Source organism: Coturnix japonica, unplaced genomic scaffold (genome assembly GCF_054131305.1).
Source record: "Coturnix japonica strain WE unplaced genomic scaffold, WE-NBRP24 Scf046, whole genome shotgun sequence".
NCBI lineage: Eukaryota > Metazoa > Chordata > Aves > Galliformes > Phasianidae > Coturnix > Coturnix japonica.
This window is the reverse complement of record NW_028188949.1, coordinates 4,982-577,694: the sequence shown is the minus strand read 5'-3', so window position 1 is coordinate 577,694 and position 572,713 is coordinate 4,982. Positions and strand designations below refer to the sequence as shown.

Here is a 572,713-nt window from a genome sequence, read left to right as displayed (position 1 = left end):
ATATATATATTAGAAAACAACCTCTATTCAGCTCCAGCTAGATGCTGTGCATTACAGTCTACCTTAGTAATGCTTTAAAACAGCAACAAGCAAAAACTACTTTTCACAAAGGCATCAGTTGCATTTTGCTATTTCCAAACATTTTCTTCTTTCTCCCATCATCATGATTTAGTGCTGTTTTGCAGGCTCATTGCTGAGCTAAACTTATGGGACTGTGTTGTTGTAGTTGAGAATGAGGCTCTTGAGGACTCCTAATGGACAACAGCTGTAAATAGCACAAAGCAAAATAAAACATGCTCCCTTGCAACTGATGAAAACGGCTTTAACTCCTGTCTCTTCTATACATTGGGAAAGCATGCAGCATGTTAATTGAGCGATTCTTTCTTCAGTTACTCTATGAGAAAACAAAACCACAAGAAAGGGTCTTCACATCTCAGAAATGGAAGGTTTGCCACAATTCAGCTAATTGAGGATACTGTGAGACTGGCAGAGATGTGAATTCTGCTCTCCTCAAGACTGATAAACCTCTGTCTAACATTCAACGTGACAAAAGCTTCTAGAGAGTCCTGATTTTAAACCCCAGGAAATAGTGGATCCATAGGATCCAGGTGGGGAAACATCTCTATTCCACTTAAAACTCCCTTTCTAAGCTTCACTCCCCTCCTGACAGGTATATTTGCAATGCCAAAATCACATCTCCGGGCACCAACTGGCCGGCAATAGTCAAGATTTCTGCACTTAGCTGAGCTGCTACACTTCATTCTTGATTCACTATGCCCCATAACAGCAGTGCTGATGAAGCCACCCCAGTGCTGCTGATCTGCTCTGGGACACACCTACTGTTCTGAAGTGTAATTTTGGTCCAGAGCCCCTTGATACCACCTTGTGCTACACTGCACCTCCTCAGGACACCGAGACACATGTTCTTCTATGTTTCCTTCAGGGCCCAGAACTGAGTTTGATGCTTCAAAATCCCCAAGTCAGTCCTTACACTGAATCCTCCCCAAGTCCTGGGGAAGCTGCCAGAAAGCTCAGGTTACCCATTTATCTCTGCAAAGCCCACATGACACGTAACCTTCACTGGGAATGTAAATAATAAAAAGAGTGAGCAGAGGAACCTTTTCGTGCTACATAAAGCCCCATCCAACAGATCTTGTCTCATTACTCTGTGCTACATTCTGACATGGCCAGGATATAACGTGCCACTAACAAAACCAGAGATGAGAGATTAAAGGCACTGATGCCTCTTGCAAAACATGGAGCAAAAACCCTTTGAGTAATAAATCTAACGTATCAACCACCTCCCACCTTCCCTTCTCTTTATTCATTTTAACTGTGGATATATGCATGAAAATAAGAGCTTTGTTCCTACAGTACTGCTAACTTGTTGCTTAATCTCCTGCCTATTGCAGGGATCTTCCTCTTGATTTTATCTGATTTGGAAGTTAGAAATCATGACATCAGTTGGGGAAAGATCAATCTGAAATAAAAGAATGAAACCCCGTTAACAAATCAATGTCTCGCCTCATAAAAAGAGGCACAGAAGGGAAATGAAGTGCACTTCCAGATGCCCTGACATGGGTTAAAATTCTATGCATTGTCAAGCTGCTATTTGGGCCACAGCGTTTGAAAGGGAACAAGGTTTTGAAACGACACAAGACTGGGATTTCATTAGGAGTCAAAGGGAATCATAAAGAGCGTGTGACAAATTCAACCTAGATCCAGGTCTTGACTGGAATGATTCTGGCTGTGCCTCTGCATACCTCTCATCCTATCAGCCCCAAGCCAGAGCCCACAAAACATAGGCCTTCCCTCCACTCCCCCTTATTCCTAAATACAACATGACTTTATCATGAGAGCTGCACAGATCAAAGGTTCAAGTTTACCCCCTGGACATAAGAGATAAACAAAGAAAGCCAACATTCCCACCCAACTTCATTATGTGTGACCTCTACAGCATATTCTGAGAGTCAAATGATGTGTAAAAAAGAGCATCAAACGCAGTTCTGCTGCGTGTATCACGGCTGCATCCTGCCTTGGATACATCTGAACTGCCCAAGGCTGCCTAGTTAAACAAAGTCTGACAAAGACAGGATATGGTGTGATGTACATCAAATATATTCAAGGAGAAGGAAAAAAAAAAACAACTTCAAATACTGAGATCACAGAAAACTTGAGACTGCTCTGAGGCAGAACCTGTGTTGGTCACTTTCCTCCGCTCCCCACCCAAAATCTTTCCCCAAGTTGTCACATTTTCAGTTACTCCACGATGTAATACTATGCTCCTCCATTTACCCCACCTCCTCCTTATTTCCTGACCCTGCATTTGGCAAAATCCTACTCAAAGAGACACATCTTAATGCAGAGGCAGCTTACCTAGTCTGACAGGGCCCACTGCTGTTTTCCAGAATTATCAGAGAGATAACCCTCCCTTAAATACACTTACACGATATGCGTTATCAATGGTCCTCATGGCAAAGAAGTGAATGTTACAAATCACCTTGGTTAACTGCTTTCTACCATCAAAGCTGGGTGAAGGTATTCCAGGCTCCAAGTTGCTTGGAAACATCCCTTAGTGGATGAGTTTTATGAATTCACTCACCAATGAATCAGAATGATTAGAAATGACTGCAGAGACCAATACATGTACAAAGCATCCAGACATAGTACAGTTTAACATCCTACTAAAGATGGATATTCTCGTTATTCTTTTTCTGGGTTATTCCCCCAGCCCCTTAACTCCAAGAAATTAGAATGTCAGGTTCTATAAATCATTTTGGGGCAGATCCCAAAATCCCAAATTCTGAAGGCAGATGGAAATTCTACACACATTTGACTAATATTCCATATGATGCAACTAAAAAACAACCAAGTGAACTAATACCTGATGAAACAAAAGCATACCTATAGCGAAGGATAGGGAAACAAGTCTGCAAAGAATCCTCAATGATGAGAAGCCTCAATGCTTTACTTAGAATCCTCAATGCTTAGAACACTCAATGTTTAGATCCCTCAATGGCTTAGAACAATCAATGCATAGAATCCTCAATGCTTAGAATTCCAATGCTTAACAGAGAATCCTCAATGCTTAGAAACCTCAATGCTTAGAAACCTCAATGCTTAGAAACATCAATGCTTAGCATCCTCAATGCACAGCTTAGAATCCTCAATGCTTAGAAAACTCTATGCATAGAGTCCTTAATGCTTAGACACCCCAATGCTTAGCTTACTCAATGTTAAGCAACCTCAATGCTTAGCTTAGAATTCTCATTGCTTAGAATTCTCATTGCTTAGAAACCTCAATGCTTAGTTCAGAATCTTCAATGCTTAGAATCCTCAGTGCTTAGAATCGTCAATGCTTAGAATCCTCAATGCTTAGAGAGCTCATTGCTTTGCATTCTCAAAGCATAAAATCCTCAATGCTTAGCATCATCAATGCTTAAAAATCTCAATGCATAGAGTCCTTAATGCTTAGAAACCTCAATGCTTATCACCCTCACTGCGTAGCTTCGTATCCCCAATGCTTAGAATCCTCAGTGCCTAGAATCCTCAATGCTTAGCATCCTCAATGCTTAGCTTAGCATCCTCAATGATTAGAATCCTCAATGCTTAGAAACCTAAATGCTTAGAAACCTCAAAGCATAGAGTCCTTAGTGCTTAGAAACCTCAATGCATAGAGTCCTTAATGCTTAGAATCCTCAATGCTTAGAAACCTCGATGCTTAGAAACCTCAAAGCATAGAGTCCTCAGTGCTTAGAAACTTCAATGCTTAGAATCCTCAATGCTTTGCATCCTCAATGCTCAGCATCCTCAATGTTTAGCTTAGAAACCTCAATGCGCAGAATCCTCAATGCTTAGAATCCTCATTGCTTAGAATCCTCAATGCTGAGAAACCTTATTGCTTTGAAACCTCAATGCTTAGCACCCTTAAAGCTTAGAAACCTCAATGCATAGAGTCCTTAATGCTTAGAATGATCAATGCTTAGAATCCTCAATGCTTAAAGTTCTTAATGCTTAGAAACCTCAATGCTGAGAATCCTCAATGATGAGAATCCTCAGTGCTTAGCATCCTCAATGCTGAGAATCCTCATTGCTTAGCACCCTCAATGCTTAGCTTAGAATCCTCAATGCTCAGAATCTGAAATACTCAGAAACCTCAATGCATAGCATCCTCAATGCTAAGAATCCTCAAAGCATAGAATCCTCAATGCCAAGAAACCTCAATGCTTACCAACCGCAATGCTTAGCTTAAAGTCCTCAAAGCTTAGAACACTCAATGCTTAGAAACCTCAATCCTTAGCATCCTCAATGCATAAAATACTCAATGCATGGAGTCCTTAATGCGTAGAAACCTCAATGCTTAGTATCCTCAATGATTAGAAACCTCATAGCTTAGAGACCTTAATTTTTAGTAACCTAAATGCTTAGAAACCTCAGTGCTTTGCACTCTCAATGCTCAGCATCCTCAGTGCTTAGTTTAGAACCCTCAATGCATAAAATCCTCAATGCATAGAATCCTCATTGCTTAGAATCCTCAACACTGAGAAACCTCAATACTTAGAATCCTACATGCTTAGCTTAGAATCCTCAATGCTGGGAATCCTCAATGATTAGCATCCTCAATGCTTAGAATCCTCAGTGCCTAGCTTAGAATCCTCAATGCTTAGAATCCTCAATGCTTAGCATCCTCAATGCTAAGAATCCTCAATGCCTAGAAACCTCAATGCTTACCAACCGCAATGCTTAGCTTGAAATCCTCAAACCTTAGAACACTCAATGCTTAGAAACCTCAATCCTTAGCATCCTCAATGCTTAGCTTACATTCCTCGATGCTTAGAATCCACAATGCTTATAATACTCAAAGCTTAGAATCCTCAATGCTTAGCATCCACAATGCATAAAAAACTCAATGCATAGAGTCCTTAATTTTTAGTAACCTCAATGCTTAGTATCCTCAATGATTAGAAACTTTATAGCTTAGAGACCTTAATTTTTAGTAACCTCAATGCTTAGAAACCTCAACGCTTTGCACCCTCAATGCTCAGAATCCTCAGTGCTTAGTTTAGAACCCTAAATGCATAAAATCCTCAATGCATACAATCCTCATTGCTTAGAATCCTCAACACTGAGAAACCTCAATACTTAGAATACTCAATGCCAAGCTTAGAAACCTCAATGCTTGGAATCCTCGATGCTTAGAAACCTCATTGCTAAGAAACCTAAATGCTCAACATAGAATCTTCAATGCTTAGAATCCTCAATGATAAGAGCCCTAAATGCTTAGAAACCTCAACGTGTTGCATCCTCACATCAGAGCTTAGAATCGTCAATAGTTAGAATCCTCATTGCTTAGAATCCTCAATGCATAGCTTAGAATCCTGAATGCTTAGCATCCTCAACGCTTAGCATCCTCAATGCTTAGCTTAGAATCCTCAAAGCTCAGGATCCTCAATGCTTAAAAACCTCAATGCACAGAGTCCTTAATGCTTAGAAACCTCAATACTAAGCATCCTCAGAGCTTAGCTTAGAATCCTCACTGCTTAGAAACCTCAACGCTTATAATCCTCAGTGCTTAGCATCCTCAATGCGTAGAATCCCCAATGCTTAGAAACCTCAATGCTTAGCATCCTCAATCCTTAGTATGCTCTATGCTTAGCTTAGAATCCTCAATGCTTAGAATCCTCAATGCTTAGCATCCTCAATGCACTGCTTAGAAACCTCAATGCATAGAATCCTCATAGCTTAGAATCCTCAACGCTGAGAAATTTTATTGCTTGGAAACCTCAATACTTAGCATCCCTAATGCTTAGAAACCTCAATGCATAGAGGCCTTAATGCTTAGAAACCTCAAAGATTAGAAAACTCAATGCTTGGCTTAGAATCCTCAATGCTTAGAAACCTCAATGCATAGAGACCTTAAAGCTTAGAAACCTCAATGCTTAGAGTCCTTAATGCATAGAATCCTCAATACATAGAATCCACAATGCTTAGCATCCTCATTGCTTAGCATACTCAATGCATACCTTAGAATCCTCAATGCTTAGAAACCTAAACACGTAAAATCTTCAATGTGTAGAATGCTCATTTCTTAGAATCCTCAATGCTGAGAAACCTTATTGCTTAGAAACCTCAATGCTTAAAGTACTAAATGCTAAGAATCCTCAATGCATACCTTAGAATCCTCAATGCTAAGACTCCTCAATGCTTAGAATCCTCAATGCATAGCTCAGAATCCTCAATGCTTAGAATCCTCAATGCTTAAAATAGAATCCTCAATAGTTAGAATCCTCAATGCTTCACATCCTCAATGCTTAGCTTAGATACCTTAACGCGTAAAATCTTCAATGTGTAGAATGGTCATTTCTTAGAATCCTCAATGCTGAGAAACCTTATTGCATAGAAACTTCAATGCTTAAAGTCCTAAATGCTTAGAATCCTCAATGCATAGCTTAGAATCCTCAATGCTTAGAATCCTCAATGCTTAGCTTAGAATCCTCAATGCTAAGAAACACCAATGCTTAGAAACCTCAATGCACAGAGTCCTTAATGCTTAGAAACCTCAATACTTAGCATACTCAGTGCTTAGCTTAGAATCCTCAATGCTTAGAAACCTCAATGCTTAGTATCCACAATCCTTAATATGCTCTATGCTTAGCTTAGAATCCTCAATGCTTAGAATCCACAATGCTTAGCATCATCCATGCATTTCTTAGAACCCTCAATGCCTAGAATCCTCATTCCTTAGAATCCTCAACGCTGAGAAATTTCATTGCTTTGAAACCCCAATGCTTAGCATCCCAAATGCTTACAAACCTCAATGCATAGAGGCCTTAATGCTTAGAAACCTCAAAGATTAGAAAACTCAGTGCTTGGCTTAGAAACCTAAATGCTTAGAATCCTCAACGCTCAGCTTAGAATCATCAATGCTTAGAATCCTCAATGCTTAGAATCCTCAATTCTTAGCATCCTCAATGCTTAGCATCCTCAATGCTTAGCTTCGAATCCTAAAAGCTCAGGATCCTCAATGCTTAGAAACCTCAATGCACAGAGTCCTTAATGCTTAGAAACCTCAATACTTAGCATCCTCAGTGCTTAGCTTAGAATCCTCACTGCTTAGAAACCTCAGCGCTTATAATCCTCAGTACTTAGCATCCTCAACGCGTAGAATCCCCAATGCTTAGAAACCTCAATGCTTAGCATCCTACATCCTTAGTATGCTCTATGCTTAGCTTAGAATCCTCAATGCTTAGAATCCTCAATGCTTACAAACCTCAATGCTGAGAAATTTTATTATTTGAAACCTCATTGCTTAGCATCCCAAATGCTTACAAACCTCAATGCATAGAGGCCTAAATGCTTAGAAACCTCAAAGATTAGAAAACTCAATGCTTGGCTTAGAATCCTCAATGCTTAGAATCCTCAATGCTTAGAATCCTCAATGCTTAGAATCCACCATGCATAGCTTAGAATCCTCAATGCTTAGAATCCTCAATGCTTAGCATCCTCATTGCTTAGCATCCTCATTGCTTTGCTTAGAATCCTCAAAGCTCAGAATCCTCACTGCTAAGGAACATCAATGCTTAGCATCCTCCATGCATTGCTTAGAATCCTCAATGTGCAGAATCCTCATTGATCAGAAATTTTATTGATCTGAAACCTCAATGCTTAGCATCCCTAATGCTTACAAACCTCAGTGCATAGAGGCCTTAATGTTTAGAAACCTCAAATATTAGAAAACTCAATGCTTGGCTTAGAATCCTCAATGCTTAGAATCCTCAATGCTTAGCATCCTCAATGCTTAGCATCCTCAATGCTTAGCATCCTCAATGCATAGAATCCTCAATGCTTAGAATCCTCAATGATTAGAATCCTCAATGCTTAGAATCCTCAATGCTTAGCATCCTCAATGCTTAGCATCCTCAATGCTTAGCTTACAAACCTGAATGCTTAGAATCCTCAATGCTTAGCATCCTCAATGCTTAGCTTAGAATCCTCAAAGCTCATGATCCTCAATGCTTACAAACCTCAATGCACAGAGTCCTTATTGCTTAGAAACCTCAACACTTAGCATCCTCAGTGCTTAGCTTAGAATCCTCACTGGTTAGAAACCTCAATGCTTAGAATCCTCAATGCTTAGAATCCTCAATGCTTAGCATCCTCAATGCTTAGCATCCTGAGTGCTTAGCTTAGAATCCTCACTTGTTAGAAACGTCGATGCTTAGAATCCTCAGTGCTTAGCATCCTCAATGCTTAGCTTAGAATCCTCAAAGCTCAGAATCCTCACTGCTTAGAATCCTCAATGCTTAGCATCCTCAATGCTTAGAATCCTCAATGCTTAGAATCCTCAATGCTTAGAATCCTTAATGCTTAGCTTAGAAACCTCAATGCTTAGAATCCTCAATGCTTAGAATCCTCAATGCTTAGAATCCTCAATGCCTAGCTTAGAATCCTCAATGCTTAGAATCCTCAATGCTTAGAATCCTCAATGCTTAGAATCCTCAATGCTTAGAAACCTCAATGCACAGAGTCCTTAATGCTTAGAAACCTCAATACTTAGCATCCTCAGTGCTTAGCTTAGAATCCTCACTGCTTAGAAACCTCAATGCTTAGAATCCTCACTCCTTAGTATGCTCTATGCTTAGCTTAGAATCCTCAATTCTTAGAATCCACAATGCTTAGCATCCTCCATGCATTGCTTAGAAAACCTCAATGCGTAGAATCCTCATTGCTTAGAATCCTCAACGCTGAGAAATTTTATTGCATTGAAACCTCAATGCTTAGCATCCCTAATGCTTACAAACCTCAATGCATAAAGGCCTTAATGCTTAGAAACCTCAAAGATTAGAAAACTCAATGCTTGGCTTAGAATCCTCAATTCTTAGAAACCTCAATGCATAGAGACCTTAAAGCTTAGAAACCTCAATGCTTAGAGTCCTTAATGCTTAGAATCCCCAATACATAGAATCCTCAATGCTTAGCATCCTCATTACATAGCTTAGAATCCTCCATGCTTAGATTCCTCAATGCATAAAACCCTCAATGCTTAGAATCCTCAATGCCGAGCTTAGAATCCTCAGTGCTTAGAATCCTCAATGCTTAGAATCCTCAATGCTTAGAATCCTCAATGCTTAGAATCCTCAATGCTTAGAATCCTCAGTGCTTAGCATCCTCAAAGTGTAGAATCCCCAATGCTTAGAAACCTCAATACATATCATCCGTAGTGCTTAGCTTAGAATCCTCACTGCTTAGAAACCTGAATGCTTAGAATCCTCAGTGCTTAGCATCCTCAAAGCGTAGAATCCCCAATGCTTAGAAACCTCAATGCTTAGCATCCTCAATCCTTAGTATGCTCTATGCTTAGCTTAGAATCCTCAATGCTTAGAATCCTCAATGCTTAGAATCTTCCATGCAATGCTTAGAAACCTCAATGCGTAGAATCCTCATTGCTTAGAATCCTCAACGCTGAGAAATTTTATTGCATTGAAACCTCAATGCTTAGCATCCCTAATGCTTACAAACCTCAATGCATAAAGGCCTTAATGCTTAGAAACCTCAATACTTAGCATCCTCAGTGCTTAGCTTAGAATCCTCACTTCTTAGAATCCTCAATGCTTAGAATCCTCACTCCTTAGTATGCTCTATGCTTAGCTTAGAATCCTCAATTCTTAGAATCCACAATGCTTAGCATCCTCCATGCATTGCTTAGAAAACCTCAATGCGTAGAATCCTCATTGCTTAGAATCCTCAACGCTGAGAAATTTTATTGCATTGAAACCTCAATGCTTAGCATCCCTAATGCTTACAAACCTCAATGCATAAAGGCCTTAATGCTTAGAAACCTCAAAGATTAGAAAACTCAATGCTTGGCTTAGAATCCTCAATTCTTAGAAACCTCAATGCATAGAGACCTTAAAGCTTAGAAACCTCAATGCTTAGAGTCCTTAATGCTTAGAATCCCCAATACATAGAATCCTCAATGCTTAGCATCCTCATTACATAGCTTAGAATCCTCCATGCTTAGATTCCTCAATGCATAAAACCCTCAATGCTTAGAATCCTCAATGCCGAGCTTAGAATCCTCAGTGCTTAGAATCCTCAATGCTTAGAATCCTCAATGCTTAGAATCCTCAATGCTTAGAATCCTCAATGCTTAGAATCCTCAGTGCTTAGCATCCTCAAAGTGTAGAATCCCCAATGCTTAGAAACCTCAATACATATCATCCGTAGTGCTTAGCTTAGAATCCTCACTGCTTAGAAACCTGAATGCTTAGAATCCTCAGTGCTTAGCATCCTCAAAGCGTAGAATCCCCAATGCTTAGAAACCTCAATGCTTAGCATCCTCAATCCTTAGTATGCTCTATGCTTAGCTTAGAATCCTCAATGCTTAGAATCCTCAATGCTTAGAATCTTCCATGCAATGCTTAGAAACCTCAATGCGTAGAATCCTCATTGATTAGAATCCTCAACGCTGAGAAATTTTATTGCATTGAAACCTCAATGCTTAGCATCCCTAATGCTTACAAACCTCAATGCATAAAGGCCTTAATGCTTAGAAACCTCAAAGATTAGAAAACTCAATGTTCGGCTTAGAATCCTCAATGCTTAGAAACCTCAATGCATAGAGACCTTAAGGCTTAGAAACCTCAATCCTTAGAGTCCTTAATGCTTAGAATCCTCAATACATTGATATCTCAATGATTAGAATCCTCAATACTTAGAATCCTCAATGCTTAGAATCCTCAATGCTTAGAATCCTCAATGCTTAGCTTAGAATCCTCAAAGCTCAGGATCCTCAATGCTTAGAAACCTCAATGCACAGAGTCCTTAATGCTTAGAAACCTCAATACTTAGCATCCTCAGTGCTTAGCTTAGAATCCTCACTGCTTAGAAACCTGAATGATTAGAATCCTCAATGCTTAGAATCCTCAATGCATAGCTTAGAAACCTCAATGCTTAGAATCCTATATGCTTAACATCCTCAATGTTTAGAATACTCAATGCATAGCTTAGAATCCTCAATGCTTAGAATCCTCAGTGCTTAGCATCCACAATGCTTAGCAACCTCAATGCTTAGAATCCTCAATGCTTAGCTTAGAATCCTCAATAGTTAGAATCCTCAATGCTTGGAATCCTCAATGCTTAGCTTAGAAACCTCAATGCTTAGAATCCTCAATGCTTAACATCCTCAATGCTTAGCATCCTCAATGCATAGCTTAGAATCCTCACTTGTTAGAAACGTCGATGCTTAGAATCCTCAGTGCTTAGCATCCTCAATGCTTAGCTTAGAATCCTCAAAGCTCAGAATCCTCACTGCTTAGAATCCTCAATGCTTAGCATCCTCAATGCTTAGAATCCTCAATGCTTAGAATCCTCAATGCTTAGAATCCTTAATGCTTAGCTTAGAAACCTCAATGCTTAGAATCCTCAATGCTTAGAATCCTCAATGCTTAGAATCCTCAATGCCTAGCTTAGAATCCTCAATGCTTAGAATCCTCAATGCTTAGAATCCTCAATGCTTAGAAACCTCAATGCACAGAGTCCTTAATGCTTAGAAACCTCAATACTTAGCATCCTCAGTGCTTAGCTTAGAATCCTCACTGCTTAGAAACCTCAATGCTTAGAATCCTCACTCCTTAGTATGCTCTATGCTTAGCTTAGAATCCTCAATTCTTAGAATCCACAATGCTTAGCATCCTCCATGCATTGCTTAGAAAACCTCAATGCGTAGAATCCTCATTGCTTAGAATCCTCAACGCTGAGAAATTTTATTGCATTGAAACCTCAATGCTTAGCATCCCTAATGCTTACAAACCTCAATGCATAAAGGCCTTAATGCTTAGAAACCTCAAAGATTAGAAAACTCAATGCTTGGCTTAGAATCCGCAATTCTTAGAAACCTCAATGCATAGAGACCTTAAAGCTTAGAAACCTCAATGCTTAGAGTCCTTAATGCTTAGAATCCCCAATACATAGAATCCTCAATGCTTAGCATCCTCATTACATAGCTTAGAATCCTCCATGCTTAGATTCCTCAATGCATAAAACCCTCAATGCTTAGAATCCTCAATGCCGAGCTTAGAATCCTCAGTGCTTAGAATCCTCAATGCTTAGAATCCTCAATGCTTAGAATCCTCAATGCTTAGAATCCTCAATGCTTAGAATCCTCAGTGCTTAGCATCCTCAAAGTGTAGAATCCCCAATGCTTAGAAACCTCAATACATATCATCCGTAGTGCTTAGCTTAGAATCCTCACTGCTTAGAAACCTGAATGCTTAGAATCCTCAGTGCTTAGCATCCTCAAAGCGTAGAATCCCCAATGCTTAGAAACCTCAATGCTTAGCATCCTCAATCCTTAGTATGCTCTATGCTTAGCTTAGAATCCTCAATGCTTAGAATCCTCAATGCTTAGAATCTTCCATGCAATGCTTAGAAACCTCAATGCGTAGAATCCTCATTGATTAGAATCCTCAACGCTGAGAAATTTTATTGCATTGAAACCTCAATGCTTAGCATCCCTAATGCTTACAAACCTCAATGCATAAAGGCCTTAATGCTTAGAAACCTCAAAGATTAGAAAACTCAATGCTCGGCTTAGAATCCTCAATGCTTAGAAACCTCAATGCATAGAGACCTTAAGGCTTAGAAACCTCAATCCTTAGAGTCCTTAATGCTTAGAATCCTCAATACATAGATATCTCAATGATTAGAATCCTCAATACTTAGAATCCTCAATGCTTAGAATCCTCAATGCTTAGAATCCTCAATGCTTAGCTTAGAATCCTCAAAGCTCAGGATCCTCAATGCTTAGAAACCTCAATGCACAGAGTCCTTAATGCTTAGAAACCTCAATACTTAGCATCCTCAGTGCTTAGCTTAGAATCCTCACTGCTTAGAAACCTGAATGATTAGAATCCTCAATGCTTAGAATCCTCAATGCATAGCTTAGAAACCTCAATGCTTAGAATCCTATATGCTTAACATCCTCAATGTTTAGAATACTCAATGCATAGCTTAGAATCCTCAATGCTTAGAATCCTCAGTGCTTAGCATCCACAATGCTTAGCAACCTCAATGCTTAGAATCCTCAATGCTTAGCTTAGAATCCTCAATAGTTAGAATCCTCAATGCTTGGAATCCTCAATGCTTAGCTTAGAAACCTCAATGCTTAGAATCCTCAATGCTTAACATCCTCAATGCTTAGCATCCTCAATGCATAGCTTAGAATCCTCAATGCTTAGCATCCTCAATGCTTAGCATAGAGACCTCAAAGCTCAGGATCCTGAATGCTTAGAAACCTCAATGCACAGAGTCCTTAATGCTTAGAAACCTCAATGCTTAGAATCCTCAATGCTTAACCTCCTCAATGTTTAGAATCCTCAATGCATAGCTTAGGAACCTCAATGCTTCTAGTCCTAAGTGCTTAGCATCCTCAATGCTTAGCATCCTCAATGCTTAGAATCCTCAATGCTTAGCTTAGAATCCTCACTGCTTAGAATCCTCAATGCTTAGAATCCTCAGTGCTTAGAATCCGCCATGCATAGCTTAGAATCCTCAATGCTTAGCATCCTCAATGCTTCGCATCCTCAATGCTTAGAATCCTCAATGCATAGAGACCTTAAGGCTTAGAAACCTCAATGCATAGAGTCCTCAATGGTTAGCATCCTCAATACATAGAATTCTCAATGATTAGAATCCTCAATAGTTAGAATCCTCAATGCCTAGAATCCTCAATGCTTAGAATCCTCAATGCTTAGCATCCTCAATGCTTAGCATCCTCAGTGCTTAGCTTAGAATCCTCACTTGTTAGAAACGTCGATGCTTAGAATCCTCAGTGCTTAGCATCCTCAATGCTTAGCTTAGAATCCTCAAAGCTCAGAATCCTCACTGCTTAGAATCCTCAATGCTTAGCATCCTCAATGCTTAGAATCCTCAATGCTTAGAATCCTCAATGCTTAGAATCCTTAATGCTTAGCTTAGAAACCTCAATGCTTAGAATCCTCAATGCTTAGAATCCTCAATGCTTAGAATCCTCAATGCCTAGCTTAGAATCCTCAATGCTTAGAATCCTCAATGCTTAGAATCCTCAATGCTTAGAAACCTCAATGCACAGAGTCCTTAATGCTTAGAAACCTCAATACTTAGCATCCTCAGTGCTTAGCTTAGAATCCTCACTGCTTAGAAACCTCAATGCTTAGAATCCTCACTCCTTAGTATGCTCTATGCTTAGCTTAGAATCCTCAATTCTTAGAATCCACAATGCTTAGCATCCTCCATGCATTGCTTAGAAAACCTCAATGCGTAGAATCCTCATTGCTTAGAATCCTCAACGCTGAGAAATTTTATTGCATTGAAACCTCAATGCTTAGCATCCCTAATGCTTACAAACCTCAATGCATAAAGGCCTTAATGCTTAGAAACCTCAAAGATTAGAAAACTCAATGCTTGGCTTAGAATCCTCAATTCTTAGAAACCTCAATGCATAGAGACCTTAAAGCTTAGAAACCTCAATGCTTAGAGTCCTTAATGCTTAGAATCCCCAATACATAGAATCCTCAATGCTTAGCATCCTCATTACATAGCTTAGAATCCTCCATGCTTAGATTCCTCAATGCATAAAACCCTCAATGCTTAGAATCCTCAATGCCGAGCTTAGAATCCTCAGTGCTTAGAATCCTCAATGCTTAGAATCCTCAATGCTTAGAATCCTCAATGCTTAGAATCCTCAATGCTTAGAATCCTCAGTGCTTAGCATCCTCAAAGTGTAGAATCCCCAATGCTTAGAAACCTCAATACATATCATCCGTAGTGCTTAGCTTAGAATCCTCACTGCTTAGAAACCTGAATGCTTAGAATCCTCAGTGCTTAGCATCCTCAAAGCGTAGAATCCCCAATGCTTAGAAACCTCAATGCTTAGCATCCTCAATCCTTAGTATGCTCTATGCTTAGCTTAGAATCCTCAATGCTTAGAATCCTCAATGCTTAGAATCTTCCATGCAATGCTTAGAAACCTCAATGCGTAGAATCCTCATTGATTAGAATCCTCAACGCTGAGAAATTTTATTGCATTGAAACCTCAATGCTTAGCATCCCTAATGCTTACAAACCTCAATGCATAAAGGCCTTAATGCTTAGAAACCTCAAAGATTAGAAAACTCAATGCTCGGCTTAGAATCCTCAATGCTTAGAAACCTCAATGCATAGAGACCTTAAGGCTTAGAAACCTCAATCCTTAGAGTCCTTAATGCTTAGAATCCTCAATACATAGATATCTCAATGATTAGAATCCTCAATACTTAGAATCCTCAATGCTTAGAATCCTCAATGCTTAGAATCCTCAATGCTTAGCTTAGAATCCTCAAAGCTCAGGATCCTCAATGCTTAGAAACCTCAATGCACAGAGTCCTTAATGCTTAGAAACCTCAATACTTAGCATCCTCAGTGCTTAGCTTAGAATCCTCACTGCTTAGAAACCTGAATGATTAGAATCCTCAATGCTTAGAATCCTCAATGCATAGCTTAGAAACCTCAATGCTTAGAATCCTATATGCTTAACATCCTCAATGTTTAGAATACTCAATGCATAGCTTAGAATCCTCAATGCTTAGAATCCTCAGTGCTTAGCATCCACAATGCTTAGCAACCTCAATGCTTAGAATCCTCAATGCTTAGCTTAGAATCCTCAATAGTTAGAATCCTCAATGCTTGGAATCCTCAATGCTTAGCTTAGAAACCTCAATGCTTAGAATCCTCAATGCTTAACATCCTCAATGCTTAGCATCCGCAATGCATAGCTTAGAATCCTCAATGCTTAGCATCCTCAATGCTTAGCATAGAGACCTCAAAGCTCAGGATCCTGAATGCTTAGAAACCTCAATGCACAGAGTCCTTAATGCTTAGAAACCTCAATGCTTAGAATCCTCAATGCTTAACCTCCTCAATGTTTAGAATCCTCAATGCATAGCTTAGGAACCTCAATGCTTCTAGTCCTAAGTGCTTAGCATCCTCAATGCTTAGCATCCTCAATGCTTAGAATCCTCAATGCTTAGCTTAGAATCCTCACTGCTTAGAATCCTCAATGCTTAGAATCCTCAGTGCTTAGAATCCGCCATGCATAGCTTAGAATCCTCAATGCTTAGAATCCTCAATGCTTAGCATCCTCCAGGCATTGCTTAGAATCCTCAATAGTTAGAATCCTCAATGCTTAGAAACCTCAATGCACAGAGTCCTTAATGCTTAGAAACCTCAATACTTAGCATCCTCAGTGCTTAGCTTAGAATCCTCACTGCTTAGAAACCTGAATGATTAGAATCCTCAATGCTTAGAATCCTCAATGCATAGCTTAGAAACCTCAATGCTTAGAATCCTATATGCTTAACATCCTCAATGTTTAGAATACTCAATGCATAGCTTAGAATCCTCAATGCTTAGAATCCTCAATGCTTAGCAACCTCAATGCTTAGAATCCTCAATGCTTAGCTTAGAATCCTCAATAGTTAGAATCCTCAATGCTTGGAATCCTCAATGCTTAGCTTAGAAACCTCAATGCTTAGAATCCTCAATGCTTAACATCCTCAATGCTCAGCATCCTCAATGCATAGCTTAGAATCCTCAATGCTTAGCATCCTCAATGCTTAGCTTAGAGACCTCAAAGCTCAGGATCCTCAATGCTTAGAAACCTCAATGCACAGAGTCCTTAATGCTTAGAAACCTCAATGCTTAGAATCCTCAATGCTTAACCTCCTCAATGTTTAGAATCCTCAATGCATAGCTTAGGAACCTCAATGCTTCTAGTCCTAAGTGCTTAGCATCCTCAATGCTTGGCATCCTCAATGCTTAGAATCCTCAATGCTTAGCTTAGAATCCTCACTGCTTAGAATCCTCAATGCTTAGAATCCTCAGTGCTTAGAATCCGCCATGCATAGCTTAGAATCCTCAATGCTTAGAATCCTCAATGCTTAGCATCCTCCAGGCATTGCTTAGAATCCTCAATAGTTAGAATCCTCAATGCTTCGCATCCTCAATGCTTAGCTTAGAAACCTCAATGCTTAGAATCCTCAATGCTTAGCATCCTCATTACATAGATTAGAATCCTCAATTCTTATAATCGTCAATGCTTAGCATCCTCAATGCTTAGCATCCTCATTCCTTAGCTTCGAATCCTCAAAGCTCAGAATCCTCACTGGTTAGGAACCTCAATGCTTAGCATCTTCCATGCATTGCTTAGAAACCTCAATGCGTAGAATCCTCATTGCTTAGAAATTTTATTGCTCTGAAACCTCAATGCTTAGCATCCCTAATGCTTACAAACCTCAGTGCATAGAGGCCTTAATGTTTAGAAACCTCAAAGATTAGAAAACCCAATGCTTGGCTTAGAATCCTCAATGCTTAGAATCCTCAATGCTTAGAATCCTCAATGCTTAGAAACCTCAATGCTTAGAAACCTCAATGCAGAGTCCTTAATGCTAAGAAACCTCAATACTTAGCATCCTCAGTGCTTAGCTTAGAATCCTCAGTGCTTAGAAACCTGAATGCTTAGAATCCTCAATGCTTAGAATCCTCAAAGCTTAGAATCCGCAATGCTTAGAATCCTCAATGCTTAACATCCTCAATGCTTAGAATCCTCAATGCTTAGCTTAGAATCCTCAAAACTCAGAATCCTCACTGCTTAGGAACCTCAATGCTTAGCATCCTCCATGCATTGCTTAGAAACCTCAATGCGCAGAATCCTCATTGCTTAGAAATTTTATTGCTCTGAAACATCAATGCTTAGCATCCCTAATGCTTACAAACCTCAATGCATAGAGGCCTTAATGTTTAGAAACCGCAAATATTAGAAAACTCAATGCTTGGCTTAGAATCCTCAATGCTTAGCATCCTCAATGCTTAGCATCCTCAATACTTAGAATCCTCAATGCTTAGAATCCTCAATGCTTAGCATCCTCAATGCTTAGCATCCTCAATGCTTCGCATCCTCAATGCTTAGAATCCTCAATGCATAGAGACCTTAAGGCTTAGAAACCTCAATGCATAGAGTCCTCAATGGTTAGCATCCTCAATACATAGAATTCTCAATGATTAGAATCCTCAATAGTTAGAATCCTCAATGCCTAGAATCCTCAATGCTTAGAATCCTCAATGCTTAGCATCCTCAATGCTTAGCATCCTCAATGCTTAGCTTAGAATCCTCAAAGCTCAGGATCCTCAATGCTTAGAAACCTCAATGCACAGAGTCCTTAATGCTTAGAAACCTCAATACTTAGCATCCTAAGTGCTTAGCTTAGAATCCTCACTGCTTAGAAACCTTAATGCTTAGAATCCTCAATGCTTAGAATCCTCAATGCTGAGCTTAGAATCCTCAATGCTTCGCATCCTTAATGCTTAGCATCCTCGATGCATAGCTTAGAATCCTCAATGCTTAGAATCCTCAATGCTTAGCATCCTCAATGCTTAGCTTAGAATCCTCAAAGCTCAGGATCCTCAAATGTTTAGGAACCTCAATGCACAGAGTCCTTAATGCTTAGAAACCTCAATACTTAGCATCCTCATTGCTTAGATTAGAATCCTCACTGCTTAGAAACCTCAATGCTTAGAATCCTATATGCTTAACATCCTCAATGCTTAGCATCCTCAATGCTTAGAATCTTCAGTGCTTAGAATCCTCAATGCTTTGAATGCTCAATGCTTAGAATCCAAAATGCTTAGCTTAGAAACCTCAATGCTTAGAATCCTCAATGCTTAGAATCCTCAATGCCTAGCTTAGAATCCTCAATGCTTAGAATCCTCAATGCTTAGAATCCTCAATGCACAGAGTCCTTAATGTTTAGAAACCTCAATACTTAGCATCCTGAGTGCTTAGCTTAGAAACCTCAATGCTTAGAATCCTCAATGCTTAGAATCCTCAATGCTTAGAATCCTCAATGCTTAGAAACCTCAATGCACAGAGTCCTTAATGCTTAGAAACCTCAATAGCATCCTCAGTGCTTAGCTTAGAATCCTCACTGCTTAGAAACCTGAATGCTTAGAATCCTCAATGCTTAGAATCCTCAATGCTTAGCTTAGAAACCTGAATGCTTAGAATCCTCAATGCATAGATTAGAATCCTCAATGCGTAGAATCCTCATTCCTTAGAAATTTTATTGCTCTGAAACCCCATTGCTTAGCAACCCTAATGCTTACAAACCTCAATGCATAGAGGCCTTAATGTTTAGAAACCTCAAAGATTAGAAAACTCAATGCTTGGCTTAGAATCCTCAATGCTTAGAATCCTCAATGCTTAGAATCCTCAATGCTTAGCATCCTAAATGCTTAGCATCCTCAACGCTTAGAATCCTCAAAGCTTAGAATCCTTAATTCTTAGCATCCTCAATGCTTAGCATCCTCAATGCTTAGCATCCTCAATGCTTAGAATCCTCAATGCTTAGAATCCTCACTGCTTAGACACCTCACTGTTTAGAATCCTCACTGCTTAGAATCCTCAATGCTTAGAATCCTCAATGCTTAGAATCGGCAATGCTTAGAATCCTCAATGCCTAGCTTAGAATCCTCAATGCTTAGAATCCTCAATGCTTAGAATCCTCAATGCTTAACCTCCTCAATGTTTAGAATCCTCAATGCATAGCTTAGGAACCTCAGTGCTTCTAGTCCTAAGTGCTTAGCATCCTCAATGCTTAGCATCCTCAATGCTTAGCTTAGAATCCTCACTGCTTAGAAACCTGAATGCTTAGAATCCTCAATGCTTAGAATCCTCAATGCTTAGCTTAGAAACCTGAATGCTTAGAATCCTCAATGCATAGATTAGAATCCTCAATGCGTAGAATCCTCATTCCTTAGAAATTTTATTGCTCTGAAACCCCATTGCTTAGCAACCCTAATGCTTACAAACCTCAATGCATAGAGGCCTTAATGTTTAGAAACCTCAAAGATTAGAAAACTCAATGCTTGGCTTAGAATCCTCAATGCTTAGAATCCTCAATGCTTAGAATCCTCAATGCTTAGCATCCTAAATGCTTAGCATCCTCAACGCTTAGAATCCTCAAAGCTTAGAATCCTTAATTCTTAGCATCCTCAATGCTTAGCATCCTCAATGCTTAGAATCCTCAATGCTTAGAATCCTCACTGCTTAGAATCCTCACTGTTTAGAATCCTCACTGCTTAGAATCCTCAATGCTTAGAATCCTCAATGCTTAGAATCCGCAATGCTTAGAATCCTCAATGCCTAGCTTAGAATCCTCAATGCTTAGAATCCTCAATGCTTAGAATCCTCAATGCTTAGAATCCTCAATGCTTAACCTCCTCAATGTTTAGAATCCTCAATGCATAGCTTAGGAACCTCAATGCTTCTAGTCCTAAGTGCTTAGCATCCTCAATGCTTAGCATCCTCAATGCTTAGAATCCTCAATGCTTAGCTTAGAATCCTCACTGCTTAGAATCCTCAATGCATAGAATCCTCAGTGCTTAGAATCCGCCATGCATAGCTTAGAATCCTCAATGCTTAGAATCCTCAATGCTTAGCATCCTCCAGGCATTGCTTAGAATCCTCAATAGTTAGAATCCTCAATGCACAGAGTCCTTAATGCTTAGAAACCTCAATACTTAGCATCCTCAGTGCTTAGCTTAGAATCCTCACTGCTTAGAAACCTGAATGATTAGAATCCTCAATGCTTAGAATCCTCAATGCATAGCTTAGAAACCTCAATGCTTAGAATCCTCAATGCTTAACATCCTCAATGCTCAGCATCCTCAATGCATAGCTTAGAATCCTCAATGCTTAGCATCCTCAATGCTTAGCTTAGAGACCTCAAAGCTCAGGATCCTCAATGCTTAGAAACCTCAATGCACAGAGTCCTTAATGCTTAGAAACCTCAATGCTTAGAATCCTCAATGCTTAACCTCCTCAATGTTTAGAATCCTCAATGCATAGCTTAGGAACCTCAATGCTTCTAGTCCTAAGTGCTTAGCATCCTCAATGCTTGGCATCCTCAATGCTTAGAATCCTCAATGCTTAGCTTAGAATCCTCACTGCTTAGAATCCTCAATGCTTAGAATCCTCAGTGCTTAGAATCCGCCATGCATAGCTTAGAATCCTCAATGCTTAGAATCCTCAATGCTTAGCATCCTCCAGGCATTGCTTAGAATCCTCAATAGTTAGAATCCTCAATGCTTCGCATCCTCAATGCTTAGCTTAGAAACCTCAATGCTTAGAATCCTCAATGCTTAGCATCCTCATTACATAGATTAGAATCCTCAATTCTTATAATCGTCAATGCTTAGCATCCTCAATGCTTAGCATCCTCATTCCTTAGCTTCGAATCCTCAAAGCTCAGAATCCTCACTGGTTAGGAACCTCAATGCTTAGCATCCTCCATGCATTGCTTAGAAACCTCAATGCGTAGAATCCTCATTGCTTAGAAATTTTATTGCTCTGAAACCTCAATGCTTAGCATCCCTAATGCTTACAAACCTCAGTGCATAGAGGCCTTAATGTTTAGAAACCTCAAAGATTAGAAAACCCAATGCTTGGCTTAGAATCCTCAATGCTTAGAATCCTCAATGCTTAGAATCCTCAATGCTTAGAAACCTCAATGCTTAGAAACCTCAATGCAGAGTCCTTAATGCTAAGAAACCTCAATACTTAGCATCCTCAGTGCTTAGCTTAGAATCCTCACTGCTTAGAAACCTGAATGCTTAGAATCCTCAATGCTTAGAATCCTCAATGCTTAGAATCCGCAATGCTTAGAATCCTCAATGCTTAACATCCTCAATGCTTAGAATCCTCAATGCTTAGCTTAGAATCCTCAAAACTCAGAATCCTCACTGCTTAGGAACCTCAATGCTTAGCATCCTCCATGCATTGCTTAGAAACCTCAATGCGCAGAATCCTCATTGCTTAGAAATTTTATTGCTCTGAAACATCAATGCTTAGCATCCCTAATGCTTACAAACCTCAATGCATAGAGGCCTTAATGTTTAGAAACCGCAAATATTAGAAAACTCAATGCTTGGCTTAGAATCCTCAATGCTTAGCATCCTCAATGCTTAGCATCCTCAATACTTAGAATCCTCAATGCTTAGAATCCTCAATGCTTAGCATCCTCAATGCTTAGCATCCTCAATGCTTCGCATCCTCAATGCTTAGAATCCTCAATGCATAGAGACCTTAAGGCTTAGAAACCTCAATGCATAGAGTCCTCAATGGTTAGCATCCTCAATACATAGAATTCTCAATGATTAGAATCCTCAATAGTTAGAATCCTCAATGCCTAGAATCCTCAATGCTTAGAATCCTCAATGCTTAGCATCCTCAATGCTTAGCATCCTCAGTGCTTAGCTTAGAATCCTCACTTGTTAGAAACGTCGATGCTTAGAATCCTCAGTGCTTAGCATCCTCAATGCTTAGCTTAGAATCCTCAAAGCTCAGAATCCTCACTGCTTAGAATCCTCAATGCTTAGCATCCTCAATGCTTAGAATCCTCAATGCTTAGAATCCTCAATGCTTAGAATCCTTAATGCTTAGCTTAGAAACCTCAATGCTTAGAATCCTCAATGCTTAGAATCCTCAATGCTTAGAATCCTCAATGCCTAGCTTAGAATCCTCAATGCTTAGAATCCTCAATGCTTAGAATCCTCAATGCTTAGAAACCTCAATGCACAGAGTCCTTAATGCTTAGAAACCTCAATACTTAGCATCCTCAGTGCTTAGCTTAGAATCCTCACTGCTTAGAAACCTCAATGCTTAGAATCCTCACTCCTTAGTATGCTCTATGCTTAGCTTAGAATCCTCAATTCTTAGAATCCACAATGCTTAGCATCCTCCATGCATTGCTTAGAAAACCTCAATGCGTAGAATCCTCATTGCTTAGAATCCTCAACGCTGAGAAATTTTATTGCATTGAAACCTCAATGCTTAGCATCCCTAATGCTTACAAACCTCAATGCATAAAGGCCTTAATGCTTAGAAACCTCAAAGATTAGAAAACTCAATGCTTGGCTTAGAATCCTGAATTCTTAGAAACCTCAATGCATAGAGACCTTAAAGCTTAGAAACCTCAATGCTTAGAGTCCTTAATGCTTAGAATCCCCAATACATAGAATCCTCAATGCTTAGCATCCTCATTACATAGCTTAGAATCCTCCATGCTTAGATTCCTCAATGCATAAAACCCTCAATGCTTAGAATCCTCAATGCCGAGCTTAGAATCCTCAGTGCTTAGAATCCTCAATGCTTAGAATCCTCAATGCTTAGAATCCTCAATGCTTAGAATCCTCAGTGCTTAGCATCCTCAAAGTGTAGAATCCCCAATGCTTAGAAACCTCAATACATATCATCCGTAGTGCTTAGCTTAGAATCCTCACTGCTTAGAAACCTGAATGCTTAGAATCCTCAGTGCTTAGCATCCTCAAAGCGTAGAATCCCCAATGCTTAGAAACCTCAATGCTTAGCATCCTCAATCCTTAGTATGCTCTATGCTTAGCTTAGAATCCTCAATGCTTAGAATCCTCAATGCTTAGAATCTTCCATGCAATGCTTAGAAACCTCAATGCGTAGAATCCTCATTGATTAGAATCCTCAACGCTGAGAAATTTTATTGCATTGAAACCTCAATGCTTAGCATCCCTAATGCTTACAAACCTCAATGCATAAAGGCCTTAATGCTTAGAAACCTCAAAGATTAGAAAACTCAATGTTCGGCTTAGAATCCTCAATGCTTAGAAACCTCAATGCATAGAGACCTTAAGGCTTAGAAACCTCAATCCTTAGAGTCCTTAATGCTTAGAATCCTCAATACATAGATATCTCAATGATTAGAATCCTCAATACTTAGAATCCTCAATGCTTAGAATCCTCAATGCTTAGAATCCTCAATGCTTAGCTTAGAATCCTCAAAGCTCAGGATCCTCAATGCTTAGAAACCTCAATGCACAGAGTCCTTAATGCTTAGAAACCTCAATACTTAGCATCCTCAGTGCTTAGCTTAGAATCCTCACTGCTTAGAAACCTGAATGCTTAGAATCCTCAATGCTTAGAATCCTCAATTCTTAGAATCCACAATGCTTAGCATCCTCAATGCATAGCTTAGAATCCTCAAAGCTCAGGATCCTCAATGCTTAGAAACCTCAATGCACAGAGTCCTTAATGCTTAGAAACCTCAATACTTAGCATCCTCTGTGCTTAGCTTAGAATCCTCACTGCTTAGAAACCTCAATGCTTAGAATCCTCAGTGCATAGCATCCTCAACGCGTAGAATGCCCAATGCTTAGAAACCTCAATGTTTAGCATCCTCAATCCTTAGTATGCTCTATGCTTAGCTTAGAATCCTCAATGCTTAGAATCCTCAAAGCTTACAAACCTCAATGCTGAGAAATTTTATTATTTGAAACCTCATTGCTTAGCATCCCAAATGCTTACAAACCTAAATGCATAGAGGCCTTAATGCTTAGAATCTTCAAAGATTAGAAAAATCAATGCTTGGGTTAGAATCCTCAATGCTTAGAATCCCCAATGCTTAGAATCCTCAATGCTTAGCATCCTCCATGCATTGCTTAGAATCCTCAATAGTTAGAATCCTCAATGCTTAGCATACTCATTACATAGCTTAGAATCCTCAATGCATAGCATCCTCAATGCTTAGAATCCTCAATGCTTAGAAACCTCAATGCTTAGAATCCTCAATGCTTAGAATCCTCAATGCTTAGCATCCTCAATGCTTAGAAACCTCAATGCTTAGCATCCTCAATGCATAGCTTAGAATCCCCAAAGATCAGGATGCTCAATGCTTAGAAACCTCAATGCACAGAGTCCTTAATGCTTAGAAAACTCAATACTTAGCATTCTCAGTGCTTAGCATAGAATCCTCACTATTTAGAAACCTCAATGCTTATAATCCTCAGTGCTTAGCATCCTCAGTCCTCAGTATGGTCTATGCTTAGCTTATCATCCTCATTGCTTAGAATCCTCAATGCTTAGAATCCTCAATGCTTAGCATCCTCAATGCTTAGCATCCTCAATGCTTAGAATCCTCAATGCTTAGAATCCTCAACGCTTAGCATCCTCAACGCTTAGCATTTTCAATGCTTAGAATCCTCAATGCTTAGAATCCTCAATGCTTAGCATCCTCAATGCTTAGAATCCTATAGGCTTAGCATCCTCAACGCTTAGAATCCTCAATGCTTAGAATCCACAATGCCTAGCTTAGAATCCTCAATGCTGAGAATCCTCAATGCTTAGAATCCTCAATGCTTAGAAACCTCAATGCACAGAGTCCTTAATGCTTAGAAACCTCAATACTTAGCATCCTCAGTGCTTAGCGTAGAATCCTCACTGCTTAGAAACCTGAATGCTTAGAATCCTCAATGCTTAGATTCCTCGATGCTTAGAATCCTCAATGCTTAGCTTAGAAATCTCAATGCTTAGAATCCTCAATGCTTAACATCCTCAATGCATAGAATGCTCAATGCTGAGAATCCTCAATGCTTAGAATCCTCAATGCACAGAGTCCTTAATGCTTAGAAACCTCAATACTTAGCATCCTCAGTGCTTAGCTTAGAATCCTCACTGCTTAGAAACTTCAATGCTTAGAATCCTCACTGCTTAGAAACCTCAATGCTTATTATCCTCAGTGCTTAGCATCCTCAATGCGTAGAATCCCCAATGCTTAGAAACCTCAATGCTTAGCATCCTCAATCCTTAGTATGCTCTATGCTTAGCTTAGAATCCTCAATGCATAGAATCCTCAATGCTTAGCATCCTCAGTGCTTAGCATCCCCATTACATAGCTTAGAATCCTCAATGCTTAGCATCCTCATTGCTTAGCATCCTCATTGCTTAGCTTCGAATCCTCAATGCTCAGAATCCTCACTGCTTAGGAACCTCAATGCTTAGCATCCTCAATGCATTGCTTAGAAACCTCAATGCGTAGAATCCCCATTGCTTAGAAATTTTATTGCTCTGTAACCTCAATGCTTAGCATCCCTAATGCTTACAAACCTCAGTACATAGAGGCCTTAATGTTTAGGAACCTCAAAATAAGAAAACTCAATGCTTGGCTTAGAATCCTCAATGCTTAGAATCCTCAATGCTTAGAATACTCAATGCTTAGCATCCTCAATGCTTAGCATCCTCAATGCTTAGAATCCTCAATGCTTAGAATCCTCAATGCTTAGAATCCTCAATGCTTAGAAACCTCAATGCACAGAGTCCATAATGCTTAGAAACCTCAATACTTAGCATCCTCAGTGCTTAGATTAGAATCCTCACTGCTTAGAAACCTCAATGCTTAGAATCCTCAGTGCTTAGCATCCTCAACGCGTAGAATCCCCAATACATAGAAACCTCAATGCTTAGCATCCTCAATCCTTAGTATGCTCTATGCTTAGCTTAGAATCCTCAATGCTTGGAATCCTCAATGCTTACAAACCTCAATGCTGAGAAATTTTATTGTTTGCTACCTCATTGCTTAGCATCCCAAATGCTTACAAACCTCAATGCATAGAGGCCTTAATGCTTAGAAACCTCAAAGATTAGAAAACTCAATGCTTGGCTTAGAATCCTCAATGCTTAGAATCTTCAATGCTTAGTATCCTCCATGCATTGCTTAGAATCCGCAGTAGTTAGAATCCTCAATGCTTCGTATCACCAATGCTTAGCTTAGAAACCTCAATGCTTAGAATCCTCAATGCTTAGAATGCTCAATGCTTACCTTAGAAACCTCAATGCTTAGAATCCTCACTGCTTAGAATCCTCAATGCTGAGAATCCTTAATGCTTAGAATCCTCAATGCTTAGAATCCTCAATGCTTAGAATCCTCAATGCACAGAGTCCTTAATGCTTAGAAACCTCAATACTTAGCATCCTCAATGCTTAGAATCCTCCATGCTTAGAATCCTCAATGCTAAGCTCAGAAACCTCAATCCTTAGCATCCTCAATGCATATCTTAGAATCCTCAAAGCTCAGGATCCTCAATGCTTAGAAACCTCAATGCACAGAGTCCTTAATGCTTAGAAACCTCAATACTTAGCATCCTCAATGCTTAGCTTAGAATCCTCAATGCTTAGAATCCTCAATGCTTAGAATCCTCAATGCTTAGCATCCTCAATGCTTAGCTTAGAAACCTCAATGCTTAGAATCCTCAATGCTTAGAATCCTCAATGCTTAGAATCCTCAATGCTTAGAATCCTCAATGCTTAGCATCCTCAATGCTTAGCATCCTCAATGCTTGGCATCCTCAATGCTATGTATCCTCAATGCTTAGAATCCTCAAAGCTTAGAATCCTCAATGCTTAGAATCCTCAATGCTTAGCATCCTCAATGCTTAGCTTAGAAACCTCAATGCACAGAGTCCTTAATGCTTAGAAACCTCAATGCACAGAGTCCTTAATGCCTAGAAACCTCAATACTTAGCATCCTCAGTGCATAGCTTAGAATCCTCACTGCTTAGAAACCTGAATGCTTAGAATCCTCAGTGCTTAGAATCCTCAATGCTTACAATCCTCAATGCTTAGCATCCTCCATGCATTGCTTAGAATCCTCAATAGTTAGAATCCTCAATGCTTAGCATCCTCAATGCTTAGCTTAGAATCCTCAATGCATAGCATCCTCAATGCTTAGAATCCTCAATGCTTAGAAACCTCAATGCTTAGAATCCTCAATGCTTAGAATCCTCAATGCTTAAAATCCTCAATGCTTAGCATCCTCAATGCATAGAAACCTCAATGCTTAGAATCCACAATGCCTAGCTTAGAATCCTCAATGCTGAGAATCCTCAATGCTTAGAATCCTCAATGTTTAGAATCCCCAATGCTTAGAATCCTCAATGCTTAGAAACCTCAATGCACAGAGTCCTTAATGCTTAGAAACCTCAATACTTAGCATCCTCAGTGCTTAGCGTAGAATCCTCACTGCTTAGAAACCTGAGTGCTTAGAATCCTCAATGCTTAGAATCCTCAATGCTTAGAATCCTCAATGCTTAGCATCCTCAATGCATAGCTTAGAATCCCCAAAGCTCAGCATCCTCAATGATTAGAAACCTCAATGCACAGAGTCCTTAATGCTTAGAAAACTCAATACTTAGCATTCTCAGTGCTTAGCATAGAATCCTCACTGCTTAGAAACCTCAATGCTTATAATCCTCAGTGCTTAGCATCCTCAACGCGTAGAATCTCCAATGCTTAGAAACCTCAATGCTTAGCATCCTCAATCCTTAGTATGCTCTATGCTTAGCTTAGCATCCTCATTGCTTAGAATCCTCAATGCTTAGAATCCTCAATGCTTAGCATCCTCAACGCTTAGCATCCTCAACGCTTAGCATCCTCAATGCTTTGAATCCTCAATGCTTAGAATCCTCAATGCTTAGCATCCTCAATACTTAGCATCCCCAATGCTTAGCATCCTCAATGCTTAGAATCCTCAACGCTTAGCATCCTCAACGCTTTGAATCCTCAATGCTTAGAATCCACAATGCCTAGCTAGAATCCTCAATGCTGAGAATCCTCAATGCTTAGAATCCTCAATGCTTAGAAACCTCAATGCACAGAGTCCTTAATGCTTAGAAACCTCAATACTTAGCATCCTCAGTGCTTAGCGTCGAATCCTCACTGCTTAGAAACCTGAATGATTAGAATCCTCAATGCTTAGATTACTCGATGCTTAGAATCCTCAATGCTTAGCTTAGAAACCTCAATGCTTAGAATCCTCAATGCTTCACATCCTCAATGCATAGAATGCTCAATGCTTAGAATCCTCAATGCTTAGAATCCTCAATGCACAGAGTCCTTAATGCTTAGAAACCTCAATACTTAGCATCCTCAGTGCTTAGCTTAGAATCTTCACTGCTTAGAAACCTGAATTCTTAGAATCCTCAATGCTTAGAATCCTCAATGCACAGAGTCCTTAATGCTTAGCATCCTCAATGCTTCGCTTAGAATCCTCAAAGCTCAGGATCCTCAGTGCTTAGAAACCTCAATGCACAGAGTCCTTAATGCTTAGAAACCTCAATACTTAGCATCCTCAGTGCTTAGCTTAGAATACTCACTACTTAGAAACCTCAATGCTTAGAATCCTCAGTGCTTAGCATCCTCAATGCGTAGAATCCCCAATGCTTAGAAACCTCAATGCTTAGCATCCTCAATCCTTAGTATGCTCTATGCTTAGCTTAGCATCCTCAATGCTTAGCATCCCCATTACATAGCATAGAATCCTCAATGCTTAGCATCCTCATTGCTTTGCATCCTCATTGCTTAGCTTCGAATCCTCAAAGCTCAGAATCCTCACTGCTTAGGAACCTCAATGCTTAGCATCCTCAATGCATTGCTTAGAAACCTCAATGCGTAGAATCCTCATTGCTTAGAAATTTTATTGCTCTGTAACCTCAATGCTTAGCATCCCTAATGCTTACAAACCTCAGTGCATAGAGGCCTTAATGTTTAGAAACCTCAAAGATAAGAAAACTCAATGCTTGGCTTAGAATCCTCAATGCTTAGAATCCTCAATGATTAGAATCCTCAATGCTTAGAATCCTCAATGCTTAGCATCCTCAATGCTTAGAATCCTCAATGCTTAGAATCCTCAATGCTTAGAATCCTCAATGCTTAGAATCCTCAATGCTTAGAAACCTCAATGCACAGAGTCCTTAATGCTTAGAAACCTCAATAATTAGCATCCTCAGTGCTTAGCGTCTAATCCTCACTGCTTAGAAACCTGAATGCTTAGAATCCTCAATGCTTAGATTGATTACTCGATGCTTAGAATCCTCAATGCTTAGCTTAGAAACCTCAATGCTTAGAATCCTCAATGCTTAACATCTCAGTGCATAGAATCCTCAATGCTTAGAATCCTCAATGCTTAGAATCCTCAATACTTAGAATCCTCAATGCACAGAGTCCTTAATGCTTAGAAACCTCAATACTTAGCATACTCAGTGCTTAGCTTAGAATCCTCACTGCTTAGAAACCTGAATGCTTAGAATCCGCAATGCTTAGAATCCTCAATGCACAGAGTCCTTAATGCTTAGCATCCTCAATGCTTCGCTTAGAATCCTCAAAGCTCAGGATCCTCAATGCTTAGAAACCTCAATGCACAGAGTCCTTAATGCTTAGAAAACTCAATACTTAGCATCCTCAGTGCTTAGCTTAGAATCCTCACTGCTTAGAAACCTCAATGATTAGAATCCCCAGTGCTTAGCATCCTCAATGCGTAGAATCCCCAATACTTAGAAACCTCAATCCTTAGTATGCCCTATGCTTTGTTTAAAATCCTCAATGCTTAGAATCCTCAATGCTTAGCATCCTTAATGCTTAGCATCCTCAATGCTTAGCATCCTCAATGCTTAGCATCCCCAATGCTTAGCATCCACAATGCCTAGCTTAGAATCCTCAATGCTTAGAATCCTCAATGCTTAGAATCCTCAATGCTTAGAATCCTCAATGCTTAGGAACCTCAATGCACAGAGTCCTTAATGCTTAGAAACCTCAAAGATTAGAAAACTCAATGCTTGGCTTAGAATCCTCTATGCTTAGAATCCTCAATGCTTAGAATCCTCAATACTTAGCATCCTCAGTGCTTAGCTTAGAATCCTCCCTGCTTAGAATCTTCAATGCTTAGAATCCTCACTGCTTAGAAACCTCAATGCTTATAATCCTCAGTGCTTAGCATCCTCAATGCGTAGAACCCCCTATGCTTAGAAACCTCAATGCTTAGCATCCTCAATCCTTAATATGCTCTATGCTTAGCTTAGAATTTTCTATGCTTAGAATCCTCAATGCTTAGCATCCTCAATGCTTAGCATCCCCATTACATAGCTTAGAATCCTCAATGCTTAGCATCCTCATTGCTTAGCATCCTCATTGCTTAGCTTCGAATCCTCAAAGCTCAGAATCCTCACTGCTTAGGAACCTCAATGCTTAGCATCCTCAATGCATTGCATAGAAACCTCAATGCGTAGAATCCTCATTGCTTAGAAATTTTATTGCTCTGTAACCTCAATGCTTAGCATCCCTAATGCTTACAAACCTCAGAGCATAGAGGCCTTAATGTTTAGAAACCTCAATGATAAGAAAACTCAATGCTTGGCTTAGAATCCTCAATGCTTAGAAACCTGAATGCTTAGAATCCTCAATGCTAAGCTTAGAAAACTCAATGCTTAGCATCCTCAATGCTTAGCATCCTCAATCCTTAGCATCCTCAATGCATATCTTAGCATCCTCAAAGCTCAGGATCCTCAATGCTTAGAAACCTCAATGCTTAGCATCCTCAATCCTTAGTATGCTCTATGCTTAGCTTAGCATCCTCATTGCTTAGAATCCTCAATGCTTAGAATCCTCAATGCTTAGCATCCTCAATGCTTAGCATCCTCAATGCTTAGAATCCTCAATGCTTAGAATCCTCAACGCTTAGCATCCTCAACGCTTAGCATCCTCAATGCTTTGAATCCTCAATGCTTAGAATCCTCAATGCTTAGCATCCTCAATACTTAGCATCCCCAATGCTTAGCATCCTCAATGCTTAGAATCCTCAACGCTTAGCATCCTCAACGCTTAGAATCCTCAATGCTTAGAATCCACAATGCCTAGCTTAGAATCCTCAATGCTGAGAATCCTCAATGCTTAGAATCCTCAATGCTTAGAAACCTCAATGCACAGAGTCCTTAATGCTTAGAAACCTCAATACTTAGCATCCTCAGTGCTTAGCGTCGAATCCTCACTGCTTAGAAACCTGAATGCTTAGAATCCTCAATCCTTAGATTACTCGATGCTTAGAATCCTCAATGCTTAGCTTAGAAACCTCAATGCTTAGAATCCTCAATGCTTCACATCCTCAATGCATAGAATGCTCAATGCTTAGAATCCTCAATGCTTAGAATCCTCAATGCACAGAGTCCTTAATGCTTAGAAACCTCAATACTTAGCATCCTCAGTGCTTAGCTTAGAATCTTCACTGCTTAGAAACCTGAATTCTTAGAATCCTCAATGCTTAGAATCCTCAATGCACAGAGTCCTTAATGCTTAGCATCCTCAATGCTTCGCTTAGAATCCTCAAAGCTCAGGATCCTCAGTGCTTAGAAACCTCAATGCACAGAGTCCTTAATGCTTAGAAAACTCAATACTTAGCATCCTCAGTGCTTAGCTTAGAATACTCACTACTTAGAAACCTCAATGCTTAGAATCCTCAGTGCTTAGCATCCTCAATGCGTAGAATCCCCAATGCTTAGAAACCTCAATGCTTAGCATCCTCAATCCTTAGTATGCTCTATGCTTAGCTTAGAATCCTCAATGCTTAGAATCCTCAATGCTTAGCATCCTCAATGCTTAGCATCCCCATTACATAGCATAGAATCCTCAATGCTTAGCATCCTCATTGCTTAGCATCCTCATTGCTTAGCTTCGAATCCTCAAAGCTCAGAATCCTCACTGCTTAGGAACCTCAATGCTTAGCATCCTCAATGCATTGCTTAGAAACCTCAATGCGTAGAATCCTCATTGCTTAGAAATTTTATTGCTCTGTAACCTCAATGCTTAGCATCCCTAATGCTTACAAACCTCAGTGCATAGAGGCCTTAATGTTTAGAAACCTCAAAGATAAGAAAACTCAATGCTTGGCTTAGAATCCTCAATGCTTAGAATCCTCAATGATTAGAATCCTCAATGCTTAGAATCCTCAATGCTTAGCATCCTCAATGCTTAGAATCCTCAATGCTTAGAATCCTCAATGCTTAGAATCCTCAATGCTTAGAATCCTCAATGCTTAGAAACCTCAATGCACAGAGTCCTTAATGCTTAGAAACCTCAATAATTTGCATCCTCAGTGCTTAGCGTCTAATCCTCACTGCTTAGAAACCTGAATGCTTAGAATCCTCAATGCTTAGATTACTCGATGCTTAGAATCCTCAATGCTTAGCTTAGAAACCTCAATGCTTAGAATCCTCAAGGCTTAACATCCTCAGTGCATAGAATCCTCAATGCTTAGAATCCTCAATGCTTAGAATCCTCAATACTTAGAATCCTCAATGCACAGAGTCCTTAATGCTTAGAAACCTCAATACTTAGCATACTCAGTGCTTAGCTTAGAATCCTCACTGCTTAGAAACCTGAATGCTTAGAATCCTCAATGCTTAGAATCCTCAATGCTTAGAATCCTCAATGCTTAGCATCCTTAATGCTTAGCATCCTCAATGCTTAGCATCCTCAATGCACAGAGTTATTAATGCTTAGAAACCTCAATACTTAGCATCCTCAGTGCTTAGCTTAGAATCCTCACTACTTAGAAACCTGAATGCTTAGAATCCTCAATGCTTAGAATCCTCAATGCACAGAGTCCTTAATGCTTAGCATCCTGAATGCTTCGCTTAGAATCCTCAAAGCTCAGGATCCTCAATGCTTAGAAACCTCAATGCACAGAGTCCTTAATGCTTAGAAAACTCAATACTTAGCATCCTCAGTGCTTAGCTTAGAATCCTCACTGCTTAGAAACCTCAATGATTAGAATCCCCAGTGCTTAGCATCCTCAATGCGTAGAATCCCCAATACTTAGAAACCTCAATCCTTAGTATGCCCTATGCTTTGTTTAAAATCCTCAATGCTTAGAATCCTCAATGCTTAGCATCCTTAATGCTTAGCATCCTCAATGCTTAGCATCCTCAATGCTTAGCATCCCCAATGCTTAGCATCCACAATGCCTAGCTTAGAATCCTCAATGCTTAGAATCCTCAATGCTTAGAATCCTCAATGCTTAAAATCCTCAATGCTTAGGAACCTCAATGCACAGAGTCCTTAATGCTTAGAAACCTCAAAGATTAGAAAACTCAATGCTTGGCTTAGAATCCTCTATGCTTAGAATCCTCAATGCTTAGAATCCTCAATGCTTAGAATCCTTAATGCTTAGAAACCTCAATACTTAGCATCCTCAGTGCTTAGCTTAGAATCCTCCCTGCTTAGAATCTTCAATGCTTAGAATCCTCACTGCTTAGAAACCTCAATGCTTATAATCCTCAGTGCTTAGCATCCTCAATGCGTAGAACCCCCTATGCTTAGAATCCTCAATGCTTAGCATCCTCAATCCTTAGTATGCTCTATGCTTAGCTTAGAATCCTCAATGCTTAGAATCCTCAATGCTTAGCATCCTCAATGCTTAGCATCCCCATTACATAGCTTAGAATCCTCAATGCTTAGCATCCTCATTGCTTAGCATCCTCATTGCTTAGCTTCGAATCCTCAAAGCTCAGAATCCTCACTGCTTAGGAACCTCAATGCTTAGCATCCTCAATGCATTGCATAGAAACCTCAATGCGTAGAATCCTCATTGCTTAGAAATTTTATTGCTCTGTAACCTCAATGCTTAGCATCCCTAATGCTTACAAACCTCAGAGCATAGAGGCCTTAATGTTTAGAAACCTCAAAGATAAGAAAACTCAATGCTTGGCTTAGAATCCTCAATGCTTAGAAACCTGAATGCTTAGAATCCTCAATGCTAAGCTTAGAAACCTCAATGCTTAGCATCCACAATGCTTAGCATCCTCAATCCTTAGCATCCTCAATGCATATATTAGCATCCTCAAAGCTCAGGATCCTCAATGCTTAGAAACCTCAATGCACAGAGTCCTTAATGCTTAGAAACCTCAATACATGGAATCCTCAGTGCTTAGCATCCTCAACGCGTAGAATCCCCAATGCTTAGAAACCTCAATGCTTAGCATCCTCAATCCTTAGTATGCTCTATGCTTAGGTTAGAATCCTCAATGCTTAGAATCCTCAATGCTTACAAACCTCAATGCTGAGAAATTTTATTGTTTGAAACCTCATTGCTTAGCATCCCAAATGCTTACAAACCTCAATGCATAGAGGCCTTAATGCTTAGAAACCTCAAAGATTAGAAAACTCAATGCTTGGCTTAGAATCCTCAATGCTTAGAATCCTCAATGCTTAGAATCTTCAATGCTTAGCATCCTCCATGCATTGCTTAGAATCCTCAATAGAATCCTCAATGCTTCTCAACCTCAATGCTTAGCTTAGAAACCTCAATGCTTAGAATCCTCAATGCTTAGAATCCTAAATGCTTACCTTAGAAACCTCAATGCTTAGAATCCTCACTGCTTAGAAACCTGAATGCTTAGAATCCTCAATGATTAGAATCCTCAATGCTAAGCTTAGAAACCTCAATGCTGAGAATCCTCAATGCTTAGAATCCTCAATGCTTAGCATCCTCAATGCTTAGCATCCTCAATGCTTGCCATCCTCAATGCTTGGCATCCTCAATGCTTTGAACCCTGAATGTTTAGAAACCTCAATACTTAGAATCCTCAAAGCTTAGAATCCTCAATGCTTAGAATCTTCAATGCTTAGAATCCTCAATGCTTAGCTTAGAATCCTCAAAGCTATAGATCCCAAATGCTTAGAAACCTCAATGCACAGAGTCCTTAATGCTTAGAAACCTCAATACTTAGCATCCTCATTGCTTAGCTTAGAATCCTCACTGCTTAGAAACCTCAATGCTTAGAATCCTCAGTGCTTAGCATCCTCAACGCGTAGAATCCCCAATGCTTAGAAACGTCAATGCTTAGCATCCTCAATCCTTAGTATGCTCTATGCTTAGCTTAGAATCCTCAATGCTTAGAATCCTCAATGCTTACAAAATTCAATGCTGAGAAATTTTATTGTTTGAAACCTCATTGCTTAGCATCCCAAATGCTTACAAACCTCAATGCATAGAGGCCTCAATGCTTTGAAACCTCAAAGATTAGAAAACTCAGTGCTTGGCTTAAAATCCTCAATGCTTATAATCCTCAATGCTTAGAATTCTCAATGCTTAGCAATCTCCATGCATTGCTTAGAATCCTCAATAGTTAGAATCCTCAATGCTTCGCATCCTCAATGCTTAGCTTAGAAACCTCAATGCTTAGAATCCTCAATGCTTAGCATCCTCAATGCTTAGCATCCTCATTGCTTAGCATCCTCTTTGATTAGCTTAGAATCCTCATAGCTTAGAATCCTCACTGCTTAGGAACCTCAATGCTTAGCATCCTCCAAGCATTGCTTAGAAACCTCAATGCGCAGAATCCTCATTGCTTAGAAATTTTATTGCTCAGAAACCTCAATGCTTAGCTACCCTAATGCTTACAAACCTCATTGCATAGAGGCCTTAATGTTTAGAAACAACAAAGATTAGAAAACTCAATGCTTGGCTTAGAATCCTCAATGCTTAGAATCCTCAATGCTTAGAAACCTCAATGCTTAGCATCCTCAATGCTTAGCATCCTCAATGCTTAGAATCCTCAATGCTTAGAATCCTCAATGCTTAGAATCCTCAAAGATTAGCATCCTCAATGCTTAGCATCCTCAATGCTTAGCATCCTCAATGCTTAGAATCCTCAATGCTTAGCTTAGAAACCTCAATGCTTAGAATCCTCAAAGCTTAGAATCCTCAATGCTTACTTTAGAAACCTCAATGCTTAGAATCCTCACTGCTTAGAATCCTCAATGCTTAGAATCCTCAATGCTTAGAATCCTCAATGCCTAGATTAGAATCCTCAATGTTTAGAATCCTCAATGCTTAGAATCCTCAATGCTTAGAATCCTCAATGCTTAGCATCCTCAATGCTTAGCTTAGAAAACTCAATGCTTAGAATCCTCAATGCTTAGAAACCTCAATGCACAGAATCCTTAATGCTTGGAAACCTCAATACTTAGCATCCTAAGTGCTTAGCTTAGAATCCTCACTGCTTAGAAACCTGAATGCTTAGAATCCTCAATGCTTAGAATTCTCAATGCTTAACATCCTCAATGTTTAGAATCCTCAATGCATAGCTTAGAATCCTCAATGCTTAGAATCCTCAATGCTTAGAATCCTCAATGCTTAGAATCCTCCTTGCATTGCTTAGAATCCTCAATAGTTAGAATCTTCAATGCTTCGCATCCTCAATGCTTAGCATAGAAACCTCAATACTTAGAATCCTCAATGCTTAGCATCCTCAATGCTTAGAATCCTCAATGCTTAGCATCCTCAAATCTTAGAATCCTCAATGCTTAGCATCCTCAATGCTTAGCATCCTCAATGCTTAGTATGCTCTATGCTTAGAATCCTCAATGCTTAGCATCCTCAATGCTTACCATCCTCAATGCTTAGCATCCTCAATGCTTAGCAACCTCAATCCTTAGAATCCTCAATGCTTAGAATCCTCAATGCTTAGAATCGTCAATGCTTAGAATCCTCAATGCTTAGAATCCTCCATGCATTGCTTAGAATCCTCAATAGTTAGAATCCTCAATGCTTACCATCCTCAATGCTTAGCATAGAAACCTCAATACTTAGAATCCTCAATGCTTAGCATCCTCCTTACATAGCTTAGAATCCTCAATGCTTAGAATCCTCAATGCTTAGCATCCTCAATGCTTAGCATCCTCAATGCTTAGCATCCTCAAAGCTTAGAATCCTCAATGCTTACCATCCTCAATGCTTAGCATCCTCAATGCTTAGCATCCTCAATGCTTAGAATCCTCAATGCTTAGCATCCTCAATGCTTAGCATCCTCAATGCTTAGCATCCTCAATGCTTAGAAACCTCAATGCTTTGCTTAGAAACCTCAATGCTTAGAATCCTCAATGCTTAGAATCCTCAATGCCTAGCTTAGAATCCTCAATGCTTAGAATCCTCAATGCTTAGAATCCTCAATGCTTAGAATCTTCAATGCTTAGCATCCTCAATGCTTAGCATCCTCAATGCTTAGCATCCTCAATGCTTAGCATCCTCAATGCTTAGAATCCTCCATGCTTAGCTTAGAAACCTCAATGCTTAGAATCATCAATGCTTAGAATCCTCAATGCTTAGAATCCTAAATGCTTAGAATCCTCAATGCCTAGATTAGAATCCTCAATGCTTAGAATCCTCAATGCTTAGAATCCTCAATGCTTAGAATCCTCAATGCTTAGCATCCTCAATGCTTACCTTAGAAACCTCAATGCTTAGAATCCTCACTGCTTAGAATCCTCAATGCTTAGAATCCTCAATGCTTAGAATCCTCAAAGCCTAGATTAGAATCCTCAATGTTTAGAATCCTCAATGCTAAGAATCCTCAATGCTTAGCATCCTCAATGCTTAGCATCCTCATTGCTTAGCATCCTCATTGCTTAGCATCCTCATTGCTTAGCTTCGAATCCTCAAAGCTCAGAATCCTCACTGCTTAGGAACCTCAATGCTTAGCATCCTCCATGCATTGCTTAGAAACCTCAATGCGCAGAATCCTCATTGCTTAGAAATTTTATTGCTCTGAAACCTCAATGCTTAGCAACCCTAATGCTTACAGACCTCATTGCATAGAGGCCTTAATGTTTAGAAACAACAAAGATTAGAAAACTCAATGCTTGGCTTAGAATCCTCAATGCTTAGCATCCTCAATGCTTAGCATCCTCAATGCCTAGAATCCTCAATGCTTAGAATCCTCAATGCTTTGCATCCTCAATGCTTAGCATACTCAATGCTTAGCATCCTCAATGCTTAGAAACCTCAATGCTTTGCTTAGAATCCTCAATGCTTAGAATCCTCAATGCTTAGAATCCTCAATGCTTAGAATCCTCAATGCTTAGCATCCTCAATGCTAAGCATCCTCAATGCTTAGCATCCTCAATACTTAGCATCCTCAATGCTTAGAATCCTCCATGCTTAGCTTAGAAACCTCAATGCTTAGAATCCTCAATGCTTAGAATCCTCAATGCTTAGAATCCTCAATGCCTAGATTAGAATCCTCAATGCTTAGAATCCTCAATGCTTAGAATCCACAATGCTTAGAATCCTCAGTGCTTAGAATCCTCAATGCTTAGAATCCTCAATGCTTAGAATCCTCAATGCTTAGCTTAGAAAACTCAATGCTTAGAATCCTCAATGCTTAGCATCCTCAATCCTTAGTATGCTCTATGCTTAGCTTAGAATCCTCAATGCTTAGAATCCTCAATGCTTACAAGCCTCAATGCTGAGAAATTTTATTGTTTGAAACCTCATTGCTTAGCATCCCAAATGCTTACAAACCTCAATGCATAGAGGCCTTAATGCTTAGAAACCTCAAAGATTAGAAAACTCAATGCTTGGCTTAGAATCCTCTATGCTTAGAATCCTCAATGCTTAGAATCCTCAATGCATAGCATCCTCAATGCTTAGGAACCTCAATGCACAGAGTCCTTAATTCTTAGAAACCTCAATACTTAGCATCCTCAGTGCTTAGCTTAGAATCCTCACTGCTTAGAAACTTCAATGCTTAGAATCCTCACTGCTTAGAAACCTAAATGCTTATAATCCTCAGTGCTTAGCATCCTCAATGCGTAGAATCCCCAATGCTTAGAAACCTCAATGCTTAGCATCCTCAATCCTTAGTATGCTCTATGCTTAGCTTAGAATCCTCAATGCTTAGAATCCTCAATGCTTAGCATCCTCAATGCTTTGTATCCCCATTACATAGCTTAGAATCCTCAATGCTTAGCATCCTCAATGCTTAGCATCCTCATTGCTTAGCTTCGAATCCTCAAAGCACAGAATCCTCACTGCTTAGGAACCTCAATGCTTAGCATTCTCCATGCATTGCTTAGAAACCTCAATGCGTAGAATCCTCATTTCTTAGAAATTTTATTGCTCTGAAACCTCAATGCTTCGCATCCCTAATGCTTACAAACCTCACTGCATAGAGGCCTTAATGTTTAGAAACAGCAAAGATTAGAAAACTCAATGCTTGGCTTAGAATCCTCAATGTTTAGAATAATCAATGCATAGAATCCTCAATGCTTAGAAAACTCAATACTTAGCATCCTCATTACTTAGCTTAGAATCCTCACTGCTTAGAAACCTCAATGCTTAGAATCCTCAGTGCTTAGCATCCTCAACGCGTAGAATCCTCAATGCTTAGCATCCTCCATGCATAGCTTAGAATCCTCAATGCTTAGAATCCTCAATGCTTAGAATCCTCAATGCTTAGCATCCTCAATGCCTAGAATCCTCAGTGCTTAGAATCCTCAATGCTTTGCATCCTCAATGCTTAGCATCCTCAATGCTTAGCATCCTCAATGCTTAGAAATCTCAATACTTTGCTTAGAAACCTCAATGCTTAGAATCCTCAGTGCTTAGAATCCTCAATGCCTAGCTTAGAATCCTCAATGCTTAGAATCCTCAATGCTTAGAATCGTCAATGCTTAGCATCCTCAATGCTTAGCATCCTCAATGCTTAGCATCCTCAATACTTAGCATCCTCAATGTGTAGAATCCTCCATGCTTAGCTTAGAAACCTCAATGCTTAGAATCCTCAATGCTTAGAATCCTCAATGCTTAGAATCCTCAATGCCTAGATTAGAATCCTCAATGCTTAGAATCCTCAATGCTTAACATCCTCAATGTTTAGAATCCTCAATGCATAGCTTAGAATCCTCAATGCTTAGAATCCTCAATGCTTAGCATCCTCAATCCTTAGTATGCTCTATGCTTAGCTTAGAATCCTCAATGCTTAGAATCCTCAATGCTTACAAACCTCAATGCTGAGAAATTTTATTGTTTGAAACCTCAATGCTTAGAATCCTCAATGCTTAGAATCCTCAATGCCTAGCTTAGAATCCTCAATGCTTAGAATCCTCAATGCTTAGAATCGTCAATGCTTAGAATCCTCAATGCTTAGAATCCTCAATGCTTAGCATCATCAATGCTTAGCATCCTCAATACTTAGCATCCTCAATGCTTAGAATTTTCCATGCTTAGCTTAGAAACCTCAATGCTTAGAATCCTCAATGCTTAGAATCCTCAATACTTAGAATCCTCAAAGCCTAGATTAGAATCCTCAATGCTTAGAATCCTCAATGCTTAGAATCCTCAATGCTTAGAATCATCAATGCTTAGCATCCTCAATGCTTAGCTTAGAAAACTCAATGCTTAGAATCCTCAATGCTTAGCATCCTCAATCCTTAGTATGCTCTATGCTTAGCTTAGAATCCTCACTGCTTAGAATCCTCAATGCTTACAAACCTCAATGCTGAGAAATTTTATTGTTTGAAACCTCATTGCTTAGCATCCCCAATGCTTACAAACCTCAATGCATAGAGGCCTTAATGCTTAGAAACCTCAAAGATTAGAAAACTCAATGCTTGGCTTAGAATCCTCTATGCTTAGAATCCTCAATGCTTAGAATCCTCAATGCTTAGGAACCTCAATGCACAGAGTCCTTAATGCTTAGAAACCTCAAAACTTAGCATCCTCAGTGCTTAGCTTAGAATCCTCACTGCTTAGAAACTTCAATGCTTAGAATCCTCACTGCTTAGAAACCTCAATGCTTATAATCCTCAGTGCTTTGCATCCTCAATGCGTAGAATCCCCAATGCTTAGAAACCTCAATGCTTAGCATCCTCAATCCTTAGTATGCTCTATGCTTATCTTAGAATCCTCAATGCTTAGAATCCTCAATGCTTAGCATCCTCAATGCTTTGTATCCCCATTACATAGCTTAGAATCCTCAATGCTTAGCATCCTCAATGCTTAGCATCCTCATTGCTTAGCATCCTCATTGCTTAGCTTCGAATCCTCAAAGCTCAGAATCCTCACTGCTTAGGAACCTCAATGCTTATCATCCTCCATGCATTGCTTAGAAACCTCAATGCGTAGAATCCTCATTGCTTAGAAATTTTATTGCTCTGAAACCTCAATGCTTAGAATCCCTAATGCTTACAAACCTCAGTGCATAGAGGCCTTAATGTTTAGAAACCTCAAAGATAAGAAAACTCAATGCTTGGCTTAGAATCCTCAATGCTTAGAAACCTGAATGCTTAGAATCCTCAATGCTAAGCTTAGAAACCTCAATGCTTAGCATCCTCATTGCTTAGCATCCTCAATCCTTAGCATCCTCAATGCATATCTTAGAATCCTCAAAGCTCAGGATCCTCAATGCTTAGAAACCTTAATGCACAGAGTCCTTAATGCTTAGAAACCTCAATACTTGGAATCCTCAGTGCTTAGCATCCTCAACGCGTAGAATCCCCAATGCTTAGAATCCTCAATGCTTAGAATCCTCAATGCTTAGAATCCTCCATGCATAGCTTAGAATCCTCAATGCTTAGAATCCTCAATGCTTAGAATCCTCAATGCTTCGCATCCTCCATGCATTGCTTAGAATCCTCAATAGTTAGAATCCTCAATGCTTCGCATCCTCAATGCTTAGCTTAGAAACCTCAATGCTTAGAATCCTCAATGCTTAGCATCCTCAATGCTTAGCATCCTCATTGCTTAGCATCCTCATTGCTTAGCATCCTCTTTGCTTAGCTTAGAATCCTCAAAGCTCAGAATCCTCACTGCTTAGGAACCTCAATGCTTAGCATCCTCCATGCATTGCTTAGAAACCTCAATGCGCAGAATCCTCATTGCTTAGAAATTTTATTGCTCTGAAACCTCAATGCTTAGCAACCCTAATGCTTACAAACCTCATTGCATAGAGGGCTTAATGTTTAGAAACAACAAAGATTAGAAAACTCAATGCTTGGCTTAGAATCCTCAATGCTTAGAATCCTCAATGCTTAGCATCCTCAATGCTTAGCTTAGAAACCTCAATGCTTAGAATCCTCAATGCTTAGAATCCTCAATGCCTAGCATAGAATCCTCACTGCTTAGAATCCTCAATGCTTAGAAACCTCAATGCACAGAGTCCTTAATGCTTAGAAACCTCAATACTTAGCATCCTCAGTGCTTAGCTTAGAATCCTCACTGCTTAGAAACCTGAATGCTTAGAATCCTCAATGCTAAGCTTAGAAACCTCAATGCTTAGCATCCTCAATTCTTAGCATCCTCAATCCTTAGCATCCTCAATGCATATCTTAGAATCCTCAAAGCTCAGGATCCTCAATGCTTAGAAACCTCAATGCTTAGCATCCTCAATCCTTAGTATGCTCTATGCTTAGCTTAGAATCCTCAATGCTTAGAATCCTCAATGCTTACAAACCTCAATGCTGAGAAAATTTATTGTTTGAAACCTCATTGCTTAGCATCCCAAATGCTTACAAACCTCAATGCATAGAGGCCTTAATGCTTTGAAACCTCAAAGATTAGAAAACTCAATGCTTGGCTTAGAATCCTCAATGCTTAGAATCCTCAATGCTTAGAATCCTCCATGCATAGCTTAGAATCCTCAATGCTTAGAATCCTCAATGCTTAGAATCCTCAATGCTTAGAATCCTCAATGCTTCGCATCCTCCATGCATTGCTTAGAATCCTCAATAGTTAGAATCCTCAATGCTTCGCATCCTCAATGCTTAGCTTAGAAACCTCAATGCTTAGAATCCTCAATGCTTAGCATCCTCAATGCTTAGCATCCTCATTGCTTAGCATCCTCATTGCTTAGCATCCTCTTTGCTTAGCTTAGAATCCTCAAAGCTCAGAATCCTCACTGCTTAGGAACCTCAATGCTTAGCATCCTCCATGCATTGCTTAGAAACCTCAATGCGCAGAATCCTCATTGCTTAGAAATTTTATTGCTCGGAAACCTCAATGCTTAGCAACCCTAATGCTTACAAACCTCATTGCATAGAGGGCTTAATGTTTAGAAACAACAAAGATTAGAAAACTCAATGCTTGGCTTAGAATCCTCAATGCTTAGAATCCTCAATGCTTAGCATCCTCAATGCTTAGCATCCTCAATGCTTAGAATCCTCAATGCATAGAATCCTCAATGCTTAGCATGCTCAATGCTTAGAATCCTCAATGCTTAGAATCCTCAAAGATTAGAATCCTCAATGCTTAGCATCCTCAATGCTTAGCATCCTCAATGCTTAGAATCCTCAATGCTTAGCTTAGAAACCTCAATGCTTAGAATCCTCAATACTTAGCATCCTCAGTGCTTAGCTTAGAATCCTCACTGCTTAGAAACCTGAATGCTTAGAAACCTCAATGCTCAGAATCCTCAATGCTAAGCTTAGAAACCTCAATGCTTAGCATCCTCAATGCTTAGCATCCTCAATCCTTAGCATCCTCAATGCATATCTTAGAATCCTCAAAGCTCAGGATCCTCAATGCTTAGAAACCTCAATGCTTAGAATCCTCAGTGCTTAGCATCCTCAACGCGTAGAATGCCCAATTCATAGAAACCTCAATGCTTAGCATCCTCAATCCTTAGTATGCTCTATGCTTAGCTTAGAATCCTCAATGCTTAGAATCCTCAATGCTGAGAAATTTTATTGTTTGAAACCTCATTGCTGAGCATCCCAAATGCTTACAAACCGCAATGCATAGAGGCCTTAATGCTTAGAAACCTCAAAGATTAGAAAACTCAATGCTTGGCTTAGAATCCTCAATGCTTAGAATCCTCAATGCTTAGAATCTTCAATGCTTAGCATCCTCCATGCATTGATTAGAATCCTCAATAATTAGAATCCTCAATGCTTCGCATCCTCAATGCTTAGAATCCTCAATGCCTAGATTAGAATCCTCAATGTTTAGAATCCTCAATGCTTAGAATCCTCAATGCTTAGAATCCTCAATGCTTAGAAACCTCAATGCACAGATTCCTTAATGCTTGGAAACCTCAATACTTAGCATCCTAAGTGCTTAGCATAGAATCCTCACTGCTTAGAAACCTGAATGCTTAGAATCCTCAATGCTTAGAATCCTCAATGCTTAGCTTAGAAACCTCAATACTTTGCTTAGAAACCTCAATGCTTAGAATCCTCAATGCTTAGAATCCTCAATGCCTAGCTTAGAATCTTCAATGCTTGGAATCCTCAATGCTTAGAATCCTCAATGCTTAGCATCCTCAATGCTTAGCATCCTCAATGCTTAGCATCCTCAATGCTTAGAATCCTCCATGCTTAGCTTAGAAACCTCAATGCTTAGAATCCTCAATGCTTAGAATCCTCAATGCTTAGAATCCTCAATGCTAAGCTTAGAAAACTCAATGCTTAGAATCCTCAATGCTTAGAATCCTCAATGCTTAGAATCCTCAATGCTTAGCATCCTCAATGCTTAGCATCCTCAATGCTTAGCATCCTCAATGCTTAGAATCCTCAATGCTTAGCTTAGAATCCTCAAAGCTCAGGATCCTAAATGCTTAGAAACCTCAATGCACAGAGTCCTTAATGCTTAGAAACCTCAATACTTAGCATCCTCAGTGCTTAGCTTAGAATCCTCACTGCTTAGAAACCTCAATGCTTAGAATCCTCAGTGCTTAGCATCCTCAACGCGTAGAATCCCCAATGCTTAGAAACCTCAATGCTTAGCATCCTCAATCCTTAGTATGCTCTATGCTTAGCTTAGAATCCTCAATGCTTAGAATCCTCAATGCTTACAAACCTCAATGCTGAGAAATTTTATTGTTTGAAACCTCATTGCTTAGCATCCCAAATGCTTACAAACCTCAATGCATAGAGGCCTTAATGCTTAGAAACCTCAAAGATTAGAAAACTCAATGCTTGGCTTAGAATCCTCAATGCTTAGAATCCTCAATGCTTAGAATCTTCAATGCTTAGCATCCTCCATGCATTGCTTAGAATCCTCAATAGTTAGAATCCTCAATGCTTCGCATCCTCAATGCTTAGCTTAGAAACCTCAATGCTTAGAATCCTCAATGCTTAGCATCCTCAATGCTTTGTATCCTCATAGCTTAGCATCCTCATTGCTTAGCTTAGAATCCTCAAAGCTCAGAATCCTCACTGCTTAGGAACCTTAATGCTTAGCATCATCCATGCATTGCTTAGAAACCTCAATGCGCAGAATCTTCATTGCTTAGAAATTTTACTGCTCTGAAACCTCAATGCTTAGCAACCCTAAGGCTTACAAACCTCAGTGCATGGAGGGCTTAATGTCTAGAAACAACAAAGATTAGAAAACTCAATGCTTGGCTTAGAATCCTCAATGCATAGCATCCTCAAAGCTTAGAATCCTCAATGCTTACCATCCTCAATGCTTAGCATCCTCAATGCTTAGCATCCTCAATGCTTAGAATCCTCAATGCTTAGCATCCTCAATGCCTAGAATCCTCAATGCTTAGCATCCTCAATGCGTAGAATCCTCAATGTTTAGAATCCTCAATGCCTAGCTTAGAATCCTCAATAGTTAGAATACTCAATGATTCGCATCCTCAATGCTTAGCTTATAAACCTCAATACTTAGAATCCTCAATGCTTAGCATCCTCATTACGTAGCTTAGAATCCTCAATGCTTAGAATCCTCAATGCTTAGCATCCTCAATGCTTAGAATCCTCAATGCTTAGAATCCTCCATGCTTAGCATCCTCAATGCATAGAATCCTCAATGCTTAGCATCCTCAATGCCTACCATCCTCAATGCTTAGCATCCTCAATGCTTTGCTTAGAAACCTCAATTCTTAGAATCCTCAATGCTTAGAATCCTCAATGCCTAGCTTAGAATCCTGAATACTTTGAATCCTCAATGCTTAGAATCCTCAGTGCTTAGAATCCTCAATGCTTAGAATCCTCAATGCTTAGCATCCTCAATGCATAGCATCCTCAATGCATAGCATCTTCAATGCATAGCTTAGAAAACTCAATGCTTAGAATCCTCAATGCTTAACATCCTCAATGTTTAGAATCCTCAATGCATAGCTTAGAATCCTCAATGCTTAGAATCCTCAATGCTTAGAATCCTCCATGCATATCTTAGAATCCTCAATGCTTAGAATCCTCAATGCTTAGCATCCTCCATGCATTGCTTAGAATCCTCAATAGTTAGAATCCTCAATGCTTAGCATCCTCAATGCTTAGCAACCTCAATGCTTAGCTTCCTCAATGCTTAGCATCCTCAATGCTTTGCTTAGAATCCTCAATGCTTAGAATCCTCAATGCTTAGAATCCTCAATGCTTAGCATCCTCAATGCATAGCATCCTCATTGCTTAGCATCCTCATTGCTTAGTATCCTCATTGCTTAGCTTAGAATCCTCAAAGCTCAGAATCCTCACTGCTTAGGAACCTCAATGCTTAGCATCCTCCATGCATTGCTTAGAAACCTCAATGCGCAGAATCCTCATTGCTTAGAAATTTTATTGCTTTGAAACCTCAATGCTTAGCAACCCTAATGCTTACAAACCTCATTGCATAGAGGCCTTAATGTTTAGAAACAACAAAGATTAGAAAACTCAATGCTTGGCTTAGAATCCTCAATGCATAGAATCCTCAATGCTTAGCATCCTCAATGCTTAGCATCCTCAATGCTTAGAAACCTCAATGCTTAGCATCCTCAATGCTTAGAATCCTCAATGCTTAGAATCCTCAATGCTTAGAATCCTCAAAGCTTAGCATCCTCAATGCTTAGCATCCTCAATGCTTAGCATCCTCAATGCTTAGAATCCTCAATGCTTAGCTTAGAAACCTCAATGCTTAGAATCCTCAATGCTTAGCATCCTCAATGCTTAGAATCCTCAATGCCTAGCTTAGAATCCTCAATGCTTAGAATGCTCAATGCACAGAATCCTTAATGCTTAGAAATCTCAATACTTAGCATCCTCAGTGCTTAGCTTAGAATCCTCACTGCTTAGAAACCTGAATGCTTAGAATCCTCAATGCTTAGAATCCTCAATGCTAAGCTTAGAAACCTCAATGCTTAGCATCCTCAATGCTTAGAAACTTCAATGCTTAGCATCCTCAATGCTTAGAAACCTCAATGCTTAGAATCCTCAATGCTTAGAATCCTCAATGCTTAGCATCCTCAATGCATAGCATCCTCAATGCTTAGCATCCTCAATGATTAGCATCCTCAATGCTTACCATCCTCAATGCTTACCATCCTCAATGCTTACCATCCTCAATGCTTACCATCCTCAATGCTTACCATCCTCAATGCTTTGCTTAGAAACCTCAATGCTTAGAATCCTCAATGCTTAGAATCCTCAATGCCTAGCTTAGAATCCTCAATAGTTAGAATCCTCAATGCTTACAAACCTCAATGCTTAGCTTAGAAATCTCAATGCTTAGAATCCTCAATGCTTAGCATCCTCAATGCTTAGCATCCTCAATGCTTAGCATCCTCATTGCTTAGCTTAGAATCCTCAAAGCTCAGAATCCTCACTGCTTAGGAACCTCAATGCTTAGCATCCTCCATGCATTGCTTAGAAACCTCAATGCGCAGAATCCTCATTGCTTAGAAATTTTATTGCTCTGAAAACTCAATGCTTAGCAACCCTAATGCTTACAAACCACATTGCATAGAGGGCTAATGTTTAGAAACAACAAAGATTAGAAAACTCAATGCTTGGCTTAGAATCCTCAATGCTTAGCATCCTCAATGCTTAGCATCCTCAATGCTTAGAATCCTCAATGCTTAGCATCCTCAATGCGTAGAATCCTCAATGCTTAGAATCCTCAATGCTTAGCATCCTCAATGCTTAGAATCCTCAATGCTTAGAATCCTCAATGCTTAGCATCCTCTATGCTTAGAATCCTCAATGCTTAGAATGCTCAATGCTTAGAATCCCCAATGCTTAGAAACCTCAATGCTTAGCATCCTCAATCCTTAGTATGCTCTATGCTTAGCTTAGAATCCTCAATGCTTAGAATCCTCAATGCTTAGAATCCTCAATGCTGAGAAATTTTATTGTTTGAAACCTCATTGCTTAGCATCCCAAATGCTTACAAACCTCAATGCATAGAGACCTTAATGCTTAGAAACCTCAAAGATTAGAAAACTCAATGCTTGGCTTAGAATCCTCAATGCTTAGAATCCTCAATGCTTAGAATCCTCCATGCATAGTTTAGAATCCTCAATGGTTAGAATCCTCAATGCTTAGCATCCTCCATGCATTGCTTCGAATCCTCACTAGTTAGAATCCTCAATGCTTCGCATCCTCAAAGCTTAGCTTAGAAACCTCAATGCTTAGAATCCTCATTGCCTGGCATCCTCAGTGCTTAGCATCCTCAATGCTTAGCATCCTCATTGCTTAGCATCCTCATTGCTTACCTTAGAATCCTCAAAGCTCAGAATCCTCACTGCTTAGGAACCTCAATGCTTAGCATCCTCCATGCATTGCTTAGAAACCTCAATGCGCAGAATCCTCATTGCTTAGAAATTTTATTGCTCTGAAACCTCAATGCATAGCAACCCTAATGCTTACAAACCTCAGTGCATAGAGGGCTTAATGTCTATAAACAACAAAGATTAGAAAACTCAATGCTTGGCTTAGAATCCTCAATGCTTAGAATCCTCAATGCTTAGAATCCTCAATGCTTAGCATCCTCAATGCTTAGAATCCTCAATGTTTAGCATCCTCAATGCTTAGCATCTTCAATGCTTAGCATCCTCAATGCTTAGAATCCTCAATGGTTAGCGTCCTCAAATCTTAGAATCCTCAATGCTTAGCATCCTCAATGCTTAGAATCCTCAATGCTTAGAATCCTCAATGCTTTGCTTAGAAACCTCAATGCTTAGAATCCTCAACGCTTAGAATCCTCAATGCTTAGAATCCTCCATGCATTGCTTAGAATCCTCAATAGTTAGAATACTCAATGCTTCGCGTCCTCAATGCTTAGCTTAGAAACCTCAATACTTAGAATCCTCAATGCTTAGCATCCTCATTACATAGCTTAGAATCCTCAATGCTTAGCATCCTCAATGCTTAGCATCCTCAATGCTTAGAATCGTCAATGCTTATAATCCTCAATGCTTAGAATCCTCAATGCTTAGAATCCTCAATGCTTAGCATCCTCAATGCTTAGCATCCTCAATGCTTAGAATCCTCAATGCTTAGCTTAGAAACCTCAATGCTTAGAATCCTCAATGCTTAGAATCCTCAATGCTTAGAATCCTCAATGCCTAGATTAGAATCCTCAATGCTTAGAATCCTCAATGCTTAGAATCATCAATGCTTAGAACCCTCAATGCTTAGAATCCTCAATGCTTAGAAACCTCAGTGCACAGAGTCCTTAATGCTTCGAAACCTCAATACTTAGCATCCCCAATGCTTAGCTTAGAATCCTCACTGCTTAGAAACCTGAATGCTTAGAATCCTCAATGCTTAGAATCCTCAATGCTTAGCTTAGAAACCTCAATGCATAGAATTCTCAATGCTTAACATGCTCAATGTTTAGAATCCTCAATGCACAGCATAGAATCCTCAATGCTTAGAATCCTCAATGCCTAGCTTAGAATCCTCAATGCTTAGAATGCTCAATGCACAGAATCCTTAATGCTTAGAAATCTCAAAACTTAGCATCCTCAGTGCTTAGCTTAGAATCCTCACTGCTTAGAAACCTGAATGCTTAGAATCCTCAATGCTTAGAATCCTCATTGCTAAGCTTAGAAACCTCAATGCTTAGCATCCTCAATGCTTAGAAACTTCAATGCTTAGCATCCTCAATGCTTAGAAACCTCAATGCTTAGAATCCTCAATGCTTAGAATCCTCAATGCTTAGCATCCTCAATGCATAGCATCCTCAATGATTAGCATCCTCAATGCTTACCATCCTCAATGCTTGCCATCCTCAATGCTTACCATCCTCAATGCTTACCATCCTCAATGCTTAGCATCCTCAATGCTTTGCTTAGAAACTTCAATGCTTAGCATCCTCAATGCTTAGAAACCTCAATGCTTAGAATCCTCAATGCTTAGAATCCTCAATGCTTAGCATCCTCATTGCTTAGCATCCTCATTGCTTAGCTTAGAATCCTCAAAGCTCAGAATCCTCACTGCTTAGGAACCTCAATGCTTAGCATCCTCCATGCATTGCTTTGAAACCTCAATGCGCAGGATCCTCATTGCTTAGAAATTTTATTGCTCTGAAAACTCAATGCTTAGCAACCCTAATGCTTACAAACCACATTGCATAGAGGGCTAATGTTTAGAAACAACAAAGATTAGAAAACTCAATGCTTGGCTTAGAATCCTCAATGCTTAGCATCCTCAATGCTTAGCATCCTCAATGCTTAGCATCCTCAATGCTTAGCATCCTCAATGCGTAGAATCCTCAATGCTTAGAATCCTCAATGCTTTGCTTAGAAACCTCAATGCTTAAAATCCTCAATGCTTAGAATCCTCAATGCTTAGAATCCTCAATGCTTAGCATCCTCAATGCTTGGAATCCTCAATGCTTAGAATGCTCAATGCTTAGAATCCCCAATGCTTAGAAACCTCAATGCTTAGCATCCTCAATCCTTAGTATGCTCTATGCTTAGCTTAGAATCCTCAATGCTTAGAATCCTCAATGCTTACAAACCTCAATGCTGAGAAATTTTATTGTTTGAAACATCAATGCTTAGCATCCCAAATGCTTACAAACCTCAATGCATAGTGGCCTTAATGGTTAGAAAACTCAAAGATTATAAAACTCAATGCTTGGCTTAGAATCCTCAACGCTTAGAATCCTCAATGCTTAGAATCCTCAATGCTTAGCATCCTCCATGCATTGCTTAGAATCCTCACTAGTTAGAATCCTCAATGCTTCGCATCCTCAATGCTTAGCTTAGAAACCTCAATGCTTAGAATCCTCAATGCTTAGAATCCTCAATGCTTAGCATCCTCAATGCTTAGCATCCTCATTGCTTAGCATCCTCATTGCTTAGCTTAGAATCCTCAAAGCTCAGAATCCTCACTGCTTAGGAACCTCAATGCTTAGCATCCTCCATGCATTGCTTAGAAACCTCAATGCGCAGAATCCTCATTGCTTAGAAATTTTATTGCTCTGAAACCTCAATGCTTAGCAACCCTAATGCTTACAAACCTCATTGCATAGAGGCCTTAATGTTTAGAAACAACAAAGATTAGGAAACTCAATGCTTGGCTTAGAATCCTCAATGCTTAGAATCCTCAATGCTTAGAATCCTCAATGCTTAGAATCCTCAATGCTTAGCATCCTCACTGCTTAGCATCCTCAATGCTTAGCATCCTCAATGCTTAGAATCCTCAATGCTTAGCATCCTCATTGCTTAGCATCCTCATTGCTTAGCTTAGAATCCTCAAAGCTCAGAATCCTCACTGCTTAGGAACCTCAATGCTTAGCATCCTCCATGCATTGCTTAGAAACCTCAATGCGCAGGATCCTCATTGCTTAGAAATTTTATTGCTCTGAAAACTCAATGCTTAGCAACCCTAATGCTTACAAACCACATTGCATAGAGGGCTAATGTTTAGAAACAACAAAGATTAGAAAACTCAATGCTTGGCTTAGAATCCTCAATGCTTAGCATCCTCAATGCTTAGCATCCTCAATGCTTAGCATCCTCAATGCTTAGCATCCTCAATGCGTAGAATCCTCAATGCTTAGAATCCTCAATGCTTTGCTTAGAAACCTCAATGCTTAAAATCCTCAATGCTTAGAATCCTCAATGCTTAGAATCCTCAATGCTTAGCATCCTCAATGCTTGGAATCCTCAATGCTTAGAATGCTCAATGCTTAGAATCCCCAATGCTTAGAAACCTCAATGCTTAGCATCCTCAATCCTTAGTATGCTCTATGCTTAGCTTAGAATCCTCAATGCTTAGAATCCTCAATGCTTACAAACCTCAATGCTGAGAAATTTTATTGTTTGAAACATCAATGCTTAGCATCCCAAATGCTTACAAACCTCAATGCATAGTGGCCTTAATGGTTAGAAAACTCAAAGATTATAAAACTCAATGCTTGGCTTAGAATCCTCAACGCTTAGAATCCTCAATGCTTAGAATCCTCAATGCTTAGAATCCTCAATGCTTAGCATCCTCAATGCTTGGAATCCTCAATGCTTAGAATGCTCAATGCTTAGAATCCCCAATGCTTAGAAACCTCAATGCTTAGCATCCTCAATCCTTAGTATGCTCTATGCTTAGCTTAGAATCCTCAATGCTTAGAATCCTCAATGCTTACAAACCTCAATGCTGAGAAATTTTATTGTTTGAAACATCAATGCTTAGCATCCCAAATGCTTACAAACCTCAATGCATAGTGGCCTTAATGGTTAGAAAACTCAAAGATTATAAAACTCAATGCTTGGCTTAGAATCCTCAACGCTTAGAATCCTCAATGCTTAGAATCCTCAATGCTTAGAATCCTCAATGCTTAGCATCCTCCATGCATTGCTTAGAATCCTCACTAGTTAGAATCCTCAATGCTTCGCATCCTCAATGCTTAGCTTAGAAACCTCAATGCTTAGAATCCTCAATGCTTAGAATCCTCAATGCTTAGCATCCTCAATGCTTAGCATCCTCATTGCTTAGCATCCTCATTGCTTAGCTTAGAATCCTCAAAGCTCAGAATCCTCACTGCTTAGGAACCTCAATGCTTAGCATCCTCCATGCATTGCTTAGAAACCTCAATGCGCAGAATCCTCATTGCTTAGAAATTTTATTGCTCTGAAACCTCAATGCTTAGCAACCCTAATGCTTACAAACCTCATTGCATAGAGGCCTTAATGTTTAGAAACAACAAAGATTAGGAAACTCAATGCTTGGCTTAGAATCCTCAATGCTTAGAATCCTCAATGCTTAGAATCCTCAATGCTTAGAATCCTCAATGCTTAGCATCCTCACTGCTTAGCATCCTCAATGCTTAGCATCCTCAATGCTTAGCATCCTCATTGCTTAGCTTAGAATCCTCAAAGCTCAGAATCCTCACTGCTTAGGAACCTCAATGCTTAGCATCCTCCATGCATTGCTTAGAAACCTCAATGCGCAGGATCCTCATTGCTTAGAAATTTTATTGCTCTGAAAACTCAATGCTTAGCAACCCTAATGCTTACAAACCACATTGCATAGAGGGCTAATGTTTAGAAACAACAAAGATTAGAAAACTCAATGCTTGGCTTAGAATCCTCAATGCTTAGCATCCTCAATGCTTAGCATCCTCAATGCTTAGCATCCTCAATGCTTAGCATCCTCAATGCGTAGAATCCTCAATGCTTAGAATCCTCAATGCTTTGCTTAGAAACCTCAATGCTTAAAATCCTCAATGCTTAGAATCCTCAATGCTTAGAATCCTCAATGCTTAGCATCCTCAATGCTTGGAATCCTCAATGCTTAGAATGCTCAATGCTTAGAATCCCCAATGCTTAGAAACCTCAATGCTTAGCATCCTCAATCCTTAGTATGCTCTATGCTTAGCTTAGAATCCTCAATGCTTAGAATCCTCAATGCTTACAAACCTCAATGCTGAGAAATTTTATTGTTTGAAACATCAATGCTTAGCATCCCAAATGCTTACAAACCTCAATGCATAGTGGCCTTAATGGTTAGAAAACTCAAAGATTATAAAACTCAATGCTTGGCTTAGAATCCTCAACGCTTAGAATCCTCAATGCTTAGAATCCTCAATGCTTAGAATCCTCAATGCTTAGCATCCTCAATGCTTGGAATCCTCAATGCTTAGAATGCTCAATGCTTAGAATCCCCAATGCTTAGAAACCTCAATGCTTAGCATCCTCAATCCTTAGTATGCTCTATGCTTAGCTTAGAATCCTCAATGCTTAGAATCCTCAATGCTTACAAACCTCAATGCTGAGAAATTTTATTGTTTGAAACATCAATGCTTAGCATCCCAAATGCTTACAAACCTCAATGCATAGTGGCCTTAATGGTTAGAAAACTCAAAGATTATAAAACTCAATGCTTGGCTTAGAATCCTCAACGCTTAGAATCCTCAATGCTTAGAATCCTCAATGCTTAGAATCCTCAATGCTTAGCATCCTCAATGCTTAGCATCCTCAATGCTTGGAATCCTCAATGCTTAGAATCCTCAATGCTTAGCATCCTCAATGCTTGGAATCCTCAATGCTTAGAATGCTCAATGCTTAGAATCCCCAATGCTTAGAAACCTCAATGCTTAGCATCCTCAATCCTTAGTATGCTCTATGCTTAGCTTAGAATCCTCAATGCTTAGAATCCTCAATGCTTACAAACCTCAATGCTGAGAAATTTTATTGTTTGAAACATCAATGCTTAGCATCCCAAATGCTTACAAACCTCAATGCATAGTGGCCTTAATGGTTAGAAAACTCAAAGATTATAAAACTCAATGCTTGGCTTAGAATCCTCAACGCTTAGAATCCTCAATGCTTAGAATCCTCAATGCTTAGAATCCTCAATGCTTAGCATCCTCAATGCTTGGAATCCTCAATGCTTAGAATGCTCAATGCTTAGAATCCCCAATGCTTAGAATCCTCAATGCTTAGCATCCTCCATGCATTGCTTAGAATCCTCACTAGTTAGAATCCTCAATGCTTCGCATCCTCAATGCTTAGCTTAGAAACCTCAATGCTTAGAATCCTCAATGCTTAGAATCCTCAATGCTTAGCATCCTCAATGCTTAGCATCCTCATTGCTTAGCATCCTCATTGCTTAGCTTAGAATCCTCAAAGCTCAGAATCCTCACTGCTTAGGAACCTCAATGCTTAGCATCCTCCATGCATTGCTTAGAAACCTCAATGCGCAGAATCCTCATTGCTTAGAAATTTTATTGCTCTGAAACCTCAATGCTTAGCAACCCTAATGCTTACAAACCTCATTGCATAGAGGCCTTAATGTTTAGAAACAACAAAGATTAGGAAACTCAATGCTTGGCTTAGAATCCTCAATGCTTAGAATCCTCAATGCTTAGAATCCTCAATGCTTAGAATCCTCAATGCTTAGCATCCTCACTGCTTAGCATCCTCAATGCTTAGCATCCTCAATGCTTAGAATCCTCAATGCTTAGAATCCTCAATGCTTTGCTTAGAAACCTCAATGCTTAGAATCCTCAACGCTTAGAATCCTCAATGCTTAGAATCCTCCATGCATTGCTTAGAATATTCAATAGTTAGAATCCTCAATGCTTCGCATCCTCAATGCTTAGCTTAGAAACCTCAATACTTAGAATCCTCAATGCTTAGCATCCTCATTACATAGCTTAGAATCCTCAATGCTTAGCATCCTCAATGCTTAGCATCCTCAATGCTTAGCATCATCAATGCTTAGAAACCTCAATGCTTTGCTTAGAAATCTCAATGCTTAGAATCCTCAATGCTTAGAATCCTCAATGCTTAGCATCCTCAATGCTTAGCATCCTCAATGCTTAGAATCCTCAATGCTTAGCTTAGAAACCTCAATGCTTAGAATCCTCAATGCTTAGAATCCTCAATGCTTAGAATCCTCAATGCCTAGATTAGAATCCTCAATGCTTAGAATCCTCAATGCTTAGAATCCTCAATGCTTAGAATCCTCAATGCTTAGAATCCTCAATGCTTAGCATCCTCAATGCTTAGCTTAGAAAACTCAATGCTTAGAATCCTCAATGCTTAGAATCCTCAATGCTTAGCATGCTCAATTCTTAGAATCCTCAATGCTTAGAATCCTCAAAGATTAGCATCCTCAATGCTTAGCATCCTCAATGCTTAGCATCCTCAATGCTTAGAATCCTCAATGCTTAGCATAGAAACCTCAATGCTTAGAATCCTCAATGCTTAGAATCCTCAATGCCTAGCATAGAATCCTCAGTGCTTAGAAACCTCAATGCACAGAGTCCTTAATGCTTAGAAACCTCAATACTTAGCATCCTCAGTGCTTAGCTTAGAATCCTCACTGCTTAGAAACCCGAATGCTTAGAATCCTCAATGCTTAGAATCCTCAATGCATAGCTTAGAATCCTCAATGCTTAGAAACCTCAATGCTTACCATCCTCAATGCTTAGCATCCTCAATCCTTAGCATCCTCAATGCATATCTTAGAATCCCCAAAGCTCAGGATCCTCAATGCTTAGAAACCTCAATGCACAGAGTCCTTAATGCTTAGAAACCTCAATACTTAGAATCCTCAGTGCTTAGCATCCTCAACGCGTAGAATGCCCAATTCTTAGAAACCTCAATGCTTAGCATCCTCAATCCTTAGTATGCTCTATGCTTAGCTTAGAATCCTCAATGCTGAGAAATTTTATTGTTTGAAACCTCATTGCTTAGCATCCCAAATTCTTACAAAGCTCAATGCATAGAGGCCTTAATGCTTAGAAACCTCAAAGATTAGAAAACTCAATGCTTGGCTTAGAATCCTCAATGCTTAGAATCCTCAATGCTTAGAATCTTCAATGCTTAGCATCCTCCATGCATTGCTTAGAATCCTCAATAGTTAGAATCCTCAATGCTTCGCATCCTCAATGCTTACCTTAGAAACCTCAATGCTTAGAATCCACACTGCTTAGAATCCTCAATGCTTAGAATCCTCAATGCCTAGATTAGAATCCTCAATGTTTAGAATCCTCAATGCTTAGAATCCTCAATGCTTAGAATCCTCAATGCTTAGAATCCTCAATGCTTAGCATCCTCAATGCTTAGCTTAGAAAACTCAATGCTTAGAATCCTCAATGCTTAGAAACCTCAATGCACAGAATCCTTAATGCTTAGAAACCTCAATACTTAGCATCCTAAGTGCTTAGCTTAGAATCCTCACTGCTTAGAAACCTGAAGGCTTAGAATCCTCAATTCATGGAATCCTCAATGCTTAGCTTAGAAACCTCAATGCTTAGAATTCTCAATGCTTAACATCCTCAATGTTTAGAATCCTCAATGCATAGCTTAGAATCCTCAATGCTTAAAATCCTCAATGCTTAGAATCCTCAATGCATAGAATCCTCAATGCTTAGAATCCTCCTTGCATTGCTTAGAATCCTCAATAGTTAGAATCCTCAATGCTTCGCATCCTCAATGCTTAGCATAGAAACCTCAATACTTAGAATCCTCAATGCTTAGCATCCTCAATGCTTAGCATCCTCAAATCTTAGAATCCTCAATGCTTAGCATCCTCAATGCTTAGCATCCTCAATGCTTAGCATCCTCAATGCTTAGTATGCTCTATGCTTAGAATCCTCAATGCTTACCATCCTCAATGCTTAGCATCCTCAATGCTTAGCATCCTCAATGCTTAGCATCCTCAATGCTTAGAATCCTCAATGCTTAGAATCCTCAATGCTTAGAATCCTCAATGCTTAGAATCCTCCATGCATTGCTTAGAATCCTCAATAGTTAGAATCCTCAATGCTTACCATCCTCAATGCTTAGCATAGAAACCTCAATACTTAGAATCCTCAATGCTTAGCATCCTCATTACATAGCTTAGAATCCTCAATGCTTAGAATCCTCAATGCTTAGCATCCTCAATGCTTAGCATCCTCAATGCTTAGCATCCTCAAAGCTTAGAATACTCAATGCTTACCATCCTCAATGCTTAGCATCCTCAATGCTTAGCATCCTCAATGCTTAGAATCCTCAATGCTTAGCATCCTCAATGCTTAGCATCCTCAATGCTTAGAAACCTCAATGCTTTGCTTAGAAACCTCAATGCTTAGAATCCTCAATGCTTAGAATCCTCAATGCCTAGCTTAGAATCCTCAATGCTTAGAATCCTCAATGCTTAGAATCTTCAATGCTTAGCATCCTCAATGCTTAGCATCCTCAATGCTTAGCATCCTCAATGCTTAGAATCCTCCATGCATAGCTTAGAATCCTCAATGCTTAGAATCCTCAATGCTTCGCATCCTCAATGCTTAGCTTAGAAACCTCAATGCTTAGAATCCTCAATGCTTAGCATCCTCAATGCTTAGCATCCTCGTTGCTTAGCATCCTCATTGCATAGCATCCTCATTGCTTAGCTTAGAATCCTCAAAGCTCAGAATCCTCACTGCTTAGGAACCTCAATGCTTAGCATCCTCCATGCATTGCTTAGAAACCTCAATGCGCAGAATCCTCATTGCTTAGAAATTTTATTGCTCTGAAACCTCAATGCTTAGCAACCCTAATGCTTACAAACCTCATTGCATAGAGGCCTTAATGTTTAGAAACAACAAAGATTAGAAAACTCAATGCTTGGCTTAGAATCCTCAATGCTTAGAATCCTCAATGCTTAGCATCCTCAATGCTTAGCATCTTCAATGCCTAGAATCCTCAATGCTTAGAATCCTCAATGCTTAGCATCGTCAATGCTTAGCATCCTCAATGATTAGAAACCTCAATGCTTTGCTTAGAAACCTCAATGCTTAGAATCCTCAATGCTTAGAATCCTCAATGCTTAGCATCCTCAATGCTTAGCATCCTCAATGCTTAGCATCCTCAATGCTTTGCATCCTCAATGCTTAGCTTAGAAACCTCAATGCTTAGAATCCTCAATGCTTAGAATCCTCAATGCTTAGAATCCTCAATGCCTAGATTAGAATCCTCAATGCTTAGAATCCTCAATGCTTAGAATCCTCAATGCTTAGAATCCTCAATGCTTAGAATCCTCAATGCTTAGCATCCTCAATGCTTAGCTTAGAAAACTCAATGCTTAGAATCCTCAATGCTTAGAATCCTCAATGCTTAGCATGCTCAATTCTTAGAATCCTCAATGCTTAGAATCCTCAAAGATTAGCATCCTCAATGCTTAGCATCCTCAAATCTTAGAATCCTCAATGCTTAGCATCCTCAATGCTTAGCATCCTCAATGCTTAGCATCCTCAATGCTTAGTATGCTCTATGCTTAGAATCCTCAATGCTTACCATCCTCAATGCTTAGCATCCTCAATGCTTAGCATCCTCAATGCTTAGCATCCTCAATGCTTAGAATCCTCAATGCTTAGAATCCTCAATGCTTAGAATCCTCAATGCTTAGAATCCTCCATGCATTGCTTAGAATCCTCAATAGTTAGAATCCTCAATGCTTACCATCCTCAATGCTTAGCATAGAAACCTCAATACTTAGAATCCTCAATGCTTAGCATCCTCATTACATAGCTTAGAATCCTCAATGCTTAGAATCCTCAATGCTTAGCATCCTCAATGCTTAGCATCCTCAATGCTTAGCATCCTCAAAGCTTAGAATACTCAATGCTTACCATCCTCAATGCTTAGCATCCTCAATGCTTAGCATCCTCAATGCTTAGAATCCTCAATGCTTAGCATCCTCAATGCTTAGCATCCTCAATGCTTAGAAACCTCAATGCTTTGCTTAGAAACCTCAATGCTTAGAATCCTCAATGCTTAGAATCCTCAATGCCTAGCTTAGAATCCTCAATGCTTAGAATCCTCAATGCTTAGAATCTTCAATGCTTAGCATCCTCAATGCTTAGCATCCTCAATGCTTAGCATCCTCAATGCTTAGCATCCTCAATACTTAGCATCCTCAATGCTTAGAATCCTCCATGCTTAGCTTAGAAACCTCAATGCTTAGAATCCTCAATGCTTAGAATCCTCAATGCTTAGAATCCTCAATGCTTAGAATCCTCCATGCATAGCTTAGAATCCTCAATGCTTAGAATCCTCAATGCTTAGCATCCTCAATGCTTAGCTTAGAAACCTCAATGCTTAGAATCCTCAATGCTTAGCATCCTCAATGCTTAGCATCCTCGTTGCTTAGCATCCTCATTGCATAGCATCCTCATTGCTTAGCTTAGAATCCTCAAAGCTCAGAATCCTCACTGCTTAGGAACCTCAATGCTTAGCATCCTCCATGCATTGCTTAGAAACCTCAATGCGCAGAATCCTCATTGCTTAGAAATTTTATTGCTCTGAAACCTCAATGCTTAGCAACCCTAATGCTTACAAACCTCATTGCATAGAGGCCTTAATGTTTAGAAACAACAAAGATTAGAAAACTCAATGCTTGGCTTAGAATCCTCAATGCTTAGAATCCTCAATGCTTAGCATCCTCAATGCTTAGCATCTTCAATGCCTAGAATCCTCAATGCTTAGAATCCTCAATGCTTAGCATCCTCAATGCTTAGCATCCTCAATGATTAGAAACCTCAATGCTTTGCTTAGAAACCTCAATGCTTAGAATCCTCAATGCTTAGAATCCTCAATGCTTAGCATCCTCAATGCTTAGCATCCTCAATGCTTAGCATCCTCAATGCTTTGCATCCTCAATACTTAGCATCCTCAATGCTTAGAATCCTCCATGCTTAGCTTAGAAACCTCAATGCTTAGAATCCTCAATGCTTCGAATCCTCAATGCTTAGAATCCTCAATGCCTAGATTAGAATCCTCAATGCTTAGAATCCTCAATGCTTAGAATCCTCAATGCTTAGAATCCTCAATGCTTAGCATCCTCAATGCTTAGCTTAGAAAACTCAATGCTTAGAATCCTCAATGCTTAACATCCTCAATGTTTAGAATCCTCAATGCATAGCTTAGAATCCTCAATGCTTAGAATCCTCAATGCTTAGCATCCTCAATCCCTAGTATGCTCTATGCTTAGCTTAGAATCCTCAATGCTTAGAATCCTCAATGCTTACAAACCTCAATGCTGAGAAATTTTATTGTTTGAAACCTCATTGCTTAGCATTCCAAATGCTTAGAAACCTAAATGCATAGAGGCCTTAATGCTTAGAAACCTCAAAGATTAGAAAATTCAATGCTTGGCTTAGAATCCTCATAGCTTAGAATCCTCAATGCTTAGAATCCTCCATGCTTAGAATCCTCAATGCTTAGAATCCTCAATGCTTAGCTTAGAAAACTCAATGCTTAGAATCCTCAATGCTTAGAATCCTCAATGCTTAGAATCCTCAATGCTTAGAATCCTCCATGCATAGCTTAGAATCCTCAATGCTTAGAATCCTCAATGCTTCGCATCCTCAATGCTTAGCTTAGAAACCTCAATGCTTAGAATCCTCAATGCTTAGCATCCTCAATGCTTAGCATCCTCGTTGCTTAGCATCCTCATTGCATAGCATCCTCATTGCTTAGCTTAGAATCCTCAAAGCTCAGAATCCTCACTGCTTAGGAACCTCAATGCTTAGCATCCTCCATGCATTGCTTAGAAACCTCAATGCGCAGAATCCTCATTGCTTAGAAATTTTATTGCTCTGAAACCTCAATGCTTAGCAACCCTAATGCTTACAAACCTCATTGCATAGAGGCCTTAATGTTTAGAAACAACAAAGATTAGAAAACTCAATGCTTGGCTTAGAATCCTCAATGCTTAGAATCCTCAATGCTTAGCATCCTCAATGCTTAGCATCTTCAATGCCTAGAATCCTCAATGCTTAGAATCCTCAATGCTTAGCATCCTCAATGCTTAGCATCCTCAATGATTAGAAACCTCAATGCTTTGCTTAGAAACCTCAATGCTTAGAATCCTCAATGCTTAGAATCCTCAATGCTTAGCATCCTCAATGCTTAGCATCCTCAATGCTTAGCATCCTCAATGCTTTGCATCCTCAATACTTAGCATCCTCAATGCTTAGAATCCTCCATGCTTAGCTTAGAAACCTCAATGCTTAGAATCCTCAATGCTTCGAATCCTCAATGCTTAGAATCCTCAATGCCTAGATTAGAATCCTCAATGCTTAGAATCCTCAATGCTTAGAATCCTCAATGCTTAGAATCCTCAATGCTTAGCATCCTCAATGCTTAGCTTAGAAAACTCAATGCTTAGAATCCTCAATGCTTAACATCCTCAATGTTTAGAATCCTCAATGCATAGCTTAGAATCCTCAATGCTTAGAATCCTCAATGCTTAGCATCCTCAATCCCTAGTATGCTCTATGCTTAGCTTAGAATCCTCAATGCTTAGAATCCTCAATGCTTACAAACCTCAATGCTGAGAAATTTTATTGTTTGAAACCTCATTGCTTAGCATTCCAAATGCTTAGAAACCTAAATGCATAGAGGCCTTAATGCTTAGAAACCTCAAAGATTAGAAAATTCAATGCTTGGCTTAGAATCCTCATAGCTTAGAATCCTCAATGCTTAGAATCCTCCATGCTTAGAATCCTCAATGCTTAGAATCCTCAATGCTTAGCTTAGAAAACTCAATGCTTAGAATCCTCAATGCTTAGAAACCTCAATGCACAGAATCCTTAATGCTTAGAAACCTCAATACTTAGCATCCTAAGTGCTTAGCTTAGAATCCTCACTGCTTAGAAACCTGAATGCTTAGAATCCTCAATGCTTAGAATCCTCAATGCTTAGCTTAGAAACCTCAATGCTTAGAATTCTCAATGCTTAACATCCTCAGTGTTTAGAATCCTCAATGCAAAGCTTAGAATCCTCAATGCTTAGAATCCTCAATGCCTAGAATCCTCAATGCTTAGCATCCTCAATGCTTAGAATCCTCAATGCTTAGCATCCTCAAATCTTAGAATCCTCAATGCTTAGCATCCTCAATGCTTAGCATCCTCAATGCTTAGCATCCTCAATGCTTAGTATGCTCTATGCTTAGAATCCTCAATGCTTAGCATCCTCAATGCTTACCATCCTCAATGCTTAGCATCCTCAATGCTTAGCATCCTCAATGCTTAGAATCCTCAATGCTTAGAATCCTCAATGCTTAGAATCCTCAATGCCTAGCTTAGAATCCTCAATGCCTAGCTTAGAATCCTCAATGCTTAGAATCCTCAATGCTTAGAATCCTCAATGCTTAGAATCCTCAATGCTTAGAAACCTCAATGCACAGAGTCCTTAATGCTTAGAAACCTCAATACTTAGCATCCTCAGTGCTTAGCGTAGAATCCTCACTGCTTAGAAACCTGAATGCTTAGAATCCTCAATGCTTAGATTCCTCGATGCTTAACATCCTCAATGCTTAGCATCCTCAATGCTTAGCATCCTCATTGCTTAGAAACCTCAATGCACAGAGTCCTTAATGCTTAGAAACCTCAATACTTCGCATCCTCAGTGCTTAGCTTAGAATCCTCACTGCTTAGAAACCTCAATGCTTAGAATCCTCAGTGCTTAGCATCCTCAATGCGTAGAATACCCAATCATTAGAAACCTCAATGCTTAGCATCCTCAATCCTTAGTATGCTCTATGCTTAGCTTAGAATCCTCAATGCTTACAAACCTCAATGCTGAGAAATTTTATTGTTTGAAACCTCATTGCTTAGCATCCAAAATGCTTACAAACCTCAATGCATAGAGGCCTTAATGCTTAGAAACCTCAAAGATTAGAAAACTCAATGCTTGGCTTAGAAACCTCTATGCTTAGAATCCTCAATGCTTAGAATCCTCAATGCTTAGAATCCTCAATGCTTAGGAACCTCAATGCACAGAGTCCTTAATGCTTAGAAACCTCAATACTTAGCATACTCAATGCTTAGCTTAGAATCCTCACTGCTTAGAAACTTCAATGCTTAGAATCCTCACTGCTTAGAAACCTCAATGCTTATAATCCTCAGTGCTTAGCATCCTCAATGCGTAGAATCCCCAATGCTTAGAAACTTCAATGCTTAGCATCCTCAATCCTTAGTATGCTCTATGCTTAGCTTAGAATCCTCAATGCTTAGAACCTTCAATGCTTAGAATCCTCCATGCTTAGAATCCTCAATGCTTAGCATCCTCAATGCTTAGCTTAGAAAACTCAATGCTTAGAATCCTCAATGCTTACAAACCTCAATGCTGAGAAATTTTATTGTTTGAAACCTCATTGCTTAGCATCCCAAATGCTTACAAACCTCAATGCATAGAGGCCTTAATGCTTAGAAACCTCAAAGATTAGAAAACTCAATGCTTGGCTTAGAATCCTCAATGCTTAGAATCCTCAATGCTTAGAATCCTCCATGCATAGCTTAGAATCCTCAATGCTTAGAATCCTCAATGCTTAGCAATCTCCATGCATTGCTTAGAATCCTCAATAGTTAGAATCCTCAATGCTTCGCATCCTCAATGCTTAGCATCCTCATTGCTTAGCATCCTCATTGCTTAGCATCCTCATTGCTTAGCATCCTCTTTGCATAGCTTAGAATCCTCAAAGCTCAGAATCCTCACTGCTTAGGAACCTCAATGCTTAGCATCCTCCATGCATTGCTTAGAAACCTCAATGCGCAGAATCCTCATTGCTTAGAAATTTTATTGCTCTGAAACCTCAATGCTTAGCAACCCTAATGCTTACAAACCTCATTGCATAGAGGCCTTAATGTTTAGAAACAACCAAGATTAGAAAACTCAATGCTTGGCTTAGAATCCTCAATGCTTAGAATCCTCAATGCTTAGCATCCTCAATGCTTAGCATCCTCAATGCTTAGAATCCTCATTGCTTAGAATCCTCAATGCTTAGCATGCTCAATGCTTAGAATCCTCAATGCTTAGAATCCTCAAAGATTAGCATCCTCAATGCTTAGCATCCTCAATGCTTAGCATCCTCAATGCTTAGAATCCTCAATGCTTATCTTAGAAACCTCAATGCTTAGAATCCTCAATGCTTAGAATCCTCAATGCCTAGCATAGAATCCTCAGTGCTTAGAAACCTCAATGCACAGAGTCCTTAATGCTTAGAAACCTCAATACTTAGCATCCTCAGTGCTTAGCTTAGAATCCTCACTGCTTAGAAACCCGAATGCTTAGAATCCTCAATGCTTAGAATCGTCAATGCATAGCTTAGAATCCTCAATGCTTAGAAACCTCAATGCTTACCATCCTCAATGCTTAGCATCCTCAATCCTTAGCATCCTCAATGCATATCATAGAATCCTCAAAGCTCAGGATCCTCAATGCTTAGAAACCTCAATGCACAGAGTCCTTAATGCTTAGAAACCTCAATACTTAGAATCCTCAGTGCTTAGCATCCTCAACGCGTAGAATGCCCAATTCTTAGAAACCTCAATGCTTAGCATCCTCAATCCTTAGTATGCTCTATGCTTAGCTTAGAATCCTCAATGCTGAGAAATTTTATTGTTTGAAACCTCATTGCTTAGCATCCCAAATTCTTACAAAGCTCAATGCATAGAGGCCTTAATGCTTAGAAACCTCAAAGATTAGAAAACTCAATGCTTGGCTTAGAATCCTCAATGCTTAGAATCCTCAATGCTTAGAATCTTCAATGCTTAGCATCCTCCATGCATTGCTTAGAATCCTCAATAGTTAGAATCCTCAATGCTTCGCATCCTCAATGCTTACCTTAGAAACCTCAATGCTTAGAATCCACACTGCTTAGAATCCTCAATGCTTAGAATCCTCAATGCCTAGATTAGAATCCTCAATGTTTAGAATCCTCAAGGCTTAGAATCCTCAATGCTTAGAATCCTCAATGCTTAGAATCCTCAATGCTTAGCATCCTCAATGCTTAGCTTAGAAAACTCAATGCTTAGAATCCTCAATGCTTAGAAACCTCAATGCACGGAATCCTTAATGCTTAGAAACCTCAATACTTAGCATCCTAAGTGCTTAGCTTAGAATCCTCACTGCTTAGAAACCTGAACGCTTAGAATCCTCAATTCATGGAATCCTCAATGCTTAGCTTAGAAACCTCAATGCTTAGAATTCTCAATGCTTAACATCCTCAATGTTTAGAATCCTCAATGCATAGCTTAGAATCCTCAATGCTTAAAATCCTCAATGCTTAGAATCCTCAATGCATAGAATCTTCAATGCTTAGAATCCTCCTTGCATTGCTTAGAATCCTCAATAGTTAGAATCCTCAATGCTTCGCATCCTCAATGCTTAGCATAGAAACCTCAATACTTAGAATCCTCAATGCTTAGCATCCTCAATGCTTAGCATCCTCAAATCTTAGAATCCTCAATGCTTAGCATCCTCAATGCTTAGCATCCTCAATGCTTAGCATCCTCAATGCTTAGTATGCTCAATGCTTAGTATGCTCTATGCTTAGAATCCTCAATGCTTAGCATCCTCAATGCTTAGCATCCTCAATGTTTAGAATCCTCAATGCTTAGAATCCTCAATGCTTAGAATCCTCAATGCTTAGAATCCTCCATGCATTGCTTAGAATCCTCAATAGTTAGAATCCTCAATGCTTACCATCCTCAATGCTTAGCATAGAAACCTCAATACTTAGAATCCTCAATGCTTAGCATCCTCATTACATAGCTTAGAATCCTCAATGCTAAGAATCCTCAATGCTTAGCATCCTCAATGCTTAGCATCCTCAATGCTTAGCATCCTCAAAGCTTAGAATACTCAATGCTTACCATCCTCAATGCTTAGCATCCTCAATGCTTAGCATCCTCAATGCTTAGAATCCTAAATGCTTAGCATCCTCAATGCTTAGCATCCTCAATGCTTAGAAACCTCAATGCTTTGCTTAGAAACCTCAATGCTTAGAATCCTCAATGCTTAGAATCCTCAATGCCTAGCTTAGAATCCTCAATGCTTAGAATCCTCAATGCTTAGAATCTTCAATGCTTAGCATCCTCAATGCTTAGCATCCTCAATGCTTAGCATCCTCAATGCTTAGCATCCTCAATACTTAGCATCCTCAATGCTTAGAATCCTCCATGCTTAGCTTAGAAACCTCAATGCTTAGAATCCTCAATGCTTAGAATCCTCAATGCTTAGAATCCTCAATGCTTAGAATCCTCCATGCATAGCTTAGAATCCTCAATGCTTAGAATCCTCAATGCTTCGCATCCTCAATGCTTAGCTTAGAAACCTCAATGCTTAGAATCCTCAATGCTTAGCATCCTCAATGCTTAGCATCCTCGTTGCTTAGCATCCTCATTGCTTAGCTTAGAATCCTCAAAGCTCAGAATCCTCACTGCTTAGGAACCTCAATGCTTAGCATCCTCCATGCATTGCTTAGAAACCTCAATGCGCAGAATCCTCATTGCTTAGAAATTTTATTGCTCTGAAACCTCAATGCTTAGCAACCCTAATGCTTACAAACCTCATTGCATAGAGGCCTTAATGTTTAGAAACAACAAAGATTAGAAAACTCAATGCTTGGCTTAGAATCCTCAATGCTTAGAATCCTGAATGCTTAGCATCCTCAATGCTTAGCATCTTCAATGCCTAGAATCCTCAATGCTTAGAATCCTCAATGCTTAGCATCCTCAATGCTTAGCATCCTCAATGATTAGAAACCTCAATGCTTTGCTTAGAAACCTCAATGCTTAGAATCCTCAATGCTTAGAATCCTCAATGCTTAGAATCCTCAATGCTTAGCATCCTCAATGCTTAGCATCCTCAATGCTTAGCATCCTCAATGCTTTGCATCCTCAATACTTAGCATCCTCAATGCTTAGAATCCTCCATGCTTAGCTTAGAAACCTCAATGCTTAGAATCCTCAATGCTTCGAATCCTCAATGCTTAGAATCCTCAATGCCTAGATTAGAATCCTCAATGCTTAGAATCCTCAATGCTTAGAATCCTCAATGCTTAGAATCCTCAATGCTTAGCATCCTCAATGCTTAGCTTAGAAAACTCAATGCTTAGAATCCTCAATGCTTAACATCCTCAACGTTTAGAATCCTCAATGCATAGCTTAGAATCCTCAATGCTTAGAATCCTCAATGCTTAGCATCCTAAATCCTTAGTATGCTCTATGCTTAGCTTAGAATCCTCAATGCTTAGAATCCTCAATGCTTACAAACCTCAATGCTGAGAAATTTTATTGTTTGAAACCTCATTGCTTAGCATCCCAAATGATTACAAACCTCAATGCATAGAGGCCTTAATGCTTAGAAACCTCAAAGATTAGAAAACTCAATGCTTGGCTTAGAATCCTCAATGCTTAGAATCCTCAATGCTTAGAATCCTCCATGCATAGCTCAGAATCCTCAATAGTTAGAATCCTCAATGCTTCGCATCCTCAATGCTTAGCTTAGAAACCTCAATGCTTAGCATCCTCAATGCTTAGCATCCTCATTGCTTAGCATCCTCATTGCTTAGCATCCTCATTGCTTAGCTTAGAATCCTCAAAGCTCAGAATCCTCACTGCATAGGAACCTCAATGCTTAGCATCCTCCATGCATTGCTTAGAAACCTCAATGCGCAGAATCCTCATTGCTTAGAAATTTTATTGCTCTGAAACCTCAATGCTTAGCAACCCTAATGCTTACAAACCTCAGTGCATAGAGGCCTTAATGTTTAGAAACAAAAAAGATTAGAAAACTCAATGCTTGGCTTAGAATCCTCAATGCTTAGCATCCTCAATGCTTAGCATCCTCAATGCTTAGCATCCTCAATGCCTAGAATCCTCAATGCTTAGCATCCTCAATGCTTAGCATCCTCAATGCTTAGCATCCTCAATGATTAGAATCCTCAATGCTTTGCTTAGAATCCTCAATGCTTAGAATCCTCAATGCTTAGAATCCTCAATGCCTAGATTAGAATCCTCAATGCTTAGAATCCTCAAAGCTTTGCTTAGAAACCTCAATGCTTAGAATCGTCAATCCTTAGCATCCTCAGTGCCTAGATTAGAATCCTCAATGCTTAGAATCCTCAATGCTTAGAATCATCAATGCTTAGAATCCTCAATGCTTAGAATCCTCAATGCTTAGGATCCTCAATGCTTAGCATCCTCAATGCTTAGCTTACAAAACTCAATGCTTAGCATCCTCAATGCTTAACAGCCTCAATGCTTAGCATCCTCAATGCATATCTTAGAATCCTCAAAGCTCAGGATCCTCAATGCTTAGAAACCTCAATGCACAGAGTCCTTAATGCTTAGAAATCTCAATACTTAGCATCCTCAGTGCTTAGCTTAGAATTCTAACTGCTTAGAAACCTCAATGCTTATAATCCTCAGTGCTTAGCATCCTCAATGCGTAGAATCGCCAATCCTTAGAAACGTCAATGCTTAGCATCCTCAATCCTTAGTATGCTCTATGCTTAGCTTAGAATCCTCAATGCTTAGAATCCTCAATGCTTACAAACCTCAATGCTGAGAAATTTTATTGTTTGAAACGTCATTGCTTAGCATCCCAAATGCTTGCAAACCTCAATACATAGAGGCCTTAATGCTTAGAAACCTCAAAGATTAGAAAACTCAATGCTTGGCTTAGAATCCTCTATGCTTAGAATCCTCAACGCTTAGAATCTTCCATGCATAGCTTAGAATCCTCAATGCTTAGAATCCTCAATGCTTAGCATCCTCCATGCATTGCTTAGAATCCTCAATAGTTAGAATCCTCAATGGCTCGCATCTTCAATGCTTAGCTTAGAAACCTCAATGCTTAGAATCCTCAATGCTTAGCATCCTCAATGCTTAGCATCCTCATTGCTTAGCATCCTCAATGCTTAGCATCCTCAATGCTTAGCATCCTCAATGCTTAGAAACCTGAATGCTTTGCTTAGAAACCTCAATGCTTAGAATCCTCAATGCCTAGCATAGAATCCTCAATACTTAGAATACTCAATGCTTAGAATCCTCAATGCTTAGAATCCTCAATGCTTAGCATCCTCAATGATTAGTATCCTCAATGCTTAGCATCCTCAATGCTTAGAATCCTCCATGCTCAGCTTAGAAACCTCAAAGCTTAGAATCCTCAAGGCTTAGAATCCTCAATGCTTAGAATCCTCAATGCCTAGATTAGAATCCTAAATGCTTAGAATCCTCAATGCTTAGAATCCTCAATGCTTAGAATCCTCAATGCTTAGCATCCTCAATGCTTAGCATCCTCAATGCTCAGCTTAGAAAACTCAATGCTTAGAATCCTCAATGCTTAACATCCTCAATGTTTAGAATCCTCAATGCATAGCTTAGAATCCTCAATGCTTAGCATCCTCAATGCTTAGCATCCTAAATCCTCAGAATGCTCTATGCTTAGCTTAGAATCCTCAATGCTTAGAATCCTCAATGCTTAGCATCCTCAATGCTTAGAATCCTCCTTGCATTGCTTAGAATCATCAATAGTTAGAATCCTCAATGCTTCGCATCCTAAATGCTTACCATAGAAACCTCAATACTTAGAATCCTCAATTCTTAGCATCCTCAATGCTTAGCATCCTCAATGCTTAGCATCCTCAATGCTTAGTATGCTCTATGCTTAGAATCCTCAATGCTTACCATCCTCAATGCTTAGCATCCTCAATGCTTAGCATCCTCAATGCTTAGCATCCTCAATGCTTAGAATCCTCAATGCTTAGAATCCTCAATGCTTAGAATCCTCCATGCATTGCTTAGAATCCTCAATAGTTAGAATCCTCAATGCTTACCATCCTCAATGCTTAGCATAGAAACCTCAATACTTAGAATCCTCAATGCTTAGCATCCTCAATGCTTAGCATCCTCAATGCTTAGCATCCTCAAAGCTTAGAATACTCAATGCTTACCATCCTCAATGCTTAGCATCCTCAATGCTTAGCATCCTCAATGCTTAGCATCCTCAATGCTTAGAAACCTCAATGCTTTGCTTAGAAACCTCAATGCTTAGAATCCTCAATGCTTAGAATCCTCAATGCCTAGCTTAGAATCCTCAATGCTTAGAATCCTCAATGCTTAGAATCCTCAATGCTTAGAATCCTCTGTGCTTAGAATCCTCAATGCTTAGAATCCTCTGTGCTTAGAATCTTCAATGCCTAGATTAGAATCCTCAATACTTAGAATCCTCAATGCTTAGAATCCTCAATGCTTAGAATCCTCAATGCATAGCTTAGAATCCTCAATGCTTAGAATCCGCAATGCTTACAAACCTCAATGCTGATAAATTTTATTGTTTGAAACCTCATTGCTTAGCATCCCAAATGCTTGCAAACCTCAATGCATAGAGGCCTTAATGCTTAGAAACATCAAAGATTAGAAAACTCAATGCTTGGCTTAGAATCCTCAATGCTTAGAATCCTCAATGCTTAGAATCCTCCATGCATAGCTTAGAATCCTCAATGCTTAGAATCCTCAATGCTTAGCATCCTCCATGCATTGCTTAGAATCCTCAATAGTTAGAATCCTCAATGCTTCGCATCCTCAATGCTTAGCTTAGAAACCTCAATGCTTAGAATCCTCAATGCTTAGCATCCTCAATGCTTAGCATCCTCATTGCTTAGCATCCTCATTGCTTAGCATCCTCATTGCTTAGCTTAGAATCCTCAAAGCTCAGAATCCTCACTGCTTAGGAACCTCAATGCTTAGCATCCTCCATGCATTGCTCAGAAACCTCAATGCGCAGAATCCTCATTGCTTAGAAATTTTATTGCTCTGAAACCTCAATGCTTAGCAACCCTAATGCTTACAAACCTCATTGCATAGAGGCCTTAATGTTTAGAAACAACAAAGATTAGAAAACTCAATGCTTGGCTTAGAATCCTCAATGCTTAGCATCCTCAATGCTTAGCATCCTCAATGCTTAGCATCTTCAATGCTTAGAATCCTCAATGCCTAGAATCCTCAATGCTTAGCATCCTCAATGCTTAGCATCCTCAATGCTTAGTATCCTCAATGCTTAGAAACCTCAATGCTTTGCTTAGAAACCTCAATGCTTAGAATCCTCAATGCTTAGAATCCTCAATGCCTAGATTAGAATCCTCAATGCTTAGAATCCTCAATGCTTAGAATCCTCAATGCTTAGAATCCTCAATGCTTAGCATCCTCAATGCTTAGCTTAGAAAACTCAATGATAAGAATCCTCAATGCTTAACATCCTCAATGTTTAGAATCCTCAATGCATACCTTAGAATCCTCAATGCTTAGAATCCTCAATGCTTTGCATCCTCAATCCCTAGTATGCTCTATGCTTAGCTTAGAATCCTCAATGCTTAGAATCCTCAATGCTTACAAACCTCAATGCAGAGAAATTTTATTGTTTGAAACCTCATTGCTTAGCATCCCAAATGCTTACAAACCTCAATGCATAGAGGCCTTAATGCTTAGAAACCTCAAAGGTTAGAAAACTCAATGCTTGGCTTAGAATCCTCTATGCTTAGAATCCTCAATGCTTAGAATCTTCCACGCATAGCTTAGAATCCTCAATGCTTAGAATCCTCAATGCTTCGCATCCTCAATGCTTAGCGTCCTCATTGCTTAGCATCCTCAATGCTTAGCATCCTCAATGCTTAGCATCCTCAATGCTAAGCATCCTCAATGCTTAGAAACCTGAATGCTTTGCTTAGAAACCTCAATGCTTAGAATCCTCAATGCCTAGCTTAGAATCCTCAATACTTAGAATCCTCAATGCTTAGAATCCTCAATGCTTAGCATCCTCAATGCTTAGCATCCTCAATGCTTAGCATCCTCAATGCTTAGCTTCCTCAATGCTTAGCATCCTCAATACTTAGAATCCTCGATGCTCAGCTTAGAAACCTCAATGCTTAGAATCCTCAAGGCTTAGAATCCTCAATGCTTAGAATCCTCAATGCCTAGATTAGAATCCTAAATGCTTAGAATCCTCAATGCTTAGAATCCTCAATGCTTAGCATCCTCAATGCTTAGCATCCTCAATGCTTAGCTTCCTCAATGCTTAGCATCCTCAATACTTAGAATCCTCCATGCTCAGCTTAGAAACCTCAATGCTTAGAATCCTCAAGACTTAGAATCCTCAATGCTTAGAATCCTCAATGCTTAGAATCCTCAATGCTTAACATCCTCAATGTTTAGAATCCTCAATGCATAGCTTAGAATCCTCAATGCTTAGAATCCTCAATGCTTACAAACCTAAATGCTGAGAAATTTTATTGTTTGAAACCTCATTGCTTAGCATCCCAAATGCTTAGAAACCTCAATGCATAGAGGCCTTAATGCTTAGAATCCTCAAAGATTAGAAAATTCAATGCTTGGCTTAGAATCCTCATAGCTTAGAATCCTCAATGCTTAGAATCCTCCATGCTTAGAATCCTCAATGCTTAGCATCCTCAATACTTAGCTTAGAAAACTCAATGTTTAGAATCCTCAATGCTTAGAAACCTCAATGCACAGTATCCTTAATGCTTAGAAACCTCAATACTTAGCATCCTAAGTGCTTAGCTTAGAATCCTCACTGCTTAGAAACCTGAATGCTTAGAATCCTCAATGCTTAGAAACCTCAATACTTAGATTTCTCAATGCTTAACATCCTCAATGTTTAGAATCCTCAATGCATAGCTTAGAATCCTCAATGCTTAGAATCCTCAATGCTTAGAATTCTCAATGCTAAGCATCCTCAATGCTTACAATACTCAATGATTAGCATCCTCAAATCTTAGAATCCTCAATGCTTAGCATCCTCAATGCTTAGCATCCTCAATGCTTAGTATGCTCTATGCTTAGAATCCTCAATGCTTACCATCCTCAATGCTTACCATCCTCAATGCTTAGCATCCTCAATGCTTAGAATCCTCCATGCTTAGCTTAGAAACCTCAATGCTTAGAATCCTCAATGCTTAGAATCCTCAATGCTTAGAATCCTCAATGCTTAGAATCCTCAGTGCTTAGAATCCTCAATGCTTAGCATCCTCAATCCCTAGTATGCTCTATGCTTAGCTTAGAATCCTCAATGCTTAGAATCCTCAATGCTTACAAACCTCAATGCTGAGAAATTTTATTGTTTGAAACCTCATTCCTTAGCATCCCAAATGCTTACAAACCTCAATGCATAGAGGCCTTAATGCTTAGAAACCTCAAAGATTAGAAAACTCAATGCTTGGCTTAGAATCCTCAATGCTTAGAATCCTCAATGCTTAGAATCCTCCATGCATAGCTTAGAATCCTCAATGCTTAGAATCCTCAATGGTTAGCATCCTCCATGCATTGCTTAGAATCCTCAATAGTTAGAATCCTCAATGCTTCGCATCCTCAATGCTTAGCTTAGAAACCTCAATGCTTAGAATCCTCAATGCTTAGCATCCTCAATGCTTAGCATCCTCATTGCTTAGCATCCTCATTTCTTAGCATCCTCATTGCTTAGCTTAGAATCCTCAAAGCTCAGAATCCTCACTGCTTAGGAACCTCAATGCTTAGAATCCTCCATGCATTGCTCAGAAACCTCAATGCGCAGAATCCTCATTGCTTAGAAATTTTATTGCTCTGAAACCTCAATGCTTAGCATCCTCATTGCTTAGCATCCTCAATGCTTAGCATCCTCAATGCTTAGAATCCTCCATGTTTAGAATCCTCAATGCTTAGAAACCTCAATGCACAGTATCCTTAATGCTTAGAAACCTCAATACTTAGCATCCTAAGTGCTTAGCTTAGAATCCTCACTGCTTAGAAACCTGAATGCTTAGAATCCTCAATGCATAGAATCCTCAATGCTTAGCATCCTCAATGCTTAGCATCCTCAATGCTTAGAAACCTGAATGCTTTGCTTAGAAACCTCAATGCTTAGAATCCTCAATGCCTAGCTTAGAATCCTCAATACTTAGAATCCTCAATGATTAGAATCCTCAATGCTTAGAATCCTCAATGCTTAGCATCCTCAATGCTTAGCATCCTCAATGCTTAGCATCCTCAATACTTAGAATCCTCCATGCTCAGCTTAGAAACCTCAATGCTTAGAATCCTCAAGGCTTAGAATCCTCAATGCTTAGAATCCTCAATGCCTAGATTAGAATCCTAAATGCTTAGAATCCTCAATGCTTAGAATCCTCAATGCTTAGAATCCTCAATGCTTAGCATCCTCAATGCTTAGCTTAGAAAACTCAATGCTTAGAATCCTCAATGCTTAACATCCTCAATGTTTAGAATCCTCAATGCATAGCTTAGAATCCTCAATGCTTAGAATCCTCAATGCTTAGCATCCTAAATCCTTAGTATGCTCTATGCTTAGCTTAGAATCCTCAATGCTTAGAATCCTCAATGCTTACAAACCTCAATGCTGAGAAATTTTATTGTTTGAAACCTCATTGCTTAGCAACCCTAATGCTTACAAACCTCATTGCATAGAGGCCTTAATGTTTAGAAACAACAAAGATTAGAAAACTCAATGCTTGGCTTAGAATCCTCAATGCTTAGCATCCTCAATGCTTAGCATCCTCAATGCCTAGAATCCTCAATGCTTAGAATCCTCAATGCTTAGCATCCTCAATGATTAGAATCCTCAAAGCTTTGCTTAGAAACCTCAATGCTTAGAATCCTCAATGCTTAGAATCCTCAATGCCTAGCTTACAATCCTCAATGCTTAGAATCCTCAATGCCTAGATTAGAATCCTCAATGCTTAGAATCCTCAATGCTTAGAATCCTCAATGCTTAGCATCCTCAATGCTTAGCTTACAAAACTCAATGCTTAGCATCCTCAATGCTTAACAGCCTCAATGCTTAGCATCCTCAATGCATATCTTAGAATCCTCAAAGCTCAGCATCCTCAATGCTTAGAAACCTCAATGCACAGAATCCTTAATGCTTAGAAACCTCAATACTTAGCATCCTCAATGCTTAGCTTAGAATCCTAACTGCTTAGAAACCTCAATGCTTATAATCCTCAGTGCTTAGCATCCTCAATGCGTAGAATCGCCAATCCTTAGAAACCTCAATGCTTAGCATCCTCAATCCTTAGTATGCTCTATGCTTAGCTTAGAATCCTCAATGCTTAGAATCCTCAATGCTTACAAACCTCAATGCTGAGAAATTTTATTGTTTGAAACCTCATTGCTTAGCATCCCAAATGCTTACAAACCTCAATGCTTAGAATCCTCAATGCTTAGAATCCTCAATGCTTAGAATCCTCAATGCAAAGATTAGAATCCTCAATGCTTAGAATCCTCAATGCTTAGCATCCTCAATCCTTAGTATGCTCTATGCTTAGCTTAGAATCCTCAATGCTTAGAATCCTCAATGCTTAGAATCATCAAAGCTTAGCATCCTCAATGCTTAGCATCCTCAATGCTTAGAATCCTCAAAGCTCAGGATCCTCAATGCTTAGAAACCTCAATGCACAGAGTCCTTAATGCTTAGAAACCTCAATACTTAGCATCCTCAGTGCTTACCATAGAATCCTCACTGCTTACAAACCAGAAAGCTTATAATCCTCAGTGCTTAGCATCCTCAATGAGTAGAATCCCCAATGCTTAGAAACCTCAATGCTTAGCATCCTCAATCCTTAGTATGCTCTATGCTTAGCTTAGAATCCTCAATGCTTAGAATTCTCAATGCTTAGAATCCTCAATGCTTAGAATGCTCAATGCACAGAGTCCTTAATGCTTAGAAACCTCAATACTTAGCATCCTCAATCCTTAGTATGCTCTATGCTTAGCTTAGAATCCTCAATGCATAGAATCCTCAGTGCTTAGCATCCTCCATGCATTGCTTAGAAATCTCAATGCGTAGAATCCTCATACCTTAGAATCCTCTACACTGAGAAATTTTATTGCTTGGAAGCCTCAATGCTTAGCATCCCTAATGCTTACAAACCTCAATGCGTACAGTCCTTAATGCTTAGAAACCTCAATGCATAGCATCCTCAATTCATACCTTAGAATCCTCAATGCTTAGAATCCTTAATCTTCGAATCCTCAATGCTTAGAATCCTCAACGCTTAGCATCCTCAATGCTCAACTTAGAACCTTCAATGCCTAGAATCCTCAATGCTTAGAATCCCCCCAATGATTAGAGCCCTTAAAGCTTAGAAACCTCAATACTTAGCATCGTCACTGCATAGCTTAGAATCCTCAATGCTTAGAAACTGTAATGCTTAGCATCCTCAATCCTTAGTATGCTCAATGCTTAGCTTAGAATACTCAATGATTAGAAACCTCATTGCTTAGCATCCTCCGTTCTTTGCTTTGAAACCTCATTCCATAGAATCCTCAATGCGTAGAATCCTCAACGCTGAGAAAACTTATTGCTTTGAAACCTCAATGCTTAGCATCCCTAATGCTTAGAAACCTCAGTGCATAGCTTAGAATCCTCAATGCTTAGAATCCTCAATGCACAGCATCCTCAATGCTTAGCTTATAAACCTCAATGCATAGAATTCTCAATGCTTAGAATCCGCATTCCTTAGAATCCTCAACGCTGAGAAACTTTCTTGCTTTGAAACCTCAATCCTTAGCATCCTTAACGGTAAGAAACCTCACTGCATAGCGTCCTTAATGCTTAGAATCCTCAATGCTTAGAAAGCTCAGTACTTAGACTTCTTAAGGCTTAGAAACCTCAAAGCTTAGAATCCTCATTGCTTAGCATCCTCATTGCTCAGCACCCTCAATGCTTTGAAACCTCAATGCATTGAGTCGTTAATGCTTAGAATCCTCAATACTTGGAATCCACAATGCTATGCTCAGAATCCTCAATGCCTAAAATCCTCAATGCTTAGAATCCCCAAAGATTAGAGTCCTTAATGCTTAGAAACCTCAATGCTTAGAATCCTCAGTGCTTAGCATTCTCAAACTTTGCAATCCTCAATGCATAGAATCTTTATGTCTTAGAATCCGTAATGCTTAGCATCCTCAATGCTTAGCATCCTTAATGATTAGAAACCTCAATGCACAGAGTCCTTAATGCTTGAAACATTTATGCTTAGAAACCTCAATTCATAGAACCCACAATGCTTAACCTAGTATCCTCAGTGCTTAGAATCGTCAATGCTTAGAACCCTCAATGTTTACCTTAGAATCCTCAATGCTTAGCATCTTGAATGCTTAGTATCCTCAATGCATAGAATCCCCAATGCTTAGAATCCTCAATGAAAAGAGTCCTTAATGCTTAGAAAGCTCAATGCTTAGAAACGTCAATGCATAGAGTCCTCAATGCTTAGAACCCTCAATGCTTAGAACCCTCAATGCTTAGAACCCTCAATGCTTAGAAAACTCAATGCTTAGAAACTTCAATGCATAGAGTCCTCAGTGCTTAGCTTAGAATCCTCAATGTGTACCATCCTCAATGCTTACAAACCTCAAAGCTTAGAAACCTCAATGCTTAGAAACCTCATTGCTTAGAATCCTCAACGATGAGAAACCTTATTGCATAGAAACCACAAAGCTTAGAAACCACAATGCAAAGAGTCCTTTATGCTTAGCAACCTCAATGCATAGAAAACTTAAAGCATAGAAACGTCAATGTTTAGAATCCTCAATGCTTAGAAACCTCACTGCTTAGAAAGCTCAATGCATAGAGTCGTTATTGCATAGAAACCTCAATGCTTAGAATCCTCAATGCTCAGCTTAGAAACCTCAATGCTTAGAAACCTCATGGCATAGCATGCTCAATGCATAGCATAGAATCATCAATGCTTAGAACCCTCAATGCTTAGAATCTTCATTGCTTTCCATTCTCAAAGCTCAGCAGCCTCAATACTTAGCATCCTCAATGCTTAGAATCTGTAATGCTTAGCATCCTCAATGCTTAGCATCCACAATGCTTAGATTAGTATCCTCAATGCTTAGAAACCTCAATGCTTAGAATCCTTAATCCTTAGCATCCTCAATGTTTAGCATCCTCAATGCTTTGGGTAGAATCCTCAATGCTTAGAAACCTTAAAGCTTTGAATCCTCAATGCTTTGCTTACAATCCTCAATGCTTAAACAACTCAATCCTTAGCATCCTCAATGCTTAGCATTCTCAATGCTTAGCTTAGAATACTCAATGCTTAGAATCCTCGGTGCTTAGCAACCTCAATGCACAGAGTCCTTAAAACTTAGAAACCTCAAAACTTAGCATCCTCAATGCTTAGATTAGAATCATCAATGCTTAGAATCCTCAAGCCTTAGATACCTCAATGCTTAGTATCCTTAATGATTGGAAACGTCAATGCTTAGAGTCCTCAATGCTTAGCGTAGAATCCTCAAGGCGTAGAATCCTCAGGGCGTAGAATCCTCAGGGCGTAGAATCCTCAGGGCGTAGAATCCCCAAGGCGTAGAATCCTCAGGGCGTAGAATCCCCAAGGCGTAGAATCCCCAAGGCGTAGAATCCCCAAGGCGTAGAATCCCCAAAGCATAGAATCCCAAAGGCGTAGAATCCCCAAGGCGTAGAATCCCCAAGGCGTAGAATCCTCAGGGCGTAGAATCCTCAGGGCGTAGAATCCTCAAGGCGTAGAGCCCTTAAAGCATAGAAACCTCAATGCTTATAGTCCTTTATTTTTAGAAACCTCAATGCTTAGAAACCTGAACGCTTAGAATCCTCAATGCATAGAGTCCTTATTGCTTATCATCCTCAATGCTTAGCATCCTCAATGCTTAGATTAGAATCATCAATGCTTAGAATCCTCATGGCTTAGATACCTCAATGCTTAGTATCCTTAATGATTGGAAACGTCAATGCTTAGAGTCCTCAATGCTTAGCGTAGAATCCTCAAGGCGTAGAATTATTAGCATACTCAATGCTTAGAAACATCAATGCTTAGAAACCTTTGATGATTAGAATCCTCAATGCTTAGCGTCCTTAATGTTTAGAAATCTCAATGCATAAAGTCCTTAAAGCTTAGAAACCTCAATGCTTAGAAACCTGAATGCTTAGATTCCTCAATGCTTAGAAACCTCAATGCCTAGAATCGTCATTGCTTAGCTCAGAATCCACAATGCTCAGATTCCTCCATGCTTAGAAATCTCCTTGCTTACTCAGTGCTTAGAATCCTCAATGCTTAGCATACTCAAAGTTTAGAAACCTCAATGCTTAACATCCTCAATGCTTAGCTTAGTATCCTCAATGCTTAGAATCCTTAATGCTTAGAAAGCTCAATGCTTAGCATCCTGTTTTCTTAGCTAAAAAACCTCAATGCTTAGAAACTTCCCTGCTTAGAAACCGCAATGCTTTGCATCCTCAATGATTTGCATCCTCAATGCTTACAAACATTAATGCTTAGCATCCTCCTTGCTTAGAAACCTTAATTCTTAGAAACCTCAATGCTTAGAATCCTCATTGCTTAGAAACCTCAATGCTTAAAATCTTCAATGCTTTGCTTAGAATTCTCAATGCTTAGGAACCTCATTGCTTAGAAACCTATGTGGTTAAAATCCTCAATGGTTAGAAACCTTAATGATTAGAATACAGAATACTTAGAATCCTCAATGCTTAGCTTAGAATCTTCAGTGCTTTGCATCCTCAATGCTTAGCATCCTCAATGCTTAGCTTCAAATCCTCAATGCTTAGAAACCTCAACGCTTAGCATTCTCTATGCTTAGCTTAGAATCCTCAATGTTTAGAATCCTTAATGATTAGAATACTCAGTACTTAGATTCCTCAATGTTTAGCTTAGAATCCTCAACACTTAGAAACCTCAATACTTAGAATCCTCAATGCTTAGCATACTCAATGCTCAGCATACTCAATGCTTAACTTAGAATCCTCAATGCTTAGAAACCACAATGCGTAGAATCCTCAATGCTTAGCTTAGAATCCTCATTGGTTAGAAACCTCAATGCTTAGGAACCTCATTGCTGAGAAACCACAGTGCTTAAAGTCCTCAATGCTTTGAATACTGTTTAAGTTTTTAACTAACATCTCCATCTAAGCAGTTGCATCTGCATTAGTATAGCATGATATTACAACCACTGCATTTTGAACCAGATATGCAACTCAACATTCATTGGCATTCTTTATCTCACTCTGCCAGTCCTCTGAGCTATGCATATACAACTGAGTTTCAAAATTTAAACTGCATACCTATTATATTGCTGCTAATGTTAGCTTCACAGGTACTCATCACAAACTAACCTTGCATTTACTGTAGGGTAAGAACGTTCCCATCCACGATTGTATGCCACACATTCTCAGTCTAGCCTGGCGGCAATATCCAGAGACAGAGTATTGAGACAAATTCCATCGGAATCAAATTAAGACGGAGGACAGCTGGCTAGCAAGGATTACTGCCAAAAACAACTGGGGATTATACTGGATGAGCTGATGATGTAAATAAATTCCCAAAAATGACATTTCTCCTTCTGGGACACACTAACATCAATGTCTCAGCTAACACAAGTAATGCTGTTCTATTGGTCTTTTTTTCCCCACCTTGTTCAACCCAATGAACAAAAACAACTTGCTTAAGTATGGTGTCTACTGCTGGCCACCAAAGTTTAAAAATTTAAACTGGTGAAAAAGCCATTAAGGAACGATAACATGTTTGGTGTTAACAATGTATTAAGAAAATTAGGGAAAATGGATTTTAAGCTAGAAAAGGAAAGATGAACAGAGAAGAAACAACAGTGTTATTGTCTATCTGCTAAACCTATCTACAGTAACTTGACTGCATTCATGTGTGCCTCCATATTTACACTACCCTCCCGCTAGTCTTTGTCTATAAAAGTTCTGTATGAAGATACTCCACCACAGAGCTCAGAGTAGAATCAGTGCTAAGTCTATTATCACATAGGTCATCCTAGCTACAGGTTTAGAAATTAGGTCCAAGAATGCCCTCTATACCACTGAAACCAACTCTTGGATCCTGAGATTGGCTTGAGATTATTTTTTTTCCTGCAGCACCAGGTAATTTCAGGTATCCAAGTATTTCCTACTAGCATGTATTTTCTACTACTAATCATCAGTCCATATGTTTTTCAGTCTATGTGAGAAAAACATAGATTGCCTTGTAGAAACAGTAGAAGATGCAGTCAGCAGATGCAGAAGACACTGGAGATCCATAAAACAGACTGCAACAATATGCTCATTCAGGATGAGCAAAGCAGTGGAACCATTGCCCTAAACTGTCCCATACGTAAAATGAAGTATAGGCAGGACACGAGAGCAGCAGAGACCTGCAGGATAAGTGCTGCAAAGGCAAAGCAAAGAAATCCACAGAGCTATGAAATCCACTGGCTATTTTCTGAGAGAAGGATTTCATCTGAAATGAAATCAGGCAGGAGAAGCAGACTGAGAAAGTTTCCATTGTCATAAAAATATCTCCCTGGGTAATCCACGCTGATGGGAAAAGGAAACTCTGATAATTTATGTGACAGTTTAATGGGATTTTGGTGACACATGATACTTTAGAAAGAATTTGCCCAAATCGGACAGACAGGACTTTAATAAGGTTTCAGCCTCAAAACAGCAATATTTTCACCCTTTATTTTGCATTTTATCCTACACATACACTGCTCACTCATAGCCCATCTATCTCATTTGCAGGGCATATTTCTATATTGTGAGAACAACAACTCCTCTGCACTTTCTGGTGACATTCTCAGCTAGAGAAACCTCTGCCTATCTGAGATCCCTAAAGGGATCAAGCTGACTTTGCATCTTCAGGGCAGAGCAGCAGAGCTTTGAATTCTGAGCCATAAGCTGCCCATGGGCCACATCTCCAGCTCTGTGGATGTCATTAATAGCTTCTCTGTAGAAATCAAGGGTAGCAGATGGACAGTCTGCAGTAGCGATCACAAACAATAGGATGCACCCAGGGCACACTCCAGGAGTAAACGTCTCTCACGCTGACTTACACCTCAACCCATTTCTTCTCCTTATGAGAGACAGCCTTCACCCCAGTGCAGCATTCCCCTGCCCTTCATTGCCATCACTCAGAGAACAGGCACAGTACCAAAAGTAGTTGCTTAGAACACTCAACTATGGCGAAGCCAGGGTTAACAGGACGAAATTTTGCAGAAGTTGAATATCAGTGAATTATATGGAAGAGTTTCCCCCGTGGAGAAGTAGAAGTTAACATTAAATATACATTGCCCTGAGCACTAGAAGCCATTCTGTACATAACAGCCTCACAGAGGCTGGAGACAGAGATAACCCGACAGGCATTTGTTTTCTTACTCATTCCTATGGATCTACCCCTGAAGCCCTTATTTTTTCTGGAAAAGCACCTTGTGGGAATCTGGGCAGGTGAGGAACGGTGTGCAAATGATTCAATGTTTTGCCCAGTGTTTCTTTACTCCATGAAGCTAAGATCAGCGTGGGACATGAAATGATACCTGTTGGCCCTACGATGGGCGTGGAAAACAGAGCACCTGTCACTATTTCTTTCACCATTGGGACTACCAGCCAAATTTAACAGGGAAACAAGCTGTGTTGTGTAGTCCCTCGAGCTCTTCTGCTCTACGTGAGACACATTCTGTAGTAAAGAGAAGAATTTAAACCCACCTAATCCCACCAGCAGCATAAAGCAGTGCTCATTCTTAAACATGGGTTGTGTCTTTAAGAGGTACAGATCCATCTCTGCCTCTGACTTGAGGTCTTCCTCAGGGAATGGCTCATAAGAAATGAGATATATTAAAAGGAAGTGAAATCAGAGCCTCCCATTATCAAAGGGATAAAATATCAATTTTTTGTCAAGATAAAAAGCATCGTAGATTGGCTCAGATGGGAAAAATTAAATTCTTGGTCTTCAGTTGATTTGATATTTATCACTCCACCGCTCTAGAAATATTCTGACAGGGAATGTTTCTTAAAATATTATCCTGCATTTCTCCTCAGTTAGCAAGCTGGGAGAGTATGAACTTGTGTGTCTTGTTACACCTAAAAAACTCATAGGAAAAGAGAAAAAGGAAAGAAAACAAAGTCTAGAAAATACACCTTCTAACACTTCATTTCACCAAGAGCTTCTCAATAAAGGACCTCAATTGGGGAATCACTGCTGTCCAAGTCTACCTACCCCATATTGTAGAATATCCCAAAAGCAATTCTCTCTTCCCATATAAAGAGACTAATAAGCAAGAACTGTCTCCCAGTTCATAACAATTAATCTTATCTTGACAGCAAGAGCTCAGATGAACTCAGAGAATTGAGTAAGAAATTGAAAGTAGGGGAATAACGTAGAAGGTCTTTCAGGGAGTCCTGCTGCCCACCCTCCAATGGTGAGGACTGATGTATCCTTCAGCCTGGACAAGCTTACTTCTAGATATACAGTGTTGTCTTGATAAAGAATTAAGTGGAATGAGCCAGTGTTTGTGTCTAAAACATGATTAATGGAACTTGATCACGCACGTAAAAAAAAAAAGTGTTTAGGAGAACTGTCAATTCAATGTTAGTGGCTGCTCCTAATCTGTATTCCCCTGGCTAAAGAGCGACTTGGAAACACTGCAGTGTTTTAACAGCTTGTGTTCAAACCCTCAAATCAAAGGCTCCTCAGTAGCTGTTTAGATCATGGACAGAACATCAGTTTTCCAAGAGAACACGGATGAACCTTGGAGCTCACAGGCAAGCTCAGAACTAAGCAATACTTACATATCATCACGATGATCAGGCAACTGAGATCCTATGGCATAATCAGAATCTCAGCATACTTGGCAGAAAGATAGATAAAGCAAGATTCGCCATTGCAATAAAGTAGATAGCATGAGGAAATTTCAACCAGTGTGTGTATGCCAAGACACTGTGCAGCCACCATGAGATCAGGAAGATCTTCCATTCAGTGAAGAGATTTCTGATGAATCACACCTTTCTACATCAATCACTATTGGGAGTGGAACATCAAGCCAGGAAGACTACTGGGCAGAGGAAAACTGTCTCCTCTTAGGTCTACTAGTAGGAAGGTTGGACAAATGAAATATATATATATATATATATAATTTTTTGCCCCAGAAGTTGCTACAAAGCATGGAATAAAGGTATACCTGAATAAAGGAGTCAGGTTGTGAAACAGTCTTATCAGCTCCAGAAGGAAAACTAACAGAAGTGAACACAATGTCCAGCACCCAATTGCTTTTCCTTAATAACACGCTATGTATCATTAAAGTGGGAGTTTTCACACAAGAGATCAGTTTGTTCTTTAATTCCTATCTTCATAAGTGATATTCTGTTTTGAATACAATCTCCAGAAGGTTCTTTTTTGTCAAATAATTTAACAGCATGAATGATGGCTGCTGATCAGTTTGAATTTCTGATGCCTACTACAAACAATGCAGACTTACACTATATGTTTGTGAAGCTGATACTGCCTGATATGTTTCTCCAATTCTGGTGCCTCCTTGTATATTCAACCCAACATTTTCCTAGCAGAACTCTTCCAATTTATGTTGCCAAGGAATCCTTCCACTGCAGCTCAGCCATTCTTCACAGTCTGAACAAATCCTTACTTGAAATGAAGCACTTGCAATGAAACAGTTCTATTTCAGAGCATTCGCTGCCACTTCATCTTCCGCTCTGTAAACTATCGGAATGCTTTTAAAGGAAACACTTATTTAAATAAAAGAAAATCCCTGTAAATCACAGTCGTGACAAGCTAACAGCAAGCACTGCAAAGATGATTTATCTTCCTGCTACATCTAACAAAGCTTCGCACATCAACACATTGTTTGTAAAGACTTCTAACTCACGATTTCTAACTACAAGAATATACTAGTAACAAAAACCTTCTTATATCAGTAATCTCTCCCTGTCATCTAATATCCCATCAACCTCAAAATCTGAGAGTCTCCTTCAATTATTTCTGTTTACTGTCTTATCCAGCATGCCTTCTTCATGGATGAAGAAACCAACTATTTAGTCTCACTGCCTGCTTGTAATCCAAATTCATTTCAGAGCTTGCATGCATTAGCTGCATGCTTTAATTTGATTTATTTTATTTGACTTCTATTAAATTACATTTGAGACAGGTTAGCAGATGGCCTCATGGGGAGCATCTCGCCAGCATCACCCCCTGTGCAAACAGCAATTATTGTATCTTAGCTGAGCCCAATTTCAAGTTATATCTTGACAAGCTAACAAATAAGGTCACAGTATCTGCATTGCAAGTAATATCCCAACTGGTGGGAAAGACACTTGACAAGCTTGAAGGTGGGCCCAGAGAGCGTTCTGATTGCAAGGGGAAGATGTAAAGGAAATTAAGCAGCAAGTCACCACTTAAGAGCAGGGATGCTGTTTCAAGTCTATCCACATTCTGCATTGCTTGCAGGCCCGCCACCTATGTTAGTACAGAGACTCCACGTCACTACGTGGATTGCTCATTCACAGTCTGTTAGTGCTAAACACGGGAGATGATGGATAGTGAGGGCACCACAGCCACCGAGGCCCCCTCTTTCTTCATATTTCTCACTCTTCTTTTGCCCCTGGCCAGTCGCTCTTTGTGAAAAACAATTCCTGCACGTTGCATTACCCTCCACGGTGACCCTCGAGCTGTTTTTTTTTTTTTGCCCTTTCAAAACACTTGACAAAGCTGTCACAGAAGGAGTTCGGCATCTGGAAGCTGTGACAGACACGATATGACCTGATTCATAAAACATAACTAAACAGCTTGGGCTGCCAGAGGCCAGGATTTACAGGACTGCGTTTCAAGAACGGCCTTCAACGCCTGCTCTACCAAACACACTCCTACTCTGCCGCAATACAAATTCCCCAGCTCCGATGGGGTGACCTGCAACACTACAAAATGACAGAGCAGCTGAGACACTAATCTTGTTACAGTCTACCCTGTCTCCTGCTGGTCAAGAAGGGGAAGGGATGACCTTGGTGTTGGCTGCACCTTTTACACCAGGCTACAAGGGAAGGGAATGCTATAAAAATAAAAGACATCATTTTTTTTTTTTCAGAAATGACTCCAGCACAGCAAGTACAAAGGAAACAAATCAAGGCACTGATAGTTTCTGTTATATTATCCCTACAGCCTCACTTTTACAATAAAAGCCTCTCTGCATTTTTATTTCCTGAAGGTGCAACCTGACCGACAGTGTATTTAAGGACTTTCTGCCATCCTATCCATCAACCCTTTTTCCTTCATTTTCCCTTCAATCACTAGTTATAGTCTGTTAGGTGATTGCCATGGTACCAAAAGGCAAACATCATTAACAATTACACTTTCTTATACCATCAAAACAGTTTGTCAAACAGTACAGTTCTTCAGTTCACATAAACTCCCTTAATACAGTCTGTATTCTTCAGTTATAAACACTGTGCCACAGAACCAGCACTGATTGAACCACCTCCCTCACACACTTCCTCACAAGAAGTACATAGTATTACATAAATGGGTTGACATTCATTGGTCAGGTGGAATGTACACCTCTCCTCAGGACAATCTTACTAATCTACAGAGTACAAACTCCTGTCTTCTTACATACAAGCAGAAAGTACTTATGAGTGGACAGACAACACAGTCTTTCACTTTGTCCGTGTCTGGCCATTTCCCTCACAGGAGGAAGGAAACATGGATCGGGACTCGGCACTCACCCTGCAGCTGTTCTGTGTCTCACTCACACCACACTCACTCTGACATTAAGATCAAAAACCATGGTTAATTCATACTACACAATGCTGACAACGTTTTCTAGCTGGAATCTTAATAACACTCATACTCTGGTCGACCAGTTGCAAACGTTAATGTTTTTCCCAGAGTCGGCTTGACACACGGTACCAAACACTTAAAGCAGATGATAATATTGAACATACAACCTATAACCCCCGTGATTACAACTTGGAGAACCCAGGCTACCATTTGACAGGCTATCCACTATATCCCATACCTGTAGGAGAGACCAACCTAGGCCCCTCCTATTGTCAACTACCTGGGAGAGAGTATTTGTTCTTGTTTCCATTCATATGACATACAGTTCCCTTTCATAGGAACTCACCCAAGGAGTCTTCCTACCCCAGCTGGCAACCAAAGCCATGAGCTCACCTCCCTGGGAGCAGCACGTATGGCTGTAAACTGTGTAGGATGTCTCCTCAAGACATATGGGCTTCACTTACCATACACATACCTGGTCCACCTATGGGTGGTCCTTGTCTGTCCCTGCAGTGATCAGGTGAGGAAGGGAGTCCTTCAGAGAAATCTCAGGGTGCGCCAAAAGTGTCTCCCTCTCAGCTGGTCCTGCAGCGAACAGAGCTGGTCCCACCTGGGCCGCCAAATTGACTACAGGAATTGAACTCTATAACCTCTATAACTGATACAGTCTCCCATGACATACTTATACCAAAGTTGAGGAAGTATGGGATAGGTGAGTGGACAGTGAAGTGGGTCGAGAATTGGCTGACTGGTAGAGTGCAGAGGGTTGTCGTTGGCGGTGCAGTGTCTGGCTGCAGGGCTGTAACTAGCGGCGTCCCCCAGGGGTCTGTGCTGGGTCCGGTCTTGTTCAACATCTTCATCAATGACCACCCTCAGCAAGTTTGCTGATGACACGAAGTTGGGAGGATTGGCTGACACACCTGAAGGCTGTGCTGCCATTCAGCGAGACCTGGACAGGCTGGAGAGCTGGGCAGTAAGAAACCGGATGAGGTTTAACAAAAGCAAGTGTAGAGTCTTGCACCTGGGTAGAAATAATTGCATGCACCAGTACAGGCTGGGGGAAGAGCTGCTGGGGAGGAGCTCTGCTGAGAGGGACCTGGGCATCCTGGTGGACGACAGATTGACCATGAGCCAGCAGTGTGCCCTTGTAGCCAAAAAAGCCAATGGCATCCTGGGGTGCATTAAAAAGAGCGTGTCCAGCAGGTCGAAGGAGGTGATCCTCCCCCTCTACTCTGCCCTGGTGAGGCCTCATCTGGAATATTGTGTCCAGTTCTGGGCTCCCCAGTACAAAAAAGACAGGGATCTCTTGGAAAGAGTCCAGCGGAGGGCCACAAAGATGGTGAAGGGCCTGGAGCATCTCCCCTATGAGGAGAGACTAAGTGAACTGGGTCTGTTTAGCCTTGAGAAAAGAAGGCTGAGAGGGGACCTGATCCAGGTCTATAAATATTTGAGGTGTGAGGGGCAAAGTGGTGAGGCCAGACTCTTGTCAGCAGTGTGTGGAGGAGTGACAAGGGGAAACAGACAGAAACTGGACCATAGGAAATTCTGCACTAATGTGTGCAATAACTTCTTTATGGTGAGAGTGACAGAGCACTGGAACAGGCTGCCCAGGGTGGTTGTGGAATCTCCTTCTCTGGAGATATTCAAGACTTGTCTGGATGCTGAGCTGTGCGACGTGGTGTAGGGAACCTGCTTTGGCGGGGGGGGCTGGACTCAGTGGTCTCTGGAGGTCCCTTCCAACCCCTACAATTCTGTGATTCTGTGAATATCATGGGGTGGTTTGGATGAGGAAAGACGACCCCTTTGAATGACCTTTTGTCAGGGCATGTCCTGGGATTCCTAGGATCCTCAAAATGCAGCACTGCTTCTGTCACTGAAAAATGGGGCCCTGTGTGGATTGGAGGGAGGGTCCATGAGTCCCTGGCCCACCTGACTGAGTATTTCCATGGTCTTAGCAAAGACATACGTACAACTTGAGAATGACAGTTAGCTGCGTTCATGGTGGCATGGCCACTGCTGATGGCCTTGAACTGTCTGAACATAACTGAAGAGGCTCAGGCTGATGCAAATCAGCTATTGAATGATAGTGTTGAAAAACTGGAAAGACAGGTGGCAGTTTTGATGGGGAAAAAACCTAATTCAATCATTCTCCTATGGAAGATCAGGAACATCTTTCTGGAAGACCATGGGGAACCTGTACAAGGGAATCTGTATAAAATGGACTCTGTAAATGAAGGCACTAAAAGGTCAGATTTTGAGGTTCCATTTGGACTAGATCTATTTGAGATCTGACTGATTGTAACCCTAAAATGAAAAAAAAAAAATGCAGGATAGGCTGGTGGGAGTGCCCTGACCAGTGTCCAACCCCCCAAACCCTGCTGCCCATAATACAGCAGCTGAACTGATGGATATAGTACAGTGGTTTAGACAGAAACCAAGAGAGCATGCCAGCATAGCTGCTCTGGTTATGGGACATGGAGGCAGAAAGCGCTGTGGTGAACGGACTGGAAATTTCAAAACTGACATCCATTACTACTCACCCTGCCCTCAGGCAAAGACTGTATGCTCTGTCCAACATAATGAGGATAGCAATTTGATCAGTGAATGATTTTTGGCTGTGTGTCATATAACATGGCCAAATAAGAATGACATACCATTAAATATCAGCCTGTGGTCCTCTATGGAGGACTAACAAAATTATATTAGAGAATTAGGCATGAAAGAGGCAATCTATGAAGATGATTTTGAGAGCCCAGTCAATAAATTTTTCATCAGGAACGAGGGATCTCATCCTACAGCCATCACCTTTACATCAGGATGGGTCTATGTTATCCATACTGAACCCCCCAGTGGCCCTCAGGTGCTGTAATACAACAGGCTGCCCAATTGATGGGGAGACAAGAGTGCCTGCAGCCAGATGCAGTCTCTGAATGGTGGTGGAAAGGTCAGAGAACCATCTGCTGCCATGACTTAGGCGTCCAGCCCCTAAGGTAATCCAGTCTGGACCCATTAGGGTCTTGAGACAACCAATGTTTAAAGACCAGATTAGAGCAGGAGTTCAGTTTAAAAAGATCGATGGACAGCATAATCAGGAAAAAATATCTGTTAAACAGGCCCAAGCACTGAGTATTTATAGTCCAACCTTTTCAGCCAAACTAGATATGAATGTAACTCAAGAAGGGTCTGGATGGGGGCTCTGGCAGAGCCAGAGTTCTTTGTGAACCCCTATGAGGTTTTGGTCACAGGTTTGGCATGGAGCAGAATAAAGATACATCACAGTTGAAAAGCATTTATTGGCTACCTATTCTACACTACAGGTGGTAGAACCAGTAGCTCAGATTTCAGAGGTTATCGTTAAACAACAAGGCCAGTCCAGGGGTGGGTAAAAGATCTAACACACATCTCTATGATGGGGGTGGCCCAATCACAAGCAGTGGTGCGCTCAGTTGTTCTGCTTGCCTGCTCCTCAAGGAGTTAGGAGAAATCTATGCCTGTTGCGTGTTCGAGTGCATGCGCAATGCCATGTGGAGGGCTTATCGCAATAAAGATTGGCGGATTTGCTGCGTAGACCGGTCAGAACTCAGATCTGCGTTGTGCTTCCTGCGGCACCAAACACCCAACAGTGGCAGTTCCGTGTACTGGCCAGCAGGTGGCAGCAGAGACCACGGAAAGAACCTCTGCGGGACAGACCCTGGGGATCCGTTCTCTTTTGATTATAGGGGAAGAACACAAAGATGGAAGAGGAGGGAAGGGGGAAAAAAAAAAGAAAAAAAGAAAAAAACAAACCACAGCAAACAAATAAAAACTTCTCCAAACGTAGCAAACGTGAATGTCTGTCAATAAATAAATGAGTAATTGAATTGATTTCTGTTTCCACTCTCCCCCGCCCCCCTCAACTTCCGAGATGAAGAAACACCTGGTATCAATTGGACAAATGCACACAGTGAAGCCAGGGATGGTCTGAAACGCAAAGCAGCTGAGCAGCTTTTAGAAGAAAACAGAGTAGTAACAACTTCTGTACCTACATTCACCACTCTGAGATCCTGTCTGGGTCACCCAAGGCTTGTAAATAACCACTGGGTCGGTTCTGATGTCGCGTGATTTGTTGTCAGTTCTCTCATGGTTCTCCGGTCAGTTCTCCGGTGCCAGGATCTGCCACAGGGCATTCTGACCACGGGCATCATGTTTCTACGCTGCCGCCTGCATTTAACAGGCAATGGGACTGCCCAGCATGTGCAAGGCAGCACCTCTTTCACACCACCAGAATGTTTAAGGCTGTTGGGATTGTTGTTAGCGTCCCATTAACACTGAGGCTAGAGATACCCTTAGGATTGACATTACTATTAGCAGTACTTTGATGGTGCCCTATCTGGGTCATTTCCAGGGGATGTCAGGAGTAAGGCACAGTGTCAGGAGAAAAAGAACAGACTCTGTTACTTTATAAAAGTGATAATAGAGAGAGTTCATTGGAAAAAATACAACTCTTAAATAATACAAAGCATGCTTCTGATTGGATGCAGGCATCATCTGGGCTCTGATTAATATTACTCTTAAGGTAAAGATTATTGTTACCTTAATGATTGTTTTTTGGATTATGATCAGGGTTAAGGTTCCTTTTGCTACAAACTTCTAGCATCATTTTTGTTGTTGCATTTGGAGTTAGGGACGATTTTAGAATCAGGGTAAGGGTTAGGATTAGAGTTACATTGCTGGTTAATGCTGTTATCTTTACAGCTCCTGCGAGGGTTGGGGTCTGGGTCAGGTGTTTAAAAAATGAAATGAGAAAAGAATAAAAAAAATATATTGAAAGCTTCAGATTTCCTTAATCTTTGTGGGAATCATATAATGTGCAACTCAGATCTACCTCTTTGTGCAGTGAGTGCCTGTAAATTTGCTAGAGCCTAATATAATATGGCCTTGTGCTTTCCGCTAACTCACCTTCATTTCATTTTCATTACATTTGCTTGGTAGTCAGATTTTGGTGTGTGGATATTTTAAAACAATCTAACTGACATTGGCAAAAAATTAAAAATAAATTAAAAAATGCACAACAGCATCGTATCAATTTTTATAGATAAGATAAAGAAGAGCAGTTTTCCTTAGTTTTCTGTGCCTCTTTACTTTCTTACCCTCTCCCCTTGTGTGAGAAACTCTCAAAGTCAAAGATTTCTAGTTAGGCAAAGATGGCAGCGATAGCAGCAGTGCTTATTCATTATTGCAATACTGCGCGCACATCCCCTGTTGGCAAGGGAGAAACTGCACACCAGTCAGTGAAATCAATTCTGTTCTATGCCCTAAACCCAATGCAGGTGATGCTCTCATGGCTCTCATTGGTTGAGCATCTCAGGCTCACAGACTCCTCGAGACTGTGGCTAGGATTCATTTCCATATAAGGTCAATTACCAACCTCTTGTTTTTAGGTCTGCCTTGTACTTTTCTGCAGAGAGAGAAGGGCAATGTTTCCAAAAGTCAGTACATTCATTCTGTCCTGTGCTGGGCTCTACCCACCCTGTGTATTTATCTTGTGCTTGTCTCAATTCTCCCCATGTCAGAATGCCCCCAGTCTGAACTTAATTCTGTTCAGCAACTTTCTTGGTGGAAAAACTACTTATACAGCTGTTTTACAAGAGGGTTATACATTCAGTTAGGGCCGACACTATGTACTGAAAATACTGGAAACTTCCACTGCAAAAACACAATCTACCTCTCCCATCTGTGCAGCCTTGCAGACCCAGAGCATGCCAGGTTATTTCTGCTTTCATAGCATTTGCATGCTGTAGGGTGAGCAAAAGGTTCTGCTGCCTGATTCTTCTGCAAGAGCTGCCTACCGGCAAATGGTTGCAGGGATGGAGGATGTGACAGAAAGCATTTGTCTCCACAAGAGCAGAGTTACATTCAGTGCAGAGAGTGTGAGAGTCAGGTTGGTGTGGAAAAGCACTGACACGCTGGGGATGATGCAGTGCTCACATGTCTAACACTCACAGACATTACTGTCAGAAGGATGGTGCTGTGTTGTGCTTCTACCTTTGGCAGCCCCTGGAGAAATGCTGTGGCACACAGAACACCTTTGTATTGCACTGACTGCTGCCATGCAGCATGGATTTAACACACCAAATCCAGAGGAGCACGACTGCATCTAACTTCCCTGAGAAAAACTACTGTAGCTGAAGAGATGAGGAGGCAGCTGCTCATCTGCAGAACAAGCAGCACTGCCAGACACTGGGCCAGGTGGGCACCTCCTGCTGCAGCGTGATGATGACAGGGCTGGAGATGATCTGCAAAGCCAGCTTAAAAGTGGGAGACATGAGTCAACATGGCAGGAGGACAGAGGTGTTAGGGAGCAGCCAAGGCATCAAAGAGTATCAAAAGGCTTTGAAAGGTATCACAAAGTGACAGCCAGGAAGACTGGGATTATCATGAGCAGCAACCTGGATGCTAGAGATTATTTGCTCCCATACAAAATGGTAGAGATCTTGCTGCAGACATCCCAAAGCCAGGCAAAATGGGAACCCAGAGCTCTGCCTGCATGAACCCCACAGCCAGAGTGTTGCAAGCTGAGCTGCCTTGCTGTTTGTTGCATTCATCGCAATCACTGTGAATGAATACTCAGAATGCAGTCAAGGCGATAATTGAGCATGAGTGACTTTATTCAATAAAAGACAGGAGGGCTTGAGAGGTCAGGGGTGAAGATGGGACCCCTCTTGTCAAGATGAGAGTGGCTCAGAGCTTGTGCTGCTGCCTGGTGCCTGGGACTGGCAGCCTGACTCTAAGTCCCCATCTAAGATGCTCAGCTTCACCTCACAGATGCTGCCCTGCTCCTGCATGGTGGTGCTGCTGCTGGGGCACTCGGGCTGTGCTTGGGATGGGCAGCACTGCAAAGGCACTGGGTCACAATCCAGGCAGGTGACTGCTGTGTCTGGCAGGCTCAGGTTAGGAGCTTCAGCAGAGCCAGGAGATATGAGAGCATGAACGTGGATGAGCCCCTTGTGTCCATCACTGTTACCATGTGGAAGGCTGTCATCCGAATTGCAGCGATTTGTGCTTAATAAGAACTCTCCATTGATGGAAACACACTGCACATCACTACTTGGTTTGGATCTTTGGGGTTGACAAGGGCTCGAATCACCTAGGAAGGCATAGAAACACAAGGGTTAGTGTCAAACGTTTGCAAGTTGAATCATGAAAGGTTGTTGATATTTGGTAATAGAGTGGCGGCAGGAAGAAGCAAATAGGCTTCAAGCAACAGAGCCACTGTCTTGAAAGTGATCCTCGTGCAGGTCCAGCTCGTGTGTTGTTTCACTGTAATCTGCTTCTTTGGGTCTACCTAGTGGGCAGCAACACTCGAGCTGTTACTGATATCATTGAAAAGAACTGGAGACAATTGTTCTATTCCTAAGAGCTTCAAGGTGCCTAGAAGCACAAATAGAAACCAGCAGTATTTCATCACTTCACCAAAAGGAAGGTCAAACACCTGAGCTGTGAAGAGCAGTTACAGAACCTATGCATAAGATCACACCAGACATACTTTGTTCTAACAACAGTTATGGCACATAGTCCATTTCCTTCAATATTCCCAAAATGAAATGATGTGGAGCATTACAGGGAAAGAAACACTGCACACAGACACTATGACCCTGATTATACTCAAGCAGCAGACTTAAAACAAGTCAGAGTTTTTGATTCCAGGATATTTCAGGACCTATCGTGTGAAATTCAGTTACACAACAGTGCCTAGGTGCCTGCGTTTCAAGCAACTTTCAGATCACAGCCATGTAAAATAAAAACAAATTCAGTGCAGAAATAGCAATCCTGTACCTTAATACTCATGAGATTATCCATTTTTTATAGCACTCTGACTAAGTTCTAAAACTTGCTCATCCCAGTTCACTTCAACAATTTCCACCAATTCAAGCAATGCAGTTCTGAGATCCTGTGTATGTCAGGCAGATAGAATTGAACAGTGCAGGAATAATCTCTGACAGCTTTAAGAGCTCTGTTCTGCTTACAAACTCTCAGTCCAAAACTATTCACAGTTTTAAGGCAATGAACACCTGAAGCAGTTGGATCATCTGCCATTTGCTGCATTCTGCTTCTTGGCATCATGATTAGCACAAAGGGTTTTCTGCTGTCCTGCAGAGATGGACAAAGTCCTGCTTACAAATGGACCAAGTTTCAGTGTACAGCAGAGTTTGTACCAGACTAATAAGCCACGTCATTCAATTCATGTGCTCAGGTTGTTATGCACTCAGAAAGGAAACAGAACTGACTGTTGGATTCTGAAGGCAATCTGTGGGGTCCTACATTACCTCCTGATTCTGGAAGAGGAAATTCTAATAGCAAATGCAGAACTTTGACCTTTGTAGACATGAGAAGAGCTGGCATTTAGGAACATTCATTTCAGGGAAATCAAATGATGTGTCTATATTTTTACTACAGATAGTATAGGGAGCAGCCAGTTGAAGAACCAGATACAAAAAAATCCAGCCCATTGGCAGGAAAATACTTCTCCTTAAATTCTGTATGTTATCATGGTATAGAATCAGGCTACAGTGCCACATAGGCCAACCAAGCGTAGAACCAAATCCACAAAATACTGGTAGACAAAGCAGCAAAAACAGGGACAATATTCAGCAGACAGGCCTTTCTACCCACAGCTCAGCATGTTCTGCCATCCGAAAAGCAAGGCCTCTTGTCAAGCTCAGCTATTTCCCTTCTCAGTGTATTCTAGCACCACTGATACCCACTGGTATCCTCCTGTAGAGTGCCATCATATTGTCATCATCCAAAGGGAAAACCCACACAGCAGAGCATACAGCAGTACACCCATGCTCCAAATATCCACCTGAGAAACAAAAAGACAAGCTTACAAACCTGAAGCACCTCAAATGGCTTCCTGACAGACTGGATTGTCTGTCCTTGCCAAAGCCCACATATAGCCCATGAAAAGCTGGCTCTTTCCCTCAGGAAATAAAACCTTATCGTCCCAGAGAAAGCATATAACCCTCATTCAATTGCCCTTCCACTCAGCTTAGAGCACTACTAAAACCAGCATCTTCACCTTAGCTCATCACACTGCTGCAGTTCCTTTTACAAGGATTTCACTGGCAAAAATGAAATCAAAGCAGTCACAAGGGATTTAGCACAGTTACGTGTTACTGGCTACGAGAGCTGTCAGCACAGTCACCTGTCAGGCTTTGCTGCTGTTCTCTTTATGTAGAGGCACAACAAGGTTCAGACACCTCACAGTGCAATTCTCACTTTGACTGTAAAGAAAAAGGAGGCTTGAAAAGCAGTGTGTGGAAAACAAAGAAATAAGAATTAGAACAACAGTGGGGCCATGGCACTTGTAGGAATTGCTCCGCCTTTAACAGCAGAGCGATTCAAGAAGGATGAGGGCATCCCAAACCAGACCAGATTGGACAGATTAACAACTGCAAGTAGTGGGTTCCAAAATTCCAGACATGAAATCAAAGCTGGAAAAACTCTTCACATTTTCATCTCTCAATTTTTAGTACACTGTGCATTACAACGGAAACAATTCTTCACATACAACTTGGAAGCTAAAGACAAGTCTGACAAAACAGACTGCACAGAAATGATGGATAATTAACAGAGCAAATTGCTCTTTCAAACACTTAGTAATAGAAAGAGATCTCTGAAGTTGCTGTTCTGTAGAGCCCCAAAGCAGTCGCTTGAGGCAGTTCAGGATTAGCCTGAGACAAACCAGCCAGCTGTGTGAACTGAGACCAATTGCACTTCTTCTATTTTACTTTCATTCTATGTGACCTCACTAAGCAAATATTGTCTAAGACCATGAGTATCACATAAATGTGCAGATCTCAAGCTGCTCACTTATCTAGTACCCTTGGCATGATGCTTTATTTTCCTCAGCTATTCATCTAGATTGTGCCTGTTGATTGTGCAACAACAGCCTGTTGGTCTCGATTACCTGTAAGAGGCTTTAAATTTGGCCAGGAAAAATCATTTGAGGATAAGTAATTATCTGGGACTCAGTAAGGCAGTCTTCCCATGCTTTCATAACAGCCGAGATACACACACACACAAACTCATGGAACCCCACTGCTTTGCACAATCCTGTGCACACTCACATGTGTCATGCACTGATTTCCCAGCCAGTCCTCATGGGGTCTATTACTTAGGACAGGAGTGCAGGGGAGCAGCCAGAAGCTGTTTGCATTCCCTGCTGTCTGCTGGGAAGCTTTGCTGGAGATGCTTGGGTTGCTTTGTTTTTCCTTGGGAGGTGGGAAGGAGCTTTGGGTTGGAGGCACATCCCGTGCCAGAGCATCTCGATGGCACGTGTGTGGCACTGATCTGCAGCAGATGAAGGGGAGGAGGTCCCAGCACAGCTCTGCACCATGCTCTGCCACACTGGGCAGCTTGTTCCTGGCTCAGCAGCGCCATCAGACAAGGAGCAGGGAAGGAAATCAAGGATGGGGGGTACCATCAAACGCAGTTAGTGCATGCCTGTGCAAGACAAACAGACCCAGAGCTTGCGGGTTGTTCCTGCTTTTGTAGCATTTGTGTGCTGTAGCTGAGCAAAAGGTTCTGCTGCTTGAATCTTCTTCTGCAAGAGCCGCCTACCGGTAAATGTCTGCGGGGATGGAGGATGTGACAGAAAGCATTTGTCTCCATGACAGCGTAGTTACACTTGGTCTAGAGAGTGAGAGAGGCAGGCAGCACTGCCTGATGTTGGTCAGGGCGAGCTCCTCCTGCCGCATCACGATGATGGCAGGGCTGGAGATGATCTGCAGGGACAGCTCACAGGTGAGAGCCAGGAATGGACACGGCGGGAGGACAGAGGTGTTAGGGAGCAGCCACGGCAACAAAGAGCATCAAAAGGCCCTGAAAAGCATCACAGAGCCACAGCCAGGAAGCTTGGGGTTTTCATGAGCAGCATCCAGGATGCTAGAGACTATTTGCTGCCATACACAACGGCAGCAGAGCTCTCGCTGCAGGCATCCCAAAGTCAGGCAAAATGGGAACACACCCAGAGCTCGGCCGCACAAACCCCACAGCCAGAGTGTTGTAAGCTGAGCTGCCTTGATGTTTCTTGCACTCATCCCAATCTCTGCGAATGAAAACTCGGAATTCAGTCAAGGCGTTGATTGAGCACGAGCGTGCCTTTATTCAATAGGAGAAAGGAGGGGGTGTGAGGTCTGGAGGAAAGATGGGACTCATCCTCTCTTGTAATCATGAGAGCTGCTCAGAGCCTGTGCTGTTGCCCGGAGCCTGGGACTCGTGTCCTGATTCTGTGCCCCCCTGCGAGATGCTCAGCTTCTCCTCGGTGATGCTGACCTGAGCCTGCATGGTGGTGCTGCTGTCGGGGCACTCGGGCTGTGCTTGGGCTGGGCTGCACTGCAGAGACATTGAGTCCAGGCTGGTGCCTGAGGTGTCTGGTGGGCTCAGGTCAGCAGCTTCAGTAGGGATGGGATGAATGAAGGCTTCAACCTGGAATTTATCTCCAATCTACTTTTAATACCTTCATTCGATCAAAATCTACTGTCAATACCTTCAAAGGAAAAGGATGCTTTGGGAAACAGAACTTGCAGGCTGAGAGATAAAGCCAAGGTCTTTAGATAAAAATGAGAAAAGATTTTGCTTGTCATTTCGTAACTGTGATGAAATTCGTAATTTTTGTTTGAGCTACATTTTGATAGAATAATGTGGTCGTAATGTGCTTGACTACAAGCATGATTTCCACGTAAAGCTGACTCTTAGCAGGAACTCTGTTTCCTTTAGAAGCAGTGAACCCTGGTAGCGAACAGCTTTTCTTACTTCTAAAGACCCTGTCAACCCAGCACAGGACATGCAGTTTGCTAGCATTAAAGAACAAGTTTGTATTTTCCTTGTAAGCAATGTCGGAAGAGAAAGACAACACATATTTCAGAACCATTTTGGCCCCAGTAAAAGTGATGCCACGGAAGAGCTCCATCAAAACTTATGCAAAAACATAAGTTCAAGTGGGCAAGGCCTTATGAAAATCTTCCACACAACTCAATGGAGATTGGGGTGGGTGGGTTTATGAATAAGAATCCTTAAGAATTTTCTTCTAAGAGACTTAAGAACTGTCAATATATATATATATAAAGAATATAAACACTAATTCTGTTACTACAAATAAATATATCCAAAGGGTTAGGAGACCAACCCGATCATATCACAAGCTCTTTGATGACTGTAAACGCAGTCATCAATACGCAGAAAAAGATTTAAATAGATTAATATGAATGAGTACAAATGTACAGAAAGAACAACTAGGAATAAAGGTGGAGAAATGAAGGCACAAAGTGAGACGAGTCTGGCAAAAATATCACACAGAAAAGGATGCAATTCTTTCAATTTATTAGTAGCAAAAAGCTGCATAATAAGTCCTAGTTTGCTCCTCATCAGAGAAGCAAATCCTATTGATAAGGTTGTGAGGAGAGATTTTGCATCAGTTTTCATAAAAAGGTCAACTGTGATGAATTAAGGTTGTTAAGAACTAACAAAGAAGTAAAAAAAAAAAAAAGGCCTAGAATACAAAAGTAATAGGGTAGAGAAGATACATAGCTTAGATCTCTCCGAATGAGCTGAATCTGCTATATTCCTACTGCATTTCTAAGGGACTGACTCAATCAATCTCAAAGCTGTTAACGATTATGTTTTTAGAACTTAGGAAAGCCTGGTGATGAACCAGATAACTGATACAATGTACAGACTTCTTTTGAAGAGAGGAAAAAAAAAAGGGGGGGAGATGATGAAAAATGATAGACCTGTCAGCTTAACTCCAGGTCCTCAGAAGAAAGAAACAGTTTAGAACAACTTAGAAGAGATAGGTATCATTCAACACACCTTTGTCAGGAACAAATTACTATTAATGATTCTAATTTACCCCTGTGAGAAGGTGTCAGAGCAACACAGAGTGGACGAGATGCCAAGAGAGTTTCCAAAACTTTACTAAATTCTCAGGCCAGATAAGCAGCATGGTTTAGATGAGCTATAGAAAGATGAACATCTGTAGGTTGCTCCAAAAATAATGCCTCCTATTTATTTCCACGGACATCACAGTAGATACAAAGAGCACAATAACACTGCTTGATAGAGTAAATTCTCAGCTACTAAACACTATTTCTCAACTCAGATGCTAGCATTAGCTATGCATTTTCACCAGCAGTGAACAAGAGCCTGCAGGTCGCACTTAAAAAATCTGCATGGCCATCTGGAACACAGCTTGTCTTTCACATCACTGTCACCAGTGCTGAAATGTACCATTCACTGCCTCACTGTACTCACATCCACTGATTGGTCACTGTACATGTCCAGCAAACGTCAATGGATGCCATTTTTTCTGCACAGAGAAATTCAGTTCCATTCCTTTGCTTCATGTGCACTTCCATGACAGACGCTATTTTGCCTCTGCTGCCACTTATCACACAGCAACAAAACAGAAGGGGATCCTGGTGGGAAGGTTCAAACTCTACTGCCATACCACCAACATCTGCCTCTGACATCCTCAACCAACATAATAAAATAGGAGGCTTTACTTTCAGAGCAGCTCTTATAAAAATTGCTTAGAAAAAGTACTCTGAAAGTAGCTCTCAGTCTCGCTGTCAAAATGCATAGCTGTTCTAAATGATCTTCTGCAGGACCTGGTCACAGAATTGGTACAATCCAATATTTTTATTAAAGATTTAGATGAAATAGAAAGTATGTTAATTTGATTTGTGGATGAAACCAATGTAAGACAAGTTTGCATTGGAATTCAAAATCATTTTGACAAACTGGAAAAGCAGCCTGAAGTAAACAACTGCAATTCAATAGGGTCAACTACAAGCTACTACAGTCAGGCAGGAATAATCAATGCTACAGACACATGAACGAGGAGCAATGACAAGGTAGCATTTCTACTGGAAAACGACAACATTCTGCACTGCTGAAGACTGCAAGCTGCATGTGAGCCAGCCACTCATGTACCAAAGTGCAGATACAATTCTGGCTGGGTATTAAAAAAAACCTGTACGCTGGCAGGACACACAAATTAATCTGTTCTCTCTGCACTGTTAATCTCTCTGTTAGAATTCTGTTTCCAGACTCAGGAAGCAATTCACAGGGAGACTTGGCACAACTGAAAAAGGTCCAGAGGACATCACTGAAAAGCAAATAAGCTTCTTCCTATGGCTAGTCTAGGTAAGACAAAGAATATATATGGCAAGGACTTCCTATGGCAAGATAGGACTTAAGACAGACAGACAGTTCTAAACATGAGAGTTGTATGAGCTGGAACAGATTACTTACAGAGTCTGGTAATCCCAATATTAGAGATCTCTACAGAAAACTTAGACTAACCTATCAGAAATGATGCAGCTAAGTTGAAGAAAAAAGATGGCTGGTGGAGGTCACCGCCAGCCATTAGCTTCATTAATTTTATGCAACCACAACTAATATGTAGGAACAATAATTCCAACATTAACTGGCAGAGAAAAGGCAAAGGAGTAACAGGACATTTAGAGGACACTTCTGCTAGAACAGCACAGGACAACTTTGATTGGGAATGAGATGTGTTGGTAAGATACCCAAGACTGGAAAATCAATCGCTATTGGACACAGCAGTATTTAAAACCAAATCACTGTAAGGTCAGAAAACAAAAAGATGAGAAAGTATAATCCTGTATCAATATGCACCAATGGAATCAGGCAGTATAAAATGAAAGCTTGAATAAAACTTGCCTATGGTACTGTTAAACCTAGGAGGATTACAGGTCACTCCTTGCAACCTCACTCCTCCTCACAGAAACTCCAGAGAAGATCAAAATGAACAGAATTAGAATGAGCTTTCATTGATGAGCCGTTAGGAACAAATAGATTACTGAAAGCTGTGTACATTTTATCAGCAGCAACCAGGTTTGGCAGGGCTGTTATCGCTGGGTCTTAGTTTATAGAGGTATAGATGAAGGGGAGAGGCCATCTGGGCAGAGCTGCCAAGTGAATCATAACAGATCAGGAGCACAGGGCTTCCCTTCAGAAGGCTGAGCTGGGAACATCGTATTGGGAATTCTTTCTCTTACCAATTTCATCTGATCTCTTCTCTCTAAATCCCTTTTCTATTCCAGGCTTTGTTTCTCTGGGGCCACTTATAACACTCCTTTGTTGTGACTGAAGGAAGGAAACAAAAGAAGCAGGAAAGCATTTTGCTGTATTAAAAGCACAAAGATGGAATGTTTTGTTGACTGAATGTGCACTCTGCATTCTTAACTGTTCTGATCCAAAGCACAGTAAAGTCTTCAGTTGCCTTGGGTCACATTCACAGTACAAGTCAATATTTCATCAGTCTGGTATGGATTACAGAGGACTGAATTATCTCAGCATAAATTCTGGATTGCATTTTATATAGTCCATGGACCTGATATCTCCTTTCACTTTCCTACCTGCATTTTAGCAAAGGCTGCAGGTAGGTGTCATTCAGTAGGGTTTCAATAGACACGTTTCCAGGTCTCATACTGATAGGAAGGTTAGACTCTACAATACAAAGAACAGATTACAGCCATAAACTATGCCTTCTCTTCCACCCTCATCTCCACTCCCCAGTATGATACCTTATTTAACTTATAATTGCAGTACGATTTTTCTTTTGGGGTTGGGATTCTTATCAACTCCACCATTAAGCAAGTGAAATAAACTATATCAGGGCAAACTACAGGCAGGTAAAAATAACGTCTGCAATCTCTTTTCTAGAAATGAATTAGCTCTGGTGCTATAAAATCTCTAACAAGTTGGATTAAAAGACAGACTCCTCTTACATCTTTATTCCCAACAGAAATAGCACTGCTACTGCTGGGAGATTTATTCATGTCACAACCAAAGCACTTCACATTCCCAAGAAGACCAAGTCCTTTGGCTTATACCTCTTGTGACATCCTCAATACATTACTCTTTCCATCCACAGACCAGGGTATATTAGAGATTAATACAGCTCAGCAACTCAAAACACACAGATTGTCAGTCTCAGTAATCAGCCTGAAGAATTTAGAGGACAGTTGTTATTTACTGAAAGTGATGAGAGACCCAGCAGAACACTTAACTCTAAATAAACAATGTGGAAACTTCACTACCCAGAAAGTCCTAAGTGGCAAATACACAGCTCAGATGTTCCTGAATATGGTTTGATTGCATCCATGCTGTGAGGCAGCAAAAGCAAAGGGAGGGAAAGCTTAAGTCAGAAGGCAGGGGGCCCTTCTCACATGGATCTGCTCTCGGTGTTTAGCACTGGTTTGTTAGTTCATTAAGAGTGTGTTAGAAATCAGTCTCTCCATGCTTCTCACCAGCTCCATCGTGCAACAGCGTGGCATTTATTACAATGCACTACTCAGTAATGGGGCCTTCTGGCATGTGAGCAGCAAGGGGTCATACAGAGCCTGAAGGGAGCTGGCAGGGGCTTTGTGCAGCACAGAAGTAACTGCAGAGACAGTTCTTTGCTTCTCTCATAAGTTTCCCTGTAGAGAAGTGTCCCATTAGAACAGTAAGAAGACGGCAACCAAACCCCATCTCCTTAGAAACATGCAATGATTTACCTATTCTACCCTACCACAATGAAGTGCTTTAGCACTTTACCTATCTTAAGCTTGTATTGGTTTCTGCTCACCCTAACGCTGGAAATAAACCCATTCTCCAACAAGCTGTTGCTGCTCACACAAGGACTTGTGATGGAGCTCTAAAAATAGCCAAGTGGCACAACAGAGAGAGCTCCTGCATTCACGCCAACACCAGGATCCAGAGCCCAGGGAGCTGAAAGGGCTGATAATAGCCTCCATCGCTGGGCACTAAGTGGTTAGGCTTTGCCAGCTGCTGAATTCCTGCCAGCCATATGTCTGATATCCTATAATAACCAGCCAGATGTTGGGCTAAGGTAAAGCCTGACAGAGTTCAGAAGGAAAACGGTGTGCCTGCCTCTCATGATCAGCCCTTGCTGATCTTTGAACTCGGCTGTTATCTTGAAGGAAAGCCTCTTCTGAACTTCGGCATGAATCTAATTAATGAGTTAATTCCCTGCTAATCTATTCTCCTCTTTGTGTCCGTTTCATGATTAATTTAGTTCCAGTGAATTTCCTTTACTGACTGCAGAGTAGAAACACACTTCCTACCCTATTAATCTCCACTTCTGACCCATCAGTAGGGGACTAAACAAGGGTAAATGGCTCCATGCTTTTATTTTCTGAGCCAAGTGATTTCTAGCAACGTAAGGTGGAAGGAAGTAGGGAAATTCTGCAGGCACATCATGCCACTACTGTAAGAAAAGGTGGAATAAAGGCTGTCGATTAATTGAAAATTCTGCCCAGTTACATCAACCACACATCTAACAGAGAGGAAAGAACAGCAAGGCTACACACTGCATAGGAATGTCATTCGGATGTAAAGGATCAGATAAATAGCCAAGCCCAAACACCAAGAAGATAAAATCTGTTGAGGGAAACATAGCAGGGATCTGGGTTTTGTTATTCCTGAAGTTCCAAGGCTCCCTCATATATTTCCAAAGATATTTTACTGGTGTGGAAGAGAAGATCTTAACTGGAGAATGCACAGACTTCTCTGTCTACCTCTGCCTCCAGCACTCTTGGGAAATAGAAGGAAATTTGGCCTGTTTACCTGTCTGCTGAGGTAACAGTTACTCTTTCAGCATCTAAGTCTTAGAATGAAGTCCTCTTTGCTGAAAAACGAACATAATCTGCTGTTTAAACTAATAAAAGAACAACAAACCAAAATCAACCTGCATTACTGTTAGCAGCGTACAGACATGACAGAAAGCAGCAGTAAGGCTGACATTTTCTTAGTTAAGCTAAACGACTAATAACTACCTGGAATAACACGGGGAGTGAGCACAAGGCTGCAGCTTTATACCTCTGGATCCCATTCAGGGCCAGGCTGTTTATTTCCTTTAATGCTTTACATCTGTTAGCATTAAACCACACTATCAGCTCTGATGGATTTACATGTATCTTGCTGTTGCATGCATCTCTTGAGAGGCTGAGGGATGGGAAAGGTTACCTTCCCGCAATTGCGTTCCTACCCCCATAGCTCTCATGCAGCCTTCCGGGAAGCATTAAAAAAAGAAAAAGAAAAGTAAAGAGAAGCAAAACCCAAAGAGCTTCCTTCTCCCATGAATTAAACAAAATGTTCTGAGGCTGTATAACATCCATAGGAGAAGAAACGCTGCCGGTGATCAGCATCGCAAACCTTCCTTCTGATGGCACAACGTGTCAAGGACATTTTTAATGAGGGATCAAGGACACTGCTTCTTGAGAGTCATCTTGTTTAAGCTGTGCTAACTGTGGCTTTCTTAGCATGCAAACCCAGCACCTCACAAGAGAGGCAGGAAAGCACCACAAGGCAAAGAAGTATCCTGCTTGCAAGGCTGTTCCTGTCATACCTGCAGGGGAAATAATCTCAGATGTTGCAGAGAGCATCTTTCTATTGATCCTTCCCCAACAGCCGTTAACTTAGAGCCACTCAGTAAGGAGATGGAAATGCCAGAAATGAGGAAAAATACACCAAAATAAGCAGAGACCTGTAGTGAGCCTATCCATTATCCACTTTCTGATAAACCCCAGTCCATATGACAGAAACTACACTTCTGAGAAGCCTAAGGAATCAGTGGATGCTGCATTACAGAAGAGTCTTTCAGATATCTGACACTGCTGGGAATAAACTCCTGATGGACCACGACCAAAAGAAGGACATGAGCTAGCAAAGAGAACAAAGATCAGAAGTTATGCAGGGATGCTGAGTACACTGCTCCCAGTTTCTCTCTATCTCCAGGTGCTGGGTCATGCATGACTAGATTTCCCAAGCAGTACCTGGTGTATGGCCAGCAGCAGCAGTATTAGAGGCTTAGCTTTCAGGCCTTGCTCTCCAGGGACTTCCTCCACTTGGAGCAGAGGCTTTGATCCTGAGTAGTACATTTGCACAAAAAGAACCTGGGTATGATTTTAAAGAGAGAGAGAGAGAAAAGTGAACACAAGCTTTGCTTCTGCATCTTATGTCTCCAATCTGCTCCTTGAAAATGGCAAAGACATCTCAGACATATTGTCAAAGGACCCAACTAATTTTTCAGCCTAATCCATTCTTTGTATCTCCATGAAAAAATAATATATATATATATGTATATACAGAAAATTCTTGAAATTAAGGCAGTTTTTCACTTCCATGAAAGCAGAGAGGGATCTTAGGTCCCAGCTTCTTATGGGGACCCTCTATCTTATACACTGCTCCTTTGCTGCCCACAAGCTGCCAGCATGACATCCTCATCCACTCAACTCTCTCTTTTCCATTTCATCCTTTCTGGACTAATTAGGTGAGAACCGTCTTCAAGTCAGACATAATGCTGAAATCTAAAAGATCTAAATATAAAAAGTGACATCATTTCTTACGGGCATGCATTCCCACCTGAGAGACTCTGGTTTCCTTCACAACCCCTCTTTGTGGCCAGCAATCTTCCAAGATTATTACTTAAAGATAAAATGGTTTCTCCAACACATTCATCAAATCAGGTGATGATAAGGCTGATTAATCCAGGAACCTCCATCCTTCCTGAAAACAATAAACTGCAAGGCCTACAGACAACAGGATGGAAAATATTACAAAACTTATTTTAAGAAATGCTCTGCTTTCTCTATCGAAGCCATCCTGAATTCCTGTCTTCCTACATGTTAAAGGATAACACATAGAATCACAGAACAACCCAATTTGGAAGGGACCCATAGAGATTACTGAGTCCATACTGGACCACCCAAAAATCAGATTGTATGTCTGAGTAGATAAATAAGGACGGTTCCAGAGAAGGTGATTAAAGTCATTAGAGCAATAGGAAGGCTAAAAAATATGAGTGTCTTTCGTGACCAGATGCACAAGAGAGACAATCATTGTTTACAAAATAACTGGCAATTTGGGCACTCCCAATTATTCTCTCTTACAGCAGAGGACAAAAATGCATTTGCAAAGGTGAAAGCGCAGCTGAAGAGAGGAAACATTTTCTGAGCAACACACAGCTGATCTATGAAACTCAACTGATAGACTCAAAAAGCATTAACCACTCGTACAGAAAATAAGAACATTGGAACATTTCATTAGAAAGGATTATTGTTATTATAATTACTTGGAAAGGCTATAATTTCTCACATTTCCAAGTATAAATAAATAACTGTCTGAAGATAGAAAGGCATTCCCCCATATGGTGGGAATAGTTTGTAATTGTCCACGATGGCAATTTCTTGCATCTCTCTGAAATCTCTAATGCTGGGCACTGTCAGGAAGGACTCCTGACTGGCTGAACATCGTACAATGGATCCTGTCTCATGATTCACATCTTCACAGATGAAAATACAGGTTGTGTGTTACAATGAAAAATAAGTATTAATGCGATGGAAAGCCTGACAACACAAATCCAGGTAGCAATACCCAAATTCTTGGCTGCCCCCTGCAGTTCAAAGGAGATCAAACACTGTTTTGTTGTTTGATACTGGGAGTTTGCTTGCTATTTGAATACCTTGGACTTTTATCTTTTAATGAGATGCTGATGCTTTATGGAAGATACTGTAGAATGGCATCTTCAGAAACAATTCTGAAGTACACAGTGTAATGTAAAAACTTGTTGAGCAGCCCAGACAGAACAAACAGATTACACAGGAATAGACAGAATAGACAGGAATAGATGCTTTCTATTCCTCCCTTTATTCCTTATTTCTAATGATACTGCCCTGATAGCTCTTCTTGAATTTAGTTTCTTCCATTGCTTACTCTCCCTCCAAGCTCCAATTCCTCTAACTCTTTTTTGAAAGAGGGATTTAAGGTAGTAACTAATTGTTAATGCTTAATAGGAAGCCATTATAGTTTAACAGGTAATAAGATACCATAAATAACACTGCTGGTAATGCACTTTTAAATGGTTAAGGATGTACTTGAAAGCGTAACCACACAAAGCCTGCTTCTGTTACTTTAAAAATGAAACTCATCCTTCCAGAAATTAGCTTCACATCCATCCGAAAAACACAAGTTTTACCAAGAAGAAATGGATGCAGGATTGAGAGACATATTCAGCAAGGGACTCCGACTGCATCAGGGGAGAAACATGGAAAGAACACGCTCTAATAGCTGGAAACAGCTGTTTTTTCTTCTATCCTCTTACAGTGTACAGACCCTGCTTCTCCTTCCTGCTCTGGTGGTGGCCAGTGCTTGGCATGTTGTCTTTGCTCAGCCTGAACTACTGTTATCTACAGACTGGCCGTGGCCAAAATGGCACAGGTCTTCATCTTGTGAGTGAACTCCCCCAGTATTCATGGGAATTGGATTTGAGATTTTAGGCTTTATTTGTGTGTGTGTGTGTTCTTCAGATGTTAAGTATTCACAGAACCATACTCAGGTTGAAAGGGACCTCAAGGATCATCAAGTTCCAACCCTCTGTGAAGATCCGTATGAAGTATTAACATCACATGATCTTATCATCACATCTTTGCAGGCCCAGCTCCAGCCAAATTCTCACAAATTCTTCCTGCTAATATCTCATTTAGCTTATACATCTTAATAAACCCCCACTGTTTCTGAGACGATATAATGAATCGCCACAGGCTACAGCAGCTGGCTTACATGTTTATGCCTCTATGCATATATGTCCATGTACATGTGTGTGCTGGGTCTAAAAACACCAACCTGCACGTATTTACCTCAGTCTCACACAATACTCCTGCCATGTCTGTCTCTCTAATATCTCATATGGCAGCAAGCAGCAGGGGCTGCGCATGAGTCACAGCCACAATACACTGCACAGCCAGAGCCTCTGACAGAATATACAATAGAGCTGAGATGTCAGTGGAGGTGGCTTTGGAGTACTTTAAAAATGCTGTTCAAGTGCCAACTTTCACCTCCAAATACGACACTTTGTTCGCCCACCCACTTTCGTTCCAAGTTAAATGTTCCTTTTACTGCAACTCGACAGCTTTAATTATGAATTTATCTGTCTTTTTTCTATCCCTATAACTGTTCAGTCTCTCATTTGTCTTGCTAAGATTTTTGATATGCTCCTAGATAGCAGCTGTATACTGTCACCACAGTACAAGTGGCCTGGTCAGACTCTCATTTGCAGGCTGGGCATCAGACCAAAACCTGCAATAAGCTGTTTGCCTCGAAAGCACAAATCTCATGTGTTCCCTCTGCAGAGAAAGAACAGAGAGATGGGGACACAGTGTGCTGATGAGCATCACTGTATCAGAACCACAATGCTTTCCTTTGCTCTTATTGCCTGAGAAACTTAAATACATATAAAATTCTGACCTGAGGAAAACGTGGATCCCACTGATGGTTTCTCTGAGGATGCAGCTCCTTCTATCATATTTTGCCCACGACAGAAGACATCCATTTTAAACACTAATGTTTTAAACAGTAGCAGCACACGTAACCCTGCCGCCATCAATGCTGTGCAGGACTGATGTGTGGTAAAGCCTTCACCACCTAGCTCTGCAATAATGTTATATGGAGTGTCCTAACACTGCCTCTTAAACACCTGATCCATGGTCAACCCAAAATTGTCGCATCTGGCTGCATTCAAAATGACTGTAAGTCTAAACATATCAATCCTCTCATTATCCTTTGTGACTTCTAGGAAAGACTCTATCCCGTTCCAGTGTCAGCACTATCCTGGTCTATAAAGATCACCTCAGACGGAAGTGCATATCCCTCATAATCCAGTCTTTTGGGAGATATTTCATAACTTCATAAATTAATGTTGATTGCTTTAGAAGTAAATTTTTATCCCAGCATGTGAAGGGACCCAATGACTTCCACATTTCAAGTACGATTTTAAGGGAAAAGGACTGTACCACAGAAATACAGATGCTCCTAATCAATACGAAAATGTCTAATACCAGGCAGTAGCAATGTGCCTCACAGAAAGGGCAATGCAGAGCCCATTTGTTCTGCTGGATATATACAAGTTCATTATCGGTACTCCAGTCAGATCTGTACGTGTACAGTAATTTGAATAACCTTCGATATGATAGCATGCAGTCCTTCTGTGATTCCTTTTTCTGCCATTTGCTCTTTTCATCTCATCCCTTCCTACTGCTGTTTAAATTGCTATTATTAGCTATTAAATGATAAATGAATTACCTCTGAAGTAAGCATGAATAATTGTTCCCAGCCTGAGATAGGCTTGGACTGGTATTTGGTAACAGTCAACAAGATCTGTGTGGCTCCCAAGGTTATTTCATAATAATAATAAAAATCAATAGGAAGAAAACAGGGACAGCTCCAGAAAGTGTTAATGAAAAGTTGCTGAATTACAGTGGCTCACCTGTGCACAGCTACATAAAAGCCTTCTGAATACCAAATACATTAATTATAGACTGCATTGCTCGGCTGAACCTCCACAGAATTCATTGGGCTTGTATTCTCACACTAACAAAGGAGAGACGCTGAAGAGTGCTGGATGAGAAGGATGAAGGGAGGGAGGGATGGAAGAAAGTTCATGTTCTTATTTACAAAACACAATTGTCAATATATATGTACTGAGAGTAAAATCTGAATCCAGTAATAGATCTAAATCCAAAGTTGGAGGTGTTTCCTCTCATGAGCAGGCACATCAAGGTTTTACGTCAGACCCTGGACAGAAAGAAGATACTCCCCTTTTGCAGCATCTGTATGAAAGAGCACTGTAGAGTATATATGTATTTAAGCAATACCTCCTGGTAGTCATAAACTGATTCTGACTCCTTACAGTAATGTGAGTCTACCCCAGAACTCTGCAGCTGCTCTCATAGCTGACACACTCCTTTACTGTTAAAAGTTAGGCGGTGCCCTTGAAGAGTTATATGAAATACATTAGCAGCTCCTTTTGCTCCATGTTCTACACCACTAACATGACACAGTATGGCAAACACGAAACTTGGATTTACCTAATAAGCTATCACCATCACCATGCCCTTTTTGCTCAGGCATCCAAACACAGGAATATCACATTCATAGATGTTCACAAAGCAGTAGAAACTTCAAATTCCTAGAACAGCTACATAACCTGTGACCAAGCTAAAAAATGGAATCAATAAATAACCTCTCCTTCTGAAAGCTGCCCCAAGATATTTAATGTCTACAGATGATCAAGGTTAAAAATGTTCCAAATCTTTACTTAAAGAAAAATGAACGTTCAATCAAACAGAAATCTGAATCAAAACTACCAGATGATTCCTGCTGATGTTTTCCAGGGAATTAGATTCACAAAATGATGAAAGAGCCCTTTCATCTCCATGCATGTGTCAGAGGACTCCCCAGAGTCCAACCGTACAGACTGCCCCAGTGGATCAGGTACTCAGCCTGTTGGAACCATGAGGAGATGGGGCATTTGGGAGGGTGAAGCACTGTCTTGCACTCAAACACTTCAGCCAAAATTAGTTCCAGTTCATATAATTTAAACGAACAAACAAAAAACTGTAACAACAAATGAAACCCACATTCACCTGTAAGCAGAGGAAGACACAAACCAGGAAGCAAGGGAGCCATTTGCCATCACTGCACAGAACTATCATGTCGTAATTCTGCTGTTTAAATATGTGTTAAAGATGCATGAATTGAAACCAACACGCCTCGTTCCTTCTTTGTTCTTTTGCTCTTTGAACTTCCCACCTTTGGGTCTGCTTCACTCTATTTTGATCTGAATGGCATTTTGGCCACATAGCTTAAAAGATGAGCAGAATTGCTTGCACAGCCATAATCAGGCGAGGATGCATTACAGAGAAGAGATGGGAAATCCAACAGTTCAATACTATCTAGGATTGTGATGGTGCATCAATGAAGTATAGGAGAAGAGCAAGCACAGTTCCAAATGATCTACAAATCCTTCTTGTATATTATTGGATTTGCCATCCACTCACTGACCATTTTAACTGCTCACTGTATGGAAGATGAATAGATTGCACCTGGACAAAGGGCCATGGTAGTGATTAAACATTCTGCTTCTGATTAATATCACAGTAAGGTATATTTACCATCTGGGGAGGAGAGAAATTTATCTCTGTTCAAGAAACATAAGAAATGATAAAGAAACACAAGAGATGAATAATATCTGAGTCAGCAGAAAACACTTAATGACTTTGCAAGGGTCTGCCTCAGTATGTAAGAAACACCTCCCAAACAAAGGGCTACAACTGCTGCAGTGTTTGCAAAACACTCAAAGGCACAAATGCAAAAAGAGAATGAACAGAAGTGCCATCCGTTCAAAACATGAGGAAAAAGGGGAAAACACCCTTAACAAGGTAATGCTTTCTGAAACCTGCTCTTAGTGAGCAGTCACTTCTCATCCTCTTTGTGGTCATGAAAAATGTGAAGTTACCTGGGCAGCACTGACTTAAAACCCAATTGTTTCATAGCAAATGAGGCATGAAACTTATTATCAAAAAACATGATGTCTGAAGTACATGCTGTCATTTTGTTTTCCCAGAAGACAGCTTCCGAATGCCTGAACTGACTGCAAGACATGGCTGGAAATACAAGAATTAGTGGCTCTTCTTGAGCAAAAGCAGAGTTGTGAAGCCAACATCTACAGCACTGTATCTTCGTGAGATAAGAGAGAAAAATGCCTCTACAATCAACTGATACATTACCTTGTTTTTCAGAAGATGGCTGCAAAATGCAGTTAACCCTCCACATATTTGACATTTGACTTGGCAGAATGGTCCTTAAAACTGGCCTGCTGGTAGAGGAATAGCCTTTTGATGCAGAAAAACACCTATAAAAAGTTTCTGAAAAGAAAAACCCACAAACTACTAAGTTCTTTAGTAGGTCTTGTGCAATATGAGGGTGACGGCACCTAAACAAGTGTGAGAGTTAAGGAGAAATGCCCCAGGGGCACAGGATGCTAACTAAAAGCTGGCTGATACCTTGAACAATTTAACCACTAGACAGGCAGTTATGAGAATTGTATTAGGATGATCAAGAGTTTGTTCCATCCCCAGATGCATCTATGCTTCTGAAGTTTGCAGGATGTTCTCTGGATGATATTCTTTTTGGAAACATTTAAAGAATCACTTGTTTTTGTCTTCAACTAATAATCATGGGAAGCAATATATTAGGTACCAACAACCTTTGGAGTACTGGTTCCAGGACTCTGCTAGCACATCATTTACATACCATTTAAACAGAGCTAAAACAAAAGTCCCCTTACTAGACTTTCCCCAGTTTTAGAAAGGTACAGCATTGAGTAGAGCATTGAGTAGGAAGTAAATAGGAGATTTTTGTGGAGAGAGAATATCTGAGTAAGGAACTTGCAGTGTACTGTAGAGATTTCAGAGTTAAACTATTTCCACACAGTCAAGCACTTTCAGGTAATCCAGAATCCTATGATCTCACTGCATCTCATGGCAATAATCTCAGTAGTTACCTGTTGGTCTTTAAGACAGCTGCCCTTAGAGAACCAGAGATGAAGAGTTGTTATGTGAATTTCATGTTCTCCAAGGATTTCCAGGTTCTGGGGGAAATACTCTACTGTTCTATTAGTAATGTAGCCCCAGAGACAAAAATTCAACTCCCTTTTTGCTTATTTTCAGATATAGCTACTTTGTTACCCTGCCTCTGCTGGGAACTTACTACACAGTTAATGCTCCTGAATGACTTCATATACTGTATGTGCTAGACTGAGGTCAAGAAGGAATTCTTGCCTGTGTTCCAAAATACATTTTGTTAGGACCACTAAAGGTTTAGCACACCTTTCTTCGGCTCACTGGAGACTGTACACTGAACACTATGAAATCAGGTGGGAGAAATCCCCCATTCACACAAGATGCCTCCATTAGACCAGTCATTTCCCCAGTAGCTATTACCTTGCTTCGATCTACCGCTCACTGACTCTGACAGAGCAAATAGTTTATTCTAGAGAAGTAGCCAGTGTCCAGCCTGCTCCTTCATCCTCCTCACAGCAGTAGCGGAAAAGTAAGGCTGCAAAATGCCCTGAGCAGAGAGAGCTCTAAGAGGAAAATTAAAAGACACATCCAGTTATAAACGTTGACAGGTGAAAATGTTCGCTGTTGGAGGGAGATGCTGAGATGCCAAGTCAATGCCACGCACACCAGACACCATGACAAAAAAAAAGACACAAACGCAGAACATGAACCGTAGGAGTTTCGTAACATAAAAGACCTCTGGCTTGTGATCTATGTACCTTTGCCATGAGACATATCACCTGGAAGTCAGATCTGTCCAGTACTGGATTAACTTCTCTTTCCATGGCTTGACCTGTCACCCGGAGTACTATAGAGACGGGCACTCAGAAATGCACATTTAGAAAATTAGATAGATGTATTGAACATAAGCACTGTGCAATTAATCTCACTGATCACAGCTGGAGTGGTCAGAGCAATTTCAGCATGTTTTCTGCAAAATAGAACCTTATCAACTAAATAAAGATCGTATTTTCATCAAGGTCGAGTGACAGTCATCGTTTTCTTCTGACACTGTTAATCCTGCTCTGATAGGAAACATCCATATGTGTATCTTTCTCTAGGTGAGAAAGTCAGTCAAGACAGTCTTCTGCAACACGCTCTACCAAAAACAAACTTAAGCTGCAGTCAGACCCATTGGCTCCCACTTAAACACCCACTATTCATTACACAGTACAGAGGTCTGGAAAAGGGATTGCCTGCAAGGTGTTTAAACCACCTCTGCTCACAGTGTAAAGCACACAAGAAAGACATCCCACAGTGTAACCATTTAGGTCGCTCCTGTGTAGCACCTGCAGGCCCCGAGTTCAACTCTGCTTTGGCAAAGGTACAAAAATAATTTGGGTTATTTCCATCCTCACAAGAGGAAAGCATAGAAAGTGTTCAAGTGTTTTTTGTGGTAACTACAGAAGACAACAGCACTGGTTCTAAGCTATAAACACTTCCTGCTCCTTAAACCATGAAAGACAGCTCTAGTCTTGGCAAAAGTAGACTATAATTACCATTGATGTAGTGACACACCACCAGTAAGCAGAAAGACTCTGCTGAGCTCCCTGTGCTACCTAAATGGAAAAAGACTGGATTTCATCTTTACAGAGTAAGATTAGACTGAGTGGAACCCCACACTGCAACCTCCAGTTCTGATGGATAATCAGTTTTTTATTTCATAGTCTATGCATTATTTTATTTCAAAGTCTGAGCTGGGGGAGAGGCCTGGATACAGCTGCTCTCCTGCCCATAGCAGTGTGCTCTCTTTATTCTGCATTCTTCCTTTGGTTGCTTTAGGCCTCTTATTCCCTCTAAAATCAAATTATGCAGTTCTCTTGGCGAGACTCAAAGAAACCCAGAAGCAAAATATTAATTTTCTGAATCAGAATCAATAAGCTGCACAATCCTTTTCAATGAATTATTTATCATAAAATAGAATACACTTACAAGCCAAGCCCCTTGGTCCCCACATCTCCCTTTTCCTGATCTTTTGCAAAAAGCTCCTGTAATATGGCAAATCTTTAGACAGGAGCAAACAATGTAATGTTTACTTGTACTACAAATGCCATCTAATTGCACCTAACCCATCAGAACTCCATAAATCTGCAATTCCACCCACTGGAGTGAAAATGAACAAGTAACCATCACACTGCCTTCAGCAGTGACATCCCATCCCCAGATGACACAGAACCTTGAAGGGACAGAGCGCTTTGCTTTTGACCACCACAAACAGATATGGAATGGCATGGGAGCTGTACAAGGTAAGGGATTTTTCTTTAATTCTTAACTTCTTTAAAAGTATTTGTCATTAGAGAGCTGCTATATTGGTAAAGGTTCATCGCCCACACAACATCAGGAAAAATGAAATGAATGCTCACTAACATGAAACCAACCAAAGAAAAAGGTAATGGAAAACCACACAAATGAGAGAAAGTGCTCATGGAGTTGGTATGACCAACTTATTTTCAGTGTCTGGGACAAGTCAGAGTTCAATATTTTCCTTCCCTGAAGTTACTTTCATGCAAAAACTCCTCCAGCTCTAATTCAGAATTGGAAAATCTGATTTATATCTCAAATTCATCCACCTGGCCAGGCTTCAGTAGCTCTCTCTAATGAGACACCAACGATTTCTCGGATGGCTGTCCCCAGTACTGAAACCATTTAGGATACATGTTAATTGCTTCATTTATGTGTTCATATGTACAAGTGAGCACAGCTATACAAAAGGAATGTCTCTATATTTTAGTTCTCTTTTTTTCATTGTTCCCCATAAACATTAAAAACCACGAACAAGCTTGTAAGAATGGTTTCAGGCATGAGGAACAGGTGGTGCGAATGTCAGTTAAGTATTCCTGCAGGGGGAAGACTGGAAGTTTGCTGTAAATTATGGGGGCATTTCTGCAACAGAAAAAATTGGCTTTTCATTGATGAAGCTGGAAGCACTCTTTGATAACAAACCCACTGGGAACTTCAAATCATATCACATCACTCAGTTATTTTTTCCTCCATTTGTCTTGGAAAAACAATATTGCAAGAGTAAGTGCTTGCATGTAGAACTAGGAATAGCATGGTTTAGAAAGAGCACATACATTTCTGCTTCATCACAGCTGAAGCACCCCATATTCTGACCTTTACCCAGGCCAAATTCCCCACATATGAGGCAACCTCACTTGCATACATCCCATTGAACACAGGAAGCTAAGAAATGAATTTTGCAATTAGGAAAAAACACCTCCCATATGGTTGTTTGGATAATGACTTCATCACACGCACCAAAAATCACAAACCTATGCTTCATATGTCTGTAGGATACAATGCTGTGAGGAAAAGAGGAATGACTGTGCGAATCCTTGCAGAATCAGGCATACTGTTTCTAAATCATACCATCAAAGTCCTTCACCTAGAGAACATCTTCCCTGTAGGAGATTGACTCCACAGAGGAGACCTGAGGTGGACAGAGTATCACCTGAAACTTCAGTTTCCTGTTGATGAATTCACTGAGACAGTGCCATCCATATGCTCAAGTAATATTTTGAGAGGAAAATGAAATTTGTAAGGAAACTGTCACTGACCTTTGTGCCCGGTCTGTTATTGTTATCTCTTCCTCCAGATCTAGGAGTAGCGCTGCCTGAGCCATCACCTTCTTGCTGCAGGGCAAGGATTTGAGGTGCAGAATGAGCAGAGCAAGGCAAAACTTGCTTCCCATCTCCTCCAGCTCTTGAGTTCCCAGCTGCAGGCCCTGGTGGAGAAAAGGAGGAAGTTTCATTGCTGAGTGTACAAAGCGCAGGTGTTGGGAGACTGTTTTTCAGAAGGACAGCTCTTAGTATTACAGTATCACCTCATTCAGGTTCCCATACAGTCAATCATGAATTCAATGATAGCATTTGTTCTACAGGATCTATTCTAAAATAGCTTCTATTTTACAGAGGCAACAGAGGCAAGTAGTGTAACTGCTCTGGTTACTTACACTGAAGTTGTCACTGTACAAATTAGACTCATACCCCAAGAGGATCTGACTAAATACACTCTTACAAATCATTAGGTCTCATCTTTTTTCTCTCTCTAGAAGCGTCATCTCCCTAAGCAATGGGAAACAAATAGGTTTTATGACTGTAAATACTGGACAGTGGCAGAGATTAGAGAAAAAACAGTGAAGAGGGGAAGGAGGGAACATCTTTAACAAGTTATGAATTGCTTTTTAAGAAAATCAATTACAAAGTAATTGCAAAATAACAAATAACTCTGAGGAATTTCTCAGTGTATTAAAAGCCTATGTCTCTAGTAGGGACGTGCAGGCAAAGAAATGCAAAAACAGGACTGGGATTATCAACATCACCTTTCCAAGAGGACTCCTTCAAGCTGTGGATCCTCACATGGAAGAGCCCTGACTTTGAATTGTCTGTGCATGCTTTTTCACTACTTAAAAAAATAAAGACCCAACAAAAAAGTAACACATCAAGGGCCTACATAGGAGTAATCCGGTGTAATTACTGGTAGTTTCTCACAAGCAGTGAGATGGCAAGAGACCAAAAAAAACCTCCAAAACCACAAAAGAGTCACCGAAAATAACCCAAAGAAACTGCAAAATCCCTCATCTTTGGCATTTAGTGATCACATCATGTGTTACTCCTTAATGCTATCACACCAGGGGTTGAATCAATTGCTGAACAATTGCAGCCTTTGTCAGTATCAGCCCCGTGTGCTTTTGAAGCACAAACCATTTCTGCAGCCAACCTTCTGACAAGAACTCCAATCCCATTTCCAAGACTGTTTCCTTAGCAACTGCCATAAGTCCGTGCTCACAGCCCTGGCACCAGCCACAAGCACAGTGTGTGCTCCACACCAGCATGGCCTGCTCTTGACCCTTCACTCGGTGTTTGTTACTGCACATCTTACAGGTAACAGAGCCCATATATTATATATATTATATATTATATATATATATAATATACCAGTAACTGATAACAGGGGGCTGAGCTCCAGTCTCCTGTTTCTTAGTAGTTAGTTTTGTTTTGCCTTCTTTAATTTGTTTATGTTTCCTATGTAAGGTTGCACTTATAATTTCTCTAGGATCTTCTGCACAGCTGAGAGAAATTGGGAGCCAACAGCATGGAGGTGGATGGAAAAAAGAGGCTTCCCAAGTGACCATCTACAGCTCCCTTGTAATGCTTTTTTTTGGTTCATGTTTGTTAGAGGCCACAAAATGTCTTACAAGGCGAATGCCTTCACTTCAACTCCAGCAAGTCCAGCATGTACAAATAAAATCTAACATTAAAGCAGCCCTATCTGATAACAAACACATTTTCCTATAGTAACCACATTGAAATTCTGCTTGTTTTCTCAAACTATATGAATAAATATGAATAGGTAATTATAATAATGAATAATGAACAAATAATGCATTATTTTGAGCTTGTACATATACTGAGTGGTTGGACAGCTAGATAAGCAGAGGACGTGCCTAGAAGAGCACACAAACAATATGAGAAAACAGAGCCTCCCTGCCAGGCGTAGACAAAGGACTCTGGAGATCTGACTTCTGCTCTCAGAAAGTCTCTTAAATATCTTTAAAGCAGTCAGCAAATCTCTAACACCATTTCTTCTCCCATCCTAATCACTGCAAGCTTTGCTAAGTAAGAGCCAGGTGCAATGAACTATAGTAATTATTAATAATGGGAAGAAAATAGATGAAGAGGCTTAGAGGAACCAATGGTCATTAATACAAAACAACGAGGGCCTAGCAGCTCTACATAGATTCCTCACTTCCATTATTTTACTTCAGAAGACATTTTAGTGTGGCAGTTACAATTGGCAGGTGGAAATGGTGACATTTCTGAGCAAAAATAAGTCACTTCCACAGCAAAGGAATTATTCTCTCAGGGGTAAAAAATACAAGGAACATCTTGGGGCTTTCCCTGGGGTGTATCTTAGGGTCCTGTTTCCAGGATCCAGGCAGCACACTAAATACCTATCAATCCAGGAGATGCGAATAGTGACAGTGCTAAAACTCAGCCTGTGGGCTTACAATTCCCCAGGGTTTTATTCAGGATATGAAGAGGCCTTAGGAAACTATGAACAGAGAAATAATAATAATAAAAGTATAATACACCTGAGAAGCCTCAGACAGTAAGTGCTCATGCTCTGAAGTTAGCTGCTTTATGATGGACCCATATTGCTTCGAGAACAGACAGCTCGGGAATAACAGCTGGAAACCTCAGCTAGAACATTACAAGTTAACACATTTAATTCACTTCAAACACAGGCAGTCTTTTATTTTCCAACTCAGACAATGCTCTCCCTCTTCTTCCTCAGCTCTCAGCAGAGGCAGGAGCTGGAGCTGCATTGGTGACTACCATTAAAGTGAAGATGCTGACAGAACTGATGCATCAAACTAACAGCATTAATGATATCTGCCAGCAGTGCCAAGAGCTGGTGCTCTGGGTAGAAACCAGCCCCTCCTGCCTTGCTTGAAATTCTTGAAATTCTACAAGAGATAAAGAAAGAGAAGTGGTGAACTTTTGATTTTGGTTAAGAAGCTCCACAGCAGTCAAGCTGGATTGTTTCTACTCACAGTGACAATATATAACCCGTTTGCCACTACCATGCAGGAGGAAGCTGTTCTACCTGCCATCAGGTCCTCTGCAATGTCCTGAACTCTCAGAGACCCTATCTTTCCCCATCACAATCCTACATGGCTCCATCCTCCTCTGGAGGCATCTGTATGAGAAGCGGAGTGCAGTGCAGTCTTCCAAGCCAGCAAAATCTAAGCAAAGTCTGAATCAGAAAACTGTACCAGAAAGCTGCAGACAAGATCATCAGTCTTAATTAGTTTAGCCTCATGGATATGCTAACAAAGGTATTCTTCTTTGATGATCAGCTCATATCTTTGCATAGTTTCTGCTCTTCATAACATGAAAGTGCCAGTCTGGATCAGCATTGGCTCAATACACACATTGCTGCGCAATACAAATATGCCCACTGGTCCCCTGGGCCCCCTCATGCATGTCTTTTGAAGACATAATGTTAAAGGATAACAGGTTTATAGTTTCCTGGCTGTTATAAAGAATAATGGAACTAGACATTATTTGCTAATCTCTTCTCATTTTTTCATACCACAGCAGACAGTATGGTAAGAGACATCACCATGCTCTAATATCTGGATGTATCTGTATATATGATTTGGTGGGAAGAAACATTCCAGAGGAACTCAACATGGCTAATCAGATGAATTAAATGAACACAACCTATTAGCTCTTGGTCTAGTTAAACCAGTACATTTGTTCTCTGCCCAAACTGTTTTTATCATAACAGGGCAGTGAGGTGTTCATCTGCATCTCCTAAATGACACTGTGTCACAGTAATAGGAAACACGGAAGGAGGGGGAAAAATAAGAAAGCTATTCCGTGATTTATCATTTGGCCAAGATAATGGCAATAAAAATTCTCCTAATGAAAGTTGATGAAATTATACCGGAAAAAGAGTTCATTCGCATTCAGCACTGATGCATCAACTATATATTCACAACTAAATGCTTCCAACGTCTCTCAATTTACCTAAAAACACATCACAGGCTAAGAGACAATGTAATGGGAAAACTTCGTTATTCATTACTCATATGCTTTAAACAACCCCACAAGCCAAAGGCAGCGATAGTTTCATAACACAGATATTGTTGAAGGTGGAAGGACTCCAGAAGTTAAATTAGAATTTTCTCTCTCCACCAGGGTAACAAGAGCTGCAGTTAAACTGGAGTTGAAAGATATTAATAAACACAAGTAGACAACAGATTTCAGAGCCATCATTTTTCTCTTGCGTTCAGAGAAAAGGGATCTTTGGCACACAGTACGGTCACTTTTGGGCACTGTTCAATCCTTGAGGCAATATTTTTCCCTGCAAACTTACTTCCAGTCAACACATACACACACACATGCAGAGTATACTCTGCATCTCAACAGCTTTACACATGCACAATGGTTATGCCCTAAGGCTGGGTATAAATAAATTGGCAGTCTGGTTTCCCACTAATTCCATCAGTGAGCTCTCCATTGGAATACTAATAGAAACTACTTCGAGGCTGCACAGGACAAACCACACAGCTGAATGAAACATTTGGTGCCTGCAGATGAAATTTTAGCCTGGGCCAGCCCCAAAAGATAGTGTCCTTTAAACCCCTGTGAAAGAAAACATGCTGATGCACAATGGGGAACCAGCTATTGAGATGAGGACAGTAGGGAACAAGCCAGTTTTTCTCATGGCCCAGAGATCCCTAAGCAGTAGGTATGACATTCTAAACAGACAAAGTTTAGGGGATAGAAATTTGGGCCAAAAGATTTCAAAGGGATTAAGCAAGCAGAAAAGGCTGAAGATGGAGAAAAAAAATTGGGTAGCTTGAATTTCTAGAAAGATGAGAGGGGTGGAGTTAAAGACAGAAGATAAAAGGACTGGAGAGATAAAAGGATGAGAAAGAGGGAGGGGTGGTTGAGGTCAGTGGATGCTGATGTGGAGGAATGATAACAAGAGGAAAACTAATGGAAACCTCAATCCCCATCTCACTGTTGGAGAGGTGTGCTTCGTTATGAATGCCCATCCTCGCTTTCCTCAGTACTTTGGCTACTAGGTGAGGAAACAAGGCCCAGCTTGCTGTCAACCCTCCCTGAAAATCTGCTGAATTTAGCTGATGCTCTGATTCAGCTGGGACTGAGCAAACTTCTTTGTTTCGTCACAAGATGGGTTATTGATTTGTCATTCAAACGGACTCTTTCCCTGGCTAAAGATGCTACAGGCTAGACTGTTCAAGGGATGGAGGAAAGCAGATCAGAGAGCAGAAAGAGGCCTGAAAGGCCTGTTTGTAAGAGAACTGAGGATTTAGCAAATGGTAAAACTGGTTGTCAAGTTCTACTTATTCAGATAGCATAGATAGCCAACCAAAGTAAGCATAAAGATGGGGATATATTCTCATCACCCTCCCCCAGAGACTGCACACTCACACAGAGCAGTAGTGGTTGGGTATGGAATGCTTCCATACTTGCTGGATGCTGGTGCACCTCTTTCGCATTGCTTCCTGAGATGGAAGGTAGTACATGGTACCAGAAGGTCCAGTTTTGCCAGATCACTTCTTGGGTATCACTGGGACCAATGCATACATTTATGTGGGGCATAACTGTGAAAAGTGGCTGAATCAGGAATAAAAGATGGACAAAAATAGAAAGCAAAACCAACGTAGATGAGCCATAAAGAAGGTCCAGAGGGCAAAGAACAAAAGTAGTGGGAATTGTCAGTATGTTTTTGTTGTTGTCATTGTTTGTTTGTCAGGAAAAACAACAACAACAACAAAACAGAAAATAAATAGAAAAAGTAAGTGCTAATTCTTGAAAGAAAACAAATAGTGCTCCAGATAATTAACTCTCCTACTTGGCAGACAAGAAGAAATGGGGAAACTGTTCAAGGTCATACAGTGATTCTGGGGCAGTGTAAGAAAAGAAAACTACTTTACACTGGTGACAACCAAGTGCTTTGTTCAAGAACATTTCTGTCTTTAATGCAGGTTCCAGTACTGGCAACAGGTTAACTGCTATTACCCCATCTGACTGTGCCTTCAACATTCATCTGTAGTCTACCCACGGCTTTCTCTCACTCGTACACCTTCTGCTGTGTGAACTCTATGGAACCTGGAACAAGTCACAGCCAGGTTATAGCCTGAGGTGCCTGAAGATTAAATGTGAGGTGGAGCTCTAAGTACATCTGAGAGTCTGTGTCAAATGAATTAGCTCATAAAAGCAGTCTGGGAAAGCAAGAAGTTGAATTTTTGCAAGTCCTAAATTGGCAGTTTAATCCCTGGATCACTTTTCCTCCCTCTCTACTTCCACTTCTCTGCTTGTATGAATAACTTCAGCATACAGAAAAGTGAGCAGACTCCAGGCCCACCCAAGCATTTTCAGCTATGAGTTTAACTCATTTGGCCATATTTCACCGTGGGAGTTAAATAACTTCCTAATCCTGGCTGGTGATCACCACATGCTTGGCAACAAAAGGATTTATGATGTTTATTCTGGCTAACGTAAATACAGATGCTATTCAGAAAGCGTCTAACCTGTTTTGAACATTCTTAGTACAGTATTTGTCTCCATAATGTCATTCACTATCAGGTTCTCCTGGTTAATTATGTGTTATATAAAGAACCAATTGTATCTTTTCATGAAATGCCCTCCATATTGTTCTATGTTACACAACACCTTGTTATTTTTCTGTGTGGCTTTAAAGCAGAGCAAGTATTTATAGTTACTGGGAAATTACAAAGTAGATTTTATTTTGAAATTCACTATACTATAATCTGCAATATAGAAAGCTTTGAAGCCTTTCCCTCTTACTCTGATAAAACATATGCCATTCTGCCCATCCCAGAGGTGATGAAAATATGTATTGACCAAAATGACACAGCAACACTAGTACGCTTTTCTTCCCCATACAAAATAAGACCCCATGATGGAACATGGTATCACTTTTGCACCAACATAATGATTTAGGCACTAGAGTGCATTTAGAAAGAAGCCAGCACAGCATGACCCAGACATCACAGCATGCTCCAGCCTGATAGCTGTCTGCCCCACAGGATCTCTGGTGCTCTGTTCCCATGCTAGCACATTACAGACACAAGCAGACCGGCAAAGCTGCATGTTGGCCTGATAGCAACGTTACATGGAGTGGAATTTAATGGGGTGGCGAGTTTGCTTCCTGCTATGCTGCCACCAAATATCCACATCACTGTGAAGCCTCTCCCCAGCACAGTGCTGAGTGTTACTGCTGAGCTCTCTGCACTCTTTCCCTTTCTCTCTCAATAGCTCAAGTATCACTAATACTCTCCCATATCGAATCTGCCTTCCAGGCCACTGTGTGCTTCCTCTAGCCCCCCCTTTCATTATCTCTTTTGCCTTACAAAGAAAATAACTCATAACAGACAAAGCAGTCCAAAGGAGGTACTACCATTCACGTCTATAGGGATATTATAGCATCTTCCAAGCCTACATTTTCTCACATACACAAGCATCTTACTCACTTTCTTCTTTATTGTTGCTGCTGCACATGGCACAGATATCTTTATTGAGCTGTCTTTCTAATCGCTACTTATGTTTTCCTGAACAGTCAGAGCTAATTCAGAACCCAACCATGTGTTGGAATGCTTTAAACTATTCCTTCAAACATGCTTTACCCCGCCACCGTCTGTATTTTATCTTCCATTCCCGTAACCACAGTCTTGCTGTCCTCCTTCCTACTGTATAATTCATATCAGCTGCAAACAGTAAATCTTAGCATTTTACTGTTCTCCTCATTTCTCAGTCATTAAAGAAATACAGACCAAAACAGAGTGGTAGCTGGAGTCACCTTACTATCCATTTCTTCCCACCCCAGTGATGATTAATACATCCCACCTATTTTTCCAGACTTTTAAGTAGATTTTCACTATACAAATGACCCTTTTGTGCCTCACCCCAAAACTCCAATCCCTTTGGGATTTCTTTTGGGTGAGGGAAACTCTCTTCTCCTTAGTTCTGACTTAACTAGGATGTCCACCAATGCTGCTCACTTAAATATGAGTCTTAACAAATGACAAACTTTGTATACTGCATCTCCCTTCACTCATGCCATCAAGGCAATTAACTCAGTCACTGTGCTTCCCTGCCCTTGTGTTTCTCGTAGGTTTTTTCTTTTTTTGGTGGTTCTCAACCTCTGGAGTAAATTTTAAAACATAAGGAATCAGAATGAGCACATTGTTTAGCATGTTTGAGATGTCTGCTATCTATCCCACTGGCCATTATTAATGATTTTACCAGTTTGAATCTTCAGTTCCTTTGTTCCCTTATAACTCTTACAGCAATAAAACCTGAGGTTTACCTGATTCTGTGTGTTGTAGCCTTGGTTGAATATAAAATAACACCGACAGATAACGTGCAGACATTGTCTTCCTGCATAAAACAGCCAGAGTGGTCCCACAGCATTCTGCTCTGTGCCTGTCCTGGCTGCCTACCAGCTCTGCCAACATGCCTGTGGCCCCAGGACAGCATAAATAGCTCCAGCATGCATCCAAATCTCAGCCTTCACAATTCCTTATTATTCCAGTCCTGAGGGTCCACTGTTTCCTTCCAGAGCCTTTTGATTATGCCTTGGAGCATGCTTCTTTTTTCCAGATTTAAGTCTGTTCTATACTAAATCCCTCATTTCCTCTGACTCCTGCTTCCATTGGCACCAGAGCAAAACTTCTACCCTATGGCAGTCCCCTTGCCTGGGCCACGCCACACGCCAGCTCCTGCAGTTAAATTGCCATGCACATATTCACAGATCAGCCCAAGACCTTCTCTTTGTTGGTCTCCTTAAACATTTACTTTAAACACGTCTTCATAAAGAGACTCATGAGTGAGAGGTAAGGGCACAGAGCCATCTGCAGCTCTGAGCCTTCCTTTCTCGTTTCTCAAATTTCACATATATTGTATGGCTGTCCCCTTACACTGCGCCTTTTCCCCTATATTATGAAGGATTCCTCATGTCAATTTTCTATCTTTTTTCATTTCACAAGTTCTCTTTGGTTATCTTCAGCCAGCTGCCAAAGCTGGTTTCCCCACCTAACACACTTCCAAGTGATCAGTGACAGTAAGCAACTACAATTCCAGAATTCATTGTATTAGCACTTCTAAAGCAACAAAGGAACCATTGATTTCCCAAGCCAAGGATACACAGGAAAGCACAAAAGGCATACGTGCCCAGTTCAGATCAGAGAGGAAAGAGACACACTGTTTGGTGAGGAATCCAGCCTGGTAACTGCTCCCTTTGAAGGTGAAGGATGGGAGTACAAAGAAGGGGCTTGTTGGCTGTGTTCTAATGGGTGTTAGCATAATTATTCTGATACAGGATGCTTCTTGCAGCTTGAATATGTCAGAAAGTTACCTTAACAGACGTATTTTACCAAAAGGCCCAGGGAGAAAGAATGATCTTTTTACAAGAAGGTTGGGTTAGGAGGGACATCCTGTGAAGGGTCTTGGGAATACAGACCACACAACCAGATGCCAGACATCAAGATAAGTTCCTCCAGGTGAAACAGTTGCCACCAGCTGCTAACCAGGATTTATAGGTCTGCGGAGTCCAAAGGCTCACTTTATTGCCAACCCAGATGTCCGCTGGTACAAGTAGTCTGATGGCTGATGGGGTTTTTTTAAACCACTCTTTTGGCTGAGAATACGATTAGTATCAAAAGAAAGGAACCAGCAAACAAAAACAACAGAGATCAAAACTGAATATTCTACATTATTACAGCAGATATGAGCCCCTGTTGCTTGCCCACAAGGAACCTACCAGCAGCATGAGCTCAGACGTTTGGACTTGTTTACCAAGGATGAGTGTCAATTAGACACAAACTTCTTCAAACCACCTATAAGCCTTTACTGCTCTTATAATCCCACCAGCAAAGGCTTACTTTAACTTCTCCACTTACTGTGCTTTTGGAAAGAAAGAGAAAAAGAAATCAGGTGTTTGAAGGCTGTAAGGAACAGACTGAAGAAAGGGAAACAAGATCAGAGAGACAGAAGTAGGGTGAGGGGGAGGCAACTATCTCTATCAAGTGGGATAACTGATGTGACTCACACAAAAGCAGCTTATATTTCCTCTTGTTCTGCAATGAATATTTCCACTTTGTCTTTTTCAGAGGAGACCAGCCAGAAGCAAATGCACAGCAGCTGAGTAATGCCTCAACCTCCAGAGCATCATGCAAAAAGAGAAAGACATGTAGGCCTCAGAAGAATAAACTAAGTTTCTCTGAGTCTTTGGAGACCTACTGACCGTTCACAGTGTGACGCAGGCAAACCTGTATTAACAGAGAAGATGCTGACTCCAGATTATAGGCTTTCAAGACTTCTTATCTTGCAGCTGTACTACCTGAGAAAATTTGCATAAGAACAAGCTGCCTCTTTCTTAGAAGTCTTTTTCAACCTGTTTTTATGATTTCCACTTAAAACGATAATCCTCTGTTTGTGACACTGCAATCATTTCTACTACAATCAAGTGTTCCATCCAGAAGGAGGATTACTGTCTCGGTTTGGGGAAGTAATATGGACCTCAGAAAGAACAAAGCAGCCAGTTTACAAGCAAATGACCTTGATAATAAAGAAAAAAAGAAAACAAGAGCGTGTATGATCAGATCTGCCTCTTCCAAGAGACATCTGATGCACTTCAGGCTCACAAGAACTGGTATTTCCTCAATATGTTCATACAATGGAGCTGGAAAAATTGGCAATGCCTACCTTCACTGTGCCAACCCAACATACACTCAGATTTTTCCTTAGACAACCTACCAACGTTTTAAATGTGAACACTGGAGACACGTATACAATAAACCTAGCACAGTACACAACGCCATGCATTTAGCACCATGTCTTTTGAGGAGGAGCATCGCCTCACATGGTGCCGAGTGTCAAACAACTGTTCTAAATCATTGCCACTGGCAGCTGCTCTGAAATCCAAAGAACAAACGGTTAAAATAAATGAAAGCAAAAGCCTTTTTCTTTCTCCCCCCAAGAAGATAATTTAGCATGACTTTCCACAGAACAATTTGCATGGGATTACCCACAATACACTGCATTATGGTAATACTCGACAATCTCTGATGCATATTAGACTGGCAGTGTTAAAAATCTGTCAAAGGAAAAATAAACGATACGGGAAAATGATGATGTAAGACAGGACAGTAAACACTCTGCACTTGTGTAATCTGCCAAAATTCACTCCAAAATTGGCCTGGGAAAGAGAATGAGAGAGTATTGCGCACTCGGAACAGCTTTAGGGAACATTCCCAACTCAAGCAGAAAACAATACCTGACTGAGACACGGACGTAATCACAGAGGAGTGGAAAATACAACAGATCCGAATGAGGAGCTGAATAGGAAACACGGAGTGATTTTCTTCATTTCTTTGATTTCCCACTGGGCAGTAACCTGGAGGGAATCTTCCCTCTTGTTCATCCAAAGCAGGTTCGGTTCACTACCCTTCACTACACACGTTCACTCAGTCTGCCTTCTGCTCCTCTCCAAGCCCCTCTGTATCTTCTTCTGATGCTGCTGGTGATCCTTAATGGACTCTGCACAGTCTCTGTGTTCAAAAGTGTTTGTCCCAAAACAATGAGCCCCAGAGCTGTATTAGTCGCAGAATCCAAACTACCAGCACCTCCTGCCCTCAGCCATGGTTGGCTGCTCAGCCCTTCAATACACTTCACCCAGAGAACAGGGACGCTAAGGATTTCTTGCACCGACCTCGTACTTTCCTACATAAAAAAAGCTGCAGGAAAATAGTATCAAATGAACTGATTTTGCCAGTTCCATGCATCATGTTCCTAGTAATTCAAGTAATTGTCTATCACTCCTCAAATCCCTAAGAATCGTGGAATTATAGATTCTTAGCTTAGGTTGGAAGGGTCCTTAAAGATCACAGAGTTCCAACTGTCTGCCATGGGCTGGTTGCCCCCACCAGCTAAGGCTGCCCAGGACACTAAGACACATTCCCCCAGGACACTAAGGGGGAATGAGGCATAGGTTTGGCCAAGAGGTGGGAAAGAGAGAAGTAGCATTTTCCATGTGGGTTTATTCAGTAATTCTCTCACCACTAAGTTGCAGAAAATGGAAGGAAAAAAAACCACAACAACCAACAAACAAGCAAGGGATGAGGCCAAATTATATTGCTGAAGAGGAGTTATAGAGATTAGTGTAGTAATTAATCAAGACAACCATGTCAGCAAGGGTCTGACCTTTATTCCTGCCCTAGTAACAGCTTTGTCCCCGATGACTTTTGGCTTGCATGCTAAAGCGATTTAGATACATCCCTCAATTAATCGCAGGATATCCTCTGGGAGATAGGAGAGCAGTACTGCAAGCTGCCAACAGGGATGCTGAATCAGAGGAGGAGTGACCTAGTGAAGGGCACCTAGTGAAGGACATCAGCAGAGATGGGGAGGTAACCCACAGTTCTCTTTACCTCCTACACTTCACCCCTCACTGCTGGAAGCAAAATTGTTTGAAGCATCTAATTCGAGATCCTGCCATATTTTAAAAGATTAAGATTTCCAAAAAATAAGAAAAATAATAAGAGTGTCTTAAAATAACTTGCGTCTTTTTCTGTAAAGAAGCAACAGCACCACATCAAACTCACTCAGGCAGGATGACAGGCAGCTGCAGAGATCACGGCAGCAGTTGCTTCCCTCTTCTCTCTTTTCTTGTGAGATAAAGACCTTCTATCAGGCAGATGTGCTGCCAATCCCACACTCGTAGAGAGTGTGGAGTCCCTTGCTCAGTGTTTTGGGTCACCTGCAGCTTCTAGAGTAACTAGCAAGCACTACTCTCTGACAAAGAACCTCAAAGCTCTGCAGATGCAGTTGTGCCCCTGAACATATGGGAGGGGAGTACCTTCTATCCTGCCCACTAGGGACAGACAAGTGGAATCTGAGCTCTCTCAGAAAGGCAGTGTACAACTACAGACCTTCAGTAAATAGAAGGACTAAAAAGCTACACATTCAGGAGAGTGGTGAAGCTCAAGATTGGCAAGAGATAGAAACAACACTAGGAGACGTCTGCTTCTATTAGAATAGCTATTATCACAGCAACTGAATACCTGAATCAGTTTTTGTCTCCTAAGAAAAATAACAAACGCATTTGCCCATCAAGTTTGTCCATTATGGCAGTTAGAAGCAGAGACTGTCAGAGCTTTATGCCTGTGAATTAAAGTCCCTGTCAGGATCTTAGCTAGTCAGAGTGAACAGAAGCCTTAAATTAATAGCTTAAGTTACAAAACTCAGAACAGCTAACACACATGTTGAGTACACCCAGCTTGTTGTGAGGTTTTCAGATACTTGTCTGAATGAACCCCAGATCTCCTGCTCAACACAGACAGGGTCTCGTATAAAGTCTGGAATAGATTTTCTAAGGTTTATTTTTAGCAGCTGTTCCACAGTTCTGATACAGAACAGAGACAACCCAGACATGATACTCTGATGGTGAAATGAATCATTCTTTCAGAGCTCTGAAAGCACTAACAGGCCATAAAGGTCCTCAGCCAGACCCGCCTGGGGCCTTTACCCATACCCTCTACCTATTCTAAGAGCCCCACTTCAGCTTAGGGCTCTGCTGTAAAACTGCAGGTCTGTAGCTCCTGTAGCAACGCTTACATGCTTTTACCTGAGCACACCCTATGGTGTGTATATGGTGTACCCTATGGTGAGACTCTGACTCACAGAACTGACTTCCCAGCATCACCTTGTCACTGTGGACCTGCCAAGTGGTTTCTGAGCTGTTTGATCCCACAAACATCACCCTGAATTACTAACGTGTGTTTTCACTTTGGATCTGCTACACTACCATGGACTTGCCTAATAATGTGGACTCGTGGCTGAATCCAAGTACTCTTCAGAAGCCTGGTCTGCTTACCTTGCTTGGAGACAGTGAGACTTGGCCTTGGCTGCCAAACAGAGACTATCTGGTATTATCTCAATTTCTCCTACTGCTAGCACTGACCCTAATTCTTTTCTCAGAAGAGGCACACATACTATTTTTCTCCCATATACCTCAATACAGAGATTACAACATCCTAAACCACAATTAGATTAGGCCACCAGAACTATCTCACACTACAATCCAGATACAAAAATAGATTCCCTTTCCTTAGCTATTGTTGGCAAACACGGGTTCTAGTGAGAGAAGTTATTTCTGGACTTTTACTGGCAAGCCTTCTTTTCAGAGACTAAAAGGAAGAGCTGGTGCTGGTGGAAAAATTGTTAGACATGACTTTGAAGAAATGGCAGTTTCTGCCAAGCTCTTATGTGTGTTTCTCTGTGGGGGGAAAAAGGCTTTATTAGCTTTTCTTTCCAGAGGTCACATCTGTGAGGGTAAGTGAAAGAAAAAGGCACGTATGGAAAGTCCTCCGTCTCAGATTGACAATCAGCTGCACAGTCAGTGCCACAAAAGCCCTTTTGCACTTGTGCCTCTTCTTTCATGAAGGAAAATCCCCATTTTCTTAGAACAAAATGATGGCTGAATGTGAATGCACTGGAGTTTCCCGCTGATTTTGGTACACTGTGTTATCTCCTACTTGGAAACCCTGAGCACTTCTCATCAGGCATTTATATAGATCTGTGCATACACACACATTTACATGATCACAGATGTACAGGGACACATTTCTAAGACTCTAGCATTACAACAAACAACAACCATCCATAAAGACACAATTAAAGTTACACGTTCATCAGACACACTGGTGCACACTTGAACATGCATTGGACTGTCTTCCACACCCACGTGTATCCACATTCATGTTTATATTGTAGTCTTCCACAGTCTGTAGTTTGCACCCACGAATACTAACTGCACAAACCCAGCCCAGCGGAACAAACACTCATTTAATGTGTAATTCAAAAACCATAGGCATGTACTCTCCATGCACTCTGCTGCTGGCTTTCCCCTCTAAACAGGATGCAAATCCTACACAGTCCTATAGGCTGAGTTCTCTCTATACAACAAGTAGCTGAGCTGTGGCACACAAAAGTGCCAACGTGCCATTGCAAGAATTAAAGGTTTTATGAGTCTTTTCTCCACTTCCACAGTCTCCCCCTTCCAGTTAATGTCAAGCGTGTATATATAAATGAGATGTATTTGGGGCTTGTGCCAAGTCTCTGTAACACGGACACAGAAATAATATGGGTAAAACATGATTTGTATTGGGACTGCTCTGGTTGTCTTAAAAAGAAGGTCTTCAGTGACTGATTTGGCCTTTCTGGAAGCTTCTTACTGTTTAAATTGTAGAGTTATGAGACCTCACATTCAGTTCAGCTTATCACAGCTGTACATCCTCATGTGAAATCAGGGGAACTGACTGAGAAGAGTAGGGTACTTGATGAAGCACCTTGGGGATTGAAATGTGTGTTATTAAATGTACATGAAATAAACAAAATTTCACTCCCATTTATTCCAACCAGTCAGAATCTCAAGCAAAGGCAACCTGGCCTTAAGTGGACTGCATTTATATATCTGGAGTGAGCCCAGAAGTGTCAGGTGCTACTCATTCTTATGATGCATGTCAGCATGTAACACACCAGATCTTATCAGTATGAAACCAACACCTCTTTGGGCTGTCCCTCATCTCTGAATGTTTTCACACAGACTCAGAAATCTAAGGTTTTCTCTTCCAGAGAGCATCACTAAAGATTATTCCAAAAAGACACAGAAAATTCTGCTAATATTCCTCCTCCTCTCTACCAATGAATTCACAGAAGACATCATTCATGCTACACCAACTAAGGGCAGACACTAAAACGTTACCTGAATACCCTGAGATCAAATGTCTGTCCAGAAGCAGTGAGTATCAAAAACATGACAAACAATTCACCATTTACACACTGTATCTCTGAATCAAGAGGTTGAAGGTATTTAAATGGAAGCTGACTTGACTTCTGTCTGTTATCTTTTCTGCTTTCTGTCAGCAGCTTCTCTAACACCCACTGCTGTGGCAAACCTTGCTTATCCTGTCTTCCTATGCCACAAAACGTAACCAGATTGGTTTAATTTCTGCAACACCTACGCTGAGAAAGATATTACTAAAAAGCTGTAGAAGAGTCAAGGAACATGTGCTGCGTTCCTTCCAACACCTTGATGAACACTGGATGAACAGAAGTGAAAATACTTTACAAGGAATAAGGCACTTCCCCTCACTTTACAATGCAGTAGGTCACACCAGCTTAGACAGCCTGTACTGACAGCAATTGCCTGCTTTGTTTTGCTTTCCACCACCTTAGCACCCTTTGTGTCAATACATATAAGAACTGAGCTGCGCAGTGTGAGGAGCCCACCTTACCCTTCTGCTCCAATCTCAGCTAGAAGAGGAGATGCGAAACAGCCTTAGAAGACATCCATCTCCTCTGCACGTGGAAGCCCACAGGACAGCAAGGCACACATCCATAGACCCCAGCACTGCGAGTGTGCTGCCTGACATCAGGCTTCATTGCAATCCTATACACCACACTCCACACCTTTAATTAGTTACAAATGCAAAGGAACTGAAGGACAGATTTCCCACCTAGCTTTGCATTTATTAAAAGGTCACCAAGGAAACATGATTTTTTTCCTGTGAACAGACATCAAAAGCTAATGAAACCTGAACTTCATCATTGCTGTGTACCTTTTCTTTTCAGTTTTCATTTAGAAATGAACTTCCTTTCCCCTTCACGAGATAATCCAGGCTCCCACAAGTGCTTTGCAAGAATGGTTTGGCCAAAAGGGTGAGTTGTGCATCCCTTCCTTTTTCTCTTTCCACTGACAGCCATGAAACAGTGTCATACGACAGAGGAATGACACACAGCACAACATAATTCTAGCTGTACGTAGAAAATATAGACCTTAAGGTAGCCACATGTGCTATGCATAGATGCACAAAATACAGACATGTATTTAAAGCAATAAATATGCATGTCAGTTGCACACCTTTTGTGTTCTGCCTAAAACCAGAAATAAATGCATGCATACAAACATCTTTGGGCACAACTTCTTCCAAGTGCAGCACACAAACACATCCTCTAGTGTGCATACAGATGTTCCCCTAGCTACTGCATTGAAAAGAACAATTATGCACATCCCATAACTCAGTGGCAGTAACATGCCATTGCCACTTGTGTGCTCGTGTCTGTATTCTAACACATACCCTACCTCTATGCATGCGAGAAGGCTGGGAATCAATAACCACTTACAGCCCTTCAATCCAACACTGTCAACTTTGTTCCCCTCTGTTTATAGTGACAGACAAGAAGAGTGAAGACAGGGGACACATCAGTATGCAGCGTAGGAGAAGTGGACACTATCAGCATAAGCAACAGACAGGAGCTACTGAATTCAGTAGTGGCTGCTCTTGCCTCCTGCAACAAGCAGAGCTGCCGCTGTCCCAGAAATCTGGTTTTTTCCCAGGAAATTGATGCAACCAGATAGAAGAAACCAGAGCAATAACCGAGGGCCATTTTCCTAAAACAACATAATTGTACAAAAAAAAAGATTCGGAAAAAAAATTCAATTCTTATTTGTTTCCTAGGTCTGAGCAATGATCTTGTCTACATAATGATGCACAACATGCTCGGTATAACACCAGAACAACTCGATATCATATCCTGCAGAGAAGACAGCATGAAACTAAATATACTTCAGACACAGCAGGCTACCTTTAAAAATTGTCAAGTTGCTTCGTTGACCTTTTAAAGGGAATGAACATACAAATGCATTACATTTAAGAGCAAGTCAATACCTCAATGAATTTCAACCAATCCTGCAGCATGTGGAATAACCAAAAAGCTGTTGGTCTGACACGAGCTCTAATCATGTACCTCCATCAAAGCTCACAGCCTCACCCACCCAAAATGCTGTCCAAGCATCTCAGAGCTACTCGGTCTCAGCCTACAACATGGCCTTGGTTTTACAGTCCTGAGTTTCTCACTGTATCTATATTCAGAGATCTTCTGCATTATGAACACGTCCCATTACGCCAGGCCTGAATCTCTCCTGGGCAGAGATTGGCATTAATATAAATATAATTATGGTCATTTAATAAATGTATGATGCATGTCACTCTATCTCATTAAATTAACAACAGGAGTGAATTTCGTATTAGTCGTGACAAGGCCCATTTTCAAAGCTGACATTTAATATCACTCCCCAGCATAATCATACATCAGGCTTCACAAATTAAAGGATTTGATGTGAGCGAGGGATGATCAAATACATGAAACCACAGAACCAGTGCTGTAGCTTGCTGCAGATATTCAGCCTATGTAATACATTTACCTACAACTGATGAACCAGCAGAAATTCCAGCCATTTCAGTGCACACGGGGGCTCATGAAAGCATTCCTGATTTAGAAAAACTTCAGCACTTTGACCTCTGGAAGCCCTTCCAATCACCAAAGACAATGGCTTGATCAGAAAAGCGACCTTTCGGTCACTATTTCAGAGCCAGTCTGAGCTGTTTTCAGACTCCATTTACTTCATTCTCCCTCACTAGAAAAGACAAGAGGGCTGCTCGCAAAAGGTCACTGGGAAAATGGTGTCCAGCTGCCTGCTGCAAACTTCCTATGCGCCATCAGACTGCAGGGAACATAAAGCCCATCACATAGCTCATCCAGTGCTTTCATCTTTGGTGGAAAGCAGTAGTATTGGCCACGGTGTTGACTTTAGGTGCCTGTTCACCCAGGTGCAGGACATCTGAAGGTTGTGAGCAAGGTATTGTGTTGCTCAAGCGTGTTTATGCTGCGTTACAGAGCTGTCTCCCTTTTTCCCATCACTGCCAATTGGCGATGCATGCATGCATGCCCTGGGCCATCACAACATGGCTGTACAGCCCATTCTCCCCAACCCAGATGACAAGTCAGATCCAACTCTATTACTTCTCAATGCTGGGAAAAAGAACACAAGACAGACAATAATACAATGGAATTGAAGGCATAATATAACAGAAAAAGAAAGCGGCAGAGGAAATATCTTAACAAGTGCTGGTCCTCCATTGTTTTCACACAGAATTAGCATTTCAAATCAAATAAACTACTTAATTCAATTCTCAGCTCCCTCACAAGCTAACAGCATTTTATATTTATCTCCAAGTCAGAACAAGTCTTTCCACTTGTAGCCTGCTGGCCATCAGCTTTTAAAGGAATACTTCCCACTGAGATGCTAACCGTCCTTCTGATCATGTGGCAAAAACATACACATACTTAAAACCCTACTTAGTAAAAGAAGTCATCTCTACCAGGAATAAGCTACTGCAAAATGGACAGTGTTTCAGGGCTTTTTATTCCCATTGTATGTAGCTGTACTCCTCTCACAGACTCATTTGCAATATCGTTTTCAAACTCATTGAAAATCGCCTTTCTCATTTTGTTTCTGAGTGAATCTCTGATTCAATATTCTTGTGTAAGTTCACCTGCTACTTCCAGCACCACCAAAGGAAACTTTTCGCAATAGCCAAGAAGAGGTGGCACGCAGTAAGAGATTTGGTTAGGAATACTTTGGGAAAAACTTATTTAATCCAAGGCAGAACTTAATTGTGAAGTACACCAGGCTTCAGGCGGCTCTTCTCAGAAAGAACTCCTTGGGTTTTAGGTTACATTTCTGATCAGACGTCATAAGAAGAATAGCTTTTTCTTTTCCAGTCATTGCACTGAATTCTTTTTTACTGTCTTTAGTAGCAATTGCCATGAATTTTCAGTTACTTTCTTAGCTTCCCACATCTAATTCCTACATTACTTTGGCTGATACCCTTTTTCCCCTTTTTCTTTTGTTCACAGAGAATTAACCTATGCATTTTTCACCTCAGAATATCTTGATCATGATTAGGTAAATGGCCTCTACCACTGTTTACTCGTATCTGTCAGAATCTCTAGTAAACAATTAGTACTGGCAAAAAGGAAACAGACTAAAAGAAGTGAAATCCACCTCTTGACAATCCATCTATTACATAGATTCTTCATCAGTGTTATGATTCACTGTCCTCTATGCTCTAATTATCACCTTCTCTTTACTATTATACCAAGATGGGTTTTAACTAAATGTGTTCTCAATTCTTGATTAAGCTTTTTTTGGGATATGTAACAGAATCTATTTTAAAAACATTGGTTTTAAAATTTATAATACCTCCGTAATCTTTTTTTTCTTCCTCTTGTGGTCTGCTTTATTTATAATACATCCTCAGTCCTGGACTATTATCCCATATTAAGGGAAAAACATACATGAACACATATTAATAGAAATGATGCGCTCTGCCCTTATTAAACGTAATTGGGTCATGATCACTGGTGTCTAGGTAACCACCAACTCTCACACCGAAGATTATTTCACCCTTTCCTATCATAGTGTGGTCCAGAATAGAGCTATATTGGATACAACATCTTTTGTACTAGAAAATAATCATCTGTAATGTTCGGAATCTGTAATAGAATTTACTGCTGCCTACACAAAATCTCAGGTACATAACACCTAGACAGAAGTCTCTATGACCACTCTCCTCTATGACCACTGGAAAGCAGTTCGGTTTATCCATCATTTACACAACCATTACCTTTCCATCTTTTCTTCCTTCTCTCAATTTCAGCTCTAAAAAGTTGTTAGATAATAACAATAATACATCTTTCCTTTTCACCAAGAACCGTACGTATCCCATGACACACAACTGCACTCATTTCCACATGCATCATCTAAGCTCCTCTTGGTATCATATTTGTTTGCTTTAAGAAGAAAGTGTGACGCCAAATCACACTTACACTTGTTTATTCCTTTGTCCATTTTTCTAAGTGGAACTCGCTTATGATAATTACTTGGTTGAAAATATTTTAACGATTCCTTGTCTCACTTCAGCAGCTATTCATCAAAGATTAATATTCTATACTCCAGAAGCTGCCTGTCTTGAGTGTCTGAGAGTAAAAGAAATACTGCAAAACATCAGCACTTGGATGTCTCCAAATTCTCCTTCTCTCACAACTATGAGTAGCCAACAACTTCTTTGATCTCTACTGTCTTCAGCTCGTTCACCTCTCATCTGTCCCCACTTAGAGTATGTATGTGAATCACTTTTTAATTGTCCCTAATGTCTGCATTTCCATAGGCTGTGTGCTGTAATTTCTCTTTTCTGACCATGCATCTTCACTTGCAGATAGCCACCATCTGGCATCACATGCATCAAAAATTTCTTCCTTGGACAAAAATTAGAATATAGCAGGTTTCTCTTTGTCATCCATATGTGGTATACAACAGAGCCTCTTACCTAAAGATAAGCCATGAAGCTCCAGAAATATCATGTCTAAACATATTGCCTTCTCTGCCTCATAGATTACCCAGCACAAGCAACCTCTTTCATCTGTAAGTTTATCACATTCAGAAACACATATTTCTCCTCCGTTATTCAGAATTAAAGTGTTTGCAATTCAGTTTGGTTTAATTTACTTTGGAAATGAGTTAAGCCAAATTTAATTAAGGCCACCTTAATTCTGCTTCAGAGTGTTGACATGTGGCTTAATGTGGTTTAGCACAGGACTTTCCACTTGCTCCTTTAGCTAATTCAGAGGTACTTACCTGCACATTCTCATACAAACTATTATAGAATTCAGCCTGTTTTAATTAATTATCAAAACAGAAAGGTAACTTGGTTGCATTGTAAGTATTTTTAAGAGAAGAACCTGCAAGTTACTAAATCTCTCTTTAAACCAACAGAGAAAAAACTAGAGTACCTCTGAAAATAGCAGGCAGACGAATTCAAATTCGTACAAGGAAATAATATTTAGCACTTTCTGATCCCTGGAACAAAATATCAGGGGACCAGATGGATTTCCAATCATGTGATGCTCTCAAATCCAGTCTGAATTCTTTCTTCTATGAAAAATCTTACACAAACACGAGGGTTTGGTACAAAGCTGCCTATGTAGTATAGGAGGTCAAAACCAGAAGAGCTGATGGTTCTTTCTGGGACCATAAGCTGAAATAAGTGTTGTGGAAGAAGGGAAAGAGGAAAGACAATGCTATCAGTACAGGAGCTTAGCACATATGAAAAAAAAATATAAATCTCAATTGGGAACATAAAAAAGGAAAGACCAAAGAGACAAGAACTGGATGAGAAAAAAAAAGAAGAAGAAAGGATGCACCTACAGATTTCAAAGTTGGCAAGAATGAATAGAGTTAGTTTGATTTCTTTTTGACAAGACCAAGGGACCTACGATTGGATCATCCATGAATAAAGACAACAGTGGATGTGGCAGAGAACAGCAGATTAAAGAACCTGGGAGCTACAGCAGCTGTGAGAAGTACAGTGCAGAAATCAGTGGAGGGACAGAATGGAGGAGGAAGTGAGATTAAATTTCAATATATAGTTTACATTCAATATTGGACAGCATATCCAATACCACTAATATCACTAGTATGAACTAGTGGAGTTCACTGCTGCAGGAAATCCCGTGTGGGAAAATATTACGAAAGGGGACAGAAAAGTGCCATAATTATCAACAGAGAAAGTTGCTCATTATCATTACCACACCCTCGAAATAATCAGGCCTCATGCTGCAGCATATGAAGCAGAAAGGAGGCAGGTCAGGTGGGCCGGTAGGATTATTTCTTCTTTTCCATGTCTTAGTGTAATTGAATCAGTTGCACTACAGCCTGGTTTTGTTCTCTTAGGAGCCACGAGGAACCAAACACTGTATGAGACAGGATACCTGATCATATGGACCAATGGTCTGATCCAGCATGGCAAATGTTATGATGCTAAGAGGGGTAAAAATCAATCTTCGCAGAAAATCCTGTGTATAAAAGACTTTGAAATTTAGATGCTTCTAAAATCCATGCAGAGTAAAAGACAAACGTGGCTCCTCTAGCCTGTGCTTTTGCAACCTCCCATTCTTATTTGCCATGCCTGAGGAGTTCATGATTAGACTATGAGCTTCATCAAAGGGCAATTTTCAGCTGCCAAATAGATTTGTACAATAAATCCACATGGGACCAGATTAACAAGCAAGAGAGACATCAGAAATCAAAAACCTAGCCTCTGTAATTCCACTGAAAACTTGAAAGGATGATGTGCAATGATATTTAGACTTTTAAAGAGACACTGCCAGAATACTACAGCTAGTTTTCATTAGGAATTTTGCTTTTCTGTCTCACATCCTTCCCAAGAGTTCTTTTCATTAGCAGACTTAAATCCCACTTATATTCAAGGCTGCACCGTTCAGAACTGTTCAGTGGGCTTCAGAAAGAGTAACATTTCATCCAAAGTGCAGCATCTTTTCCATGCAACCATAAATTAATTAATTGCAAATGAATTTTTTGATTCTAACATCTAAGTTGTCTGGGTTTGCAATGTCAGCACCTGGGAATCTTCGATCTAATCCCATCCACAACTCCCAGAAAATGGGTATGACTGAATACTTGCATTTCTGATTCCATGTAGTCTGGCTTTTTATTTCCTAGGGAAATAAAAAAAAAAGCTTCTAGGGAAGCAGCTCGATAACTCTTTCCAATCTGTACCTACTACCACCTTTCTTCCCAAGAGTATGGGAAGACTGGGCTGCAACCAAGCATCTAGAAAGGTTTAGAAGTAGTTGAGGGAGAAAACAAACAAACAAAACAGGTATCAGCTGTTTATGGTATATTGGAAGGGGAAAAAAGAGAAATATCAGCATTCAGAAATGTACAGAATCAAGGTAACATCTGTTTTCCTTTCCTGGGTCCCACAGAATCTGCTGTGTTCCTTGGTTTAACAAATAAACCAGCTGCTAACTAGGAGATGCTCACATCATTTGCAAGTAAAAGGAAAGAAACGCAGGGATTTGTTGGAACAAGCCCTTTAAGACTAAGCCCCAAACAGAAGTGGTAAACATCAGAGCTACAGCAACTGATCGATTATATACAGTAGTGGAAAAGAGTTGAGAGAAAGAGGGGAGCACATGATGGCTCTGCTTTGCTGTTCCAAATACATCCATGTCTAGTGTACCTCCACAGAACTAGATGCTTCCAACTCTGCAAAGTCAGATCTACAATGACCTCATCCCATCATTACTTTCTGTTGTGCTGAAGAAAAAAAAAAAAACAAAACCTAAAAAACACCACTAACAACAAAACACAAAGCAATTACAAACCACAACAAGGGAGGGAACCTGTTCTCCAGTTACACTGACAGACAGCCCTCGATAATCTATCAACAACAGAGACAAAGGAACTGATTTAAGATGCTATTACTTCCAAAGGGCTCATATTGTGCTACTCTGTTTATTTAGGAGTTGGAGAAGTCGAGATCCTATTTGATCAGCTTTGAAATTGGTTCCAAAAGGCTGAGAAGTCAGCTGATTTTTCATTTCTCTGTAGTTCAAGGCCATATACATTTCTCCTTTTGTTTATATCAACAAAATCCGAGTTAGGATATAACACTCATTTTTTCTGCCAAGTCCGTGGAGAGTTCTCATCCAAGACTTTGCTCATCTGACTCAATCCAGCCTAAGAGGACCAGAAAATACAGGTTTGTGGCTGCAAGCCACAAGCCCTGGTGCTGTGCTTGCAGACTAATCATTATGTTGCTCTGGCCATCCAAGGAAGATGAATGCTCACCGTCTCCTGGTTGGTTTGCTCTTTCCCATGTGCCTTTGCTCATTTCCTAAATGCCATTAACCTTTATATCGTTGCATTAAGTGAAATCGTCAAGACTAAAAGGTACCATTAGAATATCTTGAAAACTGAATCACAATTTACTGAAAAGGATTGGTGGGCACAAAAGGAGCATGAAAATACGGAAAACAGGATGCAAACGTTTGCAATGGGCAACAACTAAAGAAAACACAATGAGCAGAAAACCTTAATTTAATCCTTCACTCCTTAGATTACTACAAGATAACTATTTGTTTTTCTCTTATACTTCTCTTACAATTACAGCTGCTTCCAATTTGAATCACTTTGGACCAGAACTGGAAGCAGAACTATTTAGAAAAAAAAAAACAAAAAAACATTCTTCTATATTTCTTAGCATCTGCTTTTGAATGACGTGCCCAGGCCTCAGAGGGTTCACTAGATGCACGTTTTAGAGATGATTTTTTGGATAGAAACTTCTGGATGCTTGTGAAACTTACTCATACTTAGGAAAAGTGTAAAACGTGGGAGACAATGGAAACCAGAAATAGGAAAAGCCTCAGATTTCAAAGATGATGTAAACAATTTACTGGAATGCTCATCAGAAAGCCCAGAATAAACTCCATCTCTTTTCATTTCCCTTCTGCAAGTACTTATCAAATACGCTCTGTGGCAAGAACATTGCTGCAACCATTTCTGTTGGTGCCTGAATACTGGCATGAGTCCAAATTAAAATTATTTGCAAGTTTGTGCACTAGGCATCCAATTACAAGAATGATATACAAGAATATCATTGCTTCTGTATGCCAGTAAGACAACGTTACGCGACTGCAAACTCCCTCAAAACAACCCAATTTCTGACTATCGACTGTAATAAACTGCTTATGAATAAGACATACATAAAAATTCCACAGAAATATAATATGTGATACGCAATAATAAGGAAGATAAAGAAAATCTTTCATTGCCTATAGATAACTATAAAGAAACAGAACTGCAATTTCAGGGACAAATGATGTATTAGTAACAATTTGGTTATTTTGGACAGAAATGGGTCAAACCAGAGCAGTCCACCTCTGAAAGAGTAGCAAGAGGAAAGGCTTTCATCTTGGCATACTGCTTTATTTCTGCCACACTTTCACGGCAATTCACTGGTTCATTACTTGTATAAAATAATTCAGTAAATGCTAGCCAGGTTACAGGGGATGGATAATGGCAGCTCTTCCCATTTATTAGACTCTCATCTCTGCAGTTACTGTATAAGGGGCCAGGATGCAGAGCTTTTCATCCAGTTCTGCTACCCGTTTATCAGCAGCTCCGTCCTTTTATCCCTCAGCATTTAAGTACTTCCATCTCCGAAATACAAACTATTGGCTCTTATCTAACAAGAAAGTTATCTTGGTTTTATGCCAGTATAGCATAGGAAAAACAAAAAGATGCAATTTATTAACCTTCTAAACAGAACGAGACAGACTTCAGCAAGATGGCACATGATTTGTGGAACACACGTTACATGACTAATGTCACATCCTCGCTCACACGAAGATGGCTCACAGAACCTTCAGGGACATTCACTCTCACAATTTATCTGGGGTTAGTTTTGTAGAGATGGGGGCTTCTAATTGTTAGACAGGCCATGACTTTTGACAGTTACTCTGGCCAGGCTCCACCTGCCAATTGCTGCCGTTACATCAGGCACAATTTTACCTCTAATTTCTCCTACTGTAAATGACTGGAGAGAATGCAAGCAAAATCGAATCAAACCAACCAACCAACCAACAAAACAACATCAGTTTTTCCTCACCTCTAGCTTGCTTTACCAGTTCAGTGAATTGAGTAGTTGGACTCAAAAGAAGAAAAACTTTTCCAACATGAAGATGGGTTCTATGGAAGAGCGTTCCTGAAATTCCCCAAATCCTCCTTTCAAAGGTGTTTTGAACAACTATCAACAATTTCTTATGAACGTATGGCCACTCTGCTCGGTGCTGCTCTCCCTGATTCCATCATCTCTGCAAATGGATGGCTTTTCCCTCTCATCAAGTCGGATAATAAAAGTTGGGGCATTCAATTCCCCTCATTCAGAAGCATTAGACTGGACAGAATTAATTTTTTCTCTTGACTCTCCCAAAGACTTTCTTCAAAAAGGGATCCACGTCACCAGTAAAATCTCCTTCAAAGGGTACTGTCAAAATATCTGGAATAATTTAAAAACTCATTTGTTACTCCTTGTTGCGTGTATCCCTTTGAAGCAAGAAGCTGAAGTCTATTTACATCAGTACTTCATCTCCTCTACCAGGCACAACATGTCAAGGAAAATGCCTTTCCAACACCACATGTACTGAGAGAGCACGGAGCTGAGTTTTGAGATTTGCCATGTTTCTACTATATCTGTTTTGGAACGCAAATGTATACATGGCTCAAAATACATCAAACTCGTAGGATGGTGAATACAGTTAGTAATCTGAACATCCCAGTGAAGTACGTTACTACAGGCGTCTTAACTAGTCAGCCAAGAATCAAGAAGAATAAAGTGTAGTACAATAGGATATGGTAAAACAAAGAGCTATGCCAGTTTAAAAATGAATCACACTGAAGAAACTTAGGAGAATATCCATATGCGTCAGTGCAGATTTGATTCTTTTGGGCCAATATTTGCTCCCGATTGTACTGAATAGAGCTTTCTATGGCACAGCCTTATATTCAGTATTCTGCAAACCAAATAAGACAAGATGGCTCAACAAAATCCTGCAAAAGGAGGACAGTAATACAAACCTGGAGGGCAATAGGTCCAGTGAGGGAGTTAATACAGACTGCATTCACACTGGGAGAGAAATGATAGGCAGTTTCTGATTACTTTTTGATTGTGAGATTGTAAACTGGTAGAAGTAGGAAAGAGAATTCCTTGTTGAAATGGACTGCTTTGTTTTAGGCAGCTTTCAAATGGAGACACTGCTGTTCTAAGACTCAATTGGACAATCCAGACAAAATCAAAGAGAGTCTGGATTTTTTTTCCCCTTCTTTTCTTCTTCTTTATGTTGAATAAAACCTTAGATAAGATCAATAGTTTCTTTAGTTTTATGTTTCTCTTCCTTAAGGGTAGATGGCTTATTGCATTTCCATTGATCACACAGACAGGGAGATTCAACAGACAAGTCATCTTTTCTTTTGCTCTCATTTCTGCCCTCCCCCCATACCCATTTGAAATCAAATGACTTTTAATCGAGGCTGGGGTCACAACTGTTTCTCATTTACATATCACTAGTAACAAATTCATGCCTTATTTTTCACTCACTAAACTGCTTTAGAAATGAAAGTCACATTTCTATACATGATATGCCACACACCGTGCAATCGAAAAACTTTAGGAACTTCTTTTCTGGGCCTCTCTATCAGACAGGTTACCTCAGCCCTCCTACAACATTGCTCTGTGGTGAGAGGGGGCTTACCTGACAGCCCTGTGTATTTAATATTTAAGCTTCTTACAGTCTCTACAAAGCCTTCCTCTGTTTTTTCCTAAATCCTTTGCAAACTCCCTATCAGATATGTGCAACTTCAAGCACAAGAAGTTTGTATCTCAGTTTACAGTCAGCAAAGCAGCTACATTCACCATTATTTTCACCATTTTCAAGAAGGAAGAAAGTCAAAGATCAGGATCCAGAACTGCTACCAACACCATTAGAAGCCTGACCACCAGCTTACTGAGTGGTGGTGCACTTGGGAGAACGTTGCATAAAACATTTTAGATCTGCTGGCACAACTTATGCAAACTTGGGTTGAAAATACTGAAGGAAGTAGAGAACAAATCATTAGACACTGATATAACCTGATGTCCAACTGCTTTTAGATGTTACTCAGATTATCTAGGAAATGAGTTAAATTCTCCATGGAGATCACTAGGAGTTTTGCCACTGACATTAGTCAAGGTAGAATTTCTCCCCACTGTCTGAAGGAAATTTAAAACCCCACCACAACCTGTGGTACCTATTGCACCCCATCAGCACTTCTCAGAGTAGGGAGCACTAGGTGTAATGCTCAGGGCAGTTATATTCTCTTTCTTTAAACCATCTTCAGATATTTCTTCTGCCTTTTCTATCTAAGAAATGATGTGAGTATAGTAGAGCACTGTTAAAACAGTAGCTGAGTACTTGCTGGCCACATTCTATGGAATGTAAAAGGATTTACATAGAACTTGCAAAGAATAATTTGAACGTCTTATTAATTGTTATTTGTAACAATGGCTTTTTCCTTAAGGGTCTTTTCGGATCCTTAACCACATATTAATGCTGTATAGATAAGGATTGCTCCCTAGTGGGAGAAATAAGGTGGAGCACAGAATCCCTTCCATGGAAAGCAACAGGTTTGGGAAAGGAACAAAAAGAATTCACCAACTGAGCAAGTGGAGAATTATGTACAGCTAAATACAATTACCAGAGCTCAAACCATGTACTTAAAAAGTGCCAAGAGGCTCCTGTCTCTGATGCACTCAGCACAAGTACAGCCCTTCCCACAGTATCTGGAACATCATTTGGTAAGAAATTTAGCTCCATTTAGTTCACAGTTAAAGCTGTGGCTTCAGCTCATAGATGAGCTACCTTTGGCTGTCAGTAACAAACTCCAAGTGCAGAATTCTCAGTGCAGGCTCTTAAGTTTAGCCAAGCAAATGCCCAGATAGACTGCAACAGGAAGTGTACGACTCCTAATATTCATGTTAATTACCTTAGATCTACTGTGAATACCATTATAAAGACACAGTCTGTATCATCTCAAAAACACTCCTTCATTCAGCTCAATATTTTTGGCATTAGACTGGAATTTCTTTTTATTTCACTGTCAAATGAAACCTCGTAGCAAGGAACCTACTTCCCTGGCATGGAAGATTAAAAGTGAAGGATCGTGGAAGGATTTAACTGAGAAGAAACTCAGTAGAATGGCTACACTTATATTATAGAAGGAAGCTGGCAATACCAAACAGCATAAAAACAGCACACTCTATTCTCCCAAGCTCATTAGACACACATTAGAAGGAGTGTGCCATGTAGTTCTTTGGAAGAGGTACTTACTTTGTAGAGACCATGGCTGCAGCCGCAGTACGTGCTCTCCATGGTGTAGCTCCTCAGCACACCCATTTCTTGCCATACCACCACCCGGGCTGTTGACTCGCGGGACTTTTCTACAAGGAAGCTGCAGCTGTTCATGACAAATGCAGGGGCCACTTTGTCCAGGATTTTAGGAAGAGTCTATAAGAAAGTATCAGCAATGAGAAAATGAATCAAACAGATGTACATGCATTTATATCACAAATACATCTACAAGAGGCCTATGCTGTTTAAAGCGCGTATCACCAAAGCTACCTGTAGAAACTGTCACTGTGATAGTTCCAGTTAGTGCCAAACTGGTCTCATCTTCATCCCAAGTGAAATCTTCATATTCTAATGTTTTGTTGTGTTTGTTTGTTTTTTTGTCCCCAGTCACAGACAAAAATGCTGTAAGTACATTTGGTACATCCCATCCAAAATGATGTCTTTGCACATCCTATAGTTTTGGACTGCTGAAGTCACTTATGAAGCTTTATTTTTTAAGCTGCTTCAACATTAACTACATTTTCCTGTTCTGCCTAGAGGGCTGCAGTCATAGCTCAGCACACAATGTTTCCATTCTTTCCTTTCCAGCTCCTCCTCACAATTTGACAAGGGATTCAGCTATAGGAGGAATTTTGTTTGAACACAGCACACAGCAAAGAAGGGGAATGCATAATCCCACTGAAGGTCACAGATAATTATAGGAAAATAGAGCTTAGCATTTAACTATCTTGCATTGTGAAATAAACCAAACTATTCTCATCTGGGATCAAATGGTACATTGAATGCACTCTGTATAGAAAGCGGCAATAAAGAGTAAATATGAAAATTCAGTAAAATTACCTCTTAGCTCTGAGTGATTTTCTTATTCTAGAAATCATTTTTCTCAACAGCAGCCTATAAACACTGCTAATACACAGCGCTATCAAATATTTCTATCAGTGTGGATGCAACACTTCTTCATGCTAACTGTAAAAGTATATACTAGATACCTTAACACTAGGTGTACTCGGTGTAGAAATTGGGCATTTACATACAAAAGCACATATGTGCATATAAACCTTTGTGCTTGCATCCCAGTACATGCCCAAAGACCATCCAGTGAAGAGCTTGTAAAATAAGAACGTTCATTATTTCTTTGATGACAGCTTTCTTAAACTTCTGAATGGAATGGAATCATACAGAAGGAGTTTCTGCTCATTGCTAATGGCATTGACCCTCAAATTTCATTCAGTTTGGGCAGTGAAAGCCAACCAGCTAATTTCACTTTCCAATAACAATCAGTGAAACTGATTGATTCTAAGCAATTCTAGTTCCACTCTGTTGAGCTTTACATCACAGTTCTGTACAGGACTGCTTGGTTTCATCAAAATTGAGAAAATAACATTTAATAGCTGGTCTTCTCTTAAAGGATGACTGACGCAGAAGATAAAATCTTTGGCCTAAACTGTTCTGCAATATCCACTGCAAACATCATAATCATACATACCTCTGTAATAAGAAAGTAAATGTTATTTTCAGCATATCCAATCTATAGCTATGAATGGACCCTTCCAGTTCTGTAAGGTACAGACATAAAGATCTATAAGGTCCATTCATCAGCAGAAAAAAACCTTGTGAACAGATAACTGGAACAAAGTGAGAGATTACATTTCAAACCTGAGACCAGCATGAGCCTAACTCTTAAGTCAAGATCTACAGTGTGCTATTAAGAACTACAGCATTCCTTTTCCTGGGAGAATACCGAACAGAGGAATCTTTAAAATTGATTACTTGCTCTGAACTAAACATCCACTGCTTCTGAATTGCCCTCAAAGTACAATTTGCTGCAAAATATTATGATTCCGAGCAACACATCCAGGTTTTCCTGGAGCTGGGTTAAAAATAAAGCACAGTCACCCAAACAATTATAATCCTGAACACAATCATGAGATCCAGCTAAACTGCGTGTGAAGGTTCAGATAGTTTTCATTCTGTCCTTATCTGAAACAGCACACAGATTTTTGTAAATATATGCTATGAAGTACCATAATCAGATCTCTAATCCAGTTTAGTTTTTAAAACAATTGAAATTATATGCATAATCAGTCTTCTATATTTGATTAAATAAAAACGCTGGCAGGTAACAGTAATGTCTCTGTAGTCAGGACTCATTTAGAAGCATTATCAAATCTGAATTTAATATTCCTTTCATTTTACCAGCTTTCACTGGATTTCACACTAATAGTTCTTTCCCCTCTGCTTTTCTCATTAATTACCTTTCAATTGTATTTCTGGGAGGGTGAAAACGCATCTTTTCAAAGGATTCTTTTATGACAACACATTACTTTAACCATGCTCCCTGTCTCTCATACAGCTGGATTTAGCATCCACAAAAACGGGGGTGCTGCCCATGTCCATAAACCTCCGTTCCCATTTGGTCAGAATGGAATTAGGATTCTTTACTGAGGTCCCATCAGAGATTACTGTCAAAGGGGCCTGGAATGGTGATTAAAAGGAGAAATCCTGAAGTTGGGTTTTCCAATGTCAATGCTACGCATGTCATCTGAGGCCAAGTATTAGGAAGTAACAATGCCTCTTTCTCCCACGAATCAAGGGCTACAGCAAAGGCTGTTCAAAAATCACAATTTTCTTGAGGTATTTTGCTCATGTTTTTGGGAAGTAAATACATGGAGAGCAGGATCGTCCCCAATTACTCATGGGAGGAAGGAGAGAAACTTCCCATATTTTGCAATCACAAAGCCTTTCATCTAGGCCACTGCAGATTCTTGGACACCCTTGGAGGCTTGCTCTTGGTTTCTTCATTGCAGATTCAAGACAGGCACCAGATGCTGAAAGCAGCATTTGAATTCTGTTTGTGTAACAGTGAACTATCCTCAGCCTTTTCAAGCCCACTGATTTCAAATACAACAAGCGATGTTCTGACTGTAAGCACCCTTCCTGCTTTTCCTTGTGAAACAAGTGTTTCCACGGGGACTTCTCGTGAGTTGAGGGTGAGAGAAGCACATGTATACTTGGAACTTATAAAACACAAAAATACAACATTTCTATTAGTCAGCGGCAGTGACAACAAAACAGCATCTTAATGAAATGAATTAGAGATCCACCTATTGACAATATTCTCGCAGATATCTGGTGCATGAAGATAGTAGGAATCATTTAAACTTTTCTGGATCTCTACTCCTCTGCTGCAAGACAAGTTTGCACCTACCAACAGAACTTGTGATCTGACCTCATCTTAAAGAGGGATGTAGGTGCACATATATGCCAACAACTGTAGAAAGGAACAAAGCAGACCTACCCTGTAGCCAACATCTTCTGTGATAACTGCTGTGTCGACCACGCAACCTGCTTGCCACAAGGTCTCTTTGATACTGCAACCATAGAGGAACACATTCTTTTTCTGGGAGTGTCCATGGTAGTCACAGAACACCTAGGGAGGAAAGAAAGGCAAAATCTGTAATACTGAAGTAAGCTTTGTGGTTCTTCACAACAGACACTATAAATACTAGAGGATTGTATGTGAGGAATTACACCTTTGTCAGTGCTCTTCAGACAAACTCAGAGCAGAGCTCTGGGCCAAGCCTATAATCAGTGTCAAACTTTGTTAGTCAGCCGTACCTCGTTTTACCTATTGGAACTGACATGATCTCATGAATCCAGTGTCAACACCGGTGCATTTCTGTCCACAGCAGAAATAAACATGACATCTGTGCAAGATTCCATGCCAACCGAGGAACCTGAGAGTTCACGGTAACTTATGATACAACGGAGCAATTTGTTGGGCTCCTCTGACTTCTCAACTCTAGCATTAGCCTCAGGAGATTTTAAAACTGCACCTTTTGCCAGCAATTAATCACCTTGGCTTCTTTAAACACAAAAACTGTGCTACACAATGTTTAGGAAAATGTAATTGTGCAGTTGTGTAAAAATGTATTGTATGTGGTCAGATACTTACATGAATTCCTGGACATAAAGCATGGGACATTATCTTTGTCAGACAAATAATCTGATTCCACACAACGCAATGTATCTATTTAATCCATCTCTCATGTCAGCTATCATATAAACTAGGTACAAGGTACATTCCAGGTTTTAATGGAAGTTTTGATTGCCTTCATAGGCACATATCAACTTTGATAAAAATGAAAATCACGATTTAATGACCCAAGAGGAAAATATTGACCCAAGTGTTAAATAATAATCAATCTCATTGCCCTCCGGAATATGAAGTCAATATAGACACTGCTGTTACATATATTCTCCATGTCTTTATCAGAAACATTCAGAAATCCAGCAGTGAAAAGACAAGGATTTCTAAAGAGAAGAAATTGGTTTGTTTTAAGGCAATATTCATTGCCGATTAGAAAGGAACATCGTGATATCATTTAAATAGTTTTCTGAGGCATCTATCAGAGACAAAGGGACAGGTGTCATAAGGTAGGGAAGCACTGTGGATCAATTAAAAAGATGAGGAAGAAAGATACATATTCTTATATAAACATAGACAGGAGGAGAGAAACAGATGGAATAGATCAACTTCTTCCACCAACTGTTAAGGCAAGTTTTACCCTAGTATGCTTGTTTAGTAGTTATACAGTAACTCAGTTTAGCTGCAGCCAGTCAGGAAGTTTAATTACCTAAGGAACTGAGCATTTAAATTCCTCCAGCTGCTCTGACAAGCTGCACGTTGATTGGAGATGCTAAGACACTCACACGCAGATTCATCCCACAAGTCCTAGTTAACAGGACTGCTATAGCCACAGAACATCCTGAGTTGGACAGGACCTGTAAAAGGATCACCCAGTCCAACACATGGGGCTTATGCAGTCCTACACTTCAAGCAACTGCCTGAAAAACAGGGAATTATCCCATAAAGCCCCCTTCTAAACAGCTGCATTTATTGGTTCTTTTAATGACAGGCATTTTTCCAGTTAGCGTTCCATCTATGCTTCCAGCAATACAGTCATAGATTAGTTTAACCACAGGTACCAACTAGAATTTACTCCTATGAATATCAAAGAAGGTTTTACAGCTGTGGTTCTATTTTGAGGCAGAGATCCCAGCTCAACCAGGTATCAATTACCTGCCAATTTACAGAATTACTAACATGCAAGATGCATATATTATTACCTAAAAGATTACTTATCAGAAACCACACAGGGATGATCAGCTGCTCAGATAGCTGTGCTGCCTGATAAGCAGGAGGTCCATAATTCTGCATCTCAAGAGTGAATCCTTAAGTGACAAGTCTGGAACAAGCCTTCCATATTAGTAAAGCATTGTAAAAGCCAGGCTCTGTAACACCACTATTTCATGCCATGGGATGAATCCATGACTGCCACCCACCTCCACAGCAGAGAAGTCAACACTACTGGAAATGTTTCCATTCCATTTGTGTATCATATATACCTACATTTTAATTAATTTTACTGAGCACTGCAGTTATTCTCAATGTTTATGACAAATCGTTTTGTTTTTGTTTTTACAATGCATTCTTCTGCTCTATTTTTATTCTACAGAGTAGCTCAAGCCTCACCACTCAGCCAAGACAAAACTGTATTTTATAGTTGCAGCACCCAATGAAGAACTTTCCTTGGGTTAAGCCTGGGCAACCACAAGGTAAACTTGAGACCTACCCACCCCTTTTTTCTCTCTATCCTTCTTGTACAGCTGTGACACCAACACACAGTCAAATTCCAAGTCTGGTGTTCACTGGGGTATGACTCAAGACACACATGCAAATTTTTATCTATTTAAAGTAATGTGCCAGCACTGAGCACCACAAAGGTAAGGACTGCTTTCAAACTCAAAAACAATCCCCCTCATGACTCACAGAATCAGGAAGCTTTTAAAACAAAGGAAAAGCAAGACAGAAAATGGATGCAAATACTCTTTTTTTTCCTTAGTAGCTTCGTGAGAGGACCCAATCTCAGACTGCTGAGGTAGACACGTTTAGGATGCTTTGCTCACAAAAAGCTATGTACTTGCAGTCAGATTCTGTTTCCAACCTTGATAGAATATCTCAAAAAGCAAACACCGCTTTGTGTCTCCTGGTCCCTAACAGCATCTTCCTGTCCCCTCCAAAAGTAACTTGCTCTTTGCTGCAGCTTGATCCCTCTGTAAGAGCTACACTTTTCCTGTTGCATCCTGCAAGTGCACTGTCAACTGTAATTCACAAACTGCACATTTCCTCACCACGAATGCTCAAGGGGAAAAAGCAACATCTCTTTCCCCTTCAGTCCTAGCTGCTCCCAAGCTTAGCTCTCTGATACTCCCGCTGCTCTCAGTTGAAAAGAAACCACCCTCAGTGGAGAGTTGCAATACTACAGCGTATCCAGCCCCTTCTTTTACTAGGGTTTCCAAAACCAACAAGAGAAGCAAAAATAAATAAACAAATAAAGCACTTAGATGGCTGTTTTCTATGGCTGAAGTTACCAATTAAAATGGGTTTGGTTTGAAAGGCCGCTAACTTTAAAGTTATTTCCTTTTCACTTTCAAGAAGCTTTCCTTTCCTTTGAAGAAACTGCTTGCGCATCCCCAAGATAAATTAAACTAATTCACTCCACAGAAATCATTTGGCTATCAGTGAAATTGCCTTCATGGCATCTTGGCAGTGAGTGCAGGGCAGAAGAAATCCAGCTTCTTCTGGAGTTGGGAAAAGACATTTGCGAGCATGTATAAACCAAAATCAATGTACTCTTCAAAGGCAAAGAAAAAATCAGTTTACCACGTCTGACATACTGCCTGTGAGTGAGAGACATGATACGATCAATAGTCTTACTTCACTCAGCAAGATGAAAACTTCCACTGGGCGCATGTTCAACTTCATGCATCTGGATGTGACAGGGATGGTTATGATAAATTTAAATTAAAAAGGCCCAATACGATTAGCACAATAAAACAAAACTGATCAGATGTAGCTCAAAACCCAAAGAAAATGTAGGTGGAATAAACTCTCAGATACAAGCTGAACTTCCAGTAGATTCCTTGGAGTGCAGAGCTCGATGTCAGGGCTGTCATTTAGGCCAAAAATAGCATATTTCCACAAATATTCACTTAAAGAAACTCACAGACATTTTCACCTTGTCTGAGGATTTTCTCATCAAGACCAGAGTGAACAGTGCATCTTAGGACATTTCCTGCCTAACTGGGGCTATAAGAAGCCAACTTGCTGTTCCATCCACTTCCATTCTGTTCATCAACATTTGAAACCATCAGTGTTTTTTTTTTATCCTGAGGTCTCAGAACTATTCATTCTGTTGGGCATCAAGACCGAACAGATGGGGACAGATCCCAGACATATGCCAGTAGTATCACCCCTCATGAACTTCCGGTAGTTCCCCCAAAAAGTCATTTTCTTCTCACTGAAGCAGCAGAAAAGTTCAACCATTTTGAAAGCTAACTTGTGTTTCTCTGATTGCACAGATTGCTCCAGTTTGGGCTTTTGCATGATCCATTCAGACTATGTCTTCACAGAATTTCTCCTGTCATTGCCAGAAAGATAACAATAACTTACTAACAATATCTAGTTTAGCTGAAGTACTTTGAGGATACTAAGGAGCTGTAAGGAATTTGTATTCACTCTGCAGGTGCACGAAGACTCTGAAGTTTGGAGTTGGTTAGAAGATTCAGTAGATAACCCAAGACTTTCAAAAACACCCCACAATGATGAAAGTATAGCGGTATAGTATGCTTTCCACATCTCTAACCATAAAACAGGGCTGTTGACACAACTGCAATAATCCATCTGCGTGCAATAACCCATAGAAGATACAGGGAGTTACTCACCACAGGGGCCCGGTTGATGCTGCGCAGATAATACAGAAGACCTTTGGTGTGGTAAATTGTTGGATGGAGCTGAGAACTGGGAGTCAGCCACTGCCTGTTCAGATCATCTCCACTCAAGGAACAACGGTGGCTGAAATCACAAAGCAACACATCACAAACAAAAGTTGATTCCAAAGAGTTCCTGATTCTGGCAAGACCTGGCACAAAGATGGGGAATGCCAATTAAAACACAGATCAAAGACTTTTAACACTGGGTTGGAATGAATCAACAGTCGGTACATTTCAGAGGTGCGTACCACCATGCAGATTTTATCATCCCCTTTCCTTCCAGAATTCAGACAGTTACAGCCCTGAAAATAAATGCAGATTTTCCTTTACTTAAGTACATACACAATCAGGACCACTTACAAACAAAATTACCTTCGGAAACGCTCTAAATTCTGCGCTATCTACAAAACTCACCCAGCTTACGTGCACAGCAAAGGCTTCTCAAAACCTCCACAGCAAATAAGTACATCCAACTCCTACTCATTCTAATTGAAGACAGGTGCTTGAATCTCTTCGACCAGCCTGAAATATGTATGCACTTAAATGAGATGAGCTGGATATCTCCTCCGCTCATGAGAAATGTAGCTATCTGAAGCACATCAAGAAGATCTTGATGCATGCTACATCATTATGTGGAACAATTACCTAGATTCACTGCAAAGACTGGATAAAAAGCTAAATAAGGATCCTAGATTTGCACTGAGAAAGTGTTTTCATTAGTTGGATTGAAAATATTCTGCTCCTGACTCAGTGATCAGTGAAAAAATCTGCAGGATATTTGATTGTAAGGAGCAGCACATCATTGTACAATTTTGCAGAATCTGACTAATTTCCCTCATTAGTGATTGTGTGCACTGCAGAGCCTAATTATTGTAAGTACTGGACAAATTTCTAGCTACAGAGTTACATCCAGCTTTGCTGTTCCAGCCTCCTAGTCACAGAATAAGTACAGATGTATTCCTGGGGACACAATCTGGCGGTCTGAAGATAGAATCTCGCATTGCAACTGGGGTGCATTGCATCCAGCGTTATCAGTGAGCCTTGCAAATAATGCTTGCAGAAAAAAGGTCTTAAGGCTGGAATACTTCAAAAAATACTAGATACAATGGAGAACTGGTTAAGAAAGGAAAACAAAGAAACAATAAAATCCACTAAAAATGTCATACGTTTCTAATGGAGAAAAACAAGGTCTCTGATGCCATCTTGGGGTTTCTGGCAACATCACAAGACTCATTCTGACTTTACTCTAGTTTCAGTGTTACCTGAATTCCCTTTTTTCCTCATAACCCACAGCTGCTACATTGCTCATTCTGAAAGCTGAAAAATATTGCCAGTAACAAAAGCATGAGAAGTCACTGAATGCTTCTACCAAATATTCTATGTAAAAACATGACCGTTTCTGTTATGTTTCTTAATAGCCCTTCAGGCAAAGTTACCTGCAGGCTCACCTTTCCTGACCTGCAAGAGAACAGATGCTCAGCTGAGATTTACAAGTGTATTTCTGCCAAGAACTTGTGTGCATACACAGTTTCCTTCCAGCAGGCGTAACTCCATTCTAAAAGTCACTAAACAAAAAGCCAGTTTGTAAATATATATATAAATTATTCTTCTTTCTGAACACAAGAAGAAATTAGATGTTCTCTTAGAAAAGGAGGCAAGAAAAACTAATCGATCCTGTTGCATTGCAGTGTTTCTCATTGCAGCATTAGATTCTGCTATGGACTGTGGTCTGGAATGTAGGGCTGGTTCACAAGCACATCTTGTACACAGCATGCTGACATGTTCATAGGTCACAGTACCCTCACTCTTCAGTCTTTACTCTGCCCATGTTGCAATTTACCAATTCCATCATTCTGATACAAAAGGAGGTTCTTCCTAGAGGAGACTCTATGACAGTTCAATTGCCCCATGACATTCACAGGCTAATTTATAATGGAAGGAAGGTAAAATCTCACCAAGAAGGCAAGAACTGGGAGGCAGAGTTCAGTTTTGTCCTCCAGTGATTAGTATCTTCGCTCATTCGAATGACCTTTAGATATTAGCCCTCTGCCTGGCAGCCTGTAGCCATAGCTCTGAAGGAGATGCAGAACTTTAATTAAATTATGAGACACTGATTTTTCCAACCTCGCTCACTCCCTCTGACCATACTGTTATAGGCTGTTTATTTTTGGAGATCCCCACCAGCTCTGTTCCCTTGCTCCTTTCCTCCTTCTCTTCCTCTCCTAATAGCGATGACATTCGCAGATAATGGTTTTGTCCGTTATGCTCTGCATCCAAGGGTGAAGGTAAAATATTAAGCTGATCTCAAGTGCTGATAGCAAATAAAGAGACTGGAAAGCTGAGACTGGCTTTCTACATTTGGCAAGATTTAATGAAATTCACTTCTCAAACCAAAGGCATTTCTCACAACGTAGTTCCAAGCTACTGTATTTGCTTTAAGTGCTTTATGTCTTCTCTCCTTTGCAGCATTAGTGAGACTACGTGACAGCCTGGATGGGACTCCCAGCAGCTCAAACCAAGTGATGAAAATGTTTGCCACAAGGAATTCCAATAGAGTAAAGGAAACCCCACCTCTACCTCTAAACAGATTACCCGTAATTAAATTGTATTTCTCTTGCTCACAAGTCTGATGCTTTGGATTGAACTTCTGTTATAGCTCTACCTCCTTTTCTACCTTTAAACAGTTCTTTGACGGGGGTCAGCATGTGGGACAGCTGTTAGCTGCCTCCTGGGGTACTGCTTGACTACCAGAGCACAGAAAAAAGGAAACTATTTGCTCCTTTGTTCTACATAAGAACTGAAGTGGCTCCATTAAACGTTCGGCCACAACCTTTGAGATACACGATCCATTAGTGCTACTGTAGAAAGGATCAGTTCCACAATTTGAAGTAGTTTGTGTAAATATCACACATCTCTCCCACCAATCAAGACCAAACACTTTTGACCTTCTCCAGACTCTGGGGCTGTAACGTTTCTGTAAGTAGTTCTAGAATAACTCAGGAAAAGCCACAGAGCTGGTAGAAGATGGGACCCTCAAAGCATAACTAAGGTGTTCTAAAAACGTACGTAGCCAGAAAACACTGCCACAGTGATCCACAGCAAAGCACCCAGCACTCACAACTGTCTGAGGAAAGAAACGCTTGGGTTGTCTGCCTTTCAGATATACTAGTGCCATGCAGCCCTGGAAAATGAACAGAAAGTAGTCAAGCCCACACCCTGAAGCAAAGATTTGATGGAACACGCTCAGCTCTCCTGTGACTGGCTGTGAGCAAAGAAAACTCAACCACAGGTGAATTTGTTGATGACTGTTGGTTTCAAATATCAGTACACATCATCAGTAATACTCCTGCACCTCTGCAAGCCGCACCTCTAAAGATGTATAAAGGCAGGTAGTCATTCTGAACTGCAAATGGGAGAACTACTCTAAAAAAGCCAGATCCTTAAAATCTCAAATTGATACACCACAGTCATAAAGATGAGGTTGAGTTTTCTCTTCTGAATACACAGGCAGTAAATGCACTTCTAAGAGAAGCATTAGACCTTGCTCTGAAGGCAGGGACACCTCACAGAGAGTTAATGAGAAAGAGGTTAAGTTGCTAAAGCACGGGCCTATTCAGTTAAAAACAGAATGATATTTTAAGTCTGTTTGCAATTTTAAGACCTTGCTTTTAATCTTGTACCTCGAAGTCTGACATCAAGTTTTAATGAAGATTCATCCTCTTTTTTTCTCTCACCCTTAGGTCTGCTTGGTTTAAGAGCAAAGCAAAAGATCCCTGAGCGCCTCAGCTTCCAACTGTACTGAATTCTGAAATGTCTTTGGACTGGGAGACATGAACTAGTCCTAACCCAAGGCTGATATTGTCAACAGAACCCTTCAGTTGGCTGCTGTAAGACTGGTTCGATGCCCTGCATGGAAAGAAAAATGAGAGGGGAAAAAGAGAGAAGGGAACACATGGGGAGGAGAGGGGAAAAAAGAAAACAAACACCAAAAAACAAAACAAACCAAAACAAAAAAAAAACACTAAAACAAAAGGGAAAAGGAAATATGAAATAAAGACATGGGGGGGATAAATGTAATGCACAAGATATTAGACCAGGAAGAAAGCGAGAAGTGGAAAGAGAGGAAAGTCACTTTTTAAAGAAAAGATGTTGCTGTGCTTGGAAGATAAAATGATTCAAAATCTCCTGTCCATTACAGATAAATGGAAAGACAGGGCCCATCATATCAAATGAATGATGTCAGGACTGATAATAACAGCACCTGGGGCACAGTGAACTATGAAATCTAAAGGGATGCATTGTCCCTCACCATCACCATTCACTGTGCATCTTAAAAGCAGACAGCAGTACCAGCACAGGATAAGAATATCTATAAAGGAAAGTAGGCACAAGTAAACATCAGGATGCCGTTGAACAGCATGTGGCAGCCTCAGACAGACACAGCATGCTGGACTTATAAATAACTACTGCTTACCCAGGATGGAAGCAAGAGGAATATTTGCATTAAGGTGTTTTGGTCTTGCAATTAAGAAAGCTCAGATCAACCTGAGATGTGAGTACATGTGGAGAGGGCAGGTGGAATCGTGAATTTTCTTGATTGTTAACCTTTTCAGAGAACAAGGCAGTGATGTTGGAAAGCAGCAGAACCAGTAAAGCCCTCCCTCATAATTAAAAGGAAGATGTGACAGAAATAGAATTATTTTTTTACAGCCTGAAGTCCATGCGCTGGAACTGACTACATTCACCATACATTTATTCCATGGAGATGCTCATCCAATGCCATCTAGTCGTTGCATTACAGCATTGCCCTGCGATGTCTATGGTCATTCTAGAAACAGGAAGCCCCCACAACAACAGCAATATTGGAGGCTTTAAACTGTGTGCAATCCAATGAAACACCAGCTTATGGCAACTAACAGTCTTCCATTTTCTGAAATATCTGCCTTAATTGCATTAGAGAAATGTTGAAGTACTGAGTACTGCTTCGTAGAGCTCTTCATATAATCCATTTCATTTTATAGCAGATAAATATACAGATAAGCACTACAGGACTCTACAGCTGGAATCAAAGATGGGGAAAAAGAGGGCAAGGTGTTTTCCTACTGTGCTCTGGGCTGCATCATTAATTTCATAGTGAAACTTCTTTCCCATCATTTAAGTGAGCTGCTTAAAGTTCCCTCTGGGATACCTCACTTGGGCATCTTGGCAAGCCACGGGGTTTCACTGAAGAAATGTGATCCCTTCCCCATTTACTTCAAGAAACAAAGGGGGCAATGTTCTTTCTTTGTTCAGGGATTGAAGTTACCAGATTTTCATTTGTTCACAGTGAAATATAGGTGAATATCTGCAAGGCATATATACAGGCACCAATGACCAAAGCAGTTTCCATCCACATTACTGCAGCTAACAATTCACTACTGATCATAGCTTATCTCTTAGATGACACTCGTACTATCTGGCTGCCAACCAACTGAACAAGGCCACTGGAAAGATCCTGACCACTTTAGACCACTGCTGCTCAAAGACTTTTCCATTTCAGCACAGATTAATGAATCCATGATGTGTTGTACTTCCTCTTGAGCAAATGGTGTTCTAAAGCACCACTCCATCAGCTTCTTCTTGCCTACCCACATCAGAGCATTGATGCTAATTAGCATAACGAGCCTTCAGAGTTTCACCTTCTACATCTGACTGATTTTTTTTACAGTGGACAATTCTTCCTTCCCAAGATAAATGATTTAGTCTGTGCTTTCTCCTTTTGGTCCGTGTAACTGTGTCTCTGTCTTTGTTCTGATAGGAGAGTTCCTTTTCTCTCAGCGGACACATTTCATTAAGCCGCACTTTGTCACAAACCAGTTAGACACAGAATGAGATCTGCATCATTCCCAGCTAACACTGTCAATGTCATAATCAAATGAGACAAGAAGTTCACATGACCTACTGAAAAGGTGAGTTAACAGCCTTATCACAGCTAAACTACCTCCTCAGTTCCACATGAAAGGACGCTCATCAGATTTCTACTATTTTAGCTGCAACAACAGTAACTATCAAATATGAGAACAAATTCACCTGCAGTTGGTGACACTTTGCACTGTCATTTATGAGGAAAATGCAAGTTATGATGATCTGTACTGTTTTGTGGAGGAGTAAATAAGGATTCAGGAAGCACCTAAAAACTGAAAGTTTCTTGACACCTACCATGAGATTGAGTCATCTTTAGACCCTTTTTGCAACAACTTCAAATACTTTCTCACTGGTAAGAAAGCCCAAAACAGAATTTTTAGTCACTAGTTCTGACTGGAAAAAGTAATTTTCAACTCAAGATTTTTCTTTTAACAAGTACCTGCTTCCTGCTGGAAATCATAGCTTTTCCTCAGCTCATTCTCTTCAAAACTTGGAGTTTTCCATCAAAACTTCAAATTGGCCAGTTCAGAATGTTAAACTGTTTAAGAGATGCCCTCAGCATATGGCAGAATATGTGCACTTAAGGATTCTAAGGTACTCATTCTTCTCTGCCAAAGCGCCTCTTTGTCTGGGCCACGTGTCCTACAACACAACTTAAAGTGCTGACAACACTAATTCAGTAAGATGCACAAATTAAGATGCAGCAGGGGAGGCAGGTGAAGCCAGGACAACGGGACAGCCAAGCAACTCCCAGATGGCACTGCAATGACATTTCCAAATGGAAATGATGTTTTTAAATGGGAAGATTTGGCTCCAATTTTGACTATTACTCATTGAAAAGCTTAAGTTTACCATGGGGAGAAAACAGTTCTTTAAGACAGCCTCATCCTCCTACAAACTCTTTCAGCAGATCCTAATTTTGCAGGCACAAATATTGAAAAGTGAAGACACTCATGCAACAAGGTAGCAAATCAGTGAAAAATTAAGACCAGAACCAGAGGTTTCAAGACAAAGGACTGAATAACTAACATTTTACTTTTGAAGTAATGTCCTTCAGCCTGCTTCTAAGTCTTGCATTGTTCACTTTCTTAATTTAAATATGGTTTACATTCATATACCTGAAGAAAGGTTCTTAACTGACTTAAGCTAATTGCTCACATATGGATTGCATTAATTGAGTTGATTTAAATATCGGGTAGTTATATCAGTGCAATCTCCATATACAAATGAACACTAAGAAATACATTGTCCAGATGACTGTTCTAAAATTTAAACCCAACTAAGTGACACATAAGAGCAAAGTGTGGCATCATAGATCAATAATAAGAACTACAAGCAGAGCCTTGTGTAGAGGCCAAGAATAAAAAATAAATAGAATGTGCAGAGATACCTTCAGATCTGTTCAATTTTCCTAGGATCCTTATGCAGCCCCATAGTCCAGTAGGTAGCACTCATTCCTACAGGCAAGAGCGAACTGAAGATGTTAATTAGAATGGGAGGAAAAGACCTCAGAACAGATGCTACGAATCAGAAATATTCTGCTAATAAGTTATAGAATAATTGGAGTAATCCAAAAACATTGTCAGTGAGTGCTGAAGAACCGTTGCACTTTTGTTTTAGTAATGAGAGTAATGAAACAAACACTGCACAAGGACTGTGGTCCAAGATATTATGATACAGTTCCCTTCTGGACCATCACTAACATCATCCTGGTCTAATCATGTTCAGCATCATCTAAAAGGTTTTGTCCAGCTTGTAACATCCCGCTTCCTGCTAGTCATTGATCAGGACATTGTGCGCCTACCTCAGAAGACAAACCAATTTTGGAAACCTAGAGTCCCTTTTCAGTTTGGGGCCTGCAAAGATCTGTGTATCAGACTTGTTTCAGCAAACTGACAGCAGCACGAGCAGAGATCTCAGTACATGAGACTGTGATGTGATTTATGCTGGAACTGACTGCAGGTTGACATATATGAAGACATACTATACTTCCTCCGTCAGTAAATTAGAGTACTGACAAAGCACCATTACCAGAAATATGCTGAGCGGTAGCTTATGAAATAACACAAACCCAAGAACACAGTTTGTCAACCACCCTCTCCATGGCAGGCACAGTTAAAGTAACACTAGACTTTGCTAATCACTCACATTGGAGGAGCTTTCCCTTCTTTCTTCCTACTTTTCTCCCTTTCTTTTTACAGTCACGCCTTAAAACCAATATGATTGTGATCATATTGCTACTGATGCCTACAGCTCCACTGGAAATGCCCGCTATAACAGGATATATACACTGTTGTGTGACGATGCCTACTAACTTCACAGGCTACTTGCATGACAAATACAATCTCCCCGCAATGAAGTAATAATTCCTCACAGGTTACTCAGCAATCATATACATGAATGCAAGCTTTTCCCCTTTCTGAACACAGAATTTCCAGCTCTGCCTGCCTAGTCCACTGAACAGTCACGAATTCCTATGAAACAATTTGATTTCTTTGCAATAAGTGTTCCTTTCTGTAGAGATAAGCAATAGTTACAGATCAGGTCTGTTTGCAATACAGTTTCCATGTCAAAATAGGAAAAAAAGCCAGAGCAAAACACTGAAAAAACAACAAAAGACTTATTTTCAAGTTATGCATTCCACCTGACTCTGAAGGGAAATGCATGTCTTCTATTGAACTAGACACGCATTCCATGCATCCTCAGAGATCAGGCAACCGCTGCTCTACCATCACTAGAAAAGCATCTGAGGGACTGATCTGTCACTGAGCAGAGTGAGCAGGCACAGATAAGTAAATCAGTTTGGGGTTATATCTGCAGATGCACTAAGTTGTTTTATTTACTTTCCCCCTATGCTTATGCACTACATGACTTCAAAGCTCAACTGAATGCTAATTCTGATACGAAAAGATGCACTAAAACAAATTGCACTTACGTAACTGCTCATCCAAGCACAGTGTCTCTGGTCACTGCACAATAGTAAAGTTAAACGAAGCATTCAATACCCACTTATTAAAATAAAGTATTCACTGGAGAAACCTGATGGGCTTGTAAATGTCTGCAAAACATTCAGGAAAAAAAAAAATTAAAATATCCATATAAAATGCAGTAACTGATAAAATCGCTATAAAACAAAACAAAACAGACCCAATTCTCCAGGGAAACTCACATAATGGTGAGATTGGGCCAAGTGTTTAAGAGATGCCACGCAAGTGGTAAGTAAAGCTGGCAAAGAAAAGTGAGGGCGCATAGAGAAAAATGAAGACTCCTAAGAAAAAGGATTTGAATTTGAGGGGAGATCTGCCTTAGAAACCAGGGCAAACACATTAAGTGCAGCAGTTTTGCTGGAAGATTCTAGTGGAAAAAAACAAAAGTCAAAGAAAAACTAGGACAGTAGATAGGAACAAATGTAAGCGGTTCTTATATACTTATGTGAGCAGAAATCTAAGCTGTTTTTTTTTTTTCCATAGCAATTGGCAAATTTTAATTGGGGGCTCGTACGATCAAAAAAAAATCCCTCTTGAAACAGATTTGTAAAGTGAAGTTACTTGAATTCTGAAATAAATGACCTGATTTTTCAAAATATGGAGCTACTCATCACTGCCTATTGAAGTTCAATAGAATTGCAAGCACTCAGCATCTTCCAAAGTCAGGAAATTCTTAACTAGCTTCCTAAAACATATTGGATCAGGGCAACTAATTTATGGTCCTTACTATTCGTTTTTATCTCTGTTCTTCAATTGAATCAGGAAGCTTTACGTATCAGAATATATCAGCAATATTCTAGAATGGAGGACACAGAACTTTTCCAAGTATTTTGGTGAGTTTCTGCATAGCTCTTCCTTCCCTTCCCTTGTTTTTAATGTATTGAAGTAGAGGAAAAATCTCTTGAAGGGTAATGAATTAAGGATATTTGGGCATCAATGGGTTTGAAGACACTTATGAAGAAAATCAATGATCGGCATCCAATTCTGGTAATAAAGCACTTAAAAAACTTTCAGATTAGAAGCACTGTCCTGCGTCAGTGAGTCAAAACCTCAGGTTCTGATCAAAAGCTGAAATAACTCACGACATAGCAAAGGGCAGCACAGTAAGCTCTCTCATTTAGACATGGAGAAAAGGGTACAAGATAAGAACACTAATAGGACCACTGGATCATTATAGCTCTTCTACTTCAAAGGTCCATGTTTAAAAGCTGATACAGTGCCACTAAACAACATGTGTCTGCTGGCTGCTCTACATGCTCAGTCACTAAACAAGGAGTAGGACCATACTGTCTACCTTTACTTAAGTTAATGACCGAGCACTACAGTTTTCTTCTCTCTAATACGAGAAACAGTTTTCATCACCTCATGGGTAAAGCAGGGTTTGCCCATGATTCTATGTTTTAATTCTTGATGGACCTTCCAGACCTAACAGGTGAATAACAGTACTGATTTATTGCTAAGTGCATCATACAGGGCAATACTACTTATGCCACGAAGGAGAAATTGTGCTAAGCACCAACTTTAAACCAAAAGAGCTTCAAAACTGCCTTCTAAAGACCAATATTTCATCACTGCAAAGAAACAACCTTAGACGCAACTTCCAACCATATTTTTCAGTGGAGGGCATCCATAGCATTTCTATCCACAGAATGACATGGAAGGGAAGTACAGGGGAATAAAATTCTCTGTTTGAAGATGGATTTGAAACAGAAACACGCCATGTGCTTAGAATCATAAATAGAGGCAGGAAGGCTAACGAGGCTCTGGAATATTTCTGATGTTATCTGATAGTGTTTTTCTCTTCTGAATTTCTCCAGGACTCCTTGTACTTTGAGCTATCCCGCCCCTCTCAGACCCAGGAGAGATTAAAGACTCAGCTGCATAACATTTAATCAATACCGATAAGCTCATAGAAATATCCTCTACAAAAATCAATGTGCAAATTCAAGTAGGCCATTCTGATCAACTGGAATAAATGTTGCAAATTATTTTGACCGTGGCTGTAAAAACACTGAGGAATAAACACCAACAAAGGAAAGACCTTAAGATCTAAGTTATCTTTCTCCTATATATATAAACAACGTAGTTCAGCTGTTACTGTTTGAATTTAGGTAAATTAGTGCTTTCTCAGCTTCTTATCTTTATAGTGTATTTGTAAGCAAAGTCATTGATTGCCTGAAGCAGAAGACCTAGAAAAAAACTTCAGCCTTCCACCTTTCTTGAACAACTTAATTCCAAATATATATAATTAATAGTGCTATATAGTGCTGTGAAATGCTAAATATCTTTAATTCTTCTTAAGGTGTAACACTTTTTTAACCTCCTCACAGTCTGAGCAGCAGTTCCTTAGTGGTGGATAGCGTGACAGACGCTTATCTCTAGCCCTGAGTGCTGCAAAATACCAGGAACAGAAAGCTAACAGAGATAGCAACAAGGTAAAAAGAAAGAGGAAGAACTAGGCCTTATAGAGCTCGTTTCTCACACAGCAAATCTGTTGGCCCCAAAATTATGCTCATTGAATGGCAGCACTGAATGTATTTCTCATGGTATGACTCCACAGCTGCAAAATCCCAGCTGCAATTAAGGAACTGCGGGGCTGGATGTTCCATCATTTTTATATGTGCAGGCACTCCAGCGGTGGCTGTGGCAGGCTGCAGCTGCCTGCTCTCAGCCCCCAGCTGCTGCCTCGCAAAAAAGGCAGTAACTGCAATTGTGTGCAAACGTTAGGAAAACACAAATTTTGTGGGTGTTGGAATGGTTCAAAATTGCTGAGCATTATTTCATTCTAGCGCTTCCCAGCTCAGTCAGGTGAATAGGACTTGCTTGGAAGATATCACAAGAACGTGGTTTTACGCCACTGGAAGAGGTGATGAGGTGACCTCCTAAGCATAATGGTTTCAAACAGAAAGATAATAGCTGAATTTCAGAGTAGACACATCTCAGAGGAAATCCTCATGACTCCAACTTTGAGCAAGTTTCCAATGATTACAGAACAAGCAGGTGCCTTTTTCTCTTGTTTATCTGTTAGGGTTTTCCTGTCTATGTGGCATTGAGTACTGATTGCTGTCTAAAAGAGTAGCTGTGTTGGATGGTTCACAGATACTAGGGACAAATTAACAGCCTGACAGTTACATGCAAAAGTACAGACTTATGTCTTCTTCCTCAATATTATGTCATACTTGATGAGAAATACTTCTGAATATACCCTTTAGGGTGCATGCACCTCCTTCATCTAGCTTACGTCTAAGATAATTCCATCTGAAGATGCTGGCAAAGGTGGAAGAAGCTAAGATACTTTTGCATGATCACATATTCAATAGCTTTGCTTCACTGTGGCATCTGGCTGAGCCCTTCCCAACTCTCCCATACTTTCCCTTCACTAAGTCCATCGGTGGTTCAGATGCATTGCCATTTTGAGTTCAGGGAAATGATTTAGCAGAGGGTTGTTAGAAGAACTGAAGCACTGCCATTGCTTCAAATAACATTCCTGCTGAGGTCATAGATGTGACTGAAAGTTGGCAAAGGGAAGAGCAAGGAGAAGAACCCTTGAGGCACTCGAAGCAATGATACCACTGACAAGCTCTCTGAAGAGAGAGCTTTGCTGCAGCAGTAATATGGGAGATGCCATTTGAACAAAGGAATAATAGAAATCAGTACAGTCAAATCATGTGTCTTTTAAGTTGTAGTTTAGTCAACTACGTTTTCAAAGTATTATTTACACGCACATCCCAGGATTTCATCAAATGCAAAGTATATCCACTGATTGAATGGCCACAATCCCTTAATGGCAATCAAAGAAGAGAGATGTTTGAATTTTAGTTTCTTACTGATTTATTATTATTATCTAGCTCTCTGCTTGCAACTGCATATATCCCTTTGCTGCTCCATTAACCTGATCACTTATCTATGTTTCAAACTACACTCAGAATGTCCACACAGAAAATATCCACACTACATTTGGAGAAGATGTGCCTTGCATTTATGCATGAGATCATGGGCTACATTTTAATGGATACTTAACCTGGGCTAAAAATCAGCTAGCACTGTAAGGAAGGACTCTGGTCACATCCCACCAAGTACTGAATACCAGTAGATGACTCATGCACAACCAAAACCATAGTGCCATAGAGTGGAAGGGTCAGTTCATCTGCCATTTACCCTGAGTCAAAAAAGCATCAGCACAAACAAAAAATGGAGCAGGGAAACTCACCCCAGGCTTGGGCTAAGCCAGATTATCAGAGAAGGTTTCCTGAACAGCAAATATATATCCTCTAATATCCTCTAACAGAGCACACTTGTGTACACATCAGGTCCTAGCAAAAGTTGGAATGGCAAGAAAGCATCGGTACATCCCTCATTTCTGTTGTTCCCAAAGGAAATGGTCCCTTATCATCACTATCCTCACATACACAACATTTGCTACTTGTTTTTAGCAGTGATGAAGTTTTTGTTTTATCTGCTAGCAGTTGTTTCAGCCAGATGTTTCACTGAGAGATTCTGACTGGTTGACAAATAAAGTTTACAGTTTCTTAAGGAAGATAAAAAAGGAAATGGGGGAATTTACACACCACAATTGGGTTACACTACCAGTAACGCTACCAGCCTGCAAACTAATTTCACTTACTACAGCAGAGCAATGGTAGATCTACAGCAGAATGCAGGGGAAGCAGAATGCAACCATAAGCCACTGCCCCTTTATTGACCAATTTCCCCATCATGCTGATGGCACTAGAGATGCTTCACAGAATGCGACTCAAAAGGCCATCAGTTGGTTTTCCTTAATCATTTCCTGTAACAACGCAAACAAGAAAGTTCACCAACTCAGTATCTTCCTATTTTGTCTGATTTTCCAGCAGAACACGCATTTCCAGTACATTTGTAGGCTCAGAATCTGCCAAAGATATCACTGTTGTCATTCAATGCATTATGGTGCATGTTAAAAGAAGTGATTTCTATTAATAAGAGGAGTAAATGAAAATAAATTACTTAGAGCCAAGTCGTAGAGATTCTTATTCCTTCAGTTTCTGGATATAAGATGATCTCAGTAAACAGATCAAAAATGTCATTCTCCCTTACCACTCATAGCCATTATAACGACTGCCCAGAGCTCCATATTGACACTCAGTGTCGCCTATTGAATATGACTGTAGCAAATGTCAACTTTTGTCCTGTTAGAGTACAACTGTCATGTGATAGATAGAGCTGCCTGTCAATTCCTCACTGTGCTTTTCTACCTTCCTTTCAACTTCCATTACATTGTACGTTTTTAAAGAAAAGATGCCTTCTTTCCAACAACAATAACCATCTTCAGTACACTTCAAAGCCACAGTGAAGAAACGCTTATGGACTGTGAAAAGTATTGCTCAAAGAGAAGCCTCACATTTAGGGGGTTGATCCATCAATGACCTTCAAACACCTGGATGTACCACAGATAGGACACACATCATTCTACATAAACACAATCATCTCTTTCTTAAATGTGCCCCATTAAGAAATATAACCGAAAAATATATGGAAACAATTCATCTTCCCTACCAGACGTTTATCTTTTTAACCACCAGATAGGACTGTATATGAAAAGCAACTTCCTTCTCAAATCCCTACTGGAAGCAATAGGAACACTGCGTTACAATCAGCTCCACACAGGCAAATGTTTTATTCATATCGCACGACTGGAAGAAAAAATAGAAAGAAAGAGGGGGAAAAAAAAAGGCATATACTGGTTAATTTTATCTAAATAAACCCCACAGTGTGGCTTTTAAATGATATCAAGATCTTTTCCTACCCCACTGAGGTACGTTTTACCTATTTGGGATGAGTGGCATCAAATGCAGTTGCCAAGAGTGAAACCCCACAGCTCTTTACAGTAAGTCATGGAATCCAGAGGCCTTTCCACACATCCCGCAGATAAATGGATTATTTAACGTGATTTTTCAAACAAGCGATCAAACCCAATCCCACTTCACTTAACCAAATGAGTTTCAAGGAGGAGAAACAAAGAAATCTACTGCCGTTTTCAAGACTGACAGTTTCTCTTCTCTTCTAGTTCTTCCTCCCACCACCACCTGTTTTGCACAACATGTTACTAATATCGTAATCACTGAATTATTAGACAGAGAATTTACAAGCACCACTTGTTTTTTCCTTGCTGATGAAGGGAAACTGCCACAGCAATGAAAACTACAGATTATATCTTCTAAACTCGGGTCTGAGGAGAGCATAAGCTACACTAACGATTTCTGAACACTAATAACAAAACCACTTAACGCTCTCTATTATTTAATATAAAACAGTCCTACATAAGTAATAGGGAAAATATTGTAACAGAATAGGCCAATGGGGAACAAAGCTACTCAAGAAATACGATACAGTCCATTGCATTGAATAGGAATGAAGATGAATTATTTTCCAAATATTAAAGAACTACTAGGACAGAGATTCTATAGTTGACAGCATGGATGGATTCCATAGAGATAAAACTGTGACCATAGGCCAATATCGAGCTATATTTGGCCAAGAACAAAGTAAAGGGTTGGAAAGAGTTCTGGACAGTACCTACCAGTAACGACATGTGATGCTTCAATAATCTCAGTGGATTAGCAAAACAAAAAATGAGTAAAAAAGGAAGAGCAGGAAAGCAGCACACAAAGGGCAGAAGCTGAAGTGCAAACAGAAAGAAAGACTTCTGCTAAGAAATAAAAGACAAAAATAAAAGAGACTCTGAACTGCAAAGAAATTGGGATTTCACTCCCTTTGGGGGCACCTCAAGGAAAGAAAATGTATGCTGAGATAGTGAAGAAAACAATCAAAGATAGGGTAAATATTTACGTTTCTATTCACATAACTGAGAAGGTATAAATCATAAGAAAAACCAACAGCTTGGACCTTGGGGGATTTCTCAGTGCTGTTTTGTTTACACATAGAGAGCCAGCACTTTGCTTAGAGCTTCTTCCATCAGCTTCACTGCAGGGTTACAAACAAGGAATCGGGTCTTTCAGTGGAAAAGATATTCACACTGCACTCCTATGGCTGTGAAGTTTCTGCAGCATGGTGGTTCTGGCTTAAAGTTCATGCTGTAAATCCAAGTAGTGCCACATGCTTATCCGAGTACAATCCAAGAGAAAATGCCAGACAAACTCTCGTTCACCTCAAAGCCCCAGAAAGATAAGAAAAACAGCACACACTTGTCCTTTGACAATACTTCTTTCTCTGTCTTCTGCAAAGTGACACAAATATTGAAAAGAATCTCATTTTCAGTATGCTCCTTGCTACCAAGTATTCTAACACAATTTACGGACTATAATTATAACTCAGGCAGTGAAACATCCAACTACTGAAGACAACAGCTGGTCTCAAATTCATGGCTAACAATACAACCTTATCAGCCCAAAAAAAGCAATTACAGACTACAGGACCTTTAAACCAGAAAAAAAAAAATGAAAATCAAAGACCATGGCAGATAAAGGCAGTGTCAGTTTCCAGCCTGGGCTGCCAGCCAATCATTTCTGATTGTAAACCTTTGACAACCTGCTCTGCCAGGTTATAAGATACTGGGATCACTCGCCTATTACTGAAGTGCAGTTAAAACATTCAAACGTGACAACAGTAACAGCTCTACATCATGGTGAAAAGGAACTGAGTTTCAAATGATTGAACCAATGCTAATACTGCAAGGAAGGGAACAGCAGCAATGCCTGATACATTATCAAGCATCACTGCCCTTTCTAACAAGGTTTACCTGGTTACAGGTAATAACCGTAAACAGTGATTGCCAGTAGTAGCACGGACCGTAAGTTCTGAAACAGAAGATGTTAAGTGACAGTCCTGCCATCTCCTCTTCTGTGAACCCAATGCATTGGGGCTCAGAACTCTGTGCATCTGAGATGTCAAAGAATTCAATGCCTGGGTCAGAAGAGCACAGTATGTGTTTCACCTGGACTAAACCCTCTCAGATCCGCTCTGGATTTCATTTTTTTAACCTGCTTTATCTTAAATATATAAACTGAAAATCTAATACAACGCTTGCGTGCTGCTGACACCTCAGTGAGCATGAAAGCTAAAGGAACATGGATGGACAGGTGCATGGAGGATGATGCTCTGCCTCACTCCACGAACTGATTGCCATGGCTGTACATTCTATATGAAACTGAATTTAACATTTCTCCCTGCTTTGCTTGTTCATCTTTTCTCCCAGCTTGATTTTTCTTACTCTTAGGATTTCTTACCCCTTGCTCTACCGTTCCAAGCACTTCTTTTCTCTGTACTCAGCCAGGTCTTCCTCACTGTGACTTCAGCTGTATGCATTAGCAAAATCGGCTGCTTTGATTAGAAACACAGGAGTGGAAGGTAGATAATAGCCCGGTTCTCTACACCTGATCTCCCAGTGAGGGGTCACTGATAGGGGTCAACAGCTGAAATAAGCGTCTCATCACATGAAGAGTTGGTGAAGAAAAAGCTGTACTGTCAAATAAAACAGAGCACAGCAGTGCTAGGAGTTGGAGGGGGTGAAGTTATCTATATATTTAGGCTGGTTTGTGTTTTGCAGATTTTGTTCTGAAGAAGCAGAGCTTTCAGCTCAACAGCAACAGAGCCTGAAGTCCTGTATTTAACTACAGGGCAGAGTCAACTGAGGAAGTTGCAACTCCATCCTCTCAGGAAACAGGCTTGTTAGAGGAGCTATGGAAGGAGCCACTCTGCTACCAAGCCTGCTCCCAAGGAAGCACCGCTCTCATCTTCTAAACAATACGGCTGTGACAATAATCCTGAAGGATTGTTTTTTAAGGCCAGTTCACTGATGGGCTCTGATTAAATTATCTCCAGAGTGATCCATCTGTTGATTGACACTTTTAAAATACCGACCGTCCCAGATCATTTGACACTGGCTACTGATGAATCATCAAGTTAAAGCCTTTACTTTAAATACTACTGTTACGAATGAAATGTCAAATAGTGACATTTGATATTCTGCACCAATTACTACCGCTCATGTGGGCACATAAACACCACTTAAGCGGAGTCAAAATCAGGCTATTAGGGTGCAGGGATCAAAAGAGACAGGCTACTTGTCTTGTCTGGGTTTATAGACTACATAGCTATTGAGGGTCCATTAATCAAGCAGGGAAAAAAACAGCTATTATGGGTACTGCAAAAAGAGATGGTCTAAAGGAGGTTGAAAAGGATGAGTGCCTGTGCCGTGCCATACATTCCTCGCTTCTCTTGAACAGCCCCCAGTTCGTGCGTCATTCTGACATAGATTATACAAACAAGGAGGCACTGTTGGGTTAAGGGTGATGAGAGAGAGGAAAATGTTGACAGACTCTCCACCAGTGTGAGGCACAGAGCTGTGAAAGCCTGCTCTGATTCTTAACTTGTATGGTCAAGAAGGGTGGAAGGCGCCTTACAGAGGATATTTCTGTATCAGGTCACGAGAGACAAAGTCTTGTTCCGTCAGCAGTACTTTTTATCCCTTGTATTTATAAGGGCAACAGTACTTACATGTCTCCTGCATATAGGAAAGCGCAGATCACAACTTTTACTCCACTGCATTTCAGAGTCAAAGCAGTCAACAGAGGTTAAAAAAACGCAATAAGAGAACTCTGGGGATTTATTAGCAGCCAGAATCATGCCATCAGTCCAGAACTTGATAATAAATAGCTTTCTTTTTTTTTCCTAAGAAAGCTTAGCTTCTCAACACTGAAAACTTGGTGGGTTTTTGAAGCCTTCTGAATACGTGAGCGAGCTTTGAGAAAGCTTCTTTTGAAGGTAGGGCTCATCCTTGACACAAATGTACAGTGGGGATACCTCAGATATTTGAATTAAATTTGACTTGAAAATTCTGAACTCAAAGCTCCAGAGTCATCAATTCCCACGCAAACATGTACTTGCCAGCTTTCTTATTTTCTCTGGAGCATACCACTGACCCTATTACAGCATCCCCCAGTTGTACGTGCAGCTACTTCTCTTTTCAATGAGACCGTGTTCAGAGGAAGCCAGCATGATGGATAATAGAAGTCCTTTGACATACTGTGTCATTTATCACATAACAGCCTCAATCCTCCTAACAGGGCCTTCTCCATATGTCACTGTCAGCTCTTGTGCCACCCCAATGCATCAAAAAGAAAAGTTTGAATATGAAGCATTGTAATTCCTAAGTCACAGCTCATTGCAGCTTTCCAGACATGAAGAACCATTCTATCTATCTGCCAGCTTGTTTGTTTAATTTTCACTCTGTCTCACACATGTGAGAAATTAAGCCTTCAGTGTAGAAGAAAACCAGAAAAATGTCAGGTCTGGCAGAAAAGAGGAAGATAAAAATCTCCAGTTCCATCAGGAATCCAATGTGACATTTTAAAGTGTAAAAAGAGCAGCCTATGAGCATCAGGTATTAGAAAAATACTGGCAGATCTAAAGAATTCCTTCTCCTTTCCAACCCAGGAAAGAGGTTCTCTAATGGGCTGATGCGAAACTAGAAAGCTTAAAGCAATGCAGATAAGCTCCTGAACTCGGCTGCTTAATGGAGGCATATCTCAGCTCTTCAAGGGCAAGGAATGGAGTTAAAACACCCAGGAAAGCCTCTAGAGATTACCCAGTAGGCCCTGTTTTGGGCTACCTACAGTAATCAGAAATCACTCTATAATGAAAAATTTCACTGAGTCAGTTCCCAGGTGATTTGTGAAAACATAAGAGGAGACTGGAGCCACTGCTGGGGCCTCAGCTCTGCTCTCTGTAACACTCACATACATTCATCACTCTTTGCGCTCCCTCTCAAGTGTTAAGAGATGACAATCAGACCATGATCCATCCAGGCTCTTTTGCCATTAGTCTATAGGAATGCAGCCCCATCTCGGTACTGGCTGCATTCACTGACAGTATCATGTTTGTGCTACCCAAGCACAGACTCTCCATAGCATTCATTCAAGAAGATGAGGGCTTCCTTTCAGATCTTCTCTATTTCATTTTCTTTCAGCAACACACAGAACTGGTCCAAGCTTGCATGAACCATTTCACAGACTCATTTTGTACTCGTTAGCATTTCCTGGGTTAGAAAAAGCTCCATCTTACTTTCAATGATTCAGAACCTCTCAGTGTGAATGGTCTTCAATTCCAAGAATTAAGATGCCATTTGGAATCACAAGTGATTTTAAAATATGATTTGCCACTTCATTAGGTTATTGTTGTGCAGTCTATGTAAATTTCCATTTCATTAAAAAATTTTCAAAAGAATCACAGGCAAATTACAGCTCGAAAATTAGTCAGTAAAACTTCATTAAGCCAACCCTTAATAGGATTATTAATGTGAAAGAACCAAAGATTAATTTCTTCCTCAATGAACATTAACTGACAAAATTCTTACCCTTTGTGGCACTCACAATGCTGCTCTCATGTCTTGATGCCTACTCTAACAGTAGAATCATGGAAGGTATATTAAACAACAGTGTATATTATTATGCTACAATGGATCATAAGTCAGCTGACTCAAAGGTTCCAAATTTCATTGCAAATTTCAGTATCCTCAAGGTTTTGGGGCAGCAACTTAGCATCAGCTCGAACTGTTCTTTTCATCAACTGATCTGATCTTTTCATCCCCCTTATTAAGTATTCACAGTAGATAACTTCATGTGGAGACATTAAAGTTGTGATACAGCAGAGTCTAGCAAGCCCCCAGGAAGCCCATAGGCCAAGTCACTAATAAGCCCTTCAAAGGCCTTCATCCCCCTGTAAGCAGTTTTTTCTCTGAAGCTTCCAGGATGGAGCTCTGAACCAACAATATCAATTCTGTATTCCCATGTATTTCACAGTTCGGTACACAGACAGACTTTTTTTGTGTGGGTATGAAGGGAAAGAAGATAAAAGAAGGATAAATCAGCTAGGGGCAAGTCTTGGTCACTACTCAACCACAAGGCAAAGCAGGGATGAATTCCAACTCACCATGAGAGTATCCTAAATAAGAGTTAGATGGAAATATGAGCTTATGCTACAGGAACAATTAAAGGAGTCAGTCACTAGGAAAAGGAAAACACTGCTGTACTGCTGCTTTGTAGCCACCAGCTCACATTCTTCAGATTACAGCAGAAATATCAAGAGAGGGAAAAAAAAACCCGATAAATCAATACGAGTTTATTACCAAATACAGCAAAATGCTGACAGTACAGCACACAAAACGTATGCTTATTTTCATGCCTAATTTGCACAAGCTCATTCCCAAAGGATGAGCATAATATTCAAAAGTGAGAGCACAAATGGCCATTTAAATGCCTAAACCCCAACTTAACTAATTGCATATAAAAACGTATACGTAACCTCCAAGCAAAACTGCAGCCTTTCAATCCTGATAGCCTGTGTCAAAATGGTCTCCATTACTCTATGGCTGCATACACATTTACACACAAAGAACGCTTCTTGGCAAACCTCAAAGCAAACTCCTTATTTAAGCTCACATCAGGCTTAAGCAAGAAACCATGCCCTGCAGGTAGTTTGTGGAGACATAGTGCTTGGTAGACACATGCTGTTTAGGGACCAGCCATTCCACTTGAGATCATGCAAGTACAATTGTGGTTTCAGAGCTGCCAGGTGTTTCTCAAAGATGGATAAAATGCTGGGGGAAAACAAAAACAGAATACGGACACTGTCTGATTGCATCTAAGGGATTTCTTTCAGTCACTCTGTAGCTCACAATAACTGCTGCACACCCAGTTGCTGTGACTTTTGCCCGATGGCTTAAATCCAGCAACGTCCTGTATTCATAGGCAACAGGTTCAGAGGTTATAAAGAACTACTCTGTAGCAGCCCAAAGGTAGCACACTAAGCAATGCCTGACATTAAAGTACATACAGTTTTGTTATGGCTCTTTGACACCCTTTGGGACAAAAGATATAAGAAATAAATTGCTGTCATAGCAGTACACACAGTCAGAATTGACACATGGCAACAAAAAAAAGGGAAAGGCACGAACACTGGCCAAACCAGTTCATTATAAGTAACAGCCCCGAGCTGGGCTTTTGTTTCTGTAAGAAACCACATAATGGAAAGATAGACTTGATTCTGATTATTTCTGCTTACAGCAACAGAGACTTTTTCTTAACATTCTCCTTTTTATTTAGATTCCCAGTTGTATTAGTATTATGAGTTGGGAGGCTCAAAGCCACTGCCTCTGAACAGACTACATGCTTGATGAGATCCTGTGCTGCTCGAATCAGTCTAAAGATAGACAGAGAACTAGAACAGTTCAAGGGTGCCCTCACCTGCACATCACAGAAAGAGACAAATTACAGCTAATTCAGTTAGTGCAGTTCTTTGGTGCTCTTCACTTGAAAACTAGCACACACACAAAAACATGCAATGCATCACCCAGGCATGGAGGTCTTCCAAAGCAAGCTTTCTTCCCTGACATGTTTTGGAGGGGGTGGGGAACAGTCACCCCTCTGCTGCCTTCAGCAGTGAGCTTTCTACACTGAATGTTAATATATGTTTATAGTGAGACACTAAACAGGTCAACTAGAAAGAGGTTTGGGTATTCCTTGCAAATGGTTTAACCCACAGAGTATGGCCTGTCTTTCCAGCCTTGACTCCCCAGATATCTCAGCCTAAATCCAAGGAGCTTACCTTGAATCACCTAAAAAAGTTCAAATAAAATGTAACAGCCATAATCTCCTATAACTCTTGACTTCACTTTCAGGCTCTGCTTTACAGCTCTGCTACCACAAATATAATCCAGAACTGCTTTGCTTAACATTACATCCACTGGAGCATAGAATTCACCGTGAGCTCAAATGTGGTACTAGAGATTTCTGTGACAGAATAACATCTATAAGGGACTTGGATGAAAGACCACCACGTTTTTTTCCACGTCACTGGAGCAAGGATTTAAAACCCCAATCATGCTCTGTAGAAGTGACAGACGAGTGCAATAAACTTCATTAATACCCAAACCTCTTTTCCTGCTTCTTCTCATTTTTAAGTGGTATTAAAATAGTTTATGATTGTTCAGCTGCTCTGCACTTTACATCCTCTTATGTGTCATAACCATTTGGGGGATGACAGAAAAATAGACACTTTTTTTTAAATCTTTTTTTTTTTTTTTAATATAATTTAAAATTTTAATGTATATTTTAAATTACATTAAAAAAAAATACAAAAGCCTTTAAACTACCAGACAATGAATATGCAAAATGTTCCTCAAAGTTTACATTACTGTTATCATTGTTATCTACTGGTAGAAACGTCACAGACCAGAGATAGACCTGGGAAGCAAGTTTTGCTTTAGATGGTGCTCAGTGGGACCAGGTGCCCCTTAAATGGAGGATAGATTTTTTTTAATCAAAAGCTGAGCTTCTGAACATGTAGGGGAGAAAAATTAGAGATATGGGAGATAAAGAAACATTACCATCTGAGATGCCATGTGATATACATAGAAAGAACCCCTGTACTCACCCAGAACGTTGTCACTGCATAATAACTTTACAGGAGTAGGAGTAATAGGACTTCTTCAACTATAATAACTATACCTTAAGTACTTATCATTTTTGGAGACAAATCAAAGCGACCCAAAAGGTGGTTTAGGATCTAGACTGTATTGTCCACTACCACTTCCTCACTGTGCTCTACTTCCTCAAGCAAACAACGCAGAAGAGGCTCTATCGAATGTAATGGAATATTTAAGCACCTCGTACAGGGACACATCCACCTGTGGAATTTACAAGCCAGTTCTAACAGTACAAGGAAGAGTGGCTGAGCTCTGAACACAGCAAGATCTCTACAGCAACTTAATGCCAAAATAATCACTATTCCCATGCAATGAAGTATCACCGTGCTAATCTGAAGGTTCCTAACAGGATCACAACATCACCGAGCTGGGGTGTGTTCAAATACCAACTTCGTAGTTCTACAGTGCATACAGACACAAGGTCATCATTACTGAAGCCCCCTTTGCTGCCCATCTCACCCTCTTCTTTTTGTTTCATATTGTTTCCTCCAGCTCAAATTCTGGGCCAGATGACTTCAAAAAGCTCTTCATTTTTCTATCCCTTTAAGACTCCAACGCTTTACAGCATTAGAAGTGTGGCTGACTTTTTTTTCCCTGACTCCCAGCAGTGCTGTCTTTCAGGTCACAGGAGAGGTTTTGATTTCCCACTCTTTGTCATTCCAGCATCAACTTAATTTTCTGTTTTTCATTCTCTTGCTGCTTCCCTGGGACATGCAGCTGGTTTCAGAAATTAAGGTGACAATTTGCTCAAACTACTGGGGTAAAATTTGCCCGTGTAATTACCCTAATTGCATGTGCAATCATATGAACCATGTACACAGGTGAACTATTCAACCTCAGCTGGTCCTCTGTGGGTGCATTTTTGAACAAGCAATTTTGAAAATACAGGCTTCCAGATGAAGCTTATTTTTGTTGTTATGCCTCTTTGTCCCATTTTTTAAAACACCATTTTCCAATTGCCAGCCCATTTCTCCAACCCAAGGCAGTCACATATCTGCTCTCCTACCACTGTACTTTGCCAGCTGTTATTCAATTGAATCTGTTATTCAAATGAAACAGAGGGCAGGGAAGAGCGGAAAAGAAACACAGAAACAGAGATGTTAAAGAACAGTAGTAGCTAAAATACCGAGCTAACTAAACAGAGACATTTAAAAGCCAACACGCAGTAAGGCAGCTCTACCTTTGCATAACTAAGCTCCAAGTTTTTTTATTCATATGCTTTTAGAAAGAACTTCTGTGCATATATCACAAAAAATGATGTGTTTTAATACTTAAAAGGGACTGAATGGTCGTATAAAATTTGAAATGTCACTTGGAACTCCAGGGATGTCCAGTTTGCAGGGTGAAAGAAATACTGCTCGATTTATTACACAGTAATATATGAAGGTATATTATGAGAGACAATAATCTTCATTCCCAGGCAATTTCAGCTTTCCAGGTACTGTGGATATTGCAGTAAAGTATTGGACATTCTTCATTGCATCTATAAAAGTGAAGTTTTTACAATTTCATTTTGTGGACTTTTTTCCCATCCCATGAATAACAACTCCAAGTCTGAATCTGTAGCTTCCAAAAGGCATTAACTTGGGTAAGATGAGTTGGTCTTGAGATAAGTGATCAAAACTAGCCCTTGCACTCATGACATGAGCTTCTACCCAGTACATTCAGCATTTATGTCGGTACTCCATGCCTACCACAACCAGGAATCAGATGCAAAATCCAAGTTCGTTAGTATCTGTGTGACATCTCATTGTAGTGTTTAACTATGGGGTGAACTGGGTTCAGGGTTTGCAGGTGCATCCTGACAATTTCAAGAAAGCATAAAGAAATCCCTCATCTTACAGCGTTCTCCAGTCCCTTCACTGATGATACTGAACCTCACAAATCTTCCCTGGGTGGCTGAAGAAGTCACGGCAGTGAGATTCTCCCCCCCATCCTAAGAAGAAACAGTGAAGGAAAGCAGTAACTACAAAAGCTTCCACCTCCATAAAGTACATCATGAGAAAATGGATTAGCCTTCACAACAGATCCATTAGCCAGCACCCCAGTATCCTCTTTGTTCTTGCCAATTCTAAAGCACGCTGTGCCAGTATTGGATCAGCTCCTAACAAGAGACAAGCTGGTCCTTGCCTGTCTGCACAGAGCCTAGCACAGGCACAATTGCTATGGGAATAATATATTACCAAATGGACTTAAATGAGCATAATAACAAACAAAAGATAATCATACACACTCAAACTAATGCAAATAAGAATATAATTCAATCAACTCATTAACTTTACTAAAAGCTAGCTTTGTACATCAGCCTCCTGGCTCTTAGAACTGTCAAAGGAGCGCAGACATCTGATTATGAACTCCCGTTGTCAGTCAGGAGACTAGACATGAATGCTGAACAAAAATAATTCCTTTCTGAGCCCACGGAACATCGTGTTCATATCTAATATTCATGCTACCTTGAAAATACAAGGTAGTAGCCATATAAAATGGAATAATTTCTGAGGCTTAAAGCTGAATTGTTTAGTAGTCCAAGACATTAATATCACTGAGCTCATATCAAGTAATCTTCAAGTGCAGTGAAATTCCCAAGTGACCTTGACTAATCTGAACAGATGGGGTATGAAAGCATCGAGGGAGCTGCAGGCACCTCATGGGGGGAACCTTTACTGTTTCTGAGCAAACACTGTGCGTGCTTTTGGGACTGGAAGACCAAAGAAACAAGAGACAATGCATTTGGTCCCCCCTGTTCTTAAAATGACCATTAACTAATTCGTTTTTGTGGATGTTTAGACATGATACTGTTTTCTCCAAAGGCAAACAATAGTACAGCACTTCCATAGGATATTGACAAGCAAGAGAACAAGATCATAGACATTACATATTAAGAAACCCTTGGCCCTATCTATGCCAGACCTCCTCTGTGAGGTCTTTTTTGGTCTCTACCAAGGCATACAAACAGTGGCACAGCCCTCTGGGCAATTTACCAGAATCTAGCATTGTGTTGGCCTGTTATAATAACAGGCCTCTGGACTCTGGGACAAGCTCTTATAATTCAAGAGACTGAGCGTATTCTCCTGCCCGACCTCCTGAAAGCGCATGGAAAGTGCTGGAAAATAAAAGGAAAGGCAGCAAAGCACCCAAAGTCTCAGCTACTCAGCTTTCAGAAAACAGAAGCACCAAGCAATAAAACCAACTGCTGACATGAGACTGGTGCCGAGTCCCACAGACAACGATAGCAGACAGACTCCTATTTTAGAGACTTGACGAAACAATAAATTAGGTGAGGGTGTGTTACAACAACAGCTGGTTGCTAATTAGTCGCAGCCCCCTCAGCAGGGTATCAATAAAGCAGCAAAGAACATCTCGAGTAAATTAAATTTTAAAAACCCCTACTGCAATCACTCCCCTGACAGACCCTTCCTTCATCTCCCTTCTCAGCTTTTTATTTATTGTAATTACTTTAGTAATAAGATTTGTTTCCTTGTTATTATATGTATTACTATGCAGGGCGGCAACAACAACAACAACAACAATAGCTAGGAAGAGTTATGTTGCTTATTTATCTCTGTGGCTGTTATTGGGCCACTGGGTGGATAGAGCAATGAGGAGGTGGGTGCCTGGGAAAAGCAGTAAATAGAAAAGAAAGCATATTCCTCAGGAGCAGAGACATATGGGGACATATTTACAAAGGAGGAAACACTGACAATGAGCGAATAGATCTAATAACTCAGGGGAGCCCAACAGCTCCAGCTGATAAAGGAAGGAATAAACAATACTGCATTAGAAGTGCTGTCAGGAGTCCTGGGGTGTAGCTGCGTGCCAACAGAGGTTTACCATAGGAGAGCCAAGGATGGACTGCCATGTTAGCACAGGGCAAAGGCTTTGTCTGAAATAGGGTCATCTCCCACAGCATACTGATGTACTGAGAAGAGTTTGGTGGAGGATCAGACTCTGGTTCTGGGTCCACCAAGGGAGAAGCTGCAAAGACTTAAAGAATCACATACCCATATTTTATCTTATGTTGTTCATGTACTAGCCAGATTTCATAGCATCATAGACTCATTAAGGTTGGAAAGACCATTTAGCCAAGCTATCAGCCCATCCCCACCATGCCCAGTGACATCCCTCAGCGCCACATCTCCACGGTTCCTGCACACCTCAAGGGACAGTGACTCCACCACCTCCCTGGGCAGCTGTTCCAACACACCACCATTCCTTCTAAAAAGAAATTTTGCCTAATATCCAACCTGAACCTACCAGACCATACATCTATCAGAGGCAGCATCCCATTTCCAGCAGTGGTCAAACACTACTGTGTGACAACACACAGGATGCACTTAATAAAAAGTAGTGTCTAACATTAAAATATATAGCCACTACCAGATCAGCTGAAATTTATTTGACAAACCCTACATCTGACTGCTATTCAGGACAGAGCAAAGGCTGCCCAGGGAGGTGGAGTCACCATCCATTGGAGACCTTAAAGAAACATGGAGATGTGGTACTTCAGGACACGGTTTACTGGGCAATACTGGTTGTAGGCGGACGGTCGGACCAGATGACAGACTTCTTTTCCAACCTTAATGATTCCATGAGAACAGTCGCACAGAACACAACTGCTCATCAGTACTCTCTGGATTGAACAAACTCAAATTATATGTGATATTGGGTAGTGATTTTTATTTTTATGTGATGACAGCCTTACTCATACAGACATGCTTGCATCACCACTACCTTCATTTAGCATCAGCAACAGGACTCAACTCTCTCCATCACTGACAGACAGGAATAAATCCTCATAGTACTGACTGATGTGAAAGGGAGTGAAAGGGAAGGCTGTTTCCTAGCTCAGCCACACACAGTCAGAGCATAATCACATTACTGCCATCATATCTGTGACAGAGGAACATTCTCTGCATGCAACTTTCAGATCACATTAACCAAAGCAAATACCAAGGCCCTGATCGTCTTGTTGCTGCACAAGGCTCTCGAAGTGTGATTGCACGGTATCCTGCTGGGATGAGCACTCTTCCACTGAGCTGTGCCTGCAGCAGGGAGTCAGCTGGGGAAGGGGCACAGCTGGGCTGCTGGAAGAAATCCTTTGTAACCGTGCGATGGCATTCATCTTTGTGACGGGCAGGGAAGCATTATGCACACCCCAGCACACAGGACTGGGGAGGAGGGAGAGAGTGAGGAGCTTCAAAAGAACTGCCAACAGAAAAGAATTCAACCCTTTTTTAAATATAAAGATACCGAGGTAACGAGACTAGAGCAGGATTAATACCAGATAACAGAAGGATGGATGGGTAGTACAGAAGATGCACTTTCAAAGCATGAAGATTCGAAATGAGTGATGATTCAAAATAAACAGTGGATTTGACACATTCAGTCGTGATTGTAAATCTCAAGGCAAATAAGTGGCTTCCTGAAATGTGCTACAGAGACCTAAAAGTAAGTAGTATGGACCTGTTTACAGCTACTCAGTCAATAATGGCCTACAGACCCTTTTCCTGGAAAAAGAGCTTCCCTTTGTGGCAGTGATTTGAATGACAACAGAGTTTAATACAGCACTTAAACCTAGATGAAGTAGAACATTAATGGACAAAGAAACCTGCATGTGCTTCCACATGCAGCAAGGGACTAAAAGTCATCTCCAAAAAGCTGCCAATAAACTCTAGGCCAAGAAAAGAAGCTTTTCTTTCTGTGCAGGAACACCTCAGTCCACTGAAAAAGCACATGGGAAGAAGCAAGAGCAACAGAGCCATGGGAGGCCCCACAGCACAGCATTTAAATTGGAGCATGATGGAATGGTTCTCTCCCTTCCCCAGGCTTCATGCTTAGCTACAGAGCCATAGCCAAGTCCTTGGACCTCTGCTCCTATCCCACACCAAACTTTCCTACTCATCACCAGGTTGAACTACAGTGGAAGCTCCACACGTTCCTGTGTGATATGAGCTCAGACAGTACCCTTCATTCCAGGTGTCACCAAAAGCCACACTGTCCCTCCTGAGGACCCTTCCTCTGCTATGCTCACTCCTGACAGCTGGAGAAAAAAGGTCAGACATTCCCTCCAGCCCTCCATCTGCTGGAAACTTTAATTAAGCAGAGTGAAAGGAAAAACAGAAAGCCACAATCTTTCATTTTTGCTTCTGCTGTCTGGAAGAATCAAGGAAACATTTGGTGCCAGCAGAAGCTTCCAATACTCGGGGGCAGCATCCAGCTCCCCTGAACAGCCTAAACTACAACACACTCATGTCCTGGGGAGAACAGGAACACAAAAAACTATGCTCATAGTCGCAGACCAGAGGCTAAGAACACTCCAAGCTGCCCTCTGCTGAAGCCCAGACCACAACAGAAAGGAATTAGATTAGGACCAAATAAGCTCAAGATTTGCTTAAGGTCTTTACCCTGTTTCTTCAGCACCGGATCAGCACAACCTGACCTGAAACCAGATGAATGGTTGTAGTGATGATGTGGGTAGGAGCAATGTAAAGGCAGCTCTGAAGAATGCAAAAAGAAACTGGTATATTCATAAGCTCAGAAAGACTTGGAATCTCTTCAGAAGCATGTGGGAGGAAACAGAGTAAAGGAGATAGGAGAAGGAGGGAGTTTCATTATACGGAAACATTTCCATAAAGATACGAGCATTTAATAGATCCTTACATCTTTCCCCCATTCAGGTTATATAAAGCATTAATTAAAGCCAGTTATTCCCAGATATATCAGCTTGCAGATAAAGTTTGCCCTGCTGATTTGGCAGAATAGATAACTTTCCATTCAGCAAGTAAGATTCAGTTTGTCTGCTATCGCTAATACTTCACCCAGTCAGTTGGGACACCTTACGGCCCCACACAGTACAGAACCATGAATATCTGATGCACACGAGACAGCACACTGGGCTGTATCCAGGACTTACATTCTCCTTACAGGACTGATCACAGGATGAATAAAACACAAGGCAAAAGGCAACAGGAATTCTGGCCCAAAACACTGAAGACTAGGCCTGCTAAGTATACAGCAGTAAAGCCTGCAGGTAAACCCAGTGAAAATTCACAATAAGTATGTTACTACAACGCACTTGCCATTGATGACTCCATCAGGGTTGAGCATGGGGACAATCTTGAAAATGAAACATTTCCTCAGGAGATCAGCAATGGGATCACTGCTCACAAGGAACTCCAGGGTCCCCTTCATCACCCAGCTGGCGTTGCTTTCACCAGGATGAACACGGGCCATCAGAAAGACATAAGGACGACTGTCTGTAAAACAAAGCAAAGGCATGGAGATGTTATGCACAGAAGCTGCAGAGATACGATGCCAACTTTTTTTTTTAAGAGAGAATCTTACTAAACAGTTCATGGACAGAGCCTAATGAACCCCTGTTGCAAAGCAGACTAGCAATTTGGCAGAGAAAATTGTCTTGCTATCAGATACGTTATTTGCCATTCCCATGAAAAAGCACCCTCATTATAGCCTAGTTACACGTCTCCAAAAGCTCTCTGTATACACATGCTCAGAAGAGACCAAATTTGACAGCAGATTGTTTGAAAATCCCATCTGTGTTGAGCAAAATCCACAGATGGGCCAAGGGAAGAAGACAGAGGTAGACACCTGCCAAGCATAGAGAATAAAAGAAAAGGACAAAGCAATGATGTGTCTTAAAATTATACTTCTGTGAATGTTCACAATCTCAGGCTGCTGTCACAAATCAACCTGACACATTTGCTTTAGTGGAAGCCACTATCTGACAGGGAATCACAACGATGCCATGATGTTTTTTGCAGCTCTGTCAGAGCACAGGCTCTCTAGTAAAGGGACAGAAAACAATCAAAGGTATCATCTGAGCATCCTTGTAAGCAAACGCTGATTTAGCAAGTTATGCTTCTATGTCCTCAGCTCCCAAAGCTGTACTAAAGTCCTTCAGTTTTCTAACAGCTTTACAAATCATTACTCAATTAATGTGAAACACAGAGGTGGAATCACAGAACCTTTTGAGTTGGAAAGGATCCTTAAAGGTCACTTGGTCCAACTCCTCTGCAAGGATGTAGACAGGTCTGGAAACAATCCCACATTCACCCCTTCCCATTCATAGGCATTTGATGGGCATGACCAGAGTCTCCACTCGAATTCATACAGAGCAATCATACTGTGGTCCAGTAAAGCAACCAGAACTCTGCTATTCAATAGCCGTGTACTAATCTTTATTTTTCCTTTATCATTCTTGCACCTTACCCTGAGATTAGTATATTTTCACTGCTGTGTATACATTAGTGCCCAAGGCGCTAATGGACTGTAAAAGATCCCTTCAGCCAATAGAGACATACTAGGAGTTCTGCTTACTTTTTATTACAAAAACATATATATATTAGAAAACAACCTCTATTCAGCTCCAGCTAGATGCTGTGCATTACAGTCTACCTTAGTAATGCTTTAAAACAGCAACAAGCAAAAACTACTTTTCACAAAGGCATCAGTTGCATTTTGCTATTTCCAAACATTTTCTTCTTTCTCCCATCATCATGATTTAGTGCTGTTTTGCAGGCTCATTGCTGAGCTAAACTTATGGGACTGTGTTGTTGTAGTTGAGAATGAGGCTCTTGAGGACTCCTAATGGACAACAGCTGTAAATAGCACAAAGCAAAATAAAACATGCTCCCTTGCAACTGATGAAAACGGCTTTAACTCCTGTCTCTTCTATACATTGGGAAAGCATGCAGCATGTTAATTGAGCGATTCTTTCTTCAGTTACTCTATGAGAAAACGAAACCACAAGAAAGGGTCTTCACATCTCAGAAATGGAAGGTTTGCCACAATTCAGCTAATTGAGGATACTGTGAGACTGGCAGAGATGTGAATTCTGCTCTCCTCAAGACTGATAAACCTCTGTCTAACATTCAACGTGACAAAAGCTTCTAGAGAGTCCTGATTTTAAACCCCAGGAAATAGTGGATCCATAGGATCCAGGTGGGGAAACATCTCTATTCCACTTAAAACTCCCTTTCTAAGCTTCACTCCCCTCCTGACAGGTATATTTGCAATGCCAAAATCACATCTCCGGGCACCAACTGGCCGGCAATAGTCAAGATTTCTGCACTTAGCTGAGCTGCTACACTTCATTCTTTATTCACTATGCCCCATAACAGCAGTGCTGATGAAGCCACCCCAGTGCTGCTGATCTGCTCTGGGACACACCTACTGTTCTGAAGTGTAATTTTGGTCCAGAGCCCCTTGATACCACCTTGTGCTACACTGCACCTCCTCAGGACACCGAGACACATGTTCTTCTATGTTTCCTTCAGGGCCCAGAACTGAGTTTGATGCTTCAAAATCCCCAAGTCAGTCCTTACACTGAATCCTCCCCAAGTCCTGGGGAAGCTGCCAGAAAGCTCAGGTTACCCATTTATCTCTGCAAAGCCCACATGACACGTAACCTTCACTGGGAATGTAAATAATAAAAAGAGTGAGCAGAGGAACCTTTTCGTGCTACATAAAGCCCCATCCAACAGATCTTGTCTCATTACTCTGTGCTACATTCTGACATGGCCAGGATATAACGTGCCACTAACAAAACCAGAGATGAGAGATTAAAGGCACTGATGCCTCTTGCAAAACATGGAGCAAAAACCCTTTGAGTAATAAATCTAACGTATCAACCACCTCCCACCTTCCCTTCTCTTTATTCATTTTAACTGTGGATATATGCATGAAAATAAGAGCTTTGTTCCTACAGTACTGCTAACTTGTTGCTTAATCTCCTGCCTATTGCAGGGATCTTCCTCTTGATTTTATCTGATTTGGAAGTTAGAAATCATGACATCAGTTGGGGAAAGATCAATCTGAAATAAAAGAATGAAACCCCGTTAACAAATCAATGTCTCGCCTCATAAAAAGAGGCACAGAAGGGAAATGAAGTGCACTTCCAGATGCCCTGACATGGGTTAAAATTCTATGCATTGTCAAGCTGCTATTTGGGCCACAGCGTTTGAAAGGGAACAAGGTTTTGAAATGACACAAGACTGGGATTTCATTAGGAGTCAAAGGGAATCATAAAGAGCGTGTGACAAATTCAACCTAGATCCAGGTCTTGACTGGAATGATTCTGGCTGTGCCTCTGCATACCTCTCATCCTATCAGCCCCAAGCCAGAGCCCACAAAACATAGGCCTTCCCTCCACTCCCCCTTATTCCTAAATACAACATGACTTTATCATGAGAGCTGCACAGATCAAAGGTTCAAGTTTACCCCCTGGACATAAGAGATAAACAAAGAAAGCCAACATTCCCACCCAACTTCATTATGTGTGACCTCTACAGCATATTCTGAGAGTCAAATGATGTGTAAAAAAGAGCATCAAACGCAGTTCTGCTGCGTGTGTCACGGCTGCATCCTGCCTTGGATACATCTGAACTGCCCAAGGCTGCCTAGTTAAACAAAGTCTGACAAAGACAGGATATGGTGTGATGTACATCAAATATATTCAAGGAGAAGGAAAAAAAAAAACAACTTCAAATACTGAGATCACAGAAAACTTGAGACTGCTCTGAGGCAGAACCTGTGTTGGTCACTTTCCTCCGCTCCCCACCCAAAATCTTTCCCCAAGTTGTCACATTTTCAGTTACTCCACGATGTAATACTATGCTCCTCCATTTACCCCACCTCCTCCTTATTTCCTGACCCTGCATTTGGCAAAATCCTACTCAAAGAGACACATCTTAATGCAGAGGCAGCTTACCTAGTCTGACAGGGCCCACTGCTGTTTTCCAGAATTATCAGAGAGATAACCCTCCCTTAAATACACTTACACGATATGCGTTATCAATGGTCCTCATGGCAAAGAAGTGAATGTTACAAATCACCTTGGTTAACTGCTTTCTACCATCAAAGCTGGGTGAAGGTATTCCAGGCTCCAAGTTGCTTGGAAACATCCCTTAGTGGATGAGTTTTATGAATTCACTCACCAATGAATCAGAATGATTAGAAATGACTGCAGAGACCAATACATGTACAAAGCATCCAGACATAGTACAGTTTAACATCCTACTAAAGATGGATATTCTCGTTATTCTTTTTCTGGGTTATTCCCCCAGCCCCTTAACTCCAAGAAATTAGAATGTCAGGTTCTATAAATCATTTTGGGGCAGATCCCAAAATCCCAAATTCTGAAGGCAGATGGAAATTCTACACACATTTGACTAATATTCCATATGATGCAACTAAAAAACAACCAAGTGAACTAATACCTGATGAAACAAAAGCATACCTATAGCGAAGGATAGGGAAACAAGTCTGCAAAGAATCCTCAATGATGAGAAGCCTCAATGCTTTACTTAGAATCCTCAATGCTTAGAACACTCAATGTTTAGATCCCTCAATGGCTTAGAACAATCAATGCATAGAATCCTCAATGCTTAGAATTCCAATGCTTAACAGAGAATCCTCAATGCTTAGAAACCTCAATGCTTAGAAAATTCAATGCTTAGAAACATCAATGCTTAGCATCCTCAATGCACAGCTTAGAATCCTCAATGCTTAGAAAACTCTATGCATAGAGTCCTTAATGCTTAGACACCCCAATGCTTAGCTTACTCAATGTTAAGCAACCTCAATGCTTAGCTTAGAATTCTCATTGCTTAGAATTCTCATTGCTTAGAAACCTCAATGCTTAGTTTAGAATCTTCAATGCTTAGAATCCTCAGTGCTTAGAATCGTCAATGCTTAGAATCCTCAATGCTTAGAGAGCTCATTGCTTTGCATTCTCAAAGCATAAAATCCTCAATGCTTAGCATCATCAATGCTTAAAAATCTCAATGCATAGAGTCCTTAATGCTTAGAAACCTCAATGCTTATCACCCTCACTGCGTAGCTTCGTATCCCCAATGCTTAGAATCCTCAGTGCCTAGAATCCTCAATGCTTAGCATCCTCAATGCTTAGCTTAGCATCCTCAATGATTAGAATCCTCAATGCTTAGAAACCTAAATGCTTAGAAACCTCAAAGCATAGAGTCCTTAGTGCTTAGAAACCTCAATGCATAGAGTCCTTAATGCTTAGAATCCTCAATGCTTAGAAACCTCGATGCTTAGAAACCTCAAAGCATAGAGTCCTCAGTGCTTAGAAACTTCAATGCTTAGAATCCTCAATGCTTTGCATCCTCAATGCTCAGCATCCTCAATGTTTAGCTTAGAAACCTCAATGCGCAGAATCCTCAATGCTTAGAATCCTCATTGCTTAGAATCCTCAATGCTGAGAAACCTTATTGCTTTGAAACCTCAATGCTTAGCACCCTTAAAGCTTAGAAACCTCAATGCATAGAGTCCTTAATGCTTAGAATGATCAATGCTTAGAATCCTCAATGCTTAAAGTTCTTAATGCTTAGAAACCTCAGTGCTGAGAATCCTCAATGATGAGAATCCTCAGTGCTTAGCATCCTCAATGCTGAGAATCCTCATTGCTTAGCACCCTCAGTGCTTAGCTTAGAATCCTCAATGCTCAGAATCTGAAATACTCAGAAACCTCAATGCATAGCATCCTCAATGCTAAGAATCCTCAAAGCATAGAATCCTCAATGCCTAGAAACCTCAATGCTTACCAACCGCAATGCTTAGCTTAAAGTCCTCAAAGCTTAGAACACTCAATGCTTAGAAACCTCAATCCTTAGCATCCTCAATGCATAAAATACTCAATGCATGGAGTCCTTAATGCGTAGAAACCTCAATGCTTAGTATCCTCAATGATTAGAAACCTCATAGCTTAGAGACCTTAATTTTTAGTAACCTAAATGCTTAGAAACCTCAACGCTTTGCACCCTCAATGCTCAGAATCCTCAGTGCTTAGTTTAGAACCCTAAATGCATAAAATCCTCAATGCATACAATCCTCATTGCTTAGAATCCTCAACACTGAGAAACCTCAATACTTAGAATACTCAATGCCAAGCTTAGAAACCTCAATGCTTGGAATCCTCGATGCTTAGAAACCTCATTGCTTAGAAACCTAAATGCTCAACGTAGAATCTTCAATGCTTAGAATCCTCAATGATAAGAGCCCTAAATGCTTAGAAACCTCAACGTGTTGCATCCTCACATCAGAGCTTAGAATCGTCAATACTTAGAATCCTCATTGCTTAGAATCCTCAATGCATAGCTTAGAATCCTGAATGCTTAGCATCCTCAACGCTTAGCATCCTCAATGCTTAGCTTAGAATACTCAAAGCTCAGGATCCTCAATACTTAAAAATCTCAATGCACAGAGTCCTTAATGCTTAGAAACCTCAATACTAAGCATCCTCAGAGCTTAGCTTAGAATCCTCACTGCTTAGAAACCTCAACGCTTATAATCCTCAGTGCTTAGCATCCTCAATGCGTAGAATCCCCAATGCTTAGAAACCTCAATGCTTAGCATCCTCAATCCTTAGTATGCTCTATGCTTAGCTTAGAATCCTCAATGCTTAGAATCCTCAATGCTTAGCATCCTCCATGCACTGCTTAGAAACCTCAATGCCTAGAATCCTCATAGCTTAGAATCCTCAACGCTGAGAAATTTTATTGCTTGGAAACCTCAATACTTAGCATCCCTAATGCTTACAAACCTCAATGCATAGAGGCCTTAATGCTTAGAAACCTCAAAGATTAGAAAACTCAATGCTTGGCTTAGAATCCTCAATGCTTAGAAACCTCAATGCATAGAGACCTTAAAGCTTAGAAACCTCAATGCTTAGAGTCCTTAATGCTTAGAATCCTCAATACATAGAATCCTCAATGCTTGGCATCCTCATTACATAGCTTAGAATCCTCCATGCTTAGATTCCTCAATGCATAAAACCCTCAATGCTTAGAATCCTCAATGCCTAGCTTAGAATCCTCAATGCTTAGAATCCTCAATGCTTAGAATCCTCAGTGCTTAGCATCCTCAAAGTGTAGAATCCCCAATGCTTAGAAACCTCAATACATAGCATCCTGAGTGCTTAGCTTAGAATCCACACTGCTTAGAAACCTGATTGCTTAGAATCCTCAGTGCTTAGCATCCTCAAAGCGTAGAATCCCCAATGCTTAGAAACCTCAATGCTTAGCATCCTCAATCCTTAGTATGCTCTATGCTTAGCTTAGAATCCTCAATGCTTAGAATCCTCAATTCTTAGCATCCTCAATGCTTAGAATCCTCAATGCTTAGAATCCTCAATGCTTAACATCCTCAATGTTTAGAAACGTCAATGCACAGAGTCCTTAATGCTTAGAAACCTCAATACTTAGCATCCTCAGTGCTTAGCTTAGAATCCTCACTGCTTAGAAACATCAATGCTTAGAATCCTCAGTGCTTAGCATCCTCAATGCATAGAATCCCCAATGCTTAGAAACCTCATTGCTTAGCATCCCTAATGCTTATAAACCTCAATGCATAAGGCCTTAATTCTTAGAAACGTCAAAGATTAGAAAACTCAATGCTAGGCTTAGAATCCTCAATGCTTAGGATCCTCAGTGCATAGATACCTTAAGGCTTAGAAACCTCAATGCTTAGAGTCCTTAATGCTTAGAATCCTCAATACATAGAATTCTCAATGCTTAGAATCCTCAATGCTTAGAATCCTCAATGCTTAGAGTCCTCAATGCTTAGCATCCTCAATGCTTAGAATCCTCAATGCTTAGAGTCCTCAATGCTTAGCATCCTCAATGCTTAGAATCCTCAATGCTTAGCATCCTCAATGCTTAGCATCCTCAATGCTTAGAATCGTCAATGCTTAGCATCCTCAATGCTTAGCATCCTAATTACATAGCATAGAATCCTCAATGCTTAGAATCCTCAATGCTTAGCATCCTCATTGCTTAGCATCCTCATTGCTTAGCTTCGAATCCTCAAAGCTCAGAATCCTCACTGCTTAGAATCCTCAATGCTTAGCATCCTCCATGCATTGCTTAGAAACCTCAATGCGCAGAATCCTCATTGCTTAGAAATTTTATTGCTCTGAAACCTCAATGCTTAGCATCCCCAATGCTTAGAATCCTCAGTGCATAGAGGCCTTAATGTTTAGAAACCTAAAAAATTAGAATACTCAATGCTTGGCATAGAATCCTCAATACTTAGAATCCTCAATGCTTAGAATCCTCAATGCTTAGAATCCTCAATGCTTAGAATCCTCACTGCTTAGAATCCTCACTTCTTAGAAACCTGAATGCTTAGAATCCTCAATGCTTAGAATCCGAATTGCTTAGCTTAGAAACCACAATGCTTAGAATCCTCAATGCTTATCATCCTCAATGCTTAGAATCCTCACTGCTTAGCTTAGAATCCTAAAAACTCAGAATCCTCACTGCTTAGGAACCTCAATGCTTAGCATCCTCCATGCATTGCTTAGAAACCTCAATGCGCAGAATCCTCATTGCTTAGAAAATTTATTGCTCTAAAACCTCAATGCTTACCATCCCTAATGCTTACAAACCTCAATGCATAGAGGCCTTAATGTTTAGAAACCTCAAAGAGTAGAAAACTCTATGCTTGGCTTAGAATCCTCAATGCTTAGAATCCTCAATGCTTAGCATCCTCAATGCTTAGCATCCTCAATGCTTAGAATCCTCAATGCTTAGAAACCTCAATGCTTAGAAACCTCAATGCTTAGAATCCTCAATGCTTAGAATCCTCAATACTTAGAATCTTCAATGCTTAGAATCCTCAATGCTTAGAATCCTCAATGGTTAGAATCCTCACTGCTTAGAAACCTCAATGCTTAGAATCCTCAGTGCTTAGCATCCTCAATGCTTAGCATCCTCAATGCTTAGCATCCTCAATGCTTAGCATCCTCAATGCTTAGAATCCTCAATGCTTAGAATCCTCAATGCTTAGAATCCTCACTGCTTAGAAACCTCAATGCTTAGAATCCTCAGTGCTTAGCATCCTCAACGCGTAGAATCCCCAATGCTTAGAAACCTCAATGCTTACAAACCTCAATGCTGAGAAATTTTATTGTTTGAAACCTCATTGCTTAGCATCCCAAATGCTAAAAAACCTCAATGCATAGAGGCCTTAATGCTTAGAAACCTCAAAGATTAGAAAACTCAATGCTTGGCATAGAATCCTCAATGCTTAGAATCCTCAATGCTTAGAATCCTCCATGCATAGCTTAGAATCCTCAGTGCTTAGAATCCTCAATGCTTAGCATCCTCCATGCATTGCTTAGAATCCTCAATAGTTAGAATCCTAAATGCTTCGCATCCTCAATGCTTAGCATCCTCAATGCTTAGCATCCTCATTTCTTAGCATCCTCAATGCTTAGAATCCTCAATGCTTAGAATCGTCAATGCTTAGCATTATCAATGCTTAGCATTCTCAATGCTTAGCATCCTCAATGCTTAGCATCCTCAATGCTTAGAATCCTCAATGCTTAGAATCCTCAATGCTAATGCATCCTCAATGCTTAGCATCCTCAATGCTTAGCATCCTCAATGCTTAGCATCCTCAATGCTTAGAACCCTCAATGCTTAGAATCCTCAATGCTTAGAATCCTCAATGCTTAGACTCCTCAATGCTTAGCTCAGAAACCTCAATGCTTAGAATCCTCAATGCTTAGCATCCTCAATGCTTAGAATCCTCAATGCCTAGCTTAGAATCCTCAATGATTAGAATCCTCAATGCTTAGAATCCTCAATGCTTAGACTCCTCAATGCTTAGAATCCTCAATGCTTAGAATCCTCAATGCTTAGAATCCACAATGCTTACCTTAGAAACCTCAATGCTTAGAATCCTCAATGCTTAAAATCCTCAATGCTTAGAATCCTCAATGCTTAGCTTAGAATCCTCAATGCTTAGAATCCTCAATGCTTAGAATCCTCAATGCTTAGAATCCTCAATGCTTAGAAACCTCAATGCTTAGAATCATCAATGCTTAGAATCCTCAATGCTTAGAATCCTCAATGCATAGAATCCTCAACGCTTAGCATCCTCAATGCTTATCATCCTCATTACAAAGCTTAGAATCCTCAATGATTAGCATCCTCAATGTTTAGCATCCTCAATGCTTAGCATCCTCAATGCCTAGAATCCTCAATGCTTAGAATCCTCAATGCTTAGAATCCTCAATGCTTAGAATCCTCAATGCCTAGCTTAGAATCCTCAATGCTTAGAATCCTCAATGCTTAGAATCCTCAATGCTTGGCTTAGAATCCTCAATGCTTAGAATACTCAATGCTTAGAATCCTCAATGCTTAGAATCCTCAATGCTTAGAAACCTCAATGCTTATAAACCTCAATGCTTAGAATCCTCGATACTTAGAAACCTCAATGCTTAGAATCCTCAATGCTTAGAATCCTCAAAGCTTAGAATCCTCAATGCATAGAATCCTCAATGCTTAGCATCCTCAATGCTTAGCATCCTCATTACATAGCTTAGAATCCTCAATGCTTAGCATCGTCAATGCTTAGCATCGTCAATGCTTAGCATCGTCAATGCTTAAAATCCTCAATGCTTAGAATCCTCAATGCTTAGAATCCTCAATGCTTAGAATCCTCAATGCTTAGCTTAGAAACCTCAATGCTTAGAATCCTCAATGCTTAGAATCCTCAATGTTTAGAATCCTCAATGCTTAGAATCCTCAATGCTTAGAAACCTCAATGCACAGAGTCCTTAATGCTTAGAAACCTCAATACTTCGCATCCTCAGTGCTTAGCTTAGAATCCTCACTGCTTAGAAACCTCAATGCTTAGCATACTCAATCCTTAGTATGCTCTATGCTTAGCTTAGAATCCTCAATGCTTACAATCCTCAATGCTTACAAACCTCAATGATGAGAAATTTTATTGTTTGAAACCTCATTGCTTAGCATCCCAAATGCTTACAAACCTCAATGCATAGAGGCCTTAATGCTTAGAAACCTTAAAGATTAGAAAACTCAATGCTTGGCTTAGAATCCTCAATGCTTAGAATCTTCAATGCTTAGAATCCACCATGCATAGCTTAGAATCCTCAATGCTTAGCATCCTCAATGCTTAGCTTAGAATCCTCAAAGCTCAGGATCCTCAATGCTTAGAAACCTCAATGCACAGAGTCCTTAATGCTTAGAAACCTCAATACTTAGCATCCTCAGAGCTTAGCTTAGAATCCTCACTGCATAGAAACCTCAACGCTTATAATCCTCAGTGCTTACCATCCTCAATGCGTAGAATCCCCAATGCTTAGGAACCTCAATGCTTAGCATCCTCAAACCTTAGTATGCACTATGCTTAGCTTAGAATCCTCAATGCATAAAATCCTCAATGCTTAGCATCCTCCATGCACTGCTTAGAAACCTCAATGCCTAGAATCCTGATAGCTTAGAATCCTCAACGCTGAGAAATTTTATTCCTTGGAAACCTCAATGCTTAGCATCCCTAATGCTTACAAACCTCAATGCATAGAGGACTTAATGCTTAGAAACCTCAAAGATTAGAAAACTCAATGCTTGGCTTAGAATCCTCAATGCTTACAAACCTCAATGCATAGAGACCTTAAAGCTTAGAGACCTCAATGCTTAGAGTACTTAATGCTTAGAATCCTCAATACATAGAATCCACAATGCTTAGCATCCTCATTGCTTAGCATCCTCAATGCATACCTTAGAATCCTCAATGCTTAGAAACCTCAACGCGTAAAATCTTCAATTTGTAGAATGCTCATTTCTTAGAATCCTCAATGCTGAGAAACCATATTGCTTAGAAACCTCAATGCATAAAGTCCTAAATGCTTAGAATCCTCAATGCATAGCTTAGAATCCTCAATGCTTAGAATCCTGAACGCGTAAAATCTTCAATGTGTAGAATGCTATTTTCTTAGAATCCTCAATGCTGAGAAACCTTATTGCTTAGAAACCTCAATGCTTAAAGTCGTAAATGCTTAGAATCCTCAATGCTTAGAATCCTCAATGCTTAGAATCCTCAATGCTTAGCATCCTCAATGCTTAGCTTAGAATCCTCAAAGCTCAGGATCCTCAATGCTTAGAAACCTCAATGCACAGAGTCCTTAATTCTTAGAAACCTCAATACTTAGCATCCTCAGTGCTTATCTTAGAATCCTCACTGCTTAGAAACCTCAATGCTTAGAATCCTCAGTGCTTAGCATCCTCAATGCGTAGAATCCCCAGTGCTTAGAAACCTCAATGCTTAGCATCCTCAATCCTTAGTATGCTCTATGCTTAGCTTAGAATCCTCAATGCTTAGAATCCTCAATGCTTAGCATCCTCAATGCTTAGCAACCTCAATGCTTAGAATCGTCAATGCTTACAATCCTCAATGCTTACAATCCTCACTGCTTAGAATCCTCAATGCTTAGCATCCTCAAAGCTTAGAATCCTCAAAGCTTATAATCCTCAATGCATAGCATCCTCAATGCTTAGCATCCTCAATGCTTAGCATCCTCAATGCTTAGTATCCTCATTGCTTAGAATCCTCAATGCTTAGAATCCTCAATGCTTAGAATCCTCAATGCTTCACATCCTCAATGCCTAGCTTAGAATCCTCAATGCTTAGAATCCTCAATGCTTAGAATCCTCAATGCTTAGCATCCTCAATGCTTAGCATCCTCATTGCTTAGCATCCTCATAACTTAGCTTAGAATCCTCAAAGCTCAGAATCCTCACTGCTTAGGAACCTCAATGCTTAGCATCCTCCATGCATTGCTTAGAAACCTCAATGCGCAGAATCCTCATTGCTTAAAAATTTTATTGCTCTGAAACCTCAATGCTTAGCAACCCTAATGCTTACATACCTCAATGCATAGAGGCCTTAATGTTTAGAAAAAAAGATTAGAAAACTCAATGCTAGGCTTAGAATCCTCAATGCTTAGAATCCTCAATGCTTAGCATCCTCAATGCTTAGCATCCTCAGTGCTTAGAATCCTCAATGCTTAGAATCCTCAATGCTTAGCATCCTCAATGCTTGGCATCCTCAATGCTTAGAATCCTCAATGCTTAGAATCCTCCATGCATTGCTTAGAATCCTCAATAGTTAGAATCCTCAATGCTTCGCATCCTCAATGCTTAGCTTAGAAACCTCATTACTTAGAATCCTCAAGGCTTAGCATCCTCATTACATAGCTTAGAATCCTCAATGCTTAGGATCCTCAATGCTTAGCATCCTCAATGCTTAGCATCCTCAATGCTTAGCATCCTCATTGCTTAGCATCCTCATTGCTTAGCTAAGAATCCTCAAAGCACAGAATCCTCAGAGCTTAGGAACCTCAATGCTTAGCATCCTCCATGCATTGCTTAGAAACCTCAATGCGCAGAATCCTCATTGCTTAGAAATTTTATTGCTCTGAAAGCTCAATGCTTAGCATCCCTAATGCTTACAAACCTCATTGCATAGAGGCCTTAATGTTTAGAAACTTCAAAGATTAGAAAACTCAATGCTTGGCTTAGAATCCTCAATGCTTAGAATCCTCAATGCTTAGCATCCTCAATGCTTAGAATCCTCAATGCTTAGCATCCTCAATGCTTAGCATCCTCAATGCTTAGCATCCTCAATGCTTGGCATCCTCAGTGCTTGGCATTCTCAATGCTTAGAATCCTCAAGGTTTAGAATCCTCAATGCTTAGAATTATCAATGCTTAGAATCCTCTATGCCTAGCTTAGAATCCTCAATGCTTAGAATCCTCAATGCTTAGAATCCTCAATGCTTAGAATCCTCAATGCTTAGCATCCTCAATGCTTAGCATCCTAAATGCTTAGAATCCTCGTTGCTTAGAATCCTCACTGCTTAGAATCCTCAATGCTTAGAATCCTCAATGCTTAGAATCCTCAATGCTTTGAAACCTCAATGCAGAGTTTTTAATGCTTAGAAACCTCAACACTTAACATCCTCAGTGCTTAGCTTAGAATCCTCACTGCTTAGAAACCTCAATGCTTAGAATCCTCAGTGCTTAGAATCCTCAATGCTTACAAACCTCAATGCTGAGAAATTTTATTGTTTGAAACCTCATTGCTTAGAATCCTCAATGCTTACAAACCTCAATGCATAGAGGCCGTAATGCTTAGAAACTTCAAAGATTAGAAAACTCAATGGTTGGCTTAGAATCCACAATGCTTAGAATCCTCAATGCTCAGAATTCTCCATGCATTGCTTAGAATCCTCAATAGTTAGAATACTCAATGCTTCGCATCCTCAATGCTTAGCTTAGAAACCTCAATACTTAGAATCCTCAATGCTTAGCATCCTCATTACATAGTTTAGAATCCTCAATGCATAGAATCCTCAATGCTTAGCATCCTCAATGCTTAGCATTCTCAATGCTTAGCATCCTCAATGCTTAGCATCCTCATTGCTTAGCATAGAATCCTCAAAGCTCAGAATCCTCGGTGCTTAGAAACCTCAATGCTTAGAATCCTCTATGCCTAGCTTAGAATCCTCAATGCTTAGCATCCTCAATGCTTAGAATCCTCAATGCTTAGAATCCTCAATGCTTAGAATCCTCAATGCTTAGCATCCTCAAAGCATAGAATCCTCAATGCTTAACATCCTCAATGCTTAGCATCCTCAATGCTTAGAATCCTCAATGCTTAGAATCCTGAATGCTTAGCATCCTCAATGCTTAGCATCCTCAATGCTTAGCATCCTCAATGCTTAGAATCCTCAATGCTTTGCTTAGAAACCTCAATGCTTAGAATCCTCAATGCTTAGAATCCTCAATGCTTAGAATCCTCAATGCTTAGCATCCTCAATGCTTAGCTTAGAAATCTCAATGCTTAGAATCCTCAATGCTTAACATCCTCAATGTTTAGAATCCTCAATGCATAGCTGAGAATCGTCAATGCTTAGAATCCTCAATGCTTAACATCCTAAATGCTTAGCATCCTCAATGCTTAGCATCCTCAATGCATATCTTAGAATCCTCAAAGCTCAGGATCCTCAATGCTTAGAAATCTCAATGCACTGAGTCCTTAATGCTTAGAAACCTCAATACATAGCATCCTCAGTGCTTAGATTAGAATCCTCACTGCTTAGAAACCTGAATGCTTAGAATCCTCAGTGCTTAGCATCCTCAAAAGCGTAGAATCCTCAATGCTTAGAAACCTCAATGCTTAGAATCCTCAATCCTTAGTATGCTCTATGCTTAGCTTAGAATCCTCAATGCTTAGAATCCTCAATGCTTACAAACCTCAATGCTGAGAAATTTTATTGTTTGAAACCTCATTTCTTAGCATCCCAAATGCTTACAAACCTCAATGCATAGAGGCCTTAATGCTTAGAATCTTCAAAGATTAGAAAACTCATTGCTTCGCTTAGAATCCCCAATGCTTAGAATCCTCAATGCTTAGCATCCTCAATGCTTAGCATCCTCAATGCTTAGCATCCTCCATGCACTGCTTAGAATCCTCAATAGTTAGAATCCTCAATGCTTAGCATCCTCAATGCTTAGCATCCTCAATGCTTAGCATCCGCAATGCTTCGCTTAGAAACCTCAATGCTTAGAATCCTCATTGCTTAGAATCCTCACTGCTTAGAATCCTCACTGCTTAGAATCCTCAATGCTTAGAATCCTCAATGCACAGAGTCCTTAATGCTTAGAAACCTCAATACTTAGAATCCTCAGTGCTTAGCATCCTCAACGCGTAGAATGCCCAATGCTTAGAAACCTCAATGCTTAGCATCCTCAATCCTTAGTATGCTCTATGCTTAGCTTAGAATCCTCAATGCTTAGAATCCTCAATGCTTACAATCCTCAATGCTGAGAAATTTTATTGTTTGAAACCTCATTGCTTAGCATCCCAAATGCTTACAAACCTCAATGCATAGAGGCCTTAATGCTTAGAAACCTCAAAGTTTAGAAAACTCAATGCGTGGCTTAGAATCCTCAATGCTTAGAATCCTCAATGCTTAGAATCCTCCATGCATAGCTTAGAATCCTGAATGCTTAGAATCCTCAATGCTTAGCTTAGAATCCACAATAGATAGAATCCTCAATGCTTCGCATCCTCAATGCTTAGCATAGAAATCTCAATGCTTAGAATCCTCAATACTTAGCATCCTCAATGCTTAGCATCCTCATTGCTTAGCTTAGAATCCTCAAAGCTCAGAATCCTCACTGCTTAGGAACCTCAATGCTTAGCATCCTCCATGCATTGCTTAGAAACCTCAATGCGCAGAATCCTCATTGCCTAGAAATTTTATTGCTCTGAAACCTCAATGCTTAGCATCCCTAATGCTTACAAACCTCATTGCATAGAGGCCTTAAAGTTTAGAAACAACAAAGATTAGAAAACTCAATGCTTGGCTTAGAATCCTCAATGCTTAGAATCCTCAATGCTTAGAATCCTCAATGCTTAGCATCCTCAATGCTTAGCATCCTCAATGCTTAGCATCCTAAAGCTTAGCATCCTCAATTCTTAGCATCCTCAATGCTTAGAATCCTCAATGCTTAGAATCCTCAATGCCTAGCTTAGAATCCTCAATGCTTAGAATCCTCAATGCTTAGCATCCTCAATGCTTAGCATCCTAAAGCTTAGCATCCTCAATTCTTAGCATCCTCAATGCTTAGAATCTTCAGTGCATAGCTTAGAATCCTCAATGCTTAGACTCCTCAATGCTTAAAATAGAATCCTCAATAGTTAGAATCCTCAATGCTTCACATCCTCAATGCTTAGCTTAGAAACCTCAACGCGTAAAATCTTCAATGTGTAGAATGGTCATTTCCTAGAATCCTCAAAGCAGAGAAACATTATTGCTTAGAAACTTCAATGCTTAAAGTCCTAAATGCTTAGAATCCTCAATGCATAGCTTAGAATCCTCAATGCTTAGAATCCTCAATGCTTAGAATCCTCAATGCTTAGAATCCTCAATGCTTAGCCTAGAATCCTCAAAGCTCAGGATCCTGAATGCTTAGAAACCTCAATGCATAGAGTCCTTAATGCTTAGAAACCTCAATAGTTAGCATCCTCAGTGCTTAGCTTAGAATCCTCACTGCTTAGAAACCTCAATGCTTAGAATCCTCAGTGCTTAGCATCCTCAACGCATAGAATCCCCAATGCTTAGAAATCTCAATGCTTAGCATCCTCAATCCTTAGTATGCTCTATGCTTAGCTTAGAATCATCAATGCTTAGAATCCTCAATGCTTAGCATCCTCCATGCATTTCTTACAAACCTCAATGCCTAGAATCCTCATTCCTTAGAATCCTCAATGCTGAGAAATTTCATTGCTTTGAAACTACAATGCTTAGCATCCCAAATGCTTACACACCTCAATGAATAGAGGCTTTAATGCTTAGAAACCTCAAAGATTAGAAAATTCAATGCTTGGCTTAGAATTCTCAATGCTTAGAATCCTCAACGCTCAGCTTAGAATCCTCAGTGCTCAGAATCCTCAATGCTTAGAAACCTCAATGCACAGAGTCCTTAATGCTAAGAAACATCAATACTTAGCATCCTCAGTGCTTAGCTTAGAATACTCACTGCTTTGAAACCTCAATGCTTATAATCCTCAGTGCTTAGAATCCTTAATGCTTCGAATCCTCAATGCTTAAAACAGAATCCTCAATAGTTAGAATCCTCAAAGCTTCACATCCTCAATTCATAGCTTAGAATCCTCAATGCTTAGAATCCTCAATGTTTAGAATCCTCAATGCTTAGAATCCTCAATGCTTAGCATCCTCAATGCTTAGCATCCTCAATGCTTAGCTTAGAATCCTCAAAGCGCAGGATCCTCAATGCTAAGAAACCTCAATGCACAGAGGCATTAATGCTTAGAAACATCAATACTTAGCATTCTCAGTGCTTAGATTAGAATACTCACTGCTTTGAAACCTTAATGCTTATAATCCTCAGTGCTTAGAATCCTTAATGCTTCGAATCCTCAATGCTTAAAACAGAATCCTCAATAGTTAGAATCCTCAATGCTTCACATCCTCAATTCATAGCTTAGAATCCTCAATGCGTAGAATCCTAAATGCTTAGCATCCTCAATGCTTAGCATCCTCATTGCTTAGCTTAGAATCCTCGGTGCTTAGAAACCTCAATGCTTAGCATCCTCAATACTTAGCATCCTCAATGCTTAGAATCCTCAATGCTTAGCATCCTCAATGCTTAGCATCCTCAATGCTTAGAATCCTCAGTGCTTAGCATCCTCAAAGCTTATAATCCTCAATGCTTATAATCCTCAATGCTTAGCATCCTCAATGCATAGCATCCTCAATGCCTAGCATCCTCAATGCTTAGCATCCTCAATGCTTAGAATCCTCAATGCTTAGCATCCTCAATGCTTAGAATCCTTAATGGTTAGCATCCTCAATGCTTAGCATCCTCAATGCTTTGCTTACAATCCTCAATGCTTAGAATCCTCAATGCTTAGCATCCTCCATGCCTCTCTTAGAATCCTCAATGCTTAGCATCCTCATTGCTCAGCATCCTCATTGCTTATCTTAGAATCCTCAAAGCTCAGAATCCTCACAGCTTAGGAACCTCAATGCTTAGCATCCTCCATGCATTGCTTAGAAACCTCAATGCGTAGAATCCCCATTGCTTAGAAATTTTATTGCTCTGAAACCTCAATGCTTAGCATCCCTAATGCTTTCAAACCTCAGGGCATAGAGGCCTTAATGTTTAGAAACCTCAACGATTAGAAAAGTCAATGCTTGGCTTAGAATCCTCAATGCTTAGAATCCTCAATGCCTAGCTAAGAATCCTCAATGCTTAGAATCCTCAATGCTTAGAATCCTCAATGCTTAGAAACCTCAATGCACAGAGTCCTTAATGCTTAGAAACCTCAATACTTAGCATCCTCAGTGCTTAGCTTAGAATCCTCACTGCATAGAAACCTGAATGCTTAGAATCCTCAATGCGTAGAATCATCAATGCTTAGCTTAGAAACCTCAATGCTTAGAATCCTCAATGCTTAACATCCTCAATGATTAGAATCCTCAATGCATAGCTTAGAATCCTCAATGCTTAGAATCCTCAATGCTTAGAATCCTCAATGCTTAGAATCCTCAATGCTTAGCTTAGAATCCTCAAAGCTCAGGATCCTCAATGCTTACAAACCTCAATGCATAGAGGCCTTAATGCTTAGAAACCTCAAAGATTAGAAAACTGAATGCTTGGCTTAGAATCCTCAATGCTTAGAATCCTCAATGCTTCGCATCCTCAATGCTTACCTTAGAAACCTCAATACTTAGAATCCTCAATGTTTAGCATCCTCATTACATAGCTTAGAATCCTCAATGCTTAGAATCCTCAATGCTTAGCATCCTCAATGTTTAGAATCCTCAATGCTTAGCATCCTCAAATCTTAGAATACTCAATGCTTAGCATCCTCAATCCTTAGCATCCTAAAAGCTTAGCATCCTCAATGCTTAGCATCCTCAATGCTTAGCATCATCAATGCTTAGAATCCTCAATGCTTTGCTTAGAAACCTCAATGCTTAGAATCCTCAATGCTTAGAATCCTCAATGCTTAGAATCCTCAATGCTTAGAATCCTCCATGCATTGCTTAGAATCCTCAATAGTTAGAATCCTCAATGCTTCGCATCCTCAATGCTTAGCTTAGAATTCTCAATGCTTAGAATCCTCAATGTTTAGCATCCTCAAAGCTTAGAATCCTCAATGCTTAGAATCCTCAATGCTTAGCATCCTCAATGCTTTGCATCCTCAATGCTTAGCATCCTCAATGCTTAGCATCCTCAATGTTTTCCTTAGAAACCTCAATGCTTAGAATCCTCAATGCCTAGCTTAGAATCCTCAATGCTTAGAATCCTCAATGCTTAGAATCCTCAATGCTTAGAATCCTCAATGCTTAGCATCCTCAATGCTTTGCATCCTCAATGCTTAGCATCCTCAATGCTTAGCATCCTCAATGCTTAGAATCCTCAACGATTAGAATCCTCAATGCTTAGAATCCTCAATGCTTAGAATCCTCAATGCTTAGAATCCTCAATGCCTAGATTAGAATCCTCAATGCTTAGAATCCTCAATGCTTAGAATCCTCAATGCTTAGCATCCTCAATGCTTAGAATCCTCAATGCTTAGCATCCTCAATGCTTCGCTTAGAATCCTCAAAGCTCAGGATCCTCAATGCTTAGAAACCTCAATGCACAGAGTCCTTAATGCTTAGAAACCTCAATAATTAGCATCCTCAGTGCTTAGCTTAGAATCCTCACTGCTTAGAAACCTCAATGCTTAGAATCCTCAGTGCTTAGCATCCTCAACGCGTAGAATCCCCAATGCTTAGAAACCTCAATGCTTAGCATCCTCAATCCTTAGTATGCTCTATGCTTAGCTTAGAATCCTCAATGCTTAGAATCCTCAATGCTTACAAACTTCAATGCTGAGAAATTTTATTGTTTGAAACCTCATTGCTTAGAATCCTCAATGCTTACAAACCTCAATGCATAGAGGCCTTAATGCTTAGAAACCTCAAAGATTAGAAAATTCAATGCTTGGCTTAGAATCCTCATAGCTTAGAATCCTCAGTGCTTAGAATCCTCCATGCATTGCTTAGAATCCTCAATAGTTAGAATCCTCAATGCTTCGCATCCTCAATGCTTAGCTTAGAAACCTCAATACTTAGAATCCTCAATGCTTAGCATCCTCATTACATAGCTTAGAATCCTAAATGCTTAGCATCCTCATTGCTTAGCATCCTCATTGCTTAGCATCCTCATTGCTTAGCTTAGAATCCTCAATGCTTAGCATCCTCAATGCTTAGCATCCTCAATGCTTAGCATCCTCAATGCTCAGCATCCTCAATGCTTAGAATCCTCAATGCTTAGCATCCTCAATGCTTAGCATCCTCAATGCTTAGCATCCTCTAAGCTTAGCATCCTCAATGCTTAGCTTAGAAACCTAAATGCTTAGAATCGTCAATGCTTAGAATCGTCAATGCTTAGAATCCTCAATGCCTAGATTAGAATCCTCAATGTTTAGAATCCTCAATGCTTAGAATCCTCAATGCTTAGAATCCTCAATGCTTAGAATCCTCAATGCTTAGCATCCTCAATGCTTAGCTTAGAAAACTCAATGCTTTGAATCCTCAATGCTTAGAAACCTCAATGCACAGAATCCTTAATGCTTAGAAACCTCGATACTTAGCATCCTAAGTGCTTAGCTTAGGATCCTCACTGCTTAGAAACCTGAATTCTTAGAATCCTAAATGCTTAGAATCCTCAATGCTTAGCTTAGAATCCTCAATGCTTAGAATTCTCAATGCTTAACATCCTCAATGTTTAGAATCCTCAATGCATAGCTTAGAATCCTCAATGCTTAGAATCCTCAATGCTTAGAATCCTCAATGCTTAGAATCATCAGTGCTTAGAATCCTCAAAGCACAGAGTCCTTAATGCTTAGAAACCTCAATACATAGCATCCTCAGTGCTTAGCTTAGAATACTCGCTGCTTAGAAACCTGAATGCTTAGAATCCTCAATGATTAGAATCCTCAATGCTAAGCTTAGAAACCTCAATGCTTAGAATCCTCAATGCTTAGAATCCTCAATGCTTAGAATCCTCAATGCTTTGCATCCTCAATGCTTAGCATCCTCAATGCTTAGCATCCTCAATGCTTAGAATCCTCAATGCTTTGCTTAGAAACCTCAATGCTTAGAATCCTCAACGCTTAGAATCCTCAATTCTTAGAATCCTCCATGCATTGCTTAGAATCCTCCATATTTAGAATCCTCAATGCTTCGTGTTCTCAATGCTTAGCTTAGAAACCTCAATACTTAGAATCCTCAATGCTTAGCATCCTCGTTACATAGCTTAGAATCCTCAATGCTTAGAATCCTCAATGCTTAGCATCCTCAACGCTTAGAATCCTCAATGCTTAGCATCCTCAAAGCTTAGCATCCTCAATGCTTAGCATCCTCAATGCTTAGCATCCTCAATGCATAGCATCCTCAATGCTTTGCTTAGAAACCTCAATGCTTAGAATCCTCAATGATTAGAATCCTCAATGCTTAGCATCCTCAATGCTTAGCATACTCATTGCTTAGCATCCTCATTACTTAGCTTAGAATCCTCAAAGCTCAGAATCCTCACTGCTTAGGAACCTCAATGCTTAGCATCCTCCATGCATTGCTTAGAAACCTCAATGCTTAGAATCCTCATTGCTTAGAAATTTTATTGCTCTGAGACCTCAATGCTTAGCAACCCTAATGCTTACAAACCTCATTGCATAGAGGCCTTAATGTTTAGAAACAACAAAGATTAGAAAACTCAATGCTTGGCTTAGAATCCTCAATGCTTAGAATCCTCAATGCTTAGAATCCTCAATGCTTAGAATCCTCAAAGCTTAGCAACCTCAATGCTTAGAATCCTCAATGCTTAGAATCCTCAATGCTTAGCATCCTCAAATCTTAGAATCCTCAATGCTTAGCATCCCCAATGCTTAGCATCGTCAATGCTTAGAATCCTCAATGCTTAGAATCCTCAATGCTTTGCTTAGAAACCTCAATGCTTAGAATCCTCAATGCTTAGCATCCTCAATGCTTAGCATCCTCAATGCTTAGAATCCTCAATGCTCAGCATCCTCAATGCTTAGAATCCTCAATGCTTAGCATCCTCAATGCTTAGAATCCTCAAAGCTTAGCATCCTCAATGCTTAGAATCGTCAATGCTTAGCATCCTCAATGCTTAGAAACCTCAATGCTTTGCTTAGAAACCTCAATGCTTAGAATCCTCAATGCTTAGAATCCTCAATGCTTAGCATCCTCAATGCTTAGCATCCTCAATGCTTAGAATCCTCAATGCTTAGCTTAGAAACCTCAATGCTTAGAATCCTCAATGCTTAGAATCCTCAATGCTTAGAATCCTCAATGCCTAGATTAGAATCCTCAATGCTTAGAATCCTCAATGCTTAGAATCCTCAATGCACAGAGTCCTTAATGCTTAGAAACCTCAATACTTAGCATCCTCAATGCTTAGCTTAGAATCCTCACTGCTTAGAAACCTGAATGCTTAGAATCCTCAATGCTTAGCTTAGAATCCTCAATGCTTAGAAACCTCAATGCACAGAGTCCTTAATGCTTAGAAACCTCAATACTTAGCATCCTCAATGCTTAGCTTAGAATCCTCAATGCTTAGAATCCTCAATGCTTAGCATCCTCAATGCTTACCATCATCAATGCCTAGAATCCTCAATGCTTAGCTTAGAAACCTCAATGCTTAGAATCCTCAATGCTTAGAATGCACAATGCTTAGAATCCTCAATGCTTAGAATCCTCAAAGCTTAGAATCCTCAATGCATAGAATCCTCAATGCTTAGAATCCTCAATGCTTAGCATCCTCAATGCTTAGCTTAGAAAACTCAATGCTTAGCATCCTCAATGCTTAACAGCCTCAATGCTTAGCATCCTCAATGCTTAGCATCCTCAATGCTTAGCATCCTCATTGCTTAGAAACCTCAATGCACAGAGTCCTTAATGCTTAGAAACATCAATACTTAGCATCCTCAGTGCTTATCTTAGAATCCTCACTGCTTAGAAACCTCAATGCTTAGAATCCTCAGTGCTTAGCATCCTCAACGCGTAGAATCCCCAATGCTTCGAATCCTCAATGCTTAGCATCCTCAATCCTTAGTATGCTCTCTGCTTAGCTTAGAATCCTCAATGCTTAGAATCCTCAATGCTTACAAACCTCAATGCTGAGAAATTTTATTTTTTGAAACCTCATTGCTTAGCATCCCAAATGCTTACAAACCTCAATGCATAGAGGCCTTAATGCTTAGAAAACTCAAAGATTAGAAAACTCAATGCTTGGCATAGAATCCTCAATGCTTAGAATCCCAAATGCTTAGAATACTCCATGCTTAGAATCCTCAATGCTTAGAATCCTCAATGCTTAGCATCCTCCATGCATTGCTTAGAATCCTCAATAGTTAGAATCCTCAATGCTTCGCATCCTCAATGCTTAGCTTAGAAACCTCAATGCTTAGCATCCTCAATGCATAGCATCCTCAATGCTTTGCTTAGAAACCTCAATGCTTAGAATCCTCAATGATTAGAATCCTCAATGCTTAGCATCCTCAATGCTTAGCATACTCATTGCTTAGCATCCTCATTACTTAGCTTAGAATCCTCAAAGCTCAGAATCCTCACTGCTTAGGAACCTCAATGCTTAGCATCCTCCATGCATTGCTTAGAAACCTCAATGCTTAGAATCCTCATTGCTTAGAAATTTTATTGCTCTGAAACCTCAATGCTTAGCAACCCTAATGCTTACAAACCTCATTGCATAGAGGCCTTAATGTTTAGAAACAACAAAGATTAGAAAACTCAATGCTTGGCTTAGAATCCTCAATGCTTAGAATCCTCAATCCTTAGAATCCTCAATGCTTAGAATCCTCAAAGCTTAGCATCCTCAATGCTTAGAATCCTCAATGCTTAGCAACCTCAATGCTTAGAATCCTCAATGCTTAGAATCCTCAATGCTTAGCATCCTCAAATCTTAGAATCCTCAATGCTTAGCATCCCCAATGCTTAGCATCGTCAATGCTTAGAATCCTCAATGCTTAGAATCCTCAATGCTTTGCTTAGAAACCTCAATGCTTAGAATCCTCAATGCTTAGCATCCTCAATGCTTAGCATCCTCAATGCTTAGAATCCTCAATGCTTAGCATCCTGTTACCAGTGGTCCCTTTCACGCCAGGATTCAAGGGTTAAGCCTCTGCGAATCCGGCCTCCTCCAGCCGGGGCCCATTTAACTACACGTTCACACCAATATGGTGAATAGCTAAATGGCGTTTTATTGTGTGTGTTAGCGGTTTAAATAAGCCGCTATCTACTTCGTCTACACCCCTTCTACATATGCATAACTCCTTCTACATATGCATAACCGAGCAGGGGAGGGCCTATCGCGTTACATCCCGAGTGTTCGTGCACGCCTAATGCAACATCTCCCCCCCCCCATGCTTAACAAAACCATGCCCCGTTACAACGCAAGCGCCGATCCTAATCCTAATATATAAAAGTGTTAGTCCTTATACAATTTAAACTTTGTTACATATTAACTATAAAGTGATGTATACAGGTTACAAAACATGCAGAGATAAGTGGTGCAATGTCTAACAATGTTAGTGGTGTTCTAAACAGTATGTCCAAGGCATCTTTGGTTATATTATACAGTTCACCCTTCTGCGCAAAGCTTCTTGTATATCCGCTGGAACTCCATTCTCTCATTAAGCACTCTTTCCATCGTAAGTTGTAAGCAACCCCTTCAAGGTCCTTGCACCTGTGCCCTTGAGTCAGCAGCAGGAAATCTATTGCAGCTCTATTCTGTAAAACAGTATGCCTGAAAGAAAAGTTCTCAGCTTTCGATTAGTTTTCCGTTTCTCCCAGACCGCCCTTTTGGGTGATGACTGCATCAGGTTTTATTCTTCTTGACGGGACCCATAAAATTTTTTCTGATTCTCTATCCTTTACTTTGGCATAACCTCTTCGTTCAAAATGATTGATTGCATAATGTGCTACGCCAATACATCCACCTGCTGGGCTACCGGGATCCTACCTCTGTGACCTTCCCCCTCCCCAAGGACACGTATCTTGTCCTTCAGGAGATGGTTCGCCCTTTCCACAATTGCTTGCCCCTGGGAATTCCCAGGGATTCCTGTCGAGTGAGATATTCCCCAATGCTCAAGCCATTCTTGAGTAGATTGCGAGATGAAGTACAAGCCATTGTCTGTCTTGATATGTCGCGGCACACCAAGGACCACGATGGCAGTGGCCCAGTGTCGCTGAGCTGCAGGGGACTTAAATGTTAACATAATCATCACTCAATCAAAACCTTGACTGACAATGCACTAAACATAAGGTTACATGTAAGGTCATAATTTTTTGAGTTGACATATACACACTCATTCAAGCATTCATTTTAGACAATTCTATAAATGGAAATTTCTAAGCTAATGTATTATTACTTATCGACAACTATGAGGTGCTAAACCACCAAAAGGAGAGAGAAGGAACACAATAGTGGTGAATGTGATAGGCAGTGCCTGCAGGGCATCCCCTGCTTCAAAGTGCACTTTGCCTTTCTCACCCATCTCAGATTCTCTCCTGTTTTAATTCTTGCTAACAAACCACTATATTAGATCTCTCTACAATACAGACTACTCAGAGAAAGTTATTTACAGCTATAGTTACTTATTCCTATTGTTACTTGTTTTACCCTTAACTTTCTTCTTTTTGTTTTATTTAATTGGTAAGCTTTTCTTGTTGACCTACTCCTACTATAGTTACAAAAATCATCTATGGGTAGTAATTCTTGATGCAGTATAGAGTGAGATGCACCTGTAACTGTCAGAAAACAAATATCTTTGCACTGCTGATTGCGCACTGCATTCAGCCCACTGGGGGTAAAACTCATCCTAGGATCTTCAGGACCTGCTCTAGTAAAGCTGCCACCGTTCCTCCCAACTCCACCACCACAATTCCCCCTCCATACAATTTCCAAGCTCCATCAACAAATTTGTCCAAGTCCTCTACCCTAGTTCCCTAAATGAGTATATTATTGGGAGAAAATGAAGACATTCTTGCTGGGACTAGCAAGAGACCTTCAGAGGTGCAAACAGCTCTGCAGACAAAGAGGAAGAAAACCGAAAGATTGTAACAATTCCTGCCAGACAGACCATCCTGGCATGATCACGGGATTTCTAGCTTGTGCACCTGGCATGGGTGTGAGCAGATACTATAAAGACCATTGGCAAGACCCACCAAAACTGAGGCGGTTTGGAGCGAGTGGCAAGAGACCATGGGTTCAGTTATCACCAAAGCTCAATCAGCTGAGCTGTCTGTGTTACTCGGAATACAATTGGTGCTGCATTCTTATCCCTACCTCGGGTCTCTACTACCCACACCAAATTATCGCTTACTTTGTAATTCAGGTCCCAGCAGGGGTAGTGATTAACACTAAACTAGGGGCAGTTGCACTCCCAATGTTTTGCTTTTGTCCCCATTCGGAAGTAACGATTTGTTTACTTTCACAAGCGGCGGAGGAGGGGGGTAGGCAGTGAGGGGGGGCAGTGCGGGGGTTTGCGTTCTCTTGCTGGCACTTAAACTTCTCTGGCTAGAGCAGGTCACATTCGATATTTTAACTCACTGTTCTTCTGTAACCTTTTTCCTGTTTTTTGTTTTTCACAGTTCCACTATTTGTACCCTCAATTACATTTCCATGAAACATTAGTAATTCCACTTCCATATAGCATTCATGTTTACACATCCCTATAACATTAACAGTTCCATATACCACTTGCATTTATACTTTCATATACCATAAACATTTAACAATCACAAAGACAGTGACAATAACCTATACAGTTTGTCCTAAGCATTCTTCCTCTCCTCCAAGTTATCAGAGGAATGGGCCTTCCCATTAACCTGATTCCAAATTCTTTAATATTATATTTTTTCCATGACTTTTCACTCTTTCCTTGTTAACTGAAATGAAGTGAGGGCTACAGGTTGTTGCCCATCATCACAACCTTGATTTAAAAGTTCAGTACATATGTCATTTTAACAAGCCTTCCTGCTGGAAGTGCCATGATTATTGTTCACTGATACCACTGGGCTGGAACTGACACTGAAAAACATCAGTGCAAAGGTGTTTATGATAGATTTCTTTTGTAACCACTACTAACAGATATTAAATAAGTCCCTTGGCTCATTTCATTTGGAAACACTATGGAGGAGTTACATGTGAATCATAATCAGTTTGACAAAAAGAGGTGAAAGAAAGGAATGATTATCACTGTGAAGGAAGTACCAGAAATCCAGGATGACCTGAAAAAGGGTCTGCAAACACTTCTAGGATTTTCAAAAGCAATAAACTTCTTGGAGAAGCACAAACGTCAAAAAATTACTTTCTCACTTCCCCAAGAGGTGCACACACAAAACTTTCCAAATCCCAAGATACGTTACAAGTTACTTAAACCACCAATCTTCAAGCCATAACCAAATTATGTAGTTTTAACACATCCAAGGACTGATATCAATCACAATCCACAACCACAACAAACAAAAGCATAGATGAAAAAAGACTTCTCAAAGTTGTTAACAGCAGTTTAACCGACTCCGACTGCCGTGGCTCTCTCATCCGCTGGTCTTGTTTCAGCTTCAGAGACTCCACTCGAGCCCAGGGTCCCCTGACCGGACCCCCAATTAACGACAAGAAGGAATGCCTCCCTTATCTTTGACCAATCCGTGACTTGGTCGCTCTTCTTCTCCCTTCCCCCTCCTCCCAGGTAGAGGCGGACGAACAGCCCACCCTCTTGGGGAAGGGTTATGATGACTAGGAACGCCTCCGCCTCCGCCCCCGCTGATGTGGATTGGCTTCTATCTTGGTTACGCCTATCCACCCAGCCCCCCGGGGCGGAGCCACACCCACAACCCATCCCATCTCGAGGAAGGGACCCATCCTCTCGCCCCTGCTCACTCCCCTTCCCCACCCCCAAGGATGGGCGAAGGAACGCAGGTTGCTTTGGATACCATGATGGGGCCTCCGAGGAAGGCTTCTGCTGGTCAAGAGATAAGGATGTGGAATGTGTGGAATGCTGCTGCACAGGGCCATCTGGTTGTTGTTCAGCCGGAGTGATGGCTGCGGTCGGGATGGCGCGCTCCACATTGTCTTTGTCTTTCAAATCCTCACATCTGCAAGAGAAAAAGCCTCCCGACCCAATTCCCAAAGCAGCCCGGAGCTGAGCATCAGTCTTCCCTTCTTTCCAAGCCGTTTTCAGCGCCCCAAGCACCAACCCCCACGTTTTGAGCTCAGCATCTTTCTGCTCATTCATTGTGCGTTCACAGAGCGAAAAAGTTAAAGAGTCCCACTTATTGTGGTCCAAAATCTCCCAAGGAGAGGAAAGCTCTCTCTCCTTTTCTAGGCATCTAATGATGGCCGCGATGTCCTTCTTAGAAGGAACACGCTTGCCACCATGGTCTTTACAAAATTGAAGCAATACCTTTACGACTTGCTCCATAGTCGATCCGAGACGAAGAAGTTCGCTCGGCCCCGAAACCACGGTCCTACCGCCGGTAGCCTGCCGCCGACCTCACAGACTCTCTCAATCCGACGGGCATGCAGAGGATGTCCAACGCCTTGAATCCTAACGTCCTCACACGGGGCACCACTTGTTACCAGTGGTCCCTTTCACGCCAGGATTCAAGGGTTAAGCCTCCGCGAATCCGGCCTCCTCCAGCCGGGGCCCATTTAACTACACGTTCACACCAATATGGTGAATAGCTAAATGGCGTTTTATTGTGTGTGTTAGCGGTTTAAATAAGCCGCTATCTACTTCGTCTACACCCCTTCTACATATGCATAACTCCTTCTACATATGCATAACCGAGCAGGGGAGGGCCTATCGCGTTACATCCCGAGTGTTCGTGCACGCCTAATGCAACAGCATCCTCAATGCTTAGAATCCTCAATGCTTAGCATCCTCAAAGCTTAGCATCCTCAATGCTTAGAATCCTCAGTGCTTAGCATCCTCAATGCTTAGAAACCTCAATGCTTTGCTTAGAAACCTCTATGCTTAGAATCCTCAATGCTTAGAATCCTCAATGCTTAGCATCCTCAATGCTTAGCATCCTCAATGCTTAGAATCCTCAATGCTTAGCTTAGAATCCTCAATGCTTAGAATCCTCAATGCTTAGAATCCTCAATGCCTAGATTAGAATCCTCAATGCTTAGAATCCTCAATGCTTGGAATCCTCAATGCTTAGAATCCTCAATGCTTAGCATCCTCAATGCTTAGCTTAGAAAACTCAATGCTTAGAATCCTCAATGCTTAGAAACCTCAATGCACAGAGTCCTTAATGCTTAGAAACCTCAATACTTAGCATCCTCAATGCTTAGCTTAGAATCCTCACTGCTTAGAAACCTGAATGCTTAGAATCCTCAATGCTTAGCTTAGAATCCTCAATGCTTAGAAACCTCAATGCACAGAGTCCTTAATGCTTAGAAACCTCAATACTTAGCATCCTCAATGCTTAGCTTAGAATCCTCAATGCTTAGAATCCTCAATGCTTAGAATCCTCAATGCTTAGCATCCTCTATGCATTGCTTAGAATCCTCAATAGTTAGAATCCTCAATGCTTCGCATCCTCAATGCTTAGCTTAGAAACCTCAATGCTTAGCATCCTCAATGCTTAGCATCCTCAATGCTTAGCTTAGAATCCTCAAAGCTCAGAATCCTCACTGCTCAGGAACCTCAATGCTTAGCATCCTCCATGCATTGCTTAGAAACCTCAATGCGCAGAATCCTCATTGCTTAGAAATTTTATTGCTCTGAAACCTCAATGCTTAGCAACCCTAATGCTTACAAACCTCATTGCATAGAGGCCTTAATGTTTAGAAACAACAAAGATTAGGAAACTCAATGCTTGGCTCAGAATCCTCAATGTTTAGAATCCTCAATGCATAGAATCCTCAATGCTTAGCATCCTCAATACTTAGCATCCTCATTGCTTAGCTTAGAATCCTCACTGCTTAGAAACCTCAATGCTTAGAATCCTCAGTGCTTAGCATCCTCAACGCGTAGAATCCTCAATGCTTAGCATCCTCCATGCATAGCTTAGAATCCTCAATGCTTAGAATCCTCAATGCTTAGCATCCTCAATGCTTAGCATCCTCAATGCCTAGAATCCTCAATGCTTAGAATCCTCAATGCTTTGCATCCTCAATGCTTAGCATCCTCACTGCTTAGAAACCTCAATACTTTGCTTAGAAACCTCAATGCTTAGAATCCTCAATGCTTAGAATCCTCAATGCCTACCTTAGAATCCTCAATGCTTAGAATCCTCAATGCTTAGAATCGTCAATGCTTAGAATCCTCAATGCTTAGAATCCTCAATGCTTAGCATCCTCAATGCTTAGCATCCTCAATGCTTAGCATCCTCAATACTTAGCATCCTCAATGCTTAGAATCCTCCATGCTTAGCTTAGAAACCTCAATGCTTAGAATCCTCAATGGTTAGAATCCTCAATGCCTAGATTAGAATCCTCAATGCTTAGAATCCTCAAAGCTTAGAATCACCAATTCTTAGAATCCTCAATGCTTAGAATCCTCAATGCTTAGAATCCTCAATGCTTAGCTTAGAAAACTCAATGCTTAAAATCCTCAATGCTTAACATCCTCATTGTTTAGAATCCTCAATGCATAGCTTAGAATCCTCAATGCTTAGAATCCTCAATGCTTAGCATCCTCAATCCTTAGTATGCTCTATGCTTAGCTTAGAATCCTCAATGCTTAGAATCCTCAATGCTTACAAACCTCAATGCTGAGAAATTTTATTGTTTGAAACCTCATTGCTTAGCATCCCAAATGCTTGCAAACCTCAATGCATAGAGGCCTTAATGCTTAGAAACCTCAAAGATTAGAAAACTCAATGCTTGGCTTAGAATCCTCTATGCTTAGAATCCTCAATGCTTAGAATCCTCAATGCTTAGGAACCTCAATGCACAGAGTCCTTAATGCTTAGAAACCTCAATACTTAGCATCCTCAGTGCTTAGCTTAGAATCCTCACTGCTTAGAAACTTCAATGCTTAGAATCCTCACTGCTTAGAAACCTCAATGCTTATAATCCTCAGTGCTTTGCATCCTCAATGCCTAGAATCCCCAATGCTTAGCAATCCTCAATGCTTAGCATCCTCAATCCTTAGTATGCTCTATGCTTAGCTTAGAATCCTCAATGCTTAGAATCCTCAATGCTTAGCATCCTCAATGCTTTGTATCCCCATTACATAGCTTAGAATCCTCAATGCTTAGCATCCTCATTGCTTAGCATCCTCAATGCTTAACATCCTCATTGCTTAGCTTCGAATCCTCAAAGCTCAGAATCCTCACTGCTTAGGAACCTCAATGCTTAGCATCCTCCATGCATTGCTTAGAAAACTCAATGCGTAGAATCCTCATTGCTTAGAAATTTTATTGCTCTGAAACCTCAATGCTTAGCATCCCTAATGCTTACAAACCTCAGTGCATAGAGGCCTTAATGTTTAGAAACAGCAAAGATTAGAAAACTCAATGCTTGGCTTAGAATCCTCAATGTTTAGAATCCTCAATGCATAGAATCCTCAATGCTTAGCATCCTCAATGCATAGAATCCTCATTACATAGCTTAGAATCCTCAATGCTTAGAATCCTCAATGCTCAGTATCCTCAATGCTTAGAAACCTTAATGCACAGAGTTCTTAATGCTTAGAAACCTCAATACTTAGCATCCTCATTGCTTAGCTTAGAATCCTCACTGCTTAGAAACCTCAATGCTTAGAATCCTCAGTGCTTAGCATCCTCAACGCGTAGAATTCTCAATGCTTAGCATCCTCCATGCATAGCTTAGAATCCTCAATGCTTAGAATCCTCAATGCTTAGCATCCTCAATGCTTAGCATCCTCAATGCTTAGCATCCTCAATGCCTAGAATCCTCAATGCTTAGAATCCTCAGTGCTTTGCATCCTCAATGCTTAGCATCCTCAATGCTTAGCATCCTCAATGCTTAGAAACCTCAATACTTTGCTTAGAAACCTCAATGCTTAGAATCCTCAATGCTTAGAATCCTCAATGCCTAGCTTAGAATCCTCAATGCTTAGAATCCTCAATGCTTAGCATCCTCAATGCTTAGAATCCTCAATACTTAGCATCCTCAATGCTTAGAATCCTCCATGCTTAGCTTTGAAACCTCAATGCTTAGAATCCTCAATGCTTAGAATCCTCAATGCTTAGAATCCTCAATGCTTAGGAACCTCAATGTACAGAGTCCTTAATGCTTAGAAACCTCAATACTTAGCATCCTCAATCCTTAGTATGCTCTATGCTTAGCTTAGAATCCTCAATGCTTACAATCCTCAATGCTGAGAAATTTTATTGTTTGAAACCTCATTGCTTAGCATCCCAAATGCTTACAAACCTCAATGCATAGAGGCCTTAATGCTTAGAAACCTCAATACTTAGCATCCTCAATCCTTAGTATGCTCTATGCTTAGCTTAGAATACTCAATGCTTAGAATCCTCAATGCTTAGCATTCTCAATGCTTTGTATCCCCATTACATAGCTTAGAATCCTCAATGCTTAGCATCCTCAATGCTTAGCATTCTCATTGCTTAGCTTCGAATCCTCAAAGCTCAGAATCCTCACTGCTTAGGAACCTCAATGCTTAGCATCCTCCATGCATTGCTTAGAAAACTCAATGCGTAGAATCCTCATTGCTTAGAAATTTTATTGCTCTGAAACCTCAATGCTTAGCATCCCTAATGCTTACAAACCTCAGTGCATAGAGGCCTTAATGTTTAGAAACAGCAAAGATTAGAAAACTCAATGCTTGGCTTAGAATCCTCAATGTTTAGAATCCTCAATGCATAGAATCCTCAATGCTTAGCATCCTCAATGCTTAGCATCCTCATTACATAGCTTAGAATCCTCAATGCTTAGAATCCTCACTGCTTAGCATCCTCAATGCTTAGAATCCTCAATGCCTAGCTTAGAATCCTCAATGCTTAGAATCCTCAATGCTTAGAATCCTCAATGCTTAGCTTAGAATCCTCAAAGCTACAGATCCCCAATGCTTAGAAACCTCAAAGCACAGAGTCCTTAATGCTTAGAAACCTCAATACTTAGCATCCTCAGTGCTTAGCTTAGAATCCTCACTGCTTAGAAACCTCAATGCTTAGAATCCTCAGTGCTTAGCATCCTCAACGCGTAGAATCCCCAATGCTTAGAAACCTCAATGCTTAGCATCCTCAATCCTTAGTATGCTCTATGCTTAGCTTAGAATCCTCAGTGCTTAGAAACCTGAATGCTTAGAATCCTCAATGATTAGAATCCTCAATGCTAAGCTTAGAAACCTCAATGCTTAGCATCCTCAATGCTTAGAAACCTCAATGCTTAGCATCCTCAATGCTTAGAAACCTCAATGCTTAGAATCCTCAATACTTAGAATCCTCAATGCTTAGAATCCTCAATGCTTAGAATGCTCAATGCACAGAATCCTTAATGCTTAGAAACCTCAATACTTAGCATCCTCAGTGCTTAGCTTAGAATCCTCACTGCTTAGAAACCTGAATGCTTAGAATCCTCAATGCTACGCTTAGGAACCTCAATGCTTAGCATCCTCAATGCTTAGCATCCTCAATCCTTAGCAACCTCAATGCATATCTTAGAATCCTCAAAGCTCAGGATCCTAAATGCTTAGAAACCTCAATGCACAGAGTCCATAATGCTTAGAAACCTCAATGCTTAGAATCCTCAGTGCTTAGCATCCTCAACGCGTAGAATCCCCAATGCTTAGAAACCTCAATGCTTAGCATCCTCAATCCTTAGTATGCTCTATGCTTAGCTCAGAGTCCTCAATGCTTGGAATCCTCAATGCTTACAAACCTCAATGCTGAGAAATTTTATTGTTTGAAACCTCATTGCTTAGCATCCCAAATGCTTACAAACCTCAATGCATAGAGGCCTTAATGCTTAGAAACCTCAAAGATTAGAAAACTCAATGCTTGGCTTAGAATCCTCAATGCTTAGAATCCTCAATGCTTAGAATCCTCCATGCATATCTTAGAATCCTCAATGCTTAGCATCCTCCATGCATTGCTTAGAATCCTCAATAGTTAGAATCCTCAATGCTTAGCATCCTCAATGCTTAGCATCCTCAATGCTTAGCTTCCTCAATGCTTAGCATCCTCAATGCTTAGCTTCCTCAATGCTTAGCATCCTCAATGCTTTGCTTAGAAACCTCAATGCTTAGAATCCTCAATGCTTAGTGTCATGGTTTTGTAATTTTGTAATTTTGCTATCAGTATTCCACATCATAACATCATGTAAAGTATGGATACTTCTATTGAATGTGCAGTCCACAGAAGAAGACTACATATCCCAGAGAACAACGGGGTTAATGATAAGTCACGGGACCAGGACTCTATATAATCTCGTTTCCAGGCTGGAGATCCCTCCTTCTTCTCTCGAACTTCTCGGAGAGTGGGAAGCGTTCCAGCCGTGTCGCCTAGAGTTCACAGTAGGCCTCTCGGTTTTCGGGGACTCTCTCTCTCTGTTTCGTTCGATTTGTTAGCCTCAATTATATTATATTGTGTTATCTTGTATTTCGGTATCATATTTAGTAAAATAAGTTTTTCCTCCTTAGATTGTCGCTGTTTTATCCCACTCCTTTTTTTCCCCCTCCTTTCCGGGCCCCGGGGGGGGGGCCCACGGGGTGGCTTCCCCTGTCACGGGCATAGGTAAATCTAAGTAACCCGTGACAGATTTTTTGGTGGAGGATGCGGGCATAGAGCTTTTTAGCTTTTCGAACAACTCTCTCTCTTTACTCTTAAAGAGCTTCGTTAGGGGAGTGTTATCTTTTCGTAGCTGCTCACTGAGAACGTGACCTTGAAATACCAGACAAATTGTCAACATTAAGGGCTGCTGTACATTCTCAGCACTGCTATCTAACTTTTGTGTAGAAAACAAAGGGATTTCTTTCTCCCTTAGAGCAAAGCTAGCTAGCTCTGACTTTTACAGAGCCTGCCAGCTATGAATCCACTCTTTATCCCAGTTGCTCTGTTTAAGGGATTGAAAGCAATTATGATCTTTTTAAAGTATCGGTCAACTATTAACACCATAATTTGGTGTTGTGGAATTGTGCAGGTATATAGCCTAATAAGGTGGATACTGATGGAGACACCTGCCTGGTACTTTTATGAGATGTGGTATGGTCAGAATTTTGGCACCTACACCCCAGATGGAATTGTGAATCTTACAAACACTTGCATCCCAGATGGAATTGCGAATCTTACAAGTACTTGCATCCCAGATGGAACAGGCAATTTTACAAACAGCACCATGTTTAATTCATTGTACAGGCTAAAAAAACCCTTTTTATTTAGGTTGTACTCTCAGGTTTCCACACGCCTTTCAATAACTGAGATAGGGTTCATACTTGCATCCATGTTATCACTATTAATGAATGCATATATGTTCCTATGCATTCGTTCTATGCGGAAGTCTCCTCCAGAACCAGAGAATGATGACTGGCAGGGAATATGGAAAGGTTTAGGAAAAGTCTTAGAAGCATGGGGACCCGCAGTGTCATGGGATTTCACTCTTGAACACCTAAGGGACCCTAAGAAATTAAGTGAGTATTTGGGTCAGAGATCTAAGGAGGTAAACCTTATGTGGGGTTTGGCTTATGCATACCGAGCTTTGTATCATACTATTCTGGAGAGAGAGAGTTTCCGATCTGAGATTCAAGCCCAAGTTAATTCTGATCAGTCACAGGAGGCATCAGTAGCAATATCAGTTGCCCCTGTGGAAGGCAAGAAATGGAAACGGGTGTCCATGCGTCTAGAACGAAAAGAAGGAGAAGCACAGGGGGGGGCTGCAGAAGACCCAGGTGCCGGGCATGGAGCAGTACCGAAAAAAGCAAAGGCAAAAACCAAGAGGCATGAAGAAGAGACTGATGATGAGGAGGAAATCACCTATTGTCGACCTCTGAAGCTGACTGAAATCCAAGGCTCAAGAAAGGAGTTCACACGGCGTCAAGATGAAGGTATCCTTGCTTGGTTGCTTCGCTGCTGGGACAACGGGGCCAACAGCTTGTCTCTAGATGGTAATGAAGCTCGCCAACTAGGAAGCATTGCCCAAGATGCAGGTATCGACAGAGGGATTAGCAGATGTTCGGATGGAGCTGCCACTCTCTGGTTGCGGCTGTTAGAAGCCGTGAGAGAAAGGTACCCCTATAAGGATGCTTTGAAGCCTAAATTTGATAGTTGGAATACCGTCCAAAAAGGTATTCAGCGCTTGAGGGAATTGGCCATGGCGAAAATGTTGTACAGCCCTGATCCAAGCGAACTTGACCCTGAGAGAGTGAGGGCCGATCCTGACATGTGGCAGAAAATCACAAGTACAGCACCAGAGAGAATGGCACAGTCATTGGTAACAGGTTCTAAAGGGTTCGTGGACAGATGGCCCCGAGTTGTTGAGCTGATTATAATGCTTCAAACCACCGATCAGCAGCTCCCCCAACTGCATGCCGCAGTTTCTGCCATCTCACGGCTAGAAAACCGAGTAGATGAAATGTGCAAGAAATTGTTTCCATCAACTAATTGCAATGATCCCGTAATAGTATCAGAAACAACTGAAGAAGGTCAGTCCTCGTACGGGCCACCAGGTCTAATGAAGGATCTGATCAAAGTATTCCAGTCCTACTCCTCACCTGCATCATCAAAAGTCTCAGCTGTTAAACGCACACGCTTCCCAGCTCGAGCAAAGAACAACAGTACGATTGCACCGCGTGTTTCCATGTGGCGCTACCTACGTGACCGTGGAGAAGACATGAGGAAGTGGCATGATCAGCCTACTTCTGCACTACGAGCACGGGTGAAAGAACTACTAGACATACCAACCACCAGTGGAGTTGCTCCAGTCATCACAGGTAACCAATAGAGGGGCCCTGCCCTCAGTCAGGGGAGGGAAAGGGATAATAGAGTTTATTGGACTGTGTGGATTCGATGGCCTGGCACATCAGAACCACAGAAATATAAGGCGCTGGTGGATACCGGTGCACAGTGCACCCTAATGCCCTCCAGTCATGAAGGGACAGAATCAATCCATATTTCTGGAGTGACTGGGGGCTCTCAAGAATTGACTGTGCTGGAGGCTGAAATAAGCCTCACTGGCAAAGACTGGCAAAAACATCCTATTGTGACTGGCCCAGGGGCTCCATGTATACTGGGTATTGATTACCTCAGAAGGGGGCATTTCAAGGATCCTAAGGGGTATCGATGGGCCTTTGGGATAGCTGCTGTAGACATGGACAACATTAAGCAGCTGTCTGTTTTGCCTGGCCTGTCAGAGGACCCGTCTGTTGTGGGGCTGCTACGAGTAAAAGAGCAGCAGGTACCGATTGCTACAAAGACAGTGCACAGACGGCAGTATCGCACCAACAGGGATTCCTTGCTCCCCATTCATGATTTGATTCGCCAGTTGGAGAATCAGGGAGTGATCAGTAAAACTCACTCACCTTTTAACAGTCCCATATGGCCAGTGCGTAAAGCCAGTGGAGAATGGAGGCTGACAGTAGACTACCGTGGCCTGAATGAGGTCACACCCCCATTGAGCGCTGCTGTGCCGGACATGTTGGAACTCCAGTACGAGCTGGAGTCAAAAGCAGCCAAATGGTATGCCACCATTGACATTGCCAATGCCTTCTTCTCTATTCCTTTGGCTGCAGAATGTAAGCCACAGTTTGCCTTCACCTGGAGGGGCATTCAGTATACTTGGAACCGTTTGCCCCAGGGGTGGAAACACAGCCCAACCATTTGCCATGGGTTGGTCCAAACTGTACTGGAACAAGGTGGTGCTCCTGAACACCTGCAGTACATTGATGACATTGTTGTGTGGGGTGATACAGCAGAAGAGGTTTTCACAAAAGGAGAGCAGATCATCCAAATTCTTCTACAAGCCGGCTTTGCTATTAAGCGAAGCAAAGTAAAAGGACCTGCCCAGGAAATTCAGTTCTTAGGTATAAAGTGGCAGGATGGACGTCGTCACATCCCAACAGATGTGATCGACAAAATCACTGCCATGTCTCCACCAACTAGCAAGAAAGAGACACAATCTTTCCTGGGTGCAGTAGGCTTTTGGAGGATGCACATTCCAAACTACAGCCTCATTGTAAGCCCCCTTTATCAGGTGACGCAGAAGAAGAACGATTTTGCATTGGGCCCTGAGCAGCAGCAGGCTTTCGAACAGATTAAACAAGAGATAGCCCGAGCTGTAGCTCTGGGGCCAGTACGGACTGGACAGGATGTAAAGAACATCCTCTATACTGCTGCTGGAGAGAAAGGCCCCACTTGGAGTTTGTGGCAAAGAGCCTCAGGAGAGACCCGAGGCCGACCCCTGGGATTCTGGAGTCGATCATATAAGGGGTCTGAAGAGTGCTACACTCCAACTGAGAAGGAGATCTTAGCCGCGTATGAGGGGGTTCGGGCTGCTTCCGAAGTAGTTGGGACTGAAACACAGCTCCTTTTGGCACCTCGACTGCCAGTGCTGAACTGGATGTTCAAAGGACAGGTTCCCTCCACTCATCATGCTACCGATGTCACCTGGAGCAAGTGGATTACGCTGATTACACAGCGAGCGCGAATGGGAAACCTCAATCGTCCAGGAATCCTAGAGGTAATCATGGACTGGCCTGAAGATAAAAGGTTTGGAACATCACCAGCAGAAGAGGTATCACGTGCTAAAGAGGCCCCACCATACAACGAATTACCAGAAAATGAAAAGAAATATGCCCTATTCACAGACGGATCATGTCGCATTGTAGGGAAGCATCGCAAATGGAAAGCTGCTGTGTGGAGCCCCACACGACAGGTTGCAGAGGCCACCGAAGGTAAGGGAGAATCAAGTCAGTTTGCAGAGGTAAAAGCTGTCCAGCTGGCCTTAGATGTTGCTGAACGGGAGAGGTGGCCAATGCTGTATCTTTATACTGACTCATGGATGGTGGCAAATGCCTTATGGGGGTGGTTACAGAGGTGGGAACAAAACAACTGGCAACGGAAGGGTAAATCTGTTTGGGCCGCTGAATTATGGAAGGACATTGCTGCCCGAACAAAGAATATGGTTGTAAAGGTGCGTCATGTGGATGCACATGTGCCCAAAAGTCGGGCTACTGAAGAACAACAAAACAACCATCAGGTAGATAAAGCTGCCAAAATTGAGGTGGCTCAAATTGACTTGGACTGGCAGAATAAGGGTGAATTATTTCTAGCTCGATGGGCTCATGAGACCTCAGGTCATCAAGGAAGAGACGCGACATATAAGTGGGCCAGAGACCGAGGGGTGGACTTAACCATGGACGCTATTGCGCAGATTATTCATGATTGTGAAACATGTGCCATAATTAAACAAGCCAAAAGGATGAAACCTCTCTGGGAGGAAGGGCGGTGGCAAAAGTATAAATATGGGGAGGCGTGGCAGGTTGATTATATCACCTTGCCACGATCTCGCAGTGGTAAGTGTTATGTACTCACCATGGTAGAGGCAACCACTGGGTGGCTTGAAACATACGCAGTACCCCATGCAACTGCTCGAAACACCATATTAGGTCTTGAGAAACAAGTCCTATGGCGACATGGCACCCCAGAAAGAATTGAATCTGATAATGGGACACATTTTAAAAATTCCCTTATAAATACTTGGGCCAAAGATCATGGCATTGAGTGGATTTATCATATTCCCTACCATGCACCAGCTTCTGGTAAAATTGAACGATATAATGGGTTGTTGAAAACTATGTTGAAAGCAATGGGTGGTGGAACATTTAAGCACTGGGAGAAGAATCTGGCAGAAGCCACTTGGTTGGTGAATACTAGAGGATCTGTCAATCGTGATGGTCCTAGTCAATCTAGCCCCCTACACACTGTAGAAGGAGATAAGGTCCCTGTTGTACATGTAAAGAACATGTTGGGAAAAGCTGTTTGGGTCCTTCCAGCTTCTGGAAAGGGCAAACCTATCCGTGGAACTGTCTTTGCCCAGGGACCTGGGTGCACTTGGTGGGTAATGCAGAAGGATGGGGATGTTCAATGTGTGCCACAAGGGAATTTAATGCTGGGGGAGTGCAGTCAATAATTTTATGTATTTATATATATATGTTTGCATGTGTAGTGTATTTTAGTTATTATAGTTGTACATTTAGTTATGTTACATGTAATTCTACTGTTTAGCTATCATAATTTTACATATGTGTATATATATGTATATATATATTTACCATGATGTAATAATGTAGAATAAGGGGTGGAATGTCATGGTTTTGTAATTTTGTAATTTTGCTATCAGTATTCCACATCATAACATCATGTAAAGTATGGATACTTCTATTGAATGTGCAGTCCACAGAAGAAGACTACATATCCCAGAGAACAACGGGGTTAATGATAAGTCACGGGACCAGGACTCTATATAATCTCGTTTCCAGGCTGGAGTGCCCTCCTTCTTCTCTCGAACTTCTCGGAGAGTGGGAAGCGTTCCAGCCGTGTCGCCTAGAGTTCACAGTAGGCCTCTCGGTTTTCGGGGACTCTCTCTCTCTGTTTCGTTCGATTTGTTAGCCTCAATTATATTATATTGTGTTATCTTGTATTTCGGTATCATATTTAGTAAAATAAGTTTTTCCTCCTTAGATTGTCGCTGTTTTATCCCACTCCTTTTTTTCCCCCTCCTTTCCGGGCCCCGGGGGGGGGGCCCACGGGGTGGCTTCCCCTGTCACGGGCATAGGTAAATCTAAGTAACCCGTGACACTTAGAATCCTCAATGCTTAGCATCCTCATTGCTTAGCATCCTCATTGCTTAGTATCCTCATTGCTTAGCTTAGAATCCTCAAAGCTCAAAATCCTCACTGCTTACGAACCTCAATGCTTAGCATCCTCCATGCATTGCTTAGAAACCTCAATGCGCAGAATCCTCATTGCTTAGAAATTTTATTGCTCTGAAACCTCAATGCTTAGAAACCCTAATGCTTACAAACCTCATTGCATAGAGGCCTTAATGTTTAGAAACAACAACGATTAGAAAACTCAATGCTTGGCTTAGAATCCTCAATGCTTAGAATCCTCAATGCTTAGCATCCTCAATGCTTAGCATCCTCAATGCTTAGAAACCTCAATGCTTAGCATCCTCAATGCTTAGAATCCTCAATGCTTAGAATCCTCAATGCTTAGAATCCTCAAAGCTTAGCATCCTCAATGCTTAGCATCCTCAATGCTTAGAATCCTCAATGCTTAGCTTAGAAACCTCAATGCTTAGAATCCTCAATGCTTAGCATCCTCAATGCTTAGAATCCTCAATGCCTAGCTTAGAATCCTCAATGCTTAGAATCCTCAATGCACAGAATCCTTAATGCTTAGAAACCTCAATACTTAGCATCCTCAATGCTTAGAAACCTCAATGCTTAGCATCCTCAATGCTTAGAAACCTCAATGCTTAGAATCCTCAATGCTTAGAATCCTCAATGCTTAGAATCCTCAATGCCTAGCTTAGAATCCTCAATGCTTAGAATCCTCAATGCTTAGAATGCTCAATGCACAGAGTCCTTAATGCTTAGAAACCTCAATACTTAGCATCCTCAGTGCGTAGCTTAGAATCCTCACTGCTTAGAAAACTGAATGCTTAGAATCCTCAATGCTACGCATAGAAACCTCAATGCTTAGCATCCTCAATGCTTAGCATCCTCAATCCTTAGCAACCTCAATGCATATCTTAGAATCCTCAAAGCTCAGGATCCTCAATGCTTAGAAACCTCAATGCACAGAGTCCTTAATGCTTAGAAACCTCAATACTTAGAATCCTCAGTGCTTAGCATCCTCAACGCGTAGAATACCCAATCCATAGAAACCTCAATGCTTAGCATCCTCAATCCTTAGTATGCTCTATGCTTAGTTTAGAGTCCTCAATGCTTAGAATCCTCAATGCTTACAAACCTCAATGCTGAGAAATTTTATTGTTTGAAACCTCATTGCTTAGCATCCCAAATGCTTACAAACCTCAATGCATAGAGGCCTTAATGCTTAGAAACCTCAAAGATTAGAAAACTCAATGCTTGGCTTAGAATCCTCAATGCTTAGAATCCTCAATGCTTAGAATCTTCAATGCTTAGCATCCTCCATGCATTGCTTAGAATCATCAATAGTTAGAATCCTCAATGCTTCGCATCCTCAATGCTTAGCTTAGAAACCTCAGTGCTTAGAATCCTCAATGCTTAGCATTCTCAATGCTTACCATCCTCCTTGCTTAGCATCCTCATTGCTTAGCTTAGAATCCTCAAAGCTCAGAATCCTCACTGCTTAGGAACCTCAATTCTTAGCATCCTCCATGCATTGCTTAGAAACCTCAATGCCCAGAATCCTCATTGCGTAGAAATTTTACTGCTCTGAAACCTCAATCCTTAGCAACCCTAATGCTTACAAACCTCAGTGCATAGAGGGCTTAATGTCTAGAAACAACAAAGATTAGAAAACTCAATGCTTGGCTTAGAATCCTTAATGCTTAGCATCCTCAATGCTTAGCATCCTCAATGCTTAGCTTATAAACCTCAATACTTATAATCCTCAATGCTTAGCATCCTCATTACATAGCTTAGAATCCTCAATGCTTAGAATCCTCAATGCTTAGCATCCTCAATGCTTAGAATCCTCAATGCTTAGAATCCTCCATGCTTAGCATCCTCAATGCATAGCATCCTCAATGCTTAGCATCCTCAATGATTAGCATCCTCAATGCTTACCATCCTCAATGCTTACCATCCTCAATGCTTACCATCCTCAATGCTTAGCATCCTCAATGCATAGCATCCTCAATGCTTAGCATCCCCAATGCTTTGCTTAGAAACCTCAATGCTTAGAATCCTCAATGCTTAGAATCCTCAATGCCTAGCTTAGAATCCTCAATACTTAGAATCCTCAATGCTTAGCATCCTCAATGCTTAGCATCCTCAATGCTTAGAATCCTCCATGCATAGCTTAGAAACCTCAATGCTTAGAATCCTCAATGCTTAGAATCCACAATGCTTAGAATCCTCAATGCCTAGATTAGAATCCTCAATGCTTAGAATCCTCAATGCTTAGAATCCTCAGTGCTTAGAATCCTCAATGCTTAGAATCCTCAATGCTTAGCATCCTCAATGCATAGCATCCTCAATGCATAGCATCTTCAATGCATAGCTTAGAAAACTCAATGCTTAGAATCCTCAATGCTTAACATCCTCAATGTTTAGAATCCTCAATGCATAGCTTAGAATCCTCAATGCTTAGAATCCTCAATGCTTAGCATCCTCAATCCTTAGTATGCTCTTTGCTTAGCTTAGAATCCTCAATGCTTAGAATCCTCAATGCTTACAAACCTCAATGCTGAGAAATTTTATTGTTTGAAACCTCATTGTTTAGCATCCCAAATGCTTACAAACCTCAATGCATAGAGGCCTTAATGCTTAGAAACCTCAAAGATTAGAAAACTCAATGCTTGGCTTAGAATCCTCAATGCTTAGAATCCTCAATGCTTAGAATCCTCCATGCATAGCTTAGAATCCTCAATGCTTAGAATCCTCAATGCTTAGCATCCTCCATGCATTGCTTAGAATCCTCAATAGTTAGAATCCTCAATGCTTCGCATCCTCAATGATTAGTTTAGAAACCTCAATGCTTAGAATCCTCAATGCTTAGCATCCTCAATGCTTAGAATCCTCAATGCTTAGAATCCTCAATGCTTAGAATCCTCAATGCTTAGCATCCTCAATGCTTAGCTTAGAAAACTCAATACTTAGAATCCTCAATGCTTAACAGCCTGAATGCTTAGCATCCTCAATGCATATCTTAGAATCCTCAATGCTCAGGATCCTCAATGCTTAGAAACCTCAATGCACAGAGTCCTTAATGCTTAGAAACCTCAATACGTAGCATCCTCAGTGCTTAGCTTAGAATCCTCACTGCTTAGAAACCTCAATGCTTAGAATCCTCAGTGCTCAGCATCCTCAACGCGTAGAATCCCCAATGCTTAGAAACCTCAATGCTTAGCATCCTCAATCCTTAGTATGCTCTATGCTTAGCTTAGAATCCTCAATGCTTAGAATCCTCAATGCTTACAAACCTCAATGCTGAGAAATTTTATTGTTTGAAACCTCATTGCTTAGCATCCCAAATGCTTACAAACCTCAATGCATAGAGACCTTAATCCTTAGAAACCTCAAAGATTAGAAAACTCAACGCTTGGCTTAGAATCCTCAATGCTTAGAATCCTCAATGCTTAGAATCCTCCATGCATAGTTTAGAATCCTCAATGCTTAGAATCCTCAATGCTTAGCTTAGAAACCTCAATGCTTAGAATCCTCAATGCCTGGCATCCTCAATGCTTAGCATCCTCAATGCTTAGCATCCTCATTGCTTAGCATCCTCATTGCTTAGCTTAGAATCCTCAAAGCTCAGAATCCTCACTGCTTAGGAACCTCAATGCTTAGCATCCTCCATGCATTGCTTAGAAACCTCAATGCGCAGAATCCTCATTGCTTAGAAATCTTATTGCTCTGAAACCTCAATGCTAAGCAACCCTAATGCTTACAAACCTCATTGCATAGAGGCCTTAATGTTTAGAAACAACAAAGATTAGAAAACTCAATGCTTGGCTTAGAATCCTCAATGCTTAGAATCCTCAATGCTTAGAATCCTCAATGCTTAGCATCCTCAATGCTTAGAATCCTCAATGCTTAGCATCCTCAATGCTTAGCATCCTCAATGCTTGGAATCCTCAATGGCTAGCGTCCTCAAATCTTAGAATCCTCAATGCTTAGCATCCTCAATGCTTAGAATCCTCAATGCTTAGAATCCTCAATGCTTTGCTTAGAAACCTCAATGCTTAGAATCCTCAACGCTTAGAATCCTCAATGCTTAGAATCCTCCATGCATTGCTTAGAATCCTCAATAGTTAGAATCCTCAATGCTTCGCGTCCTGAATGCTTAGCTTAGAAACCTCAATACTTAGAATCCTCAATGCTTAGAATCCTCAATGCTTAGAATCCTCAATGCTTAGAATCCTCAATGCTTAGCATCCTCAAAGCTTAGCATCCTCAATGCTTAGCATCCTCAATGCTTAGAATCCTCAATGCTTAGAAACCTCAATGCTTAGAAACCTCAATGCTTAGAATCCTCAATGCTTAGAATCCTCAATGCTTAGCATCCTCAATGCTTAGCATCCTCAATGCTTAGAATCCTCAATGCTTAGCTTAGAAACCTCAATGCTTAGAATCCTCAATGCTTAGAATTCTCAATGCTTAGAATCCTCAATGCCTAGATTAGAATCCTCAATGCTTAGAATCCTCAATGCTTAGAATCCTCAATGCTTAGAATCCTCAATGCTTAGCATCCTCAATGCTTAGCTTAGAAAACTCAATGCTTAGAATCCTCAATGCTTAGAAACCTCAATGCACAGAGTCCTTAATGCTTAGAAACCTCAATACTTAGCATCCTCAATGCTTAGCTTAGAATCCTCACTGCTTAGAAACCTGAATGCTTAGAATCCTCAATGCTTAGAATTCTCAATGCTTAGCTTAGAAACCTCAATGCTTATAATTCTCAATGCTTAACATCCTCAATGTTTAGAATCCTCAATGCATAGCATAGAATCCTCAATGCTTAGAATCCTCAATGCTTTGCATCCTCAATGCTTAGCATCCTCAATGCCTAGAATCCTCATTGCTTAGCTTAGAAACCTCAATGCTTAGAATCCTCAATGCTTAGCATCCTCATTACTTAGCATCCTCATTGCTTAGCTTAGAATCCTCAAAGCTCAGAATCCTCACTGCTTAGGAACCTCAATGCTTAGCATCCTCCATGCATTGCTTAGAATCCTCAATAATTAGAATCCTCAATGCTTCGCATCCTCAATGCTTAGCTTAGAAACCTCAATGCTTAGAATCCTCAATGCTTAGCATCCTCAATGCTTAGCATCCTCATTGCTTATCATCCTCATTGCTTAGCTTAGAATCCTCAAAGCTCAGAATCCTCACTGCTTAGGAACCTCAATGCTTAGCATCCTCCATGCATTGCTTAGAAACCTCAATGCACAGAATCCTCATTGCTTAGAAATTTTACTGCTCTGAAACCTCAATGCTTAGCAACCCTAATGCTTACAAACCTCAGTGCATAGAGGGCTTAATGTCTAGAAACAACAAAGATTAGAAAACTCAATGCTTGGCTTAGAATCCTCAATGCTTAGCATCCTCAATGCTTAGCATCCTCAATGCTTACCATCCTCAATGCTTACCATCCTCAATGCTTAGCATCCTCAATGCTTAGCATCCTCAATGCTTAGCATCCCCAATGCTTTGCTTAGAAACCTCAATGCTTAGAATCCTCAATGCTTAGAATCCTCAATGCTTAGCATCCTCAATGCTTAGCATCCTCAATGCTTAGAATCCTCCATGCATAGCTTAGAAACCTCAATGCTTAGAATCCTCAATGCTTAGAATCCTCAATGCTTAGAATCCTCAATGCTTAGAATCCTCAGTGCTTAGAATCCTCAATGCTTAGAATCCTCAATGCTTAGCGTCCTCAATGCATAGCATCCTCAATGCATAGCATCTTCAATGCATAGCTTAGAAAACTCAATGCTTAGAATCCTCAATGCTTAACATCCTCAATGTTTAGAATCCTCAATGCATAGCTTAGAATCCCCAATGCTTAGAATCCTCAATGCTTACAAACCTCAATGCATAGAGGCCTTAATGCTTAGAAACCTCAAAGATTAGAAAACTCAATGCTTGGCTTAGAATCCTCAATGCTTAGAATCCTCAATGCTTAGAATCCTCCATGCATTGCTTAGAATCCTCAATAGTTAGAATCCTCAATGCTTCGCATCCTCAGTGATTAGTTTAGAAACCTCAATGCTTAGAATCCTCAATGCCTGGCATCCTCAATGCTTAGCATCCTCAATGCTTAGCATCCTCATTGCTTAGCATCCTCATTGCTTAGCTTAGAATCCTCAAAGCTCAGAATCCTCACTGCTTAGGAACCTCAATGCTTAGCATCCTCCATGCATTGCTTAGAAACCTCAATGCGCAGAAACCTCATTGCTTAGAAATTTTATTGCTCTGAAACCTCAATGCTTAGCAACCCTAATGCTTACAAACCTCTTTGCATAGAGGCCTTAATGTTTAGAAACAACAAAGATTAGAAAACTCAATGCTTGGCTTGGAATCCTCAATGCTTAGAATCCTCAATGCTTAGAATCCTCAATGCTTAGCATCCTCAATGCTTAGAATCCTCAATGCTTAGCATCCTCAATGCTTAGCATCCTCAATGCTTAGCATCCTCAATGCTTAGAATCCTCAATGGTTAGCGTCCTCAAATCTTAGAATCCTCAATGCTTAGCATCCTCAATGCTTAGAATCCTCAATGCTTAGAATCCTCAATGCTTTGCTTAGAAACCTCAATGCTTAGAATCCTCAACGCTTAGAATCCTCAATGCTTAGAATCCTCCATGCATTGCTTAGAATCCTCAATAGTTAGAATCCTCAATGCTTCGCGTCCTCAATGCTTAGCTTAGAAACCTCAATACTTAGAATCCTCAATGCTTAGCATCCTCATTACATAGCTTAGCATCCTCAATGCTTAGAATCCTCAATGCATAGAATCCTCAATGCTTAGCATCCTCAAAGCTTAGCATCCTCAATGCTTAGCATCCTCAATGCTTAGAATCCTCAATGCTTAGAAACCTCAATGCTTAGAAACCTCAATGCTTAGAATCCTCAATGCTTAGAATCCTCAATGCTTAGCATCCTCAATGCTTAGCATCCTCAATGCTTAGAATCCTCAATGCTTAGCTTAGAAACCTCAATGCTTAGAATCCTCAATGCTTAGAATTCTCAATGCTTAGAATCCTCAATGCCTAGATTAGAATCCTCAATGCTTAGAATCTTCAATGCTTAGAATCCTCAATGCTTAGAATCCTCAATGCTTAGAATCCTCAATGCTTAGCATCCTCAATGCTTAGCTTAGAAAACTCAATGCTTACAATCCTCAATGCTTAGAAACCTCAATGCACAGAGTCCTTAATGCTTAGAAACCTCAATACTTAGCATCCTCAATGCTTAGCTTAGAATCCTCACTGCTTAGAAACCTGAATGCTTAGAATCCTCAATGCTTAGAATCCTCAATGCTTAGCTTAGAAACCTCAATGCTTATAATTCTCAATGCTTAACATCCTCAATGTTTAGAATCCTCAATGCATAGCATAGAATCCTCAATGCTTAGAATCCTCAGTGCTTAGCATCCTCAATGCTTAGCATCCTCAATGCCTAGAATCCTCAATGCTTAGCTTAGAAACCTCAATGCTTAGAATCCTCAATGCTTAGAATCCTCAATGCTTAGAATCCTCAATGCTTAGCATCCTCAATGCTTAGCTTAGAAAACTCAATGCTTAGCATCCTCAATGCTTAACAGCCTCAATGCTTATCATCCTCAATGATTAGCATCCTCAATGCTTAGCATCCTCAATGCTTAGCATCCTCATTGCTTAGAAACCTCAATGCACAGAGTCCTTAATGCTTAGAAACCTCAATACTTAGCATCCTCAGTGCTTATCTTAGAATCCTCACTGCTTAGAAACCTCAATGCTTATAATCCTCAGTGCTTAGCATCCTCAATGCGTAGAATCCCCAATGCTTAGAAACCTCAATGCTTAGCATCCTCAATGCTTTGTATCCCCATTACATAGCTTAGAATCCTCAATGCTTAGCATCCTCAATGCTTAGCATCCTCATTGCTTAGCTTCGAATCCTCAAAGCTCAGAATCCTCACTGCTTAGGAACCTCAATGCTTAGCATCCTCCATGCATTGCTTAGAAACCTCAATGCGTAGAATCCTCATTGGTTAGAAGATTTATTGCTCTGAAACCTCAATGCTTAGCATCCCTAATGCTTACAAACCTCAGTGCATAGAGGCCTTAATGTTTAGAAATAGCAAAGAATAGAAAACTCAATGCTTGGCTTAGAATCCTCAATGTTTAGAATCCTCAATGCATAGAATCCTCAATGCTTAGCATCCTCAATGCTTAGCATCCTCATTACATAGCTTAGAATCCTCAATGCTTAGAATCCTCAATGCTTAGCATCCTCAATGCTTGGAATCCTCAATGCTTAGAATCCTCAATGCTTAGTATCCTCAATGCTTAGAAACCTCAATGCTTAGCATCCTCAATGCTTAGAAACCTCAATGCACAGAGTCCTTAATTCTTAGAAACCTCAATACTTAGCATCCTCAGTGCTTAGCTTAGAATCCTCAATGCTTAACATCCTCAATGTTTAGAATCCTCAATGCATAGCTTAGAATCCTCAATGCTTAGAATCCTCAATGCTTAGCATCCTCAATGCTTAGCATCCTCAATGCATATCTTAGAATCCTCAAAGCTCAGTATCCTCAATGCTTAGAAACCTCAATGCACAGAGTTCTTAATGCTTAGAAACCTCAATACTTAGAATCCTCATTGCTTAGCTTAGAATCCTCACTGCTTAGAAACCTCAATGCTTAGAATCCTCAGTGCTTAGCATCCTCAACGCGTAGAATCCTCAATGCTTAGCATCCTCCATGCATAGCTTAGAATCCTCAATGCTTAGAATCCTCAATGCTTAGCATCCTCAATGCTTAGAATCCTCAATGCTTAGCATCCTCCATGCATAGCTTAGAATCCTCAATGCTTAGAGTCCTCATTGCTTAGCATCCTCATTGCTTAGCATCCTCATTGCTGAGCTTCGAATCCTCAAAGCTCAGAATCCTCACTGCTTAGGAACCTCAATGCTTAGCATCCTCCATGCATTGTTTAGAAACCTCAATGCGTAGAATCCTCATTGCTTAGAAATTTTATTGCTCTGAAACCTCAATTCTTAGCATCCCTAATGCTTACAATCCTCAGTGCATAGAGGCCTTAATGTTTAGAAACCTCAAAGATTAGAAAACTCAATGCTTGGCGTAGAATCCTCAATGCTTAGAATCCTCAATGCTTAGCATCCTCAATGCTTAGCATCCTCAATGCTTAGAATCCTCAATGCTTAGAATCCTCAATGCCTAGCTTAGAATCCTCAATGCTTAGAATCCTCAATGCTTAGAATCCTCAATGCTTAGAAACCTCAATGCACAGAGTCCTTAATGCTTAGAAACCTCAATACTTAGCATCCTCAGTGCTTAGCGTCGAATCCTCACTGCTTAGAAACCTGAATGCTTAACATCCTCAATGCTTAGAATCCTCAATGCTTAGCATCCTCAATGCTTAGCATCCTCAAAGCATAGCTTAGAATCCTCAAAGCTCAGGATCCTCAATGCTTAGAAACCTCAATGCACAGAGTCCTTAATGCTTAGAAACCTCAATACTTCGCATCCTCAGTGCTTAGCTTAGAATCCTCACTGCTTAGAAACCTCAATGCTTAGAATCCTCAGTGCTTAGCATCCTCAATGCGTAGAATACCCAATCCTTAGAAACCTCAATGCTTAGAATCCTCAATCCTTAGTATGCTCTATGCTTAGCTTAGAATCCTCAATGCTTAGAATCCTCAATGATTACAAACCTCAATGCTGAGAAATTTTATTGTTTGAAACCTCATTGCTTAGCATCCAAATGCTTAGCATCCTCAATGCTTGGAATCCACAATGCCTAGCTTAGAATCCTGAATGCTGAGAATCCTCAATGCTTAGAATCCTCAATGCTTAGCATCCTCAATGCTTAGAATCCTCAATGCTTAGAATCCTCAATGCTTAGAATCCTCAATGCTTAGAAACCTCAATGCACAGAGTCCTTAATGCTTAGAAACCTCAATACTTAGCATCCTCAGTGCTTAGCGTCGAATCCTCACTGCTTAGAAACCTGAATGCTTAGAATCCTCAATGCTTAGCTTAGAAACCTCAATGCTTAGAATCCTCAATGCTTAACATCCTCAATGCATAGAATCCTCAATGCTTAGAATCCTCAATGCTTAGAATCCTCAATACTTAGAATCCTCAATGCACAGAGTCCTTAATGCTTAGAAACCTCAATACTTAGCATCCTCAGTGCTTAGCGTAGAATCCTCACTGCTTAGAAACCTGAATGCTTAGAATCCTCAATGCTTAGATTCCTCGATGCTTAGAATCCTCAATGCTTAGCTTAGAAACCTCAATGCTTAGAATCCTCAATGCTTAGCATCCTCTATGCTTAGAATCCTCAATGCTTAGAATCCTCAATGCTTTGCTTTGAAACCTCAATGCTTAGAATCCTCAATGCTTAGAATCCTCAATGCTTAGAATCCTCCATGCATTGCTTAGAATCCTCAATAGTTAGAATCCTCAATGCTTCGCGTCCTCAATGCTTAGCTTAGAAACCTCAATACTTAGAATCCTCAATGCTTAGCATCCTCATTACATAGCTTAGAATCCTCAATGCTTAGCATCCTCAATGCTTAGCATCCTCAATGCTTAGAATCCTCAATGCTTAGCATCCTCAGTGCTTAGCATCCTCAATGCTTAGCATCCTCAATGCTTAGCATCCTCAATGCTTAGCATCCTCAATGCTTAGAATGCCCAATGCTTAGCTTAGAAAACTCAATGCTTAGAATCCTCAATGCTTAGAATCCTCAATGCTTAGAATCCTCAATGCCTAGATTAGAATCCTCAATGCTTAGAATCCTCAATGCTTAGAATCCTCAATGCTTAGAATCCTCAATGCTTAGAATCCTCAATGCTTAGCTTAGAAACCTCAATGCTTAGAATCCTCAATGCTTAGCATCCTCAATGCTTAGAATCCTCAATGCTTAGAATCCTCAATGCTTTGCTTTGAAACCTCAATGCTTAGAACCCTCAACGCTTAGAATCCTCAATGCTTAGAATCCTCCATGCATTGCTAAGAATCCTCAATAGTTAGAATCCTCAATGCTTCGCGTCCTCAATGCTTAGCTTAGAAACCTCAATACTTAGAATCCTCAATGCTTAGCATCCTCATTACATAGCTTAGAATCCTCAATGCTTAGCATCCTCAATGCTTAGCATCCTCAATGCTTAGAATCCTCAATGCTTAGCATCCTCAAAGCTTAGCATCCTCAATGCTTAGCATCCTCAATGCTTAGCATCCTCAATGCTTAGCATCCACAGTGCTTAGAAACCTCAATGCTTTGCTTAGAAACCTCAATGCTTAGAATCCTCAATGCTTAGAATCCTCAATGCTTAGCATCCTCAATGCTTAGCATCCTCAATGCTTAGAATCCTCAATGCTTAGCTTAGAAACCTCAATGCTTAGAATCCTCAATGCTTAGAATCCTCAATGCTTAGAATCCTCAATGCCTAGATTAGAATCCTCAATGCTTAGAATCCTCAATGCTTAGAATCCTCAATGCTTAGCATCCTCAATGCTTAGCTTAGAAAACACAATGCTTAGAATCCTCAATGCTTAGAAACCTCAATACTTAGCATCCTCAATGCTTAGCTTAGAATCCTCACTGCTTAGAAACCTGAATGCTTAGAATCCTCAATGCTTAGCATCCTCAATGTTTAGAATCCTCAATGCATAGCATAGAATCCTCAATGCTTAGAATCCTCAATGCTTAGCATCCTCAATGCTTAGCATCCTCAATGCCTAGAATCCTCAATGCTTAGCTTAGAAAACTCAATGCTTAGAATCCTCAATGCTTAGAATCCTCAATGCTTAGAATCCTCAATGCCTAGATTAGAATCCTCAATGCTTAGAATCCTCAATGCTTAGAATCCTCAATGCTTAGAATCCTCAATGCTTAGAATCCTCAATGCTTAGCTTAGAAACCTCAATGCTTAGAATCCTCAATGCTTAGCATCCTCAATGCTTAGAATCCTCAATGCTTAGAATCCTCAATGCTTTGCTTTGAAACCTCAATGCTTAGAACCCTCAACGCTTAGAATCCTCAATGCTTAGAATCCTCCATGCATTGCTTAGAATCCTCAATAGTTAGAATCCTCAATGCTTCGCGTCCTCAATGCTTAGCTTAGAAACCTCAATACTTAGAATCCTCAATGCTTAGCATCCTCATTACATAGCTTAGAATCCTCAATGCTTAGAATCCTCAATGCATACAAACCTCAATGCTGAGAAATTTTATTATTTGAAACCTCATTGCTTAGCATCCCAAATGCTTACAAACCTAAATGCATAGATGTCTTAATGCTTAGAAACCTCAAAGATTAGAAAAATCAATGCTTGGCTTAGAATCCTCAATGCTTAGAATCCTCAATGCTTAGCATCCTCAAATCTTAGCATCCTCAATGCTTAGAATCCTCAATGCTTAGCTTAGAAACCTCAATGCTTAGAATCCTCAATGCTTAGAATCCTCAATGCCTAGATTAGAATCCTCAATGCTTAGAATCCTCAATGCTTAGAATCCTCAATGCTTAGAATCCTCAATGCTTAGCATCCTCAATGCTTAGCTTAGAAAACACAATGCTTAGAATCCTCAATGCTTAGAAACCTCAATACTTAGCATCCTCAATGCTTAGCTTAGAATCCTCACTGCTTAGAAACCTGAATGCTTAGAATCCTCAATGCTTAGCATCCTCAATGTTTAGAATCCTCAATGCATAGCATAGAATCCTCAATGCTTAGAATCCTCAATGCTTAGCATCCTCAATGCTTAGCATCCTCAATGCCTAGAATCCTCAATGCTTAGCTTAGAAACCTCAATGCTTAGAATCCTCAATGCTTAGAATCCTCAATGCTTAGCATCCTCAATGCTTAGCATCCTCAATGCTTAGCATCCTCAATGCTTAGAATCCTCAATGCTTAGCTTAGAAAACTCAATGCTTAGAATCCTCAATGCTTAGAATCCTCAATGCTTAGAATCCTCAGTGCCTAGATTAGAATCCTCAATGCTTAGAATCCTCAATGCTTAGAATCCTCAATGCTTAGAATCCTCAATGCTTAGCTTAGAAACCTCAATGCTTAGAATCCTCAATGCTTAGCATCCTCAATGCTTAGAATCCTCAATGCTTAGAATCCTCCATGCATTGCTTAGAATCCTCAATAGTTAGAATCCTCAATGCTTCGCGTCCTCAATGCTTAGCTTAGAAACCTCAATACTTAGAATCCTCAATGCTTAGCATCCTCATTACATAGCTTAGAATCCTCAATGCTTAGCATCCTCAATGCTTAGCATCCTCAATGCTTAGAATCCTCAATGCTTAGCATCCTCAAAGCTTAGCATCCTCAATGCTTAGCATCCTCAATGCTTAGCATCCTCAATGCTTAGCATCCTCAATGCTTAGAAACCTCAATGCTTTGCTTAGAAACCTCAATGCTTAGAATCCTCAATGCTTAGAATCCTCAATGCTTAGCATCCTCAATGCTTAGCATCCTCAATGCTTAGAATCCTCAATGCTTAGCTTAGAAACCTCAATGCTTAGAATCCTCAATGCTTAGAATCCTCAATGCTTAGAATCCTCAATGCCTAGATTAGAATCCTCAATGCTTAGAATCCTCAATGCTTAGAATCCTCAATGCTTAGCATCCTCAATGCTTAGCTTAGAAAACACAATGCTTAGAATCCTCAATGCTTAGAAACCTCAATACTTAGCATCCTCAATGCTTAGCTTAGAATCCTCACTGCTTAGAAACCTGAATGCTTAGAATCCTCAATGCTTAGCATCCTCAGTGTTTAGAATCCTCAATGCATAGCATAGAATCCTCAATGCTTAGAATCCTCAATGCTTAGAATCCTCAGTGCTTAGCATCCTCAATGCATAGCTTAGAATCCTCAAAGCTCAGGATCCTCAATGCTTAGAAACCTCAATGCACAGAGTCCTTAATGCTTAGAAACCTCAATACTTAGCAACCTCAGTGCTTAGCATAGAATCCTCACTGCTTAGAAACCTGAATGCTTAGAATCCTCAGTGCTTAGAAACCTCAATGCTTAGAATCCTCAATGCTTAACATCCTCAATGCTTAGAATCCTCACTGCTTAGAATCCTCAATGCTTAGCATCCTCAATGCATAGCTTAGAATCTCCAAAGCTCAGGATCCTCAATGCTTAGAAACCTCAATGCACAGAGTCCTTAATGCTTAGAAACCTCAATACTTAGCATTCTCAGTGCTTAGCATAGAATCCTCACTGCTTAGAAACCTCAATGCTTATAATCCTCAGTGCTTAGCATTCTCAATGCGTAGAATCCCCAATGCTTAGAAACCTCAATGCTTAGCATCCTCAATCCTTAGTTTTCTCTATGCTTAGCTTAGAATCCTCAATGCTTAGAATCCTCAATGCTTAGCATCCTCAATGCTTTGTATCCCCATTACATAGCTTAGAATCCTCAATGCTTAGCATCCTCAATGCTTAGCATCCTCATTGCTTAGCTTCGAATCCTCAAAGCTCAGAATCCTCACTGCTTAGGAACCTCAATGTATAGCATCCTCCATGCATTGCTTAGAAACCTCAATACGTAGAATCCTCATTGCTTAGAAATTTTATTGCTCTGAAACCTCAATGCTTAGCATCCCTAATGCTTACAAACCTCAGTGCATAGAGGCCTTAATGTTTAGAAACAGCAAAGATTAGAAAACTCAATGCTTGGCTTAGAATCCTCAATGTTTAGAATCCTCAATGCTTAGTATCCTCATTACATAGCTTAGAATCCTCAATGCTTAGAATCCTCAATGCTTAGCATCCTCAATGCATAGAATCCTCAATGCTTAGCATCCTCAATGCTTAGTATCCTCATTACATAGCTTAGAATCCTCAATGCTTAGAATCCTCAATGCTTAGCATCCTCAATGCTTGGAATCCTCAATGCTTAGAATCCTCAATGCTTAGTATCCTCAATGCTTAGAAACCTCAATGCTTAGCATCCTCAATGCTTAGAAACCTCAATGCACAGAGTCCTTAATTCTTAGAAACCTCAATACTTAGCATCCTCAGTGCTTAGCTTAGAATCCTCAATGCTTAACATCCTCAATGTTTAGAATCCTCAATGCATAGCTTAGAATCCTCAATGCTTAGAATCCTCAATGCTTAGCATTCTCAATGCTTAGCATCCTCAATGCTTAGCATCCTCAATGCTTAGCATCCTCAATGCATATCTTTGAATCCTCAAAGCTCAGTATCCTCAATGCTTAGAAACCTCAATGCACAGAGTTCTTAATGCTTAGAAACCTCAATACTTAGCATCCTCATTGCTTAGCTTAAAATCCTCACTGCTTAGAAACCTCAGTGCTTAGAATCCTCAGTGCTTAGCATCCTCAACGCGTAGAATCCTCAATGCTTAGCATCCTCCATGCATAGCTTAGAATCCTCAATGCTTAGCATCCTCATTGCTTAGCTTCGAATCCTCAAAGCTCAGAATCCTCACTGCTTAGGAACCTCAATGCTTAGCATCCTCCATGCATTGCTTAGAAACCTCAATGCGTAGAATCCTCATTGCTTAGAAATTTTATTGCTCTGAAATCTCAATGCTTAGCATCCCTAATGCTTACAAACCTCAGTGCATAGAGGCCTTAATGTTTAGAAACAGCAAAGATTAGAAAACTCAATGCTTGGCTTAGAATCCTCAATGTTTAGAATCCTCAATGCATAGAATCCTCAATGCTTAGCATCCTCAATGCTTAGCATCCTCAATACATAGCTTAGAATCCTCAATGCTTAGAATCCTCAATGCTTAGCATCCTCAATGCTTGGAATCCTCAATGCTTAGAATCCTCAATGCTTAGTATCCTCAATGCTTAGAAACCTCAATGCTTAGCATCCTCAATGCTTAGAAACCTCAATGCACAGAGTCCTTAATTCTTAGAAACCTCAATACTTAGCATCCTCAGTGCTTAGCTTAGAATCCTCAATGCTTAACATCCTCAATGTTTAGAATCCTCAATTCATAGCTTAGAATCCTCAATGCTTAGAATCCTCAATGCTTAGCATTCTCAATGCTTAGCATCCTCAATGCTTAGCATCCTCAATGCTTAGCATCCTCCATGCATAGCTTAGAATCCTCAACGCGTAGAATCCTCAATGCTTAGCATCCTCCATGCATAGCTTAGAATCCTCAATGCTTAGAATCCTCAATGCTTAGCATCCTCAATGCTTAGAATCCTCAATGCTTAGCATCCTCCATGCATAGCTTAGAATCCTCAATGCTTAGAGTCCTCATTGCTTAGCATCCTCATTGCTGAGCTTCGAATCCTCAAAGCTCAGAATCCTCACTGCTTAGGAACCTCAATGCTTAGCATCCTCCATGCATTGTTTAGAAACCTCAATGCGTAGAATCCTCATTGCTTAGAAATTTTATTGATCTGAAACATCAATTCTTAGCATCCCTAATGCTTACAAACCTCAGTGCATAGAGGCCTTAATGTTTAGAAACTTCAAAGATTAGAAAACTCAATGCTTGGCGTAGAATCATCAATGCTTAGAATCCTCAATGCTTAGAATCCTCAATGCTTAGCATCCTCAATGCTTAGCATCCTCAATGCTTAGAATCCTCAATGCTTAGAATCCTCAATGCCTAGCTTAGAATCCGCAATGCCTAGCTTAGAATCCTCAATGCTTAGAATCCTCAATGCTTAGAATCCTCAATGCATAGAATCCTCAATGCTTAGAAACCTCAATGCACAGAGTCCTTAATGCTTAGAAACCTCAATACTTAGCATCCTCAGTGCTTAGTGTAGAATCCTCACTGCTTAGAAACCTGAATGCTTAGAATCCTCAATGCTTAGATTCCTCGATGCTTAGAATCCTCAATGCTTAGCTTAGAAACCTCAATGCTTAGAATACTCAATGCTTAACATCCTCAATGCTTAACATCCTCAATGCTTAGAATCCTCAATGCTTAGCATCCTCAGTGCATATCTTAGAATCCTCAAAGCTCAGTATCCTCAATGCTTAGAAACCTCAATGCACAGAGTTCTTAATCCTTAGAAACCTCAATACTTAGCATCCTCATTGGTTAGCTTAGAATCCTCACTGCTTAGAAACCTCAATGCTTAGAATCCTCAGTGCTTAGCATCCTCAACGCGTAGAATCCTCAATGCTTAGCATCCTCAATGCTTAGCATCCTCAATGCTTAGCATCCTCAATGCTTAGAATCCTCAATGCTTAGAATCCTCAATGCTTAGAATCCTCAATGCCTAGCTTAGAATCCTCAATGCCTAGCTTAGAATCCTCAATGCTTAGAATCCTCAATGCTTAGAATCCTCAATGCTTAGAAACCTCAATGCACAGAGTCCTTAATGCTTAGAAACCTCAATACTTCGCATCCTCAGTGCTTAGCTTAGAATCCTCACTGCTTAGAAACCTCAATGCTTAGAATCCTCAGTGCTTAGCATCCTTAATGCGTAGAATACCCAATCCTTAGAAACCACAATGCTTAGCATCCTCAATCCTTAGTATGCTCTATGCTTAGCTTAGAATCCTCAATGCTTAGAATCCTCAATGATTACAAACCTCAATGCTGAGAAATTTTATTGTTTGAAACCTCATTGCTTAGCATCCAAATGCTTAGCATCTTCAATGCTTGGAATCCACAATGCCTAGCTTAGAATCCTGAATGCTGAGAATCCTCAATGCTTAGAATCCTCAATGTTTAGCATCCTCAATGCTTAGAATCCTCAATGCTTAGAATCCTCAATGCTTAGAAACCTCAATGCACAGAGTCCTTAATGCTTAGAAACCTCAATACTTAGCATCCTCAGTGCTTAGCGTCGAATCCTCACTGCTTAGAAACCTGAATGCTTAGAATCCCCAATGCATAGATTACTCGATGCTTAGAATCCTCAATGCTTAGCTTAGAAACCTCAATGCTTAGAATCCTCAATGCTTAACATCCTCAATGCATAGAATCCTCAATGCTTAGAATCCTCAATGCTTAGAATCCTCAATACTTAGAATCCTCAATGCACATAGTCCTTAATGCTTAGAAACCTCAATACTTAGCATACTCAGTGCTTAGCTTAGAATCCTCACTGATTAGAAACCTGAATGCATAGAATCCTCAATGCTTAGAATCCTCAATGCTTAGAATCCTCAATGCTGAGAATCCTCAATGCTTAGAATCCTCAATGCTTAGAAACCTCAATGCACAGAGTCCTTAATGCTTAGAAACCTCAATACTTAGCATCCTCAGTGCTTAGCGTAGAATCCTCACTGCTTAGAAACATGAATGCTTAGAATCCTCAATGCTTAGATTCCTCGATGCTTAGAATCCTCAATGCTTAGCTTAGAAACCTCAGTGCTTAGAATCCACAATGCTTACCATCCTCAATGCTTAGAATCCTCAATGCTTAGAATCCTCAATGCTTAGAACCTTCAATGCTTATCATCCTTAATGCTTAGCATCCTCAATGCTTAGCATCCTCAATGCAAAGTGTCCTTAATGCTTAGAAACCTCAATACTTAGCATCCTCAGTGCTTAGCTTAGAATCCTCACTGCTTAGAAACCTGAATGCTTAGAATCCTCAATGCTTAGAATCCTCAATGCACAGAGTCCTTAATGCTTAGCATCCTCAATGCTTCACTTAGAATCCTCAAAGCTCAGGATCCTCAATGCTTAGAAACCTCAATGCACAGAGTCCTTAATGCCTAGAAAACTCAATACTTAGCATCCTCAGTGCTTAGCTTAGAATCCTCACTGCTTAGAAACCTCAATGCTTAGAATCCTCAGTGCTTAGCATCCTCAATGCGTAGAATCCCCAATACTTAGAAACCTCAATCCTTAGTATGCTCTATGCTTAGCTTAAAATCCTCAATGCTTAGAATCCTCAATGCTTAGCATCCTTAATGCTTAGCATCCTCAATGCTTAGCATCCTCAATGCTTAGCATCCACAATGCCTAGCTTAGAATCCTCAATGCTTAGAATCCTCAATGCTTAGAATCCTCAATGCTTAGAATCCTCAATGCTTAGGAACCTCAATGCACAGAGTCCTTAATGCTTAGAAACCTCAATACTTAGCATCCTCAGTGCTTAGCTTAGAATCCTCGCTGCTTAGAATCTTCAATGCTTAGAATCCTCACTGCTTAGAAACCTCAATGCTTATAGTCCTCAGTGCTTAGCATCCTCAATGCGTAGAATCCCCAATGCTTAGAAACCTCAATGCTTAGCATCCTCAATCCTTAGTAAGCTCTATGCTTAGCTTAGAATCCTCAATGCTTAGAATCCTCAATGCTTAGCATCCTCAATGCTTAGCATCCCAATTACATAGCTTAGAATCCTCAATGCTTAGCATCCTCATTGCTTAGAATCCTCATTGCTTAGCTTCGAATCCTCAAAGCTCAGAATCCTCACTGCTTAGGAACCTCCATGCTTAGCATCCTCAATGCATTGCTTAGAAACCTCAATGCGTAGAATCCTCATTGCTTAGAAATTTTATTGCTCTGTAACCTCAATGCTTAGCATCCCTAATGCTTACAAACCAAAATGCATAGAGGCCTTAATGCTTAGAAACCTCAAAGATTAGAAAACTCAATGCTTGGCTTAGAATCCTCAATGCTTAGAATCCTCAATGCTTAGAATCTTCAATGCTTAGCATCCTCCATGCATTGCTTAGCATCCTCAATAGTTAGAATCCTCAATGCTTCGCATCCTCAATGCTTAGAATCCTCAATGCTTAGAAACCTCAATGCTTAGAATCCTCAATGCTTACAAACCTCAGTGCATAGAGGCCTTAATGTTTAGAAACCTCAAAGATTAGAAAACTCAATGCTTAGAATCCACAATGCTTAGCATCCTTAATGCTTAGCATCCTCCATGCATTGCTTAGAAACCTCAATGCGCAGAATCCTCAATGCTTAGAATCCTCAATGCTTAGAAACCTCAATGCACAGAGTCCTTAATGCTTAGAAACCTCAATACTTAGCATCCTCAGTGCTTAGCTTAGAATCCTCACTGCTTAGAAACCCAAATGCTTAGAATCCTCAATGCTTAGATTCCTCGATGCTTAGAATCCTCAATGCTTAGAAACCTCAATGCACAGAGTCCTTAATGCTTAGAAACCTCAATACTTAGCATCCTCAGTGCTTAGCTTAGAATCCTCACTGCTTAGAAACCTGAGTGCTTAGAATCCTCAATGCTTAGAATCCTCAATGCTTAGAATCCTCAATGCTTAGCATCCTCAATGCATAGCTTAGAATCCCCAAAGATCAGGATGCTCAATGCTTAGAAACCTCAATGCACAGAGTCCTTAATGCTTAGAAAACTCAATACTTAGCATTCTCAGTGCTTAGGATAGAATCCTCACTGCTTAGAAACCTCAATGCTTATAATCCTCAGTGCTTAGCATTCTCAACGCGTAGAATCCCCAATGCTTAGAAACCTCAGTGCTTAGCATCCTCAATCCTTAGTATGCTCTATGCTTAGCTTATCATCCTCATTGCTTAGAATCCTCAATGCTTAGCATCCTCAATGCTTAGAATCCTCAATGCTTAGAATCCTCAATGCTTAGAATCCTCGATACTTAGCATCCCCAATGCTTAGCATCCTCAATGCTTAGAATCCTCAATTCTTAGAATCCACAATGCCTAGCTTAGAATCCTCAATGCTGAGAATCCTCAATGCTTAGAATCCTCAATGCTTAGAATCCTCAATGAACAGAGTCCTTAATGCTTAGAAACCTCAATACTTAGCATCCTCAGTGCTAAGCTTAGAATCTTCACTGCTTAGAAACCTGAATGCTTAGAATCCTCAATGCTTAGAATCCTCAATGCACAGAGTCCTTAATGCTTAGAAAACTCAATACTTAGCATCCTCAGTGCTTAGCTTAGAATCCTCACTACTTAGAAACCTGAATGCTTAGAATCCTCAATGCTTAGAATCCTCAATGCACAGAGTCCTTAATGCTTAGCATCCTCAATGCTTCACTTAGAATCCTCAAAGCTCAGGATCCTCAATGCTTAGAAACCTCAATGCACAGAGTCCTTAATGCCTAGAAAACTCAATACTTAGCATCCTCAGTGCTTAGCTTAGAATCCTCACTGCTTAGAAACCTCAATGCTTAGAATCCTCAGTGCTTAGCATCCTCAATGCGTAGAATCCCCAATACTTAGAAACCTCAATCCTTAGTATGCTCTATGCTTAGCTTAAAATCCTCAATGCTTAGAATCCTCAATGCTTAGCATCCTTAATGCTTAGCATCCTCAATGCTTAGCATCCTCAATGCTTAGCATCCACAATGCCTAGCTTAGAATCCTCAATGCTTAGAATCCTCAATGCTTAGAATCCTCAATGCTTAGAATCCTCAATGCTTAGGAACCTCAATGCACAGAGTCCTTAATGCTTAGAAACCTCAATACTTAGCATCCTCAGTGCTTAGCTTAGAATCCTCGCTGCTTAGAATCTTCAATGCTTAGAATCCTCACTGCTTAGAAACCTCAATGCTTATAGTCCTCAGTGCTTAGCATCCTCAATGCGTAGAATCCCCAATGCTTAGAAACCTCAATGCTTAGCATCCTCAATCCTTAGTAAGCTCTATGCTTAGCTTAGAATCCTCAATGCTTAGAATCCTCAATGCTTAGCATCCTCAATGCTTAGCATCCCAATTACATAGCTTAGAATCCTCAATGCTTAGCATCCTCATTGCTTAGAATCCTCATTGCTTAGCTTCGAATCCTCAAAGCTCAGAATCCTCACTGCTTAGGAACCTCCATGCTTAGCATCCTCAATGCATTGCTTAGAAACCTCAATGCGTAGAATCCTCATTGCTTAGAAATTTTATTGCTCTGTAACCTCAATGCTTAGCATCCCTAATGCTTACAAACCTAAATGCATAGAGGCCTTAATGCTTAGAAACCTCAAAGATTAGAAAACTCAATGCTTGTCTTAGAATCCTCAATGCTTCGAATCCTCAATGCTTAGAATCTTCAATGCTTAGCATCCTCCATGCATTGCTTAGCATCCTCAATAGTTAGAATCCTCAATGCTTCGCATCCTCAATGCTTAGAATCCTCAATGCTTAGAAACCTCAATGCTTAGAATCCTCAATGCTTACAAACCTCAGTGCATAGAGGCCTTAATGTTTAGAAACCTCAAAGATTAGAAAACTCAATGCTTAGAATCCACAATGCTTAGCATCCTTAATGCTTAGCATCCTCCATGCATTGCTTAGAAACCTCAATGCGCAGAATCCTCAATGCTTAGAATCCTCAATGCTTAGAAACCTCAATGCACAGAGTCCTTAATGCTTAGAAACCTCAATACTTAGCATCCTCAGTGCTTAGCTTAGAATCCTCACTGCTTAGAAACCCAAATGCTTAGAATCCTCAATGCTTAGATTCCTCGATGCTTAGAATCCTCAATGCTTAGAAACCTCAATGCACAGAGTCCTTAATGCTTAGAAACCTCAATACTTAGCATCCTCAGTGCTTAGCTTAGAATCCTCACTGCTTAGAAACCTGAGTGCTTAGAATCCTCAATGCTTAGAATCCTCAATGCTTAGAATCCTCAATGCTTAGCATCCTCAATGCATAGCTTAGAATCCCCAAAGATCAGGATGCTCAATGCTTAGAAACCTCAATGCACAGAGTCCTTAATGCTTAGAAAACTCAATACTTAGCATTCTCAGTGCTTAGGATAGAATCCTCACTGCTTAGAAACCTCAATGCTTATAATCCTCAGTGCTTAGCATTCTCAACGCGTAGAATCCCCAATGCTTAGAAACCTCAGTGCTTAGCATCCTCAATCCTTAGTATGCTCTATGCTTAGCTTATCATCCTCATTGCTTAGAATCCTCAATGCTTAGCATCCTCAATGCTTAGAATCCTCAATGCTTAGAATCCTCAATGCTTAGAATCCTCAATGCTTAGCATCCTCAATGCTTAGAATCCTCAATGCTTAGAATCCTCAATGCTTAGAATCCTCGATACTTAGCATCCCCAATGCTTAGCATCCTCAATGCTTAGAATCCTCAATTCTTAGAATCCACAATGCCTAGCTTAGAATCCTCAATGCTGAGAATCCTCAATGCTTAGAATCCTCAATGCTTAGAATCCTCAATGAACAGAGTCCTTAATGCTTAGAAACCTCAATACTTAGCATCCTCAGTGCTAAGCTTAGAATCTTCACTGCTTAGAAACCTGAATGCTTAGAATCCTCAATGCTTAGAATCCTCAATGCACAGAGTCCTTAATGCTTAGAAAACTCAATACTTAGCATCCTCAGTGCTTAGCTTAGAATCCTCACTACTTAGAAACCTCAATGCTTAGAATCCTCAATGTTTGGATCCTCAATGCGTAGAATCCCCAATACTTAGAAACCTCAATCCTTAGTATGCTCTATGCTTAGCTTAGAATCCTCAATGCTTAGAATCCTCAATGCTTAGAATCCTCAATGCTTAGCATCCTCAATGCTTAGCATCCACAATGCCTAGCTTAGAATCCTCAATGCTTAGAATCCTCAATGCTTAGAATCCTCAATGCTTAGAATCCTCAATGCTTAGCATCCTCAATGCTTAGAATCCTCAATGCTTAGAATCCTCAATGCTTAGAATCCTCAATGCTTAGAAACCTCAATGCACAGAGTCCTTAATGCTTAGAAACCTCAATACTTAGCATCCTCAGTGCTTAGCTTAGAATCCTCACTGCTTAGAAACCTCAATGCTTAGAATCCTCTGTGCTTAGCATCCTCAATGCGTAGAATCCCCAATACTTAGAAACCTCAATGCTTAGCATCCTCAATCCTTAGTATGCTCTATCCTTAGCTTAGAATCCTCAATGCTTAGATTCCTCAATGCTTAGAATCCTCATTGCTAAGCTTAGAAACCTCAATGCTGTGCATCCTCAATGCTTAGAAACCTCAATGCTTAGAATCCTCAGTGCTTAGAATCCTCAATGCTTAGAATCCTTAATGCTTAGAATCCTCAATGCTTAGAATCCTCAATGCCTAGCTTAGAATCCTCAATGCTTAGAATCCTCAATGCTTAGAAAGCTCAATGCACAGAGTCCTTAATGCTTAGAAACCTCAATACTTAGCATCCTCAGTGCTTAGCTTAGAATCCTCACTGCTTAGAAACCTGAATGCTTAGAATCCTCAATGCTACGCTTAGAAACCTCAATGCTTAGCATCCTCAATGCTTAGCATCCTCAATCCTTAGCAACCTCAATGCATATCTTAGAATCCTCAAAGCTCAGGATCCTCAATGCTTAGAAACCTCAATGCACAGAGTCCATAATGCTGAGAAACCTCAAAATTAGAATCCTCAGTGCTTAGCATCCTCAACGCGTAGAATCCCCAATGCTTAGAAACCTCAATGCTTAGGATCCTCAATCCTTAGTATGCTTAATGCTTAGCTTAGAATCCTCAATGCTTAGAATCCTCAATGCTTACAAACCTCAATGCTGAGAAATTTTATTGTTTGAAACCTCATTGCTTAGCATCCCAAATGCTTACAAACCTCAATGCATAGAGACCTTAATGCTTAGAAACCTCAATGATTAGAAAACTCAATGCTTGTCTTAGAATCCTCAATGCTTCGAATCCTCAATGCTTAGAATCTTCAATGCTTAGCATCCTCCATGCATTGCTTAGAATCCTCAATAGTTAGAATCCTCAATGCTTCGCATCCTCAATGCTTAGCTTAGAAACCTCAATGCTTAGAATCCTCAATGCTTAGCATCCTCAATGCTTTGTATCCTCATTGCTTAGCATCCTCATTGCTTAGCTTAGAATCCTCAAAGCTCAGAATCCTCACTGCTTAGGAACCTCAATGCTTAGCATCCTCCATGCATTGCTTAGAAACCTCAATGCGCAGAATCCTCATTGCTTAGAAATTTTACTGCTCTTAAACCTCACTGCTTAGCAACCCTAATGCTTACAAACCTCAGTGCATAGAGGGCTTAATGTCTAGAAACAACAAAGATTAGAAAACTCAATGCTTGGCATAGAATCCTCAATGCTTAGCATCCTCAATGCGTAGAATCCTCAATGTTTAGAATCCTCAATGCCTAGCTTAGAATCCTCAATAGTTCGAATACTCAATGCTTCTCATCCTCAATGCTTAGCTTATAAACCTCAATACATAGAATCCTCAATGCTTAGCATCCTCATTACATAGCTTAGAATCCTCAATGCTTAGAATCCTCAATGCTTAGAATCCTCAGTGCTTAGAATCCTCAATGCTTAGCATCCTCAATGCATAGCATCCTCAATGCATAGCATCTTCAATGCATAGCTTAGAAAACTCAATGCTTAGAATCCTCAATGCTTAGCATCCTCAATCCTTAGTATGCTCTTTGCTTAGCTTAGAATCCTCAATGCTTAGAATCCTCAATGCTTACAAACCTCATAGCTGAGAAATTTTATTGTTTGAAACCTCATTGTTTAGCATCCCAAATGCTTACAAACCTCAATGCATAGAGGCCTTAATGCTTAGAAACCTCAAAGATTAGAAAACTCAATGCTTGGCTTAGAATCCTCAATGCTTAGAATCCTCAATGCTTAGAATCCTCCATGTATAGCTTAGAATCCTCAATGCTTAGCATCCTCAATGCTTAGCATCCTCAATGCTAAGCATCCTCATTGCTTAGCATCCTCATTGCTTAGCTTAGAATCCTCAAAGCTCAGAATCCTCACTGCTTAGGAACCTCAATGCTTAGCATTCTCCATGCATTGCTTAGAAACCTCAATGCGCAGAATCCTCATTGCTTAGAAATTTTATTGCTCTGAAACCTGAATGCTTAGCAACCCTAATGCTTACAAACCTCATTGCATAGAGGGCTTAATGTTTAGAAACAACAAAGATTAAAAAACTCAATGCTTGGCTTAGAATCCTCAATGCTTAGCATCCTCAATGCTTAGAATCCTCAATGCTTAGCATCCTCAATGCTTAGAATCCTCAATGCTTAGAATCCTCAATGCTTTGCTTAGAAACCTCAATGCTTAAAATCCTCAATGCTTAGAATCCTCAATGCTTAGAATCCTCAATGCTTAGATTCCTCAATGCTTAGAATCCTCAATGCTCAGCATCCCCAATGCTTAGAATCCTCAATGCTTAGAATCCTCAATGATTAGCATCCTCAATGCTTAGCATCCTCAATGCTTAGCATTCTCAATGCATAGAATCCTCAATTCTTAGCATCCTGAATGCTTAGCATCCTCAATGCTTAGCTTAGAAAACTCAATACTTAGAATCCTCAATGCTTAACAGCCTCAATGCTTAGCATCCTCAATGCATATCTTAGAATCCTCAAAGCTCAGGATCCTCAATGCTTAGAAACCTCAATGCACAGAGTCCTTAATGCTTAGAAACCTCAATACTTAGCATCCTCAGTGCTTAGCTTAGAATCTTCACTGCTTAGAAACCTCAATGCTTAGAATCCTCAGTGCTTAGAATCCTCAATGCTTAGAATCCTCAATGCTTTGCTTAGAAACCTCAATGCTTAGAATCCTCAACGCTTAGAATCCTCAATGCTTAGAATCCTCCATGCATTGCTTAGAATCCTCAATAGTTAGAATCCTCAATGCTTCGCGTCCTCAGTGCTTAGCTTAGAAACCTCAATACTTCGAATCCTCAATGCTTAGCATCCACATTACATAGCTTAGAATCCTCAATGCTTAGCATCCTCAATGCTTAGCATCCTCAATGCTTAGAAACCTCAATACTTAGCATCCTCAGTGCTTAGCTTAGAATCCTCACTGCTTAGAAACCTGAATGCTTAGTATCCTCAATGCTTAGAAACCTCAATGCATAGCATCCTCAATGCTTAGAAACCTCAATGCTTAGAATCCTCAATGCTTAGAATCCTCATTGCTTAGAATCCTCAATGCCTAGCTTAGAATCCTCAATGCTTAGAATCCTCAGTGCTTAGAAAGCTCAATGCACAGAGACCTTAATGCTTAGAAACCTCAATACTTAGCATCCTCAGTGCTTAGCTTAGAATCCTCACTGCTTAGAAACCTTAATGCTTAGAATCCTCAATGCTACGCTTAGAAACCTCAATGCTTAGCATCCTCAATGCTTAGCATCCTCAATCCTTAGCAACCTCAATGCATATCTTAGAATCCTCAACGCTCAGGATCCTCAATGCTTAGAAACCTCAATGCACAGAGTCCATAATGCTGAGAAACCTCAAAATTAGAATCCTCAGTGCTTAGCATCCTCAATGCTTAGCATCCTCAATGCTTAGAATCCTCAATGCTTAGAATCCTCAATGCTTAGAATCCTCAATGCTTAGCATCCTCAATGCTTAGCTTAGAAAACTCAATACTTAGAATCCTCAATGCTTAACAGCCTCAATGCTTAGCATCCTCAGTGCATATCTTAGAATCCTCAAAGCTCAGGATCCTCAATGCTTAGAAACCTCAATGCACAGAGTCCTTAATGCTTAGAAACCTCAATACGTAGCATCCTCAGTGCTTAGCTTAGAATCCTCACTGCTTAGAAACCTCAATGCTTAGAATCCTCAGTGCTTAGCATCCTCAACGCTTAGAATCCCCAATGCTTAGAAACCTCAATGCTTAGCATCCTCAATCCTTAGTATGCTCTATGCTTAGCTTAGAGTCCTCAATGCTTAGAATCCTCAATGCTTAGAATCTTCAATGCTTAGCATCCTCCATGCATTGCTTAGAATCCTCAATAGTTAGAATCCTCAATGCTTAGAATCCTCAATGCTTAGCATCCTCAATGCTTAGCATCCTCAATGCTTTGCATCCTCAATACTTAGCATCCTCAATGCTTAGAATCCTCCATGCTTAGCTTAGAAACCTCAATGCTTTGAATCCTCAATGCTTAGAATCCTCAATGCTTAGAATCCTCAAAGCTTAGAATCCTCAATGCTTAGAATCCTCAATGCTTAGCATCCTCAATGCTTAGCTTAGAAAACTCAATGCTTAGAATCCTCAATGCTTAGCATCCTCAATGTTTAAAATCCTCAATGCATGGCTTAGAATCCTCAATGCTTAGAATCCTCAATGCTTAGCATCCTCAATCCTTAGTATGCTATATGCTTAGCTTAGAATCCTCAATGCTTAGAATCCTCAATGCTTACAAACCTCAATGCTGAGAAATTTTATTGTTTGAAACCTCATTGCTTAGCATCCCTAATCCTTAAAAACCTCAATGCATAGAGGACTTAATGCTTAGAAACCTCAAATATTAGAAAACTCAATGCTTGGCTTAGAATCCTCAATGCTTAGAATCCTCAATGCTTAGAATCTTCAATGCTTAGCATCCTCCATGCATTGCTTAGAATCCTCAATAGTTAGAATCCTCAATGCTTCGCATCCTCAATAGTTAGAATCCTCAATGCTTCGCATCCTCAATGCTTAGCTTAGAAACCTCAATGCTTAGAATCCTCAATGCTTAGAATCCTCAATGCTTAGAATCCTCAACGCTTAGAATCCTCAATGCACAGAGTCCTTAATGCTTAGAAACGTCAATTCTTAGCATCCTCAGTGCTTAGCTTAGAATCCTCACTGCTTAGAAACCTGAATGCTTAGAATCCTCAATGATTAGAATCCTCAATGCTAAGCTTAGAAACCTCAATGCTTAGAATCCTCAATGCTTAGAATCCTCAATGCTTAGAATCCTCAATGATTAGCATCCTCAATGCTTAGCATCCTCCATGCTTAGAATCCTCAATGCTTAGAATCCTCAATGCTTAGCTTAGAATCCTCAAAGCTACAGATCCCCAATGCTTAGAAACCTCAATGCACAGAGTCCTTAATGCTTAGAAACCTCAATACTTAGCATCCTCAGTGCTTAGCTTAGAATCCTCAATGCTTAGAAACCTGAATGCTTAGAATCCTCAATGATTAGAATCCTCAATGCTAAGCTTAGAAACCTCAATGCTTAGAATCCTCAATGCTTAGAATCCTCAATGCTTAGCATCCTCAATGCTTAGCATCCTCAATGCTTAGAATCCTCAATGCTTAGAATCCTCAATGCTTAGAATCCTCAATGCATAGCTTAGAATCCTCAAAGCTACTGATCCCCAATGCTTAGAATCCTCAATGCTTAGAATACTCAATGCTTAGAAACCTCAATCCACAGAGTCCTTAATGCTTAGAAACCTCAATACATAGCATCCTCAGTGCTTAGATTAGAATCCTCACTGCTTAGAAACCTCAATGCTTAGAATCCTCAGTGCTTAGCATCCTCAACGCGTAGAATCCCCAATGCTTAGAAACCTCAATGCTTAGCATCCTCAATCCTTAGTATGCTCTATGATTAGCTTAGAATCCTCAATGCTTAGAATCCTCAATGCTTACAAACCTCAATGCTGAGAAATTTTATTGTTTGAAACCTCATTGCTTAGCATCCCAAATGCTTACAAACCTCAATGCATAGAGGCCTTAATGCTTAGAAAACTCAAAGATAATAAAACTCAGTGCTTGGCTTAGAATCCTCAATGCTTAGAATCCTCAATGCTTAGAATCCTCCATGCATAGCTTAGAATCCTCAATGCTTAGAATCCTCAATGCTTAGAATCCTCAATGCTTAGAATCCTCAATGCTTAGCAATCTACATGCATTGCTTAGAATCCACAATAGTTAGAATACTCAATGCTTCGCATCCTCAATGCTTAGCTTAGAAACCTCAATGCTTAGAATCCTCAATGCTTAGCATCCTCAATGCTTAGCATCCTCATTGCTTAGCATCCTCATTGCTTAGCATCCTCAATGCTTAGAATCCTCAATGCTTAGCATCCTCAATGCTTAGAATCCTCAATGCTTAGAATCCTCAATGCTTAGAATCCTCAAAGCTTAGCATCCTCAATGCTTAGCATCCTCAATGCTTAGCATCCTCAATGCTTAGAATCCTCAATGCTTAGCTTAGAAACCTCAATGCTTAGAATCCTCAATGCTTAGCATCCTCAATGCTTAGAATCCTCAATGCTTAGAATGCTCAATGCATAGAATCCTTAATGCTTAGAAACCTCAATACTTAGCATCCTCAGTGCTTAGCTTAGAATCCTCACTGCTTAGAAACCTGAATGCTTAGAATCCTCAATGCTTAGAATCCTCAATGCTAAGCTTAGAATCCTCAATGCTTAGCATCCTCAATGCTTAGAAACCTCAATGCTTAGCATCCTCAATGCTTAGAAACCTCAATGCTTAGAATCCTTAATGCTTAGAATCCTCAATGCTTAGAATCCTCAATGCCTAGCTTAGAATCCTCAATGCTTAGAATCCTCAATGCTTAGAAAGCTCAATGCACAGAGTTCTTAATGCTTAGAAACCTCAATACTTAGCATCCTCAGTGCTTAGCTTAGAATCCTCACTGCTTAGAAACCTGAATGCTTAGAATCCTCAATGCTTAGCATCCTCAATGCTTAGCATCCTCAATCCTTAGCATCCTCAATGCATATCTTAGAATCCTCAAAGCTCAGGATCCTCAATGCTTAGAAACCTCAATGCACAGAGTCCTTAATGCTTAGAAACCTCAATACTTAGCAACCTCAGTGCTTATCGTAGAATCCTCACTGCTTAGAAACCTCAATGCTTATAATCCTCAGTGCTTAGCATCCTCAATGCGTAGAATCCTCAATGCTTAGAAACCTCAATGCTTAGCATCCTCAATCCTTAGTATGCTCTATGCTTAGCTTAGAATCCTCAATGCTTAGAATCCTCAATGCTTAGCATCCTCAATGCTTTGTATCCCCACTACATAGCTTAGAATCCTCAATGCTTGGCATCCTCAATGCTTAGCATCCTCATTGCTTAGCTTCGAATCCTCAAAGCTCAGAATACTCACTGCTTAGGAACCTCAATGCTTAGCATCCTCCATGCATTGCTTAGAAACCTCAATGCGTAGAATCCTCATTGCTTAGAAATTTTATTGCTCTGAAACCTCAATGCTTAGCATCCCTAATCCTTACAAACCTCAGTGCATAGAGGCCTTAATGTTTAGAAACAGCAAAGATTAGAAAACTCAATGCTTGGCTTAGAATCCTCAATGTTTAGAATCCGCAATGCATAGAATCCTCAATGCTTAGCATCCTCAATGCTTAGCATCCTCATTACATAGCTTAGAATCCTCAATGCTTAGAATCCTCAATGCTTAGCATCCTCAATGCTTGGAATCCTCAATGCTTAGAATCATCAATGCTTAGTATCCTCAATGCTTAGAAACCTCAATGCTTAGCATCCTCAATGCTTAGAAACCTCAATGCACAGAGTCCTTAATTCTTAGAAACCTCAATACTTAGCATCCTCAGTGCTTAGCTTAGAATCCTCAATGCTTAACATCCTTAATGTTTAGAATCCTCAATGCATAGCTTAGAACCCTCAATGCTTAGAATCCTCAATGCTTAGCATTCTCAATGCTTAGCATCCTCAATGCTTAGCATCCTCAATGCTTAGCATCCTCAATGCATATCTTAGAATCCTCAAAGCTCAGTATCCTCAATGCTTAGAAACCTCAATGCACAGAGTTCTTAATGCTTAGAAACCTCAATACTTAGAATCCTCATTGCTTAGCTTAGAATCCTCACTGCTTAGAAACCTCAATGCTTAGAATCCTCAGTGCTTAGCATCCTCAACGCGTAGAATCCCCAATGCTTAGCATCCTCCATGCATAGCTTAGAATCCTCAATGCTTAGCATCCCCAATGCTTAGAATCCTCAATGCTTAGCATCCTCCATGCATAGCTTAGAATCCTCAATGCTTAGAGTCCTCATTGCTTAGCATCCTCATTGCTTAGCATCCTCATTGCTGAGCTTCGAATCCTCAAAGCTCAGAATCCTCACTGCTTAGGAACCTCAATGCTTAGCATCCTCCATGCATTGTTTAGAAACCTCAATGCGTAGAATCCTCATTGCTTAGAAATTTTATTGCTCTGAAACCTCAATTCTTAGCATCCCTAATGCTTACAAACCTCAGTGCATAGAGGCCTTAATGTTTAGAAACATCAAAGATTAGAAAACTCAATGCTTGGCGTAGAATCCTCAATGCTTAGAATCCTCAATGCTTAGAATACTCAATGCTTAGCATCCTCAATGCTTAGCATCCTCAATGCTTAGCATCCTCAATACTTAGAATCCTCAATGCTTAGAATCCTCAATGCCTAGCTTAGAATCCTCAATGCCTAGCTTAGAATCCTCAATGCTTAGCATCCTCAATGCTTAGCTTAGAAACCTCAATGCTTAGCATCCTCAATGCTTAGCATCCTCAATGCTTAGCATCCTCATTGCTTAGCATCCTCATTGCTTAGCATCCTCATTGCTTAGCTTAGAATCCTCAAAGCTCAGAATCCTCACTGCTTAGGAACCTCAATGCTTAGCATCCTCCATGCATTGCTTAGAAACCTCAATGCGCAGAATCCTCATTGCTTAGAAATTTTATTGCTCTGAAACCTCAATGCTTAGCAACCCTAATGCTTACAAACCTCATTGCATAGAGGCCTTCATGTTTAGAAAAAACAAAGATTAGAAAACTCAATGCTTGGCTTAGAATCCTCAATGCTAAGAATCCTCAATGCTTAGCATCCTCAATGCTTAGCATCCTCAATGCTTAGCATCCTCAATGCTTAGAATCCTCAATGCTTAGAAACCTGAATGCTTAGAATCCTCAATGCTTAGAATCCTGAATGCTAAGCTTAGAAACCTCAATGCTTAGCATCCTCAATGCTTAGCATCCTCAATGCATATCTTAGAATCCTCAAAGCTCAGGATCCTCAATGCTTAGAAACCTCAATGCACAGAGTCCTTAATGCTTAGAAACCTCAATACTTAGAATCCTCAGTGCTTAGCATCCTCAACGCATAGAATGCCCAATGTTTAGAAACCTCAATGCTTAGCGTCCTCAATCCTTAGTATGCTCTATGCTTAGCTTAGAATCCTCAATGCTTAGAATCCTCAATGCTTACAAACCTCAATACTGAGAAATTTTATTGTTTGAAACCTCATTGCTTAGCATCCCTAATCCTTACAAACCTCAATGTATAGAGGACTTAATGCTTAGAAACCTCAAAGACTAGAAAACTCAATGCTTGGCTTAGAATCCTCAATGCTTAGAATCCTCAATGCTTAGAATCTTCAATGCTTAGCATCCTCCATGCATTGCTTAGAGTCCGCAATAGTTAGAATCCTCAATGCTTCGTATCATCAATGCTTAGCTTAGAAACCTCAGTGCTGAGAATCCTCAATGCTTAGAATCCTCAATGCTTACCTTAGAAACCTCAATGCTTAGAATCCTCACTGCTTAGAATCCTCAATGCTTAGAATCCTCAATGCACAGAGTCCTTAATGCTTAGAAACCTCAATACTTAGCATCCTCAATGCTTAGAATCCTCAATGCTTAGAATCCTCAATGATTAGAATCCTCAATGCTAAGCTCAGAAACCTCAATCCTTAGCATCCTCAATGCATATCTTAGAATCCTCAAAGCTCAGGATCCTCAATGCTTAGAAACCTCAATGCACAGAGTCCTTAATGCATAGAAACCTCAATACTTAGCATCCTCAGTGCTTTGCTTAGAATTCTCACTTCTTAGAAACCTGAATGCTTAGAATCCTCAATGCTTAGAATCCTCAATGCTTAGCTTAGAAACCTCAATGCTTAGAATCCTCAATGCTTAGAATCCTCAATGCTTAGAATCCTCAATGCTTAGCATCCTCAATGATTAGCATCCTCAATGCTTGGCATCCTCAATGCTTAGAATCCTCAATGCTTAGAATCCTCAATGCTTAGAATCCTCAATGCTTAGCATCCTCAATGCTTAGCTTAGAAACCTCAATGCACAGAGTCCTTAATGCTTAGAAACCTCAATGCACAGAGTCCTTAATGCTTAGAAACCTCAATACTTAGCATCCTCAGTGCTTACCTTAGAATCCTCACTGCTTAGAAACCTGAATGCTTAGAATCCTCAATGCTTAGAATCCTCAATGCTTAGAATCCTCAATGCTTAGCATCCTCAATGCATAGCTTAGAATCCTCAAAGCTCAGGATCCTCAATGCTTAGAAACCTCAATGCACAGAGTCCTTAATGCTTAGAAAACTCAATACTTAGCATCCTAAGTGCTTAGCTTAGAATCCTTTGCTTAGAAACCTCAATGCTTAGAATCCTCAGTGCTTAGCATCCTCAACGCGTAGAATGCCCAATGCTTAGAAACCTCAATGTTTAGCATCCTCAATCCTTAGTATGCTCTATGCTTAGCTTAGAATCCTCAATGCTTAGAATCCTCAATGCATACAAACCTCAATGCTGAGAAATTTTATTATTTGAAACCTCATTGCTTAGCATCCCAAATGCTTACAAACCTAAATGCATAGATGTCTTAATGCTTAGAAACCTCAAAGATTAGAAAAATCAATGCTTGGCTTAGAATCCTCAATGCTTTGAATCCCCAATGCTTAGAATCCTCAATGCTTAGCATCCTCCATGCATTGCTTAGAATCCTCAATAGTTAGAATCCTCAATGCTTAGCATCCTCATTACATAGCTTAGAATCCTCAATGCTTAGCATCCTCAATGCTTAGAATCCTCAGTGCTTAGAAACCTCAATGCTTAGAATCCTCTATGCTTAGAATCCTCAATGCTTAGAATCCTCAATGCTTAGAATCCTCAATGCTTAGCATCCTCAATGCATAGCATCCTCAATGCTTAGAATCCTCAATGCTTAGCATCCTCAATGCTTAGCATCCTCAATGCTTAGCATCCTCAATGCTTAGAATCCTCAATGCTTAGAATCCTCAATGCTTAGAATCCTCAATGCCTAGCTTAGAATCCTCAATGCTTAGAATCCTCAATGCTTAAAATCCTCAATGCTTAGAAACCTCAATGCACAGAGTCCTTAATGCTTAGAAACCTCAATACATAGCATCCGCAGTGCTTAGCGTAGAATCCTCACTGCTTAGAAACCTGAATGCTTAGAATCCTCAATGCTTAGATTCCTCGATGCTTAGAATCCTCAATGCTTAGAATCCTCAATGCTTAACATCCTCAATGCTTATCATCCTCAATGCTTAGAATCCTCAATGCTTAGCATCCTCAATGCTTAGCATCCTCAATGCTTCGCTTAGAATCCTCAAAGCTCAGGATCCTCAATGCTTAGAAACCTCAATGCACAGTGTCCTTAATGCTTAGCAAACTCAATACTTAGCATCCTCAGTGCTTATCTTAGAATCCTCACTGCTTAGAAACCTCAATGCTTAGAATCCTCAGTGCTTAGCATCCTCAATGCGTAGAATCCCCAATACTTAGAAACCTCAATCCTTAGTATGCTGTATGCTTAGCTTAAAATCCTCAATGCTTAGAATCCTCAATGCTTAGCATCCTTAATGCTTAGCATCCTCAAGGCTTAGCATCCTCAATGCTTAGCATCCACAATGCCTAGCTTAGAATCCTCAATGCTTAGAATCCTCACTGCTTAGTATGCTCTATGCTTAGGTTAGAATCCTCAATGCTTAGAATCCTCACTGCTTAGAAACCTCGATGCTGAGAAATTTTATTGTTTGAAACCTCATTGCTTAGCATCCCAAATGCTTACAAACCTCAATGCATAGAGAAAACTCAATGCTTGGCTTAGAATCCTCAATGCTTAGAATCCGCAATGCTTAGAATCTTCAATGCTTAGCATCCTCCATGCATTGCTTAGAATCCTCAATAGAATCCTCAATGCTTCGCAACCTCAATGCTTAGCTTATAAAACCTCAATGCTTAGAATCCTCAATGCTTAGAATCCTCAATGCTTAGAATCCTCAATGCACAGAGACGTTAATGCTTAGAAACCTCAATACTTAGCATCCTCAGTGCTTAGCTTAGAATCCTCACTGCTTAGAAACCTGAATGCTTAGAATCCTAAATGATTAGAATCCTCAATGCTAAGCTTAGAAACCTCAATGCTTAGAATCCTCAATGCTTAGAATCCTCAATGCTTAGAATCCTCAATGCTTTGCTTAGAAACCTCAATGCTTAGAATCCTCAATGCTTAGAATCCTCAATGCTTAGAATCCTCCATGCATGTCTTAGAATCCTCAATAGTTAGAATCCTCAATGCTTCGCGTCCTCAATGCATAGCTTAGAATCCTCAAAGCTCAGGATCTTCAATGCTTAGAAACCTCAATGCACAGAGTCCTTAATGCTTAGAAACCTCAATACTTAGCATCCTCAGTGCTTAGCGTAGAATCCTCACTGCTTAGAAACCTGAATGCTTAGAATCCTCAATGCTTAGATTCCTCGATGCTTAGAATCCTCAATGCTTAGAATCCTCAATGCTTAACATCCTCAATGCTTAACATCCTCAATGCTTAGAATCCTCAATGCTTAGCATCCTCAATGCTTAGCATCCTCAATGCTTCGCTTAGAATCCTCAAAGCTCAGGATCCTCAATGCTTAGAAACCTCAATGCACAGAGTCCTTAATGCTTAGAAAACTCAATACTTAGCATCCTCAGAGCTTATCTTAGAATCCTCACTGCTTAGAAACCTCAATGCTTAGAATCCTCAATGCTTAGATTCCTCGATGCTTAGAATCCTCAATGCTTAGAATCCTCAATGCTTAACATCCTCAATGCTTAACATCCTCAATGCTTAGAATCCTCAATGCTTAGCATCCTCAATGCTTAGCATCCTCAATGCTTCGCTTAGAATCCTCAAAGTTCAGGATCCTCAATGCTTAGAAACCTCAATGCACAGAGTCCTTAATGCTTAGAAAACTCAATACTTAGCATCCTCAGTGCTTATCTTAGAATCCTCACTGCTTAGAAACCTCAATGCTTAGAATCCTCAATGCATAGAATCCTCAATGCTTAGAATCCTCAATGCTTAGCATCCTCAATGATTAGCATCCTCAATGCTTGGCATCCTCAATGCTTAGAATCCTCAATGCTTAGAATCCTCAATGCTTAGAATCCTCAATGCATAGCTTAGAATCCTCAAAGCTCAGGATCTTCAATGCTTAGAAACCTCAATGCACAGAGTCCTTAATGCTTAGAAACCTCAATACTTAGCATCCTCAGTGCTTAGCTTAGAATCCTTTGCTTAGAAACCTCAATGCTTAGAATCCTCAGTGCTTAGCATCCTCAAATCGCAGAATGCCCAATGCTTAGAAACCTCAATGTTTAGCATCCTCAATCCTTAGTATGCTCTATGCTTAGCTTAGAATCCTCAATGCTTAGAATCCTCAATGCATACAAACCTCAATGCTGAGAAATTTTATTATTTGAAACCTCATTGCTTAGCATCCCAAATGCTTACAAACCTAAATGCATAGATGTCTTAATGCTTAGAAACCTCAAAGGTTAGAAAAATCAATGCTTGGCTTAGAATCCTCAATGCTTAGAATCCCCAATGCTTAGAATCCTCAATGCTTAGCATCCTCCATGCATTGCTTAGAATCCTCAATAGCTAGAATCCTCAATGCTTAGCATCCTCATTACATAGCTTAGAATCCTCAATGCTTAGCATCCTCAATGCTTAGAATCCTCAGTGCTTAGAAACCTCAATGCTTAGAATCCTCTATGCTTAGAATCCTCAATGCTTAGAATCCTCAATGCTTAGCATCCTCAATGCTTAGCATCCTCAATGCTTAGAATCCTCAATGCTTAGCATCCTCAATGCTTAGCATCCTCAATGCTTAGAATCCTCAATGCTTAGAATCCTCAATGATTAGAATCCTCAATGCCTAGCTTAGAATCCTCAATGCCTAGCTTAGAATCCTCAATGCTTAGAATCCTCAATGCTTAGAATCCTCAATGTTTAGAAACCTCAATGCACAGAGTCCTTAATGCTTAGAAACCTCAATACTTAGCATCCTCAGTGCTTAGCGTAGAATCCTCACTGCTTAGAAACCTGAATGCTTAGAATCCTCAATGCTTAGATTCCTCGATGCTTAGAATCCTCAATGCTTAGAATCCTCAATGCTTAACATCCTCAATGCTTAACATCCTCAATGCTTAGAATCCTCAATGCTTAGCATCCTCAATGCTTAGCATCCTCAATGCTTCGCTTAGAATCCTCAAAGCTCAGGATCCTCAATGCTTAGAAACCTCAATGCACAGAGTCCTTAATGCTTAGAAAACTCAATACTGAGCATCCTCAGTGCTTAGCTTAGAATCCTCAATGCTTAGAATCCTCAATGCTTAGAATCCTCAATGCTTAGCTTCGAATCCTCAAAGCTCAGAATCCTCACTGCTTAGGAACCTCAATGCTTAGCATCCTCCATGCATTGCTTAGAAACCACAATGCGTAGAATCCTCATTGCTTAGAAATTTTATTGCTCTGAAACCTCAATGCTTAGCATCCCTAATGCTTACAAACCTCAGTGCATAGAGGCCTTAATGTTTAGAAACCTCAAAGATAAGAAAACTCAATGCTTGGCTTAGAATCCTCAATGCTTAGAAACCTGAATGCTTAGAATCCTCAATGCTAAGCTTAGAAACTTCAATGCTTAGCATCCTCAATGCTTAGCATCCTCAATCCTTAGCATCCTCAATGCATATCTTAGAATCCTCAAAGCTCAGGATCCTCAATGCTTAGAAACCTCAATGCACAGAGTCCTTAATGCTTAGAAACCTCAATACTTAGCATCCTCAATGCTTAGCTTAGAATCCTCACTGCTTAGAAACCTGAATGCTTAGAATCCTCAATGCTTAGCTTAGAATCCTCAATGCTTAGAAACCTCAATGCACAGAGTCCTTAATGCTTAGAAACCTCAATACTTAGCATCCTCAATGCTTAGCTTAGAATCCTCAATGCTTAGAATCCTCAATGCTTAGAATCCTCAATGCTTAGCATCCTCAATGCCTAGAATCCTCAATGCTTTGCTTAGAAACCTCAATGCTTAGAATCCTCAATGCTTAGAATCCACAATGCTTAGAATCCTCAATGCTTAGAATTTTCAATGCTTAGAATCCTCAATGCTTAGAATCCTCAATGCTTAGCATCCTCAATGCTTAGAAAACTCAATGCTTAGCATCCTCAATGCTTAACAGCCTCAATGCTTAGCATCCTCAATGCTTATCATCCTCAATGCTTAGCATCCTCATTGTATAGAAACCTCAATGCACAGATTCCTTAATGCTTAGAAACCTCAATACTTAGCATCCTCAGTGCTTATCTTAGAATCCTCACTGCTTAGAAACCTCAATGCTTAGAATCCTCAGTGCTTAGCATCCTCAACGCGTAGAATCCCCAATGCTTAGAAACCTCAATGCTTAGCATCCTCAATCCTTAGTATGCTCTATGCTTAGCTTAGAATCCTTAATGCTTAGAATCCTCAATGCTTACAAACCTCAATGCTGAGAAATTTTATTGTTTGAAACCTCATTGCTTAGCATCCCAAATGCTTACAAACCTCAATGCATAGAGGCCTTAATGCTTAGAAAACTCAAAGATTAGAAAACTCAGTGCTTGGCTTAGAATCCTCAATGCTTAGAATCCTCAATGCTTAGAATCTTCCATGCTTAGAATCCTCAATGCTTAGAATCCTCAATGCTTAGCATCCTCCATGCATTGCTTAGAATCCTCAATAGTTAGAAACCTCAATAGTTAGAAACCTCAATGCTTAGCATCCTCAATGCTTAGCATCCTCATTGCTTATCATCCTCATTGCTTAGCTTAGAATCCTCAAAGCTCAGAATCCTCACTGCTTAGGAACCTCAATGCTTAGCATCCTCCATGCATTGCTTAGAAAACTCAATGCGCAGAATCCTCATTGCTTAGAAAATTTATTGCTCTGAAACCTCAATGCTTAGCAACCCTAATGCTTACAAACCTCATTGCATAGAGGCCTTAATGTTTAGAAACAACAAAGATTAGAAAACTCAATACTTGGCTTAGAATCCTCAATGCTTAGAATCCTCAATGCTTAGCATCCTCAATGCTTAGCATCCTCAATGCTTAGAATCCTCAATGCTTAGAATCCTCAATGCTTAGCATCCTCAATGCCTAGAATCCTCAATGCTTAGCTTAGAAACCTCAATGCTTAGAATCCTCAATGCTTAGAATCCACAATGCTTGGAATCCTCAATGCTTAGCATCCTCAATGCTCAGCATCCTCAATGCTTAGAATCCTCAATGCTTAGAATCCTCAATGCTTAGAATCCTCATTGCATATCTTAGAATCCTCAAAGCTCAGGATCCTCAATGCTTAGAAACCTCAATGCACAGAGTCCTTAATGCTTAGAAACCTCAATACTTTGAATCCTCATTGCTTAGCATTCTCAACGCGTAGAATCCCCAATACTTAGAAACCTCAATGCTTAGCATCCTCAATCCTTAGTATGCTCTATGCTTAGCTTAGAATCCTCAATGCTTAGAATCCTCAATGCTTAGCATCCTCAATGCTTAGCATCCTCAATGCTTAGAATCCTCAATGCTTAGAAACCTCAATGCACAGAGTCCTTAATGCTTAGAAACCTCAATACTTAGCATCCTCAGTGCTTAGCGTCGAATCCTCACTGCTTAGAAACCTGAATGCTTAGAATCCTCAATGCATAGATTACTCGATGCTTAGAATCCTCAATGCTTAACATCCTCAATGCATAGAATCCTCAATGCTTAGAATTTTCAATGCTTAGAATCCTCAATACTTAGAATCCTAAAAGCACAGAGTCCTTAATGCTTAGAAACCTCAATACTTAGCATACTCAGTGCTTAGCTTAGAATCCTCACTGCTTAGAAACCTGAATGCTTAGAATCCTCAATGCTTAGAATCCTCAATGCTTAGAATCCTCAATGCTGAGAATCCTCAATGCGTAGAATCCTCAATGCTTAGAAACCTCAATGCACAGAGTCCTTAATGCTTAGAAACCTCAATACTTAGCATCCTCAGTGCTTAGCGTAGAATCCTCACTGCTTAGAAACCTGAATGCTTAGAATCCTCAATGCTTAGATTCCTCGATGCTTAGAATCCTCAATGCTTAGCTCAGAAACCTCAGTGCTTAGAATCCTCAATGCTTAGAATCCTTGTGGGAATACAAGAAAAGCTGTTCAGAGCAGCAGCTGTGGAGCAAGATAAACAGCATGAGAACCAAGGACACCTCTGCAAGGAGAAGAAGAGTCTCACAGCTCTGATTGGTTATGTGCCTGCATGGACAGTTGAAAAGTGTTTTGTAGAATGCTTTGTTGACACGTAAAGGTGGTTGGGAAAGTTGTAAGGGCGGATGGGAAAGTTAGAAAATAACAACATGTGAAGGTATATAAGGGATGTGAGAACTTGTAATAAACGATTTGGATCGTTCACATCTGAGTCCGTGCCGAGTCGCTGCAAATGGCGCCCAACGTGGGGCAAATCAACCCGCGGCTGAGCGAGCCCGGTCCGGCAGCGTCGCCCGACTGAACTTCGGAGAGACTGTTTCGCGCGCACCCGCACCGTTCTGCAGGACAGAAGGTGAGCAGTCGGGAACTATGGGGAGCTCACTAACGAAGGAGCAGAAAGTAAATCTCGAAGTATTGCGGTCAGTGTTACCGTATCAGGATAAGACTGTGTCTACTAAAGCATTAGCTACTCTTCTTAAATGGATAAGCAAAAATGTCCCTGAATTTCCAAAAACTGAGTTCTCTCTCGATGGAGAACTTTGGGACAAAATCGGCTCAAAACTCTACGAGGCTTCTCTCGCTAAAGACAGAAAGGCTGCTAAGCTGTTGCCCGTTTGGAGCCGGATAATGGAAGGGATTAAGCAATCACGACGGGAAAGAATTTATTCCGACCATTCCCTGCCGCCCTCCGTCCCAACCCCGCCGCTGCCTCTCGCTGCGGGAAGCGGCCCGTGCCCGGATCCGACTGGCGGCTCCGACCCCTCCCCGATTCGGGGAGACGAGGGGCCGCGGCCGCCCCCCTTCGCGCTCCCGCCGTTCGCTCCTCCCCCGACGTTCGCCGCGTTGCCGCCCTCTACGGCGCCCTCGCCCTTCGCTCCGCCTACGACGCTCGTCGCGCCGCTTCTGCCCTCCTCCCCCCCCACGTCATGCGCTGCTGCGTCTGTGCAGCCGGCGTGTAACGTGGATAAAGACACGGACGGATCGAAACCAGGGGATCGTTGTGACCCCAGTCCAGAAGATCCAGAAAGAGAATCGGACGCATTTCCTCCTGATGATACTTTGAAGGAAGCAGGAATGACAAATTTCCCTACAGCGTACTGTGATGTCTTAGAGCAATGCAAAAAAGAAACAATATTAAGGGGTGATGCTGACACGTTGCAGACCTTTCCTAATCAGGTCCCCCGTTTGGAATCTCTGCCTTATGAGGCAGTGAAGGAGCTAAGGGAGTCAGTGAGAACATTCGGAGTTCAGTCAGCCTTTACATACAATCTTTTGGTTGCAAACAGTGACAGTTACACTATGACCCCTCACGATTGGAAAACTGTGTTAAGAATGATCCTCTCTCCTATGCAATACACCGTGTTTATGACTGAATATCAGCTACATAATTTGACTGATAGCTCTTTGCCTCCGACTCGGACAAATCCATGTGGCACAGCACCTCTTCAACTGTGTCAGACAGATGTCACTCACGTTCCTGAATTTGGCCGTCTAAAATATGCACCTGTAACAATAGATACTCATTCTTCTTACGTATTTTCCACAGCACATACAGGTGAATGCAGTCTCAAGATTTAGAGTTTAAGGCATTAGCTAGGATGTTGTGTGCTTCTTCTATTTTAGTAATAGATCAGATGTGTATTAAACAGGATTTGATCTAATCAATGCTAGAGTCTACAGGAATAGCTCTTTTAATGTTTTAGTACTGTTTGGTTATGATGTTATTAGCCTATTAATTAGCTTTTCTTAATTTGCAAAGACAAAACCTGGAAAGGAATCCCAGGCAAAGAGATGACCCTGTATCATAGAACGGATACCTCTTTTACATCCAATTAATTGGGATCTGAAAATATAACCATGCATCATTTTAGACAAAAGTGCACGCTAATAGAACTAAATTTGATGGTTTATTCTGTTTTCCAAGCAGGTGTTCCACTTGGGCTCTATATCACGCACTGGCCATGCGGATGTGGTGTACAACTGGAAGAAATCCTTCAGACCCTGAATGCAGGAGAGAATCTGTGATGGGTGAGAGAGGAAATGTGCACCTTGAAGCAGGGGACGCCCTGCTGGCACTACCTGTCGCATCCACCACCAACATGGCTTGCTGTTTCTCAAGGGTCAATAAGTATTAATGCCCCTAGTGATACTCTAGTACATTTGTCCTCTAAAATTGGTTCTTTTTGACATGATATTCCATTAAATTGTACGATCATTAATCAATTATTAGCCCGGATAACTCAGTTGGTAGAGCATGGTTATGAACCTCTTAAAAGCATTTACTGCACAAATTTTAGTGGTCATTAATAATCAATATATCAGAGTATATAAAAATTGAAGACTTTTCCTGATCAGTTACAGATTAACACAATGGGACCCTCATGGATTTATTTTCAGGTTGCAGAAACTTAGGTAGCAGTACAAACATGTTTGTTCTTTTTAGTGGGTTTAACAGTAATGTTGTTATGTTGTATTTGACTTGTCTCTTTTTTCACTTTTAGAGTATTGTCAATCGAGGCCTTGATTGAGTTATAATGATTACGTTATTAATATAATTAGTGTTATTATTTTATAGTATGGTAGTAGCTTGTCAATAAACAAAAAAGGGGGAATTGTGGGAATACAAGAAAAGCTGTTCAGAGCAGCAGCTGTGGAGCAAGATAAAAAGCATGAGAACCAAGGACACCTCTGCAAGGAGAAGAAGAGTCTCACAGCTCTGATTGGTTATGTGCCTGCATGGACAGTTGAAAAGTGTTTTGTAGAATGCTTTGTTGACACGTAAAGGTGGTTGGGAAAGTTGTAAGGGCGGATAGGAAAGTTAGAAAATAACAACATGTGAAGGTATATAAGGGATGTGAGAACTTGTAATAAACGATTTGGATCGTTCACATCTGAGTCCGTGCCGAGTCGCTGCAAATCCTCAATGCTTAGAATCCTCAATGCTTAGAATCCTCAATGCTTAGAAACCTCAATGCACAGAGTCCTTAAAGCTTAGAAACCTCAATACTTAGCATCCTCAGTGCTTAGCTTAGAATCCTCACTGCTTAGAAACCTGAGTGCTTAGAATACTCAATGCTTAGAATCCTCAATGCTTAGAATCCTCAATGCTTAGCATCCTTAATGCTTAGCATCCTCAATGCTTAGCATCCTCAATGCACAGAGTCCTTAATGCTTAGAAACCTCAATGCACAGAGTCCTTAAAGCTTAGAAACCTCAATACTTAGCATCCTCAGTGCTTAGCTTAGAATCCTCACTGCTTAGAAACCTGAATGCTTAGAATCCTCAATGCTTAGAATCCTCAATGCACAGAGTCCTTAATGCTTAGCATCCTCAATGCTTCGCTTAGAATCCTCAAAGCTCAGGATCCTCAATGCATAGAAACCTCAATGCACAGAGTCCTTTATACTTAGAAAATTCAATACTTAGCATCCTCAGTGCTTAGCTTAGAATCCTCACTGCTTAGAAACTTCAATGCTTAGAATACTCAGTGCTTAGCATCCTCAATGCGTAGAATCCCCAATACTTAGAAACCTCAATCCTTAGTATGCTCTATGCTTAGCTTAAAATCCTCAACGCTTAGAATCCTCAATGCTAAGAATCCTCAATGCTTAGAATCCTCAATGCTTAGAATCCTCAATGCTTAGAATCCTCAATGCTTAGGAACCTCAATGCACAGAGTCCTTAATGCTTAGAAACCTCAATACTTAGCATCCTCAGTGCTTAGCTTAGAATCCTCCCTGCTTAGAATCTTCAATGCTTATAATCCTCACTGCTTAGAAACCTCAATGCTTATAATCCTCAGTGCTTAGCATCCTCTATGCGTAGAATCCCCAATGCTTAGAAACCTCAATGCTTAGCATCCTCAATCCTTAGTATGCTCTATGCTTAGCTTAGAATCCTCAATGCTTAGAATCCTCAATGCTTAGCATCCTCAATGCTTAGCATCCCCATTACATAGCTTAGAATCCTCAATGCTTAGCATCCTCATTGCTTAGCATCCTCATTGCTTAGCTTCGAATCCTCAAAGCTCAGAATACTCACTGCTTAGGAACCTCAATGCTTAGCATCCTCAATGCATTGCTTAGAAACCTCAATGCGTAGAATCCTCATTGCTTAGAAATTTTATTGCTCTGTAACCTCAATGCTTAGCATCCCTAATGCTTACAAACCTCAGAGCATAGAGGCCTTAATGTTTAGAAACCTCAATGATAAGAAAACTCAATGCTTGGCTTAGAATCCTCAATGCTTAGAAACCTGAATGCTTAGAATCCTCAATGCTAAGCTTAGAAACCTCAATGCTTAGCATCCTCAATGCTTAGCATCCTCAATCCTTAGCATCCTCAATGCATATCTTAGAATCCTCAAAGCTCAGGATCCTCAATGCTTAGAAACCTCAATGCACAGAGTCCTTAATGCTTAGAAACCTCAATGCTTAGAATCCTCAGTGCTTAGCATCCTCAACGCGTAGAATCCCCAATGCTTAGAAACCTCAATGCTTAGCATCCTCAATCCTTAGTATGCTCTATGCTTAGCTTAGAATCCTCAATGCTTAGCATCCTCAATGCTTTGTATCCCCATTACATAGCTTAGAATCCTCAATTCTTAGCATCCTCAATGCTTAGCATCCTCATTGCTTAGCTTCGAATCCTCAAAGCACAGAATCCTCACTGCTTAGGAACCTCAATGCTTAGCATCCTCCATGCATTGCTTAGAAACCTCAATGCGTAGAATCCTCATTGCTTAGAAATTTTATTGCTCTGAAACCTCAATGCTTCGCATCCCTAATGCTTACAAACCTCAGTGCATAGCGGCCTTAATGTTTAGAAACAGCAAAGATTAGAAAACTCAATGCTTGGCTTAGAATTCTCAATGTTTAGAATCCTCAATGCATAGAATCCTCAATGCTTAGCAACCTCAATACTTAGCATCCTCATTGCTTAGCTTAGAATCCTCACTGCTTAGAAACCTCAATGCTTAGAATCCTCATTGCTTAGCATCCTCAATGCCTAGAATCCTCAATGCTTAGCATCCTCAATGCCTAGCATCCTCAATGCTTAGCATCCTCAATGCTTAGAAACCTCAATACTTTGCTTAGAAACCTCAATGCTTAGAATCCTCAATGCTTAGAATCCTCAATGCCTAGCTTAGAATCCTCAATGCTCAGAATCCTCAATGTTTAGAATCGTCAATGCTTAGAATCCTCAATGCTTAGCATCCTCAATGCTTAGCATCCTCAATACTTACCATCCTCAATGCTTAGAATCCTCCATGCTTAGCTTTGAAACCTCAATGCTTAGAATCCTCAATGCTTAGAATCCTCAATGCTTAGAATCCTCAATGCCTAGATTAGAATCCTCAATGCTTAGAATCCTCAATGCTTAGAATCCTCAATGCTTAGAATCCTCAATGCTTAGCATCCTCAATGCTTAGCTTAGAAAACTCAATGCTTAAAATCCTCAATGCTTAACATCCTCAATGTTTAGAATCCTCAATGCATAGCTTAGAATCCTCAATGCTTAGAATCCTCAATGCTTAGCATCCTCAATCCTTAGTATGCTCTATGCATAGCTTAGAATCCTCAATGCTTAGAATCCTCAATGCTTACAAACCTCAACGCTGAGAAATTTTATTGTTTGAAACCTCATTGCTTAGCATCCCAAATGCTTACAAACCTCAATGCATAGAGGCCTTAATGCTTAGAAACCTCAAAGATTAGAAAACTCAATGCTTGGCTTAGAATCCTCTATGCTTAGAATCCTCAATGCTTAGAATCCTCCATGCAGAGCTTAGAATCCTCAATGCTTAGAATCCTCAATGCTTAGCATCCTCAATGCTTAGCATCCTCAATGCTTAGCATCCTCAATGCTTAGAAACCTGAATGCTTTGCTTAGAAACCTCATTGCATAGAATCATCAATGCCTAGCTTAGAATCCTGAATACTTAGAATCCTCAATGCTTAGAATCCTCAATGCTTAGCATCCTCAATGCTTAGCATCCTCAATGCTTAGCAACCTCAATGCTTAGCTTCCTCAATGCTTAGCATCCTCAATACTTAGAATCCTCCATGCTCAGCTTAGAAACCTCAATGCTTAGAATCCTCAAGGCTTAGAATCCTCAATGCTTAGAATCCTCAATGCCTAGATTAGAATCCTAAATGCTTAGAATCCTCAATGCTTAGAATCCTCAATGCTTAGAATCCTCAATGCTTAGCATCCTCAATGCTTAGCTTAGAAAACTCAATGCTTAGAATCCTCAAGGCTTAGAAACCTCAATGCACAGAATCCTTAATGCTTAGAAACCTCAATACTTAGCATCCTAAGTGCTTAGCTTAGAATCCTCACTGCTTAGAAACCTGAATGCTTAGAATCCTCAATGCTTAGAATCCTCAATGCTTAGCTTAGAAACCTCAATGCTTAGAATTCTCAATGCTTAACATCCTCAATGTTTAGAATCCTCAATGCATAGCTTAGAATCCTCAATGCTTAGAATCCTCAATGCTTAGAATCCTCAATGCTTAGCATCCTCAATGCTTAGAATCCTCAATGCTTAGCATCCTCAAATCTTAGAATCCTCAATGCTTAGCATCCTCAATGCTCAGCATCCTCAATGCTTAGCATCCTCAATGCTTAGTATGCTCTATGCTTAGAATCCTCAATGCTTACCATCCTCAATGCTTACCATCCTCAATACTTAGCATCCTCAATGCTTAGCATCCTCAATGCTTAGAATCCTCAATGCTTAGAATCCTCAATGCTTAGAATCCTCAATGCTTAGAATCCTCCATGCATAGCTTAGAATCCTCAATGCTTAGAATCCTCAATGCTTAGCATCCTCAATGCTTAGCTTAGAAACCTCAATGCTTAGAATCCTCAATGCTTAGCATCCTCAATGCTTAGCATCCTCATTGCTTAGCATCCTCATTGCTTAGCATCCTCATTGCTTAGCTTAGAATCCTCAAAGCTCAGAATCCTCACTGCTTAGGAACCTCAATGCTTAGCATCCTCCATGCATTGCTTAGAAACCTCAATGCGCAGAATCCTCATTGCTTAGAATTTTTATTGCTCTGAAACCTCAATGCTTAGCAACCCTAATGCTTACAAACCTCATTGCATAGAGGCCTTAATGTTTAGAAACAACAAAGATTAGAAAACTCAATGCTTGGCTTAGAATCCTCAATGCTTAGCATCCTCAATGCTTAGCATCCTCAATGCTTAGCATCCTCAATGCTTAGCATCTTAAATGCCTAGAATCCTCAATGCTTAGAATCCTCAATGCTTAGCATCCTCAATGCTTAGCATCCTCAATGCTTTGCATCCTCAATACTTAGCATCCTCAATGCTTAGAATCCTCCATGCTTAGCTTAGAAACCTCAATGCTTAGAATCCTCAATGCTTAGAATCCTCAATGCTTAGAATCCTCAATGCCTAGATTAGAATCCTCAATGCTTAGAATCCTCAATGCTTAGAATCCTCAATGCTTAGAATCCTCAATGCTTAGCATCCTCAATGCTTAGCTTAGAAAACTCAATGCTTAAAATCCTCAATGCTTAACATCCTCAATGTTTAGAATCCTCAATGCATAGCTTAGAATCCTCAATGCTTAGAATCCTCAATGCTTAGCATCCTCAATCCTTAGTATGCTCTATGCATAGCTTAGAATCCTCAATGCTTAGAATCCTCAATGCTTACAAACCTCAATGCTGAGAAATTTTATTGTTTGAAACCTCATTGCTTAGCATCCCAAATGCTTACAAACCTCAATGCATAGAGGCCTTAATGCTTAGAAACCTCAAAGATTAGAAAACTCAATGCTTGGCTTAGAATCCTCAATGCTTAGAATCCTCAATGCTTAGAATCCTCCATGCAGAGCTTAGAATCCTCAATGCTTAGAATCCTCAATGCTTAGCATCCTCAATGCTTAGCATCCTCATTGCTTAGCATCCTCAATGCTTAGCATCCTCAATGCTTAGCATCCTCAATGCTTAGCATCCTCAATGCTTAGAAACCTGAATGCTTTGCTTAGAAACCTCAATGCATAGAATCATCAATGCCTAGCTTAGAATCCTCAATACTTAGAATCCTCAATACTTAGAATCCTCAATGCTTAGCATCCTCAATGCTTAGCATCCTCAATGCTTAGCAACCTCAAAGCTTAGCTTCCTCAATGCTTAGCATCCTCAATACTTAGAATCCTCCATGCTCAGCTTAGAAACCTCAATGCTTAGAATCCTCAAGGCTTAGAATCCTCAATGCTTAGAATCCTCAATGCTTAGAATCCTCAATGCTTAGCATCCTCAATGCTTACCTTAGAAAACTCAATGCTTAGAATCCTCAAGGCTTAACATCCTCAATGTTTAGAATCCTCAATGCACAGCTTAGAATCCTCAATGCTTAGAATCCTCAATGCTTAGCATCCTCAATCCTTAGTATGCTCTATGCTTAGCTTAGAATCCTCAATGCTTAGAATCCTCAATGCTTACAAACCTCAATGCTGAGAAATTTTATAGTTTGAAACCTCATTGCTTAGCATCCCAAATGCTTAGAAACCTCAATGCATAGAGTCCTTAATGCTTAGAAACCTCAAAGATTAGAAAATTCAATGCTTGGCTTAGAATCCTCATAGCTTAGAATCCTCAATGCTTAGAATCCTCCATGCTTAGAATCCTCAATGCTTAGCATCCTCAATGCTTAGCTTAGAAAACTCAATGCTTAGAATCCTCAATGCTTAGAAACCTCAATGCACAGAATCCTTAATGCTTAGAAACCTCAATACTTAGCATCCTAAGTGCTTAGCTTAGAATCCTCACTGCTTAGAAACCTGAATGCTTAGAATCCTCAATGCTTAGAATCCTCAATGCTTAGCTTAGAAACCTCAATGCTTAGAATTCTCAATGCTTAACATCCTCAATGTTTAGAATCCTCAATGCATAGCTTAGAATCCTCAATGCTTAGAATCCTCAATGCTTAGAATCCTCAATGCTTAGCATCCTCAATGCTTAGAATCCTCAATGCTTAGCATCCTCAAATCTTAGAATCCTCAATGCTTAGCATCCTTAATGCTTAGCATCCTCAATGCTTAGCATCCTCAATGCTTAGTATGCTCTATGCTTAGAATCCTCAATGCTTAGCATCCTCAATGCTTACCATCCTCAATGCTTAGCCTCCTCAATGCTTAGCATCCTCAATGCTTAGAATCCTCAATGCTTAGAATCCTCAATGCTTAGAATCCTCCATGCATAGCTTAGAATCCTCAATGCTTAGAATCCTCAATGCTTAGAATCCTCAATGCTTAGAATCCTCCTTGCATTGCTTAGAATCCTCAATAGTTAGAATCCTCAATGCTTCGCATCCTCAATGCTTAGCATAGAAACCTCAATACTTAGAATCCTCAATGCTTAGCATCCTCAATGCTTAGAATCCTCAATGCTTAGCATCCTCAATGCTTAGCATCCTCAATACTTAGCATCCTCAATGCTTAGAATCCTCCATGCTTAGCTTAGAAACCTCAATGCTTAGAATCCTCAATGCTTAGAATCCTCAATGCTTAACATCCTCAATGTTTAGAATCCTCAATGCATAGCTTAGAATCCTCAATGCTTAGAATCCTCAATGCTTAGAATCCTCAATGCTTAGCATCCTCAATGCTTAGCTTAGAAAACTCAATGCTTAGAATCCTCAATGCTTAGAAACCTCAATGCACAGAATCCTTAATGCTTAGAAACCTCAATACTTAGCATCCTAAGTGCTTAGCTTAGAATCCTCACTGCTTAGAAACCTGAATGCTTAGAATCCTCAATGCTTAGAATCCTCAATGCTTAGCTTAGAAACCTCAATGCTTAGAATTCTCAATGCTTAACATCCTCAATGTTTAGAATCCTCAATGCATAGCTTAGAATCCTCAATGCTTAGAATCCTCAATGCTTAGAATCCTCAAAGCTTAGCATCCTCAATGCTTAGCATCCTCAATGCTTAGCATCCTCAATGCTTAGTATGCTCTATGCTTAGAATCCTCAATGCTTAGCATCCTCAATGCTTACCAACCTCAATGCTTAGCATCCTCAATGCTTAGCATCCTCAATGCTAAGAATCCTCAATGCTTAGAATCCTCAATGCTTAGAATCCTCAATGTGTAGAATCCTCCATGCATTGCTTAGAATCCTCAATGCTTAGCATCCTCATTACATAGCTTAGAATCCTCAATGCTTAGAATCCTCAATGCTTAGCATCCTCAATGCTTAGCATCCTCAATGCTTAGCATCCTGAATGCTTAGCATCCTCAATGCTTAGCATCCTCAATGCTTAGCATCCTCAATGCTTAGAATCCTCAATGCTTAGCATCCTCAATGCTTAGCATCCTCAATGCTTAGCATCCTCAATGCTTTGTTTAGAAACCTCAATGCTTAGAATCCACAATGCTTAGAATCCTCAATACCTAGCTTAGATTCCTCAAAGCTTAGAATCCTCAATGCTTAGAATCCTCAATGCTTAGAATCCTCAATGCTTAGCATCCTCAATGCTTAGCATCCTCAATACTTAGCATCCTCAATGCTTAGAATCCTCAATGCTTAGAATCCTCAATGCCTGGATTAGAATCCTCAATGCTTAGAATCCTCAATGCTTAGAATCCTCAATGCTTAGAATCCTCAATGCTTAGCATCTTCAATGCTTAGCTTAGAAAACTCAATGCTTAGAATCCTCAATGCTTAACATCCTCAATGTTTAGAATCCTCAATGCATAGCTTAGAATCCTCAATGCTTAGAATCCTCAATGCTTAGCATCCTCAATCCTTAGTATGCTCTATGCTTAGCTTAGAATCCTCAATGCTTAGAATCCTCAATGCTTACAAACCTCAATGCTGAGAAAATTTATTGTTTGAAACGTCATTGCTTAGCATCCCAAATGCTTACAAACCTCAATGCATAGAGGCCTTAATGCTTAGAAACCTCAAAGATTAGAAAACTCAATGCTTGGCTTAGAATCCTCTATGCTTAGAATCCTCAATGCTTAGAATCTTCCATGCATAGGTTAGAATCCTCAATGCTTAGAATCCTCAATGCTTAGCATCCTCCATGCATTACTTAGAATCCTCAATAGTTAGAATCCTCAATGCCTCGCATCGTCAATGCTTAGCTTAGAAACCTCAATGCTTAGAATCCTCAATGCTTAGCATCCTCAATGCTTAGCATCCTCATTGCTTAGCATCCTCAATGCTTAGCATCCTAAATGCTTAGCATCCTCAATGCTTAGAAACCTGAATGCTTTGCTTAGAAACCTCAATGCTTAGAATCCTCAATGCCTAGCTTAGAATCCTCAATACTTAGAATCCTCAATGCTTAGAATCCTCAATGCTTAGAATCCTCAATGCTTAGCATCCTCAATGCTTAGCATCCTCAATGCTTAGCATCCTCAATACTTAGAATCCTCCATGCTCAGCTTAGAAACCTCAATGCATAGAATCCTCAAGGCTTAGAATCCTCAATGCTTAGAATCCTCAATGCCTAGATTAGAATCCTAAATGCCTAGAATCCTCAATGCTTAGAATCCTCAATGCTTAGAATCCTCAATGCTTAGCATCCTCAATGCTTAGCATCCTCAATGCTTAGCTTAGAAAACTCAATGCTTAGAATCCTCAATGCTTAACATCCTCAATGTTTAGAATCCTCAATGCATAGCTTAGAATCCTCAATGCTTAGAATCCTCAATGCTTAGCATCCTAAATCCTTAGTATGCTCTATGCTTAGCTTAGAATCCTCAATGCTTAGAATCCTCAATGCTTACAGACCTCAATGCTGAGAAATTTTATTGTTTGAAACCTCATTGCTTTGCATCCCAAATGCTTACAAACCTCAATGCATAGAGGCCTTAATGCTTAGAAACCTCAAAGATTAGAAAACTCAATGCTTGGCTTAGAATCCTCAATGCTTAGAATCCTCAATGCTTAGAATCCTCCATGCATAGCTTAGAATCCTCAATGCTTAGAATCCTCAATGCTTAGAATCCTCAATGCTTAGAATCCTCCTTGCATTGCTTAGAATCCTCAATAGTTAGAATCCTCAATGCTTCGCATCCTCAATGCTTAGCATAGAAACCTCAATACTTAGAATCCTCAATGCTTAGCATCCTCAATGCTTAGCTTAGAAAACTCAATGCTTAGAATCCTCAATGCTTAGAATCTTCCATGCATAGCTTAGAATCCTCAATGCTTAGAATCCTCAATGCTTAGCATCCTCCATGCATTGCTTAGAATCCTCAATAGTTAGAATCCTCAATGCCTCGCATCCTCAATGCTTAGCTTAGAAACCTCAATGCTTAGAATCCTCAATGCTTAGCATCCTCAATGCTTAGCATCCTCATTGCTTAGCATCCTCAATGCTTAGCATCCTCAATGCTTAGCATCCTCAATGCTTAGAAACCTGAATGCTTTGCTTAGAAACCTCAATGCTTAGAATCCTCAATGCCTAGCTTAGAATCCTCAATACTTAGAATCCTCAATGCTTAGAATCCTCAATGCTTAGCATCCTCAATGCTTAGAATCCTCCATGCTCAGCTTAGAAACCTCAATGCTTAGAATCCTCAAGGCTTAGAATCCTCAATGCTTAGAATCCTCAATGCCTAGATTAGAATGCTAAATGCCTAGAATCCTCAATGCTTAGAATCCTCAATGCTTAGAATCCTCAATGCTTAGAATCGTCAATGCTTAGCATCCTCAATGCTTAGCTTAGAAAACTCAATGCTTAGAATCCTCAATGCTTAACATCCTCAATGTTTAGAATCCTCAATGCATAGCTTAGAATCCTCAATGCTTAGAATCCTCAATGCTAAGCATCCTAAATCCTTAGTATGCTCTATGCTTAGCTTAGAATCCTCAATGCTTAGAATCCTCAATGCTTACAAACCTCAATGCTGAGAAATTTTATTGTTTGAAACCTCATTGCTTAGCATCCCAAATGCTTGCAAACCTGAATGCATAGAGGCCTTAATGCTTAGAAACCTCAAAGATTAGAAAACTCAATGCTTGGCTTAGAATCCTCAATGCTTAGAATCCTCAATGCTTAGCATCCTCCATGCATTGCTTAGAATCCTCAATAGTTAGAATCCTCAATGCTTCGCATCCTCAATGCTTAGCATCCTCATTGCTTAGCATCCTCATTGCTTAGCATCCTCATTGCTTAGCTTAGAATCCTCAAAGCTCAGAATCCTCACTGCTTAGGAACCTCAATGCTTAGCATCCTCCATGCATTGCTTAGAAACCTCAATGCGCAGAATCCTCATTGCTTAGAAATTTTATTGCTCTGAAACCTCAATGCTTAGCATCCCTAATGCTTACAAACCTCAATGCATAGAGGCCTTAATGTTTAGAAACCTCAAATATTAGAAAACTCAATGCTTGGCTTAGAATCCTCAGTGCTTAGAATCCTCAATGCTTAGCATCCTCAATGCTTAGCATCCTCAATGCTTAGAATCCTCAATGCTTAGAATCCTCAATGCACAGAGTCCTTAATGCTTAGAAACCTCAATACTTAGCATCCTCAGTGCTTAGCTTAGAATCCTCACTGCTTCGAAACCTGAATGCTTAGAATCCTCAATGCTTAGAATCCTCAATGCATAGCTTAGAGACCTGAATGCTTAGAATCCTCAATGCTTAACATCCTCAATGTTTAGAATCCTCAATGCATAGCTTACAATCCTCAATGCTTAGAATCCGTAATGCTTAGCATCCTCAATGCTTAGCATCCTTAATGATTAGAAACCTCAATGCACAGAGTCCTTAATGCTTGAAACATTTATGCTTAGAAACCTCAATTCATAGAACCCACAATGCTTAACCTAGTATCCTCAGTGCTTAGAATCGTCAATGCTTAGAACCCTCAATGTTTACCTTAGAATCCTCAATGCTTAGCATCTTGAATGCTTAGTATCCTCAATGCATAGAATCCCCAATGCTTAGAATCCTCAATGAAAAGAGTCCTTAATGCTTAGAAAGCTCAATGCTTAGAAACGTCAATGCATAGAGTCCTCAATGCTTAGAACCCTCAATGCTTAGAACCCTCAATGCTTAGAATCCTCAATGCTTAGAAAACTCAATGCTTAGAAACTTCAATGCATAGAGTCCTCAGTGCTTAGCTTAGAATCCTCAATGTGTACCATCCTCAATGCTTACAAACCTCAAAGCTTAGAAACCTCAATGCTTAGAAACCTCATTGCTTAGAATCCTCAACGATGAGAAACCTTATTGCATAGAAACCACAAAGCTTAGAAACCACAATGCATAGAGTCCTTAATGCTTAGCAACCTCAATGCATAGAAAACTTAAAGCATAGAAACGTCAATGTTTAGAATCCTCAATGCTTAGAAACCTCACTGCTTAGAAAGCTCAATGCATAGAGTCGTTAATGCATAGAAACCTCAATGCTTAGAATCCTCAATGCTCAGCTTAGAAACCTCAAGGCTTAGAAACCTCATGGCATAGCATGCTCAATGCATAGCATAGAATCATCAATGCTTAGAACCCTCAATGCTTAGAATCTTCATTGCTTTCCATTCTCAAAGCTCAGCAGCCTCAATACTTAGCATCCTCAATGCTTAGAATCCGCAATGCTTAGCATCCTCAATGCTTAGCATCCACAATGCTTAGATTAGAATCCTCAATGCTTAGAAACCTCAATGCTTAGAATCCTTAATCCTTAGCATCCTCAATGTTTAGCATCCTCAATGCTTTGGGTAGAATCCTCAATGCTTAGAAACCTTAAAGCTTTGAATCCTCAATGCTTTGCTTACAATCCTCAATGCTTAAACAACTCAATCCTTAGCATCCTCAATGCTTAGCATCCTCAATGCTTAGCTTAGAATACTCAATGCTTAGAATCCTCGGTGCTTAGCAACCTCAATGCACAGAGTCCTTAAAACTTAGAAACCTCAAAACTTAGCATCCTCAATGCTTAGATTAGAATCATCAATGCTTAGAATCCTCATGGCTTAGATACCTCAATGCTTAGTATCCTTAATGATTGGAAACCTCAATGCTTAGAGTCCTCAATGCTTAGCGTAGAATCCTCAAGGCGTAGAATCCTCAGGGCGTAGAATCCTCAGGGCGTAGAATCCTCAGGGCGTAGAATCCCCAAGGCGTAGAATCCTCAGGGCGTAGAATCCCCAAGGCGTAGAATCCCCAAGGCGTAGAATCCCCAAGGCGTAGAATCCTCAAGGCGTAGAATCCCCAAGGCGTAGAATCTCCAAGGCGTAGAATCCCCAAGGCGTAGAATCCTCAAGGCGTATAATCCCCAAGGCGTAGAATCCTCAAGGCGTAGAATCCCCAAGGCGTAGAATCCTCAGGGCGTAGAATCCCCAAGGCGTAGAATCTCCAAGGCGTAGAATCCCCAAGGCATAGAATCCTCAAGGCGTAGAATCCCCAAGGCGTAGAATCCTCAAGGCGTAGAATCCTCAAGGCGTAGAATCCCCAAGGCGTAGAATCCCCAAGGCGTAGAATCCTCAGGGCGTAGAATCCTCAGGGCGTAGAATCCTCAAGGCGTAGAGCCCTTAAAGCATAGAAACCTCAATGCTTATAGTCCTTTATTTTTAGAAACCTCAATGCTTAGAAACCTGAACGCTTAGAATCCTCAATGCATAGAGTCCTTATTGCTTATCATCCTCAATGCTTAGCATCCTCAATGCTTAGATTAGAATCATCAATGCTTAGAATCCTCATGGCTTAGATACCTCAATGCTTAGTATCCTTAATGATTGGAAACGTCAATGCTTAGAGTCCTCAATGCTTAGCGTAGAATCCTCAAGGCGTAGAATCCTCAGGGCGTAGAATCCTCAGGGCGTAGAATCCTCAAGGCGTAGAATCCTCAGGGCGTAGAATCCTCAAGGCGTAGAATCCCCAAGGCGTAGAATCCCCAAGGCGTAGAATCCTCAGGGCGTAGAATCCTCAGGGCGTAGAATCCTCAAGGCGTAGAATCCTCAGGGCGTAGAATCCTCAAGGCGTAGAGCCCTTAAAGCATAGAAACCTCAATGCTTATAGTCCTTTATTTTTAGAAACCTCAATGCTTAGAAACCTGAACGCTTAGAATCCTCAATGCATAGAGTCCTTATTGCTTATCATCCTCAATGCTTAGAATCCTCAATGCTTAGCATCCTCAATGCTTAGAAACATCAATGCTTAGAAACCTTTGATGATTAGAATCCTCAATGCTTAGCGTCCTTAATGTTTAGAAATCTCAATGCATAAAGTCCTTAAAGCTTAGAAACCTCAGTGCTTAGAAACCTGAATGCTTAGATTCCTCAATGCTTAGAAACCTCAATGCCTAGAATCGTCATTGCTTAGCTCAGAATCCACAATGCTCAGATTCCTCCATGCTTAGAAATCTCCTTGCTTACTCAGTGCTTAGAATCCTCAATGCTTAGCATACTCAAAGTTTAGAAACCTCAATGCTTAACATCCTCAATGCTTAGCTTAGAATCCTCAATGCTTAGAATCCTTAATGCTTAGAAAGCTCAATGCTTTGCATCCTGTTTTCTTAGCTAAAAAACCTCAATGCTTAGAAACTTCCCTGCTTAGAAACCGCAATGCTTTGCATCCTCAATGCTTAGCATCCTTAATGCTTAGAAACCTCAATGCTTAAAGGCCTTAATGCTTAGCATCCTCAATGCTTAGAATCCTCAATGCTTAACATCCTCAATGCTTAGCTTAGAATCTACAATGCTTAGAATCCTCCATGCTTAGAAACCTCCATGCTTAGTATCGTCAATGCTTAGCTTAGAATACTCAACGCTTAGAAACCTCAATGCTTAACATCCTCAATGCTTAGGTTGGGATCCTCAATGCTTAGAATCCTTGATGCTTAGAAAGATCAATGCTTAGCATCCTGTTTGCTTAGCTTAAAAACCTCAATGCTTAGAAACTTCCCTGCTTAGAAACCGCAATGCTTTGCATCCTCAATGATTTGCATCCTCAATGCTTACAAACATTAATGCTTAGCATCCTCCTTGCTTAGAAACCTTAATTCTTAGAAACCTCAATGCTTAGAATCCTCATTGCTTAGAAACCTCAATGCTTAAAATCTTCAATGCTTTGCTTAGAATTCTCAATGCTTAGGAACCTCATTGCTTAGAAACCTATGTGGTTAAAATCCTCAATGGTTAGAAACCTTAATGATTAGAATACAGAATACTTAGAATCCTCAATGCTTAGCTTAGAATCTTCAGTGCTTTGCATCCTCAGTGCTTAGCATCCTCAATGCTTAGCTTCAAATCCTCAATGCTTAGAAACCTCAACGCTTAGCATTCTCTATGCTTAGCTTAGAATCCTCAATGTTTAGAATCCTTAATGATTAGAATACTCAGTACTTAGATTCCTCAATGTTTAGCTTAGAATCCTCAACACTTAGAAACCTCAATACTTAGAATCCTCAATGCTTAGCATACTCAATGCTCAGCATACTCAATGCTTAACTTAGAATCCTCAATGCTTAGAAACCACAATGCATAGAATCCTCAATGCTTAGCTTAGAATCCTCATTGGTTAGAAACCTCAATGCTTAGGAACCTCATTGCTGAGAAACCACAGTGCTTAAAGTCCTCAATGCTTTGAATACTGTTTAAGTTTTTAACTAACATCTCCATCTAAGCAGTTGCATCTGCATTAGTATAGCATGATATTACAACCACTGCATTTTGAACCAGATATGCAACTCAACATTCATTGGCATTCTTTATCTCACTCTGTCAGTCCTCTGAGCTATGCATATACAACTGAGTTTCAAAATTTAAACTGCATACCTATTATATTGCTGCTAATGTTAGCTTCACAGGTACTCATCACAAACTAACCTTGCATTTACTGTAGGGTAACAATGTTCCCATCCACGATTGCATGCCACACATTCTCAGTCTAGCCTGGCGGCAATATCCAGAGACAGAGTATTGAGACAAATTCCATCGGAATCAAATTAAGACGGAGGACAGCTGGCTAGCAAGGATTACTGCCAAAAACAACTGGGGATTATACTGGATGAGCTGATGATGTAAATAAATTCCCAAAAATGACATTTCTCCTTCTGGGACACACTAACATCAATGTCTCAGCTAACACAAGTAATGCTGTTCTATTGGTCTTTTTTTCCCCACCTTGTTCAACCCAATGAACAAAAACAACTTGCTTAAGTATGGTGTCTACTGCTGGCCACCAAAGTTTAAAAATTTAAACTGGTGAAAAAGCCATTAAGGAACGATAACATGTTTGGTGTTAACAATGTATTAAGAAAATTAGGGAAAATGGATTTTAAGCTAGAAAAGGAAAGATGAACAGAGAAGAAACAACAGTGTTATTGTCTATCTGCTAAACCTATCTACAGTAACTTGACTGCATTCATGTGTGCCTCCATATTTACACTACCCTCCCGCTAGTCTTTGTCTATAAAAGTTCTGTATGAAGATACTCCACCACAGAGCTCAGAGTAGAATCAGTCCTAAGTCTATTATCACATAGGTCATCCTAGCTACAGGTTTAGAAATTAGGTCCAAGAATGCCCTCTATACCACTGAAACCAACTCTTGGATCCTGAGATTGGCTTGAGATTATTTTTTTTCCTGCAGCACCAGGTAATTTCAGGTATCCAAGTATTTCCTACTAGCATGTATTTTCTACTACTAATCATCAGTCCATATGTTTTTCAGTCTATGTGAGAAAAACATAGATTGCCTTGTAGAAACAGTAGAAGATGCAGTCAGCAGATGCAGAAGACACTGGAGATCCATAAAACAGACTGCAACAATATGCTCATTCAGGATGAGCAAAGCAGTGGAACCATTGCCCTAAACTGTCCCATACGTAAAATGAAGTATAGGCAGGACACGAGAGCAGCAGAGACCTGCAGGATAAGTGCTGCAAAGGCAAAGCAAAGAAATCCACAGAGCTATGAAATCCACTGGCTATTTTCTGAGAGAAGGATTTCATCTGAAATGAAATCAGGCAGGAGAAGCAGACTGAGAAAGTTTCCATTGTCATAAAAATATCTCCCTGGGTAATCCACGCTGATGGGAAAAGGAAACTCTGATAATTTATGTGACAGTTTAATGGGATTTTGGTGACACATGATACTTTAGAAAGAATTTGCCCAAATCGGACAGACAGGACTTTAATAAGGTTTCAGCCTCAAAACAGCAATATTTTCACCCTTTATTTTGCATTTTATCCTACACATACACTGCTCACTCATAGCCCATCTATCTCATTTGCAGGGCATATTTCTATATTGTGAGAACAACAACTCCTCTGCACTTTCTGGTGACATTCTCAGCTAGAGAAACCTCTGCCTATCTGAGATCCCTAAAGGGATCAAGCTGACTTTGCATCTTCAGGGCAGAGCAGCAGAGCTTTGAATTCTGAGCCATAAGCTGCCCATGGGCCACATCCCCAGCTCTGTGGATGTCATTAATAGCTTCTCTGTAGAAATCAAGGGTAGCAGATGGACAGTCTGCAGTAGCGATCACAAACAATAGGATGCACCCAGGGCACACTCCAGGAGTAAACGTCTCTCACGCTGACTTACACCTCAACCCATTTCTTCTCCTTATGAGAGACAGCCTTCACCCCAGTGCAGCATTCCCCTGCCCTTCATTGCCATCACTCAGAGAACAGGCACAGTACCAAAAGTAGTTGCTTAGAACACTCAACTATGGCGAAGCCAGGGTTAACAGGACGAAACTTTGCAGAAGTTGAATATCAGTGAATTATATGGAAGAGTTTCCCCCGTGGAGAAGTAGAAGTTAACATTAAATATACATTGCCCTGAGCACTAGAAGCCATTCTGTACATAACAGCCTCACAGAGGCTGGAGACAGAGATAACCCGACAGGCATTTGTTTTCTTACTCATTCCTATGGATCTACCCCTGAAGCCCTTATTTTTTTCTGGAAAAGCACCTTGTGGGAATCTGGGCAGGTGAGGAACGGTGTGCAAATGATTCAATGTTTTGCCCAGTGTTTCTTTACTCCATGAAGCTAAGATCAGCGTGGGACATGAAATGATACCTGTTGGCCCTACGATGGGCGTGGAAAACAGAGCACCTGTCACTATTTCTTTCACCATTGGGACTACCAGCCAAATTTAACAGGGAAACAAGCTGTGTTGTGTAGTCCCTCGAGCTCTTCTGCTCTACGTGAGACACATTCTGTAGTAAAGAGAAGAATTTAAACCCACCTAATCCCACCAGCAGCATAAAGCAGTGCTCATTCTTAAACATGGGTTGTGTCTTTAAGAGGTACAGATCCATCTCTGCCTCTGACTTGAGGTCTTCCTCAGGGAATGGCTCATAAGAAATGAGATATATTAAAAGGAAGTGAAATCAGAGCCTCCCATTATCAAAGGGATAAAATATCAATTTTTTGTCAAGATAAAAAGCATCGTAGATTGGCTCAGATGGGAAAAATTAAATTCTTGGTCTTCAGTTGATTTGATATTTATCACTCCACCGCTCTAGAAATATTCTGACAGGGAATGTTTCTTAAAATATTATCCTGCATTTCTCCTCAGTTAGCAAGCTGGGAGAGTATGAACTTGTGTGTCTTGTTACACCTAAAAAACTCATAGGAAAAGAGAAAAAGGAAAGAAAACAAAGTCTAGAAAATACACCTTCTAACACTTCATTTCACCAAGAGCTTCTCAATAAAGGACCTCAATTGGGGAATCACTGCTGTCCAAGTCTACCTACCCCATATTGTAGAATATCCCAAAAGCAATTCTCTCTTCCCATATAAAGAGACTAATAAGCAAGAACTGTCTCCCAGTTCATAACAATTAATCTTATCTTGACAGCAAGAGCTCAGATGAACTCAGAGAATTGAGTAAGAAATTGAAAGTAGGGGAATAACGTAGAAGGTCTTTCAGGGAGTCCTGCTGCCCACCCTCCAATGGTGAGGACTGATGTATCCTTCAGCCTGGACAAGCTTACTTCTAGATATACAGTGTTGTCTTGATAAAGAATTAAGTGGAATGAGCCAGTGTTTGTGTCTAAAACATGATTAATGGAACTTGATCACGCACGTAAAAAAAAAAAGTGTTTAGGAGAACTGTCAATTCAATGTTAGTGGCTGCTCCTAATCTGTATTCCCCTGGCTAAAGAGCGACTTGGAAACACTGCAGTGTTTTAACAGCTTGTGTTCAAACCCTCAAATCAAAGGCTCCTCAGTAGCTGTTTAGATCATGGACAGAACATCAGTTTTCCAAGAGAACACGGATGAACCTTGGAGCTCACAGGCAAGCTCAGAACTAAGCAATACTTACATATCATCAAGATGATCAGGCAACTGAGATCCTATGGCATAATCAGAATCTCAGCATACTTGGCAGAAAGATAGATAAAGCAAGATTCGCCATTGCAATAAAGTAGATAGCATGAGGAAATTTCAACCAGTGTGTGTATGCCAAGACACTGTGCAGCCACCATGAGATCAGGAAGATCTTCCATTCAGTGAAGAGATTTCTGATGAATCACACCTTTCTACATCAATCACTATTGGGAGTGGAACATCAAGCCAGGAGGACTACTGGGCAGAGGAAAACTGTCTCCTCTTAGGTCTACTAGTAGGAAGGTTGGACAAATGAAATATATATATATATATATATAATTTTTTGCCCCAGAAGTTGCTACAAAGCATGGAATAAAGGTATACCTGAATAAAGGAGTCAGGTTGTGAAACAGTCTTATCAGCTCCAGAAGGAAAACTAACAGAAGTGAACACAATGTCCAGCACCCAATTGCTTTTCCTTAATAACACGCTATGTATCATTAAAGTGGGAGTTTTCACACAAGAGATCAGTTTGTTCTTTAATTCCTATCTTCATAAGTGATATTCTGTTTTGAATACAATCTCCAGAAGGTTCTTTTTTGTCAAATAATTTAACAGCATGAATGATGGCTGCTGATCAGTTCGAATTTCTGATGCCTACTACAAACAATGCAGACTTACACTATATGTTTGTGAAGCTGATACTGCCTGATATGTTTCTCCAATTCTGGTGCCTCCTTGTATATTCAACCCAACATTTTCCTAGCAGAACTCTTCCAATTTATGTTGCCAAGGAATCCTTCCACTGCAGCTCAGCCATTCTTCACAGTCTGAACAAATCCTTACTTGAAATGAAGCACTTGCAATGAAACAGTTCTATTTCAGAGCATTCGCTGCCACTTCATCTTCCGCTCTGTAAACTATCGGAATGCTTTTAAAGGAAACACTTATTTAAATAAAAGAAAATCCCTGTAAATCACAGTCGTGACAAGCTAACAGCAAGCACTGCAAAGATGATTTATCTTCCTGCTACATCTAACAAAGCTTCGCACATCAACACACTGTTTGTAAAGACTTCTAACTCACGATTTCTAACTACAAGAATATACTAGTAACAAAAACCTTCTTATATCAGTAATCTCTCCCTGTCATCTAATATCCCATCAACCTCAAAATCTGAGAGTCTCCTTCAATTATTTCTGTTTACTGTCTTATCCAGCATGCCTTCTTCATGGATGAAGAAACCAACTATTTAGTCTCACTGCCTGCTTGTAATCCAAATTCATTTCAGAGCTTGCATGCATTAGCTGCATGCTTTAATTTGATTTATTTTATTTGACTTCTATTAAATTACATTTGAGACAGGTTAGCAGATGGCCTCATGGGGAGCATCTCGCCAGCATCACCCCCTGTGCAAACAGCAATTATTGTATCTTAGCTGAGCCCAATTTCAAGTTATATCTTGACAAGCTAACAAATAAGGTCACAGTATCTGCATTGCAAGTAATATCCCAACTGGTGGGAAAGACACTTGACAAGCTTGAAGGTGGGCCCAGAGAACGTTCTGATTGCAAGGGGAAGATGTAAAGGAAATTAAGCAGCAAGTCACCACTTAAGAGCAGGGATGCTGTTTCAAGTCTATCCACATTCTGCATTGCTTGCAGGCCCGCCACCTATGTTAGTACAGAGACTCCACGTCACTACGTGGATTGCTCATTCACAGTCTGTTAGTGCTAAACACGGGAGATGATGGATAGTGAGGGCACCACAGCCACCGAGGCCCCCTCTTTCTTCATATTTCTCACTCTTCTTTTGCCCCTGGCCAGTCGCTCTTTGTGAAAAACAATTCCTGCACGTTGCATTACCCTCCACGGTGACCCTCGAGCTGTTTTTTTTTTTTTTTGCCCTTTCAAAACACTTGACAAAGCTGTCACAGAAGGAGTTCGGCATCTGGAAGCTGTGACAGACACGATATGACCTGATTCATAAAACATAACTAAACAGCTTGGGCTGCCAGAGGCCAGGATTTACAGGACTGCGTTTCAAGAACGGCCTTCAACGCCTGCTCTACCAAACACACTCCTACTCTGCCGCAATACAAATTCCCCAGCTCCGATGGGGTGACCTGCAACACTACAAAATGACAGAGCAGCTGAGACACTAATCTTGTTACAGTCTACCCTGTCTCCTGCTGGTCAAGAAGGGGAAGGGATGACCTTGGTGTTGGCTGCACCTTTTACACCAGGCTACAAGGGAAGGGAATGCTATAAAAATAAAAGACATCATTTTTTTTTTTTTCAGAAATGACTCCAGCACAGCAAGTACAAAGGAAACAAATCAAGGCACTGATAGTTTCTGTTATATTATCCCTACAGCCTCACTTTTACAATAAAAGCCTCTCTGCATTTTTATTTCCTGAAGGTGCAACCTGACCGACAGTGTATTTAAGGACTTTCTGCCATCCTATCCATCAACCCTTTTTCCTTCATTTTCCCTTCAATCACTAGTTATAGTCTGTTAGGTGATTGCCATGGTACCAAAAGGCAAACATCATTAACAATTACACTTTCTTATACCATCAAAACAGTTTGTCAAACAGTACAGTTCTTCAGTTCACATAAACTCCCTTAATACAGTCTGTATTCTTCAGTTATAAACACTGTGCCACAGAACCAGCACTGATTGAACCACCTCCCTCACACACTTCCTCACAAGAAGTACATAGTATTACATAAATGGGTTGACATTCATTGGTCGGGTGGAATGTACACCTCTCCTCAGGACAATCTTACTAATCTACAGAGTACAAACTCCTGTCTTCTTACATACAAGCAGAAAGTACATATGAGTGGACAGAAAACACAGTCTTTCACTTTGTCCGTGTCTGGCCATTTCCCTCACAGGAGGAAGGAAACATGGATCGGGACTCGGCACTCACCCTGCAGCTGTTCTGTGTCTCACTCACACCACACTCACTCTGACATTTAGATCAAAAACCATGGTTTATTCATACTACACAATGCTGACAACGTTTTCTAGCTGGAATCTTAATAACACTCATACTCTGGTCGACCAGTTGCAAACGTTAATGTTTTTCCCAGAGTCGGCTTGACACACGGTACCAAACACTTAAAGCAGATGATAATATTGAACATACAACCTATAAGCCCCGTGATTACAACTTGGAGAACCCAGGCTACCATTTGACAGGCTATCCACTATATCCCATACCTGTAGGAGAGACCAACCTAGGCCCCTCCTATTGTCAACTACCTGGGAGAGAGTATTTGTTCTTGTTTCCATTCATATGACATACAGTTCCCTTTCATAGGAACTCACCCAAGGAGTCTTCCTACCCCAGCTGGCAACCAAAGCCATGAGCTCACCTCCCTGGGAGCAGCACGTATGGCTGTAAACTGTGTAGGATGTCTCCTCAAGACATATGGGCTCCACTTACCATACACATACCTGGTCCACCTATGGGTGGTCCTTGTCTGTCCCTGCAGTGATCAGGTGAGGAAGGGAGTCCTTCAGAGAAATCTCAGGGTGCGCCAAAAGTGTCTCCCTCTCAGCTGGTCCTGCAGCGAACAGAGCTGGTCCCACCTGGGCCGCCAAATTGACTACAGGAATTGAACTCTATAACCTCTATAACTGATACAGTCTCCCATGACATACTTATACCAAAGCTGAGGAAGTATGGGATAGGTGAGTGGACAGTGAAGTGGGTCGAGAATTGGCTGACTGGCAGAGTGCAGAGGGTTGTCGTTGGCGGTGCAGTGTCTGGCTGCAGGGCTGTAACTAGCGGCGTCCCCCAGGGGTCTGTGCTGGGTCCGGTCTTGTTCAACATCTTCATCAATGACCACCCTCAGCAAGTTTGCTGATGACACGAAGTTGGGAGGATTGGCTGACACACCTGAAGGCTGTGCTGCCATTCAGCGAGACCTGGACAGGCTGGAGAGCTGGGCAGTAAGAAACCGGATGAGGTTTAACAAAAGCAAGTGTAGAGTCTTGCACCTGGGTAGAAATAATTGCATGCACCAGTACAGGCTGGGGGAAGAGCTGCTGGAGAGGAGCTCTGCTGAGAGGGACCTGGGCGTCCTGGTGGACGACAGATTAACCATGAGCCAGCAGTGTGCCCTTGTAGCCAAAAAAGCCAATGGCATCCTGGGGTGCATTAAAAAGAGCGTGTCCAGCAGGTCGAAGGAGGTGATCCTCCCCCTCTACTCTGCCCTGGTGAGGCCTCATCTGGAATATTGTGTCCAGTTCTGGGCTCCCCAGTAAAAAAAGACAGGGATCTCTTGGAAAGAGTCCAGCGGAGGGCCACAAAGATGGTGAAGGGCCTGGAGCATCTCCCCAATGAGGAGAGACTGAGGGAACTGGGTCTGTTTAGCCTTGAGAAAAGAAGGCTGAGAGGGGACCTGATCCAGGTCTATAAATATTTGAGGTGTGGGGGGCAAAGTGGTGAGGCCAGACTCTTTTCAGCAGTGTGTGGAGGAGTGACAAGGGGAAACAGACAGAAACTGGACCATAGGAAATTCTGCAGTAATGTGTGCAATAACTTCTTTATGGTGAGAGTGACAGAGCACTGGAACAGGCTGCCCAGGGTGGTTGTGGAATCTCCTTCTCTGGAGATATTCAAGACCTGCCTGGATGCCGAGCTGTGCGACGTGGTGTAGGGAACCTGCTTTGGCAGGGGGGTTGGACTCAATGGTCTCTGGAGGTCCCTTCCAACCCCTACAATTCTGTGATTCTGTGAATATCATGGAGTTGTTTGGATGGGGAAAGACTACCCCTTTGAATGACCTTTTGTCAGGGCATGTCCTGGGATTCCTAGGATCCTCAAAATGCAGCACTGCTTCTGTCACTGAAAAATGGGGCCCTGTGTGGGACGGAGGGAGGGTCCATGAGTCCCTGGCCCACCTGACTGAGTATTTCCATGGTCTTAGCAAAGACATACGTACAACTTGAGAATGACAGTTAGCTGCGTTCATGGTGGCATGGCCACTTTTAATGGCCTTGAACTGTCTGAACATAACTGAAGAGGCTCAGGCTGATGCAAATCAGCCATTGAATGACAGTGTTGAAAAACTGGAAAGACAGGTGGCAGTTTTGATGGGGAAAAAACCTAATTCAATCATTCTCCTATGGAAGATCAGGAACATCTTTCTGGAAGACCATGGGGAACCTGTACAAGGGAATCTGTATAAAATGGACTCTGTAAATGAAGGCACTAAAAGGTCAGATTTTGAGGTTCCATTTGGACTAGATCTATTTGAGATCTGACTGATTGTAACCCTAAAATGAAAAAAAAAAAATGCAGGATAGGCTGGTGGGAGTGCCCTGACCAGTGTCCAACCCCCAAACCCTGCTGCCCATAATACAGCAGCTGAACTGATGGATATAGTACAGTGGTTTAGACAGAAACCAAGAGAGCATGCCAGCATAGCTGCTCTGGTTATGGGACATGGAGGCAGAAAGCGCTGTGGTGAACGGACTGGAAATTTCAAAACTGACATCCATTACTACTCACCCTGCCCTCAGGCAAAGACTGTATGCTCTGTCCAACATAATGAGGATAGCCATTTGATCAGTGAATGATTTATGGCTGTGTGTCATATAACATGGCCAAATAAGAATGACATACCATTAAATATCAGCCTGTGGTCCTCTATGGAGGACTAACAAAATTATATTAGAGAATTAGGCATGAAAGAGGCAATCTATGAAGATGATTTTGAGAGCCCAGTCAATAAATTTTTCATCAGGAACGAGGGATCTCATCCTACAGCCATCACCTTTACATCAGGATGGGTCTATGTTATCCATACTGAACCCCCCAGTGGCCCTCAGGTGCTGTAATACAACAGGCTGCCCAATTGATGGGGAGACAAGAGTGCCTGCAGCCAGATGCAGTCTCTGAATGGTGGTGGAAAGGTCAGAGAACCATCTGCTGCCATGACTTAGGCGTCCAGCCCCTAAGGTAATCCAGTCTGGACCCATTAGGGTCTTGAGACAACAAATGTTTAAAGACCAGATTAGAGCAGGAGTTCAGTTTAAAAAGATCGATGAACAGCATAATCAGGAAAAAATATCTGTTAAACAGGCCCAAGCACTGAGTATTTATAGTCCAACCTTTTCAGCCAAACTAGATGTGAATGTAACTCAAGAAGGGTCTGGATGGGGGCGCTGGCAGAGCCAGAGTTCTTTGTGAACCCCTATGAGGTTTTGGTCACAGGTTTGGCATGGAGCAGAATAAAGATACATCACAGTTGAAAAGCATTTATTGGCTACCTATTCTACACTACAGGTGGTAGAACCAGTAACTCAGATTTCAGAGGTTATCATTAAACAACAAGGCCAGTCCAGGGGTGGGTAAAAGATCTAACACACATCTCTATGATGGGGGTGGCCCAATCACAAGCAGTGGTGCGCTCAGTTGTTCTGCTTGCCTGCTCCTCACGGAGTTTGGAGAAATCTATGCCTGTTGCGTGTTCGAGTGCATGCGCAATGCCATGTGGAGGGCTTATCGCAATAAAGATTGGCGGATTTGCTGCGTAGACCGGTCAGAACTCAGATCTGCGTTGTGCTTCCTCCGGCACCAAACACCCAACAGTGGCAGTTCCGTGTATTGGCCAGCAGGTGGCAGCAGAGACCACGGAAAGAACGTCTGTGGGACAGACCCTGGGGATCCGTTCTCTTTTGATTATAGGGGAAGAACACAAAGATGGAAGAGGAGGGAAGGGGGAAAAAAAAAAAAGAAAAAAAGAAAAAAACAAACCACAGCAAACAAATAAAAACTTCTCCAAACGTAGCAAACGTGAATGTCTGTCAATAAATAAATGAGTAATTGAATTGATTTCTGTTTCCACTCTCCCCCGCCCCCCCCAACTTCCGAGATGAAGAAACACCTGGTATCAATTGGACAGATGCACACAGTGAAGCCAGGGATGGTCTGAAACGCAAAGCAGCTGAGCAGCTTTTAGAAGAAAACAGAGTAGTAACAACTTCTGTACCTACATTCACCACTCTGAGATCCTGTCTGGGTCACCCAAGGCTTGTAAATAACCACTGGGTCGGTTCTGATGTCGCGTGATTTGTTGTCAGTTCTCTCATGGTTCTCCGGTCAGTTCTCCGGTGCCAGGATCTGCCACAGGGCATTCTGACCACGGGCATCATGTTTCTACGCTGCCGCCTGCATTTAACAGGCAATGGGACTGCCCAGCATGTGCAAGGCAGCACCTCTGTCACACCACCAGAATGTTTAAGGCTGTTGGGATTGTTGTTAGCGTCCCATTAACACTGAGGCTAGAGATACCCTTAGGATTGACATTACTATTAGCATTACTTTGATGGTGCCCTATCTGGGTCATTTCCAGGGGATGTCAGGAGTAAGGCACAGTGTCAGGAGAAAAAGAACAGACTCTGTTACTTTATAAAAGTGATAATAGAGAGAGTTCATTGGAAAAAATACAACTCTTAAATAATACAAAGCATGCTTCTGATTGGATGCAGGCATCATCTGGGCTCTGATTAATATTACTTTTAAGGTAAAGATTATTGTTACCTTAATGATTGTTTTTTGGATTATGATCAGGGTTAAGGTTCCTTTTGCTACAAACTTCTAGCATCATTTTTGTTGTTGCATTTGGAGTTAGAGACGATTTTAGAATCAGGGTAAGGGTTAGGATTAGAGTTACATTGCGGGTTATTGCTGTTATCTTTACAGCTCCTGTGAGGGTTGGGGTCTGGGTCAGGTGTTTAAAAAATGAAATGAGAAAAGAATAAAAAAAATATATAGAAAGCTTCAGATTTCCTTAATCTTTGTGGGAATCATATAATGTGCAACTCAGATCTACCTCTTCGTGCAGTGACTGCCTGTAAATTTGCTAGAGCCTAATATAATATGGCCTTGTGCTTTCCGCTAACTCACCTTCATTTCATTTTCATTAAATTTGCTTGGTAGTCAGATTTTGGTGTGTGGATATTTTAAAACAATCTAACTGACATTGGCCAAAAATTAAAAATAAATTAAAAAATGCATGACAGCATCAATTGTATCAATTTTTATAGATAAGAAGAACAGTTTTCCTTAGTTTTCTGTGCCTCTTTACTTTCTTACCCCCTCCCCTTGTGTGAGAAACTCTCAAAGTCAAAGATTTCTAGTTAGGCAAAGATGGCAGCGATAGCAGCAGTGCTTATTCATTATTGCAATACTGCGCGCACATCCCCTGTTGGCAAGGGAGAAATTGCACACCAGTCAGTGAAATCAATTCTGTTCTGTGCCCTAAACCCAATGCAGGTGATGCTCTCATGGCTCTCATTGGTTGAGCATCTCAGGCTCACAGACTCCTCCAGACTGTTGCTAGGATTCATTTCCATATAAGGTCAATTACCAACCTCTTGTTTTTAGGTTTGCCTTGTACTTTTCTGCGGAGAGAGAAGGGCAATGTTTCCAAAAGTCAGTACATTCATTCTGTCCTGTGCTGGGCTCTACCCACCCTGTGTATTTATCTTGTGCTTGTCTCAATTCTCCCCATGTCAGAATGCCCCCAGTCTGAACTTAACTCTGTTCAGCAACTTTCTTGGTGCAAAAACTACTTATACAGCTGTTTTACAAGAGGGTTATACATTCAGTTAGGGCCTACACTATATACTGAAAATACTGGAAACCTCCACTGCAAAAACACGATCTACCTCTCCCATCTGTGCAGCCTTGCAGACCCAGAGCATGCCAGGTTATTTCTGCTTTCATAGCATTTGCATGCTGTAGGGTGAGCACAAGGTTCTGCTGCCTGATTCTTCTGCAAGAGCTGCCTACCGGCAAATGGTTGCAGGGATGGAGGATGTGACAGAAAGCATTTGTCTCCACAAGAGCAGAGTTACATTCAGTGCAGAGTGTGAGAGTCAGGTTGGTGTGGAAAAGCACTGACACGCTGGGGATGATGCAGTGCTCACATGTCTAACACTCACAGACATTACTGTCAGAAGGATGGTGCTGTGTTGTGCTTCTACCTTTGGCAGCCCCTGGAGAAATGCTATGGCACACAGAACACCTTTGTATTGCACTGACTGCTGCCATGCAGCATGGATTTAACACACCAAATCCAGAGGAGCATGACTGCATCTAACTGCCCTGAGAAAAACTACTGTAGCTGAAGAGATGAGGAGGCAGCTGCTCATCTGCAGAACAAGCTGTACTGCCAGACATTGGGCCAGGTGAGCACCTCCTGCTGCAGCGTGATGATGACAGGGCTGGAGATGATCTGCAAAGCCAGCTTAAAAGTGGGAGACATGAGTCAACATGGCAGGAGGACAGAGGTGTTAGGGAGCAGCCAAGGCATCAAAGAGTATCAGAAGGCTTTGAAAATTATCACAAAGCAACAGCCAGGAAGACTGGGATATATCATGAGCAGCAACCTGGATGCTAGAGATTATTTGCTCCCATACAAAATGGTAGAGATCTTGCTGCAGACATCCCAAAGCCAGGCAAAATGGGAACCCAGAGCTCTGCCTGCACGAACCCCACAGCCAGAGTGTTGCAAGCTGAGCTGCCTTGCTGTTTGTTGCATTCATCCCAATCCCTGTGAATGAAGACTCAGAATGCAGTCGAGGCGATGACTGAGCATGAGAGTGACTTTATTCAATAAAAGACAGGAGGGCTTGAGAGGTCAGGGGTGAAGATGGGACTCCTCTTGTCAAGATGAGAGTGGCTCAGAGCTTGTGCTGCTGCCTGGTGCCTGGGACTGGCAGCCTGACTCTAAGTCCCCATCTAAGATGCTCAGCTTCACCTCACTGATGCTGACCTGCTCCTGCATGGTGGTGCTGCTGCTGGGACACTCGGGCTGTGCTTGGGATGGGCAGCACTGCAAAGGCGCTGGGTCACAATCCAGGCAGGTGACTGCTGTGTCTGGCAGGCTCAGGTCAGCATCTTCAGCAGAGCCAGGAGATATGAGAGCATGAACGTGGATGAGCCCCTTGTGTCCATCACTGTTACCATGTGGAAGGCTGTCATCCGAATTGCAGCGATTCGTGCTTAATAAGAACTCTCCATTGATGGAAACACACTGCACATCACTACTTGGTTTGGATCTTTGGGGTTGACAAGGGCTCGAATCACCTAGGAAGGCATAGAAACACAAGGGTTAGTGTCAAACGTTTGCAAGTTGAATCATGAAAGATTGTTGATACTTGGTAATAGAGTGGCGGCAGGAAGAAGCAAATAGGCTTCAAGCAACAGAGCCACTGTCTTGAAAGTGATCCTCGTGCAGGTCCAGCTCGTGTGTTGTTTCACTGTAATCCGCTTCTTTGGGTCTACCTAGTGGGCAGCAGCACTCGAGCTGTTAATGATATCATTGAAAAGAACTGGAGACAATTGTTCTATTCCTAAGAGCTTCAAGGTGCCTAGAAGCACAAATAGAAACCAGCAGTATTTCATCACTTCACCAAAAGGAAGGTCAAACACCTGAGCTGTGAAGAGCAGTTACAGAACCTATGCATAAGATCACACCAGACATACTTTGTTCTAACAACAGTTATGGCACATAGTCCATTTCCTTCAATATTCCCAAAATGAAATGATGTGGAGCATTACAGGGAAAGAAACACTGCACACAGACACTATGACCCTGATTAGACTCAAGCAGCAGACTTAAAACAAGTCAGAGTTTTTGATTCCAGGATATTTCAGGACCTATCGTGTGAAATTCAGTTACACAACAGTGCCTAGGTGCCTGCGTTTCAAGCAACTTTCAGATCACAGCCATGTAAAATAAAAATAAATTCAGTGCAGAAATAGCAATCCTGTACCTTAATACTCATGAGATTATCCATTTTTTACAGCACTCTGACTAAGTTCTAAAACTTGCTCATCCCAGTTCACTTCAACAAGTTCCACCAGTTCAAGCAATGCAGTTCTGAGATCCTATGTATGTTAGGCAGATAGAATTGAACAGTGCAGAAATAATCTCTGACAGCTTTAAGAGCTCCGTTCTGCTTACAAACTCTCAGTCCAAAACTATTCGCAGTTTTAAGGAAATGAACACCTGAAGCAGTTGGATCATCTGCCATTTGCCGCATTCTGCTTCTTGGCATCATGATTAGCACAAAGGGTTTTCTGCTGTCCTGCAGAGATGGACAAAGTCCTGCTTACAAATGGACCAAGTTTCAGTGTACAGCAGAGTTTGTACCAGACTAAAAAGCCACGTCATTCAATTCATGTGCTCAGGTTGTTATGCACTCAGAAAGGAAACAGAACTAACTGTTGGATTCTGAAGGCAATCTGTGGGGTCCTACATTACCTCCTGATTCTGGAAGAGGAAATTCTAATAGCAAATGCAGAACTTTGATCTTTGTAGACATGAGAAGAGCTGGCATTTAGGAACATTCATTTCAGGGAAATCAAATGATGTGTCTATATTTTTACTACAGATAGTATAGGGAGCAGCCAGTTGAAGAACCAGATACAAAAAATCCAGCCCATTGGCAGGAAAATACTTCTCCTTAAATTCTGTATGCTATCATGGTATAGAATCAGGCTACAGTGCCACATAGGCCAACCAAGCGTAGAACCAAATCCACAAAATACTGGTAGACAAAGCAGCAAAAACAGGGACAATATTCAGCAGACTGTGCTGTGGCCTTTCTACCCACAGCTCAGCATGTTCTGCCATCTGAAAAGCAAGGCCTCTTGTCAAGCTCAGCTATTTCCCTTCTCAGTGTATTCTAGCACCACTGATACCCACTGGTATCCTCCTGTAGATTGCCATCATATTGTCATCATCCAAAGGAAAAACCCACACAGCAGAGCATACAGCACTACACCCATGCTCCAAATATCCGCCTGAAAAACTAAAAGACAAGCTTACAAACCTGAAGCACCTCAAATGGCTTCCTGACAGACTGGATTGTCTGCCCTTGCCAAAGCCCACATATAGCCCATGAAAAGCTGGCTCTTTATCTCAGGAAATAAAACCTTATCGTCCCAGAGAAAGCATATAACCCTCATTCAATTGCCCTTCCACTCAGCTTAGAGCACTACTAAAACCAGCACCTTCACCTTAGCTCATCACACTGCTGCAGTTCCTTTTACAAGGATTTCACTGGCAAAAATGAAATCAAAGCCGTCACAAGGGATTTAGCACAGTTACGTGTTACTGGCTACGAGAGCTGTCAGCACAGTCACCTGTCAGGCTTTGCTGCTGTTCTATTTATGTACAGGCACAACAAGGTTCAGACACCTCACAGTGCAATTCTCACTTTGACTGTAAAGAAAAAGGAGGCTTGAAAAGCAGTGTGTGGAAAACAAAGAAACAAGAATTAGAACAACAGTGGGGCCATGGCACTTGTAGGAATTGCTCCGCCTTTAACAGCAATTCAAGAAGTACGAGGGCATTCCAAACCAGACCAGTTTGGACAGATTAACAACTGCAAGTAGTGGGTTCCAAAATTCCAGACATGAAATCAAAGCTGGAAAAACTCTTCACATTTTCATCTCTCAATTTTTAGTTCATTGTGCATTACAACGGAAACAATTCTTCACATACAACTTGGAAGCTAAAGACAAGTCTGACAAAACAGACTGCACAGAAATGATGGATAATTAACAGAGCAAATTGCTCTTTCAAACACTTAGTAATAGAAAGAGATCTCTGAAGTTGCTGTTCTGTAGAGCACCAAAGCAGTCGCTTGAGGTAGTTCAGGATTAGCCTGAGACAAACCAGCCAGCTGTGTGAACTGAGACCAATTGCACTTTTCTAGTCTGTGGCCACTGACAGCTTCTGAGAGCTACCAAGCGATGCAACCTAGCAGAATTCAGAAGGGAAACCAAGAGAGCCTACCTGAGCTCCACTGCCTTTAAATGCTCTGTGGAGAGGGAAGGGAAAGAGGGGAAAACAAACACCGCTCTACATCCCTCTGAGCCAATAGACACTTTGCCCTGGATTAGCTCTGGTGCTGCATAAGCTGGGCTTCCACAGCATGTGTTCAGGCGGTAATCAAGGCCTCCCTGGAATAACACAAAAAAGAGAGAGAAACGTTTGCTTTAACAGAGTTTATGTATTCTGGTCATAACACTTGAGAAGCCTCAGAGGCTTCTTCTCCTGTGCATATTTTCATTCATCTTAGAGTTTGCTTTCATTCAATGTGACCTCTCTAGGCAAATATTGTCTAAGACCATGAGCATCACATAAATGTGCAGATCTCAAGCTGCTCACTTATCTAGTACCCTTCGCATGATGCTTTATTTTCCTCAGCTGATCATCTAGATTGTGCCTGTTGATTGTGCAACAACAGCCTGTTGGTCTCGATTACCTGTGAGAGGCTCTAACTTTGGCCAGGAAAAATCATTTGAGGATAAGTAATTATCTGGGACTCAGTAAGTCTTCCCATGCTTTCGTAACAGCAGAGATACACACACACACAAACTCGTGGAACCCCACTTCTTTGCACAATCCTGTGCACACTCACGTGTGTCATGCACTGATTTCCCAGCCAGTCCTCGTAGGGTCTCTTACTTAGGACAGGAGTGCAGGGGAGCAGCCAGAAGCTGTTTGCATTCCCTGCTGTCTGCTGGGCAGCTTTGCTGGAGATGCTTGGGTTGCTTTGCTTTTCCTTGGGAGGTGGGAAGGAGCTTTGGGTTGGAGGCACATCCCATGCCAGAGCATCCCAATGGCACGTGTGGGGCACTGATCTGCAGCAGATGAAGGGGAGGAGGTCCCAGCACAGCTCTGCACCATGCTCTGCCACACTGGGCAGCTTGTTCCTGGCTCAGCAGCGTCATCAGACAAGAAGCAGGGAAGGAAATCAAGGATGGGGGGTACCATCAAACGCAGTTAGTGCATGCCTGTGCAAGACAAACAGACCCAGAGCTTGCAGGTTGTTCCTGCTTTTGTAGCATTTGTGTGCTGTAGCTGAGCAAAAGGTTCTGCTGCTTGAATCTTCTTCTGCAAGAGCCACCTACCGGTAAATGTCTGCGGGGATGTACTCGGTGTGCACGTCTGAAGCCATTTGAGAACCTAGTCGTTCTTGCTGCAGGACCCCTGTCTTCTGTTAAAAGCTGAACAGTCCCCAGAGCACCTGTTTCCATCAGCTACCACCATCCAAAGCAGCCAGCCTTCTTACAGTCACCTGGCCCAAACATCCCTTTTGCTCTACACTTGATTCCTGCAAGAGATGGGAGCTCGGCACGCACACCATCCTTCCAACACCCCATCCCTGCAGCAAGGGATCACAGTGCTGGCACAGCTGAAACAAAAAGGGTGTGCGAGTTTCCTGTTAGCACTCAGTGTGAACAAATCTACCACTGAGCAACACCGTGAGCCCCCACTCACCTCAGCACAGGTCAACCTGTAACCCCAGCCTTCCCCTATCCATGTGCACACGCACACCCATTCACCACCCTGCCTGCTTTGCACACCCCCATGCACGCACTGCATCGTGTGCCCTCCTTTGCATTCACAGACATGTGCCAACCACCCCTGGGAACACGTACGTGCCTACACCTTCCACAAACACCCCTTTGTGTGCACCTGTGTGCAACCCAACTCCTCAGCACACGCACGCGTTTGTGCCACCCTGTCCATGCACTCACCACGTGCCCTCCAGCAACCAAGGATTGCAGAGATGCTCCAGACTGTGCCAGAGATGGAATCTCAGAGTGCTGGGACATTATTGATCACTAAGGAAAACACTTGGAAGCATATTCAATCTGCAGAAGCTGTAATTACTGGGCACAGTTAGCTTTCCTATGGCTCAGCTGGAGGAGGCGGGTGCTCTCATACATCTGAGACACTCGCACAATGTTGGGATCATTCTGATGGAAACTATGTCTTCAGATATCATGGTTAAAACCATCCAAGATGATCATGCAGAGCCTTAGCTCTTGAGCAGCACTTCTTCCCCACCCTTCACTACTCCAAGCAGCTCCAACAAACTTCTCAGAAGAAATCCAGGCCAGCACAGACCTGGCAGACCAGAACCAAGTGCCGCTTGTGGGACGGCAGTGCCCACTCCTTGCTTCCACCCTGCTCCAGCAGGTTAAGGAGTCTGAGCCTCACTGGCCTTTGACAACTCAAGACTTTCAGCACCTCATGCCAACATTTCTCACTAAGATACACCTAAGGCATTGAATTCTCTTCTCACTACCTCCTCCCAGTCCTCCCCTAGGAACAGAAACCATTCAGATTCTACAGCAAACTACAGCATCTACCCTGCAAGAGCACACTGAACCACCTGCAACAATGAAACATGGTTTTGGAGAGTGGGTCTGAAAACACACCTTTAGACAGCTGTCTCCCTGTAGCCAAAAGGAAACCAAGAAGGAAAAGTCCAGCCTGAAACATGCCCATGCTAATAGCCCAGGTTTTTCACATTCAATGCAGAATCCATCCTGTTCTTGAGGTAACAAACGACCAGTGAGTCTCCCGTTGCTCCACCCCTTCTCCTTCAAAGCCAGAAAAAGAAAGAAAAAACAAGCAGAAGAAACCCAGACGTACCTTTCCACACACAGAGCAGAAAGTGGAACAGCAGTTGTCTCCTTCCTGAGACATGGTGGGGCGCATCCCAGAGGAAGCCCAAGTTCTTTGCTTCTCTCCACAGGGACTTCAAGCACTCTTGGCAAGAGCTGCTTTGGTTCTTTCTTCAACTGCTTCCATCACCAGAATCTCCTTTGGAAAAGGAACCCGAATGAAAGAATCAGCAAATGAAAAAGAATGAGCAATAGCCACTTTACCAGCTTTCTTCTGACACTCAATTTAGACTCTTGACTCAGGCAAGGTCTTAAAATCAACTGGTTACAAGAACTGCCCCAAAATATATCCAGCTTCTGTACAGCTGCCATTCTTTCTGACAGCGAGTGTAATCACAGAATCATAGAATGGCCCGGGTTGGAAGGGACCTCAAGGATCATGAAGATCAATCGCCTCCCTGTCCCTGCTGGCCATCCCCTCTTCTGATGGAGCCCAGGGGACCATTTGCTCTCTGAGCTGCAAGAGCACACTGATGGCTCACGTTCTGTTTTTCATCCACCAGGACCCCCAGGTCCTTCTCTGTGGGGCTTCTCTTAAGGACTGCTCCTCCCAGTCTGTAGAAATGCCTGGGATTCCTCCAGCCCAAGTGCAAAACCTTGCACTTTGCTGTGTTCAACCTCATTAGATTCACGTAGGCCAACCTCTCGGTTGAGCTCCCTCTGAATGGCATCCCTTCCTTCCACTGCGTCAGCCGCACCACTCAGCAAACAGCAGAAGGTGCACTCCATTGCATCATTGGTGTCTCTGATAACCATGTAAAAAAGCACTGGTCCCAAGACAGACTCCTGGATGACACCACTTGTTATCGGCCTCCACCTGGACACAGAACCATGAATCACCACCCTCTGTCTGTGGCCTTTCAACCAATCCCTTATCCACCAGGTGGTCCACCTGTCAAATCCACATCCCTCCAGTTTAGAGATAAGGATGTGGTGGAGGGCAATGTCAAAGATCTTGCTCAAGTCCAGGTCAATGACATCTGTTACCTTCCTTTTGTCCACAAATGCCGTCACTCCATCATAGAAGGCCACCAGACTGGTTAGGCATGGCCTTCCCCTGCTAAAGCCACGCTGCCTGTCTTGGATCACATGCTCATTTCTTATGTGATCAAGCATGTCTTTGAGGCAGATCTGTTCTTCACCATCTACATCAGTTACACATTTGAATCAAATAATTGGTGTTCCTGTCACCAAGAAAACCTCTTTGTCTTCTACTCCTGCTGCACTTCTGTGCTTTCATCAGAAGCAAAGGAAGAGACCACCTCCTAGATCCAAATTTTAAGAAACCAACACCCAATAGGTGTCATCTGAAGTAAAATAGCAGAGAAATTAAGATGACTCTTCTGCATCCAGCTTGGATCACTCCCTCACTCAGGCACACCACCATCAGATCAAGGAGATGCTGCCTTCAGCTTAGAGACTGTATGGGAAATCACAGCTTGAACCTCTGATTAATCAGCTGAGGCAAGTATTGGGTCAGCTGCGGGAGCACAGGTGAGAGTAATCTAGCTGTGCTCCCAGAAGGGGTGGACCTCGACTCCACCTCCTCTGAGACCTCATTTAAAGGCTGACCACCACTGAGACAGCATGTCTTAGAGATTGCTCCCTAGTTGAGGCTGCCTCAGCTTTCTAGTCAAGGTATCGATATTGGTGAGTTTCCCTTTGCTAATAACCTTAGGCTATTTACCACCATCTTGGTTAATATCTTTTTATTAACCACCCTTACAGAGACCATAAGGGTTTGGGCTTCCAAACTCTCAGCAAGCATTTGGATCAGCCAGCTTCCTGCCGAGGAGCCCCCTGCATCACTGCTGCCTATTCTGGTACCGGACCCGCAGATGCTTCAGAGCTCATTAGCATGGACTTCCTTCCTCCCCTCAGCAGCTGCTCCTGCACTCACCTTCATTCCTACTCAGATACCGGCCGCTTCCAGCACCAGCTGACCTGCAAGACACAGAAAGGAAAGGTGGGAGTCATGCAAACGCACAAGCCCAAGGCTGTGTCACCACCACACATGGCAGCCTCGGGAAGTCAGCTGAAACTACAGCCTTTGTCAGAATGGAAACAGGCACCGTCAATTAAGTGTGACCTCTGAACTCATTGCCACCATCAGAAATAGGCACTGAAATCGCTCACTTCACTGCAGCTGGTTAACTCCAAATTCTTTTGCTTTTGGGAAAATGCGGACACGGAATTGAAGGACACCAGAAAAACAACATCTACTTCATTGTAGGTGGTTAAGCTTGGAAGCAGGACTTGAGCAAGAAATGCTTCTCAGCTCCTTGAAAGGCACTAATCCTGACCTCTGCCACAGGTGGCTGAGTGACACAAAAGTTGAGCTGCCCATTCAGAAGCACATGGAGCAGGCCATGGAGCGGTTACATACCAACACATGAACAGGCACTTTCCCATTGGAAGGGAAATCCCTTCTCCCTGCCATGCCATGCCCACACCGCTCCTCAGGGCTGCACTGACAGCACAGACAGAATTGAAACATCTTTTGTCATCATTGTGGTTTTTCACAGACCCAGACAATGAGATACTGGGTTGCTGTGTGGGTTCCCAGGCGGCACTGCCATTTCCAAGCCATTGCTTCCTAGGGGCACAGAAAGGAAAACGCCTGAACAAAATTTCACCCAGAGATTGCCATTTTACCATTCTTCCATGCAAAACAGGAGGACAGTACAGCGGATTTGTGCAGCTGCATCAACACCCTGGGTGCTAAAGGAATGCAAAGACAGAAATATCAAACCTACAAGGAGGGAAGCTATGTTTAGTAATATCTTTTCTCATTTACAACAGGCAGTTGGCACTACTAAAGGAAAATCCCAGGCCTCAGGTTCTGACAGTGCGACAATCTGGTACGGACTCAGATGTGAGTGATCCAAATGGTTTATTCCAGGTTCTAATACCACTTCTGTGAATTCACACGTTTTCTCTCTTAACTTTCCCACAGCCTTCACATGTCCACAGAACATCCCACAAACTCTCCTTTACGGCGCACGTAGGCACTCATCCCACCAGAGCCATCAGTCATTCCTAGCCATGTGCTTCCCCTCCAGTCACGGACAGTATCACACGGCCATCATGCATCTTAAATGACTTAGTTTTTCTGTTCTTTCTGGAGGTGTCCTTGGTTCCTAGCCTTACCTTCTCATGCCATTCATCTTCCTCTGCAGCTCCTGCTCTGAAGAGTCTTCTTATGTTCCCATGTGACAGGTAGAAAATGAAGACCCAACCCCTGCCACCAAGGTCAGCTCTGCAGCACACGTTACCTGAGGAGCACTTGGCTACTCATGCAAACTGCACAGTGCCAGGAAGATTGTTACATGTTGCACTTCTTCTTCTCCTGGCTCAGAAATTAAATTTTCTACCTAGAAAATGGAAAACAAACAAACAAGCAAACAAAAAACAACAACAACAAAAAACACCTCACCTGACATAAAGGAGACATGATTGTTACTATGGAATTCCGGAGGGCAAGGTATTTGCCCTCTCTATGAAGAAGCTGACTGCAAAGGACTAAGAACAGCCACGATCACGTTGAGAACTTGCGGGTAAAATTCGGGACTGAACCAATAATGGGCTTCTGGAGGTGAGGGTCTGCTCCAGGCTGCCTGGTCAAGGGAGCCTGTTGATGGGCCCTGCTTACTGCAGCTACCAGAAGCACTGCGCTCACTGACTATCAACTTGATGGGGGATTCCAGTCAGGCTGGGAAATCAGCATGGCTGGCTACAAGCTGTCTGAGACTGCTGGAGTGCACTGACAATAACTTTGTGGGCCAAGCATTAAGCACACCAAGCAGAAGGGAAGCATTACTGGACATGCTGCACAGCAGGGGTTAAGACTGGAGGTGGTCAGGGCTGTAGTGACCATGCCCTCCTAGAGTTCCTCATCTCAAGGAATGCGGGCCTGGCAAAAAGCAAAGTCAGGACCCTGAGCTTCAGGAGAGTCAGCTGCAGGCTGTTCAAAGAATTCTTGGACGAGGGACACTGGAAAACTGTTCTTAGGGGCAAAGGGTTCAAACATCCCTTTGTGTGCACCTGTGTGCAGCCCAACTCCTCAGCACAGCCCTGTGCAAGCACACATTTGTGCCACCGCATCCACGCACTATCTATGTGCTCACACACACTCACACAACCACATCCCTTAGTGCAGCCCTGTGCACACACACACAGACACATGTGTAACCCCTTCCTTTCACTCCCAAAGTGCACGCACACACCGGTACCACAATGTCCTTGTGCAGCTCCAACACTCTGCACACCCCTGTGCACGTACATATATGTGCATGCTTGTCCTTGCACACATACCCACAGACCTACACACACCTGAGCAACACCACTGGTTTGTGCACTCATGGACACAAATGTGTGTACAACACCATCCATGCACAAATACACACACAAACACACACACACACACAATCATGGATCCCCACTGCTTTGCACAATTCTGTGCACACTCACGTGTGTCATGCACTGATTTTCCAGCCAGTCCTCGAAGGGTCACTTACTTAGGACGGGAGTGCAGGGGAGCAGCCAGAAGCTGTTTGCATTCCCTGCTGTCTGCTGGGCAGCTTTGCTGGAGATGCATGGGTTGTTTTGCTTTTCCTTGGGAGGTGGGAAGGAGCTTTGAGTTTGAGGCACATCCCGTGCCAGAGCATCTCGATGGCATGAGGGGGATCAGGGCCCCTCTATTGGTTACCTCGGTGGCTTGCAGCAACTGGAACTTTCCCCCTTTTGGAAGGGTTCACCTTGGTGGTTGTTTTGTGTTTTAATTCTTTCACTCGTGCCTGATGTAGATGAATCCACGGTGGTACCAGATGATGGAGACCAGGATTCCCACGATCGCCTATTGAGAAAGCTAAACAACGTGAATTCCTCCCGACTCATATCATCAAAAATCTCTACCATAAAAAAGAGACGTCTTCGTATTCAAGCAAATGACAACAGTAAGACCATGCATGTTCTTTTGTTGTATTTCCTGTGTAATCATGGGGAGGATATGAAGAAGTGGATCCACTGATGAAGAAGTGCAGAATCCACTTCTGCACTTCAGGCATGAGTTCCTTAGAATTGGAAGAGAACCTTAAAGGCCATCTTGCCCAGCTCCCCTGCAATAAACAGGGACATTCACAGCTCGATCAGGTTGCTCACAGCCTGGTCATTAGTCATCCCGGAGGCAAAACACACACTGAACGATTTCTCGCTGCAGTCATAAATCCTTGGAGACAACAGCATTGACACTGCATGTTACTGAAGCAGTAAAAGAAATTGCTCCTGTAACTCTCCTTGTGTTAAGTAAAATGATGATAAAAAGCAATGGAATGCTTTGGCAGGACACCAAAACCATCCTCCTTCGTTGATATCTGCTGCAATGGAACCTTCCACTGGAAGAAGCCCCTGATGACTTGTCACCCCATAGTGGTGAGCTTTAGAAGCAGGATTGCTGCTCAATAGAATGAACTGTAGCTCCTTAGCATCTCTTACATCCAGGAGGGGTGTGATCAGACCCACCTATCACCTTCAGGCGCGCGCTTTCTGATACCCTGTCTGACTTCACTGTCACTGTGCCAGCATCCTCAGGCTTAACCTGCTTCATTGTCAGTGTGCAGCAATTGCCAACGTTCTTGATGTCATTGCAATTGTTGGTGTAAAGGAGGTTGCCATTCAGGAACCATTCCACGTCCTTGTCATCATGGGACAGCTCGCAGGAGAAGACAGTAGAGCTCTCTTCTTCAATTTCCACATCCTGCAGGTGCTTCTTCACTTCTACATTGCGGGCTGTGGGGAAACAAGGTGAACTGTTACCACTGTTACTATAAATCATACTGGGATGTGGTAGAATGGTTGGACTAGATGATCTTTGTGTAATCTTCTCAGTGAAGATTATACATTTATAAAGTTAGCAGGAGAGAACGGCAGAAATCAACCTCAAGAAGAGAAATCTGAGGTGAAATAGGACATGGAAGAGGCCACCCTCCCTGCTCATACCTTCAGCTGTCAGCGTGGCCTCAGTCTCTGCAATTCCTGCCTTGCACTTGTACACACCAGCATCATCGGGCTTCAGCTTCAGAATCTTGAGCTCTGCTGAATGCTTATCCCTCTTGATCTTGTACTTCTCAGAGGGCTCAATGGGTGTGTGGCCCTGGAACCATTTCACAACCTTTGGAGAAGGCCTGAAGTCACAGGACAGGATGACAGAATGACGTTCCAAATCTGTCTTGTCCTCCAACTTCCTGGTGATTTGTATATGGTAATCTGCAAAGCAGGGGTGGAAGAGAAGAAAGGATGAGGACAATTGGAAGAAGAGGAAAGTCTCTTGCGTCTACTCCATTTCAATTAATGTCATGTTCACGATGGTTCTTTGAACCACTCTAAAGATAAAACAAACGATTGTCTATAGGGAATGCCATTGACTACATTTCCATAAAGTAACACTGTATACTATATACCAAATGCAAGGTCCAGCTCTTGCTTATTAAACTGCTCCCAGTTGAGGCAATTATTCAAATAAGAGTGAGTTGAAAATATAACAAGTACTTTACGATGTGAATGGAGACTCTTACGCTGGGGACAACAGCAGATAAAAAGCCTGGAAGTTTCTTTCAGATGAAATCAATGACAAACTGCATCAAATTTAGGTGCTACCAAACTCAAACTTGTCTAGTTCAGAAATACAATTAATTTCACCTGATTTGACTTCTTTGGTATAGCCAAGGACAAAACCTCAGCTCTGTAGATCTGAATAGTAAGCACATTACAAATATTCAAACAGATCTTTTACTGAGATGCAGCTGTCTCATTTAGTGTCCAACGACTTTGAACTGGAAATGGAGCAGACCCTCCAGACACACACACAATATTTCAAAGACCCCAGTGAAGGAAGACTGTACGTTAATTAATTCTTCATCTTCATGATGTAAACCAAGCCAGGATATGTTACCTCTGATGAGCAGATTGGCTGTGGATTTTGATTTGCCAACTGAGAACTGAATGGTGCCAGTCATATCAGTGATGGTTTTCAGTATGCTCAGCCGGTGGATGGTGCCTTCTTGCTGCATAATCAACTTTCTGCCAGCCTGTAAGACTTCCCCACGCAGATACCACTTGGGAGGTTTCACAGATGGAATGGATATCTCGCATTCAAATTTGGCTTCTTCAGGCTCAGTCAAATACTCATCACACAGCTCCTTTACTAGATTAATGGATTGCTCTTTAAGAAGGATGGAACAAGAGAAAGCAGAGATTTAGAAGGAATGTAAAAAACCCTTACATTATCACCCTACTTACTCACGTCAGCATTACTGCACATGAACACTACACCTATCAGCTCAAAATGCCTTAAAACATCATTAAAAAATAATAGAAAGTAAGGAATGTTGTTAAGAAGTCAGACAATAAGACTGACAACCTGAAGAGTGCCCAGATCTTCTGATTCCCAGTCCAACATCCAAATCAAACCATGACCTTCCCATCCCGATATCAAACTCCTCGCATTACGAAATGGAATAGAGGTTCACTGAAACATGGACATTGATATTTACTTTGGTTAAATACAGCAACTTAGCTCTGAACAACAAGATTTCTCCTAGTAAAGGTCTCTGTAGCTCAAATGTAATGGCTCTACTTAGGAGAAATTCATTTTCCAGGATTTTCTTGCCCTTATAATTGTAACAGTGGCAAAGCTGGGGACTGAACTCTTGAGTACTGTGCTACCTCAAATGTCTCCTTTTTCTTTACCACACTTAACATCATATATATACCCTAACATTGTATATATTAAAAAAAAAAACAACTCTGAGATCTTTTCAAACAAACAGAGAAAATGAAGAAAAAGTCAAGCTATGTTTTTTATCCCAAAACGTTCAAACACAAATCTGAAGTCGAAAGGTAGAAAATAAACCTGCTAAGAAAATAATCTGTTTTACTTAGCAAAAGTAAATTCCAAAAGATAAGCTGGATATTTTTTGGGCAGAAAGGTAGGTAGGTAGGAGTTTGCATTTCTGTGAAAGGTCCTGGTGGTGTTTAACTTCCTTGACATTAAAGCAAAGGATGTTAGCTGGTTTATAAGATAAGATAATTTAAGCAAAATCATCATCTGAACCATAATTACCTTTAACTGTAAGATGGGCACGAGATTCTGCCTTTTCTGCAACAGATTTTATTTCTGTGGCATCCTAGACTTGGACACGTGTGTAAGTCAGCGAGTAGGTCTTTCCTGAAGCAGAGAACCACAGAGTCACTAAGGCTGGGAAAGACCACTAAGGTCATCTAGTCCAACCGCCAACTCATCCCTACCAAACTGTGCTCTTGAGAGCAAACCCACAACTACACTTGGCTTCCTTGAGCAAAGAGCTCTGAGGCACATGGCCAGGCTGAGCATCATCCATCTGGTTTCACAGCATCACTGCCTGTTCTCTCATGTCAATGAAACCACCCATTCCCCCACGTCCACATCCCTACCAAAGTGTAATCTAAATATGGCTTCTACAAGGACTGAGCAAATGTGGCCGTCGTCACCTTCAAAGTACCTGATACAGAAGGATCACACTCACTGTCAGGCAAAACCTCTTTGGAGAGGTGAACTGACTGCCCTGTTCACCCCCACTTTGGAAAGAACTGCACTCATTTCCTACCTGCTCCCAGCAGTGTGGGATGGTGGGATAGCATCACACTTCCCACACTAAGCTTCCCACCATGTCACTTGTTCCACCCTAACCTCAGTCCCAAAACAAAAGGGGAACTCCCTTCTGAACCTTCTTCATTTCAGATGTACTTTCTGCTTGATCTCCAACCCACCCCCCACTCAGGAGAAAGATCCCCCTCTTACACCCTACCATCTTGACGCATTCTGATGTTGTCATCAGCCTTCAGCTTGTTGTCATCTTTGTTCCACTGGCTCTGAACCTCATCGTGTGAAATATCACAGCCAAATATGCACTCCCATATTCATTCACTTCCACATCTTCCAGTGGTTTAACAATCTTGATATCTCCAGCTGTGAAACAGTAGAGATATATTTGTCAGGGTATTTCCAGAACTGAGCGCAGCATCTTTTCCTTACACATATTTACATAGAAAATAAGTAGGATTTTGTTTTATTCTAAACCATCATCCATTCCTGAGTCATTTCTCTCTTCAACACAGTCAATGCATTATTGCCCTTGAACCTAAAGACAGACTTACTAGTTACAAAGGAGCTCCCTGCAAACAGTTTTATGGAAACCAGAATCTCATTTATTCTAAAACCTTTGCAGCAAAATTAAGGGTAGAAAAACAATAGAATGGAATGAATCTTTAAGGTCATTTAGCCAGGCTGAGCATCATCCATCTGTTTTCACAACACCACTGCCTGTTCTCTCATGTCAATGAAACCACCCATTCCCCCACGTCCACATCCCACCAAAGCTGCTTAGTGTTCCCAAAGCGAATGCTCACCAGTTGTTTCCAGCTCGAAGGTCATCTTCTGGCCAGCAGCCTCGCAGATGTATTCTCCAGCATCTTTCTTCTCCAGCTGCTCCACAACCAGACGCCGTGTTTTGCCCACACATTCCAGTTTGAACTTTCTGGAGGAGGCAAGCAGTCTTCCATCCTTGTACCATTTTACTTCGGTTGTATCCTGTGCTACTTCACAGCTGAGGGAGGCACTTGCTGCCAGGGCAGCACTCACCTCTTTCTGCACCTTCTCCTGGTTTATAAACACAGGTTTTGGCTCTGAGGGAAGAAAAGAAAAACAGAAGGACTGAAATGAGACCATCTTGCAGGTTTGTATGTACAGGTTGGAACAGGTTTAGGTTACCACTTGTGCCCAAACTAATAGCCTTCACTAGAGAATATCAGCTCTTCTGTTGAAACAAAGTGTCAAATCTAGGCAAGAAAGAACCTAGGAACTGAAGGAACCAAGAGGGTCCTTGAACACCAGTCCTATGGTTGCAAGTCACTATGCAAACATATTGAACCCAAAAGAACATCTGACCTTCAGGCAACCAAAACCTGAGTTCCTTTTACTTAAGACCCACTGTGAAAATCAAAACACATAAACATGTGATAGTCAAACCACTGGCTGCCTTTTCATGACCCAGAACAGTACTCCTGGCTTCCTGAACAGACTCCTCATGGCCTCTACTATTGCCACAACTGTGACTGTCAAAGGCACAAAGGAAATATGCTCACCAACGCAGTCCTTTGTTCTTTGTGTGTGATTTGCAGATATCTATCTTACTTTGAGCTCTGGGAATAGTCAGCTCTACCAGGTCTCTTACTGTGTAGCAGACTCACCTATCCAGATGCAGCCTCCAACATAAAGGCATAGTAAAAAGGCAGTGTACTACTAGGAGAAGTTCCTGCTTCTCCTGCCATGAAAGGCTGCACGTACAACATGCACTCCAGCCTCACTGCACATACTTAGCTTAGTCAAATGTTTCGGTGAACAAGAATTACAGTTTGGGATCTCAGGCACAGGAGAGATTTGAATAATATCTCGAATATTGCTTCCATTGTACATATATATCAGTAATTAGTATTCTACAGACAGACTGAAACAGGTCTTTGTGCGAGACTAAACCCAAATACTTTCTACAAACCCAGGCAGTCAAGTCTAGGGAAAAAATCTCAGCACAGACTACTGCACCTGGATCACTGTATAATAGAAACTAGATTTTACTTTACTGTTCTCTGCTGTATTTCAGACAACACCTGTCTTACCTGTGACATGAATCCTGAAGGTGAGTTTCTGGCCAGCAGCCTCGCAGCTGTACTCCCCTGCATCTTTCTTCTCCACCTGGCTCACCACCAGCCGACGCTGTTTGCCCTCTGACTCAGCCTTGAACTTCTTGCTTGAGGTGATCAGTTTCCCCTCCTTGTACCACTTCACCTTCGTCTTCTCCTGGGCCACCTCGCAGCTCAGCGTGGCATTTTCTGTTGGTGCAGCCTTCACCTCCTTCTGCACCTTCTGCTTGTTGATAAAGGCATCCTCTGCTTCTGGAACTGGAAAACACTGATTAAAATATACATTAGATATGAACAGCTTGTGACTGGAAGACATTAAAAGTTGCTTTATGTTGTATTGGGCCATTTCCCAGAGCAACACTGCTTCACAGTGTTTATCACACATTATAATGCATCCTCAGCACAGTCCATATGGTCATCCCATCCCTCTGGGTAGTCTTTACTATCAGCTCGGACTCCTAATTTTCAGATTTCTTCGAATGAAGACAATGACAGATCTTCATCTGTGTGTCTTTTTGATATTGCTCCACTCTACACTGGAGATCAGCCAAATACAGCTCAATTATGAAGTGAAGAAAAGCTTTCTGAGTGCAATGGTAAGAGGATCAATTAAGGCTCAGAAAGCCATTGCACTTTGGGAGAAGCTGGTAAGATGAGGATTTCTGTAGTGAAAGAGCCAACCACTCCAAGAGTACTCATAATCCCTCCTGACTTTCACACCACATCATTTTGCAGTGAGGGCTGGACTTGCACGTCATGTTACAGTGGTACACATGAGAAATACAGCAACGGTAGCTAGGCAAGCACTCTCCACGTATGGCAGAGGAGGAGGTATTACATTACCCTGTGCAGCCAGAGGTCTGAAAGAGAACAGAAAACCTTTGGTTTCTGAGTCAAACAGCTAATAATAGCCCTCAGCTAGCAAAATTCAAGCGGAAAAGCAGTACATTTCTGGGTTTTCTCCCTACACCTCTGCAATAAGACATGGGCTGGCTTTGGCTGCTGAGGATTAACTTGGTTGATTCCAGCTGTTGCCATAGTCTTTCTGACAGCGTTCATATTTCATTTTCTCTGACAGATACCTCCCAAATCTACCCTGTCTTTAATCCATTCTTTGCTGAAACTGCCAATTTCCTGAGCCAAAAGCATGAGCTACACAACTCATGGAACAGATCCAAAGGCCCCAGAATCACATCAACATGGTGTGGGAACAGTAAGAGCTGATAGTTTAGAGTCTACACCACAGGCAGCAGCAAAACTGTCTACTACAGGAGCAGAGATATATTGCACACCAGGGACTGAAGGAGCAGAATGCCCCAAGATGGAGAGAGCAAAGACTGCAACCTTTACAAGGGAACAGAACGCAAGCTATGCCCTGCAAGGACACCAGGTCTGCGTGAGCAGAAAGGCAGTAGACTCCCAGTACAGTTGCTCCTCCACATAGCTGATCAAATGCCAAACCTTGACCAGGATTAAGCTCCAATGTGTTCACTGCCATAAGAAAGAAGAGGAGAAAACAGATTCCCTGTCCTGATCAGCTCAGAATACAAGACAAAAACTGTAAAGTTAACAGAGAACAAGTTGACTTATGAGAAAAACCAGTAGAGTGCAGCTACAAATAAAACAGAAGACAAACCATTGTCATCAGCCAGCTCACTAATGGTCACTCAGAATGCAGCTGATGTGCCCATGGCTATCTGGAGTTTTAATTAAAATTTACCAGATCTTGTGCAGAATATACTGACACCAGAGCAATCTCTACTGCAGTTGGACTGAGAGATCTGCCTCCGTGCTAAACTCTCAGACTAATGAGAAACGTACAATTAGAAAGGTATCAATGGATTCATGACTGGTCATTACATTTACAGAACATGGAACGAATGGTCGTCAACATGGGATTCAACAAACCAAAGGCAAGTGCAATGCCTCTGACTAAAAGTTCTTAGGACACCAACAACCAAACCTCAGTGCAGCCACAGTAGAGATCTGTAACTACTACTGTTGAAATATCAACTGGTAGAGCAGTGTTGCACATTGTACAAATCACAGTTGGACATCTATGGACAGCTCATTATAAAAGTAGTCGTAGGGCAAGAGCTGGATGAAACACTGTTAAAAACAAATAATCATTTTAGCTGCACGTTTGTAAGCATTTCATTTCATCCTCCCCAAAACAGTTTCATGGCAGAATCAAGAGGACACATTCACACAGACGTTTCCACAGCCAGACTATGGAATAATCAAAGAATATCAACCAAAATGTGTTTCCTACCAGTTACATGAATCTTGAAGGTGAGTTTCTGGCCAGCAGCCTCACAGCTGTACTCCCCTGCATCTTTCTTCTCCACCTGGCTCACCACCAGCCGACGCTGTTTGCCCTCTGACTCCACCCTGAACTTCTTGCTTGAGGTGATCAGTTTCCCCTCCTTGTACCACTTCACCTCCGTCTTCTCCTGGGCCACCTCGCAGCTCAGCGTGGCATTTTGAGTCAGTACAGCCTTCACCTCCTTTTGTACTTTGTCCTTGTTTGTAAACACATCTTCTTTCTCTGCAGGGACATCACAACAGTCACACCGTTTTGCTGTAGTCTGCTGCAGAGCTAACTCCAGTTCCCCATTTTCACTATTCTTGCCCTTCACAGGGAGCATCGTGATGCCTCATTAAGACAGGAAAATACTTTCCCCTCTATTTTGCCTTGGGAAATGATAGCCATATCAGTTCATATCATATAATATAATATCATATCATATCATTTCATTTCATATCATATCACAAAGCTAAACATTTCACAGTCTGATAGCAGATCTGGACATGAGATTTAGAACACCTGCATGCACTGCTGAACCTCCTCCCTTCTCTTTTTTTCTTCTCATGTCTCTCTGCATTTCCAGTAAATCAGAAGGGAATGGCCCTCTAGAACAGGTTGCCCAAGGAGACTGTGGATGCTCCATCCCTGCAGGCATTCAAGGCCAGGCTGGATGTGGTTCTGGGCAGCCTGGGCTGCTGCTTGGCAACCCTGCACATAGGAAGGAGGGGGTTGGAACTGGATGAGCACTGTGGGCCTTTGCAACCCAGGCCATTTATGAGTCTGATTATTGGCATTTTCCACCTAATTGTGTCATTCAAATTTTGTAACCAGATCTCTTCAAACACCTCCCCTTTTCTCACTCCTTGCATGCCTGGTGTGCTCTTGTACTGTAACCCTGCAGACACCAGCTGACTACAAGAGCTGCACAAGTTACCCTCCTTGCCTATGGTTTGTTGCAGTAATTCATTCTTGGATGGAAAAGCACATGTAGAAAAGTGTAGCTATGACACTAGATGACAAAGAAAGTCCTATAGCCAAAATGTTTTGCATCAGAGAGGCTGTCAGTTGATCCTCCAAATGCAAGACACACCAAATGAAGCGTTCCTTTATCTCTGGGATTCCAAGCATTTTCTCACCTCTGACTTTCACTTGGAATGTTGCTTTGCATCTTTTGTTTCACAGCTGTAGCTCCCCTGGTCTTTCAGGGTCACATTTTTGACCATGAGCTTGAGGTGCATCCCCTGGGAGATGATGGTTGTCCTCTGGTCCTGCTTCACCTCTGTTTGATCTTTCTTCCATACGACAGCTCCGCTTGCAGCTGACACCTCACACACCAGCTCCAGGCCTTCAGAAGGACTGACTGATATTTCTGGAGTCGTTTTGGGCTTGTTGACAGAATTAATGGCTTCATCTGAAGAAAAAAAGAGAAAGTGGCTTACATCCTGACTCAGGCTTATTCAGCACAGCATTAAGATACAGTTAGAACTGATTCTAATGTCTCTGCTCATTACATTTGGGTGATCGAGTTTCACCTCTGGAGGTACTCACATACAAATGTGTGCTTGATTCTGCTGTGTAAGGAATAAGTTCTATGCAGACAGTTCTTATTTCTTTTAATCAATTCTGTATTCTGCACATGTTCTACTGAAGCTAAAATGAAGGCAGCTAAGTAACATGTTTGCAATACATGAACAAACCTATTCAACACCTTGTCTTCAAGCTAACAAGCAGCGTTTGATGAGCACATCAGTATTTCATGCCCTTCATTCCATCCAGACAGAACCTGCCTGAGGAGCAAGCTGATGGCTGTCAGCTACAGGCAGACCTAGCTTAGTACTGCATTTCTTAGAGCAACAACTGTTGCTTTCAGTCACTGAATACACCAAGGCCAATTGATATGCCAGGCACATTTATGGCGTCAGTGAACAAATAACTCGTTAAAAATTGTAATAGACAGGAGACATCTATTGTTTTAAAACTAGGTGACCAAAGAAGAACAGTCCCTCTAGAGTCAAGCTGTGAAGAACTAATAGCATCAACCAATATCACATAGATAGATTACTTCCCTGCCCTAAACCATCTTGTGACCATTTGGTGCTATTAATTAAGCCCTCTTGATGGCATTTTGTCTGAGCCATGCAACATTTTGTGATAGGAGTTACTGCTAGTGTTCCCTTAACCCTACACCAAAGTAGGAGGTATCCATTCTCAGGGAATCATGCAGGCTTCCTCTGTATTTGATGCTCAGAGACAGCCCCAGAACTTTTTAAATCTTAGCTTAGCTCTCATCCAATAATGTTCATCAAACAGTGTAACTTGTTCCTTGGGGATGCCTTTGTTCTGCATCAACCAGTTCCAACGGAGTCTTCTTGGCTTGTTTTAGATCAGTTTTTCAACAGATAAAGCCAGGGTCTTTGAATTACAAAGTGAAATTGCAGAATGCATGATTCTCAACCAAACAGAACGGGAGGTGGGATGCAGGGTGAATACCTGAGCCAACACCACCTGCAAGCAATCCTTCAATATCTTAGGAATCTCTAGCCATCCCAAATCCAGTGTTGTGCTAGATCTATCATCTCTGCTGAGTTTTTAGCTAGCTGATGGTGAGCATCATGGTGGTGATGGGTGAGCAGTCGGACTAGAGGGTCTTAATCAACCTTAAGGATACTGTGATCAGAGGAACGTGAATGTGCTGTTAAAGGTCACAAGCGCTGTACTGCAGCATGAGCATACACAGCGAAAGGCTTTCAGTAGAGCTTCAGTTCATAAATGAGGACTGGGTTATGGAAAATAGGCTCAAGATAGAAACCAGAAAACAGATCTTAACGCCAGGTTCTGTGAATGCAGCCAGATGAATTTCACAGATAGTGAATATCAATGACAATTTCTTGTGTTATTTTACCCTCCAGCTCCACCCTGAACAGGAACATGTCAGTGACAAGCATTACTCCTCCAGGCTTGACCTGACAGTGCTCTACTTGTACTATGAGCTAATGCCAGGAAGAGCAGGAAAAGAGTTTCATCCACGTGCCTTCTCCTTCCTTAGTAAAACCAGTGTGAAACTGCAGCCACGTCAGGCTGAAGGAGACGTCTCAGATGTCCTGCCTGGATGCAGGAGGTCACGTGTCAGAGGATGTCTGGCACGTCAAGTCTCATGGCAGTGCAGTGCATGACAAACTGCAACAACACTTTCCTGTGGGCTCCTTTGGGCACGAGGCCCAGCGGGTGACACACCTCTGGCTGCAGCTCTTCAGAGCCTCCCAGCAGCCACGTGATGCCCATGGGAGAGACACAGCTGACCCGCACAGCAGATGATTTACCAGCTAGCTCTGGTTTACAGCAAGAGAAGATACAAGTGGCGATGCTGAATGGTGAAATACTGCGAGTGTGTGGCATGGGTATAAGATTGGTGAGCCTGAGGATGTTCAAAGTCAGGCTGGACAGGGCTCAGAGCACATGATGGAGCTGTGGTGCCCCTGTTCATTGCGGGGGGAGTCCAACTAGCTGACCCTTCAGGGTCTCTTCCCTATCTATGAGATACACGAAAGCTGATTCTGCAGTAACCAAGCTACCAACAGCAGTTGTTTGTCTTACAGCTTGCCAACACAGATTTTAAAATAACAGCATTGATTACTCATTTGATAGTCACATTACAGTGCAAAGCACATGGAAACGTCCATCAGCTAATTCAATTAATTCTGGGGGCAGACCTGCCAGTATGAAATATTATGCTAACATGACTGAGAGAAGAAAAGCAAAATTAAGACTAGCTGACAAGCCTTGGCAGGAAGTTCTGCTCTCCATCAATTTAGTCCCATTATTCAATTCTGTTTGGAGCTGTCTCCATGTCTCTCTGGAGTTTGTTCTTTGAGAAGAAGCAATTAAGTAAGCTCTCCAATGCCAAAGTGCATACACTACTCTAGGGCTTTGTTGTTTCTCCATGGATCAACAAGGGTGACAAGCCAGCAGAATGTGATGAAGAGCCTCATGCATACTCAGTGTGAAAAAAAAAAAGCCAATTGTTGCTGGGAAGAAGGTTCATTTGCATTTGTGTAATCTGCAGAGGGTACTGCAGAAATGGAAAGTCTTCCACTGGAGCAAACAAAGGGCTCTCATTTATTGCAATCAAGGCCCAGCGTGTGGATCTCAGAGATCAGACCTACACCCTGCAGCAAAACAGAGACCTGCGTGGGAAAGTTCAGTTTCTCTCTACATCTGTGTAAGAAAAATCCCACCATGGAACGACAGCTAAGTAAACATCCCTGTGACTCTTCACAGGTCTCTTCTACATTTGGGATCACTGCTACAAAAAGAGCTGTTTGCATCAACTCTCGTGGCCACCCTGAGAGAAGAGCAGGAAGGCTGGGATGCTCTTTTTCCTATCTTTCCCTTGATTTCCTCTATATCTTAGGGATGAATCACAGGACAGAACACAGAAATCAAATGGCTCTATAATGCAGATTGGCCAGTTCAAGTCAAAACACCCACTGAAAACACCCCGGATGCTGTCTGACAACAGCTGGACTGTTGGGGAGTCAGGTGAATGCAGTCTGCTGGCCCTGGGCAGGAAGAGGACAGCCCAGACTATCACATACCTTTCACTGAAAGCTGATAGAGCATTTTATCCCCCTCACAGATGCACTGATAACTTGCAGCATCATCCATTGAGTCGTTGTGAATTTTCAGGGTGTGTTTCTTCCCCACAATGTGCAGTTCCTATTTTTTACTGGCCTTGAGCTCCTTCCCATCCTTCATCCACTCCACAGTAGCGCCTGTGTCTGAAAGCTCAGCCTGCAGTTTGGCTTCCTCACGCAGCCGAGCGCAGATCTTTTCTACATCTTTGCTCTTCTTGGTAAATCTCACTGCAGCACCTGTCAGGAGCAAAGGCCGCGTTATTTCAATTTATATCAGGCTGACGTGGTCAATGTTTGCTGCAATATCTCTGAAAAAGTATCACCTTCTGTTCCTGCACTCATCATTGTGTCAGTGCTGAGCAATTCAAGATATTTCACTTGGTCTTCTTGCCGGATTTACTAAGTAAAAATCAACCAAACATCTCCTTCTACCGATTAATAATGCTCTAAACATGCTTCTGCGGAGGTTTCCACCCAACAACAAACAAGTCCTCCCATCATGAATGTTTATTTGTAATATTTTGTCATGCAAAGCTGATTGATAGAGATATTATTGGAATGATTGCTCCCCTACTTCTAAACTATTCCAGTGCAATCAGAAAGGCTGTCTGAACCTGGAGCTGAAAGTACTGCTCTATGGTGATGCAGTGGGAAACCTGCTGACTGAATGCACTGGCCAGTAGCTGTGAACTGCAGACATTCATCAGCTGGCATGGAGCAATCTGGTTCAGATACCAAGCAGCTGGGTAGATTGGCTTACCCTACACTCAGTGCTATCATGTTTAGGTCATTACCAGGACTCACGTCAGACCATGGGATGCAATTTCAGGTATTTGGTACAGTCAGTGAATGCCTGCAGCCCCAGTTCTAATCATCAGATCACAGCAACTATGCCTTGACTGTAAGAGGAAAGGAGAAGGATCAAAGCAAATACCTCTCACTCTCATCTTGCTGCTGACATCAACATTTTTGGCAACAAATTTCACTTCTGCTCCATCATCGTTCTTGGTGACCTTCTTTATGATTAGGCTGTGAGTAGTTTGGGTTCTCTTGATGATGCAGGTCTCGCTTTCCTGTAAGACTTTACCACTGAGGTACCAAGTGCCGCAACACGTTGTTGTAAGGTCAATAGTAAACATGGCATCCCCTCCAGGTACAGCTTCACCGGTTGTTAGGGGGGATTTCACAGCCAGAACTGGGTCTGAGGAAGAACAACATGGATGTCTTAATGCTCTTTAGATGCAAGTCTGGTATCTCATTTAGAGATGGAAGATTAAATCATAGGTACATTTCTACTTCTCCCTTTGCATGAGTGCTGGAAGAAGCACTTCTATGCTTAAGATCTGTTACAGATCTTGCACATGTGAAATATTAAAAGATAAGGATATTCATGTCTCTGTCACAGAAACATAACTTGTATCACTTTAGTGGTAGCTGGAGGTTGATATGAGATACAAGAACCAGGAATAAGGGAAAGCCTTTGGTGTGTTAATGCACTACTATCCTTAAAGTCAAAGAAAGCGTCTTTAGGGAACCAACACAGCTGCTCAGCACACACTGACCCATCTCCATTGGGGTTTTTGTGCTTACCAACCTGCACGCTCCCTGGGAATTCCAGATACAGGCTCTGTCCATGCGCATTGACTGCAGACACTCGGAACTGATCATCAGCCTCTTCAGACAGATTGCTCACCGTGAACTCTGGGACGGGGACATGAGACTCGTGGCACCTCACCCAGGTGAAGCCAGTTAGTTTATTGGATTCCACGACGTAGCCATTGATTGGAATGGGGCGGTGCATCTTCGCATGGGACCATGCCAGCGTCACTGAGGTTTCTGTTTTATTTTTCACCACGGGGTCAGTTGGGGGCTGGGTGGGAGGTTTTCTGGGAGCTGATCAGAAAGAAATACAGAAATATTAGCAGAAGGTCATGTAGGCTGGAAAAGACCTTCAAGATCAGCAGACTCAACTTTCAGCATGACCTACTGAGTCCCACCATTAACTACTGTGGTACCTGAGGACATACATGACAAGCTTATTCCTGCAGGTATTTGCATAGTGAATATATTGACCCTCTGGTTGCTTTGGAACATTTTAGAGGTTAAAATCCCATCAGACTTTTTCACTGTGTGCAGCCACTGATACAGGCAGGAGGCTGGGAATTACCTGATAAGCTCTAGTTACAGACTACTGACACAGTAAAGGATTGATTTCATTTCATTTTGGCCATCAGAAAGTTTGGTGTCTGGTTTCAGTCACCCAATTATAATTTAAGACTCCAAATATAATCATATGGAGAACAGCGCATTTAGGAGAACTCATCTCATCTTAATAAACCTGAGTGAAATCACAGAATCATAGGATCATGGGAGGGCTTGAGTTGGAAGAAACCTTCAAGATCATTAAGTGCTAGATTCCAAAGGTCCCACTAACATAGCATGAAGCCGAAAGCTAGACGCTGGAATCAGATCTCCTGACCTTACCATCAGAAATTGAGATGTCATATTTTGCTCAGAGGTGCCTGCTTGTAGGAGGGACAGCTTCCGAGCTTTTTCTGCTCCAGGAACCAGCTCGAGCTTCAGGATTTAAACAGCAGTCAGAAATTAAACTGAGCTTTGTCACCTCCATCAAATAGAAGGAGTGGTTGGGTGGTACAGCTTTCCAAATCACTTAGAAACTGTCACAACAATCAGATGCCTACCTTTTCTTTTTGAACTTGTTAATACATAGAGCTTAATAGCATCAGAATGCCCCAAGCACTTCAGACAACAGGACAGCTGTAAACCCTTCTTTAAGGATTCCTTTGTTTAACCACTGACTAACTGTAATTCAGTGGTGCTGGTGGGAGAAGGGAAGTCCTAATCTTCCCAGATGGTGAATAGAGTTGATGTTCACATGCAGACTGGTGCTGCAGCACAGCCAGAAACCACTCATCTGGGAAACACAGCACCAAGAAAACAATGGGAATAGCTTCATAAAATCAGGCAGCTTCACCCAAATTTCATGTCAGGTCCGTTATTCTTCCTATTTTCAGGAAGAAATGATTTCCATTTTTCTTGTAGTTTTATTTTCTTTTCCTTTCCAGCAACCAGCTTTATAGTTTACAAATTGTTTTCTAATCACCTCCTGGTGTGGACAAATCACACAGGTCTGACTCCATGTTTTACATAGTTAGCATTTTATATTTGTTCCACTATGGAACTGTACAGTCATAGAATGGCCTGGGTTGAAATGGATCCCAAAGATCATCCAGTTCCAACCCCCTGCTATGTGCAGGCATGCCAACCACCAGACCAGGCTGCCCAGAGCCACATCCAGCCTGGCCTTGAATGCCTGCAGGGATGGGGCATCCACAGCCTCATTGGGCAACCTGTTCCAGTGCGTCACCACCCTCTGAGTGAAAAACATCTTCCTAAGATCCAACCTAAACCTCCCCTGTCTCAGTTTAAAACCATTCCCCCTTGTTCTATCATTATCCACCCTCATAAACAGCCATTCCCCCTCCGGTTTATACGCTCCCTTCAAGTACTCAAAGGCCACAATGAGGTCTCCCCACAGCCTTCCATTCTCCAGGCTAAACAAGCCCAGATCCCTCCACCTTTCCTCATAGGAGAGCTGCTCCAGCCCTCTGATCATCACAGTGGCCCTCCTCTGGACCCCCCCCAACAGCTCCACATCCTTCCCAGGCCTGGACACAGTGCTGCAAATATGGCCTCACAAGAGCTGAGCAGGAGGGGACAATCACCTCCCTCTCCTGCTGGCCACCCCTTTTTCAGTGCAGCCCAGAACACACATAGATCTATCTTTTCCATACAGATATTCCCATCTGTGTACATATATATACCACACCTACACCCCCACAATCTGCTACAACTCCATAGAATTTTCAAGGTTGGAAAAGACCTGGATGATCTTATGATCTTATGATCTCAGATCTTATGATCTGGATGATCTTGTGATCATCCAGTCCAACCATCACCAATACTTCCCAGTTAAATCACATCCCTCAACACAACACCCAAACTTTTTGTGAACTTCCCAGGGTTGGTGACTCTACATGAGAGAAAAGGGCACTCAGATAAGGGATTCTGCATTTGCTATTAGCAGAGGTGGGATGAGACCGAGCACTGCCCCAGCTCCTGGGATAACGCAGAAGGGCTGAGACCTTCCAGGTGCTTCCACCCAGGGTCACACAGCAAAGCCGACCCTGCAGGAGTCTGCATCATTCTTTGCATGGCATTGCTAAGAGGAAGATCCCCCCCCTACCCTTGGCTCTACACTCCAGCTGCTGTCTGCCATCTGTAAAGCCACCACAGCTCTCCTACTGGAGTTCCCATCTGCACAGTGACAGCTTGGTTTCTTCTTACTGTCAAAGCAGCCACAGCCTCAGTGCTTCTCAAATCTCCCCTTTTCAGCTGATTTCCTCTTTCTAGTGGCTGGGCAATTCCTCCCTCTCACAGTCATCCCTCTGCCCCACTCTGTGCCCACAGACCCACAGAGGGCACACAGAGCCAGCCCTGTCCCAGCTGCTGCTGCTTCACATCTGACAGTCTCAGGAGCTGAGATCCAGGCCGAGACAGCAATGCCCAGACATGGTTTGTAGGACGTTTGTGATAGGAAATAGGGAGGTTTGTGATTAAATCTGCCCCCTAAGGAGGAAGGCAATGCTGCCTGCAGCCCCAGCAGGCATTACAAAACATCCCCATTTACAGGAGGGTTTTAAATAGCACAATTCAGGAACTACAACTGCACAAATTCCCGCATGCCCTGGAATAAGTTTGGGAATGGACAAGGTTCTACCACCTGTGCAATGCCATAGAAATAACAACCATCCACCTGTAAACCTCCATCCTCTCCCCTGCTGCACAAAGGGAAGCTCAACAGCAGTGCACAAATGTCCCAGCAATGTCTGAGCACTGCTCTGTGCATCCCAACCTGCTCATCCCATCCACTCCTGGCTGGGCAGCAGGATTGGGGTGGCACACTGCAATGGGCACAGAGGAACATGGAAGCCCCACACATGTGAGGAAGGGGCTGGCTGTGCTCCACACTCACGTTATCAGACGTGATTTGCCCTTCTGTGGGGAGCCTCTGCTCTTTCCCAGCTCATCCTCCAGCGTCTGGGACTCCAGGATCTCATTCAGGCTGTTGTTGGCTGCGGGGCAGCTCCATGAAGAGCCGCCCCTCCACCGACCGGCACACAACAGCCGCTCCCGCGCACTGCGGCTCAGCCAATCGGAGCCGGCGGAGCTGCCGCTGCCCGATGGGACCCCCCCCCCCACATATTGACCCCCCAGACGAGGAAGAGGAGGAGGAGAGCGACGAGGAGCTGCCGCAGGAGCTGACGTTGGGGCGGGGGGGCAACGCGGGGGGGGGTCGGCAGTGGGGGGTGGGGGAGGGGGTGGGGCAGCATTACCCCCGGACCCCGTGGACCCCCCCCCCCCAGCCAAAGTGCTGCTCTCCGACCCCCGCGGGCTCTTTGTGCAGCCGCTGCCCTCCAGGTAAAGACCACGCCCCAATTTGTGACCCTCCCCCCCATATTGCGCTTTGCCCACCCCCTCCCCCAACCCCGCAACCCTCCCCCTCCCCACATCGCCCCCCTCCCCCCCCCCGGGTGGGGTTATGGGGCGGGGGGGGGTTGTCGACTCTGTGCCTTAAGCCGCGCCGGGGTCGTGTGCCAAACCCCCCCCCCCCCTCCATCAAGATGAATGGGGCGCTGAGGGGGGGGGGGGCTCAGCCGTGAGGATAAAGGGGGGGGTTAATGGGGGGGGGGGGGGCGGCGCTATAGGGAACGCAACTGATTTAAGCCCCCCCCCCACATTAACACCCCCCTCAAAGCCGCTGCCTTACGCTGTGCCCCCCCCGCATGAAGGCAAAATAGAGAGGAAAGTGTTTTCCTGTCTTAATGAGGCATCACGATGCTCCCTGTGAAGGGCAAGTATAGTGAAAACGGGGAACTGGAGTAAGCTCTACAGCAGACTACAGCAAAACGGTTTGACTGTTCTGATGTCCCTGCAGAGTAAGAAGACGTGTTTACAAGCAAGGACAAGGTACAAAAGGAGGTGAAGGCTGTACTGACTCAAAATACCACGCTGAGCTGCAAGGTGGCCCAGGAGAAGACTCACCAAGATTCATGTAACAGGTGAGAGAAATTGTTTCGACTGTATTGAATCCCCCAACAAAGAAGGAGGGGAAAGTTAAGTGGTTTGACACATTCAGCCCCAGCATTCAGTGATGTAGACGGTGCTTAAATTCTGTTTATTTCATGCACTGTTTTGTTTGCCTTCTGAAGCTATGAACACAGAGGACTTGGGTAGCCTCAGCTTAAGACAGACTGGAAATAACTGGGGAATTTCCCTGGGGATCTCAAGTAGATGCAATGATAGCAAAATGAGAAGTCAGTAATTACAGGGGAAATTAAAGAATATTAAAGATATCTTCAGGGCACAAGCACACCCCTGCAAATGCTTCTTCCTAAGTAGTCTCAGAGACAGCATTTGGTCACAATGCTAGAAGGCAGCACTGGTGGTTTCTATTAAATTAAAGAAACCTGCAACTAAAAAGGTTTTCCTGTATTTTCTTTTGTTTTCTTCTCTACAGCAGGTACAAAAGAAATGCTTAAAAATAGAAAGGCTTCAAGCTGGTGCTTTGCTTTCCAGAAATGGAGGAAGACAGGCGTTCTATTTATTAGGAGAGTCTGATAGGAAAGTGGAAAAAGGCTTTTTACCAGGGTCTATAGCAACATAACAAGGAGCAATGGTTTCAAAAGTGAAGAGGGTAGACTCAGTTTGGACATGAGAAAAGTTCTTTATGATGAGGGTGGTGATACACTGGAACAGATTGTCCAGTGAAGGTTGTGGGTGACTCATCATTGGAGTGTCCAAGGCCAGGCTGGATGGGGACCCTGGGCAGCCTCATTTAGTGAATGATGTCCCTGACCACGGCAAGAGGTTGGACTGGATGATCTTTAAAGCTTCCTTCTATACCCAAACCGTTCTATGATTCCATAGGGGAAACCATTTTATTACTGCCTCTGAAAACTCAGGAGATATTAGAACTGTTTTCAGAAATATGTAGGTGAGAAAAATACATTTCCTCACTATGACTTAATTACAAACAGAATTTAACCTTGACCCTCACCTGGCTTTTGCTGGCAAAGCAACTTACAGCTGTCAGCTTGTTTGGACAATTTAATGCCTGTCCCCTTGTATGAAACAGACTTTTCAATGACTGCGTATGCTGGTGTGCTGCTGGACAGTGGGGAAAGGGGTGTTTTTTAATTTTTGAAGATTTTGGAACATGATATTGGTGGAAATGAAAACAAGTTTAGGGCTATATAAGCTGTTTTGGTCTGGCAGGGAGGAAGTTCTTCACTGGCAATTGATATAGTTCAGATGTTGGCATTCAGTTCATAGCACTGTCAGGAAATGTGAGTGGGAAAGCTGTCCTCAACGGTACAGTCCAAAGACTAGTTTGGGCATTTGGGGAAGGCTGTGTAGAAACGATTCATGTCTTAAATGTGCCCGTTTGCCTTCAATTCCAGAAGCAGAAGATGCTTTTATCAACAAGGAGAAGGTGCAGAAGGAGGTGAAGGCTGCACCAACAGAAAATGCCACGCTGAGCTGCGAGGTGGCCCAGGAGAAGACGGAGGTGAAGTGGTACAAGGAGGGGAAACTGATCACCTCGAGCAAGAAGTTCAAGGCTGAGTCAGAGGGCAAACAGCGTCGGCTGGTGGTGAGCCAGGTGGAGAAGAAAGATGCAGGGGAGTACAGCTGCGAGGCTGCTGGCTAGAAACTCACCTTCAAGATTCATGTCACAGGTAAGACAGGTGTTGTCTGAAATACAGCAGAGATCAGTAAAGTAAAATCTAGTTTCCATTATACAGTGCTCCAGGTGCAGTAGTCTGTGCTGAGGTTTTTCCCCTATACTTGATTGCCTGGGTTTGTAGCAAGTATTTGGATTTAGTATGGCACAAAGACCTGTTTCTGTCTGTCTGTAGAATAATAATTACTGATATATGTACAATGGAAGCAATATTCAAGATATTATTCAAATCTCTCCTGTGCCTGAGATCCCAAACTGTAATTCTTGTTCACCGAAACATTTGACTAAGATAAGTATGTGCAGTGAGGCTGGAGTGCATCTTGTACGTGCAGCCTTTCGTGGCAGGAGAAGCAGGAACTTCTCCTAGTAGTACACTGCCTTTTTACTATGCCTTTATGTTGGAGGCTGCATCTGGATAGGTGAGTCTGCTACTCACAGTAAGAGACCTGGTAGAGCTGACTATTCCCAGAGCTCAAAGTAAAATAGATATCTGCAAATCACACACAAAGAACAAAGGACTGCGTTGGTGAGCATATTTCCTTTGTGCCTTTGACAGTCACACTTGTGGCAGTGGTAGAGGCCATGAGGAGTCTGTTCAGGAAGCCAGGAGTACTGTTCTGGGTCATGAAAAGGCAGCCAGTGGTTTGACTATCACATGTTTATGTGTTTTGATTTTCACAGTGGGTCTTAAGTAAAAGGAACTCAGGTTTTGGTTGCCTGCAGGACAGATGTTCTTTTGGGTTAAATATGTTTGCATAGTGACTTGCAACCATGGGACTGGTGTTCAAGGACTCTTGGTTCCTTCAGTTCCTAGGTTCTTTCTTGCCTAGATTTGACACTTTGTTTCAACAGAAGAGCAGATATTCTCTAATGAAGGCTATTAGTTTGGGCACAAGTGGTAACCTAAACCTGTTCCAACCTGTACATAAAAACCTGCAAGATGTTCTCATTTCAGTCCTTCTGTTTTTCTTTTCTTCCCTCAGAGCCAAAACCTGTGTTTATAAACCAGGAGAAGGTGCAGAAAGAGGTGAGTGCTGCCCTGGCAGCAAGTGCTTCCCTCAGCTGTGAAGTAGCACAGGATACAATCGAAGTAAAATGGTACAAGGATGGAAGACTGCTTGCCTCCTCCAGGAAGTTCAAACTGGAATGTGTGGGCAAAACACGGCGTCTGGTTGTGGAGCAGCTGGAGAAGAAAGATGCTGGAGAATACATCTGCGAGGCTGCTGGCCAGAAGATGACCTTCGAGCTGGAAACAACTGGTGAGCATTCAGAAATTCTCAGCCAGGATTTTGTAGCCTTGTTGTGAACTGGGTTTTAGGGTGAAATCTCAGTTTTCTTTGCACCTGACAGTGTGAGAATTTGCTCTGGCCCTTTGTGTACCTCCCCGGTGCTCAGCTGTTCCTTCCCTTACTTGGGGATAACATCATTTATTCAAGGTGATGTCCAAACGGGCTTGTTAACAGTCCTCTGCAGTGCTTTAAGCTGTCATTGGTCAGCCAGAATTTATGCATGTTCTATAGCCATTCCTACATGTTGAAAACACTGCACTGTGCTTAAGCTTCAGCATATGTTCCAGTAAGTACAGTTCCATTAATTCTAGGGAATTGGGTGAATTAAGCATAGATCTGAAAGCTCCCTTTGCTGAGTGCAGAGATGGAAGGACTCATGGAGATCTGACTTGATATTTTCCCTTCTAGGATGGGAAGGAGCTCTGTCAAAGTAAAAAAGTGGGCATTACTTCCCAGGGAAATAAGAGAAGTCTCATTATTCACAGGTGGTGAACTCTCATTTTCTCTCTCAGTCTGCAACCAGGTTGGGTTGCTGTTTCAGTACAGGCTGTTTTATGCAGGAACTCTGCTCCTGAGGTTAATCCAAGTTGTATCCAGGCCCTTCAGAAGGAAAGGGAAATAGCAGCACAGAAATATGGTCTGATTCTGACATAAAGAAGTGCAGACCTGGAGAGTTAAAAAGGATTGTGTGATGTTCAAGGGACTTTGAAGCAAAGATGTCCCCTAGGTAAGATTTGTGGCTGACATTCCCCATACATTGTGGGCACACAAGCTAAGGAGAGACTAGTGATGAGCATGCAGAGAAGCCAATGATTCAGACAGGTTTGTAATGACACGACACTGTAGAGTTCTGTCTAGTTCTCCTTGGCATAGTTTGGAAAATAAAGATGAGGAGATTGGTGGTAACCAATATGGCTTCCTCAAATTCAAGCCATGCCTGACAAACTTGGTGGCCTTTCATGATGGAGTAACAGCATCAGTGGATAATGGGAGAGCAACTGACATCATCTACTTGGACCTGTGCAGAGCATTTGATCCCGTCCTGCATGATATCCTGGTCACCAAACTGGAGAAAAATGGTTTTGATGGATGGACCAGTTGCAGGATAGGGAACTGTCTGGATGGTCAGACTTAGAGAGCTGCAGTCAATAGCTCAGTGTCCAGGTGGAGGGTGGTGTTGGGACCAGTGTTATTTAACATTTTTGTAGGCAACATGGAGAGTGGAATCAAATGCAGCCTCAGCAAGTTTGCAGATGACACCAAGCTGAGCGGTGCTGTTGATGTGCTAGAGGGAAGGGATGCTAGCCAGAGGGACCTGGACAGGCTGGAGAGGTGGGCCCTTGGCAGCCTCATGAACTTGAGTGTGGCCAAGTACAAGGCCCTGCACCTGGGTCAGGGCAATCCCAAGCACAGGCACAGGCTTAGAGGAGAATGATTTGAGAGAAGCCTTGACCCTGAGGAGAAGAGTTGGTCTGGAGGGAGGTGTCCCTGCCTATAGCAGGGGGACTGGAACTAAATGACCTTAAAGATTCATTCAGTTCTATTGTTTTTCTACCCTTAATTTTGCTTGAAAGGTTTTAGAATACCTATTTAGAATAGGTAGGAAATGAGTGCAGTTATTTCCAAAGTGAGGGTGAACAGGGCAGTCAGTTCACCTCTCCAGAGAGGTTTTGTCTGACAGTGAGTGTGATCCTTCTGTATCAGGTACTTTGAATTTGACGGTGGCCGCATTTGATCAGTCCTTGTAGAAGCCATGTTTAGATTCTGCTTTGGTCTGCTCCATTTCCAGTTCAAAGTCATTGGACAATCAATGAGACAGCTGCATCTCAGTAAAAGATCTGTTTGAATAGCTGTGATGTGCTTACTGTTCAGATTTACAGAGCTGAGGTTTTGTCCTTGGCTATACCAAAGAAGTCAAATCAGGTGAAATTAATTGTATTTCTGAACTAGACAAGTTTAAGTTTGGTAGCACCTAAATTTGGTGCAGTTTGTCATTGATTTCATCTGAAAGAAACTTCCAGGCTTTTTATCCGCTGTTGTCCCCAGCGTAAGAGTCTCCATTCACATCCTAAAGCACTTGTTATATTTTCAACTCACTCTTATTTGAACGAAAGCCTCAACTGGGAGCATTTAATAAGCACAAAACAAGAGCTGGACCTTGCATTTGGTAGATACTGTACAGTATTACTTCATAGAAATGTAGTCAATGGCATTCCCTATAGACAATTGTTTGTTTTATCTTTAGAGTCGTTCAAAGAACCGATGTGAACATGAAATTAAATGGAATGGAATAGACGCAAGGGACTTTCCTCTTCTTCCAATTGTCCTCATCCTTTCTTCTCTTCCACCCCTGCTTTGCAGATTACCATATAGAAATCACCAGGAAGTTGGAGGACAAGACAGCTTTGGAACGTCATTCTGTCATCCTGTCCTGTGACTTCAGGCCTTCTCCAAAGGTTGTGAAATGGTTCAAGGGCCACACACCCATCGAGCCCTCTGAGAAGTACAAAATCAAGAGGGATAAGCATTCAGCAGAGCTCAAGATTCTGAAGCTGAAGCCCGATGATGCTGATGTGTACAAGTGCAAGGCAGGAATTGCAGAGACTGAGGCCACGCTGACAGCTGAAGGTATGAGCAGGGAGGGTGGCCTCTTCCATGTCCTATTTCACCTCAGATTTCTCTTCTTGAGGTTGACTTCTGCCGTTCTCTCCTGCTAACTTTATAAATGTATTATCTTCACATAGATGATTACACAAAGATCATCTAGTCCAACCATTCTACCACATCCCAGTATGATTTATAGTAACAGTGGTAACAGTTCACCTTGTTTCCCCACAGCCCGCAATGTAGAAGTAACGAAGCACCTGCAGGATGTAGAAATTGAAGAAGAGAGCTCTGCTGTCTTCTCCTGCGAGCTGTCCCATCATGACGAGGACGTGCAATGGTTCCTGAATGGCAGCCTCCTTTACACCAACAATTACAATGACATCAAGAACGTTGGCAATCGCTGCACACTGACAATGAAGCAGGTTAAGCCTGAGGATGCTGGCACAGTGACAGTGAAGTCAGACAAGGTGTCAGAAAGCGCACCTGAAGGTGATAGGTGGGTCTGATCACACCCCTCCTGGATGTAAGAGATGCAAAGGAGCTCCAGTTCATTCTATTGTGCAGCAGTCCTGCTTCTAAAGCTCACCTCTCTGGGGTGACAAGTCATCAGAGGCTTTCTTCCAGTAGAAGGTTCCATTGCAGCAGATATCAACAAAGGAGGATGGATTTGGTGTCCTGCCAAAGCATTCCATTGCTTTTTATCATCATTTTATTTAGCACAAGGAGAGTTACAAGAGCAATTTCTTTTACTGCTTCAGTAACATGCAGTGTCAATGCTGTTGTCTCCAAGGATTTATGACTGCAGGGAGAGATCATTCAGTGTGTGTTTTGCCTCTGGGATGACTAATGACCAGGCTGTGAGCAACCTGATCTAGCTGTGAATGTCCCTTTTTATTGCAGGGGAGCTGGGCTAGATGGCCTTTAAGGGTCTCTTCCAATTCTAAGGATACTGTGATTCTAATCTGCTCTCCCCAGCAATTAAGCTCTTTTACTCTATGCGCTCAGAGTTTGAAGGATTTCCTCTTTCTCCTTTCTTTTGCATTTGGTGGAAGTTTTTTCCCCAGTATAAACATCTGATGTGTGAAATAGAGGATAGATAAAAGGAGTCAATAAAACAGGAAAATCAAAAGTGTTCAGCAGCTTATCCTCTTAATCCTGTGGCCTGCTGTATGAGCTCTGCTCCATGTGAGGGCAATGCCAGCTCTCCAGCTTTAGAAGAGCTGCATCCCAATTACTTCATATGATATCAGTCCCACCCACCGGCAATGCAGGCTGTCCCTCCTGTTCCCTGTATTCTCCTACTGATTAGTTCAGAATTCCATAAAGTGCATTCAGTCAACACACATGAAACCGCTTTAGGTTCTATATTGGTGTCGTCAGTGCTGGTAAAGATTTATTTATCCCTCTTTAAAAATCTGAAAGCAACTGGAAATGTCTCAACTTCTGTATCACATTGTTCTGTTTTGCCTGTTTAATTGCAGAGAAGCCTGCTGTCTTCATGAAGTCCTTGGATGATGTTTTTGTTGAGGAGCGGGGTGTGATTAAATTGGAATGCTAAGTCTCTATAAAGAGAAGGTCAAACCAGTGTGGAAGAAGGACGGTGTTCTGCTCACTTCTGGCAACAAGTATGAGCTGGTACAGTCTGGGAAGACCCTATATCCCCTTATCCATGACTTCGAGAAGTCAGATGCAGGTTTCTATACCTGTGATATTGGCACTGATGTTGCCAAATCAAAGGTCGGCATTCAGGGTAAGTACTGTGGAAAGTAAAGGAGTGCTGAAAGCACATTCAGTGTGGTCACTATGTCTTACACCTATTCCCCCACAAGCCTTAATAGTTTCTACAATAGAAGTGTATTACTGCAAAATAGCACAGTGATGTCTGGAAAATTCCCATTGCTTTTGATGTAAATGTATCTTGTTTTGCCATGAAAATCACCAAACACATCAAGAATGTCCTGGAAATGTTTCCTTTATAAACATCCCTAAAATGGAGAAATGGTTTGAACACCAGTAGGGGTAGGATGGTAACAAATGAGCTAATAGAAACATTTAATTTCTTGTCATAGGCAAAACCCTTTTTCTCACACAGCATCCTAGAGTTGTCCTCTCTGTTAGGTTTTTCCCTCTGTAGCTCATTGAATCTTCATTCTGCTCCATGGACTGAGCTGCTCTAATTGTAGCTCTTCCAGAGCAAAGACAAGAGATTCACGTCTCTTTTTTTTTATAGCTTTCTGGTAATTCTGAGTGGAGAATGTCTTAGAGAATACATCAGTAAGGAACGCAGCCATGTTCTGCAAATCCTGAGTTAAAACACCAGTACTGCTACTCATGTCAGTCACAAATGCCTTTTCTCCATATAAACCTCATACTAACCTATCTCTTACCTTCCAGAGCTGAATATTGGCATTAGCAAACGGCTGAAAAACACTGAAATCCAGGAGGGAGAAGATTGTACTTTTGAATGCATTCCGTCCCATGAAAGCATTGATGAGTTCAAGTGGACACTGACTGGAAGCAGAGTGGAAAGTGGTGGGCGATTTAAAGCTTCTAACGTGGGTCGGAAATATACTCTCATTATCAAAAGTGTGACTCCTACTGACACTGAGGAAGTCGATTTTACTGCCCGTGGTCTAACCTCCAAAGCCTCTCTGTCTGTGAAAGGTAATGAGATGGGAGAGATTCTGGGGTCTGATTCCTTCAACTGTCTTATGATAAGATTGTCGTGAGAGCTAACTCATAATATGGTTAAAGTGAATAGCAACCTTCTACTTGAAACTCAAAGCACCGAGAATTTCTCTTAAAAATAAGTAAAAGGACGAAACATTTTACACAAATGTGAGAACTACCCAAAGCACTGGGTAGTGTTGGAAATGGGCATCTCACTACAGCTTGTTCCATTAACAGTAAATCAGGAATGCTCTTTTGAGGGAACTGTGGGAGCAAATATCCTCTAAGTATAAGCTGAAGGGATGGCCTTCACACCATCTAGCTGTACAACAAATTCCTATCTAGAACATGTGCATCTGAGAGCATCATCCGAGGCTCCCAGTGTGATGAGTGGAGAGAAGAAAGAGGCAGTTTTCAGACGTGGTTCATCATCCTCAATTGGGTAGATTTAAGAGAGAATAAATGCTGCCTGGAATTCTATTGTCTGTACTTTGCAGATTACTGCTGGCTGTAGGATGGCGTCTGTTGCAAGTGCCTCTCTAACTTATCTCCAGCATGTAGATGCATGTATTTTGAGAGAGGCATCCTACCCTAAGTGTATGTTACTCAAAAAGCAATGTTTTCTTCCAGGAAAACCTACTGAGGTTTCAAAACAGCTGGAGGATAAGACAGCAGCAGCAGGACAGGACATCAGCCTGAGCTGTGAGCTGTCAAAACCGGATTTGAACATCAGGTGGTACAAGGATGGCAAAGCAATCAGAAAAAGCCAGAAGTACAACTTGCAGCAGGAGGGAACTGGGGCCATTCTGATCATCCATGACTCTACTACCAAGGACAGTGGGGAGTACCCCTGTGAGACACAGGACTCCATAACAAAAGCCAGGGTCACTGTGCAAGGTGAGTTGAAAAGCACACTGGGGATGGCATGTAGAGAAGTCGAGGTAAATATCTGCAGCCTGTGGGTGATGTTTTTCTCTTCTGTTTCCTTGAGCAGGATCAATTCTTAGTTTTCAGAAAATATGATGGATTAAAATCTTTTCCTTAAAATAATCTGGAAACTGAATGATTCTCCAGTGTGATGTGGATCTGGGCAGCCTGGTCTGGTGGTTGGTGACCCCTTGGAGGGGGTTTGAAACTAGATGATCTTTGAGGTCCTTTTCTACTCAGGCCACTCTATGATTCTGTGATCATTCTATGATTCTATGATCTTGGGTGTTAGTGAGCCAAGAAAAGATGGCAATCTGAATTAGTCTATATTGAATATGTGTAATCAAAACTATATGCAGTTTATCAGATGAGATCCTACCAGCGCATGTAGAATGGTATTGAACTTTCCAGATATCTACTGGAATTATCAAACCGATGTAAATGGGTGGACTCTGTGGTCTTCTTAGACTCTTTGCATCTCTATGTGATATTCTGAAATGAGGGCAAAGGAGATTCAGGACACCTCTGTATGCTTGGGACTTGTTGGGGTAACAAATCCCTTTGTCCTACACCCTCATCCTTTTTTTTTTCCTTCCAGAAAAACCTAATTACTTTATCAAGGAACTTTCAGATGTGAAAACTGAAGAAAGTGGAAGTGCACTTTTTACATGTCAGAGCGAGAAAGCCGCATCCTTCATCATATGGAGGAAAGGCATTGCTGAGCTCAGGCCTGGCAGGAAATACAAGAGGGCACAGAAAGGACGAGACCTGCAGCTGTGCATAAAAAATCTGGAGAAAAGTGACAGTGACGTGTACACCTGTGACATTGGTGATGCCCAGTCCAGAGCCAAGCTGGTTGTACAAGGTATGTGTGAGAGCCATATGACTGCGCATCCTGTTTCTCCACTACCAAGACATTATCCTGGTAGAATTTGTACATTTATGGCAGGTCTTTGGGGCTGCAGCTGTCTGGCCTGAATAGCGGTTCACAAGCCATGCACAGAGCAAGCTGCACGGAAAGGGAAAGAACTACCGACTAGAGCAGTGCCATTGAGAACTTTATGTATCATTTAAAAACCAAAAATGCTGATGTACAGTGAGGCTGGTGACCAAGAAATCAGTGTGAACTTTCTATCTCTGACCTTTCTGAGTTAAAAATAGTCCTCCAGAGTTCTAGGCAAAAATTCCCTTATGCTGCATTCTGGGTAGTTGTCACGGTTTAAACAAAAATCTACCTGTGTCCGTGACAGGGGGGCCACAGGCAAGTGAGGTGCTAGAAGGAGCTGAACCTCTGTCCCAACTACTTCAGAAGCAGCCCAAACCCCCTCGTACATGGCTAAGATCTCCTTCTCAGTTGGAGTGTAGCACTCCTCAGACCCTTTATATGCTCGACTCCAAAGTCCCGGGGGTTGGCCTTGGGTTTCTCCTGAAGCTCTTTGCCACAAACTCCAAGTGGGACCTTTCTCTCCAGCAGCAGTGTAGAGGATGTTCTTTACATCCTGTTCCGTCCGTACTGGCCCCAAGGCCACGGCACGGGCTATCTCTTGTTTTACCTGCTCAAAAGCCTGCTGCTGCTCAGGACCCCATGAGAAATTATTCTTCTTCCGTGTTACCTGATAGAGGGGGCTCACTATGTGGCTGTAGTTTGGGACATGCATTCTCCAAAAGCTTACTACTCCCAGAAAAGATTGGGTCTCTGTCTTGTTGGTGGGAGGAGACATAGCAGTGATTTTTTCAATCACATCTGCTGGGATGTGTCGATGCCCATCTTGCCATTTTACACCTAAGAACTGGATTTCCTGGGCAGACCCCTTCACCTTGCTGCGCTTAATGGCAAAACCATCTTGCAAAAGAATTTGGATTATCTGTTTTCTTTTCTTGAAAATCTCTGCTGCTGTATGGCCCCACACGACAATATCATCAATATACTGCAAGTGTTCGGGAGCATTACCCTGTTCCAAGACAGCTTGGATCAACCCATGGCAAATTGTTGGGCTGTGCTTCTACCCTTGAGTTAAACGGTTCTAGGTATACTGAACAGCTCTCCAGGTAAAAGCAAACTGTGGCCTTCATTTTGTAGCCAATGGGATGGAAAAGAAGGCATTAGCAATGTCAATGGTGGCATACCACCTAGCTTCTTTTGACTCCAGTTCATACTGGAGTTCTAGCATGTCTGATACAGCAGAACTCAATGGAGGTGTGATTTCATTTAGGCCACGGTAATCCACCGTCAACCTCCATTCTTCACTGGCTTTATGCACTAGCCATATGGGGCTGTTAAAAGGCGAGTGAGTTTTGCTAATCCCTCCCTGATACTCTAATTGGCGAATTAGCTTGTGAATGGGGAGCAATGAGTCCCTGTTGGTGCGGTACTGCCATCTGTGAACCACTCTGGTGGCAATTGGTACCTCTTGGTCTTTTACCTGGAGCAGCCCCACAGCAGAAGGGTCATCTGACAGACCAGGTAAAGCTGACAGCAGATAAACACCATTTGTGTTAACAGCAGCTATCCCAAAGGCCCATCGATACCCCTTGGGATCCTTAAAATATCCCATCCTAAGGTAATCGATACCCAAAACACTTGGAGCCTCTGGACCAGTCACAATAGGGTGTTTTTGCCAGTTTTTACCAGTGAGGCTTATTTCGGCCTCCAACATAGTCAATTCCTGGGAACCCCCAGTCACCCCATGGATATATATTGGTTGTGTCCCTTGGTGACTTGAGGGCATTAGGGTGCATTGTGCACCAGTGTCCACCAAGGCTTTATATTTCTGTGGTTGAGATGTGCCAGGCCACTTAATCCACACAGTCCAGTATACTCTGTTGTCCCTTTCCCCCCCCTGGCTGGGGGCAGGGCCCCTCTATTGTTTACCTCGGTGGCTTGCAGCAACTGGAACTCTCCCCTTCTTGGAAGAGTTCATCTTGGTAGTTTTTTCACCTTGTAATTCTTTCACTCATGCCTGAAGTGCAGAAGTGGATGAATTACACCACTTCTTCATGTCCTCCCCATGACTACAGAGGAAAAGCAACAAGGCAAGACGTGTAGTCTCATCGTTGATTCGAGGTGACTTATCATTGTCATTTGCTTGAATACGAGGACGTCTCTTTTTAATGGTTGAGATTTTCGATGATACAGGTCGAGAGGAACTCATGTTGTTTAGCTTTCTCAATAGGCGATCGTGGAAATCCTGGTTTCCATCATCTTGTACCACCGTGGATTCATCTACATCAGGCACATTAGCCAATTTGTCAATAATATCATTTTGTGTTCCCTCCATTTTGTTTAATCTTTCCACAATTTTGACAATGGCTGAAGTATACAGATTAACTTCTGTGGCGCTTATAAATAATTCAAGTTCCTGAAGTCTGCCAATTAGTTCATTCACAAAGGGTTTCCTTTCCCCTTTGCCATATACTAATGCAAGTGCACTGGCATGCTTTTCTGGAGCTGCTTTTGTAAAGTCACGCCACATTTGTCGTGGAACGCGGACTACTTCAGGATCATGTAATTGGTTTGGATCGTTACGATTGAACTCGGGGCTGTATAGCATTTCCACCAGAGCACTTTCTCTCAAAGATTGGATACCTTTCTCTATATCAGTCCATTTCTTTCTCTCAGGCTCCAAGTCCCGTTTAAAGGGGAATCTATCTCTTACCGCTATCAACATCCGCTTCCAGAAGGTGTAGGACCGATTTTGGCATGTGCCAATACCTCTGTCCACACGCGAGTCCCTGGAAATGCTACCCAGTTGGTGAGCTTCACTGCCATCGAGCCATGCACTGTTGGCACCATTGTCCCAGCAGCGAAGTAACCAAGTGACCATATTTTTTTTTGGCTGACGTGTAAAATCCTTCCTTAGATCTTGAATTTCACTCAGTTTAAAAGATCGATCAATAATGGTCGTTATACTTTGCTCACCTTTTGCTCTATCAAGCGTCCCAGGTGTTGATGGTGGCAACTGTGTTGATGAGGCTGCCCCATCTATAAGTTTGGACTCGAGAAATTCTCGTAAAGAAAATCTAGCTTTTGGCTCCTCTTCAGACTCTGACCCCGACCCTTGTGTTATTTCCTCCAGGTAACCCTCCTTCTTTTTCCTCTCTCCTAACTTCCTCTGCTCCTCTAACTTCTTCTGCTCCTCTAACATCTTCTTATTCCCCTCAGACATCCTCTGCTCCTCCAACTTCATCTGCTCCTGAAACTTCTTCTGCTCCTCTAACATCTTCTTATACTGCTCTAACATCCTCTGCTCCTCTAACTTCTTCTGGTCCTCTGACTCCCCCCGCTCTCCTGAGTCCCCCTGCTCTCCTGAGTCCCCTTGCTCTCCTGAGCCCTGCTCTCCTAACTCCCTCCGCTCTTCTAACTCCTTCTGCATTTTCTCTAACTGAGTTGAAACTTGTTTTGTCTTTCGCCCTCTTACAGGGGCAACCAACGTTGTATCTGGTGTCCCCGATGGTTGTTCCAATCGGACTACATGTGCCTCCGGTGGCTGGTCAGATTGAACTACATGTGCCTCCGGTGGCTGGTCAAATTGGACTACATGCGCCCCCAGTGGCTGGCCAAATTGGACTACATGTGCCCCCAATGGCTGGTCAAATTGGACTACATGTGACCCTGGTTGTTGGTTAAATACATTCAGCTCACCCCGGAGGGCACATAGCTGGTCTCGGAGAGCATTCCGCTCGAACTGGACAGCACCGAACTCAGTCTGGAGGCTGTTTGTAGTTGGACTGAAGAGTGTTGTACCCGAACCGGAGGACGTTATGCTCGGACTGGAGAGTGTCGAGTTTGGATTGGATACTCTCATTCTCGGCCCTGAGACTCTCTCTCTCAACCTCCAAATCTTCCCTCTCAGGAATGGTATTGAATAAGGCCTGATAAGCATTAGCTAGGCCCCAAGTCATTTGTGCCTCCTTAGATCTGCCTGAGCCACAACATTCCTGTCTCAAATATGCAGTCAAACTCTCAGGATTCTTTAAGTGTTCAGGAGTAAAGCTCCATGACACTAAAGATGTCTGTCCTCTAAAAGTCTCTCCAAAGTTTCTCTACACTCCCTGCCACTCAGTATTCTCTGACTCTAAGGAAGACTTCCTCCTGAGGTTATAAATCCAGATACCGAGTGAGATCACTACAATAACCAACAGCAAATTGAGGGAGATTAATACGATTGACAGTGTGGTCCACTGGGACAACTGGTCAGTCGAAGACTGCTTAAAAGATGCAAAGAAAAAAGGAAAAGCACGCTCAAAAACCACCATATCCGTACTATTGGTTGCATTAGTTGCATTAGTTGCTCCCTCTGGAGCTGCATGCAAATACCAAATAAGCGTTGCTAACCATGCTTTCAACCTATTATACATTCCTATAACTTCATAGGAAAAATAGGCTAGCTTAAACATGGTCCAATATGTTTGGAGCATCGTAAAAGAGGAACTAATGAAATGCAGTACCTTATAAAGCACACTTAGTAGAGGGAACTTTTTATTTTATTTTTTTTTTTTCAATAGAGAGGGAAAAAAACTAAAAAAAAATAACCAAAGCTCAGCAGTGTTTATAAAATAAACTGGAGTATTGGCAGTCCGCCTGGACTTTCAAGGTCAAGCTCACAGGTGCAGAATCGCAAACCTAAGATAGCTCCTTAACAGGAAAAAAAACTTGTAGCTCTGTTAAAAGCTAAAAGAGCAACAGAAGAAAACACAGAAAAACAGCAACTCAATTTGCCCGCATTCTCCACCAAAATCTGTCACAGTTTGAATGAAAAATCCACCTGCGTCCGTGACAGGGGCCGTGGGCCCCACAGGGGCCCTAGGCCGAAAGGAAAAAGTTAATTAGGAAAAGAAAACAGCAGCAACGATCTAAGGAGGCACACTTATTTACTAAATACTATATCGAAATACAGGATAACACAATATAATACAATATAATTGAAAATTGAAAATTGAGCTAACGAATCAAGCAAAATAGGAGAGAGAATGAGTCCCGTAACCGAGGCCTACTGTGAATCTGGGCGAACGGCTGAAGGCTCCCACACACTGCCCTGAACGCCAGAACTCGAAAGACGTCAGTCTGTTCTGCGACTGAGTTAATATAGAGTCCAGGTCCCGTGACCCATCGTGTTGCTCTCTGGGAGATGTAGTCTTCTTCTGTAAGTTGCAGATTCAGTAAAATTCTTCATGCTTTATATGATGTTATGATGTGGAATACTGATAGCAAAATTACAAAATTATTAAACCATGACACCCTGGTATTTTTCTTTTTTTTTTCTTAAGTATTTTCCTTTTTTTTTTCTTAAGTATTTTCCTTTTTTTTTTCTTAAATATTTTCCTTTTTACTATTTAAATGTTATGGGCACATCTTATAGAAACACAAGGCTGTTTACAAAGAAGTGCATGCTGTGTTGCTGTATGATGAGCAAGATACATCTATTCTTCATCTAGCAGGAATAGTTGCTGAGCCTTAAGAACAGTTTCAGAAAGCTTTGGGAATTTGGGCGTTTTCCTTGTTTCTGCAACACAAAATGAAAATTTATGCTGTATACAAAGAAAAGGGGAGTCCGAACTTGTACGTTAAATTTGAAGGAGATCAATCTGGGGTAATATTTAAAAAAAAAAAAAAAAAAAAAAAAGGGAGCGTGGTCATCAAATACTATAAAATATATTAGCTGTTACTAGAATGCCACTTATCTTCCCCCCATACGAATCACTGTCATGTTGTATGTGAATTTGTGAGGTGGGTTTTGAAGCTGAAATTAAAAACTTCTTGTATGGCTGTCTTCATAGTGGCTATCCAGACTATCTGTAGAAATAACAGCTATTATGTAGTCAGCTATTCACCAGTTTTAACTGATTATAAATTACGTTTCAGGGTGGAGAACATAGCATAGTGCCTGACACCTGTGTTGATCCTGAGGGCATTCTTGATTCTGTGCATTATGATGTCATGGATATTAAAGAGCAAGCTGAGGCAGCACATAGTTCCATTGTATCCCTGGGGGACCCAAAGGAAGATACTGGCTGGTTTGAGAAGCAGCTGGAGAAAACTAACTTTGAACTGATGGAGACCAAAGAAGAGCTAACAGAGAAAAACACCAAACTACTTAAAACTGAAGAAGAGCTGATGCAGAAGAACAAAGGTGAGTTATGCGATGTGAAAGGTAGAAGACAGAAATAGTTCATTAATCTAAAAGAGAAATAACCAGTTTGAGTAGGAATTAGAGGAGATGTTCTACCTTTGGAACCATAGCCTGTAGATAAGTGATGGTTTGTTCCTTGTGTATATTCAGGTTTAGCAATTCCACGGTTTTTGGTTATTTATTTTCTTTTTTTCCCCCTCTCCTTTAAACTGCAACTAGCAGCTTTACGCTTTCGTAAGTATGGGGTTAAATGTCTATATCTTGATTTTTACTTTTATATTGTAATCTCTACTCTTCTTTATGTCTTGTTGATGCAATGTTTTCGTTCCAAGAAATATAGAAAACTTTTGAATCACTCCCAATAAGTGAAGACCACATGCAAATTAATTAATCTGTTCAAAAGCTACCTAAACATTAGAATATCTGGAAAAATTGATTACTTAATAAACTATCTATTGGCTACTTATGTAATACAACCTTTTCTGTGTGTTACAGACTTTGAAATGCAGGTGATTAAATTGGATGAGTCTGTTGAGCAACTTAAAGAAGCAACTGAGGTAACTTTATCAAGAAGATGTTGTGTAAAATTGTTTTAATACCAACTTGTGGTAGCTTAAAATGCTATTCCAGTAGGCTCCATTAATAGATTTCTTACCGAGCTTAGCTTAACTGAATTTGCCTTTAATGCATTGTCTAATTCAGCGACTTAACACTACATTAGAAACTGATGACTGAATTTTTTTTATTTTTTATTTCCAAGAAAATGAATGCACAAAATGAAAGGATTCGAGAGCTAATGGACATCGTGGTGCAGAAAGATGACATTATTACAAAGCTACAAGACTTAAAATCTCATTTAGAAGAAAAAGTAAAAGGTTATGTGAGTTTTACACATCTCCGTATCCTTATACAAAAAAAGGAAAACACTAATTCTATGCTTGTAATCAACACATTTTTGGAAAACTGATTTTCTGTATGTAGCTGGTACTCGCTTGAAATTGTAAACAATTCAAATTTATCTGAAGGTAGTTGTTGTTAACACAAACAACAAAAATATCAGCGTGTTCCACTAACTCCTGCCTCACACTCCTACATCAGAGGAAGAGCAACAGTAAAAGTATGTTGAGTAGAGTTGGAAGTACGAGTATGAATGGTCAGGATATCTCCACGTTCTATGCAGTCCATAAAACTTTATCCTGACTAATGTACTGCGAGCTACTGAATATGTGAAGACTAGCTTGATTAAGTATGTGTGCATACCACTTCTGGTGGTTTTTGTTCATTTTTTGATGTTTGGTAGCCTGAAGTAGCTCTGAAAACATTTATAGTTAATTCTGTCACTCAGATCTCTAACCTTGTAAGCTTAGCAACTTGACCCTTCTTAATCTTTGACTGTCTGCATCACTGCAACTTAGTATTTCCATGGTGTTAAAGCTGACTGTGATGAGTAGTCATGTCCTCACCTATTACTTCTTCCAAGAACAAGGCTCCAACTCTATCTGTGAGATTGTGTGGCCTGAACACTTCTGAGGCTTTTCTTTTCATAAGCTACTAAAGATGAATAATCAGTCCTTGGCAGTGCCAGCATGGCTTAACAATCGTCATCTTGTAAGTAAGGAAGCTTCACTTGTGGTCAAGGACACAATCTAAAATATGCGTGACAGAGCTGACTAAGCTTTAAGGTTGGATTATATCTGTCACGATGAAAGTGATTTTAGCAGCTTAGCAGAAGTGTGATGTGATGAACTTGTATGAGAGCTGACCATTTGCTCTTTGACCATGTTTGTAATTTTGTTGACTTCTTGGAAACAGGAAATTCTTTGATAAACTGGTAAACTCTTGATTGTGTGCAAGTCTTTTACTTTGTAACCTGCTAGGCTCTTGCTTTCCCTTGTATACTCTACCGAGTATTGCACTTGTCATTATCTGAAGGTGTACTTGTTCTGTCTGCTATTGAGATTTGTAACTGATGTCTATAGAGTCACCGGGTAAATATTTTAGCTGTATGGTTTTGTGTAAATATTTGCCCACAGAAGATTACTGAGACTTAAGTGCTCCTTTTGTTAAGCTTCAATGTAACTGATCTTATATCAATACAGGAAAAGACTACCTACCATTTAACTACCATTAAAGCAGAACCGGCAGAAGAGAACACTAATAAAGGAACTGAAAGCAGCCAATTTTCAGTGCTTTCAGTTAAAGCACTGAAACAAGAGAAAACTGAGTTGGAAGTGGGAAGAAAGCACAGTACTGACGAGGATAAGCCTCCTGTGGAAGAGCCACCTCCAAAGAAAGGTACAGTTTCTTCCATCGTTGAACAGGGTGTCTTCCAAAACAATAAATTGCTTCCTATTCTGGATAGGAAGCAAAAGGCTGTGAAGCACGTTACCTTATGGTATAAGGAGAAAAGCCACTGTGTTAAACTGTAAATAGAAGTAACTGTTATGTAAATATCCCTTTTTCAGAAGGTCCTATGCTGTTCATTTTTGAATGCTTAAGAATAAAAGTTTTTTGCACTATTTTTTTCCTTTTTGCTGCTTTTTCCTCATCTGTTGATGCACTTGCAGATTTGGTAATAGTTTTAAAGCAGTTTCTTTAGGATTGTTTCAACTGCTGTTGCTGATCTTCTGAGTAGCATCAGCTGCTCAAGTGCTTTTTTTTGTTTGTTTGTTTTGTTTTTCCTGAAGCAACTATCAAAATTGTTGACGACCTGCTAATTCCTCGCTCATGGGCAATATTTGAGCAAAATGGTTTGGATAAGCTCTGATGCATTTAACTTCACTTCTGGGCACAGCTGAGCATCAGTGTTCCTAGAATTACGGAAGGCATATACAATGTAGAAGGGAAAATCTAAAACTTAGCTGTAGTCCCTTCCTTTCTTGTATTCCTCTTGCAAAATATGTGCAAGGGAGAAAGTCAAGGCCTTCTTTGGATGAGATGCTGTTCTTGGATGATTTGTCCCTGCTGCCTTTATTTGGCATAAATATTGAATCCTAATGTGACCACTGAATGGCATCACATATAAGCATCTTACCAGAGACTGAGGGAGGGATGTGGACTCCTCCATACTCCAAATAGTAGTGGGTTTGTTCTAATCATATGACCAAAGCTCTCATTTAAAAATTAATGACAGCAATGCTCCACATAGGAATTAAAATGGGTAGCTGATAGTCACAATGTCAGCATGAAGTTTTCGGTTAAGAAGTACTGAGTATTCAATCATTTTAAAATTTTCTTCTATTTGTGAGTATTAATAGCGTCCAATTTCAAAAAACTCTTAATATATATTCTTTAGCTATGTTAAATATACACAGTAGAACAATGAGTACAGGTATGTTGTGCTGGTTCTTTTGTAGAATTAGTTATATAAGTAGCACGAGCAAAAGTGTTTTAGGAGATGCTAGGTTATCTCAGCTTCAAGTTCAGGGTATTTACACCATTCTCTGAGCTTTTAGGTCTTGTTTCCTATGCTCTGTAATAATGCTTTTTCCCTACTTCCTGTGTAAGGAGCTTCTAGACTGAACATTACACATCTTCTCCCTAGTCTTATTTATCTTGCTTTAGTGCTTGCTTGTTGTTTTCAGCATGAAGTGTTTAGATTACTTATAAATCATATTCCCCTCACTAGTGTTGCTGGGAGCAGCAGTCAAAACCAAAACCTGGATTGGGGTGGAATACGCCACTGCTGTTTCTTCAGTATGACTTTTAAATCAGTTGAGGGCTGTATATAAAACTCCTTAGATGAGTTAAGAGGCTGTTTCCATGCAGTACATGTGAATCTGTATGTAATGCAGGCTGCACGTGGGTGCTATAAAATTCTGCATTTCTGTAGTTGTAGTAATAAAAGGACTGTACAAGAATCACCATAGAATATATTGTTGTGGTGACCCAATCCCTAGTAAGTCTTGACTTATATTTATTTTTCTAATACTTAAAGTATGCATATTATGTATGGACATAACTGGATTCTAAAGCAGTGATGAAATACAGCAGAAGTCGCTTTTGATAGAAAGAAAATGCATGTGATTTTAGCTAATTGCTCACCAGTTAAAGAAAAAAACAGCCCCAAGCTAATGGAATATTTGTGGAAACTTGAATCTGCAAATTTGTACAACTTTATGAGTGAACTTTATATGCAAAAGAGTAAGTGTGGACAGAAGTAGGAATCCTCATATTTTGTTTAGAGATCAACTGAATAAGAGAGACAGATATCAACACTTAAGTGATCAACTTGTCCAGGGTTTTATCTTTCTTTTGAAAGTAAGAGGACTGTGAGTTGGAATGAAATTTCTTAGAGAACTGTTTATCTACCATTTAGATGTAGATGGAGTGATTCCTGGCTGCTTTATAGGGATTGCTGAAGCACGGAAGATAGAAAGAATATAGCTGTGAATTATCTATCTCGTTCCCATGTTTCTTAAATCTAATTAGATTTTCTACTGGTGTGGAGTGGAAGGTTTGAGTAGTGCCATGGTAAAAGTGTTCTTCCAGACTGAAAACCTTTTGCTGTTAATTCTGTATAGAAATCTGAGGCACCTGATTACGTGTTCAGAGGACTTGAATTCCTTCACTAGTATCAAATACTATGTGATGTGAGGGTATGGCTTGCATATTACGACAGTTTTTCACTTAGAAGTTGCTACTTGGTGTTGTGAACTGCTATGTAATAATGATTTTAATCAATCTGAGCTACATTCCTTTTCCCTTGTTTGTTTGTTTCTTTGTTTGTTTGTTTTACAGTAGTTGTAAATGAGAGAAAGAAAAAGAACACTGTAGAGCAAAGGACAATTGAACACATGAAACAAAAGTGCTCCACGTACCGAAAGGAAGTACTAGCACTGAGGGAAAGAACTGAAATCTTGGAACGTCATTTAGCTGTGCTTGAAGAACAATGCAGCAGAGAACAAAATAAAAAAGAAGATTTCAGTAAGCAGGTAACAAGCCTGCGTATTGAGCTTTCTTTTTCTGAAGAAACAGCTGATGCCCTCCGTGAACAAATTCTGCAGGGTCAAGCTGACTATCGGGGAATTGCTTCTGAACTGGATGAACAGAAATCTATAAATATGACACTTGAAAACAAAAATGCCCAACTAACTAACAACATAGAAGTTGCCAAAGAATATATAATTGATAAAGTGTCACAAGTAAAAGAAATGCGGACCAAATTAGATGAATTATACAAATGTCACTTAGAGTTTCACGCCATCGGTACTGACTTTGTCAGTGTAAAGGATTCCTCAGACTCAGAAAAAGATGAGCCAGGGACATCTCAAATTAGTTCTGCATGCATTCAGTCACAGACTTCTTCCATCTCAGATCTTGTGCAGGACCTCTCCTTTAACTATAGTCTTGAAAGGATTTGGGAAGTATGCAGAAGTATTGTTGATGTTTCCTCACAAAAAAGTCAGCACATCAAAGCACTGCTTCAAGACAATGAAAACCTAAAGGCGGGACTGAATAATGCTGAATATCATAATCGTCAACTTGTAATGAAGCTATGTGAGATTACAACTCACACTAGTCAGGAAGATGATCTTGTGAATCAGTTACATGAGCAAATAGAAAAGAAAACTCAGGAGTTTGAAGAAAAGACTGCAGAAGATCAGAGAGTGATTGCACAACTTCAGGAGGAAGTTGCCAACTGTGAGGTAAAAATAAGAGAGCTTGAATATCTCCTGGAGGCTTCCAAGACAATGGAAGACAATGTGTCAAAACTCAATGAATTACTTAAAGAAAAAGAATCTATTATTGTTAATCTAGAGACAGTTACAGCAACTCTGCAGGAGAAGTCTGCAAATGCAGACAAAAAGGTTGAAGAGTTAAGTAGCAAAGAAGCAAATCTGATTCAAGAAGTTCTGCAGCTGAAAAACAGCTTGGAGCAGATGAAACATTCTCTTCGGGAAAAGGAAAAGAGTGAAATGGAGAAAGTGCAACGTATAGAATCGTAAGTAACCACTGAGTTAACTTAGAGCCCTTTGAGAATGAACTAGAGTTAAAAATAGTTAATGGGAACATCCCTTCGACTTAATGCATCTGCATGCTTATCAATGGCCAAACTACTACTTTAGGATGCTTTGGTATGCTACTTGAGTTCCAAGGGAAAACAGGAGTGTGCAAGGAAATAAAGAATAATATGGGGATTTCTGGTGGTTTTGTTGTCCATCCCTCAGAATAGCATCTGAATAATTTATTGCTTCAGCATCTGATTATGAGAAGCAAGCTGAAATTCAAAAGTAATTGTTTAAATCTTGTCACTGGTCTAGATAGATTTAAGAGTCTATTTACAAATAGAAACCAACAGGCAGGGCATGGATTAAGCTGTAATTGCTGTTTCCATGAGATGTGTAACAGTAATGTTCTTTGTCTCTTTATTTTTAACATAAGGCTAGAAAATATTCTTTCTGAGAGTTCTGCCCTTGTACTGAATTTGAAAAAAGATTTGCAGAGGAAAGAAGAAGAGTATGCAGATCTAAAAGACAAACATTCTGATGCCGAGAAACAAATTCAGCAAGTACAAAGCGAGGTTTGTAGTCAACTGAGCTATTTTTTTCTGTAAGATTATGCTTGGCTTTCTGCTGTTAAAACTTCTCAAACTTTAACTATGAAGCTGGAAATTTCACACTAGTGTGGCTAGCAGCAAATCTTAGGTAAAGTTGCCATTGAAGCTCTAGAGGGGACCAGAAGTTAAAACATGGTTTCACATAGATAATGAACAGAGGAAAGTAAAGTTGGTTAGTAGTCTGGAATAAGGTTTGTGAAGAGAATAGCTAATCTGCCTCTGGAGGGGACTTGTTATTATCTCTACGTTACTGGTGACTTGCCATTGGTATCCGTGGTAACTCCAAAGCCTAAAACCTAAGTCTTGTGAAAAAACGCTGATAACTGGGAAGAAGAATGCTATTTACTTGAAGAGAAATAGACTAATTTCCAGAGGCTCTTTAATATAAGCATGTATATTTTTTTTCTTCAATTTCAGCTTCAGTGATGTTAATAGTTAAAATTTAATTATTAAACAAGAAGATAACTTAAAACCCATTTTGCAGGATCTTAGTCTGAAAGATTATTGGGTGTGCTTGGAGTGGAAAATTGAAGCTTAAAAATGAATTCATGTCTTCCTTGGTAACCTTGCACTTGCTGTCGTTTTCCTACTCAGCACTTGTTTGTGAATTCCTCTTTATTTAACAAAGAAGTATTTGGCCAGGTTGGATTACAGAAGTCTTTTAATGAACCGTGAGCTGTGCTTACATTACAGGTGTCCACGATGCGTTCTGTGGAGGAATCCCTCAGGAACAAGATGTAAGAACTTGAAAGGATTAATAACCAGTTTAAGGATGAGCTGGATTATAAAGACTATACTATCCAACAACTTAAACAGGTATTTTTCTTGCTCTTAATTTTTATTAAATGAATGATGCACCTTTTCCAAGCAACAGGAAAAAGGTCAAAAAAAAAAAAAATTGGAGCAAAATGAAAGTGGCCAACTGAAATTAGCGGTAGACCATGAAAGATATTCAAATAATTAGTCACTACAGAGCACTGGCAGATTGCTTTAAATACAATAATCTGCATAGTAAATACATATGTAATACATGCATGTAACCTGATCTTGTTGAGTGACATCACGATATGTTAATTGAAATGTCTTACCATAAACTCTTTTTATCAGCTTGAGTCCTTATTTATGCTATATGAAAAACTTATTAATTCCAGGCTGTCTTAAAAATTCTGCTTGTTTCTACTGTGTATGCTTTTCTTTCATCATGAAATATAGGAGCTGGAGGAAAAGGACCATAATCTTCAAAAGTGGCGTGAGGAGAGAGATCAGTTAGTTGAAGCTTTGGAAAAACAGCTCAAAACTTTGGCTTCTAATGCCATACAAAAAGAGACAGAAATAGCAGAACTGAGACAATCTGCCTTAAAGGATTCAAGCAAGGTCAGCTCTCCTTTCCTCCTACCTGATTAGCTACCCATAAATTCTGTAAGACTCCTGTACCTGCTCTTTGTATTCTGGGTGTGGTTCTGTTCTTGAACACTGTCGTATTGACATCATGTGCAACTAACCAAAAAAAGCACCAGCTTTTATTTTTGTTCTTCAGAAACAGAATTTCTGTTAATTACTAAAATTTCAATTTTTTCAGTAGTTCAGATAAGCAGATGTCAGTTTGATGCTTATGATCCTACAATCAGACTGGACATCTGTAGCTTTTTCTGATAATTCACAGCATTTCCGGATCCCAAGCTAGGCTCAATACTCAGACAGTAGTTCTGTCTCAGGTTTCTTACTTTCTTTGCTTTCTCTGAGGTAGTATCTACAATGGCATGAAAAGACAGAAGGGGACGTGGAGAGAGATTAAGGGAAGCATCAAAAAGCAGAGGGGGGATGATCTCTGGAAGTTGCATTTCTTATTTCAACATCCAGCTTTTAATCAGGATAGCCAATCTAAGCCGTAGCATAGAATTTCAGAAGCTAAACAGAAGACTAAATGAGTTGTGCTGTTTTGAGAATGTTTGGATTCACTTTCTCTGAGAAGAAAGATGTTCTCAAAGCAAAACTTCCCCTACCACTGCCGACTTTCTCACAGTACCGAGGATTTGGGAACAAATAAAAGCTCGGGTTATTATATCTTAAGAGAGATGAAGGCTGAAGCACATAGGTAAAATAGAAGAATCAAAATATATTGTATTACAACTTCCCAGGCAATTCTGTGACTACTGCACTTGTAACAGTGACCGTACAAATCCGTGAAATGTTACTGTTCTGGAATAGTTAAGTGTTCTAGCCTGCAATTCTAAAACTGATGCTACTAAGTAATTGCAATACTGCTTGTGTGTGTTAATTCCTTTTGCCAGTCCCACAACTCAGCAGTTTTTACTGCTTATTAGGATAATGCAACTGTGATAGAAGAGTTAAGAAAAGAACTGGCTGACAAAGATGACTTTATAAAGGAATTAAAACAACGCATTAACCACAGTAGCCCTCAGTGTTTGCCAGAAATACCTTTACTTGAAGAAAGACAAAGTAGAAGGAATGACTCTGTAAATGAAAAGGTATGATTATATTTATAGAAAGTCAGTACTTAACATCTTGTTAACCCCTTTTTGTTCTTCTGTTTTCCTAGGAGATACTGGAGCTGGAATCATTTTTCTTAGCATATAGTCGTTTAACTACATATTCAGTGATGAGTACTTGTTGGTTCTTTTTGTCTTCCACTCAAGCATGAGCTCTCATCTTCTCAAAACTATTTTATTTACTAGAACACCATCTCTCTGTGTACATTATGGAACTTTTCCATGCAGTTTTCCATGTATTCGTATGTGGATGCTGAAGATTAGGCAGAGGTTTAGCCTTTGGTGTTCTAACATAGCAGCTGTGAGCGTGCAGAGTATGGGGGGAATGGATGACAAAACGACCAGCGTTACAGATTTTGTCCCTAAATAATGTCTCGCTTTCTCTCTTTTGGAGGCAGAATACTGCCTGAGACTGTTAGTGAGACCCAGTAGGGTGTATCTGAAGATCACACAATGAATAGATGTTACTACCTTCCCACACTTGTGCTGTGTTTCAGCTTACGTGTTCATGTGGCGTCTGAGCTTGAGGTTTTACACTGTAACTTTAGAAAACTCGAGATATTTTGGAGGTCTAATGCATAGCCTAATCTTTACTCCTTTTAAATATTTACAGCCTAGGAAACAACAAAGCAAAACTAAAACTGGAGAAAGTATTCCATTAAGATGCAAAGCTGAAGACAATTATTTGTCACGTCGATGTACTAGGAGCCTCACTTCATTAAATGAATCTGAGGTTAGTATGAAACTTCAGATCTGAAAATGTTGTGATTGTATTGCTTTTGATAAGGAATGAGTAGGAAAAGATCTCATGTTCTCTAAACAATTCCCAAGTTTTAATTTATTTATCCCTTTCAAGGTGATCAGATCACCTGTTTTTATAGCCTTTGATAGGAATAAAAGCTGTTGAAACAATTGTGTGATGAATTTTTGTCAGGTGCTGTTGAAAACTCTCCTCATGTTAATGCTTATGAAGTGGCTCATGATTAGATAAGTTACTTGGAAAAAATTCATGGAGCCACTGAAACGGGCACAGCAAATTGAACTTATTTTCTTCCTCTGCAGGATTTCTGGACATTGTTTTGTTAGCAGATGATGTTAATCATTCCTATATAAGTTTTTAATTGCTAACTTTCATAAAATAGCAGTTACATATATTTTAAAAACAAAGTATTTATTAACCAACTTAATTCTTGGAAATACAGTGGGTGGTGATACTCCATTCAGATTCTTAGCAGAGCCTGATAAAGTGGCTCTGACTACTTTTTGTCTTTCTACAATCTTTGGTAACTTTTTGAGAGGAAGAAGACTCCCCTCAGGGGGTTGGAACAGTGTAAGTAGTAAAAGCTGCTAGTCTGTGTTTGGGACACTGGAGTTTGCTAGTTACTAGCAGCAGTAGAAGCAGCCATCTACCATTTTCTGATGTCCCCAGCAGCCTGTCTTCCATGTGTTCAACCAGCATCTGAACTCATTTTTGATATGCTAGCTGAATTCCTGCCATAGAGAAGGAGGAGTCCAGGTGATCTCAGTTCTGACTTTGTTGTTCCTGTTGAGAAAAACAGGATTGGGTGGATTGTGGACAGTAAGTGCTGCTGGGGAAATGCATACTGACATTTCCCTGTCACTTAGCTGTGCATTTGCTGCCATTTGACCATGAGCAGGTACATGATAGCCTTCAGCTTAAGTACGGTGTCATTGCTTGAATGTCTGTATTCTCTCCAGGGAAAAGATAGCAATGGAGTTCTTTAATGACTTGTACTGGGCTTGCACCTTGCCAGCTGGACCTTACTTATGTAAATAACATCTCTAGTGTAGAAGAGGAAGGGCAAATTCCCTAAGATTAAGCTGGAAGTTAATCGAACACTTGAATCAAATGCTCCTGTTCCTGCCCAGTTCTGATGCAGAAGAGTTGAGATGAAGAAAATCGTGTCAGTTCTACCACCATTCTCTATTAAAAAAAAAGTGTAGTTGTCTGTGCCCTTGAGAAAAAATGACTTGTAAAGTATCAGGCTCAGTTTAACATGGAGAACTTTTTTTGTGATCATAGATTGGAAATAATTTTAAATGTAACAAGTTCTAGGAAAGAGGGGTAAAACTCTGCTGTAACTGAAATAGACTCCTTCTGTTACAAGTGTTCTTACAGCAGGAAAATCGAATGCTTACATATCCTTTTCCAGATGCTTTATAGCTTTTTAATCTCATGGCTACCTTAACACTTGCACTTAAAATTCTTCTGTGCTATCAGGAGCATTTGGGAACTGTTCTCGACTCTTCTGGAGTGTCCGCAGAAAATGGCAATACTAGTCGGTTCCCAAAACCGGAGCTGGAAATCCCACTGACACCTCTGCAACCTGATAAGACGGAGATAAAGCAGCACGGCAGCATGATACCTTTAGGAGTGAAAATGCCTAAGGCAAAAAAGAAAAGAAGTGATGACATGGATGAGGTATGACCTAGACCCAACAGAAAACAAAATATCTGATGCCTTTTTACCATTCTCATTCAAGCATTAAAAAAATGCTATTTCTACCTCAGTAAAGTAGTTGAAGAATTTAATCAATGAACTGCTTTAATGAACAAAACTAATAGCCAAGCTCAGTGATAATGGTTTAAGAGAAGGGAATTTCTCTTAACTTCATTGTGTATTTTCTTTGAAACCTGTAGACATAAATCAGCTTTTTAGACATCATGAGATGTCTAATACTGATATTTTAATGTCCTGTTTTTATAATTGAATGCTTATTTATTATTTGATTTACAGTGGAATAGTTACCACTAGCAGATACTTCCCTACTATTAGCAAAAGTGTTTAAAGTGTTCACTTTTGTGACATCAGTTGTTCTTTCCAAAAGAATCATGGCTGAAACTTGTCTTTTTTTCCCAGGATTTTGTGAAAAGTGAGAACACGAAAAATTCAAAATCTGTCATGGCTTTTAATTCACCCTCTGCAAGTGACGAGAAAATGGTTGGTTTTTGTTCTAGTTTTGAAGCTAGCTTGGGACTTCCTGTAATTGTGTGGTCACACGAAAGAAGCAGTGTCTTATCCTTATGTGTATACCTGAATGGGAATCTTACATGCTTATGTAATTTTTTTCCTATTAAATTCCATAAGCTAACCAAAGGGCAAGTCAGTCTGTCCCCAGAGCGAGTAATGGCTGTACTGTGTAATGATTTGGAGGGAAGGATATTGCACACTGAATAGTTGGGAAGAGAAGCTTTAGTGTATTATCGTGTGCTTTTGTAAGTGAAGCCCTTGTATTAAACTAAGGTTCATATCATTAATATGCATGGCAGTTATTAAAAACAGATGTTCACATGTGATAGCAGTATCCTTGGCATGGTCAGAGTATGAGTAGTAGATTTTTCCCATCTGTTGTCTTCTGTTTTGTATGTTTGTTTGTTTTATGTAATTAGAACAGCTTATGTAAGAAACAACTCCACAGCTTGGGAGCTACTTTTAAAGAAACTACTGCCTTATTAAGAAACTTTAAGAAACGTATGCCTTGAAATAGCTGAGATTTTGACAACTCCCTAAAGGGTATAAAATTGTCTACATTACTTGCCGTTGTGGTATCATCAGCAGAATGAACAGAGGTGTCAGTAGTAAAGCTCAAAATGTCAACTTCAAATAACGTTGAACTAAAATGAAGTTTAAACAATGCTCTTGTTTCACATGTTCACATCTCTGTTGAACAGAAATCCGGAAAAGACTACTTCCTGAGAAAGCGAGTACATGCTTCAAGACTGACTAAAAAGAAGGATGAAACACTGCAAAAAGTTGGAGATTTTATTCAAAGCTCTCCTTCTATTATACACTCTAAAGGTTGGTGTAGAATAAGTTTTATTCCATGTTTTCTAGACATTGTAGAATGGCTTGTTTCTGCTGTAGGCTATTAATGTATGTGTTCTTAGAGAACTTGTCTGCCATGTTAAGTTGTCTTGTCCTTTGATTTATGAAGTAAATGCATTTATTCGTCTCTTCAGAGATTCATTATTACATTTGTGAAAACCTACAAGTATACAGAGAAAGTTGGTTCTGTCTTGTGCTTCTGTCAGCACGAAAGTTAGGCCTGTTGTTTAACTCCTGCTGAAGTTTCTGACTTCCAGTGTCTTCTGAGCCATGATTGGCTTTCATACTCCATTTTAATGCGTGCTTTAATCTGCCGTACCTGAACCTATAAACTGTTTCAGCTATAGAAGCAATAAAGAGCCTCGATGAACAAATACAATTTCTGAGTATTTTCACTTAAATTTTACGTGTCACTTATAAACCAAGTTTGTTACGAAGCTTTTTTTGCATTCATTGATTTAAAGACTCACAAAACCAGTAAGTTGATTGGTTTATGTATCAAAACAAATTTCTTCTAGCCAAGAAGCTGATGTCAGCAGTAAGTTCTCCTAAATCAAACGAACCTGAAAGTCTCGAAGAAGGAGAGACCAAGCCAAAACGATGCAAAAGGAAGCTGTATTCCACTGTCGTTTCTGGCCCTCTGGAAATACCTGCTTCTTCGGTAAGCGATTATACTGTAGTCTTGGCTTAAAATAAACTACTAAGGAGTCCAAACAGACTGGAGTCAGACTGAATTTAAACTCTAAATCTTGAGACTGCATTGGTAAAACAGAAAATCACACACTATGTCAAACTATTACTAATATTATCTATAACACAGCAAGTTACAAAGCAATATCACTAAGTAAGAAACACACAATTACAATTACTATGAATGCTGGATGCTATTTTCTGCCTTCAGATGAGACCGAAGATATCATGCTGGATCCCACATAGGGCCAGTCCCTGTGGAAATACGAGCATATTCACGACCACAAGTTGTCAGTGGTAGGGAACAGTCCCAAAGTCCTATGGCCATATTCCAAACATTAACCATAGGCTGTTCCTTTAGCACTGGGGAAGCCTCAAAATGACGATCCACAAAAGCTGTATCTCTATGAACACGATTCAAAAAATTCAGCACAAACAAAACAAGCAAAACCTTACATAATATTTTCAAAAAATTCAGCACAAGCAAAACAAGCAAAACCTTGCATAATATTTCTTGTAGCGTGTCTCCCATATTCCCCCTTTTATTTAATAATAATAAGAATGGATTTCAGTGTTTGATAAATGTGCTCAGTGATAGCTTGTTCAGTGGGAGAATGAGCAATGGCTGTAGTATGTTTAACACACCCTTCTTGGAGGAAAGTTTGAGTGGCCTTAGAGGTATATGCAGGCCCATTATCTGTTTTTGTAGTATGTGGGATTCCCATAGCAGCATAAGCAGATAACCAGTGTTTACGGGTGTCATGACTGTGTTCACCTGTATGTGCTGTGGCAAATACGTAAGAAAAATGAGTATCTATTGTTACATGTGCATATTTTAGACAGCCAAATTCAGGAATGCGAGTGACATTTGTCTGTCACAGTTGAAGAGGTGCTGTGCCACATGGATTTGTCCCAGTTTGAGGCAAAGAGGTATCAGTCAAATTATGTAGCTGGTATTCAGTCACAAACACGGTGTATTGCGTAGGAGAGAGGATCATCCTTAACACAGTTTTCCAATCGTGAAGGGTCATAGAGTAACTGTCACTGTTTGCAACCAAAAGATTGTATGTAAAGGCTGACTGAACTCCGTATGTTCTCACTGACTCCCTTAGCTTCTTCACTGCCTCACAAGGCAGGGATTCCAAATGGGGGACCTGATTAGGAAAGGTTTGCAACGTGTCAGCATCACCCCTTAATATTGTTTCTTTTCTGCCTTGCTCTAAGACATAACAGTACGCTGTAGGGAAATTTGTCGTTCCTGCTCCCTTCAAAGTATCATCAGGAGGAAATGCGTCCGATTCTCTTTCTGGATCTACTGGACTGGGGTCACAACGATCCCCTGGTTTCGGTCCGTCCGTGTCTTTAACCACGTTACACGCGGGCTGCACAGACGCAGCCGCGCACGACGAGGGGGGGCGGCACGGCGAGGCGCAGAGAACCACGTGGGCGGAGCAGAGGGCGGGGGCGCGACGAGCGACGTAGGCGGACTGAAGGGCGGGGGGGCCGTAGAGGCCGACAACGCGGCGAGCGACGTGGGGGGGGCGGCAGGCGGCCGCTGGCTGGGAACGGCTGGTTGTGTCGGAGCGCGGCCGCTGTTCTTTCTCGCGCTGGGCTGGAGGTTTCCCGACCGGCGACGGCAAGTGACGGTGTTGTGGTTGTCCGAGCGGCAGTTCTGGCACCACACACCGACAGCTTGGCAATTCCGTCGCAAATGTCCCTTAACGCCGCACCGGAAACATTTAACAGAGGTGCTTGGGCCTGCACTGGTTACCGCAGATGCTTGTAAGGGTGCAAGAGCTGCTGACACTTGATTCTGAGAAGCCTCAGCCTGTGCCTTTAATCCTGCCCCTAGCTCTTTAATAGCCTCAACTATGAAAGCCTGAGCCCCTGTGGGAACGCTTGATAATCTGTGTAACGCCTCCTCTATTGTCCAGTTACTCCTCAAAGTACTTAGAATGCCACGAACTGTAGCATTACAATTCTGAAGTGCACAATGTTTTAGCATTATTTCCCTCATGTTCTCTGGTACTCCAGCCTTCTCTATGGCTCCGGCTACCTTATCTAGAGGCGCTCCAAAATCCTCATTTCTTCCCTGCTGGGAAGAAACTTGTTTAGCAGTATCTTCACCCTGTTTATCAATATACCATGAGAAAAGACCTTTCATCTCATCTCATTTGATGTATGTATGTTGCAGAACGGCGGGAGAAAAGCAGACGACCACACCTGTCATTGACATATGATCAGCGAATCTCATTTATTCCTTGGCTGCATGTACCTTTATAATACGGATAATTAGCTCATACATATTGCAAAAGTGGAGCTCATCATTGGTTCCCAATTACATACTATCCCCGAGTATCTTAACAGCTTGTTGTTATCAACTGAAAGCTACTCCCTTGCTGAGTTCCCAGAACCATGGCTAGTTTCTCACCATCCCAGGGCATCCTGATGTTCTCACTGTCCTTGCAGGTGTTATGGCTGCTTGATTAACCGCACCGCGTTTACGACCCTTCTCAGCTAACTAGCTGTAAAAAACACTCTCTACAGGACCCCACAGATTACCTTCAGAATTCAACAGTTAGTTCTGTTTCCTTTCTGAGTGCATAACAACCTGAGCAAATGAATTGAATGACGTGGCTTTTTAGTCTGGTACAAACTCTGCTGTACACTGGAACTTTGTCCATTTGTAAGCAGGACTTCGTCCATCTCTGCAGGACAGCAGAAAACCCTTTGTGCTAATCATGATGCCAAGAAGCAGAATGCAGCAAATGGCAGATGATCCAACTGCTTCAGGTGTTCATTGCCTTAAAACTGCGAATAATTTTGGACTGAGAGTTTGTAAGCAGAACGGAGCTCTTAAGGCTGTCAGAGATTATTTCTGCACTGTTCAATTCTATCTGCATAACATACATAGGATCTCAGAACTGCGTTGCTTGAACTGGTGGAACTTGTTGAAGTGAACTGGGATGAGCAAGTTTTAGAACTTAGTCAGAGTGCTGTAAAAAATGGATAATCTCATGAGTATTAAGGTACAGGATTGCTATTTCTGCACTGAATTTGTTTTTATTTTACATGGCTGTGATCTGAAAGTTGCTTGAAACGCAGGCACCTAGGCACTGTTGTGTAACTGAATTTCACACATGATAGGTCCTGAAATATCCTGGAATCTAAAACTCTGACTTGTTTTAAGTCTGCTGCTTGAGTCTAATCAGGGTCATAGTGTCTGTGTGCAGTGTTTCTTTCCCTGTAATGCTCCACATCATTTCATTTTGGGAATATTGAAGGAAATGGACTATGTGCCATAACTGTTGTTAGAACAAAGTATGTCTGGTGTGATCTTATGCAAAGGTTCTGTAACTGCTCTTCACAGCTCAGGTGTTCACCTTCCTTTTGGTGAAGTGATGAAATACAGCTAGTTTCTATTTGTGCTTCTAGGCACCTTGAAGCTCTTAGGAATAGAACAATTGTCTCCAGTTCTTTTCAGTGATATCAGTAACAGCTCGAGTGCTGCTGCCCACTAGGTAGACCCAAAGAAGCAGATTACAGTGAAACAACACAAGAGCTGGACCTGCATGAGGATCACTTTCAAGACAGTGGCTCTGTTGCTTGAAGCCTATTTGCTTCTTCCTGCCGCCACTCTAATACCAAGTATCAACAACCTCTTTCATGATTCAACTTGCAAACGTTTGACACTAACCCTTGTGTTTCTATGCCTTCCTAGGTGATTCGAGCCCTTGTCAACCCCAAAGATCCAAACCAAGTAGTGATGTGCAGTGTGTTTCCATCAATGGAGAGTTCTTATTAAGCACGAATCGCTGCAATTCGGATGACAGCCTTCCACATGGTAACAGTGATGGACACAAGGGGCTCATCCACGTTCATGCTCTCATATCTCCTGGCTCTGCTGAAGATGCTGACCTGAGCCTGCCAGACACCACAGTCACCTGCCTGGATTGTGACCCAGCGCCTTTGCAGTGCTGCCCATCCCAAGCACAGCCCGAGTGCCCCAACAGCAGCACCACCATGCAGGAGCAGGTCAGCATCAGTGAGGTGAAGCTGAGCATCTTAGATGGGGACTTAGAGTCAGGCTGCCAGTCCCAGGCACCAGGCAGCAGCACCAGCTGTGAGCCACTCTCATCTTGACAAGAGGAGTCCCATCTTCACCCTTGACCTCTCAAGCCCTCCTGTCTTTTATTGAATAAAGTCACTCTCATGCTCAATCATCGCCTTGACTGCATTCCGAGTCTTCATTCACAGGGATTGGGATGAATGCAACAAACAGCAAGGCAGCTCAGCTTGCAACGCTATGGCTGTGGGGTTCGTGCAGGCAGAGCTCTGGGTTCCCATTTTGCCTGGCTTTGGGATGTCTGCAGCAAGATCTCTACCATTTTGTATGGGAGCAAATAATCTCTAGCATCCAGGTTGCTGCTCATGATAATCCCAGTCTTCCTGGCTGTTGCTTTGTGATACTTTTCAAAGCCTTTTGATACTCTTTGATGCCTTGGCTGCTCCCTAACACCTCTGTCCTCCTGCCATGTTGACTCATGTCTCCCACTTTTAAGCTGGCTTTGCAGATCATCTCCAGCCCTGTCATCATCACACTGCAGCAGGAGGTGCTCACCTGGCCCAATGTCTGGCAGTACTGCTTGTTCTGCAGATGAGCAGCTGCCTCCTCATCTCTTCAGCTACAGTAGTTTTTCTCAGGGAAGTTAGATGCAGTCATGCTCCTCTGGATTTGGTGTGTTAAATCCATGCTGCATGGCAGCAGTCAGTGCAATACAAAGGTGTTCTGTGTGCCACAGCATTTCTCCAGGGGCTGCCAAAGGTAGAAGCACAACACAGCACCATCCTTCTGACAGTAATGTCTGTGAGTGTTAGACATGTGAGCACTGCATCATCCCCAGCGTGTCAGTGCTTTTCCACACCAACCTGACTCTCACACTCTGCACTGAATGTAACTATGCTCTTGTGGAGACAAATGCTTTCTGTCACATCCTCCATCCCTGCAACCATTTGCCGGTAGGCAGCTCTTGCAGAAGAATCAAGCAGCAGAACCTTGTGCTCACCCTACAGCATGCAAATGCTATGAAAGCAGAAATAACCTGGCATGCTCTGGGTCTGCAAGGCTGCACAGATGGGAGAGGTAGATTGTGTTTTTGCAGTGGAAGTTTCCAGTATTTTCAGTCCATAGTGTAGGCCCTAACTGAATGTATAACCCTCTTGTAAAACAGCTGTATAAGTAGTTTTTCCACCAAGAAAGTTGCTGAACAGAGTTAAGTTCAGACTGGGGGCATTCTGACATGGGTAGAATTGAGACAAGCACAAGATAAATACAGAGGGTGGGTAGAGCCCAGCACAGGACAGAATGAATGTACTGACTTTTGGAAACATTGCCCTTCTCTCTCCAAAGAAAAGTACAAGGCAGACCTAAAAACAAGAGGTTGGTAATTGACCTTATGTGGAAATGAATCCTAGCAACAGTCTTGAGGAGTCTGTGAGCCTGTGATGCTCAACCAATGAGAGCCATGAGAGCATCACCTGCATTGGGTTTAGGGCATAGAACAGAATTAATGTCACTGACTGGTGTGCAATTTCTCCCTTGCCAATAGGGGATGTGCGCGCAGTATTGCAATAATGAATAAGCACTGCTGCTATCGCTGCCATCTTTGCCTAACTAGAAATCTTTGACTTTGAGAGTTTCTCACACAAGGGGAGAGAGTAAGAAATTAAAGAGGTACAGAAAACTAAGGAAAACTGCTCTTCTTTATCTTATCTATAAAAATTGATACGATGCTGTTGTGCTTTTTTTTTTTTAATTTTATTTTTAATTTTTTGCTAATGTCAGTTAGATTGTTTTAAAATATCCACACACCAAAATCTGACTACCAAGGAAATTTAATGAAAATGAAATGAAGGTGAGTTAGCGGAAAGCACAAGGCCATATTATATTAGGCTCTAGCAAATTTACAGGCAGTCACTGCACGAAGAGGTAGATCTGAGTTGCACATTATATGATTCCCACAAAGATTAAGGAAATCTGAAGCTTTCAATATATTTTTTTTTATTCTTTTCTCATTTCATTTTTTAAACACCTGACCCAGACCCCAACCCTCACAGGAGCTGTAAAGATAACAGCATTAACCCGCAATGTAACTCTAATCCTAACGCTTACCCTGATTCTAAAATCGTCCCTAACTCCAAATGTAACAACAAAAATGATGCTAGAAGTTTGTAGCAAAAGGAACCTTAACCCTGATCATAATCCAAAAAACAGTCATTAAGGTAACAATAATCTTTACCTTAAAAGTAATATTAATCAGAGCCCAGATGATACCTGCGTCCAATCAGAAGCATGCTTTGCATTATTTAAGAGTTGTATTTTTTCCAATGAACTCTCTCTATTATCACTTTTATAAAGTAACAGAGTCTGTTCTTTTTTTCCTGACACTGTGCCTTACTCCAGACATCCCTGAAAATGACCCAGATAGGGCACCATCAAAGTAATGCTAATAGTAATGTCAATCCTAAGGGTATCTCTAGCCTCAGTGTTAATGGGACGCTAACAGCAATCCCAACAGCCTTAAACATTCTGGTGGTGTGAAAGAGGTGCTGCCTTGCACATGCTGGGCAGTCCCATTGCCTGTTAAATGCAGGCGGCAGCGTAGAAACATGATGCCCGTGGTCAGAATGCCCTGTGGCAGATCCTGGCACCGGAGAACTGACCGGAGAACCATGAGAGAACTGACAACAAATCACTCGACATCAGAACCGACCCAGTGGTTATTTACAAGCCTTGGGTGACCCAGACAGGATCTCAGAGTGGTGAATGTAGGTACAGAAGTTGTTACTACTCTGTTTTCTTCTAAAAGAAGTGTTTTTTTTTCATCTCAGAAGTTGGGGGGGGGGGGGGGGGGGGGGGGAAAGGGACATCAATTCAATTACTCATTTATTTATTGACAGACATTCAGGTTTGCTACGTTTGGAGAAGTTTTTATTTGTTTGCTGTGGTTTGGTTTTTTCTTTTTTTCTTTTTTTTCCCCCTTCCCTCCTCTTCCATCTTTGTGTTCTTCCCCTATAATCAAAAGAGAACGGATCCCCAGGGTCTGTCCCGCAGACGTTCTTTCCGTGGTCTCTGCTGCCACCTGCTGGCCAATACACGGAACTGCCACTGTTGGGCGTTTGGTGCCGCAGGAAGCACAGCGCAGATCTGAGTTCTGACCGGTCTACGCAGCAAATCCGCCAATCTTTATTGTGATAAGCCCTCCAGACAAGAGCATAAAGTCTTTGCCTGAGGGCAGGGTGAGTAGTAATGGATGTCAGTTTTGAAATTTCCAGTCCATTCACCATAGCACTTTCTGCCTCCATGTCCCATAACCAGAGCAGCTATGCTGGCATGCTCTCTTGGTTTCTGTCTAAACCACTGTACTATATCCATCAGTTCAGCTGCTGTATTATGGGCAGCAGGGTTTGTGGGGTTGGACACTGGTCAGGGCACTCCCACCAGCCTATCCTGCATTTATTTTTTTTCATTTTTGGGTTACAATCAGTCAGATCTCAAATAGATCTAGTCCAAATGGAACCTCAAAATCTGACCTTTTAGTGCCTTCATTTACAGAGTCCATTTTATACAGATTCCCTTGTACAGGGCCCCCATGGTCCTCCAGAGAGATGTTACTGATCTTCCATAGGAGAATGATTGAATTAGGTTTTTTCCCCATCAAAACTGCCACCTGTCTTTCCAGTTTTTCAACACTGTCATTCAATAGCTGATTTGCATCAGCCTGAGCCTCTTCAGTTATGTTCAGACAGTTCAAGGCCATCAGCAGTGGCCATGCCACCATGAACGCAGCTAACTGTCATTCTCAAGTTGTAAGTATGTCTTTGCTAAGACCATGGAAATACTCAGTCAGGTGGGCCAGGGACTCATGGACCCTCTCTCCGTCCCACACAGGGCCCCATTTTTCAGTGACAGAAGCAATGCTGCATTTTGAGGATCCTAGGAATCCCAGGACATGCCCTGACAAAAGGTCATTCAAAGGGGTAGTCTTTCCCCATCCAAACCACCCCATGATATTCACAGAATCACAGAATTGTAGGGGTGGGAAGGGACCTCCAGAGAACACTGAGTCCAGCTCCCCCGCCAAAGCAGGTTCCCTACACCACGTCGCACAGCTCGGCATCCAGGCGGGTCTTGAATATCTCCAGAGAAGGAGATTCCACAACCACCTTGGGCAGCCTGTTCCAGTGCTCTGTCACTCTCACCGTAAAGAAGTTATTGCACACATTAGTGCAGAATTTCCTATGGTCCAGTTTCTGTCTGTTTCCCCTTGTCCCATCTCCACACATTGCTGAAAAGAGTCTGGCCTCACCACTTTGCCCCCCACACCTCAAATATTTATAGACCTGGATCAGGTCCCCTCTCAGCCTTCTTTTCTCAAGGCTAAACAGACCCAGTTCCCTAAGTCTCTCCTCATAGGGGAGATGCTCCAGGCCCTTCACCATCTTTGTGGCCCTCCACTGGACTCTTTCCAAGAGATCCCTGTCCTATTTGTACTGGGGAGCCCAGAACTGGACACAATATTCCAGATGAAGCCTCACCAGAGCAGAGTAGAGGGGGAGGATCACCTCCCTCGACCTGCTGGACACGCTCTTTTTAATGCACCCCAGGATGCCATTGGCTTTTTTGGCTACAAGGGCACACTGCTGGCTCATGGTCAATCTGTCGTCCACCAGGACGCCCAGGTCCCTCTCAGCAGAGCTCCTCTCCAGCAGCTCATCCCCCAGCCTATACCAGTGCATGCAAATATTTCTACCCAGGTGCAAGACTCTACACTTGCTTTTGTTAAACCTCATCTGGTTTCTTACTGCCCAGCTCTCCAGCCTGTCCAGGTCTCGCTGAATGGCATCACAGCCTTCAGGTGTGTCAGCCAATCCTCCCAGCTTCGTGTCTTCAGCAAACTTGCTGAGGGTGGTTGTTGATGAAGATGTTGAACAAGACCGGACCCAGCACAGACCCCTGGGGGACGCCGCTAGTTACAGCCCTGCAGCCAGACACTGCACCGCCAACGACAACCCTCTGCACTCTGCCAGTCAGCCAATTCTCGACCCACTTCACTGTCCACTCACCTATCCCATACTTCCTCAACTTTGGTATAAGTATGTCATGGGAGACTGTATCAGTTATAGAGGTTATAGAGTTCAATTCCTGTGGTCAATTTGGCGGCCCAGGTGGGACCAGCTCTGTTCGCTGCAGGACCAGCTGAGAGGGAGACACTTTTGGCGCACCCTGAGATTTCTCTGAAGGACTCCCTTCCTCACCTGATCACTGCAGGGACAGACAAGGACCACCCATATGTGGACCAGGTATGTGTATGGTAAGTGGAGCCCATATGTCTTGAGGAGACATCCTACACAGTTTACAGCCATACGTGCTGCTCCCAGGGAGGTGAGCTCATGGCTTTGGTTGCCAGCTGGGGTAGGAAGACTCTTTGGGTGAGTTCCTATGAAAGGGAACTGTATGTCATATGAATGGAAACAAGAACAAATACTCTCTCCCAGGTAGTTGACAATAGGAGGGGCCTAGGTTGGTCTCTCCTACAGGTATGGGATATAGTGGATAGCCTGTCAAATGGTAGCCTGGGTTCTCCAAGGTGTAATCATGGGGCTTATAGGTTGTATGTTCAATATTATCATCTGCTTTAAGTGTTTGGTACCGTGTGTCAAGCCGACTCTGGGAAAAACATTAACGTTTGCAACTGGTCGACCAGAGTATGAGTGTTATTAAGATTCCAGCTAGAAAACGTTGTCAGCATTGTGTAGTATGAATAAACCATGGTTTTTGATCTAAATGTCAGAGTGACTGTGGTGTGAGTGAGACACAGAACAGCTGCAGGGTGAGTGCCGAGTCCCGATCCATGTTTCCTTCCTCCTGTGAGGGAAATGGCCAGACACGGACAAAGTGAAAGACTGTGTTGTCTGTCCACTCATATGTACTTTCTGCTTCTATGTAAGAAGACGGGAGTTTGTACTCTGTAGATTAGTAAGATTGTCCTGAGGAGAGGTGTACATTCCACCTGACCAATGAGTGTCAACCCATTTATGTAATACTATGTACTGCTTGCGAGGAAGTGTGTGAGGGAGGTGGTTCAATCAGTGCTGGTTCTGTGGCACAGTGTTTATAACTGAAGAATACAGACTGTATTAAGGGAGTTTATGTGAACTGAAGAACTGTACTGTTTGACAAACTGTTTTGATGGTATAAGAAAGTGTAATTGTTAATTATGTATGAAAGTGTACTTGAGGGAATGTGGAAGTGTATCTGAGCATAGAAACAGAGGAAGCATTTACAGAGGAAAAAAACTAAAGTGAGTTTACCTGCACTGACATGAGAGCAACACCCTGCACCGCTGCCCTGTGAGCTGAGCAGAGAATAGTGGAGACACAGTCTCCGTGTATCAGGTAGTGTTATTCTGCTTACCAAATGAATGAGTTCACTACAGAAGAGGCAAATCTTCCCCTCTGCTCTATTTGTGGCATACTCTGGAGTTCAAGGCATTGCAAAGCTATGGCACATCTACTTTATTTCAATGATGACACCTTAGTATGCTCTGGGCTCTCATTTCAATTGCATCTAAAGAAGTCTAGGGTCATACCAGCTGACAGGAAGCTGGCAAATGTTGTCTCGTTGTAAGGAAGAGCAAGAAAGATGACATGGGCAATTATGGACCTGTCAGTCCAGAGCCTGGTAAAATTATGGAGAAAATGATGGTGGGAGTTATGGAAAAACAGCTGAAGGACAATTCTGTCATTGGTTGCAGCCAACCCAAGTTTGTGAGGCGAAGGTCCTGTTAAATTTAAGCTCATTCTGTGACACAGTTATCCGTTTAGTTGACCAAGGGAAGCCAGTTGATGTAATCCTTGAGGATTTCAGTGGAAATTTTGATACTGTTTCTCACAACAACCTTCTGGACAGAATGTTCTGCATATGGCTAGACAGAAACACAATGTGGTGGGTGAGCAGTTGGCCAGTAGGTCAGTCCCGAAGGATTATAGTCAGTGGGTTCCATCAGGCTGGTAGATGGTCACTGTCGGGGTCCCCAGGGTTCCATTTGGGGGCCACTTTCCTTTCATGTTTATGCAGATGACTTGCATGCAGGACTAGAAGACGTTCTGAGCAAGTTTGCTGATAAGACCAGATGAGGAGGTGCTGTTGCCTCCACTGAGGGTGGAGAAGACTTGCAGAGAGATGTGGACAAGTCAGAGAAGTGGGTACCAATTGGTACTAAGCACCAAGTGCATAAAGTATAACAAGAACAAGTGCCTGATTGTGCACCTGGGTAGGGGCAACCCGGGACATACACACTGACTGGATATGGGACACTGGAGAGGATTCTGACTGGAAAGGATTGGGGTGCTGGTCAGCATCACACTGAATGTGAGTCAGCAGTGTGCCAAGGCAGCCAGGAAAGACAACAGTCCCCTGGAGTGCATGAAGCAACTTATTGCCAGCTGGGTGAGGGAAAGGATCATCCCTCTCCTCTGCATTGCTACTGCCTCACTAGCAGCACTAGGTGCACTTCTGGGCACCGCAGAACATAAAGGACTTCAAACTCTGGGAGAATGTGCAAAGGAGGGCACTGGAACTGAGAGATCTGAAGTTCAGAGTTTCACAGGGATTGACTGCTTGTTCATGCTGGGCCCTTCTCACATCCCTTCTCACATCCTGCAATGAAACATAGGTCTCATATGGGACATGAACCTCACAGCGTCCTTGCACCACATGTAGAGCCTGGGATCTTCTGTCCCCGTGTCTTTCATTTAACATCATACAGACCTCCAACCCATTGCCCCAGGAAATGCCCTGAGCCAACATGAGATACAGGACCTCTCTACCACTGGTCTTGCAATCAGGGCTTGACCTGTCTGCTTTGTAAGGCAAAGGAGAGGTTTCTTAGCATGCCAGTGCCTTTGCCTGCCTGTAGTCATGGCTTCCAGTTATCTTCTCTAACAAGTCCCTTGGGAAGCTTGCTTGGTAATGTTCCTCACTGGGCCCATTAATACTCCAAGAAACTTCACTGTTACTTCTGACTTTGTCTTGTTGAGCACTTTGTGCAAACTTCTCTCTGCACTGGAGGCTGATGAACTCAGCATCAAATGCACCCTGGGACCATTATAACCTAAAGAATCTCCTGTGCCTTATGCCATCTTGTTATCTTCTTCAGGTTATCAGAACTTGTTCAGCAAAAAGGAGGGATATCTGGAGAGAGATTAAAGAGAGAGAAACCATTATAAATTTATTTTCTCTTTATTTATATCTGGGTTTAAAGCAGCACTGTGCAACTGATACCAATCCAGGATGTCCCAATGAGTTCTGTACTGTTACTGTGTTGACAAAGGTCCTTCTCAACCTCCCCACCCAATTTCTGCTCACATTGGACCTATGGGACTTGCATCACTTTTCTTCACATCACTCTTCTCCTCTGCATTCATCCGCTCAGTGTTAAAACTGCTTTGCACCAACTCCCACTGGCTTTCCTCAGAGAACCAGCTGCACATGGAAAAGGAAATATTTCTCTTTTTTATCTGGCCAGCAAATGGAAGGAAAGGTGATGCAATTGAATGAACAGTAAAACACAGTGATCAACTGCATGCCGTGTTCAAGCTGCATCTATTGAAGTTTGTCTTTCATATGGAATACTTTTAAAAGAAATGATTTAGACTGAGATAGGATAGGATAGATTGAATCACAGTGAAGTAGTTGACAACAGAGGCCATCAGACTCTGGGAGATGGAGCAAATTCCAGTAATCTTCCTGGGATAGATCAGCCAGGTAGTTGAGAGGTATCAACTTAAAATTGATCAGGACTTGTGAGTATTTCACACATTGAGATGGGTTAACACATTCTCATTGATTTCTATCTTTGTCTCCAACTCTGTTTTTCACTTTTACTGACATTAATGAACATCTTTCAGACTTCGTGCCTTAATAAAAAAGAGACAGTGATTGAGAAAAAGTATAAGAAGAAAAAGAAAAAGAATAGATAGGAAGGGATAGATCAAATCACAGTGAAGGAGTTGACAACACATTCCATCAGACTTTGGGGAGATGGAACAAATTCCAGTAATCCCCCTGATAGTCAGAAATCAGACAGATAATTGGGAGGTATCTGACTGAACAAAGAGCAAGGGATGGAGAAATCTGGAGGGCAGTGGGAGTAGTGTGTGCCCAAATGGCCTGCTGAAAACATGCCCTTAACCATGGCCATTTCTTTAGGAGAGCTGAAAAAACTTGGAGAATGAGGCACATCAAATAGGCAGCAGGGAAGAGTAGCGCCAGGCACCGGGCTATAGTCATAGGGCATTGGCACTGGCACCGCTGTCTGTGTCTCTGAACCTGAAGGCATTTGTGTCCAGCGAACACAGTTCTGGAAAACATTGTAGTTTCAGTAAAAGAAAAAAAAAGACATCAAATCACCTCAAAGATTCATATATACAACTTAAAATGGAACAAGACTCATGAGAATTTCTCATGTTGAGAAGGGTTAACACATTTTCATTGATTTCCATCTTTGTCTTCAATTATTTGTTTCAGTTTTATTGACATTTATGATCAACTATTAAGCTTACAGCCTCAAAATAAATAAATAAATAAAAAGAGATACATTTGCATCTTGCACATGGCCTGATGCCCCTTTGACCTTCACAGTTCCCACAAGTCCTTCCATGCCGGAGAGTATGAGATCCAGCAGAGCACCTCTCCTCTTTGGTTCCTCCACTGCTTGGTCAAGAAGCTTCCATCTGTGCTCTCCAGGGATCTGCTGGATGCCACATGCCCTGCTGTGCTGTCCCTGCCGCAGATAATGGAGTGACAAAGGCCCCCAAATGGGACAAGGGACAGACAACATCAGATTCCCATCTGTCTGCAGAGGGCACCTTCCATTTACTCTCCCTGATCAGGAAGACAGGAAAAGACACTGATGGTCTCCTCTGTTTGCCATTTCCATTAGCTCTGACCTGTCTGCTCTTCCATCCCCAGGCAGAGCTCAGTGCACTCTCACAGAGGGCATTCACCCTTCTTTATCTCCTCACCCATCCATCCTAAAGACTCGGTATCCCCCTTGTGCTACAGTGCAGTTGTGGAAGCCATTCAACTGTGTCCCCATGGTCTAAACAGGAGCTCAGGCCAGCAGCTCTACCAAGATTTCTAGCTTCTTGTGTGTTGGTGTTTGCATTAGTGCAAAAGCACAGAAGTAAATATCCTAATTGAAAAGCATCACTGGACATTGCCTGACTGGATAGCTCATCTATGGTATCAGTGTGCAGAAGGTGGCACACAAACATTAGACCGATCGTGGGTCTTGGAGGTGACGTAGCAGCACGGACACACCATGGTCATGGCTTTGCTGAAGGCCCTGTGCTGCTCTTGTAGCTGTGAGTGAATTCACCGGACAGCCGGTGCTATCCCCTCTCTGGCCCTCAGCTGATGCTCAGGAAGGAGGTGTCTATCTCAGGGATTTCCCACACGGTTTACAAGCACTGGCACACATCAGGAGCAGCCCAGGCACCTTGGGCATCACCCAGTGTCTGTGTGTGAGCAGCTGCCTCCCTGCTGAAGGACCGAGGCCTCAGAGCAGGAGCTCACATGCAGGCAACTCCTTGTGCACTTCTGAACTGAACCAGAGGAATCCCAGCTCCTGTGGGTGTGTAGGGAGCTGAATCCCATTTCAGCTCCAGAATTTCTGTCAACGGATGAGACTCCTGCACTACCTCAGCTGGATCACTGTCCTGCACAGGGAAAGTCCAAACCTCGCCTTCCTTGTCTGGGTGCCCTTATTGTTTCATCAAAAAATAACTGGGAGCACTCCCCATATGTCTCCAGTCACTGACCACTGGTCATGTGGTGGTTAATTGAGCGAATTTAAACTCACAGTCATGATGCTGTTGTCTTTTAGTAGCTATTGGCCATGAGGACCCAGGGACATGTCAGGGGAAATGAGAGGAAAGGATAAAAATGACATCATCTGTTGCTGAGCTGGGACAGGCTCCTGGGACACAGGGAGCTCATAAATGAGGGCAGAGCTGCAGAAAGATAGCTGTACCCAGGAGCAGCTCTTGTGCACAGCACAGCCTGCAGGTGGCAGAAGAAGAGAAGAGAAAGGGGAGAGAGCTTCCAGGATGTGTGTGGTGTGAGCGGGCTGTGAGCTCTCTGCAGGAGCATTGCTCACAGACCATGACACGGTAAGTCTCACTGCAGACCGTGAGCTGCTTTTCATAGAGGGTTAACAATCTGGGACATCCCATAGCAGATCTGGCTCCAGGCACTGTATGTTTCTTTACTTTGTTAAAAGCCTTCTGCTCCAGCTGAGGGCTTCCATACTGCAGTGTCAGAGCACAGCCCTGAGGGCTGCGTGTCCCAGCACGGCTGCAGGCTGTGCAGCCGGGGCTGCAGGCGGGTGCCCAGGGCTGTCCTGCAGAGCAGGGTCCCTGCTGTGCCCCAGGGGCTGTGTGCCGGGTATGGGACTCTGCCGCCTGCCAGGCTCAGCACTCAGCCTGCCCGGGGAGCTGCCCAGGGCGCTGCGGGGAGACGGGTGGGGGGAAGGAGCCCCCAGCAGGGCTTGTGCTGCTGCCTGGGGCAGGGGGATCGCAGCTCTATTGAACAACTCTGTTTTCTAGGGCCCTTGGAAGAGGAGAGCCAAGGCAGGGGGTTTCCATTTCTTGTTCTGAGGCAAAAATAATTGGAGGCAGAAAGTGGCAGTCACACTTCTGAGAATTTTTCATCAGTCAGTTGCTTGTTTTGTGAACAGTCACACGTGATGTGTTTCCAGTCTCCCCTGTTTTGAAGGATGGAACCAATTTTAATTATCACCATTTTCTGTAGGCATGAATAATTCACTTTAGCTGCGAACAGGCAGCTTTTTCTAACTGAAATTGAATGGCACAGAGGCTGCTTTTGGGGCACTAAGAGCAGTTGGAGTAAAGATATGAGACAGGAAACAGATGAATACATCCAGGGAGACGGGATAAGGTAAGAAAGTAAGAGGAATAGTTAGAGCTCCAAACACTGCTTCTGCTTAAGGAATGCTGAACAACATGAAATTAATTGCAAGTAATGGTGCTAAATATACACTGTTGTAGAAGAATGAAAACATTTCATATTATAGTAGGAGTAGTGTCTCTGAGAATGATCTGGACTTGTCATTATCTTCTGCTCTCTGAACAGGACTCCAAGCAAAACAGCAGATGTCCAACAGCAGCTCCATCAGCGAGTTCCTCCTGCTGCCGTTGGCAGACACGCGGCAGCTGCAGCTCCTGCACTTCTGGCTCTTCCTGGGCATCTACCTGGCTGCCCTCCTGGGCAACGGCCTCATCAGCACAGCCGTAGCCTGCGACCGCCGCCTGCACACCCCCATGTACTTCTTCCTCCTCAACCTGGCCCTCCTCGACCTGGGCTGTATCTCCACCACTCTCCCCAAAGCCATGGCCAACGCCCTCTGGGACACCAGGGCCATCTCCTACACAGGATGTGCTGCACAGCTCTTTTTCTTTATCTTCTTCATGTCAGCAGAGTATTTCCTTCTCACCATCATGTCCTATGACCGCTACGTTGCCATCTGCAAGCCCCTGCGCTACGGGACCTTGATGGACAGCAGAGCTTGTGCCACCATGGCAGCAGCTGCCTGGGGTGCTGGTGTTCTCTGTTCCCTGATGCAGACTGCTAGTACGTTTTCACTGCCTCTCTGCCAAGGCAATGTTGTGAACCAGTTTTTCTGTGAAATCCCCCAGATCCTCAAGCTCTCCTGCTCAGCATCCTACCTCAGGGAAGTTGTGTTTCTCTTTTTTGGTGCCAGTTTAGTCTTTGGCTGCTTTGTTTTCATCGTTGTGTCCTACGTGCAGATCTTCCTTGCTGTGCTGAGGATGCCCTCTGAGCAGGGACGGCACAAAGCCTTCTCCACGTGCCTCCCTCACCTGGCCGTGGTCTCCCTGTTTCTCATCACTGCCTTTTTTGCCTACCTGAAGCCCCCCTCCATTTCCTCCCCACTCCTGGATCTGACAGTGGCACTTCTGTATGCAGTGGTTCCTCCAACGCTGAACCCTATTATCTACAGCATGAGGAACAGGCAGATCATGCACGCTCTCAGGAAGGTGTTGCAATGAGCACTATTCCAGCTTCCATAAAATGCACAACTTCCTCATAGGATTCCCAGTGATGGTTCTTTATGTTTTATGCATCTTTGATTGTTTGATTGTGTGTGATATAGTAACCCGCAATAAAAATGTTATTGAACATATAAATAAAAATTTATTTCACTGCTTTCCCACCTACTTTCTGTTTTCTCACTCCAAGAGATTGTGTAAACATGGAACCAGATTCCCTGAATAGTTTAAAAGATTCCTAAAAGGCTTTCAAAATAGACTTTTGTTTATCTCTTCTCTCTTCCTACTTTGTCTGGGTCTGGTGGAGGTACAGTCGCAGGCAGCAGCACAATGTGCTCTTTTCATTACTGCTTGCTTTACACTGACACAGTGCCCTCAAGTCCTCTCATTTGTTCTGGACTGAAGGTCTTGTGTGTCTTGCAACAGTCCCGTTGTCTCTTCAGCAGCAATCCAGGGCTGCAGTCAGTAGCCAGCAATACGAACGGCTGTGTCAGAGCTGGTCTCCTTGCTGGCACTGCCATAACAAGAGGGCCCCTTTAGAGCAGGACCAGAGAACTGGAGGGAGGCCTCTTCCAAAGCTACTGCAAGGAATATACCTCAGGAGCTGCTCCCTGAGAAAACCTCGAGATCTTCTGGTGCTCTTCAGTGTGTGACCAGATCAGATTGAATAGTCCCAAGGAGATCTGTAAGCGTCTCAGGGCAGTGCTGTGGTTTAAGATTTATGGCTTGAGACAAAGAGAAAAAGAAAAGGATAATAATTATGACAAATGTATTTATACATATATATTTAGTATATTTTCACACATATACAACATATGCAGTTGCAATCATATATGCACAGATACTAACACATATGCATATCTGTTTGCAAGTCCAGGACTAGTTGCAGGGGTTTTAACAGCCACAGGGTTCACTGTAGGAGCTGAAGTGGCTGTCGGGCTGTTGCAGGAGTTGAAGTTCATTGTTCATTCAGAGTTCATTGCCAGAGCTGGAATCACCACAGGACCTGTGACTATGTTGGAGCAGCCACTGGGCTCATTGGAGGGGTTGGAGTGACCACAGGGCTGAACCTCCTGGCACAGTGCACCTCCCTTGGGTGACATTTGTTGCATTTTCTTATTACCATACTTGGAACAGCTACAGGACCTGTAGCACGAGTAACTGCAGAGCTCATTATGAGGGATGGAGTGACAGCGGGATCTGTCCCAGAGCTTGGAGAAACTGCAGGACGTGTAGCAAAACCTTGGAGCTGCTGCAAGGTCTGTGCCAGGAGCTGCAGACGCTGCAGCACTGTCAGCAGATCCAGCTCTCTGGATCTGGCACACTGCAGTCATTTGTGCCTCTTGGGGGTTACCAGTGCCACAGCAGACCTGCCCCCAATATTCTACCAGTTTCTCAGGATCCTGCAGTTGCTCAGAGATGAAGTTCCAAAGCCCTGGAGGTGCCCACCGCTCCAGGCAGCTGCCCAGACTGTCCCACACCCTCTGCCATGCAGAGCCTTCTCACCTTGGGGCAGATCTCTCAGTGATATTCCTGAATAATTGTTTAACCTCAATCATAGATTCACAGAATCACCAAGGTTGGAAAAGGCCTAAAAGATCATCCAGTCCAACCGTTCACCTATTACCTATAGCTCCCACTAAATCATGTCCCTCAACACAATATCCAGTACACCCCCGGACTCACAGAGGCGACAATGTAAATTGTGTAATTCCTAATCATATCAACAATGTTACTTCCAAAACCCAAAGATGACCGCAGAGCTGAATGTGCACAAAACTTCACTTTGTCAGCTGCCAATTTTATCGTGGTACAAACTGAGGTCAAACAGCATAGCAAAATAAATACCCTAATGCAGCATCCAAGCACCAAGTAAGGAGCTGTGCAGTGAAGCTTCATGAGAAGACTCAACAAGCTCCACACATAGGGAGCACATCCACACACATCAGCACCATGGCCTGCACTTCTCCAGCTCCCACAAAGCCCTGAGTTATCTCGCTCAGGACAGATGTGCCGTTATCTCAACCCTTGGAGCCTCACATCAGGCACCTAAATGATGGTGGTTGTTGAACCCAACATGTGGCTCAGCAGCACACAGTGCTTTGTGCACTGCCCAATTCCCAGTGGGATGGGGATGAGAACTGGGAAAAAAAATACAACTTTTGGGATGTAACAAAGCAGTTTACTAAGAGAGATAAAAGAAGAGGAGTAATAGTTATCACTATATATCCGTTGATATGGAATCGTATGTAACAACTGATGCACAAGCACTTGCTCAGCACCACCAGACTGATGCTCAGCTGGGCCCTGGGTAGTGAAGAGACTGAGATGAACTCCCACCCCTTTCAATACAATTTCTGCTTGCTGTCAGCTGATAGAGAACGTCCCTTTGGCCACTATCAGTCAGCTGTCCTCACTCTGTTCCCTCCCAGCTCCATGTGCCCTCCACTGACCATGGCCTTGGCTCTGTACAACACTGCTTAGCAGCAGCTGTAAACATCAGAGTGTTATCAATGGTTTTCTCCTAGAACCAAAACACTGCACCACAGCAGACAGTCTGAAGAAAACAATTCCATCCCAGCTGTAACTCAGATTCCTGCCTATCCCCTCTTCTTGTTCTTCCTGATCAGGAAGCAAGGAACAGAATCTGCCGCTCTCCTCTCTGAGCCCTTCCCATCAATTCTCAGCTGGCTCCTCTGCCATCCCCAGGCAGAGCTCAGTGCCCTCTCACGGATGGCAGCAGCCTTTCCTCTTCTTCCTTGCCCATCCGTCATGCAGAATCTGTACCCCATTTGCTACAGTACAGAGCTGAGAATCAACCCACCATGTCTCTGTGAACCAAACAAGACCCTAGGCCTGCAAAGGCACAGAGATTTGGAGTTAGCTGAGTGAATGTTTGTGGTCCTCTCATTAGTGTAACGACTCTTCAGAATGCATCCCCTTCCAGAAGCATGTTTTGATTTTGCCTGGCTGGGCCTTGCATCTATACTGTGCTACTGGTGTTCAGAAGATGGCACACAGGTACCAGACCCATTGTGGGGCTCACAGTTGTCCAGTGAACATTGTCACTACCCAGGGCATGTCTTTCCTTAAAGTCCTCAGTGGCATTTGCCAGCTGACTGGGGGTGTGCTGGAGACCCCAGGGAACTGCCATTCTGTTGTAATACAAGAAGAATTTTACAGAGCAGCAGCCATGGATCAAGATAAGCACTTTACAGAGCAGCAGCTGCGGAGCAGGATAAACAGCATGAGAACCAAGGACACCTTTAGAAAAAGAATGAAAGGCTCGTGGATTTGAAGCGGGGTGTTAGGGTTCTTATTGCAGAATAAGAACCGTGGTACTGATGTTCAGGGCCTTGCTCAGAAGCAGCAGCCTTCATGAAAGGAAATGCTCTGTGGTTTTCTCTTGATTTGTCCCGTTTATTTCCCATGCTACCTGCACTGGTCTACAGGCACTTTAGGGCAGCAGCAGGTTGGGGTTACCCCCAGAGGGTTCACAATAAGATTTAGGACGGGGTATTGGCAACAAGACTTTCTCTGAGGAATCCTCACACAATCCTATGGAACAACTCAGAGGCTTTCCCTGCAATCTTCAAGAGCAACAACATCCCTCAGCCCTTCTCTGTCACATCCAATTCCCCTCCCTTCCCACTTCGGACCTGGTTTAAAGCCCTTTAATCAATCAGTGCAGGAGCATTTCAGATGGGGTCATGGAGGAGGCAGACTGCCATTCTTGGGGTGGCCATTTTCCCAGGAGGGCATGGTGGGAGGGCTTTGTCCCATCTGGTTCCACCAACACTTGCATCCACCCAGCAGAAGGCTGTGCCCTCTGTGTCCCACTTGAACTCTGCATGGAGCTTACAGTTGGCAGTGACATGGCTGAGAAGCTCTGGGCATGGATTAAGGGACAGGGAAGTAATGTGCCTTCCTAACTTCCTCCCTTCATACCTTAGCAACTTCCTTGTAATCTCCCCAAGTACCCAGCCCCTTCTTCCAGAGGGCGTAGATTCTCTTTTTCTTCCTGAGTCTCAACAATTGTTCCCAGTTCATCTGCACTGGTCTTCTCCTACTATGGCTCACCTTATGGCATTCAGGGACAGCCTGATCTCGTGCCTTTAAGATTTCCATCTTGAGGAGTGTCCAGGCTTCCTGGACCCCTTTACCCATAAGGAGCGACTCCCAAGGGACCTGTGCTACAAGTGTCCTGAACAGGTCAAAGTCCGCCCTCTAGAAGTTCAGGATAGTAGTTTTGCTAGTCACCCTTCTGACATCTCCAAGAATAGAGAATTCTACCATTTCATGGCCACTCTGCCCAAGACAGTCCCCAACCTTCTCAACTCCTACCAGTCCTTCACTGTTAGTGAAGAGCAGGTCTAGCAAGGAACCACCCCTGGTAGGTCTTCATACCAGCTGCCTAAGGAAGCTGACTTCCATACAATCTAGAAACCTCTTGGACTGATTCCTCTGCTCTTTATTATATTCCCAGCATATATCAGGGAAGTTGAAGTCTCCCAAGAGAATGAATGCTGGCGATCGTGTGACTTCAGTAAGCTGCTCATAGAATGCCTCACCCATCAATTCACCTTGATTAGGCAGTCTATAAGAGACTTTTAGCAAGATGTCACACCTACAGGTCTTTCCCCTGATCCTTACAAATATGCACTCATCTCGATGGTTCTGAAGCCCACGTTCTTCAACATCAAAACTCTATTTAATATAAAGGGCCACACCACCACCCTTCCTTCCTCATCTATCCCTTCTGAAGAGCTTGTAACCATCCATCACAGCACTCCAGTCATGGCAGTGGTCCCACCATGGGTCAGTAATAGCAACTAGGTTATGGTTTGTCAGATGCACAGTTGCTTCCAGCTCCTCCTGCTTTTTGACCAAGCTCCTTGTGTTGGTGTAGACGCACTTCAGCTGAGGCATCTGCCTCTCTCCCAACTCAAGCAGCATTCCCCTAGGCTCATCTCTGGTAAGCTCTGTTTTGTCCCCTCCCCCATCGTAGCTAGTTTAAAGCTCTTTCGATAAGCCCCGCTACCTTCTGTGCTAGGATTTGTTTCCCCCTTTGAGACAGTTGGGTTCCATTCATGGATAACAGACCATGGGCCAAGTAAACTGCCCTGTGATCAAAGAACCCAAAGTTTCTGGCTCAGTACCAACCTCTGAGACAATTGTTCATTGCTTTGCTTTCCAGGCCTGCTCCGTGTCCCTCACTGCCCCTGAAGGTATAGAACAAAAAATCACTTGATCTTCCACTCTGTGAACTAAATGGCCTAAATTCCTGAAATCTCTTTTCATAGTTTGTAGGCTTCTCTAAGAAATTTCATCACTGCCCACCTAAACTATGAGTAGTGGAAAAAAATCAGTGGACCTAACCAGCATGGGGAGTTTCCTCATTATGTCCCTGACCTGAAACCAAGAAGGCAGCAGACTTCCTGACGGCTCGGGTCCAGTCTGCAAATGGGGCCCTCTATTCCTCTGAGAAGGGAGTCACCCACCACGGCCACCCTTCTTTCTTTCATGGCAGAGGAAGTTACAAGGCTTGGTAGTGACTGCCTTGCATTAGGTTCCCTCCTAGGCAGATCCTCCATTGCCTCCCTATTCTTATCTCCTTCAGATTTCAGAGTGTCAAACCTGTTGCTTAGATGGATCAGGGGTTGAGGGCTAGGCAGGCATGGGGGGGCTCCTGTGATGTTGAGTTGGGACTCTCTTCCAACCCTCCTTCTCAGTCATGTCTGTCCGACTGTGACAGGGCAGGGAGTCAACCACTTTTCTGGGGGTATCTGCCTGGCAGCCTTCCCTCGGTGATGCCAGCAAGTCACTCCACCAGCCCATCTCCCGATCACACACCCTGATGGTAAATTGTGAGTAAAACCTTGAGTAAAGTGAGAGTTCACCTAGACAAAAGTATGAGTAGAAACATGGACTGACGTGAGGGTAAACCCAGAGTAAAACCAGGATCCCATCCATCATCATGCTCAGCCTCTAAGGGGAATATTTTCCAGTGTTGCTGTGTAAAAATATAGGTTCCTCACATCTAACCTATGTCTCCCCTTTTTAATTTAAATCCATTTCCATTTGTCCTGTTATCAACAGACCATCCCATCCTTATTCTAGCGTTAGGCATCTCATCCTCAGATGGAAACCCTGGAGCTGAATTGGGATCAGTTTTTCAAAGAACCACAGGAGCTACAAGTTCACCTAGCTGAGTTCAGATGTGCACAGTGAGGTGTCTGTGTGTGAGTCCCTCATCTGAATCCTTGGTTTTTATTCCACAGCGACTGCACTGCTCGTACACAGTCTCTCAGTGATGCCCAAGGTGCCTTGGGTGATCCTAGTTTTGTGCTAGTGCTTGTAAACTGTGACGGAAAATCTATGAGATAGACACCTCCTTCTGGAGCATCAGCTGAGGGCCAGAAGGGAGGTATTCTTGGCCATCCTAAATACCACCTCAGCCACGTGCTTAGGGCACCCAGTGTGTCTTTTGCACCTGACCCCATGGAGTACGTAGTGATATTCAGCTTATCAAAAGGATGAGCTCAGAACAGAAGAGGCAGATCTTCCTCTCTGCTCCATCTGTGGCATAGTCTGGATTTCAAGGCATTGCAAAGCTATGGCACATCTACGTTCTTGCACTGATGACACTTTAGCATGCTCTGGGCTCGCATTTCAATGGCATCTAATAAATCTAGGGTCATACCAGTTGACAGGAAGCTGGCAAATGTTGTCTCATTGTAAGGAAGAGCAAGAAAGATGACACGGGCAACTATGGACCTGTCAGTCTCACTACAGTGCTTGGTAAAATTATGGAGAAAATGATGGTGGGAGTTATGGAAAAACAACTGAAGGACAGGTCACAGACAACACAAGATACAGAGGGGAAGGTCCTATTTAATTTCAGGTCTTTTTATGACACCTTTATCCATTGAGCTGAACAAGGGAAGGCAGTTGATGTAATCCTTGAGGATTTCAGTAGAGCTTTTGATACTATTTCTCCAGCACCCTTCTGGACAGAAATTCCTGCATACAGCTAGACAGAAACAGAACGTGGTGTGTTGTAATACAAGAAGAATTTTACAGAGCAGCAGCCATGGATTGAGATAAGGAGTTCACAGAGCAGCAGCTGCGGAGCAGGATAAACAGCATGAGAACAAAGGACACCTCTAGGAAAAGAATGAATGGCTCGTGGCTTTGAAGGGGGGTTATAGGGTTGTTATTGCAGTAGCTTTCCTCCAATTAGCGTGTGTGATTTTTGGACACCCTTGTCTGTCTCCTTTAAAATCATGGCTTTTCGGGCAATAAATTGACACAGCTATATGTAACTATATTGGTGTTTGTCTGTTTGTCCCAGCACGCTGACATTTTGCCTTTCAGGTTCACCAGCAGTGGTGGGTGAGCAGTTGGCCAGTAGTTCTGTCCCAAAGGATTATAGTCAGTGGGTTCCATTGGGCTGGTACATGGTCACTATCAGAGTTCCCCAGGGTTCCATTTTAGGGCCACTTTCCTTTAATGTTTATGCAGATGACTTGCATGCAGGACTAGAAGATGTTCTGAGCAAGTTTGCTGGTGAGACCAGATGAGGAGGTGCAGTTGCCTCCACTGAGGGTGGAGAGGACTTGCAGAGAGATGTGGACAAGTCAGAGAAGTGGGTACCAGTTGGTACTAAGCACCAAGTGCATAAAGTATAACAAGAACAAGTGCCTGATTGTGCACCTGGGTATGGGCAACCCTGGACATAAACACTGTCTGTATATTGGACACATGAGAGACGTCTGACTGAAAAGCATTGGGGGTCCTGCTCAACATAAAATTTTAAGTGAGTCAGCAGTGTGCCCAGCCAGCCAAGAAGGCCAACAGTCCCCTAAAGTGCATCAAGCAATTTATTGCCAGCTGGGTGAGGGAAAGGGTCGTCCCTGTCTGCTCTGCATTGCTATACCCTCACCAGGAGCACTGGGTGCACTTCTGGGCAATGCAGAACATAACAGACATCAAACGATGGTAGAGTGTGCACAGGAGGGCACTGGAACTGAGAGATCTGAAGTTCAGAGTTTCACAGGGATTGACTGCTTGTTCAGACGGGGCCCTTCTCACACCCCACATCCTGTGATGAGACACAGGGCACATGTGGGATATGAACTTAACAGCATCCTTGCACCACATGCAAATGCTTTTCCCAGTGCTTCAGTGTTCCACCACCCATTGCTTTCAACATAGTTTTCAACACCCCATTGTATCTTTTAATTTTACCAGAAGCTGGTGCATGGTAGGGGATATGATAAATCCACTCAATGCTGTGAACTTTGGCCCAAGTATTTATTAAGGGAATTTTTGAAATGTGTCCCATTATGAGACTCAGTTCTTTCTGAGGTGTCATGTCTCTATAGGACTTGTTTCTAACAACCCAATATTGTGTTTCTGCCAGTAGCATGGGGTACTGTGTATGTTTCAAGCCACTCAGTGGTTGCTTCCACCATGGTAAGCACAAAACACTTATCATTATGAGATCCTGGCAAGGTGACATCATTCACCTGTCACTCCTCCCCATATTTATACTTTTGCCTTGGCCTTCCCCCCAGAGAGGCTTCATATTCTTGGCGTGTTTAATTATGGCACATGATTCACAGTCATGAATAACCAGTGCAATAGCATCCATAGTTAAGTCCACCCCTCAGTCTCTAGCCCAATTATATGTTATGTCCATTCCTTGATGGCCTGAGGTCTCATGGAACCATCAAGCTTGAAATAATTCACTCTTGTTCTGCCAGTCCAAGTCTATTTGAGCCACCTCAATTCTGACAGCTCGATCTACCTGATGGTTGTTTTGTTGTTCTGCAATAGCCCGACTCTTGGGCAAGTGTGCATCCATGTGACACACCTTTACAATCATATCTTTTTTTTTGAGCAGTTATGTTTTTCTACAGTTCAGCAGCCCAAATAGGTTTACACCTCCATTGCCAGTTATTTTGTTCCCACTGCTGTAACCACCCCCATAAGGCATTTGCCACCATCCATGAGTCAGTATAAAGATAAAGCATTGGCCACCTCTCCCGTTCAGCCACATCTAAGGTCAGCTGGACAGCTTTTACCTCTGCAAACTGACTTGATTCTCCTTTACCTTCAGTGGCCTCTGCAACCTGTCGTGTGGGGCTCCAAACAGCAGCTTTCCATCTCCGATGCTTCCGTACAATATGAAATGATCCATCAGTGAAAAGAGCATATTTCTTTTCATTTTCTGGTAGTTCGATGTATGGTGGGGCCGCTTTAGCACATGACACCTCTTCTCCTGGTGATGTTCCAAACTTTTTATCTTCAGGCCAGTTCATGATCACTTCTGAAATTCCTGGACGATTGAGGTTCCCCATCCGCGCTTGTTGTCTAATCAGTGCAATCCCCTTGCTCCAGGTGGCATCGGTAGCATGATGGGTGGAGGGAACCTCCCCTTTCAACATCCGGTTCATCATTGACAGTCGAGGTGCCAGAAAGAGCTGCATTTCAGTACCAGCTACTTCGGAAGCAGCCCGAGCCCCCTCATACGTGGCTAAGATCTCCTTCTCAGTTGGAGTGTAGCACTCTTCAGACCCCTTGTACGCTCAGCTCCAAAATCCCAGGGGTCGGCCTTGGGTCCCTCCTGAGGCTCTTTGCCACAAACTCCAAGTGGGACCTTTCTCTCCAGCAGCAGTGTAGAGGATGTTCTTTACATCCTGTCCAGTCCGTACTGGCCCCAGGTCCACAGCACAGGCTATCTCCTGTTTAATCTGTTCAAAAGCCTGCTGCTGCTCTGGGCCCTATGCAAAATCATTCTTCTTCTGCATCACCTGATAAAGGGGGCTTACAATGAGGCTGTAGTTTGGAATGTGCATCCTCCAAAAGCCTACTGCACCCAGGAAAGATTGTGTCTCTTTCTTGCTAGTTGGTGGAGACATGGCAGTGATTTTGTCGATCACTGTTGGGATGTGATGACATCCATCCTGCCACTTTATACCTAAGAACTGAATTTCCTGGGCAGGCCCTTTTACTTTGCTTCACTTAATAGCAAAACTGGCTCATAGAAGAATTTGAATTATTTGCTCTCCAGCACAGCAGCACTCAGTGGGGGTGTGACCTCATTCAGGCCACGGTAGTCTACTGTCAGCCTCCATTCTCCACTGGCTTTATTCACTGGCCATATGGGACTGTTAAAAGGTGAGTGAGATTTACTGATCACTCCCTGATTCTCCAACTGACGAATCAAATCATGAATGGGGAGCAAGGAATCCCTGTTGGTGCGATACTGCCGTCTGTGCACTGTCTTTGTAGCAATCGGTACCTGCTGCTCTTTTATTTTTACTCGTAGCAGCCTCACAACAGACGGGTCCTCTGACAGGCCAGGTAAAACTGACAGCTGCTTAATGTTGTCCGTATCTACAGCAGCGATTCCAAAGGCCCAGTGATACCCCTTAGTATCCTTGAAATGCCCCCTTCTGAGCTAATCAATACCAAGTATGAACGGAAACCCTGGGCCACTCACATAGGATGTTTTTTCCAGTCTTTACCAGTGAGGCTTATTTCAGCCTCCAACACAGTCAATTCTTGAGAGATATCCAGAAATATGGATTGATTCTGTCCCTTCATGACTGGAGGGCATTAGGGTGCACTGTGCACCAGTATCCACCAGTGCCTTATATTTCTGTGGTTCTGATGTGCCAGGCCATCAAATCCACACAGTCCAATAAACTCTATTATCCCTTCCACTCCCTTGACTGAGGGCAGGGCCCCTCTATTGGTTACCTGTGATAACTGGAGCAGCCGTACTGGTGGTTGGACTGTTTTGTAGTTCCCTCACCCGTGCTCATAGTACAGGAGTAGGCTGGTCATGCCACTTCCTCATGTCTTCTCTGTGGTCACGTAGGTAACGCCACAAGGAAAAACGCTGTGCAATTTACTGTTGTTCCTTGCTCAATCTGGAAAGCGCTTGTGTCTAATAGCTGAGATTTTTAATGATACACATGAAGGCTTTGTGATCGTTAATTTCTTTACAATCTCTCGCCTTCAACTGAAGCAGCAGCTAGGCCAATTACCAAGTGACACCAAGGTGATGAAGTGGCAAAATGGCGATTTATTGAAACAGACACATCCTTATATAACCTACGCCTTTTCGTCTACACCCACTGAATTACACGTCACTAAGATTCTTCCAGAATATGGGGAAGGGCCTGTCATGTCACAACAAGCTACCGTCCCAGCTGTCCCAACAGTGAAGCAACCAGGTAACAAGAGATTCATTCTGGTGCCATGTGTACTCCTTTCTTATGCCTTGGATTTCAGTCATCTTCAGGGGTCGACAAATAGTAATAGAGATTTCTTCCTCATCACTCTCTTCTTCATGCCTCCTAACTTTTCCTTTTGCCTTTCTCGGTGCTGATCCAAACCTGTCACCTGGATCTTCTGTTGCCTCCTCCTCCACTTCTTTTTTCCGTTCTAGACGTGAGGACATCCATTTCCATTTCTTGCCTTCCACAAGGGCAACTGATATTGTTACTGGTGCCTCCTGTGACTGATCAAAATTGACTTGGGGATTTCCCTTTTTGGCTTGAACCTCAGCTCGGAAACTCTCTCTTTTCAGAACAGTGTTCTATAGAGCACGGTAAGCACAAGTCAAGCCCCAAATAAGTCGTACCCCCATAGATCTATCTAGGCTGCACCATCCCTGACTCCAATACTGGCTTAGTTTCTCGGGATCCCACAGGTGTTCAAGAGTTAAATCCCATGACACTGCGGGCCCCCATGTGTTGGCGAACCTGAAGGCAAAAGTCAGCGTTCTAGGACAAACAACCACACAACAATATAGTTAATTATAGCTGTGCCCATCTATTGCCTGAAAAGCTGTCCTTTTATAGCAAACCAACAAGGGTGTTCAAAAATCACACGTACTAATTGGAAGAAAGCTTCTGCAATAAGAACCCTAAAACCCCGCTTCCAAGCCACGAGCCTTTCACTCTTTTGCTAGAGGTGTCCTTGGTTCTCATGCTGTTTATCCTGCTCCGCAGCTGCTGCTCTGTAAAGTGCTTATCTTGATCCATGGCTGCTGCTCTGTAAAATTCTTCTTGTATTACAACAGAATGGCAGTTCCCTGGGGTCTCCAGCACACCTCTAGCCAGCTGGCAACTGCTGCTGAGGACCTTAAGGAAAGTAATGCCCTGGGTAGTGACAATGTCCACTGGACAACTGTGAGCCCCACAATGGGTCTCGTACCTGTGTGCCATCTTCTGAACACCAGCAGTACGGTGTAGATGCAAGGCCCAGCCAGGCAAAATCAAAACATGCTTCTGGAAGGGGATGCATTCTGAAGAGTCGTTACACTAATGAGAGGACCACAAACATTCACTCAGCGAACTCCAAATCTCTGTGCCTTTGCAGGCCTAGGGTCTTGTTTGGTTCACAGGGACATGGTGGGTTGATTCTCAGCTCTGTACTGTAGCAAATGGGGTACAGATTCTGCATGACGGATGGGCAAGGAAGAAGAGAAAAGGCTGCTGCCATCCATGAGAGGGCACTGAGCTCTGCCTGGGGATGGCAGAGGAGCCAGCTGAGAACGGATGGAAAGGGCTCAGAGAGGAGAGCGGCAGATTCTGTTCCTTGCTTCCTGATCAGGAAGAACAAGAAGAGGGGATAGGCAGGAATCTGAGTTACAGCTCAGATGGAATTGTTTTCTTCAGACTGCCTGCTATGGTGCAGTGTTTTGGTTCTTGGAGAAAACCATTGATAACACTCTGATGTTTACAGCTGCTGCTAAGCAGTGTTGTACAGAGCCAAGGCCATGGTCAGTGGAGGGCACATGGAGCTGGGAGGGAACAGAGTGAGGACAGCTGACTGAAAGTGGCCAAAGGGACGTTCTCTATCAGCTGACAGCAAGCAGAAATTGTATTGAAAGGGGTGGGAGTTCATCTCAGTCTCTTCACTGCCCAGGGTCCAGCTGAGCATCAGTCTGGTGGTGCTGTGCAAGTGCTTGTGCATCAGTTGTTACATACGATTCCATATCAACGGATATATAGTGATAACTATTACTCCTCTTCTTTTATCTCTCTTAGTAAACTGCTTTGTTACAACCCAGAAGTTGTACTTTTTTTCCCAGTTCTCATCCCCATCCCACTGGGAATTGGGCAGTGCACCAAGCACTGTGTGCTGCTGAGCCACATGTTGGGTTCAACAACCACTGTCATTTTGGTGCCTGATGTGAGACTCCAAGGGTTGAGATAACGGCACATCTGTCCTGAGCAGATAGGGCTTTGTGGGAGCTGGAGAAGTGCAGGCCATGGTGCTGATGTGTGTGGATGTGCTCCCTATGTGTGGAGCTTGTTGAGTCTTCTCACGAAGCTTCACTGCACAGCTCCTTACTTGGTGCTTGGATGCTGCATTAGGGTATTTATTTTGCTATGCTGTTTGACCTCAGTTTGTACCATGTTAAAATTGGCAGCTGACAAAGTGAAGTTTTGTGCACATTCAGCTCTGCGGTCATCTTTGGGTTTTGGAAGTAATATTGCTGGTATGATTAGGAATTACACAATTACATTGTCGCCTCTGTGAGTCCGGGGGTGTACTGGATATTGTGTTGAGGGACATGGTTTAGTGGGAGCTATAGGTAATAGGTGAACGGTTGGACTGGATGATCTTTTAGGCCTTTTCCAACCTTGGTGATTCTATGATTCTAGGATTGAGGTTAAACAATTATTCAGGAATATCACTGAGAGATCTGCCCCAAGGTGAGAAGGCTCTGCATGGCAGAGGGTGTGGGACGGTCTGGGCAGCTGCCTGGAGCGGTGGGCACCCCCAGGGCTTTGGAACATCATCTCTGAGCAACTGCAGGATCCTGAGAAACTGGTAGAATATTGGGGGCAGGTCTGCTGTGGCTCTGGTAACCCCCAAGAGGCACAAATGACTGCAGTGTGCCAGATCCAGAGAGCTGGAAATGCTGACAGTGCTGCAGCGTCTGCAGCTCCTGGCACAGACCTTGCAGCAGCTCCAAGGTTTTGCTACACGTCCTGCAGTTGCTCCAAGCTCTGGGACAGATCCCACTGTCACTCCACCCCTCATAATGAGCTCTGCAGTCACTCCTGCTACGGGTCCTGTAGCTGTTCCAAGTATGGTAATAAGAAAATGCAACAAATTCCTCCCAAGGGAGGTGCACTGTGCCAGGAGGTTCAGCCCTGCGGTGGCTCCAACCCCTCCAATGAGCCCAGTGGCTGCTCCAACATAGTCACAGGTCCTGTGGTGGTTCCAGCTCTGGCAATGACCTCTGAGGTCACTTCAACTCCTGCAACAGCCCAACAGCCACTTCAGCTCCTACAGTGAACCCTGTGGCTGTTAAAACCCCTGCAACTAATCCTGGACTTGCAAACAGATGCACATAGGGATTAGTTCATATATGTTTGCAACTGCATATGTTGTATATGTGTGAAAATACACTAAATATATTATATATGTATAAATATATTTGTGATAATTATTATCCTTTTCTTTTTCTCTTTGTCTCAACCCATAAACCTTAAACCACAGCACTGCCCCGAGATGCTTAAGGATTTCCTTGGGACTATTCAATCTGATCTGGTCACACAGTGAAGAGCAGCTGAAGATCTCAAGGTTTTCTCAGGGAGCAGCTCCTGAGGTATATTCCTTACACCAGCTTTGGAAGAGGCCTCCCTCCAGTTCTCTGGTCCTGCTCTGAAGGGGCCCTCTTGTTATGGCAGTGCCAGCAAGGAGACCAGCTCTGACAGACCTGTTCATATTGCTGGCTACTGACTGCAGCCCTGGATTGCTGCTATAGAGGCAACAGGACGGTCGTGAGACACAGAAGACCTTCAGAACTGCACAAATGAGAGGACTTGAGAGCACTGTGGTGGTGTAGAGATCAGAAATGAAAAGAGCACATTGAGCTGCTGTCTGTGGCTGTACCTCCCCAAATCCAGACAAAGTAGGAAGGAAGAAAAGCTAAGCAAATGTCTATTTTAAAACCTTTTTAGGTACCTTAAAATGTATTCAGGGAATCTGGTTACATGTTTCCATGAGCTCTTGGATAGAGAAAATGGAAATTAGGTAGGAAAGAAGTGAAATATATTTTTATTTATAAGTTCAATAATATTTTTTTCTTTTTATTTGCACGTTGCTATATCTCACACAATCAAACAACAAAAGAGGCATAAACCATAAAGAACCATCACTGGGAATCCAATGAGGAGGTTGTGCATTTTATGGAAGCTGGAATAGTGTGTACTGCAGCAACTAACTGAGAGCGTGTTGGATCTCCCTGTTCCTCATGCTGTAGATAACAGGGTTCAGGGTTGGAGGAACCACTGCGTACAGAAGTGCCACTGTCAGATCCAGGAGTGGGGAGGAAGTGGACGGGGGCTTCAGGTAGGCAAAAATGGCAGTGCTGACAAATAGGGAGACCACGGCCAGGTGAGGGAGGCACGTGGAGAAGGCTTTGTGCCGTCCCTGCTCAGAGGGCATCCTCAGCACAGCCACAAAGATCTGCACATAAGACATCACTATGAAAACAAAGCAACCAAAGAATAAATTGGCAATAAAAATGAGAAACACAACTTCCCTGAGGTTGGAGTCTGAGCAGGAGAGCTTGAGGATCTGGGGGATTTCACAGAAAAACTGGTTGACAACATTGCCTTGGCAGAGAGGCAGTGAAAACGTACTGGCAGTGTGCAGCAGGGAATGGAGAACCCCAGTGCCCCAGGCAGCTGCTGCCATGGTGGCACAAGCTCTGCTGTCCATCAAGGTCCCGTAGTGCAGGGGCTTGCAGATGGCAATGTAGCGGTCATAGGACATGATGGTGAGAAGGGAATACTCTGCTGAGAGGAAGATGACAAAGAAAAAGAGCTGTGCAGCACATCCTGTGTATGAAATGGCCCTGGTGTCCCAGAGGGCGTTGGCCATGGCTTTGGGGAGAGTGGTGGAGATGCAGCCCAGGTCGAGGAGGGCCAGGTTGAGGAGGAAGAAGTACATGGGGGTGTGCAGGCGGCGGTCGCAGGCTACGGCTGTGCTGATGAGGCCGTTGCCCAGGAGGGCAGCCAGGTAGATGCCCAGGAAGAGCCAGAAGTGCAGGAGCTGCAGCTGCCGCGTGTCTGCCAACGGCAGCAGGAGGAACTCGCTGATGGAGCTGCTGTTGGGCATCTGCTGTTCCTGGGCTTGGAGTCCTGCTCAGAGTGCAGAAGATAATGACAAGTCCAGACCATTCTCAGAGGCACTACTGCTATACTATGAAATGTTTTTATTCTCTTACAACAGTGTACATTTAGCACCATTACTTGCATTTATTTTAATGTAGTTCAGCATTCCTTAAGCAGAAGCAGCAGATGGAGCTCTAACCCTCCTCTTATTTTCTTATCCCTTCTCCCTGGATATTTCCTTCTGTTTCTTGTCTTATCTTTACCCCAAGTGCTCTTAGAGCCCCCTACCCCAGCTTCTGTGGCATTCAGTTTCAGTTAGATAATGCTACCTGTTGTTATGATAAGTGAATTATTCATGCCTGCAGAAACTGAAGATAATTACAATTGGTTCCATCCTTAGGGAAGGGGTAGACTGAGAGCACATCATGTGTGACTTTTCACAAAAAAAGCAATTGATTGACGAAAAATTCTCAGATATCTGACAGCCCCTTTTAGATTTCTTACTCCAATCCTTTTTGCCTCAGAACAGGAAACGGAAACCTCCTGCCTTCGCTCTCCTCTTGCCAAGGGCCTTCGCAAACATACTGTTGTGCAGTGGAGATGCAGTCTCCCTGCCCCAGGCAGCAGCTGTGGCAGCACAAGCCCTGCCGGGGGGCTCCTTCCCCCCACACGTCTCCCCGCAGCGCCCTGGGCAGCTCCCCGGGCAGGCTGAGTGCTGAGCCTGGCAGGCGGCAGAGTCCCATACCCGGCACACAGCCCCTGGGGCACAGCAGGGACCCTGCTCTGCAGGACAGCCCTGGGCACTCGCCTGCAGCCCCGGCTGCACAGCCTGCAGCCGTGCTGGGACACGCAGCCCTCAGGGCTGTGCTCTGACACTGCAGCATGGTAACCCTCAGCTGGAGTGAAAGGCTTTTTCCACAGTAAAAAACATGCAGTACCTGCAGACGGATGTGCTATGGAATGACCAAGATTAAGTTAACCCTCTATGAAAAGCAGCTGCATGGTCTTCATTGAGACTTACCCTGTCATGGTCTGTGAGCAAAACTCCTGCAGTGAGCCCGAAGCCCTCTCACACCACACACATCCTGTAAGCTCTCTCCAGTTTCTCTCCTCTCCTTCTGTCACCTGCAGGCTGTGCTGTGCACAAGAGCTGCTCCTGAGCACAGCTGTCTCTGTGCAGCTCGGCTCAATTTTATGAGCTCCCTGTGTCCTTGGAGCCTGGACAAGCAAGCAGCAGATTATGTCATTTTTATCCTTCCCACTCATCTCACCAGACATGTCCCTGGGTCCTCATGGCCAACAGCTCCTGAAAGACAACAGCGTCATAACTGTGCTTTGAAATTCGCTCAATTAACCACCACATGTCCAGTGGTCAGTGAGTGACTGGAAACATATAGCAAGTACTACCAGAGTTCATTTGATGAAGCAAAAAGGGAACCCAGACAAGGACGGGGAGGTTTGGACTTTCCCTGTGCAGGACAGTGATCCAGCTGAGGCAGTGCAGGAGTCTCATCCCTTGACAGAAATCCTGGAGCTGAAATGGGATTCAGCTCCCCACAGAACCACAGGAGCTGGGATTCCTCTGGTTCAGTTCAGAAGTGCACAAGGAGTTGCCTGCATGTGAGCTCCTGCTCTGAGTCCTCTGTCCTTCATCCAGGAGGCTGTTGCTCACACACAGACACTGGGTGATGCCCAAGTGCCTGGGCTGCTCCTGATGTGTGCCAGTGCTTGTAAACCGTGTGGGAAGTCCCTGTTCTCTGCTGGATCTCATACTCTCTGTCAATGAAGGTCTGGTAGGAACTGTGAAGGTCAAAGGGGCATCAGGTCAAGTGCAAGATGCAAATGGATCTCTTTTTATTTATTTATGTATTTTGCTCTATCTTGCCAAAGACTGATGGATTGTGCAGTCAAATCCTTTACCGTGATTATATCTAGCCCTTCCTATCTTTTTCTCTCTTTTTTTTTTCTATGTTGTTTTCTTCTCCTTTTTCTTTTCTTTTCCTCTCCTTTTCTTTTTCCTTTTTCTCTTTCTTTTTTTTTGTCCTTTTTCTCTTTCTCTTTCTCTCTTTTTTATTTTTCATGCTTTTTAAAAAAGCATGAATTCTGTACGATGTTCATTAATGTCAGTAAAAGTAACAAAAAAAGTTGAAGACAAAGATAGAAATCAAGAAGAATGTGTTAACCCATCTCAATTTTTGTAATACTTGTAAGTCCTGTTCAGTTTTAAGTTGATACCTCCCAACTCCCTGGCTGATCTGTCCCAGGGAGATTACTGGAATTTGCTCCATTCCTCAAAAGTCTGTTTTCAACTCCTTCACCGTGATTCTATCTATCCCATCCTATCTGTGTCTAACTCATTTCTTGTGCAGATTCCCTATGAAAGATAAACCTCAATAGAAGCAGCTTGGACATGGCATGCAGTTGATCACTGTGTTTTACTGATCATTCAATTGCATCACCTTTCCTTCTGTTTGTTGGCCATAACTAAGGGGAATTCTTTCTTTTTCTGCATGCAGCTGGTTCTCTGTGGAAAGCCATTGGGAGTTGGTACAAAGTAGGTTTAACACTGAGCGAGTGACTGCAGAGGAGAAGAGTGATGTGAGGAAAAGTGATGCAAGTCCCATGGGGCCAATGAGAGTAGAAGCGAGGTGGGGAGGTTGAGGAGGAACTTTGTCCACACAGAAACAGCATATAACTCATTGGGGATATCCCGGATTGACAAAGTGCTTATTTAACATCTTTTATAAACCCAACTATAAATAAATTGACAATAAATGCATTTTGGATTCTTCCTATTTGAGCACTCTCCAGATGTCTTATCATTTTCCTGAACATGTTCTGAAAACCTGAAGAAGATAACAGGAAGGCACAAGACACAGGAGGCTCTTTAAGCTATAATGGGCCCCAGGGCGCATTTGATGCTGAGTCCATCCTCCAGTGCAGAGAGAAGTTTGCACAAAGTGCTCAACAATACAAAGTCAGAAGTAACAGTGAAGTTTCTTGGAGTATTAATGGGTGTACTGAGGTCCATTATCAAGCAAGCTTCCCAAGAGACTTATTAGAGAAGATAATTGGAAGCCATGTTTACAGGCAGGGAAAGGCACTGGCATGGTGGCTCTTATGCTGAAAAACTTATCTTTCGTCTTATGAAGCAGAAAAGCCATGCCCTGAACTCCAGACCCCTGGCAGGGAGGACCTCATTCTGACTAAGGATTCTTCCTGGGGCAGTAGGATTGAGGTCTGTATGATGTTAAATGAAAGACATGGGGACAGAAGATCCCAGGCTTCGCATGTGGTGCAAGGATGCTGTGAAGTTCATGTCCCACATGTGCCCTGTATCTCATCACAGGATGTAGGATGTGAGAAGGGCCCCATCTGAACAAGCAGTCAATCACAGTGAAACTCTGAACTTCAGATCTCTCAGTTCCAGTGCCCTCCTGTGCACACCCTCCCATCGCTTGATGTCCTTTATGTTCTGCATTGGTCAGAAGTGCACCCAGTGCTCCAGGTGAGGCTGTAGCAATGCAGAGCAAAGAGGGACAACCCTTTCTCTCACCCAGCTGGCAATAAATTGCTTTATGCGCTCCAGGGTACCGTTGGCCTTCCTGGATGCCTGGGCACACTGCTGACTCACTTCCAATTTTATGTTGAGAAGGACCCCCAATGCTTTTCAGTCAGACCTCTCTCATGTGTCCCATATCCAGTCAGTGTGTATGTCCAGGGTTGCCCATACCCAGGTGCACAATCAGGCACTTGTTCTTGTTATACGTTATGCACTTGGTGCTTAGTACCAACTGATACCCACTTCTCTGACTTGTCCACATCTCTCTGCAAGTCCTCTCCACCCTCAGTGGAGGCAGCAGCACCTCCTCATCTGGTATCATCAGCGAACATCAGCAAAAAGTCTTGCATGCAAGTCATTCGCAAAAACATGAAAGAGAAGTGACCCTAAAATGGAGCTCTGGGGAACCCTGATAGCGACCATCTACCAGCCTGTTGGAACCCATTGATTCTAATCCTTTGGGCCTGACCTACCAGCCAACATCTCACCCACCACATTCTGTTTCTGTCTAGCCGTATGCAGGACGTTCTGTCCAGAAGGGTGCTGTGAGAAATAGTCTCAAAAGCTCTACTAAAATTCTGAAGGATAACATCAACTGTCAACCCTTGGTCAACCAATTCACTAACATTGTCATAAAAAGACCTATAGTTAAACAGGACCTTCCCCTCGGGAACTTGTGTTGGCTGTGACCAATGACACAATTGTCCTTCAGGTGATTTTCAATCACTCCCACCATCACTTTCTCCATAATTTTACCAGGCACTGGAGTGAGACTGACTGGTTCATAATTGCCCCTGTCATCTTTGTTGCTCTTCCTTACAATGAGACAACATTTGCCAGCTTCCCGTCAACTGGTATGACCCTAGATTTATTAGATGCCATTGAAATGCGAGCCCAGAGCATACTAAGGTGTCATCATTGTAAGGACATAGATGTGCCAGAGCTTTGCAGTGCCTTGAACTCTAGAGTATGAAACAGATGGAGCATAGAGAAAGACTGGCCTCTTCTGTTGGTTAGCAGAATAACACTACATGATACATGGGGCCTCTGCTCTGCTGGGAGTGTGGATGTGCCTGAAGTTAGCAAGGCCTTGCTTAGGAATCTGGACAGGCTGGAGAGCTGGGCTGAAGCTAATGGGATGAGGTTCACCAAGACCAAGTGCCACGTCCTGAACTTTGGGACCTGGAATGGACTTCCCAGTGTGGGGGTGGTGGATTCACTGACCCTGGAGGAGTTCAAGGAATGACTGGTTGTTGTGTTGAGGAACATGGATTAGTGGGAGCTATTCGTGATAGGTGACCAGCTGGAGTGGATGATCTTTTAGGTCTTTTCCAACCTTGGTGATTCTATGATTCTATGATATCCTGTCCTTGTATGAGTGCCCTCTTTGAGCAAACACTCTCTGGGAGGACTCAGCACATGTCTGGAATTAGTCACTGACCACTAGAAATCTGGTGTTTAATTCAACAGATTTTAATGTACTGTCATGATGCTGTTGTCTTTCAGTAGCGGTTGGCCATGAGGACCCTGGGACACCACAGGGGAGATGAGTGGGAAGGATAAAAAATGACATCATCTGTTACTGATATGCACTGGGCTCCTGAGATACAGGGAGCTCATAAATGTGGGCAATGTTTTAGATGTGCCAAGGTGCATCTCTTGTGCGCAGCACAGCAAGGCTGGGGCTTCATCAGCAGTTGACATGAGGATAGAAGAGAAGGGAGAGAGAGCGTACAGAGTTCACACAGTGTAAGCCTGCTGTGAGATGACTGCTGGAGCACTGATAACAGACCACAGCATGGTAAGTGTCTAGCAGTAGGCAATGGAGCTACTTTTCCTGGAGGGATCACCAATCTGGGACACCCCATAGCTGATCTGGCTGCAGGCACCGCATGATTCTTTACTATGTTAAAAGCCTTCTGCTCCAACTGAGGGCTTCTGTGCTGCAGTATCAGAGCACAGCCCTGAGGGCTGCGTGTCCCAGCACGGCTGCAGGCTGTGCAGCCGGGGCTGCAAGTGGGTGCCCAGGGCTGTCCTGCAGAGCAGGGTCCCTGCTGTGCCCCAGGGGCTGTGTGCCGGGTATGGGACTCTGCCGCCTGCCAGGCTCAGCACTCAGCCTGCCCGGGGAGCTGCCCAGGGCGCTGCGGGGAGACGGGTGGGGGAAGGAGCCCCTGGCAGGGTTTGTGCTGCCACAGCTGCTGCCTGGGGCAGGGGATCGCAGCTCCACTGCTCAACAGAATGTTTCTGAGGGCACTTTGGAAGAGGAGAGCCAAGGCAGGGGGTTTCCATTTCCTGTTCCGAGGCAAAGAGGATTGGAAACAGAAATCTAAAAGGGGCAATAAGAGTTCTGAGAATTTTTCGTCAATCAATTGCTTGTTTTGTGAACAGTCACACATGATGTGCTTTCAGTCTCCCCTTTCTCGAAGGATGGAATTATCATCATTTTCTGTAGGCATGAATAATTCACTTATCCTACAAACAGGCAGCATTTTCTAACTGAAACTAAATGCCACAGAAGCTTGGGTAGGGGGCTTTAAGAGCAGTTGGGGTAAACATATGAGACATGAAACAGATGAAAATATCCAGGGAGAAGGCATAAGAAAATAAGAGGAGGGTTAGAGCTCCATCTGCTGCTTCTGCTTAAGGAATGCTGAACTACATTAAAATAAATGCAAGTAATGGTGCTAAATGTACACTGTTGTAAGAGAATAAAAACATTTCATAGTATAGCAGGAGTAGTGCCTCTGAGAATGGTCTGGACTTGTCATTATCTTCTGCACTCTGAGCAGGACCCCAAGCCCAACAACAGCAGATGCCCAACAGCAGCTCCATCAGTGAGTTCCTCCTGCTGCCGTTGGCAGACACGCGGCAGCTGCAGCTCCTGCACTTCTGGCTCTTCCTGGGCATCTACCTGGCTGCCCTCCTGGGCAACGGCCTCATCAGCACAGCCGTAGCCTGCGACCGCCGCCTGCACACCCCCATGTACTTCTTCCTCCTCAACCTGGCCCTCCTCGACCTGGGCTGCATCTCCACCACTCTCCCCAAAGCCATGGCCAACGCCCTCTGGGACACCAGGGCCATCTCCTACACAGGATGTGCTGCACAGCTCTTTTTCTTTGTCCTCTTACTCTCAGCAGAGTTGTCCCTTCTCACCATCATGTCCTATGACCGCTACGTTGCCATCTGCAAGCCCCTGCACTACGGGACCTTGATGGACAGCAGAGCTTGTGCCACCATGGCAGCAGCTGCCTGGGGCACTGGGGTTCTCTATTCCCTGCTGCACACTGCCAGTACGTTTTCACTGCCTCTCTGCCAAGGCAATGTTGTCAACCAATTTTTCTGTGAAATCCCCCAGATCCTCAAGCTCTCCTGCTCAGACTCCAACCTCAGGGAAGTTGTGTTTCTCATTTTTATTGCCAATTTAGTCTTTCGTTGCTTCGTTTTCATAGTTGTGTCCTATGTGCAGATCTTTGTGGCTGTGCTGAGGATGCCCTCTGAGCAGGGACGGCACAAAGCCTTCTCCACGTGCCTCCCTCACCTGGCTGTGGTCTCCCTGTTTGTCAGCACTGCCATTTTTGCCTACCTGAAGCCCCCGTCCACTTCCTCCCCACTCCTGGATCTCACAATGGCACTTCTGTACTCAGTGGTTCCTCCAACACTGAACCCTATTATCTACAGCGTGAGGAACAGGGAGATAAAGCACGCTCTCAGGAAGGTTTTGCAATACGCACTATTCCAGCTTCCATAAAATGCACAACTTCCTCACAGGATTCCCAGTGATGGTTCTTTATATTTTATGCATATATACTTTTTTGATTATGTATGATACAGAAATCTGGAGAAAAATGTTGCAAATTATTTCTCTTCTTTCCGGCCTACTTTCCATTTTCTCACTCCAAGAGCTCAAGTAAACATTGAACCAGATTTCCTGATTAGGTTAAGAGATAAATAAAAAGTTTTCAAAATTGACTTTTCTTTATCTCTTCTCTCTTCCTACCTTGTTCGGGTCTGGGTCGGGGGGACAGTAACAGACAGCTGCACAACATTCTCTTTTCAATCCTGCTCTCTTTACACTGCCACAGTGCTCTCAACTCCTCTCATTTGTGCAGGCTCAAGGACTTGTGTGTCTCACAACAGTCCAGTTGTCTCTACAGCAGCACTCTGGGGCTGCAGTCAGTAACCGGCAATATGAATGGCTGTGTCAGGGCTAGTCTCCTTGCTGGCACTGCCATAACAAGAGGGCTGCTTCAGAGCAGGACCAGAGAACTGGAGGCCTCTTCCAAAGCTGGTGTAAGGAATATACCTCAGCAGCTGCTCCCTGAGAAGACCTCAAGATCTTCTGGTGCTCTTCACTGTGTGACCAGATCAGATTGTATAATCCCAATGAGATCAGTAAGAGACTCGGGGCAGTGCTGTGGTTTAAGGTTTTTGGGTTGAGATAAAAAGAAAAGGATAATAATTATGACTATATATATATACATATATAATATATTTAGTATATTTTCACACATATACGACATAAGCAGTTGCAAACATATACGAACTAATCCCTATGTGCATCTGTTTGCAAGTCCAGGACTAGTTGCAGGGGTTTTAACAGCCACAGGGTTCACTGTAGGAGCTGTACTGACTTTCAGGCTGTTGCTGGACTTGAAGCGACCTCAGAGTTCATTGCCAGAGCTGGAATCACCACAGGACCTGTGATTATGTTGGAGCAGCCAATGGGCTCATTGGAGGGGTTGGAGCCACCGCAGGGCTGAACCTCCTGGCACAGTGCACCTCCCTTGGGTGGCATTTGTTTCACTTTCTTATCAAAATACTTGGAACAGCTACAGGACCTGTAGCAGGAATGACTGCAGAGCTTTTTATGAGAGGTGGAGTGACAGCGGGATCTGTCCCAGAGCATGGAGCAGCCACAGGACGTGTAGCAAAACTTGGTTATACTGCAGTGTCTGTGCCAGGAGTTGAAGAGGCTGCAGCACTGTCAGCATTTCCAGCTCTCTGGATCTGGCACACTGCAGTCATTTGTGTTTCTTGGGGGTTACCAGAGCCACAGCAGACCTGCCCCCAATATTCTACCAGTTTCTCAGGATCCTGCAGTTGCTCAGAGATGAAGTTCCAAAGCCCTGGGGGTGCCCACCGCTCCAGGCAGCTGCCCAGACTGTCCCACACCCTCTGCCATGCAGAGCCTTCTCACCTTGGGGCAGATCTCTCAGTGACATTCCTGAATAATTGTTTAACCTCAATCATAGATTCATAGAATCACCAATGTTGGAAAAGGCCTAAAAGATCATCCAGTCCAACCGTTCACCTATTACCAATAGCTCCCACTTAACCATGTCCCTCAACAGTCATACCTTGAATACCCCTGGGCTCCCAGAGAAGACAATGTAAAATATGTAATTTCTAATCATATCAACAATATTACTTCCAAAACACAAAGATGATCAAAGAGCTGAATGTGCACAAAACTTCACTTTGTCAACTGCCAATTTTATCGTGATACAACCCAAGTTCAAACAGTATAGCAAAATAAATACCCTAATCCAAAATCCTGAGTTGACAAATAATGCAGCAAGGAAAACAAGCAGCAAGCAAGGAGCTGTGCAATGCTGCATCATATGAAGGCTAAACAAGCTCCAGAAATAAGGAAACAATCAGCATCATGGCCAGCAGTTCTCCAACTCCCACGAAGCTCTGTGTTAACTCGCTCTGGATAGATGTGCTGCTATCTCTACCCTTGGAGTCTCACATCAGGCACCGAAATGACAGTGGTTGTTGAACCCAACATGTGGCTCAGCAGCACACAGTGCTTTGTGCACTGCCCCATTCCCAGTGGGATGGGGATGAGAACTGGGAAAAAAAATACAACTTCTGGGTTGTAACAAAGCAGTTTACTAAGAGAGATAAAAGGAGAGGAGTAATAGTTATCACTATATATCCGTTGATATGGAATTGTATGAAACAACTGATGCATAAGCACTTGCTCAGCACCACCAGACTGATGCTCAGCTGGGCCCTGGGCAGTGAAGAGACTGAGATGAACTCCCACCCCTTTCAATACAATTTCTGCTTGCTGTCAGCTGATAGAGAACGTCCCTTTGGCCACTTTCAGTCAGCTGTCCTCACTCTGTTCCCTCCCAGCTCCATGTGCCCTTTACTGACTATGGCCATGGCTCTGTACAACACTGCTTAGCAGCAACTGAAAACATCAGAGTGTTATCAATGATTTTCTTCTAGAACCAAAACAGTGCAGGCAGTCTGAAGAAAACAATTCCATCTGAGCTGTAACTCAGATTCCTGCCTGTCCCCTCCTCTTGTTCTTCCTAATCAGGAAGCAAGGAACAGAATATGCTGCTCTCCTCTTAGAAATCTTTTCTTCAGTTCTCAGCTGGCTCCTCTGCCATCCCTAGGCAGAGCTCAGTGCACTCTCACAAAGGGCAGCAGCCTTTCCTCATCTTCCTTGCCCATCCATCATGAAGTGTCAGTGAATAGTGAAAAGGGACCCCATAGTAGTTGAAAAGAGAACACTTTGCTACAGAAAGGGAAAGGGGGCCTCACTAAGGCAAAGGGTAGTTACAGATAGTTTATGTTAAGGGGGAACAGAGAGAGGGGGAATTGCAGAAGCTAAGTTTGAGAAAAGAAGGGGATGAAGGCCATGAAGATAAGGGTGGAACAGCCCGAGAACAGTGTGGTGATTAGATGTCCACAGTGCAAGCTGGAACCAGTTTGGGGGGTGCGCCTCCTTGAAGGGTTGAAAGTTTACAGCGAGGAAGATGATGAGCCTTCGCGAGGAAGATGATGAGCCTTCATCCCACAACAACCCCCACAACTCACTATGCATGCGCAAGGGGGGAGGGACTGCATGCTAATGGGGTCTCAGGAATGTAATGAATATGTATCCCAATTCCTGCAAACTATTGATGATGTATTAGTTCAGCCTATATTTGTAGCACGCTTTCTCCTGACCGTGTGCAAGTGAGGTGGAGCTATCCCCCTTGCACCAGGGTGTGTGCGCATCACTCATTAAACATACCTGCTTTGTAACTACTTCATGGTTATGGAGTTTGATTCTGCAAGTCAATTTGGCACCCCAGGTGGGACCTCCTCTGCTTGGCTGCAGGACCGGCTGAGAAGGGGAACACCTTTGGAGTGCCCCGAGATTTCTCGGAAGGACTCCCCTCCCTCATCTGATCACTGCAGGAGCAGACAAGAACCATCTATCGGTGGACCAGGTATGTGAGACTGGGAAATGGGGCACCCACAAGCCGTGAGGAGACGTCCTACGCAGGGCAGAGAGGAGTCAGTGTGCTCCCCCCCAAGGGACGTGAGCTCACGGGTTAGGTTAGGTTGCCGGCTGGGTTAGGAGGCCTCCCTAGGGAGTGCCTACAAAGGGACCAGTAAGTCGTACGCATGGTTAAAGAGCTATTGCTCACCCTCAGGTGATTGCTAATAGGGCAGAGCTTGTCTGCTCTCTTGCACAGGGTGATTTGGGTAATCTTGGGATAATTGGTATCGTACAACACTGTCTATATAGGTGACCTAAGTCAACCACTAGCACCGGTGTTCTTAACATCTTTGGTTAAGCTTAACAAATGATATATTGTAATTCTGTTTGAATTGTCATGTGAGTGTGGTGTGAGTGAGACACAGCACAGCTGCGGGGCGAGTGCAAAGTCCCGACCCACGGTTCCATCCTCCCACGAGGGAAACTGCCGGGGACGGACATAGCAAAAGTTGTCTCCAATATTTGTTTGTCTTTGTTTTAATACGTGTTTATTTTGTATTATTAATTACCAGTTGTTGTAAAGTACGTGGTTATAAGTCATAATAATACTGTTGTGTCAGAAGTGGTTTTACTTCTAAAAGAATACGGTGGTGTATAATAAGCTACGATGGTGAAATCACAGAGCAAAGAGGTCCCTGCGCGCTCACCCCTGGGTTGTATAATGACACATTGGTGAGATATTGCTGGGAAACCAGGAGGAACCCTGAGCCGGAAAAATCCTGATTAAATATTGTAATCAGTGGTGGTTGATGTATAAGCTAGAGGATAGGGACAATGAACATATAGCGGGATGGCCGTGTGAAATGAGTATCAACCCATTTATGTGATATTGTGTTCTGCCTGCGAAGAGGTGTAAGGGAGGTGGGTCAGTCAGTGCTGGCTCTGTGGTGAGAGGTTTATAACTGAACGATATGGATTGCTAAGGGAAAGTTATAAGGTAGTAAGAGTGCTTATGGAAACTGAAGAACTGTGTTGTTTGATTTGTGGGTCTTGAAGGGAATGGGACAAACTGTTTTGCTGGTATAAGAAAGTGTATTTGTTAATGGCATACAGAAGTATAGTTGAGAGTACGTGGAAGTGTAACTGAGGGTACAAATAGTGGAATAGTGTACAGAGGAAAAAGGGTTAAAGAGAAAGTGAGTTTATCTGTGCTGGCATGAGAACAACCCCCCCGCACCGTTCCCCTGCAATCAGAACTCTCAGAGTGGGAGAGGGAGCCAGGGTCAGAGACTGCTGCTGTAAACAGCAAAGGGGAAGGTGGAGAGGACGGGGCACTGGAAGTGAGAATAGACTTCAGGTGCAGAGATCTGAGAAATCTGAAATCTGGGCAGCACTGGATGGTTCTGGAGAGGAGGTGAAATGTAATGATTAGAGTTTGGAAAGTGAGAAAGTTTGGGAAGGACAAAGGTTGAGGAAGGCAAAGATAAAAACAGGGATGTCAGGTCTGAAGAGAGGCGTACAATAAGAAGAAAACAATCAAACAAATAACAACAACAACAACAAATAACAAAACAAACACCTGATTGAGAATCAGAGATGTTCAGGGAATTGAGAATAATAACAGCTGTTTCTGTTGTGGTGCTAGAGTAGGGCCATAGGACCCAGGGATCCCCCACGAGGAAAGAGGCTTGAAGAGCCCAGGGAGGGCTCTGCCCCACTGGAATGAAAGTAGTGTGCAAACTGCAGTGGGACACTGGTAGAGAAATCCGACCAAGCTGAGTGAGAAGGAATTGTCTCTGATTGCAGAACTGAACAATGAGAACTTGGGAAGGTAACCCTAGCAGATACACCGATGAAACTGCAGCTAAGGAAGCAGGATAAAGTAGTTCATTTTCTGATGGATATGGGAGCTTCTTACTACCCATAGATGGTTTTGTAACATTAGTAGGTGCTACTGCCCAACAAGAAAAGGCTTACTTTTGGAATTAATTAAATATAAGCTAAGAAAACAAGTAGGAATACAGGAATTCTTGTACCTGTCAGGTTACCCTGGCAAGAAATTTAATAAAACTGGAGCTAAGGGTCAAACAATATTGGCTGATTAAGAATTGTAAGGCTGACTATTAACACAAACTGGGAAAAACAATGTTATACCCCCAGGAGCCACAGCAATCCCAAATAAGACACACTTAGGGGTGTGGGCATCAGGGCCAAAAATTAAGCCCTAAATACAAGTTGAAAGCAAGAGCTCACCCACTCAGGGTAAAGTGGAGCCCTTTGAGGATATGTGACTGTAGAAGGACAAAAGAAATAATAGATAAGTTTTTGAGTTTGAATTACTAATTGAATGGGAATCCAAGTACAAAACTCCAATTTTGCCAATTTGCTAAATTTTTGGATAGCAAGTGCTTTAGTTTGGTAGAAGACATGAGGACAAGTAATGGAATTGTTGAATGGATACACTCAGTGATGGAAAATCCATGCAATTTATCAACCAAGTTAAGGAATGAATAGGTGGAGTTTGCCTTCTGGATTTGAGGGATGTCTCTTCTGCCTGGTTTGGCTAAAGGAAGCCTAAGGTTATTTGCCTTTGAATAGGAAAGCCCTAAGAGAGGGAGAAGAAACTCAGTTAACCTGGACAGTGTTACCCAGGGTTGTGAGAACAGCTTAATGATTTTTGAGAACTGGTCAACTCGTGAGCCTGAGACCTGGGATCCTCCATCCTAGGGTGGAACTTTACTGGAGCACGTGGGTGCCACAGCAACAAAAGGACTGTGTACAATAGACTGAGAGTTTGCTGAGTTTATTGGTTTACGGAAAGCACAAATAACTCAGAAATTACAGCTGGACTTTGAACCTTAAGGACTGCCAAGAAAGAAGCCATCTGCTAAGCCCCTGAGCTGCAAACTGTCAAGGAACTCCATACGTTCCCAGGAATGACAGGAGGGTGCTGACCATGGATACACAGCTACGGACTGATGGTAAACTTGAAACAGCTTGAAGTGAGTAAGGGATGGTGCCTGAGGGCAGTGGCTGCATTAGTGTTCAATATTCAAGAAGCCTATAAATCTACACTGGGCCAAAGGACACCAGTTTTAATATCTCATACAGTGTTTACTGTATTGGAGGCAAAAGGGGGACATTAGTTCATTGGCTCTCACCCCAAAGATTCCTAAAATACCAGGCCATCCTGGTAGAGTAGGGTGATGTAGAAATAATTGTGACTAATATTGTCAAACCAGTATCTTTCCTTAGTGGAACTCCCGGAGAACTAGTATTACATGACTGCTTTGAAACAACTGAAGCTGCACATTCCAGCCGGTCAGTCGAACTTGAAGGACGAACCCTTAGAAGATGCAGAAGACACCTGGTTTACCAGCAACTGCAGTTTTATGAGACAAGGAGACTGTAAGGCAGGACATGCAGTAACTGCTACTGACCAGGTAATCGAAGCACAACCACCAGCTGTGGGGACTTCCCCTCAGAAGGCTGAAATAACTGCCTTGACAAGAGCTTTAATCATATGGACAGATGCTAAATATGTGCCACATGCTCATAGTACCATCTGAAAAGAGCAAGGATTGCTCACACACAAGGAAAACAGCCTGATTTAAATCTACTAATGGTTATTATATGTTGTAAAAGACATCAGAAATGTAACACTGTACAGGAAACAGAAAATAAGCTGATAGATCAGGTGGCAGAACAGGCAGTTGAAGAGGGCTTCAATTCCAGACGGTAAACTTAAAATCTCTGAAGCCAAGTCAAAACCTGTAAAATATTCTAAAAAGAACAGGAGTCCTATTAATGATTTAGAAAGGAAGAGAGCAAGCTGACAGATGGGTGCATGCCCAAATGGACACATTGTTATGCCCTTTAATATTTTATGGAAATTGGTTATAAGGGAAGATAAGAGAATATATTGGGCAAACCAACACTACAAAGTACAGTCCCAGTACCAGGAACAGGGCACAAGTGGGCCTCACGGGAAAGGGCCTTCCAGGGCAACAGTGTCAAATTGATTGAAAATTGAACTCCCAAGAAAAGGGGCGTATCACTGTATGAATATTTCCATAACCTTAGAAACAATTGAGGATGCTGCTGCAGATGCCTGATGGACAATCCAAGAGGAAGTATCCTGTTTATCCAAAGTTGCACTGCAACATGGAGTAGGCAGGGTTAACACCCATTGGGGAATAGTTTTCTCTGGACCACGGGATAAACTTACTAGTTGCCAAATTTAGGATGACTAAAACAGCTTTTCTTAGTCTGCATCACCTTGCTACTCTTGGTGTGTTTTACTTGTGTTGTTATAAGATGCCTTTTGTGTCTGTGCCAGGATACCAGAAGGGAAAATGGGGTATGGGAGAGACATGAGCTAAGACAAAATGTAGAGAGCGGGGCTTATTTCAGGACACGTCAAGAAAGAATAGAATGATGCAGCAGGTGGAAACCCTGCTAGATTAAAGAAAAAGGGGGAACTGAATAGTGAAAAAATACCCCATAGTAGATGAAAAGGGAACACTTTGCTACAGAAAGGGAAAGGGGGCCTCACTAAGGCAAAGGGTAGTTACAGATAGATAGTTTATGTTAAGGGGGAGCAGAGAAAACAGAGGGATGAAGGCCATGAAGATCAGGGTGGAACAGCCCGAGAACAGTGTGGTGATTAGATGTCCACAGTGCAAGCTGGAACCAGTTTGGGGGGTGCCCCTCCCGAAGTGTCGAAAGTTTACGGTGAGGAAGATGATGAGCCTTCATCCCACGACCACCCCCACAACTCACTATGCATGCGCAAGGGGGGAGGGACTGCATGCTAATGGAGTCTCAGGAATTTAATGAATATGTATACAAATACTTGCATACTATTGATTATGTATTAGTTCAGCCTATATCGGTTGCATGCTTTCTCCTGGAGATGTGCAAGTAAGGTGGAGCTATCCCCCTTGCACCAGGGTGTATGCGCATCACTCATTAAACATACATGCTTTAGAACTACTTTGTGGTTATGGAGTTTGATTCCGCAAGTCATATGTCATAATTATTATTTATTTCTTTTTCTCTGTCTTAGTAAATAGCTTTAACCGAGCAAATTCTAATCTGCAGCAGTGCCCTGATTCCCTTACAGATCTCCTTTGGGCGCTTGAATCTGACCCGGTCACGCAGTGAAGAGTACGAGAAGATCTCGAGTTCTTTTCAGGGAGCATCTCCTGAGGTATATTCCTTACACCAGCTTTGGAAGAGGCCTCCATTTCTCTGGTCCTGCTCTGAAGGGGCCCTCTTCTTATGGCATTGCCAGTGAGGAGACCAGCTCTGACACAGCCGTTTGTATTGCCGGCTACTGACTGCAGCAATTGAGTGAACCTGTAGAGACAACTGGACTGTTGTGAGACACACAAGACCTTCAGTCTTGCACAAATGAGAGGACTTGAGAGCACTGTGACAGGGTAAATAGAGCAGGAATGAAAAGAGCACGTTGTGCTGCTGTCTGTGGCTGTACCTCCCCCAGACCCATACAAAGTAGGAAGAGAGAAGAGATAAGGAAAATTCTATTTTGAAATCTTTTTATTTATCTCTTAAACTATTCAGGGTATATGGTACCATGTTTACATGAGCTCTTGGAGTGAGAAAATGGAAAGTAGGTAGGAAAAAAGTGAAATAAATTTTTATTTATAAGTTCAATAACATTTTTTTTACAGGTTGATATATCACACACAATCAAACAATCAAAGATTGGTAAAACATAAAGAACCATCACTGGGAATCCTATGAGGAAGTTGTGCATTTTATAGAAGCTGGAATAGTGCGTATTGCAACATCTTCCTGAAAGCGTGCTTGATCTCCCTGTTCCTCATGCTGTAGATAACAGGGTTCAGTGCTGGAGGAACCACTGCGTACAGAAGTGCCACTGTCAGATCCAGGAGTGGGGAGGAAATGGACGGGGGCTTCAGGTTGGCAAAAAAGGCAGTGCTGACAAACAGGGAGACCACGGCCAGGTGAGGGAGGCACATGGAGAAGGCTTTGTGCCGTCCCTGCTCAGAGGGCATCCTCAGCACAGCCACAAAGATCTGCACATAGGACACAACTATGAAAACAAAGCAGCCAAAGAATAAATTGGCAATAAAAATGAGAAACACAACTTCCCTGAGGTTGGAGTCTGAGCAGGAGAGCTTGAGGATCTGGGGGATTTCACAGAAAAACTGGTTGACAACATTGCCTTGGCAGAGAGGCAGTGAAAACGTACTGGCAGTGTGCAGCAGGGAATTGAGAACCCCCGTGCCCCAGGCAGCTGCTGCCATGGTGGCACAAGCTCTGCTGTCCATCAAGGTCCCGTAGTGCAGGGGCTTGCAGATGGCAACGTAGCGGTCATAGGACATGATGGTGAGAAGGGAATACTCTGCTGAGATGAAGAAGGTAAAGAAAAAGAGCTGTGCAGCACATCCTGTGTATGAAATGGCCCTGGTGTCCCAGAGGGCGTTGGCCATGGCTTTGGGGAGAGTGGTGGAGATGCAGCCCAGGTCGAGGAGGGCCAGGTTGAGGAGGAAGAAGTACATGGGGGTGTGCAGGCGGCGGTCGCAGGCTACGGCTGTGCTGATGAGGCCGTTGCCCAGGAGGGCAGCCAGGTAGATGCCCAGGAAGAGCCAGAAGTGCAGGAGCTGCAGCTGCCGCGTGTCTGCCAACGGCAGCAGGAGGAACTCGCTGATGGAGCTGCTGTTGGGCATCTGCTGTTCCTGGGCTTGGGGTCCTGCTCAGAGTGCAGAAGATAATGACAAGTCCAGACCATTCTCAGAGGCACTACTGCTATAATATGAAATGTTTTTATTCTCTTACAACAGTGTACATTTAGCACCATTACTTGCATTTATTTTAATGTAGTTCAGCATTCCTTAAGCAGAAGCAGCAGATGGAGCTCTAACCCTCCTCTTATTTTCTTATCCCTTCTCCCTGGATATTTCCTTCTGTTTCTTGTCTTATCTTTACCCCAAGTGCTCTTAGAGCCCCCTACCCCAGCTTCTGTGGCATTCAGTTTCAGTTAGATAATGCTACCTGTTGTTATGATAAGTGAATTATTCATGCCTGCAGAAAATGAAGATAGTTACAATTGGTTCCATCCTTAGGGAAGGGGTAGACTGAGAACACATCATGTGTGACTGTTCACAAAACAAGCAATTGATTGACGAAAAATTCTCAGATCTCTGACAGCCCCTTTTAGATTTCTGACTCCAATCCTTTTTGCCTCAGAACAGGAAATGGAAACCTCCTGCCTTCGCTCTCCTCTTGCCAAGGGCCTTCGCAAACATACTGTTGTGCAGTGGAGATGCAGTCTCCCTGCCCCAGGCAGCAGCTGTGGCAGCACAAGCCCTGCCGGGGGCTCCTTCCCCCCACCCGTCTCCCCGCAGCGCCCTGGGCAGCTCCCCGGGCAGGCTGAGTGCTGAGCCTGGCAGGCGGCAGAGTCCCATACCCGGCACACAGCCCCTGGGGCACAGCAGGGACCCTGCTCTGCAGGACAGCCCTGGGCACCCGCCTGCAGCCCCGGCTGCACAGCCTGCAGCCGTGCTGGGACATGCAGCCCTCAGGGCTGTGCTCTTACAATCCAGCACGGAAGCCCCCAGCTGGAGCAGAAGGCTTTTTCCACTGTAAAGAAACATGCAGTGCCTGCGGCCAGATCTGCTATGGTTTGTCCCACATTTAGATAACCCTCTATTCAAAGCATCTGCATTGTCTACTGCAAGGGACTTACTGTATCATGGTCTTTGAGTAATGCTCTTTCATAGAGCTCGCAGCCCGCTTACACAGTACATATCTTGTAAGCTCTCTCCAATTTCTCTCTTCTCTTTCTGTCACCTGCAGGCTGTGCTGTGTGCAAGAGCTGCTCCTGGGCACAGCTGTCTCTCTAGAGCACCATCCACTTTTATGAGCTCCCTGTGTCCCAGGAGCGTGGCCCAGCTCAACAGCAGATGATCTCATTTTTATTCTTCCCACTCATCTCCCCTGACACATCCCTGGGTCCTCATGGCCAACAGCTCCTGAAAGACAGCAGCATCATGACTGTGTTTTGAAATCCGCTCAATTAACCACCACATGTCCAGTGGTCAGTGACTGATTGGAGACATATGGGGAGTACTATCAGAGTTCGTTTGATGAAACAATAAAAGCACCCAGACAAGGAAGGTGAGGTTTGGACTTTCCCTGTGCAGGACAGTGATCCAGCTGAGGCAGTGCTGGAGTGTCATCCCTTGACAGAAATCCTGGAGCTGAAATGGGATTCAGCTCCCTACACACCCACAGGAGCTGGGATTCCTCTGGTTCAGTTCAGAAGTGCACAAGGAGTTGCCTGCATGTGAGCTCCTGCTCTGAGTCCTCGGTCCTTCAGCTGGGAGGCAGCTGCTCACACACAGACACTGGGTGATGCCCAAGGTGCCTGGGCTGCTCCTGATGTGTGCCAGTGCTTGTAAACTGTGTGGGAAATCCCTGAGATAGACAGCTCCTTCCTGGGCATCAGCTGAGGGCCAGAGAGGGGATAGCACCGGCTGTCTGGTGAATTCACATGCAGCTGCAAGTGCAGCACAGGGCCTTCAGCAAAGTCATGACCATGGTGTGACCATGTTGCTGCGTCAACTCCAAGGCCCACAATCGGTCTATTGCCTGTGTGCCACCTTCTGCGCACTAATACCATAGAGGAGCTCTCCAGTCTGGCTATGTCCAGTGATGCTTTCCAATTAGGATGTTTACTTCTTTGGTTTTGCACTAATGCAAACACCAACACACAAGACGCTGGAAATCTTGGTAGACCTGCAGGCCTGAGCTCCTGTTTGGACCATGGGGACACAGTTGAATGGCTTCCACAACTGCAATGTAGCACAAGGGGGATACAGAGTCTTTAGGATGGATGGGTGAGGAGACAAGGAAGAGCGACTGCCCTCTGTGAGAGTGCACTGAGCTCTGCCTGGGGATGGCAGAGCAGCCAGGTCAGACCTAATGGAAATGGCCAACAGAGGAGACGAACAGGGCCTGTTTCAGGCTTCCTGATCAAGGAAAGCAAGTAGAAGGTGCCCTCTGCAGACAGATGGGAGTCTCATGTTGTCTGGACATTGTCTCCTTTGGCAGCCTTTTGCTCTCCAGTATCTGTTGCAGGGACAGCACAGCAGGGCATGTGGCATCCAGCAGATCCATGGAGAGCACAGGTGGCAGCTTCTTGACCAAGCCATGGAGGAACCAAAGAGGAGAAGTGCTCTGCTGGATCTCACACTCTCCAGCATGGAAGGTCTGGTGGGAATTGTGAAGGTGAAAGGGGCATCAGGCCACGTGCAAAAGACAAATGGATCTCTTTTTATTTATTTATTTATTTATTTGTTTGTTTGTTTGTTTGTTTGTTTATTTATTTAGAGGCTTTAAAGGTGCTTTTTTCATCTTTGAGCTTTAAAGATGATCATAGATGTCAATAAAACTGAAACAAAGTGTTGAAGACAAAGATAGAAATCAATGAAAATGTGTGAACCCTTCTCAACATGAGAAATTCTCATGAGTCTTGTTCCAATTTTAGTTGTAAATATGAGTCTTTGTAGGGATTTTGTATCTTCTTTCTCCCCCCCCCCCCTTTTTTTTTTTTCCTATAATTCAGATTCCATTCAGGCACAGAGACACAGACAGCGGTGCCAGTGTCATTGCCCTGTGACTAAAGTCCGGCATCCGCCGTTGCTATTCCTCGCTGCCTATTTGATATCCCTCATTTTTCAGGTGTCTCCAGCTGTCCTAAATAAATGGCCTTAGTTAAGGGCATGTTTTCAGCAGTCCATTTGGACACATGCTCCTACCACTGCCCTCCAGATTTCCCCATCCCTTGCTCTTTGTTTTGTCAGATACCTCCCAATTATCTGTCTGATTTCTTACTTACAGGGACATTATTGGAATTTGCTCCATTCCTCAAAATGCTGATGGACTCTGTTGTCAGATCCTTCACTGTGATTCTATCTATTTCATCCTATCTGTGTCTAAGTCATTTATTGAACAAATATTCCCTGTAAAAGATAAAACTCAATAGACACAGCTTGGACATGCCATGCAGTTGATCACTGTGTTTTAGTGTTGATTCAGTTGCATCACCTTTCCTTAAGTTTGCAGTCCAAAAAAAAAAAAATAAAAAATTTTCCTTTTCCATGTGCACCTGGTTCTCTGTTGAAAGCCAGTGGGAGTTGGTACAAAGCAGGTTTAACACTGAGCGGGTGATGGCAGAGATGAAGAGTGATGTGAGAAAAAGTGATGCAAGTCCCATGGGGCCAGTGTGAGAAGAAATGGGGTGGGGAGGCTGAGGAGCTTTGTCAACACAGTAACAGAATAGAAGTCATTGGGACATCCTGGATCACTATCAGTTGCACAGTGCTGCTTTAATGTCTTGTTTTAACCCAGCTGTAAATAAATAGAAAATAAATGTCTGCTGGATTCTTCCTCTTTAAGCTCTCTCTAGATATCTCTCCATTTTCTTGAACAAGTTCAGAAAACCTGAAGAAGATCACAGGAAGGCACAAGGCACAGGAGACTCTTCAGGTTATAATGGGCCCCCGGGCACATTTGCTGCTGAGTCCATCAACCTCCAGTGCAGAGAGAAGTTTGCACAAAGTGCTCAGCAAGACAAAGTCAGAAGTAACAGTGAAGTTTCTTGGAGCATTAATGGGCCCAGTGAGGGCCATTATCAAGCAAGCTTCCAAGGGACTTGTTAGAGCAGATAATTGGAAGCCAAGACTACAGGCACGAAGAGGCACTGGCATGGTGGCTCTGATACTAAGAAACCTCTCCTTTGTCTTATGAAGCAAACAGGACAAGCCCTGATCCCCAGACCCTTGGCAGGGAGGACCTCATGCTGACTAAGGATCCTTCCTGGGGCAGTGAGTTGGAAGTGTGTATGATGTTAAATGAAAGACATGGGACAGAAGATCCCAGGCTGTGCATGGGGTGCAAGGACAGTGGGAAGTTCATGTCCCATATGTGCCCTGTGTTTCATCGCAGGATGTGGGATGTGAGAAGGGCCCAGTGTGAACAAGCAGTCAATCCCTGTGAAACTCTGAACTTCAGATCTCTCAGTTCCAGTGCCCTCCTTTGCACATTCTCCCAGAGTTTGATGTCCTTTATGTTCTGTGGTGCCCAGAAGTGCACCTAGTGCTGCTAGTGAGGCAGTAGCAATGCAGAGCAGAGAGGGACGATCCTTACCCTCACAAGATGGCAATAAGTTGCTTCATTTTGGCTTTCCTGGCTGCCTTGGCACACTGCTGACTCACATTCAGTGTGATGCTGACCAGCACCCCAATCCTTTCCAGTCAGAATCCTCTCCAGTGTCCCATATCCAGTCAGTGTGTATGTCCCGGGTTGCCCCTACCCAGGTGCACAATCAGGCACTTGTTCTTGTTATACTTTATGCACTTGGTGCTTAGTACCAACTGGTACCCACTTCTCTGACTTGTCCACATCTCTCTGCAAGTCCTCTCCACCCTCAGTGGAGGCAACAGCACCTCCTCATCTGGTCTCATCAGCAAACTTGCTCAGAACGTCTTCTAGTCCTGCATGCAAGTCATCTGCATAAACATGAAAGGAAAGTGGCCCCAAATGGAACCCTGGGGACCCCGACAGTGACCATCTACCAGCCTGATGGAACCCACTGACTATAATCCTTCAGGACTGACCTACTGGCCAACTGCTCACCCACCACACTGTGTTTCTGTCTAGCCATATGCAGAACATTCTGTCCAGAAGGTTATTGTGAGAAACAGTGTCAAAATCTCCACTGAAATCCTCAAGGATTACATCAACTGGCTTCCCTTGGTCAACTAAACGGATAACTGTGTCACAGAATGAGCTTAAATTAAACAGGACCTTCGCCTCACAAACTTGTGTTGGCTGCGACCAATGACAGAATTGTCCTTCAGCTGTTTTTCCATAACTCCCACCATCATTTTCTCCATAATTTTACCAGGCTCTGGACTGACAGGTCCATAATTGCCCATGTCATCTTTCTTGCTCTTCCTTACAACGAGACAACATTTGCCAGCTTCCTGTCAGCTGGCATGACCCTAGACTTCTTTAGAGGCAATTGAAATGAGAGCCCAGAGCACACTAAGGTGTCATCATTGAAAGAAAGTAGATGTGCCATAGCTTTGCAATGCCTTGAACTCCAGAGTATGCCACAAATGGAGCAGAGGGGAAGATTTGCCTCTTCTGTAGTGAACTCATTCATTTGGTAAGCAGAATAACACTACCTGATACACGGGGACTGTGTCTCTGCTCTGCTCTGCTCAGCTCACAGGGCAGCGGTGCAGGGTGTTGCTCTCATGTCAGTGCAAGTAAACTCACTTTAATCCTTTTTCCTCTGTAAATGCTTCCTCTATTTCTATGCTCAGATACACTTCCACATTCCCTCAAGTACACTTCCATATATCATTAACAATTACCCTTTCTTATACCATCAAAACAGTTTGTCAAACAATACAGTTCTTCAGTTCACATAAACTCCCTTAATACAGTCTGTATTCTTCAGTTATAAACACTGTGCCACAGAACCAGCACTGATTGAACCACCTCCCTCACACACTTCCTCGCAAGCAGTACATAGTATTACATAAATGGGTTGACACTCATTGGTCGGGTGGAATGTACACCTCTCCTCAGGACCATCTTATTAATCTACAGAGTACAAACTCCCATCTTCTTACATACAAGCAGAAAGTACTTATGAGTGGACAGACAACACAGTCTTTCACTTTGTCCGTGTCTGGCCATTTCCCTCACAGGAGGAAGGAAACATGGATCGGGACTCGGCACTCACCCTGCAGCTGTTCTGTGTCTCACTCACACCACACTCACTCTGACATTTAGATCAAAAACCATGGTTTATTCATACTACACAATGCTGACAACGTTTTCCAGCTGGAATCTTAATAACACTCATACTCTGGTCAACCAGTTGCATACGTTAATGTTTTTCCCAGAGTCGGCTTGACACATGGTACCAAACACTTAAAGCAGATGATAATATTGAACATACAACCTATAAGCCCCATGATTACACCTTGGAGAACCCAGGCTACCATTTAACAGGCTATCTACTATATCCCATACCCGTAGGAGAGACCAACCTAGGTCCCTCCTATTGTCAACAACCTGGGAGAGAGTACTTGTTCTTGTTTCCATTCATATGACATACAGTTCCCTTTCATAGGAACTCACCCAAGGAGTCTTCCTACCCCAGCTGGCAACCAAAGCCATGAGCTCACCTCCCTGGGAGCAGCACGTATGGCTGTAAACTGTGTAGGATGTCTCCTCAAGACATATGGGCTCCACTTACCATACACATACCTGGTCCACCTATGGGTGGTCCTTGTCTGTCCCTGCAGTGATCAGGTGAGGAAGGGAGTCCTTCAGAGAAATCTCAGGGTGCGCCAAAAGTGTCTCCCTCTCAGCTGGTCCTGCAGCGAACAGAGCTGGTCCCACCTGGGCCGCCAAATTGACTACAGGAATTGAACTCTATAACCTCTATAACTGATACAGTCTCCCATGACATACTTATACCAAAGTTGAGGAAGTATGGGATAGGTGAGTGGACAGTGAAGTGGGTCGAGAATTGGCTGACTGGCAGAGTGCAGAGGGTTGTCGTTGGCAGTGCAGTGTCTGGCTGCAGGGCTGTAACTAGCGGCGTCCCCCAGGGGTCTGTGCTGGGTCCGGTCTTGTTCAACATCTTCATCAATGACCTTGATGAGGGGATAGTGACCACCCTCAGCAAGTTTGCTGAAGACACGAAGTTAGGAGGATTGGCTGACACACCTGAAGGCTGTGCTGCCATTCAGCGAGACCTGGACAGGCTGGAGAGCTGGGCAGTAAGAAACCGGATGAGGTTTAACAAAAGCAAGTGTAGAGTCTTGCACCTGGGTTGAAATAATTGCATGCACCAGTACAGGCTGGGGGAAGAGCTGCTGGAGAGGAGCTCTGCTGAGAGGGACCTGGGCGTCCTGGTGGACGACAGATTAACCATGAGCCAGCAGTGTGCCCTTGTAGCCAAAAAAGCCAATGGCATCCTGGGGTGCATTAAAAAGAGCGTGTCCAGCAGGTCGAAGGAGGTGATCCTCCCCCTCTACTCTGCCCTGGTGAGGCCTCATCTGGAATATTGTATCCAGTTCTGGGCTCTCCAGTACAAAAAAGACAGGGATCTCTTGGAAAGAGTCCAGCGGAGGGCCACAAAGATGGTGAAGGGCCTGGAGCATCTCCCCAATGAGGAGAGACTTAGGGAACTGGGTCTGTTTAGCCATGAGAAAAGAAGGCTGAGAGGGGACCTGATCCAGGTCTATAAATATTTCAGGTGAGGGGAGTAAAGTGGTGAGGCCAGACTCTTTTCAGCAGTGTGTGGAGACGGGACAAGAGGAAACAGACAGAAACTGGACCATAGGAAGTTCTGCACTAATGTGTGCAATAACTTCTTTATGGTGAGAGTGACAGAGCACTGGAACAGGCTGCCCAGGGTGGTTGTGGAATCTCCTTCTCTGGAGATATTCAAGACCTGCCTGGATGCCGAGCTGTGCGACGTGGTGTAGGGAACCTGCTTTGGCAGGGGGACTGGACTCAATGGTCTCTGGAGGTCCCTTCCAACCCCTACAATTCTGTGATTCTGTGAATATCATGGGGTGGTTTGGATGGGGAAAGACTACCCCTTTGAATGAATTTTTGTCAGGGCATGTCCTGGGATTCCTAGGATCCTCAAAATGCAGCATTGCTTCTGTCACTGAAAAATGGGGCCCTGTGTGGGACGGAGGGAGGGTGCATGAGTCCCTGGCCCACCTGACTGAGTATTTCCATGGTCTTAGCAAAGACATACTTACAACTTGAGAATGACAATTAGCTGCGTTCATGGTGGCATGGCCACTGCTGATGGCCTTGAACTGTCTGAACATAACTGAAGAGGCTCAGGCTGATGCAAATCAGCTATTGAATGACAGTGTTGAAAAACTGGAAAGACAGGTGGCAGTTTTGATGGGGAAAAAACCTAATTCAATCATTCTCCTATGGAAGATCAGGAACATCTCTCTGGAAGACCATGATGACCCTGTACGAGGGAATCTGTATAAAATGGACTCTGTAAATGAAGGCACTAAAAGGTCAGATTTTGAGGTTCCATTTGGACTAGATCTATTTGAGATCTGACTGATTGTAACCCTAAAATGAAAAAAAAAAAATGCAGGATAGGCTGGTGGGAGTGCCCTGACCAGTGTCCAACCCCCCAAACCCTGCTGCCCATAATACAGCAGCTGAACTGATGGATATAGTACGGTGGTTTAGACAGAAACCAAGAGAGCATGCCAGCATAGCTGCTCTGGTTATGGGACATGGAGGCAGGAAGCGCTGTGGTGAACGGACTGGAAATTTCAAAACTGACATCCATTACTACTCACCCTGCCCTCAGGCAAAGACTGTATGCTCTGTCCAACATAATGAGGATAGCCATTTGATCAGTGAATGATTTTTGGCTGTGTGTCATATAACATGGCCAAATAAGAATGACATACCATTAAATATCAGCCTATGGTACTCTATGGAGGACTAACAAAATTATATTAGAGAATTAGGCATGAAAGAGGCAATCTATGAAGATGATTTTGAGAGCCCAGTCAATAAATTCTTCATCAGGAACGAGGGATCTCATCCTACAGCCATCACCTTTACATCAGGATGGGTCTATGTTATCCATACTGAACCCCCCAGTGGCCCTCAGGTGCTGTAATACAACAGGCTGCCCAATTGATGGGGAGACAAGTGTGCCTACGGCCAGATGCAGGCTCTGAATGGTGGTGAAAAGGTCAGAGAACCATCTGCTGCCATGACTTAGGCGTCCAGCCCCTAAGGTAATCCAGTCTGGACCCATTAGGGTCTTGAGACAACCAATGTTTAAAGACCAGATTAGAGCAGGAGTTCAGTTTAAAAAGATCGATGGACAGCATAATCAGGAAAAAATATCTGTTAAACAGGCCCAAGCACTGAGTATTTTCAGTCCAACCTTTTCAGCCAAACTAGATGTGAATGTAACTCAAGAAAGGTCTGGATGGGGGCTCTGGCAGAGCCAGAGTTCTTTGTGAACCCCTATGAGGTTTTGGTCACAGGTTTGGCATGGAGCAGAATAAAGATACATCACAGTTGAAAAGCATTTATTGGCTACCTATTCTACACTACAGGTGGTAGAACCAGTAACTCAGATTTCAGAGGTTATCGTTAAACAACAAGGCCAGTCCAGGGGTGGGTAAAAGATCTAACACACATCTCTATGATGGGGGTGGCCCAATCACAAGCAGTGGTGCGCTCAGTTGTTCTGCTTGCCTGCTCCTCAAGGAGTTAGGAGAAATCTATGCCTGCTGCGTGTTCGAATGCATGCGCAATGCCATGTGGAGGGCTTATCGCAATAAAGATTGGCGGATTTGCTGCGTAGACCGGTCAGAACTCAGATCTGCGTTGTGCTTCCTGTGGCACCAAACGCCCAACAGTGGCAGTTCCGTGTATTGGCCAGCAGGTGGCAGCAGAGACCACGGAAAGAACGTCTGTGGGACAGACCCTGGGGATCCGTTCTCTTTTGATTATAGGGGAAGAACACAAAGATGGAAGAGGAGGGAAGGGGGAAAAAAAAAAAGGAAAAAAGAAAAAACCAAACCACAGCAAACAAATAAAAACTTCTCCAAACGTAGCAAACGTGAATCTCTGTCAATAAATAAATGAGTAATTGAATTGATGTCCCTTTCCCACCCACACCTCCCCCACCCCCAACATCTGAGATGAAAAAAAAACACCTGGTATCAATTGGACAGATGCACACAGTGAAGCCAGGGATGGTCTGAAACGCAAAGCAGCTGAGCAGCTTTTAGAAGAAAACAGAGTAGTAACAACTTCTGTACCTACATTCACCACTCTGAGATCCTGTCTGGGTCACCCAAGGCTTGTAAATAACCACTGGGTCGGTTCTGATGTCGCGTGATTTGTTGTCAGCTCTCTCATGGTTCTCCGGTCAGTTCTCCGGTGCCAGGATCTGCCACAGGGCATTCTGACCACGGGCATCATGTTTCTACGCTGCCGCCTGCATTTAACAGGCAATGGGACTGCCCAGCATGTGCAAGGCAGCACCTCTGTCACACCACCAGAATGTTTAAGGCTGTTGGGATTGTTGTTAGCGTCCCATTAACACTGAGGCTAGAGATACCCTTAGGATTGACATTACTATTAGCATTACTTTGATGGTGCCCTATCTGGGTCATTTCCAGGGGATGTCAGGAGTAAGGCACAGTGTCAGGAAAAAAAGAACAGACTCTGTTACTTTATAAAAGTGATAATAGAGAGAGTTCATTGGAAAAAATACAACTCTTAAATAATGCAAAGCATGCTTCTGATTGGATGCAGGCATCATCTGGGCTCTGATTAATATTACTTTTAAGGTAAAGATTATTGTTACCTTAATGACTGTTTTTTGGATTATGATCAGGTTAAAGGTTCCTTTTGCTACAAACTTCTAGCATCATTTTTGTTGTTGCATTTGGAGTTAGAGACAATTTTAGAATCAGGGTAAGGGTTAGGATTAGAGTTACATTGCGGGTTATTGCTGTTATCTTTACAGCTCCTGTAAGGGTTGGGGTCTGGGTCAGGTGTTTAAAAATGAAATGAAAAAAGAATTAAAAAAATATATTGAAAGCTTCAGATTTCCTTAATCTTTGTGGGAATCATATAATGTGCAACTCAGATCTACCTCTTTGTGCAGTGACTGCCTGTAAATTTGCTGGAGCCTAATATAATATGGCCTTGTGCTTTCCACTAACTCACCTTCATTTCATTTTCATTACATTTGCTTGGTAGTCAGATTTTGGTGTGTGGATATTTTAAAACAATCTAACTGACATTGGCAAAAAATTAAAAATAAATAAATAAATGCACGACAGCATCAATTGTATCAATTTTTATAGATAAGAAGAGCAGTTTCCCTTAGTTTTCTGTGCCTCTTTACTTTCTTACCCTCTCCCCTTGTGTGAGAAACTCTCAAAGTCAAAGATTTCTAGTTAGGCAAAGATGGCAGCGATAGCAGCAGTGCTTATTCATCATTGCAATACTGCGCGCACATCCCCTGTTGGCAAGGGAGAAATTGCACACCAGTCAGTGAAATCAATTCTGTTCTATGCCCTAAACCCAATGCAAATAATACTGTCATGGCTCTCATTGGTTGAGCATCTCAGGCTCACAGATTCCTCAGGAGTGTTGCTAGGATTCATTTCCATATAAGGTCAATTACCAACCTCTTGTTTTTAGGTCTGCCTTTTACTTTTCTGTGGAGAGAGAAGGGCAATGTTTCCAAAAGTCAGTACATTCATTCTGTCCTGTGCTGGGCTCTACCCACCCTGTATTTATCTTGTGCTTGTCTCAATTCTACCCATGTCAGAATGCCCCCAGTCTGAACTTAACTCTGTTCAGCAACTTTCTTGGTGGAAAAACTACTTATACAGCTGTTTTACAAGAGGGTTATACATTCAGTTAGGGCCTACACTATGTACTGAAAATACTGGAAACCTCCACTGCAAAAACACAATCTACCTCTCCCATCTGTGCAGCCTTGCAGACCCAGAGCATGCCAGGTTATTTCTGCTTTCATAGCATTTGCATGCTGTAGGGTGAGCACAAGGTTCTGCTGCTTGATTCTTCTGCAAGAGCTGCCTACCGGCAAATGGTTGCAGGGATGGAGGATGTGACAGAAAGCATTTGTCTCCACAAGAGCAGAGTTACATTCAGTGCAGAGTGTGAGAGTCAGGTTGGTGTGGAAAAGCACTGACACGCTGGGGATGATGCAGTGCTCACATGTCTAACACTCACAGACATTACTGTCAGAAGGATGGTGCTGTGTTGTGCTTCTACCTTTGGCAGCCCCTGGAGAAATGCTGTGGCACACAGAACACCTTTGTATTGCACTGACTGCTGCCATGCAGCATGGATTTAACACACCAAATCCAGAGGAGCATGACTGCATCTAACTGCCCTGAGAAAAACTACTGTAGCTGAAGAGATGAGGAGGCAGCTGCTCATCTGCAGAACAAGCAGTACTGCCAGACATTGGGCCAGGTGAGCACCTCCTGCTGCAGCGTGATGATGACAGGGCTGGAGATGATCTGCAAAGCCAGCTTAAAAGTGGGAGACATGAGTCAACATGGCAGGAGGACAGAGGTGTTAGGGAGCAGCCAAGGCATCAAAGAGTATCAAAAGACTTTGAAAGTTATCACAAAGCGACAGCCAGGAAGACTGGGATTATCATGAGCAGCAACCTGGATGCTAGAGATTATTTGCTCCCATACAAAATGGTAGAGATCTTGCTGCAGACATCCCAAAGCCAGGCAAAATGGGAATCCCCAGAGCTCTGCCTGCACGAACCCCACAGCCAGAGTGCTGCAAGCTGAGCTGCCTTGCTGTTTGTTGCATTCATCCCAATCCCTGTGAATGAAGACTCGGAATGCAGTCCATATGGGCTTCAAAACCACATACAGGCCCCATAGACCCAAACAAGCCCCATATACCCCATACAGGCCCCATACACCCCATACAGGCTCGGCTCCACACCACCATATAGGCCATACGACCCCATATGGAACCCATATACCCCATACAGGCCCCACAACCCCATATGGGCACCATAGACCCCATACAGGCCTCACAACCCCATATAGGCCCCAAAACCACTTATGGGGCCCACAACCCCTTATGGGTCCCATAGACCCCATACAAGCCCTACTACCACGTATGAGCCCCTTAGACCCCATACAAGCCCCAAAATCTTATATAGGCCCCATAACCCCATTAAGGCCCCACAACCCCATATGGGCCCCATAACCCCATATGGGCTTCAAAACCACGTACAGGCCCCATAGAACTCATACAGGCTTCACAACACCATATAGGCCCAATGACGCCATATGGGACCCATAGACCCCATACAGGCCCCATAGACCCCATAGAGGCCCCACAACCCCATATGGTCACCATAGACCCCATACAGGCCCCACAACCCCATATAGGCCCCAAAACCACATATGGGGCCCACAACCCCTTATGGGTCCCATAGATCCCATACAAGCCCCACTACCCCATATGAGCCACATAGACCCCATAGAGGCCCCACAACCCCATATGGGCACCATAGACCCCATACAGGCCCCACAACCCCATATATGCCCCAAAACCACATATGGGGCCCACAACCCCTTATGGGTCCCATAGACCCCATACAAGCCCCACTACCCCGTATGAGCCACATAGACCCCATACAAGCCCCACAACCCCATATAGGCCCCATAATGCCATACAGGCCCCACAATCCCATATGGTGCCCATAGACCCCATAGGAGCCCCATTAACCCCATATAGGTTGCACAACCCCATATTGACCCTATCAACCCCATACTGGCCCCACAACCCCATATGGGACCAATAGACCTTATACAATCCCCAAGACCCCATACATGGCACATAGACCCCATATGGGCCCCATAGACCCCATACAGACCCCAAAGCTCATATAAGCTCCATAGACCCAATATGGGCCACACAACCCTATATGGGCCCTATAGACCCCATACAGGCACCACAACCCCATATGGGCCCCATAGAACCCATAGAGTCCCCACAACCCCATATGGGCCCCATAACCCCATAAGGGCTTCAAACACCATACAGGCTCCACAACACCATATAGGCTTTACAACCCCATCTGGGACCCATAGACCCCATACAGGCCCCACAACCCCATACAGGCCCCACAACCCCATACAGGCCCCACAACCATATATGGGCCTCAAGGACCCCATACTGGCTCCACAACCCCTTATGGGCACCATAGACCCCATACAGGCCCCATAGAACCCATACAGTCCCCACAATCCCATATGGGCTCCATAACCCCATATGGGTTTTAAAACCCCATACAGGCCCCATAGACCCCATACAGGTTCCACAACACCATATAGCCCCTACGACCCCATATGGGACCCATAGACTGCATACAGGCCCTGACTTGAGGAATCAAACTCTGTAATCCAGAGATGGGTTATAAAGCAGGTATGTTTATTCCAGCGTTGCGCAGCGCCGGGTGCAAGGGGGATAGCTCCTCCAAACCTGCACAGCGTAAGGAGAAAAGTGTGTTATACATGTAGGTTAAGCTAATACATAATCAATAGTCTCCTCCTCAGTTTGATTACATATTCATTACATTCCCTATGACCCCATTCCCTCATTCCCTCTGACCCCATTCCCTGCGACCCTTGCCGTTGTTTTGGGGTGAAATTCTTCTTCTGTTTTCTTCTTGGTGTTATCTGCTGTTATCGATCTCCCATGTCAGCATCATCTTGCCTGGGGGTATCTAATCCTGCTTCTTGTCAGAGGTCTCCAGACAGTTTCTTCTTATCTTTAGTGCCCTCTTCTCTGGTTTTATTTTGACTAAGTGTCTGTAATTCCCCCTTTCCCTGCACTTTTAAATGTAAACTATCTACAGTTACCCTTTGTCTTGGTTTCTGTGAAGTTCCCCTTTCCCTTTCTATAGCAGAGTGTTACCTTGCCTCCATTCTGGGGCTTTGCTCACTCTTCAATTCCCCCCTTTTCATTAATCTAGCAGGCTTTTACCTGCTAGATTCTTAATGGGTCTCAAAATAGGCTCCACTCTCTACCTTTTGTCTCAGCTCATGTCTCTTCCAAACCCCATATTCCCTTCTGGTATCCTGGCACAGACACAAAAGGCACCTTATAACAACATAAGTAAAACACACCAAGAGTAGCAAGGTGATGCAGACTAAGAAAAACTGTTTTAGTCATCCTAAATTTGGCAACTAGTAAGTTTATCCCATGGTTCAGAGAAAACTATTCCCCAGTCAGTGTTATCCCTGCCTACTCCATGTTGCCATGCAACTTTGGATAAACAGGATACCTCCTCTTGGATTGTCCATCAGGCACCTGCAGCAGCATCCTCAATTGTTTCTAAGGTTACAGAAATTTTCATACAGCGATACCCCCCCTTTTCTTGGGAGTTCTGTGAAATCAGTTTGCCACTGTTGCCCTGGAAGGCCCTTTCCCGTGAGGCCCACTTGTGCCCTGTTCCTGGCACTGGGACTGTACTTTGTAGTGTTGGTTTGCCCAATATATTCTCTTATCTTCCCTTATAACCAGTTTCCATAAGATACTAAAGGGCATAACAATGTGTCCATTTGGGCATGCACCCATCTGTCAGCTTGCTCTCTTCCTTTCTAAATCATTAATAGGACTCCTGTTCTTTTTAGAATATTTTACAGGTTTTGACTTGGCTTCAGAGATTTTAAGTTTACCGTCTGGAATTGAAGCCCTCTTCAACTGCCTGTTCTGCCACCTGATCTATCAGCTTATTTTCTGTTTCCTGTACAGTGTTACATTTCTGATGTCCTTTACAACATATAATAACCATTGATAGATTTACATCAGGCTGTTTTCCTTGTGTGTGAGCAATCCTTGCTCTTTTCAGATGGTACTATGAGCGTGTGGCACATATTTAGCATCTGTCCATATGATTAAAGCTCTTGTCAAGGCAGTTATTTCAGCCTTCTGAGGGGAAGTCCCCACAGCTGGTGGTTGTGCTTCGGTCACCTGCTCAGTAGCAGTTACTGCATGTCCTGCCTTACAGTCTCCTTGTCTCATAAAACTGCGGCTGCTGGTAAACCAGGTGTCTTCTGCATCTTCTAAGGGTTCGTCCTTCAAGTTCGACTGACCGGCTGGAATGTGCAGCTTCAGTTGTTTCAAAGCAGTCGTGTAATCCTGGTTCTCCGGGAGTTCCACTAAGGAAAGATACTGGGTTGACAATATTAGTCACAATTATTTCTACATCACCCTACTCTACCAGGATGGCCTGGTATTTCAGGAATCTTTGGGGTGAGAACCAATGAACCAATGTCCCCCTTTTTGTCACCAATACGGTAAACACTGTATGAGATATTAAAACTGGTATCCTTTGGCCCAGTGTAGATTTATGGGCTTCTTGAATATTGAGCACTAGTGCAGCCACTGCCCTCAGGCACCCTGGCCATCCCTTACTCACTTCAAGCTGTTTGAGGTTTACCATCAGTCCGTAGCTGTGTATCCATGGTCAGCACCCTCCTGTCATTCCTGGGAACGTATGGAGTTCCTTGACAGTTTGCAGCTCAGGGGTTTAGCAGATGGCTTCTTTCTTGGCAGTCCTTAAGGTTCAAAGTCCAGCTGTAATTTCTGAGTTATTTGTGCTTTCTGTAAACCAAGAAACTCAGCAAACTCTCAGTCTATTATACACAGCCCTTTTGTTGCTGTGGCATCCACATGCTCCAGTAAAGTTCCACCCTAGGATGGAGGATCCCAGGTCTCAGGCTCACGAGTGGACCGGTTCTCAGATATCATTAAGCTGTTCTCACAACCCTGGGTAACACTGTCCAGGTTAACTGAGTTTAAGTTTTTTTTCAAGTGTTGGTTGCTTTGAAGGGCTGCCTTCATAGGGCGGAGGGAGGGAGAGGGAGAGGGAGGGAGCTTTGAACAGTGCGGGCAGTCAGGAGCATGTCGTGTTTCTGCTTGCTGTGTTGGCGCTGCCGTAAGTCTTTGGGTCCCCAGGAGGCTCTCCCTGGGGGTGTCCCGATTCGAAGGCAGGATTCAATCCCACCACAGCCCGTCCATGGCAGGCAAACGCTTCTCTCATCTGCTCTTGGGACTCAGCAGTGCCAGGGGTTTCACAGCGCACGTGTTGCAGTGGCTGGCAGCCTCCATGTGTTTTTCTATTGCATACAGGATCCCATGGTGGAGCCGCGTTAGAAGCAGACGTTGGTGTCTTGTGGCAGGAGCAAGGGCTCCATTTAGTTTGAATGTCTAAATACAAAGATTTTAATGACTGGTTTTTCTCTTTTGTGGCCTCTCCACATTTTCTTTGTGAGCGGATGTTATTATTTGCTGTGAAAGTTTGAGAGTTTAATATTAACCCCATCGCAGTGCCTGAGAGTAACGATGCCTCTTTTTCCCCCCTTACAGCAGACAGCCTCTGTGAGAGCAGTGGAGCAGCAGCTGTCTTCGCTATGGCTGCTGAACTGCATTTCTGGCCACCTGAGATCCCTGAGCCCACGCTAATGGAGAACATGCTGCGCCACGGACTCTTCTATGGAGCCGTTTTGCAGTTTGTGTGTGTGCTGGTCATCATGCTGCCAGTTTCCAAGTCCCCAGAGGCAGTAAGTGGTGCTCTCATGGGCTGAGAGAAAGGCACAGGCAACTGGCTGGGAGGGAACTGTCAAATACAAGATATGAAATACTAAAATATTGATGCTACAGATAAAGCTCAGTTTGCATTTTTGTTAGAGTCTGTGACAACAAATATAATGTCACTGAAGAAATAGCTTTTTTGGGCATTAAAAGACAAAACACAATCTTTTGATTTGCATGAAGCAGTAAAAACAACACTGAATCGATTTTCTTTATCTTTTGACAGCGTCTCTGGGTCTTTAATGTCCCTTCCCACCCAAACCATTCCACAATTCTATATTTCCACAATGTAAATGTGAAAATATCTGCCATGGTCTCCTGCTGCTCTACATGACTGGGAAGCCTCAGCCACAGGGACAGCGTCCATAGAAAGCCCAGGGGGAGCCTGGTCCTTGCGGTGGAACAGATCTGCCCAGCGGGACACGCTCCCAGTAATTCTTCCCCAGCAGACTGGCACTCACCCACTAAGGGGTGCCACAAGCACCCACTCTATGCAGCCCTGCTGCACAGGAGGAGCAGCCCGTGGGGAGGCCCAGCCAGCAGCCTGGGGATGTGAGGTCACTATGCCCTGCCGCATAGCTGCCTTGTCACAATGAGGTCACGATGCCCAGCTGCGTGCCCTAGGAGTTCTGTGCCCCAGTAGCAGCACTCGTTGTGGCTGTAGCGGTGGTGGTAGCAGCATGGCACGAGTTCTGGGGGCCTCGGCCCCCACCTGCCTTGCCTTCCTCCTCGTACTGATAGCCATGTGTTGTCAGGAGACTTGTGCTGCTCCGTGGCGAGCAGCAGAAGCAGGTGGGTGGGCAGAGTTGGGTAAAAAATGAGCAGAACTGAGGGTGAGAAGCCCAGGTTCTGGTTCCAGTGGCTCTGTGCCGTGTTGCCCTAGGGCTGCCTTCGATGGGGGGTGTGTTGGAGAGGGGAGACAGGCAGCACCACAGGAGCTGGGCAAGGGCATGAGGAAGCCCTGTGCTCCCACGGCTCTGCCGCTGGCTGGCTGGAGCATGCTCTTCATCCTGGGGGTGTCCTAGGGGAGACCTCGTAAGATGTGTGCTGGGAAAAGCATGAGCATTTCTGCTCCAGCTGCCTGATGCTCCCCATAGAAAAATCCCGGTTCCCAACAGAGACCCCCAGCTGTAGCCCAGATGAGTTCAGGCACCTTTTCTTTGTATGCTCTTCCACGTGGTCCAAGAGGGGTGCTGCACGTTGCCAGGAGGGAGCATTTGTAAAGCTGCTGAGTGCCAGGCTCCAGGTCACCGTGGCACCTCTATAGCTTTGGCAATCACGGCCTGAGTCTCCCATCCCGTTACCTGGCCCCTTCCTTGTCACTAAGGGAGAGGAAGATCACAACATGCAATGGGAACATCCCTCTTCTGTTCTTTATTCTAGATGATGACATTGGTACTGCTCCAGACGACTGGATGGAGACTGCTTTTGTGCCTCAGAGGAAACTCCGAGGTAAGTTGTGAGTGTCTGTTTCTTCGGAGGTAGAAAAATTAGTGCTGTAATAGCTTATTTGGGTACATAAGGACCTCCAAAGGTCTTTCAAGTCTCTTTGTGCTCTGAAGGTCATACACAGATCAGTCATGAGTATTTCTTTACTTGGAGAATTGTCACATTTCAGTGGGAAGGCGGCCCTTGCCAGTCTTTGCTCCTATTCCTTTGCTGTTTGGGCCATGTCATTCCCTGACCTGCAGCCAGTCCTCACATGTCACTGCAGGAAAAAAAAAACAAAGCAGACCCCAGTGCGCAGTGGAAGCTCTCCTCACCTGTGTCTGATCACTCTTGTGCCTGCAGGCCCCTTTGATGCTTTTCCAAAGCAAAGTCGTGTCCCTGAGCCTGGGATGGATGCCAGAGGTAAGTCACCAGTCTTCATCTCATGATCTTTGCTCATATTTGGCTGTGGAAGTTCAGGGGGGGGTTCATCTTTTCACTGCCTGGTGATTTCTTCCCCATGAGAAGCTTGGGTAGTCACTGTTTCTTGGGTGCTGCATGCTCCCAGCATCCCGTAGACTTTGTCTCCGTACATCAGAGATCTCCCCACTAAGAAAACCTTGAGGGGCCAAATGTTCTTCTATGCCTTCTCTGAAGATTGTTTTACATGGCCTGGAGAGAGTATCTGGAAAGCTGCTGAGTGCCAGCCAACTGCCCACCTGGCCTCTCTGCAGCTTTGCAACTTTTGACCCAGGTCTGGGTGCCATGTCATCACCTGAGCCCCTTCCAGTCACTGCAGGTCCCTAAGGAAGAGAGGAATTACAGCATACCATGGCACCCAAACAGCAGCACCCTGGCACATGAGTGGCAGGCCTGGCTGCCCCCAGGCATCAACACCAGGAGATGTTTCTCATCGATGCTTGATTACGGCTGTGCCTATAAGCAATGCCTTGCCAAAGCCTCAGCACAATCCAGCCTGTGAGCCTCAGGGCAATCCCACAGAAAAGAGCCTTTAGATCTTGCCCTTTCTTTTCCGTCCCCTTCCCTTCTCCAGGCAGTTCTGCACACGGTTCCTTTTTGGACTGTCACGGTACCACTGCAGGCACCCAACAACTATTTGCCAGATGCTTCTGTGTGGCAGGGAGAGGAGAGTGCTGTGGAGCAGTGCTGTCATTCCAGTCTAAACAGGTGTCTGACAGGAGCTGCTCTGTCTGTGTTTGTTGACAGCTCCTAGTGGAGTTGAATGGCATCCAGTTTCCCAGCTGAGCTCCAGGACAGAAGCCCCAGCGATTCGAATGGGTACGTCATGAGATTTTAGTTCCTTTGAGAGATGGCAGCTCACAGTCCTAATATCAGCCAGGCATGTCTGCAGGTGTGAGTGAGAATGCACACCTGTGTGTGTGTGTCCTGCCCTCGCACAATGCCCTGGTCCCATTCAGTGATGCTGTTATGCGTTTATGTAAGTTGCAGTGTGTGGTGAAAAGTTCTCATTCTTTGGTTGCAGAAGTGCCTCCAGGGAAGGCCGTGCTAAATCCTTAGTTGTGCTGGAACCCCACAGGCATCCCAGGGGTGGCTGTTGTCGTTACTGGCTGCACTGAAAAGACCATTCAGTTTAATACCTTGTTTGTCTGAAAGTTATCTTAATGCTTTCTGTTTAGGTCCTGAGAAACAGAAAGAGGCCCTGGAAAGAGGAAAATATTTGCAGACACTGCCCTCTCTGCTAATGAAAATCAAGAAAGACAAAGCACGTGGTAGGTGTATTTCCGTCTGTTCCCTGAAAGACTTGTGAAGCTGAATTTCTAGAAATACATGTGGAGAAACTGTACCATCTTCCTGATGAGAAGCAGTTACTTACAGTCCCACTCTCTTATCTCCTTTCTAAAGAGACAGGTAGAGCACCTATGCGCTGGAATGCATTTCAAAACGGCAGAGTTCGCACACTGACTGTCCCCCTGAGAGTAAAAGAGGCCATGCAGACAACAACTGTCACTCCAGGTAAGGGCCGCTCATAGTGGCTTTGTGGTTAGAGGTTGCTCCCCTCCCACTGCAGCCAGTTCCCAGGGACTTAGGAACTTTGTCCTTTTGGGAACTAGGCCACCAGAACCACATTCAGCAGATAAGAAGAGGAAACAGGACCCTCCATAGTACCTCCTGTGCACAGACCCCGCATTCCAGAGCTTGCTGTGCTTCCCCTGAGCCACCAGGCACAACAGCAGCCCGGAGCGGGATCCTTCCTGTGGTTGTTCTTGTCCATGTCACTCAAAGCAGCAGCTGGTGAAACAGATCCACATTGTTTTTCCAGGTGCGGATGGTGAGGAACATGCAAATGCCGCAGTAGATAATTTTATCAAGAAGTACTGCCTGGGATTCGGTGCGGTTATCTTCGTTACCACGCCGATGGCAATGTTTTCATGCTATTGTCTTATCAAGCAACGGAGGCAGATAAACCAGTGAGTTCTTGTTCACCTCCAACCCCATCCTGCCCCCCTCTTTACTATAGGGCTCCTGTGAGCCAGGAGGCATTTCTAGGTAAAGCAGCATAGAGAAGCCAGTTAGTTGTTGCCTAACACTGTCTGAGATTGATGCTGTCAGATATTTTAACTGGCTGAGCCATTCCTGCTGCATGTTCTTACTGCTGGGCCTGAGACAGGCCGGGAGCTGAGGGTGGCTCTACCATGCACTGTGAGGAAGGAGAGCAGGGGGTTCTCCTGTGCCCTCAGCATGTTTCTTTCTCTGCAGGCGCCTTGCTGCAGCTGCTGCAGACGAGAATACTGCCTGCAGGAAGTGGTACTTGGAAAGATGGCTTGCTCACCTCAACGAACAGCTTCCTTGCCTCAAGGCGGTGGACAGAAAGACAGGGCACCAACAACGACCAGCCCAGCAGCCGCAGAGCACCACCAGAGCGGCCCCTGCCAGGCCTGACGGCTGTCGGGCTCAACTGCCCCCACTGCGGCCCCTGTAGGCCACCAGCCCAGGCTCCGTGGCCCCCAGAAAGTACATCAGGCCCAGCAGCCCCTATCCACCCTGGGCATCAACACCTCTTTCAGGGGACAGGAGGGACCCACCTGGTTTGGAAGCTTGCAGTCATCGGCTGGCACCCAAACAGCAGCACCCTGGCAGATGAGTGGCAGGCCCAGCTGCCCCCAGGCATCAACACCACCCTCCTGTCCCCCACCACCATCCTTCAGGGGTTGGCAGTGACTCCCTCAGAGCATCACCTGGGGGCAGCCACCGCCTGGGGGAAGCTTGAGAGGCCCGTCAGCCCCCAGCACCATCTCTGCCCTCACCCTCCCCTCCACCATCCATTAGGGGATGGAAGAGACCACAGCAGAGTATAGACCTGGGGACATCATCCAACAGACGGACGACCATTGCCTGGGGGAAGCCAACTGGCCCAGCAGTCCCCTGCACCCCCCAGGAACTGTCACCAACCTCCCACTTCCCTCCACCATCCTTCAGGAGGTTGGAGCAGCCCCCGCAGGGTGTCAGTTTGAGGGCATCATCCGACACCCAGAAAACTACAGCCAGGGGAAAGCATACCAGGCCCCACAGCTCCCAGCCCCCCACAGCACCAACTCTGCCCTCCCGCTCCTCTCCACCATCCTTCAGGATGTGGGAGTGCCCCCCCCCCCCACGGTGTCAGCTTGGGGGCATCATGCAACACCTGTAAAACCTCTGCCTGGGAGAAGTATGACAGGCCCAGCAGCCCCAAGATCCCCCCAGCACCACCTCTCTCTTCATGCTCCTCTCCACCATTGGTCAGGGGGTGGGAGCATCATCACTGGTCAACACAACAGGGGGTTCTTTCTTTAACATCCTTATTCCACCTTCTGAACTGAGTATAGCTTTTCTACAAAAAATCTCAGCACCACACATGATCATATTCAAAACATCTATAACTATACGGAATATAGATATTGTAAATTAATTCAATAAAATTCAACAACAAAACAAAATAACCAAGAAGCTGCTTCCTTCAAAAGACAGAGTATATTGACGAGGAGAAAACAGCAATACTAACATCACGTCATGGCATTGCCATCAGGGCTCAAGCTAAGGCAGCCAGCTGACCAGGGCAGAACTTGTGTTAGACGCTGCTCAGTGACAACACCCAGAACAAAGTAGCAAGGATGTGAAGTGCAGGAGACTACTTGCGCTTATCACATTCTGTCTGCTGTAACAGCACTACTCAAAGATTTCTAATCAGGCCAAGATCTTTGTGAAGCAGCAGTTTGTTCATTACTGCCATCATGGGCGCACACCCCTACTGACTGCTGGGCAGGGCTGCAGTGGGGAACGCCCTCCACACGCAGTCCTGGGCAGGCAAGGGCTGTCGGTGCACAGTGCCACACGCTCCTTGCCATCTGCACACACGTGGGCTGGCTTTGCACTGCCAGGCACATCGTGTCGCCTGGGCACTGCAGGTCATCGCTTGGTGGTATGCAGAGACAGCGGGGCCAACAGATGAAGTTATCTGTGCTGTGTGCAATACTTGTATTACCTGGGAGCTGACAATCCTTGTGGGTCTCTGTCCTGCTCCAATTTATAGGAAGGAGAGGAGGTCCATACATGTATGCCTGGGCATGGTTCAAATGTTGGAGGATGGACGCTATTCCGATTTAGGGTGATTAGGAAGGGAAGGCGGGCAATAGAAAAGATAGGAAATAGAATCAAGGAGTCTTCATAGGAAGCAAGAGGGAGAGAGAGTCACCACCATGGATCTGGCGTGTTTTGCAGTTCAGTCATTGATCTTCAGTAGTGGTGGGTCATCAGGAGTTGTTGTTCCGCTAACGATGACTGTGACCACGGCAACAGTTTTCAATGATAGTATAAACTTACAAATAAGTCCAACGTGGTTCAGTCAGCTCTCCTTGGTGTGACAGCTCAAATCCAAAATGGTTGAGTCAGCTCTCCTTGGAATGGCAGCTTCTGGCTCTGGGATCTCATCTTCTGGGCCTTGCCAGCAGACAAGAGGGAGCAGGGATGCCCACCTGCTTCCTGTTCTCCACAGCACACGATGGTATCATTCTCCAGTTTTCCCATACCAAGCTGGAGCCAGATCTTCTGCCAGTAAACACTTCTGAGCACCCTCTTCTGGAGGTGAACAGCTCTGGAGGAAGGTGCTTTCAAATGTCCACAAAGTGATGTTGATTGTCACACAGTAGCACCCATCACTTGCCTCCTCCATAAATCAGTTACAGTCTTGTTGGTGAACCTGAAGACAAAAGGTCAGTGCGCTGGGACAAACAGCCACACACCAGTATCACAGAATCACAGAATGACCCGGGTTGGAAGGGACCTCATGGATCATGAAGAACCAACCCCCCTGCCTGGCAGGGCCACCAAACATACACCTTTACTAGATCAGGTTGCCCAGGGCCCTGTCCAACCTGGCCCTGAACACCTCCAAGGACGGGGCACCCACAACCTCCCTGGGCAGCCTGTTCCAGGGCCTAACCACTCTCCTAGTAAACAACCTTTCCCCCTAATATCCAACCTAAATCTTCCCTCTTTCAACTTAAATCAGTTTCCCCTTGTCCTGCTATTACCAGCCCCCTCCTCATCCTATGTGGAACACCAGTGCCAGCAGTGCGGCCGCCATTTTAGAACCCTCACCACGTCACCTTGGTCACCGCTGCCGTGCGCAACGCAGTCGCCTCTGACAGTTGTGGCAGTTAACAGCCATGTCAGCTGCAAAGAGGACGAGGGTGGAAGTTTCCCCTGTTTCATGCGGGAGGATGGAGCTGGGGGCCCTAGGACTGAGAAGGAGGAGGGGGCCCGCCATGACCACCAGGCAGAGGAGGGGTAAGAGAGCCCAGTTCCATCGCGCCTGCACCAGCCTGCTGACGAGCAACCATGTGGAGCCCATGGAGGTGGATCCTCCTCCAGAGGAGCCCATGGAGGTGGATCCACCTCCAGAGGAGCCCATGGAGGTGGATCCGCCCGCGGCATAGCTGGCCTGGCACCACACCACCGTGCCAGGCCCCGCGTTGGCACCATTGCAGCTCCACCGTGGCTGGTCCAGGCGCTGAGCTCCTTACCCGCTGCTCGGCCCCTGCCCCCGGCATTAGCTGGGTGGCATTTTTTGTAACATCTGCTCCTCCTTCAGGCTTCTTCTGCAGCCACGTCCTGTGGGCCCCCAGTCCCATCTTTACCCACTTTTCTTGTTGTTTTTCTAGTTAAGTTTAGTTTTAGAGTTAGGTGTAGGTTTTTGTTCATGTTTTCGAGTTAGGAATAGGTTTTTGTTCATGTTTTACTGTTAGGAGTAGGCTTAGGAGTAGGTTTAGTGTTAGGAGTTGTTGTTTTCCTGTTCGGAGTAGGTTCCTGTTCTTGCTGTAGTGTTAGGAGTAGATTGTTGTTCCCATAGTAGAGTTAGGCATAAGTTACTGTTGGTACTGTAGGGTTGGGTGTGGGTTCCTACCAGCAGCTGGCAGCAAACAGCGCTCACTCGGTAAGCACATGTCTGCTTTCTCCCCCGGAGCTGTGAATGCGACTGCCATGAGAGCAGAGGTCTGATGCCATCTGTGAGGGATGGGATTTGCATCCGGTGGCTTTTCCATTGCAGAATGTTCAGCAGCAGAGTGTGAGTGGCCGTGAAATGAAGCTGGGCCTCAGGAGAGCAGTCTGGAGCTGCGTCATGAACTTCCTGCATGGCCAGCGCAAGGTAGATGTGCCTTACTGTAAGCGTGCGCTGAAGCAGTGTTGGTTAAGCACAGCTCATTCCTCTGTCTGCAACAGATGGGCTTTCTGCGCGCTTTATTGCTGTGGCCGGCGTTGAACAGCACAGCAGCAGCGAGGCCTCGAACATGTTCACAACCAGGTACGTGAATGTGAGTAAATTTAGCTGTGTGAATGATGTTATTGTTCTTATTAGTAAGGCAGTATTCACATGTGTGTGATGGAGCTCAGGGATAGGTTTATTCTTGCCTGGTAAATTTTCCCTTCTTTGACACCCACCCGTCCTCTCTTGCTTCTCTTCCCCTCACCTGTAAGTGCAGCAATACTGAAGGCTGAGGGCTCTTCTCTGAGGCGGGCGCTAAAGGGCAACTGAAATGCAAGTTTGATGTCCCTCTTTGTTCTTGGGTCGGTAGCCCAAGGTGACCAAGCTTCAGTGCACTTCTCTAAGTCAGCCTGGAAATGTTTCTAGCAGGAAGTAACTCCATCACAGTGCCTGAGAGTAATGATGCCTCTTTTTCCCCCCTCACAGCAGGCAGCCTCCGTGAGAGCAGTAGAGCAGCAGGCTGTCTGTGCTATGGCTGCTGAACTGCATTTCTGGCCACCTGAGATCCCTGAGCCCATGCTAATGAAGAACATGCTGCGCCACGGACTCTTCTACGGAGCCGTTTTGCAGCTTCTCTGTGCTGGCCATCATGCTGCCAGTTTCCAAGTCCCCAAAGGCAGTAAGTGGTGCTCTCATGGGCTGGGAGAAAGGCACGGGCAACCAGCTGGGAGGGAACCATCTGTAGCTGTTGCCAGCAGCCTGGAGGTGCCAGCTCGTCTTATCCTGCGGCTGCTGCTGCGCCCTATGAGCTGCCAGGCAGAGGGTCCACCTGCCCGGGCAGGGACCACCTTGCAGGAAAGGGCTTTAGGCTCTGGTTTGTGTGGGATTTGGGGAACGAGACAGGGGTGGAGATTCTTGTGTGCCCGACTGTCAGGAAGGCGGTTCCCAGTTCTGGCAGCCCAGTGTGCCCAGGAGGGTGACTTGAGCTCCCAAAGTGAGCCGCCAACCAGTTGTTAGCTGAGAAGGTTCCCTGAGCGTTTCTGAATTGATTCTTGTAGGACTCGGAGAGTTTGTGGTCTGAGACTTGGGAGAGAGTGAAGAAAGCTGAGGCAAGGCAAGCGCTACTCAGCTGAGGAAGAAAGCTGAGAAGGAAAGCAGAAAGCAAGGATGATGGCCTGAGCAAGAAGCTACAAAGGACAGCAGAACCACCTGCAGCTCTTCCTCGGAGGTGGCACCAAAGGCAGCTTACTGAACAGTCCAGTTTACCGGCAGAGCCGTGCTTTCCCTGTCATGGACGGTGGAGATGATGGAAGTGAACTGGACAGGAAGGGCTTGTGCTGCGTTAGAAGCAAAGAGGGCTTCACATAGGCAGGACTTGGTGTATGGCAAGAGCTGGAGATGCTGTGTTCCTTCAGGGTGTGTCTCTTGAGGTCCAGGCCTGGTGTAGGGTTAGGCTGAAATAGGGCTGGCTGGGACTGGAGAGGGAGGAGGTGACGTAGCCTTGGGGTCTGGCTTCTCCTTGGGTCTGACTGGAGGCTGAGTGACTGATTGCTAAGCGGAAATCCTGGGCACTGGGGTTTCATTTTGGGGTGTGGGTGGGGTAATAAATAGAAGCCGAGTCCTTTTGTACGCAATAAACTTGAAGCGAACTTTCTAAACCTGGTGCTGCCTCTTTCAGTAGCTGGTCAGAACGTCCCTCGCTCGGGCTGGCAATCGCAGGGTGATGAAGCGGTCGGCTTCACGTCTCTCCCTTAACACGGTGAACGTTTTCCTACGTTTCCTTGTCTGTCTTCCCAACCTGTGGCCTTTCAGCCAACCCGTAAGTGCTGGTGACAGGCTGTGAGCATCTCCTTACTCTCTGAGGTCCGACAGAAAGAAACCAGAGGAGGGGAAGCAGCCCGCAAGCAAGAAGAGTGTCCCATGCTCAGCCCCTTGAGTTGGCCTCTCTTCCCTGAGGGCTCCTTCAGCTTCTGATGCACCGTGTGTTGCTGTTTGCCCTGGGAAGCCCAGCTGCACGCTGGCAGCCGTGGCCTGTGCATCAGCCTCCCCTTGAGGCCCAAGGAGTTGTTTGTTTTTATGTATTCAGTATTGGTGTGGCATTTTGTTGTTTTGTTCTGCTTTGAGATCAGGGGTAATTTAACACCGCTGGAAGTAATTGGGGTTCAGGAGTAGCACATGTAGAATGTTGATCATGCAGCAAGTTGTGATTCCTACTGTGTTAAAGAACTGGCACACACATATACGCCTGCAGCCGGAGCTTGATTGACTCTCGTCAATACGGCCTTCCAAAGCCTGGCCCTGGGGAGTTGTCCAAAAATTTTCCAACCTTTTGTATTACCTAAGTTTATTTTAAACAGACAAGGAGGAGTAATCTCTTAAAGGCTTTTTATAAGGCATTGGACTAGGTTTTGATTATCACATCTCAGGAAGCTTCTGCATTCCACCTAGTGCTAATGTGATAAATCAAGAGCAGATTACACAAGAGATTCAGGCCTTGCTGCCAGTCTTTTATGAATCCGAACTTTGTTTCATGTTGCCAGATATTCTGGTTTCCTTTTCAGGAGATTCCTTTGCTGTATAATAAGAAGGCCAACTGCATCCTGGCCTGCATCAGAAACAGTGTTGCCAGCAGGAGCAGAGAGGTGATTGTCCCCCTGTTGTCAGCACTGATGAGGCCGCAGCTCGAGTGCTGTGTTCAGTTTTGGGCCCCTCACTGCAAGGAAGACATGGAGGCCCTGGAACGTGTTCAGAGGAGGGCAACAAAGCTGGTGAGGGGTCTGGAGCACAGGCCGTATGAGGAGCGGCTGAGGGAGCTGGGAATGTTCAGCCTGGAGAAGAGGAGGCTCAGGGGAGACCTCATTGCTCTCTCTAACTTCCTGAAGGGAGGCTGTAGTGAGCTGGGGCTCGGCCTCTTCTCTCGTGTCATTAATGATAGGACCAGAGGGAATGGCTTCAAGCTGCGACAGGGGAGATTCAGGCTGGACACTACGAGGTATTACTGGTCAGAACGGGTGGCCAGGCACTGGAATGGACACAGGGAGGTGGTGAAGGGAAGGGGACGAGGGCGAGGAAGGAAGGAAGGGAATGGGAATGTAAAGGAGGGAAAGCGAGAGGAAAGACACGGAACGAGACGTGAATTTTGGGTCCTTTTCCGGCAGCCGCCCCCCCCCACCAGGCCCCAGCCCGGCCTGAGCCACGTGCCAGTGCCAGTGACAGGAAGTGCTTCCTGCAGGCGGCGGAGAGCACTTCCGGGCCATGGCGGCCATGAGCGGGGCCGGGAGGAGCGGGCTCTGTGCTGCGAACGGGGTCGGGCCTCGGGGCGGGGGCACGGAGGGGCTGTCGGGGGAGGAGCTCGCGGCGCTGCCGGCACCCAGAGGCGGCTCCCGGGCGGCTCCACGGTCTCGCTGTGCTGCGGAGTCACCCGGCCGGCCCCAAAAGCCTGGAGGCAGAGCTTGAGCCGGCCCCGGCCCGGATCGTGTGGTGCGGCTCCGGCCGTGCTGGGCTGTGCGGCAGGAAGATGACTTGCGGAATCAAACTCTATAATGCAGAGATGGGTTATAAAGCAGGTATGTTTATTCCAGCGTTGGGGGATAGCTCCTCCAAACCTGCACAGCGTAAGGAGAAAAGTGTGTTATAGATATAGGTTAAGCTAATACATAATCAATAGTCTCCTCCTCAGTTTGATTACATATTCATTACATTCCCTCTGACCCCATTCCCTGCGACCCTTGCCGTTGTTTTGGGGTGAAATTCTTCTTCTGTTTTCTTCTTGGTGTTATCTGCTGTTATCGATCTCCCATGTCAGCATCATCTTGGCGGGGGTATCTAATCCTTCTTCTTGTCAGAGGTCTCCGGACAATTTCTTCTTATCTTTAGTGCCCTCTTCTCTGGTTTTATTTTGACTAAGTGTCTGTAATTCCCCCTATCCCTGCACTTTTAAATGTAAACTATCTGCAGTTACCCTTTGTCTTGGTTTCTGTGAAGTTTCCCTTTCCCTTTCTATAGCAAAGTGTTACCTTGCCTCCATTTAAGTCTTTGGGTCCCCAGGAGGCTCTCCCTGGGGGTGTCCCGATTCAAAGGCAGGATTCAATCCCGCCGCAGCCCGTCCATGGCAGGCAAACACTTTTCTCATCTGCTCTTGGGACTCAGCAGTGCCAGGGGTTTCACAGTGCGGGTGTTGCAGTGGCTGGCAGCCTCCATGTGTTTTTCTATTGCATACAGGATCCCATGGTGGAGCCGCGTTAGAAGCAGACGTTGGTGTCTTGTGGCAGGAGCAAGGGCAGTGGAAGCGCTGCCCAGGGCAGGGCGGTGGTGACTGCCATGAGAGCGGAGGTCTGATGCCATCTGCGAGGGATGGGATTTGCATCCGGTGGCTTTTCCATTGCAGAATGTCCAGCAGCAGAGTGTGAGTGGCCGTGAAATGAAGCTGGGCCTCAGGAGAGCAGTCTGGAGCTGCGTCACGAGCTTCGTGCGTGGCCAGCGCAAGGTAGGTGTGCCTTACTGTAAGCGTGCGCTGAAGCAGTGTTGGTTAAGCACGGCTCACTCCTCTGTCTGCAACAGATGGTCTTTCTGCGCGCTTTATTGCTGTGGCCGTAGAATTCTCTCTTTCTTAACATCTGATCTATGAAGGCTTTTGTGTGGGAAGGGTTTGAGGAATGAGGGAGTAGAAATTGCTTTAGTCACGAGTCATCTGGAAAGGTTTCACAGAAACGGCGACATTTGCAGAAGGAACGTATTGGCATTGGCAGTTGTGCCAAATACTCACTGGGATAGAGAGGAGGGAGTACCTGCAGAAGATCGTTCTCTTCTGGTTTTGAGGAAGCCGGGGAGGGCTCAGATTGCAGCTTAAGAAATGTTCTTTTGTCACACTCTGTGTCCTGTGTTGCGTTCCCCAGAGTTTCATCTCTGCTTTTGATTCCAGTTCTCCTGACAGGTTAGGCTTGAATTCAGCATAATATCTGCTTCTCCCTGAGTTGAGGTTCTTTGGGTCTCCTGCCTGTTTTTTTCCCTTTTCTTAATGGAGAGTGGAGTTTCTACCACAGAGCAAAGTTTCGTGATTAACAGAAACAAATATGGAACATATTAGATGAATACAGCTCTGCATTTTTTTCTTCCTCTGAACAGCAAGGGACTCCTGTGCTCTCATTAATATCAACAGTGAGTAGATGCTGCCTCCTGTTGGAGCCTAAAATGCTTTCCATAGTTGAGTGGTTGGAAACATAGGGTTTTAACTTAAAATTGTTTGTGCAGGGTGAAGGTTGGGAACACAATTAGAATACAGTTACACACTGCTCTATCCCCAGAACTTTCCAGCATTTTTCTTAACACAGCTTACGGTTCATTTCAAAACAAACTAACAAAGATGAACTTGGGTTAGCGTAGCCCGTTTTAAATGATCCTTCTGTGTCTTTTCCAGGCTGGTAGCAGAATGGAGACTTTCCTGAGGCGCTGAGGAACAGACACAAGCTTCTTTTGAAGGCTTCAATGAAATTCTGCCCCAGCAGTATCTGCGGTCCTTTGATGCTAAGGAGCTGGAGGTAAAAGATTCTTTGACTATTGCCAGATCCAGGCTGCTACACGTAATACTTGAATTTCAGTCAGAGTCTGAAGAGCAGAGTTCATTAAGGTTGGTGGTTTTGCTTTCAGGATGTGTGAGAGAAGCCTTATGTATCAGTTAGTATTTGGTTACTGTGTTGTTCTTCACTTTCTTCTTTGCAACCAACTTAGACACATTTCTAACGTTAAGATTCTGCCAGCATAAATTTTTTGGCTGACAGTGTTTTTGTAATCCTTGACAATGTGATTTGCATGTGTCTAAAGAGTGAGTGACTGGAAAGCAAGGGAGATAAGAACCAAATATCAGCGGATGGTCAAATTACAGAGTGGAGCAGGTTATAGCTGCTTTTGGTCTCTCCAAATTATACTCTGCAGCAGAACATCGTATTTCTAGCACAGAATGGTACGGTTCGGCAATGAGAAAGTATGGTTTATATGTCTAAATGCATTCGTTTTCATGACTGGTGTATCTTCTTTGTTGCCACGGATGTTATTATTTGCTGTGGAAGTTTAAGAGTTTAATATTAAAACCAAGCGTTCTGTGATTGTGGGTGCTTTGAAGTACAGTAGTATTTCAGTACAATAGTCTTGCTGTAGAAGCAAAGTAGTAGCTTGTAGTTTCCATGTTTATGAAATTTTTCTTCCCTAAAGGTGCTCCTGTGTGGAATTCAAGAAATTGATCTGAATGACTGGCAGAGGCAATACCATCTTCCGGCATGATAGCAGAACCTGCAGACAGATATTGTGGTTCTGGCAGGTTTGTAGACTTCTTTTTTCCACACAAGAACACAGCAACAGCTTAATGAGCAATAGTCAGAATTACTCAACAGATAAGTAGCATGTAAATGTAAATGATAACTGCTAATCCAGCTGCCCCATGGGGGATGGGGAAGTGAACATTTCAATATTAAACTTGACATCAATGTTAATTATTATTTTTCAGTTTGGGAAATAAATAGATAATGAGAAGAGAATGAGATTTCTACAGTTTGTTACTGGAACGTGCAGATTACCAGTAGGAGGATTTGCTGACCTCATGGGTAACGAGCCCTCTTTAATGCATTTTATGCTCATGTTATTTCCTTTTTTCTTAATAAGGACCAAGCTGTGTGTTTAAGGGTATTTTTTAATGAATTTATATGGAATCTGAGTCTTGCATATTGGTAGAGCTGTGATAGAAAAAGGGATGGATGGAATGTGAACACGCCTTGCATCAGTGACTTGATCCATGGTTTGGACGTGGTCCTGGCAGGGCAGCCTGCTCTGGGTATCCTTGGTTGATCAGAGTGGCAGGACTACGTAAACTCCAGAGATTCCTTCCAGTACCAAACCAACGATGTGATTCAGTGGTTGAGTTTCTTTGAAAACCGCTTCTTATTTATGCATTTCACTACGTGGATTTCTTCAGAGGGATGTAGTGAGAGACAAATGTCTTTGTGCTCTGCAAGTAGTTATAGTCTTGTTTTCACGCGCTGTTGTCATGTATTACCTACTGGTATACACGGGCAGTTAGACCTAAGAATTCATTGTTTGATTTTTGTACAGGGAGCAACAGACCCCAAAAATTTTGCATTGAGAAAGTTGGAAAGGAAAACTGGTTACCTGGAAGTCACACCAGGTAAGTACGAAGGATCAAACTCTGCTGTGGTTCTGTTCTTATGGATGGAAATCTACTTTGAGATTTTAGGAAGTGGGTGTGATATGGAAGTGTCTGAGACTGTGTGAAAGCAAAGCACTGGGCTATGGCAGTAAGCTCTGCTGAGTAATAGTTGAACTTCTGAAAAGCAGTTTTGTTGTGGAGCTGATTCCATTGTAAACACCATGGATCTGCACACCACTAAAAACATAAAGCTACTTTTAGTACTTAAGGTTGTCCTTTTTTTAAAGAGTTTGGGATTGATCTTTCATTATCACCACGCTCGATCTTGGCAATGAAAATAAATAGCCACGCTCATGCTCCCTCTTGGCTGGAGAAAATGTAGCTTCTGCTCAGTTTCTCAGTTACGCTGGTGCTTTGTGAAGATGCTCAGATTATAGGTTTCAGATACAGAAGAGAGATTAGGTGAGACTTGTTACTAAATACATTGCCAGTTATGGAAAGTTATCGCTGCTCAGGTGCTTGTTGTGCTTTAACTCTCACTTTCATAGACAAGTGCATGTCAAGATACAGGTGTTTTAGAGGGTACAAATGCAGTTTTCCTTCTGAACAGGACAGTTCATATGCCTGTGTTCCTAAAGGATATTTGGTGGTTTAAACTGTTGTTCAATACTTAAGGTTTCTCTTTGTTTTCAGTTTCAATCGCTTGGACCTTCCAGCCTATAAGAATTATGAGCAGCTGAAGGAAAAGCTGTTATTTGCAACTGAAGAAACAGAAGGTTTTGGGCAGGAATAGCTGGGATTTGCACCTTGAAGAATGTGAACTCAGCGTGATGTTCTTCTTCGCTTCTTCTGCTTGTTGCACACTTCATAGTAAAGTAGACTTGACTTGGATTATTTAACAATAGTTGCGTGTAAGTAAATAGATGTTATCCTGAGGTTTTATCCATGTAAACTCTGGATTTCTACCGAGCACTTTCAGAAACCTTCTCGCTGGCGGTGAAAGCTATCCTTGCTTCACAGTTTTACTAGGAGGAAGATCTGCCTATTCCAACGCACTGGATGGGTATTTTACCGTATACAGCTCAGAAGGAGAAGAAAAAAGCCTTATGAATATTCTGTTTATGTTAATTCTGACAGTGAAATCTAGTTATCTAACATATTTACAGAAGAGGTGAAATTAAACAGGATAATGCAAGATTAAGCTAAGACAACTAGTTTGTGTTCTGCATAATGATTTATGATTCACGTAGGGAACCTAGACATGCCGTGGATGTATAAATATCACCCAAAAGGCTTTCAGCCCTGTATTTTTAAAACACAAAGCAGTTCTAATTGAAATAGCCTTAGCCCTAGTTCTATAGGGTACAGCTGTTGAATATTTTTATGGTTGAAATGTTTAGTTCAGGAAAAAGGCAGATGCTTGTATATATTTTTGCAGTCTCGGATTCCACTTACTCCATGTTTTCTTTCTTTAAGTGGCGTGTTTGTGTCTTTCCTGCTGTATTGGATGGGGAAAGTGGGCTGGATATCCCAAGCACCAGAACTTACTTTAATGTACCGCAAACAAAGAGTCAGCTGGGAAAAGCAGTCTGTGAAATGCTGCATTTGGCCAAACAGGAAAGTAAACCTGCCAGTGTGTTCAATTGGCGACGTTCTTGAAGTCTGAAATAATGTTTACTTACACGTTTTGCTTTGTAAGCCAACAAGTCTGTTAGTTTTTCTACAGCATGTTCTATAGAAATAAAACGTTGTTCCTATGAACCATTGGTGCACTTTGCTGTTCTTTATGGGGATGTGGAGGAAACATCCCGTGGATGCTGTGGATAACCCCACAGCATCTGCTACCCCAAGTAATATTGGACTTCCAGCTGAGATGAATGACTTTACTGCTCCCAGCACTGCTTGAGCAACCTGGTCTGTGTGAATTCATACTGCATAACAAATACATACTCGTATGTAGCTGCCAACTAATCCCAATTCTCAAACATGAAAGTAACTTCTGTTTCGTTGTTTGCCTTATGAAAATGACATGAAAAACTGAATGAGCTGCTGAGCTGCTGATGGACGAATTAACAAAGCCTTATTGCTCCAGGTAGCTCAGGTGTTCCTATATGAAGCTGCACAGTAAATGCGTCATGTCTTCATCTGATCAAGCAGCGGGAGCTGATATTTTAATGTGTTTCTATTCCAGAAAAAGAAAAAAAAAAAAAAGCCTGTTAAAATTGTCTTGTTTGCATCATTCTGACATGCTGTGCTCTGTCTGTGAATTCAGCTCTTGGTTCTGTTGGTATCTCCAGCCCCTGATTCTTGTGGTGTCTTCATTTTCTTCCAGCATCACTGTTTGTGTATTGCTCTATTGAACAAGGACATGAACAGGGATCAGCAGCACTGGATGGTAAAATACTGTATGAAGTTAATTGTGGAAATTTCCTTGTATTGTAATTTCCAATACTCAGGAAACTGTAACAATATCTCTGTAAGTCAAATACTTTTATAAAATGACTCAAAGAGATGCTCGTCCTGTCGTTATTGGTTTGGTGTTACGAAGCACAAGTGTAGAAATGAAGGATTGAACTGCTGCTGGGGGTTGCAGGTAGGCTGGGTTTCTGTCGTGTGCTATTTCTGCCTGCTGGGGATGTGAGCGGGTGTTGGGCCCGAGCCCCGCTCGTGTTGGTCACAGCACAGGGGCTGCGGGAAACACTGGGAGAGCAGAGCAGGGAGAGCTGGGCTGTGTGCAGGCCGGGGCATGACATGGAACCTCGGCAGCTGCGCAGCTGCTGAGCTTTTCCCCCAAGTCTTCAGAGTCTCAGGTGATAAGGCTGTGCAGCAAAGCCAGCTGGGCACTGCTGATACTGCGGGCTTAGGGGATGAAGCCCTGCAGCACCTGCATGGCACTCCCTGTAGTCTGCCATCTTTATGTGCACAGCTGCTGTAGGTGTTGTTGGAGCAGTGGAGCGGCAGTGCGGTGCTGCAGGGCAGCTACACACCCCAGGGGCTCTCCATAGGCTACAGTGATGTGGCCCAAGTCCCACACTCACTTTCTTTCCTATTCCCAAGAATGACATACCAGTAGCAAAATATGTTTTCCCCTTTTCCCAGTGTCCAAAGACAAAGATGAGGTGTCTTAGCAAGTGCACCAGCAATGTGTGGAGCAGAACCGCCGTGGGAGCCACTGTCACACCTGAGTTGATCCGTTTTAGGCTTCCCATGGAAATGTAGCATTTTGACTCTTCGTTAGTAAATCTTTGAGGTTGCATTTGACCTGCTGTTGCAATGTCTGCTGCTTGCTCTTCATGCAGCTAGTCCATGTATTTGTTTATGTAGTCAGTGCTAGGGTTTGATCTAGACAGCTCCGTCATCTTTCCAAGAGCTGCACCATGGTCGGCTGTGGAGAGAGGGTGAGTGGGAGGGGACACCTGTGTCCCACAGTGGCTCCTCCAGTCAGTGAAGGTCCTGAAATTGGTCTCTTCAGCTAATAGGGAGCTTTCCTCAGCTACCGTGTGTCTGGAGAGAGGAAGAGCACTCCCAGGACCTTCAGCTGTGAGACTCTTCAGACGGACCTTGTGGAGACATCTGCAGGTGTAGTCTGGGATGGAATGGCTCCTGTTTGGCTCTTGTTACCCACGTGCAGCATGTGGTTATTGAGCTTATAAGGGAGCAACATAGGAAAGAATCCTGTTCTCATTTACTACCTAATGCTAAGTCATTCCTCCTCACGGGGAAGTGACTAAGCATTGGTCCTGGGTGCTAGGAGAGGAATGTCAGATCTGAAACCAGTGTGAATGATGGACAGCCTTGTTAAACACAGGGCTGCTCTGCAGTGCAGAGGTGCTTGTGAGTTCAGAAGATACCTGCTGAAGGAGGACTGCTTTGCTGTTGGATATCATCAAGCTGCAATCTGCCCGGGCAAGAGCAAAACAGGCAGAGGTGTGTGCTCCAGACTGTGCCAGCCTTTGATTCTGTTCCTGAGGTGAGCTGCGCTTTGCTCGCTGCAAATTCCAACTATATTTGTAGGAATTATTTCTATGAATAACACAATGGTGGTGTTTGAGTCGCAGACAGATGCAGCAGAGCCTTTGCTCTGATCTTTTCAGGAACTCAAGCAGCTTTTTGCCATCCCCACCTGGAGCCATTGAAGCGTGCAGCCAAGAGCTGGACTCAGTGGTCCTCGCAGGGACCCTCCAGCTCAGGAATTCTATCATTTTACAATCACTGAGCTTGGCAGACTTGCAAAGAGTGTGGATGTGACAGCAAGCAATTAGCATGGCCAGCATCAGGAACCCATGGTTATGAGCTTAGGGCTGGTTTAGGTTTGCCAAGCGGGGGGACTAATGCTGGGATCCTTCTCTCCGGCCTGGAGGCTCTCACACAGCAGCATGGTTCTGTGTTTTTGCAGGTGGGTTGGACCCAGGCTGTGCAGGAATCAACTGGGCTCTGCTTCAGCTGCAGTCTGAGGGCCTTTGGCTGCAGCCAGCTGCTGTTCACACAGGGTACAGAAAGCTCCAGAGCCACACAAGGGCCTTCGGGCTCCAAGTGAAACCCCACAAGCTGAGGGGAAGGAAGTGAACATCACCAGAGGTGGGGACTGCACAGCACTGATGTGTGGTGACAGACTGGGGTGGGCGGTGAAGTTGGGAAGACCAAGAATGAAAGATGGGAAAAGCAGCTGAATTTAAAGGAAGAGATGTGAAACCAACAGGATCATCACCCTGTAATTGCCAGCCCAAACAAGGGACGTTTTGACCAGTGACTGCTCTGATCCACTTAACAAAAGCCACAAAACCACTCCATAAACTTAGAAGAACTGCTCAAAGCCACAAGCTACAGGTTCTGGAGGAGAGCAGGACCTTTGCCCTGCAGTCAGCAGCAGTTTCAGACACACCAAAGCCGACACTGGTTTGCTTCTGTATCTCTTGTGGGACGGCCCCAGCCAAATCATCCCTTCTGGTCTGAGGATGAGGAGGGTCAGATCCTTTCAGAGCACCAAACCTGGCAGCCAACCTCATCACCAAACAAGCAGCCAGGATCCAAACTCCAGCACTCTCCATTCATCATCCCACTTCCTCGCTGCAGTCAGTCCGATGCTTCATGAGATTCAGAAGCAAACAAAATCAATACAGTCATCTTGATCCCTGCAGGAACACGCTGTGAGCAACAGAACACCTTCCTGGAAGAACTACCTTCATGAACAGAGGCAGCGACCACCTCCTCCCCTCCTACAGCCTCATTGCTTTCTCCTTAAGTATCACCACACGGAGCCTTGACCCTCCCTGGCACCCAGGCACCAAAGGGCTCTTTTCATGTTTTTTACACCAGGCTGGGAAAGAATCTTGGCTTCAAAACTTCCAGAGCAGCAAGAAGGAAGTATTGGTTCTTTTCACAGACAGCCTTGGCTCTTCCGCTGCTGCCAGTGGGGAACATCAGCAGAGAGCATCTCTAAAGCAGAGAGAAGCACATGTATGAGAATGAAAGAAAATTACATAGATTATTCTATGTAGTATTTGAATGAAGAGGTGAGAAAGAAGATGGCAGTGTCAAGCATGAGCTGATGAGAAGGATTAATTCTCATTCAGTAATATAAAAATGCAGCAGACACTGATGATGCTGTTGGATCAGGGAGCAATGGAAGAGCTGCATAATTTGATAGTCAGGCTTGATTTGCCATTTGAAAGTTAGGTGGAAGATACTACTTTACTCCAGAAAGGATGTAATACAGAAGAATATAAGGCTACAACTCTTCTAAAGTCTGGAAACTAGAGAAGCAACTTGGAATGAGAATTTGATCTTACAATTCAGGATCTATGGAACTGAACCGTGCATGTTCCTCTTTTTATGTTTTAATAAAAAGAGGAAATATTTAATAAAAATAAAAGTTTTGTTAATTATCTATAAAATATATTTTTTATGCAGTCCAAGACAGTTGCGCTTCACTCAGCATGGCCCAGGCAAGCCAAAAGGTTGGAAACCTACGAAAGATGCATGATGGGAATGAAACAGACCAAAAATGAACATTCAAAACAATCCAGCAGTCCAAGTAAAAGAGAAAAATAAACCAACAGTATTTGTATGGTTGGCAGTAATTCAACAAAATAGAGAAAGCTGCCTGAGCAAGAAATCAGAGCAAATAAACTCATTGGGATTACCTTATTTCTTGCATATCAAATACAGGTCATTGCGAAAGTAATTTCATCTCTTTACAAAACACAAACAGAAGGGTTGGGGGATGGTTAGAATATACTCTGAAATGTTTACTCCAGACTGGAACACTTCAAACAGTAGATTAACATTCATGGATATTAGAATTCCCCCTAAATGTATTTGGCTTATTTTTTTAAGTTTATTAATTTAAAGCTGAATTCACACAAGTGAGGGAAAGCATCTTTCTTCCACACAGAGGAATTGGCACCATCTTTTCTCCAAAGAAAATTCTTTAAAAAGATCCAAAAATTAAGTATACACAAATGTATATTCAATACATTTGATTTAATACACAAATGTGTATTCATGCTCTTCTCTCTGCCAGAGTTCTGCTAAGTACACCAGTCACGTGAAAAAAGCAAGCCAGGCCATCCTGAACAAGTACAGTTATTACTGCACAATGGGTAAATAGCAATCAGTCCTAGAGATACTGTTCCTATACAGGGGAGGCAAGACAAAAATAAATAAACCCTTAACCACAATCAAATCCAAACCCAGTTTAAGAAAGCTTGTATTTATTTCAGCCTCAATGGAGTCAGTTTGAAACTGTCAGAGAGACACTGTACACCTATATACAAATTTAAGAACACAACGGAGTAACAGTTACTGTTTATTAACAACCAGTTTTAATAATACGATAAAAGTATGTCCTGAGAAAGGGGAACAAACATGCTTCTTCAAGGTTTTTTAGCTGTTCTGGATCTCAGCCGTTGCTTGATGATCAGATGATCACTTTCCTTCTTTTGTTCCTCAGATTCCTGAAGAAAACATTTCAAAAGTTACTCATCTTTTCACACAAGACTGACAAGCTCCTCTTGACCCACGCAAACATATTTCTTCCCCTAAATGGATTTCAGAATGGCATTTGCTTATTATATTTTATTCAGAAAACTATGGGATACCGAGATCATTTTAATGCAGCTTAATCACAAGGAACAAATATGGAGAATGTACAAAATCCTGTACTGTAAGCCAGCCAAACAAAGAGATCTTTGAGGACAAACTAAAACAGAACAGCAGGAAGACCAACAAGAATGACTTGGTAGAATAAAGAAATACCTCAGTACTTTCAACCTCCTCCTGCAAATAGATGAAACCTCCAGTCTGTTTGGACTCCTTAGTAGTTTATTTTAAGCCAAGACTACAGTATAATCGCTTACCGAAGAAGCAGGTATATCTAGAGGGCCAGAAACGAGAGTGGAATACAGCTTCCTTTTGCATCGTTTTGGCTTGGTCTCTCCTTCTTCGAGACTTTCAGGCTCGTTTGATTTAGGAGAACTTACTGCTGACATCAGCTTCTTGGCTAGAAGAAATTTGTTTTGATACATAAACCAATCAACTTACTGGTTTTGTGAGTCTTTAAATCAATGAATGCAAAAAAAGCTTCGTACCAAACTTGGTTTATAAACGACACGTTAAATTTAAGTGAAAATACTCAGAAATTGTATTTGTTCATCGAGGCTCTTTATTGCTTCTATAGCTGAAACAGTTTATAGGTTCAGGTACGGCAGATTAAAGCACGCATTAAAATGGAGTATGAAAGACAATCATGGCTCAGAAGTCGCTGGAAGTCAGAAACTTCAGCAGGAGTTAAACAACAGGCCTAACTTTCGTGCTGACAGAAGCACAAGACAGAACCAACTTTCTCTGTATACTTGTAGGTTTTCACAAATGTAATAATGAATCTCTGAAGAGACGAATAAATGCATTTACTTCATAAATCAAAGGACAACTTAACATGGCAGACAAGTTCTCTAAGAACACATACATTAATAGCCTACAGCAGAAACAAGCCATTCTACAATGTCTAGAAAACATGGAATAAAACTTATTCTACACCAACCTTTAGAGTGTATAATAGAAGGAGAGCTTTGAATAAAATCTCCAACTTTTTGCAGTGTTTCATCCTTCTTTTTAGTCAGTCTTGAAGCATGTACTCGCTTTCTCAGGAAGTAGTCTTTTCCGGATTTCTGTTCAACAGAGATGTGAACATGTGAAACAAGAGCATTGTTTAAACTTCATTTTAGTTCAACGTTATTTTAAGTTGACATTTTGAGCTTTACTACTGACACCTCTGTTCATTCTGCTGATGATACCACAACGGCAAGTAATGTAGACAGTTTTATACCCTTTAGGGAGTTGTCAAAATCTCAGCTATTTCAAGGCATACGTTTCTTAAAGTTTCTTAATAAGGCAGTAGTTTCTTTAAAAGTAGCTCCCAAGCTGTGGAGTTGTTTCTTACATAAGCTGTTCTAATTACATAAAATAAACAAACATACAAAACAGAAGACAACAGATGGGAAAAATCTACTACTCATACTCTGACCATGCCAAGGATACTGCTATCACATGTGATATCACATCTGTTTTTAATAACTGCCATGCATATTAATGATATGAACCTTAGTTTAATACAAGGGCTTCACTTACAAAAGCACACGATAATACACTAAAGCTTCTCTTCCCAACTATTCAGTGTGCTATATCCTTCCCTCCAAATCATTACACAGTACAGCCATTACACGCTCTGGGGACAGACTGACTTGCCCTTTGGTTAGCTTATGGAATTTAATAGGAAGAGCTCATAAGCATGTAAGATTCCCATTCAGGTATACACATAAGGATAAGACACTGCTTCTTTCGTGTGACCACACAATTACAGGAAGTCCCAAGCTAGCTTCAAAACTAGAACAAAAACCAACCATTTTCTCGTCACTTGCAGAGGGTGAATTAAAAGCCATGACAGATTTTGTATTTTTCGTGTTCTCACTTTTCACAAAATCCTGGGAAAATAAGACAAGTTTCAGCCATGATTCTTTTGGAAAGAACAATTGATGTCACAAAAGTGAACACTTTAAACACCTTTGCTAATAGTAGGGAAGTATTTGCTAGTGGTAACTATTCCACTGTAAATCAATAATAAATAAGCATTCAATTATAAAAACAGGACATTAAGATATCAGTATTAGACATCTCATGATGTCTAAAAAGCTGATTTATGTCTACAGGTTTCAAAGAAAATACACAATGGAGTTAAGAGAAATTCCCTTCTCTTAAACCATTATCACTGAGCTTGGCTACTAGTTTTGTTCATTAAAGCAGTTCATTAATTAAATTCTTCAACTACTTTACTGAGGTAGAAATAGCATTTTTTAGTGCTAGTTTTTAATGCTTTTTTTAATTGTAGAAAGACAAAAAGTAGTCAGAGCCACTTTATCAGGCTCTGCTAAGAATCTGAATGGAGTATCACCACCCACTCTATTTCCAAGAATTAAGTTGGTTAATAAATACTTTGTTTTTAAAATATATGTAACTGCTATTTTATGAAAGTTAGCAATTAAAAACTTATATAGGAATGATTAACATCATCTGCTAACAAAACAATATCCAGAAATCCTGCAGAGGAAGAAAATAAGTTCAATTTGCTGTGCCCGTTTCAGTGGCTCCATGAATTTTTTCCAAGTAACTTATCTAATCATGAGCCACTTCATAAGCATTAACATGAGGAGAGTTTTCAACAGCACCTGACAAAAATTCATCACACAATTGTTTCAACAGCTTTTATTCCTATCAAAGGCTATAAAAACAGGTGATCTGATCACCTTGAAAGGGATAAATAAATTAAAACTTGGGAATTGTTTAGAGAACATGAGATCTTTTCCTACTCATTCCTTATCAAAAGCAATACAATCACAACATTTTCAGATCTGAAGTTTCATACTAACCTCAGATTCATTTAATGAAGTGAGGCTCCTAGTACATTGACGTGCCAAATAATTGTCTTCAGCTTTGCATCTTAATGGAATACTTTCTCCAGTTTTAGTTTTGCTTTGTTGTTTCCTAGGCTGTAAATATTTAAAAGGAGTAAAGATTAGGCTATGCATTAGACCTCCAAAATATCTCGAGTTTTCTAAAGTTACAGTGTAAAACCTCAAGCTCAGACGCCACATGAACACGTAAGCTGAAACACAGCACAAGTGTGGGAAGGTAGTAACATCTATTCATTGTGTGATCTTCAGATACACCCTACTGGGTCTCACTAACAGTCTCAGGCAGTATTCTGCCTCCAAAAGAGAGAAAGCGAGACATTATTTAGGGACAAAATCTGTAACGCTGGTCGTTTTGTCATCCATTCCCCCCATACTCTGCACGCTCACAGCTGCTATGTTAGAACACCAAAGGCTAAACCTCTGCTTAATCTTCAGCATCCACATACGAATACATGGAAAACTGCATGGAAAAGTTCCATAATGTACACAGAGAGATGGTGTTCTAGTAAATAAAATACTTTTGAGAAGATGAGAGCTCATGTTTGAGTGGAAGACAAAAAGAACCAACAAGTACTCATCACTGAATATGCAGTTAAAGGACTATATGCTAAGAAAAATGATTCCAGCTCCAGTATCTCCTAGGAAAACAGAAGAACAAAAAGGGGTTAACAAGATGTTAACTACTGACTTTCTATAAATATAATCATACCTTTTCATTTACAGAGTCATTCCTTCTACTTTATCTTTCTTCAAGTAAAGGTATTTCTGGCAAAGTCTGAGGGCTACTGTGGTTAATGCGTTGTTTTAATTCCTTTATAAAGTCATCTTTGTCAGCCAGTTCTTTTCTTAACTCTTCTATCACAGTTGCATTATCCTAATAAACAGTAAAAACTGCTGAGTTGTGGGATTGGCAAAAGGAATTAACACACACAAGCAGTATTGCAATTACTTAGTAGCATCAGTTTTAGAATTGCAGGCTAGAACACTTAACTATTCAAGAACAGTAACATTTCACGGATTTGTACGGTCACTGTTACAAGTGCAGTAGTCACAGAATTGCCTGGGAAGTTGTAATACAATATATTTTGATTCTTCTATTTTACTTATGTGCTTCAGCCTTCATCTCCCTTAAGATATAATAACCCGAGCATTTATTTGTTCCCAAATCCTCGGTACTGTGAGAAAGTCAGCAGTTGTAGGGGAAGTTTTGCTATGAGAACATCTTTCTTCTCAGAGAAAGTGAATCCAAACATTCTCAAAAGAGCACAACTCATTTAGTCTTCTGTTTAGCTTCTGAAATTCTATGCTACGGCTTAGATTGGCTATCCTGATTTAAAGCTGGATGTTGAAATAAGAAATGCAACTTCCAGAGATCATCCCCCCTCTGCTTTTTGATGCTTCCCTTAATCTCTCTCCACGTCCCCTTCTGTCTTTTCATGCCATTGTAGATACTACCTCAGAGAAAGCAAAGAAAGTAAGAAACCTGAGACAGAACTACTGTCTGAGTATTGAGCCTAGCTTGGGATCCGGAAATGCTGTGAATTATCAGAAAAAGCTACAGATGTCCAGTCTGATTGTAGGATCATAAGCATCAAACTGATATCTGCTTATCTGAACTACTGAAAAAATTGAAATTTTAGTAATTAACAGAAATTCTGTTTCTGAAGAACAAAAATAAAAGCTGGTGCTTTTTTTGGTTAGTTGCACATGATGTCAATACAACAGTGTTCAAGAACAGAACCACACCCAGAATACAAAGAGCAGGTACAGGAGTCTTACAGAATTTATGGGTAGCTAATCAGGAAGGAGGAAAGGAGAGCTGACCTTGCTTGAATCCTTTAAGGCAGATTGTCTCAGTTCTGCTATTTCTGTCTCTTTTTGTATGACATTAGAAGCCAAAGTTTTGAGCTGTTTTTCCAAAGCTTCAACTAACTGATCTCTCTCCTCACGCCACTTTTGAAGATTACGGTCCTTTTCCTCCAGCTGGGCAACAAGTCTTTCCTAAAAGAAGAACAGATGAACAGTGAACATCACCTACTACACACTGAACTGTTCTAACACTTCGGTAGTTAGCACCGTTTTACAGTCTTAGTAAATGTATGATCTATGATATATGTTGTCGGTCCTCAGCAAATTGTTTCATTTCTTTGTTGCGAAGATTCTCAGCTTCTTTTATCTGATTTAGGAGCTCTTCTTTCTCCTCCAGCCACTTTTTTCTATCAGTTTGATACTTAGTCTCACTTTCCTATTTCAAAGAAACCAAAAATGAAATAGTGAGTCATTAAGGAATAAAAGTCTTAAAAGCCAGGTCATCATTAAATAGACTTGTTTCTGCAAGATAACAGAAACATTAGCAGTTTTTACTACAGAATATTCCCAAAGGCAGGTATTGGATAATCATTAGTTCTTTTCCATTAAAAAATAATCATTTCCAGTATTTCTTATTCAGACTGCAGAGCCTCCATAAAACATCTCTTTTTCTTTATAAATGTTCACACAAGCTTTACAGAACTTACACCAAAAGTCAGTATAAGAAAAACTCTTTTAACTTAAAAACTTCTAACACTTTACGCTGCCTTGCAGCAGTTGTAGAAAAACTTGCAGCTCCTTCAGGGTTGAAAGACAAAGAAAAGCAACATAGTTTACACTGTAGGAGTAGTCTCCTTTCCTATCAAACCTACTGGCAGACATTCTCATATATAGGACAGAGCACCTGAGAAACTGCTTGGAAAAAATAAAAGTCTTTTAACCAAGGAAAATTAGTAGACCCGCAGCCCAACAAAAAAGGCTTCCTGGTGATAAAGTTAGATGATGATTTCGATAGTTTATATTAGTTGCCCAAGCAACTAACAGAAAACAGTTTTGACAAATACTCCGTAAGTTACACTTTGCTTTGAGTTAGTATTCCTTTCTTGCAAACAACAATTGTATAAGTATACTCTGCTTATAGCACATTGACGTGGTATAGAATGAAGCAATGAATGTTCAACTTTCCCCTCTTCTTGAAAAAGGGAATTGGCTCTGCGCATTAAAAAAAATATCATGAATAAGCTTACTCAAGGTGAAGGAGGAAAGAAGTTCAGAACCATTCCACTAACAGAGTGGATGTAACCTATTGTATACTCACTTAGAAAACTCCCACTGCCAGCCCATTACTTTTATTTAAAAAAACAAACAAACAACAACAAAAAATAACATCAGATGGGATAAGACAACTAACTGTTCAGAGGCCAGCAAAAGAAGCACTGCTCATGGCAGCATAATGTAGGGAAGGCTACACTTCCTATACTATGGGGGCATCAGTGATGCCATTCTTAACGTACCACAAAAAAGCTGCACCTGGTCCCTATTGCATGTTGCACTGCAGCTTTTACAGGAAGTTTCTGTAATCAATATAACAGTTTACTTTATCAAGTTACAACTTTGAAGTTAAGTTACCTCCAGCTCTTTTTGCAGCTTTATTAATTCTGTACTGTTTTCATTCAAATTTGCCTCATCACTTTTGTTGTTCTTTTGCTGCCAGTCACTATTGCTCTGGTATTCCAGTTCACTGTATTTGTGTTTCCATGCAATCAGTTCTACTCAATACACAAAATGAGGTTAGATAGCATATCATTTCAAATATATATTTGAAATACCACACCAATGACTTTTTACTAAAGCAGCTTCGGTTTTATCTGCTACAGACATAAAGAAATAACAGAAGCCTTTAACTACAAGAGAGTTGTTGTTTACTATGGAACGTTAATGCCTAAGTAACAGTCACATGAAAATGGAAGTGGCTATCACAGTACATCTAAACCCCTTTTGCATCCCTGCTCCCTTTCCCTGGAAAGATTACCTGAAGCTAATTTTTGGTTCTCTTCTAACTGAGCTTGAAGCATTTCATCTTGTTCAAGCTGCGTTACCTCTTGTTCTTCTAATGCCATCTGCATAACTTCAATTGTTCTATCCCTTGCACACAGATCTGAAGGTTTGAAAATTTACAGATGAACTCCCTACTAGCTCCCGTTATTCTCAAATCAAGATTCTCCCATGACCAAAAGCACTTTTAAAAGAAATAGAGCATCTCCATTGAAATATTTACATACAAATATATGCAGATATGTTTTAAAATCGAAACACAGAAGACTCAAAGTCATTAGCAATGTGACAACATTTACACGGATATTCCACACACACACACACACACACACAAATAATGGCTGACCGTCACATAGTTGGTCATAGTCTTTGGAGATATCTTCCATCCTCTCAGTTTCCACCAGCTCCTATATTTCATGTTGAAAGAAAAGCATACAGAGTAAAAACAAGCAGAATCTTTCAGACAGCCTAGAATTAATAAGTTTTTCATAAAGCATAAATAAGGACTCAAGCTGATAAAAAGAATTTATGGTAAGACATTTCAATTAACATATCATGATGTCACTCAACAAGATCAGGTTATATGCATGTATTATATATGTATTTACTATGCAGATTATTGTATTTAAAGCAATCTGCCAGTGCTCTGTAGTGACTAATTATTTGAATATCTTTCATGGTCTACCACTAATTTCAGTTGGCCACTTTCATTTTGCTCCAATTTTTTAATTTTTTTTTGACCTTTTTCCTGTTGCTTGGAAAACCTGCATCATTCATTTAATAAAAATTAAGAGCAAGAAAAATACCTGTTTAAGTTGTTGGATAGTATGGTCTTTATAATCCAGTTCATCCTAAAACTGGTTATTAATCCTTTAAAGTTCTTCCATCTTGTTCCTGAGGGATTCCTCCACAGAACGCATCGTGGACACCTGTAATGTAAGCACAGCTCACGGTTCATTAAAAGACTTCTGTAATCCAACCTGGCCAAATACTTCTTTGTTAAATAAAGAGGAATTCACAAACAAGTGCTGAGTAGGAAAACGACAGCAAGTGCAAGGTTACCAAGGAAGACATGAATTCATTTTTAAGCTTCAATTTTCCAACCCAAGCACACCCAATAAACTTTCAGACTAAGATCCTGCAAAATGGGTTTTAAAATATCTACTTGTTTAATAATTTAATTTTAACTATTAACATCACTGAAGCTGAAATTGAAGAAAAAAAATATACATGCTTATATTAAAGAGCCTCTGGAAATTAGTCTATTTCTCTTCAAGTAAATAGCATTCTTCTTCCCAGTTATCAGCGTTTTTCACAAGACTTAGGTTTTAGGCTTTGGAGTTACCAAGGATACCAATGGCAAGTCACCAGTAACGTAGAGATAATAACAAGTCCCCTCCAGAGGCAGATTAGCTATTCTCTTCACTAACCTTATTCCAGACTACCAACCAACTTTACTTTCCTCTGTTCATTATCTATGTGAAACCATGTTTTAACTTCTGGTTCCCTCTAGAGCTTCAATGGCAACTTTACCTAAGATTTGCTGCTAGCCACACTAGTGTGAAATTTCCAGCTTCATAGTTAAAGTTTGAGAAGTTTTAACAGCAGAAAGCCAAGCATAATCTTACAGAAAAAAATAGCTCAGTTGACTACAAACCTCGCTTTGTACTTGCTGAATTTGTTTCTCGGCATCAGAATGTTTGTCTTTTAGATCTGCATACTCTTCTTCTTTCCTCTGCAAATCTTTTTTCAAATTCAGTACAAGGGCAGAACTCTCAGAAAGAATATTTTCTAGCCTTATGTTAAAAATAAAGAGACAAAGAACATTACTGTTACACTTCTCATGGAAACAGCAATTACAGTTTAATCCATGCCCTGCCTGTTGGTTTCTATTTGTAAATAGACTCTTAAATCTATCTAGACCAGTAACAAGATTTAAACAATTACTTTTGAATTTCAGCTTGCTTCTCATAATCAGATGCTGAAGCAATAAATTATTCAGATGCTATTCTGAGGGATGTACAACAAAACCACCAGCAATCCCCATATTATTCTTTATTTCCTTGCACACTCCTGTTTTCCCTTGGAACTCAAGTAGCATACCAAAGCATCCTAAAGTAGTAGTTTGGCCATTGATAAGCATGCAGATGCATTAAGTCGAAGGGATGTTCCCATTAACTATTTTTAACTCTAGTTCATTCTCAAAGGGCTCTAAGTTAACTCAGTGGTTACTTACGATTCTATACGTTGCACTTTCTCCATCTCACTCTTTTCCTTTTCCCGAAGAGAGTGTTTCATCTGCTCCAAGCTGTTTTTAAGCTGCATAACTTCTTGAATCAGATTTGCTTCTTTGCTACTTAACTCTTCAACCTTTTTGTCTGCATTTGCAGACTTCTCCTGCAGAGTTGCTGTAACTGTCTCTAGATTAACAATAATAGATTCTTTTTCTTTAAGTAATTCATTGAGTTTTGACACATTGTCTTCCATTGTCTTGGAAGCCTCCAGGTGATATTCAAGCTCTCTTATTTTTACCTCACAGTTGGCAACTTCCTCCTGAAATTGTGCAATCACTCTCTGATCTTCTGCAGTCTTTTCTTCAAAGTCCTGAGTTTTCTTTTCTATTTGCTCATGTAACTGATTCACAAGATCATCTTCCTGACTAGTGTGAGTTGTAATCTCACATAGCTTCATTACAAGTTGACGATTATGATTTTCAGCATTATTCAGTCCCACCTTTAGGTTTTCATTGTCTTGAAGCAGTGCTTTGATGTGCTGACTTTTTTGTGAGGAAACATCAACAATACTTCTGCATACTTCCCAAATCTTTTCAAGACTATAGTTAAAGGAGAGGTCCTGCACAAGATCAGAGATGGAAGAAGTCTGTGACTGAATGCATGCAGAACTAATTTGAGATGTCCCTGGCTCATCTTTTTCAGAGTCTGAGGAATCCTTTACACTGACAAAGTCAGTACCGATGGCGTGAAACTCTAAGTGACATTTGTATAATTCATCTAATTTGGTCCGCATTTCTTTTACTTGTGACACTTTATCAATTATATATTCTTTGGCAACTTCTATGTTGTTAGTTAGTTGGGCATTTTTGTTTTCAAGTGTCATATTTATAGATTTCTGTTCATCCAGTTCAGAAGCAATTCCCCGATAGTCAGCTTGACCCTGCAGAATTTGTTCACGGAGGGCATCAGCTGTTTCTTCAGAAAAAGAAAGCTCAATACGCAGGCTTGTTACCTGCTTACTGAAATCTTCTTTTTTATTTTTTTCTCTTCTGCATTGTTCTTCAAGCACAGTTAAATGATGTTCCAAGATTTCAGTTCTTTCCCTCAGTGCTAGTACTTCCTTTCGGTACGTGGAGCACTTTTGTTTCATGTGTTCAATTTTCTTTTGCTCTACAGTGTTCTTTTTCTTTCTCTCATTTACAACTACTGTAAAACAAACAAGCAAACAAAAAAAAAATAGGGAAAAGGAATGTAGCTCAGATTGATTAAAATCATTATTACATAGCAGTTCACAACACCAAGTAGCAACTTCTAAGTGAAAAACTGTCGTAATATGCAAGCCATACCCTCACATCACATAGTATTTGATACTAGTGAAGGAATTAAAGTCCTCTGAACACGTAATCAGGTGCCTCAGATTTCTATACAGAATTAACAGCAAAAGGTTTTCAGTCTGGAAGAACACTTTTACCATGGCACTACTCAAACCTTCCACTCCACACCAGTAGAAAATCTAATTAGATTTAAGAAACATGGGAACGAGATAGATAATTCACAGCTATATTCTTTCTATCTTCCGTGCTTCAGCAATCCCTATAAGGCAGCCAGGAATCACTCCATCTACATCTAAATGGTAGATAAACAGTTCTCTAAGAAATTTCATTCCAACTCACAGTCCTCTTACTTTCAAAAGAAAGATAAAACCCTGGACAAGTTGATCACTTAAGTGTTGATATCTGTCTCTCTTATTCAGTTCATCTCTAAACAAAATATGAGGATTCCTACTTCTGTCTACACTTACTCTTTTGCATATAAAGTTCACTCATAAAGTTGTACAAATTTGCAGATTCAAGTTTCCATAAATATTCCATTAGCTTGGGGCTGTTTTTTTCTTTAACTGGTGAGCAATTAGCTAAAATCACATGCATTTTCTTTCTATCAAAAGCGACTTCTGCTGTATTTCATCATTGCTTTAAAATCCAGTTACGTCCATTCCATAATATGCATACTTTAAGTATTAGAAAAATAAATATAAGTCAAGACTTACTAGGGATTGGGTCACCACAACAATATATTCCATGGTGATTCTTTTACAGTCCTTTTATTACTACAACTACAGAAATGCAGAATTTTATAGCGCCCACGTGCAGCCTGCATTACATAGAGATTCACATGTACTGCATGGAAACAGCCTCTTAACTCATCTAAGGAGTTTTATATACAGCCCTCAACTGATTTAAAAGTCATACTGAAGAAACAGCAGTGGCATATTCCACCCCAAACCAGGTTTTGGGTTTTGACTGCTGCTCCCAGCAACACTAGTGAGGGGAATATGATTTATAAGTAATCTAAACACTTTATGCTGAAAACAACAAGCAAGCACTAAAGCAAGATAAATAAGACTAGGGAGAAGATGTGTAATGTTCAGTCTAGAAGCTCCTTACACAGGAAGTAGAGAAAAAGCATTATTACAGAGCATAGGAAACAAGACCTAAAAGCACAGAGAATGGTGTAAATACCCTGAACTTGAAGCTGAGATAACCTAGCATCTCCTAAAACACTTTTGCTCGTGCTACTTATATAACTAATTCTACAAAAGAACCAGCACAACATACCTGTGCTCATTGTTCTACTGTGTATATTTAACATAGCTAAAGAATACATATTAAGCAGTTTTTGAAATTGGACGCTATTAATACTCACAAATAGAAGAAAATTTTAACATGATTGAATACTCAGTACTTCTTAACAGAAAACTTCACGCTGACATTGTGACTATCAGCTACCCATTTTAATTCCTATGTGGAGTATTGCTGTCATTAATTTTTAAACGAGAGCTTTGGTCATATGATTAGAACAAACCCACTACTATTTGGAGTATGGAGGAGTCCACATCCCTCCCTCAGTCTCTGGTAAGATGCTTATATGTGATGCCATTCAGTGGTCACATTAGGATTCAATATTTATGCCAAATAAAGGCAGCAGGGACAAATCATCCAAGAACAGCATCTCATCCAAAGAAGGCCTTGACTTTCTCCCTTGCACATATTTTGCAAGAGGAATACAAGAAAGGAAGGGAATACAGCTAAGTTTTAGATTTTCCCTTCTACATTGTATATGCCTTCCGTAATTCTAGGAACACTGATGCTCAGCTGTGCCCAGAAGTGAAGTTAAATGCATCAGAGCTTATCCAAACCAGTTTGCTCAAATATTGCCCATGAGCGAGCAATTAGCAGGTCGTCAACAATTTTGATAGTTGCTTCAGGAAAAACAAAACAAACAAACAAACAAACAAAAAAGCAGTTGAGCAGCTGATGCTACTCAGAAGATCAGCAACAGCAGTTGAAACAATCCTAAAGAAACTGCTTTAAAACTATTACCAAATCTGCAAGTGCATCAACAGATGAGGAAAAAGCAGCAAAAAGGAAAAAAATAGTGCAAAAAACTTTTATTCTTAAGCATTCAAAAATGAACAGCATAGGACCTTCTGAAAAAGGGATATTTACATAACAGTTACTTCTATTTACAGTTTAACACAGTGGCTTTTCTCCTTATACCATAAGGTACGCGCTTCACAGCCTTTTGCTTCCTATCCGGAATAGGAAGCAATTTATTGTTTTGGAAGACACCCTGTTCAACGATGGAAGAAACTGTACCTTTCTTTGGAGGTGGCTCTTCCACAGTAGGCTTATCTTCATCAGTACTGCGCTTTCTTCCCACTTCCAACTCAGTTTCCTCTTGTTTCAGTGCTTTAACTGAAAGCACTGAAAATTGGCTGCTTTCAGTTCCTTTATTAGTGTTCTCTTCTGCCGGTTCTGCTTTAATGGTAGTTAAATGGTAGGTAGTCTTTTCCTGTATTGATATAAGATCAGTTACATTGAAGCTTAACAAAAGGAGCACTTAAGTCTCAGTAATCTTCTGTAGGCAAATATTTACACAAAACCATACAGCTAAAATATTTACCCGGTGACTCTATAGACATCAGTTACAAATCTCAATAGCAGACAGAACAAGTACACCTTCAGATAATGACAAGTGCAATACTCGGTAGAGTATACAAGGGAAAGCAAGAGCCTAGCAGGTTACAAAGTAAAAGACTTGCACACAATCAAGAGTTTACCAGTTTATCAAAGAATTTCCTGTTTCCAAGAAGTCAACAAAATTACAAACATGGTCAAAGAGCAAATGGTCAGCTCTCATACAAGTTCATCACATCACACTTCTGCTAAGCTGCTAAAATCACTTTCATCGTGACAGATAGAATCCAGCCTTAAAGCTTAGTCAGCTCTGTCACGCATATTTTAGATTGTGTCCTTGACCACAAGTGAAGCTTCCTTACTTACAAGATGACGATTGTTAAGCCATGCTGGCACTGCCAAGGACTGATTATTCATCTTTAGTAACTTATGAAAAGAAAAGCCTCAGAAGTGTTCAGGCCACACAATCTCACAGATAGAGTTGGAGCCTTGTTCTTGGAAGAAGTAATAGGTGAGGACATGACTACTCATCACAGTCAGCTTTAATACCATGGAAATACTAAGTTGCAGTGATGCAGACAGTCAAAGACTAAGAAGGGTCAAGTTGCTAAGCTTACAAGGTTAGAGATCTGAGTGACAGAATTAACTATAAATGTTTTCAGAGCTACTTCAGGCTACCAAACATCAAAAAATGAACAAAAACCACCAGAAGTGGTATGCACACATACTTAATCAAGCTAGTCTTCACATATTCAGTAGCTCGCAGTACATTAGTCAGGATAAAGTTTTATGGACTGCATAGAACGTGGAGATATCCTGAGCATTCATAGCATTTTAAGCTACCACAAGTTGGTATTAAAACAATTTTACACAACATCTTCTTGATAAAGTTACCTCAGTTGCTTCTTTAAGTTGCTCAACAGACTCATCCAATTTAATCACCTGCATTTCAAAGTCTGTAACACACAGAAAAGGTTGTATTACATAAATAGCCAATAGATAGTTTATTAAGTAATCAATTTTTCCAGATATTCTAATGTTTAGGTAGCTTTTGAACAGATTAATTAATTTGCATGTGGTCTTCACTTATTGGGAGTGATTCAAAAGTTTTCTATATTTCTTGGAACGAAAACATTGCATCAACAAGACATAAAGAAGAGTAGAGATTACAATATAAAAGTAAAAATCAAGATATAGACATTTAACCCCATACTTACGAAAGCGTAAAGCTGCTGGTTGCAGTTTAAAGGAGAGGGGGAAAAAAAGAAAAGAAATAACCAAAAACCGTGGAATTGCTGAACCTGAATATGCACAAGGAACAAACTATCACTTATCTACAGGCTATGGTTCCAAAGGTAGAACATCTCCTCTAATTCCTACTCAAACTGGTTATTTCTCTTTTAGATTAATGAACTATTTCTGTCTTCTACCTTTCACATCGCATAACTCACCTTTGTTCTTCTGCATCAGCTCTTCTTCAGTTTTAAGTAGTTTGGTGTTTTTCTCTGTTAGCTCTTCTTTGGTCTCCATCAGTTCAAAGTTAGTTTTCTCCAGCTGCTTTTCAAACCAGCCAGTATCTTCCTTCGGGTCCTCCACGGATACAATGGAACTATGTGCTGCCTCAGCTTGCTCTTTAATATCCATGACATCATAATGCACAGAATCAAGAATGCCCTCAGGATCAACACAGGTGTCAGGCACTATGCTATGTTCTCCACCCTGAAACGTAATTTATAATCAGTTAAAACTGCTGAATAGCTGACTACATAATAGCTGTTATTTCTACAGATAGTCTGGATAGCCACTATGAAGACAGCCATACAAGAAGTTTTTAATTTCAGCTTCAAAACCCACCTCACAAATTCACATACAACATGACAGTGATTCGTATGGGGGGAAGATAAGTGGCATTCTAGTAACAGCTAATATATTTTATAGTATTTGATGACCACGCTCCCTTTTTTTTTTTTTTTTTTTTTTTTTTTTTTAAATATTACCCCAGATTGATCTCCTTCAAATTTAACGTACATGTTCGGACTCCCCTTTTCTTTGTATACAGCGTAAATTTTCATTTTGTGTTGCAGAAACAAGGAAAACACCCAAATTCCCAAAGCTTTCTGAAACTGTTCTTAAGGCTCAGCAAACTTTCCTGCTAGATGAAGAATAGATGTATCTTGCTCATCATACAGCAACACAGCATGCACTTCTTTGTAAACAGCCTTGTGTTTCTATAAGATGTGCCCATAACATTTAAATAGTAAAAAGGAAAATATTTAAGAAAAAAAAAAGGAAAATACTTAAGAAAAAAAAAAGGAAAATACTTAAGAAAAAAAAATAGAAAATATTTAAGAAAAAAAAAAGAAAAATACCAGGGTGTCATGGTTTAATAATTTTGTAATTTTGCTATCAGTATTCCACATCATAACATCATATAAAGCATGAATAATTTTACTGAATCTGCAACTTACAGAAGAAGACTACATCTCCCAGAGAACAACACGGTGGGTCACGGGACCTGGACTCTATATTAACTCAGTCGCAGAATAGACTGACGTCTTTCGAGTTCTGGCGTTCAGGGGAGTGTGTGGGAGCCTTCAGCCGTTCGCCTAGATTTCACAGTAGGCCTCTCGGTTACGGGACTCATTCTCTCTCCTATTTTGCTTGATTCGTTAGCTCAATTTTCAATTTTCAGTTATATTGTATTATATTGTGTTATGCGGTATTTCGATATAGTATTTAGTAAATAAGTGTGCCTCCTTAGATCATTGCCGCTGTTTTCTTTTCCTAATTAACTTTTTCCTTTCTGCCTTGGGCCCCTGCGGGGCCCACGGCCCCCTGTCACGGACGCAGGTGGACTTTTCGTTCCAACCGTGACAGATTTTGGTGGAGAATGCGGGCAAATTGAGTTGCTGTTTTTCTGTGTTTTCTTCTGTTGCTCTTTTAGCTTTAAACAGAGCTACAAGTTTTTTTTCCTGTTAAGGAGCTATCTTAGGTTTGCGATTCTGCACCTGTGAGCTTGACCTTGAAAGTCCAGGCGGACTGCCAATACTCTGGTTTATTTTATAAACACTGCTGAGCTTTGTTTTCTTTTTTTACTTTTTTTCCCTCTCTATTGAAAAAAAAGAAAAAAAGTTCCCTCTACTAAGTGTGCTTTATAAGGTACTGCATTTCATTAGTTCCTCTTTTACGATGCTCCAAACATATTGGACCATGTTTAAGCTAGCCTATTTTTCCTATGAAGTTATAGGAATGTATAATAGATTGAAAGCACGGTTAGCAACGCTTATTTGGTATTTGCATGCAGCTCCAGAGGGAGCAACTAATGCAACTAATGCAACCAATAGTACGGATATGGAGGTTTTTGAGCGTGCTTTTCCTTTTTTCTTTGCATCTTTTAAGCAGTCTTCGACTGACCAGTTGTCCCAGTGGACCACACTGTCAATCGTATTAATCTCCCTCAATTTGCAGTTGGTTATTGTAGTGATCTCACTCGGTATCTGGATTTATAACCTCAGGAGGAAGTCTTCCCTAGAGTCAGAGAATACTGAGTGGCAGGGAGTGTGGAGAAACTTTGGAGAGACTTTTAGAGGACAGACATCTTTAGTGTCACGGAGCTTTACTCCTGAACACTTAAAGAATCCTGAGAGTTTGACTGCATATTTGAGACAGGAATGTTGTGGCTCAGGCAGATCTAAGGAGGCACAAATGACTTGGGGCCTAGCTAATGCTTATCGGGCCTTATTCAATACCATTCCTGAGAGGGAAGATTTTGAGGTTGAGAGAGAGAGTCTCAGGGCCGAGAATGAGAGTATCCAATCCAAACTCGACACTCTCCAGTCCGAGCATAACGTCCTCCGGTTCGGGTACAACACTCTTCAGTCCAACTACAACAGCCTCCAGACTGAGCTTGGTGCTGTCCAGTTTGAGCGGAACGCTCTCCGAGACCAGCTATGTGCCCTCCGGGGTGAGCTGAATGTATTTAACCAACAACCAGGGTCACATGTAGTCCAATTTGACCAGCCATTGGGGGCACATGTAGTCCAATTTGGCCAGCCACTGGGGGCGCATGTAGTCCAATTTGACTAGCCACCGGGGGCACATGTAGTTCAATCTGACCAGCCACCGGGGGCACATGTAGTCCAATTGGAACAGCCATCGGGGACACTAGACGCAATGTTGGTTGCCCCTGTAAAAGGGCGAAAGACAAAACAAGCTTCAACTCAGTTAGAGAAAATGCAGAAGGAGTTAGAAGAGCGGAGAGAGTTAGGAGAGCAGGACTCAGGAGAGCAAGGGGACTCAGGAGAGCAGGGGGACTCAGGAGAGCAGGGGGAGTCAGAGGACCAGAAGAAGTTAGAGGAGCAGAGGATGTTAGAGCAGTATAAGAAGATGTTAGAGGAGCAGAAGAAGTTAGAGGAGCAGAGGAAGTTAGGAGAGAGGAAAAAGAAGGAGGGTTACCTGAAGGAAATAACACAAGGGTCGGGGTCAGAGTCTGAAGAGGAGCCAAAAGCTAGATTTTCTTTACGAGAATTTCTCGAGTCCAAACTTATAGATGGGGCAGCCTCATCAACACAGTTGCCACCATCAACACCTGGGACGCTTGATAGAGCAAAAGGCGAGCAAAGTATAACGACCATTATTGATCGATCTTTTAAACTGAGTGAAATTCGAGATCTAAGAAAGGATTTCACATGTCAGCCAAAAGAAAATATGGTCACTTGGTTACTTCGCTGCTGGGACAATGGTGCCAACAGTGCATGGCTTGATGGCAGTGAAGCTCGCCAACTGGGTAGCATTTCCAGGGACTCGCGTGTGGACAGAGGTATTGGCACATGCCAAAATCGGTCCTACACCCTCTGGAATCGGATGTTGATAGCGGTAAGAGATAGATTCCCCTTTAAACGGGACTTGGAGCCTGAGAGAAAGAAATGGACTGATATAGAGAAAGGTATCCAATCTTTGAGTGAAAGTGCTCTGGTGGAAATGCTATACAGCCCCGAGTTCAATTGTAACGATCCAAACCAATTACATGATCCTGAAGCAGTCCGCGTTCCACGACAAATGTGGCGTGACTTTACAAAGGCAGCTCCAGAAAAGCATGCCAGTGCACTTGCATTAGTATATGGCAAAGGGGAAAGGAAACCCTTTGTGAATGAACTAATTGGCAGACTTCAGGAACTTGAATTATTTATAAGCGCTACAGAAGTTAATCTGTATACTTCAGCCATTGTCAAAATTGTGGAAAGATTAAACAAAATGGAGGGAACACAAAATGATATTATTGACAAATTGGCTAATGTGCCTGATGTAGATGAATCCACGGTGGTACAAGATGATGGAAACCAGGATTTCCACGATCGCCTATTGAGAAAGCTAAACAAAATGAGTTCCTCTCGACCTGTATCATCGAAAATCTCAACCATAAAAAAGAGACGTCCTCGTATTCAAGCAAATGACAATGATAAGTCACCTCGAATCAACGATGAGACTACACGTCTTGCCTTGTTGCTTTTCCTCTGTAGTCATGGGGAGGACATGAAGAAGTGGTGTAATTCATCCACTTCTGCACTTCAGGCATGAGTGGAAGAATTACAAGGTGAAACAACTACCGAGGTGAACTCTTCCAAGAAGGGGAGAGTTCCAGTTGCTGCAAGCCAACGAGGTAAACAATAGAGGGGCCCTGCCCCCAGCCAGGGGGGGGAAAGGGACAATAGAGTATACTGGACTGTGTGGATTAAGTGGCCTGGCACATCTCAACCACAGAAATATAAAGCCTTGGTGGACACTGATGCACAATGCACCCTAATGCCCTCAAGTCACCCAGGGACACAACCAATAGATATCCATGGAGTGACTGGGGGTTCCCAAGAATTGACTATGTTGGAGGCCGAAATAAGCCTCACTGGTAAAAACTGGCAAAGGCACCCTATTGTGACTGGTCCAGAGGCTCCATGTATACTGGGAATCGATTACCTTAGGATGGGATATTTTAAGGATCCCAAGGGGTATCAATGGGCCTTTGGGATAGCTGCTGTAAACACAAACGGTGTTAAGCAGCTGTCAACTTTACCTGGTCTGTCAGATGATCCTTCTGCTGTGGGGTTGCTCCAGGTAAAAGACCAAGAGGAACCAATTGCCACCAGAGTGGTTCACAGACGGCAGTACCGCACCAATAGGGACTCATTGCTCCCCATTCACAAGCTAATTCGCCAATTAGAGAATCAGGGAGTGATTAGCAAAACTCACTCGCCTTTTAACAGCCCCATATGGCCAGTGCATAAAATCAGTGGGGAATGGAGGCTGACGGTAGATTACCGTGGCCTGAATGAAGTTACACCTCCATTAAGTGCTGCTGTACCAGACTTGCTAGAACTCCAGTATGAATTGGAGTCAAAAGAATCTAGGTGGTATGCCACCACTGACATTGCTAATGCCTTCTTTTCCATCCCATTGGCTGCAAAATGTAGACCACAATTTGCTTTTACCTGGAGAGGTATTCAGTACACCTGGAACCGTTTACCTCAGGGGTGGAAGCACAGCCCAACCATTTGTCATGGATTGATCCAAGCTGTCTTGGAACAGGGTAATGCTCCTGAGCACTTGCAGTATATTGATGATATTGTAGTGTGGGGCCATACAGCAGTAGAGGTTTTCAAGAAAGGGAAACAGATAATCCAAATTCTTTTGCAAGCTGGTTTTGCCATTAAGCGCAGCAAGGTGAAGGGGCCTCTCCAGGAAATCCAGTTCTTAGGTATAAAATGGCAAGATGGACGTCGTCACATCCCAGCAGATGTGATTGACAAAATCACTGCTATGTCTCCGCCAACCAACCAAACAGAGACCCAATCTTTTCTGGGAGTAGTGGGCTTTTGGAGAATGCATGTCCCAAACTACAGCCACATAGTGAGCCCCCTCTATCAGGTAACACAGAAGAAGAATAATTTCTCATGGGGTCCTGAGCAGCAGCAGGCTTTTGAGCAGAGAAAACAAGAAATAGCCCGTGCCGTGGCCTTGGGGCCAGTACGGACGGGACAGGATGTGAAGAACATCCTCTACACTGCTGCTGGAGAGAAAGGTCCCACCTGGAGTTTGTGGCAAAGAGCCTCAGGAGAGACCCGAGGCCGACCCCTAGGATTCTGGAGTCGAGCATATAAAGGGTCTGAGGAGCGCTACACTCTGAGAAGGAGATCTTAGCTGTGTATGAGGGGGTTCGGGCTGCTTCTGAAGTAGTTGGGACAGAGGTTCAGCTTCTTCTAGCACCTCGCTTGCCAGTAATAAACTGGATGTTTAAAGGACAGGTTCCCTCCACCCATCATGCTACTGATGCCACTTGGAGTAAGTGGATTTCATTAATTACTCAATGAGCTCGAATGGGAAAACTCAGCCATCCTGGAATTTTAGAAGTGATCATGGACTGGCGTGAGAGTAAAAAAATTGAAACACCATCTACAGAAGAGGTATCATGCGCTAAAGAGGAACCACCATACAATGAGCTACCAGAAAACGAAAAGAAATTTGCCCTATTCACAGACGGATCATGTCGTATTGTAGGGAAGCATCGCAGATGGAAAGCTGCTGTATGGAGCCCCACACGACAAGTTGCAGAGGCCATTGAAGGTAAAGGAGAATCAAGTCAATTCGCAGAGGTAAAGGCTGTTCAGCTGGCTTTAGATGTGGCTGAACGAGAGAGGTGGCCAATGCTTCATCTTTATACTGATTCATGGGTGGTGGCAAATGCCTTATGGGGGTGGTTGCAACAGTGGGAAGATGATAATTGGCAACGAAAGGGTAAACCTGTTTGGGCTGCTGAACTGTGGAAAGACATTGCTGCCCGAATAAGGAACGTTGTTGTAAAGGTGCGCCATGTAGATGCTCATGTGCCTAAAAGTAAGGCTACTGAAGAACATAAAAATAACCATCAGGTTGATCGAGCTGCCAAAATTGAGGTGGCTCAAATAGACTTGGACTGGCAGAACAAGGGTGAATTATTCTTAGCTCGGTGGGCCCATGAGACTTCAGGTCATCAAGGAAGGGATGCAACATGTAAGTGTGCCTCCTAAGATCGTTGCCGCTGTTTTCTTTTCCTAATTAACTTTTTTCCTTTGGCCTAGGGCCCCTCCAGGGCCCATTGCCCCTGTCACGGACGCAGGTGGATTTTTCGTTCAAACTGTGACAGATTTTGGTGGAGGATGAGGGAACAGTCTATTTTGAAATATATTTAGGAATTTTTTAACCTATTCAGGGAATCTGTTTCCATATTTACATGAGCTCTTAGAGTGAGAAATTGGAAAGTTGGTGGAAAGAAGTGAAATAAACTCTTATTTATATGTTCAATGACATATTTTTGCAAGTTGCTATATCACACACGGTCAAAGAATCTAAAATGCTTAAACCATAAAGAACCATCTCTGGGAATCCTGTGAGGAAGGTGTGTACTTTATTGAAGATGGTATAGTGTGTATAGCAACAACTTCCTGAGAGCGTGCTTGATCTCCCTGTTCCTCATGCTGTAGATAATAGGGTTCAGAGTTGGAGGAACCACTGCGTACAGAAGTGCCACTGTCAGATCCAGGAGTGGGGAGGAAATGGAGAGAGGTTTCAGGTGGGCAAAAGCGCCACTGCTGAGAAATAGGGAGACCACGGCCAGGTGAGGGAGGCACGTGGAGAAGGCTTTGTGCCATCCCTGCTCAGAGGGCATCCTCAGCACAGCCATGAAGATCTGCATATACGACACAACTATGAAAACAAAGCACCCAAAGACTAAAATTATACTCAAAATGAGAATCACAAATTCCCTCATGTAGGAGCCAGAGCAGGAGAGCTTGAGGATCTGGGGGATTTCACAGAAAAACTGGTTCACAACATTGCCTTGGCAGAGAGGCAGTGAAAACGTACTGGCAGTGTGCAGCAGGGAATAGAGAACCCCAGTGCCCCAGGCAGCTGCTGCCATGGTGGCACAAGCTCTGCTGTCCATCAAGGTCCCGTAGTGCAGGGGCTTGCAGATGGCAACATAGCGGTCATAGGACATGATGGTGAGAAGGGACAACTCTGCTGAGAGGAAGAAGACACAGAAAAAGAGCTGTGCAGCACATCCTGCATAGGAGATGGCCCTGGTGTCCCAGAGGGCGTTGGCCATGGCTTTGGGGAGAGTGGTGGAGATGAAGCCCAGGTCAAGGAGGGCCAGGTTGAGGAGGAAGAAGTACATGGGGGTGTGCAGGCGGCGGTCGCAGGCTACGGCTGTGCTGATGAGGCCGTTGCCCAGGAGGGCAGCCAGGTAGATGCCCAGGAAGAGCCAGAAGTGCAGGAGCTGCAGCTGCCGCGTGTCTGCCAACGGCAGCAGGAGGAACTCGCTGATGGAGCTGCTGTTGGGCATCTGCTGTTGTTGGGCTTGGAGTCCTGTTCAGAGTGCAGAAGATAATGACAAGTCCAGACCATTCTCAGACACACTCCTCCTGCCATAATATGAAATTTTTTAATTCTCTTTCAACAGTGTACATTTAGCACCATTACTTGCATTTAATTTCATGTATTTCAGCGTTCCTTAAGCAGAAGAAGCATTTGGAGCTCTAACCTTCCTCTTCTTTTCTTATCCCTTCTCCCTGTATATTTTCATCTGTTTCATGTCTCATATCTTTACCCCAACTGCTCTTAGCACCCCCTACTCCAGCTTCTTTGGCATTCAGTTTCAGTTAGAAAATGCTGCCTGTTTGTAGGATAAGTGAATTATTCGTGCCTACAGAAAATGATGATAATTACAAGTGGTTCCATCTTTTGAGAAAGGGGAGACTGAATGCACATCACGTGTGACTGTTCAGGAAACAAGAAATTTATTGAAGAAAAATTCACAGATCTCTGATAGCTCCTTTTAGATATCTGTTTCCAATCCTCTTTTCCTCAGAACAGGAAATGGAAACCCCCTGCCTTGGCTCTCCTCTTGCAAAACAACCTTAGAAACATCCTGTTGTGCAGTGAAGCTGTGATCCCCCTGCCCCTGGCAAGAGCTGTGGCAGCACAAGCCTTTCTCAAAAGAGTGAGAAAGGGAAAGGAGGGGGGCTCCTTTCCCTCACACCACAAGTCTCCCCACAGCGCCCTGGGCAGCTCCCCGGGCAGGCTGAGAGCTGAGCCTGGCAGGCGGCAGAGTCCCATACCCGGCACACAGCCCCTGGGGCACAGCAGGGACCCTGCTCTGCAGGACAGCCCTGGGCACCCGCCTGCAGCCCCGGCTGCACAGCCTGCAGCCGTGCTGGGACATGCAGCCCTCAGGGCTGTGATTTCATACTGCAGTATGGAAGCCCTCAGCTGGAGCAGAAGGCTTTTTCCACAGTAAAGAAACATGCAGTGCCTGCATCCAGATCTGCTATGGGATATCCCAAATTAAGTTAACCCTCTATGAAAAGCAGCTCATGGTCTGCAGTGAGACTTACCTTGTCATGGTCTGTGAGGAATGCTCCTGCAGAGAGCTCACAGCTCGCTCACACCACACACATCCTGCAAGCTCTCTCCAGTTTCTCTCCTCTCCTTCTGTCACCTGCAGGCTGTGCTGTGCACAAGAGCTGCTCCTGGGCACAGCTGTCTCTCTGCAGCTCTGCCCACTTGTATGAGCTCCCTGTGTCCCAGGAGCCCAGCCCAGCTCAGCTACAGATTATGTCATTTTTATCCTTCCCACTCATTTCCCCTGACATGTCCCTGGGTCCTCATGGCCAACAGCTCCTGAAAGACAACAGCATCATGACTGTGCTTTGAAATCCACTCAATTAACCACCACATGTCCAGTGGTCAGTGACTGATTGGAGACATATAGAGAGTGCTACCAGAGTTCATTTGATGAAGCACAAAGGGCACCCAGACAAGGACGAGGAGGTTTGGAATTTCCCTGTGCAGGGCAGTGATCCAGCTGAGGCAGTGCAGGAGTCTCATCCCTTGACAGAAATCCTGGAGCTGAAATGGGATTCAGCTCCCTACACACCCACAGGAGCTGGGATTCCTCTGGTTCAGTTCAGAAGTGCACAAGGAGTTGCCTGCATGTGAGCTCCTGCTCTGAGTCCTCGGTCCTTCAGCTGGGATGCAGTTGCTCACACACAGACACTGGGTGATGCCCAAGGTGCCTGGGCTGCTCCTGATGTGTGCCAGTGCTTGTAAACCGTGTGGGAAGTCCCTGAGATAGACACCTCCTTCCTGGGCATCAGCTGAGGGCCAGAGAGGGGATAGTACCGGCTGTCTGGTGAATTCACATGCAGCTACAAGAGCAGCACAGGGCCTTCAGCAAAGCCATGCCCATGGTGTGTCCGTGCTGCTACGTCACCTCCAAGACCCACGATCGGTCTAATGTCTGAGTGCCACCTTCTGCGCACTAATACCATAGATGAGCTATCCAGTCAGGCTATGTCCAGTGATGCTTTTCAATTAGGATGTTAACTTCTGTGGTTTTGCACCAATGCAAACACCAACACACAAGAAGCTAGAAATCTTGGTAGAGCTGCAGGCCTGAGCTCCTGTTTGGACCATGGGGACACAGTTTAATGGCTTCCACAACTGCACTGTAGCACAAGGGGGATACAGAGTCTTTAGGATGGATGGGCGAGGAGACAAAGAAGGGCGACTGACGTCTGTGAGAGTGCACTGAGCTCTGCCTGGGGATGGAAGAGCAGACAGGTCAGAGCTAATGGAAATGGCAAACAGAGGAGACCATCAGTGTCTTTTCCTGTCTTCAGTTGATCTTTATGTTGATCATAAATGTCAATAAAACTGAAACAAATAATTGAAGACAAAGATGGAAATCAATGAAAATGTGTTAACCCTTCTCAACATGAGAAATTCTCATGAGTCTTGTTCCATTTTAAGTTGTAAATATGAATCTTTGAGGTGATTTGATGTCTTTTTTTTTTCTTTCTTTCTTTTTTTTTCTTTTACTGAAACTACAATGTTTTCCAGAACTGTGTTCGCTGGACACAAATGCGTTCAGGTTCAGAGACACAGACAGTGGTGCCAGTGCCAATGCCCTGTGACTGTAGCCTGGTGCCCAGCACTACTCTTCCCTGCTGCCTATTTGATGTGTCTCATCCTCCAAGTTTTTTCAGCTCTCCTAAAGAAATGGCCATGGTTAAGGGCATGTTTTCAGCAGGCCATTTGGGCACACACTACTCCCACTGCCCTCCAGATTTCTCCATCCCTTGCTCTTTGTTCAGTCAGATACCTCCAAATTATCTGTCTGATTTCTGACTTTCAGGGGGATTACTGGAATTTGTTCCATCTCCCCAAATTCTGAGAATCAGTGAGAATGTGTTAACCCGTCTCAATGTGTGAAATACTCAGAAGTCCTGATCAGTTTTAAGTTGATACCTCTCAACTACCTGGCTGATCTATCCCAGGGAGATTACTGGAATTTGCTCTATCTACCAGAGTCTGATAGCCTCTGTTGTCAACTACTTCACTGTGATTCAATCTATCCTATCCTACCTCAGTATAAATCATTTCTTTTAAAAGTATTCCATATGAAAGACAAACTTCAAAAGATGCAGCTTGAACATGGCATGCAGTTGATCACTGTGTTTTACTGTTCATTCAATTGCATCACCTTTCTTTCCATTTGCTGGCCAGATAAAAAAGAGAAATCTTTCCTTTTCCATGTGCAGCTGGTTCTCTGAGGAAAGCCAGTGGGAGTTGGTGCAAAGCAGTTTTAACACTGAGCGGATGAATGCAGAGGAGAAGAGTGATGTGAAGAAAAGTGATGCAAGTCCCATAGGTCCATTGTGAGCAGAAATTGGGTGGGGAGGTTGAGAAGGACCTTTGTCAACACAGTAACAGTACAGAACTCATTGGGACATCCTGGATTGGTATCAGTTGCACAGTGCTGCTTTAATGTCTTCTTTAAACCCAACTATAAATAAATAGAAAATAAATTTATAATGGATTCTTTATTCTCTCTCCAGATATCCCTCCTTTTTGCTGAACAACTTCTGATAACCTGAAGAAGATAACAAGATGGCATAAGGCACAGGAGATTCTTTAGGTTATAATGGTCCCAGGGCACATTTGATGCTGAGTCCATCAGCCTCCAGTGCAGAGAGAAGTTTGCACAAAGTGCTTAACAAGACAAAGTCAGAAGTAACAGTGAAGTTTCTTGGAGTATTAATGGGCCCAGTGAGGAACATTACCAAGCAAGCTTCCCAAGGGACTTGTTAGAGAAGATAACTGGAAGCCATGACTAAAGGCAGGCAAAGGCACTGGCATGCTAAGAAACCTCTCCTTTGCCTTACAAAGCAGACAGGTCAAGCCCTGATTGCAAGACCAGTGGTAGAGAGGTCCTGTCTCTCATGTTGGCTCAGGGCATTTCCTGGGGCAATGGGTTGGAATTTTGTATGATGTTAAATGATAGACATGGGGACAGAAGATCCCAGGCTCTACATGTGGTGCAAGGACGCTGTGAGGTTCATGTCCCATATGAGACCTATGTTTCATCGCAGGATGTGGGATGTGAGAAGGGCCCAGTCTGAACAAGCAGTCAATCCCTGTGAAACTCTGAACTTCAGATCTCTCAGTTCCAGTGCCCTCCTTTGCACATTCTCCCAGAGTTTGAAGTCCTTTATGTTCTGCGGTACCCAGAAGTGCACCCAGTGCTGCTAGTGAGGCAGTAGCAATGCAGAGCAGAGGGATGATCCTTTCCCTCACCCAGCTGGCAATAAGTTGCTTCATGCACTCCAGGGGACTGTTGTCTTTCCTGGCTGCCTTGGCACACTGCTGACTCACATTCAGTGTGATGCTGACCAGCACCCCAATCCTTTCCAGTCAGACTCCTCTCCAGTGTCCCATATCCAGTCAGTGTGTATGTCCAGCATTGCCCCTACCCAGGTGCACAATCAGGCACTTGTTCTTGTTATACTTTATGCACTTGGTGCTTAGTACCAACTGGTACCCACTTCTCTGACTTGTCCACATCTCTCTGCAAGTCCTCTCCACCCTCAGTGGAGGCAACAGCACCTCCTCATCTGGTCTCATCAGCAAACCTGCTCAGAACGTCTTCTAGTCCTGCATTCAAGTCATCTGCATAAACATGAAAGGAAAGTGGCCCCAAAATGGAACCCTGGGGACCCCGACAGTGACCATCTACCAGCCTGATGGAACCCACTGACTATAATCCTTTGGGACTGACCTACTGTCCAACTGCTCACCCACCACATTGTGTTTCTGTCTAGCCATATGCAGAACATTCTGTCCAGAAGGTTGTTGTGAGAAACAGTGTCAAAATTTCCACTGAAATCCTCAAGGATTACATCAACTGGCTTCCCTTGGTCAACTAAACGGATAACTGTGTCACAAAATGAGCTTAAATTAAACAGGACCTTCACCTCACAAACTTGTGCTGGCTGCGACCAATGACAGAATTGTCCTTCAGCTGTTTTTCCATAACTCCCACCATCATTTTCTCCATAATTTTACCAGGCTCTGGACTGACAGGTCCATAATTGCCCATGTCATCTTTCTTGCTCTTCCTTACAACGAGACAACATTTGCCAGCTTCCTGTCAGCTGGCATGACCCTAGACTTCTTTAGATGCAATTGAAATGAGAGCCCAGAGCACACTAAGGCGTCATCATTGAAAGAAAGTAGATGTGCCATAGCTTTGCAATGCCTTGAACTCCAGAGTATGCCACAAATGCAGCAGAGGTGAAGATTTGCCTCTTCTGTAGTGAAGTATTCATTTGGTAAGCAGAATAACACTACCTGATACACGGGGACTGTGTCTCCACTATTCTCTGCTCAGCTCACAGGGCAGCGGTGCAGGGTGTTGCTCTCATGTCAGTGCAGGTAAACTCACTTTAACCCTTTTTCCTCTGTAAATGCTTCCTCTATTTGTATGCTCAGATACACTTCCACATTCCCTCAAGTACACTTTCATGTATAATTAACAATTACACTTTCTTATACCATCAAAACAGTTTGTCAAACAGTACACTTCTTCAGTTCACATAAACTCCCTTAATACAGTCTGTATTCTTCAGTTATAAACACTGTGCCACAGAACCAGCACTGATTGAACCACCTCCCTCACACACTTCCTCGCAAGCAGTACATAGTATTACATAAATGGGTTGACACTCATTGGTCGGGTGGAATGTACACCTCTCCTCAGGACAATCTTACTAATCTACAGAGTACAAACTCCTGTCTTCTTACATACAAGCAGAAAGTACTTATGAGTGGACAGACAACACAGTCTTTCACTTTGTCCGTGTCCGGCCATTTCCCTCACAGGAGGAAGGAAACACAGGTCGGGACTCGGCACTCACCCTGCAGCTGTTCTGTGTCTCACTCACACCACACTCACTCTGACATTTAGATCAAAAACCATGGTTAATTCATACTACACAATGCTGACAACGTTTTCCAGCTGGAATCTTAATAACACTCATACTCTGGTCAACCAGTTGCAAACGTTAATGTTTTTCCCAGAGTCGTCATGACACACGGTACCAAACACTTAAAGCAGATGATAATATTGAACATACAACCTATAAGCCCCATGATTACAACTTGGAGAACCCAGGCTACCATTTGACAGGCTATCCACTATATCCCATACCCGTAGGAGAGACCAACCTAGGTCCCTCCTATTGCCAACCACCTGGGAGAGAGTATTTGTTCTTGTTTCCATTCATATGACATACAGTTCCCTTTCATAGGAACTCACCCAAGGAGTCTTCCTACCCCAGCTGGCAACCAAAGCCATGAGCTCACCTCCCTTGCAGTGTCTGGCTGCAGGGCTGTAACTAGCGGCGTCCCCCAGGGGTCTGTGCTAGGTCCGGTCTCGTTCAACATCTTCATCAATGACCACCCTCAGCAAGTTTGCTGATGACACGAAGTTGGGAGGATTGGCTGACACACCTGAAGGCTGTGCTGCCATTCAGCGAGACCTGGACAGGCTGGAGAGCTGGGCAGTAAGAAACCAGATGAGGTTTAACAAAAGCAAGTGTAGAGTCTTGCACCTGGGTAGAAATAATTGCATGCACCAGTACAGGCTGGGGGAAGAGCTGCTGGAGAGGAGCTCTGCTGAGAGGGACCTGGGCGTCCTGGTGGACGACAGATTGACCATGAGCCAGCAGTGTGCCCTTGTAGCCAAAAAAGCCAATGGCATCCTGGGGTGCATTAAAAACAGCGTGTCCAGCAGGTCGAAGGAGGTGATCCTCCCCCTCTACTCTGCCCTGGTGAGGCCTCATCTGGAATACTGTGTCCAGTTCAGGGCTCCCCAGTACAAAAAAGACAGGGATCTCTTGGAAAGAGTCCAGCAGAGGGCCACTAAGATGGTGAAGGGCCTGGAGCATCTCCCCTATGAGGAGAGACTAAGTGAACTGGGTCTGTTTAGCCTTGAGAAAAGAAGGCTGAGAGGGGACAGGATCCAGGTTAATAAATACTTGAGGTGTGGGGGTCATAGTGGTGAGTCTGGTGTCTTTTCAGTAATGTGTGGGGACAGGATTAGGGGTAATGGGATGAAAGTACAGCATAGGAAGTTCTGCACTAATGTGTGCAATAACTTCTTTATGGTGAGAGTGACAGAGCACTGGAACAGGCTGCCCAGTGTGGTTGTGGAATCTCCTTCTCTGGAGATATTCAAGACCTGCCTGGATGCCGAGCTGTGCGATGTGGTGTAGGGAACCTGCTTTGGCAGGGGGGTTGGACTCAATGGTCTCTGGAGGTCCCTTTCAACCCCTACAATTCTGTGATTCTGTGAATATCATGGGGTGGTTTGGATGGGGAAAGACTACCCCTTTGAATGACCTTTTGTCAGGGCATGTCCTGGGATTCCTAGGATCCTCAAAATGCAGCATTGCTTCTGTCACTGAAAAATGGGGCCCTGTGTGGGACGGAGGGAGGGTCCATGAGTCCCTGGCCCACCTGACTGAGTATTTCCATGGTCTTAGCAAAGACATACTTACAACTTGAGAATGACAATTAGCTGTGTTCATGGTGGCATGGCCACTGCTGATGGCCTTGAACTGTCTGAACATAACTGAAGAGGCTCAGGCTGATGCAAATCAGCTATTGAATGACAGTGTTGAAAACTGGAAAGACAGGTGGCAGTTTTGATGGGGAAAAAACCTAATTCAATCATTCTCCTATAGAAGATCAGTAACAACTCTCTGGAAGACCATGGGGACCCTGTACAAGGAAATCTGTATAAAATGGACTCTGTAAATGAAGGCACTAAAAGGTCAGATTTTGAGGTTCCATTTGGACTAGATCTATTTGAGATCTGACTGATTGTAACCCTAAAATGAAAAAAAAAAAATGCAGGATAGGCTGGTGGGAGTGCCCTGACCAGTGTCCAATCCCCCAAACCCTGCTGCCCAAAATACAGCAGCTGAACTGATGGATATAGTACAGTGGTTTAGACAGAAACCAAGAGAGCATGCCAGCATAGCTGCTTTGGTTATGGGACATGGAGGCAGAAAGCGCTGTGGTGAATGGACTGGAAATTTCAAAACTGACATCCATTACTACTCACCCTGCCCTCAGGCAAAGACTGTATGTTCTGTCCAACATAATGAGGATAGCCATTTGATCAGTGAATGATTTATGGCTGTGTGTCATATAACATGGCCAAATAAGAATGACATACCATTAAATATCAGCCTGTGGTCCTCTATGGAGGACTAACAAAATTATATTAGAGAATTAGGCATGAAAGAGGCAATCTATGAAGATGATTTTGAGAGCCCAGTCAATAAATTTTTCATCAGGAACGAGGGATCTCATCCTACAGCCATCACCTTTACATCAGGGTGGGTCTATGTTATCCATACTGAACCCCCCAGTGGCCCTCAGGTGCTGTAATACAACAGGCTGCCCAATTGATGGGGAGACAAGAGTGCCTGCAGCCAGATGCAGGCTCTGAATGGTGGTGGAAAGGTCAGAGAACCATCTGCTGCCATGACTTAGGCGTCCAGCCCCTAAGGTAATCCAGTCTGGACCCATTAGAGTCTTGAGACAACAAATGTTTAAAGACCAGATTAGAGCAGGAGTTCAGTTTAAAAAGATCAATGGACAGCATAATCAGGAAAAAATATCTGTTAAACAGGCCCAAGCACTGAGTATTTATAGTCCAACATTTTCAGCCAAACTAGATGTGAATGTAACTCAAGAAGGGTCTGGTTGGGGGCTCTGGCAGAGCCAGAGTTCTTTGTGAACCCCTATGAGGTTTTGGCCACAGGTTTGGCATGGAGCAGAATAAAGATACATCACAGTTGAAAAGCATTTATTGGCTACCTATTCTACACTACAGGTGGTAGAACCAGTAACTCAGATTTCAGAGGTTATCGTTAAACAACAAGGCCAGTCCAGGGGTGGGTAAAAGATCTAACACACATCTCTATGATGGGGGTGGCCCAATCACAAGCAGTGGTGCGCTCAGTTGTTCTGCTTGCCTGCTCCTCAAGGAGTTAGGAGAAATCTATGCCTGCTGCGTGTTCGAGTGCATGCGCAATGCCATGTGGAGGGCTTATCACAATAAAGATTGGCGGATTTGCTGCGTAGACCGGTCAGAACTCAGATCTGCGTTGTGCTTCCTGCGGCACCAAACGCCCAACAGTGGCAGTTCCGTGTATTGGCCAGCAGGTGGCAGCAGAGACCACGGAAAGAACCTCTGCGGGACAGACCCTGGGGATCCGTTCTCTTTTGATTATAGGGGAAGAACACAAAGATGGAAGAGGAGGGAAGGGAAAAAAAAAAAAAAAAAAGAAAAAACCAAACCACAGCAAACAAATAAAAACTTCTCCAAACGTAGCAAATGTGAATGTCTGTCAATAAATAAATGAGTAATTGAATTGATGTCCCTTCCCCCCCCCCCCCCCCCCCCGCCCCCCCAACTTCTGAGATGAAAAAAATACACCTGGTATCAATTGGACAGATGCACACAGTGAAGCCAGGGATGGTCTGAAACGCAAAGCAGCTGAGCAGCTTTTAGAAGAAAACAGAGTAGTAACAACTTCTGTACCTACATTCACCACTCTGAGATCCTGTCTGGGTCTCCCAAGGCTTGTAAATAACCACTGGGTCGGTTCTGATGTCGAGTGATTTGTTGTCAGTTCTCTCATGGTTCTCCGGTCAGTTCTCCGGTGCCAGGATCTGCCACAGGGCATTCTGACCACGGGCATCATGTTTCTACGCTGCCGCCTGCATTTAACAGGCAATGGGACTGCCCAGCATGTGCAAGGCAGCACCTCTGTCACACCACCAGAATGTTTAAGGCTGTTGGGATTGTTGTTAGCGTCCCATTAACACTGAGGCTAGAGATACCCTTAGGATTGACATTACTATTAGCAGTACTTTGATGGTGCCCTATCTGGGTCATTTCCAGGGGATGTCAGGAGTAAGGCACAGTGTCAGGAGAAAAAGAACAGACTCTGTTACTTTATAAAAGTGATAATAGAGAGAGTTCATTGGAAAAAATACAACTCTTAAATAATACAAAGCATGCTTCTGATTGGATGCAGGCATCATCTGGGCTCTGATTAATATTACTTTTAAGGTAAAGATTATTGTTACCTTAATGATTGTTTTTTGGATTATGATCAGGGTTAAGGTTCCTTTTGCTACAAACTTCTAGCATCATTTTTGTTGTTGCATTTGGAGTTAGGGACGATTTTAGAATCAGGGTAAGGGTTAGGATTAGAGTTACATTGCGGGTTATTGCTGTTATCTTTACAGCTCCTGTGAGGGTTGGGGTCTGGGTCAGGTGTTTAAAAAATGAAATGAAAAAAGCATAAAAAAAATATATTGAAAGCTTCAGATTTCCTTAATCTTTCTGGGAATCATATAATGTGCAACTCAGATCTACCTCTTCGTGCAGTGACTGCCTGTAAATTTGCTAGAGCCTAATATAATATGGCCTTGTGCTTCCCGCTAACTCACCTTCATTTCATTTTCATTAAATTTGCTTGATAGTCAGATTTTGGTGTGTGAATATTTTAAAACAATCTAACTGACACTGGCAAAAAATTAAAAATAAATAAATAAATGCACGACAGCATCAATTGTATCAATTTTTATAGATAAGATACAGAAGAGCTGTTTCCCTTAGTTTTCTGTGCCTCTTTACTTTCTTACCCTCTCCCCTTGTGTGAGAAACTCTCAAAGTCAAAGATTTCTAGTTAGGCAAAGATGGCAGCGATAGCAGCAGTGCTTATTCATTATTGCAATACTGCGCGCACATCCCCTATTGGCAAGGGAGAAATTGCACACCAGTCAGTGAAATCAGTTCTGTTCTATGCCCTAAACCCAATGCAGGTGATGCTCTCATGGCTCTCATTGGTTGAGCATCTCAGGCTCACAGACTCCTCAAGACTGTTGCTGGGCTGCTCCTGATGTGTGCCAGTGCTTGTAAACCATGTGGGAAGTCCCTGAGATAGACAGCTCCTTCCTGGGCATCAGCTGAGGGCCAGAGAGGGGATAGCACTGGCTGTCTAATGAATTCACATGCAGCTTCAAAAGCAGCACAGGGCCTTCAGGAAAGCCATGCCCATGGTGTCACCATGTTGCTATGTCAACTCCAAGGCCCACAATCGGTCTATTGCCTGTGTGCCACCTTCTGCGCACAAATACCATGGATGAGCTCTCCAGTCTGGCTAAGTCCAGTGATGCTTTCCAGTGAGGATGTTTACTCCTGTATTTTTGCACTAATGCAAACACCAACGCACAAGAAGCTAGAAATCTTGGTAGAGCTGCTGGCCTGAGCTCCTGTTTGGACCATGGGACACAGTTGAATGGCTTCCACAACTGCACTGTAGCACAAGGGGGATACCGAGTCTTTAGGATGGATGGGTGAGGAGACAAGGAAGAGCGACTGCCCTCTGTGAGAGTGCACTGAGCTCTGCCTGGGGATGGCAGAGCAGCCAGGTCAGAGCTAATGGAAATGGCCAACAGAGGAGACCAACAGTGTCTGTACCTGTCTTCCTGATCAGGGAGAGTAAATGGAAGGTGCCCTCTGCAAACAGATGGGAGTCTCATGTTGTCTGGCCATTGTCCCCTTTGGGAGCCTTTTTCACTCCAGTATGTGCTGCAGGGACAGCACAGCAGGGCATGTGGCATCCAGCAGATCCCTGGAGAGCACAGATGGCAGCTTCTTGACCAAGCCATAGAGGAACCAAAGAGGAGAGGTGCTCTGCTGGATCTCATACTCTCCAGCATGGAAGGTCTGGTGGGAATTGTGAGGGTGAAAGGGGCATCAGGCCACGTGCAAAAGACAAATGGATCTCTTTCTATTTATTTTTATTTATTTATTTATTTATTTTGAGGCTGTAAGCTTAAAAGATGAACATATATGTCAATAAAACTGAAACAAAGAATTGAAGACAAAGATAGAAATCAATGAAAATGTGTTAACCCTTTTCAACATGAGAAATTCTCATGAGTCTTGTTCCATTTTTAGTTGTAAATATGAGTCTTTGTAGGGATTTTGTGTCTTTTTTTTTTTTTTTTTTTTTTTTTTTCCCCTTTAATTCAGATGCTTTCAGGTACAGAGACACAGACAGCGATGCCAGTGCCATCATTGCCCTGTGACTAAATCCCGGCGCCCACCACTGCTCTTCCCTGCTGCCTATTTGATCCCTCATCCTCCAGGTGTCTCCAGCTGTCCTAAATAAATGGTCGTGGTTAAAGGCATGTTTTCAGCAGGTCATTTAGACACATGCTCCTGCCACAGCCTGCCAGATTTCCCCATCCCTTTCTTACTGTTCAGTCAGATACCTCCCAATTATCTGTCTGATTTGTGACTTTTAGGGGGATGACTAAAATTTGCTCCATCTTGCCAAAGACTGATGGACTGTGTTGTCAACTCCTTCACTGTGATTCTATCTATCCCTTCCTATCTTTTCTTTTTCTCTTACTTTTTCTTTTTCTATGTCATTTTCTTCTCCTTTTCCTTTTCCTTTTCCTTTTCCTTTTCTTTTTCCTTTTTCTTTTCCTTTTCTTTTTCCTTTTCCCTTTCCATATCCTTTTTTTTTCCTTTTTCTATTTCTATTTCTTTTTTTTCTCTTTCTCTCTTTCATTTTTTCATGCTTTAAAGAAAGCATGAATTCTGAAAGATGTTCATTAATGTCAGTAAAAGTGAAAAAAAGAGTTGAAGACAAAGATAGAAATCAAGAAGAAAGTGTTAACCCGTCTCAGTGTGTGAAATACTCACGAGTCCTGTTCAATTCTAAGTTGATACCTCCCAACTCCCTGGCTGATCTATCCAAGGGAGATTACTGAAATTTGCTCCATTCCTCAAAAGTCTGTTGTCAAATCCTTCACCGTGATTCTATCTATCCCATCCTATCTGTTTCTAACTCATTTCTTGTGCAAATATTCCCTATGAAAAATAAACCTCAATAGAAGCTGCTTGGACATGGCATGCAGTTGATCACTGTGTTTGACTGTTCATTCAAATGCATCACCTTTCCTTCTGTTTGTTGGCCGTAAATAAAGAGAATTCTTTCTTTTTCTGTGTGCAGCTGGTTCTCTGTGGAAAGCCAGTGGGGGTTGGTACAAAGGAGTTTTAACACTGAGCGGGTGACGGTAGAGGAGAAGAGTGATGTGAGGAAAAGTGATGCAAGTCCCATGGGGCCAGTGTGAGTAGGAGTGGGATGGGGAGGTTGAGGAGGAACTTTGTCAACACAGTAACAGTACAGAACTCATTGGGACATCCTGGATTGACATCAGTTGCAAAGTGCTTCTTTAACTTCTTGTATAAAACAAACTATAAATAAATAGACAATAAATGCATTTTGGATTCTTGCTCTTTAAGCTCTCTCCATTTTGCTGGACACATTCTGAAAACCTGAAGAAGAGAACAGGAAGGTACAAGGCACAAGAGGCTCTTTAGGTTATAATGGGCCCCAGTGAGCATTTGGTGCTGAGTCCATCAACCTCCAGTGCAGAGAGAAGTTTGCACAAAGTGCTCAAGAAGACAAAGTCAGAAGTAACAGTGAAGTTTCTTGGAATATTAATGGTCCCACTGAGGGCCATTACCAAGTAAGCTTCCCAACAGACTAGTTAGAGAAGATAACTGGAAGCCATGACTACAGGCAGGCAAAGGCACTGGCATGCTAAGAAACATCTCCTTTGCCTTACGAAGCAGACAGGTCAAGCCCTGATTGCAAGACCAGAAGTAGGGAGATCCTGTATCTCATGTTGGCTCAGGGCACTTCCTGTGGCAGTGAGTTGGAAGTCTATATGATGTTAAGTGAAAGACATAGGAACAGAAGATCCCAGGCTCTGCATGTGGTGCAAGGATGCTGTTAAGTTCCTATCCCACATGTGCCCTGTGTCTCATTGCAGGATGTGGGATGTGAGAAGGGCCCAGTCTGAACAAGCAGTCAATCCCTGTGAAACTCTGAACTTCAGATCTCTCAGTTCCAATGCCCTCCAGTGCACACTCTCCCATAGTCTTATGTCCTTTATGTTATGTGGTGCCCAGAAGTGCACCCAGTGCTCCAGGTGAGGCAGTAGCAATGCAGAGCAAAGAGGGACAACCCTTTCTCTCACCCAGCTGGCAATAAATTGCTTTATGCGCTCCAGGGTACCGTTGGCCTTCCTGGCTGCCTGGGCACACTGCTGACTCACTTCCAATTTTATGTTGAGAAGGACCCCCAATGCTTTTCAGTCAGACCTCTCTCATGTGTCCCATATCCAGTCAGTGTGTATGTCCAGGGTTGCCCATACCCAGGTGCACAATCAGGCACTTGTTCTTGTTATACGTTATGCACTTGGTGCTTAGTACCAACTGGTACCCACTTCTCTGACTTGTCCACATCTCTCTGCAAGTCCTCTCCACCCTCAGTGGAGGCAACAGCACCTCCTCATCTGGTCTCATCAGCAAACTTGCTCAGAACATCTTCTAGTCCTGCATGCAAGTCATCTGCATAAACATGAAAGGAAAGTGGCCCTAAAATGGGCCCTGGGGAACTCTGACAGTGACCATCTACCAGCCCAATGGAACCCACTGACTATAATTCTTTGGGACAGAACTACTGGCCAACTGCTCACTCACCACTGCTGGTGAACCTGAAAGGCAAAATGTCAGCGTGCTGGCACAAGCAGACAAACACCAATATGGTTACATATAGCTGCATCAATTTATTGCTCGAAAAGCCAGACTTTTATAGGAGACAGACAAGGGCGTCCAAAAATCACACACGCTAATTGGAGGAAAGCTACTGCAATAACAACCCTATAACCCCCCTTCAAAGCCAAGAGCCATTCATTCTTTTCCTAGAGGTGTCCTTGGTTCTCATGCTGTTTATCCTGCTCCGCAGCTGCTGCTCTGTGAACTCCTTATCTCAATCCATGGCTGCTGCTCTGTAAAATTCTTCTTGTATTACAAAACACCATGTTCTCTTTCTGTCTAGCTGTATGCAGGAATTTCTGTCCAGAAGGGTGCTGGAGAAATAGTATCAAAAGCTCTACTGAAATCCTCAAGGATTACATCAACTGCCTTCCCTTGTTCAGCTCAATGGATAAAGGTGTCATAAAAAGACCTGAAATTAAATAGGACCTTCCCCTCTGTATCTTGTGTTGTCTGTGACCTGTCCTTCAGTTGTTTTTCCATAACTCCCACCATTATTTTCTCCATAATTTTACCTAGCACTGTAGTGAGACTGACAGGTCCATAATTGCCCGTGTCATCTTTCTTGTTCTTCCTTACAATGTGACAACATTTGCCAGCTTCCTGTCAACAGGTATGACCCTAGATTTATTAGATGCCATTGAAATGCGAGCCCAGAGCATACTAAATTGTCATCAGTGCAAGAACGTAGATGTGCCGTATCTTTGCAATGCCTTGAAATCCAGACTATGCCACAGATGGAGCAGAGAGGAAGATCTGCCTCTTCTGTTCTGAGCTCATCCTTTTGATAAGCTGAATATCACTACATACTCCATGGGGTCAGGTGCAAAAGACACACTGGGTGCCCTAAGCACGGGGCTGCAGTGGTATTTAGGATGGCCAAGAATACCTCCCTTCTGGCCCTCAGCTGATGCTCCAGAAGGAGGTGTCTATCTCATAGATTTTCCGTCACAGTTTACAAGCACTAGCACAAAATTAGGATCACCCAAGGCACCTTGGGCATCACTGAGAGTCTGTGTATGAGCAGTGCAGTCCCTGTGGAATAAAAACCAAGGATTCAGATGAGGGACTCACACACAGACACCTCACTGTGCACATCTGAACTAAGCAAGGTGAACTTGCAACTCCCGTGGTTCTTTGAAAAACTGATCCCAATTCAGCCCCAGGGTTTCCATCTGAGGATGAGATGCCTAACACTAGAATAAGGATGGGATGGTCTGATGATAACAGGACAAATGGAAATGGATTTAAATTAAAAAGGGGAGACATAGGTTAGATGTGAGGAACCTATTTTTTTACACAGCAACACTGGAAAATGTTCCCCTTAGAGGCTGAGCATGATGATGGATGGGATCCTGGTTTTACTCTGGGTTTACCATCACGTCAATCCAGGTTTCTACTCATACTTTTCTCTAGGTGAACTCTCACTTTACTCAAGGTTTTACTCACAGTTTACCATCAGGGTGTGTGATCGGGAGATGGGCTGGTGGAGTGACTTGCTGGCAGCACCGAGGGAAGGCTGCCAGGCAGATACCCCCAGAAAAGTGATTGACTCCCTGCCCTGTCACAGTCAGACAGACCTTACTGATGAGAAGGGTTGGAAGAGAGTCCCAACTCAACATCACAGGAGTCCGCCCATGCCTGCCTAGCCCTCAACCCCTGATCCATCTAAGCAACAGGTTTGACACTCTGAAATCTGAAGGAGATAAGAATAGGGAGGCAATGTAGGATCTGCCTAGGAGGGAGCCTAATGCAAGGCAGTCACTACCAAGCCTTGTGACTTCCTCTGCCATGAAAGAAAGAAGGGTGGCCGTGGTGGGTGACTCCCTTCTCAGAGGAATAGAGGGCCCCATTTGCAGACTGGACCCAAGTTGTCAGGAAGTCTGCTGCCTTCTTGGCTTCAGGTCAGGAACATAATGAGGAAACTCCCCATGCTGGTTAGGTCCACTGATTATTTTCCACTACTCATAGTTTAGGTGGGCAGTGATGAAATTTCTTAGATAAGACTACAAACTATAAAAAGAGATTTCAGGAATTTAGGCCATTTAGTTCACAAAGTGGGAGATCAAGTGATTTTTTGTTCTATACCTTCAGGGGCAGTGAGGGACACAGAGCAGGCTTGGAAAGCAAAGCAATGAACAATTGTCTCAGAGGTTGGTACTGAGCCAGAAACTTTGAGTTCTTTGATCACAGGACAGTTTACTTGGCCCATGGCCTGTTATCCATGAATGGAACCCAACTGTCTCAAAGGGGGAAGTGAATCCTAGCACATACGGTAGTGGGGCTTATCGAAAGAGCTTTAAACTAGCTACGATGGGGGAGGGGACAAAACAGGGCTTACCAGAGATAAGCCTAGGGGAATGCTGTTTGAGCTGGGAGAGAGGCAGATGCCTCAGCTGAAGTGCGTCTACACCAGCGCACGCAGCTTGGTCAACAAGCAGGAGGAGCTGGAAGCAACTGTGCATCTGACAAACCATAACCTAGTTGCTATTACTGACCCATGGTGGGACCACTGCCATGACTGGAGTGCTGTGATGGATGGTTACAAGCTCTTCAGAAGGGATAGAGGAGGAAGGAAGGGTGGTGGTGTGGCCCTTTATATTAAAGAGAGTTTTGATGTTGAAGAGCTTGGGCTTCAGAATGAAGTGCATGTTTGTAAGGATCGGGGGAAAGGCCTGTAAGTGTGACATCTTGCTAAAGGTTTCTTATAGACCGCCTAATTGATGGGTGAGGCATTCTATGAGCAGCTTACTGAAGTCGCAAGATTGCCAGAACTCATTTTCTTGGGAGACTACAACTTCTCTGATATATGCTGGGAATATAATAAATAGCAGAGGAATCAGTCCAAGAGGTTTATAGATTGCATGCAAGACAGCTTCCTTACACAGCTGGTATGAAGTCCTACCAGGGGTGGTTCCTTGCTAGACCTGCTCTTCACTAACAGTGAAGGACTGGTAGGAGTTGAGAAGGTTGGGGACTATCTTGGGCAGAGTGGCCATGAAATGGTAGAATTCTCTATTCTTGGAGATGTCAGAAGGGTGACTAGCAAAACTACTATCCTGAACTTCTAGAGGGCGGACTTTGACCTGTTCAGGACACTTGTAGCACAGGTCCCTTGGGAGTCGCTCCTTATGGGTAAAGGGGTCCAGGAAGCCTGGACACTCCTCAAGATGGAAATCTTAAAGGCACAAGATCAGGCTGTCCCTGAATGATGCCATAAGGTGAGCCACAGGGGAAGAAGACCAGTGCAGATGAACTTGGAACAATTGTTGAGACTCAGGAAGAAAAAGAGAATCTACGCCCTCTGGAAGAAGGGGCTGGGTACTTGGGGAGATTACAAGGAAGTTGCTAAGGTATGAAGGGAGGAAGTTAGGAAGGTACCTTACTTCCCTATCCCTTAATCCATGCCCAGAGCTTCTCAGCCATGTCACTGCCAACTGTAAGCTCCATGCAGAGTTCAAGTGGGACACAGAGGGCACAGCCTTCTGCTGGGTGGATACAAGTGTTGGTTGAACCGATGGGACAAATCCCTCCCACCATGTCCTCCTGGGAAAATGGCCACCCCAAGAATGGCAGTCTGCCTCCTCCATGACCCCATCTGAAATGCTCCTGCACTGATTGATTAAAGGGCTTTAAACCAGGTCCAAATGGGGAAAGGTGGGGAATTGGATGTGACAGAGAAGGGCTGAGGGATGTTGTTGCTGTTGGAGATTGAATGGAAAGCCTCTGAGTTGTTCTATAGGATTGTGTGAGGATTCCTCAGAGAAAGTCTTGTTGCAAATGCCCCATCCTAAATCCTATTGTGAACCCTCTGGGGGTAACCCCAACCTGCTGCTGCCCTAAAGTGCCTGTAGACCAGTGCGGGTAGCATGGGAAATAAACGGGACAAATCAAGAGAAAACCATTGAGCATTTCCTTTCATGCAGTCTGCTGCTTCTGAGCAAGGCCCTGAACATCAGTACCACGGTGTAGATGCAAGACCCAGCCAGGCTAAATCAAAACATGCTTCTGGAACGGGATGCTTTCTGAAGAATCCTTACACTAATGAGAGGACCACAAACATTCACTCAGCGAACTCCAAATCTCTGTGCCTTTGCAGGCCTAGGGTCTTGTTTGTCTCACAGAGACATGGTGGGATGGTTCCCACCTCTGAACTGTAGCAAAGTAGGTACAGACTCTTCATTACGATTAGGCAATGAAGATGAGGAAAGGCTGCTGACATCTGTGAGAGTGCACTGAGCTCTGCCTGGGGATGGCAGAGGAGCCACCTGAATACTGATGGAAAGGTTTCAAAAAGAAGAGCAGCAGATTCTGTTCCTTGCTTCCTGATCAGGAAGGACAAGAGGAGGGGGACAGGCAGGAATCTGAGTTACAGCTCAGATGAATTTTTTTTCTTCAGACTGCCTGCTATGGTGCAGTGTTTTGGTTCTAGGAGAAAATCATTGATAACACTCTGATGTTTACAGCTGCTGCTAAGCAGTGTTGTACAGAGCCAAGGCCATGGTCAGTGGAGGGCACATGGAGCTGGGAGGGAACAGAGTGAGGACAGCTGACTGAAAGTGGCCAAAGGGACGTTCTCTATCAGCTGACAGCAAGCAGAAATTGTATTGAAAGGGGTGGGAGTTCATCTCAGTCTCTTCACTGCTCAGGGCCCAGCTGAGCATCAGTCTGGTGGTGCTGAGCAAGTGCTTGTGCATCAGTTGTTACATACGATTCCATATCAACGGATATATAGTGATAACTATTACCCCTCTCCTTTTATCTCTCTTAGTAAACTGCTTTGTTACAACCCACAAGTTGTACTTTTTTTTCCCAGTTCTCATCCCCATCCCACTGGGAATTGGGCAGTGCACAAAGCACTGTGAGCTGCTGAGCCACATGTTGGGTTCAACAACCACCATCATTTTGGTGCCTGATGTGAGGCTCCAAGGGTTGTGGTAACAGCACATCTGTCCAGAGTGGACAGGGCTTTGTGGGAGTTGGAGATGTGCAGGCCATGGTGCTGATAGTTTCCCTACTTGTGGAGCTTGTTGAGTCTTCTCATGAAGCTGCATTTCACAGCTCCTTACTTGGTGCTTGTTTTCCCTGCTGCATTATTTGTCAACTCTGGATGCTGGATTAGGGTATTTATTTTGCTTTGCTGTTTGACCTTGGTTTGTACCACGATAAAATTGGCAAAGTGAAGTTTTGTGCACATTCAGCTCTTTGGACATCTTTGGGTTTTGGAAGTAATATTGTTGGTATGATTAGGAATTACACATTTTACACTGTCGTCTCTGGGAGACCAGGGGTATTCAAGGAGAGACTGGATATTGTGTTGAGGGACATGGTTAAGTGGGAGCTATTGGTAATAGGTGAACGGTTGGATTGGATGATCTTTCAGGCCTTTTCCAGCCTTGGTGATTCTATGATTCTAGGATTGAAGTTAAACAATTATTCAGGAATATCAGTGAGAGATCTGCCCCAAGGTGAGAAGGCTCTGCATGGCAGGGGGTGTGGGACAGTCTGGGCAGCTGCCTGGAGTGGTGGGCACCCCCAGGGCTTTGGAACTTCATCTCCGAGCAACTGCAGGATCCTGAGAAACTGGTAGAATATTGGAGACAGGTCTGCTGTGGCACTGGTAATCCTAAAAAGGCCCAAATGACTGCAGTGTGCCAGGGCCTGGCCCACACCTACTGAGCTGTGTTCAACACTATTCAGCATCTTCAAGGGGAAGAGAGCTGGATCTGCTGACATTGCTGCAGCCTCTGCAACTCCTGGCACAGTCCCTGCAATAGCTCCAAGTTTTTGCTACACATCCTGCAGTTGCTCCAAGCTCTGGACAGATCCCACTGTCACTCCACCCCTCATAAGGAGCTCTGCGGTCACTTATGCTACAGGTCCTGTAGCTGTTCCAAGTATTGAGATAAGAAAATTAAGCAAACCCCTGAGTGCTGCTGTAGAGACGACGGGACTGCTGTGAGACACACAAGACCTTCAGGCCTGTAGAAATGAGAGGACTCAAATCCTCTGTGCACTGTGGCAGTGTAAAGAGAGGAGGAATGAAAAGAACTAGTTGTGCTTCTATCTGTAGCTGTACCTTCCCCAGATCCAGACAAAGTTGGATAAAAGAAGAGCTAAGGAAAAGCGTATTTTGAATGCTATTTATTTATCTCTTAACCTATTCGGGGAATCTGGTTCCATGTTTACATGAGCTCTTGGAGTGAGAAAATGGATAGTAGGTGGGAAAGAAGTGGAATAAATTTTTATTTATAAGTTCAATAACATTTTTTTGCACATTGCTATATCTCACATAATCAAACAATCAAAGATGCATAAAACACGAAGAACCATCACTGGGAATCCTGCGAGGAAGATGTGCACTTTATTGAAGCTAGAATAGTGAGTATTGCAACACCTTCCTGAGAGCGTGCTTGATCTCCCTGTTCCTCATGCTGTAGATAGTAGGGTTCAGTGTTGGAGGAACCACTGAGTACAGAACTGCCACTGTCAGATCCAGGAGTGGGGAAGAAATGGACGGGGGCTTCAGGTAGGCAAAAAAGCCAGTGATGAGAAAGAGAGAGACCACAGCCAGATGAGGGAGGCACGTGGAGAAGGCTTTGTGCCGTCCCTGCTCAGAGGGCATCCTCAGCACGGCCATGAAGATCTGCACATAGGACACAACTATGAAAACAAAGCAACCAAAGACTAAACAAGCACTAAAAATGAGAAGCACAACTTCCCTGAGGTAGGAGCCAGAGCAGGAGAGCTTAAGGATCTGGGGGATTTCACAGAAAAACTGGTTGACAACATTGCCTTGGCAGAGAGGCAGTGAGAACGTACTGGCAGTGTGCAGCAGGGAATAGAGAACCCCAGTGCCCCAGGCAGCTGCTGCCATGGTGGCACAAGCTCTGCTGTCCATCAAGGTCCCGTAGTGCAGGGGCTTGCAGATGGCAACATAGCGGTCATAGGACATGATGGTGAGAAGGGAACACTCTGCTGAGATGAAGAAGAAAAAGAAAAAGAGCTGTGCAGCACATCCTGTGTAGGAGATGGCCCTGGTGTCCCAGAGGGCGTTGGCCATGGCTTTGGGGAGAGTGGTGGAGATGCAGCCCAGGTCGAGGAGGGCCAGGTTGAGGAGGAAGAAGTACATGGGGGTGTGCAGGCGGCGGTCGCAGGCTACGGCTGTGCTGATGAGGCCGTTGCCCAGGAGGGCAGCCAGGTAGATGCCCAGGAAGAGCCAGAAGTGCAGGAGCTGCAGCTGCCGCGTGTCTGCCAACGGCAGCAGGAGGAACTCACTGATGGAGCTGCTGTTGGGCATCTGCTGTTGTTGGGCTTGGAGTCCTGCTCAGAGTGCAGAAGATAATGACAAGTCCAGACCATTCTCAGAGACACTCCTCTTGCTATAACATAAAATATTTTCATTCTTCTACAATACTGTACATTTAGCAACATTACTTGCATTTAATTTCATGTTGTTCAGCATTCGTAAATCAGATGGAGCTGTAACCTTCCACTTCTTTTCTTATCCCTTCTCCCTGGATATTTTCATCTGTTTCAAGTCTCATATCTTTACCCCAAGTGCTCTTAGAGCCCCCTACCCAAGCTTCTGTGGCATTCAGTTTCAGTTAGAAAATGCTGCCTGTTTGTAGGATAAGTGAATTATTCATGCCTACAGAAAATGATGATAATTCCATCCTTCGAGAAAGGGGAGACTGAAAGCACATCATGTGTGACTGTTCACAAAACAAGCAATTGATTGACGAAAAATACTCAGAACTCTTATTGCCCCTTTTAGATTTCTGACTCCAAACCTCTTTGCCTCAGAACAGGAAATGGAAACCCCCTGCCTTCTCTCTCCTCTTGCAAAGTGCCCTTATAAACATTCAGTTGTGCAGTGGAGCTGTGATCCCCTGCCCCAGGCAGCAGCTGTGGCAGCACAAGCCCTGCCGGGGGGCTCCTTCCCCCCACCCGTCTCCCCGCAGTGCCCTGGGCAGCTCCCCGGGCAGGCTGAGTGCTGAGCCTGGCAGGCGGCAGAGTCCCATACCCGGCACACAGCCCCTGCTCTGCAGGACAGCCCTGGGCACCCGCCTGCAGCCCCGGCTGCACAGCCTGCAGTCGTGCTGGGACATGCAGCCCTCAGGGCTGTGCTCTGACACTGCAGTGTGGAAGCCCTCAGCTGGAGCAGAAGGCTTTTAACACAGTAAAGAAACATGCTGTGCCTGCAGCTGGATCTGCTATGGGGTGTCCCAGATTGTTAGCCCTCTATGAAAAGCAGCTCACAGTCCGCATAGAGACTTACCATGTCATGGTCTGTGAGCAATGCTACTGCAGCGAGCTCACAGCCCACTCACACCTCACACATCCTGGAAGCTCTCTCCAATTTCTCTCCTCTCCTTCTGTCACCTGCAGGCTGTGCTGTGCACAAGAGCTGCTCCTGGGCACAGCTGTCTCTCTACATCTCTGCCCACTTTTATGAGCTCCCTGTGTCCCAGGAGCCTGGACAAGCAAGCAGCAGATTATGTCATTTTTATCCTTCCCACTCATCTCCCCTGACACATCCCTGGGTCCTCATGGACAACAGCTCCTGAAAGACAACAGCATCATGACTGTGCTTTGAAATCTGCTCAATTAACCACCACATGTCCAGTGGTCAGTGACTTATTGGAGACATATAGCGAGTACTACCAGAGTTCTTTTGATGAAGCACAGAGGGCAACCAGACAAGGATGGGGAGGTTTGGACTTTCCCTGTGCAGGGCAGTGATTTAACTGAGGCAGTGCAGGAGTCTCATCCCTTGACAGAAATCCTGGAGCTGAAATGGGATTCAGCTCCCTACACACCCACAGGAGCTGGGATTCCTCTGGTTCAGTTCAGAAGAGCACAAGGAGTTGCCTGCATGTGAGCTCCTGCTCTGAGTCCTTGGTCCTTCAGCGGGGAGGTAGCTGCTCACACACAGACACTGGGTGATGCCCAAGGTGCCTGGGCTGCTCCTGATGTGTGCCAGTGCTTGTAAACTGTGTGGGAAGTCCCTGAAACAGACACCTCCTTCCTGGGCATCAGCCGAGGGCCATAGAGGGGATAGCACCGGCTGTCTGGTGAATTCACATGCAGCTGCAAGAGCAGCACAGGGCCTTCAGGAAAGCCATGACCATGGTGTGTCCGTGCTGCTACGTCACCTCCAAGACCCACGATAGGTCGCATGTTTTTGTGCCACCTTCTGCACACTGATACCATAGATGAGCTGTCCAGTCAGGCTATGTCCAGTGATGCTTTTCAATTAGGATGTTTACTTCTGTGGTTTTGCACTAATGCAAACACCAACAAACAGTAAGCTAGAAATCTTGGTAGAGCTGCTGGCCTGAGCTCCTGTTTGGACCATGGGGACACAGTTGAATGGCTTCCACAGCTGCACTGTAGCACAAGGGGGATACCGAGTCTTTAGGATGGATGGGCGAGGAGATAAAGAAGGGTGAATGCCCTCTGTGAGAGTGCACTGAGATCTGCCTGAGGATGGAAGAGCAGACAGGTCAGAGCTAATGGAAATGGCCAACAGAGGAGACCATCAGTGTCTTTTCCTGTCTTCCTGATCAGGGAGAGTAAATGGAAGGTGCCCTCTGCAGACAGATTGGAATCTGATGTTGTCTGTCCCTTGTCCCATTTGGTGGCCTTTGTCACTCCATTATCTGCTGCAGGGACAGCACAGCAGGGCATGTGGCATCCAGCAGATCCATGGAGAGCACAGATGGCAGCTTCTTGACCAAGCCATGGAGGAACCAAAGAGGAGAGATGCTCTGCTGGATCTCATACTCACCGGCATTGAAGGACCTGTGGGAACTGTGAAGGTCAAAGGGGCATCAGGCCATGTGCAAGATGCAAATGTGTCTCTTTTTATTTATTTTGAGGCTGTAAGCTTAATATTTGATCATAAATGTCAATAAAACTGAATGAAATAATTGAAGACAAAGATGGAAATCAATGAAAATGTGTTAAGCCTTCTCAACATGAAAAATTCTCATGAGTCTTGTTCCATTTTAAGTTGTAAATATGAATCTTTGAGGTGATTTGACGTCTTTTTTTTTCTTTTACTGAAACTACAATGTTTTCCAGAACTGTGTTCGCTGGACACAAATGCCTTCAGGTTCAGAGACACAGACAGCGGTGCCAGTGCCAATGCCCTGTGACTGTAGCCCGGTGCCCAGCACTACTCTTCCCTGCTGCCTATTTGATGTGTCTCATCCTCCAGGTGTTTTCAACTCTCCTAAATAAATGGCCATGGTTAAGGGCATGTTTTCAGCAGGCCATTTGGGCACACACTACTCCCACTGCCCTCCAGATTTCTCCATCCCTTGCTCTTTGTTCAGTCAGATACCTCCCAATTATCTGTCTGATTTCTGACTTTCAGGGGGATTACTGGAATTTGTTCCATCTCCCCAAAGTCTGATGGAATGTGTTGTCAACTCCTTCACTGTGATTTGATCTATCCCTTCCTATCTATTCTTTTTCTTTTTCTTCTTATACTTTTTCTTTTTCTCAATCACTGTCTCTTTTTTATTAAGGCACGAAGTCTGAAAGATGTTCATTAATGTCAGTAAAAGTGAAAAACAGAGTTGGAGACAAAGATAGAAATCAATGAGAATGTGTTAACCCATCTCAATGTGTGAAATACAAGTCCTGATCAGTTTTAAGTTGATACCTCTCAACTACCTGGCTGATCTATCCCAGGGAGATTACTGGAATTTGCTCCATCTCCCAGAGTCTGATGGCCTCTGTTGTCAACTACTTCACTGTGATTCAATCTATCCTATGCTACCTCAGTATAAATCATTTCTTTTAAAAGTATTCCATATGAAAGACAAACTTCAATAGATGCAGCTTGAACATGGCATGCAGTTGATCACTGTGTTTTACTGTTCATTCAATTGCATCACCTTTCTTTCCATTTGCTGGCCAGATAAAAAAGAGAAATCTTTCCTTTTCCATGTGCAGCTGGTTCTCTGAGGAAAGCCAGTGGGAGTTGGTGCAAAGCAGTTTTAACACTGAGCGGATGAATGCAGAGGAGAAGAGTGATGTGAAGAAAAGTGATGCAAGTCCCATAGGTCCATTGTGAGCAGAAATTGGGTGGGGAGGTTGAGAAGGACCTTTGTCAACACAGTAACAGTACAGAACTCATTGGGACATCCTGGATTGGTATCAGTTGCACAGTGCTGCTTTAAACCCAGATATAAATAAAGAGAAAATAAATTTATAATGGATTCTATCTCTTTAATCTCTCTCCAGATATCCCTCCTTTTTGCTGAACAACTTCTGATAACCTGAAGAAGATAACAAGATGGCATAAGGCACAGGAGATTCTTTAGGTTATAATGGTCCCAGGGCACATTTGATGCTGAGTCCATCAGCCTCCAGTGCAGAGAGAAGTTTGCACAAAGTGCTTAACAAGACAAAGTCAGAAGTAACAGTGAAGTTTCTTGGAGTATTAATGGGCCCAGTGAGGAACATTAACAAGCAAGCTTCCCAAGGGACTTGTTAGAGAAGATAACTGGAAGCCATGACTACAGGCAGGCAAAGGCACTGGCATGCTAAGAAACCTCTCCTTTGCCTTACGAAGCAGACAGGTCAAGCCCTGATTGCAAGACCAGTGGTAGAGAGGTCCTGTATCTCATGTTGGCTCCGGGCATTTCCTGGGGCAATGGGTTGGAATTTTGTATGATGTTAAATGAAAGACATGGGGACAGAAGATCCCAGGCTCTACATGTGGTGCAAGGACGCTGTGAGGTTCATGTCCCATATGAGACCTATGTTTCATTGCAGGATGTGAGAAGGGATGTGAGAAGGGCCCAGTGTGAACAAGCAGTCAATCCCTGTGAAACTCTGAACTTCACATCTCTCAGTTCCAGTGCCCTCCTTTGTACATTCTCCCAGAGTTTGAAGTCCTTTATGTTCTGCGGTGCCCAGAAGTGCACCTAGTGCAGCTAGTGAGGCAGTAGCAATGCAGAGCAGAGGGACAACCCTTTCCCTCACCCAGCTGGCAATAAGTTGCTTCATGCACTCCAGGGGACTGTTGTCTTTCCTGGCTGCCTTGGCACACTGCTGACTCACATTCAGTGTGATGCTGACCAGCACCCCAACCCTTTCCAGTCAGACTCCTCTCCAGTGTCCCATATCCAGTCAGTGTGTATGTCCAGCGTTGCCCCTACCCAGGTGCACAATCAGGCACTTGTTCTTGTTATACTTTATGCACTTGGTGCTTAGTACCAACTGGTACCCACTTCTCTGACTTGTCCACATCTCTCTGCAAGTCCTCTCCACCCTCAGTGGAGGCAACAGCACCTCCTCATCTGGTCTCATCAGCAAACTTGCTCAGAACGTCTTCTAGTCCTGCATTCAAGTCATCTGCATAAACATGAAAGGAAAGTTGCCCCAAAATGGAACCCTGGGGACCCCGACAGTGACCATCTACCAGCCTGATGGAACCCACTGACTATAATCCTTTGGGACTGACCTACTGGCCGACTGCTCACCCACCACATTGTGTTTCTGTCTAGCCATATGCAGGACATTCTGTCCAGAAGGTTGTTGTGAGAAACAGTGTCAAAATCTCCACTGAAATCCTCAAGGATTACATCAACTGGCTTCCCTTGGTCAACTAAACGGATAACTGTGTCACAGAATGAGCTTAAATTAAACAGGACCTTCGCCTCACAAACTTGTGTTGGCTGCGACCAATGACAGAATTGTCCTTCAGCTGTTTTTCCATAACTCCCACCATCATTTTCTCCATAATTTTACCAGGCTCTGGACTGACAGGTCCATAATTGCCCATGTCATCTTTCTTGCTCTTCCTTACAATGAGACAACATTTTCCACCTTCCTGTCAGCTGGCATGACCCTAGACTTCTATAGATGCAATTGAAATGAGAGCCCAGAACACACTAAGGTGTCATCATTGAAAGAAAGTAGATGTGCCATAGCTTTGCAATGCCTTGAACTCCAGAGTATGCCACAAATGGAGCAGAGGGGAAGATTTGCCTCTTCTGTAGTGAACTCATTCATTTGGTAAGCAGAATAACACTACCTGATACATGGGGACTGTGTCTCCACTCTGCTCTGCTCAGCTCACAGGGCAGCGGTGCAGGGTGTTGCTCTCATGTCAGTGCAGGTAAACTCAATTTAACCCTTTTTCCTCTGTAAATGCTTCCTCTATTTGTATGCTCAGATACACTTCCACATTCCCTCAAGTACACTTTCATATATAATTAACAATTACACTTTCTTATACCATCAAAACAGTTTGTCAAACAATACAGTTCTTCAGTTCACATAAACTCCCTTAATACAGTCTGTATTCTTCAGTTACAAACACTGTGCCACAGAACCAGCACTGATTGAACCACCTCCCTCACACACTTCCTCACAAGCAGTACATAGTATTATATAAATGGGTTGACACTCATTGGTCGGGTGGAATGTACACCTCTCCTCAGGACAATCTTACTAATCTACAGAGTACAAACTCCCATCTTCTTACATACAAGCAGAAAGTACTTATGAGTGGACAGACAACACAGTCTTTCACTTTGTCCGTGTCTGGCCATTTCCCTCACAGGAGGAAGGAAACATGGATCGGGACTCGGCACTCACCCTGCAGCTGTTCTGTGTCTCACTCACACCACACTCACTCTGACATTTAGATCAAAAACCATGGTTTATTCATACTACACAATGCTGACAACGTTTTCCAGCTGGAATCTTAATAACACTCATACTCTGGTCGACCAGTTGCAAACGTTAATGATTTTCCCAGAGTCGGCTTGACACACGACACTTAAAGCAGATGATAATATTGAACATACAACCTATAAGCCCCACGATTACACCTTGGAGAACCCAGGCTACCATTTGACAGGCTATCCACTATATCCCATACCCGTAGGAGACACCAACATAGGTCCCTCCTAGTACCACCTGGGAGAGAGTATTTGTTCTTGTTTCCATTCATATGACATACAGTTCCCTTTCATAGGAACTCACCCAAGGAGTCTTCCTACCCCAGCTGGCAACCAAAGCCATGAGCTCACCTCCCTGGGAGCAGCACGTATGGCTGTAAACTGTGTAGGATGTCTCCTCAAGACATATGGGCTCCACTTACCATACACATACCTGGTCCACCTATGGGTGGTCCTTGTCTGTCCCTGCAGTGATCAGGTGAGGAAGGGAGTCCTTCAGAGAAATCTCAGGGTGCGCCAAAAGTGTCTCCCTCTCAGCTGGTCCTGCAGCGAACAGAGCTGGTCCCACCTGGGCCGCCAAATTGACTACAGGAATTGAACTCTATAACCTCTATAATTGATACAGTCTCCCATGACATACTTATACCAGAGTTGAGGAAGTATGGGATAGGTGAGTGGACAGTGAAGTGGGTCGAGAATTGGCTGACTGGCAGAGTGCAGAGGGTTGTCGTTGGCGGTGCAGTGTCTGGCTGCAGGGCTGTAACTAGCGGCGTCCCCCAGGGGTCTGTGCTGGGTCCGGTCTTGTTCAACATCTTCATCAATGACCACCCTCAGCAAGTTTGCTGATGACACGAAGTTGGGAGGATTGGCTGACACACCTGAAGGCTGTGCTGCCATTCAGCGAGACCTGGACAGGCTGGAGAGCTGGGCAGTAAGAAACCGGATGAGGTTTAACAAAAGCAAGTGTAGAGTCTTGCACCTGGGTAGAAATAATTGCATGCACCAGTACAGGCTGGGGGAAGAGCTGCTGGAGAGGAGCTCTGCTGAGAGGGACCTGGGCGTCCTGGTGGACGACAGATTGGCCATGAGCCAGCAGTGTGCCCTTGTAGCCAAAAAAGCCAATGGCATCCTGGGGTGCATTAAAAAGAGCGTGTCCAGCAGGTCGAAGGAGGTGATCCTCCCCCTCTACTCTGCCCTGGTGAGGCCTCATCTGGAATATTGTATCCAGTTCTGGGCTCCCCAGTACAAAAACGACAGGGATCTCTTGGAAAGAGTCCAGTGGAGGGCCACAAAGATGGTGAAGGGCCTGGAGCATCTCACCTATGAGGAGTGACTTAGGGAACTCGGTCTGTTTAGCCTTGAGAAAAGAAGGCTGAGAGGGGACAGGATCCAGGTCTATAAATACCTGAGGTGTGGGAGCCATAGTGGTGAGGCTGGTGTCTGTTCAGAAATGCGTGGGGACAGGATTAGGGGTAATGGGATGAATGTACAGCATAGGAAGTTCTGCACTAATGTGTGCAATAACTTCTTTATGGTGAGAGTGACAGAGCACTGGAACAGGCTGCCCAGGGTGGTTGTGGAATCTCCTTCTCTGGAGATATTCAAGACCTGCCTGGATGCCGAGCTGTGCAACGTGGTGTAGGGAACCTGCTTTGGCGGGGGGGCTGGACTCAATGGTCTCTGGAGGTCCCTTCCAACCCCCACAATTCTGTGATTCTGTGAATATCATGGGGTGGTTTGGATGGGGAAAGACGACCCCTTTGAATGACCTTTTGTCAGGGCATGTCCTGGGATTCCTAGGATCCTCAAAATGCAGCACTGCTTCTGTCACTGAAAAATGGGGCCCTGTGTGGGACGGAGGGAGGGTCCATGAGTCCCTGGCCCACCTGACTGAGTATTTCCATGGTCTTAGCAGAGACATACTTACAACTTGAGAATGACAGTTAGCTGTGTTCATGGTGGCATGGCCACTGCTGATGGCCTTGAACTGTCTGAACATAACTGAAGAGGCTCAGGCTGATGCAAATCAGCTATTGAATGACAGTGTTGAAAAACTGGAAGGACAGGTGGCAGTTTTGATGGGGAAAAAACCTAATTCATTCATTCTCCTATAGAAGATCAGTAACAACTCTCTGGAAGACCATGGGGACCCTGTACAAGGGAATCTGTATAAAATGGACTCTGTAAATGAAGGCACTAAAAGGTCAGATTTTGAGGTTCCATTTGGACTAGATCTATTTGAGATCTTACTGATTGTAACCCAAAAATGAAAAAAACAATAAATAAATGCAGGATAGGCTGGTGGGAGTGCCCTGACCAGTGTCCAGCTCCCCAAACCCTGCTGCCCATAATACAGCAGCTGAACTGATGGATATAGTACAGTGGTTTAGACAGAAACCAAGAGAGCATGCCAGCATAGCTGCTCTGGTTATGGGACATGGAGGCAGAAAGCGCTGTGGTGAACGGACTGGAAATTTCAAAACTGACATCCATTACTACTCACCCTGCCCTCAGGCAAAGACTGTATGTTCTGTCCAACATAATGAGGATAGCCATTTGATCAGTGAATGATTTATGGCTGTGTGTCATATAACATGGCCAAATAAGAATGACATACCATTAAATATCAGCCTGTGGTCCTCTATGGAGGACTAACAAAATTATATTAGAGAATTAGGCATGAAAGAGGCAATCTATGAAGATGATTTTGAGAGCCCAGTCAATAAATTTTTCATCAGGAACGAGGGATCTCATCCTACAGCCATCACCTTTACATCAGGGTGGGTCTATGTTATCCATACTGAACCCCCCAGTGGCCCTCAGGTGCTGTAATACAACAGGCTGCCCAATTGATGGGGAGACAAGAGTGCCTACGGCCAGATGCAGGCTCTGAATGGTGGTGGAAAGGTCAGAGAACCATCTGCTGCCATGACTTAGGCGTCCAGCCCCTAAGGTAATCCAGTCTGGACCCATTAGGGTCTTGAGACAACCAATGTTTAAAGACCAGATTAGAGCAGGAGTTCAGTTTAAAAAGATCGATGGACAGCATAATCAGGAAAAAATATCTGTTAAACAGGCCCAAGCACTGAGTATTTATAGTGCAACCTTTTCAGCCAAACTAGATGTGAATGTAACTCAAGAAGGGTCTGGATGGGGGCTCTGGCAGAGCCAGAGTTCTTTGTGAACCCCTATGAGGTTTTGGCCACAGGTTTGGCATGGAGCAGAATAAAGATACATCACAGCTGAAAAGCATTTATTGGCTACCTATTCTACACTACAGGTGGTAGAACCAGTAACTCAGATTTCAGAGGTTATCGTTAAACAACAAGGCCAGTCCAGGGGTGGGTAAAAGATCTAACACACATCTCTATGATGGGGGTGGCCCAATCACAAGCAGTGGTGCGCTCAGTTGTTCTGCTTGCCTGCTCCTCAAGGAGTTAGGAGAAATCTATGCCTGTTGCGTGTTCGAGTGCATGCGCAATGCCATGTGGAGGGCTTATCGCAATAAAGATTGGCGGATTTGCTGCGTAGACCGGTCAGAACTCAGATCTGCGTTGTGCTTCCTCCGGCACCAAACACCCAACAGTGGCAGTTCCGTGTATTGGCCAGCAGGTGGCAGCAGAGACCACGGAAAGAACCTCTGCGGGACAGACCCTGGGGATCCGTTCTCTTTTGATTATAGGGGAAGAACACAAAGATGGAAGAGGAGGGAAGGGAAAAAAAAAAAAAGAAAAAAAGAAAAAACCAAACCACAGCAAACAAATAAAAACTTCTCCAAACGTAGCAAACTTGAATGTCTGTCAATAAATAAATGAGTAATTGAATTGATGTCCCTCCCCCCCCCCCTCCTCCCCCCCCAACTTCTGAGATGAAAAAAAAACACCTGGTATCAATTGGACAGATGCACACAGTGAAGCCAGGGATGGTCTGAAACGCAAAGCAGCTGAGCAGCTTTTAGAAGAAAACAGAGTAGTAACAACTTCTGTACCTACATTCACCACTCTGAGATCCTGTCTGGGTCTCCCAAGGCTTGTAAATAACCACTGGGTCGGTTCTGATGTCGCGTGATTTGTTGTCAGTTCTCTCATGGTTCTCCGGTCAGTTCTCCGGTGCCAGGATCTGCCACAGGGCATTCTGACCACGGGCATCATGTTTCTACGCTGCCGCCTGCATTTAACAGGCAATGGGACTGCCCAGCATGTGCAAGGCAGCACCTCTGTCACACCACCAGAATGTTTAAGGCTGTTGGGATTGTTGTTAGCGTCCCATTAACACTGAGGCTAGAGATACCCTTAGGATTGACATTACTATTAGCATTACTTTAATGGTGCCCTATCTGGGTCATTTCCAGGGGATGTCAGGAGTAAGGCACAGTGTCAGGAGAAAAAGAACAGACTCTGTTACTTTATAAACGTGATAATAGAGAGAGTTCATTGGAAAAAATACAACTCTTAAATAATGCAAAGCATGCTTCTGATTGGATGCAGGCATCATCTGGGCTCTGATTAATATTACTCTTAAGGTAAAGATTATTGTTACCATAATGTTGTTTTTTTTTTGGATTATGATCAGGGTTAAGGTTCCTTTTGCTACAAACTTCTAGCATCATTTTTGTTGTTACATTTGGAGTTAGGGACGATTTTAGAATCAGGGTAAGGGTTAGGATTAGAGTTACATTGCGGGTTATTGCTGTTATCTTTACAGCTCCTGTGAGGGTTGGGGTCTGGGTCAGGTGTTTAAAAAATGAAATGAGAAAAGCATAAAAAAAATATATTGAAAGCTTCAGATTTCCTTAATCTTTGTGGGAATCATATAATGTGCAACTCAGATCTACCTCTTCGTGCAGTGACTGCCTGTAAATTTGCTAGAGCCTAATATAATATGGCCTTGTGCTTTCCGCTAACTCACCTTCATTTCATTTTCATTACATTTGCTTGGTAGTCAGATTTTGGTGTGTGGATATTTTAAAACAATCTAACTGACATTGGCAAAAAATTAAAAATAAATAAATAAATGCACGACAGCATCAATTGTATCAATTTTTATAGATAAGATAAAGAAGAGCAGTTTCCCTTAGTTTTCTGTGCCTCTTTACTTTCTTACCCTCTCCACTTGTGTGAGAAACTCTCAAAGTCAAAGATTTCTAGTTAGGCAAAGATGGCAGCGATAGCAGCAGTGCTTATTCATTATTGCAATACTGCGCGCACATCCCCTGTTGGCAAGGGAGAAACTGCACACCAGTCAGTGAAATCAATTCTGTTCTATGCCCCAGACCCAATGCAGGTGATGCTCTCATGGCTCTCATTGGTTGAGCATCTCAGGCTCACAGACTCCTCGAGACTGTGGCTAGGATTCATTTCCATAGAAGGTCAATTACCAACCTCTTGTTTTTAGGTTTGCCTTGTACTTTTCTGCGGACAGAGAAGGGCAATGTTTCCAAAAGTCAGTACATTCATTCTGTCCTGTGCTGGGCTCTACCCACCCTGTATTTATCTTGTGCTTGTCTCAATTCTCCCCATGTCAGAATGCCCCCAGTCTGAACTTAATTCTGTTCAGCAACTTTCTTGGTGGAAAAACTACTTATACAGCTGTTTTACAAGAGGGTTATACATTCAGTTAGGGCCTACACTATGTACTGAAAATACTGGAAACTTCCACTGCAAAAACACAATCTACCTCTCCCATCTGTGCAGCCTTGCAGACCCAGAGCACGCCAGGTTATTTCTGCTTTCATAGCATTTGCATGCTGTAGGGTGAGCACAAGGTTCTGCTGCTTGATTCTTCTGCAAGAGCTGCCTACCGGCAAATGGTTGCAGGGATGGAGGATGTGACAGAAAGCATTTGTCTCCACAAGAGCAGAGTTACATTCAGTGCAGAGTGTGAGAGTCAGGTTGGTGTGGAAAAGCACTGACACCCTGGGGATGATGCAGTGCTCACATGTCTAACACTCACAGACATTACTGTCAGAAGGATGGTGCTGTGTTGTGCTTCTACCTTTGGCAGCCCCTGGAGAAATGCTATGGCACACAGAACACCTTTGTATTGCACTGAGTGCTGCCATGCAGCATGGATTTAACACACCAAATCCAGAGGAGCATGACTGCATCTAACTGCCCTGAGAAAAACTACTGTAGCTGAAGAGATGAGGAGGCAGCTGCTCATCTGCAGAACAAGCAGCACTGCCAGACACTGGGCCAGGTGAGCACCTCCTGCTGCAGCGTGATGATGACAGGGCTGGAGATGATCTGCAAAGCCAGCTTAAAAGTGGGAGACGTGAGTCAACATGGCAGGAGGACAGAGGTGTTAGGGAGCAGCCAAGGCATCAAAGAGTATCAGAAGGCTTTGAAAAGTATCACAAAGTGACAGCCAGGAAGACTGGGATATATCATGAGCAGCAACCTGGATGCTAGAGATTATTTGCTCCCATACAAAATGGTAGAGATCTTGCTGCAGACATCCCAAAGCCAGCCAAAATGGGAACCCAGAGCTCTGCCTGCACGAACCCCACAGCCATAGCATTGCAAGCTGAGCTGCCTTGCTGTTTGTTGCATTCATCCCAATCCCTGTGATTGAAGACTCAGAATGCAGTCGAGGCGATGATTGAGCATGAGAGTGACTTTATTCAATAAAAGACAGGAGGGCTTGAGAGGTCAAGGGTGAAGATGGGACTCCTCTTGTCAAGATGAGAGTGGCTCAGAGCTGGTGCTGCTACCTGGTGCCTGGGACTGGCAGCCTGACTCTAAGTCCCCATCTAAGATGCTCAGCTTCACCTCACTGATGCTGACCTGCTCCTGCATGGTGCTGCTGCTGGGGCACTCGGGCTGTGCTTGGGATGGGCAGCACTGCAAAGGCGCTGGGTCACAATCCAGGCAGGTGACTGCTGTGTCTGGCAGGCTCAGGTCAGGAGCTTCAGCAGAGCCAGGAGATATGAGAGCATGAACGTGGATGAGCCCCTTGTGTCCATCACTGTTACCATGTGGAAGGCTGTCATCCGAATTGCAGCGATTCATGCTTAATAAGAACTCTCCATTGATGGAAAGACACTGCTTGGTTTGGATCTTTGGGGTTGACAAGGGCTCGAATCACCTAGGAAGGCATAGAAACACAAGGGTTAGTTTCAAACATTTGCAAGTTGAATCATGAAAGGTTGTTGATACTTGGTAATAGAGTGGCGGCAGGAAGAAGCAAGTAGGCTTGAAGCAGCATAGCCACTGTCTTGAAAGTGATCCTCATTCAGGTCCAGCTCGTGTGTTGTTTCACTGTAATCTGCTTCTTTGGGTCTACCTAGTGGGCAGCAACACTCGAGCTGTTACTGATATCATTGAAAAGAACTGGAGACAATTGTTCTATTCCTAAGAGCTTCAAGGTGCCTAGAAGCACAAATAGAAACCAGCAGTATTTCATCACTTCACCAAAAGGAAGGTCAAACACCTGAGCTGTGAAGAGCAGTTACAGAACCTATGCATAAGATCACACCAGACATACTTTGTTCTAACAACAGTTATGGCACATAGTCCATTTCCTTCAATATTCCCAAAATGAAATGATGTGGAGCATTACAGGGAAAGAAACACTGCACACAGACACTATGACCCTGATTAGACTCAAGCAGCAGACTTAAAACAAGTCAGAGTTTTTGATTCCAGGATATTTCAGGACCTATCGTGTGAAATTCAGTTACACAACAGTGCCTAGGTGCCTGCGTTTCAAGCAACTTTCAGATCACAGCCATGTAAAATAAAAACAAATTCAGTGCAGAAATAGCAATCCTGTACCTTAATACTCATGAGATTATCCATTTTTTACTGCATTCTGACTAAGTTCTAAAACTTGCTCATCCCAGTTCACTTCAACAAGTTCCACCAGTTCAAGCAATGCAGTTCTGAGATCCGGTGTATGTTATGCAGATAGAATTGAACAGTGCAGAAATAATCTCTGACAGCTTTAAGAGCTCTGTTCTGCTTACAAACTCTCAGTCCAAAACTATTCACAGTTTTAAGGAAATGAACACCTGAAGCAGTTGGATCATCTGCCATTTGCCGCATTCTGCTTCTTGGCATCATGATTAGCACAAAGGGTTTTCTGCTGTCCTGCAGAGATGGACAAAGTCCTGCTTACAAATGGACCAAGTTTCAGTGTACAGCAGAGTTTGTACCAGACTAAAAAGCCACGTCATTCAATTCATGTGCTCAGGTTGTTATGCACTCCGAAAGGAAACACAACTAACTGTTGGATTCTGAAGGCAATCTGTGGGGTCCTACATTACCTCCTGATTCTGGAAGAGGAAATTCTAATAGCAAATGCAGAACTTTGATCTTTGTAGACATGAGAAGAGCTGGCATTTAGGAACATTCATTTCAGGGAAATCAAATGATGTGTCTATATTTTTACTACAGATAGTATAGGGAGCAGCCAGTTGAAGAACCAGATACAAAAAAATCCAGCCCATTGGCAGGAAAATACTTCTCCTTAAATTCTGTATGCTATCATGGTACAGAATTAGGCTACAGTGCCACATAGGCCAACCAAGCGTAGAACCAAATCCACAAAATACTGGTAGACAAAGCAGCAAAAACAGGGACAATATTCAGCAGACAGGCCTTTCTACCCACAGCTCAGCATGTTCTGCCATCCGAAAAGCAAGGCCTCTTGTCAAGCTCAGCTATTTCCCTTCTCAGTGTATTCTAGCACCACTGATACCCACTGGTATCCTCCTGTAGAGTGCCATCATATTGTCATCATCCAAAGGAAAAACCCACACAGCAGAGCATACAGCACTACACCCATGCTCCAAATATCCGCCTGAAAAACAAAAAGACAAGCTTACAAACCTGAAGCACCTCAAATGGCTTCCTGACAGACTGGATTGTCTGCCCTTGCCAAAGCCCACATATAGCCCATGAAAAGCTGGCTCTTTCCCTCAGGAAAAAGAGCCTTATCGTCCCAGAGAAAGCATATAACCCTCATTCAATTGCCCTTCCACTCAGCTTAGAGCACTACTAAAACCAGCATCTTCACCTTAGCTCATCACACTGCTGCACTTCCTTTTACAAGGATTTCACTGGCAAAAATGAAATCAAAGCCGTCACAAGGGATTTAGCACAGTTACGTGTTACTGGCTACGAGAGCTGTCAGCACAGTCACCTGTCTGGCTTTGCTGCTGTTCTATTTATGTAGAGGCACAACAAGGTTCAGACACCTCACAGTGCAATTCTCACTTTGACTGTAAAGAAAAAGGAGGCTTGAAAAGCAGCGTGTGGAAAACAAAGAAACAAGAATTAGAACAACAGTGGGGCCATGGCACTTGTAGGAATTGCTCCGCCTTTAACAGCGATTCAAGAAGGATGAGGGCATTCCAAACCAGACCAGTTTGGACAGATTAACAACTGCAAGTAGTGGGTTCCAAAATTCCAGACATGAAATCAAAGCTGGAAAAACTCTTCACATTTTCATCTCTCAATTTTTAGTACATTGTGCATTACAACGGAAACAATTCTTCACATACAACTTGGAAGCTAAAGACAAGTCTGACAAAACAGACTGCACAGAAATGATGGATAATTAACAGAGCAAATTGCTCTTTCAAACACTTAGTAATAGAAAGAGATCTCTGAAGTTGCTGTTCTGTAGAGCCCCAAAGCAGTCGCTTGAGGCAGTTCAGGATTAGCCTGAGACAAACCAGCCAGCTGTGTGAACTGAGACCAATTGCACTTCTTCTATTTTACTTTCATTCTATGTGACCTCACTAAGCAAATATTGTCTAAGACCATGAGTATCACATAAATGTGCAGATCTCAAGCTGCTCACTTATCTAGTACCCTTGGCATGATGCTTTATTTTCCTCAGCTATTCATCTAGTTTGTGCCTGTTGATTGTGCAACAACAGCCTGTTGGTCTTGATTACCTGTGAGAGGCTCTAAATTTGGCCAGGAAAAATCATTTGAGGATAAGTAATTATCTGGGACTCAGTAAGGCAGTCTTCCCATGCTTTCATAACAGCCGAGATACACACACACACAAACTCATGGAACCCCACTGCTTTGCACAATCCTGTGCACACTCACATGTGTCATGCACTGATTTCCCAGCCAGTCCTCATGGGGTCTATTACTTAGGACAGGAGTGCAGGGGAGCAGCCAGAAGCTGTTTGCATTCCCTGCTGTCTGCTGGGCAGCTTTGCTGGAGATGCTTGGGTTGCTTTGTTTTTCCTTGGGAGGTGGGAAGGAGCTTTGGGTTGGAGGCACATCCCGTGCCAGAGCATCCCAATGGCACGTGTGGGGCACTGATCTGCAGCAGATGAAGGGGAGGAGGTCCCAGCACAGCTCTGCACCATGCTCTGCCACACTGGGCAGCTTCTTCCTGGCTCAGCAGCGCCATCAGACAAGGAGCAGGGAAGGAAATCAAGGATGGGGGGTACCATCAAACGCAGTTAGTGCATGCCTGTGCAAGACAAACAGACCCAGAGCTTGCGGGTTGTTCCTGCTTTTGTAGCATTTGTGTGCTGTAGCTGAGCAAAAGGTTCTGCTGCTTGAATCTTCTTCTGCAAGAGCCACCTACCGGTAAATGTCTGCGGGGATGGAGGATGTGACAGAAAGCATTTGTCTCCATGACAGCGTAGTTACACTTGGTCTAGAGAGTGAGAGAGGCAGGCAGCACTGCCTGATGTTGGTCAGGGCGAGCTCCTCCTGCCGCATCACGATGATGGCAGGGCTGGAGATGATCTGCAGGGACAGCTCACAGGTGAGAGCCAGGAATGGACACGGCGGGAGGACAGAGGTGTTAGGGAGCAGCCACGGCATCAAAGAGCATCAAAAGGCCCTGAAAAGCATCACAGCCACAGCCAGGAAGCTTGGGGTTTTCATGAGCAGCATCCAGGATGCTAGAGACTATTTGCTGCCATACACAACGGCAGCAGAGCTCTCGCTGCAGGCATCCCAAAGTCAGGCAAAATGGGAACACACCCAGAGCTCGGCCGCACAAACCCCACAGCCAGAGTGTTGTAAGCTGAGCTGCCTTGATGTTTCTTGCACTCATCCCAATCTCTGCGAATGAAAACTCGGAATTCAGTCAAGGCGTTGATTGAGCACGAGCGTGCCTTTATTCAATAGGAGAAAGGAGGGGGTGTGAGGTCTGGAGGAAAGATGGGACTCATCCTCTCTTGTAATCATGAGAGCTGCTCAGAGCCTGTGCTGTTGCCCGGAGCCTGGGACTCGTGTCCTGATTCTGTGCCCCCCTGCGAGATGCTCAGCTTCTCCTCGGTGATGCTGACCTGAGCCTGCATGGTGGTGCTGCTGTCGGGGCACTCGGGCTGTGCTTGGGCTGGGCTGCACTGCAGAGACATTGAGTCCAGGCTGGTGCCTGAGGTGTCTGGTGGGCTCAGGTCAGCAGCTTCAGTAGGGATGGGATGAATGAAGGCTTCAACCTGGAATTTATCTCCAATCTACTTTTAATACCTTCATTCGATCAAAATCTACTGTCAATACCTTCAAAGGAAAATGATGCTTTGGGAAACAGAACTTGCAGGCTGAGAGATAAAGCCAAGGTCTTTAGATAAAAATGAGAAAAGATTTTGCTTGTCATTTCGTAACTGTGATGAAATTCGTAATTTTTGTTTGAGCTACATTTTGATAGAATAATGTGGTCGTAATGTGCTTGACTACAAGCATGATTTCCACATAAAGCTGACTCTTAGCAGGAACTCTGTTTCCTTTAGAAGCAGTGAACCCTGGTAGCGAACAGCTTTTCTTACTTCTAAAGACCCTGTCAACCCAGCACAGGACATGCAGTTTGCTAGCATTAAAGAACAAGTTTGTATTTTCCTTGTAAGCAATGTCGGAAGAGAAAGACAACACACATTTCAGAACCATTTTGGCCCCAGTAAAAGTGATGCCACGGAAGAGCTCCATCAAAACTTATGCAAAAACATAAGTTCAAGTGGGCAAGGCCTTATGAAAATCTTCCACACAACTCAATGGAGATTGGGGTGGGTGGGTTTATGAATAAGAATCCTTAAGAATTTTCTTCTAAGAGACTTAAGAACTGTCAATATATATATATATAAAGAATATAAACACTAATTCTGTTACTACAAATAAATATATCCAAAGGGTTAGGAGACCAACCCGATCATATCACAAGCTCTTTGATGACTGTAAACGCAGTCATCAATACGCAGAAAAAGATTTAAATAGATTAATATGAATGAGTACAAATGTACAGAAAGAACAACTAGGAATAAAGGTGGAGAAATGAAGGCACAAAGTGAGACGAGTCTGGCAAAAATATCACACAGAAAAGGATGCAATTCTTTCAATTTATTAGTAGCAAAAAGCTGCATAATAAGTCCTAGTTTGCTCCTCATCAGAGAAGCAAATCCTATTGATAAGGTTGTGAGGAGAGATTTTGCATCAGTTTTCATAAAAAGGTCAACTGTGATGAATTAAGGTTGTTAAGAACTAACAAAGAAGTAAAAAAAAAAAAAAAGGCCTAGAATACAAAAGTAATAGGGTAGAGAAGATACATAGCTTAGATCTCTCCGAATGAGCTGAATCTGCTATATTCCTACTGCATTTCTAAGGGACTGACTCAATCAATCTCAAAGCTGTTAACGATTATGTTTTTAGAACTTAGGAAAGCCTGGTGATGAACCAGATAACTGATACAATGTACAGACTTCTTTTGAAGAGAGGAAAAAAAAAAGGGGGGGAGATGATGAAAAATGATAGACCTGTCAGCTTAACTCCAGGTCCTCAGAAGAAAGAAACAGTTTAGAACAACTTAGAAGAGATAGGTATCATTCAACACACCTTTGTCAGGAACAAATTACTATTAATGATTCTAATTTACCCCTGTGAGAAGGTGTCAGAGCAACACAGAGTGGACGAGATGCCAAGAGAGTTTCCAAAACTTTACTAAATTCTCAGGCCAGATAAGCAGCATGGTTTAGATGAGCTATAGAAGGATGAACATCTGTAGGTTGCTCCAAAAATAATGCCTCCTATTTGTTTCCACGGACATCACAGTAGATACAAAGAGCACAATAACACTGCTTGATAGAGTAAATTCTCAGCTACTAAACACTATTTCTCAACTCAGATGCTAGCATTAGCTATGCATTTTCACCAGCAGTGAACAAGAGCCTGCAGGTCGCACTTAAAAAATCTGCATGGCCATCTGGAACACAGCTTGTCTTTCACATCACTGTCACCAGTGCTGAAATGTACCATTCACTGCCTCACTGTACTCACATCCACTGATTGGTCACTGTACATGTCCAGCAAACGTCAATGGATGCCATTTTTTCTGCACAGAGAAATTCAGTTCCATTCCTTTGCTTCATGTGCACTTCCATGACAGACGCTATTTTGCCTCTGCTGCCACTTATCACACAGCAACAAAACAGAAGGGGATCCTGGTGGGAAGGTTCAAACTCTACTGCCATACCACCAACATCTGCCTCTGACATCCTCAACCAACATAATAAAATAGGAGGCTTTACTTTCAGAGCAGCTCTTATAAAAATTGCTTAGAAAAAGTACTCTGAAAGTAGCTCTCAGTCTCGCTGTCAAAATGCATAGCTGTTCTAAATGATCTTCTGCAGGACCTGGTCACAGAATTGGTACAATCCAATATTTTTATTAAAGATTTAGATGAAATAGAAAGTATGTTAATTTGATTTGTGGATGAAACCAATGTAAGACAAGTTTGCATTGGAATTCAAAATCATTTTGACAAACTGGAAAAGCAGCCTGAAGTAAACAACTGCAATTCAATAGGGTCAACTACAAGCTACTACAGTCAGGCAGGAATAATCAATGCTACAGACACATGAACGAGGAGCAATGACAAGGTAGCATTTCTACTGGAAAACGACAACATTCTGCACTGCTGAAGACTGCAAGCTGCATGTGAGCCAGCCACTCATGTACCAAAGTGCAGATACAATTCTGGCTGGGTATTAAAAAAAACCTGTACGCTGGCAGGACACACAAATTAATCTGTTCTCTCTGCACTGTTAATCTCTCTGTTAGAATTCTGTTTCCAGACTCAGGAAGCAATTCACAGGGAGACTTGGCACAACTGAAAAAGGTCCAGAGGACATCACTGAAAAGCAAATAAGCTTCTTCCTATGGCTAGTCTAGGTAAGACAAAGAATATATATGGCAAGGACTTCCTATGGCAAGATAGGACTTAAGACAGACAGACAGTTCTAAACATAAGAGTTGTATGAGCTGGAACAGATTACTTACAGAGTCTGGTAATCCCAATATTAGAGATCTCTACAGAAAACTTAGACTAACCTATCAGAAATGATGCAGCTAAGTTGAAGAAAAAAGATGGCTGGTGGAGGTCACCGCCAGCCATTAGCTTCATTAATTTTATGCAACCACAACTAATATGTAGGAACAATAATTCCAACATTAACTGGCAGAGAAAAGGCAAAGGAGTAACAGGACATTTAGAGGACACTTCTGCTAGAACAGCACAGGACAACTTTGATTGGGAATGAGATGTGTTGATAAGATACCCAAGACTGGAAAATCAATCGCTATTGGACACAGCAGTATTTAAAACCAAATCACTGTAAGGTCAGAAAACAAAAAGATGAGAAAGTATAATCCTGTATCAATATGCACCAATGGAATCAGGCAGTATAAAATGAAAGCTTGAATAAAACTTGCCTATGGTACTGTTAAACCTAGGAGGATTACAGGTCACTCCTTGCAACCTCACTCCTCCTCACAGAAACTCCAGAGAAGATCAAAATGAACAGAATTAGAATGAGCTTTCATTGATGAGCCGTTAGGAACAAATAGATTACTGAAAGCTGTGTACATTTTATCAGCAGCAACCAGGTTTGGCAGGGCTGTTATCACTGGGTCTTAGTTTATAGAGGTATAGATGAAGGGGAGAGGCCATCTGGGCAGAGCTGCCAAGTGAATCATAACAGATCAGGAGCACAGGGCTTCCCTTCAGAAGGCTGAGCTGGGAACATCGTATTGGGAATTCTTTCTCTTACCAATTTCATCTGATCTCTTCTCTCTAAATCCCTTTTCTATTCCAGGCTTTGTTTCTCTGGGGCCACTTATAACACTCCTTTGTTGTGACTGAAGGAAGGAAACAAAAGAAGCAGGAAAGCATTTTGCTGTATTAAAAGCACAAAGATGGAATGTTTTGTTGACTGAATGTGCACTCTGCATTCTTAACTGTTCTGATCCAAAGCACAGTAAAGTCTTCAGTTGCCTTGGGTCACATTCACAGTACAAGTCAATATTTCATCAGTCTGGTATGGATTACAGAGGACTGAATAATCTCAGCATAAATTCTGGATTGCATTTTATATAGTCCATGGACCTGATATCTCCTTTCACTTTCCTACCTGCATTTTAGCAAAGGCTGCAGGTAGGTGTCATTCAGTAGGGTTTCAATAGAAACGTTTCCAGGTCTCATAGTGATAGGAAGGTTAGACTCTACAATACAAAGAACAGATTACAGCCATAAACTATGCCTTCTCTTCCACCCTCATCTCCACTCCCCAGTATGATACCTTATTTAACTTATAATTGCAGTACGATTTTTCTTTTGGGGTTGGGATTCTTATCAACTCCACCATTAAGCAAGTGGAATAAACTATATCAGGGCAAACTACAGGCAGGTAAAAATAACGTCTGCAATCTCTTTTCTAGAAATGAATTAGCTCTGGTGCTATAAAATCTCTAACAAGTTGGATTAAAAGACAGACTCCTCTTACATCTTTATTCCCAACAGAAATAGCACTGCTACTGCTGGGAGATTTATTCATGTCACAACCAAAGCACTTCACATTCCCAAGAAGACCAAGTCCTTTGGCTTATACCTCTTGTGACATCCTCAATACATTACCCTTTCCATCCACAGACCAGGGTATATTAGAGATTAATACAGCTCAGCAACTCAAAACACACAGATTGTCAGTCTCAGTAATCAGCCTGAAGAATTTAGAGGACAGTTGTTATTTACTGAAAGTGATAAGAGACCCAGCAGAACACTTAACTCTAAATAAACAATGTGGAAACTTCACTACCCAGAAAGTCCTAAGTGGCAAATACACAGCTCAGATGTTCCTGAATATGGTTTGATTGCATCCATGCTGTGAGGCAGCAAAAGCAAAGGGAGGGAAAGCTTAAGTCAGAAGGCAGGGGGCCCTTCTCACATGGATCTGCTCTCGGTGTTTAGCACTGGTTTGTTAGTTCATTAAGAGTGTGTTAGAAATCAGTCTCTCCATGCTTCTCACCAGCTCCATCGTGCAACAGCGTGGCATTTATTACAATGCACTACTCAGTAATGGGGCCTTCTGGCATGTGAGCAGCAAGGGGTCATACAGAGCCTGAAGGGAGCTGGCAGGGGCTTTGTGCAGCACAGAAGTAACTGCAGAGACAGTTCTTTGCTTCTCTCATAAGTTTCCCTGTAGAGAAGTGTCCCATTAGAACAGTAAGAAGACGGCAACCAAACCCCATCTCCTTAGAAACATGCAATGATTTACCTATTCTACCCTACCACAATGAAGTGCTTTAGCACTTTACCTATCTTAAGCTTGTATTGGTTTCTGCTCACCCTAACGCTGGAAATAAACCCATTCTCCAACAAGCTGTTGCTGCTCACACAAGGACTTGTGATGGAGCTCTAAAAATAGCCAAGTGGCACAACAGAGAGAGCTCCTGCATTCACGCCAACACCAGGATCCAGAGCCCAGGGAGCTGAAAGGGCTGATAATAGCCTCCATCGCTGGGCACTAAGTGGTTAGGCTTTGCCAGCTGCTGAATTCCTGCCAGCCATATGTCTGATATCCTATAATAACCAGCCAGATGTTGGGCTAAGGTAAAGCCTGACAGAGTTCAGAAGGAAAACGGTATGCCTGCCTCTCATGATCAGCCCTTGCTGATCTTTGAACTCGGCTGTTATCTTGAAGGAAAGCCTCTTCTGAACTTCGGCATGAATCTAATTAATGAGTTAATTCCCTGCTAATCTATTCTCCTCTTTGTGTCCGTTTCATGATTAATTTAGTTCCAGTGAATTTCCTTTACTGACTGCAGAGTAGAAACACACTTCCTACCCTATTAATCTCCACTTCTGACCCATCAGTAGGGGACTAAACAAGGGTAAATGGCTCCATGCTTTTATTTTCTGAGCCAAGTGATTTCTAGCAACGTAAGGTGGAAGGAAGTAGGGAAATTCTGCAGGCACATCATGCCACTACTGTAAGAAAAGGTGGAATAAAGGCTGTCGATTAATTGAAAATTCTGCCCAGTTACATCAACCACACATCTAACAGAGAGGAAAGAACAGCAAGGCTACACACTGCATAGGAATGTCATTCGGATGTAAAGGATCAGATAAATAGCCAAGCCCAAACACCAAGAAGATAAAATCTGTTGAGGGAAACATAGCAGGGATCTGGGTTTTGTTATTCCTGAAGTTCCAAGGCTCCCTCATATATTTCCAAAGATATTTTACTGGTGTGGAAGAGAAGATCTTAACTGGAGAATGCACAGACTTCTCTGTCTACCTCTGCCTCCAGCACTCTTGGGAAATAGAAGGAAATTTGGCCTGTTTACCTGTCTGCTGAGGTAACAGTTACTCTTTCAGCATCTAAGTCTTAGAATGAAGTCCTCTTTGCTGAAAAACGAACATAATCTGCTGTTTAAACTAATAAAAGAACAACAAACCAAAATCAACCTGCATTACTGTTAGCAGCGTACAGACATGACAGAAAGCAGCAGTAAGGCTGACATTTTCTTAGTTAAGCTAAACGACTAATAACTACCTGGAATAACACGGGGAGTGAGCACAAGGCTGCAGCTTTATACCTCTGGATCCCATTCAGGGCCAGGCTGTTTATTTCCTTTAATGCTTTACATCTGTTAGCATTAAACCACACTATCAGCTCTGATGGATTTACATGTATCTTGCTGTTGCATGCATCTCTTGAGAGGCTGAGGGATGGGAAAGGTTACCTTCCCGCAATTGCGTTCCTACCCCCATAGCTCTCATGCAGCCTTCAGGGAAGCATTAAAAAAAGAAAAAGAAAAGTAAAGAGAAGCAAAACCCAAAGAGCTTCCTTCTCCCATGAATTAAACAAAATGTTCTGAGGCTGTATAACATCCATAGGAGAAGAAACGCTGCCGGTGATCAGCATCGCAAACCTTCCTTCTGATGGCACAACGTGTCAAGGACATTTTTAATGAGGGATCAAGGACACTGCTTCTTGAGAGTCATCTTGTTTAAGCTGTGCTAACTGTGGCTTTCTTAGCATGCAAACCCAGCACCTCACAAGAGAGGCAGGAAAGCACCACAAGGCAAAGAAGTATCCTGCTTGCAAGGCTGTTCCTGTCATACCTGCAGGGGAAATAATCTCAGATGTTGCAGAGAGCATCTTTCTATTGATCCTTCCCCAACAGCCGTTAACTTAGAGCCACTCAGTAAGGAGATGGAAATGCCAGAAATGAGGAAAAATACACCAAAATAAGCAGAGACCTGTAGTGAGCCTATCCATTATCCACTTTCTGATAAACCCCAGTCCATATGACAGAAACTACACTTCTGAGAAGCCTAAGGAATCAGTGGATGCTGCATTACAGAAGAGTCTTTCAGATATCTGACACTGCTGGGAATAAACTCCTGATGGACCACGACCAAAAGAAGGACATGAGCTAGCAAAGAGAACAAAGATCAGAAGTTATGCAGGGATGCTGAGTACACTGCTCCCAGTTTCTCTCTATCTCCAGGTGCTGGGTCATGCATGACTAGATTTCCCAAGCAGTACCTGGTGTATGGCCAGCAGCAGCAGTATTAGAGGCTTAGCTTTCAGGCCTTGCTCTCCAGGGACTTCCTCCACTTGGAGCAGAGGCTTTGATCCTGAGTAGTACATTTGCACAAAAAGAACCTGGGTATGATTTTAAAGAGAGAGAGAGAGAAAAGTGAACACAAGCTTTGCTTCTGCATCTTATGTCTCCAATCTGCTCCTTGAAAATGGCAAAGACATCTCAGACATATTGTCAAAGGACCCAACTAATTTTTCAGCCTAATCCATTCTTTGTATCTCCATGAAAAAATAATATATATATATATGTATATACAGAAAATTCTTGAAATTAAGGCAGTTTTTCACTTCCATGAAAGCAGGGAGGGATCTTAGGTCCCAGCTTCTTATGGGGACCCTCTATCTTATTCACTGCTCCTGTGCTGCCCACAAGCTGCCAGCATGACATCCTCATCCACTCAACTCTCTCTTTTCCATTTCATCCTTTCTGGACTAATTAGGTGAGAACCGTCTTCAAGTCAGACATAATGCTGAAATCTAAAAGATCTAAATATAAAAAGTGACATCATTTCTTACGGGCATGCATTCCCACCTGAGAGACTCTGGTTTCCTTCACAACCCCTCTTTGTGGCCAGCAATCTTCCAAGATTATTACTTAAAGATAAAATGGTTTCTCCAACACATTCATCAAATCAGGTGATGATAAGGCTGATTAATCCAGGAACCTCCATCCTTCCTGAAAACAATAAACTGCAAGGCCTACAGACAACAGGATGGAAAATATTACAAAACTTATTTTAAGAAATGCTCTGCTTTCTCTATCGAAGCCATCCTGAATTCCTGTCTTCCTACATGTTAAAGGATAACACATAGAATCACAGAACAACCCAATTTGGAAGGGACCCATAGAGATTACTGAGTCCATACTGGACCACCCAAAAATCAGATTGTATGTCTGAGTAGATAAATAAGGACGGTTCCAGAGAAGGTGATTAAAGTCATTAGAGCAATAGGAAGGCTAAAAAATATGAGTGTCTTTCGTGACCAGATGCACAAGAGAGACAATCATTGTTTACAAAATAACTGGCAATTTGGGCACTCCCAATTATTCTCTCTTACAGCAGAGGACAAAAATGCATTTGCAAAGGTGAAAGCGCAGCTGAAGAGAGGAAACATTTTCTGAGCAACACACAGCTGATCTATGAAACTCAACTGATAGACTCAAAAAGCATTAACCACTCGTACAGAAAATAAGAACATTGGAACATTTCATTAGAAAGGATTATTGTTATTATAATTACTTGGAAAGGCTATAATTTCTCACATTTCCAAGTATAAATAAATAACTGTCTGAAGATAGAAAGGCATTCCCCCATATGGTGGGAATAGTTTGTAATTGTCCACGATGGCAATTTCTTGCATCTCTCTGAAATCTCTAATGCTGGGCACTGTCAGGAAGGACTCCTGACTGGCTGAACATCGTACAATGGATCCTGTCTCATGATTCACATCTTCACAGATGAAAATACAGGTTGTGTGTTACAATGAAAAATAAGTATTAATGCGATGGAAAGCCTGACAAGACAAATCCAGGTAGCAATACCCAAATTCTTGGCTGCCCCCTGCAGTTCAAAGGAGATCAAACACTGTTTTGTTGTTTGATACTGGGAGTTTGCTTGCTATTTGAATACCTTGGACTTTTATCTTTTAATGAGATGCTGATGCTTTATGGAAGATACTGTAGAATGGCATCTTCAGAAACAATTCTGAAGTACACAGTGTAATGTAAAAACTTGTTGAGCAGCCCAGACAGAACAAACAGATTACACAGGAATAGACAGAATAGACAGGAATAGATGCTTTCTATTCTTCCCTTTATTCCTTATTTCTAATGATACTGCCCTGATAGCTCTTCTTGAATTTAGTTTCTTCCATTGCTTACTCTCCCTCCAAGCTCCAATTCCTCTAACTCTTTTTTGAAAGAGGGATTTAAGGTAGTAACTAATTGTTAATGCTTAATAGGAAGCCATTATAGTTTAACAGGTAATAAGATACCATAAATAACACTGCTGGTAATGCACTTTTAAATGGTTAAGGATGTACTTGAAAGCGTAACCACACAAAGCCTGCTTCTGTTACTTTAAAAATGAAACTCATCCTTCCAGAAATTAGCTTCACATCCATCCGAAAAACACAAGTTTTACCAAGAAGAAATGGATGCAGGATTGAGAGACATATTCAGCAAGGGACTCCGACTGCATCAGGGGAGAAACATGGAAAGAACACGCTCTAATAGCTGGAAACAGCTGTTTTTTCTTCTATCCTCTTACAGTGTACAGACCCTGCTTCTCCTTCCTGCTCTGGTGGTGGCCAGTGCTTGGCATGCTGTCTTTGCTCAGCCTGAACTATTGTTATCTACAGACTGGCCGTGGCCAAAATGGCACAGGTCTTCATCTTGTGAGTGAACTCCCCCAGTATTCATGGGAATTGGATTTGAGATTTTAGGCTTTATTTTTGTGTGTGTGTGTTCTTCAGATGTTAAGTATTCACAGAACCATACTCAGGCTGAAAGGGACCTCAAGGATCATCAAGTTCCAACCCTCTGTGAAGATCCGTATGAAGTATTAACATCACATGATCTTATCATCACATCTTTGCAGGCCCAGCTCCAGCCAAATTCTCACAAATTCTTCCTGCTAATATCTCATTTAGCTTATACATCTTAATAAACCCCCACTGTTTCTGAGACGATATAATGAATCGCCACAGGCTACAGCAGCTGGCTTACATGTTTATGCCTCTATGCATATATGTCCATGTACATGTGTGTGCTGGGTCTAAAAACACCAACCTGCACGTATTTACCTCAGTCTCACACAATACTCCTGCCATGTCTGTCTCTCTAATATCTCATATGGCAGCAAGCAGCAGGGGCTGCGCATGAGTCACAGCCACAATACACTGCACAGCCAGAGCCTCTGACAGAATATACAATAGAGCTGAGATGTCAGTGGAGGTGGCTTTGGAGTACTTTAAAAATGCTGTTCAAGTGCCAACTTTCACCTCCAAATATGACACTTTGTTCGCCCACCCACTTTCGTTCCAAGTTAAATGTTCCTTTTACTGCAACTCGACAGCTTTAATTATGAATTTATCTGTCTTTTTCTATCCCTATAACTGTTCAGTCTCTCATTTGTCTTGCTAAGATTTTTGATATGCTCCTAGATAGCAGCTGTATACTGTCACCACAGTACAAGTGGCCTGGTCAGACTCTCATTTGCAGGCTGGGCATCAGACCAAAACCTGCAATAAGCTGTTTGCCTCGAAAGCACAAATCTCATGTGTTCCCTCTGCAGAGAAAGAACAGAGAGATGGGGACACAGTGTGCTGATGAGCATCACTGTATCAGAACCACAATGCTTTCCTTTGCTCTTATTGCCTGAGAAACTTAAATACATATAAAATTCTGACCTGAGGAAAACGTGGATCCCACTGATGGTTTCACTGAGGATGCAGCTCCTTCTATCATATTTTGCCCACGACAGAAGACATCCATTTTAAACACTAATGTTTTAAACAGTAGCAGCACACGTAGCCCTGCCGCCATCAATGCTGTGCAGGACTGATGTGTGGTAAAGCCTTCACCAACTAGCTCTGCAATAATGTTATATGGAGTGTCCTAACACTGCCTCTTAAACACCTGATCCATGGTCAACCCAAAATTGTCGCATCTGGCTGCATTCAAAATGACTGTAAGTCTAAACATATCAATCCTCTCATTATCCTTTGTGACTTCTAGGAAAGACTCTATCCCGTTCCAGTGTCAGCACTATCCTGGTCTATAAAGATCACCTCAGACGGAAGTGCATATCCCTCATAATCCAGTCTTTTGGGAGATATTTCATAACTTCATAAATTAATGTTGATTGCTTTAGAAGTAAATTTTTATCCCAGCATGTGAAGGGACCCAATGACTTCCACATTTCAAGTACGATTTTAAGGGAAAAGGACTGTACCACAGAAATACAGATGCTCCTAATCAATACGAAAATGTCTAATACCAGGCAGTAGCAATGTGCCTCACAGAAAGGGCAATGCAGAGCCCATTTGTTCTGCTGGATATATACAAGTTCATTATCGGTACTCCAGTCAGATCTGTACGTGTACAGTAATTTGAATAACCTTCGATATGATAGCATGCAGTCCTTCTGTGATTCCTTTTTCTGCCATTTGCTCTTTTCATCTCATCCCTTCCTACTGCTGTTTAAATTGCTATTATTAGCTATTAAATGATAAATGAATTACCTCTGAAGTAAGCATGAATAATTGTTCCCAGCCTGAGATAGGCTTGGACTGGTATTTGGTAACAGTCAACAAGATCTGTGTGGCTCCCAAGGTTATTTCATAATAATAATAAAAATCAATAGGAAGAAAACAGGGACAGCTCCAGAAAGTGTTAATGAAAAGTTGCTGAATTACAGTGGCTCACCTGTGCACAGCTACATAAAAGCCTTCTGAATACCAAATACATTAATTATAGACTGCATTGCTCGGCTGAACCTCCACAGAATTCATTGGGCTTGTATTCTCACACTAACAAAGGAGAGACGCTGAAGAGTGCTGGATGAGAAGGATGAAGGGAGGGAGGGATGGAAGAAAGTTCATGTTCTTATTTACAAAACACAATTATCAATATATATGTACTGAGAGTAAAATCTGAATCCAGTAATAGATCTAAATCCAAAGTTGGAGGTGTTTCCTCTCATGAGCAGGCACATCAAGGTTTTACGTCAGACCCTGGACAGAAAGAAGATACTCCCCTTTTGCAGCATCTGTATGAAAGAGCACTGTAGAGTATATATGTATTTAAGCAATACCTCCTGGTAGTCATAAACTGATTCTGACTCCTTACAGTAATGTGAGTCTACCCCAGAACTCTGCAGCTGCTCTCATAGCTGACACACTCCTTTACTGTTAAAAGTTAGGCGGTGCCCTTGAAGAGTTATATGAAATACATTAGCAGCTCCTTTTGCTCCATGTTCTACACCACTAACATGACACAGTATGGCAAACACGAAACTTGGATTTACCTAATAAGCTATCACCATCACCATGCCCTTTTTGCTCAGGCATCCAAACACAGGAATATCACATTCATAGATGTTCACAAAGCAGTAGAAACTTCAAATTCCTCTAACAGCTACATAACCTGTGACCAAGCTAAAAAATGGAATCAATAAATAACCTCTCCTTCTGAAAGCTGCCCCAAGATATTTAATGTCTACAGATGATCAAGGTTAAAAATGTTCCAAATCTTTACTTAAAGAAAAATGAACGTTCAATCAAACAGAAATCTGAATCAAAACTACCAGATGATTCCTGCTGATGTTTTCCAGGGAATTAGATTCACAAAATGATGAAAGAGCCCTTTCATCTCCATGCATGTGTCAGAGGACTCCCCAGAGTCCAACCGTACAGACTGCCCCAGTGGATCAGGTACTCAGCCTGTTGGAACCATGAGGAGATGGGGCATTTGGGAGGGTGAAGCACTGTCTTGCACTCAAACACTTCAGCCAAAATTAGTTCCAGTTCATATAATTTAAACGAACAAACAAAAAACTGTAACAACAAATGAAACCCACATTCACCTGTAAGCAGAGGAAGACACAAACCAGGAAGCAAGGGAGCCATTTGCCATCACTGCACAGAACTATCATGTCGTAATTCTGCTGTTTAAATATGTGTTAAAGATGCATGAATTGAAACCAACACGCCTCGTTCCTTCTTTGTTCTTTTGCTCTTTGAACTTCCCACCTTTGGGTCTGCTTCACTCTATTTTGATCTGAATGGCATTTTGGCCACATAGCTTAAAAGATGAGCAGAATTGCTTGCACAGCCATAATCAGGCGAGGATGCATTACAGAGAAGAGATGGGAAATCCAACAGTTCAATACTATCTAGGATTGTGATGGTGCATCAATGAAGTATAGGAGAAGAGCAAGCACAGTTCCAAATGATCTACAAATCCTTCTTGTATATTATTGGATTTGCCATCCACTCACTGACCATTTTAACTGCTCACTGTATGGAAGATGAATAGATTGCACCTGGACAAAGGGCCATGGTAGTGATTAAACATTCTGCTTCTGATTAATATCACAGTAAGGTATATTTACCATCTGGGGAGGAGAGAAATTTATCTCTGTTCAAGAAACATAAGAAATGATAAAGAAACACAAGAGATGAATAATATCTGAGTCAGCAGAAAACACTTAATGACTTTGCAAGGGTCTGCCTCAGTATGTAAGAAACACCTCCCAAACAAAGGGCTACAACTGCTGCAGTGTTTGCAAAACACTCAAAGGCACAAATGCAAAAAGAGAATGAACAGAAGTGCCATCCGTTCAAAACATGAGGAAAAAGGGGAAAACACCCTTAACAAGGTAATGCTTTCTGAAACCTGCTCTTAGTGAGCAGTCACTTCTCATTCTCTTTGTGGTCATGAAAAATGTGAAGTTACCTGGGCAGCACTGACTTAAAACCCAATTGTTTCATAGCAAATGAGGCATGAAACTTATTATCAAAAAACATGATGTCTGAAGTACATGCTGTCATTTTGTTTTCCCAGAAGACAGCTTCCGAATGCCTGAACTGACTGCAAGACATGGCTGGAAATACAAGAATTAGTGGCTCTTCTTGAGCAAAAGCAGAGTTGTGAAGCCAACATCTACAGCACTGTATCTTTGTGAGATAAGAGAGTAAAATGCCTCTACAATCAACTGATACATTACCTTGTTTTTCAGAAGATGGCTGCAAAATGCAGTTAACCCTCCACATATTTGACATTTGACTTGGCAGAATGGTCCTTAAAACTGGCCTGCTGGTAGAGGAATAGCCTTTTGATGCAGAAAAACACCTATAAAAAGTTTCTGAAAAGAAAAACCCACAAACTACTAAGTTCTTTAGTAGGTCTTGTGCAATATGAGGGTGACGGCACCTAAACAAGTGTGAGAGTTAAGGAGAAATGCCCCAGGGGCACAGGATGCTAACTAAAAGCTGGCTGATACCTTGAACAATTTAACCACTAGACAGGCAGTTATGAGAATTGTATTAGGATGATCAAGAGTTTGTTCCATCCCCAGATGCATCTATGCTTCTGAAGTTTGCAGGATGTTCTCTGGATGATATTCTTTTTGGAAACATTTAAAGAATCACTTGTTTTTGTCTTCAACTAATAATCATGGGAAGCAATATATTAGGTACCAACAACCTTTGGAGTACTGGTTCCAGGACTCTGCTAGCACATCATTTACATACCATTTAAACAGAGCTAAAACAAAAGTCCCCTTACTAGACTTTCCCCAGTTTTAGAAAGGTACAGCATTGAGTAGAGCATTGAGTAGGAAGTAAATAGGAGGTTTTTGTGGAGAGAGAATATCTGAGTAAGGAACTTGCAGTGTACTGTAGAGATTTCAGAGTTAAACTATTTCCACACAGTCAAGCACTTTCAGGTAATCCAGAATCCTATGATCTCACTGCATCTCATGGCAATAATCTCAGTAGTTACCTGTTGGTCTTTAAGACAGCTGCCCTTAGAGAACCAGAGATGAAGAGTTGTTATGTGAATTTCATGTTCTCCAAGGATTTCCAGGTTCTGGGGGAAATACTCTACTGTTCTATTAGTAATGTAGCCCCAGAGACAAAAATTCAACTCCCTTTTTGCTTATTTTCAGATATAGCTACTTTGTTACCCTGCCTCTGCTGGGAACTTACTACACAGTTAATGCTCCTGAATGACTTCATATACTGTATGTGCTAGACTGAGGTCAAGAAGGAATTCTTGCCTGTGTTCCAAAATACATTTTGTTAGGACCACTAAAGGTTTAGCACACCTTTCTTCGGCTCACTGGAGACTGTACACTGAACACTATGAAATCAGGTGGGAGAAATCCCCCATTCACACAAGATGCCTCCATTAGACCAGTCATTTCCCCAGTAGCTATTACCTTGCTTCGATCTACCGCTCACTGACTCTGACAGAGCAAATAGTTTATTCTAGAGAAGTAGCCAGTGTCCAGCCTGCTCCTTCATCCTCCTCACAGCAGTAGCGGAAAAGTAAGGCTGCAAAATGCCCTGAGCAGAGAGAGCTCTAAGAGGAAAATTAAAAGACACATCCAGTTATAAACGTTGACAGGTGAAAATGTTCGCTGTTGGAGGGAGATGCTGAGATGCCAAGTCAATGCCACGCACACCAGACACCATGACAAAAAAAAAGACACAAACGCAGAACATGAACCGTAGGAGTTTCGTAACATAAAAGACCTCTGGCTTGTGATCTATGTACCTTTGCCATGAGACATATCACCTGGAAGTCAGATCTGTCCAGTACTGGATTAACTTCTCTTTCCATGGCTTGACCTGTCACCCGGAGTACTATAGAGACGGGCACTCAGAAATGCACATTTAGAAAATTAGATAGATGTATTGAACATAAGCACTGTGCAATTAATCTCACTGATCACAGCTGGAGTGGTCAGAGCAATTTCAGCATGTTTTCTGCAAAATAGAACCTTATCAACTAAATAAAGATCGTATTTTCATCAAGGTCGAGTGACAGTCATCGTTTTCTTCTGACACTGTTAATCCTGCTCTGATAGGAAACATCCATATGTGTATCTTTCTCTAGGTGAGAAAGTCAGTCAAGACAGTCTTCTGCAACACGCTCTACCAAAAACAAACTTAAGCTGCAGTCAGACCCATTGGCTCCCACTTAAACACCCACTATTCATTACACAGTACAGAGGTCTGGAAAAGGGATTGCCTGCAAGGTGTTTAAACCACCTCTGCTCACAGTGTAAAGCACACAAGAAAGACATCCCACAGTGTAACCATTTAGGTCGCTCCTGTGTAGCACCTGCAGGCCCCGAGTTCAACTCTGCTTTGGCAAAGGTACAAAAATAATTTGGGTTATTTCCATCCTCACAAGAGGAAAGCATAGAAAGTGTTCAAGTGTTTTTTGTGGTAACTACAGAAGACAACAGCACTGGTTCTAAGCTATAAACACTTCCTGCTCCTTAAACCATGAAAGACAGCTCTAGTCTTGGCAAAAGTAGACTATAATTACCATTGATGTAGTGACACACCACCAGTAAGCAGAAAGACTCTGCTGAGCTCCCTGTGCTACCTAAATGGAGAAAGACTGGATTTCATCTTTACAGAGTAAGATTAGACCGAGTGGAACCCCACACTGCAACCTCCAGTTCTGATGGATAATCAGTTTTTTATTTCATAGTCTATGCATTATTTTATTTCAAAGTCTGAGCTGGGGGAGAGGCCTGGATACAGCTGCTCTCCTGCCCATAGCAGTGTGCTCTCTTTATTCTGCATTCTTCCTTTGGTTGCTTTAGGCCTCTTATTCCCTCTAAAATCAAATTATGCAGTTCTCTTGGCGAGACTCAAAGAAACCCAGAAGCAAAATATTAATTTTCTGAATCAGAATCAATAAGCTGCACAATCCTTTTCAATGAATTATTTATCATAAAATAGAATACACTTACAAGCCAAGCCCCTTGGTCCCCACATCTCCCTTTTCCTGATCTTTTGCAAAAAGCTCCTGTAATATGGCAAATCTTTAGACAGGAGCAAACAATGTAATGTTTACTTGTACTACAAATGCCAACTAATTGCACCTAACCCATCAGAACTCCATAAATCTGCAATTCCACCCACTGGAGTGAAAATGAACAAGTAACCATCACACTGCCTTCAGCAGTGACATCCCATCCCCAGATGACACAGAACCTTGAAGGGACAGAGCGCTTTGCTTTTGACCACCACAAACAGATATGGAATGGCATGGGAGCTGTACAAGGTAAGGGATTTTTCTTTAATTCTTAACTTCTTTAAAAGTATTTGTCATTAGAGAGCTGCTATATTGGTAAAGGTTCATCGCCCACACAACATCAGGAAAAATGAAATGAATGCTCACTAACATGAAACCAACCAAAGAAAAAGGTAATGGAAAACCACACAAATGAGAGAAAGTGCTCATGGAGTTGGTATGACCAACTTATTTTCAGTGTCTGGGACAAGTCAGAGTTCAATATTTTCCTTCCCTGAAGTTACTTTCATGCAAAAACTCCTCCAGCTCTAATTCAGAATTGGAAAATCTGATTTATATCTCAAATTCATCCACCTGGCCAGGCTTCAGTAGCTCTCTCTAATGAGACACCAACGATTTCTCGGATGGCTGTCCCCAGTACTGAAACCATTTAGGATACATGTTAATTGCTTCATTTATGTGTTCATATGTACAAGTGAGCACAGCTATACAAAAGGAATGTCTCTATATTTTAGTTCTCTTTTTTTCATTGTTCCCCATAAACATTAAAAACCACGAACAAGCTTGTAAGAATGGTTTCAGGCATGAGGAACAGGTGGTGCGAATGTCAGTTAAGTATTCCTGCAGGGGGAAGACTGGAAGTTTGCTGTAAATTATGGGGGCATTTCTGCAACAGAAAAAATTGGCTTTTCATTGATGAAGCTGGAAGCACTCTTTGATAACAAACCCACTGGGAACTTCAAATCATATCACATCACTCAGTTATTTTTTCCTCCATTTGTCTTGGAAAAACAATATTGCAAGAGTAAGTGCTTGCATGTAGAACTAGGAATAGCATGGTTTAGAAAGAGCACATACATTTCTGCTTCATCACAGCTGAAGCATCCCATATTCTGACCTTTACCCAGGCCAAATTCCCCACATATGAGGCAACCTCACTTGCATACATCCCATTGAACACAGGAAGCTAAGAAATGAATTTTGCAATTAGGAAAAAACACCTCCCATATGGTTGTTTGGATAATGACTTCATCACACGCACCAAAAATCACAAACCTATGCTTCATATGTCTGTAGGATACAATGCTGTGAGGAAAAGAGGAATGACTGTGCGAATCCTTGCAGAATCAGGCATACTGTTTCTAAATCATACCATCAAAGTCCTTCACCTAGAGAACATCTTCCCTGTAGGAGATTGACTCCACAGAGGAGATCTGAGGTGGACAGAGTATCACCTGAAACTTCAGTTTCCTGTTGATGAATTCACTGAGACAGTGCCATCCATATGCTCAAGTAATATTTTGAGAGGAAAATGAAATTTGTAAGGAAACTGTCACTGACCTTTGTGCCCGGTCTGTTATTGTTATCTCTTCCTCCAGATCTAGGAGTAGCGCTGCCTGAGCCATCACCTTCTTGCTGCAGGGCAAGGATTTGAGGTGCAGAATGAGCAGAGCAAGGCAAAACTTGCTTCCCATCTCCTCCAGCTCTTGAGTTCCCAGCTGCAGGCCCTGGTGGAAAAAAGGAGGAAGTTTCATTGCTGAGTGTACAAAGCGCAGGTGTTGGGAGACTGTTTTTCAGAAGGACAGCTCTTAGTATTACAGTATCACCTCATTCAGGTTCCCATACAGTCAGTCATGAATTCAATGATAGCATTTGTTCTACAGGATCTATTCTAAAATAGCTTCTATTTTACAGAGGCAACAGAGGCAAGTAGTGTAACTGCTCTGGTTACTTACACTGAAGTTGTCACTGTACAAATTAGACTCATACCCCAAGAGGATCTGACTAAATACACTCTTACAAATCATTAGGTCTCATCTTTTTTCTCTCTCTAGAAGCGTCATCTCCCTAAGCAATGGGAAACAAATAGGTTTTATGACTGTAAATACTGGACAGTGGCAGAGATTAGAGAAAAAACAGTGAAGAGGGGAAGGAGGGAACATCTTTAACAAGTTATGAATTGCTTTTTAAGAAAATCAATTACAAAGTAATTGCAAAATAACAAATAACTCTGAGGAATTTCTCAGTGTATTAAAAGCCTATGTCTCTAGTAGGGACGTGCAGGCAAAGAAATGCAAAAACAGGACTGGGATTATCAACATCACCTTTCCAAGAGGACTCCTTCAAGCTGTGGATCCTCACATGGAAGAGCCCTGACTTTGAATTGTCTGTGCATGCTTTTTCACTACTTAAAAAAATAAAGACCCAACAAAAAAGTAACACATCAAGGGCCTACATAGGAGTAATCCGGTGTAATTACTGGTAGTTTCTCACAAGCAGTGAGATGGCAAGAGACCAAAAAAAACCTCCAAAACCACAAAAGAGTCACCGAAAATAACCCAAAGAAACTGCAAAATCCCTCATCTTTGGCATTTAGTGATCACATCATGTGTTACTCCTTAATGCTATCACACCAGGGGTTGAATCAATTGCTGAACAATTGCAGCCTTTGTCAGTATCAGCCCCGTGTGCTTTTGAAGCACAAACCATTTCTGCAGCCAACCTTCTGACAAGAACTCCAATCCCATTTCCAAGACTGTTTCCTTAGCAACTGCCATAAGTCCGTGCTCACAGCCCTGGCACCAGCCACAAGCACAGTGTGTGCTCCACACCAGCATGGCCTGCTCTTGACCCTTCACTCGGTGTTTGTTACTGCACATCTTACAGGTAACAGAGCCCATATATTATATATATTATATATTTTATATATATAATATACCAGTAACTGATAACAGGGGGCTGAGCTCCAGTCTCCTGTTTCTTAGTAGTTAGTTTTGTTTTGCCTTCTTTAATTTGTTTATGTTTCCTATGTAAGGTTGCACTTATAATTTCTCTAGGATCTTCTGCACAGCTGAGAGAAATTGGGAGCCAACAGCATGGAGGTGGATGGAAAAAAGAGGCTTCCCAAGTGACCATCTACAGCTCCCTTGTAATGCTTTTTTTTGGTTCATGTTTGTTAGAGGCCACAAAATGTCTTACAAGGCGAATGCCTTCACTTCAACTCCAGCAAGTCCAGCATGTACAAATAAAATCTAACATTAAAGCAGCCCTATCTGATAACAAACACATTTTCCTATAGTAACCACATTGAAATTCTGCTTGTTTTCTCAAACTATATGAATAAATATGAATAGGTAATTATAATAATGAATAATGAACAAATAATGCATTATTTTGAGCTTGTACATATACTGAGTGGTTGGACAGCTAGATAAGCAGAGGACGTGCCTAGAAGAGCACACAAACAATATGAGAAAACAGAGCCTCCCTGCCAGGCGTAGACAAAGGACTCTGGAGATCTGACTTCTGCTCTCAGAAAGTCTCTTAAATATCTTTAAAGCAGTCAGCAAATCTCTAACACCATTTCTTCTCCCATCCTAATCACTGCAAGCTTTGCTAAGTAAGAGCCAGGTGCAATGAACTATAGTAATTATTAATAATGGGAAGAAAATAGATGAAGAGGCTTAGAGGAACCAATGGTCATTAATACAAAACAACGAGGGCCTAGCAGCTCTACATAGATTCCTCACTTCCATTATTTTACTTCAGAAGACATTTTAGTGTGGCAGTTACAATTGGCAGGTGGAAATGGTGACATTTCTGAGCAAAAATAAGTCACTTCCACAGCAAAGGAATTATTCTCTCAGGGGTAAAAAATACAAGGAACATCTTGGGGCTTTCCCTGGGGTGTATCTTAGGGTCCTGTTTCCAGGATCCAGGCAGCACACTAAATACCTATCAATCCAGGAGATGCGAATAGTGACAGTGCTAAAACTCAGCCTGTGGGCTTACAATTCCCCAGGGTTTTATTCAGGATATGAAGAGGCCTTAGGAAACTATGAACAGAGAAATAATAATAATAAAAGTATAATACACCTGAGAAGCCTCAGACAGTAAGTGCTCATGCTCTGAAGTTAGCTGCTTTATGATGGACCCATATTGCTTCGAGAACAGACAGCTCGGGAATAACAGCTGGAAACCTCAGCTAGAACATTACAAGTTAACACATTTAATTCACTTCAAACACAGGCAGTCTTTTATTTTCCAACTCAGACAATGCTCTCCCTCTTCTTCCTCAGCTCTCAGCAGAGGCAGGAGCTGGAGCTGCATTGGTGACTACCATTAAAGTGAAGATGCTGACAGAACTGATGCATCAAACTAACAGCATTAATGATATCTGCCAGCAGTGCCAAGAGCTGGTGCTCTGGGTAGAAACCAGCCCCTCCTGCCTTGCTTGAAATTCTTGAAATTCTACAAGAGATAAAGAAAGAGAAGTGGTGAACTTTTGATTTTGGTTAAGAAGCTCCACAGCAGTCAAGCTGGATTGTTTCTACTCACAGTGACAATATATAACCCGTTTGCCACTACCATGCAGGAGGAAGCTGTTCTACCTGCCATCAGGTCCTCTGCAATGTCCTGAACTCTCAGAGACCCTATCTTTCCCCATCACAATCCTACATGGCTCCATCCTCCTCTGGAGGCATCTGTATGAGAAGCGGAGTGCAGTGCAGTCTTCCAAGCCAGCAAAATCTAAGCAAAGTCTGAATCAGAAAACTGTACCAGAAAGCTGCAGACAAGATCATCAGTCTTAATTAGTTTAGCCTCATGGATATGCTAACAAAGGTATTCTTCTTTGATGATCAGCTCATATCTTTGCATAGTTTCTGCTCTTCATAACATGAAAGTGCCAGTCTGGATCAGCATTGGCTCAATACACACATTGCTGCGCAATACAAATATGCCCACTGGTCCCCTGGGCCCCCTCATGCATGTCTTTTGAAGACATAATGTTAAAGGATAACAGGTTTATAGTTTCCTGGCTGTTATAAAGAATAATGGAACTAGACATTATTTGCTAATCTCTTCTCATTTTTTCATACCACAGCAGACAGTATGGTAAGAGACATCACCATGCTCTAGTATCTGGATGTATCTGTATATATGATTTGGTGGGAAGAAACATTCCAGAGGAACTCAACATGGCTAATCAGATGAATTAAATGAACACAACCTATTAGCTCTTGGTCTAGTTAAACCAGTACATTTGTTCTCTGCCCAAACTGTTTTTATCATAACAGGGCAGTGAGGTGTTCATCTGCATCTCCTAAATGACACTGTGTCACAGTAATAGGAAACACGGAAGGAGGGGGAAAAATAAGAAAGCTATTCCGTGATTTATCATTTGGCCAAGATAATGGCAATAAAAATTCTCCTAATGAAAGTTGATGAAATTATACCGGAAAAAGAGTTCATTCGCATTCAGCACTGATGCATCAACTATATATTCACAACTAAATGCTTCCAACGTCTCTCAATTTACCTAAAAACACATCACAGGCTAAGAGACAATGTAATGGGAAAACTTCGTTATTCATTACTCATATGCTTTAAACAACCCCACAAGCCAAAGGCAGCGATAGTTTCATAACACAGATATTGTTGAAGGTGGAAGGACTCCAGAAGTTAAATTAGAATTTTCTCTCTCCACCAGGGTAACAAGAGCTGCAGTTAAACTGGAGTTGAAAGATATTAATAAACACAAGTAGACAACAGATTTCAGAGCCATCATTTTTCTCTTGCGTTCAGAGAAAAGGGATCTTTGGCACACAGTACGGTCACTTTTGGGCACTGTTCAATCCTTGAGGCAATATTTTTCCCTGCAAACTTACTTCCAGTCAACACATACACACACACATGCAGAGTATACTCTGCATCTCAACAGCTTTACACATGCACAATGGTTATGCCCTAAGGCTGGGTATAAATAAATTGGCAGTCTGGTTTCCCACTAATTCCATCAGTGAGCTCTCCATTGGAATACTAATAGAAACTACTTCGAGGCTGCACAGGACAAACCACACAGCTGAATGAAACATTTGGTGCCTGCAGATGAAATTTTAGCCTGGGCCAGCCCCAAAAGATAGTGTCCTTTAAACCCCTGTGAAAGAAAACATGCTGATGCACAATGGGGAACCAGCTATTGAGATGAGGACAGTAGGGAACAAGCCAGTTTTTCTCATGGCCCAGAGATCCCTAAGCAGTAGGTATGACATTCTAAACAGACAAAGTTTAGGGGATAGAAATTTGGGCCAAAAGATTTCAAAGGGATTAAGCAAGCAGAAAAGGCTGAAGATGGAGAAAAAAAATTGGGTAGCTTGAATTTCTAGAAAGATGAGAGGGGTTGAGTTAAAGACAGAAGATAAAAGGACTGGAGAGATAAAAGGATGAGAAAGAGGGAGGGGTGGTTGAGGTCAGTGGATGCTGATGTGGAGGAATGATAACAAGAGGAAAACTAATGGAAACCTCAATCCCCATCTCACTGTTGGAGAGGTGTGCTTCGTTATGAATGCCCATCCTCGCTTTCCTCAGTACTTTGGCTACTAGGTGAGGAAACAAGGCCCAGCTTGCTGTCAACCCTCCCTGAAAATCTGCTGAATTTAGCTGATGCTCTGATTCAGCTGGGACTGAGCAAACTTCTTTGTTTCGTCACAAGATGGGTTATTGATTTGTCATTCAAACGGACTCTTTCCCTGGCTAAAGATGCTACAGGCTAGATTGTTCAAGGGATGGAGGAAAGCAGATCAGAGAGCAGAAAGAGGCCTGAAAGGCCTGTTTGTAAGAGAACTGAGGATTTAGCAAATGGTAAAACTGGTTGTCAAGTTCTACTTATTCAGATAGCATAGATAGCCAACCAAAGTAAGCATAAAGATGGGGATATATTCTCATCACCCTCCCCCAGAGACTGCACACTCACACAGAGCAGTAGTGGTTGGGTATGGAATGCTTCCATACTTGCTGGATGCTGGTGCACCTCTTTCGCATTGCTTCCTGAGATGGAAGGTAGTACATGGTACCAGAAGGTCCAGTTTTGCCAGATCACTTCTTGGGTATCACTGGGACCAATGCATACATTTATGTGGGGCATAACTGTGAAAAGTGGCTGAATCAGGAATAAAAGATGGACAAAAATAGAAAGCAAAACCAACGTAGATGAGCCATAAAGAAGGTCCAGAGGGCAAAGAACAAAAGTAGTGGGAATTGTCAGTATGTTTTTGTTGTTGTCATTGTTTGTTTGTCAGGAAAAACAACAACAACAACAAAACAGAAAATAAATAGAAAAAATAAGTGCTAATTCTTGAAAGAAAACAAATAGTGCTCCAGATAATTAACTCTCCTACTTGGCAGACAAGAAGAAGAAATGGGGAAACTGTTCAAGGTCATACAGTGATTCTGGGGCAGTGTAAGAAAAGAAAACTACTTTACACTGGTGACAACCAAGTGCTTTGTTCAAGAACATTTCTGTCTTTAATGCAGGTTCCAGTACTGGCAACAGGTTAACTGCTGTTACCCCATCTGACTGTGCCTTCAACATTCATCTGTAGTCTACCCACGGCTTTCTCTCACTCGTACACCTTCTGCTGTGTGAACTCTATGGAACCTGGAACAAGTCACAGCCAGGTTATAGCCTGAGGTGCCTGAAGATTAAATGTGAGGTGGAGCTCTAAGTACATCTGAGAGTCTGTGTCAAATGAATTAGCTCATAAAAGCAGTCTGGGAAAGCAAGAAGTTGAATTTTTGCAAGTCCTAAATTGGCAGTTTAATCCCTGGATCACTTTTCCTCCCTCTCTACTTCCACTTCTCTGCTTGTATGAATAACTTCAGCATACAGAAAAGTGAGCAGACTCCAGGCCCACCCAAGCATTTTCAGCTATGAGTTTAACTCATTTGGCCATATTTCACCGTGAGAGTTAAATAACTTCCTAATCCTGGCTGGTGATCACCACATGCTTGGCAACAAAAGGATTTATGATGTTTATTCTGGCTAACGTAAATACAGATGCTATTCAGAAAGCGTCTAACCTGTTTTGAACATTCTTAGTACAGTATTTGTCTCCATAATGTCATTCACTATCAGGTTCTCCTGGTTAATTATGTGTTATATAAAGAACCAATTGTATCTTTTCATGAAATGCCCTCCATATTGTTCTATGTTACACAACACCTTGTTATTTTTCTGTGTGGCTTTAAAGCAGAGCAAGTATTTATAGTTACTGGGAAATTACAAAGTAGATTTTATTTTGAAATTCACTATACTATAATCTGCAATATAGAAAGCTTTGAAGCCTTTCCCTCTTACTCTGATAAAACATATGCCATTCTGCCCATCCCAGAGGTGAAATATGTATTGACCAAAATGACACAGCAACACTAGTACGCTTTTCTTCCCCATACAAAATAAGACCCCTGATGGATCATGGTATCACACTTGCACCAACATAATGATTTAGGCACTAGAGTGCATTTAGAAAGAAGCCAGCACAGCATGACCCAGACATCACAGCATGCTCCAGCCTGATAGCTGTCTGCCCCACAGGATCTCTGGTGCTCTGTTCCCATGCTAGCACATTACAGACACAAGCAGACCGGCAAAGCTGCATGTTGGCCTGATAGCAACGTTACATGGAGTGGAATTTAATGGGGTGGCGAGTTTGCTTCCTGCTATGCTGCCACCAAATATCCACATCACTGTGAAGCCTCTCCCCAGCACAGTGCTGAGTGTTACTGCTGAGCTCTCTGCACTCTTTCCCTTTCTCTCTCAATAGCTCAAGTATCACTAATACTCTCCCATATCGAATCTGCCTTCCAGGCCACTGTGTGCTTCCTCTAGCCCCCCCTTTCATTATCTCTTTTGCCTTACAAAGAAAATAACTCATAACAGACAAAGCAGTCCAAAGGAGGTACTACCATTCACGTCTATAGGGATATTATAGCATCTTCCAAGCCTACATTTTCTCACATACACAAGCATCTTACTCACTTTCTTCTTTATTGTTGCTGCTGCACATGGCACAGATATCTTTATTGAGCTGTCTTTCTAATCGCTACTTATGTTTTCCTGAACAGTCAGAGCTAATTCAGAACCCAACCATGTGTTTGAATGCTTTAAACTATTCCTTCAAACATGCTTTACCCCGCCACCGTCTGTATTTTATCTTCCATTCCCGTAACCACAGTCTTGCTGTCCTCCTTCCTACTGTATAATTCATATCAGCTGCAAACAGTAAATCTTAGCATTTTACTGTTCTCCTCATTTCTCAGTCATTAAAGAAATACAGACCAAAACAGAGTGGTAGCTGGAGTCACCTTACTATCCATTTCTTCCCACCCCAGTGATGATTAATACATCCCACCTATTTTTCCAGACTTTTAAGTAGATTTTCACTATACAAATGACCCTTTTGTGCCTCACCCCAAAACTCCAATCCCTTTGGGATTTCTTTTGGGTGAGGGAAACTCTCTTCTCCTTAGTTCTGACTTAACTAGGATGTCCACCAATGCTGCTCACTTAAATATGAGTCTTAACAAATGACAAACTTTGTATACTGCATCTCCCTTCACTCATGCCATCAAGGCAATTAACTCAGTCACTGTGCTTCCCTGCCCTTGTGTTTCTCGTAGGTTTTTTCTTTTTTTGGTGGTTCTCAACCTCTGGAGTAAATTTTAAAACATAAGGAATCAGAATGAGCACATTGTTTAGCATGTTTGAGATGTCTGCTATCTACCCCACTGGCCATTATTAATGATTTTACCAGTTTGAATCTTCAGTTCCTTTGTTCCCTTATAACTCTTACAGCAATAAAACCTGAGGTTTACCTGATTCTGTGTGTTGTAGCCTTGGTTGAATATAAAATAACACCGACAGATAACGTGCAGACATTGTCTTCCTGCATAAAACAGCCAGAGTGGTCCCACAGCATTCTGCTCTGTGCCTGTCCTGGCTGCCTACCAGCTCTGCCAACATGCCTGTGGCCCCAGGACAGCTTAAATAGCTCCAGCATGCATCCAAATCTCAGCCTTCACAATTCCTTATTATTCCAGTCCTGAGGGTCCACTGTTTCCTTCCAGAGCCTTTTGATTATGCCTTGGAGCATGCTTCTTTTTTCCAGATCTAAGTCTGTTCTATACTAAATCCCTCATTTCCTCTGACTCCTGCTTCCATTGGCACCAGAGCAAAACTTCTACCCGATGGCAGTCCCCTTGCCTGGGCCACGCCACACGCCAGCTCCTGCAGTTAAATTGCCATGCACATATTCACAGATCAGCCCAAGACCTTCTCTTTGTTGGTCTCCTTAAACATTTACTTTAAACACGTCTTCATAAAGAGACTCATGAGTGAGAGGTAAGGGCACAGAGCCATCTGCAGCTCTGAGCCTTCCTTTCTCGTTTCTCAAATTTCACATATATTGTATGGCTGTCCCCTTACACTGCGCCTTTTCCCCTATATTATGAAGGATTCCTCATGTCAATTTTCTATCTTTTTTCAATTCACAAGTTCTCTTTGGTTATCTTCAGCCAGCTGCCAAAGCTGGTTTCCCCACCTAACACACTTCCAAGTGATCAGTGACAGTAAGCAACTACAATTCTAGAATTCATTGTATTAGCACTTCTAAAGCAACAAAGGAACCATTGATTTCCCAAGCCAAGGATACACAGGAAAGCACAAAAGGCATACGTGCCCAGTTCAGATCAGAGAGGAAAGAGACACACTGTTTGGTGAGGAATCCAGCCTGGTAACTGCTCCCTTTGAAGGTGAAGGATGGGAGTACAAAGAAGGGGCTTGTTGGCTGTGTTCTAATGGGTGTTAGCATAATTATTCTGATACAGGATGCTTCTTGCAGCTTGAATATGTCAGAAAGTTACCTTAACAGACGTATTTTACCAAAAGGCCCAGGGAGAAAGAATGATCTTTTTACAAGAAGGTTGGGTTAGGAGGGACATCCTGTGAAGGGTCTTGGGAATACAGACCACACAACCAGATGCCAGACATCAAGATAAGTTCCTCCAGGTGAAACAGTTGCCACCAGCTGCTAACCAGGATTTATAGGTCTGCGGAGTCCAAAGGCTCACTTTATTGCCAACCCAGATGTCCGCTGGTACAAGTAGTCTGATGGCTGATGGGGTTTTTTTAAACCACTCTTTTGGCTGAGAATACGATTAGTATCAAAAGAAAGGAACCAGCAAACAAAAACAACAGAGATCAAAACTGAATATTCTACATTATTACAGCAGATATGAGCCCCTGTTGCTTGCCCACAAGGAACCTACCAGCAGCATGAGCTCAGACGTTTGGACTTGTTTACCAAGGATGAGTGTCAATTAGACACAAACTTCTTCAAACCACCTATAAGCCTTTACTGCTCTTATAATCCCACCAGCAAAGGCTTACTTTAACTTCTTCACTTACTGTGCTTTTGGAAAGAAAGAGAAAAAGAAATCAGGTGTTTGAAGGCTGTAAGGAACAGACTGAAGAAAGGGAAACAAGATCAGAGAGACAGAAGTAGGGTGAGGGGGAGGCAACTATCTCTATCAAGTGGGATAACTGATGTGACTCACACAAAAGCAGCTTATATTTCCTCTTGTTCTGCAATGAATATTTCCACTTTGTCTTTTTCAGAGGAGACCAGCCAGAAGCAAATGCACAGCAGCTGAGTAATGCCTCAACCTCCAGAGCATCATGCAAAAAGAGAAAGACATGTAGGCCTCAGAAGAATAAACTAAGTTTCTCTGAGTCTTTGGAGACCTACTGACCGTTCACAGTGTGACGCAGGCAAACCTGTATTAACAGAGAAGATGCTGACTCCAGATTATAGGCTTTCAAGACTTCTTATCTTGCAGCTGTACTACCTGAGAAAATTTGCATAAGAACAAGCTGCCTCTTTCTTAGAAGTCTTTTTCAACCTGTTTTTATGATTTCCACTTAAAACGATAATCCTCTTTTTGTGACACTGCAATCATTTCTACTACAATCAAGTGTTCCATCCAGAAGGAGGATTACTGTCTCGGTTTGGGGAAGTAATATGGACCTCAGAAAGAACAAAGCAGCCAGTTTACAAGCAAATGACCTTGATAATAAAGAAAAAAAGAAAACAAGAGCGTGTATGATCAGATCTGCCTCTTCCAAGAGACATCTGATGCACTTCAGGCTCACAAGAACTGGTATTTCCTCAATATGTTCATACAATGGAGCTGGAAAAATTGGCAATGCCTACCTTCACTGTGCCAACCCAACATACACTCAGATTTTTCCTTAGACAACCTACCAACGTTTTAAATGTGAACACTGGAGACACGTATACAATAAACCTAGCACAGTACACAACGCCATGCATTTAGCACCATGTCTTTTGAGGAGGAGCATCGCCTCACATGGTGCCGAGTGTCAAACAACTGTTCTAAATCATTGCCACTGGCAGCTGCTCTGAAATCCAAAGAACAAACGGTTAAAATAAATGAAAGCAAATGCCTTTTTCTTTCTCCCCCCAAGAAGATAATTTAGCATGACTTTCCACAGAACAATTTGCATGGGATTACCCACAATACACTGCATTATGGTAATACTCGACAATCTCTGATGCATATTAGACTGGCAGTGTTAAAAATCTGTCAAAGGAAAAATAAACGATACGGGAAAATGATGATGTAAGACAGGACAGTAAACACTCTGCACTTGTGTAATCTGCCAAAATTCACTCCAAAATTGGCCTGGGAAAGAGAATGAGAGAGTATTGTGCACTCGGAACAGCTTTAGGGAACATTCCCAACTCAAGCAGAAAACAATACCTGACTGAGACACGGACGTAATCACAGAGGAGTGGAAAATACAACAGATCCGAATGAGGAGCTGAATAGGAAACACGGAGTGATTTTCTTCATTTCTTTGATTTCCCACTGGGCAGTAACCTGGAGGGAATCTTCCCTCTTGTTCATCCAAAGCAGGTTCGGTTCACTACCCTTCACTACACACGTTCACTCAGTCTGCCTTCTGCTCCTCTCCAAGCCCCTCTGTATCTTCTTCTGATGCTGCTGGTGATCCTTAATGGACTCTGCACAGTCTCTGTGTTCAAAAGTGTTTGTCCCAAAACAATGAGCCCCAGAGCTGTATTAGTCGCAGAATCCAAACTACCAGCACCTCCTGCCCTCAGCCATGGTTGGCTGCTCAGCCCTTCAATACACTTCACCCAGAGAACAGGGACGCTAAGGATTTCTTGCACCGACCTCGTACTTTCCTACATAAAAAAAGCTGCAGGAAAATAGTATCAAATGAACTGATTTTGCCAGTTCCATGCATCATGTTCCTAGTAATTCAAGTAATTGTCTATCACTCCTCAAATCCCTAAGAATCGTGGAATTATAGATTCTTAGCTTAGGTTGGAAGGGTCCTTAAAGATCACAGAGTTCCAACTGTCTGCCATGGGCTGGTTGCCCCCACCAGCTAAGGCTGCCCAGGACACTAAGACACATTCCCCCAGGACACTAAGGGGGAATGAGGCATAGGTTTGGCCAAGAGGTGGGAAAGAGAGAAGTAGCATTTTCCATGTGGGTTTATTCAGTAATTCTCTCACCACTAAGTTGCAGAAAATGGAAGGAAAAAAAACCACAACAACCAACAAACAAGCAAGGGATGAGGCCAAATTATATTGCTGAAGAGGAGTTATAGAGATTAGTGTAGTAATTAATCAAGACAACCATGTCAGCAAGGGTCTGACCTTTATTCCTGCCCTAGTAACAGCTTTGTCCCCGATGACTTTTGGCTTGCATGCTAAAGCGATTTAGATACATCCCTCAATTAATCGCAGGATATCCTCTGGGAGATAGGAGAGCAGTACTGCAAGCTGCCAACAGGGATGCTGAATCAGAGGAGGAGTGACCTAGTGAAGGGCACCTAGTGAAGGACATCAGCAGAGATGGGGAGGTAACCCACAGTTCTCTTTACCTCCTACACTTCACCCCTCACTGCTGAAAGCAAAATTGTTTGAAGCATCTAATTCGAGATCCTGCCATATTTTAAAAGATTAAGATTTCCAAAAAATAAGAAAAATAATAAGAGTGTCTTAAAATAACTTGCGTCTTTTTCTGTAAAGAAGCAACAGCACCACATCAAACTCACTCAGGCAGGATGACAGGCAGCTGCAGAGATCACGGCAGCAGTTGCTTCCCTCTTCTCTCTTTTCTTGTGAGATAAAGACCTTCTATCAGGCAGATGTGCTGCCAATCCCACACTCGTAGAGAGTGTGGAGTCCCTTGCTCAGTGTTTTGGGTCACCTGCAGCTTCTAGAGTAACTAGCAAGCACTACTCTCTGACAAAGAACCTCAAAGCTCTGCAGATGCAGTTGTGCCCCTGAACATATGGGAGTACCTTCTATCCTGCCCACTAGGGACAGACAAGTGGAATCTGAGCTCTCTCAGAAAGGCAGTGTACAACTACAGACCTTCAGTAAATAGAAGGACTAAAAAGCTACACATTCAGGAGAGTGGTGAAGCTCAAGATTGGCAAGAGATAGAAACAACACTAGGAGACGTCTGCTTCTATTAGAATAGCTATTATCACAGCAACTGAATACCTGAATCAGTTTTTGTCTCCTAAGAAAAATAACAAACGCATTTGCCCATCAAGTTTGTCCATTATGGCAGTTAGAAGCAGAGACTGTCAGAGCTTTATGCCTGTGAATTAAAGTCCCTGTCAGGATCTTAGCTAGTCAGAGTGAACAGAAGCCTTAAATTAATAGCTTAAGTTACAAAACTCAGAACAGCTAACACACATGTTGAGTACACCCAGCTGGTTGTGAGGTTTTCAGATACTTGTCTGAATGAACCCCAGATCTCCTGCTCAACACAGACAGGGTCTCGTATAAAGTCTGGAATAGATTTTCTAAGGTTTATTTTTAGCAGCTGTTCCACAGTTCTGATACAGAACAGAGACAACCCAGACATGATACTCTGATGGTGAAATGAATCATTCTTTCAGAGCTCTGAAAGCACTAACAGGCCATAAAGGTCCTCAGCCAGACCCGCCTGGGGCCTTTACCCATACCCTCTACCTATTCTAAGAGCCCCACTTCAGCTTAGGGCTCTGCTGTAAAACTGCAGGTCTGTAGCTCCTGTAGCAACGCTTACATGCTTTTACCTGAGCACACCCTATGGTGTGTATATGGTGTACCCTATGGTGAGACTCTGACTCACAGAACTGACTTCCCAGCATCACCTTGTCACTGTGGACCTGCCAAGTGGTTTCTGAGCTGTTTGATCCCACAAACATCACCCTGAATTACTAACGTGTGTTTTCACTTTGGATCTGCTACACTACCATGGACTTGCCTAATAATGTGGACTCGTGGCTGAATCCAAGTACTCTTCAGAAGCCTGGTCTGCTTACCTTGCTTGGAGACAGTGAGACTTGGCCTTGGCTGCCAAACAGAGACTATCTGGTATTATCTCAATTTCTCCTACTGCTAGCACTGACCCTAATTCTTTTCTCAGAAGAGGCACACATACTATTTTTCTCCCATATACCTCAATACAGAGATTACAACATCCTAAACCACAATTAGATTAGGCCACCAGAACTATCTCACACTACAATCCAGATACAAAAATAGATTCCCTTTCCTTAGCTATTGTTGGCAAACACGGGTTCTAGTGAGAGAAGTTATTTCTGGACTTTTACTGGCAAGCCTTCTTTTCAGAGACTAAAAGGAAGAGCTGGTGCTGGTGGAAAAATTGTTAGACATGACTTTGAAGAAATGGCAGTTTCTGCCAAGCTCTTATGTGTGTTTCTCTGTGGGGGGAAAAAGGCTTTATTAGCTTTTCTTTCCAGAGGTCACATCTGTGAGGGTAAGTGAAAGAAAAAGGCACGTATGGAAAGTCCTCCGTCTCAGATTGACAATCAGCTGCACAGTCAGTGCCACAAAAGCCCTTTTGCACTTGTGCCTCTTCTTTCATGAAGGAAAATCCCCATTTTCTTAGAACAAAATGATGGCTGAATGTGAATGCACTGGAGTTTCCCGCTGATTTTGGTACACTGTGTTATCTCCTACTTGGAAACCCTGAGCACTTCTCATCAGGCATTTATATAGATCTGTGCATACACACACATTTACATGATCACAGATGTACAGGGACACATTTCTAAGACTCTAGCATTACAACAAACAACAACCATCCATAAAGACACAATTAAAGTTACACGTTCATCAGACACACTGGTGCACACTTGAACATGCATTGGACTGTCTTCCACACCCACGTGTATCCACATTCATGTTTATATTGTAGTCTTCCACAGTCTGTAGTTTGCACCCACGAATACTAACTGCACAAACCCAGCCCAGCGGAACAAACACTCATTTAATGTGTAATTCAAAAACCATAGGCATGTACTCTCCATGCACTCTGCTGCTGGCTTTCCCCTCTAAACAGGATGCAAATCCTACACAGTCCTATAGGCTGAGTTCTCTCTATACAACAAGTAGCTGAGCTGTGGCACACAAAAGTGCCAACGTGCCATTGCAAGAATTAAAGGTTTTATGAGTCTTTTCTCCACTTCCACAGTCTCCCCCTTCCAGTTAATGTCAAGCGTGTATATATAAATGAGATGTATTTGGGGCTTGTGCCAAGTCTCTGTAACACGGACACAGAAATAATATGGGTAAAACATGATTTGTATTGGGACTGCTCTGGTTGTCTTAAAAAGAAGGTCTTCAGTGACTGATTTGGCCTTTCTGGAAGCTTCTTACTGTTTAAATTGTAGAGTTATGAGACCTCACATTCAGTTCAGCTTATCACAGCTGTACATCCTCATGTGAAATCAGGGGAACTGACTGAGAAGAGTAGGGTACTTGATGAAGCACCTTGGGGATTGAAATGTGTGTTATTAAATGTACATGAAATAAACAAAATTTCACTCCCATTTATTCCAACCAGTCAGAATCTCAAGCAAAGGCAACCTGGCCTTAAGTGGACTGCATTTATATATCTGGAGTGAGCCCAGAAGTGTCAGGTGCTACTCATTCTTATGATGCATGTCAGCATGTAACACACCAGATCTTATCAGTATGAAACCAACACCTCTTTGGGCTGTCCCTCATCTCTGAATGTTTTCACACAGACTCAGAAATCTAAGGTTTTCTCTTCCAGAGAGCATCACTAAAGATTATTCCAAAAAGACACAGAAAATTCTGCTAATATTCCTCCTCCTCTCTACCAATGAATTCACAGAAGACATCATTCATGCTACACCAACTAAGGGCAGACACTAAAACGTTACCTGAATACCCTGAGATCAAATGTCTGTCCAGAAGCAGTGAGTATCAAAAACATGACAAACAATTCACCATTTACACACTGTATCTCTGAATCAAGAGGTTGAAGGTATTTAAATGGAAGCTGACTTGACTTCTGTCTGTTATCTTTTCTGCTTTCTGTCAGCAGCTTCTCTAACACCCACTGCTGTGGCAAACCTTGCTTATCCTGTCTTCCTATGCCACAAAACGTAACCAGATTGGTTTAATTTCTGCAACACCTACGCTGAGAAAGATATTACTAAAAAGCTGTAGAAGAGTCAAGGAACATGTGCTGCGTTCCTTCCAACACCTTGATGAACACTGGATGAACAGAAGTGAAAATACTTTACAAGGAATAAGGCACTTCCCCTCACTTTACGATGCAGTAGGTCACACCAGCTTAGACAGCCTGTACTGACAGCAATTGCCTGCTTTGTTTTGCTTTCCACCACCTTAGCACCCTTTGTGTCAACACATATAAGAACTGAGCTGCGCAGTGTGAGGAGCCCACCTTACCCTTCTGCTCCAATCTCAGCTAGAAGAGGAGATGCGAAACAGCCTTAGAAGACATCCATCTCCTCTGCACGTGGAAGCCCACAGGACAGCAAGGCACACATCCATAGACCCCAGCACTGCGAGTGTGCTGCCTGACATCAGGCTTCATTGCAATCCTATACACCACACTCCACACCTTTAATTAGTTACAAATGCAAAGGAACTGAAGGACAGATTTCCCACCTAGCTTTGCATTTATTAAAAGGTCACCAAGGAAACATGATTTTTTTCCTGTGAACAGACATCAAAAGCTAATGAAACCTGAACTTCATCATTGCTGTGTACCTTTTCTTTTCAGTTTTCATTTAGAAATGAACTTCCTTTCCCCTTCACGAGATAATCCAGGCTCCCACAAGTGCTTTGCAAGAATGGTTTGGCCAAAAGGGTGAGTTATGCATCCCTTCCTTTTTCTCTTTCCACTGACAGCCATGAAACAGTGTCATACGACAGAGGAATGACACACAGCACAACATAATTCTAGCTGTACGTAGAAAATATAGACCTTAAGGTAGCCACATGTGCTATGCATAGATGCACAAAATACAGACATGTATTTAAAGCAATAAATATGCATGTCAGTTGCACACCTTTTGTGTTCTGCCTAAAACCAGAAATAAATGCATGCATACAAACATCTTTGGGCACAACTTCTTCCAAGTGCAGCACACAAACACATCCTCTAGTGTGCATACAGATGTTCCCCTAGCTACTGCATTGAAAAGAACAATTATGCACATCCCATAACTCAGTGGCAGTAACATGCCATTGCCACTTGTGTGCTCGTGTCTGTATTCTAACACATACCCTACCTCTATGCATGCGAGAAGGCTGGGAATCAATAACCACTTACAGCCCTTCAATCCAACACTGTCAACTTTGTTCCCCTCTGTTTATAGTGACAGACAAGAAGAGTGAAGACAGGGGACACATCAGTATGCAGCGTAGGAGAAGTGGACACTATCAGCATAAGCAACAGACAGGAGCTACTGAATTCAGTAGTGGCTGCTCTTGCCTCCTGCAACAAGCAGAGCTGCCGCTGTCCCAGAAATCTGGTTTATTCCCAGGAAATTGATGCAACCAGATAGAAGAAACCAGAGCAATAACCGAGGGCCATTTTCCTAAAACAACATAATTGTACAAAAAAAAAGATTCGGAAAAAAAATTCAATTCTTATTTGTTTCCTAGGTCTGAGCAATGATCTTGTCTACATAACGATGCACAACATGCTCGGTATAACACCAGAACAACTCGATATCATATCCTGCAGAGAAGACAGCATGAAACTAAATATACTTCAGACACAGCAGGCTACCTTTAAAAATTGTCAAGTTGCTTCGTTGACCTTTTAAAGGGAATGAACATACAAATGCATTACATTTAAGAGCAAGTCAATACCTCAATGAATTTCAACCAATCCTGCAGCATGTGGAATAACCAAAAAGCTGTTGGTCTGACACGAGCTCTAATCATGTACCTCCATCAAAGCTCACAGCCTCACCCACCCAAAATGCTGTCCAAGCATCTCAGAGCTACTCGGTCTCAGCCTACAACATGGCCTTGGTTTTACAGTCCTGAGTTTCTCACTGTATCTATATTCAGAGATCTTCTGCATTATGAACACGTCCCATTACGCCAGGCCTGAATCTCTCCTGGGCAGAGATTGGCATTAATATAAATATAATTATGGTCATTTAATAAATGTATGATGCATGTCACTCTATCTCATTAAATTAACAACAGGAGTGAATTTCGTATTAGTCGTGACAAGGCCCATTTTCAAAGCTGACATTTAATATCACTCCCCAGCATAATCATACATCAGGCTTCACAAATTAAAGGATTTGATGTGAGCGAGGGATGATCAAATACATGAAACCACAGAACCAGTGCTGTAGCTTGCTGCAGATATTCAGCCTATGTAATACATTTACCTACAACTGATGAACCAGCAGAAATTCCAGCCATTTCAGTGCACACGGGGGCTCATGAAAGCATTCCTGATTTAGAAAAACTTCAGCACTTTGACCTCTGGAAGCCCTTCCAATCACCAAAGACAATGGCTTGATCAGAAAAGCGACCTTTCGGTCACTATTTCAGAGCCAGTCTGAGCTGTTTTCAGACTCCATTTACTTCATTCTCCCTCACTAGAAAAGACAAGAGGGCTGCTCGCAAAAGGTCACTGGGAAAATGGTGTCCAGCTGCCTGCTGCAAACTTCCTATGCGCCATCAGACTGCAGGGAACATAAAGCCCATCACATAGCTCATCCAGTGCTTTCATCTTTGGTGGAAAGCAGTAGTATTGGCCACGGTGTTGACTTTAGGTGCCTGTTCACCCAGGTGCAGGACATCTGAAGGTTGTGAGCAAGGTATTGTGTTGCTCAAGCGTGTTTATGCTGCGTTACAGAGCTGTCTCCCTTTTTCCCATCACTGCCAATTGGCGATGCATGCATGCATGCCCTGGGCCATCACAACATGGCTGTACAGCCCATTCTCCCCAACCCAGATGACAAGTCAGATCCAACTCTATTACTTCTCAATGCTGGGAAAAAGAACACAAGACAGACAATAATACAATGGAATTGAAGGCATAATATAACAGAAAAAGAAAGCGGCAGAGGAAATATCTTAACAAGTGCTGGTCCTCCATTGTTTTCACACAGAATTAGCATTTCAAATCAAATAAACTACTTAATTCAATTCTCAGCTCCCTCACAAGCTAACAGCATTTTATATTTATCTCCAAGTCAGAACAAGTCTTTCCACTTGTAGCCTGCTGGCCATCAGCTTTTAAAGGAATACTTCCCACTGAGATGCTAACCGTCCTTCTGATCATGTGGCAAAAACATACACATACTTAAAACCCTACTTAGTAAAAGAAGTCATCTCTACCAGGAATAAGCTACTGCAAAATGGACAGTGTTTCAGGGCTTTTTATTCCCATTGTATGTAGCTGTACTCCTCTCACAGACTCATTTGCAATATCGTTTTCAAACTCATTGAAAATCGCCTTTCTCATTTTGTTTCTGAGTGAATCTCTGATTCAATATTCTTGTGTAAGTTCACCTGCTACTTCCAGCACCACCAAAGGAAACTTTTCGCAATAGCCAAGAAGAGGTGGCACGCAGTAAGAGATTTGGTTAGGAATACTTTGGGAAAAACTTATTTAATCCAAGGCAGAACTTAATTGTGAAGTACACCAGGCTTCAGGCGGCTCTTCTCAGAAAGAACTCCTTGGGTTTTAGGTTACATTTCTGATCAGACGTCATAAGAAGAATAGCTTTTTCTTTTCCAGTCATTGCATTGAATTCTTTTTTACTGTCTTTAGTAGCAATTGCCATGAATTTTCAGTTACTTTCTTAGCTTCCCACATCTAATTCCTACATTACTTTGGCTGATACCCTTTTCCCCCTTTTTCTTTTGTTCACAGAGAATTAACCTATGCATTTTTCACCTCAGAATATCTTGATCATGATTAGGTAAATGGCCTCTACCACTGTTTACTCGTATCTGTCAGAATCTCTAGTAAACAATTAGTACTGGCAAAAAGGAAACAGACTAAAAGAAGTGAAATCCACCTCTTGACAATCCATCTATTACATAGATTCTTCATCAGTGTTATGATTCACTGTCCTCTATGCTCTAATTATCACCTTCTCTTTACTATTATACCAAGATGGGTTTTAACTAAATGTGTTCTCAATTCTTGATTAAGCTTTTTTTGGGATATGTAACAGAATCTATTTTAAAAACATTGGTTTTAAAATTTATAATACCTCCGTAATCTTTTTTTTCTTCCTCTTGTGGTCTGCTTTATTTATAATACATCCTCAGTCCTGGACTATTATCCCATATTAAGGGAAAAACATACATGAACACATGTTAATAGAAATGATGCGCTCTGCCCTTATTAAACGTAATTGGGTCATGATCACTGGTGTCTAGGTAACCACCAACTCTCACACCGAAGATTATTTCACCCTTTCCTATCATAGTGTGGTCCAGAATAGAGCTATATTGGATACAACATCTTTTGTACTAGAAAATAATCATCTGTAATGTTCGGAATCTGTAATAGAATTTACTGCTGCCTACACAAAATCTCAGGTACATAACACCTAGACAGAAGTCTCTATGACCACTCTCCTCTATGACCACTGGAAAGCAGTTCGGTTTATCCATCATTTACACAACCATTACCTTTCCATCTTTTCTTCCTTCTCTCAATTTCAGCTCTAAAAAGTTGTTAGATAATAACAATAATACATCTTTCCTTTTCACCAAGAACCGTACGTATCCCATGACACACAACTGCACTCATTTCCACATGCATCATCTAAGCTCCTCTTGGTATCATATTTGTTTGCTTTAAGAAGAAAGTGTGACGCCAAATCACACTTACACTTGTTTATTCCTTTGTCCATTTTTCTAAGTGGAACTCGCTTATGATAATTACTTGGTTGAAAATATTTTAACGATTCCTTGTCTCACTTCAGCAGCTATTCATCAAAGATTAATATTCTATACTCCAGAAGCTGCCTGTCTTGAGTGTCTGAGAGTAAAAGAAATACTGCAAAACATCAGCACTTGGATGTCTCCAAATTCTCCTTCTCTCACAACTATGAGTAGCCAACAACTTCTTTGATCTCTACTGTCTTCAGCTCGTTCACCTCTCATCTGTCCCCACTTATAGTATGTATGTGAATCACTTTTTAATTGTCCCTAATGTCTGCATTTCCATAGGCTGTGTGCTGTAATTTCTCTTTTCTGACCATGCATCTTCACTTGCAGATAGCCACCATCTGGCATCACATGCATCAAAAATTTCTTCCTTGGACAAAAATTAGAATATAGCAGGTTTCTCTTTGTCATCCATATGTGGTATACAACAGAGCCTCTTACCTAAAGATAAGCCATGAAGCTCCAGAAATATCATGTCTAAACATATTGCCTTCTCTGCCTCATAGATTACCCAGCACAAGCAACCTCTTTCATCTGTAAGTTTATCACATTCAGAAACACATATTTCTCCTCCGTTATTCAGAATTAAAGTGTTTGCAATTCAGTTTGGTTTAATTTACTTTGGAAATGAGTTAAGCCAAATTTAATTAAGGCCACCTTAATTCTGCTTCAGAGTGTTGACATGTGGCTTAATGTGGTTTAGCACAGGACTTTCCACTTGCTCCTTTAGCTAATTCAGAGGTACTTACCTGCACATTCTCATACAAACTATTATAGAATTCAGCCTGTTTTAATTAATTATCAAAACAGAAAGGTAACTTGGTTGCATTGTAAGTATTTTTAAGAGAAGAACCTGCAAGTTACTAAATCTCTCTTTAAACCAACAGAGAAAAAACTAGAGTACATCTGAAAATAGCAGGCAGACGAATTCAAATTCGTACAAGGAAATAATATTTAGCACTTTCTGATCCCTGGAACAAAATATCAGGGGACCAGATGGATTTCCAATCATGTGATGCTCTCAAATCCAGTCTGAATTCTTTCTTCTATGAAAAATCTTACACAAACACGAGGGTTTGGTACAAAGCTGCCTATGTAGTATAGGAGGTCAAAACCAGAAGAGCTGATGGTTCTTTCTGGGACCATAAGCTGAAATAAGTGTTGTGGAAGAAGGGAAAGAGGAAAGACAATGCTATCAGTACAGGAGCTTAGCACATATGAAAAAAAAATATAAATCTCAATTGGGAACATAAAAAAGGAAAGACCAAAGAGACAAGAACTGGATGAGAAAAAAAAAGAAGAAGAAAGGATGCACCTACAGATTTCAAAGTTGGCAAGAATGAATAGAGTTAGTTTGATTTCTTTTTGACAAGACCAAGGGACCTACGATTGGATCATCCATGAATAAAGACAACAGTGGATGTGGCAGAGAACAGCAGATTAAAGAACCTGGGAGCTACAGCAGCTGTGAGAAGTACAGTGCAGAAATCAGTGGAGGGACAGAATGGAGGAGGAAGTGAGATTAAATTTCAATATATAGTTTACATTCAATATTGGACAGCATATCCAATACCACTAATATCACTAGTATGAACTAGTGGAGTTCACTGCTGCAGGAAATCCCGTGTGGGAAAATATTACAAAAGGGGACAGAAAAGTGCCATAATTATCAACAGAGAAAGTTGCTCATTATCATTACCACACCCTCGAAATAATCAGGCCTCATGCTGCAGCATATGAAGCAGAAAGGAGGCAGGTCAGGTGGGCCGGTAGGATTATTTCTTCTTTTCCATGTCTTAGTGTAATTGAATCAGTTGCACTACAGCCTGGTTTTGTTCTCTTAGGAGCCACGAGGAACCAAACACTGTATGAGACAGGATACCTGATCATATGGACCAATGGTCTGATCCAGCATGGCAAATGTTATGATGCTAAGAGGGGTAAAAATCAATCTTCGCAGAAAATCCTGTGTATAAAAGACTTTGAAATTTAGATGCTTCTAAAATCCATGCAGAGTAAAAGACAAACGTGGCTCCTCTAGCCTGTGCTTTTGCAACCTCCCATTCTTATTTGCCATGCCTGAGGAGTTCATGATTAGACTATGAGCTTCATCAAAGGGCAATTTTCAGCTGCCAAATAGATTTGTACAATAAATCCACATGGGACCAGATTAACAAGCAAGAGAGACATCAGAAATCAAAAACCTAGCCGCTGTAATTCCACTGAAAACTTGAAAGGATGATGTGCAATGATATTTAGACTTTTAAAGAGACACTGCCAGAATACTACAGCTAGTTTTCATTAGGAATTTTGCTTTTCTGTCTCACATCCTTCCCAAGAGTTCTTTTCATTAGCAGACTTAAATCCCACTTATATTCAAGGCTGCACCGTTCAGAACTGTTCAGTGGGCTTCAGAAAGAGTAACATTTCATCCAAAGTGCAGCATCTTTTCCATGCAACCATAAATTAATTAATTGCAAATGAATTTTTTGATTCTAACATCTAAGTTGTCTGGGTTTGCAATGTCAGCACCTGGGAATCTTCGATCTAATCCCATCCACAACTCCCAGAAAATGGGTATGACTGAATACTTGCATTTCTGATTCCATGTAGTCTGGCTTTTTATTTCCTAGGGAAATAAAAAAAAAAGCTTCTAGGGAAGCAGCTCGATAACTCTTTCCAATCTGTACCTACTACCACCTTTCTTCCCAAGAGTATGGGAAGACTGGGCTGCAACCAAGCATCTAGAAAGGTTTAGAAGTAGTTGAGGGAGAAAACAAACAAACAAAACAGGTATCAGCTGTTTATGGTATATTGGAAGGGGAAAAAAGAGAAATATCAGCATTCAGAAATGTACAGAATCAAGGTAACATCTGTTTTCCTTTCCTGGGTCCCACAGAATCTGCTGTGTTCCTTGGTTTAACAAATAAACCAGCTGCTAACTAGGAGATGCTCACATCATTTGCAAGTAAAAGGAAAGAAACGCAGGGATTTGTTGGAACAAGCCCTTTAAGACTAAGCCCCAAACAGAAGTGGTAAACATCAGAGCTACAGCAACTGATCGATTATATACAGTAGTGGAAAAGAGTTGAGAGAAAGAGGGGAGCACATGATGGCTCTGCTTTGCTGTTCCAAATACATCCATGTCTAGTGTACCTCCACAGAACTAGATGCTTCCAACTCTGCAAAGTCAGATCTACAATGACCTCATCCCATCATTACTTTCTGTTGTGCTGAAGAAAAAAAAAAAAAACAAAACCTAAAAAACACCACTAACAACAAAACACAAAGCAATTACAAACCACAACAAGGGAGGGAACCTGTTCTCCAGTTACACTGACAGACAGCCCTCGATAATCTATCAACAACAGAGACAAAGGAACTGATTTAAGATGCTATTACTTCCAAAGGGCTCAGATTGTGCTACTCTGTTTATTTAGGAGTTGGAGAAGTCGAGATCCTATTTGATCAGCTTTGAAATTGGTTCCAAAAGGCTGAGAAGTCAGCTGATTTTTCATTTCTCTGTAGTTCAAGGCCATATACATTTCTCCTTTTGTTTATATCAACAAAATCCGAGTTAGGATATAACACTCATTTTTTCTGCCAAGTCCGTGGAGAGTTCTCATCCAAGACTTTGCTCATCTGACTCAATCCAGCCTAAGAGGACCAGAAAATACAGGTTTGTGGCTGCAAGCCACAAGCCCTGGTGCTGTGCTTGCAGACTAAACATTATGTTGCTCTGGCCATCCAAGGAAGATGAATGCTCACCGTCTCCTGGTTGGTTTGCTCTTTCCCATGTGCCTTTGCTCATTTCCTAAATGCCATTAACCTTTATATCGTTGCATTAAGTGAAATCATCAAGACTAAAAGGTACCATTAGAATATCTTGAAAACTGAATCACAATTTACTGAAAAGGATTGGTGGGCACAAAAGGAGCATGAAAATACGGAAAACAGGATGCAAACGTTTGCAATGGGCAACAACTAAAGAAAACACAATGAGCAGAAAACCTTAATTTAATCCTTCACTCCTTAGATTACTACAAGATAACTATTTGTTTTTCTCTTATACTTCTCTTACAATTACAGCTGCTTCCAATTTGAATCACTTTGGACCAGAACTGGAAGCAGAACTATTTAGAAAAAAAAAAAACAAAAAAACATTCTTCTATATTTCTTAGCATCTGCTTTTGAATGACGTGCCCAGGCCTCAGAGGGTTCACTAGATGCACGTTTTAGAGATGATTTTTTGGATAGAAACTTCTGGATGCTTGTGAAACTTACTCATACTTAGGAAAAGTGTAAAACGTGGGAGACAATGGAAACCAGAAATAGGAAAAGCCTCAGATTTCAAAGATGATGTAAACAATTTACTGGAATGCTCATCAGAAAGCCCAGAATAAACTCCATCTCTTTTCATTTCCCTTCTGCAAGTACTTATCAAATACGCTCTGTGGCAAGAACATTGCTGCAACCATTTCTGTTGGTGCCTGAATACTGGCATGAGTCCAAATTAAAATTATTTGCAAGTTTGTGCACTAGGCATCCAATTACAAGAATGATATACAAGAATATCATTGCTTCTGTATGCCAGTAAGACAACGTTATGCGACTGCAAACTCCCTCAAAACAACCCAATTTCTGACTATCGACTGTAATAAACTGCTTATGAATAAGGCATACATAAAAATTCCACAGAAATATAATATGTGATATGCAATAATAAGGAAGATAAAGAAAATCTTTCATTGCCTATAGATAACTATAAAGAAACAGAACTGCAATTTCAGGGACAAATGATGTATTAGTAACAATTTGGTTATTTTGGACAGAAATGGGTCAAACCAGAGCAGTCCACCTCTGAAAGAGTAGCAAGAGGAAAGGCTTTCATCTTGGCATACTGCTTTATTTCTGCCACACTTTCACGGCAATTCACTGGTTCATTACTTGTATAAAATAATTCAGTAAATGCTAGCCAGGTTACAGGGGATGGATAATGGCAGCTCTTCCCATTTATTAGACTCTCATCTCTGCAGTTACTGTATAAGGGGCCAGGATGCAGAGCTTTTCATCCAGTTCTGCTACCCGTTTATCAGCAGCTCCGTCCTTTTATCCCTCAGCATTTAAGTACTTCCATCTCCGAAATACAAACTATTGGCTCTTATCTAACAAGAAAGTTATCTTGGTTTTATGCCAGTATAGCATAGGAAAAACAAAAAGATGCAATTTATTAACCTTCTAAACAGAACGAGACAGACTTCAGCAAGATGGCACATGATTTGTGGAACACACGTTACATGACTAATGTCACATCCTCGCTCACACGAAGATGGCTCACAGAACCTTCAGGGACATTCACTCTCACAATTTATCTGGGGTGAGTTTTGTAGAGATGGGGGCTTCTAATTGTTAGACAGGCCATGACTTTTGACAGTTACTCTGGCCAGGCTCCACCTGCCAATTGCTGCCGTTACATCAGGCACAATTTTACCTCTAATTTCTCCTACTGTAAATGACTGGAGAGAATGCAAGCAAAATCAAATCAAACCAACCAACCAACCAACAAAACAACATCAGTTTTTCCTCACCTCCAGCTTGCTTTACCAGTTCAGTGAATTGAGTAGTTGGACTCAAAAGAAGAAAAACTTTTCCAACATGAAGATGGGTTCTATGGAAGAGCGTTCCTGAAATTCCCCAAATCCTCCTTTCAAAGGTGTTTTGAACAACTATCAACAATTTCTTATGAACGTATGGCCACTCTGCTCGGTGCTGCTCTCCCTGATTCCATCATCTCTGCAAATGGATGGCTTTTCCCTCTCATCAAGTCGGATAATAAAAGTTGGGGCATTCAATTCCCCTCATTCAGAAGCATTAGACTGGACAGAATTAATTTTTTCTCTTGACTCTCCCAAAGACTTTCTTCAAAAAGGGATCCACGTCACCAGTAAAATCTCCTTCAAAGGGTACTGTCAAAATATCTGGAATAATTTAAAAACTCATTTGTTACTCCTTGTTGCGTGTATCCCTTTGAAGCAAGAAGCTGAAGTCTATTTACATCAGTACTTCATCTCCTCTACCAGGCACAACATGTCAAGGAAAATGCCTTTCCAACACCACATGTACTGAGAGAGCACGGAGCTGAGTTTTGAGATTTGCCATGTTTCTACTATATCTGTTTTGGAACGCAAATGTATACATGGCTCAAAATACATCAAACTCGTAGGATGGTGAATACAGTTAGTAATCTGAACATCCCAGTGCAGTACGTTACTACAGGCGTCTTAACTAGTCAGCCAAGAATCAAGAAGAATAAAGTGTAGTACAATAGGATATGGTAAAACAAAGAGCTATGCCAGTTTAAAAATGAATCACACTGAAGAAACTTAGGAGAATATCCATATGCGTCAGTGCAGATTTGATTCTTTTGGGCCAATATTTGCTCCCGATTGTACTGAATAGAGCTTTCTATGGCACAGCCTTATATTCAGTATTCTGCAAACCAAATAAGACAAGATGGCTCAACAAAATCCTGCAAAAGGAGGACAGTAATACAAACCTGGAGGGCAATAGGTCCAGTGAGGGAGTTAATACAGACTGCATTCACACTGGGAGAGAAATGATAGGCAGTTTCTGATTACTTTTTGATTGTGAGATTGTAAACTGGTAGAAGTAGGAAGGAGAATTCCTTGTTGAAATGGACTGCTTTGTTTTAGGCAGCTTTCAAATGGAGACACTGCTGTTCTAAGACTCAATTGGACAATCCAGACAAAATCAAAGAGAGTCTGGATTTTTTTTCCCCTTCTTTTCTTCTTCTTTATGTTGAATAAAACCTTAGATAAGATCAATAGTTTCTTTAGTTTTATGTTTCTCTTCCTTAAGGGTAGATGGCTTATTGCATTTCCACTGATCACACAGACAGGGAGATTCAACAGAGACAAGTCATCTTTTCTTTTGCTCTCATTTCTGCCCTCCCCCCATACCCATTTGAAATCAAATGACTTTTAATCGAGGCTGGGGTCACAACTGTTTCTCATTTACATATCACTAGTAACAAATTCATGCCTTATTTTTCACTCACTAAACTGCTTTAGAAATGAAAGTCACATTTCTATACATGATATGCCACACACCGTGCAATCGAAAAACTTTAGGAACTTCTTTTCTGGGCCTCTCTATCAGACAGGTTACCTCAGCCCTCCTACAACATTGCTCTGTGGTGAGAGGGGGCTTACCTGACAGCCCTGTGTATTTAATATTTAAGCTTCTTACAGTCTCTACAAAGCCTTCCTCTGTTTTTTCCTAAATCCTTTGCAAACTCCCTATCAGATATGTGCAACTTCAAGCACAAGAAGTTTGTATCTCAGTTTACAGTCAGCAAAGCAGCTACATTCACCATTATTTTCACCATTTTCAAGAAGGAAGAAAGTCAAAGATCAGGATCCAGAACTGCTACCAACACCATTAGAAGCCTGACCACCAGCTTACTGAGTGGTGGTGCACTTGGGAGAACGTTGCATAAAACATTTTAGATCTGCTGGCACAACTTATGCAAACTTGGGTTGAAAATACTGAAGGAAGTAGAGAACAAATCATTAGACACTGATATAACCTGATGTCCAACTGCTTTTAGATGTTACTCAGATTATCTAGGAAATGAGTTAAATTCTCCATGGAGATCACTAGGAGTTTTGCCACTGACATTAGTCAAGGTAGAATTTCTCCCCACTGTCTGAAGGAAATTTAAAACCCCACCACAACCTGTGGTACCTATTGCACCCCATCAGCACTTCTCAGAGTAGGGAGCACTAGGTGTAATGCTCAGGGCAGTTATATTCTCTTTCTTTAAACCATCTTCAGATATTTCTTCTGCCTTTTCTATCTAAGAAATGATGTGAGTATAGTAGAGCACTGTTAAAACAGTAGCTGAGTACTTGCTAGCCACATTCTATGGAATGTAAAAGGATTAACATAGAACTTGCAAAGAATAATTTGAACGTCTTATTAATTGTTATTTGTAACAATGGCTTTTTCCTTAAGGGTCTTTTCGGATCCTTAACCACATATTAATGCTGTATAGATAAGGATTGCTCCCTAGTGGGAGAAATAAGGTGGAGCACAGAATCCCTTCCATGGAAAGCAACAGGTTTGGGAAAGGAACTAAAAGAATTCACCAACTGAGCAAGTGGAGAATTATGTACAGCTAAATACAATTACCAGAGCTCAAACCATGTACTTAAAAAGTGCCAAGAGGCTCCTGTCTCTGATGCACTCAGCACAAGTACAGCCCTTCCCACAGTATCTGGAACATCATTTGGTAAGAAATTTAGCTCCATTTAGTTCACAGTTAAAGCTGTGGCTTCAGCTCATAGATGAGCTACCTTTGGCTGTCAGTAACAAACTCCAAGTGCAGAATTCTCAGTGCAGGCTCTTAAGTTTAGCCAAGCAAATGCCCAGATAGACTGCAACAGGAAGTGTACGACTCCTAATATTCATGTTAATTACCTCAGATCTACTGTGAATACCATTATAAAGACACAGTCTGTATCATCTCAAAAACACTCCTTCATTCAGCTCAATATTTTTGGCATTAGACTGGAATTTCTTTTTATTTCACTGTCAAATGAAACCTCGTAGCAAGGAACCTACTTCCCTGGCATGGAAGATTAAAAGTGAAGGATCGTGGAAGGATTTAACTGAGAAGAAACTCAGTAGAATGGCTACACTTATATTATAGAAGGAAGCTGGCAATACCAAACAGCATAAAAACAGCACTCTCTATTCTCCCAAGCTCATTAGACACACATTAGAAGGAGTGTGCCATGTAGTTCTTTGGAAGAGGTACTTACTTTGTAGAGACCATGGCTGCAGCCGCAGTACGTGCTCTCCATGGTGTAGCTCCTCAGCACACCCATTTCTTGCCATACCACCACCCGGGCTGTTGACTCGCGGGACTTTTCTACAAGGAAGCTGCAGCTGTTCATGACAAATGCAGGGGCCACTTTGTCCAGGATTTTAGGAAGAGTCTATAAGAAAGTATCAGCAATGAGAAAATGAATCAAACAGATGTACATGCATTTATATCACAAATACATCTACAAGAGGCCTATGCTGTTTAAAGCGCGTATCACCAAAGCTACCTGTAGAAACTGTCACTGTGATAGTTCCAGTTAGTGCCAAACTGGTCTCATCTTCATCCCAAGTGAAATCTTCATATTCTAATGTTTTGTTGTGTTTGTTTGTTTTTTTGTCCCCAGTCACAGACAAAAATGCTGTAAGTACATTTGGTACATCCCATCCAAAATGATGTCTTTGCACATCCTATAGTTTTGGACTGCTGAAGTCACTTATGAAGCTTTATTTTTTAAGCTGCTTCAACATTAACTACATTTTCCTGTTCTGCCTAGAGGGCTGCAGTCATAGCTCAGCACACAATGTTTCCATTCTTTCCTTTCCAGCTCCTCCTCACAATTTGACAAGGGATTCAGCTATAGGAGGAATTTTGTTTGAACACAGCACACAGCAAAGAAGGGGAATGCATAATCCCACTGAAGGTCACAGATAATTATAGGAAAATAGAGCTTAGCATTTAACTATCTTGCATTGTGAAATAAACCAAACTATTCTCATCTGGGATCAAATGGTACATTGAATGCACTCTGTATAGAAAGCGGCAATAAAGAGTAAATATGAAAATTCAGTAAAATTACCTCTTAGCTCTGAGTGATTTTCTTATTCTAGAAATCATTTTTCTCAACAGCAGCCTATAAACACTGCTAATACACAGCGCTATCAAATATTTCTATCAGTGTGGATGCAACACTTCTTCATGCTAACTGTAAAAGTATATACTAGATACCTTAACACTAGGTGTACTCGGTGTAGAAATTGGGCATTTACATACAAAAGCACATATGTGCATATAAACCTTTGTGCTTGCATCCCAGTACATGCCCAAAGACCATCCAGTGAAGAGCTTGTAAAATAAGAACGTTCATTATTTCTTTGATGACAGCTTTCTTAAACTTCTGAATGGAATGGAATCATACAGAAGGAGTTTCTGCTCATTGCTAATGGCATTGACCCTCAAATTTCATTCAGTTTGGGCAGTGAAAGCCAACCAGCTAATTTCACTTTCCAATAACAATCAGTGAAACTGATTGATTCTAAGCAATTCTAGTTCCACTCTGTTGAGCTTTACATCACAGTTCTGTACAGGACTGCTTGGTTTCATCAAAATTGAGAAAATAACATTTAATAGCTGGTCTTCTCTTAAAGGATGACTGACGCAGAAGATAAAATCTTTGGCCTAAACTGTTCTGCAATATCCACTGCAAACATCATAATCATACATACCTCTGTAATAAGAAAGTAAATGTTATTTTCAGCATATCCAATCTATAGCTATGAATGGACCCTACCAGTTCTGTAAGGTACAGACATAAAGATCTATAAGGTCCATTCATCAGCAGAAAAAAACCTTGTGAACAGATAACTGGAACAAAGTGAGAGATTACATTTCAAACCTGAGACCAGCATGAGCCTAACTCTTAAGTCAAGATCTACAGTGTGCTATTAAGAACTACAGCATTCCTTTTCCTGGGAGAATACCGAACAGAGGAATCTTTAAAATTGATTACTTGCTCTGAACTAAACATCCACTGCTTCTGAATTGCCCTCAAAGTACAATTTGCTGCAAAATATTATGATTCCGAGCAACACATCCAGGTTTTCCTGGAGCTGGGTTAAAAATAAAGCACAGTCACCCAAACAATTATAATCCTGAACACAATCATGAGATCCAGCTAAACTGCGTGTGAAGGTTCAGATAGTTTTCATTCTGTCCTTATCTGAAACAGCACACAGATTTTTGTAAATATATGCTATGAAGTACCATAATCAGATCTCTAATCCAGTTTAGTTTTTAAAACAATTGAAATTATATGCATAATCAGTCTTCTATATTTGATTAAATAAAAACGCTGGCAGGTAACAGTAATGTCTCTGTAGTCAGGACTCATTTAGAAGCATTATCAAATCTGAATTTAATATTCCTTTCATTTTACCAGCTTTCACTGGATTTCACACTAATAGTTCTTTCCCCTCTGCTTTTCTCATTAATTACCTTTCAATTGTATTTCTGGGAGGGTGAAAACGCATCTTTTCAAAGGATTCTTTTATGACAACACATTACTTTAACCATGCTCCCTGTCTCTCATACAGCTGGATTTAGCATGCACAAAAACGGGGGTGCTGCCCATGTCCATAAACCTCCGTTCCCATTTGGTCAGAATGGAATTAGGATTCTTTACTGAGGTCCCTTCAGAGATTACTGTCAAAGGGGCCTGGAATGGTGATTAAAAGGAGAAATCCTGAAGTTGGGTTTTCCAATGTCAATGCTACGCATGTCATCTGAGGCCAAGTATTAGGAAGTAACAATGCCTCTTTCTCCCACGAATCAAGGGCTACAGCAAAGGCTGTTCAAAAATCACAATTTTCTTGAGGTATTTTGCTCATGTTTTTGGGAAGTAAATACATGGAGAGCAGGATCGTCCCCAATTACTCATGGGAGGAAGGAGAGAAACTTCCCATATTTTGCAATCACAAAGCCTTTCATCTAGGCCACTGCAGATTCTTGGACACCCTTGGAGGCTTGCTCTTGGTTTCTTCATTGCAGATTCAAGACAGGCACCAGATGCTGAAAGCAGCATTTGAATTCTGTTTGTGTAACAGTGAACTATCCTCAGCCTTTTCAAGCCCACTGATTTCAAATACAACAAGCGATGTTCTGACTGTAAGCACCCTTCCTGCTTTTCCTTGTGAAACAAGTGTTTCCACGGGGACTTCTCGTGAGTTGAGGGTGAGAGAAGCACATGTATACTTGGAACTTATAAAACACAAAAATACAACATTTCTATTAGTCAGCGGCAGTGACAACAAAACAGCATCTTAATGAAATGAATTAGAGATCCACCTATTGACAATATTCTCGCAGATATCTGGTGCATGAAGATAGTAGGAATCATTTAAACCTTTCTGGATCTCTACTCCTCTGCTGCAAGACAAGTTTGCACCTACCAACAGAACTTGTGATCTGACCTCATCTTAAAGAGGGATGTAGGTGCACATATATGCCAACAACTGTAGAAAGGAACAAAGCAGACCTACCCTGTAGCCAACATCTTCTGTGATAACTGCTGTGTCGACCACGCAACCTGCTTGCCACAAGGTCTCTTTGATACTGCAACCATAGAGGAACACATTCTTTTTCTGGGAGTGTCCATGGTAGTCACAGAACACCTAGGGAGGAAAGAAAGGCAAAATCTGTAATACTGAAGTAAGCTTTGTGGTTCTTCACAACAGACACTATAAATACTAGAGGATTGTATGTGAGGAATTACACCTTTGTCAGTGCTCTTCAGACAAACTCAGAGCAGAGCTCTGGGCCAAGCCTATAATCAGTGTCAAACTTTGTTAGTCAGCCGTACCTCGTTTTACCTATTGGAACTGACATGATCTCATGAATCCAGTGTCAACACCGGTGCATTTCTGTCCACAGCAGAAATAAACATGACATCTGTGCAAGATTCCATGCCAACCGAGGAACCTGAGAGTTCATGGTAACTTATGATACAACGGAGCAATTTGTTGGGCTCCTCTGACTTCTCAACTCTAGCATTAGCCTCAGGAGATTTTAAAACTGCACCTTTTGCCAGCAATTAATCACCTTGGCTTCTTTAAACACAAAAACTGTGCTACACAATGTTTAGGAAAATGTAATTGTGCAGTTGTGTAAAAATGTATTGTATGTGGTCAGATACTTACATGAATTCCTGGACATAAAGCACGGGACATTATCTTTGTCAGACAAATAATCTGATTCCACACAACGTAATGTATCTATTTAATCCATCTCTCATGTCAGCTATCATATAAACTAGGTAGAAGGTACATTCCAGGTTTTAATGGAAGTTTTGATTGCCTTCATAGGCACATATCAACTTTGATAAAAATGAAAATCACGATTTAATGACCCAAGAGGAAAATATTGACCCAAGTGTTAAATAATAATCAATCTCATTGCCCTCCGGAATATGAAGTCAATATAGACACTGCTGTTACATATATTCTCCATGTCTTTATCAGAAACATTCAGAAATCCAGCAGTGAAAAGACAAGGATTTCTAAAGAGAAGAAATTGGTTTGTTTTAAGGCAATATTCATTGCCGATTAGAAAGGAACATCGTGATATCATTTAAATAGTTTTCTGAGGCATCTATCAGAGACAAAGGGACAGGTGTCATAAGGTAGGGAAGCACTGTGGATCAATTAAAAAGATGAGGAAGAAAGATACATATTCTTATATAAACATAGACAGGAGGAGAGAAACAGATGGAATAGATCAACTTCTTCCACCAACTGATAAGGCAAGTTTTACCCTAGTATGCTTGTTTAGTAGTTATACAGTAACTCAGTTTAGCTGCAGCCAGTCAGGAAGTTTAATTACCTAAGGAACTGAGCATTTAAATTCCTCCAGCTGCTCTGACAAGCTGCACGTTGATTGGAGATGCTAAGACACTCACACGCAGATTCATCCCACAAGTCCTAGTTAACAGGACTGCTATAGCCACAGAACATCCTGAGTTGGACAGGACCTGTAAAAGGATCACCCAGTCCAACACATGGGGCTTATGCAGTCCTACACTTCAAGCAACTGCCTGAAAAACAGGGAATTATCCCATAAAGCCCCCTTCTAAACAGCTGCATTTATTGGTTCTTTTAATGACAGGCATTTTTCCAGTTAGCGTTCCATCTATGCTTCCAGCAATACAGTCATAGATTAGTTTAACCACAGGTACCAACTAGAATTTACTCCTATGAATATCAAAGAAGGTTTTATAGCTGTGGTTCTATTTTGAGGCAGAGATCCCAGCTCAACCAGGTATCAATTACCTGCCAATTTACAGAATTACTAACATGCAAGATGCATATATTATTACCTAAAAGATTACTTATCAGAAACCACACAGGGATGATCAGCTGCTCAGATAGCTGTGCTGCCTGATAAGCAGGAGGTCCATAATTCTGCATCTCAAGAGTGAATCCTTAAGTGACAAGTCTGGAACAAGCCTTCCATATTAGTAAAGCATTGTAAAAGCCAGGCTCTGTAACACCACTATTTCATGCCATGGGATGAATCCATGACTGCCACCCACCTCCACAGCAGAGAAGTCAACACTACTGGAAATGTTTCCATTCCATTTGTGTATCATATATACCTACATTTTAATTAATTTTACTGAGCACTGCAGTTATTCTCAATGTTTATGACAAATCGTTTTGTTTTTGTTTTTACAATGCATTCTTCTGCTCTATTTTTATTCTACAGAGTAGCTCAAGCCTCACCACTCAGCCAAGACAAAACTGTATTTTATAGTTGCAGCACCCAATGAAGAACTTTCCTTGGGTTAAGCCTGGGCAACCACAAGGTAAACTTGAGACCTACCCACCCCTTTTTTCTCTCTATCCTTCTTGTACAGCTGTGACACCAACACACAGTCAAATTCCAAGTCTGGTGTTCACTGGGGTATGACTCAAGACACACATGCAAATTTTTATCTATTTAAAGTAATGTGCCAGCACTGAGCACCACAAAGGTAAGGACTGCTTTCAAACTCAAAAACAATCCCCCTCATGACTCACAGAATCAGGAAGCTTTTAAAACAAAGGAAAAGCAAGACAGAAAATGGATGCAAATACTCTTTTTTTTCCTTAGTAGCTTCGTGAGAGGACCCAATCTCAGACTGCTGAGGTAGACACGTTTAGGATGCTTTGCTCACAAAAAGCTATGTACTTGCAGTCAGATTCTGTTTCCAACCTTGATAGAATATCTCAAAAAGCAAACACCGCTTTGTGTCTCCTGGTCCCTAACAGCATCTTCCTGTCCCCTCCAAAAGTAACTTGCTCTTTGCTGCAGCTTGATCCCTCTGTAAGAGCTACACTTTTCCTGTTGCATCCTGCAAGTGCACTGTCAACTGTAATTCACAAACTGCACATTTCCTCACCACGAATGCTCAAGGGGAAAAAGCAACATCTCTTTCCCCTTCAGTCCTAGCTGCTCCCAAGCTTAGCTCTCTGATACTCCCGCTGCTCTCAGTTGAAAAGAAACCACCCTCAGTGGAGAGTTGCAATACTACAGCGTATCCAGCCCCTTCTTTTACTAGGGTTTCCAAAACCAACAAGAGAAGCAAAAATAAATAAACAAATAAAGCACTTAGATGGCTGTTTTCTATGGCTGAAGTTACCAATTAAAATGGGTTTGGTTTGAAAGGCCGCTAACTTTAAAGTTATTTCCTTTTCACTTTCAAGAAGCTTTCCTTTCCTTTGAAGAAACTGCTTGTGCATCCCCAAGATAAATTAAACTAATTCACTCCACAGAAATCATTTGGCTATCAGTGAAATTGCCTTCATGGCATCTTGGCAGTGAGTGCAGGGCAGAAGAAATCCAGCTTCTTCTGGAGTTGGGAAAAGACATTTGCGAGCATGTATAAACCAAAATCAATGTACTCTTCAAAGGCAAAGAAAAAATCAGTTTACCACGTCTGACATACTGCCTGTGAGTGAGAGACATGATACGATCAATAGTCTTACTTCACTCAGCAAGATGAAAACTTCCACTGGGCGCATGTTCAACTTCATGCATCTGGATGTGACAGGGATGGTTATGATAAATTTAAATTAAAAAGGCCCAATACGATTAGCACAATAAAACAAAACTGATCAGATGTAGCTCAAAACCCAAAGAAAATGTAGGTGGAATAAACTCTCAGATACAAGCTGAACTTCCAGTAGATTCCTTGGAGTGCAGAGCTCGATGTCAGGGCTGTCATTTAGGCCAAAAATAGCATATTTCCACAAATATTCACTTAAAGAAACTCACAGACATTTTCACCTTGTCTGAGGATTTTCTCATCAAGACCAGAGTGAACAGTGCATCTTAGGACATTTCCTGCCTAACTGGGGCTATAAGAAGCCAACTTGCTGTTCCATCCACTTCCATTCTGTTCATCAACATTTGAAACCATCAGTGTTTTTTTTTTATCCTGAGGTCTCAGAACTATTCATTCTGTTGGGCATCAAGACCGAACAGATGGGGACAGATCCCAGACATATGCCAGTAGTATCACCCCTCATGAACTTCCGGTAGTTCCCCCAAAAAGTCATTTTCTTCTCACTGAAGCAGCAGAAAAGTTCAACCATTTTGAAAGCTAACTTGTGTTTCTCTGATTGCACAGATTGCTCCAGTTTGGGCTTTTGCATGATCCATTCAGACTATGTCTTCACAGAATTTCTCCTGTCATTGCCAGAAAGATAACAATAACTTACTAACAATATCTAGTTTAGCTGAAGTACTTTGAGGATACTAAGGAGCTGTAAGGAATTTGTATTCACTCTGCAGGTGCACGAAGACTCTGAAGTTTGGAGTTGGTTAGAAGATTCAGTAGATAACCCAAGACTTTCAAAAACACCCCACAATGATGAAAGTATAGCGGTATAGTATGCTTTCCACATCTCTAACCATAAAACAGGGCTGTTGACACAACTGCAATAATCCATCTGCGTGCAATAACCCATAGAAGATACAGGGAGTTACTCACCACAGGGGCCCGGTTGATGCTGCGCAGATAATACAGAAGACCTTTGGTGTGGTAAATTGTTGGATGGAGCTGAGAACTGGGAGTCAGCCACTGCCTGTTCAGATCATCTCCACTCAAGGAACAACGGTGGCTGAAATCACAAAGCAACACATCACAAACAAAAGTTGATTCCAAAGAGTTCCTGATTCTGGCAAGACCTGGCACAAAGATGGGGAATGCCAATTAAAACACAGATCAAAGACTTTTAACACTGGGTTGGAATGAATCAACAGTCGGTACATTTCAGAGGTGCGTACCACCATGCAGATTTTATCATCCCCTTTCCTTCCAGAATTCAGACAGTTACAGCCCTGAAAATAAATGCAGATTTTCCTTTACTTAAGTACATACACAATCAGGACCACTTACAAACAAAATTACCTTCGGAAACGCTCTAAATTCTGCGCTATCTACAAAACTCACCCAGCTTACGTGCACAGCAAAGGCTTCTCAAAACCTCCACAGCAAATAAGTACATCCAACTCCTACTCATTCTAATTGAAGACAGGTGCTTGAATCTCTTCGACCAGCCTGAAATATGTATGCACTTAAATGAGATGAGCTGGATATCTCATTTAAGCTCCTCCGCTCATGAGAAATGTAGCTATCTGAAGCACATCAAGAAGATCTTGATGCATGCTACATCATTATGTGGAACAATTACCTAGATTCACTGCAAAGACTGGATAAAAAGCTAAATAAGGATCCTAGATTTGCACTGAGAAAGTGTTTTCATTAGTTGGATTGAAAATATTCTGCTCCTGACTCAGTGATCAGTGAAAAAATCTGCAGGATATTTGATTGTAAGGAGCAGCACATCATTGTACAATTTTGCAGAATCTGACTAATTTCCCTCATTAGTGATTGTGTGCACTGCAGAGCCTAATTATTGTAAGTACTGGACAAATTTCTAGCTACAGAGTTACATCCAGCTTTGCTGTTCCAGCCTCCTAGTCACAGAATAAGTACAGATGTATTCCTGGGGACACAATCTGGCGGTCTGAAGATAGAATCTCGCATTGCAACTGGGGTGCATTGCATCCAGCGTTATCAGTGAGCCTTGCAAATAATGCTTGCAGAAAAAAGGTCTTAAGGCTGGAATACTTCAAAAAATACTAGATACAATGGAGAACTGGTTAAGAAAGGAAAACAAAGAAACAATAAAATCCACTAAAAATGTCATACGTTTCTAATGGAGAAAAACAAGGTCTCTGATGCCATCTTGGAGTTTCTGGCAACATCACAAGACTCATTCTGACTTTACTCTAGTTTCAGTGTTACCTGAATTCCCTTTTTTCCTCATAACCCACAGCTGCTACATTGCTCATTCTGAAAGCTGAAAAATATTGCCAGTAACAAAAGCATGAGAAGTCACTGAATGCTTCTACCAAATATTCTATGTAAAAACATGACCGTTTCTGTTATGTTTCTTAATAGCCCTTCAGGCAAAGTTACCTGCAGGCTCACCTTTCCTGACCTGCAAGAGAACAGATGCTCAGCTGAGATTTACAAGTGTATTTCTGCCAAGAACTTGTGTGCATACGCAGTTTCCTTCCAGCAGGCGTAACTCCATTCTAAAAGTCACTAAACAAAAAGCCAGTTTGTAAATATATATATAAATTATTCTTCTTTCTGAACACAAGAAGAAATTAGATGTTCTCTTAGAAAAGGAGGCAAGAAAAACTAATCGATCCTGTTGCATTGCAGTGTTTCTCATTGCAGCATTAGATTCTGCTATGGACTGTGGTCTGGAATGTAGGGCTGGTTCACAAGCACATCTTGTACACAGCATGCTGACATGTTCATAGGTCACAGTACCCTCACTCTTCAGTCTTTACTCTGCCCATGTTGCAATTTACCAATTCCATCATTCTGATACAAAAGGAGGTTCTTCCTAGAGGAGACTCTATGACAGTTCAATTGCCCCATGACATTCACAGGCTAATTTATAATGGAAGGAAGGTAAAATCTCACCAAGAAGGCAAGAACTGGGAGGCAGAGTTCAGTTTTGTCCTCCAGTGATTAGTATCTTCGCTCATTCGAATGACCTTTAGATATTAGCCCTCTGCCTGGCAGCCTGTAGCCATAGCTCTGAAGGAGATGCAGAACTTTAATTAAATTATGAGACACTGATTTTTCCAACCTCGCTCACTCCCTCTGACCATACTGTTATAGGCTGTTTATTTTTGGAGATCCCCACCAGCTCTGTTCCCTTGCTCCTTTCCTCCTTCTCTTCCTCTCCTAATAGCGATGACATTCGCAGATAATGGTTTTGTCCGTTATGCTCTGCATCCAAGGGTGAAGGTAAAATATTAAGCTGATCTCAAGTGCTGATAGCAAATAAAGAGACTGGAAAGCTGAGACTGGCTTTCTACATTTGGCAAGATTTAATGAAATTCACTTCTCAAACCAAAGGCATTTCTCACAACGTAGTTCCAAGCTACTGTATTTGCTTTAAGTGCTTTATGTCTTCTCTCCTTTGCAGCATTAGTGAGACTACGTGACAGCCTGGATGGGACTCCCAGCAGCTCAAACCAAGTGATGAAAATGTTTGCCACAAGGAATTCCAATAGAGTAAAGGAAACCCCACCTCTACCTCTAAACAGATTACCCGTAATTAAATTGTATTTCTCTTGCTCACAAGTCTGATGCTTTGGATTGAACTTCTGTTATAGCTCTACCTCCTTTTCTACCTTTAAACAGTTCTTTGATGGGGGTCAGCATGTGGGACAGCTGTTAGCTGCCTCCTGGGGTACTGCTTGACTACCAGAGCACAGAAAAAAGGAAACTATTTGCTCCTTTGTTCTACATAAGAACTGAAGTGGCTCCATTAAACGTTCGGCCACAACCTTTGAGATACACGATCCATTAGTGCTACTGTAGAAAGGATCAGTTCCACAATTTGAAGTAGTTTGTGTAAATATCACACATCTCTCCCACCAATCAAGACCAAACACTTTTGACCTTCTCCTCCAAGCAGACTCTGGGGCTGTAACGTTTCTGTAAGTAGTTCTAGAATAACTCAGGAAAAGCCACAGAGCTGGTAGAAGATGGGACCCTCAAAGCATAACTAAGGTGTTCTAAAAACGTACGTAGCCAGAAAACACTGCCACAGTGATCCACAGCAAAGCACCCAGCACTCACAACTGTCTGAGGAAAGAAACGCTTGGGTTGTCTGCCTTTCAGATATACTAGTGCCATGCAGCCCTGGAAAATGAACAGAAAGTAGTCAAGCCCACACCCTGAAGCAAAGATTTGATGGAACACGCTCAGCTCTCCTGTGACTGGCTGTGAGCAAAGAAAACTCAACCACAGGTGAATTTGTTGATGACTGTTGGTTTCAAATATCAGTACACATCATCAGTAATACTCCTGCACCTCTGCAAGCCGCACCTCTAAAGATGTATAAAGGCAGGTAGTCATTCTGAACTGCAAATGGGAGAACTACTCTAAAAAAGCCAGATCCTTAAAATCTCAAATTGATACACCACAGTCATAAAGATGAGGTTGAGTTTTCTCTTCTGAATACACAGGCAGTAAATGCACTTCTAAGAGAAGCATTAGACCTTGCTCTGAAGGCAGGGACACCTCACAGAGAGTTAATGAGAAAGAGGTTAAGTTGCTAAAGCACGGACCTATTCAGTTAAAAACAGAATGATATTTTAAGTCTGTTTGCAATTTTAAGACCTTGCTTTTAATCTTGTACCTCGAAGTCTGACATCAAGTTTTAATGAAGATTCATCCTCTTTTTTTCTCTCACCCTTAGGTCTGCTTGGTTTAAGAGCAAAGCAAAAGATCCCTGAGCGCCTCAGCTTCCAACTGTACTGAATTCTGAAATGTCTTTGGACTGGGAGACATGAACTAGTCCTAACCCAAGGCTGATATTGTCAACAGAACCCTTCAGTTGGCTGCTGTAAGACTGGTTCGATGCCCTGCATGGAAAGAAAAATGAGAGGGGAAAAAGAGAGAAGGGAACACATGGGGAGGAGAGGGGAAAAAAGAAAACAAACACCAAAAAACAAAACAAACCAAAACAAAAAAAAAACACTAAAACAAAAGGGAAAAGGAAATATGAAATAAAGACATGGGGGGGATAAATGTAATGCACAAGATATTAGACCAGGAAGAAAGCGAGAAGTGGAAAGAGAGGAAAGTCACTTTTTAAAGAAAAGATGTTGCTGTGCTTGGAAGATAAAATGATTCAAAATCTCCTGTCCATTACAGATAAATGGAAAGACAGGGCCCATCATATCAAATGAATGATGTCAGGACTGATAATAACAGCACCTGGGGCACAGTGAACTATGAAATCTAAAGGGATGCATTGTGTTTGATATGTAGAGAGCAACATCACCATTCACTGTGCATCTTAAAAGCAGACAGCAGTACCAGCACAGGATAAGAATATCTATAAAGGAAAGTAGGCACAAGTAAACATCAGGATGCCGTTGAACAGCATGTGGCAGCCTCAGACAGACACAGCATGCTGGACTTATAAATAACTACTGCTTACCCAGGATGGAAGCAAGAGGAATATTTGCATTAAGGTGTTTTGGTCTTGCAATTAAGAAAGCTCAGATCAACCTGAGATGTGAGTACATGTGGAGAGGGCAGGTGGAATCGTGAATTTTCTTGATTGTTAACCTTTTCAGAGAACAAGGCAGTGATGTTGGAAAGCAGCAGAACCAGTAAAGCCCTCCCTCATAATTAAAAGGAAGATGTGACAGAAATAGAATTATTTTTTTACAGCCTGAAGTCCATGCGCTGGAACTGACTACATTCACCATACATTTATTCCATGGAGATGCTCATCCAATGCCATCTAGTCGTTGCATTACAGCATTGCCCTGCGATGTCTATGGTCATTCTAGAAACAGGAAGCCCCCACAACAACAGCAATATTGGAGGCTTTAAACTGTGTGCAATCCAATGAAACACCAGCTTATGGCAACTAACAGTCTTCCATTTTCTGAAATATCTGCCTTAATTGCATTAGAGAAATGTTGAAGTACTGAGTACTGCTTCGTAGAGCTCTTCATATAATCCATTTCATTTTATAGCAGATAAATATACAGATAAGCACTACAGGACTCTACAGCTGGAATCAAAGATGGGGAAAAAGAGGGCAAGGTGTTTTCCTACTGTGCTCTGGGCTGCATCATTAATTTCATAGTGAAACTTCTTTCCCATCATTTAAGTGAGCTGCTTAAAGTTCCCTCTGGGATACCTCACTTGGGCATCTTGGCAAGCCACGGGGTTTCACTGAAGAAATGTGATCCCTTCCCCATTTACTTCAAGAAACAAAGGGGGCAATGTTCTTTCTTTGTTCAGGGATTGAAGTTACCAGATTTTCATTTGTTCACAGTGAAATATAGGTGAATATCTGCAAGGCATATATACAGGCACCAATGACCAAAGCAGTTTCCATCCACAT

The 572,713-nt window shown here is 42.4% G+C and overlaps 8 protein-coding genes and 3 long non-coding RNA genes across 19 annotated transcripts; 7 read left to right on the top strand and 4 right to left on the bottom strand.

Annotated features, from left to right (window-relative positions):
* Positions 1-94,544: 94,544 nt before the first annotated feature.
* LOC146752319 (cytosolic carboxypeptidase 4-like) lies at positions 94,545-185,689 on the bottom strand. The gene is made up of 6 exons (XM_085532006.1): positions 185,494-185,689; positions 154,998-155,127; positions 150,508-150,639; positions 147,189-147,365; positions 117,546-117,712; positions 94,545-94,643 (listed from the first exon to the last, which is right to left on the bottom strand). The coding sequence occupies exons 1-6, from the start codon at positions 185,649-185,651 to the stop codon at positions 94,640-94,642; spliced, it is 768 nt and encodes a 255-aa protein (XP_085388132.1). The 5' UTR covers positions 185,652-185,689; the 3' UTR covers positions 94,545-94,639.
* Positions 118,483-122,529, top strand: LOC146752320 (uncharacterized). The gene is made up of 3 exons (XR_014940666.1): positions 118,483-118,871; positions 119,044-119,135; positions 120,286-122,529. It is a non-coding gene; the product is annotated as an uncharacterized LOC146752320 (long non-coding RNA).
* Positions 185,690-298,649: 112,960 nt separating the features above from the next.
* Positions 298,650-567,362, bottom strand: LOC146752310 (cytosolic carboxypeptidase 4-like). Of its 2 annotated transcripts, none has more exons than XM_085532005.1 (5): positions 567,241-567,362; positions 562,751-562,882; positions 559,432-559,608; positions 529,794-529,960; positions 298,650-299,151 (listed from the first exon to the last, which is right to left on the bottom strand). In XM_085532005.1, the coding sequence occupies exons 3-5, from the start codon at positions 559,564-559,566 to the stop codon at positions 299,148-299,150; spliced, it is 306 nt and encodes a 101-aa protein (XP_085388131.1). In that variant the 5' UTR covers positions 559,567-559,608; positions 562,751-562,882; positions 567,241-567,362; the 3' UTR covers positions 298,650-299,147. The 2 variants fall into 2 exon arrangements, with proteins under 2 accessions (XP_085388131.1, XP_085388130.1); XM_085532004.1 differs by lacking the exon at positions 298,650-299,151 and adding an exon at positions 506,413-506,898.
* Positions 308,667-312,790, bottom strand: LOC146752318 (obscurin-like). Its single transcript, XM_085531930.1, has 4 exons — positions 312,677-312,790; positions 311,507-311,776; positions 310,555-310,821; positions 308,667-310,344 (listed from the first exon to the last, which is right to left on the bottom strand). Exons 2-4 carry the CDS (start codon positions 311,622-311,624, stop codon positions 310,037-310,039), a joined length of 693 nt encoding a protein of 230 aa, XP_085388056.1. The 5' UTR covers positions 311,625-311,776; positions 312,677-312,790; the 3' UTR covers positions 308,667-310,036.
* On the top strand, positions 332,157-334,649 carry LOC146752317 (obscurin-like). Its single transcript, XM_085531933.1, has 3 exons — positions 332,157-332,169; positions 333,709-333,975; positions 334,186-334,649. Exons 1-3 carry the CDS (start codon positions 332,157-332,159, stop codon positions 334,458-334,460), a joined length of 555 nt encoding a protein of 184 aa, XP_085388059.1. The 3' UTR covers positions 334,461-334,649.
* LOC146752316 (uncharacterized) lies at positions 336,349-338,384 on the top strand. Of its 2 annotated transcripts, none has more exons than XR_014940674.1 (3): positions 336,349-336,509; positions 337,255-337,521; positions 338,150-338,384. It is a non-coding gene; the product is annotated as an uncharacterized LOC146752316 (long non-coding RNA). The 2 variants fall into 2 exon arrangements; XR_014940673.1 differs by lacking the exon at positions 336,349-336,509 and adding an exon at positions 336,520-336,618 and having other exon boundaries at positions 338,150-338,382.
* LOC146752315 (kinesin-like protein KIF20B) lies at positions 345,181-352,748 on the top strand. Its single transcript, XM_085531997.1, has 7 exons — positions 345,181-345,238; positions 345,442-345,561; positions 346,781-346,976; positions 349,422-350,625; positions 351,066-351,204; positions 351,934-352,056; positions 352,453-352,748. The coding sequence occupies exons 1-6, from the start codon at positions 345,185-345,187 to the stop codon at positions 351,979-351,981; spliced, it is 1,761 nt and encodes a 586-aa protein (XP_085388123.1). The 5' UTR covers positions 345,181-345,184; the 3' UTR covers positions 351,982-352,056; positions 352,453-352,748.
* LOC146752314 (kinesin-like protein KIF20B) lies at positions 354,368-427,399 on the top strand. The gene is made up of 5 exons (XM_085531932.1): positions 354,368-354,483; positions 355,993-356,193; positions 356,632-356,712; positions 357,444-357,570; positions 427,326-427,399. Exons 2-5 carry the CDS (start codon positions 356,131-356,133, stop codon positions 427,397-427,399), a joined length of 345 nt encoding a protein of 114 aa, XP_085388058.1. The 5' UTR covers positions 354,368-354,483; positions 355,993-356,130.
* On the top strand, positions 434,673-444,476 carry LOC146752313 (uncharacterized). 7 transcript variants are annotated; one of them, XM_085531999.1, is made up of 8 exons: positions 437,001-438,376; positions 439,032-439,296; positions 440,227-440,347; positions 441,018-441,123; positions 441,310-441,406; positions 441,912-441,984; positions 442,660-442,877; positions 443,443-444,476. In XM_085531999.1, the coding sequence occupies exon 1, from the start codon at positions 437,321-437,323 to the stop codon at positions 438,329-438,331; it is 1,011 nt and encodes a 336-aa protein (XP_085388125.1). In that variant the 5' UTR covers positions 437,001-437,320; the 3' UTR covers positions 438,332-438,376; positions 439,032-439,296; positions 440,227-440,347; positions 441,018-441,123; positions 441,310-441,406; positions 441,912-441,984; positions 442,660-442,877; positions 443,443-444,476. The 7 variants fall into 7 exon arrangements, 6 of the variants coding, with proteins under 6 accessions (XP_085388125.1, XP_085388124.1, XP_085388126.1 ...); XM_085531998.1 differs by lacking the exon at positions 443,443-444,476 and having other exon boundaries at positions 439,198-439,296; positions 442,660-443,435; XM_085532000.1 differs by lacking the exon at positions 443,443-444,476 and having other exon boundaries at positions 440,227-440,389; positions 442,660-443,435.
* Positions 448,762-462,281, bottom strand: LOC146752312 (kinesin-like protein KIF20B). Its single transcript, XM_085532024.1, has 13 exons — positions 462,276-462,281; positions 461,689-461,884; positions 458,035-459,238; positions 457,456-457,594; positions 456,605-456,727; positions 456,145-456,205; positions 455,776-455,901; positions 455,373-455,512; positions 453,759-454,179; positions 451,890-452,009; positions 450,008-450,134; positions 449,325-449,467; positions 448,762-448,922 (listed from the first exon to the last, which is right to left on the bottom strand). Exons 1-5 carry the CDS (start codon positions 462,279-462,281, stop codon positions 456,671-456,673), a joined length of 1,602 nt encoding a protein of 533 aa, XP_085388150.1. The 3' UTR covers positions 448,762-448,922; positions 449,325-449,467; positions 450,008-450,134; positions 451,890-452,009; positions 453,759-454,179; positions 455,373-455,512; positions 455,776-455,901; positions 456,145-456,205; positions 456,605-456,670.
* LOC146752311 (uncharacterized) lies at positions 530,827-533,350 on the top strand. Its single transcript, XR_014940665.1, has 3 exons — positions 530,827-531,119; positions 531,290-531,381; positions 532,532-533,350. It is a non-coding gene; the product is annotated as an uncharacterized LOC146752311 (long non-coding RNA).
* Positions 567,363-572,713: the final 5,351 nt, after the last annotated feature.

What these genes read in the sequence shown, in the direction of transcription:
- LOC146752314 (XM_085531932.1), top strand. Translation starts at nt 356,131, where the DNA reads ATGATACCTTTAGGAGTGAAAATGCCTAAGGCAAAAAAGAAAAGAAGT. An exon ending in GAAGTGATGACATGGATGAG is followed by an intron (nt 356,194 to 356,631) that starts GTATGACCTAGA and finishes TTTTTTTCCCAG; the next exon opens with GATTTTGTGAAAAGTGAGAA. An exon ending in CTGCAAGTGACGAGAAAATG is followed by an intron (nt 356,713 to 357,443) that starts GTTGGTTTTTGT and finishes TCTGTTGAACAG; the next exon opens with AAATCCGGAAAAGACTACTT.
- LOC146752310 (XM_085532005.1), bottom strand. Translation starts at nt 559,566, where the DNA reads ATGAACAGCTGCAGCTTCCTTGTAGAAAAGTCCCGCGAGTCAACAGCC. An exon ending in GCAGCCATGGTCTCTACAAA is followed by an intron (nt 529,961 to 559,431) that starts GTAAGTACCTCT and finishes TTTTTCCACCAG; the next exon opens with GGCCTGCAGCTGGGAACTCA.
- LOC146752318 (XM_085531930.1), bottom strand. Translation starts at nt 311,624, where the DNA reads ATGCAGCAAGAAGGCACCATCCACCGGCTGAGCATACTGAAAACCATC. An exon ending in AGCCAATCTGCTCATCAGAG is followed by an intron (nt 310,822 to 311,506) that starts GTAACATATCCT and finishes CCTGCTTTGCAG; the next exon opens with ATTACCATATACAAATCACC. An exon ending in GGCCACGCTGACAGCTGAAG is followed by an intron (nt 310,345 to 310,554) that starts GTATGAGCAGGG and finishes GTTTCCCCACAG; the next exon opens with CCCGCAATGTAGAAGTGAAG.
- LOC146752319 (XM_085532006.1), bottom strand. Translation starts at nt 185,651, where the DNA reads ATGGCCCGTGTTCATCCTGGTGAAAGCAACGCCAGCTGGGTGATGAAG. An exon ending in GATGGAGTCATCAATGGCAA is followed by an intron (nt 155,128 to 185,493) that starts GTGCGTTGTAGT and finishes TTGTGATTTCAG; the next exon opens with CCACCGTTGTTCCTTGAGTG. An exon ending in CAGAAGATGTTGGCTACAGG is followed by an intron (nt 147,366 to 150,507) that starts GTAGGTCTGCTT and finishes ACTTTCTTATAG; the next exon opens with ACTCTTCCTAAAATCCTGGA.
- LOC146752317 (XM_085531933.1), top strand. An exon ending in GGCCACGCTGACAGCTGAAG is followed by an intron (nt 333,976 to 334,185) that starts GTATGAGCAGGG and finishes GTTTCCCCACAG; the next exon opens with CCCGCAATGTAGAAGTAACG.
- LOC146752313 (XM_085531999.1), top strand. Translation starts at nt 437,321, where the DNA reads ATGAATCCGAACTTTGTTTCATGTTGCCAGATATTCTGGTTTCCTTTT.
- LOC146752312 (XM_085532024.1), bottom strand. An exon ending in AAAGTGCAACGTATAGAATC is followed by an intron (nt 457,595 to 458,034) that starts GTAAGTAACCAC and finishes TTTTAACATAAG; the next exon opens with GCTAGAAAATATTCTTTCTG. An exon ending in TTCAGCAAGTACAAAGCGAG is followed by an intron (nt 456,728 to 457,455) that starts GTTTGTAGTCAA and finishes CTTACATTACAG; the next exon opens with GTGTCCACGATGCGTTCTGT.
- LOC146752315 (XM_085531997.1), top strand. Translation starts at nt 345,185, where the DNA reads ATGCAGGTGATTAAATTGGATGAGTCTGTTGAGCAACTTAAAGAAGCA. An exon ending in AAGAAAAAGTAAAAGGTTAT is followed by an intron (nt 345,562 to 346,780) that starts GTGAGTTTTACA and finishes ATATCAATACAG; the next exon opens with GAAAAGACTACCTACCATTT. An exon ending in TTCAGCAAGTACAAAGCGAG is followed by an intron (nt 351,205 to 351,933) that starts GTTTGTAGTCAA and finishes CTTACATTACAG; the next exon opens with GTGTCCACGATGCGTTCTGT.